At 42.8% G+C, this 474,376-nt stretch overlaps 2 protein-coding genes and 4 long non-coding RNA genes across 13 annotated transcripts; 4 read left to right on the plus strand and 2 right to left on the minus strand.

Annotated features, from left to right (window-relative positions):
- Positions 1-78,081: 78,081 nt before the first annotated feature.
- On the plus strand, positions 78,082-326,903 carry LOC138067117 (uncharacterized). Its single transcript, XR_011140783.1, has 4 exons — positions 78,082-78,228; positions 150,832-150,953; positions 257,289-257,431; positions 319,442-326,903. It is a non-coding gene; the product is annotated as an uncharacterized lncRNA (long non-coding RNA).
- ANTXR2 (ANTXR cell adhesion molecule 2) lies at positions 311,431-434,536 on the minus strand. Of its 2 annotated transcripts, none has more exons than XM_068941322.1 (17): positions 434,350-434,536; positions 433,110-433,181; positions 430,591-430,662; positions 424,105-424,186; positions 422,922-423,029; positions 422,758-422,826; positions 421,800-421,880; positions 402,878-402,938; positions 401,302-401,397; positions 396,716-396,785; positions 378,340-378,418; positions 374,541-374,636; positions 368,169-368,210; positions 367,005-367,100; positions 362,759-362,926; positions 361,376-361,456; positions 311,431-313,314 (listed from the first exon to the last, which is right to left on the minus strand). In XM_068941322.1, exons 1-17 carry the CDS (start codon positions 434,508-434,510, stop codon positions 313,276-313,278), a joined length of 1,473 nt encoding a protein of 490 aa, XP_068797423.1. In that variant the 5' UTR covers positions 434,511-434,536; the 3' UTR covers positions 311,431-313,275. The 2 variants fall into 2 exon arrangements, with proteins under 2 accessions (XP_068797423.1, XP_068797424.1); XM_068941323.1 differs by lacking the exon at positions 434,350-434,536 and adding an exon at positions 433,913-434,219.
- A 10-nt stretch (positions 434,537-434,546) lies between these two features.
- On the plus strand, positions 434,547-442,803 carry LOC138067116 (uncharacterized). Its single transcript, XR_011140779.1, has 4 exons — positions 434,547-434,804; positions 434,898-434,947; positions 436,917-437,010; positions 439,589-442,803. It is a non-coding gene; the product is annotated as an uncharacterized lncRNA (long non-coding RNA).
- A 13,916-nt stretch (positions 442,804-456,719) lies between these two features.
- LOC104139581 (uncharacterized) lies at positions 456,720-461,318 on the minus strand. 3 transcript variants are annotated; one of them, XR_011140780.1, is made up of 3 exons: positions 460,754-461,310; positions 460,289-460,384; positions 456,720-459,595 (listed from the first exon to the last, which is right to left on the minus strand). It is a non-coding gene; the product is annotated as an uncharacterized lncRNA (long non-coding RNA). The 3 variants fall into 3 exon arrangements; XR_011140782.1 differs by lacking the exon at positions 460,289-460,384 and having other exon boundaries at positions 460,754-461,318; XR_011140781.1 differs by lacking the exon at positions 460,289-460,384 and having other exon boundaries at positions 456,720-460,252; positions 460,754-461,318.
- Positions 460,307-463,212, plus strand: LOC138067118 (uncharacterized). Its single transcript, XR_011140784.1, has 3 exons — positions 460,307-460,405; positions 462,197-462,349; positions 463,097-463,212. It is a non-coding gene; the product is annotated as an uncharacterized lncRNA (long non-coding RNA).
- A 4,027-nt stretch (positions 463,213-467,239) lies between these two features.
- PRDM8 (PR/SET domain 8) lies at positions 467,240-473,094 on the plus strand. Of its 5 annotated transcripts, none has more exons than XM_068941327.1 (6): positions 467,240-467,485; positions 467,819-468,051; positions 469,253-469,400; positions 469,824-470,044; positions 470,427-470,658; positions 470,921-473,094. In XM_068941327.1, the coding sequence occupies exons 4-6, from the start codon at positions 469,826-469,828 to the stop codon at positions 472,387-472,389; spliced, it is 1,920 nt and encodes a 639-aa protein (XP_068797428.1). In that variant the 5' UTR covers positions 467,240-467,485; positions 467,819-468,051; positions 469,253-469,400; positions 469,824-469,825; the 3' UTR covers positions 472,390-473,094. The 5 variants fall into 5 exon arrangements, with proteins under 5 accessions (XP_068797428.1, XP_068797426.1, XP_068797429.1 ...); XM_068941329.1 differs by lacking the exon at positions 467,240-467,485 and adding an exon at positions 467,500-467,691; XM_068941325.1 differs by lacking the exon at positions 469,253-469,400.
- The last annotated feature ends 1,282 nt before the right edge of the window (positions 473,095-474,376 follow it).

The following is a 474,376-nucleotide window of genomic DNA, read 5'->3' on the forward strand; positions in this document are numbered from 1 at the left end:
CTAGCCAGGGGAGAGGGGAAAAAAAAAAAATCTAACAAGTATATCTTAAGTGCAGAAGGGAAAAGGGGTGGGGAAAGATAATGTTTTTACATCCTTCTCATTTTTCAAGTTCTCTGCACTCTTTCTGTGTTATGGTGAAGCTTTCCCCCCCCCCCCCCAAAGTGACTGGGTTTTGGGACCTTTTACATTTTTGCAGCCATGACTGTCTGTTCTGTTCTGCAAATAAACTGCTCAGGCTGGATTGTTTCTAAAATGGATTGGATTAGGGCGCATATGATGACAGAGTTGCATTCTCCTCAAGGAAAACAAGACTCTGTTTAGTATCCTAGGAGGGGATGAGCTGTATAGTGTCTTAGTACAGTTTTTTTCAGAACCTCTGTACTGAAGGCCTTGGACAAAACATACATCATATATCAGAAGCATCCTTACGGCTTTACTTAGGCTTATAATGACTTCCTAGCAATAAATGCCTCACCTGAGGAATTTAAATAATCTTCCCCAAATTCACTGTACTTCCCAGTGCTTTGCACACTTGGGAAGCTTGACCCAGTAACCCACATGACAGTCGTAATTTAACTAGCATAAATTGTGTCTACCCAGCTCCTGTTTTATATCTGGATAAACTAGAGCACAACAATTCTGGTGCTTTATTCGGTCATCCCTCCAGGGTAAGAGAATGACTTCAGAAATCCCTATTTTCAGTTCTGGAATCTAACCAGAATAGCATTTGCATTATGGCACAGTTAAGGTTTGGTCTTTTTTTTTTTTTTTTTTTTTTTGGACTTACTGGTCTAATGAACAAGAGAGACTTGACAAATTAGGGGTCAAAGCTCTCATAAGATCTTTGTTGAGTCAATAGTTATTTCAGCGTTACATGGCAGTATGCAGTGCTGAGGTCAGCTGTTCTGAAGGAAAAAACCTTCCCGAGGCGGCCGAGAATGCCCAAGAATTGAGGGCCTCATGTAGTAAAGCAGAGCTCCAGGGTTTTAGATGTAGCGAGGACCCAAATGATCTCCTGGATAAATCTGGCCCTTCCTTCTCTTGAGAGCTGTTGTTTACAAAGTTATTTTCAAAAAAATCAGTTCAGTTTTCCTTTTTTAGTAGAGTTCCCTGTCCACCAGAAAACTCTGAATTCTTGGGTTTTATTTTTTCTCCTTCTATTTCCTAAGCGTTTTCTTATTCTCCTAAAATCTGGAAGCATTCTCTTCCATCTAGCAGAGACCTGAGTTTATACTGAGGCTATATATTGATTTTAGTTGTTTCTTCCTAGATGCATATACCTGTGTGACTCTGACTGGCATGGCTCTACAGCTCTTGACCAGGAGATTTCATGGGAAAGGCAAGAGGAAACTGGAGTGACCCTTTTACTATAGAAAGCATACATGTCTTGTTTTCAGGCTGCCCTTCATACTAGTTTCCTGATGGTGTTGGGGGAAAGGGGAAAGAGAAGCGAGAGAAGGAAGAGGAGGACGAAAGGAAGCATATTGCTACCTGTTTTGTACCTTTGGAGTGAATTACAGATCCAATTCAACGATAATGAAATCAGCCCACTGACTTCACATACTTCAGACTGCACTCTCCAAAGTTTTAGAAAACAGCTCAAGATATCACATCAGCTCTGACAGGAATGCATAACAGCACAGCAATGATATTTTACATGCAAAACAAATGATTTATTTTCTAAGTCTTAGTTTTGAATACATCTATTTCTCTTTCACCTGTGATTACAAGCGAACAAAAGGAAGAAATTTTGTGGTTTTTCACTGCACTGCTAAAGGGCAAAAACATGGAAGGAAGACCTTTGTGAAAAAAGTCACTCCACCGGGTCCGTGGAGATACAAATTCAGTTTCTCCCCTTTCCCAATAGGGTGATACGTCCCTTGGAATAAGAGGCTGATTTTTTTGTTGTTGTTGTTTTTAAGTCGTATGTTTCTCTGATCCTTTTAAAGATGTTCCTTTTTCTCCCTTCTGTTTTGCCTATCAGTTTTTCAGGGCTGGCATGATTTCTTATTATGTGGCTTGTACGGAGGGGCTTTCTTCCAGCAAGAGGCCGTTCTGCAGTACAGAATAATAATAGTGAATATCTGTTAATGCCTACAACCAGAATTCTTCTATCGTTCTGCTCCCATAACCAGTATTGCAGTCTGCTGGCTGCCTGTGATGTTAAGAGGCTGGCAGCATTTTCCTAAGACAAGCTCGGTCTCCTCATCAAGCTTCTGTCTCAGAGATTCATGTGAAACATTTCAGTTTACTCAACCTTTAATCAGATGCCTGACCTATTCTGAACACTGTTCAGCTTATGACCTCTTCCCAATAAACAAGTTTTAAACAAGCTGCCACATCAGATTTTTTTGCAGAAAACAAATGCGAGACAGCAAGGAAAGCTAATCACTCCAAATATCGCTCTTTTCGCCAGGCCAGTATCTCTTCTTCCCTGCAAGAATTAATTTACATTTTTTGGAAAAACATGACTATCTCACTGAAAGGAAATAATATAGTTTTCTCAAGCCTGGAGAGATCTGCTGTTCTGTGTGGATCCTGATAGGTGTATTCAAACAGGCAAAAAGTTTTTAGGGAGTCGTCCCGAGGTAAATACTGTCTAAAACACTTTCTTCTGCTAGAGTTACAAGTGATTCACAAGGTAAATGAAGATGAAAAGATCTTTGTACGTTTCTTTGTACATTTCTTTAAATTGTTTTGATGCTTTGACAACTCTCTCCAAAGATTTTGTGTGCTGACTTTGCTACACTTCCTTTATTGGACTTGGGCTAGCAGTGTGCCACGTCAGGTTTTGATTATAATTATACAACAGCTACAACTCTGTCATATAGTGCCTGGGAAGGATGCAGCCCTGCTTGGACAGGCAGGGAGAGGTGTATGTGGTAGCCTCATGACACAGTGGAAGAACTCCTTCCCGTCTCGCAATGACAGGGCATCTGAATTGAGCTGTTGATGATGACAGCGCTGGGAAGCTAGATATTGGCTCGGAGGTATGAGTACAGGACACGCAGTCTGGGAGAGGGTTGTCAGTTTTGCCTTGGAAACATGACGGAAAATAAGAAGAAACGTCAAAACCCTCCAGTTGTTTCTGTTCTCCTATTCAGGTTCTGCCCTCTGAACTGATCGTCCCCTATGTGAACAATCTTGGTAAAGAAGACAGATATTGAACGAATTTTAGGTGTTTGGCTTCTCTTCTCCCCAAGGCTGAAGAACAGTAATGTGCTGATTACAGGTGAGCTATCAGATCTGATGAAAAGAGAGCCTCAGGTTGTTGCTCCACAAAGTAGTAAATTTGGCTTTTGAGTGGCGAATGTCAGGTAAAACGTGCTGAAATGGCTACTCAAAGAATTGATTGAGCAAAATAATAACTAATACCTAATAACCTCCTGGCCCTTTCACTACCCTGGTCTGGACCCCTGGCCCTTTACGCTTCTCTTCAGTCACTGCAAGAGACGAGGAGGGTGTTTAGTGAACACGGTAATATGAATCAGGCTGTAAGTACTGAATCTCAAAAGTATATACTGTGTACACATGTTGGGGATCTTGGATGGCGGTCTTGATGGTGATAGGATTTTTTGGGGTTGTTTTTCTTTTTCTCTTTTTTTTCCTCCAATCTTAGTAAGTGGTGGAACTAGAAAATGAAATTGAAGAAAATGATGGCTCTTTAGTGACTGCTGTGATTTGACCAAAACTACTGTTATCTTTAGAACATTTACTGGAAGCTTCAAAAGCAAATGCCAAAGGTCTAATGGAGAAGTGACTGGATTCCCATCGTTATGAAGATGATTGCTGCAATAGCAGGTAGGACAGTCAGGATGCCGTGCCTAACCCCTCCCTTTTCAAGCTACAGTCTCCACTACAGCCCAACCACTCCTTTTACTGCTACTGTATTCATCTTGCCTCACTTCCCCTGTCAAACAAGGCGAAAAGCATGTCTAGGCCTTACAGTGCCATTCTTTGAGCAGTGATATGCCAAAATAGTGTACCTGGCTCTCAGCCTGAGGCAAAGTGTTGTAAATATTGGCACTTAGGATGTCAGTTCCCTGGTCCGTCAGCATAGGCACTAGCCTGGAATAGTCTCTACTCCATAAATTGGCCATCTACTTACTATCTGCATCTCCTTGGCCTGGCAGCTGCAGAAACCCTGGAAATGAACAGAGGTCAACAGTGTGTCGCAGCCTGTTGTAGCCAGTTGTTGGCATCAGTCCGCAGCTGACCACTGCAGTTACTGCAGGGGAAACGCAAAAATATTGGAAAGACTTTGTACTAAACAGTGTAAGCTCCAAGCCTGCATTGTTTGCTGATAACGTTGATTTTTGATTCATCATTTCTTATGACTCTGTTCCCTACTGTTTCTGTGAGAGGTGTTTAAATTAGGTTGGATCGGAGGTGCCCTTACAAACATTGTCAAACAAGTAACGTCGTTTCTCCGGGACAGCCGTGGTCTTGATGAAACATGGACCTTGTCCATTGGTGGGGCTTACTACGAATAAACATGACTGGCAATAATAATGCCCATTTGCTTTCCTTTCCAGTCCCTTTGGATTGTAAAATGTTCCAAGATGATTTGGTGACAGCTGAACTCAGGCCTTTCCTCTGGCTCGTCCTGTGATGTCAAAGAAGTCACGCCAGTGGAAAGCTGATTTTCAGCTAGAGCATCTTGCTTTGTAACATTAGGAGGGAGTTACTGAGACTGGGGTACGTCCCCTGACTTTTGGTCATTCGGTTGTAGAGCAGGCTCCAAGCATGGGGAAGGAAAATAGGAGTTGTCTGTTTTCCCCTTGGAGAAGGAAATTTGTTGGGGGCAGAAAATATGGCCTTGGGCAAATTACCCTCACTCCGTCTTTACTTGTCCTTTGCAATTTGATAGTAATTTTCTATGAAGGAAAGAATCTGGAATGTTCCTGTGTGCCCAGCACGCATCAGCCTCTCCAGACCCAGCCTCTCCTGGGTCACAATAAAATTCTGAATACAATTTAGAGTAAAGTTAAGTTTTTTTTATTTTATTGTGATTATTGTGTAGTGTCTGCAGCATCCTAAGCGCCATAGACTGTCTTTGGATGTTGGTCAGATTAGAGGAGAATAAGACAATTATTTTAGGCTAAGTGGATTTTGTATTATTTTATCTGTTGTTTCACTTAACTGGACTTTAGAGTTTAAAAGGGGAAAAAAAATGCCAAAAAAATGGCTCAAAGTGTATAGTAGTTTTCCCTCTTTCCCACTAGATGGCCAATTGTGTCATGTCCAAGAAGCAATTTCTGTCCTGACATCTGGGAGGCCCTTAGTAGAAGCATGCGTCTCAGTCTGCCAAAGTCCAGATGCGAAAGCTAGACAAAAAACTCCTAATCGGCAGGAAACTTTCAGGTAATACTCTGCTGAGTCATAAATAATTTTTTCCATCACTTGAATTTCCTCAGCCTTCATTCCCAATAGAAATAATATTCAACAGTAAAAGCAAGGGGGTCGGGAATTGCAATGAGTGACATCCTTTGGAACCAAGTTTGAGGTAGGAGGGCAATATATAGCACTGTTTTCTTGTTTGCTCAGTTTCCATAAGGTTTTTTTCCTAAAATGTTTTGGCACTGGTTTATATTTCACATGAAATATTTATTACTGTCTTATTTACCTGGGTTTTGAATGCTCGATCAGAAATCTGATCTCTCGTTTATATGCTCACTTCCCAATAAGCCAATTAAAACCCAGCTGCTATGCAGGAGAGAGCGAGTCAGCTCCTCTTTCCAAGGATTGTTATTTTATAGATTGCTCTGGTGTCCTATTTGCCTGGCAAGAATTTAATTACACTGAAGAAAAAGACAAACATCTAGTATTTCACTTGAGGATGGAAAAATCTAAGAATTTTTAAAACTGTTCTGGGAAATGTTTTTAGGGAAAGCAATAGCTACGTTTGCTATCCACCTATTATTCTTAGCATGTGTAGGACCAGACACTTGGTCATCTTATAATATGTCAGTCATCATGCATTATATTATTTGAACCCTCTCAGGGATTTCTCTTCAGGTGCTGTTTAAAAAGCGCAGCTAAGAATCCTCTCAGTCAGGACAGATCCAAGGAGTGTCATGCCAGTGCAACTACTTTTTGTGTATGCCTAGGACCAAACACTGGTCTCGGCAAAGACAACAGCAGTTTCACTGCTTAATTCAGTGGGACTCTAGGCTTTACCCGCTCCGCTCCCGCTTACTTCAATAAAATCTTAGTAAGGCTTATTAGCTGCGCTGTTAATTAGCACATAGAGAGTGAACTGAGTTGTCTCCTCCATGTCTTTTAATATTAATATAACTGTACATCTTGTAAGTGGCTATTTAAACATAGCCTGGTATTGCAGTAGGGCAGAGTCAAAAGCTCCTTAGATAGTGGTTTTCAACCCAGGATCTGCAGGCCACTGAGTTATCCGTAGATGTAAACCTTTGGGATCCGTCAAAGATATTTTTTGTATTCTTTTTTAAAGGCTGCCCATGTAAAACTTTCAGGGGTCTGCAAAAAGGCAGAGACTTTTTAGAGTAAATCTCACCGATTTTCACAGGGGTTATATTTCTAAATCCTGTGGCTGCTTTTGAAATCTCTCCTGGAAAGACTCATTCGTTTAATTACATACAACAAGCGCCTGGCTTTACAAACAGCTACTCCTATGAGCAGTCTTGACATGATTCAGTTTAAGTCAAGAGAATCACAAGACTTAAAGGTTTTAATGAATTCTGAAAAACTACTTTGAGCATCTGTTTAATAGTAATGTTCCGGAACAAAATTTTTCTTCAAATTAAATATTGCCCCGTTTAAAATTGACATCTTGATTATTATTTTTCTCTCATATTTGGAAAGGATCAGACTGTGGGCATTTGAGTGTCTTTACTGCACAGATGAAATCACTGCATATTGTCTTAGTGCTCAAGTCATAATCCTACTGATTTTAATAGAGACAATTCATGATCCTGCTTGTTTTTTTTTATTATAGAAAAATCCTGGGTAATTTTAAAGGGGGAAAAAACACCCAACAATAGCCTACTGAAGTTTATCTTCTCCCAAAATTTCTCGCTTTAGAAAATAACATAAAAGCAGCATACAGAAAATTTGTTAAAACCTACAAGGTAGTAGTTTAACTTTTTTTTTTTTTTCAGTTTTTGAATTATGGTGTTAAATACTTCAAATGAGATTCCCTGTGATCTGTTAAAGTTTGAGCAATATTTCCGTAAGCTGTTTTTTTGCCTAAGTTTTTACCATATCCCTGACTGAGCCTGAGTATCTAATTTAGATACAAATAGTATGTTCCCATACCCACTATGCCAGTGGGTTTGCAGCAATGTTAGGTTGTGACAGTGTTGAGCACTCATGTGCTAGTGAAGGAGGTAAAAACAAGGGAAAGGCTCACAAGCAGGAGAAAAAAACCCACATATTAGAACATTAGACCCGATGAAAACTTTATCTGCCTTTTCTGTAATAAGGGTATGATGCAAGCTACTGCATTTCAAACTGTTTCTTGTCAACCTGCAACAAATTTCCAAAGCTAAGGAAAACTTTTTTTGGCTGTTCCTTTTAGCATGCTTTCATAGTGTACAGAAAACTTTGTCATTTCAGAGGAAGGAGGAAATTCTTTTCTGGTACTTTTTGTACTTTTAATCAGAAAAGGCTGCTTTAATTAAGGTCTTCCTTAATCCTAGACATCCTAGATAGAAATAGCATATCCTCCTTCAGCAGATTTTGGAAAAATTCTTAATCAGTCCTTTCGCAGGTGTTCTGGGAGCCAGCTTATTAGCCCCCGAGTTGGGTCCACTCTTAATGTGCTGCTGTTTCCCACTGGGCAGTCCATGTTCAGTCAGCTGGCCTTTTCCGGAGAAAAAGCAGTTGATGGTGGGAGATAAGCACCAAAAAGCAGAGATGATCTGACAGAAACAGAGAATGCAAAGGGCTGTATTTTAAACCCTGCTATGCCTGCAGGGAATTGGCCCTAGATTAGAAAGCTTAAAAAAACAGAACTGCACATCCCCCGTGTCCATTTCAGAATTGGGTGTCAGGACCCAATCACTAAAGAGTTTGATGACATTCCCCCAAAATTCTGCTGTGAAGCATCCAGTGTTTCCTTATCCCCTTCCTACACACACACACACACACACACACACACGCTTCTGTCTCTGTATTTTCCATCAAACCTGGAAATGCCTGCTGCCTGCCAGAAAGACAAGATGGCTCAGTAGCCCTGCAGTCAATCAGACAGCTTGGCTTGCATGGGAGAGCCTGGCCAGCCGAGTCACATTTTGACCTCCTTCATCTGCTCATCTGAAAAGTTTTGGATCCACACAAACTCCTAATAGCATTCTGCTCCAGCGCACCAGAGCCCCCAAACAGCTCCAGGAACTCTGAGCTGGGGAGACTGTGCTGCAGTAACATTTTAACCCCGTGCCACCCGATAAGGCTCCAAAAAAGGCCCTCCCACCTGCAAGTCCCCCTTTGCACTTTTGAAAATATGTCTTTATTTGCTGAAACCCTGCACGCTGCTGTCAGACTGATTATCCTTGCAAGCCTTTTTGAAGTGACCTTTGTTTTGGAAGCGGGTACTGCATTTTCCTCACGCTAAACCCTTTATCCTCCTGCCTTGCCTGAATCGTTTCTGGCTCGTGATTCCCCGTTAAGACCAGACCTAAAACGAGCACATCCATAGACTCCGTCAGTGGGTATAGCCAGATGCGAAATGTGAATGCCTTCTAAAATTGGAGCAGGAGTGCAGTCTTCAACAGCATTATTTCTTAACGTGTAGGAAAACACGTTGCGCATGCATTGTTTCAGTTTTCTTACAGAAAGAAATCTTTGCTGGCTGCCAAGATTTTTATGCCCGTGGATGTTGTGACGTGGAGCGCACAGAAAACGTGTGCGAGCGGCTGTGTGCACGTATAGCTCAGTATTGCAGGCATCTGATACAGGCATAGCGCGCGTAGCACGGCACAGGTCTGTCCTTTCTTCCTTTGCCCAGCCCTCGCGCGCAGGTGCTTGTGTTACTACCGCTGGTTTGCAGACCAACTACTGCCCTGACATTATAAATGGCGATTTTAATTGCTGCTTCAAAGACCATTTGCTCTGTCAGTAGCGTTTAAAAATGCTGTTTATAGGAGGAGCAAACCCACTCTTGTGGGTAGCGACAGCCGAGAGTTCACCCCCTTACTCCTCCTGTCCTTTCCTCACCTGCCCTCTTCTGGACGTTGCCAGCGATAAACACAGCTCATAAATCTGTCCTTGAAGCCGCTCACTGAAACGGCCGCGGCGATGGGGGGCGCTGACCGGGGCCAGAAGGCTGTCAGGGCTTTTGGGCGCGCGGGCGGCGGGCGGCGCGCGGCTCCTTTAAAGCAGGACGGCCGTTGGCGGTTGGCCGTTAGCCGTTGGGGCGACAGGTGCGCCGCGCGCAGCGCTAAGTGCCCTCAGGTGAGGCGGCTCGCGCCGGTGCCTGAGGCGCCTCAGTCGCGGGCGGCGCTCGGCCGGGCGGGCAGCGGCGGAAGAAAAGTAAACGAAGAGGAGGAGGAGAAGGAGGAGGAAGAAGAAGAAGAAGAAGAGGTGTGGGTGCTGTGCCCGGCTCCGCGTTGCGGGTATTACCTGCCCTCAGTAGGCAGGGTCCCCATGGAGCCCACGGGGCTCCTGTGGTGCGTCTCGGGGCGCCGAGGCCGCCAAGGCCGGTCGCGGCGCCTGGCTGCTCGCTGCTCCCTCCGACGGGGGAGGTCGGCCTCGCTGCGAGGAGAGGGTGGGGGCCGCGCCCTCGTCGCGGGGCCGGGCCCGGAGCGCTGTTTGGGGCGGGTGTGTGGGGGCTGTGGTGGCGGGAGCCCCCGGGCAGCGCCGGGGCTCCTGGCCGGCGGCGCTGCGGAACGTTCTGGAAGCGGCCTGAGGAAAGCGGCCCTGCGGCGTCGTGCCGGGCGGCGGGGGAGGGCAGCTGCCTGAGGAGTCCGGTTGCGCTCGCTCGGTAAGGGAGCCGCTGATGCTGGGGCTGTGAGCGCCCCTCAGCGGGCAGCGTGGCAGGGTGCGGCGTCCTGCTGCACCCGGTGCTTGTTGGCAGCCTGGTGGACTCGGGCCTGCTCTGAACCTCAGTTCCCGAATAAATCCAATGGTCCGGTATCCTTTCTGTCACCTGTGGGAGTATGGGTTTAAGTGTATCGGCACCCCCTGGGCAGGTGTGGAAACAAAAGCAGTTACAGTGGGAGTGGTCTGTATTCCCTTATAAGAGATCAGAAACTTTTGTATGCCTATTAAGGTAAGGATGTGTTGCGTATTTGGTGTCTAATGCCTAAAGGGCAGGCCAGCTCTGCCCGGTATTGTGCAGTTGCTTTGCCTATGCTAAAAGGCCTTAGATCTCTTACCTTTACCCTGTGGTAGCTTTTTTTTTTTTTTTTTTGCTTCATACCTACTGTGCTGTGGGGTAAGTAAGGAAGACTTGAGCTAAGGAACTTTACTCTCCAAACTTGCTCTTCACGTATTTCATTTTCATAAGTAGAATTTTCTTTCATTGTTATTTTCCAGTTTGTAAGTCATATGTGTGTAGGGGCCCTAGGGAAAGGTTTCCAGCACTGTCCTGTATGCTGTTCCAATGTCAGTTTTGTGTTATGACTCCAATGTGGCATATAATAATTCATAAAATCCTAAATTAACTCTACCAGGTTTATAAATCTCTGTGTAAAAAGCTGCATGTGCAATGGAGACTACAGCAGTTCCTTAAAGTGAGAGATTGGGGCTTGTTTATGGTTCTTTATGTTGGTGGATATAAAAGCTGTTGAGACTGTACTTATTTTTCTACTGTAACTGAACCCCTTCATTCTGGTTACTCAGTTGAGAGCTTAATTTCACCATTAGGTAGACAGAGGTCAGATAGTAGTATGTGCGCATGGAATGTGTTGTTGTAGCTACCTTTCAAAGGGGTATTTTGCTTTAAACATGTTATCCATTTTTGTTCCATGTTAAGAGATCTTGGTCACAGTGTTTGAGATGGCCTCGGCTTTGCTTCGGTAAGTAAGGAGAGCTCGTCTGTGTAAACGATATCAATTAATAGCTAATCACATGAAGTGATGTTTTTGTGAGAGCAAGCTATCCCAATTCGTATGTTACTGCCCATATTGTGTAGTTTGGTGTCTTCTACTACAAGTGCAAGAGTTACAACAAGCTGTGAACTGAAGAGTAAGTATGTCGCACCTATGCCATGACTTTGTGTGAAAGATGATGAGAAACATTTGGTGTGAGCAGAGTAGCGTGACTATAGCACATTTGTTTTGTCCTGGATGCCCCTTTCCTAAAGGGAATATGGTTTGCCTACCTTAATGTTGAAAAATACTGGCTCTGGACTAATGCTTAAAGGAGGAAATAATCTTTTGTTATTGTTTTTGTCCTTTGTTTACGTGGTGTAGTGCAACAGGAAAAAAGAAACAAAAGCACCGGGTATCTCTGAGATAGGCAGGAGATCACCCAAGGTTCTAAATGAAGCAGAACAGGTGCACGTTTTGAGGGATATGATAAGAGCTTTTAAGCTGAAGAATGCAAAACAGTTGCACGTACTCATCAAAGAGCAGGCCCCCAGCACTGTTTCTTGTATTTTATGTCTTGGTATCTCCACATGAGAAACATTTCAGTGTGAAATGAGGTTCAGGTTTTGCGAAGGGACTGACAGAGAAACCAAGTCATGGGGAAAGCGAAGACAGCAGCACATTTTGTGCTGAGGTTTGAGGATAGAAATAATTATGACTCTATCAGTTAGATGTCAGTCATCCTGTCTCTCTCTGTTTTGACACATTAAATTCTAGTGACTAGTGATAAAGGAGACAAGAGTGTTAGGGAGGTTTGAAGTAAAAATTTTAATGGGTGGAAACAAGGAGGGGGGAAAACCTGTCGAAGACTATTCCTGGCAGACAGTCTAGTTCCTGGTGCAGACAGATTGGCTGATGTTGATTGTTGACAGCTTCTGCAGCAAGCTAATTACAACTGTAAAAATTTCAGGTGAATGACAGTAACTTGAAATGTTAATTTTGCTTTTTTTATTTTGCAGCTGCAATTGTTGGTTGGCTATCGCTGTAATTGATGGACGCTGCCAGTTGCTTAGGCAGATGGAAATTAATACTTGTGTTACTATTAGAACTCGCTATCACAGTCACGTTTTTATTAGTCTCTGGCACTGAATAAATATGCATATGCGACTGCGTGTAGAAAGAGCAAACACAACTTCTACCTGCGGACTAGGCTGGCAGCGCTGGGCTCGCGGCTCATCTGTGCAGCGTTATGCATCTGTACACCGTCACGTGAGATGGTGAGACTGAGTCAAGACAGAGTCCCTAGTTCGCATTCCTGTGGACAGAGGTCTGAGCCACCCAGGAGCTGTGCAGGCAGCTTTTAAGGGTTGTCCTTGATTCCAGTTCTTAGGCTGCCTTAGAAAGGGTGGCTGTGAACGTGGGGAGAGGATAACTCTACTGAATGGCCCACTGCGTGAGTGGGTTCAGTGTGGAACCGCTTTCCTTTCCTAGTAGTTTTGTTTTTAATCTGATGGATCCATGAAGTTTTAAAGTATGTAGCAAATAGCATGGTTTTTCCTACTGAAGCCTAAACTTCACTCAGCCTTGCATGAATAGGGAAAGACTATGGAACAAGACAGGGTTGTCATGCCTGTCTGCATTGAAGGCACGTGTACAGGAAAGCAAACAAATGCTTCCTGACACCGCAATTGACAGAATACAGCCCTATATTTCTTGGAGCTGGGAGGTATGAACTCTGAATGAGGAAACTTACCCTGCAAGGGCAGCATTTGAGGCAGGCTTTTGTGTATAATGCTAGACAAGGTGTTTCTGTACAGTGTTCTTCAGGAAGGGAAAACAGGTTCTCTGTATTTGACCTGGCTTTCTCTTTCCACAAAATGTTAAGAAATGTAGTATTTTTTTAGCATCTTTGTGGACTTGTTAGGCCTAGTGGAAATTGGATACTGTATTCAAAAGTTAGCTGAGGTGCTGGTGTGGGAGGTTTACAAGCAGACGCGTGGATGGTTTGAATGAGCAGGTCATCTGTCTTTGGAAAGCCAGGCTAAAAACGGTGATAGCAACCCTATCCGTTTCTCTTCAGATTGCTGTGTGTTTAACTGTGGCCTGAACACAGTTAAAAACATTAAAATATATATATTTTTTTACACCCTATGTTCTGTTACAGTAATAGTAGCAAGACAAACTGCTCTTGGTTTTTGCACAACTGTTTTAGATTATCGGGAGACTAAATGGCAGAAATGGAAAGTGTTGTGGTTTTTTTTTTTTTAATGGATGATTGCTCGTTTCAATAGAGCTAGAGGAATTTTAGTAATTCAGTATTTCATTTCAAATCTTGCCTGCTCTGATGTGAAGTTAAATATTGGGTTTCCTTTTCAAAATTCCTTTAGTAACTTTCTTGTGAAAAGTAAACAGCTGACAACTCCTGAGAAAGAATATATCTGTAAAGTACAAATGTAGAGACTGTGTTTATCCACATTTTCTCTATTGCAGTATTGCTGGCGATAGCAGTTGGAGCCTAAGTGTCTTCCTTGTGGCCTGTTTTAAATTAGCATTTTAAGTTAAGTTATGTGTATATTAATTATTTCTTTAGCTTATTAAAAATAAAATTGGCTTATTTTTTCTAGAGTTTCTCTGCTACTGTAGGCTGGGAAAGTTTTTTTATTTTTTAAATACACACGTATGTGCTTATATATTTATCAGTGTATGTATTATAAGCGTTTACTTTTTATTTATACACACACACTTTTATTTTATTGATATATGTATATGTGTATGTCTGTATGTGCGTAAAAACCAAACCAAAACAACAGAGACTTAATTTGAGTCCCAAAGCCTGTGTCGGGAAGCAACAGCAGAGTGTATGGCTTTGTTAATTTTTTTTTTTTGTCTTAGCTGAGAAATATTTGAGAGGGTTTATAAGTGAAAAACATTTCTCCTTTTCTGCTCACAAGAAGTGCTCAGGTTGTATGACAAATAACGTAGTTCTTCAGCCTCAGAATTGTTTTAATGGTGGTGCATAGTGGGTAGACAGCTGAAAATATGCCAAGTCTTTGACCTGGGATTGTGATCTTAGTACTTCATTTTTTGAAGTTATTTTTTGATTCTGAGGGCAATTTTTGTTGCCGTAGAGTTGCAGTTCTGTTAGGCCTGTGCCTCCTTCAGTTCCATGGCAATTTGTTTGAGAGACCATCTGATTTTACTTTCTGCCCTAAAAAAATTTTCAGGTTGGTGGGGGAGAGCTAAATATAATAGTGTCTGCATTAATTGCCTGGTACTGTGGGATTTGTGTGTGTGTGTGTATGGTGTCTTTTGGGGGTTTTTGTTTTCTGTTTTAGAGGTGTTTAGCTCTCATGTCCCTACTTGGCCATTTCTCTGAGTTACTTGAAGATGCAAGTTATTTAATTTTTTTTTTTTTAATCCTCAGGACTTAAGTATTTTCAAATAGTCTGTTTTTCATATTTCACCTAAGACAGCTTACTGATTGTAAGATGGATGTGAGTGTGCAGCTGCAGATGCTATCTGAGCTTAGAGAGCAATTCCTGCATTCAAAGATCTTGGAGCCATCCATCCAACATAACGCTCATGCCCTGCTTGCTTGAACAGCTTATACAAGCACAGGCCCTGCGCTCTTCCTGAATTTCTGTGGAAGGCTGGATATTTCTAAAAGCGTCATGATACTGTAGGAGTCTTATCTGAGATTTATGTAAGATCTGATGTTAATTTTTGGCTGAACTGCTTCATTGTCAGTTATGTAACTGTTAACTTTATTCTTAACTTTCAGTTTTGGTTACCTGCATATCATTTGAATGGAGAACTGTGATGCTGGTTGAAATGAGAAAAGCCTAGATGTAGGGTAAAAAGTAATTGATGATATAAAGTAATGCATCCACCTTGACAGGTGGAAGACAAACAGATGAAGAGAAATCTTGTGTGACTTGGAAGTGGGCTTGTAGGAAAAGGGCAAATGTCTGCTTGGGGTGAGGGTGGTGGGGGGAGGAGAAGCTGATTCAGGTGAAACTCTGATCTCACTCAGTATGGACTAGATTCAGCCTTCCTAGACTTTATCACTGAGGAAGGAAGCAGTGGCTCTGTTCCTCTGAGGACTCCCTCCTATCTGAGAGGTCAAGTCCTGTGAGGCTGGAGCAAGTCATCTTAAGTAAAGAGTTTCCCGCATGCAGTAAAGGAGCACCACGGAAGAGTTAGTCTCAGAAGCTGCTAAAGTGTTGGTTGCTTTTTGATGGGGAAAGGCAGTTCTTAAATTCTGAGCCCTCTAAAACGTTTTTGATGCAATTTTCGGAACGTGTTGTTTGAAGATAAGGAAATTTCTTCTGTCCTTGGTGTTGACAGATTTCCGCAGAGCGGGACTCTGTCTTATCTGGAGATGTTGATGAGCTGTTTTTAGAGGTAGGCTGACAGAACCAATAGCAGCTCGGCTCTAGGTGCAAACGCATCTACTTGCTGTTTTGTTACTTTGGGGAGGTCGCACGTGGTCAGTCCTCTTTCCCCTCCTCTCTTGCTCCCAAGTCTCCTTTGACCAAACTGGTGAAGCTTCTTAAGCTTCACTGGGGCTCACTTCTGATTCTGAAAATGGAGCTGAAGTGTAAGCAACTGCTCAGGATCTTTTCACTGACTGGTTTAGCAAAGCTTTGATGTAAACGTAGTTCTGCACTTGCCCGCGATGCGGGGGATGTTCATGTGCTAAAGGTGTGATTGTTTTGCCCACTGCTATGCCAATTACTGGATATTAATGGCAGGATGGCATGCATATGCCTAAACTGGGAAGCAGAAGGTTAATAGACGAACAGCACCAGAAGATCCCATTTATCAGTTTCTATTTATCTCTCCTTGGGAGGTGGCAGGTTTACAGTAAATACCTTCTGTCCTCCTAATTTCCTAATGATGGGGATAATGATGGAGAATGGTGAAGTCATTAACTGGGACAGCCTCTGTGCATCACTCTGTCAACCACATCTCTCCAAGACCTGCAATGAAAAGTGATGGGCCCCAGCTGTTCACCAGATTCTCTTCCCCTCCCCCCTCTCCCCATTCTCAACCCCAATTGCAGGCTTAACAATTAAAAAGAGAAGAAGAGAGGGAGGGGGAAAAAACAAAACAACCCCCAAATCCCACCACTACACCCAACAACCCTCAAACCAAAAGACAAAGAGCATCTTGTCCTGGAGCGATAGCCTTCTCTGCCCTGTGCTTTGTGTGTGGAGGGAAGGAGGGAGGAAGTACCAATCTGATGTTGTTAACAGTTCTCTCACTTAGTGAAGCTTTATCCTTGGGCCCAGCAGTGTCATTGAAGTAAGATATGCGGTACTGGAGGGAGGGAGAGTTAATTGAAATGAGCAGTATATAGAAGTGAGTTGCACTGTTCAAGACAGCAGTATTGGATTTGCATTTTGTTGCTGCCGCTCTCACCTTCTCCTGAAAAACCTATTTAACAATGTCTATAAAAATGTCTAGCAGTTCTCCATTTCTGAGTCCTTTTGAAGTATTAATGTGTTTCAGTGTTTACAAAGTAGACATGGAAACCAAGTTACTGAAAGTGTATCGAGTTGCTCTGGGTATCGAAGTTGCATAGTACATTTGTGGTAGAAGGGCAGAGAATGCTCTAGGCTGGCTCTATTTCTAGGTTCCCATACTTGAAGACTCAAAGTTCCTTAGTGGAGAAAGATGCCTCTGAAACATAAGTTTTTCTTTCTAAATTTAGATTTTGAGAAGCTACTTTTTTTCGCCCTGTTGTTCCTTAGTGGCCGACTCCCGAGTACCTCATTGCGTTTGTTTTGTGTTTGGACAGTGGTTGTGTCTTCAATTATTTTCAGAAAGCAAGGAGTGGTTTAGCATTTGTGACGCAAATTTATTCAGCCAGGGAGTTCTTGTCAGTAATTTATTGCCAGCTCTATTTGAAATATTTCATTCCTCTCGGTGAGGAGTGCAGGAACACAAAACTAGAGGGGCAGTTCATGGTTTTCAGTTCCATGTCGGAGAAGGAGCTTAAATGCACTCTCCCCTTCACACTGTTGTTTTGTGGTAAATATGAGCCTATGTACAAGTGCTTGTAAAGCTGCTTAGCTTAACCTATTTTCTAAAAAAAAAAAAAGAATACTTTTTCTGAAAGGAGTCTGTCTTCCAAGTTATTTTGTTTAATGTACTCATAAGTTAATGCAGTATCTTTGTAGTGTATCAAAGCTGCAATCACTTATTGTGGCCTTGAGTATAATGTATGATGTAATATGATGGAGCTGGCCAGGCCTTTGGCGGGTAACACCTGTTGCTGATGACTTGAAGACTTCTGCCCCTATCCTAGAGACAAGTGCTTTAAATACACCTGTGCCTTCTTGCTGTAGAGAGCTGTTGTATGTGGCTGGGGATACTTCTTAATGAATTGGTTTTGTTTACTATATAAGATACTGTACTGTTTACTGTGTAAGATGACCACGTCCTCCAGGTTGCCAGAGGATGCTTTAGATGATTGGCGTCTAAAAGGTTGGCAACTATTTAAAAAAAAAAAAAAAAGTCTTAGATCGTGGTGCAGAAATGAAGATTGTTGCAGGAGAATCGGAGTTTGAGTGCTGTGTACCCCCCTGCCCCCCAATTTGTCTGTTCTATGAAATAAATACATATACTTTATAAAGATTTAGCCTTTAAGGCAACAGTGATCCCATATCTAGCTTACTGGCTGTTTTTTGTTGTTGTTCTTAAGTATATGCCAGGCTATTGGGAGAGTCCTGCTTTATTCTTTTATCGCACAAAATCTAAACTGAAGCACCTTTGTCTGTTTCCTCCAGTTCTTTCCCCTTATGTTTTTCATGTTCTGGCATTGCTACTAACCTGATCCTGTATATCACTCGTTAATTCAGCCATATATTTGCCTTTCTGACACATTATAACTCACCCAGGCATTCATTCTCTGTTGAAGTAATTTATTAATCCCAGCACACACATCTGCTATTTATTTAGGTTATATTTCTACTGATGGCTGTATAAATTCTTATTCAGGTGAGCAAATGAGAAGATCAATAGTTAAGGACAGCTCTTTTCTCCACCTACTTGCAAACTTGAAATGACTTCTAAAATATATTACAATAGCAGCTTCCACCTTAGAACTGTGGGCTTTTTCCCCACAGCCAGTGGGGAAAAGGACTCAAAGCAACTCAGAGTCTGAGGTTGGCAGGGACCTCTGGAGATCATCTAGTCCAAGCCCCCTGCTCAGGCACAGTCATCTAGAGCACAGTGCTCAGGCTTGCGTCCGCACAGCTTTTGAATATCTCCAGGGCAGGAGACTCCACAACCTCTGTGGGCAACCTGTTCCAGCGCTCTGTCACCCTCCCAGGAAAGCAGCTTTTCCTCACATTCGGATGGAACTTCCTGCATTTCAGTATTTCAGTTGGTGCCCACTGCCTCTTGCCCTGTCGCTGGGCACCACGGAGAAGAGACTGGCCCCATCCTCTTGACACCCTCCCTTCAGATACTTGTACACACTGATCAGATCCCCCCTCAGTCTTCCCCTCTGCAGGCTCAACAGGCCCAGCTCTCTCAGCCTTTCCTCATAGGAGAGGTGCTGCAGTCCCCTCATCGTCTTTGTAGCCCTCCGCTGGACTCTCTCCAGTAGCGCCATGTCTCTCTAGTCCTGGGGAGCCCAGAACTGGACCCAGCACTCCAGGTGAGGCCTCACCAGGGCTGAGGAGAGGGGCAGGATCCCCTCCCTCGGCCTGCTGGCAACACTCTGCCTAACGCAGCCCAGGAGACCCTTGGCCTTCTTGGCCCACCACAGCACTGCTGCCTCATGCTTAACTTGTTGTCCACCAGGACCCCCAGGTCCTTCTCCACAGAGCTGCTCTCCAGCAGGCCAGCCCCCAGCTTGTCCTGGGGCCTGGGGTTACTCCTTCCCAGGTGCAGGACCCTGCACTTGCCTCTGTTGACCTTCAGGAGGTTCCTCTCTGCCCACCTCTCCAGCCTCCCTCAGCCTCCCTCTGAAGGGCAGCATAGCCCCCTGGTGTGTTAGCCACGCCTCCCAGTTTGGTATCATCGACAAACTTGCTGAGGGCCCACTCTGTCCCTTCACCCAGATCACTGATGACTAAGTTGAAGACCGAACCCAGGACTGAACCCTGGGGGACACCACTAGCTACAGGCCTCCAGCTAGACTCTGCCACTGACCCCAACCCTCTGAGCTCTGCCATCCAGCCAGTTCTCAATCCCCCTCCCTGTCCACTCATCTAGCCCACGCTTCCTGAGTTTCCCTAGCAGGATGTGATGGGAGACAGTGTCAAAAGCCTTGCGGAAGTCCAGAAAGACAACATCCACTGCTCTCCCCTCCTCTACCCAGCCAGTCGTTCCATCCTAGAAGGCTATCAGACTGGTCAAGCATGATTTCCCCTTGGTGAATCCATGCTGACTACTCCTGATCACCTTCTTGTCCTTGTGGAGGGGAGGCTGACAGGCCTGGAGTTTCCTGGCTCCTCCTTCTGGCCCTTGTGGAAGGCTGGAGTGACACTGGCTTTCTTCCAGTCCTCAGGCACCTCTCCTGTTCTCCAGGACCTTTCCAAGGTGATGGAGAGTGGCCTAGCGATAACATCCGCCAGCTCCCTCAGTACTCGTGGATGCATCCCGTCAGGGCCCATGGATTTATGGAGGTCAAGCTTGGACAAAAGATCTCTAACCTGATCCTCCTCAACCAAGGGAGAGTCTTCCTTTCTTCAGACTTTCTCTCTTGTCCCCAGGGTCTGGAATTCCTGAGGGCTGGCCTTAGCAGTGGAGACTGAAGCAAAGAAGGCATTCAGCAACTCTGCCTTTTCCGTATCCTTCATTACTTCAACTGCTAGTTGTCTTCAACTGCTAGTGACTGCAGCATTACCAGGGCTACTCTGCCTGTTTGTGGACTGGTCTCAGTTGGGGAGTGTAGGAAAAGACTATAAAGCCACTTGACTGCCTCTGTTTAGAAGACTGAAAAACAGAGAGCAGTAGTCATTGATAAACAGTGACAGTTTTTTTTTTTTTGCTGCTCTGGAATATTTCTTGGGCTAGATAGATTACCTCATCTGCAATCATCTTCTGACACCACAATTGAGGAGGAAGTCAACATACATTTGTACAGCCTGCACAAGTTCTGGGGTGGGAGGGGAAGACGTGACTTGTGACCTAAATTCAAATTGTCCCTAAAAGTTCATTAATTTACAGGGCTCTTAAGTGATCTGTTGATGAGATTTTCTGCAGTCTGTAGCAAATCCTGTGTTTCGTATTCACTTTCCCACTTTACACCTGGAGTAAGAGGCTAGAGTGGGAATCACAGCTGGATGTCTGTTCTGGTTTAGGAGTTCAGCTCATCTTTGGGTTTCTATCAAGCTGTTTAGAAAAGTGGTGTCATGAGGTGCATCCTCTTGTTGGAGCCTTGCACAGGTGTTCTTTTTTCCTGCTAATTGTTTTGCTTGGTATGGTCCATGGAATATCTGTCCTCATTTTGTTTTCCTGCTTGAAAATGCAATTTGTCCATAGGTATGAAGTGCTGAATGTAACAAAGTCTAGCTGTATTAATGTTTCCGTTCTTCAAATGTTAATTACAGTTTCTGTTCTTGAGCTTATTATTTTTGACTTGGATCTTGGACAGTGAGATAAGGAGCTTTCTGCCTCCAGGTCAGTTAGCTGACATATATATACGGCAACTGAAAGGAAGTCCTATTTTACAGTAAAATAGTGGATAGAAAGAAGATGGTGACGGATGTATGTTATGTTGCATGCTGAACCTGGTATTGTAAATACCAGCCAGCTGAGAGCTGCTTATGTGGTCAGGAGTAGGTGATATATACTCATTGTGTTAGGCACAGGGTTGGAAGGAAGTTGTTTTGCTGCTATCTTTGCTTCTGTTGTACGTTTCCGTGGTTTGTTCAAGACCTTTATCTCTAGCACTCTTGGCCAAATTCCATGAGTTTCACATCCTCAATGGAGAGTCACGACTTGCAGGTGATGAATGCTTTGAAAAGGTTACTTTTAGTATATTTGAATACTTAATATTGTCAAGCCCTCAGCTTGGTGGATCTGCAGGTGTTAGAGGTGCAGCGTCAAATATACCAGTGCTTTGTTCTCTCTGTTGGATTTATAGCTGATCAATAACCATTCAGTATCAATTTTCTGTGTCCCAAAATTTCAAGTTCCTATTTCGTCTGTGTAAGAGAGTAGTCAAAAATCAGATGAAGGAATTCAAATGGCCAAGCTAGCTTCTCTCTCAAACAGCAGTAATGGCCACAGCTGATCAAATGTTTTAACTGAGATCATTCTGTGCAGATTCATAGGAGCCTCTTACTTCCTGAGGGAAGCATACAGAAGGCTCAAACTTCAGCCCCTGATGTCAGTGTGGATTTACAGCCACTGAGAATCCAACCTGCTGCCTTGAAATGTTTTGAAAAGACGAGCCTGTCTGAACTGAGGTTTTCCTATCACATCTACCATTTGTCAGGCTCATAAAAGAACTCCTGAGCGTTGGGAGCTTTGTATTAGAAGGTTCATTAACTTTCAAATGTTTCAATTGAGAAATTTCAGAGCTCTCAGCAATAGACCAAGGTGGCCAGCTCAGCCAAGAGAGTCCCCTGACAGTCAGGTACAGATGTGATGGCTAGTCAGAGTGCTGTAAGAAACCTAATACTGTCCCAGAAAGTGTCATACTTGAGTTGGAGGGGCTTAAACCAAATAGCCTGGAGAGAATGTAAATAATTTTTATTAGACTTTAAGAGCTAGAAAGACCGTGGAGCTCTTAGATTACACTGGAGAAGCTCGGTGTATGCCAAGAATTCAGACTGCAAGGCTGTAGTGCATATGGGTCCTGTTCTCACATGTGACTCATAACATTCAGTAGCTGTCCTGGAAGAGCTGGTAGGACGCATGAAAACAAAGTCAGAGAGAGAAAGGCTTTTGGTACTGACCTAATTATTTTTTGAGAAGGCGATTAACTGCGTCAAGTCTCCTCCTTATTGGAGGTCAAGATAATACAAATGGACTTTTTTCCCAACTCATGTCTCTGTTCAGATACTGCAGTTGCAGAGTGATAGATGGGGGGGGGGGGAAGGTGTGAGGGGGCAACGAAAACTGATATCTTCTATTTGGAAGATGGGTGTTATCCAGTCACTGCGGTAGAAAATACTATATGAGTAAACATCCACAAAGCATTTGCTTCTCCCTTTCCTTCACATCCTAGATGGCTGCTCTTGGCCAGACTGACCCGCACATTTTGGCATTTTTCTGGTCTGGCCTGCTAGCTATAGGTGAGGGAACCTTCTCCCAAGTGCTTTGATTTGAATTAACCAGCTTTGGTATCTTTCAGATACCCTATGGGAGTAGTTCTCTGATGGGAGAACTAGCAGCCGGAGCTGTCGCATCCCTTCACTTGGCTCAGTATAAGCTCCTAGCTGTCAACACTTCTCAGGCTATGGTATATAACTTAGGCCTGCTGCTTGCAGGCAGTTTGTGCCAGTCCGACCACTGGGGCTGAAAGTCTGTGTCACCTGGAAGCTGTGTGTGTTCAACTGTGGCCCAAGGAGCTCTGCTGAGAAAGGCAGAGGGAGTAATTAGATCAGAGAGCAATCTGAAAACGTAGGCCATCTCTGCTGACATCTGTGGCTTGTCTGTGTTCTTGTTCAGAATGCAAGCACAGCAGGTAGGCAGTCCTCTTTAGGATGTTGTCTCATCTCATAGTAACAATTAACTATGTTTAAAAACTTACGTTGCTCTTTCTGTATTGAGTATGCATTCATCCAAAGCATCATTCACACTTCATTGCAAACTAGGGTTAGCGCTGATCAAAAGGTGTTTGCGCAGAATTTGTGGATAGGAGAATTTTACTGTATGAACATAGAGTAGAGTTGCAGAGGAGATTGAAGGGGAATCTCTTTACTGTATGCTCTGTACAGGTCTTCAGAAGCTTAAAACGAACTCAGCCCCAGCTGCTCCGTTTTGTCAGGTACTGATTTTCTGCTGTGCAAGGTGCGTGTTGCGTATCCCTTGAGATGTGATGAAGGCCATTTTACTACTGCTGATGAATAGCAACTCCTTTGTTGTGTTTGAAGGGGTCTCTCTGGTTCAGAACTGAAGAATGCTTTTGCTTCTCAATCCACCAGCAGAGCTTAGCAAATAATTATTTACATCATAACTTCAGGGAGTCATAACGTTTTAGGCCAGGAAAATGAAGTTTGACTTCATGTGCAGTAATACAGGTCACTGGATTTAGCTGTTTAGCCTTGCATTGAGACTAAATGCTTGCCTCTTATCCAGCCTTGGTTTAGAAATGTGGGAAGTGTGCAAGCTGACTTTGCCAACTACCTGTTGGAACAAATTACAGTGGTTTCTTGTTTATTTTTAGATGTGCTTTCTCCCTCGTTTAGTTGCTTTTCACTTTCTTGACCTTCCCTGGGTTCTCCCAAAACCAAGCTACTCAGCGCTTTTTAGGAGTGAATTGCGAGGTTTCAACCCTGCTCTGTTACCTTGGTTGGCACAAGAGTTCCTAGAGTTTTTGAGCTGGAACTTAGAAACAGGGCCTGGTTTTCAATCTTGTAACTTTCTCTTGTCTGACTGCTTAGTGTTCTGCAATGTAAATACAGCAGGCCTGGGTTAGGCTCAACAGCATCAGCTGTTTCTGTGGCTACCTTCTCAGCTTTGACACCTCAAGCATGACACAAATCAGGCTAAACCGAACATACAGTATTAAACATCTGTTGACTTCTAAATAAGAAAAATCATATTAGTCACTCTGTAAGCGTTCTGTATGGTAATTTCATGAAAACATGAGGTGGCTGTTCTCCCACAAGAAGGAATGGCTGATATCTTTTATGTGTATGTGCCAGTTGTAGGGAAGACTTAGGAGCCTAGCATGGACAGAAATTTTACTTCCCTGAGGTAAGCTTGATGAAGAAAATAAATGAAAGTCAAATTGTCTGCTGCTGTGGGAATTTGATTGGGTGGTGAGAGAAAGGGAAAATCTACAGTGTCGAATCTTCAGGAAGATGGATGCAGTTACAGATATTGCTGGTCAAGTGAAAGAAATGTCACTGGAGCATTGTAATATCTATCCAAAATCATTTTTTCAATTATATGTAGCATACAGCAATGGGTGACTCAAAAATTTATCCTGGCTGACAGCACAAAGGCAGCAAATTGTTATTTAAGTCTGTTTTTTTTTAAAGCTGAAGAATATGTATAAACCCTGTGACTGTTGATGGCTTAAAGAAAAGGGGAGTGCAGGAGGGGCTTTTTGGTTTTCTTTTAACCTGTATAACTGCTTTTATTCTAGGGCTGGCTTCCGCATGCAGTCACTGCTTCCAAAGTCAAGGGTAGTGATGTATATTCACAGAGAATTATGGATGAGTGCATTGCTATTCCAGTGCTTTACGTTAATTTCAGTGGACTCTGACTTCCAGGGGCTTTATTTAAAAGGAAGCTATTAAATGTGTTTTCCTTGAATAAGCAAACTCCTGCTGTCTTTCCTGGATGAGGTATTCAAGTTTTGGTTCTGTAGGATGTACATCCTCAAAGCGGTAATTCTTACCAGAGCTGCTGTACTCAGGAATGGGATAATATGTGGATATTGTGAGAGAAACGGGATTTAAATTTAGGGATTTTTTTTTTTAATTTGCTTGCTTCTTGCTCCAAAATACCAGACAACCGTACCTTTTAGAGATATCCCAGTCCTACCAATTTCAGGAATGGCTGAAGGGTACAGACAGAGAAGCATGTCATGTGAGGATGTAAAAGTGCAGGGGTAGATCAAGTTTACACATAAAGATGATGCTTCCATATCTTAGTCAAGTGTCTTCTCTGTGTGTGTGGTGTGTGTGTTTGTTTTTTTTTTTTTTAAAAAGAATGTTTTTCCCCTTCCAGAACAGACTAAGTTTTGATCCTGTTTTAGTACTCCCTTGGCTATTTAAGTAGTCTCTTCAGAATCCACTTTCAGCAATTGACAAGTGTTTCATGGAATAAAATGTCCACAACTGCTTTACTTTGATTTAAGTGGTTGTCAAGTCAGCCTCGGTGAGTGTCAGCCCAGATATAGACCAGAGAAAAACTTCCCTTGTTGTTCATATCCTTATGTTGTCATTAACCTCTCCTAATCGTTCTTTGTATTTCAGATATACTAGCATGCCAAGAGCATGACTGAGTTCATAAGCCCATAGGGTTACCTGCTTCACGAATGTTGGACTTGTGGCCCAAAGCTCATAGCAATAGGGAGCTTGCAACCGTTCTTTCTTTGTAAAGAGGGGAAACAGTTGCCCTGAGGTGTCTTTCCTGCAGACAAATAGGGGATACAGCTGGGGAATAAGAAGCTCTGTCAGTAGCAGTTAACAATGGAAGGAACTGAAGAGCTAAAACTCTTTTGAAGCTTTCCTGTTCCCTCAGTGGATTGTGGTGCTCTGTGTGGATGCATGCCTCCCCTTTCCCTCATCCCCCAAAATCACAGACCCTGAAATCCTGTTAAGGGATTACAGGCCTATGTGAAGAAGGGCACCTCGCGTTGCATCTTTCAACGTGGCAGTTGACCTGTTGTGGTGCGCAGCGTTTCCTAGTGCGGTCTGGAAGAACAACCATTTCCCCCAGAGCATGGAAGCAGACTGAACCCTGTGTTGTACTAAATGCAGGTAACTGAACATGACTGGGCTCTGTTTTAGCAGGTATGTGAAGCTTGTACTATAACAGAGAGCAGAGCCCTTCTGTGTCCTAAGATACCATTTTGTCTGACGAAAGATGTTGCTGTTACTTGGCCAAGTTGTTACTGAATTAGTCTGTGTAATACCCCTCAAAATTCTGTAAAGGGTTTAACCAATGTGCTGCTACAAAACGTTCAGTTCCATGAGAGGAAGTTAACACTACTTGAAAGCTAATGCCTCTTATGCTTCAAGCCTAGTAAAGGAAATATGGAAAACACATGGTTTGTTTTCTAGTGATTTTGTGAGAATGTATGTATTGATTTGGGGGAGAGAGGCAGAGTGAGAGGAGTGTCCGTGGTGCCTTAATTTCCAGGTACGCTAGTGGATGGATTCTTCCTCTTGCATGCCTGAGATGCTGCTACTACTACAAATATAAAGTGTAAGATCATGGCTGTTTTGGAAAGAAACAGCTAGGTATCTGGCCTATGCTACTTGAGTGTCTGCTTCACAGGTGTGTAAGATGCTGCATCTGCCATGATGCTAGGATATACAAAGGGAATTTTAGAAGCCTAAGAATGCCAGACACCTGCAACTTGACTTTCCCAGAAGAGCACTGCTGTGATCTTTTTTCGTATAAAGGAACCTGCAGTCTTTGGATTGCAGAAACCTCATAATGGCTCCTTCTCCCCCTCCCACCTCTGCAAAGGTTTTTATGTTAGGTCCTGAAAATCCTTAAACTTCATTGTATGGTAAGGATCTCAGCATTCAGTAAGCCTTTTATTTGGGATTCTCACTATAGCAGAGACAATGATGTTTTTATTGCTCTCAGTATGTTCTTTCCCTTACTTTCTTGCTCCCGTTAATAGTGGAAACCTGTGCTATTTTCTGCTATTATCGTTTTTCTTCAGAGAAACCATCTGTGACATAGAGACCTTGAAGCTGGGAGTTCTGGCCACAATGCTCAGTAGACTGTGCATACAGCTTTTCCAGAGGTAACTGCTGTAAAAAAAAAAAAAAAAAAAAAAAAAAATCAGCAGCACTGTGGCAGTGTTATGCCTGCCTCCGGATTTTTCTCTCATTCACATAATGTAATGCATGTTCACATATTTGATCAGCCACAGTTGTTTTGCCTGACTACACAGGCTACATTTAAGACCCATGGTGAACGTTTCTGTCACTTTTGCTGTTCTGGCCACTGTGCTTAATCAAAGAGCTGGAAGGAAAGTTCTCATTAGAGAAGCTTTCTTTTTGTCTTACAGAAGCCTGCACTTGGCTAATAGAGGCTTTGGGGAGCTTTTGCTTCTGGTTAGGGTTGGTCTACTTGACCTGATATAGGCCTGAGGCAGAAGGAAGAGGAAGTCTTATAATAAATGATGTCTCAGTAAACGTGATGGCTAGGACTCTTCCGTAAGGCTGCTGCTCTGAGATTAAACAGTTTCTCTGCTATAGCAGCAAACTACTGGTATGTACTGTGACTGACAAGAGTATTGAAGACTTCCGGGTAAAAATGGGAGTCTTTTAAAAAAAAAAAAAAAAAATCCTTCTCTTTCTCCGTGGTGTAGTACTATTACTATTGCTTGTGAGTGTAGCAGTCAGAGTTCTGGCCCCGTGGTGTGAGGTGTTGAAATGTGATGCAAGGCAAGCTGGGGCAGAGGGGGTGCAGTCTGAATGGAGGAAGCAGGTAAAGGCTGGGGAAAAGGATGTAAGGGGAAGCAGAGGGACATCTCCAGGGCCTATCCAGCAGAGGCAGAGCCGAGAACAGCCATCTCCTTCACCTTTTGCATTGCCCACAGTTTAAAATTACTGGTGTAAAAACTTTGCTTTTCCCTGCCAAGGGAGCATTGGAGCAGTCTCCTTCTTTTGGAGATAGCTGCTTGATCTGTAGTATTTGAGACTTCCTCACCTGTGGAGCAATGAAAGGTGGTCTGTTTTGTTATGCTTTTTAATTGCTTTATTTTTAATAGCCCTTTTGGTGTGGTATACAGCCCACGTGGCTAGAAGTTGCTTTTTGGGAATGTGGGAGCAACTGGTTGTATTCCAAGTGCTATGTTTTGAGTAACACCACTACAGCCACTGGCATTAATTGCTGTTGCCTTGAAAAGGAAGTAGGCTACTGGAGGAGATAAAACCAGGCATTTGTTCCTTCAACATGCAGGAGCGGCTTCTTTTGGTAATCAGCTACTTGGCAAATGATTCCCCAGCTGGTTTATTTCTGCAGTTTATACTCTCTTACTGGTGAGAAATGAACCTGAATTGCAATCTGCATGAAAGGTTTTTACCGTTTTTGGAGCTGGGGGGGGGTGGGGCAGTACTGTTTCATTTAATTCACTTTTAATTAAGGATGAAACTGGGGATTGTGCCTTTTTGCTGAAGACGCATGCAGTAAGCCGGAGAGATGGATTTTTGGTGGAATGCGTTAACTCTGATACTGTGTTTTGCTTCCTTACATGCCAGGCCACTTGCTGTGGCAGTCCCTTCATGTTTACGTGTACCTCTTCCACGTGCCAAGAGATCTGAAATCAGTAACTGGATGAATGGCTGTTTGCAGAGGCTTAAGAGCTGTTTAAAGGCTCTGCTTAATCGGTTTTATTTGGAGCCTAATACTCTCACAGGGATGGCAGCGAGTTTGCGTGGGTCCGTTGTGTTGACTAACTTACGTTTTGGGTTAGAGGCAATATTCTTTATGACAGATCAAAGGCTGGAAATTCAATGTTTCACTCTTAAAGCTTCTTCTTGGGCTGCTCCCCATGTAAGATGTTTGGCTATGTGTAAGGCAGGTCCTTATTCTCACTGAGTTCTTTGAAACGTTGCTTATGTGGTCATGTTAAGTTGTCAGTATTGTAGGAAACAATACTGACAGTGGCTCAGGCAGAACAGTTGTGCTGTTCAGGACGCAGATGGTGTCATGTTGTATTACATAGTCTAGAAAAAAGCAATGCAAAATTTGATGTTGAAAAGCTTAGTCTGGGGACAGTTGCTTGTCGGTGGGGGTGAGTTGCATGCTCTCTTAGGGGTGAAAGTGCAGAGGAGGAAGAGCTCGAGGTAATAAGAGGTTTTAGGTAATGTATTCACCTCAAGCTACTGAGAAGCAAACCACTACCCCGTCAAGTGATGCTGAGAGCAGAAGTTTCTAACGATGTAGCTGATGTAGTGCAGCAGCCCTTCAAAAATTCCACAGGAGGCTGGGCTGAGAGAGAATGGGACTTAACAGCTATTGATATTGAAATGAACTACTTGTAGTGCTGAGATACCAGAGCTTGCTGCAAACCAAGCAGCCTCTAGAGTTGGAAGCGGTGTCACTGTGGTAAGGTGGTAGGGTTCTCAGGGTTCCCACAGAGGAAAGATGCTGGGAATGAAATGCCTAGAGCTAATGAAGAAACTGCCGGGAGAAAGAGATGAGCAATGTAGGTTCCCTACTGAGTAGGGTGGAGGTGGAATTCAAATCCAAACGGAGATGGAGTGAAGGAAAAAGGGGAAAATCAATGGGGTGTACTTGAGATGCTTGCCAAATCGCCCTATAACATGCCTAGCAGCTCTTGCTTGATGTTTAGCATGGGATGCAGCATAAGCAGCAACTGCCTGGGAGCCGAGTGTCCCCTTGCTCTGGGGTCCAGCTGTAGCTCAAGCTGCTTCAGATCTGCCTCAGTTGGTCCTTTCAGGAGTCAGTGCAGATATGAGAGGGGACAGATGAGGAAAGAAGACAGAGCTTGTACATGATCTCACCCAAGGGACGTGTTAAATTTAAGTTTCTTTGTTAACCGTTTCATAGTGTATTAGTCTCTGACTTGGCAGCGAGGATTTGTTAAGTATCTTCCCTCTCTCCTTTTTCTTTGCTTTTGGCTTTTTATCTTCTTGCAGAGCTATAAAGATGCTCAACTTCAGAGAGCTCCTGTAGGAATTGAGTTCTTAAGACACAGCATTATTCTATGAAGAGAGATGGAGGAAGGTATGCATGTAGGAAAGGGAAGGAGAGCTGTCAGGAGTAGTTCCAGGACTCATCAAAGCAGGATAGGAGAAGGGGATGTTCTCCTTCTGAATATGGCAGCCTCGCCGTTTCAGTAAACCCCATACTGCATCAGAGCAACTTGAAGCAGCTCCAGTGCTTGGAAGTCATAGTGCTGGGAGCTGTAGGTGTTAATAATTAGTCTCTGCTCAGAGGTGCTAGTATCAGACAGAAAAGTGAAGAACTAATCATTATTCCTGCTGTACAGTCAAGGAGGGTTACATGTGCAGAAAAGATGGAGACTTTCCCCTGCTTACAGCAGAAGGCTGGTCGCAGGAATGGAACTGGAACTCAGATCACTTTATGCTCTGTCTAGAGCCCTGACTATGGCAATAAAAGTAATACCTCTCAGGTTTCTTGTGATCCTGCTGCGCGTACTTTGGCTTGGACTCATGTCTATACCAGCGGTTCCTTGTGAGATGCTCTGAATTCTGGGAGCATGGGCTCTGCAGAAGAGGTTAACGGAAGGGTCGTACCAAACCAATCAAGTAATCCACCAGCTGTAAGCAACCAGCAGAGCTATTAAATAGGGAAAAGTGTTTCCAGATCTTCTAAGGTACAAGCTTAGATCCTCATCTGATTAAATGCACCTCCATTCCTTTTGTGAGCACAGAACTGGAGACCTTGTCAGAAAGAATCCTAGTGATGCCTTTAATCAGAATCTATACTTGAAACATTGTGAGGATAGCAGAAGCACATAGAAGGAGCTCAGAAGTACTGTGAGAAGCTGCAGCTTGGAACAACATGGAGTAGTTGCCTTACTAGTATTTTATCAGCCTTCCCATGCTGTGTAGGGTCCCAAATGCATGACAGGACTGTGTCAAAGAACATAAGGGTTTATCTTCTCATAAATCTGCTTTCTTTTTTTTTTTAAGTATCAGGGGGACAAAGGCGTTTGTTTTGATGGCAGAGGATCCTCAGACAAGCTGTCTGGATTGGTCTGACTTTCTGTGCTAGAGATAGAGGATGTGGCTGAACAATGAGAGGCAGCCTTTGAGTACTCCCGGGAGCAAAGCATAGGTGTGCGGATAGGTATGACTTGAGTGAGTGATGGCTCATCAGGCACAAGGGGAGCCTGGACAGGTTCCTGGAATATAAATCCCTTGGGCTGGTTAAATACAAAAGTGCCATTTTGAGCTCAGAATTCCTGCAGCTACAAGCTGTTAGGGGCCAGGAGAGTGTGGTGTCATTGCATGCCTGCTTTAATCTTGTACCGTTTCCTAGAAACTTATTTTGGGCCTCTGTCACGGGATGCTGGGCTAAATGGTTCTTTGGTCTGAGTCACACCAGATGTGCGGGTTCAGGAAAACAAGTACTGCAGAAACGACATGCATCAAAGATAACTTGGAATGCTTAGCTCATGATAGATGTATGGCTTCTCGCTGATTTATCTAAAGGTTGTTGAAACAAAACGCAGAAGAAAAAAGCTATGCTCTGAGGGCACAGAGAGAGAGAGCAGCGGTGAGGAGGTGATGAGTTTGTTCCCCTGATGTCCTTGCACGCACAGTTAAGCTCCCTGAGCTTGATTTACCACTGGCAATGATAAATCTAAATAACCAGTGCAAGACTGAGGTAGGGTACTTGAGGTAAAGGATGACTCCTTGGGTATGTGAAAGTGCATAAAGCCACTATAGCTTACTGATGACTGAAATGTGTCGTGTTCTGGTGACCTAAATGCTTCTTGCAGCTTGATTGAGGACTTGTTTGTTCTGCTTATAACTTTGTCCCACCTTTGCTGCAGTCTCAGGTTGCTCACCAAAAACAGCTGCGTCTTCTTGGAGGAGCTCTACCTAAATGGTCATGTGGCTTGTTCCCTGAGATTCTGTTACTTGCTGTTTTTTCATGTGTATGGTGTCTCTGATGTGCTAGCCTAGGCAAAAACAAGCCTGTCTGGTACATTGTCTTTAGCCGTACTAAAGAGCAGATCCTACTACATTTTACTCAACAGTGAAATCCCTTTACCTCCTTTGCAAAGGTGCTTGTGAACTTTAGAAACTTGAGTATTCAGTACAGCACTGCTTTTGCTTGAGGATTTGGTACTCATTGAAACAACAGTTGTGGTGTATGTAAACAATCAAAATTCATTCTATACAGTACACTATAGTGCAAGGTTATATCCGTGGCCAGATGCTGTTTGTTCCTAGAGTAGAAGGGAGAAGGGCAGCAGAGAGGTTAGTGACCATATATAGGGGAGGGAAAAAAGGAAGAGGATTTTCCTTGTATTATGTTTTGTAAGGCTTCCTCCGAAGTGGTGAAGCTCTGTAATGCGTTCTTAATGACAGCTTAGGGCTTCAGGGCACTAACTGTGGTAAACTAAGATTGGGAATATAGGCAGCAAAAGGAGCTCTCATTAAAGAAAGAGATTTGGGTCGCCTTTAAGACATGGGTGTTGCTGGGTTTTAGTCAAAAATCTATATTTTTATCATGGAAATGTCAAAGCAAAATTAGAAACTCGTACTCACTTTCTCTGATGAGCTTTTTCCTATAATGGGTTGTCTGTGGTCCAGTAGATTACAGATGGGTAGGTATGCCTGCAAAGTGCAACATGGTATTATACATGCTATACGTAATACATGTATTGAGTATCATCACTGGCTTTGCACTTCCCTGTTTGACTGAATCCTTATTCTGTCAGGTCTGATAGACCCTGAGACCTGAGGAAAAGATTGTGTTAATCACTGGGTGGGAGGAATTTAAGGGCAACAGGTGGTCCTAGGCTGATCCAGACACTTCTGCCGTGGTTAGTTTTCATCCTTTTTTCAAATGTCTATGTGAGACTGTTTCCTACCTGTGTTTGGATTTAATTTATCCTCTGCCTGTGAAACACTGTGTGCGCTTCCCTTCCCCTCCCTGTCCCCCCTCAGTGCTGTCAAAACAGTACGTGATGGTTTTGTATCATGCAGCCAACAGAAAAGTGAAATAGTATCTTAAGTGACAGGCGTTAAATCCAATAAAAAGGAGACATTCATCATATATGTGCAGTCATACTTTCTGTCATCTCCTGAAACTGCAAAAAGGTGGCCATGGTAAAGCTCGCTTAAAATGTGTTTAGTTTTTTACTATCAACATTTTTCTTGTGACGTTCTTCAGCTGAAGATCTGTAATAGTACGAATGTGCACCAGGCTTCAAGACGGTGTTAAAAGCAACCAGATGATGTCAACTTATTTCTTAGCTTGTGAGGTTGTTTATATGCTTAGACGTGTAATAATTTGCCTTATTGTATATAAATAGCTACACTGAGAGTGAGGGCCTATTAAATTATGGAAAGCTTAAGGGAGAAAGTGAACAAGATTATGTGGAAATACTGACACTTGAAGTGTGGAAAATAACTAATAGAGTGAGAGATGGTTGCCTAAATATCATCTACTACGTTGAGCTTTATTTCCCTTTACAGACAGAAGGAAGAATTATTAGAATAGGAGCTTTTTAATATGGGAAAATATTTCTGAGGTTTTAGTACTTGCTAGAGGCCCAAAATCTGAGACACAAAGCAGAAATTAAGATCTTCACGTGAAGTGGGATCTTAAGTTATTTCTCTGCAGGAGGAGATTCAGCTCTACCTGTATCTGAGAGTGAGTTAGGTAGGTTGGAAAGGAAGGGATAGGTCCGGAACTGTGGACTATATCTGAGTGTTGCCAAGCTGGAGTACTCGGAGCCAGCCGGAGCTGAACTTCTGCATATCTTGGGGAGATGGAACTGCACGTTGGCCTGAGGGTTTTGACCTGATCCATCCTTAGATTTTTACCTGAGCTCATTGGTGAGTTACAGCAACCAGGCTGGTGCTGAGTCTGCTGTTAGTCTCAAGTTTCAGCTCGCTGCATTTGGGCTTTACATAGCTAATTTCTCAACCGTCCCATTATGCCTTATCATTAATAAAACTACCACTGAAATCGGAGGGTAAGAGCTCATGTGTAAATAGATGTTCCTCAAATTCCTGTTACCTATTGAACTTTGGAGATCAGCTCTAATAGCATAGTGCAAACAGTGTGGTTTTGTGTGTGTGTGGTTTGTTTTTTGGCATACCATTGGGAAATTAAATGACTGCTGAGTTAATGTCACTTACAATTTGCAGTGACGTTTACTGTAGACACAGTTCTGCATTTGACAAAATGTTTTTAAAAAAAAAAAAAAGAGAGAGCTTCCAATTAACCAGAACTTCAAACAATGCAGCTTAGGCAGTTTATTTTGGAGGCATGATATTCAGAAAGGTCAGTCTTTCAGTGAAATAACTTCCACCATTTATAGTGTTCAGTGTGGCTAATGAGCACTTTGCTCAGTATCATCATAGGTGTTTCATGGAAAGAAAATCCTGGAATGATTGTATGGTTAATAGATGTACATAGTTAAGTTTTGCCCTGCAGATTTACACTAAGAAAGTATTCTACAGAAACACTTACATAACATAACAGGGCAACGCTTATTCTGCCCCAGGAACTGAACGTTCAGAAGCTTTGGTGGTTCTAGCAGGAAAACAAGGAGGAGAGAGAAAAGATGATCAGCTGAGCCCTTTGATGGAGGGAAAGGGTGCTCTTGACTTTGAAGTAGTGATCTGAGTCTGGAGAGATGAAGGCATGGGTCTTCCTGGGTCTCACAGGGAGCAGTAGTGAAATTGCTTCACAGTTCAACTTCCTGTCAGCAAAATGGGTGTATTGGGGCTTCTTCTGCCTTTTGTGTGCTTCAGTTTTAATTTTGCGAGGATTGCTCATACTTGCTTTTTTTTGTTTGTTTGTTTTTTGATGCAGTTTTTAATAGAGTTGGCAGAACAGAGAGATCAGTTTGCCAAGATAGAAACTGGTATGTGCTAAACTGGGAATAGTACTTTTAAAAGGTATCAAGTATGAAAAAGTTGTATGGGCTCTAACGCTCTTTTGAACACGAGAGCATATTCTGCACTATGTAAGAATGTAAGGAGGAGCAACGTGAAACACGCCTTACTTCATCACATGAGGAATATCTTAACCAATGTGTGATGCTTCAGGGAGCTTGCCACTTTTCATGTACATCACGGAATATTCAAGCCTTTATTGCACTAGTTTCATATTATGTAAGGCTCCATTAGCAGCCTTATGCGGGAAAGATGTGTGATGAAAGGATTTGTTGCACTGAGTTTTGGATATGCCGATTTAAATTGGACTTCTAGAAGTACCATCAACCGAAAAGGTGGGGGAGAATCTGGTGTTAACAGCAGGGCACAACACAGTAAAGAAGGCTATTCCTTTTTTCCACTGGAAATGGCTGCTGTCAAAGGTCAAAATTCTGAGTGTTAATGTTTCTACCTAGACTTGATATACACCCCCTAGAGAGTTAGGTAACAGGGTTGCTGTTTTGAGTTGTAGCACAGCAATAGTGACTTTAAAAGCCAAGGAGAAATCTGTTCTTGCATCCCATGCCCTGTACTGAATGTTGTCAGAAGTTTGGAGGGAAAGTGTTAAAGTCTTCTGATAGACTTATTCTTCAGTTGCTATTAGTATGCTTCAGTTGCTCCAAATAACTGGTACTTCTACTTTTATCAAAAATAATGACTGCTGCTGGTCCTATAAGTGACTTTATTCAGCATTGGTACTGGACTGTAACATTATTATACTGCATGAAAATAGACATTTGGGCAGAGCTGCTGTAAACAGTGGTGATTTTATACTAAATGTGCCCTTCAGGAAAAGGTGACAGTATTGAATGAGCCAATGAAATGCTGTTTTTGGTCCAAGCGCTTGTGTGTGTTTGGTTCTTTGTTTTGTTTTTAATGCTCTCTTAAATATGACCTTTTAAAAAGATTTTTCTTCCATTTTCTACCTCCCTGCAAATGAAACCATATCTTTTGTTCTACAACAGTGTTTGTGAGGTGTGTGTGGTGGTGGTGTTTTTCTTACAATGTCATCTTCTCTTTGGCTGATTCTATTTTCTTTTTAACCAAGACCCTGCAGTGTGGTGATGGTGGCAAACAGTTGCCCTTCGAGATGTTAACGTCTCAATCTTGTGTGCCTATCTGGATGCCTCTGTTTTTGGCTGAGTGCTCAGACATTCATCTGATGACGTTGAAAAATAATATGATATGCTGCTTGGATGTTACTGATCTTTACATTTTTAATATTTTTAAAAAAGGAGACTTAATTTTCTAGCTACTGTTGCTTCTTAATACAGTATTTGCTTTCCTCCTCTGAACCTCTGGTAGTTAAAACAAAACCCGACTGTATCTACGGTTTCAGAGGGATATCCAGCCACTTGTAAGTCAAGGACTTAAGCTGTGATTTGCTCTGTTGCAAGTTGGACATCTTTCTGATCAACAAAATGTTACCTCACCTGCTTTGCGTCGGGTCCTGCTCATGAGTCAGGAGGAAGAAGGGAACGGAGGGGAAAGGAAGGAATAGAGGGATTAAGAGCCCTGGGAGAAAGCATGGACTCGCTGATGTCAGTGGGAGTTGTCAGAGGCCAAAGGAAGAATCAAATTGTTGACTTCAGTCTATGGGAGGAAATGTACAGTAAGAATGATCTGGAATGCCTGAGCTGAGTTTTGTCACGCTTCTGGCTAAAACATGTTTCCTAGGTCACGCTGCAATAGAAATACTTTCTCAAATTAAATACAGCTTCCTCAGTACTGAAGTCATAGTAACAAAATGACCTTGCTCTCCAGTTTTACTCCCCAGCCCCCCTGTTGTCGTCTTGTCTTTAATTTCCTACAATATGTTATTCTTCTTGTTTGGAGTTGTGGGGAGGAGGGAGAGAAGGGAAACCAACCTGTGTAAAAATTAGCTTTGAGTTATTCCATCTGTGGACTTCTTAATTTTGTCAAGAAAACAGAGAAGCCTGGCAGAAAGCTAGCTTTTGACTGGCTTCATGTATCCTCTTGTCTGGAACTGGTTAAGGAAGTGTGGCATTTAGAATGAAAGCACAAGCTTCGTTTCTGGAATTCTGAGTGTTTGCCCAATTCTTTGACCATCTGTTTTTGTTGACAACCACCTCTTTGTGTTGTGCCAAAGTTATTTTGGCTTTTATAATCTGTATATGTGTGTGTATATGTGTGTACAAGGTGGTGTGGTTGTGTGTGTCTGCATGTAATATCATTAGGGCTTTACTTACTGGGTAAGACTACAGGAAGTTGAATACTTAAAAGCTGTAATCTTTAAAGGGATTGAATTGCAAGTAGGAATACAATGAGTAAAACAGGCTTCTATTTCTAAGATGCACTCATTCAAGTCTTACCCATTTTACTCTTCTGCCTGAAAAATGTTGACTTTGGTAGTATTTCTGAAGTGACTTTGGTTGTGTTGCAGTTGTCATTAGTATGCAAGTACCTGTCTTGGAAAAAAAAAAAAAAATTACTGTCATGATTAGTGGTACTGATGGAGAGCCCAGCCATTAACTGACTGCGGTGAGCGGATATTCTCTGTATTCCTTGGAGCTAGAGCTCCAAGGTATCGTGCAGGTGCTAGGTCATGTTAGCCTCTCCTGGCTTCACTCATCCTTGTGTTTTTTTTTTTTTTTTTTTTGTGTCAATTAGAGAGTTATTGTTCATCCCCTTAATCCTTCATATATTGATTTTTACCCACTATCAGTATAACAGATTCACTGGAGCAGATCATGATCAGAACCCTATCGTGGAATTGCAAAAGCTTTACAAAATTCAGCCTCAAAATCGAGCGTGATGATCTCGTGCTTCATGAACTGCTTCCAAACCTGCATTTACTCTACGTTTTGTTAAGCAAGAACTTCTGATTCTATTATTGCTCTGAAAGTCGTATTGAGAAATAATGCGTTTTCTATGCCGCTTTCCCCACTTGTTCTACCACTGATTTCAGAACTCGTTTAGTGTGAGACTAGGCCAGAATAACAGATATAGCCCGTGACAGCAGCAAAATGAGGCTAACAAATACCCTACTGAGGATGCGGTATGACAGCTTCATCCATCCAGCTGAATTTGCATTGTGAGTATGAAATAGCTGCGTGTCATGGGCCACTGCCATTGCACACAGTCATTTATTTAATAACTCAGTCTGCAGACATTAAAGGAGAACCATGCAACGCTTCATTCTATTGAAGACAAATAAGAAATCAAGAGATGCCAGCGTTGAGAAAAGTGTGTGTTGCCCTATTTCATCACCATATCGTCTTAATGTTCAGCCAGCCGATTCCTCAAGTGTAAAATGAATGAATTTTTTACTAACAGTGGCAAAGGCGTGGAGCATGGTGTGTCACAGGCTGTTTCTTCCCTCCCCCCCCCCCCTTCCCTGTGCTGAGTATTAGGGTGGTGGCCTTTGAAAAAGATCAGCCTATTCCCTTGCAATATGAAGGACTTAAGTTATTGAACTTGCACTAGATATCTTCTTACCTGTGAACCAAGTATAGGTTAAAACTGCTCAGAATTGCTAACGTGTAGTTTCCTCTAGAACATCATTAGTTCACCGAGAATGAAGAATGTTTTGGTATTGGATAGTCAATATTTTCAGAAGGACCAAGTGTTATAATCCCATCATTAGGGGTACTAACTTTACATGATGTGGAGTGTCTTGAAAGGAAGCCTCTTAGTTTCTCTGTGTTCCTCTTGGGATACTTAAGCACTTGAAATTGCTAGCTGCTTCTTAAAATCTGTTCATGAGAATGTAAGGAAACACCTGTCACTTTTGAATTATTTTCATGAATTGTCTTCAACTAAGACGATAGCGGATGAAAATTAGATATATGGCAAAGGATTGTACAATTTGTACAGACCCTTCTAGTGGATGCTAGTGCAGTTGAGAATGGGCAGTTCTATTTCAAAAACAAAACTGGAGTCATCTATTATAAGTCCAGCCCTGGATTTAGGGGGCAGTATGTCACGCTAAGAAAAGCAAACAGTGGAAGTTGTGTCACTTGAGATATAAAAAACCTTTTTCCACGGTGGAAAAATACATGACGGGTTTTCAAATAATGGAATCCAGATCAAGAGTTTGGGTGTTTTGGTTTTCAGGTTTTGTTTGTTCCCCCCCCCGCATCACCTGAATCACGTTATGGTATCTGAAATCAAAACTACCCAGACTGCTTAAAAATATTTTAGCAAAAAAATGCACAAACACTTTTCACTGTTTAAAGGTTTAGATGTGCCTGATTTATACCTGAAGAACTTAAAATAGGGCATGAGGAAAAAGGTTCTGCAGCTTCTGAAGCCTCTAATAAATAATTACACAAATTATCTGTCGATACAAGTGCATGCCACCTCATTGATTTCAGTGGCATGTCATCCGTTAAAAACAAGCGGAGCAGGTATCTTGGAAGGCTTGTAATAAAAACAAAATGCTTATCTTTGGTAGTTTTGTGTCACTGTTATCTAGTGCCTTTGCCATTTAAGGGAAACTTCAGGTAGATGTGCATTAGGTCAGCCAGATGGCTAAGTAGCTCAAAAAAAAAAAACACCCCACCCCTAAAAGCATGAGAATGACACAAGGCGCACTCAACTAGCAAGAAACAGCAGTCTGTAATTTATCTTAAAAACAAATTGGAATCAAAACCCTGGTATGAGTTCTTCTCATTACAGTAACAATTTATTTATTCTGCACGACTTGTTTATGATGACAGAATCTCTTTCAGAGCTGATTGCTAGAGCAAAGAGCTGTGCAGAGGAAAAGTTGAGGGCTCTGTCTGTCATCATTAGCTTGAGTTTCTCCTCCTGTAGGACCAGGTGGTCATACCTGTACTCTCACCACATGGGTATGTCACAGTGGCCTGTGCTGTGCTATATGAGCATTTCTGCCTTGGCCTGTTCCTAGGAGCTGTGCTATTGTACTGCAGTTCTTTTTCATTCAGTGCCTTAGGAATGTGAATGTTTGTAGCTTATTCTGCATAAATAAAGAGTTGGGAGGGGGGAGACATACCCTGTAGCAGACAACAGGCCCCATTGGTGATTATTTTGGGATCAGATTCATGATTACCCAGTGCAAATAAAATTATATTTTGCCTCTAAAACTCAGGATATGCAGTTTCAAAATGGAGGTTTAGCAGGCACAACTTTGGAGAATACTGGGAAAAAACTGTGTGGGTATGTTTGTTGTATGTTCATCTATTCTTTTGTGTTGCTCACTGAATGATTGTGTTTCACACCTGTTTCCAGGAATGCAATGGAACTTCAGTTCCTTTCACTGTATAAGAGTTTGCTATGTTACCTGCCAGGGATGTCCTGTCTTTGGCGATGTACTATAACAAAACAAAAAAACGCTCTTGAATGCCTCTGAAAGGATTTTCCCTTATTGTTTTGGATGTGGCATGTAAGTTTATCTGCAGAGTATGTTATTCAGTATTGTACTTTTGAGAGCAGAGTCTCATCTTGTTAGATCAAATTCTGCCGTATCATAGTGACGAAATTAGATATAGTGATTTCAGCTTAATTTTAGCAGTCGTTATTATCATTTTTCCTGAGTATAAAACTGACTCACAGTTCAGCGCTGACAGCCCCAACCTAGAAGGATGGGGGGGTATTTTGGTCAAGGTTATTCTGAGCAGGCAGAGCTGATCCAGCATTACAGTGTCTGTTTCAGCATCGAAGTGTCACTTCTGGGAATTCTCAAACATGAGGCAATTGGGCTGCCATGGAGCTTTTTACCACTGTTTTAAATACAGACTTTTAACCTCTGCTTGAGTGATAGGAATCTACTTTGTGGTGTGCCCCATTTAAAGCCCTTGGAAATGTGTAGGGGTGTGTGTGTGTGTGTGTGTGTTTTTTTTTTTTAGCTTTTGTAATAGTTCAATCAGTGTCTTAGATACAGAACCCAGTATTCTCTGCTCTGTTTGGGGTATATTACTTAGACACGCAACTCGGAAATGCCAATCAGAGTAAACTAAGAGTATACTCCTTTGCTTTTCTCTACAGCGTCTGTTCTAAGGATTCTTTCCTACTGGAGTGAAAGACGAAGTAGAAATATATGGATGCAATTCTAGACCAATGGTTTGCTTAAACAGTTCTTTTTCTCTGTGGGTGTTCTAAGAATTCTAGGTAGGTTTGCATTTCATATTTCTGACTTCTCCCCTGCCCCTTCCTTTCCTGGACGTGTTCACGTTGCTACACAGGATCTTCTGACCGCAAGAACATGCATCCTTCTCCTCATAGATTGTCTTACAGATACAGCACAATGTGAATGGCTGATGTTGACCCTTCTCTGGGTTTTTAATGGTTTGTTGTTCTGTCCTACAGAAGTCTTTTTTCATGTGCACATAAAATGTGACTCCTTTTTAAAGGCTGTTTTATTTTCTGTTGCTTCAGGAATGTCAAGGAGCAAAGATAACTTTACATCAAGGATTGAAACAGTAATTACACAATAGTACTTAGTAGCTCTGGTATTTTTCTAGTTATGACATGGGCAGCAAGTAGGCAGCTTTCTTAAAGTTCATTCGAAATATTGGTTGAAATGGATAGGTGGGGTGTGTGTGTTTATAATTGCTTTGAATAGTCTGAGCTATGGAAGTAACCTTTTACAATGCCTGTCATTTACTGTCTTGAAAGGGTACAAAGGACCTGCAAGCCTGGGTGACCTGGGTAGTGTTCACTTTTGGGTACTGCAGCTCTTAAATTGGTCAAGTAAGAGATGCTGACAGGTGGAAATGGAATGAAGAGGGACAGTGTTTAGATTTTCTAATTTGGAAGAATGTGGACTACAAAGAGGATTTTAGTTCAAAATGTGCAAAGGTAGGATTGTTCTCCAAGTATTGCCTACAAATGCAACGGCAAATACGATGAAAAAATGATTACATTGTTGGTTCCTCATTACTCTTGAGAGATCTGGAACTCCTCACTGATGTAGCCAAATGGGAACAGTGAGCATGCTTATTTATTTAGGAGCCTCTGTTTTCACTTGCCTGCAAAACAGGGGTTCATCCAATGAAAAATGGAATCCCAGACTGGTTCCGAGCACTGAGTTGCATGAGGTTTATTCCTGATGATTTCAACTTCTTTGGTGGTTTTTTTGTTTTTATCTTCTTCCTCATCCTAGAAAGGCGTGTTGGAATTTGGAACTGTTTAATTTTATGTGTATTTGATAGGACTATGGGATGGCTTCATCTGTGGATGGTTAGACTAGATTTAGGAGAATGTGTTATGGAAAAAGTCTAACTACACCTCAGTCCTGGAACTTGTGGAGCACTTAGCTAAATCGGTTGCCTGCACTTAGATGTGCAAATAGCCCATTAATTTGCATGGGACCGTTGGCAGCCTTTAGAATACTTGCGTCCCGCCCAAGAGAACACATAGTGAAATCAGCAGGTTCGATTGAATGGGATAAGTCATTTTGTGCTACCCAAGGAGAAGGTAGGCAGAAAGGCTTGTGTGAGGATTAGCAGCATCGAAAGACAAAAGGCTAATGGAGAGTTGTCCGCTTACTGCATCGGAGAGTAGCGCACTCATTCACAACTGACAAGAGAAAGCAGATGAGCAAACAAAGTTAAGTTAGGGGAAGCCCCAAAATCATGTGTCTAAACTTGGAATTTGTGCATGTGGCATCCCAGGTTTCTGTGCTGGCAAATAGCCCAGTCTTTAACATATACTGCTTTGTTGTTCTACTTTTGCTAAACTGAAAAGCATGCCCTTTTATACCAGTATGGTGCTGTTAGTACAAATTGAATTTCTTCATAGTTCCTAAGGGGTTAAAAATAGTTTGAGAAGAAATGCTAGGGTTTGGCCCGGTTTCGTTAGAAAAGCCAAACCTGCTGCTCTGAAACAGAGAAGGAGTATTTGGGAAGGCGGATAAATAAAAATGCCCTTTTAGTTGTTCTTTAATTAGTCCTTGCTCTCTTTTATGCTTTTCTATAGGGTAGAAAAACATAGGGAACGTTATTCACTTACATAGCACGCTCATGCTCATGCGCCCTTGAATCCATCTGTAAATGTAGAGCTGTTGCCACACATCCGTTCCATAGGCTGTGTATTTTGCAAACAGCTACACCTACACACAGACAGTATGAGGCATTAGGGCTTTGATTTCCAGGATGCTGTATGTGCTCGGAGCCTGCAAGCCGGGAAGCTGCAGTCATTGCAAACCTGACTCAACGGTTTTGGCTGAGTGTTTGCATTAGAAAATACTGTCAAGACGGATGGGGGAGGTGGAGGGAGCTGCTCTGTATTTCTGAATGGAGTGCTTAATGGTGAAGATTTTATTAAGGTGTAAGGCAAGCTGGAGTAGAAACGGCAGTACAGAATTCTTGCCATGCCTGTGTGGGTGTGTGCATGTGAATGAAGGCAGGTGTAAAGTGTATGCAGGGAACAAACGTAGGTCTCTATCTTATGCTGTGTTCTATTAGTATATTTATCTAGGCTCTTTCTGTTTTTTCACCATGTGATGTGTTGTAAGAATAAGTGTATGTTCCCCATCCTCCCTCCCTCCCTCTCTCTCTCTCTTCCTCTTCCCTCCCCCCCCCCCCCCCCCCCCAAGCTGGAGGGCCAGAAGGTGGGGTGGTACCTCAGGATAATGGTAGCAGAAGGCGAAGGAGGCAGACAGCTGGCAAGTTCTGCCCCAATATGCTTCTCTGAAAGAGGCAAGGAAAATGTAGAAGATGTGATGCCTGAATGGCTCACTTTGCAGCAAAAGGGAAGATTAAAAGTAAAATTAGTTAACATCTTGCTCATTTCAAACCACCACACGCCAGCTTTCTGCTCTCCCCCCCTCCCCTTGCCTTTTCTCTGTGGCTTCATTTTGAAAGAGGAAAGAGGCAGGGAATCCTGGGAGCTTGGTGAAATCCACCTAGTAAGCAACACTATTATTTTTAAAAGACTAAGCTCTCCAGGTAGTCTTCCTGCTAGATTACCTGTCTGCTGTAGTTGCCTAGTCTCATAAAGATGACATATAGTCAGCTGCATTCCTCTTGCAGAAGCCTTTATTTGTTTTACTAATAGAATGTTGCAGGACTGATAACATGGGTCCCAGAGCATGTGGGGTGGGAGGGGAGGCTGAGACAACTGGCATTGTTCAGCCTGCAGAGAGGAAGGCTTAGGGAAGATCTTGCTGCTGTCTACAGCTCCCTAATGGGAGAGAAGGCAGAGCAAGGCCTGCTTTGGTAGTGCATGGTGACAGGATGAGAGGCAGTGGGGACAAGCTGGAGCATGGGAAATTCTAGATACAAGGGAAAAACTCCTTCCCCAGGAGGAAGGATGGTCAAGCCCTGGAATTAGGGGCTAAAAGACCTGCTGGGATTTCCGTTCCTGGAGAGGGTCAAAACTTGACTAGTTAGTACCCTGTGCGGCCTGCTGCAACGGGCCCTGCGTAGCAGGGATTTGGATTAGAGGCCTCCAGAGGTCCCTTCATGCTTAATAGATTCAGTGAACTCCAGTTAAGTTGCCTTACTGACTGTCAAACACAAGGCCCCTCACCTGCCTAAATAGTCTGGGTTAGGGATCCTCTTTCATCTCAGTGTGTGGTAAAAGTGTATGCTTCAGGGGAAGAGGTGCAGTTGAACTTGATGGAGAACTGTTTTTGTTGTCTGCTTTCAGTGTACAGCAAGCAGCTTTTAATATGCACAAAAATGGACGTGTATTTGTCCTTTATGGGCAAGAGTTTGCTGGTGCTTCTCATGACAGCCTGACCAGCTCTTCCCTCATTTACAGGAAGCTCTGTGGACGTGGTGAGCTGGTTATGCCATTGTTGGTGGGAATAAGACTGATTCAGTACAGGACATTATAAGGCCAGTAGTCTAGAAAATCAGGCTGCAGTCATTCCAGGGTTTGGTTTGTATGAACTGTTTTCTGAGAACTGTTGCCTGAAGAGGCGTTGATTCCATCCAAGTGAAACTCATTAATATGTTGCCTGGTGGTTCATTTTTCCGTGATACTGCTCAAGCAGAACTTTGGTCCTCAGTAGAACAAATGCCTTCTAGACCCATTGCATCCGATTATTGCATTTGGTAGTACAGGCCACGTGTTTAATAAACCCTTTTAGCAGCAGCAGTAAGTGTTTTCTTCTAATACTTGGCTTTCACAAATGGAAACATGAAACTTTTTGCACCTATGAGTGAGGACTAGAGCTTTGGGTTAATCTGGCTTGGAGTGATTGCTGAATGTTTACCAAGCCTGAAAGCGTTGCCTATTGTGGCAAAGCAATGGAAAGGAGTAGGGGAAATGTTAATCCTTGCACTCTCTATTGGAAATGATAACTAGCGAGCCAGTTAATGTACGAAATACTTTGTACTGATTTAAGTAATAGGATAGCTAAGTGATCGTACAGTTCTTGTAAAAAAAAAAAAAAAAAAAAAAAAAAAAAGTCAGTGTTTTTCTCACACCTGGTGTAGCTGAAGATATTGCTGTTGGGTAACTGTTGTTATTATGTTACTCAGACAGAAACAGGCATATGTCAGTGTGGAGTGTCTTTGTGAATTATCCGCTTAAAGAGCAGAACCCCAAACCCTACATCTCATTGCTTTCAATACAAACTCTCCGATGGTAGCATGGAGTTGGGAAAAATCCTCTGTGACAAGCTATTTAGCCTGCAACTATTTCATTATGGGATTTCTCACGTTGACCTCTGTACTATTTGGTATGGACCACTGTGACAGATAGAATTGTGCTCCAGCTAGAGTGTAGCTCTGATCTTGCGGACCCTTAAATATGGAAAAGATGACTTTGGAGTGCCCAGTCATTCAGCAATGCATCAAAACTTGTTTTATCTTTTTGTTTTTTCTCCCCTTCCCCTGACCTGATACCTCCACCTGACCTGAGCATATGAATACATGAAACTGAGACGGAGTGTGCCTTTCTTCATATACTTGTCCGCATACCTCTAATGGGGTGGGAAAAAAGTACGTTAATGATGGAAAGTTATTTAGTGCTGCGCGGAGTTAATTGCTTCTAATCACTGCTTACATCCATCTGGTTTTATGGTAGACAACAAACCTCTTCATTGGATTTGCTCATTAGACATACTGTAAATCAGAGATACGCTGGCATCTTGCATATTGTGCTCCCATTAGCTAGGCTGCATTTTCATATAGCCGTGAACAAAGAACAGTCGTCATTGGGCCGTAGATCAATTGGAGTCTCTGCTTGGGGATGAACCAGGGAATGACCCCTTTAAGTTCCCTTGTAACATTTTGCAAACTGACTGTCCATTGCATTCAGGCTGAAAAGCATGCAGGAGAGCTGCCAAACGGTTACTGCATCAGCATGGTAATTCTGCATAGCCACAGTTAAGAATTCAGATGGCCATTTGACTAGGAATCTCTGCTTTTCAAAAAAGTAGGGATAACATGTCCTTTCCAGCCTGAAACTAGACGTCTTTCATCTCAGACTGGGAAAATAGTGTAATTAAAAGGCATGAGTTGGTAATTGTTATGAAGGAAGAGGAGGCTCCAACTCCATTCAGAACTTGAAATGGACCTAATGCTGTCTCTTTTAAATTGAACTCCATTTTATTTTTTTAAGCATCTTGCAGCCCTGTCTTTTTCCTCTGGCAAGGGCCAGCACCAGATAATTCACGGGGAGGTGGTGGTGGTGGTGGGGGGGGGGCCCTGTGAGGAGGGATGTGTGAGATCAGTCAGTTCTGACAAATAGCCTGCTCAAGGGGACGTTGTTTCTAATGGTCGGCTTCTGGTCCATAACCTCTGTAGTGTACATAGTGGGGTTCTGGATGAAGAGCTACAAGTTGAGTTGACCTATAACTTAAAAGAAAAATAGTTTTTTAGCTTGGTGCTGATCCTTTGACGTTCAAGTGGGGAGCATCCCTTCTGAAAAGGCCCATGGGAGCCTTGGTAAGACAGCCAACTGAACTTGAGCCAGCTGTGTGCTCTGGAAGGAATGAAGGTCACCAGCCTACTGGGCTGTATTAACAGGAGCACAGCCATCATATTGGGGGAATGGTTTATCCCGCTCTGCTCAGTGTTCCTTAGACCACATGTAGAACAGGGTTTTCAGCCCTGCTGTACTAGAAAGACAAAAATGAACTAGAGTAAGGTCAGCCGAGAGTCAGCAAGAGGATAAGGAAGCTGGAGCACTTGCTTGTGAGCAGATGCCGAGGGTGATCAGCTTCAGCCTTGAAAAGAAGATGCCTTTCAGGTGGGGGTAACATAAGGACAGCCTTCCAGGATCTACAAGGAGGTCATCAAGAAGATAAAGCTGGGTTTTGCACACTGATACATGGCAGGAGGATGAGAAGCAGCAGACAGGCTGAAACAGAAGAGCTTCAGATGGGATATAAGGAGAAACTTGCTCATAATCAGGACAGTCAGTGGAACCAGTTGTTCAGAGAGGCTGTGCAGTCTCCATCTTTGGCGATTTTCAGGACTGGCAGGGTACAGTGCTGACAAGTCTTGTCTGACCTTATGGCTGGCTCTGCTTTGAGCAGGAGGTTGGGTTAGAGGGTGTTACTTCCATCCTGAATTACTGTGTGATCCTATGCATGTTGCTGGAAGGAAGACTTTCACTGAGGTTTTTCTATGCATCATGCATGTTCTTGTGTAAATTTTAAGACATGTCAATCTGACTTTTGAACACTTCTGACTTTGGGTCAACCTGTGGAAGTAAACACGTGGCTCAGTGCCCTGTTTACAGCAAGAATTTTGGAAAAATGTCAAGAAGACAAAGCTGCATAAGTTCAAAAAGGAAGAAATCGTGATACACTGTAGAGGGCCACATAACCAGGAAGAACATGAAATATAACTCAGTTCACTGTAGTTAATGCAGTTCTTGGGATTATCTGCTTGATACAGTATAATTCACTGTTAGTAACATCATGTTCTCATTTGAGATTGTAACGCTGCCCCTGCTGCACAGTCAAGATGGTAGAAGGTGTCTTGTTTTGAAAGAATGCCTGACCCGCTCCTTGTAATGAGGCAAGAGTTGAAAGGGTTATGATGAATGCCACGATAAAGGTTTTCGTGCTTATCTCCGTGCATAGAGCTCCCACCGATACGATTGGCATTTCATGCCTGCTATGCCCAAGCAGGGTCCCGTTAGAATGTACGGCATTACATGCACTTACCATGAGCTACATTATTCTCTTGGATGTGTGATGTCTTCTCTGCTGAGACGATCTTACCTGGAGGCCAGCTTTCCACCTTTCTTGCACAGAACTGTTTTGATAAGCGTAAGCATTATCTTGGCTTTTTCCCCTCTTTCCTCTCCTTCATGTCTACCAGTGTATGTATTTCTTGTTAGGATCTCTTTGATTCTGCTTGCTGTGGTACGCATAGAATGACAGCATATAACAAGAAAATTAAGTTGAAAATTAAGTTGACTTCTTTGCCATCAGATGCAGAAACGGTGATCTGGGTGGCATGATGACTGCAATCTATTTACAGTTTGAAAGCACAGACGTTTATCCTGGTGGCATCTCCTTGGGGGCACCTCATCTTCAGAACCAAAAAACAAACAAACAAAAAAACTGAGTATATAACTCCCTGCAACTGAGTTTCTCCCTTTAGTCAAAAGGGGCACTTTTTTGTCCAAGAAGAATGCTTTTCTTTTGAGGACTTTATAAGAAATCAATAGTAACTGTGAGAGGTTTCAGCTCCTCTCTTTCAGGGCAAATGTAAATAATTGCCTAGAGAAGCTACTTTACGCAGTTTGAGGCACATTGTCATCCAGCAGTCGTGGCAGCCCTGCCAAACTCTGGCGCAGTGTGATGGATGGATGTCATTTGATGAATGGCGTATGCCTGGGCACCCTGTTAGAGCGCATTCACTTCATGAAGATTTATTGTTTCAGATTGTGCCAGCATCTTCCAGGACTCAATGTTATAGGTTTATGTATCCATCTTCCACACATCAACAATAGCATTGTATGCTCCAGTCAAAAAAACATAAGGGTAAATTAAACACTTCCTTACAGATCAATGGAGGCTTTGACTGACTTCTGTGACCCCCGTTACCAGTCGGTACGTTCTGGGTTTCCCCACGGGAGGCAGAGATGCCCTCAGGAGCGTTGGTCTCGGGCAGAAACTCCTCTGCTAGGCTCCTAGTTATTTTATTTTTTCTTACGTCTCCATGCTTCCAGTTTTCTGCTTTTCCAACATGCACAGCGCCAAACATTCAAAACTTGGAGCCCAGCACTATAGAAATCTGGAGACTGCCTTTCAAATCCTGGTGTTAAGGAAAAAAGAAATATAAAACTTGCTGTTTGCTTTTTGAGTGGTTAATCTTCAGATTTTTTTGAAGCTTTTAAAAACCTCTAATCAGGAGAATGAGAAAGTTAATTCCCACCCTCGTTTAAAAATGATTGTTTTAAAATTGCATGACTCCAGGAGCTGCCCTGTAGATACGGTGGAGACGGTTGAGAGGTGGAGACAGGAAGGGGCAAGAGGATGATAGTATATTTTATAAGGAAATAAATGCCAAGGGGGAGAGAGAAGGCTCAAGAGAAGGAGCACTGAAAGCATTGTGTAGATAAGAGTAAGGAAAAAGTTATCTGGTCACTAACTAGTGGCAAATCATAGGAGGTGAAAAGAGATTAGACTATGACAATCCAATGTGTTCCATAAGCCCTTCTGGTCCTAGGTATATTTGCAATAATGGGTGGTTCTTGGGAGGGGGTGGATATCATGTCTTTCAAAACTACTATTAATTTCTTATAGAGGTTTCAGCTCCTCTCTTTCAGGGCAAGTAATGGAAATGGATAGTCAGTTGCTTACTAGCTGTGTTTATTCCCACATACACTTTCCAGTTCTGGGGGACCTGAATCTCTAGAATGAGGGGAAGCTGGCTGGGAACTCTCCAAGTCACCTGTAGCTTTTCTGTGACATGAACATTTAGAAATGCAGCTGGGCAGCGTGTTGAGTGCTCAGCAATGGAGCAGAGGAGAAGCCTTCCTGCAATAAGTGTATCTGGGGACAGTCAGTGCCTGGACACACTTGGGGAAAATAAGAGGGAGTTGAAATGGAAAATGCACCATCAGATGACTCGGGCTTGGACCACTAAGCTGTGGATGGGACCTTGTCCACTCTAAATAGGTGGTGGATTTGGGATGCTTAGTGACACAATAATAGTTACGATGTAAGAAGCTGGGAATCCTAGTCCCAGAACTTCTCTCCTTCTTTATAAAATGCAGGAGAAGCTAAAAGGCCTGAAAAGTTGGAGGAAACTAAACATTGAGGCCAGAAAGGTATTAGTGGAGGCTGAAACTGGTTTTAGTGGGACCTGTCATTCTTGATTAAATACTTGGGAATCCACGCTCTTTCAGAGGGGCTGAAAAACAGCTGTGGGAGAACCTATAGACCTTTTGGGTGGAGGAGTAGAAATGCATGCTGTGGGTGTGTTGATCTTTACACGCATGTTGCTCTTACAGCTCTAGGACTCTTGCACGGCTTCTCAGTAGATGGAGAGTCAGTTCTTAAAGACACACTGAAATTCTACGTAGATCTAAAGAAAACACAAAGAGCTAGCCTGGACATGAGACAGCCTGAGGGGGACATGCTTCAGAGAGAGGTAGGTGCGATAATACTAACAAGTGGTGGTAGCAATTACCAGAGAAGAATTAGGCCCTCCAGCCAGAGTGAAACATCAAAGGCTAACAAATAATGCTGGCTGTGATTTTCTTTAAATTTGTGTGTGTGTGTGTGGTTTTTTTCCTTTATTTTTTTCATTCCTGTCCTAGCTGAGCTCATCCTCCTAGCCACAATTACTCACTAGTAACATCCTTCCTGTGCCGCTGGATTTTAGCGGAGTGTGTTGTTGTGGGTTTTCTTTTTGTTTTTTTGCTTTTCACTCTTCCTCTCCTTTCTCCTCTTTGCCTGTCCTGCAGTCTGGACTTTTGGAGTGAATTCCTCTGCTTTTGCATGCAGAGCTTTTGAGAGATTGTTGCCCTCGCTGATGTGAGGTCCCTGTACCCTGCTCCTATTACACGGGTATTCAGTTTAATAACTGCATGCGGATGTCAGACTTGCTGCCAAAGCCCTGCTCATCCAAAGTCATTTGGTGAAGGAGTCCGTTATGATCATGGCTTGCAGTGATAAATTCCCTGTGATGGCAGCAGCGCACAGCAGCCTCCTCTCGTAATGGCATTCTGCTCTTGTTGGCAGGGATCCCTGGGCAGGAGGCAGTGCCCCAAAATAGCAGAAATGAGGAGGAGGAGAACAACAATAGCTAGACAAATCTGGGAGAGGAAAGAAAAGGATAGAAGGCATTTGAGTGATTTCTTACTTGGGATTGCTGAATTTCAAGGAATTTGTAAAGCAGATTGAGACGGCTGCATCCTCATGTCTTCACAGCTAGAAGCAGAGCTAGAGAAGCACCTAAGCACTGTAGTTCATTTGTAGTGTGGTTCGTTTTAATGCAACCCTTGCTTAGCAGGGCAGAGGGAACCTTTCTGTTGAACAGACTGGGGGGGAATAGCCCAATCGTTGCTCTTGTATTGACTGGTGGCTTTACTCAGCCAGGCTTGCTCATCTGTCCATTACTCCCATGCAGATTCAAAGTATGAGTGCACAAAAAAGATTTTTTCAGATTAATTTTCAGGCTAGTCCTTGCTAAATCTTTGTAGTCTAGGTTTCTTGTTGGTGTGGAAGTTGGCAGAAGGTGAGGCTGGGTGGCTGGGTCAGAGGAGTTGTCACCTTCTTTGAGAGGAGCTATTCAGAACTTATCTAGCCAACTTACAGATGCTTAGAGGAATGCTCGGTCAAATATCTTCTGACAGGGAAAAAGCTGCTTAGGTCTGAAATGTCCTTGAGGTCCTGGCTATCTCCTGTTTCTCCAGAGAGAGGTAGATGTGATCAGTTCCTGTAACAATTTCTTATATAGGTTGTTGCTGGGGTAGGAAATCCAGGACTAGCTCTCTGACTTTTCGTGAAGTTATTTCCTCCATCCCTGTTCTCCCATATGAGGTGAAAAATGGATCCTCTGATAGTCTGGCTTATCTAACTATAAATTAAATGTAGTATTACCAGGCTGACTTTTAGGCTCTCCGGTGGCATGTGGCTGCTTTAGATTAGAACATTTCCTACAGCTAGCGCTACTGAGAAATATTCCTTGTTTTCTTTTACATCTACTTTCTTTTCCCCTATATCTCATGTAGCTTTAATTTATCATAGTTACAGGAGCCATGGACACATGCGTTATTTGGAAACTGGGATTTTTCAGGCGAACATTCAGGAAGTTTGTAGGCTCTGCTGCATGAAATCCTGTTTTGGGCAGCTGCAAGGTTCAAATGGAGAAAGTTTAGGTAGTCAAGATTTAGTCCTCTAACTTTATCCGTATAAATATGTGCACACTAAAGATGCACGTAAATGCACTTTACTGTGAAGAGCAGCCTGGTAAATAACGTTGTGCCCTGTACTATACTGAATCCTTGTCCTCTGTCGGAGACCTTACTGGCATAGAGAGGCCCGTTCTGCAGGCATCAGGTTTCACAGACAGATGCTTCAACCGACTTCTGTATCTTAGAGAACTGCTGAGGCTGCTGTGCTTATAATGGATGGTTGGGATGGGTTGGATGCATGACTGCAGTTGTGGTGCACTGAGCTGATGGGAGATCAGCTGCGGAGCACTCAGACCTATCGGTCTGAATTAATTTGTATCAGCGTCTTTTCATATATGGCCACATCAGTAATAGAAACATGTCTGTAGCAGCCTATTGGTTCCTATTTTGTCCGTCCTGATGGACCAAGCTTTGTTGTGGAATGTGTGTTGCCACAGGTGTTCTGGATTCCCCTTTTCTGTTGTACAGCCTGTGCCTTTTGATTTCAACTGAGCCTCAGAAGCGACCTGCAGGGTGTGAGGTATGGTGACCTTGGCTGTGGGTTTAGGTTGATCAGAGTCTTGTGGAGTCAGGGTGAGGAGCAGGGTGGAGGTAATCCTGCCAGGGGAAATGAGGCCTTTTCTGCTTCTTGGAAGGAAATAGCACCTCTGCTTAGCATATGCCTGACTGGTGAACAGTGCCAGGCTGGGTCACAGAACAACAGGCGGAGAATGTATGTTCAGCAGCAGGATTGCTGAAATATGGCATAACAAGTTAGTCTCTTAAAACTGTGGCCATGCAAGGGGCGTTTAGCTAAAAATGAAAGATGAGCATTTGGATACCGCGGTACAGAGTCAAAGTTGAGCAGCTAGTGAGCCAATTGTGGACTTAAAGACAATAGAAGGCAGTCCAAACGACTCATTAGTCTCTGTGAAAAGCAGTCATGCATAGGCTTATTGAGTTGCTAGTAAGACGGTGTCTTTGCTGCAGAAACTAACACTCCACATGCTAAATTGGCATCTTGACTGCTCCCGTGGCAGAAAGGCAAAGGACGAAGCAAAGAAGGAGAGCTAACTCCTTTCTGGTGACAGGTATGTTGTCCCCGTGTGAACTCTGTTCTGCCTTTCTCTCTTCTTCTCTGTGTTATGTTTCCCTAATACATTTGTTCTCTCAGCTGTTCCTTTAGCTCCTCAGGGCAACTCTCTGTATTTGTCTCTGGGGGAACCTCAGGCCAGTCCTTTACCGCAAAAGAGCGGAACTTGAGGGGAAGACAGGAAAGTTGAGATTGTCTGTTTTGATGAGATGTTTCATGCAATTGGCTTAGGGAGGGAAGAGATGTATTCCTATGTCAGAGGGGTTAATAAAACTTCTTGAAATGTGGGTTACAGGGAGGTACCTGTACTACCCCCATAATTTCAGGAAAGATCTTTTGAATTTAATTTAAAGAAAGGCTGGGGGCATAGATCACACAAATAAGAAATAAGACCATCTTGAAAATGGCATACTTTATTTAGGTTGTTTGGAATTTTTCTTTCTAGTTGAACACACAGGACCTCCAAGCTAAGACTTTGCAAATGCTTGTCCCACTTTTATGCCAAGTTAATTAAAGCAGTACAAGCTGCTTGATGTGAACTAGACGTAGGTGGGGCTAAGTCTTATTTGGGAGTGTTTTATTGGTGTAGTTATTTGGGTATAAAACAATAATGAAGAAATTTCTTTAGTGGAAATAGCTTAGAACAACATGTAAAATACTGTGAAGAGCAGATCCTGGCATACTGTAATAACTAGCAGAGTGCCCTCTGCAAGGGTTTATGAACCAGAAGGCTTTTCCCAGCGTTTGGCTGGCAAACATTTCCCATTCCCAGAGAATGGGAACCGAGATGGTTGAAAGGCCAGAGGAAGAGTTTGCATGTGGACCATAACAATTTCTGGAGTCCTTACTTTTCTTTTTCTCTCATCATTATAATTCTCTGTAAGTCAGTCAGAACTGGCTCAGAGTCTGCGGTCGTCCTCTGTTTCGATTTTTGCAGTCAGGTCATTTTGGACAGATGTATGTTTTTGGTTATTTTGAATGGGTGCATGAACATAGAGCTCTATGAGGCAAGTATAAATGCAGCCTTACTTACCAGGAAATGGTTAATTCCAATGAATTGGTTAGATATGTCAGTCATAGGGTGTTCTGTTGCCTTTTTCCGAATTAGTAAGCTTATCTCTTTCTGTATTGTACTGTTGAAGTGGGGAGGAGCCCTTTGTCCTGGACTCAGACCTCAGACTGAAGCGCTATAAAAAAGGACGGTCCTGCTTACTGCAGAGCTAATGATTTGGACTGGCTGAGATGAGGAAAACAAGAGTCAGTGGACTGTTTGCACCAACGCTGGCCTGCACCAGCTTTAGCAAAGCTTACTTGATTCAGTTACATGACGGACTGAGTTCCCTTGCTGACCGTTTTCTTCAGGCTTGTTGCCTGACCCCACTGCAATGCACAAAAGAGCTGAAGAATTTATCATTTCATCAACTATTTTGGGTACCTTTAAAGGCTGTTTCGTGCACAGCTGCAGAGCAAAGCAGGCACATTTCCTTTGCTAATTTATTAAAAGTGTAGAATTTTTTTTCATTGGGTTATTTGCAAGTCCCTTGCTCTTCTGTCATTTGCCCTTGACTGCAGTATAACCATAAAACATTTACTGCGAAGCCATGAAGAATCCATATGTCCATTTGATCTGTCAGGCCACCAAGAAGCCAGAGCTTGTGGGGTAGCATAAGGATATCTGAAGGTGACACATGCTGTCATTTGATGAACAGAGATGCAGAAGGGGATTCTGGCAGCCACTACCTTGGCCTTGACAACTTGTGATGGTGACCAGGTGGGGTGTGTTATCTTAATAGTCTGGAGCTCTTGTGAATTATTTGCTGATAGATGTAAACAGCTGTTATTCTTGGTAATGGAAAGCAATTAGAAACATCTGTACTCTTGGCGATGAGTAATGCCTCCCATCTTCACTGCTCCCAAGTGCCAATTGGAAATAACTACATCATCAGGATGGGGCTGGCAATTCTACACCGCATTATGGACTGATGATTAGTACTGAGCTGTGAAGAACAAGAGGTGAAGTGCAATAGAATGAGGCTGTACCTGTGCGTGCTTGCTTGCTTTTTGCTTCCCTTTGGGGAAAAGGGAGAGGGAAGTTGCTGTTTTGGCGCTGCAGGGAGAGGCCGAGAGCAAGGTTCTTGGTACTTTCTTGTCAGTTCTCGGGTAACTCAATATTCAGGAGCACTGAACTGTTGACGCTTCTGTAGCTGTAATTCATGATAAAGTCATGATGAAATGTTGTAGTGCGGTACAATTCCCATCAAGCTCACTTTTGTGAAACTCTTATCAGGGATTCCTCAGCAAAGTGAACGTGCTGTGCCTAGGTTCCCATAGACTTGCCTGTTGCTGAGGTGAGAAGGCTGATTTGGAGGCACTTGAATACAGGAAAGACCAAGAGAAGCAAAAGAACAGAGCAGAAGAAGGATCCAGCAGTTTCTAGTAAGGCTTCTTGGAGAAATGCTTGCTTCTGAAAAGACCCTAGCTATCAGCAGTACTCACTTGGCTTGGGATTTGGTGCTGGGGTCTGAGCTATGTTAAGAATTTGGCATGTCAGCTGGATGTCGGATACTTCATCAGTTTGGCCTTCTGTTCTGGATTCTATCGGACAGACATCAGGATAGCTGGCTGGATCCTTGGCTGGCTATGCTGGGACCTTGTCTTTAAAACACGGATAGTTCGCTGGAAGGCAGATGTTCGATAATGCAAAAACTTTTTACTGAAAAGATGTGAAGCTTCGTTCCTGGAAAGAAAATCTTGCAAGATGCAACTGACATTAAGATGAGCGTGACAGCAACTGCAGGGAATGGGGACCCAAACCTCATCCTTCTGCCTCACGTAAGCCAGGAGGGAATGCTTAGAAAAAGTGAGAAACGTGGCAAATGTTAAGTCACCTGTTCCAATTCTGGCCAGTCCAAAGGTGAGAAACTGCCTCAGGTAGCAGTTTCATATAAACCGTTGTGGCTAATAATCCTTTACCCCTGCGTTCTCGATCAGTTTGTCTAATGCCTCTTTTGAAGCCTACTTCTAGGACATACTGTGGCAGTGAGTGCCTGCAATGGAGTTGTGCTGCATGAAAATACCTTCTTTTGGTTTTAAACCTGCTGCCTTGAAAAGGGTTAGCTGGCATGAAAAGGATTAGTTGACGTTGTGTCACCAAGGTGGTGCTTTTGCAAAGTTGTTTTGCATATGTTAGCTTTGATGTTGTTTTTAATTTCTGTGTTTGCTGGAGATGACATTGACTACTTGGCAGGTCTTTAGCAAGGAAAGAGAGGAAGTCTCTTCAGGTGTTTTGCAAGGTGTTTGGTTTATGTTGGTAGGTTATACAATTTTTTTCTCCTAGTTCCTGAGTATAGGCATAGCACAAAACACTTTGAAACTGATGGATGCTTACACTGGCTTTAAATTCCTCACCCCCCCCACCCCCCTTTGAGTGCTGTTCAAATTCAACAAGCACTATTGAAGCTTCAGGTCATATGTTGGTAGCTTCATCTGCTGTTCAAAGAGAAAGCAGGGCTGATACCTTTAAGAATTGATGTCTAATAACATTGTTAATAGGGTGGATACCGTAAAAGTGGAACATATTGGGGGGGGGGGGAAGCCTCTTCAAGTTAAGCAGAAAGAAAACTCAATTTGTAACTCTTCAGTTTGCCTTTTGTTTAAATCAAGATTTAAATAAGCACTTACATAAGTGTAGATTGAATAGACATGTAATTTAATTGTTGCCTTGTGCTCCTTCTCCTCTGTGTATAGCTAGCTAACAGTTACCCTGTGCGTGCTATTCTTGCTGGTAAAACATTGCTTGTAACATGAAATGATTTTTGTTTTGGGACCACTAGCAAGTACCCGTTTGCCATTTAGGACTGCAGATGCTGAGTAGTGTGCTGTGACCACTCTGGCAAGTGAGATTTGCTGTTGAAGGCTGAGTTTTCTGTGGCACTCTTGCCCCACCATGACAGGGTGGCAGAAGTTTCTGTGGTGGGTGGACAGACCTCCACCAGCTTTGGCTACAATGGTTCTCTCTCAGCTCTGACAGTGGTTGTTTCTTGCTTTGTTCATGGACTGCAGAAGAAGCATCGGTTACAGCTGGAACCGGTGGTTTGTTGTCAGGCAGCTGCTGGTAAGTTAAATGGGGAACATGGAATGAATTTAACAAAAAATCATCTGCTGTGGTTTCTAAAGGATGCTGCTTGTGTAGGAAAAAATGAGATTAGAGAGCAGGGAAGCCATTTTATGGTCAGCTTGTTCTGAGCTGTTTCTTGGAAGACTTATGCTGTGCTACGCTTCCTTGAAGTTAATCCAGGCGGATGAGAATGTGCCTAACCTTCTCTGCAATGTACTCTGCTAGGCCCTTCCAGGGTGGGGGGGTGGAGGTACAACATCTAGGCAGGTTGGTGAGGGAATTGCAAGAACATAGACTGATCAGATGGTTATCTGATGCCTTTGTTGCATATGAATGTTACTGGAATGGTACAAGCCCATAGCTCTATCTAATATTTGAGAGTGTGACGTACAGCAGGTGATGGTGTCGTTCCCCATGTGTACCTATATTGCAGTCAGCAGTGGTAGTTTAGTTTGGGACCTTCTGTGTGGAAAATGCAGACTTTGACAGCTTGGGCTAACAGATTAAGAGCAAGTACAGTTCATATGGGTTGTCATTTTGGCTACGGCTGTTAGAAGACTGATAAACGAGCAAGCAACCCACGCTGCAAATTACCCCAAGTGGGGTATCAGAGGGGTTGGCAGTAGGGATTGGTGTTTGTTTTGAGCTGATTTGTGCTCGTCTAGGTTTATCCTGGAGCTTGTAATGAGGACTGGGTACTCAAAGCTAGTTTAGAAGAACTATTGCTACAACCCTCACTCGTTCAGTGGCAGTGAACAGTGCCTTGGGTGAGCATATGGCTTGGTAGGATCTTCCCCTGAGGAAATAGAAAGGTTGTTAATTTAAGTCAGGACCGCCCTGTTCAAAAGAGTTCTGTTTTGAACACCCTCTCTCTTCAGTCTCTACAGGAGCCTTAGAAGGCATGTGCAGTGAGAGGATGTGATGGTCTTCAACTGTCATATGCAGTGGCTGCGTCACCTGTCAACTCATAAGAAAAATGTTTATTGAGGCACTGGATTAACTTTTTTACAGTCAGCCAGTGCTTGGAAACGCTTGTGTGCGCAAGGGGGAAGTGAGTACGGATTTGTTATTTTTTTTCCATAATGATATCTAGCTCTGCATTTGTTGTTATCTGGTCTGATACATTTGGAGAAGGAGGGGGCTTGATTTTTCCCTGTGATCTTAGGGTTTAACTGTTTTGTTCTTTCAGGATTAGGGACTGAGGAGTTTCAGGCGTGAGAATGCACGAGCACTTGTAACTTGCGGTCTTTGTGCTGAGTTGCATTACCTTTAGTAATCCCCATTTCCAAGGGAACTGTAGAGATGCTTGCTATAGGTGCTACAGCACCTTGTAATAGTTTGACTGCAATTGAAGACTTAAAGATTATTCTGAATTGGAATATTCAAAAGAAAAACAGAATGTTTTAGCATAATGACCAAGCTTTAAATCAACTAAAAACAGTATTAATAATAATCATGTTAACTCTTTTCATTAAGGTAAGAGCTCTAGCACTACATTAAGTGATCAAATTTAAGACTTGAGTTGAAGACTTGCACCAGTTGAAATCATATGATGTGATTACTGTCCAGCAACTACTGCAAATAAGTAACTGAAGTGAATTCCAGAGGACGTGAAAAACAAACATTTTGTCATCTTAACCATTGACAGCGTATTGCTGTTTGCGCGTAAATAGGAGATGCCTTTTAAGTAGCTCTTTTTGGTTTTTTGATCACCTTGTTTTCTATAAAGCTTACATCAGAAATGAGATGTTACCCAAAGTTAGACAGTGCATATAATTTAGCAGTGTGTGTGTGTGTGTATGCATGTAGAATAATAATTTGATTGGAGGAGATTTCTCAGAGCATACCAGGCAATATTAAGTTGAAGTTTTGGCTTACTTGCCTCTAATGCAGTTTGAAAATCATGCTTTTTATATTTCTTCATGGTGGTAAATGCACAATCTCCTTTGCCCTTAGATGTATCCCAAGTATATCTTCCTCAAAATCTGTTTGTGTTTCCTGATGGCTTGTTATTCCAGACAGAGTGACAGCCTTGTTATTTAAATGAAGGCTTGTTTGTGGGTTCAACTAAGATGAATTTGCTTTGCTGACCCTGCCTGTAGATACATTTGCTGTAGCAATTTGTTGTATTTACTCTGGGTAGTGCTACTAGAACTGTATACCTATCACTTGGATGTTATGGTATATAAATGTTCACTGACAGATACAGCGCAGTGTAAGAACAGTGATTATTTCATCCATTTATGTCTATGCTAATGTCCACACCCTCAAGTCCTTTTTAAGAACTCTCATGCATTTTGGTTGAAATGCTTGAGCAGTAACTGATTACATCTTTCCCAGAACCTCTGAAGTACCTGTGATTTCTTTATAATAGCAGTTGCTTTAGTAGTATGAAATATTTTGTATTTTGAGGTTTCTTGTTTAGCTGTCCAAAACTGAAATCTGCTAGGCCAAATTTTGTCATCAACTCGAACCTCTGTATTTGAGCATACAGTGAAAACAGGAATCTAAGCACAAGCTTTGGGTCTCAGAATGTGTACTTAGATAACAGGAACTTTAGGGGTTTTGTAGACAGCTTTGGGATGAAGATGTGAGCTTTGTGATGAGGACATGGTGAAAGGGTTCACCTGGCTGCTCCCAAATTTGCTGCTCAGATGTATTTGAAACATGGATTTACAGGCGTTTTTGTTTCCATTGAAGTTCTGAATTCCACGAATGTGGACCTGATGGTGTGCGTAGATGGTGACAGTCTAGGTTGGATTTACTTGAAGGAGGGGAAAAAAAAGAAGTGTGTGTTGGGGGAAGGCTTTTCAAAGCTACCCAAAGGGTTTGGATGGCCGATTGTGAATGAAATTAGTGGGAATCAAGGTTCTCAATCCTTCCGAGATTCCTAGCTTTAGTGTTTGATATTATGAGAGAAGTGGGGTGTGTGTATGTCTGTAGCTGTCTGGATTTTTTTGTTTGTTTTTTCTTTAGTTTTTGTTTTGAATCTAATGTGCCTCTTGTATAATGCAGAAAATAGGCAATTGTAGCATTGCAAATAGTAGCATGTTGAGCCTATTGATGTAGTAATGAGAACCAATTTTAAACTAATAATTTTGTATTAAGTTAATGCTAGTAAAGTTTCTTATACAGGGAAGCTTTTTTAGCTACTCAGTGACCAATGAGGTTTGTTGTTTTGGCAAAATGGGACTGAAGTCTTCTAGGCTGGCTCTATTCTTTGCTGTAAAATACAGCAGATTCGTAACTGCTTAATGCAACTCGTGAATCACAAAATATCACACTTGATTTTTCTCAGCTCGGGCTGAAAGAGTGATGTTAAACAAACAAAAAAAAAAAGCGAGAGGGAGTAACTTAGTGTAAAATCCATAGCTTTGATTTTTATATCCAGTTGGTTTTTTTGCAGTTTTTCAGCTACTAAGGGCGGGTTGGCAGGCCCCAACGTCTGTGTTGGCAGAAGGCTGTAGCCCTTGCATGCAGTAACGTTTCCTTTAACAGGAAGTATCACTAGCAAGACTCTGAGATTTGAGATGAGATTAAAAAAAAAAGGGATGTGAGAGATGGAATGAGAAAAGGTGGCAGACTTCAGTTTGAGGGAGTGGTTTTTCCTTTACTTAGATCTTCACCATTAATAGTGTCTCTGTTATTTTAAAAAATAGTAGATAAGACAGCATTTGATTTAATCACTCACTCCCAAATGCATCTTTTAATTCATAACAGTGCCTCTCGTCTGCTCTTAGCAATATGTACTTAGCATGATGCATCTCTCTGCCTCTCAGGGCTTGTTTGGTCCAAGACCAGCTATTATTCCCATAATGTGTGCAAAGGAATCGCATAGTATTATATCTTTAAGCTTTAAGTGTAGCTGTAAATCATTCCTCAAATCTCATTAGGCTTTAAAAACTTAATAGTTTTGGGGGGATCTGGATTAGAGTAACTTAGAAACTCCTGTTTTTGACCTTTTAGCCAAGCCCTGGAAAGCAAGCAATATTCAATGGTCAAAATAAAATGCAAGTGTGGAGTTTGCTTACAGGTATGTGACTGCAGGAAGTGGGGCTCTAGGGAGAGAGGGAGGAACCAGGCCAAACATGAGACTCTTGATGAGGTCAGCCCCAAAACGTGCATAGCTGTGCTGCAGTCAGTGGATGTACCCGCCTCAGCTAATGGTGCGACACTGATTTGCTGCCGCATTGACTGTTGCAGTTAATGGTTTTACATCCCTGGAAGACTAGGGAAACTCTGTCGTGATTTGAGCTTGTGTCTCACATTTTATTTTCTTTGATTGTTTCACTTTCAGCATGACAGGTATGCTGCACTATGATCAAGTTTCCCACACAATTAAAAAAAACTGTGGTAAATTTCCTAGCTTTAACGTCTCTGATGAATAAATAATAGACTTATTGGAGCAAGATGAATCTGTTTACTGTTCTTAAACTATAGTTTAGAACTTCAGAAGAAGTCTTAGCATGCATGGAAGTCTTGCAGACGGGCAGCGGAGGAATACAGTAGGCTGTGTGGGTTAACTTAAGTTATTTCTTCCCACCGACATTAGGGAAAACCAAAATTAATTAATACAAAAGGCAGAGAAATATTAAATACTACTCTGTGCAGAGGCGTTTCATGCTTAGCTAGTTTCCTGAGGAGACCAGGGTGCCAGAATAATAACTAATATGTTGTAAGAAGGTAAAATAAAAATCTTAGACAAGGTCAGCTGCATTTCCAGGCCTTATGAGAGATAGCAATGGCACTCAAATGCATGATTTGGTAAAAATGCAGAGGCGGTGACCGGGTTCTTATACCTGCTTTGTATGTTGAGGAGCGGGAGTGATGGAAGGAACACGTGTATGGAGGGTATTGGAGCTTGTGTCAATTAGGACATGCAACTCTACTGGCACTACCAGCTACGGCCTTGATGGGTATGACAATTCCTTTCCTATACGTGCTTCTCCTTCTCAAGTTGTTGGTGAGGTTATTTCCGAAGTGCTACTAATCCTTCAAAAGGCCACGCTCAGGAACGATTATAAAAGGGGTAAAGAGGCAGACAATCTAAAGCTTAGAGCCAGAGTGGTTGTTGCCCACCTTCCAAGTGCAGATGGGGATAGAAGCTTGGTGCGGCAAAGCTGCAAGGATATCCCTAAGTCCCAAATGGGAAGATGGACAAGGATAGTTCCCCTTCAGTACATCGTTGCAGGGAAGGAGGGAGTGAGGAAGAGGTTGAGCTGCTTTTTTTAAGAGTTGAAAAACAAGGTTCTGTTGAGCCTAGTTAGCACCTATGAGGCCACGTTAAGGGCAATTGCAGGGTTGAAGTGCATTGCTGCATATGATTTTATTCAGGTTTCCACAGAGGGGAAGCTCTGATCTGGACAACTCATTTGGCACTTGAGCTTTTTAGGGTCGAGGAGGGAAAGTGATTTCTGCCTTCTGCATGTTCTTTGCACGTACTGGGGTAGAATTCCCTTGGCTGCTGTGTGATGTGAGCTGACCCTATGGGAAGACTCTGGACCCTTTTGAAATGTGTAAAAGGTGTTTGCTTGGCTTTGGGGAGTGTTAGGTCACTTGTAAAGAACAGATGCATCTTTTGATTTTGCTGTCCTTTGATGCCTCAGAGCTAGGAGGGTGTTTACTACGCGCTGCGTTCCCAAGTATTCTATTGGTTCCAGTGGGATCTAGCACAACTAGATGATTTGCAACTTTTCCTTTTTAAAAAAAAAAAAAAAAAAAAAAGCCCTTGTCCTATAAGGGAGGAGGAGGGAGTGGAACTGAGTCATCTTATAAGTATCTCAGAGCAGCAACTTATTCTTTCATTTGTCTGTTAAGTGCCACAGGCAATAATGTCAGTGTGTAATGATGTGCATTAATAATAGATAAAGCTGGTGGGTGGCCAGATACAGCAAAGCATTTACGCAGAAAAGGAAGAAGTCCCCTTCTTCTGTCTACTTACCCTGTCTGTAAGCTGGGTTAAAGAGAAACTGGAATGTGACAAGGAATGCTGGGAAAAGAGAAAAATTTTATCACATCAGTTTGCCTATCTGAAATACCTGGCTTTGATCAGCACCGCTGTGATGGTATGCCAAGCACCTGCTGCTGGGTAGGGGGTTACGATGGTCTGCAATTGTTGTTTTTGACTTTACAGATGTCATAAAAGGCTTTTGTTCAAACGTATTCATTCCTCCAACACTGCTTTTCCAGATGGGAATTACAGAGCAAGATTCAGTGAAATCTGCTTCCCTGTTACTTAACAGGAAAGAATATTACAGTAACCTTTCTTTTCTAATCCTTTCATTTCAGGTTTGATTTACCTGCTATACTTTGATCAGAAATCTCTGTAGCTTTACAGGATTATATATTTTCATGTCCAGTTCCTGAATGACTTTAGTATATAAAATGTTCTATGATGATTATATTTCGAAAGCTAGGATTATCCTGTGATTCTTGATTAAAAAGATACCGTACGGAGATTGGACGGGTGTTTATATTCTTTTCTAGCTGTCCCTCTCCTTGCTTGGAAGGAAGCAAATATGAAGCAATTTCTTAGGCAGTATATTAACAGAGCAGGAAAGTGGGTAATACAGTGGATAGAAAAAAATTTTTTTAGTGCTGATTCACAGTGCATGGCTTAGTCTCAGTAAGACAGCCGAGATACTCGAACACTTCTGAATTTCCTTTTGGACTAGCCAAATGGTTGACAGCAACCAGCAATTTGTTTCCTGTGTCCGTGAATATCGGAAGGTAACAATGCTGTATCTGTGTCTGTGACTTGACGTATATCGCTCTGTTTAGGATGGGATCGGCCTCCTCTTGACTTAGTGACTCTCTTGTCTAATTGAAAGCCCCCGATCAAGGCCTGAGCTGAAGCTGGGCTCAGCCAGTAATACTAAGAGGCTGTTTTTTTGCAAGCCATTTCATGTTTTTTTTCCACTTTGATGCCACGTTGCAAGAAATACAACTCCCTAAACCACGTGTGAAGACAAGTTGTCTTGTGGCGGGGGGGAGGGGCGGTGTTACATACTACTACTACTACTGAAAGTTTCTCTGGGTGTAGAGATACAGCGATGCCTGTCTTCCATGGCAGGGTGATTCAGGCCGTGATTTTGAGTACATCTGGGTAGGAGTAGCTCTTCCAGAAGACCATGTTAACCACAATACAATTTTATATGTGTGTTATTTAAAATACGTAAGTACATGCGTGTGTGTATGTATATGTTTAACTTAGATTTAAATCTATCTGTATAAAAGCCATGGTAAATTTTTTTTTCCTGCTTCTCACCCCTATCTCTGAGTAGGGAGAGAAGAAATAGTGTAGAGGTATTTATTTTAATTTTAAGGCTAATGAAACCATTTTGGAGAAATGGTAGAGTCTAGAGAACATGGGATATGGGATGGCTGGGTCTTGTTCCTGCTTGCTTACCCTTTTAGACCATGGGAAAACTATCATTATTCAGGGAGGACTTTGTTCTGTTAACACATACAAAGAAAACGAAGTGCGGTCCTACCTTCAAGATCAAGATGCTCTGCTTTGCACAGCAGTAAGAAAAGTTGCTGTACCTGGTGATCAGCCTGTTGAGAAAAGGGGTGTTTCCTGGGTATAGTATTTTTCATCTCAAAACTGTCATCAGGATAGCATTGCCAACCATAGGTAAAGCCTAAAGCCATTTTTGTAGCCTGAAGTCTAGGAGAAGAGAAAGGAGCTACACTTCTCCATGCTGGGGAAAAAAATGACTCCATTAAATATTTGAGGAGAGAATGAAAGTAAGTGCCTGTTGCGGCAATATGTTGTGATACTTGATACAACCTTGACTGAGTGGGAGCATAATGTGTAAAGACAGACCAGAAATTCCAAATGGCAATGGTCTAGTAGTTCAACTCTCTCTTGCTTTGCTCTCAGGAAAGATAAGTAAAGCTGAGGAATCTCCAGGTTGGTAAATAGGAAGATTAGGCAGGAACAGTGGGAAGGCTACTTAGTACTTAAGTCTTTGCCCTGAGAGGCAATAGAAAAGCTTTTAACTAAGTGCATTTGGGATGAACAAGCCTGAAAAAAGAAAAGAAAAAAAAAAATTGCAAGAAAAAATGGCGTAAGGAGGGAAGGTGACAGCTGGAAGCCAAAGGAGCTTTTAGTCACTTCTCCTTGCAATTGATAGGAACTTAACAGGAAGTTAAAAGCAAGAGGAGACAGCTAGCAGTGCACTGTAATTCTGACTGCTTCTGTAATTGAGACTGTGGCATAGTAAGACTTCATGACAGAAGTCTGACAGAAGACTCTAGTGGTTAGGAGAAAAGGTACAGGGGAAACCTATGAGGTAACCAAACTTGTGATAATATTCATGTAACCATGGTTAGCAAATCATACAACCTGCATCATAAGATCTGGCATGAGAAATACTAATTTATATTGACTTCTTTGCTCTTTATTTCATGGAAACGCTGCCCAAAGCTAACAAAGGCAAAAAGGGAAAGCACTGTAGAGTGAGCCAGATTCTGTGCAAAGCACTGTGAGCCTAAGACATAGGTTGAGCTGAGAGAAAGGCATAAGAAGGATGTATTGTATTGTGTAGTATTGCACAAGAAGTCTTAAAGAAACAGAATAAAGCTTGTATCCGTGTTTTTGTGTTGGAAATTGTATCAGGAAAACCCTGTCCTCCCTTTACTTTAAGGGTAAAGGATGGATGGGCATAAATATTGACAAGCTGCTCTGTGACGCTCATTAAGGTACCTGGTTACTTACCACAGAATCTTTGTTCAGCGACATTCATACTCCAATTTCTTTGCCATTGACACTGATGGTGGGTTTCTGTTTACAAGGATGTTTGGGGAATAGCTGTTCTTTGTGCCTAAGAACAATGGTATTTCTCTTCAAGTGAGAGCTGGTTATTTGCAGATTTTTTTTTTGTGTGTGTGAATATATGACAAAGAACTGTTGGAGGTGTGGTGGTTCCTCCCTTCTTCTCCCTGCGCTCCCTTATTTATTTAGGAGATGTTAAAGTACTGGGTAAAGATTTCCAGGTTGGTTGTGACTTGCTTTCTCCATTACTCAGAGTAAAACTGAAAGCAGAGGTGCTAAAACACAGGGGTTCTCTTCAGTAAGGCTGAGAAATTCTGCATAATATTAAATCCTTAAGGACCAGTACACTTTCTTTGTGCACGCAGTTGTGGAGGGGCTTCAGCATGTGAATTGTTTAAAACTTCAGTGAGCACCACCGAGTTGGACGACATATGCTATTTTTACTAGTGTTTGAGGTGCAGTTGTGGCTCCTCCGCTTGCATTTGACCACCATTGCTGCCCGGGTGGCTTATTCTTATGGCCTTTATCTCTCTTTCTGATGACTGTGGCATTCTCCGATTTGTGACAATCCCTGGAAGACTCGGTCACGGAAAGGACTCTCTTTGGCATGGTATGGTGTACATGTGCTGGAAAAGCTCTTAGCTGAGTAAGAAATCATGCATTTCTCAGTAGCTGCATAGGGGTTAGATTGCTCTGTCCTATGCCATAGAAAAGATGTATCCAGGCATCTGACTCTTGTGTTTCTTGCAATCTGTTTCCAGAAGTATATGAATGGAAGGTCTGCTTTTTTTCTCCCTGAACTTGCTTTCTGAAGAGTTCGAATATATTAAGGAAAACTTCCCAGCTTGGTTGCAAGGAGAAGAGTTCACGTGACCCAGAAAAGCCTGTATTCTGCTCCACCAGGTAGTGTACCATCTGTCCCCAGGGCATGGTCCGGGGCTTCATGCCAGTACTTGATTTGCTTTCTTGCTGAAAGATGTGCTGGGTCCCTTTGGCTCTTGGCTGTCACCAAGGATGTATTTCAGGTCCTGGTCACAGCTTGTAAACAATGTGATGGGCCAGTGAGAAGAGGTGCAAGCAGAGAGAAGCCAGGAGAAATTTCTACTGGATATTTCCTGAATTTAGTAATTTTTTTTTTTTTAGCAAGTTGTTAAAAGCAACAGGAACACAGAGAGGTTCTCATAGTGCATAAAGCTGATAGAAAAATCCATCGTTTCCCACCATTGTTCAGCTTTTACTTGTAGACTCCAGATGACAGGGACCAGTAATCATATTGGAAGGAATCCTTTTTCTCCTCTTGCATTTCACTGCTTGCTTTTTTAGTTGAAGATGTATTTTTTTTCCAACTTGTTAAGTTAAAATCACCAGTGATCCTTGCGCCTGTGGTGATAGCAGGGCTGTAAAATCCATGTCTTGAAAGTGTCATGCGTTCTTTACACTCTCGTAGCCATGAAGGTAGTACCTAAGAATGTTACATTGAATGATATGGTAATCCTGTATGTTCTTGATGCCACATACCAGTGGCAAACCAGATACTGTAAGATATAAGTGAAAAGGGGGGGGGGGGGGGGAATTCCTGACTAGACAACTGCAAAATGACAGAAAGCGAAGGATATGAGCCATAGAAGCCAGCGTGAATTTTCTAGACTCATGATGGTATAGACGCATTTTTAAATGTCAAAATTTAAAAATAGTTAATGGTAACTGTCATAGACTGATAATGCATTACTGTCATGCTTCTTCATAAATACCAGTGTAGGCTGCAATGAATTTTAAGGATAAATAGAAAATAATATGAAAAAGGATTTTGTTTTACACATATAACCTGGTTGCCTTTCAGTGTTATTGGGCATAACCCTCTCTTCATGGAAAGTGGTCCCATTTATTTGGCTAGATTTCCCTGTTATGTGTTTGTATATCACTTAAATGATGATCTGTAATCATAGGAAAAAAACAAACCCAAGCCCTTAACAGCGAACCTGTGATTATTTGCAGTGTTTGTATCTGGAAAGAATTTTCTGTAACTTTTTAAGGACAGGATGAGTCTGAGTAGCTCAAGTCCATATGAGAATCCCTTTATTATTTTGGTCTCCCATGTATTTTATATATGTAAATTGGTCGTGATGTGTTTATCCTTTTATGCCTTCCATATTTTAACACTTCCTGTTCTCCTTTATTTGTACTGATATGATTGCTGTGGCACACAAGACAAGTGTTATCCAGTTGTTCAAAATAACATCCTGGCTTTTCAGATTTGCGATGTTCTCTGCATAGAACTTGGCACAGGAGTTTTTCCATTATTTCTTCCAGTGCTTCCTACCTTTCTCTCTCTCACTGCTGAAGTTCTTCTCTCCCTTAGGCATCTTTCTTATGTTCCTTACGCTCTTCTCTAGATTTGACTAATGCAGATGATTTGGTATATCTGCAGAGGATCTCCCCTCTTTTTTTTTTTTTTTTCCCCAAACCCCTTTCCTAAATTGTCACTAATGATTGCAAATAACTCTGGTCTTAGTGTCTTGGGGCACCTTCTTGTTAATCTTCTGGCATTATATTAATTGACCATTTGATCCTAATCTCACACTGCCCCCTCCCTCTGTCTAACCCACAGCCAAAAGGTCTGTCTTGTGTTCACAACTGCAGAATTTTCCTGGAAGGTTTTATGGGGAAGTTGGAGGCTTTTTGGAAGACCAAAAGAACGTGTCATCTCTCACCTCTTTTTCTTCTGTTTTGAGGAAGTGCTATGGTCTGGCATGATTCACCACACCCTCCCCAGGCTTAACTGATGGTTCATTGCAAAGCAGTGACTGGTACTGATGCTCATACTAATTCCTTTTAGTGACTTGCTGCTCCTCCCGGAGTGGAGGATTCCCCTGAGAAGGGGGAAGCACTTGAGGGGAGAGGTATATGCTTGGGGTAGAGGAAGCGGTGCAACAAGGAAAGGGACGTTAGCCCTTTCTTTAGCTTGTATGCGCAGTATTTCTGTCAGCATGTTGCAATGTTATCTCAGAAACAAAAGCAGGAGCTGGAACTGGTTTAAGACATTCCTGACACTAATAAAATAAATAAATCTGCACTAAAAGATTATGTCTGAGTGGATCAGACTTTTTCTTGTCATTCTCTCTCTCCACTTGGGTGTCAGGCAGATCTTTAAAAATAGCTCTGCCCATTCTCTCCATTTTATAGTAGCTATATATTTTTGAAAGGATGATAAGTTGGGGTCTTTTTCTTCTCTCCCTTAGTGCGAATATAGTTTATTTTAGAGGCTGGGATTGCAGGACATCTGCATAGGTAAATATAAATCTTTTTGACACTTCCATTTTCCCTCTGGAAATCTTGTTTTGATGCTCAAGTGCCAAGGAATTCTGAGAGCTTCTTTCGTTGTTGTTGCCCTTATGAAAGCAGCTGTTCTATCAAGTTGTGTGTTTTGTGACTTAAGAGATAGAGGGATGTTATGGGAGGCTGGGGGACAGCGTGGATATTGCAATCCGTTTCTTACTTGGAGGACTGATTTAATGTATTAGTTCCCCAGCAGTTATTCATTCCTGATGGTTATCCAACTCGGGACGCTTATTTATGTAAACAATGCTTTGCTCTTTGGAACAGATAATCCCTGTGTGACAGAAGTGTTTAGAAGACCGGTGTGCTTTTCTTCTGTGATTGTGGGGCCACCACTGCTCTGTTTTGATTCCCATCTCAAGTTTGTGTTGTATTCTAAGTTTCCTCTCCTACTCCCGAAGTAGGAGGTGGTAGAGATAGACGGAAGAACTGGAAAAAATGCAGGAAGAAACAGCTTTGACAAATTATTTCTAATGAATTAAGGCAGAGACAAAATGCTACATGTGGGGGACAGACTTTCAGTTTCTGTGCGTTGCTGTTATGGTTGCATTACATTGAGGAGTACTTGTTAAACTTGTGGATGCAGACAGTATGACTGAGAGAACAGGGATTTGACTTGGGAGTTCGTAGAGCAGCCCATGGACTCTTAAGTGGCAAGCACCTGGTTGCATGACCTCAGACAAGACTCATTGCCTTTTGGTGCCTCTCCTGTTATCTTCTATGTGTTGTTTATTAAGGCCATCAGCTGTTGAGGCAGGGATTGCCTCTGTACAATATGTGATATTGCAATTTGGGCACAGAAGTTCAAGCTGAACCTGTCATTTTCGGTTGCTGTGTGCAGAGGGGCTTTGAAGCGCTGGAATGCTGCAGAGCTGAAATTTCTGGGACTGAAGAGAAAGTTGCCGCAGGTTTACGGAAATATGTGTAACATCTTGCCCGAGGTTTAAGATTCTTGCATATCTTCCCTCATCCCTCCCCAACAGGCTAGTAACAGGAGTTGTGGATACTCGCATTTCTGACACTCAGGGCCGTACTGCCCAGGTGCCAAAGTAGGGCTTGGGACTTTTGTTTAGGTGACCCCATATTCACAGCTGCAAACAGAATATTAGCCGTCATTGAACCATGACAGTTTATTGCAGACCAGAGGGACAGGATGGAGTTAATCCCAAAGCATGAGGCTTGTCTGGATCATGTTTCTTCACACCACTGCCTCCTGGTGAGCAACCTGCCATTTGAAGATTTATCGTAGGTAGTTCTTGGGCAAGGCAGATGTAACATTACATTAATGCTGTCTTGGGTGGTTGCTGAGTGTGTGGTGGTGGTGGTGTATTTTTTTTTTTTCTTTAATGATAGATGCAAAGATGGGAGACAGATGGATAGACAAAAAGACAGGATCAGATACTAGATGAGTTACAGTTGTAGCCTTAATGCATGTGCTGTCTTAATGCTGCAATATTAGCACAGCATCAGAGTCCCTCTGCGTCTGCCCCCCTTTCTCCAACTGTACCGATTTATATGAAAATTAAGATTACAAATTAAAACCAGGCTATCCTGGAGTTTTCCAGTTCATCAGCCATCCAATAAAAATGATGTCGAGCCTCTATGCATAATTCCCAGAAGATTACTTTGTCCTTACAGCTAAGCTCTGTCCCTGATATAAAAGATCTCTATCCAGTTTTATTGAAATAAAGAACTAACATCATAATCCCAATATTGAGGTATAATCTTCATTATCTCCTGACCCTCTTGAGATTTTTTTTACCACCCCCATTCTATTCTGCTTCAGATTTATTTCATTTATAATCCCTATGTGTTTACCTTTATTCAGATAGGATTATAAACCAAATAAATAAAAAGGCTCCCTGCCCCCAACCCAAAGAGCAAACCCTAACGTACAACAAATACCTTTGGTTCAGTAATAACTCTCTGTGTTAGGCTGAGTATTCTTTATGCCCGACTCAGTTCTTCCTTACTTGACGACTCCTGTTATACCGTGTTAGCGCTGTCGAAGAGTCCTTGAGCAAAGCAGTGGATTCCCTGAATGGTTTTAGGGCTGCTTTCCTGTTTGCGTTTGTGCCTGCTTTGATCCCCTTTTGCTTGCAGCCCTAGCGTAAAGAAGCCATGGCATTGACGTGAGTGGAGGCTGCTTTAGGGAGGCTAACCTGCAGTGGTGGGCTACATGTGCTGCTCAGTGTAACTGCTCTGTTCCACTTTACAGTATTTGTATTTTATTTCTGTGAATGTTATATGAAGGCAAGGAATTGGAATCAGCTGATGCGTTTTTGGTGACTTGGCCCAAACACACTATTCAGCTGAATAGAATTAATAGCTCTTTTCCCTCTCCCAAGCCTTAATGGCAGTAGGCTTTGCTTGAGGCTGTTAACTACCACACTAGTCAATAAATAAGGGTCAAAATGATTTCTCGGAGGTTATTGCTCGCTTTCTTACCCGGTAGGCAGAGCAGTACTTCTGTGCTGTAGGAAAGAGGGATAAGTCTCCTTTCTTTACCACTTCCCGCCTTTTATTTGTCAAATACGGTAGCGATCTAGTTGTGTAATGCCACGGTCAAGTATTTCCAGTTACCCTGGAGGACTGACACAAAATGTGGCTGTACCAAAATAGGAGGAGGACTTCTGGGAGTTGAACACATGAATGCTGAGAAAGTCTTAAGGAAACTGCTTTGCTTTTTATAAACATTGGGAGGTTTATTTTAAATGGGAAGGAAAAATCTCCAAAATATGACATGAGTGTGGGAAAAGGGCTATTAGTGTGTGAGGGGGAGGGGGATATTAACCCTTTGATTTCTGACAAAATGGTGGGTCATTTTGTGTAGCTGGAGCTGATCTGCCTCTGAGTTTTGGAAGTCACCTTGTAGAAGGAGCTGGAGAATTCTTAATGGGGTTTAGAGTGAGCTCTCTGGATGTCAGCTGAAATTTTCAAAAGTGTGCAAGGGGATGCCTCAGGACTTGCACCAACAGGCAAGTCTATTTAAATAACTGTGTACTGTATAGGTGTCATTGACAAGGCTTAGGAGGAATTTCCTGTAGTTTCTTTTGAATCTCAGGCAGGTCGTATGAAGAGTTCCAAGCAATCAAGGACCCTGTCCTGAGCTCACTGATTGTTTTTTTGCACATTTAGCACACGAGGCAGGAAGTCCTGGTTTGATGCAAGTCAGTAACAAAGCACCAACTGATTTCACTAGTGCTTAGGATTGTTCCAGTGTGCCCTGAACATGGGGAAGTGTACTTCCTACAACTTACTGGCACGCTGGAATTTGCAGAGGCGTTTCTGTGGCATTTTCCTCAGTGCACAAAGCTTGAATAACTAATACACCACTGATGCCCTTAAAGAACAACAGAAAGAAGCAGGCCAAGCGTATTGTATACTCCTTGAGCAAGCAGCCTGAAGGTAGGAGAACAGTAGGACAAAGCAAGCTGGTACTGGCGGCTGTTAGCCGAGGAATGTGGCCACTGAAGAAGATGCATGTGCTGTGACTTGAGCAATGTGTAATTACCTGAGAGCAAGCTAAACCTAAGTTGGGTTTGGAAATAGATTTAGATTGAGGTATCTTTGCTTCTTGAGAATCCTGAGGTGGGAGTTAACTTAAAAATGTGAAGAAATCTGAGCTTTTTATCAGGTAGCAGAGAACAAATGCAAAGGAGACTACAGAGCATGAAAACGGTCTAGAGACAGATTACTGTTGATGGGCTTTTCTTTTTTTTCCTGAAGCTTAAAAAGAAACTTTGTATCTGTGACTGCTGCATCAGTTAGCACCTGGTGGGGAGGAAGGGGAGAGGGATTCTAATTGTTGTGTTACAGAATCACAGAATCGTTTAGGTTGGATGGGACCTCTGGAGATCATCTAGTCCAACCTCCCTGTTCAAGCAGGGTCACCTAGAGCATATTGCCCAGGATCACATCCAGATGGGTTTTGAATATCTCCAGGGAAGGAGACTCCACCACCTCTCTGGGCAACCTGCTGCAGTACTCTGTCACCCTCACAGTGAAGAAGTTTTTTCTCAGGTTCAGATGGAACTTCCTGTGGTTCAGTTTGTGCCCATTGCCTCTTGTCCTGTCGCTGGGCACCATGGAGAAGAGACTGGCCTCATCCTCTTGACACCCTCCCTTCAGATACTTGTACACGTTGATGAGATCGCCTCTCAGTCTTCTCTTCTCCAGGCTGAACAGGCCCAGCTCTTGCAGTCTTAGGCCCAGCTCTTGCAGTCTTGGTTAATGGTATGAAGATCCTTCTAATCTCTTGGTTAATGTCCTGCTCTTGCCTTGGCCGTTACCTTTAGCTCTCCTTACTTAAGACTGAATACTTGAGGTGGCATACACGAGCTTTCCGAGAACTTAAAACCGCTGGAGGGTAGAGTGTCTTGCAACACTCAGTGTTAAAAGTGTCCTCAGTGCCAGGACAGGATCTGTTTGCAGGGCTGTGCCGCTTGAAGGATAGACCAGAACAGTAGGTTATGGAACCTGTATTTGAGGGGTCTGGGGAAGCCCACTGACCAGGGCTGTGAAGGACTCTCCCAGAAGAATGCTTTGCATCTGCAGGTATGGGAAAGGTATTTGAAGTCATGGAGAAGGACATGAAGGCGTTTTCAGCCTTCTTTTCCTTTGAGCTTGTGAAACTTCCTGCTATCTGTGGTGCTGAGCCTTGGAAGCCTGACTGTCTTGCTGGATTCTGGTAAATGCTGCCTCCTTTCCTTCTGGACTGATGTGCTCAAGGCCCTGAACTCTGCTTGGTCCTGTTTAAACTTTGAGCCTTGTATGTTGTCGCTAGACAGGAAAACACTTTGACTGCAAAAAAGCAGTAGAGGATATCTTGTCTGAAGTTTCTGGCAGGATAAATCACTTCTTTGCTGTTGATTCCTACATTTTTGAGGAGGAGGTGAGCAGATCTAAGCATGCTGTACCGTTTGACATTTTAAAAACGCATCTGCTTTTTTTAAAGGGTGTTTTTTTTTTTGCTTTCTCCCTTCTCCTACCTAGATAACCATATTCCTCTCCCCTTTCTCTACCCCCATAAAGGCATTTTCTGGAAGGCTCTGGATTTCTAGGAGAAGTTTTTTGTGATCGAAATGCAGAGCCACCCCTCGTTTTGTTTAAGAACCGTTCCTAAGTCCACTTCTGCTCCAGAAAACTATTCTGCGCTTTTTATGGACTCTCATGTAGGCTTTTGATTCTTTGTTGGGATACACCCGCTTGGTAAGGTTATAAAAGGGCCATGGATTTTAATCCAAGGCAGTGGTGGTTCATACAGTACAGGGATGTAATTATAGGACTATTACTATTCCAAACAGTGACATTAATTCACTAGGTGATCTTAACTAAGCAGCAAAAGCATGCCACTCAGTCTCTGTAGTGAAAATGGGCATTACAGTAATCATCTGGCTGAGGACTATGTTGACAGACATTCAACTGTGGTTTAGTATAGGGGAACAGGTTTATCATGGGAGAATGGGTTTCAGTTTCTGGCTATGCCACTGGCTTTCCAGATGGCTTTAATGTCTTTGTGAATTGTTTCTTCCCCCATATATAAAATGGGATTGGGAATACTGCTGTCCAGTGTGAAGAGCTTGGAGATGGAGATTTGAAGGGGAAAACTGTGGAGAAGCAGGCATTATTGTTGTCATAACAGAGGGGGGAAAAAATGGCTTGTTACAGAGAGAAATTGTGTTACATTGCTAAAATTACTATGATTCTTGTCTTGGAGTGCAGTAAGTATGTACTTAAAAAGAAATCACCCAGGTAAGCTGAGGTTATTCCTTCTGCGTGTCCATCTGCTAAGCTGATAACGTGGAGACATATTGACGAGGGCTCAAGGAAAACATGAAATATTTCATCAGTAAGATTATACCACACAGAGACAGATGTTGGGCAACCATAACATTTAAAAATAAAGGGATAAACACAAACACATGCTTGCAGGAAGGATGGAAAGATAAATAATCTTTTGCTGCATGGGCTGGGTGGGAGGAGGGGGCAGGAAAAACAAGGAGATGGGAGAAGAGGTTTTAGAAGACCAAAAATGGAGAGCTTTTATTACCAAAAGCTGTGGCGGGGGGATGTGTGTGTGTGCTAATCCTGCCATTGGATATGCAGCTTCATGGGAGCAATGGAGCACACTGAGCGTAGCTGGCTTTTTTGCCTGTGTCTATTCATGAATATGTTGGCTGTGCTGTTTGTGGCTGGCAGTATTTTATTGTGTAGTTGTAAGGCTCTAGCTTTGACCTAGTCAGAAATAAGACATAGGTGAGCAGGAACAGATATCGCTTGACTTGAGTAGTTAACAGGAAGCAGTATCTGTCACATGGAAGACTTAATTTTTCCATGCCACAGCTAGTTTTTGGGCCTGGTCATGCTGCATTTGCATGTAGTGATCTCCTAGGTGGTGTTTTCGCTTGCTTGTCTTCAAACTTCCTTGATACTGCTATTGTGTGTGTCAAATGCGCTGCCAACTTTCTCCTACGGAATGGTTTTACTCGATAGCAAAAAATGTGTGTGTGGGGGGGGGAAACTTGCCATATAAGTATCCATTTCTGTAATGCTAAACATGCATTTCTATCTTACGCGTATGGGAAATGGTTTGGTTTGCAGCGAGGGGCTCTCTGGTATATAAGTGGATTCTGTGGATGCAGATGTGACCGTGATCTTCCGCTGTTGTAAACTGTTGCATCTCTGACCTTTAGGGGTGCAAGGGGAGACCCTCTGACACAGCCATAGCATGATGCAGCTGTTAAATTTAACATGGCATAATACTGCTATTCAGTAGCTTTCCTTGACCCTTACTGCGTCAGTACCGCTTTAAGGTACTGACCTTAAGTGATAATAAGAGTAAGCCTTCAAGCAAGCTGTGTTTTATTCGTGCAAGCTATTTAACCGTAGGTGCAATAATTAAATATGGTTGCCTGGGCCTCAGGCAACTTGTAGAGATGTTGTGGATTCCATAGCAGGTTGCAGTGAGATAATCAGTTTGAAGTTTGAACCAGAAACATTACCAGAGAATTGGATGTGAATGAACGTGGGTGCTCAGGGACTAGGGAGGAAGACAAGTTGCCACTCCTTCCTCTAAGGACATGACAGCCTGTTGCCTGGGCCTGCGGAAAGAAGGAGGAAGAGAGACTCTTAACAGAACTTCTGCTACCTTGCAGGTTTGGTATTGCAGGAAGAAGCTGCTAGTGAAGCTCTGCAGTTCTGCGGATCACGGTCAGTGCAGGTACCTGCGTTCATCTCAAGTTCCCCCGTTGTTGCTCGGCTAGATTAGGGTCATCGTTAGGCAATCCAATTTGAAAGGGGATCTCTGATAATGCAAGTGAGCAGGACAGAAGCTATCTGCCTACACTGTGTGGGATGGTCAGAGAAAGCGTGTTAGCCATGGATGCAGGGATAGAGGGCATGGGATATGCAGTCAGACCCCTGGTCAGTGCTACTGGAAACTAAAACGTGCTGGGGCTGGGTGCAAAAACAGCTTGTTGGAACGTTTGTAGCGATACCCATGACTCTCGGCACTGGGTCCACCAGCCGCTCCGGTGGCCTCAGCATATGTAATCATTGGGAGGTAGGCGTGGACTTCTATGCATGAAATGTAGAGGAGGGGAACGCGATTTTCCATTAATGGATAAATCAGTAAATGACTCTCTGTCTAAAGTTCAGCTTTTGGAATCGATCTCTGCTTGTTGCTGTTCTGCTGGATCTTGTCTTTGGCACTTGTAATGCCAAGTTCCCTTCTCCTTGCTGTTTGCGTTTGTAGCCTCTTCCTCTTTCTCCCAATCCCATGTTGATGCTTCTTCACTTGATTTAATTACCTTTTTTTGAGAAGAGTGTGTCTTTTTTTTTTCCCCCCTACCTCTACCTTTTTCTTCAATCTAATCCTTCTTTTGACTTCTCCTGTTTCTAAGGCTGCATAGTAGTGTTTAGCCTTACTAAGAAGTTCACTATTACCTGCTCAGTGCTACAGCATTTGACAAAGCTTGTTACGGCACCAACCCCATGAAGGAATTTTCTATTCTTCTGTTTGTGTTTTTTGTTTCCCTTACCTTGCGATTGAGCTGTAACGAGCTCCGCTACTGTCCTGTATTTGGAAACTGCAGCTTATTCTTTCACTCAAAGGTCCTGTGCTGAAGAGCAGTTGACCACAAACCCCCAGCTGCTTCAGGATCTCCTATGCATGTCTAAGGTGTACACTGTTCCTGGAGACAGCACAATTACACTTGATCAACTTCTCAGGTTATTTTCATGGAAGAATAACAATAAGGGTTATTGAATAAGGGATGTGCTTTCCTCCTCTAAGGATGAGGTCTTTGGGGAGGTAGATGAGATAAAGGTCGTCTGGACTTAGCACTCCAGCAAGGCAGTGGGGAAGTTGCTCTGTTTGAGATAGGGAAGACGCTGCTTTTGCTGTAAGTTGTCACCGTGGTTTCTTGGTTGACTGAGTGGAGCATGAGATAATTCTTCCTACCTCTTGGCTAAGTACAGAGCTTGACTGAAGCAGCACCAGGTAGGGATACTTTTGAACTTTATTGCTTGGCTGATAACATGATGGATGATGGTGCCAGGTGCATCCTGAATGCTCTCTAACCTCTCAGGTTCCCTAAAGGCGATATACATAATGTGTAAATGTTGCCATCTGCAGAAGGTTCCTTTGTTAAGGATTTCCAACCTGGCCTTAAGTGGAAATCTGGTGTGACAAAATGATGGTGCCACTTTGCAACTGGCCCTTGAAAGATGGTCCCTTCACTCGAGTAACATCTGTCTACTCCTCTGTGGCTGATGAAATATTTCTTGTGTTAGGCTGTAATAGAGGAAGAAGATATGTATGCGTTGGTGTTTCTTCTGCTATCATTTGCAGTGCGTTGAAGAGCTTTGTACGTATTTGTTTGTTCTTGGCCAGAGAGAAGATAAGCTAGGCTTCAGCTCAAAAGTCACTAATTTAACATTTGTGGAAGTCTTAAGAAATTCTCATGTTACAAGAACTACCTGATACGGGTTTCCTTCTTCCTCAGCAGGAAAATAGGCCAAATGTTTGCCTGTGACTGCCCAATTGATGGAGCAAGCAGAACTTGGTCACTAGCAGCAGTGGCTTAAAGGGATTGGAAACATGAGAATTAGATTTTGGAAGGGAAAAAACCCCAAAACTCTGAAGGCGTGTCAAGGTCAGTGGTCAGACATAATATGAAAGCTGTATGAATGTGGACTGCATGATGTGGACAGGATGTGACTGCAGATTCTGATCGTAATTATGCTTGTACGATTTTAGAGTAACTCCTCTTCCCTAGAGAGTTTGTCAAACACACAGACGGATTTGCATCAACCTTCCTACCTCAGGCTCCTTGAGAGGAGGGAGTGCAGAGGTGGTTTGATATAAGGGCTCTGACTTGGACTAAGCTTCCAAACGAGCCCCCTTGAGTTTATGGGGTTTACACTAAAATGGACCGCATATATTTGAGAGGCGATAAAAGGCAAAGGATACTGTAAGCATAGTAAGAAGAAGCAGAGGTGGCTAATCCAGAAGGAAAGATAAAAGGCTTTGAACTGGGAACCTTTGGGTACTCCTCTGAGTTTTCTTACGCACTTGCAGTGTCACTCAGAGAAGTGATCTTCCTGTGCCTCTGCAGTGCCTGAACCACTTAAATGCTTGTGAATGTTCTGTCCATACCATGACATTAAAAATATATACATATACTTGTTTACTTTCCAGTTCAAACAGAGCTAATAGCATCAGAGTGAATGGCACATGTAGCTCTTATTGAAGTGCAAGGGAATCAGGTATGTAACTTGCTTTAGGCGATTCTCGAAAATCTTACAATGTTCACTTGTATGTCCTAAGGTGCCCAAGAATTAATTGGGCTTCTGATATCTACTGTAATTGGCTTAAATTGGCTCTGATAATCAAAAAAACATTGGGAGGGAGGGGAAAAAAAGGAAGGGAAAAGTTGGTAAAAATTGCAAGTAGTGTTCTTGCTTGTGTGTGTCCAGTCCATGGAAAACTCATTTTCTCTTTATGTGGTCCTCTTGCACTGAGCAGCTCCAGAGCCAAGGCCTATTGCAGTGTGAAAACCATTGAAAAGGTTCAGGAAAGGGCTAAAATCGAGCTGTACCATTTCTTACTGTGTTCCCTTACCTTTTTTTTTTTCTTTTTCATAAAGGTGAGGAAACATTGTTTTCATCGGTCCTGCTGAGCTTTCTTCAGGAAGAGTGCATATTGGGTCAGATGAAGAAAAGGGGCATAAGCAAAATGAGGGGATGGAATTGCCTATCTGTTGAAACCAGGCTGGAAAGACTAGCTTGGTTAGACTCTTGTGATGGCAGCTGTTAATCGATATGTCGAAAAGGGAGACAAGCTGTTTAAGGTAGAAGGTGGAACGGGCACAAGAAACATGTATAAAATGGCCAGGAATAAAGTCATTGTAAGCTGGAAGACTGTAGGATGAAAGGATGAAAAACATAACTCCTGTAAAATTAGACTTGAGTAAATTTAAGAGATGACATGGTGGGATAGCAAGGATCAGCCAGGTCTTTGACAGCCTTGGTCGTATGGAAGGTTGCTTTATGCCCCATTTTCAGTGTAATAAATTGCCTAGTGAGTTTGCTCTTTTGGGATCAGTTTGGACAGGATGGTAAGTAATAGTGTGCTTAGTACTGCATCTTAAGGACAAATAAGGGGAAAAAATGGACAGTTGGTGGTGGTTCTATAAATACAGCCTCACTAGTGAATATTTAAAAAATATACGCCCCCTCCCCCTCATCATTGTTAAAATTACTGCAGTTGTATTTGAGTTCTATAATTTCTGGCGTGTCTAGGGTAAGGTTATAGTTGGAGCTTCCTCAAGTTGTCAGTTTATAACTTAGTTGTGTATTTCATTATATCATTCCTCTTACAGTTAGTTATCTAGTAAAATTAAGAGCTCTCTATTTCATTGAGTGGTTGTGTGAACATTTAGCAACTTGTTGTTCAAATGACAAGTCCAGGAGAAGTGTGAGATAGCTTCTGCAGTGCACTTGGCTAAACAAGCCAGCTGTAAGTGGTTTGCGCTAGTTTGCAGCGGTTGCATTGCGGTTAGCTTTACTGGCTGTGTGTTTTCAGTCTCGGGCATGCTAGTGGTTGGGTGCGGTGTCCTTAAACTGACCCCGCTGCACTGTTGAGGGGATCTGGTTCAGCTGAATATTTTTACACCTCTCCAAGAAAGCTATTTTAATAATTAAAATCAGTTTCTCAACTGAGAAGAGTAAATTGCTCAATCTGCCCATAGCACTATAAAATGTGCTTGTGTGCCCTTTGTCTGCTAAACCCACCTTCATCTTGCTGCCTCTTTTTTTATGTTTCTCCAAGCTAATCTGGATTATTGCCTTCAAACAGAAGAACTATGGGCTGAAAGGAATATCTGTGCCCTGGTGAAGTCTGTTTGCACTTAAGTGCTTCGAATAGCTATTCAAATAGTGGTGAGGAGTCTGCTTTGTTAACGGAGTCTCAGTTCTCCCAGTGGTTTTATGGGCTAGTTCATATAGGTGTTCTTACGATCTGAAGGGGAAGCAAAATAGCTATGCCATGCCGTATCAACAGTAATTGATGTCGTGGTCTGTATGTGTCTGTAAATCACTTGCTCCTCTGCTAAAATATCTTCAGACAATTTAAAAAAGGAAAAAAAAGAACGCTTTTCACTATAATATCATTAGGGAAAAGAAAATGCAGGATTTCAGTGTTTGTTAAATCTTTTGAAACACAAAAACTGATTGCTATTTTTTACTCTTAATTTTTTCATTAAATACCATTAGCTGTGGCTTGAGCTCTTATAGTGGAGGTCATGAAGAAGGTATGCCTTTTAGCCTTTCTGTTTTTTCCAGCAGACTCTGAGGCTGTTCAGCATCAACGCATGAACTTTGGTGGGTTACTCCAAAAGTTAGCAAGTGCTAGGTAAAGAATGTCCCTGCATGGAAAAAAGTGAAGAGTTTGAGAGTCAGTGCATCACATGGATTTTAAAAACAAGGGCAAGATAGTCTGCAGGCCAATAATAACAAAGACAACAGAACCCAAATCCGAAAGCCTCAGAAAACATGAACGATTCTGTCCTGTCCTGCATCCTCGCAGAGTATTGGTGTTCTCTTTAGGAGTGACACATGTATCTTAGGGCAGCCAAAGGTTTGGAGAAAGCTTTCTGAAATGAATGGATGGTGTTGTATGAAGACAAAGAGGAGCAACTTAGTTGTGTGTGCTGTGATACTTGTGTTCTGCGAGAAGCAGCAGGAAGGCACTAGCTGTTCAGGGAGCCTCTTTTGAAGTGGCCGCCTGCAGCTGTGAGCATGGAAGAACAGAGTTCTCTAGCAGCAAACTTGGAGAAGGGTTGACCCCAATAAAAAGAAATGAATAAAGGGGGATGGCAGAGCAAAATGTACGTTTGCCATAGTCATTAGGCATCTTAGTTTCTGAGCCAAGTAACTCATTGCTGTTAAATTCCCCCTGTGGCAAGCCATCATCCGGTGTGGTGCCGACCTCGAGAGGAACGAATTGTATACATCCAGAACACTTCTCGCCTCTCTTCTTGACAATATTGATTTGAATTAAAGAGTGATCAGGTCTCAGCTGGAATGGGCTATGCAGTTCTGGCCATTTCAGGAAAGGATAGAAAACAGAAGAGAAAACTCGATGGAGTTCGTCTTTCTTAAAAGTTCACTTCCTTTGCCTACTCTAAAGGAGAAGCAAGTGTCACTGAGGCAAGCAATGTAGATGAAAAGGTTTGAAAAGGAACAGCCTTGTCTATGTGCCTTGAATTGTTTGCCCTTTGTCCTCAGTTGTGTTTTGTCATCCAGCTGTTGCTTTTACAGACTGGAGGGTGCTGTTCTCGATTTGCAGAGCACAGCCACTCGGTCCTCTAATTCAGTCCCTTTAGAGGCACATCTCCTGTGTGACCTGGCAGACCTTAAAGCTGATGGCTTGAAGCCCTGAGCCCTAACAAAGGGGTTATGGCTTGCTGCGAAATGTGACTGGTTTTCCTTTTCAGAGGGATGTGTCCAGAGACTGAAACGTTCTGGCATTCTGGCTCCCTCAAGCCAAAGAACGGACATTTGTTGAATTTGAGGAATTAGGCAATAAATGTGAAGTGTTAAAACTGTAAGGTGCTGGCTTCACCTAAATGCAGGAAAAACCGAGGTCCAGCATTTAAATGGGAGTGTTCAGGGAGCGGGGAATAAGCAGTGCTGAGTAGGTCTGCGTAATCTACTACTGCAGCTGATGTGTTACTGTTGGCTTCAAAGGAAGACAGGAAGTGAGAGGCATGGGTGAATCTGCTTCCCTGTTTTGTGCTGGTGCTTTTTATATCAAGGTATGACAAAACGGAACCTAACATGAAAGAGTTATGAAAGAGTTCTTGCAGGAAAAAGAGCATTAGCTTCAGAGTCAGGCATTTAAATGAGCTACTCAAGTGAAACACTGTCCTTTCCGGGCTCTGCATATGTACTTGTAGAACCCCAAGGGCTGTTTGTGTGAGTTGCACTGCACCTTATTAAATAAATAGCTGTCGATGCCAGTTAAGTATGTGCTTGTGTTTTGTCCTATGGGTACCTCTGATTTCCTTTGTAGTGTAACTGCCTGTAATAGAGATTACTGCCTTGACCACCTTCTGTTTTGGCCAAAGGATTGTGCTGGAATGTTGAAGTTAATGTCCAGTCAAAATCAAAGGCTCGTAAGCAGTAAGGGCTTTTCTTCTTTTCCGAGTTATTTTTTTGGGAGGGGGGGAGTGAGGGGGGGAGGATTAACCGTAACTCTAGGGGAAGGCTTCACTAGTTCAATTCTGTTGCAGTTTGCCAAAGCACTTAGTGAGGCTACTTTCCCTGTTCATGCTGCAGGAACTCTTATGCTCTTATGCTAAGCAGTTGAGCATGATGAACGTAGGCAGGATGTCTCATTTGAGAAAGCAGTTCCCAAATAACACTTTAGCTCTTGCGAACTAGTTTTTGGCTCTCTTTATTCAAGCCAGAAAAGCGATGCTTATTTTGAATATTGGCCTTCCTCTGATTTTTTGGCAGGTTATGTCTCTCTCAGCCTCTTATGCTGTCTCTCAGCTTCACCCTCAGCAACGCAGCACAAATAGGAAGTGTAAAGCATCTAGCAGTGAGAAGAAAGATGACATGTTGGTCACTAGTCTCCTGCTTTACTTGGCTAATCTAATGGAACTGCCACACCTAATTAGGGTGAGGAGAAGGGAGCCGCTGTGGTTTGTCTGGAGGCTTTTATTAGAGTTGTTTACTATAATCAGGCGTGAGGATATGTTTAAGGAAATTGGAGAAAGGAAAGGCCTTTTACAGTTGTGACTGGCCCAGCCCAATAAAGAAAGACTTCAGAAACTTTCCTTCTCTAACACTCGGCTTGGTGGAAGGTAGTGGGCCGGGGGAGGGAAGGGAAGAAGAAGAAATGTGACATACTAACAGTTTGTCACTTTTCTGCTGGTCTCATGCCTTAAACTAAAGCAAAGGCCTAGAATGTCTCAAGAAGATGAGCAAAAGAGATGAGAGAAAAATAGGTGAGGGGATAGTAGTCAGTACTGTGTCTACGGCTCTGGATTGCCTCTTCTGTTTCTCTGGTTTCCCTTGCTTTGGGTTTTTCCTCTGGAGTTTGTTTCAGTGACTGGATGTATGCAGACAGAGGGGTATCGTAGGTATGAGGAGGCAAAGTGTCCTTGCAGTTGTCTTAGGCAGTTGTTGTATCAGTGCTAGGTTCCTGTATCTGTGCTGCACTACAGTGATAACCTCACACTCCACTCCGTGGTTTTCCCCATAGTGGCTTGACTAATAGTATGTTACCTGTTTCTCATAATCTTCTCGTCAGATCAATCTGAGAGCTATAGCACCCTTCTTTAAGATACCTTTAAGAAAGCTATTTGCTGCCTTTAAGATACATGCTCTTGCCATGGGCACTTTTAAGCAGCAGCAGCAACTTGGGCAAGGTTTAAATGAGTCACTTCTCCTCAAAACTTGATTTGTCAGTCTCCCTAGCTTTCGAAGCTTTGTACCAACAGCAAATATTACCTCTAAAGGTTATAGTAGCTGCTTTGTAAGCTTTCTGTCTTCCTCCTAACTTAATCAACAGTTCTCATTTTGTTACTAAACGCTATCAATATAATGTATGTGCATACTACTAGAAATAAGATGAACCAATTGCATATGTGACTTCTGGCTCACTGCTTCAGCCTGCAAAATATGGCTGAGGTCTTAATGTCAAGGCCGAAGCAAGCCTAAATAAGCCACAAGGAAAAAGAGAAGGATGTTGATAACATCAGAATGAGACACATGAGCAGCCTTGTTTTTTAGTTAGAATCTGAAATCTTTCTCTGTCCGCATGTGCAGAATTACTCCTAAGCATGTGTCTTTGCTTGGCAAGTAGCGAGGGCAAATGTGAAGTGGCTGCAAGAAGTATGCCGTTTGTTTATACGTATGCTGTGTTCTTTCAGAGCACCAGTATAGGACACAGTTAACCTCGCTCTTAACAATTCACGCAAAATCCATGTACGGAATACATGGGGCCAGGATGTCAGCTGTTGTAAAGTGACAGCATGCTCCTGACCTGATTGTATTTAACCCATGAATGCATTACTTAACAAGGGCTGGGTTGCGGGCTTTTGTGGCTATGGAATGTGACAGTTGTTCCCACCTTTTTCTGACTGCTTGTCTTTATTTTAAAAATACAAAAAAAAAAAAAAGTAAAACTAACTCTTGGCGTTTGTGATTTCACATTTGGTAACGAGTCATTGGCAAAAATGCCTCTGGTGATGGCCAAGTTAGAATTAGGAGAAACACAAGGCTGTGTACTCTGCTGAGGCTATTACAGCTCTGCTGTTCAGCTGTTCAACTCCAGTGATGGCTGTGCAGTGATGCTATTTCAGGCTTGCTTATAATGTGATGCAATGGAAGAAAAAAATTTTGTCAGTTCATTTCCTGCTGTTCTGTAGCTATTTCCTGAAAGTGAATTTATTTGAGTATTTGTAGCTTTCTCTCCTAACCTGCAATTTGGGGAATGTTCCAGATGGAGCAAGATTAAGGTTTTAGTTTCTCCTAGGTGTAAACTATACAGAGCACCAAAACCAGAAGCGTTCAGCCGATGTGGTGCTAATGTTTTTGCAGTATTGTAATAGCTTCTTAAGAACTCTAGCTGGTAAGCAGTTGATGTCTGAGTTCTGTTTATACTAGTCTTGTATTAAAAAGCAGGTGCATCACAAAGTATCACAGGTGAGTTCACAAAGCAACTTTTTATGGCCTTTGCCCGTCTAGTGTAACAGTATCTAAGGGCTCTGTTCTATGGACTCTTCCTCTGGAAATAGACATCATACTGCGAAAGTGGGCTGAGTACGTGAAAAGGATTTACCGCAATCTGATGAGGACTAAATTTGTGCCGCAGTGATAAGACTTGACGCTTAGCATGTAATACTACCCTCGCGCTGCCCTCTTGCCACCTGGTAGCGCAGGGTTACGAACTGCTTCAGCAAGCAGCGTCGGAGGGCACTGATCAACGCTTCCAGCCGTTCACTTTTGTATGAAAAATGTCATGGGGCAATGTGGTGGGGATTCTCTTGTTTTTTGAAAATCACATCTGACTCCACCTTTTTTCTACAGAATTTATCCTCCTCCTTCCTGAACTTAATAGCTTATAGTCAAGCATACTGTAATTTAAAAAAAAAAAAAAAAAAAAAAACCACCCTTGTCAAACTGGCTGCTGCTTTTGTGTGAATGTTTTCAAAGCTAATTGAGAAAAACTTTTTTGTTGTGCAATAACCATGTTCCAGAACCCCTTTTTCCTTTGAAATATACAAAATCCTAGGAGTTTTGCATGTTTGCTTTCATCAGAAGCCTGGAAAACACCTGTAAAGATGGGCTTAAAACAAAAAAGGGCAAACTCTGGAGAACTTGATCTGACGCAAGTAGTTCATCTCTGCTGTCTTTGTTGCAGTATGTGGGAATGCACAATGTATTGATTTCACCCCCTATACAGATTTTCTGATATTCACTGCTTTGATACAGCTGTCACGGAGCAGGAAGCTAGGGTTGAGAACCCAACAGATCATTTCTGTGTTGAAAGTGTATGTGTTTGAGATGCTTGTGGAAACACTGGAAACCTTAGAGGAATACTGTCTAGACTTCTGATTGAGACTCCCTTCAGGAAATAAATCGAGTGTCTTGTTTCTCAACAAAAATGCAACTTTAGGTTTGCTTTGACAATAAACTATACAAAGTGTGGCCCGCTTCAAGAGCCAAGGATATTGGCAAAGCTGCAGCACCTGAGAAGACTGGAATGACCCCATGCTTTGGATCTGACTTAGAAAGCAAGAGATGTGGAGGCGATGGACTCGATCTAGAGCCAAGTTCTTTGAAGGTCTGCAAATGGAAATGTTCTGGAAGAGGGCTGGCTTGGAGCACTTCGTTATTGTGAATGCCTGGATAATGTTAATGCTTTGTCATTGCTCACTTTTATGGGGGCTTGGCTTGGAATGCAGTATATTAGGCAGTGGTTTTGTCATGTATCAGTGATGATATTAACAGTCTAATGCTAAACAGGTTCTGAGGAAATGAGGAGGAAAAAAAAATGACTTACTATATTTACCCTGAAACAAGATTCAATCTGCCACTGTATTTAATGCTATATTTTTCATTATCTCACAAGCATATGTTGGAACCGCTACAGATGATGAAGTTAGCTGCTGGGGAGAGCTATCATCAATGCTTTCCATCTTTATTTTAATAAGAGGAACGAGCAAATTGTTTGTGACCTTTGTCAAGGGCTTCCTGGAAGACAAGAAACCTAGCTGCAACAGAATCACTAGCCTGGAGCCCTGCTGAATATTCAAAGCTTTTCCCCGAATAAAATGTGCTGTAACAAAGCCATTGTGTCTGATGGAGCCATGTCTGCTACAAAAGAATCGGGATCTAACAGCAAAAATTAAACCTTTTCTTTATTCTTCCTTGTATATCTGGAACGATATTAGCAATATGCTGTTTTGTTAAACCACTCTGAAAATGCAATTTTTAGGCTTCCTGCCTTGAACATACATCTCCTTGACAGCTGGCTCATCATGCATGCTGCCATGGAAAAAGTGGGGTTTTGGCTTTTTCTGGGGAAGAATAAGCTGACATATGTGCTCTTGGTATGTGTCACATAAGGGGCATGTCCCCTATGGCTGGCAGTATTCAGGACCAGGGAGGTGCCATTCTTAGATATATCTGACAAAGAAAGCCTTCTGTGAAACTAAGCACATCATATGGTATTAACTAAGTAAGAATGCGGAGGCATGAATAAGAAATTGGACTGTCTGTGTTGAAGGACAGGAATGGCTGAGAGATCCCTTTTGGGGACAGGAGGAGTTCCTGAAGTGTGTGTGTGTAGTTGATGGGGGGTGGGGGAGGAGTTGGTGGTTTAGGGGTGGATGTGGGTGTGGTGTGGGTGGTTGTGGGGTGTGTGTGTTTGTGGTGGTTTTTTTTTTTTTTTTTTAAATACCTTGAGTATCAGGTGAAAGCATATGGGGAAACTCGATTCTGGTGCTTGTATCTAAGCCTTGATTTGCCTCAGCAGTTTTGTGGGGTCTTCTGTTAATTTCTAAGACACTACCCAATACAGTCCCCTGGGTAGTCATGATGTTTTGGGTTGGATTTATTGGAAGTTCTGACTAATAGCTTGGGAGATCCGTGAAGAGTCCAGACAACCAGACTCTTTCTCTAAGTGATCTAGCAGATGTCAGACTGGAGCTAAGTCGCAATCGTTTGTTTTGCGAGTCTGTTTCGGGAGATGTGGCATGTGCCACAGTGGTTAGATTTTCATGAGCCAAGCAGTAGTGTAAAAACCTTCAGATGCTCTTACTGGCCTGAAATATGTAGTGGTGTTGTATTCAGTGTGTAGCCTACAGCAGCCACTCCAGGGACTTGAATCAATCCCAGTTACAGTTCCTTGGAAGTTTTTATTTCTGTAGTTTTAGCAGGAGGACGCACCAAACTCCATATTATGAACTGGGTAGGCTTTCCAGGTGACCTAAGACAACTCACTTCGTTGCAGATCTTTCTTTAGGCCAAACTCCTGCTGAAATCAGAGCTTCCACAGGCCATATTGTATGCAGAAGAAATAAAATATGCAGCAGAACTGATAATACTTGAAACAGGCAAGCAAAGCTGAGAAATACTGGCTGGGTTTCTAACAGCAGGTAAAACTTCTTCAAAGTATCATGAAGGTGCGTGCAGACATTGTGACTGCTTTTTTGCATGATAAGCAGGATAGAGCTGAGGGCAGGCAGTGACTTGTGACGGTCCAGAGTTGACAAGTACATGCGCAGCACAACTCACAGTTAGTGGTAGTGGGTCTTGAGATGAGAGATGCAATCACTGTGGTAGCTAAGGGTATAACATAGCACATAACACGGACCGGTTGGCGAGCTTTATAAGGTCTTTGTAATGTCCTGAACCTCTTGTTTGGAATTGATGTAGAGAGGGGTGTTTTGTGCCTTTTTTTCCCCTCTCCCCTTTACATGAAGTACGTGCCCACTTGAGGGTTGAGGCTCTGTACATGTTTTTTCAATGCGGGTTCTTTCACCTCCTTCAGCTTCCCCCTTCCCTTCCCCCCCCCCTTTTTTTTTTTTTTTTTTTTTTTTTTTTAGAGTTGGTAGCTGCTACATCATGCTGTTTGTAGCTTTTCGGAGAGTGGTTTTCCACAAGATTTGAAAAAGGAACGTTTATTCCTGGCCTTTTTTTAGACATGTCTCCCCTATGTAAGTCTTCTCCCTGCCCCCATCCACTGCTGAAGTAAGCCATGAAGTAGAAGCTAGCCGTACCTCTTGGAATAGATGTGTTTAGCAGTAACCCTTCCAACAAAAGGTGACTGAAGGTGAAGAAGGGCCCAAATACTGATGGAGCAATAAGCTTAGATTAGCGTTCCCATCAAGACATGCAGAAAAAGCCAAGAATACAGCAGTACTGTTTCAGTGTCTGAACTGTTGTAAGATGATAGAAAAAAGTCTTTTGGGCACTATTTCCATGGTTAGATGATAACTTTATTTTGGCACCAGTTCTCTATTAGCTTCTCAAATCTTAAGTTATTTTCTTCTTTTGAGCATGCTATTGTGATGCCCTGATACTAGCATTTCCCTCAGTGGTTTATCATCAGTGCTTTCAAGTGAATTTCCTTACTGGCATCTGAAGAAGCGACTGCGTTCCATGCCGATTTGGGCAGCTTCGTGTGGAGCCCAGGACACTCGAGTAGAAAAATATGGTTCCAGATCTGATACTCAATTTATCCTCCTAACAACCAACCAGTGCACTGTGTCTTGGCACGTGTGGTCGCAAGCTCCCATGCACAGCAGAAGCTTTGTCTGCTGCCACTCAGTGAGGTGGAGATGCAAAATGACCATCTAATGGAAAGTTACATGGCAGCAGCTAAGTATGTGACATGCGAAGTGGTTCTGCATTTTATTAGTTCCCTGGCAAAGAAGTTCCGTGAAGGAGATGAAGCTGCTCTGAATTCCCCTTGAGGGGGAGGGTACCCCGAGGTTTGACTCAAAACAGTGAAGCTCCTAAGTCACCTTCTGGTGGTTTTTTCTGTAGCCTTAAAACCATTCCCCGCACCTGTGACTTACAGATGCCATTCACTAGGATTATTTTGATGTTTAAGGTTTCAGAAGTAGTCTGTCTGAAAACTGGGAGAGTCTACACAAATATTTCTTGCGTTTGCTAGCGTTAATGCTTCTGTGCAAAACCATCTGGTGGAAAGCTTGGAGTGCTGAATGGAAGGTGTAAACCTGGATTAGCATCGATACGGTTTTCTATTGCGTTTGGCTCATTCACATCTCACTGGATGTTATCCAGGTTCCCTTAGAAGAGCCAAGATTGCCATCATACAGTGTAGTGCCATATGTTAAGATTCATATGACATGTTACCTAAAAGTCATAAATTATTATACTGTGTCTCTTTACAGGGCTGTGATTAGAAATGTTTATGTAAATGCACCTTCCAAAGAGAAATGGCACATGATGTTAAACAACAGTATGCGTGGCAGCTCTAATGAGATGCTTTGACTCAGTCGGGATGCTGCCCTGAAAGCGGTCTGATCCCAGTATAATGGGAAAATAATGTCCTTTTTTAAAGGCACTGATCTTAGATGAGGTTTCTGCTGGGGCTGGGATCGCTAGTGAAAATTCTGTGCTTCTGATACTGTAATAACAAGAGGAAGAAAGTGAATCAGAAACAAAACTAGAGATTATGGTTTTCTGAATTAGAAATACCTGCTCTTGAAGTTGTGATGTCATTCACTAAATCTCATTGCAGTGCAGTATCATAAGTGAATGTGGACTGGACTTCGAAGAGCAGGTGTTTTACCCATGCATAGCGATGTTTTTATTTGCTAGGTTTCAAAAAGACTGCTTTATGAGACAATTCAAAGAGATGATGAGTTATTACTTAAGTCATTCAGAGGAGAAACCACGCATGCTTAAAGCGAGCTTTTTATCAGCGCTTCTCAACGATTGTGTTACCGTCATGGCCTGCTCTAGAAAGGGGAGTCTCTTTCCTTACCTCTGGGATTCCCCAAGGCTTGTAAGTTTTCGTTCCTGGTGTTCAGTGTTTGTCATTTTTCAGAAATCCCAGATGGACTCACATGTATGTATATACACATGTATCACATCCTCTGACATATTCCTGTCAGACAAAGGGTTTTCACATATTTTGACTTCTAAAATGCTTCTCTAAAAGATGAAAATGTGAACCCTTCACATAACCTGTATTTTGTTTTTCTAACACTTCAGGCACCTCTGAATTCTGTAAGTGGTAGCAGGGTGTAGAATGCGTGATAGAAGGAGCAGTAGACTTTCTCATTTTTTCTCTTACAAAGGCAGAGACAGGAATCAGGTGAACAAAGATAAATATACTTAGTTGGAAACCGAACTGTACTGAGGTAAGTATTTGTACATTAAAAAATCTAATTTTTTTAAAACATCCAAATAACTCACACCAGATATTGGGCTTTAAGAAAAGGAACCCATCTTAACATTGAGAACAATGTATTTCTTTTATCCAAGAATAATAGATTTTTTTTCAAATCGGATGAAAGGATCCAGTCATCCTCATTATCGCTGGGTCACTTTGTGCTGCTGAGAGATTATATTGGGGTTTTGTAGTGAGTATAACTATTTTTTATCTAACCTGCTGTGCTGTCTGAGGCTACTAATAAAATAGGAGAAGTTAAAGATAGAAAAGGTGATCATTTCTGAATCAAAACATTAAAATAACTAAATTTGTTGGACCCGTGTTAAAGGCATATTATTCTACAGTAACATAGTGACTGCGCTTGTCTTGAAGCTTTAATCAAAGAGAGGAAAACCTTTGGTTGTTCATTTTCATTTTGAAGCGAGTATGAACTCGCACAGTGCTCACAAGCTATTACACTGTGATTTCTGTACATCATTCTCATTTGCTTTGGTGTCCCAAATGGGCCAGGGCCAACTCTCTTCCATCTGCAAACTGCAATAGCTGCTTTGACTTCACCCAGGTTGTATACCCTGACGCTAACTGAAGATCTGATACGTGTGTGAACGTACAGTGCTTGCTGCATGTGCACCGGTATATTTTTACGCCTGTCCTTGAATATATCTATCTGTGTAAATATATTTTCTCGTCAGTCTCGCATCAGTATTGATGGGCGTGTTCCCAAGGCTCAGTGTCGCCACATGATCAGCTCACACATGATTATGTGAGGGATCAGCATGATCGGCTGTCACTGATTTCACTGACATCTGTCCCCACAGTGAGACAAGCTGCAACATGAATTATTGAAGACATAGACATGCAGATCTGTGTCATGATTACGCCAAACAATACACTTTGCCACACTCCAGAGAGCTGAGGAGAGCCATGTGGACAGCTGCTTTAACCCTTTTTGTCAATCTGTTACCATCTTTCAAGCACAGGAACTTTCTGGGGGTTCATAAGGCTTAGGTAGCAGAGACATTGCTCCCTAGTCTCACTCAGTTGCTATTGCATATTGCCTGTCTGAAGAGGCTTCTCTCTGTGCAAGCCTTTCTAAAACAAATTGATTTATGAATATTGATAGGAGGACTTCATCTTGCAACAGACTTAAGATACTGGACCTGATCTAGCTCAGAGATTAAGGCAGTGATTAAGTTTAACTGTAAGTGAAGAATTACTTACATGTTTGACATTAAGTATGCATTCAATACTTTTTTGCAGCTTTGGGGCTGTGAGCGCTTGGCTCAATGCACAATTGAGTCCTAACCCACGTAGTCAGACAGTCTTTTTAAAGAAAACAAACAAACAAAAAAAACCCCACCCAATAAATCATTTGATGAATTTAAAATGCGTGCCCTAATACCTCAATGTTGCAGTTGTGTGTATTTAGTTGCATGTCTTAGCTTTGGATAGGCTTCTTCACCACTCGCAAAGAGGGATTCTGTCTACATGTGTACACATGCCAGTAGTAAGTGGCTTTGGAGACACTGCAGCAGAAATAAGCCTTTGCGAGAGGTTTGAAGGAAGAGCAATTTATTAAGACAATTTATTAGGGCTATTCTGTGGTTTGAGCCTCAGACAGAAGAAAACACAAAGGCGATAATAACCAGAGGAAATAAATACTTAATAAAAATCAAACAGTAACTGAAGTTAGCCTTTGGAAGGCTAGAGGGCTAGCACAGTAAGGCACAAAGCTGACCAGGCAGAGAGGCTGTGTAAGACTTGTACTCTGTATTGGTAAAGGTGCAGAAAGATCTAGGAATAGTTGAGTAGGTTTTTAATTTGTTCAGAAGGGTGATTTGGGCAGACTGTTTTAGCAGCTGCGGTTTATAGGCAAAGGGGAGAAGGGGCTTGTTTATTGACACATCAGATGAAAAAGATGCGATGTGGACAAAACAAAGTTGCACACTAGCCATCACTGCAGAAGCAGCTAGACTACGATTGGACTGGATGTGTGAGACAAGGAGAACCGATGATCATCTGCAGATGAGCAGGGTGGCTTCCTCAGTAGCTAGGAAGGGCTGAGCGGGGATACTGCTATGAGAGTCTCTCCCGACCATTTGAGTTTGTGGTATCTTTCTCTATTGATTGTCACTCTGGCGTTTGCACACAAAGTTGCCATACGGTGGGCATAGGGCTATTTTTATCTTTGCAGAAAGTCTAATTTCTAATTCCTGCACTGTTTTTAATAACTTCTTAACCTTTTTTGGTGACTCGAGTATTCTGTCTTTGCCTTCTTGAGAGTTATGCTCTGTTCTCAGTGCTTGTTGGCAAGAGGATGCGTTTTAGGAACATGTAGTTTTGCATAAAGTACCTTTCACAGTCTGGTTACGCTTTTAGTTGAGACGGTGAAAGCACAGTAAGATGCTTATACTCCCCCCTTCTCTCCCTGTTCTCACACCTCCCCTGTAATTTCACTGGTTGTAATGCCATGATGAAGAACAGCTTGCTATAATGGCAGAGGTTAAAAATGACTTTCCCTAACGGAGGAGGGAATAATTTCACCTAGGTCATTTTGCTGGTTTGGATGACAGGATGGTTTGCAAACTGTATGTCAGTGCAATTCAGGGGTGGGGGGGAGGGGGGTTGGAGAAGAGGGATGGGGAAAATGGTCAGGAAGTTCCTGAGCTGATATCAGTAGCAGCTTAGTAATGATGTCACTAGCACTCTATCAAGAGGTTATTTTGAAGTCAAGCAAGGTGGAAATTTCTTCATCTATATACAGATGTGCCTAATTTCAGAAGGCTGTTGTAAGAAATGTCTGTCCTTTTAGATGCTTCAAGTCCTTTTGCTAAGGACAAGCTGATAAAGACATTTGAGTAACAACCTACCTACCCGGTGGAAGATGCTTCATTAAGCAATACTGAGCTTTCTTTCAACCCCATATTGAAGTAAGAAGAAGGAGGACATGCTTAACTTTGAAGCGTGCAATTAAGACTTTTCTAATATCAGTGAAACTTTAGTATACACTTGATTGCACAGATGGATATGGACCCACTCTCATAACTGTGGAAGTCAGTGGGAGGCTTTAGGTGAATTTGAAAGAAGGCCCTTGGTGCTTTGCTGAATGCCTCTGTACCGCTAAACCTCTATGCCAGCTTCGTAATTAAAGAGTTACTCAGAGCTCTGTGTGTGGCTCTGCAAGAATTTCAATCCACAGAACCAGGAACGAGCTTCTAGTTTAGTTTGCAGCCATCAGATAGACATTTCTGGGCTTTACTCCCTAAACTCTAGGTTTTTTCTTTTTCTTTTTTTTTTTTTTTTAAGCTCATAATGGGAGGACCGCTTTAGATGAATTCTTTTTCTGTCTCAGTTTTTTTTTTTTTTTTCTTTCCACACGATAGATGCTCAATCAACTGAGGACTTATCATGTCTCAAACCCTGTCAAAGGGAGAGGATGAGCTCTCTTAAAGGGCTTAGGGGAAGTCTGCCACCTTGTTGCAGAAGTAATTATAATCTGGACCTTTGGACACAGTGTCCTGCATCAGAAGCTATGAATGTTTGGAGCTTTATGGGAATGGATTATTTGCTCTAAATATACTCAGAGTAATTGTATAGCTCATATCCAGCAGGTCAGGATTACAGATTTCATTACAGTTCTCAGAGACTGGAAGCCTTGATACAATTACTGTAAGTCCAGCTAAGAGGTGAAATCATTTCCTCAATATGGAATAGGAGAGGAAACTCATCTGACATTACTTTCCCTGGGCTTCAATTTCATTAGAGGAATAAGAATCCTTCTTCGTTTTCATCTGGTTTTGATATATCCTCAGGCATATGGCATATCAGGTGTGATATGTAGTTGGATCCTCCCCCCCTACATTTCTTAAAGATACACAGATCCTTGTTCTTTGGGCTAATTTCTGCTCTGCTTTGCTTGCTTGCTTGCTTCAGTATTCTGTTAACTGTGTTCATATGGAGTGGCAGCTAACTGCACAGATCAGATGGATTCTACAAGCAAACCCTGACATCTTGGATTCAGCTTAGTTATAATGCAGAATGGAAAAAAAAGAAAAAATTACTCATGATGAAATCCTATGGAGAAAAGATTCAGGCTCATGCATGCTTTTTGTTTGAAATTTCACCTAATATTTTAGTAGCTTTTTTTTTAACGCATAGTACAACAGAATAACAAAATTGCTTCCAGAACCTAAATTATTTGCACAACATTCCATTTAATTCTTAATTGGGCAAAAAGTCAGCCAGATCGAAGTGCTTTTTGCCTTGTTCTCTTTTCAAAATGAACTTTTGTTGAAGCATCTGTGATCCTAGTGAAGGTTTCATGTTAACAGAATGACTTTTCTGAAGAGGGCATGAAATGTTCCTCGGAAAGCTTTTGCCTAATTCTAACTGGTTTCACAGAGAGCAGAGGGACTCATGATTTAGTAAGGTGCTGATAAGTATAAATTAGGGCATAAGGCTCACTAAGACCTTAATGAAGGTATTATCTTCCTTGAGGAAAACACCAGGGTGGTTGTGCAAGTTGGGTGGGCTCTTGGTAAATGAAAGAGATCTTCGGCCTCGGATGATCAAGGACCCAGCGCTACAGTGAGCATCGTGGAGCACAACCCGTGAGACTAAAAGAGGTTTTCTTGAGCAACCTAGCAAATTCTGGAGAAGAGGATTGCTTGCTAAATGCCCTGTGGGGCAGGAAAAAAGTTGCAGAGAATTTAAAGGATGCCTGCATATTGAAATATGGGAGAACAAATTGTCTCTGAAACTTCTAGTCTGAGTCAGAGAGCTTCCATAGCAGAGCGATTGGTTTTGGAACCGCTCTGGCAGCAGCACTGGGGGTGAGAACTCCAGTTAAAAATGGGGAATGAGAAATCCATAGTAGAATTCTGTGATATGGCCCTTTGCAAAAGGGGAAGACTGAATCTAAGGGTGTTTCTCCCTGTCCCAATTTACAATACTACTGCATCCTAAAAACATTCCAGTGTTTCTTTTATAAAGTAACTTAAGGGAAAGGGGGGAGTTTTTTTCTGTAGCTAAGTGACAAACGTTCTTTGTGCTATCTAGCAAATGAGGTTTAAGCCAAACAGTCAAGTCCTTCAGAAGGCATTAGGTGCCCAAAAAGCGAAGGTGTACTAAGGGTCACATGGAAAAAGGAGAAAAAGCCCATGTGCTGATGACATTGGGTTGATACAGCACAGGTGTACAAGTGTTGAACAAACTTCTTCTAACGGCTCTGCACAGACACTGCTTCCATGCAAAACAATATTTAAAAATATTTCAAAGGGCGTTGACTTACACACCCGCTCAGTGGTTTTGGTGCCTGAACATCGGTAAGTATGACAGCGATGCGCACAGGGGCATCCCACGTGCAGCGTGAACAATGTTTGCTGGTGACAGTTAATTTTGGGAAATGTTAACTGAGAACGCACAGAGAATGCTGTTTACCCAGCCTCCAGGCCTGTCCTTGCCCTCTTCTAAAATAACAGTATGGGAGTTCTGTATAGCAGTGAACAATATGAATGGGGTTTCACCTCTAAATGGGTGTTCTTTCAAAGATCTTTCTGTTGGACAGGTCAGAAATGTTTTCTGGGAAGATGGCTCTGTTTCTAGGAGAACATACTGAAAAATTGGAAGGTAATATTTTTGAGAAAGAAAATCTGAATCCTTATGGATTTGAAGTTTTGTTTTTTTCCTCTTAGGATATACATTTCTCCTGATATACTTATATATTTAGGATATACTGATATTCTAACAGTATCCTTTGCGCATTGCATGAGCCAGGCCTGCGCTTAGATTTTTCAGCGTGCTGTTACCAGTATTGTTGGCTTATTTTCAGTGGGTTGTGTGTTCCTTGAAAGAACCAAATTAACGCTTGAGAGGACCCATTCCCCTGCGTTGACCGTTGTCAAGCTCTAGGAGAAAGGCCTTAATATTTCACCTATTTTATTCAGGAGGTTAGTCAAGCTGAATCTCTAGCATCTCTGCCTTTTGATGCTTGTGTCATCAGTATCTCCTGATATACAGCTCTAGTTTTGTTTGGTTTTTGAACCTGAGGCCTAATAAGCCTATCTTTAATGGTGGGGACTGTTTCTTCGTGTCCTCAGTGAAATACTGCAGACCGGGCTGATGTACTCTGGCCTTCCTAGTCCTTTGGTAAGTGTTACCTGGCCTTTGAAGATGACCTTCGTTATAATTCACAAGAAGTGATTTTGGCTTCCGGAAGAGATTAGGTTACAGGGACTTTGTCACAGTTTACTCAGTGCTACTGTTGCATTTCTAGCCAAGAGCCTTTTCTTGAGTGGAACTCGGGAGACTAGTTGGAGAGTGTCGTCTTTGCACCAGAGGATACTCAAGCATGGTATGCTCCCCAATATAGCTCATTACGTTTCACAGCATGATGTACTAACTATCCGTACGGAATTCTTGAGCGCAGCCCTTTCTTCTGCAGCTACTTTCTCTTGAATGCTGCCCCCGCTTGCCCCTCCTGAGATGTACCCCTTTATTTTGGCTCTTTTAAGTTCTGTCACGTAGGTCAGGAATAACTGTTAGTACCTCCCAAGATCCTTCCACTGGAGGAGTTCTGGGTGCCAAGCATGTGAAGCGTTTTTTGGAGTTGTACTGGAGGCAAATCTTTGCTTTCTTCCTGTACCTCAGGCATTATAGTAAAGCATTAATTCTAATTAAGTTGTGTCACTGCGGGGCCCCCTTCTACAGAGCTGAGAGCAGGAAGCCCTTTTAGGGTCTGGAGCATCAGTAAGTAGGTTCGTTTTCTATTTCCCACCAATCAATTACGGTCCATATTTTACAGCTAAGCAGGCAAGTTATGTTTTGGTCTGATTTTGAGGTATGAGAGAGCAATGAGTGAGTGTTGAGACATGGGCCATAGAAAAATGGGATTATTTTAATTTTATTTTTTGGGAAAACTGACTGTGTAGGACCTTCTGATTGGGTTCTGAAATTCTGGCTGATGACTGGTGCCGCATATATGCTGAGAAGATATTCCAGGATGTAGGAGTTAACAAATTTTCTTTTGGACTTTCAAGACTGCAATGTTCCACAGCAGAGAAGTTAGGAAACTATATGGCTTGTGTCCAGATGCTAGATAAGCTCTGGCAGGCACGAAGGAACAACCTGTACTTGTAGTCCTTCAGTAAATTCTGTGGGTAGTGACTGCTGCAACACTTTCTGCTGTAGTAGCTGCTCAGATCTGTGGGGGCTCCTGCAGAGTTTTAGGCATTCCTGTCCGAGGTAAAAGATCTGCCAGTGTCCAAGTACAGTCTGCTAAGATGAGACTTTGATACAAGAAGATATTAAGTACTGATGCCGCACTTGAAGAAAAATCTGGTTTTATCTACGCATAGGTGAATTACTGTGTGTATCTGTGTAGCAGGATAGCTATTTTCTGGTTGTCAGGGAGGAAATCCCCTCTTGTAAAATGTTATTAGACTTGCTATTAAGGCTAAACATACAGAAAGATAGCAGAGAGATCAGTTATGGACTCCCTTACTGTGTGTTAGCTGCAGGCTGTAAAGGTACAAGGAGAAGGTAACGCATGCTTCTCTTTAAGCATATGACTTCAACAGGACAACTCGGATGCTTAAAGATTAGCATATGCCAGAGTGCTTTGTAGAATCAGGTCTTACATAGGTGTGAATCCCAGACGATGGAGTGTTCTGAGCCATTTCTCTGTAGCCAGGGGCACAAGCGGGCTGACACACAGGGTTCGGAATACTGGAAAGACCTTGCTGCGGCGTGTCGTCGTCTTAACCACATCTGTGCCATTGATCTTCCCTTCCGCATGCAGAATAACAGTGGATGGTGACAATTAATTCCATAAGGTGAATGAACAGGATTGTATGTTTCCCATCAAAAGAGCAGCATCTGTTGTTTTTAGCACTTCCCCGAATCACGGGTGTCTAAAATGAAACTAACAGTACATTAAGGTTGTTTGAGGTATTAATACTCCATATTTCCTTTTTTTTTTTTTCTCTTTTATAGTAGGACCTTATTTTCTTTAGTTTTTCAGGCTTCCCTATATCTGGTGTTCTTTGTTTCACAGTGTGGGTTTTTTTTTTTTTTTAAGAGTTTTTGGTTTTGTTTTTTTCCCTCTTGCTTGAGAAAAATGGATGTTTCTTTAAAAGCAGAACTCCAGTGTAACGGACGTTTTTTTGCCTGTGTCTGAACCTACATGTACAATACCTGCAGGTCAAATTCAGTGTTTCTGGCTGCTGTAGTAATTTCAACCTTAAACACGTTATTAGCCTTTGGCTTTGGAAAGCCATATGGCCAGCAAATCTGGCCAGAAACAGGCTGAATTCAATTCACAGAAAGCTGGTAAACCTGGGTTTGTTGCTGAGAGTGTCCAAATGTTGTCTTTAGTCAGCCAAGAAAATACTAGCAGGCAAACTATTATGATAAAATAGGAGTGATTGCTGTATTTTCACCTGACAAACACAGGTGATTGATGTAAGGAGTGACAGAAAACCACCGCTGTCGTCTTAAAGTTGCGTAGATTTCTAGCTGCAAAGACTGGGTCTAATTCTAATACTCTGTTATGTCAACAGAGTCTCTTATGCCAACGAGACTCTTTAAGTTCAGTGCAGTTTCTTCTAGCGTATTCCGATATGGAGGGAGAGTCAGCTCAAACTTGTTTCTGTGCTTAGCGCTCTGCGTGAGTAAATAAAGACAGCACTCCATCACTGCTGAACCGAGAGGGACTTTTGCATCTAGACTGTTAGTATTTATGGCAGTACTGACCAGTGGGGATTGAACTCATGAAGTCAGCTGGAATCAGAGTGCTTTTGTTTTTCCATTTTCTTAATGAAAGAGATGGAGCTTTAATTGTAGTTATGTATAAATCCGTTTTGTGTAGCTTCATTTGAGAGGGGGTTATTTTTGTTGTTATCTTTCACTTGTAAGAGTTACTTGCTTAAGAAGCTTTCAAAATATTAACCAGTCGCTGAAGGTTCTTTGAAGAAAAATATGACTGCTCGTGTAAACAATTAATGGTTGTTAAGCATGGCAGTGTATATTATGACAAACAACACATGCTACATTATGCCAGCTGGTGTAATGATGTGATAATGTCTGACTCATTAACTCTGGCACACAGTTTACGATGCCCTTCTATGACAGGATTAATTGATTCACACATACATTAAAACAAAAATAACTAAACTGAAATTCAGCTGGAAGCCTGGCTTCTCATTTGTCATCAACCCTGTTGGTGGTTAAAGCTGATACAGGCCCAGTGCAGAATGAGTTGAGGTTTATCCACTGACCTTTGTTTTGGCTAACTAGATCAGTATCTTAGGAAGAGGAAAGAAGTTGTGTTGGCAGTGATTTGACTGGAGGGGCCTTACAATGACTTTTAGTGCTACTCTAATTACTTGGGTCAAATATGGAATTTTGGAGGTGAAAATCCGAAAGAATTTCTGAGTAATTTTGCCTGAGTGAGGGCTTCATGGCACAGCCGATTGTTTATTGTCTTGATAAAGCAGGAGCTAATTACATATATATACTTAAATGAGAAAGGATTGATTAGTTATAGCATTGTTTATGTGGAATCATTGCTCAAGAAAAGAATTGGAGCTTAAAACACATACCAAAAAGAATTACTGCAGGCTGTTCCAAAGCTGTCAGGCCCTGGAAAAAATGGCTTTGGAAACTATTTGACACAGATAAAACGGAAAGGATGATTTGAAAATGCAAATGAAGAATCTGACTCTGTGACTAGCTGAACTACGGCTTACTGAACTTGATGTTCTCGGACAGGGAGCAACCCTGATTGTTTCAAGGGGATGCATAAACTTTACAGGATACGCTCAGTGTCTCTGCTTTCACTAGATACCTGTGATTAACCTGTACCTGCAGTCATGAAAATGACTTACATTTTCACGAAGGGGATCTACAGCTTTTGAAACTGCCCTACTCGCAGTATGCGGTTGGTGGGAGTCCAGAGCAGAGGCAAAGGTGCTGGGAGTGAAGGGCAGCACCGTACTCTGGCTTTGGCTTGCAGTATGCCATGGGATTGTTTAATCTCTGCGGGGGTTGATTTGTGTGGTAGTCCAACAAATATAATAAGTTACAGGGGTTTTGTACTTGGTGTATGGTCCTAGGATACCATACCTATGAGCCTTATGCCAATACTGTACAAATATGGCAAGCTAACAGAGGAGAGCGTGTAGTTTTTTTCAAAGCAGCATTTTCAAAGAGGAAACCTGTTTGAACCTAGGGAAGGTAAGAGGGACAAACATGAAAAACATCAAGATGATGTAGGAAAACGTATTGCTTTTATCACATCGTAGACTCAACTTTTTATTTTGTACACTGCCCAAGAAGATGCGTGTAGTGATGCTTGGGGTGGGGGAAGGTATTCTATATGATTCCATTTGTCAGCTCCCTTAATGGCAGAAAGGAAAGAACAAGATACTTCTGCCTACTAAGTGATAATTGCATTTGTCCTGCTGAGCAATAGTTTGCAGCAGGAGGAAAAGTTGTGGAGTCTACCTGTGTGCTAGGAATCGTTGGCAAACAGAGACAGAAACCAGAGAAGACAGAGGGAACATCTACCACCTCTCTGAATGCAAAAGTTTGGTCCGACGGCCCACCCGAATGAAGCTGCGGGTTAAGTGGAGGTTTAGCATTGCCTCTGGTTTCTATTTGGCTTTCCAAGAAGTGTAATGCCCTATTGAAATAAAGAAAGAAACATGACCAAAGAAAAGACATAAATTGAATTTCGGGGAATAAAATCAGGTGAGCTCTGCCCTGTGCAAGAAATATAGGGAGGCAGATCTTAGTGTTCTGCTTGTTCGTTGTTTCCCCTTTTCAAGAGGTGCCCTTTCTGTTTGGTTTGATTCTTTTAGGTGATTTTTTTTTTTTTTTTAATGTAACACCAAGTAATCTCTCTGGGTATGTTCTATTTCTGCTGAGTGATGTGGTAAAGCGGGGGCATCCCTGTGCAGTAATGCTGATGGCAGAATAGACTCTTAAGCTTTGCTACCAGAAGCTGGGATGTGGGTGAAACCTGGTTGCCTCGGTTGCTGTATTTCACTCTTGAAAAACATGTGCAACTGTAATGGAGATGATTTGAAAGCTCACAACAAGTTCCCTAACTCAAAAATAGCTCCCTGCCTGATGTACCCAATGGATAATGAGCTGTACTGTGGCAAAGCGTAAGCTAAAAACTAAGTCTAATGAAAATCCTCTATCAAAAGTATTTTTGATGGAAGAGAATGTTCCTTGGCTATACAAAAGAGTTTCATAAAAAGGCTTGCCTCCCCCCAGAAAGCTTACGGGTTTTGCCCGATCTCTGAAAAACAGTAATGCTTTGTACTTCAGCCAAGGCGCTGTCCCCCAATTTCCTCTGAAAATACGATTTTTGGATTGGCAAAGGTTACCACTCTCTCTTAGAGTTACGGTTCATATACCTGTGGTTTTCATCAGTTGGGATGCTAGCAAAGACCATGTTTCCCTGCAATGCATTACACGACTCTGTGTAAGAGAGCGGGTGTTACTAAGGGCAAACGTTGTTCAGCCAGGTTTCTGACCCTATGGAGGTGACTGGGAGCACAGAGCAGTCAAACCGCAACTTTGCGTGAAGCATCACTGTGATATTTCTGAATAGAGGTTTTGGCCAAAATATTTTCAGTTATGCTTTGTGCGTTTTAAAAAAAAATCTACAGAACGTCATCTGAGCTCTTACCAGCTTTAGCCATAAGGTTATACGTGTCCCATCTTTCTGATAATCTTTCATCTTTCCTGACATTAGTGGAAAATGGTTTGCTAGTGTTGGCTTCAGCATTCTTGAACGTGAAGAATGAAAAAAATCCTGAAGTTGCTGCCTGCAGTGAATTCTTTAAGCTCTAACAGAGTGTTAGCCTGATAAATATATTCTGACTGAACATCTGCTTATGTTAGGTTACTGAAGAAACCAACATCTTTACTATCCTGTTAATTGTTTTCATCTTTTGGCTCTTCTCATATAGTCAGATTGTAAATTCTGAGGCAGGCACCGTCCTTTTGTTTTGCATTTGCTTTGTGCCTACAATAATGGAGTCTTGCCCACAACTGGGCAGTACAGCAATATAAATTATAAGCTTTTGTTGTTTGTGCTTATGAAGATAAATGCCATTGAAAACAACACTGCGGCTAGGTGAACCATGGTGGGTACTAAATGCTTCTCGGTTGTAGCAGCATAGCTGCACATGCACTAACTTTCCCTGCTGATGGCTTCTGATACCTGGGGTAGTGCAGGCATTGCTGCTATACGCTGTAGCCTGAACTGTGGAGAAATTCGTAGGAAGGTAGGGTCCCTTGTTAAATTGATAATCCTCTCCTATGTTTGTAAGTTTGGCCAAACTGTGCGTCTGTGCAGTCGGTCTTTCTCTAAAAGGCTCTCATGTGGAAGTGTGCCTCAGGTTTAGATGTAACATCTAAATACAGCAAGAACCCTGGATACCCCCAGGGTGGGCTCATGTTAATTATACTGGAATTCCTCCAGGCAACTGGAGCACGGAGCTACTGTTGTGTTATCTGCTTATACCTATTCATCTGAGCTGAAAGCTGAGGCTGTGCACTATCCCAGCATCCTGATGGCTTGTCACAGTTATCCGATGTGACATGGTTGGCCTCTGCAAGTGTATTTTTTTTCTTTTACACAACACACTCTTTTGGAGACTTCACACTTCTTGTATTGAACTGACAGGTTAGCTGGTAAGAAACAAATTGCAGCACAGCGTGGACCCACAAACTTCAGCCGCTGTGCAGAGAAGTGGCTGCTCTTCTCTTAGAAGTTAAGTACCCCCCATAAAGATGTCGCTGCCTTGCCCGTTTCCCTTCCTTTGAGGCTACTACCCTATTAAAAAGCATGGTTTATTTTATTTTTTCTTTTAAGCAGATGATGATGATGATGATCAGTGAGTCTGATCTAAAAACCCAACTGAGATTGAGGCCTCAGGTTTTTTTTGCTTGAGCATATGATAAAAATGATCTCTGCCTAGGGTAAGAAGGAAAAGGAGAAGAGGAAATTTTATCCCTAGAAAATTCCTAGGAGCCTGCGGCAGAGACAGATTTCCAGGATCTTCTCTGTAACTGATGTATGTTGAATTAGTATTCAAAACAACTTTAAAAAGCTGGGCAGGAAAGTGTTGGGTTTAGTTTGTGGGTGAGCCTTCATTTTAGATAGCTGCAGTTTGTTTGAAAATGCGATGCATCGATTTTTCTGGGCGCGTGAATCCAGTGGCATGTTTCTATTCACTGTTAGGATGACTATAACTGAATTGGGTTTTCAGAGCAATGAGATGCTATGATTACAAGTTCAAAAAACTTTCTACAAATATTGTGCAGCACTCACTTAAGGTGGATTGTTTCCTTGAGAATCTTTGTCATGTGCAGCAACCACTAGAATATGGGCAGACTGCTATCACAAGACAGGAAGACAGCAGAAGTCCTTTCAGAAATAGTTAACTATTTACTAAATAACTTTTTTCTTAATTCAGTGTCTCACTAATTCTAATACTGACACTAACAAACTGGGGGACAACGTTGTTGTTAGATATGCCAAAGCACTTTCAGAAAATTGGTCCTGTCCTTAAGTCTCTCCTCTGTGTTTTCATACTTTTTCTGTTACAGGGCCAGATACTGGATTCATTCAAAACGGTTGCACTGACTGCTTTGGAGCTCTGCTAATTTGCGGCATTTGAGGATGTAGTTTTTACCGTTTATCTGAGGAGTTATGAGGTGCCCAGCTTTTTCTGTGGTGAGGCGTAACTAAACATAGAACATGTTCCCTTTCTACATCATGTGGCTATATTGAGGGTGTCTGCTTCAAGGCATACTTGCTAGTGTGCATGGAGAGAGAGTCATCTTGACACACCAAAGTCATTAGATGCCTTTCCTCCTGAAGGCAGGTGTTTCCGGTTCATTGAGAGCCCTCCAGTTTTTCTCTTACTGAATTATATTCAGGTCACTCATTGCAAACTTATGGGTGCCAAATGTTACTGTCTGTGAAGCTGGTGGTACAGGAGCAGGTTATACCCCACAGTGGGTCCAGCGGAGGTCTGGACAGCTTTGCGCTGTCAGAGCATGCAGTGGGGATCAATGAAACACAGGTCAATGCTTCAACAGTTTAGAAGCTGATCTTAATCAGCACTCCTTTTTATGTATGTGTTTACAGGAGAGAACAAGTACTGTGTTTTCACGGCGGAGAATCGTTGCTCTACTCCCTGTGTGACTGTCCCTTAGTCTAATCTGGAGTGTGTGCATATATGTGTATGCATACATACGTATATGTATGTTCTCATCCACATATGTACCATATGAGCAGTATTAGAAGTAATAATAGAACTGTATTCTGCATCATATTATATGCACATGGCTAAGAATTTTCTTATGGAAGCCTTAAACATGTTCTCCTCTCCTTCCCTCCCTTTCCCCCCCCCCACCCCCCCCCAGGACCTGTATGTGTTTCAGAGCCTGCAGTGTACATGTGAGCGTTTAAGAATGTACTTGTTAGCAAGTAGTACCAATGGAAAAGTCTTTCCAGGGTTTGAAGTAATGATTAAGAATAAGACTGATTTCAGCTAAAAGAATTCGATGATGATGATGATAGAAAGAAGATCACCTGTAGAGTAAGAATGGATCACAAGTGCAGTGCTCCATTTCGTATGGCGTACCTCTAGTAGGTAGGTCAGAGTTGGTTTTGTATTTACACCGTATGTGTGGATATATCTCTGTATTACTTTGAATTGAAATTTGGATGTTTTAGTTGAAGAATTTTGAAAGGGGAATCTGATGTAAAACATACCACATACATACACATCTTTTGTATGTATTAATTACATAATAATCTTCAAAAAGTGACTCTAACTTTTAGGGAAGGATTTCTTTTTCTGTAAGACTGGATTTTTTAAAAGGACTAAGCATGGTGTAACTCTTTGTGCAGCGATGTAGAGTACAAAACCCCAGTAGGAGTACCTCTGACTGTGGACAACTTGTTCTGCCATTCATCGCAGTAGCATCAATGCACATGACATTACAATTCTGCTCCCCAGTAAATCAGATAACTCTTGTTTTGAATTTTAGGCAGTCCTTTCGCTTTTATTGTCTCTAGCAGGCAAAAATATCGTATAGACCCGTAGAGGAGCAAATATTGGACCAGAAAGAAATGCTTTGTTCACCAAGAAGATCAGAACAGTTCAAGCTTTGGTATAAAGCCAGGCAGAGGTTAACACTGAGAACCCAGGCCAAAGTTAATGGGCGCATAGCTTTATTTTCTTTCTCTGCTCTACCCACTTTCAGATGTTTTCAGATTAGCGGCCTCACTGGAGAATATATCCCTGCTACATCTTGACAGGTTGGAGAATGTTTCCATAAGTAAAGACCTCAAACAGAATCAGTACAGGAATGTGGCTTTTGAACTTCGCTACACAATTACTCACTTGAGAACGGAAAAACGCCCTGAGACGTTCTTGAGACGTTCCTTCAGCGTAGGCTCTCCTTTGCTCACCGAGCCTACATCAGAATGCCTTTTCTTACTAGGTTTATGTTTTCAGTAGAAATTTCCCTCCTCATCCCTGATTGCAGTAGTGTCAGTGTTGCAGATAAGCTTCTCCTGGGCGCGGAGGATCGTGAATGCAAATGTCCGTGAATTCTTTCCCAGGCAGAATAGAGCACATTGAGGGGTACCAGTTCCTTAGCCCTTTTCTTTCTTAGTCACTGTGTTGAAGCTAGTGATGTGGACCATGGTTAGCGTACCCAAGAACGATGGCTAAAAATTGCTAGGAACGTAAGGGTTGTCTGAATGCGGGCCGTTGATCAACGTTGCTGCAGATGACAACCGCTTTTAGGAATTACTGACTGCTGAGCTCACTTCGTTCACTCTAGATCCCTGCTTTTTATTAAGTCTTTATTATATTCCTTTATTATGTTCCTTTTTCTTGAGGAGAGGTTGGAGCTCAGGGTGACTCAGGAGAATTGACAGGCAAGGTGACTATGTTGTGATGCTGCTGGCTGTCTCTGGTTCTTCTGGCAAAGACCAATATTTCAGTCACTCGGCACTTAAAATTAAATTGACACCTGAAAGGATATTTGGTCTGGTTCATTTATTTTGTGTTATAATCGAGGAGTCCTCTGTCAGGTCCGCCTTTGTGAGCTTTCTACTCATGTCGAGAACTTTGGCAGGATACGTGTTTACTCCTGTTATCTGACAACGACAATCATCAATGTCTTGCAAAGTGATTAATCTGTGGGCCCTCGCATCAGGTGGCCAATTCTGTTCCGAAGGAAAGGCTTTGAGGATTGTTGCATTCCTTGTAGAAGAGACTTTTTTTTTTTTTAATAGCCCACTACACACTGCAGTAATGAGATTATGTTAGACTATAGTTAAATTGTCAGTATCTTCAGCTAAGAGTCTTTAGCTCTTCGTTTGTTTAGTAAAGCACATTCCACTTTACACTCTGGTGCATAACTGTAATTTCTGGTGTTGCTGTCATAAGTGTGTATTGCACATTCTTACATATTCAAGAACCTAGAAATATTTTTGCATCAGTTCCACATGGGTTGCAGTGAGTATAATTTTGTACGTGTGTGTGTACACGCACATATAGTGTGTGTATGAGAAAGGATATCAACTCTGTGAAGTATATGGAAGTGTTTATTGCAGCAAACATTTGCTGTGCTACTTGTTGGAGCTTTTATAGAAACAAACGTTGCTCTCTGCTATTGGGGATGTGTCTCAGATGCTTCGTGAAATGCTACTGGATACCAGGTAGTGGGCAGGCATTGCTACTTCCCCTTGCACGTCATCTGTGCAATATTCAACAGACCACTATCTCTTTTATGCTTGTGAACAGGAGTACTAGCCAGTGGATCGATCTCCCTCCACAGAATCAGGCAGCTGGGGAGAAGAGTAGTGACCTTTGGCTGGAGAAGGAATTTGTCTCCTACTGGCTTGGTTTCTTTAGGGTGTTTATAGCATGCGGGAAAGCTGAATTGTACACAAAAGGGCAAAGCATCTTTGTGCAGCCTTGGAAAGCTGCTCACAATTCCTGGAGTCTTTTTAGAATCGGACTATCCTGTAACAGTAGGAACCAATCTGAGTCCTTGCAGGAGCTGCCTGCCCCTCTGTCGATTCCCTGAAACCATTCTTCTGGACCTTTGAGCAAAGCAATAGGTTTTTCAGGCTTGGCTGTCACTCCAGAGTGTGTTAGCCTCTTTCTGAGCGGTGGTGGGTAGCCAGGACTATCTTTCTCAGTAGCTGAGCTTGCCTACTGCCACTGTTGAAGCATTTCCTAGTTGGCTGTGTTTGCAGTCAGCTCTCCAGCTCGTCAGGACTGTGGCAGGTCACTGAAAATAGGCGATGAATAAGAGCAGTCCCTCTGTCGGGTCTTTGCAGTGTGGAGCTCCATGTACTGGACCGAGGAGTGAATCGATGGCATGGAAGAATGCCACAGCCACTGCTAAGGAGGATGTCTTTTTTGCCTGGGAGTGAGGGACTGTCTTGGCATCAAGATAGAAGTGTTGAGGCCTTAGGGAAGCTGGGGGCAAGACTTAAGGAGATCATACTAGACATCATTTCCTGAAAGATGTCCCGCAACACGATACAGCTAGGAAGGCGAAACTCTGTTATAGGCGTACGCTCTGTTATGGGAGAAGACACCAGATGATGCTGTGACGCATAATGCTGCTAGTTCTTCTTTCAAAGCACATGAACTAGTTCTTCATCTTTGGATGCTATTAGTATTAGTTTAATTGTGCAATAGATCTTTGAGAAGTGGACGTGTTTGATCTTTACTTCATCTTGATGTGAAGTTAATAGTTGAGTTAGAGTGGATTTCAGAATAACAGGTGGCTCTAGTGGTTTGATATTTGTGAAAGAAGGAATTTTTTTGGTCTGTATTGTTTGTGTCCTGATTGAAGTGTGTACATCAATAGCAAGTTACACAAGAAATGACTTCATACCCTGATTTTGATGTGGTTTGGAAGGCAGAGTCAAACGCTTGGAGCCCTGTTTTCTTACTGCTGCGCAAAGGTCTAGTACTGTTAAAAGGAGTTAACAATGTTGAGTGTGAGAAGGAGGGACAGCTGTCTTCATATCACTGCACAGACCAAGAGAGAAGAGGTGCAGGCATGGAAAACACCAGAATCTTTTCCCTATGGAGTAAAGTAGAAGCCAAGGCTGGTGATAAGTGACACGTTGAGCTGGTTTGGTTAAGGCCCGTATTTCACTCCAGGGAGGCTCTGTGAGTTTTCACATATGTTTGCCTCTAACACCTTAGAAGATTTTCCGATATCTGGACTTGTGTCCTGATCAGTCTTAGTCCTCGCTAATTCAGTAGCAAGATATGCGTTCATGCCAACCTGCTAGAATCCAACACTGTGTTTTAGAGATAAAATATATATATGTAAAAAGTTTGGGGGGGGGGGGGGGGAAAGCATCTGGTACAGCTAGAATAGTGATGAACTATACTGTATGCTAAGCACAGAGGCCGGGCACTGCAAGCAATTTCTCCAGTGCTCATATAAATCACATGGTAAAGGTTTTACAGGAAACTCAAGTGGATATTTAAACATTCCCTGGCTAAGTTTATTCATTTTGTTTTGACTGAAACAATCAAAGATCGTGAGGCTGTAATTTCAACAGGAGGTTAAAGTAGGTGACTGACCGTGTTGTGATCGTATTTATGTTAGAGCTCAGGGGAGAGATTACTCATAAGGATCTTATTAGGCTGCATGATTTAAAAAAAAAAAAAAAAAAAAAAAGGCGGCAAAGCAGCAACAAATTTTCAATATCTAACACATACAGTGGCTGCATAATGTTCTACCTAGATAGATGATAGTTTAATATTTAGTCTTATACGTGGGCTTACGCTGAGACACACGATTGTTTACTCCTAGGGGATTATGGGCATTAATTTAAAAATGGTAATACAAGTGTCGGAACTGTGCTCAGAGCTGGAGGATTCAGAGGAGCCTAGTCCTCACAGAAACTGATTTGTTTGGTTGCTCTCACTGTAACTCTGAATTCCTGAAAGAAGAGAGAGGATAGAACGGCTTTATTCCCTCTGCCTGTAGGTGAAACCAAAGACTCCGGTTAGCCTCCTGCAGAAATCCCTAATGAGATTTGCATACTATACCTTGTCTTTCAGTTAAACTAACAAGCTGTGGTTTCTGACTGTGTTCAAATACCTGTATTTTAATTAGTCCTCATCTTCTTTCCACCCCACCCCCTCATGACCCTTCTCTCTTCATCCACAAAGTTTGACTTGTTATAATTTGAAAGTGCAGCCCTGGAAAGCACTGCAAAAAAGAGCATGGTCCTGCCTAGCGATCAGTGCTCATGCATGCAACACACACTGACATTAAATGATGACTTGGTGCCTCAGAATGTGCATGTAATGAGGCTCCATCATCATAATTTAACCATGTAGTTCTGCTTAGTGGCAATATAGAGAAATTATTAATTAACCGATTTTATAATAGAATATACAGAGGTGATCCAGTTGCCTAAAGGGGGGAGAGAGTGCTGTCATTTGCCGTTATCAGATGAATTATATTATGAAAATGAGCTTCCAGAAATCAAGGAATGGAGAGGAAAAAATATGACTGCAATGGCTTTGGGTTGTTTTTTAGTTGCTGGTTTTCCTGATTTGCTAATGATTATTGTGTGTCCATCCTTAAGGTCATTTGTGATGCGTCCCATGCTGAGAATTATGACTAGCAGCAAGAAATGAGAAATTAATTTGTTTTAAATGATACTGCACATTATCAGGAGAGAGACTGCATTTTCGGCTACCAAAATGATTCCTAATGACAAGCTTAATGCCTCTATCAGGCACAGGCGCGCAGAGCGCCATGCAGTTTTGAGAATCAACTACTATGTATGTGTGAGGGTAAGAAACAGTTTGGGAGGAAAAAAAAATCCTGCACCTCCGCCCCTGATTCCAAACAGTATTAAGCCCCTTGTAACTAATCCCAGACAGTGGCAGGATGCAAGTTCAGCCATGTATGAAGTTGGTGCAGTTTTAATTTACTTCCAAGGAATTGCCTGTATTTATATTGATATGCCATTTGCTTGCTAGCTGGAGCTGGTTTAAGAGTCTGATTCAATTTCTGTAAAAGGCAGAGGAAGGATTCTTGCGTGGGAGATGTTAGCAAGACCAGGTGAAGCCCTGATTTTAATCCTGAGGAAACAGTCTCATACTTCGAGTTAAGCATGTGTTTGGTTTCGTTGCTGAATTGGTGCCATGAACGAAACAAAAGGGAATGCTTTTGTTTTTATGAATTGGCCACATGAGGCCACACTGATTCAGTGCTGCATTAGGTTAGTTAAAATTGCTGTGAGGCATTTGGTAACTAAAATGTTATAATTTAAGAAGTTGCGATTAACCTACCCTTGAAAGGGCAGCACATAAGTAGTGTTATCACTGGAAAGCAAATACTAAAGTGCTGTCTTCTGTCATAGTTTCATTTTGGATATACTGTTTGAGACTTCCTATGAAAAAGAGGCCAAGTAATGAAAGAAAAAAGTAAAACCTGATGGCTCTGCTCATTCATGTGATGAAACGGGGAAGGGCTGTGGGTTCAGAGCCTCTGGTTTTGCTTGGCTTATGTGACCGACTATGTGTGTCCTTCAAGTAATGAAGGCCAGAGCTTGCCTTTCATCACCTGAACACTTCCAAATGCCTTCTGGATCTCACTCTCCGACCCTTGCTACACTCCTACTACAAATTCTTGCACTGCTTTCAAGACTCGTTGGGTGTAATCCTGTTGTCTGTGCTACTTGTTTGAAGTAAATGTTGTGTTCTAGCCTGTCTTTAAAAGTCTATTCTTCTTGGAAAGCAAGTAGAAAAGCTGCAGACAGAGAAAATGCAAATTAATATTTTTGAAACTTTTTGAAAATTTCTGGTCTTTTTCATTGGATTTCCTACAGTATGCGCTGAAAACTGTTGTGACTCGGAGGATCAAAGTTCCCTGAACCAAGTTCCCGGTTTAGTTCCCTTGATTATTGGTGGCGAGAGAGGAGTGTACAAGCAATGAGTGGAAACACCTAAGTTATATATTTTAAGTAGGTGATATGAGTATCCCCCACGGAATATAGCAGGTGCAAAAGGCTCCAGTCGCTGTGTTCAGATACGCATTAGATGGACCCGGAGGGCTTATGAAGGGGGGAGAGCAAGATGATTTCTAAGGTGCTACCATGATCCTTACCTGGTAAAGTAACTTAACTACAAGAAATTCTGATTGTGATAGCTTTACCCCTGTGCTTGTATTTCAGGAGATTAATTGACACAGTGCCTTGGAGAGAAGCGCTATGCTGGAATGAAACCAAACCCGATTTATTTGTTCAGTGTTCTCATAGAATCACAGGAGACGTTTGGCACAGGAGGAGGACGCAGTATTGAAAGCTATTTAGAGATACGGATGAAAGGATGTAGTTTTCAGACTTCTTTTAAAAGGGAGGTGGGATGTCTTGCTACTTCTTTATCAAATACCTTAAGTGAAAATTCTCTCCTCTTGACTTTTCCTTTCTGGACACTTCTGAATATGAAACTGTAGAATCTTAGTATTCCCTTGCTGCTTATGATGTAGCAGCATTCACACAATGATGCAGTCTTAAATACTTGTGGGAGGGGAGTAAGGTTCAAGGGGATTTCACAAAGGATTTTTCTTTTGTCCTGAATGAAACATTCATTCATTTTGCATGAAAGCTTTTTTCAAGCTGGGTAACGAGTTAGTACACCAGAAAGAAGATCAAAAGTAACGCGAGCCAAAATGACGATGATTTTTAAAAATGAAGATCAACACGTTATCGAATAATTTTTCCCCCTTCTTCCTTCTCACCCCCCCCCTTAGCAAAAATGAGTGCTAAGAACACAAGGTGGCTTAATGATACTCAGTTGTTTGAACCAATAAGCAGACATCGTACTGCAGCCTGAACACACTGTAAGCAGCAGAGAACTCCTGCTGTGAACCCAACTAAGGAGGAAATATGGAGATCAAGCTTTGTGATTATAAAAGGTTCGTTTCCTTGATGTGAGTTTATTAGGGGTTTAAAAAAAAAAAAAAGACTGTAGCTTATATAGATCATCTCTTTCAAGGAATGAAAGCCCCAACAGCGACCGTTTGCAGGGCCCCTCCACTGTACCTTTTGACAGGCGATGAGGCAATGTAGTCCAGGTAGCTGGTGCCAGTTGATCCATATCAAGTGAGAGGGGTGCCCAGCCATGTAGTTGTGACCACTTTACATGATGCAATAACATATATTGCACCGCACCATGCTAATACAGAGCCTAAAATCCCCCTTACTCCTTCCAAAATCTGTACACATCAATGAGGGACAAGATAAGGTTCATTAAGAGTGCTCCCCTTCACAGCTTGTCGTAGGTAAGAGATAGCTTCCTACAAAAATCTCATCAGTTCTCTTAATGTGCTGGATTTCAAGGGAGGGAGCTTGTCTGTACTGATGGTTGTAGACGTGGACTGGTTTGAGGATAAAACTTTCAGTTTTGCCTAAGGATTTTTTGAAGCCTGAAATTTAGCTTTGTGAAAGGGGACCAAGTGGAATGAGACAGGAGGACTGCTCAAACAACAAGAGATTTCTATTTAAAAGGTTTGTTTTCTTGGAAGCTGTTCATGATGTTTTTGAGTTTTTCAACAAATGGGCAAAGTGGCAACGCTTTTTTCACGCGGTAAATGTCATCACCAACCAAGTAACTAATGTTGCAGATGTTTGTTTCCTGTCGTATCCCCTTCCTATTCATGGTAGCGCCTTCCCAATTTCAAAGGAGATTAATATTTTTTATGGAAAAATAATTTCTTTGCAAGTCAGTAGTTGGATGAATGAAGGTATTTTCCATACTGATCTGCAAGACATTTATAATAAAAATACTTGCATTACACTTTCCAACAACAGAGGCGGAGCTTACCGCGAGTTTCATGACTTCATTTGAACGAAAGAACCTTACACCTTAGTCCCTGGAACACTTTTTTTTTTTTTTTTTTTTTTTTTTTGCCCCAGTTTTCCTTTAGCTTTGGCATTGAGCAATATAGGGGATAAGCTGACTCTTACTAGTTGGTCTGTTTCAAATCTTTAGTGTTGACTGCATGAGAGTTGCACACAGATGAGTGCATAATAGTAATAATTATTCATGAATAATTATTTAGAAGTTGATGGACAATATGGTGAATAAATTGCCAAATATAGTTTGCCTGTTCTCAGAGTTGAACAGGTAAGAGGAAAATGTATTTGAGTTGTTTTCCAGTTGAAAGTACTGAATAAACCACGCCTGGCTAATGTTAGACCAGATTTTGTTTCCATCTGCAGTTATAAGTATGCAGTTGTTAAACAGAATAGTCAGTTGTTTGCAAGCTTTAGTGAACTTCACAATGACTGTTTTTTTAATGTAGTTTTTTATTAAGATACTGAAGTGTTTCATCATTACACCCTGTCTGAAATGCTCTGAAATTGTAAGGGCTTTCAGGTGTGGCTCCAAAGTTTTTTTTGTTTTTCATGAAAGTTGGAAATGATGATGTACTCTGGCGATTTTGTCGTTATAACTTTTGTTCCTGTACAACACAGGAGTGCATGAATATTGAGGAAAATATACTAGTAGTGTCCCTGAGCCAGGCCATTCCCACGGTTCTCTAACAAGGTTCCCTGAAGTTAGCTTTGCATGGCCCTGCCTTCTCGTCGTATGAGTGACTTAAGAGCGATACTTTCAAAAACACTTGCCCTATCTGAAAGCGTAAGTACCTTTGACTTTCAGGGAGACTTAGTTTCTCAGATGTTGATATTACCATTCCAGACTGCACTGTTCAGTACTTTGCTCTTCCTAGAGAAGTCGAGGAGAGATGCTTTTTGGAAAACTAGGCTATTTACGCAAGTGTCCTAACGTGAGCTTACTAAATTTTATGCTTTCACTTCAGAATGTCTTCATCTGAATCACATCCTCCTTTGTTTCCAGCAGCGTGAAGAGAAATTGAGATGGGCTGCAATAGCTTATCAGACTCGTATTGTTTATTTATTGTAAACCACAGCTGTCTGTTGAGTGCCAGCTCGTGACTGACAAACAAATGAGTTTACCCTTCATCTATTTCAAAGTGATACTGAAAATCTCCACATCCTGTATTTTAATTTTTGTGTCCTTCTTTGTCATTTTCCCAATGAAAATTACCCCAGCACTGATCTCAATGTTAATGTATTCCTGCTTACATTTGACTTCTGAATATGTTATGGCTAATTATCATTACACAGGACGAGAGATCACAGTCCTGACTGAGGTGCTTGGTTCGGGAACAAAAGGAGGCCAACTCTGCATCTTGGCATGAGGCCCAAAAAATGTGACTGAGCATCTTGAAACTGGTGGAGTCTGGGGAGGGGAAGGGAGCTTGTTGGCTCTTTTTTTTTTTTTTTAGTGTCATTTTATTATTTTTTTGTAAACTGGGGGAGGGGCCAGGACTGGGCTAAAATTTCCCCTTGAACATGATGTCAATATGTTGGCGTGTCTCCTTTTATTAAGATGCCATCCAACTGATAACAAGTCCTGCTGTGTTTTACCAACATAAAAAATTAGACTGGAGACCGGGGAGCGGCAGGTGGCTTTTGGCACCAAGAAATAATCACACTTGATGTGGAAAGTAAAGTAAAAGGAGCCATCTGTTCACTGCAGGAGGACGTGAAAAATCACATTAACATATTGTCACTAACATCATGAAATACAGAGTTAATAATAAATTTAGTTATCATGGCAAGCTGCAGTGGATGCTTCCTTAGAATAAGTTTTGCGTGGAAGGTGTGCTTGCTCACGTCCTCTTATTGAGATATGTACTTTTTTTCTTTGAAAGCCTGAACCCCACCATTTGTCACTGCCTGTGTGAGCAGATATGCGTCTCCTCCACTGGGAGCTTGAATGGCTTATCAGACTCCCTCACCTGCCCTTGCCCTTCAATCTACAACACTTCTTCTCCATCTTTCTTTCCTGACTGCCAGAGAAGCGCAGTAAAGGGTTGAAAAGGGAAGGAATTGGAAATCTAGTGGAAGCAAGGGAAGGAAAAGCTTAGAAAAAGAGAGAAGTCTTGGAGTAAGTATTTGCAACATGTACTGAAGGTCTGCTCTAATGCCTGCTGAACTTCTTGGGCAACTTGTCTTTTACTTTAGTTGACACTGGATTAGAATCATGGTATCTAAGTCCTTTCTGGTATCAACTCATTCCTCCTTTCAATCTCAGCTGGATTTATTAACTGTTTCATTCGGGATGCATGTGGCCTGCAGCATTGACCCATGAGGTCAGGAAATTATCTTGACTATTTTTTCCTCCTTCTCTGTGCTACAGTCTCCGCAAATTTCATGCGGCTATCGTGTCTGTGGAGGGCTGTGTGCTAACACAGTAAAGAGTTAGCCCGTTGACTGTTTTCAGAGAAAATGACTTCAGTAAGGCAGCGCTGATTTGAATCAAGGCAGCTGAAAATTTAAAACAAGACATGACCAGGATCTTCTCTTCTTGTTCTTCAGAAAGAGTCTTTGTAAAAACTTTAATGTCATTGTTCTACTACATGTGTACAATGTTTCTCAAACTTATGCCCGGAATGTGTTCAGGTTGCAAATGGACCATGTAGAAAGATCTTTAGCTATCATCTCTGCGAAAATCTCTGAGGATCAGGCAGGTTGAGATACTATGTGATGAGTAAAAGAGCAAACAACAATGGCCTAGCAATGTAGACATGAAGAAAGGAGACCAATTAAAGTGCATTTGGTCATATATTGTGGGTATCTGATAAGTATTGTTTAACTACCTACTGAGATTTGTACCAAAAGAAATTATAACAGAAGCTAGGTGAGTATTTTCTCATCTTGGAGAAGTCCTCTTAGCCCATTGGAAGCATCTGCTAGAGGAGACAGAGTTTAATTTCAGATGTGTTGGTTTGTCGGTTTGTGGTTTTTTTTTTTCTTTCCCCATCACGATGTTAGTCCTCTTCGCTTAGCTTTATTATCACTAGCAAGAAAAACGAGCAAGAACACAGCACACGCTGGAGATCAGTTTTCGCTCGCTTTTCACCCACCCCATTCATTAATTCTGCACATGTTTCAACACAGGACCCCTTTTAGCCAGGTCTCTTAGTCAAAACTAGCCTTTCATGCAAAAAGAAAGTAGTAGTCAAAGATTTTTAAACGATACGAATGGATTTTTAAACGATACGAATGTGTAACGTACCTGAGGCAGACTCGGGGCAATGAATTATTTGCACCTTCATGGTGTGTCTGATTCTTGCTCGCTGTGTTCGGCCAGACTTTTTGCAACTTAAAAACTGACTTTTCCAAAACATGAGAGAAAGTTGGTGCCGTTATTTCCTATGCATCTCATCAAGACTTCACCAAACCGTATATTCAGCAATTCATGCATCAGCATTTCGATGGTGCTGTGTCATCTCCTCGCTTGGAAAACGTGCTATGTATGGTGTAGTGGAGATCCTCAGCAGCACTTGAAAAAACATTTGTGAGGTCTTCAGTAGATGGTATATATGCACGTGCGATCCAAAGTGCTCTTACTTAAAGAAGGTAAGAAGTACTTCATAGGAATATCTAGAGCTGTTAGATATAATGGGAACTTATATTTTGGAAAGACTTCAAACTTGCACGGATCAAGGTCCTAATAGTTAGGAATCAACGTAACATCCTCTTAGCTGCCTAACAGGAAGATTCTTCCAGCTTCTTTTGAATAATCTGACTCATCCACCATTTTAAGATGGTGCGTTAGGTTAGCTGGATACGGTTTGATGCAGCCTATCTTTTTGCCTCGATGCGCTTCCTGCTAATGTTGTCAGAAGGGTTTGGTGCTTTGCTTCCTACAAGGCTCGTTGTAGCATTTGAGCGTTTCATAAGCACTGATAGATGCATCCTCACAACCTCCCATGAAGTAGGACATGGTGATATGCTCATTTAAAAAGATGAAGATTGAAGCCTGGAAAGAGCAAGCAACACCCACACACAAGCAGTCTGGGGCAGAAACAAGTATTGAATATAATTAATGTCAATCAACCTGGCGTTATGGAAAATAGATCTTGTCAAATGAACTTGATATCTTCTCTGATGAGACTATGAGTCTGGCTGATAGACTTCTCTTGGTACCGAATGATATTTTGTTTAAGAAACTGAAATGATGCAAAATCATCATAGAACATGTTATTAAATGCTAACTGGGAAATTTTAAAATGCAACTGTAACCGGGGTATCGCTGTTGAACAGGTGTGGTTCTAAGGAAATCCTGCAGGATTTCCTTTTTTGTCCTATGCTGTTATACCTCTTTATTTTATTTTGTTACTGACATAGATGAAAAGATACTGCAACTCTTAGTGATGACGCTAAGATTCCTGGAATGTTTAGTAGCAAAAAGGGCCACTTGCTGATACGGAGCCCCGAAGATTCGATAAGGGGAGGAAACAATTTCCTCCTTAATATGGCCAAACGCAAAGACACGTATCTGAGAGCGAGGAATGCAAGCCCCCCGTGTAGTACGGGAGAGGCTGTCTGGAAAGCAGGGCCTTGAGAAGGGAATTGGGCGGCAGGGTGACTAAACAGCTAGACGTGAGCAATGCAATAGCTAAAAGAGCTGCTACTGTTCTTGAAAAAGGTACTAAGGAGTAGTCAGCCAGGAGATGAAATCGTCTCTGTGGTAAGATGGTAAGATAAGGTGACTGTATAGTAGGAGGCCATGTCTGGAAGCTGAAGTTAAAACAATTTTACACTTGAAATAAGGTACAAATTTTCCCAGGAAAAAGGAAGGTTCAGTTCTTCATTGCTGGAGGCCATCTTAGAAACAGCAACCAAGGGATTTTTTTTTTTTTTTTTTTACTGAGGAAAGTAATGCCTAGAAACAAGACTTTTATTGTCCTTGTTTTAATCTGTAATCTATGCTGAGGCTGTACTTGTAAGACGACTCCTCCTCTCAGAAGCCCTGTAGCAGAAAACCTTTGTTTGTTCAGAAGGTGAATTGCTTGAAGTGAAATAGAAGTAATGAAGTTGCAGAATATTTGGCCGCTGACAATTCATTTTGCAAGCAAAATGTTACTTGTGGGGAAAAAGCTGTATATATTGACAGCCTTTTTGTGTTCTGACAGCACTTTCTAGTTTATTAGCTGTTTCATTTTGTACATGATGGACCTCTATGTGACTGTGGAAATAGGAGGCAGATGGGCTCTACAGTCAGCCTGAGGGGACAGGAGGAATGAAACTTCAGAACTCTCAAGTACCCTGAATTTTCTGCCTTTCATCACAGTGGTTAATGGACCCGCAGAGACTGAGAATACTCCACGAGCTCCAGGAGGATCTTAACGGGTGGCCAGGACTGAAGTGAATGGGTTATGCCCAGTTTCACAGGGAGAGAGGGGAGAGTGTCTGTGCAATGTGGTACTGGCATTTTGACAAGTGCAAAGGGAACGTTTCAAGGTTGGCTGTATGACCATGAGGTAATGTGCTACATGATAAATTCCAGCCTTCTCTTCCCTTGAATGCTTGTTGTCTTTTCCTCCTCTTTTTCTTTTTCTCATTTTTAAACTTACAGGCATCCTTCTGCCTGCAAGGGGGTGTAAAGGTCCCATCTGTTTTCCAGCAGGCAGGGAGTTAGCTCCTTCCAGCTGATTGAATCTTACAAAAAAGTGACTTGTGACTCTCTTAATGAATATAAGCTGCAAGTTCCATTAGCGGTTGTATGCAGGCTCATGTTATTCGTTGCTTGGAAGTGCTTAAAGAAATCTTTGTCTTTGCAAACAAGGTATGCAGACGTTGGAGGCTTTGCAAGTTTTTGTGCAAATAACGGCAATTTGCTGTTTGCATTGTGCCATTGCTGCAGATTTCCAGCCACCCCTCTGGGGCTGCACGCCTTTGTGCAAGGTGCTCCACCAACACAGAACATAGATTCCCTCCCTACGGCTTAGTCAGACCACAGAGGAGGGAGCGATCCTGAGGAAACAGTGCAGTAGTAGTGTACGTGGTAGCGGTGGTGATGACGAGGGTGATATTTATTTGTTTGAAAAGTATTAGTGTGTTATATGCTGTTTTCTATCAATCACTTGTTCAGTTGCTTTGATGAGGACTTGCACACATATGCAAGACTGCATAAACAGAAATAGGCAGGAAAAGGTTTGCATTTCACCTGCTAGTGCTTACTTGCAGCTATTGTAGGTAACTTCACTGCAGGTTTTTTTAGGAAAATAGAGACCTGACTGCCTGACACCAGATTATGAAGAGCTTCAAGATGAAAGGTTTCAAGTCAGACAGATTCTCATGTCTTTCCTTAAATAGGAACTGTGCAAAATGGGCACTATTCCAAATGAGCCAAGGTATGGAAATGTACCTTTACTCATAATTACGGTAGCTCGGTGCCTTTAAAAGAAGGAAATACTTCTCTTTCCTTTCAAAATACTGCCAGAGCAGAAATACAGCACTTGGAAGACATGTCCTCCTCTTGGAAGGAAATGTAGTTACAGGGCAGCGTTACCATACACGTTCCAGCATGTTTATGCACATTTGGGTCCTTGGAATAATAAAAGGAGTGTGCTATTATGTGCTCTCATTTACATAACTAATTGGAGCATGGTCCCTAACATTTTGGTGGCGAGTCAGCACAAAAGAATATCTCCTTATTAGCCCAGCAGGAGATTGGCGAGACAAATACTTTACAGTCCAGTCTTCCACTTCCTTCAGTACCATAGCATTCACGAAGTGGTGCTAAAGATTTGCAGAACATCTGGCAGGAGCAGGTGGCAGCTTACCTTTCAATATGTTATTTAAATGGCAGTTTAGTTAAGCCTAGAAATAATAATAATAAAAACATTTTCACTTACATTCATGTTTTAACAGTAAAGCAGCTTTTTGAGTTCAGTCATTCTGCCCTTCTTTCTGAGGCTCAACCTGTGCTTGCTCTTTCCTGATCTACCTGCTGTTTCAGTACTGAAAGCAGGTGCACATACCCTGGCTCAAAGAGGGGGAAGGTGTCTGGTTTTTACTATCCAATGCACAGCTGTTGTCTGCCAAGGAAGCTTCTGTGCTGAGAGTTTGTGTTCTTGTGTCTATAATGAAAGATCATGTTGCATTGTTCATATGATCTGTTGAAGTGAGAGATCAAAAACAACTGGAGCTGTCCAGCAAGGAGTTTCCCACACAAGCTTGAATATTTTGTGTGTTGTGTGTGTATGTCTGTCTGTCTCTTGTGTCCAGCCCTCAGATGGAGGGACTTTGAGCTTGTCCACAACAATGTCTGAGGTGCAAGTCAATAGCCTGTATGACCTTTTGGGACTGGTGCCCTTTATAATTTGCTTCTGCTAAATGTTTTTACGTCAGTAACAGGAATAGCACCTTTCTCCATTTCTGTGCTGCATGTGTTGTGCCCCACCTGTTTTACAGACAATCATTAATTTCATTGCTATAAACAATGCGACTGCTTGGTGTGGACAGCATTAAGTGGTAATGAGAAGCTGATTAGCACAAAAGAGGCTATGCTTTCTTACATTATTTAATTGATTAATGAAATTAGAGGCCTTATTTATAGCTGGAAAACTGGCTGTAGTTGTAAACATGCTGATAGGCCATTTAGGCCACAGAACACGCAAGATACCAGACACAGAACATGATCAATAAGGTGCATTTTCTATTTGAAAACATGGAAAGATATATATGAATATTTCGGGGGTGATGGCTGCATTGTCATTGTTCGGGAAATGATCTTTACTCTGTATCACTGCGTGGATATCATTTGATGGATTATTATTGGAGATTGTGTTCTTTCTTGGTTCATGTTAATGACTTTAGTACAGGATTGTTGATGAGAAGGCGCTTTGGAAAACTGGAACACAAGTCACTCTTGGCTACTCAAAATGATTTTCATGAGTTGGTTTTAAGTTGGTTCAGTTTGGGAGTTTGAGCGTTTTCCATGTGACTGGAGTTTTGTTCTGTAGCTTTGCGTTAGGCAAGGGAGGGAGTAGAAGAGGGAGGATGAAAGGCATTGAAAGACGTGGATGGATTTATCCTAGAAACTGTGCTACCTCCAGAGACGGATTTTTTTCCAGAAGTGCTAAAGGGACATTATGATTCCTCATTTGTGCTGTCTGGTGCAATTCTTGATGGTGCTTGGGTCCCTATGACAGTTCAGTAGTGGTTTTGGAATCTCTGTGTGGTTTCCAGCTATTTCGCTGCTTGCTATTTCACGCAGCATAGTGCAAGTTAGGTAGAGAAGCGTGGTAATGCCCCCCCCCCGTTTCTGGGACTTCCTTGGCATCTGCTATGCATCATTGGTCCACTGGCAGCAAGATCACAGTGAAATCATGCTACAGAGAGCAAAGAGTGAGAGGGAGAGAGATCATGGGCAGAGCTACATTGGTCTGAGGAGGCTTGGCCGAGTGGGGCGGCTTTCTCACAGGTTGAAAGTTGGTTATTATCCTGCAGGATGGTAAATCCTTGCAAAGATGTCTCTAGAAAAAAACAGAAAACCCACCCTCTGTATTTCTGCAAAGGGTGGGCGGCAGTCTGCATCATTTGTCTTTCTACAGTACTTGCGTGGTTATCATAGTGAAAATGAACTCTCTCCATAGAGAGATCTAAGGAAACTGGTATTGTGAAGTATTTACTTTTTGGCACTGCTTCATTACCTGCTCTTTATAATTTATGGTGCCATATGGAACAAGGTCGATAACTACCCGTCTTTATGAACACACTGGTTTCATTTACCTGAAGCAGGCTTTTCAGTTTTGAATGGAATCAGAGCTACATTGTTGCCTCATTACGGTCCAATTAAAACGCGGTTTTAACCGAACGCTAGGTTGATTATTAATTGTCTGGAAGGCCTTTTTCCTTCTGTGCCTTTAATTAGGATTTCCCATTACAGCCTCATCCAGAAACAGAGCGCTGAAAACTCTGAACAATGTTACGGTGCTGTACAGTTGGTAGATGCTTGCAGAGCTGCGCGCGTGAAGCTAGTATACTGCAGATGCTCTCTAGTAGATCTTGCCCGAGTGACAGGAGAATTGTGCATATTACTGATGTAGTTTCACATATTGTACCTTCAGCTAAATGTCTTTGAGGGTTGGGTTTATCTTGTGGCGGGGCCTTGCTTTGCCGTGAAGTGGGTCCAGATTTTAGGAGCACCACAGTAGAGAAGGGGGGAGGGGGGGGAAAGATGTTTCTGTTGGGGAATAGCGTGGTTGCAAGAATATGGCCGTGAATTCAGGTTTATTAGTAAGCGTATTTGTGGAGGAACTAGAGGTGAAAGCAGGCTAATGCTTTTTTGCTGATTTTGCTTTTATCCTCTCTTGAATGAAGCGGATGAAACTGCAAGGATTCTGGGCCAGTTCCCAGCAGGTGTTAGCCGAGCTGTTGCTAAGTTGTGGAGTGGTGCTGGTTTATTTTAGTGGAATTGATTCCTTAGGATTAATATCACTTAGAGATCGGCAGCTGTCCTATTCCTCCCCCCATACATGACAACTGACTTTGGAATTGCTCTAAAAATGATCAATGTTATGGATTTTTCTATTGGTAATGAAAACTTTTTTTTTTTTGGAATTAGTGACAGGAAGCATGGAGAAGTGCCGCCTCTTAGAGAGACCTTCTAAGAACATCATTACTGTGTGTTAAGGTGTGCATTGGGTAACAGGACTGGAAATTGCTTGGGGATTATTATTTACTTATGGGTTTTTTTTTTTTTTTTCTTTTCCTCCCTGCCTTTTCACTTGTGTTAAAAGAAGCCCTTTAATCACTATGAAGAAAACCTGTCAAAAAGGGCTTCAGTGGAAAATGTTATTATGTGGCATTATATATGGTAAGGCATTTTCTTTCAGTTGGCTAGAATGGTACTATACAGAATATGTTTTAAAGGTATTGCTTAGTGCCAAAGGTTTCCCAGCTGGGCTTTGTTTTGAGGGGGGAAACGGCTTATTCTTCCGTACCGCACAGTAGGAAATCTTCTGCCTTGCAGCTCTCCAGTGATTTATTTTAGATGTTTAGCCAAGGACTTAAATGGGTTGGTAGAGTAGCACCTTCAGAGAAGTTGCTCTTTATAATTTAACTTTCAGAGAGCAGGTTATAGTGCTCTCAAACAGTTGTGTCAAAGACCCAGCAAAAATTAATGGTTCAGAACTAATGGCAAGCTTTCCAGGATGTTGCTCTGATTTATTGAGTGGTGCTAAGCTCCAGCATCCTTGTGTGGAGAGCCCTTGTCTTTGTATAAGGGCGCTAATATTACCTCAAGCTGTTTGTGAGTTGACTTGGTGAAATTGCTTAGATGCTAATCTCAGTGTAGTTAGCTGGTGATGATTACCCTTAAGTATTCAAAGAGCAGAAACCCTGGGGAAAGGCTGATTAGCTGCCCAGGAGGATGATGTTCCAGCCATGTAAACAAACTCCTGAAGTCTCCTGGTTATAATGAAGACCAGGCCCCAGTGACAAAGCCCACTCTGCTCTGTGCTGCTGCATAGAAGTTGAGCAATTTGCAAGGGGAAAGTGATTGGAGTCAGTCCCTGTGATGCACGTAATCCACTAATCACCACTCAGAGACTTCTGGTGCTCAGAAACAGCAGGAGGGAATTGGCTTTTATGAGCTGAAGGAGACGCTGGCATATGTTGTTGAGGAGAGGGGGAGGAGGGACTACTTAAATATTTATAGATTAAGGGTACAGTGGGATCCCTTCTGTCTTTTGTATGCCTGGTTCCCTGACTTCCTCTTGGGGATAGCAAAGCATACAGACTCTTTAGCCTACCTGTGTAGTAACTCAGAAGCATCTAGTCTAAACCTCCTCCCACCTTCTAGCCTTCCGGCTTGCACTGATGGACTGGGTGGATATGAGATAAGCCACTAGGCCGTTGCAAAATGTGTTTTGTCACCTCCCGTTAGAGTGGGCTGTCTCTGTCTTCTCTGAATATATGGCAACTAAAAAGCTAAGGGCATCACAGCCTGGAAACCTGTGAGAAGTAAGTTTAAAGTGAAATGAACTCAAAAGCATGTTGCTGACAGGCAGGCAGATACCAGCTTCCAACAGAAGGCTGTATGCAACACTGTCCTGAATCTCTGTCACAGTCAGTACTCGGTACTAGGGCCAAACAGGTAGAGTTGCTGAGAGGCGGGGGATATCTTCGCTTCCCATCTATAACTTCCTAAGGAATCGGCTTTCCTGCATGCAGGCTGCAAGATGACCTTTTCGTTGGACTGCTCCTCCTTCAGTGATTGCATTTCATGTGTAAATACATCCTCCTTTGCATAAGGAGGGCGTATTTCATTTTGTCCCCTGTCACACACAAGCACTTTCCTCTCCTGGACAGAATAACGTTTCATATACGAAGTACTCCACTGGGAGTCTTACGTACAGAATATCTGAAGAAGATAGAAAAGGCTGGGAAAAAAAGTAGAGCACGTTCTGCATCGTTCTGTTAAGTCAGAGCAGCCTAGGAATGTGGTGATAGAGTAACAGTGCCCCACTTAGGAGCAGGAGGCTGGAGGAGATCTCGGTATCGCCAAGTGTGCTCTGCTGTCGCAGACAGGTGCGTTGGTAACAGGGGTGTAGCAATGGGAGTGATCTCTGCGAGAGAGACGACTTTGGGAGCTCCTGCCCTCAAGTCCCACGGAAAATGATTGTGGTGCTGAAACTGAAAAATGGTTTGTGTTCCCTTATTTAAGCTGGGTAAAAACTGTAGAAAAATTCTATGCTTTTTTTTTTTTAATCTTTCTGTTTTTGGTAAGCTGTAGTAAATGAGCTTCTCCAGAAGACCCATATTTTTTCAAAAGTGCTGCTTACTCTCTAGCAGTAGTATTAATAATAGTAAGAACTATTACTGTTCCTTGCTCTTGATCAATACTCCTGAAGTGTGTTACAAAGAACAGAGGTATCATTGTCCATTTCACCCAGTGGAGGAAACTGAGGCGTAGGGTGAGAAGAGACTCGATCAGAGCTACCTAACCTGTACATTGTGCAGCCGAGAACTGAACCCAAGTGTTCAGAGCCCGAATCCAGGGTCTTTTCCTGTTGCCCACCTTCTCTGCTAATTGTAAAACAGTGAGAGAACGGTGATGTGAAATCTGCCAGTTTATTTCATTGAAACGGCAATTTCCATGAAACTTTTGATAAGCTTTAGTTGCAACTTGTGTTGCAAAGTAGTTAACGTAGCCTTTGTGTTCACAGGCACCCGCGCGTATCTTTACTTTTGTGAGCCATCTACTTTCTTGCCCTTACTATTCAAAAGTTTTAGTGTGGCATGAACAAATCACACCAAAGGTGCCTCTTTGGAAAGGATGCATAACTATCTTCTGTCCCATTCGGGTTAACGGCTCTTTTAAGACCTATTAAAACCTGCAGCTATATAAATCACTTATTAAATGGTTTAATATTGGATATTAAAATTGCACAAATCAGTTCTAATCGTTTAAACTTGTTGTAATGAAGGTCAGCCCCTCAAATCCAGTACAGCGCAACAGTCCTTGAAAGTCATTGTGGAGTCTGCCTGAATGCTTTCAGCAGCTCACTTGGTGCGCTGATGGGTCTTCTGGAAAAAGTCAAACCAACTTGGCACGGAACGTGCTCTGAAAAGGTCCCGACACCTTGGGCACGTGACAATTTCTCAACCTTTGTCAATCTGTGTGACGGAATGGACTTCTGACAATTTTAAACAATGCAAATAATGCAAATTCCATTTATTCTTCTGGTTGTCACACCTTTATTTTCCCAGATCCAGAGAGCATTTTGCCCTTTGTGATGGTATGGAATTAACATGTGCATATGTGCCTCTAGTTGCTGTTATCGTAGAGGATCATATTTTCCTCTGTTGAGAGGAATTTATTCCTCTCAATATATTCCTTGACCTAAATGCATAGGTCAAGGAGTCTTTGTCCAACTACAGGGGGAGCAGCTGTCTCATGAAAACAATATCAAAGCATCAATTGGCTTAAAACTGTAGTTTAAGAGCTTTTTTTTTTTCTTTTCTTTTCTTTTTACAGTCCAGACTCTGGTTAAACTTAATGGTATAATTGTGTGACATAGATTCTGGCAAGTAGTGGCATAAGTTCTTTCACTGACTTCAGGTATTTGGGATTGTGTTACCTGGGGTCTGAAAATAGTTGCACCATTCAGTGCTCAAACTACAGAGAGCTTCACTGCTAATTTTATTGAATTCACAGTCCTTTCACTGAAACTGTCCTACTTTGTTTCTCAGGGGACAAATATCATAATCTCTCTGAAACGAGTTGCCACTGCACTTCTTTTATTTTGCCAATGGTGTCACTGCTGCACCACAAGATTTGTGTTTTCCCATAGACCTGGAGAAATAGCAGTAGGAATGCTTTTTAGTGTTTAAAGGGATGGATGAAGCAATTGATAAATTGCACATTGCTGCTGCTGTCCCTGAGAACTGAGTTCAAGCAGGTGAATGTAATACAGGCTTCCGTTTTGTCCACCAGGCCCTTTTTATTTCTCACCTGTCTCCATGGTTTCACTTAAACAACAGAGTGACTTCCTGGTGCTGAAAGCCACGCTTCCGCATAGCTGAGGGTATGTTTAGAGCTGTGCAGCTGGACCTGTGTTGTGGTTGCAAGATTTGCAGTCAGCAATGTGTAGGAGCTGAGAAAGACCTGCGTGCTCACAGGCTCTCTGCTTCTGCTACTTTCCCAGATGATGATTCATGGCAATTCCATTGTGGCTTTAAGGTGTGCTCAGTGGTAGGTAGCCTAAAGAGGCTGTTCTTGAGCTCTAGCCATGTGTCCTGCCAGGTCCGCAGCCTGAGGGACTGCAAGAATGGATGTTTTGTCATCCCTGTGCTGCTCGCACAGGGATTGCCTTTGGGCTGCAGAGATGGTTATGAGATTGAATGTGTGTGTGTGTGTTTTTGGTTTTTTGTTTTTTTTTACAGCCGTAAAAATGATTTTCTTAGTCATATTGGAACTTGCAATCACCACCGTAATGTAAATAGAAATGAAATCAAGGGAGCCCTCAGACTTTGTTAATGAATTTGTTACTTTCAAAGCCTCGACAATTGAGTCAAAGGAATACTCAGTTCCCCTGTCTCAGATTGCTAGTATTAGTTTCCCACCTAGGTGGAAGCTGCTTGTCTTTTTTCTTTTTCTTTTTCTTTATCTTCTTTTTTTTTTTTTTTTTTAAGTCAGTGTTACTGTATTTCTCCTGACAAAGAACTGACAGAGTGCTTATCAGCAGCAGATGTGTGCCTGCTTTGGCTGAATTGCCAACACATGCATTTTATCTTTTTTGTAAGCGTCAGGCTATAGTTTCAGCAATAGGATGGCACCCTATAGTGACACCTGAAGCTGAGGGGAAAACACGCATGGGCTTTGGTTGTTGAGTAGGGGAAAGGGGAAATCCTGTCAACTAATTAGCTTGTTTGGCTCAGATGTCGTTTTGATAAAACTACTTATTGCTGCCTTAAGTAGCAGATGAGATGCCTTTTGTGTTAAATACCATTTAGCAAGACCAAAAAGTGTCTAGGGCACCTCTCATCTACTCTGTGGGGATGCTGAGTATACAGTAAATGACTGCATATAAAAACTTCTCCAGATCCATTTCAGATATTACAGCTTGTTTTTTTTGTTTTGTTTTGTTTTGTGTTGTTCTGTCAAAGGGCATTTCTAGGGAGTCAACAGATGTCAGTGAGCTTCAGGTTATTGTCTTCTGCTTGGTTAGCAGGAGTTCCCAGGATGCGTTTTTTGTGCCAAGACTTTCCTAAGAGCCTCAGTTAATGGGAGTCTGCTGATGGGAGTCTGCCACATTTGGACATCTCCTGAGGCCAAGAAGGGGCCACCTCAGTGAGGCAAGGAGATTGCACAATTCATAGCTCAGGATGAGCTATGACTGGACCAACGTCTCCAGAATTTTAGTTCCTGCCTTGTAGCAAGTGTTAAAGGACCAGATCAACAAGGAGGGTTAGTATTTATCCATTGATAAATAACTTTATCAGTAATGACTTAAGGAAAAAGGAGTTTTATGCGTTAATGAGTATTGGAATTAGACTTGTATTGAGATGACAGGAAAGGATGTGGTCCAATCTTTGGGGGGTGTGGTTTTTTGATTGTTTTTTTTAAACTTGTCTGTATGGTACTCAGTAACCATTTCTCCCACCAGTATTGATTGTTACTGAATGTCAGGAAAAAGAAGGTTAACAGAATAGGAAAAAATAAACACAGCAAGCAAGAAACGTGTTTCCTAGCTCCTTTTTTAGATGACGTCATTTAGGTAATTTTTAGGGATTGCAATGACGTTGGCAGAGACGCACGTAAAGGGTCATTTAAGACATGGGTATCTGCCTGTAGGTCTGTAAAGAATCAGCTAGATGTCTTCTTCTGACACAGGAACAAATTGTAAGGAATCACACACTAATTATTTTATCAGAAGGCTGATGAAGAGAAAAGCCACAGAGAGATTTAGTGCTTGACCTGGAGGCAGTATTCCTATGCTTCTAGAAGGGCTTTTGAGGTCACTGCAGACTCGAGGTAAATACAGCCACAATCCGCAGAATGCAGAAGGCTTGCAACAATGGCAATGCTAAGGGCAACATAGTGGGTTCAGAATTTGGTCCGAACTTGGGCAGCTACATTGTCTTTGCGTTTGAGACTACCCTGAAGATTTCCCAAGGTTTTCCCTGAAAACCTGAGGAAAAGCAAAATCAAATTTTTCGTTCTGGAGGGAAAGACTTCTGTAAACTAGCCTCATTCTCATTGTCTTGCACGTTCAATCAGTGCTAAGATAAGAGAGCAAACAAGCAGGAGCATAGAAAGCAGAGGACCAAGTCCTTACCTGGTGTACATTTGGCATCTTTCCATTGATGTCAGCAGTTTTATGCTAGTTTACACCAGCTGAAAATATGGTCCAGATGGCCTTGATGAGAGAGAAATATCATGAGCCTGGTGTTCTATTGCATTGCACTTTATGTAATGATTTCACACCTGTGAAAATTGGTACAAGATCAAAATGAGGATTCATACAGATGTAGATATGTTTAAAAAAAAAAAAAAGAAGTGCAAGGCACTCGAGAGCAAAGCCCATCTATTTTTCCCAGAGATGGCTAAACAGTGGACAAAATATATTCCTGGAATGTCTGTTAAGTTGAAGCTAGAATTCATTTTCTGGGTGTTCTTTATCTACCTCTCTGTGTGGATGATTCCAGTGAAAGCACCTTGCATACAGAAGGGGAAAAATCATTTATAATGGAGATATCATTAGCAAGAGCACACAGGTAGCAGCACGAAGAGAAGGGAGTTGCTTGACTGACAAAGTAGCTGAGCTTTGATGCTCTGCCACGTCAAATCCCCCACTGGGGTGAAATGTATGCAGCTCCTGCCATCATAAACGTATGATAGGTGTAGCCTTGATAGGTCTACCTGTGTTTCAATAGCGCATTATTGCATGTCTGTGAAAATTATTCTTTCTGACTCTCTTCAGAATTCAGTAAAAGACAGATACCACTCCTCTAATCCTTGTTTTATTCAGATAGTGGAACTAGAGGAATGAGATCTGGTCAGTAGTAAGTGCCTCTGTTGTAAGTGTTTGGCCTGACCCCCAGGTGAAGTTACTCTCAGTTGTTTTGTTGAGGTTTTCAGAATTAAGTTAATTTAGATGAGCTGAAGATATAATTCATTATAATAGATAAAAGCACTTTTAACTTGATTATTAAAAACTTCAGTGCTTGGGGCTTGAAAACTGGAAGAAATCACTTTACAATAAGGGCCAGATCAGATGATGCCAGCTTAGCTCATGTGGCACTATACTGGTGTACACTAGCCAGAGAGCTGACTTGGGAATTATCAGTAGCAGGCATCACCTCTTTAACTCGTCAGAGATAACTGTCTGTTGTCAAGACACCTGAGAAGCACTTTTTAGAACGGGTTGCTATCAGCAACCCTTGATGGTATCTGTAGAACTATAGGAGCAGAGGACCTGCTATCAACCAACAAGATCTAACCTCTGGCAATTACTGGACAGTGTTTTGCCTTAAAAAAATATATATACATGTATATAGGAGGTTTACATCTCAAAATTTTAGCAGCTAAGCATAATAGAGTAAGAAAGGTGTCAGGAGGCATTTTATCTAATACAAAAGGATGCTGTAGGCAACACTGTTTGAAATTTGTTGAAAAGCAGGTGACAGCCACCCATGTAAAAAGTCTCACTTCCTTGAAGTCTGTTAGGGTGTGCTGTTGCTATTAATTTCACAAGCTCTGCTTGTGAGTGGGGACGTGATGAATGAATGATGCGGTACTGTTATACAAAGCCGCCTTGGCCTAAGAAGTTCCTAGGCTATTTAAACATGTTCTACGTAATCCACTTAATTGCATGTGTAAGCTTGTCAGGAGAACTTCCAGCAGCAGCAAACCCGTAACGCGCTCAGAGAAGTGGTGGAGGGAGAACAGAGTAACATACCATAGTAATTGAGCGTTCAGTCTTTCTGAGATCAGAGGCAGATTTGATTCCAGGACAATAATTAGAGCTACTGGATTTTAATATAGAACGAGCCAGGTGTGGCTACTGTATAAGGCTGACAGCAGATGCGGCAGACGGTGTTCGGTTGGAACGATAAGCTGTAGGGTAGAGTAATGCCCTAAATAACATAGGGTAGACAGCTGGCCTCGCCATGAGATCTGATAGGTTTTCAGTTCAGGGGAGTCGCATTGTAACGGTCCCTACTTGGGACCGTTCCTACGTGGATGGAGCTATTTGAATTTGGAGTCCTCTGGGTTTCTAGTGGGTGAGGAAAACATTTGGACAGTAATTGCACTTTTCTTAAGCGCTTCATTGTACAAGTTGGGGATGCGTTATAGAAACTGAAAGATTACTTTGTCAGTGCTGTGAATTTTACTGTAAGGTGCTTGGATAATTTCTGGTTAAAGAAACAAGTGTATGAATTGGAGATCGTTGGGCAGGAAACGGTCATTTCTTCGGTGTTTGTTTTTTCCGATGGACTCTGGAAGGGGATGTAAAGTACAGGCAGATTTATTCATATTCCTTAGGTCACGATCCTGCTAACAGCTGTGCATCAAGTAAATCATGTGAATACACCTTGCCCCGTTGTTGTTGGTATCTTAACAGGATATTACAAAGATGTGTTCCCGAAAAATGGATGGAATGGGGAAGATGCTTTATATCAGTCATTCTTATGGGCTGAGTGTGGTAGATGTTACTGAACAGACTTCAGAAATGACTGTAATGAGAGTTCTTAGAGGGGCCTAATGAAGATACCCTCTGAATTTGCCTTGATTTTTTCGCCAGGCTTTTAGAAGCCATTTCTCAAAATTCTGTGGAGGCCTTCTACAAATTCAGCAGGGCATTTGACCAGTTCTGTGCCTAAGGTGCTTCTGCAGATTGGCTGCCAAGATCAGCTTTTGCAAAGTTGTTTTTTTTGGTTACTGTTGGTGAGTTTTTCTTCAGATGCATGACAAGCTAATATTTCATTGCACAGATTAGGTAAATTGATGGAGGAGAGGTCATATCGTGTAAATAATAATGTCTTGCTTTCCTGTACCTTATTCAGTTTGTTGGACCTCTATGTAATTGAGGTCACGATCCCGTAGCAGTAGGAAATACTAACATAGCATAACATACAAATCTAAGTGCTGCTCACTCTCATTTATAGTGCAGACCCTCTAAGGGTCCAAATCTCTTAATTCTGAAGAGTATCACCAGTTTGTAAGTGCTGAAGATTTCACTGCAAATAGATATCTGGCATGCAGGGAGTGCCTTGTGTTCTGTTTAAACGTCTTGGAGATGTGGACTGCAAGGGCTAACACATTCCAACAGATGACTTGCTGCTATTAATCAATGCCATATAAATGAATATTGGGAATGGGAGGATATGCATTATCTGCACATTACTCCTTTTTGTTGGCAGACAGGACAGAAAATAGAGTTGTTCAAAGAACAGCATTTTTAAGATGTAAAATTCTCCCTTTGAAAGTTGTTGTTGAGCCCAAATTCTGCGTTTCCTTCTTCAAACTCCAGAAGAAGCAAGGATAAGAACGTGAAGAACCTGGCTAACAAGGAATTTGTGGGGTTTCACGTGCACCAGCTTTTTGTCTGGTCATGGGCATACCCCTTTTGCTTTGTTTTGTCCTTAGTAATGAGAGTAGGAGCTTTGTCTTCACTGTATTCACAAAGAATCCTCATGCAGATTAGGACATTTCAATTTATAGTGGCTCTTCTAATTCATATAAACCACAATAGGATGATGATTATCCCTGTGGAAAGGGAAACAGGTTTGTAGTCTGTACTGGGCTTTGAAAGCCACTCTTTAAGCTATTCAGGTACTGAAAATTAGCTACTGGGTAAAATCTTCAGGGGTGCTTATCTGCATTGTCAACTGTCTCAATATCATAAATATCATAGCAAATGCAATGTCTAGAATTTCTGAAAAATGTTATTTCATAGCTTGACAGTTTGTCCACACAAACTGGAAAATAGATCCCTACACTGGTGGGTTTTGTGAAGTGGACATGCAACATGCTTACCTCCAGAAGCTTTCCTCCCTCCCTCCCTCCCTCCCTCCCTACCTCCCTCTGCCACTTTTCTGTTGACTGCATACAGCCTTAGCTCCTTCTCAGTCAACTTCTTGTACACTGAAGGACTTGATGTTAAAACAGTTGGTGGTACCTGACAGTTAAATTCATATTAACAAATTCTGGTTGTTTATTGGCAGTGGTACGGGCACAGAGTGCCTCAGAGACACACCCTCAGTCTTTTCCATTAAGTCCTCCTACAGCACCAGCAGTCAAGGTTTGGGTAAGAAGGACTATATTCACCTTGTCTCAGTGTTTTTTTTTTTTTTTTTTTTTCTCTTTGCTGTATGTGGATGAAGCTGGTCAGGGATTTATTTACTTAGTGGAAAGGGAGTTCTGTTCTTGCTGGAGCGGGCAATAAGAAAGTGTTACTTAATCACTTAATTAAAATGGAAACTCTGTAGAGTGAACATGCTTATTTTTGGCGTAGACCTTTCCAGGACCGATATGTTGAGTCCCAAACAAATTCTTCTGGATTGAGTTCCAAGAGAAGGGGCAGGATAATGAAAAGCCCCGTAGAAATTGAGAGGAGGAACTTAAAAACCTGCTTCTCTCCTATTCCAAAGGGGTGTGCGGACCACTGGGCTACGGGATATGCCATGGCAACTTCCCCTCCCTCTATGATCTCTCTTGTATTTTGTGTGTGAGTGAAAAACATAAAAACAGCTGAGACTTCATCCAAGCACATGTTGAAACCTGGAACAGTCTGTGGGTTGGGAAACGTTTCTCGCTTAGACCTGTTTGTGAGAGGTAATGAAATGAACCCCATATATGGTATATGAAATCATGCTAGGAAGTGCCCATCACGCGTAGCCCTTTCTCTAGCCTGCCCATCCCCAGCGCTAGGAGCAAACTCTTCATTTTCTGCAATACAAGGTGGTGGTTTTCCCCTGTGAATGGATCATGTGTCATCTTTCTTATTTCTCTCTCCTCGCCTCTGAATGAGGGACCAGGCCAGGACCCAAGCTGATGTGCGTGCAGAATGCTGTTCTTCAAGTGCTGTAGGACTGAAATGCAGCTGTCACTCGCCAGTGTGAATAACAGGAAATTTAATTTGTTGGGTGGAAAGAGTTAAATGAACTTTAACTGAAAAGCTCTATCTCTCCCTCTCAGGGTAGAAAATAGCCAAGGGCAACAGCGGATGACTAATGTGTAGAATATTGCAATTAGTATAGCAAGGTACTTACAGGGATCAAATTAAAAAATTCATTAACGTACGCACTTAATTAAGAAACACTTTTCGGTTTACATGATAAATTATGACACCTATTAAATCTTCTAGTACAAGCTGTAATGGCTTCTTTGCTCCTGGGCAGAGAACTATTGCCTTTGAGGTCCTTTGAACCTCCCCAAGGACCAGCAGCATTAGATACAAGTGTGTTAAAAACAATGCTTTTTTTTTTTTTTTTTTTCCCTGTGAGGTACAAGCACTGCTTTAAAGTAATTTAAAGTTAAGAAACCAGCCTGGGGATTAGGAGACCATCAGACTGCAGGCACAATGGATGATTAAATAAACAAGAAATGACCTTGAGAATAAATAAAGAAAAAAGCAAAATGCCAAGTGAGGCAGCAAGGTACTTGTAACCATATTGCATCTGGACATATCCCTGTTTGATATTGGTCAGACTCCACCCAACCAGTCTGGTATGTTTGCCGTTTCAGAGCCTTAGAAAAGGGGTTTCTCAAGGCAGGGCTGTCAGCTGCAGCTTTTTCTTATTGTTTTAGGTTTTCTTTATTTCTTTTGAGATGAAGTCTAAGCAACAACTAGTTAAAGCTGAAGAACATAGAAGTGAAAGACTTTAGAGAGAGGTTCAGAGTAGACTGTATACCATAATATGGTATTCCATATGATATAATACGGTTATAATATGCTGGTGTGGATGGGCAGATTTCTTTTTTTCTTTTGTGCAAGCCCGTTGTGAACTTGGAACATGAAAAGATCTTGAGCCTTACCACAGCTGGCACTGTTATTCACTCTGTGCACTGAGAAGCAGGCTCTGCAGGCCATGCTTTTGGATCTGAAGAGGCAGAGTTTAGGGGAATGGAAATACCCTTAGGCACAGCTTAAATAAGATCCTGGTTTCAGAAGGTAGGTGAGCACCGGCATTCTTCTAAAAACAAACCAACCCCCTGCGTCCGTAAATGCTTTTTAAAATTTGATCTTGGTCTTCCTGGTAAGCTTTGCAATTTACTTGAAAGATACTGCAGCAGAGTTAGAAAATAGATTCAGATCTCCTAAATCCATTTTCAGTGCTTTGTGGTGTTCATACTCTCCTCCTCTGTATGTTTTCCAGGCTTTCCTCTCCGTGTCTGTTCTTTGTTGCAGCAGATAACAGTATGCGTTGTGCCAATGCAAAAATCTCAGGCTGAGTGAAGCAAGTTTTCCTGTGGCCAGGAACCACAGCGAGCTCCCCTGCAAGGAGAGGGAGCAGCTTTGACTGTTGGGCCCGACTAATCAAGGGGTGCGTAGCCACTGTGCTCAGTGACAGTGTGGGGTGGGAACCAGGCTGTTTGTTCTTGTGCGCCAGGAATGCGGTGGATCATCAGGGGGAGTTCAGTGATTGTGAAGCTGCTTCTATTCTAAAATGGACCAAAAGTAGAGTCTCTGGGTTTTCTGCAACTGCAGTTTTGGAAAAAAATAACGTTGTGGTTCCAACTGATGAAGACCTTTTGCCCTGATTTTGTCTTTTTTTCTTGGAAAAGAAATTGTAAAAAAAAAAAAAAAAATAGTTCTGAACTGCAAAATGCAGATCTGCCATTCCAAAACGATCGCTACAGAGCGCTGTGACCTCGAGGAAGATTCTGTTTCTACTTCATTTTCTTACAAAACTAAACTCATCAGTGGCTGCATGTTTCTGCTGAACTTTTCAATTTGGATTAGCTCGTAATATTCTCACGGAAAAAAATCATTCTCTGTATCACTTGCAAGACGCAAATATCGAGTTAGCAACACGGGCTAACCTCAGGGCTGATAGATGGTACCCAGAGGTCTGAACGTGAACGTTTCAGAGGTGTCCAGTTGATGGTTCCGATGTTTTTCATGCCCTCATTCAGTGAATTATTCTAGAATCTGAAAGATACAGGTAATTACTCTCTGATTTCCTTTTCACACTTCATCTGCCCTGTTGCAATCTACTCTCTTGTCTTTAAAGAGTATCTGTTCTGTCTCAATGCTGTGCCTAGTCAGGAACACCTCTACCATCAAGTGAGTGTGAAACATGGCGCAGATGTGAAATTCCACAAAGCCTTACACAAGCAGAAGTGACAGCAAGAAAGTGCAAGCAGAGGAGAATTAAGTCTTTAAGTAGCAAAGAGGGACTTGAGGCATATGCTTGCTGTAATCCTCTGGAAAATCATTTTGTCTCTGGGTTCCTCCCCAGGCAAAATTCCTGAGAACTAAAGCTGCTTTCCGGCTTCCCTGCTCCATACCACCTCAGAACTACTCATGTCACTTCCCTGTACCTCAAAAGTGTTTGGTATCCAGCATCCACGTGCTTAGTTAGGCACTTCAGGTGCCTTACTAAAGAGCTCACATTTCAATTACAGTCTGGAGTGCTTTAAGAAATCTGGGCACTTCATTTCAGACTCTAAAATGAAGCTGTTTTTAAAATCTGGCTTTGCTTATAGTCCTAAACATTTCAGACAGTCTGAACCTGTGTTGTATTGCCAAAACCTTTGCAGAAGTTGAATGCGTTTTTCTCTCAGACTAATGTGTTTTTTCATAAATGAGTTTGAGTTTTGAATAATGTTGATAAACGCACACAGTTTATTAAACAGAGCAATTCTGAGTAGTCTAAAGATTTACTGTTCATTAACAAATATTTGAATGAACTTGTGATGAGAATAATCCTAGGAGAAGCAGGAATGATGTCGTATTTGTCAGAGGTACATAAATACTGTTCAAAATTTAGCAGAGTTTTTCCAGATATCAGTGCTGTTTACTTTGATGTAGAGCCTCTACTTTGATGTAGAGCTATGCACTGTATACAACTAGTTAGGCATTGTTTTAGAAAGGCATCTGGCTCTTTGAGGCCTGATTAACGTGTCAGTGAGTTCAGTGGAAAGATGCAATGTTCTATTTCATGTCCTTTGTGTTGGCTTTTTGACCTTGGCAAGTGGTTGGTTGGTGATAGGGTTTTTTTTTTTTTCCCCCTCCGTGCAGCTTCAGGGATGCTGAGTTAGGTTAGCGCAATCTTTTTTCAAAGCCCGTACAGTTGGGTCGGCACTCCCCAGGTGCGTTCTTTTGTCTGGCTCGCTCTGAGACTGACCCGGAATATCATGAAGCTCTGGGAACATGTGGGGCCGTTCCCAGTTGCTAGCCCTGAGACAGGGATCTGCTGCCCTTTGGGAGCACCTCAGCATTCATCCCCTTCTCCTCAGTCAGGATCAGAATTCTGTTCAGTACTTCGACAAAGGTCTAGCCTTGCACTTAATTATATGGAACGCAAGTAATATCTAGCATCTACGGTATTTTATCGACAGTGACAGGCCTGCATAAATAAATAAAAATCTTACTTTATGCAGTGAAATATCTTGTTGCTTTTTAATAAATCCATAACTGGAGGTGACACTAGAAAAGTATCTTTAAAACGATTTTTGAGGTGAAGTGGAAGGCACTAGATTATCCTTATTAGTGATTTTCTCTGCAGATTGTTTGGTTTGAAATAAGTTTCCCCGACGAGTTCTCTGGAACAGTCTATAATGACTGCTAATCACTGTTTTTGTCAACACGTACAGCTTTATATCTTTCCTATAGTGCATGAGGTGCCTCGCCTATTTCATGAACTAGTACTAAAAATCACTACCAGATAAATATTTCGATCCCATTTCAACTAAGTGCACATTTCTATTTATGACAGAGGGGGATAGGTGTCCTGAGTTGAGAATAAATATCTCACAGAAATCCGACTTAAATTCTGTGTCCTTAAAGGATTCTTTCTGCCAGAAAGCACGGCTGGACTGCCTGCACTCCAGTGCTGTGTTAGCTTGGTTTTTTTTTCTTCATTTTATTTCCTTTTTCTGCTCCTTTTTCCCTCTCCAACACAAAAAATCCCAGTCACAAGCTACCAACATTCAGAAAACACTGGGGTTTCTCTCTGAAGGAGAGAGTCCTCTCTGAATATGTACCTCTGCTCTGGAGCATACAGCCTTTGACAGTGTTTGTTCAGAGGTCCTAGCACAAAGTATATACGTTAGAATCCAATGGTAGTTGATGGTCTTCACAGAAAATCCAGGCTTGCTCAAAATTTCCTGTAGCTTTAAAGGCAGGAATGTCAGACGCCTAATTTTAAAATGAAGAAATGACAGCGCAGGAGTTTATAAGCTCTCTGTATAGCCAGTTCTTTCTTCTGTAACTGGATGTCTTCCATCTGTGCCTTGTACATGCTTTGTTCTAAGTGGCCAGCACTTAATCACATGAACTGTCACAGAACTGCAGAATAGCTGCAGTTGGAAGGGACCTCTGGAGATTGTCTAGTCCAAACCCCCTGCTCAGGCCCTGTCAGCTAGAGCATGTTGCCCAGGACTGTGTTGAGTTGGGGTTTTGAATATCTCCAAGGATGGAGACTTTACAACCTCTCTGGGCAACCTGTTGTAGGGATCAACCGACCTCACAGTAAATAAGTGCTTTCTTATGTTCAGATGGGATTTCCCATGTTTAAATTTGTGCCTGTTATCTCTCATCCTGTCACTGGGCACCACTGAGAAGAGTCTGACTCAGTCGTCTTTACACCTTCCCATCAACACTGATAAGATCCTCCCCTCCCTAAGCCTTCTCTTCTCCAGGCTAAGCAGTTCCTGCTTTCTCAGCCTCCCTTCTCCCCCCCCCCCCCCCATATGAGGGAGGCTCCAGTCAGTCCCTTTAATCATCTTTGTGGCCCTTCATTGGACTTGCCCCAGTGGCTTCACATCTCCCTTCTATTGGGGAGCCCAAAACTGGACCCAGCACTCCAGATGCGGCCTCACCAGGGCTGAGTAGAGGGGGAGGATCCCCTCCCTCAACCTCCTGGCAGTTCTCTTCCTAATACAGCTAAGGATACTGTCTCCTGCCCCCTTTGCTTGATTTCCTTTCTTGAGCGTGGGAGAGGTGTTCCTTGTACATGAACCAACTCTCTTGGAACCCTTCTTCTACCCACGGCTGTAGCTCATTTCTCCAAGCAGATGCCTGAACACGCTAAAGTCTGCTTTCCTGAAGTCCAGGGTTGTGATCCTGCTTTTTGCCCTGCTCCCTTCTTGCATGCTCCTGAACTTCTCCATCTCATGTTCGCAATAGCCGTGGCTGCCCCCGAACCTTCAAATCCCCAACCAGTCCTTCCTTGCTCGTAATTATGAGGTCCAGCAGAGTGCCTCTATTCGTCAGCATTTCTATCACCTACGTCAGGAAATTGTCATTGGCTTCTTGATTATCTCATTGGCTCCTGTAGGAAAGGGACTAATCGTTCACTAACGGACACAAAGTATGTCCAGCTACTACCGTCATAGTTATTGTTTTGCTTTCAATTTTATATCAAGAGTGGTATCACAGAAAAAATGCTGAGTAAATAACTGGTTGCATAGAGACATATTTGATCTAGTTTAGAGTGGTTTAAACTTAAAAGATGTTTCTTAAACTTGTATTCACACTAGGGTGTACAATACTCTTAGTGTCTGTTGTGTATTTACAGAGCCAGATGTACATCAGATTGCATTTAATGAGTCCTGATACGAAACTCATTGTATTCATAGGGAATCTTTACATTAATTACCATGTGCTTTGATTCATGGTTCCTCTGCCTGTGTGTGTTTCTCTGTCTAATGTATTTGTTAGATATCCATGTGGCGCCAAGCCAAAAGTGGTGCCTGTTAAAGAGTTAATTTTGCTACTCTTAATGGCAATTTTGCCATTACAAATGTTTGTAGAACACGCTAGCGTCTGAAAAGTCTCTGCATGTAGCAGGATGTAGTGAGTGCTCAACTGGGAATGTCAGGGGTTTGTTTAATATTCGGTGCATACAGCCATAAAAACTGAGCGCATGTTTTTAAAATTGTCATTCTACAGATGTGCAACGCTGAGCATTTAAAGCCTCGTTTTCAGGGGTGAGAAATTTTTCCATCACCTCGACTGTTGAAAATGAAAGGCTTCCTCAGCATCTCAGACTAGCTCCTCAAAATGGAGGAGCTGAGAAATCAGGAGTTGCCTTTTTTGCTGTTATAATACAAGTGTGACTACCTCCCTTGCTCGCTGTAATGGCCCTTGGAAATCTGCCTCGTGCTCCGATATGGAGAAAAATGCAAGAACTCTTTAAGTTTTCGCAGAGACTCCATTCCTTGATGGAAATGGCTTTGTCTGCACTGTTGGTGATGATCTATCCACAGACCATGCAGAGCCATACTCTTATGTCACATCATATGCAAAAAAAGAAAAGCAAGCACTCACCATGTGTACTTAGAAACAATTTGTCTTTGTCTCTCTCTTCCCTTAATCTTTTTCTAACCTTTCTTGGAGTTCTCCCCCCCACACACACTTTTTTTTTTTTTTTTTTTAATTCTTCAGCCTGTAGGCACTGGCATCGAATACTGATGAGGAAATATTTGGTCTAATGCCAGCTAGTCCATTTTGGTTAATTAATTGGAATGGTGATTGGCAAAAACCCAGCCCAAATTTTTGTAGGTAATTTATAGCATAGGTAATCGTTTACTTGTGGATAATTATCTCTACCTGTAGGTAGCAGAAGGTAATGGTTATTGAGATCCAGATGCGTCACTAACAAACGCCATTTTAGGAAACTGCAAATACCTAGACTGAGTTATCTGTTTAATTATTGAGATTGTAACTTGAACGGCATGGTAAACCAACATTTTTTTTTTTCTTCTTATGCAATTCCTTGCACCTTAGGCCAGAGTAAACAGAAATAAGTGAGAAATCATTGATTCTTACTCAGGAAGGAGGTATTCTTATCTCTGTTTATGTGTTAGCCAGCACAGATGAGCTAGACTTCTGGGATGTCATAATTTGCTTAGTATAGGCTAGCAGTAAATTGCCACTGCTTTGAAACAAGCAGGAAGCAAGTGGGTAGAACTGTGATTCAGAAGAGTGCTTTTGGATGGTAACCCATCCTGCGGTACATCTCTGTACTTACCCTGCGTTAATTTAATGTGATTTAACAGCCTTTGGGGAGATGATCCGACTCCTCTGAAAGTGATGAACTCGTCAGGCAGAGAGGCTAATGGGGCACCTTTTTGAAAATCAGGTTGCTTCTGCCCAAATGTCAGTCTTGACAAATGTTCCCACAGTGCTTGTGACCTGCCTAAGTAACACCATCCCTTGATCTAATGTCATGATTTTTGCCTCTGTCTTGAACTGTCTGTTTCTTATCCCTCGAATGGAAAGCAAGAGCTGCAGCAGGTAGTCCCAAGGAGTAACTTAGCTGCCCATTCAAAAATGTTGCTTTTTCCGAAAGGAGATGGAGGAGAAGGACACGGGCCTGCAGGCATTTTGTGGCAAGGGAAAGAGGATATGTTGAATGGAATCATTCTGCTATTCCACATCCATTCCCACAACAAATACATGTTTCACGTTTTTGTTTTCTGAGCGAGCAACTCCTATGTGGAAAAAAGGCCTGCGTAGATGGTGTGAAGGTGCACTCCTGGTATTTGCAGTTGGGAAAAGGAGCTTTTTCAGAATCAAGGCTTTATAAGGATGAGTGGAGACAAATCCTAAGCCTGCCCCTGTGGTATTCTCCTGTAAGCAAGCAAACAAGACATCTGTGAAACCAACCTCTCGTGACACGCACATCGCTCGCTTGTATCTAGAGCTTGAAGATCGATGAATCCCTGTTGTCCTTTATAACTTAAGCAGCCCTGTTTAAAGTATGTTGCCAGGAGTAGGAACAAAGCAAATGATTTATTTCTACTGCAGATGTAGATGATCTACTTTGGAGGGTGGTGTCAACTTGAAATTCTTCACAGGATATTTTATATCTTCTGGAGTGAATGGCAGTGCTGTGCCCTTTTTTACCTAGTAGGGAGAGATGCATATTTTCTCAGGCTTTGGCATTATTGGAAAATTCCTGTTGATCTATTCAAGCATTTGAACTCCGTCTTGATGCAATACAATACATCTCTCAAAACAAGAGCTTTGAAAAAGAGAGCCACATATCCCAGTGTATGTTCAACACTCTTAAGAGTGACAGATATATGAGTGGAAGACCAGCAAATTGATGGGCTTCTAGACAGCTGTTTCCTTCCCCTCTGAATGGGCTGGACCCATTTTTTTGTTCACTTAAAGCTGTTTGGTTTGCACATGGAAATCTGCTGAAGTTTCCCTCTTTTTGTTCCTTGCTCCAGTGCAACTGTAAAAACAAAAGCAACTCCCCCCAAAGTAATCCTACTGCAGTAGTGGGGTGACTTCCCCCCCCCCCCTTTGTGAAGTACTTTGTGTAAGTACATGGTGTTATTTCCAAAAGGGAACAGGCTGGAGACAAGCCTTGGAATAAGAAGCAGGTCTGTATGCTGTCACTCTAATTTTGCACGAGTGACAATATGGAATTTAGCTCTGCCCCTCAAAAAGAGCAGAGGCTTCTCCAAAAAGATGAGGAAAAAAGCCTTACATTTTGCCTAGCAACAGAGCCTTATCTCATTCCTGAACACCACAGTCTTAAAGTTGTCTTGGCTTTTGGACATGCTGGCTTTTCAGTTTGACGTTTTTATGGAATGAGGTCAGGGGACACAGGACAGCCCAGCAAGCTGAGTGCGCAGCTGTGAAGTGACTGCTTGTGCTGCCTTGCTGAGATGCTTTACCTGTAAAGGTTGCCTTACTGCTTCAGGGAAGACCATCCCTGATAGGATTTATATGTTAAGGAAATGATTTATATATTAAAAAAGCCCACCAACCAGCAAGTTATATATGTAAGAAAGCTGATGGTTTGAGTGGATTGCATATGGCCCAGGAGAGGCAAGTAGAATAGGAAACATATGTTTGGCACCCACAGGTACTGCAGAATCAAGTGAGTGTGAATTGCTAAAACGTAGTTTACATAATATGGTCAGTAATATGCAGCAGATGGAGTCTGAATGTATCGCTTAAATCATGAAATCTCTAAACACTGTAAGGGATTGCACAATGGTCAACTTAACCTTTGAAGGTAAATTGATAAATGATTTTCTATTTAGGTTTTATTCCCACCTGCTATAATAATTAGATGAGGGGTGTGTGTGTGTGTGTGTGGTTTTTTTTTATTAAACTCTGGACAGTAGTGGTGGCTGGCAACTTTGCATGAAATCATTCGTGCTGATTTGAAAAAATTGTATTGTTGGGTGGTGTCCGTGACCTGCTCTGCAGAATCCCCTTACGTTGCCCCTAGATTTATTTTAGTCATTCTATTTTTATATTGACAATAATTGTGTTTATAGTTTTTTGTTTTTTGTTTTTTTTTTTAATGAAAGGGAATTCTTCTCTCCCTTTTCCTCCCGGGCAATCTTTGTGAATTTCAGTTAGAATTCAAAGCCCTATATCTCCTTAGGAGACATCACTGTGAATTAAGATTGGAGAGACCAGCTATAATCTGCATGCATGCATACTGCATACATGCAAAGGACTGTCAGTGCTTACATTGCTCCCATCACCATCATGTTTACTGTGCAAGTATTTTTGGACCTTTTGTATCTTGGAGTAGGGCTGAGCACTTTGAAAGAGACAGACTTCAGGCTTATTTTGAAGAATGCTTAACAAAGGCCATGTTGGAAAAGTATCTTCAGGACGCTTGCAGGCCACCTAACCAGTCTGTAATGCTGTCTAATTGAGGGCTTTACTGTTGATTATGTGTAAGCCTTGACTACTGATTTTTCTAATGCGCAGAGAGTTCAGAAACCTATCCACAATGTAAAAGGAACAATTTTCTGAATCAGCAACTTATACCTTAACTCTCTGCTGATATTATCCATCTTTGTTCAGCCAGTGAGTTAGTTCCTAAAATCTTTGCTGAATGGTGCCTTAGTAACTATTCCAGGACCTGCTTGCAAGTGGATCATTAATGTGGAATAGCTAGGTAGGCCGTGTACAGTCTTGCTAGCAACGCAGGGAGGGCAGAGCTTTCCTTACCAGAGGAAATGGCCCCCAGCAGGTTGTTGCTGAGCTTGTACAATGATGTCGTCTCATGTCAGTGTGCAGTGCATGGCTGAGTCAATAAAAGGCACTGGGATGTGCCTGCTCCTTCTGAGCATAGTTGTTCTGCTTTTCAGAGACCACGTGGCCGTTGTGACAAGGTATATGCTCGAGTGAGTAGCTGTGAAGTAACCCAAATGGTTTAGGAGTGTGTGTAGCCCACAGCTTCACGTACGCTTTCGACAATGTAAAATGATAAAAGTGCACTGGAAAAAAGGAATGCTTTTGAGGCACAATGTTTTCTCACTAGAAGCGTTTTCTTGCCTGTTCTTTTACACTGATCCGCAGGAAATCACATTGATGTGAAGTAACACCGAGTAACTCCAGTGTGGCTGTTGGAGGGGACAACCAGGCCACAGTCTAGCTATCACTGGTGTATTCCTAGTGCCTGGGCGGCCAGGAGTCCATAGGAAATGCAACTAGGAGACTTTGTGTGTGTAACTCATTACTAATGTCTTAGCAGAGATGAAAGTTGGCACATATATAGTCTTTGCTTGGATCTTTTGTTGTTATATACTTTGCCAAAATTCAGTTTGGCTATTTTCATTTTATGCAAGTGTGAAAAATGTTATCTGTTTAAGTTGCTTCTTTGCACTTCTATGAATAAAAAATGGCTTTAATTAAATTAAGAAAGAGCTTTGACAAGTGATTTGTCTATAATACGTACTTATGGTTTGTGGCATTTCAAAGAATAAATAACCAAGATGTTGAGGCTTAAACATTGGCTGCTGCACATGTTCTGTCAATTCCTCCGTTGAGAGAGACATGTTTCTTTGCATGTAGATTTAGGTCTAGATCCTGCAGTGCCTGCATGTTCAGATCTCACACCCCCTTCAGAGGTAGGGGGAAGATGTACGAGGAGAGAATTCCAGTCTCATTGACATGGTCAATGACCTGAGCTAGAAGCAGCCCAGAATGTCTGGAGAAGTCAATGGTATCTTTTGAAGACAAGGAAAGGCAAGGTTTTGATTTCAGCTCTACAGATGCACAGGAGAATCAGAGCCAGCAGGAATCTTCTTAAATCCACGTGCAAAATCGAATAAGCTGGAGCCGATGGGCAGGGAGCAGAAGCAGAAAGGGCTGGGACTTGGGAAAGACGTCGCTCCGGTCCCAACAACACGCCAGCTGCAGTGAGAAGGAGAAGGGGAAGTAGTTTGCAGTGGGTATGAACCCAGAACAAGAGGTGGTCAGGAAAGAAGTTACCAACTCTGGAAAGAGGAAGTTTTGAAGCAGAATGCTTCCCAGGATTATTCATGGTGATGTGATTTTGGCATTGCCTTGTTTAGTGTTGGAGATGACTCAAAAATAGAAGTAAGCTTGGAGAAAATCCTCAGAAGGGTGCAGCTTTTGTTCTGAAGTGCTCGGAACATATCTTAATTTAATTTTGAAAATTGTCATAAATGATTTACTCCTGTGACCTGCCAAATTTTATGGGCAGGACATTACTGACATAGAACACAGGTTTACTGAAAATATGTCACAGCCCCGTTCTGCTCTTCTCCTCGGAGAAAGCAACAACAAAATCCTTGGGTTAAAAAACATCCCGTTAAATCAGTGGGCCTTATTCAACCTTAGTTTAACTCATGAGCAGACCTACTGACATGAATTGCAAGCAACTACTGATTTCTTTTGAAGCTGGCATTGGTAGTTACTGAGCTGGAATGTAAATGTTGACTAAGAGGAATACAGTGAACGCTTTCTTCATGGGACAGTAAATACTCATTTGAATCCTGAAATTAACATAAGCTCAATTGTGTGTTTCTTCCTCATCAATAGGATTTGCCTGAGCAAATCCTCCTCCACCAATATAACCATGGATTGCACAGTGTAGTTTTGCCTGATGGTGTATGAGCTGGCATTGGTGAAAATCTGAAAGTTTGGACATGTGCTGTCAAAATAAGCAGTTAAATGGAAGTGCTTCATTTTCTCCTTGTATTGCACAGCAGGTTTGAGGAGTAGATCAAAGGTTTTGCCTTGAATTAGGAGAACAGTTGGATTTATAGCCTATATGGTAAGTCCATAAAACTATACTGGTAAGGCTAAACCAGGTAAAGGGAACGCATCCTGTACCTCAGAACAAAAGTGCTTTTGGCAGTAACACTAATGGTTCCCCAAAGGACATGAATTGTACCAAGAAAAACTGAGGTATAACCATATCTGCACCAGGAGGAGTTCTGCTGGTTTAGAAAATCCGAACAAGCGTAGGTATTCTGGAGAAAGGTTTTAGTACTGTCCTGCCCCAGGGCAGGTACAACACCTTCAAGTTCACGTCACCAGTTTCATTGTCCAGGGGAGGTGAAAGCAGCCCCCTTGTCTAGCAGAAGTTGGGGGGGGGGGGGACTTTCATACTCCTAGTTCTTACCAGCAAAGCTAATGCATGATAACTAATTGCTGTTTAAAATCTTGTTAGCACCTTCTGGCGATGAGCCTCAACACCACTAAAATTAGACAAGTTGTTTGTGTTGAATACTGAGGGCTGCGTACATGGGATGAAGAGCAACAGCGATCAGCTTTCTCCTGCGTGACCGTGAGATACAGGAAATTGTTTCCCTTTGCTGAGTAGAGGAGGACATGGGGCCTTCATGGGGTTGCAATAGGAAGGACCTCCGTACTGATAGCGGTAATATTGAACATAAGGATTCAGTCACCCTGTGTAGGACAGAGGAGCAGCAACCAGCCTACTTGGAAGGTGATTCTAGGGGGAAAAGTGATTACAGTGTTTACAACCTTAATAATACAGTCGGAACGCTGCCCTTAGCGCCGGAACTCGTCTGTCCTAAAATGACTGATGAAGGGAGCTAAGTTCCCAAGTGATATTTAACTGCTAGAGTAAGCTCATGTTGTTCACTGTATTTTTTCTGTTCTCTCCTATGTGTTTGTAAACGGGTAAAATAATGTGAATCAGGTGATTTAGCGCTGATATGATAAACACTAGATATGTAAGACAAGCATTCTCTGTCTTACAAAGATTTACTAATGTAAAACTGTTACATGAAGAAGCTCAAGTCTTAGGGACTCTCTTGCACGTTACCTTGAAACTTTCAAGCAGTGAGACATAATTTTCACAGTGCATATGAAATGACAGTGAAGGGTAGTGGATTCTTAAAAGATCTTTGTTGCTTGTGGTTGCACCCAGGCTGGTGGGCTTTGCGAGGGTGGAGCTACTGATAGGAGAGTTGTAGCAAGCTGCTTGGTAACTAATCAAGCAACTGAAACCTGTCCAGGCAGATTGGTTGCTTGAGCAATTGAAGAGAAGGAACAAACAGCAAAAAATGGCAGTCTGTTCAGCCTCCGCAGATAGAAAAAACTGATTTCAGTTGTTCACATAGCTCTTTGTTGCAGATGAGACGGGTTTGATTTTTTCGTTTTTCTTTTTTTTTTTTAAACAAGGTCCTTTTTAAGCATAACAGAAATGACCATAATGTAAACAGGTTGTAATTAAGCAAGGCATTGTTTAATTCAATTCTACCTCCATAGTAGTTTAGTACAGTGGGGACAGATCAGTAGAGGAGAGCAGTTGGTGCACGGGCTCCTGCCTTGACACTGCAGTCAGAGATTCGGTCCTGCTTAGGACTTCACTTAGTCCAGGCTCTTGGACTGAGCATTACCACTTCATATATTTAAATGTGCCTGAAGAACTAGTCGCTAGTCAAACCTTTATGTTTTCAGTAAGAGCTGGACTGCCTATGGGGGAGTCCTAAAGCGGAGCTTTTGGGTTTGTTGCCTCCAAAAGGTGCTAGCTAATCCGGGTAATTTACTTTCAGACTTTGTTGTTACTGTTTTGAAAACAAACTCAAATGGAGATGCAGCTTTTTTTCCTCTCTCTCTCTCTCTCTCTCTCTCTCTTTTTTTTTTTTTTTTTTTTAACCTCTCAATTGAGAACACTTGCAGCCCTCTGAAGTTTGAGGGTCACAGAAAGCTATGCCACTGTAGGGACCTAATCCAATTATCTAAGGCCTTGCAAGGCCTTAAGACGTGAAAATAAGCTGCCAGAGAGGAGGCATATGTTCAGGGGCTTCACAGTACTACTCTGGACAACATCAGTGTATGGTCTTAAAGCATACACCAGTCCCTGAAGGAGGTGATCGACGCTTTGGAAAGCTGCCTTGCCTGTAAGTAGCAGGGCACAGAATAAGAGCAGCCTGTAAGTAGCAGGGCACAGAATAAGAGCAGGTGGCTACTAGAGCTAAGCTGAATCCCGGGTTAGAGACTGAGGCCGCTTGGTCTCATCAAGCGCATGGGGTGAGAGGAGCGTATCCTCCCTCCTCTGCTGTTCGTGTTGAAGAGTGCTGTGCAGCAAACTGCCATAACAGAGACTGATTGGACTAGAGCTTGGATCGTGTCTAGGAAATGGTCTGTAGCTGTCATGAAGCATGATGGCTGTTCCAGGGAAGCTAGAAGCTTTGCTGAACATTGGGTCTCTGGTTTTACTTTGTGTTAAAAATCTAACACAGAGTAGCTGCTAGGAAGTAACCAAGAAGGAATGTATCAGCTCACCACAGCCTGTCCTTTTCAGTGACTGGGTTGAAGTCATAGGCATTGGCTCTCCTGCTGTTTAATATGTCTAGCCGTCATTGTAAATGCCCTCTGAAAGTACAGCTCTGGGTGGAGAGGCAGGTGACACTGCTGTTAGTGTGTAAAATCTTGCTCCACAAGAGCAGAGGCAGTGTCACGTTAAGCAGAGTGGGTTCAGGGTTGGCTCGTTGCCTCTGCTCTTTGACAGGGGGTGAGCTTTCCGCAGAGCTTGCTCTGAGAGCTACGGTGCTTTGTTCTGTAAGTGAGCTGCTGTCTGTCTTGTGCGGTGCAGCCTACCTTTTTATTTATTTTTATTTTTTTCCCACTGACTCTTTGACACCCACCACTTCCCTGCCAGCCTGGTGTGGCTGATCAAGCTGTTCAAACAACTGGAAGACATCAGAAGTTAAACACTCATTATTTTAATTTGATGCTAATCATGTGTTAATGAGACTAATCCTTGCAATGATTCAGGTAATTTGCTTAATGGCTGCCCAGAGTACAGATTACAGCAATCAGTCACGTCTGATAAGATGTCTGTTGTGGAGGAGGTTGTCAGGTGAATGAGGTGGGAAAAGACTAAGGGGTAAGGTCTGATCTCATGTAAGTCAGGAGTCTTTGACTATTTAGAAGGGGGGAGGGAAAGAAGTCCTGCTTCACAACCTTGCTCTTTCCAAAGAGATTTGTTTCTTTTGGTAGCCAGGGAAAAGCAGTTCAAAAGATGGTGCGTAAGGGCTGTTCCATCAGTTAGGGAGATCTGATCCCTTGCGCCTTGAGAAGGGAATAATCTGTGAGGGGCTCACTGGCATCAGAGTGCAGTATGTTTTTTCTTGAGGTCATCGGGGTCATGACAAAATCTTCAGGTACTAAAGAAATCTGGATCTGATACTACATGGTAGATACTGCTTCTGATCCTCGGCTAGTATAAAACAGCATGCTGCAATACTTTATGCAAGGGAGCCCATTGTGGAACAGTCAGAGTTCCTCTCCGCTTCCAGTTGTGCTCACTTCCTTGCTTTGCCTTCCCAGAGCTGTTCAAGAATTGTTTGTATAAGCAATGGAACCACAACAGCACAAGTAGCATTGATATTGGGGGGGGGGGGGTCATTACGGTTGTATTCAGCACTGGAGAGATTGTTCATATAAGTGGCCTGTGTTTGTCCCAGTATGTGAACGACATGGCTACGTTCTCCAACTGGACCTGGCTATACACGGTTGAAATAATACGCAAAGTAAAGCGACATCATTTCTAGCAGAAAATTTATCTGGGTATATCGTAATGTCTGGATTGCTTGACGGTGTTTCTCCCTCAGCCATCTCTGTCTTTTGGTGGTAAAACCTTCAGAGTGAAGACACTCGTTTTTAAGTGTTTAGTATCTAATATATACTGCACTGACTCCTTCCCAGATGATAATAAAATGGGTATGAGTAGCTAATTGCTAAGAAAGCCAGAGGAAAATCCAGTGATGCTGGCCAAAAGGAAGAACAGTAGCTATGTTTGTAGAGGTCAGTCTCCCCAGCTGACATGTTATCTTAATGTAGGTTTTTCTTACAAGTGCCTCCCGATAAGAAATCCTAGGAGAAACTTTTTGAAATTTGAAAATGTCTTAATTTTGTTGTTGTTATTTTGTTTTAGAAAAGCACCAAGAATCCTAAAAGAAGCTCCTTAAAAAGGCAGTTGTGGAGTGTTAGACAGTGCTTGACCTAACACCTGGGGATCTACACTGTGTTCTTAGCTGGCCTGCTGTCAGCACTCAGGTGAGTCACTTCACTCTTATACACTCGGATTCCTCTCCAGCTCCTCATACATCCTGCTTCCATAGACTGGGAACTTCAGTACAGGTACCTGTGCGTTTACGCACTTCCTTGCCTGTGAGGGCAAAACCTCAATAAGGGTTTCTCTCTGCTAAAACCCTTAATGTTTAAAAAAAAAAAAGGCGGGGGGGAGGTGGGAAATGAGACATAAAAGATTTACAAAGGGCACAAAGTCACAAGGGGCAGTCTGGGAATCAAACCTGAGTCATATACCTTAATTGCAAGGCTGTGTGTTTTGATTATTGTCTTCATGAGGTATCATATAAACTGGAAATCTAGGTTGTTTCTGTAGCCATGTAACTTTTGAGGTCTCTTTGAAGCTGCTCGTACCCACACTGTATTTCAGCAGATCTTTGCTAGACAAAATGTAATTTCTCTTTCAAGTTCAACATAAGTACTAAACCAGGACTAAAAAAATACTTCTCCTTTAGAATGCACAAAGGCTACATTCAAGTGAGAGGGAGGGTGCAGGTACCTCAGGTGTTTCCTCAGGTAGAACGGTAATGTTTGGGTGCCTTTCAACACCCCCCCTGCACCTGCCACTGTAGGCACATAAACCCTCTGGATACTAAGCTTCAGCAGCCGTGTGTTTCCGGAGCTGAATTGGATATCTGTGCATTGACTATCACTATACCCACACAAAATGCAGCAGGTGGTGGGTTTTTTTTTTTGTTTTTTTAACAAGGAGATCAGCTGTCCAACAACTACCTGTGAAATAGAGGTTATGTTTTTGTCTACCACCTGCAGGAGCAGGGCGTTGATAATGAGTCCTCCTCTTTTGGTGAGTGTTGTAGCCGCTGAGGTACTGAATATATGCATGTCTGGAGAAGGTGGGCAGCATCTTCTTTTCTTCAAGCTATATTTAAACAAAACAACTTCTCTTATAAATTTGAAAAAATGGACTTCATCTACCTAAGAGGATTCCAAGGTTGGGCTGCCTAGAGCCAGGCAGAGCTAAATCCTTGAGAGAAGCAAATCATAGCCAGCGCTGTTCTCACTGCTTTTTGTAAGCTAGTCTAGGGAGATTCTGTTGTGTGACTTGGGAGTAAAGCATCCTGGTGGATCCAGGCTTTAAGCCTATAGTGTTGGGGAAAGCACTGCAAGGGAGGAAGAAGAGGCAAGACAGCTCAGCTCAGCTGTAGTGATGCCAAGCAGCTAAAACACTCTCCTGAAGATAAATGGAAAGCATTGCTTTAATAGCACCTGACACATTGTCAGTCCCCAAGAAATTGCTAAGAATTGTTAAAATTGTGGTGAACTGACCTGTAAGATACTGGCATCTCATTAGATTGTAGCCTTTCTGGGGCAGAGCGTATCTTTTGGTTTTTGTCTCACTTGGGTCCTAGCACAGAGGGCTGGACTTCCTGGGTGCTCTAGGAATGCAGACGAAGGATTTTACCGAGCCTTAGTTTCCCCCACTGCGATGTAAGTACATTACCAAGGGTTCCGAATTCCTAAATTAAGGAATACAGAGTGGTTTTCTTAATCCTGCAGTAGAAGGGCACTAATCACATTCCTATCGTCTAATTCAGGAACTGGAAAAGATCTTCTTGTTTCCATTATGATGTGTGGCAGCAGAAATTGTTTTCAGTTACTGTCTGTTTAATGATAATTTGATTCAGGGATTTGTCTGCAACAAAATATGCTTGCGTTTAATCAATTTCCATCTCAGTTTAAAGCTCAAAATTGTTATAGGCTTTAAGAGGCTGACATTGTCCTAAAGCTCTCCTCTAATGATTTAGAGTAAACAGATGGTTTTATTTTTCCCCGTTTAGAACCTTTCAGCTTTTCTGGTTGTGTGCAGATAAAAATTATATCTCTCACTTTGATTAAAATGCATTGTATTAATGTCTTGTTCTGTCTGGTTTCAATTTTGTTATTTCTCTGTGGCTTTTATTAAGTACTGTGGTGTTAGACATCATATGCAGTAAGTGGTACTAACCAAGTCTCTCAGCATCAACAAATGCAGGACACGTGGCAGTTTTTGTCTTCGTAGGGGTGTGTTTTTGGTGCTATTAAGTAAGACTGCAATGTTGTGCTTGCTTGAAAAAATGAGCATTTTTCTTGTGTAGTGTCTGTTAGATGATACCTGGGAAAATATTAGACAGTATGCAACAGTAGCTATTAGGGATTGCGGTGTGTTCTTCACTAACTGACTTTGAAACTTGCGTTCAGCCTAAGGAGAATCACCACGGCTCCTGGAGAGTGGGGGGAATGATACTGATCGGCGTTAGCTGAACATTCAGTCCTCTTAGTGTACGTGGTAATTTGCTTTTCTCAGAAAGGAAGCATACAAGTCAAGGTTTTCCAGTGCAGTTCTCTCATCATCTTGACCTGTTGGCCTAGTCGTAGCCCTGTGTACATCTAACAGGTATGGGAACTAGTAGAGGGTCTCTTTTGCTGCGTGATTTCTTAGCTGGGTAGACAGACGAGTCTGGCATGCAGGCTCTTTTTACAGTTAGAGGAAAATGGGAAGTGCAGTGGGATCAGCCCTACACATTGTTGACTGTACAGCTTTGAGTAGTAACCAAAGCAGAATATAGAATTTACAGGCACATGCGCACTGGTTCCTAGATAATTTTTTGGGTCATGTTTGGCATTTGAATTATTTCATCAGAAGACACGTGGCGTTCTTGAAGCAGAGGGGTTTCTCTGAGATCTACAGAAGTGACCTTTGCGTCTGTTCAGTAAGAGAGCATGACCGGAGACCCTGAACAGCTTTGTGAAATGCTTCTGAACCACACTGAAATGAACAAATATGTAATTTCTGTCTAGTGGAACTCATCACTCTGGGAGAAAAGTTAACACCTCAGACTGTCTATAGAGAAAAAACAAAGCAGAGGCCATTAGCGACATGCCTGCTACGACAGACAAAGAGAAGTTACAAAGGCCCTTGGGCTCGATGGATCCCTGGAGCAACATAGCTACCTGACTTCGTACCCAAGTGCAGTGTACGGAGGACGCAAATTCTTATAAGGGGTTGAGAATGTGGCTGTGATGGCTGAAGGTATGTCTGTTCCCAGCTGCTTTTTGTTGATGGTCAGCTGAAGGATGTACCAGCATCATTGCATTAATTGTTAACATAGGCCAAAATGGATGAACACTTGCTCTTACTGACCCTGTCTACCATCAGAGCCATGGGAGATAATGTTTCTAGAAGACAGGCAGTAACAAACAGCAGGGAAGCACTGATGTTCTCAGCCAGGGAGCCGATTGCTAAGCTGGCAGTCAAGTGTCAAGGGATTTTTCAAGTAGGATGGTGGCACAACAAGGTGTCACCTGAAATGACTGTGATTGATATCACAGAGATCTTTTGAAGCTCTTACAGTAATCAGTTTTAAGTAGCTGTTGTGTTGTACAGAGGCTCATGTTGCAAAATGCTGAGCATATAGAAGTTAGGACTGGAAAGAAGCAGGACCTTGTTGCAGCCTTGATTTTGAGTGATTACTGAACGCAAGTGGTATCCCTATTTTGAAGTCTGTGGACAGAGCTGAGAGTTGACACTGCTCTGTAAATGTTTTTTGTCTTGTTTATTGAACTTAAAAAGCATAGCCCAAATTTTATAATTGGCTTTAAAAAAAGGGGGGGGGGTTGTATTTTAGACATGTGATCCAGGAACAGCAGTATTGAAACCTGAAAACCCATATGGTTTATTTATGGTTTGTGATGAAGTGAGTGGTGGTCCCAGGTTACCTGTTTTATCTCCCTGTCCAGGTTAGTCTGATAGGTGGGTCACTAGGTGATCACTTTACTCATCATTTTTACAATTATTTGTGAGCGCTTTAGGTTTATCAATTGCTTTTCCAGGCTGTAAGTTACCTATTTTGAGAGCATAATTTGTTTGCAATATATGTTTTAACAGCATGATTTGTTTCCTGTTTGTAATTAATTTTGAGCTTTGAGTCTAAAATTGCATGACAAATCATTATGGGGAGAGCTATTACCTTGAACGTTGCTGCTAAAGATTTGTAATATACTGTAACTTTGTGTCTTTTATTACTAAGTTCATTTTAGTGGTCTTAGAGCTGGGAGTTAGGGACTGCATTGATAGAAGGGAAACTTAAGGTACTATAACAGTGCGACTCTTGCACCGGGGAAGGTTGCATTTGCATCCCTCTAAATGCTTTGCACTGGTGCAAAGTGGACCTGAAACAAGGCAATACGTGTGAGGGGGGGCTTTATCTCAAATTGCAGAAAATACAGAGAAGAGTCAGAGGAATGGGTGTAAAAGCTGGAGAGGGAGATACTAAGAGAAGTGAAACCTGTTTATTTTATCTGTAGGAAAAAAGGTGCGAGGGAAGTGACGTGATTTTCGTTTAAGAATATCTTTGCACTAAGGAAATATGGAGTACAAAGGGCCTTTTTTACGCAACAGAGGAGTTAGTACAACACGAGGCAAAAGATGAAAATCAGGGTGCTCTTAGTGAAAAGATGAGGCAGCAGGCGTGAATCCATGAGAAGGAGGTACTTTTATCGCAGAAGGTATTACTCGGCTGAACTCCTTGCCACAGGGTACTGTGAAGGACAACGTGTCTGTGGGTTTACAGAGGAAAAGGACCAATTCATCCACAGCTAGCCGTTAGACGTGTAGTCCGAGTGAAGCCTGTGCTTCAAGCCGTCCCTTCATGTGGAAAAGATGAGTGTTCTTGCTCACTGGGAGACAACACAGTGGGCCGGGTGAATCATGGTTCAACTCAATGCTGTTGTTCTTATATTCTTAAATTAATCTCGGTTTAATCTACTAGAATAGCTACAAAAGTTCAGGCAGTGAAAAAAAATGATTCACAAAAACCCCTGGTATGTTGCTGGTTCTTGCTGTCAGCGTAGCTTGTGTTTGCTCTAAGAGCACTCTCCTGGGTTAGGATCTCTCCGTACACTGCACAGATGAAGGCCACCATTGACTTGATCTTTTCAGGCAGACTAATTCAAATCACTAGGCAAAACTACTGAAAGCGCTGTTGCACAAATTCTGTTCAGGCCTAACTGTTTTGTATTTCTGAAGAAGTCAGAGTAGATGACCTCAAGCTCCCTTCCAGTGCTAAAATCTCTGGGCCTGCCAGTCTAGTATCTAAGAGTGCTGTTAATTCAGTTGCCAATTGCAGAGCCAGCTATCTAGCAGTTATGGCTTGGTTGCAAACTGAGTTGTTGTGGACGGGCCGGACCCTCTGCTAGCTCATGATCACTCAGCAGAAGTTTGAGGGACAAAATGTGTTGCCCTCAGAAACTTAATTGAAGGATGTTGTTACGCTGCCAGCAGTTTCTCTCCTGAGAAATATTTGAAGGCTTTAGGATTTTTTTTTTAGCTATTGATTACCCTTCTATAAGATCCCACAAAATCTGCATGTTACTCTTGCATTCATCTGGTAACTGTAGGACTCTTCTACTGTTCTGAAAATGGTTTATTATTTTGCAAAATAAAATCACTTCAAGCAGAGATGGAAATTTCACCGAGTTTCTCTGACCAGATAGTATACTTTCAGGTAAGCAACTCTGCGTGGACAGGGGTTCTGTAGACTTACTTAATGGAAAAGTTACTGTATGGCTCTCATTTCCCATTGAGACTGTGCCTTCTAAATCAAAGTTCTGACAGTCTTGGATTACCAAGCGTAAAATGATAAGTTTTAAGTATTTGGCCGCGACAAGCGTATACAATCAAGATTATGTGCAAGTAAGGCAAACGGTGAATGTGACCAGACCCATAAATGAAGGAGTACAAACAAAGGAGGACTTACTAAATTATGCTTAGTAATTTCTAGGCCCAATAAATGGCATCAGTTTCAGAACTGGAAATGAGTTGCTCTTTATAACAGACACTATTTCTATGCTTTGTTCCTAGACAATATAGCAAAGTACCTCAAAACAATGCAGACAATCTGGGAAAAGGAAATAGACGTTTCTTCCATTAAAGGGAATGCAAATTTTTCTCTCTGAGCTTTTTTCTTTCTTCAGAGAGCTATGTTTGGACAAAATAATTTTCTCTGAAATGACGGCAGGTTTCTTCTTCTTGAAAAGAGGTTTTTTCTTTGTGAAAACAAAGTATGTATGCAGTAGTATTTGTGATTCTGGCAGTAGCTTGAAACGGTATGCAGGTTAGTCTTGGTTGTTGCGTATGCTTTCTTAAGAAACTTATGCTGCGCAGTCAATGCTACCTCTCTCTCCTCTTTGTCCATCTAACAAAGAAACAAAAAAGTGAGAGTTGATGGGGAAATACTATTTGCAAGTAGATGCTTTTTATCCTCTCATTATGTTAAACGTTGGTAACATTGATTTTCTTTAGAAATGCTTTAATTTGCTGGGATCGTTTCTCAAAGCTGAAGGGCGCGCATAAAAATAGAAAACACAGAAATGTTGTCATTTGCCTCTACTTCTAATCAGTTTTCCACAAAGTTGTCTCTGAAAAAAAACCACATTTGGATCATTTGTGCAATGTAGACCATTATCCCTCTAATTCCCTGTCCATCTGTAGGATAAATGTTTAGACTGTGTAAACTATACGAAGTCTATATCATACATAATGTATGACTGTATATGATAATGTGCCATGAATGTCAAATTTTATTTTATTAAATATAAGCTGCTCTTCCATCTGCGCATTGGAGACCCCATATATTGTATGCCAATTTCCAAGTATGATATAATTTCACATGGAACGATGTGGAATACCTCAGCTTCTTCTCTCCCTTACGTTCTTACCGTTCCAGTAATTTTAATTCCTGATTCATCATTTCTTCAGGCAAGGCGAGAGCGGAGTCAGACCCTGTCAATTTAGCAGCAATGCAAACTCAGCTGAGTTAGAGTCTACTAAAGATATTGGTGGCCAGATCCTTGACTCCTGTAACTCCACTGGCTTCAGAGGTGTAGCACCAATTTACAGCAGTCGAGCTCTGTGCTCCCTGCCAGCCTTTCCCTATAGCAATCCCACACTCCAGCAATGATGAGGCCTTCAAATGAGCAAGGAGACAAATGTTTGTCGTAGCTTTTTAAGCTTTGGCAGACAAGCTGCTAGGACCTTTAGTTGGCACCTATGTCTGGTTCCAAAAAAGCCAACCTTGTCACGGCTGCCTTTTTTTGCAGAGATTTCGCATTGTATGTGTGTGTGTGAGTCTGTATGTCTGTGTGTCTCGTGATACTCTGCAACAGAGATTGACAGGAACCAGAAGCCAGGTTCATCAAAGCCACAGATTTCTGATCCAGAATTACAGTGACTGATTTGTGCCAACACAGACCTAGACTGTCCAGATAGACTGAACAGGAGGAAAATGTAATGCCAAAAAGAAAGAAGCTGAAATCTAATTAATCAGAAACAAATAAGTCATCTTAATGGCAGCACAGAAGTAGTACCAATTTAATTTGAGAGTACCCTATGTTCCATAAGGATGACATTGTGCAGTAATTCTGTTGCCAGTTACTGCCATCAGAATTGCTGAATCGTGAGAAACAAATGAGTTACTGCTTCAAATGGTCTGTATTTTGCACATTTAAAATTCCATGGTATTTTAAGCTCCAATTCTGCGTAGAAGTTTTGTCTTTTTTTCTCCCCTGATGTATGTTTGCACCCGTACTTCTGGGTTCTTTTTCCATGCAGTGGAGTAATTGAGCCTAGCAAGTAGCGCATCCACTGTGTAAGCTGGTCATTGGACCAGCTGTGTAAGCTGGTCAGAAGTCATTGGAACAGGGAATGGCTGTTAGAGTTGCATTGCATTTGATCTGATCAGACTTACAGGGTAAAGACTTTCTGTTCCATCACTGGAGCTGACTCGATCTGGTTCTGTCTTACGATGTCAGAGGCAGCAGTAGAGAAGCATGAGGAATAGCCAGAGCTATCGTTATTCCCTCTTCTGTTGGTGTTTGGCCATGGAGATATGGGTATTTTGTATTTTCAAGCCATCGGAGAAGGAGATCTTGTTGATAAGCACAGCCTCTCTCAGGCTTTTATGCAGGCAGCCCACTTTCCTTCAGATCGTGGTAAAGTGGCGCTGCTTAGCGTTTAGGAGAACGCAAAGCAGACGTACCTCACTCTGTGCCAAAGGGAAGCTGGGAGCGGGTTCTCTCACTGTGTGTTCCTGGCTGCCCTGTGAGTTATAGAAGCAGGTGGCTCTTACCTGCCAAGGAAAAGACTCCCTCTGTTGAATTAGATTTAACTGAAAACCCCATTCTGTCTGCTTTGCAAATGAGAGAATAAGTGGATAGCATGTCCTTTTTTTGGGAAGGTGTCTTCTGCTCCGAGGCGTGCTCCATGTGGCATAGTAGGAAAGGCACTAAGTTTTCTCTGGTCACTTTTTTTCCCCTTCTGTTACAGGACACTCCCTCCCCTTCATCACTTCTGTCTTGACTCTTTGGGGCCAGGAAGTCATTCCTGTATGTGCACGTACAGCACCCTGCCCACTAGGTCTCCTGAGCCCATCTCTGAATACCATAACAACAGTAACATTAAATGTTAGACTTCCGAATGCTTAGTGTCTGTAATAAAAGGAGAGAGAGATAAGAAAATGACACAAAAGTGGTGGTGGTGTCCTGTGTTCTTAAAGAAGGTACCATGCTGTTTGAGGCAGACCTAGGGCTTTTGGTCACAGAGGCAGGAAATGCAAACAGTTGTGTTTTTCACACCCCAAGTGGTGTAGTGTCTGGAGAGCACAGGCAAGTTACCAAAGAGCACAGAGAACGGTGAGGGGAGGGAAAAAGGGAAAGTTATTGTCCATGGAGCTGTCTGCAAGGTAAAGGGCAACACAAGCCATTTTGCGAAGTGATTGCGCAGCGCTCTATTGAAATCAGTAGGGACCTGTGCTATCATACCACTTTACCTCTAGGGACTTGGCCTACATACACTTTCCTTATGAAGTGTAATACACTTAAAAGGAAAACAGAAGCAAAACAAGGTCACCAGAACTGAGCAGAACAAAAACTGGTGTACCAAGCTCAAGCAAAAGACTGGTTTCAAGGTCTAGCATGCTTAACCCCAGGCTGAAATCTCAGGCCTTCTCAAAGCTTCTGAGAGTTTTGTCGGTGATGCCACAGTTCCATCCTTAGGGACAGAAGAGAAACAAGGGGTGGGGGGGCACAGCTGTATTTTAAGTCAATAGGTCAGTGAAATTACATTGCTTGGCATCAGATGAAGAGCCAGGCTAAGACCATGTAGCAGGTACTCATTTGCTCTTCTGTCTGGATTTGCTGTAAGCCCTTCGCTATTGTCATGTAGAAACTGTGTTTAAAGGGAGAGAGTCCCTCTGGAAGACTCGGTACAGTCGTCATTGCTAGGAAGGCAGTAACCTAGTCTGTGATTACTAGATATTCGGCTAACGGGAATGCACAAGTACTTGCATCCTCTCATCGCTCTCTTCGTCAGGTTATCCTGAGTGACTCTGACAGCGTGTCTTATTATTTAAGGCAGATGCTCTATTACGCTTGGAACCAACGCGTAATGAGAGCCAGTACTTGCTGGAAGAGCTTATACTTTAGACACTGGAGATAGACAAGATACGAGAGAAAAGTCACAGGTGGCAGGCGCCCTAGGGATAGAGGTAATGAAAGAAATCAGAGTATGTATGTCCTGATTCAGTGTCTGAAATGCTGAGCTGCTTTGGACGCAATTTGGTGTTCAGTTTTCAAAAAGTATTAGACTTTATGGATTAAAAACCTCAAGAGCAAACGTTACATATGAGGAAAAAATCACTTGTTTCCTTGGTTACAGAAGTGCATGAATAAATTATATGAAAAAAGTCCTCAGTATATTCTGAGTGGTCATTTGTGACAACTCCTTTAAGTGTTTACAGTGGGAGGAATGAGCAAGAGCTAATCTTGTCTGAATCAACTGTTTAAGAGGCATGAAAACGCACTGTAATGAATGGTCAGGCTCTTGGTAATTTTAGTACTTGAAATGAGGCTCTGATCGAGCTTTGTGGTGACTGAAAAACAAGCACCTGCTGCTGGCTTAGGGTTCAGTGAAGGGAAGAGCAGCTTCAGGCTCCCGTGTCACGCCACAGCTATACGTTAAGCTAACCCTCTGTTTACGACAGTCTTGAATTCTAAATGATTTTAGGTCTGAAGCCTAACTTAGATCTCTGTGGGCCCTAATTGTCTACTAACTGCAAAGCCTAAGTTAAGCACGACTGAATATTTCCGTGTGGAGATGCTCTACCAGTATAAAGTGTGAATTTGAAGTTTCTCCTCTCTAGGAACGTCGTTATGTGGACTTTTGTTTTCACTTAAGAAAATTTTCTTTCTAGTCTAGCTGATGTGTCTTTTTGGAAATTCTGAACTAAACAAGCAAGCTATTCTTAGTGTAGAATAAGTACATCCTTCTGGGTAGCTATACAGTTTTAATTATGTTTATTATACTTATGTAAATGTACCAGTGAAGCTCATTCAAGACGCTGGCTGCTGCCTAGGTACCAAATTTGCTTTTGAAATGGGGCTTGGAATATGTAGCCCTTGGCTTCTCCAGCCTCGCGTTCACTCTAATGCTCTGGCACCATACTTGTTATGCCCAGTCCCGTTTCCATTTGAAAGGCTACCACAGTTATTCCTCAACACATCCATATTTGGCATCTAGCCAGACTGCCTTCTCATTCTTATGGGGAGATGTCTTTGATAAGATTACTTACTTTTACAAAAGGCCTATTATCTAAAGTAGAAAGAAAGTAACAGGTTGGCCTGAGATTTTTCAGGGGGTCTGTGGAAAAGTCAGTAACGGACTAAGGGTCTTCAGAGTACCAGTCGTCTTCCCTGAGTACAGAAGAACTCCTCAGAGGAGCTTCTTAGAGCTCTACATAAGCCACGCAGATGAAGTCCCAGCAGGTTAGTTTGTACAGGGAAGGCAGCAATAGAAGAAAAATGGTCTGGTCAGTACTAACAGGCAGGAAAAAAGGGAGTAGTGATTGTATCTTCGCTACTTGCTGAAGAAGCTGAAATGCGCATTTTTAAGCTTCATTATTTCAGAGGTGCCGTGTGTACACAATCGAGCATTAAGATTACTTATTACTATATCCCAGTAACAGTTTTGGGGGTGGGAGGGGGGTTGTTACATGCTGACAAATGGTCACACACAAAGAAAAACAGAAAAAACAAGATTTTTTTGATGTGACACCACAGTACAGTGAAGTATGTTGTCCTATAGCAATTGTCTTGCATTTTTAATTCTCAAGAAACAAACTGGTGGGGATAAGTAGGATGTGCTTAAATGGTGAAGGACTATCCCCTCCAGAGTCACTGCTGGGGAGCTGGTTGTTGTGAAGGATAGCATTTTGGAGATCTGTGTACGTGTAGGCATGTGCACATGTAGGCACAACATAGTAGATTACAGCATGCGTGTGCAATTGTAAATCAAGATTTCCTGTTGTGTGCAAGTTTAACAACATTCCTTAATCACACATGGGTATTTTTAAGACAAGCTATTTTATGTGGGGCTGCAGCCTGCAATTAATTATTACTATTATGATTGTTCCTTAAAACAAGGGGTTTGGGAGATCATTTTGTTATTTTTTGCCATTTCCAATTCTCAGACATGAAAAGTTAACATGGTTTGGAAGACTTTTTTTTTTTTTTTTTTTTTTCTTCTGGCATTTACAAGTTCAGAATGCTTTTGTGCATTCCAAGCAGTCCTGCCCAGATCTGCCACCTGTTCCATAATTCTGGGTATAGTCAGGGTATAGTTCTTTTCCATATGGGCAGCGTAATTCCATTAAGTAGCAATCCAGCACTATTTTTTTTTTTTTTAACATTAAACCTCGAGAGTTAATCATCCATCTGTGTGTAATCATTGATTCCATTAAGCCTTATGGCCTTGTCAGATTATCAAACATTTTAAACAGCACTTTTTTTCTTTCCTTTTTTTTTTTTTCTTTTTACTCAACAGTAAAAGCATTTGTTAGGGCCATGATTAGATCGAAGTTTTCAAGGCTGACTTCAATCTCATATAGATATTTATGTTAATTTCCAATCAGATCTTCTCCCTGTTCAGAACAGCAAAGCGTGCCCTTAGACTGTACGGCACAAATAATATCTGAAATAGGTTAGTCAGGTATTTCTTGGTGGACAGAGGTAAGACATTCGTTTGATGTAAAATAAATAAATAAATAAACCTTTTTCTGATGATTCAACCATCATACGCTTACTCACATTTTCTGTCAGGTTTGGGAGAATTACGGTAGTTTGAGATAAGAACAAACTCAAGCCTTCAGAATGATTGATGAAACCAACCCTTTATTCTTGTACAAGTAGGGAAAACCTGGTTGAGATGGATGCGGGCAATTTTTCATAGGAAACCAGAACCAAGAAAGCTGTTTTGTCCCTCACAGGATTTTCAATGATAACTTTAACCCTAATGGAGTGGCTCATAAGCCAGTTCAGTCATGTTTCCAGTAGCACATGTCAGTGTTGACCCAATAAGCTGCATGTCATAAATTCACCTTTACCTTTGCGTACAGGATTTCTAAGGAAAACGATGGAATGATTTACCTGATATTTTCGATTGATTTCCTAAATGTGGTGATAAAACTTTACATAAACATATAATTATCACCTTACTCTTTTACAGGAATCCCTAAAATCAGAATTCAGTCATGGTATCTGTTGATGAAGGGGAAGGAAAGCTATTCAGAACTGCTTAGCAAATCCATAGTGGCCCCAGAGGGAGGGATCATTCTGTTACTCTTACAGGTAACAGGGGTTTGTTGTTAATGGCAGGATTTACCCCTTTTTTTCCTCCTTGCTTTTTCTCCCCCTGTCCCATGTTTTTGTTTTGTTGGTGGCGTTTGTGGTGGTGTTTCGAACTCCTGGGACTAATGGCTTGAGAATGAGGCTGCAGTGCCTGTTGTGCTCACCCAGATGACAGGATTTCATTTTGTGAGCTGCTCAATGAGAACTTGAGCCAATGCTATTATTTGGAAGGAATCTCTAGCATGCATACCTGAGCATTTTGACCTTCAGCAGCACCAAGCAGAAAGTTTACACACTAGTAATACTGACTATTTTAAGATGGTGGGCAAATGCCACAGTTTTCTTGTATGCAGGGCTGCAAAAACGTTACTTAGCTAGAACATAGAAATAGCGATTTCCTTGACAATGTCTGAACCTGCTATGCGGTAAGATAAACCTGCATCGCTGAAGGTTGGAGTATAAGGGGCTGATGTAAAAAAGATGGTCATCTGGTGAAATGCTAGAAGTATGGCATTTCAGAGGTTAGCTGGACCAGCAAGTAGATGAGTTGGAACACCTTAGTTCTTTTCTTGCTTCTGTCACTGAACAGGAGGAGTAACCTCACCTACTCTTTTCCCTTCTACTCTATTGTACATCATGTCTAAATGATCATTTAGTCAAACACAAGAATAGGCTGGCACGTCCAAGCGCTAAGACGAGGAAAACAGTGAATGGTATATGAGGAAGAAACACTGATACTGTAGACGAGCAAGGCAGCCTTTCGCCGTTTCAGAAACCAAAAACCTCTTCTGTCAGAAGAGGTCGACGTACCGCCGTTCTCTTTAGTGGGGAAGGCTCACAACACAGCTGATGGAATGTAATTGAAGTACGTTGCTTAACGGAGGCCAGATGAGAAGTACTAGACCCTCTCACTGATATTTTTGTGCTGTTTTTTCATATGGGAGGGAGGAAACAGTACAGAACTGAACTGTGTCTAGAAAATGAGCTGCGAAAGCCTGACTTAGGCTTTGCAGGGGATGCACTAGATATGGGTTCAGGATTCAGTTAGGCTCAGGATCCACCTCTGAGACGGGAATCTAGGCATACGAGCTCAAGCGCCAGGTGTCTTAAGCTTTGTCTAGAAGAAATGCTGAGGGTTTCTATATTGCTGAAAATAATTTTTTCTTGACAGCAATGCATCTTTTTAAATCTTTGAGTTTGATGAAGGCGCTATCAGAAGAGAGTAAAGGCTAGTAGTATTAGGAACCAGTGATTTTAACTTCTTGTTTTGAAACTATGTAGTACTATACATATAAAGACGACATCTTTCTTCTCTGTACGTGTGCTGTTTGTGTGCAACAGCGTATGATACACCCATTTGAAGTCTTGAGTAGGCATAGGTTTGTGAAACCGTGAAAACTGATTGCAATGTAATCTGAATCCATGCCAGTTTCCAGGTTTTGGCATGAACTTCAAACTCGGACAAAGGTGGACTAAAAGACAGCGAACAAGCCTGGGAACAGCTTCGAGCAGAGGTTGACCCAGTCTGAAGTGTCAGCCACTTAGTCCAGTTGCTTTGTATTTTCTTGGGAAAATCTATTTTTTTCTGCTCTGTTTGCCCTTCAACTTTGAATTCGTTTAACCTGAAATTCAAAATGAAACCATAGGCTGCGAATCATATGAAGGAGAACAAATTTTCTTTGCTGATTTTGGCAAATAAACCCTAGGAATTTGCATAGCCTCAGGCCTTTATACTGTGTACATGTGCAATTGTAATATATGCTCTTGGATTGATTCTAAACCTAGCGAGGCTAGCGAAAGTCTCTTCATTGGCTTAAGCTGGCTGTACGTCTAGTTCTGTATACCTCAATGTCTGCTTCATCTTCGGTGCCCATCAAAAATATTTTAATCCCTATTGGCCTACCTTACATTTGCCGTGTGCTCATTTCAGATGATTTATCATAGGAAAAGTATGCATTTTAGCTTAATTTTTGATTATGTTTTCCTTGATTTTGGTTTGTTGATGTAGAGCCTGAAAAGATGATAAGGCTTCTTATTGGGGGGTGGAGGGAGAGGAGAAAAAGTGAAGTGACTAGAAAATTGGTAAGGTTTTTATTTTCAAAGATTTCACTAACTTCAAAATCTATTAAAATTAAGAGCTGGCAAAAAATCAAAATATCACTTGTTTTTTCAACCACTGTGATTACTACTGAACCTGAGAAGAAAGCAGGGCAGGGGGGCTTGTTTTTTATTTCCTTGTTAATTGCACTAATTTTTTTCCTGAAAAGTATTAGAGTGATAATTAGGCCACACATCATGTGTGGTTGGATAAATACTATTTACATGTTGAGAAAGGGGGCAGAAGAATTATATCTAATGAAAGGAACTGTTGCCAAATAGTAGAAAGATTTATGTTTGTCTTACTGAAATCAAATTCATTCACCTCAACCCAACCATGTTATCTTAAAATACACTCCTAGTAGCGTGGTTGAATTCTGCATCCAGTGCATCTGAAGAAAGAACAATGTGATTCTTTCATTTGCAAATGTATCGTTAAATCTACTCTGATGCACAAAAGCTGTATTTTCCGAATAATATTCCTATTAAACTTTAAATAATGCATTAAAAATCTCCATATTTTGTACAGAGATGAGGTATGCCATTTTTAACTGTGTATGCAGTTCAGCTAAGTTTTGGCAGACTGACGCTATGGTGGATGAAGATTTTGGTAACAGCATAAGAAAGGAAGGGTTTGTACATAATCTGGTAGACTAGGACTCAGGAGTTCTGGCACGGTCCAGCTTTCCAGTATTTGTTCCTTTTCGAGCCCTAGAATTTTGCCTAGAATTTCCTGCGGATGCCTTCAGACAGGCTGCGCTTTTTTTAGCAAGGTAGAATGTACTTAAATGGTTGTAGATAGTACTTTCGAGTCCTATGGGGCGCTGGAAGATGAAAGGGGCAAATCAGCTATACGTTTCCATTCTTGGGAAATTTTTAGTAGCATCAAATAGGGGGGAAAAAAGGCATCCCCTGCGTTAGCTGATTTTTTTTTTTTTTTTTTTTTCCTCTGAGTACTCAGAAATGTATGTCCGACCCTGTTCCTAGTGACACTGATGGCAAAATTCCAGTTAGGGTTAGTGAAATTAAACTGATGCCATGTCTGTATAGCTGTCTAGAAATTCAGTGTATTCTCTATGTTTGTCAATTCTGTAAATAATTTATCCTGCTTATATCTTACCAATATATAACAATACAAAGGTAATCATAGTAGATACTGAAATTCCATGTGCTTCTTGAGCCAAGCAGTCCCACCGAGTTTCACATGCTAGCATAACGAGAAGTGTGTCTTAGGCTCTTTGGTTTTATGGATAAGTTAAATAGCACGTTGATATCTGGTGCAAAAGGAATCTAGCCAGTGTGCACGTGTGTGAAATAATACTGTGCACTTGGTAGACTGGCTTCCAAACAAACAAGAACACAAAATGTGAGCTTACCACCAACCCTTATGCCTACTAATGCCAGAAAGCATAGGAAGATTGCTTTTCCTCTTACTGACGAAGAGATGATAAATGTCGTTCCAGTGATTAGTTTTAAGTAAGAAGGCAGGAGACAAATAGATGCAGAAACAATAGCTACCCTGCAATTGCTAACCCTTTTGACAAGAAGAAAGACAGAAGAGATGGAGGTGGACCCTGCATGGATGGCCATCTGTGCAACCCTGCTTGCAAACGTATATGCAAGACTAGAATACGCTAACAACAGTGGGTGATGAGAGGTGCTGTTATGAGGGGGAAAGAAAAAGTGTACATTGTGAACGTACAGTTTGGAGAGCTGCTTTCCAGCTCAAATGTAAGAGGAAGTCTAAACATGAGGAAAGTATTATTTGTAAGATCCTGTATCCAAGACCCTCGAGACTGAGCTCACTTCTATATTCCATACCACGTTTTTCTATTCAGTGTTGGAAACAGTAAAACTTCATTTTCTTTTGTCTGTTCTGGACAAGAATTCTATTATATATTTTATTAATATTTTTCTGAAGCTTATGACAGTGGGCCTTTCCTTTGTGCTTTGAATAGCTACCACTCCCAGCATGACAATTCTTGTGAGATTTTTTTTTTTTTTTAATGTGTCACTGAAAATTTCACCTTTTCCCTCCTATGCTTCTGCTCATGTAGTCGTAGGAAAGGACCTGAAAAAATGGGGCACCAGAGCGGCAAATAATGGCTTGCTTTTATTTTATTTTTTTATTTTTTTTAAGTTTCACAGCTCCCATTTATGGGTTTCTATGACTTTCAGCTCTGTGGCTGAGGCAATGCTGACCCTTTTTTGAGACCTGCCAGTGTCATTGTATTCTGTGACAGTGTAAGGAGCATTCTTAGTTGGAGTGACAGCAGTCACTGAAAATGTGAATTAGGATGGCTAAGACAAGCTGAGAGGAATGGCTGAAGAAGCCACGTTTTCACTGCTTGCAGCCTACTTGTCTGGGAGTAATGAGCCCTTGATGAAGGATGGGAATATTTATACCACCTGGACAGTCTGTGGTGTGCTAATGTCATTTGGCAATGGCTACCACGTTAAGAAGATCTAGAGTGCATCCTTTTCCTACCTGCGTCTGTCATAGCTGTCACTCTGGCAGTGGACTTGCGGCCTACGTCTTCGTACGTCTCCTCTGTTAGTTTTTTTTACATTCAGACACCAAGTGATCTTGATGACACAGAGGTGCGTCAGTGCAGAGACTGGGTTGGATCCCTCTCAGATTTGGCCAAAAACGTGGGGGGAAAAAATCACGTCAATTTTTGAAATTTACTTCTCCTGGGAATTTCTAATTCTGAAATTTGGAAAATTCAAAAGTGGTAAAATTTGCAATTATGAAAATTCAGAAGTGAAGCCATGACCTTCGTGGCTGATTGAAAAAGAGGTTGAAAAACCGTTAACTTTCTCCATGTACTGAGCCTTCAAAATTTCAAAATTCCAATTTTTTTCAAAAATCTAAAAGTAAAAAAGAATGAGGCAGATTTAATTGCCATTCCTCTCCCAGTGGAGAAGTGTCTATTGGTCAGGACTGAGGTACGTGGAAAGGATTCATAGGTGAACTTGCTCTAAATAATGCTATAGACGTTACAGATCTTAACGGAGGTAAAGAAAATAATTCTGCCTATCTGATGGACTGTCAGTTTGCACCACGCATAACAACTAGAAAGTCTAATAGTTAAACATTGTCCAGCATTTCTAGCACCCCAAAAGTTGCCCCAGTCTCTTACTCAAGTCATAGAGCTATTGTTTTCTCTTGTCAGCTTGTACTAGAAAAGACCCACTGAGTCCTGTTTTAAGCAATTAGAAAAGTTGCCTTTCTCCAATCAAAGAGAAGTATTAGTGAAATGAATGGGAGTAATTAGATCTAATTTAGTCATGTAAATGAGTTTAATTAAGAGAAATCTACCCTTTAATAACTTCGGGGGAAATGCTGTTCCTTACGGAGTTTGAAATTTAGTTAAGCTAACAAGACACAATAGCTGAACTGATGAGACCATGATGTTGTAATCTGCTTATGTAAATAATGACCTATCGAGCATTTAGGCAGCTTTTTATGGTTGCAACACAATGGGATTTTCCACTGCGGAGAGGTCGTGCACCCCACGTGCAATTGCTGTAGAACTTGAGTTAGTATCTTCATTTGCTTTGAAGTCCCGCCTACTTACACTAGATCAGCTGTAGGAAATTGGAAAGGACAAGTAATCATCTTGGGTTAGAAAACCCTTAGTTACCCAGTTACCTTTAATAATAAGAACCATAGATTTGATAAATTAGTAAAACATGGATAGATAAATTAGCAGTTGGCTAGATGAATGATAGAGAAGTGAATAGAAGGAAAGGAAAGTTGAGTGGGCATAGTTTTTTCTACCATTACCTTACTTTTAATCTACAGACATACAAAACTTACTTTTGTCCTTGTATTCCTTTCCCCAATGGTTCTGTTTAATTTTTGGAACTCTCCCTCTTTGTCAGGTCTTAATCTAGGCATGATGTGATCTAGAACATGGTCCATGGTTTTCATATGTTTACTGAAATGTTGCCTATATTTTAGCTTTAAATAAGTAAGGCTTGTGCTTGGGCGGTTTGTCGTTTTTCACTCCCTCTGGCCATCTGATACATTATTAAGCTGGCCTATAAGACAGAATTGTAATGTTTGTTATAGAGGCCTTTTTGATGAAATGAATAAGAATTACGTTGTAAATCTCTACTGCTTTTCAGTGGCAGGCAAACACCTAGCCCTCCTCTTAAACTTGAATCCTATTTTTTCTTATCAAGAAAAAACATGAAAAAGTACAACTTAAAAATACAATTTTCTCTGCTTAGGATTTTGCATGTTTTCTTTTACTCTGTCCTTCTACTGAGTAAGCTTTCAACAGCTATATAAGTTGAAGTAATTTCCTTCACTTCTGGTTGACTACTTTGGTTTCTCTTGTGTTTGGTAGTCTGCTAGGTAATAGATTATCATATACTTAGAAACGTTTGTTTGGTGACATTAACCTCATTTCAGGACATCATGTGAGTCCACACAAAAGTTCTAAGTTTTCTGACGATTAGTTTCTCTTCAGCACAGGCTGTTTGGTGTCTCAGCTTCTCTCAAACTCAGATTAGGGGAACCAAAGGCCTTTCTTCTTTGCTTATAAAAATAATTTCACAAATTTTAATAAAAGTACCATGAGAGTATGATGGAAAATTTGAAACTCGTGGGACAACAAAGTGGAAAGAAGGATCAGACGCATTGCTTTTGATAACGGGCCTCTATTGACAAGTTAATTGTCTTGCAAACATGACATCCTCACACTTCCAACTTAATGAAGGTCTTAGGGAATTGCGTGTTTGGCTCTTGGTGCACGCGGTGCGTTTTCAGTAGGATTTCGAAAGCAGCTTGAAGGTCTAATAGCTGTTTACCTTCGTCACTGTGTTGAGTCCTACAAGAGAATATATGAAGCTATATTAATTCTCTGAATGTTTACTCATTGGCAATGAGCTTTTATTGCATATTGATGAATCTATCATAAACCCACTAGGGAACCAGTGGGAGGAAGGACAACAGAAGAGCTTTCTTTGTCTGCAGGTAGGTATCTCCAAGCCATGTGATTCGTCCTGGCCTCTTAACCTCATCTGCCCCTCACTTTGAGGGAGCTGGTGTCATTTGCAGTTCTTGCTATCAGGTGAGTAGGATGTGCCCCTCAGTGTTTTTTTAGGGCAGAACAGATGGCACTGAGAACGAACGGTGGTTCTGGGGAAAGCACTCTTGCTTCCAGCAAGCTTTCTTTTTCCTTCTTTTAGAGTAGTGGTCCGTTTTCTAAAAGTGGTTATTTCCGGCTGGATCAATTAAGTAAAGTCTTAACCTTTACTGCATGTGGCAATTGGTGAATTATAGATAGTTTCATGTGCTGTATCATCTGTAAGGTATAGTACAGGAGTCAGCCAAGTATTGTGATGGAATTTTTAATAGCTTTCCTGCTTCTCTGAATATAACAGGGTGAGCTGGCGAAGAGAACTGAGAGGCGTGTACTTTCCACGTAGAAAACTGCACAGCTGCATTAGAGCACTGAGAGAGGGCTGGGGCTAATAAGCGCAGGACACTAAATGCCTTTAAGATCTGTTTAAAACTTGCTCAAAGAGCTGGTTGCTCTCTTTTCCCATGTGGGATTCTTAAAGTATTATAAAAGTGCACTTAAGGCATGGCAAAGAAAGCTCACACACCAGCATTTCGCAGAGAAGAGCGTGAGGAGACATTGCTGAAGAGCAGCTTTCTGAGCAGCTGAGTCGTCCAAGAGAGGACGGCTAAAGGGATAATTTGCCTAGGCTGAAAGAATCCTGCGTCTCCTCAGAGTACACAGCTAAGGCAACCATTGGTCGCCAAGAGGTTCATTTGCGGCTGGTCATAGCTGAATTAAAACCAGAGTTTCTGCAGGTGCTGGCAAAATCCGTGTGTGTCAGGAAGAGAAAGGACACTGAGGTAGCAGGATATAGCTCTGCTGGATGAATACCCTGATAATTCATCTTCACATGGGGTGTGTACATTGACTGCCTTCAGAGAAGACTCAAACCTTGAGGTCTGTTCCTGGCCCAGCTGGCAGTGTGGCAAGTGGAAAGGAGCACCCATGCTAGATTTTGGTGAAACTATTGCCTAATGTTTTTACGAGTCTTAGGTAGCTGTAAAGCAACTGTGGATTTTTTCTAGTTAATATCTCAGCTGTGGGCAGAGAAGCTCATCTTTGTGACTTCTGTCTCTGATGCTGCAACTCACACTTCAGAAAGGGCACCGTTCTGTGGCTGGCAGTCCAGTGGCACAACTTTCTGGAGCTGTGCCTCTTTCTTGGCTGACTGTGAGAAAGCAGCATGCATTACACCTACACTGTAAACAAATAATTCTCGGTGAATCATTACTTCAGACCCATAAACATCGTCTGTGTTGTGTTTGCAGTAATTGTAATTAAAAGCCCAGAGGCAAGTTAGAAAACAAATGAATTTAAACAACAGCTAAATTGAGCTAAGCAGGGGAGGGAGGAACACTGATTCCGAGGAGCTCCCTGCTTACCGTTTCTCGGCAGGCTCTGAAGTGATGACATGGGGATGTCTACGCTGTGCTGATGGCATCTCTTGTAGACCTACCTGAGAGAGCGCTTTGAATTAACTAGTCAAAGAGTGCTGGCAGTTGCGTGACAGCTGTCAGCGTGAGTTGCAAAACCCTCCCAAGAAGCTAAGTAAATACTCAGGCTCATTCCATGTTCCTCTTTTAGCAGGACTCTAGTTTACCTGTTTTAAAACCAGCTCATCCCTGCTCTATGCAAGCTGCAGCCCAGTGTATTTGCTCTCATCCTGTGAGTCAGTGCTTGTAATTACTGTACCACAAAGGCCAGTTCTTGGAGGTTGATCTTTCTTAAGGTTTGATGCCTAGGTGATTGCTCGAAAAACAAGGAAACTAATCCTTTTGTGCAACTTGCCTTAATTTAGTATTCTTATTTTTCTCTTAGTATCTTTTCATCTGAACAGTGACTCAAAAGAAGTGCTCGTGTATGTTTAGTTTTATCAATTCGGTAGCAAATGCTATATGGTTATTCCTAAGCCTAGTGATTTTTCCTGGATTGGGGGCAGCATGTAACTTCTTGGTGAACAGGAAGAAATGTGCAAAATTGTCATTTCAAGACTGTTTACACCTTCCCTTTGACAACATTTACCATAGCCAGAGGTCTAGCCTTTGGAAAGATTTCAGATAGCAGGAATATGATTGCTAAGCTAAGATTGTTGAAATATCTGCTCTTATTCCTATAACATCAGAAGCACCATCTGCAATGAACAGAACTCTGTCTTTGCCAGCGAATTCCACTGGTCAGGTTCTGTGTCCTTTGAAGAAGTTGGCAGGTGTTCTGTAATATCTTCAACTAACGTGCTTACCAGTTCAGTAAGATCAACGGGAAAATCGTGCGCAGCCCTTTCTGATTTGCACGTGTGGAAACTTCTCAGCCTCTAGCGAGTTTTATATTTGTACATTTTTCTAACGTAATTTAAACCCATCAGGACATAATTTGGCCATTAGTTTCAGTTACTATTTGTCTATACAGAAACCCAGGCTAAATGATTTTCTTGTTACTTCATCCAAAAGAATGCTCATCTTCTCGTTAATGCTGGCAATTTAGATTGATGCTGTGCAGTGTGTGGAAGGATTTTATATGTAGATCAGTTTGCGTAGCTGAAAAGAGTTGATTTCAGTAAGCGCAAATGTACGGATCAGACACGAGCTATACCTGTTGAGTGCCTTTTTTCTTTTTGAATGCTGCTCTTTGGCAACAGTTGCTAACTGCAAGGGTCTATCATATGTTTTCTTTTTTGTGGCCTTTTGGTTTTTTAAAATAAACTCATAAATCACTTTGTTTTCTTGAATAATGCTCAGTAATTTGCATCTTGAGTTTCAAGTGATATTTTCAGATTTGATAAGCACATGTATTTTTTAAGGGATGGAGCAGGCTTCTGAAGAGTTTGAATATTTGATTATAATGCTAGTTTTTATGTTCAGAAGCACTCCCACCAAGCCTGGCTGCTGAATTTCCTTTCCTTTCCCTTCCCAGCAAACCCTTTTTTAGGTGGATGCTTACCCCTCCTTCCCGTGCCCTTTACTGCCAGCCACAGAGCCTTTACTGAAAGGAAAGAAACTAGCTACCTCTTTGTGCATTCTCATACCCACTGAGCTGCTGGTTTTCCTGCTCCCAGACATATTCCTGTAGCACTTTAGTTGCATCATGATGGGTTCACTAGACTATCTCTGGGTAGGCTGGCCTGTTAAACAGGATCTTTGATTTATATGTTATGCATGAATGCTTAAATTAAGGCGTCCCGTGGCAGCTAATAGTCAAACTCCTAGTGATAGTTGACTCCCAGTGTCAAGCGTGACTGAAAACAGAGCTCTGCGCTATGCAGAAATTACCTGGAGAAGCCAGCCAGGCCCAGTCCCCAGCAAAGACAGAGTGGTCTTGTTCTGGGATAAGTGAAGGATCCTTTTCAGCCAAGGGAACTCTGAAATGGAGTCACAGAGGAAACTGAAGATGCTTGGCAACAAGTCTGCAATCTCAAATGTGTTTACGGTTGAGTTGTTGCATTTTCAGCTCCCTTGCAGAGAAAAGTAGGCTGTCTTGGGGACAGACAGGCCTAGTAGAAGTAACTTGAGGCAACTCTGAAGGAGCAGATGGCTTAAACAATCCTGAAGAGAGTAGGAAGTGGTGGGTCTTTTGTGGCTGAAGGAGACACGTAGAAAGGAGTTAAAATGGCGGAAGGGTTTTGTTGTATTGTAAATGAATGTTTTCTTTTAAGTATCTTCCCTGTTTCTAATTTAAATTTTAGAAAGTAAAATCTAAACACACTAATGGTGCAGGTACATGTTTTGGATTGAGCAGAAGGGGCAGCAGTTAATGGAGGTGCTCACAAAAAAAATGGTGACCTATTTTGTGTTCATAACTCCCCCCACGTCCCCCCCACCCCTTGGTACAACATACTTTTTAAAGAACTGGTATTTCTGAAAGAAAAGTGTATTCGGTTCAGACAGTTTTGATAATGATGTCCTGCATTGGTTATTGGCTTTGCGCCAGCTTTCCTGAAATTAAAACAATATATTTTCTTTACAAATTTTTTGCTGCTTTAGGTTTTCTGTCAGGATGGTTCATCACCACAGTACAAGCAATTAAAGCTGTCACTGCTGCGTTTGAGTATGCTCAGTTTTACCTACCTTAAAGAAAAATGCAGCCAGGACATAAAGTTTTTTGTTAATTGTCTCTATTGGCAGAAAGTCAAATTAAAAAGAAAAACTTACAGGAAGCTATTTGAATTGTTTAATTGCTAGAAACTTTGAAACAAGCTGTGTTATAGATGAGGACTTAAGGAAAAGACTGCCTGAGCTCCATGTCTTAAAAGGTATCTCAGCTCCAAACTGCTGCTGAGAAATGCATGCTGTTTCCTGCAGCAGGAGCTGGGCACCTTAATATTTACAGGGAACTGGGCCTAAATGATTGTCTAGGGTCATACATAAGTCTCTGCTGGAACATGGATTTGAACATAAGTTTCCTGAATGCTATGCTGCTATGTTTCTCCTCTAGGGTGTAGGTACCTAAAGCAAAGAGAGCGTATTTGTGTTTGTGGCCACAAAACTGCGTTATTTGGAGGGTCCTGGACTGCTGCAAGGCTGCTGTAGGAAGGTCACCTAGTACTTTTACTCAGACAGCTGGCTTAATGGAGAAGGTGGAGAAAGCAGTTAATACCTCTAGTGAGGAAAGCAAAGCCATGTGGTGTCTGGAGTGGGGAGGTTTCCATGGCAGTGAGTTTTCAGTAGTGCCAAATTGCACAGTGTGGAAGCTGTGAGTCTGTATCAAACGTAACACTAAAGACTGTCCTGGCTTACAGGAGGTTTATCTGACAGATTCTAGGCTGTTCATGGGCATAGCTCATCCTAGAGCAGGGAAAGGAAAGAGAAAGGGGGGGGGGGTGGGAAAAAAGAAACAATATAGCCAAATGAGGATGTACTCTTCCCAGTTTCCTTATACAAAGTACAAAGGGTAATTAAAAAAACAGCCCTTTTTACCTAGCATTGTTAAAGGCAGAAAGTCTTCTGCATGTAATTCCTTGCTGAACACAAGTATTCTCTGCAGTGTCAGTGAGAACTGATGTCAGTGTGGAGCTACACTCCTTAGTGAGGGGGGCAGGAGTGCAAATCTCAGATTCCAGCCTGCCCCTTATACTTCAGAGCAGGCCTTTATCTCCTTTTAGACGCTGGTCCGTTTTTCCTTCCCGCTAGGTTGGAAGCTCTGCAATTTCAAAGCAACTCTAGGAGTGCACACGCACATTCCCCAAAGAGGAGAGCATTTTAGGTTGCTATTATTTCAGGTGATGGTTTAATTAGAAGGTGCTGAGGAGACCCTAGCCCAGCTGCAAAGACTCTGCAGTTATCTCCTGTGTTTTTCTTCTTCCCTGGGGCTCCATCAAGAATTTTATTACAACTACACTCATCTACTTGACCCTGATATAAACTGTCCTCTTGGGCCTCAACTGTCTTTGGGATAAGCCATGTGACATAGTGAATCATGTGGCAGCAGTATTTTGCAGGCATGTTGCTGCATACTGACTGAGTGTATTTTTAAACTCAGTGTACCCCTTGGGGCTTGGATTTACCCTAAAAGAAATGGAGAGCCCATGCTTTGTAGCATCTGATGGAAATCAGAGAAACTCGCACAAACTGTGTTAAATCAGGGCTTTTCCAAAAGTCTGTTGAAATTGCATTGAAATGTGTCTTCTGTTGTCATGACTTTTTTTCTTTTGCCACAAATATTCATGTGAACTTGTACAAACACCACAAGGGGAGTGGGAGAGCAACAAAAGCACAGAAATTTCTCATGCCTCTGCACATCTTCAGCCTTCAAGTTCTTTCGCAGCAAGCTAAATCTTGAGAGGTGCTGCCCAAAGAGCATGGCACACGTGAAATCCTCGACAGGATTTTCTGCGACAGAGCTGGCAGAGCTGTTGAACCATTACCATTACTATGCTTCTCACTCAAATGCTGGTGCAACACAGGCAACAGAGCTTGCTGCAGAGGCATTGCCATCTGCTCTGGCCTTCACGGACTGAGGTCCTGTGTTGTAGTACAGGACGCCCGTGAGAACAGCCACTACTGCAAATCCAAAAACTAGGTAGGCACCAGTCTCCTCCTGAGGTGGACGTAGCTTTGTTGGTTTTGAGAGAGACTTTCTTGGTCCTGACTGGCAAGTTCCTGTCTTGTCTGGATGTGAACTTGAAGCTGATGTTTACGTCTGAGGCACAGCTGTGCAGGGTGCAGGTCCAGAGAGGTGCAGCCAGCATGTCAGTTCTTCCTGTAAGCTATACTTTGAATCTCAGTTTCGCTCCGAGCATGAATTATGTAACAGTGATTGCAAGAGCCACAGTAGAGTCTGTTTAAAAAGTTTACTCCAGAAAAATATTATTTCTGTAGTTACTGAAAAGAACACGTCAAATTCCGCTGCTATGTATGTCTGGTGTAAATCTGGAGTAAATCCCCCATTTTCAACTGGACTGTTCTGGACTGACAGCAGAGAGCAAGATTTACCCTAATACTATGGCACCTCAAGTTCCCCTAAAGTTCCCCCAGACTGCGTAAATTATGTAAGGCACTGATCTTTTCAGTTGCTATTCCGACTGTTTGTTGTTTGCACAACATACTGAAACTCCTGTAGATCTGATGTGCAGTTCTGCTCTTGGGCTCGAAGGAAGGTAGAAAGGCACACTGGTTTATGGATAAGTATACAGATGTGACAGCTGTCAGAGACTAAAGCTAGAGGATGCTTTCCTGGATGCTTTCAGGACAGAAGGGCAAATGAGTATCTATAGGGACACTGAGGTTTTTAAGTCAATCTCACTCCTCTCCCCCCGCTAGGCATTTGGCACAGTTGTGTACTAACATGGGTGATGCATAATTGAGCATTGCTCTATTTAAGTCCATTTGGAGTACAAAATATTCATCGGTATGAAGAGAGTGTTTGTGTATTAATGTGTATTGCTTTCATGCATTCCTGATTCCATTAGTAATGGAGGCATTGTGTAATATAATAGAAATGATTAACTTTAATTGCACTTCTTTGTTGGGGAAATAGACATATAATTAAAAATCTGACATGTGTTGTACTTTTTTCTTCAACAATTTACTTGTTGGCATCTCTTCAAGAAGATATTCCACAAGGCCATTACCCCTTCCTCCTTCAAATATCTCACCAAGTCCAACTTCTGTAACGGTATCTTTCAGAAATTAACTGATTTTGTATGCCCGACTGAAGTGGCCGGCTAGCAAGTCATGTGAATTGGCCACTTCATTTCCTGGAAGAATAATAGCCACAGTTTTTAAAATATTGCTTATGATTTGGGATATCCTGAATATTGACTTTCTGAAAAATCAGATGCTTTTAAAAGGTTCCTAGAAAGACAGCACACTAAAAATAGTAACACTCAAAATTGCTAGTGACTTCTGAGGATCTTGAGTGGATATTTTGTAGTTGCTATGTCAAGCAGGCTTTGACAGCAGCTCCTTGTCCCTTCTGGGTTTGTACTGTATCTGTCATTATGGTCCCCTAGTCATTGATTGATTCCCAGGGTATTATGATAGGGAATAACAAAGAATACCTTAAGAAAGGTAGCAAGGCAATTTAAAATGTCAGATAAGATTATCTTCTTAGAAATACATGAAGAATGGTGAAAAAGCTAGTCGTCAAATGTTTGACTCATCCCAAAACTTTTGAGAACAGAAATCCAATATTTGAATAGTGGATATTGGACGATCTGAATCTGAGCTGGGCGTTGCCAGAATTAATGATTGCTTTTTGGGAACAGTTTTGTTGTAGTAGAATATATTTGCATCCGAGTCATCTGAGTTCAGAATGTTTTTGAAAACTGTTCTGGGAAAAGTAAGATTTTTCTAGCATCCCTAATCATGCTAACATGAATATCTTGGTTCTCTTATTTTTTGTGCTGGATTTGGGGGAATAACAACAGTGCAAGACCAGGACTTTGGTGTCCAGAATGTTAGTTGGCTGAAAGGTAGTCTTGGTGCTCTGCTGGGAACGGCAAGAACAGCCTTCACAGAGGAGGGTAGTACTCGAGCGGTCTGATCTGATCTTCAGGAAGAATAAGGGACACGATGTCACAAGTGTTTTCCTTTACCAAAACTGGATTCAGCTACCTTCGCTACATAATTCTGTCAAGGGCTACAAGACTTGGATTATAAATGGTCCTGTGATAAAGTGCACATACTTCTCTCACCTCGAACTACTTAGCTGTCTATTTTATTCGATTATCTCATGATACCGTTTTTTCCAGTGAGCCCTGGTGGTTTGCACTTGAGTTGTGGTGACTCACTCTGCGCAGGGGCTACTTGTGACGAGAGGAAAAGTGAACATCTCAAAAAATAATTAAACCTAAGGGGATGATACAGTTTTTTTTGTTTCTATAATTACTGCAGAAATCAGATTACCATAAAACACCTAAGGTATGTTCCTGCAGGTGGTTTGAGGCTGTCTTTATTACCCACTGAAGAGGCAGGGCAGCAGTGAAACTGATGCTATGTTGTGTTGGGACAGTCACTGTGTTCCCAGTCTGCCATCTGGGGAGAGTTAATAGCAATAAATTCATGGTTGCAGAACAGCCTCGAGGCAGCCAGAAAGGGCTGCTTCCTTTCGAAGAACCTTTGCCCTCAAAACCTAATGTCAAATCTGGTGGGGGTTGCACCAGTCACTGCTGTAGGCCAAACAGAGCAGCTACAGTGTGCCCTGGAGTCAGCTTTTTTCTCTACCTGGGCTACTTTTTTTCATGACAAAACCAACGATCTTAAGAGTGCTGGTTTATACTATGTTAAATTTAGCTCCTGGTTGCCAAGGCCTATTGTTGTTCTAGGGCAGGGAAATCCACAGGCAGCCTGGAGAGGTGTAAAGTGAAAGTCCCGGTCTTTCTCTGAATTAAGTCTTAATCTAGTCTACCACATTCTATTAGTGACTGTTTCCACCCAGTTGTAGAAAACAGATTTGAATACAAGGCCCTATCAGCTCCATTGTACGATATTCTTTAAAAAACAAACAAACAAAAAACAGAAAAAAACCTGCTAGAAAATTAGGTGACTATTTCAAGCTGATTGGCGAGTTTCCGCCTCAGAAACCTGATCCATATTCCTTGTGTGAAAGTTGGAAAGCTCCAAGCCCTTTCAGAATGAAATAGAGCCCAGAAGTCTTTTTGGTGACTTCCGTGGCTTTGGCTCACATCCACGCAGCACCTCCATGAGAGCAGCTGTAGCAGTGGACTGCCACTCAAGAACCTTTTGAGGCGTGGCTGGCTGAGATTTAGTCCACACACTTGTACTGTGGCCATCACAGTTGTCTTGCTCAGAGGGCAGTGTGACTAAATGGAAATGGGAAGGTAGATGAGGAAGGACCACCATGTTACAAACTCGTACCTTCCACAGAGTGACAAAGAAGACAGTAACAGCTGCAGAAAGGTATATCAAACTAGTCTACTAAAGCTGGTAGTGAACACTTAAGTGAAAATTCTGGGACGTAGCGTTGGAAAACGCAGCAGTACTAGACTGTGATACCTGTGAAATTAATGTAAGTGAGTGACAAGGTGCCTTTCTACTGAAAGACTTCATGGAGTAGGGGGAACTGTTTCTGATGTATTCCAATAAGCTCCTGAAGCATGAAGAGAAAGCTCCAAGTCAGTGTTGTCACATGTCTAGAAATATGTACTCCCACTAGGCGCTCACCACTCTTGGTCAGCCATTTAAACAAGGGAAAGAAGTGGTATAAAATCAGTGGTATCAGCTGAAACAGTCAAGTTTGATAGAATAGATATAGGCAGGTCCTGCAATGGGAAGGAGTGAAAACAGGCCCTTACGTTTCTACTTCATGGCCATGAAGGGATTTGTAATGAAGATCTGATCTCAAAGCAGAACCTAGAGTACTGACTTGTCTCTTGCACCTTTTCCATCGAGTAAGCGTGTGGCTGTGCATAAATGCTGTTTTCACTGCCTTGCTGTAAGTGTTGTGATTAAGGGCAGGCAGTGTGACTGCGGTCACAGGTGTAGAGGGTCCCCCAGTGTACGTTAATTTTTTTAAATGTTAGTTACATATTTTCTAACTAACTACATGTTAGTTACAATGTGTTTTAGAATGTGTGCCTGTTGCTATTCAGGGTCTGTTGAGTTCAGTACACAGTAGGGTCGTTTCTGGAGCACATTGTTAATCTGCATTGTGAGGCAGGAGGGCTACCTTGCCCTCTGTGAAACACAGTCAAGGAGCAGGTACAAGTTCCTTTTCCTCTTTCTCTGTTTCTGTAGCAGCTTCTGCATAGCTGCACGTCAGATAAGGAGAGAAAGCTCAAGTACAGTCATACTAGGAATAAAATAGTCATCCCCATAAGCAACCAGAAGAACCTACCAGTGAGAGTAGGTTCCTTTACAAGGAAGATTGCTGTCCTGACGGTTTGTTTCCTCCTTTGCACGTCTGATGGATGGTGGAGACGTGGGGGAGTCAGATGGAAGTCATGCATGGATTTCCTAGACTTGTGCCTGGATCAGAGACCAGCTCTTGACATACAGAGGGATCTGTGCTTAGGAGGCTTGTGCTTGGCAGCATGTGGCTGGTCACTTTTTTTTACCTCCTTAAACATTAAGGAGCATAGGGTATACTCAGTATCTCCTGTCTGCAGAGGGAAGGGCATTTCTTAGGCCGGCCCTCAGGCGTACAAGTTTCATCAACAATATTTATATTTTGGTGGTGTCCAAAAATCCCTACTCAAGAGACACGTCTTTATGTGCTGAGAGAATCCTTCAGGATTTCAGTAATGAAATGATTTCTGAGTACTTTCTCCAAGGAAAAATGTGAATTTTAGATCTCTCTGGTGCTGGTCCATAAGTAGGCTACCAACCAACCAGTGTTACCCGTCACCAGTGGTGTTGCTGTGGCGGAGCCTTTTACTGTGGATTTCAAGGGCCTAATCCCATGAGGGAACTGCTTTGGATGTCATTGTGATTCTAGATGTTTGGAATTTCACCTGGCTAATTTAATGCCTAGAAACTGTATATAAGAAGTCTGTTAGCTTTGCAAGATCACGCATTCAGGACTTGAGAAGGAGCCAAAAATAAGGTTGCCTGTGTAAATGGAAGTTGTTTTGCTCTAGGAGGATGCACTATGATTCTGTCTTCAACTGCATAGTCACTAATAAGCTTTTCCTTCAAGAACTTACCTGGGTCTTACTCAGTTCTGATATGCTACCATGGTTTTGATGTTAATGGCTTACTGGACCGTATGAATAGTCTAAAGACAATTCCTGAGTCATACATGGTGATTTGGAGAAATGTTTGGGGCAAAGAATCCTCAGCTGCCACCTTTCCCTTGGTTTTCTGCCGCCTCTTCCTTTTTGGCTTTGCACCTGTGTTTCTGTGCATCTTCTTTCTCCTTTGTCATGCATTTTGACTTATTCTTTCTTGCTGGTTTCCTGTTTAGTCTCGGTCTCTGGAAATTCCTGTCCCTTTTTCCTTCTTTCAGGTCCATAGGATAGTGTGAGGATCCAGCATGGAAATGTTTCCCCTAGACTTCCTGCTGTGAGTGAAATTGAGTAAGAAAGATTGTGTGATCTGGGTCAATTTCCTTCACAGCAGGCACTACAGGTACAACGTTTCTGTGCAGGATCAGGGCATTGCTCTGCCTTTCTGACTGCCAGGGCCAGGCCATCCAGTACAGGAGACGAGGGAGCGTGTGGGCTGTGGGCTGTCAAGGTGCATCCTGCCTGGATGAGTAAATTTTTAGCGTCTTCCAGTGAAAGCTTATAGCATTCAGTGACCCACTTACACCAGCTGGGTCACAGTCTCCAGTCTGAAAAAAGCAGGACACTGCACTAAGTAGCAGTGCCACCTGCCCTTCAGATTATATAGACGTCAAAGGTAGAAGCAGGCAGTAGCTGAGAACGTACCAGGACTTAGAGCTGTTTTTTGCATTGCTTAACCAGTGGGTGTAACTTCAGAGTGCAGGTTTAAAGCAGGTTATAGAGCTGTGTGCCTGCTTGACTCTGCCTGTTCTGACTCCGAAGAGGGCTTTCGGATTTCACTTGGTGTAACTGGGTTCCTTTTAGCCTGTGCAACGTAAAGTCAGCTTGAGATCAGGCTGCGCCTTGACTGGAGATGAGAACAACTGTGAGAGGGCAGTGTGATATCTTCTCTCACGTCCTTTGACTTCCCTGAGATCCAGGACGTGATCTCAAAACAAATATCCCTGAACAGATTAGCGCAGATAATTGTTGGTATCTGCACTGAGGGTCAACCTTTCAGCCCTACTGGGGGAAAACAGTGCCTGAGCTGCCAGCAGGGAAATGTGTTAAGTCGTACCAGTTCCTGATGTGTACTTAAATCTCTGTCGTCCTAGTGGACACCAGGCCATAGGTATTAGGTGCAATGAAAGACCCAAATCAGAAAGAGTCTCAGCAAGCAAGAAGGAATGTCAAGTGACATGTGATCTCATCTGTTACTGTTAGTCATCATATCTGTAGCCTTCGTGCAAGTTCTTTGTTCCTGGTAAATGTCTGTGAAAATCCATTGCTTGCATTGGCATCAAACTTCTGTGGGACGTGACCACTTTTGAGACTGAGAAACGTGTCTGCTTTGTTATCAGGATGTTAAAAAAATAAGTTGAAACCTAGTGACCTCACTGAAAATTTGACTTTTAATCCGAATAGGGAAAATACTGTCTCTGTAAAACATAACCTCTTCAGAGGTTCCTTAGTATCATGCATCTTTCCTTAAGCTGAAAGAACACATAATTTAGGGATCAACATATCAAACTTTAAGCAAAACACCACAGGAGCAAAAGGACATACCTGCAAAACTTAAGGCAGGTTTCACCTACCCAGCAATCTTTCGAGGAAGTAAGTAACAATTCATTCAACATGGGACAAAAGCTTTGCCCAGTTCAGTTCCATCTAAAGTCACTTGCTAAAGAAGACAAGATGTTGTTACCCAGAAACTACCGGAAGATGCTTCACCCGGTTGAGGGACCACATTACCACTGTTCATAGAAAACGTAGGTCCTATTTGGATCAGATATTCCTTGTTCAAAATAAATAGGTTTCTTACAATGCTTGTGGTGTCAGATTATTCCCTCCTGTTCAACACGTCCATGTGACAATCACTGTAGTAACATTTCGTAAATTTTTGTTAGGGAATGAAAGTGTCATTCAACTAAAAAAAACAGGTATCAAAAGACAGACTGAGATGGTTTCTTTTTAGTTATTTTTAATCACTTTTCAGGGGACAGAATTTTCACATTCAAAATAATATTTTATTTGAACCATTATCTCTATTAAATAATCAGGAAGAAAAACTTATTTGTGTTTTGGATAACATGCGAGAAGTAAGGAAGAAACAAAGGAACATACAGATCTATTTTTAGGGGCAGGGGGAGAAGAAATTGTGAGCAAGCACTCTCTTTAATTGTTATTGAGAAGGGAGTAATTGCACATGCCAGAACAGAGGAAAAGTAAGTTCTGGGTTTTGTATATACAGTAGGTGTATTCAGGTCCACAGAACATGATGAAATTCACCCAAACACTCAGCTGAATTAGTCTGTGAAAGATAGAATGTAATCTTAGAAAATTCAAGAAGGAGAGAGAGGGACAAAAATACTTAAAGAGCGGGCATAGTACCTACCCGTGAAAGGAGTGAAATCTGATGCTGATACTTGGAAAGACCCAAGAAAAAAGTCATACCTTCTCTCTTTTTCCTTTTGGGCCTGCTGAGTGCTCTAATAATGAAGAGAAAGGGTTATGATGTGCCGTGCCTTGTTTTTAGTGAGGTTCTGTTCCACGTCTCATAAGAAGCCTAGGAAGCATGTTCTCAATGACCAATTCTTGTAACCTTACAGTCCGCTAGCAGTCAGTGCTACTTAGTAGGAGTCTTAAGACAGATCGAAAAGGGGTCTCTAAAAGGCCCAGGTCCGCTCGATATTTTTCGTTTTCATGTTATAGCATGTACCTCATAAAAGAAAAATGAATCATCTTATAAAATTTGTGGACTCCTTAAAAAAAAGGCAGATGAGGGGGCAAGAGCAATGCTCAAAATACCTTTGCCAGAATGGCCTGAAGTCAGTAAAGAGGGAACTCCAAGGAGATGAAGGCAAAGTTTTTAATAAATCAAATACAAAGTTGAGACTAAATGTCTTAGCAGTAGAATTGCAGAAAAAGATGCAGTGGTGGATCGGAAACTGGAAACGAGTCAACAAAGACTTGTACAACACAACAGCGATTCCTGTAAAGCAAGGTAAATCTCTCACTGGAATGTCTTAATAGGAGTATTTAGAGATTACAGGCTTGCATATTGCTTTCAGCTTTGGCTACCAAAGATTAGGCAAAACAGAGCTGTGTTGGAAGGAGTCTGGCATAGGACAAGAATAGAATGGTTAAACGGGTGGCAAAGTTTCAGGTGAAAAATTAGAAAATACTTTGAAACCCTAAAGATGGTTGAAAGCTACGTAGAGTGATATTTTTTTTTAATTGGCCATTACTGGATTCTTTAAAAAAAAGGGAAAGTCCAGTCTCTAGGAGATGGCTTGCATGATCCTAAGGTTCCTTTGAGTGTGTATGTGTGCACATGCACTGCACTCTCTTTCTCCGTCTCTCTCTCCCTTTTCACTAAAAAGGGTAAATTGTGCTTAATCCATATGATAAGGTTGTCAGTTTATTCAATTCTGTTTTTCTTCCTCTTGATAGTATTCCTATACTTTATTTCAATTCATTGCTTGCCTTGCAGATATTGGTACTCTTAGGAAATGAGCTATCAACATCTCTCCAGTAATAGAACCCACAAGTAGGTGGTCTTACAGATTACCACAGTCAAAGCGACTGAATTTCCATGAGAAAGTTTGGAATGAGCAGCCACCCTGATGGCACAGGTGCTGATCTCGCAGGAATCCCTGCCGAGTTCAGTGGATACAGCAGGCTCTTCAGCATTACAAGCTTACCGGACAGACAGCTAGAAACCTAACTTCCAACGCCTGCTTGGCAAATTTTGGCTATGGTCCACAATAGAAATATCTGCAGTGAACACCATTTAAAAACGAACAAACAGGCCAAAAAAAACCCCTGCAGGCCAATAGTTACACAGCTGGGAAAACGTGGTGCCTTGTGTTCCTCTTTTACTGTGCTGCAGCGGGGCGCTCTCCAGAAGTTAACCCTGTAAGAGCAATCACTGCTGACAGTTTGTTCTCAGCTGTTTTCCAGTCTCTGTGCAGGGGGGGCTTTATGGACCCCTCATTTTGTCCGTGCTGCTCCTGTTTATCTCTGACATACTGTATTTTGTCCATCCTCACAGAGGCTGTGTTGTTTTCTGGTACTTTTATTGTCATTATTCAAAACATGAATAGAAGTGAATATCTTCTAAGTTATGAATGTAATCAATTTTGAGTCTTTAATTGTAATTTTTTTTCCATAAAATTCTTTTAATTTAGTCTAATATAATGGCACATCAAGCAGTAATGGGTACATTAAATTGAATCATGATGTTCATATACACATTTTATGACACAATCAAATATCCCAATGCATTAATTCATGTCAATCAGTTAATAAAATCAAATAGGAAACACTTCTCTAGTGCTGTTAACTGCACTTCCCCCATTTAGTGGCTGGCAAGATGGTGAGGGCCTTTACATCTTGCTTAACGCATGCTTTCTTATCCATGTTGGTGTCAATATTTTTGTGTGTTTGATTAGGGCAAAACACTTTGGTTCTCAGTGGCCCTTAACCAAAATACTTTTAACTGGGAGCAGAAAGTCACACCTTTACTTCATCCAGCTTTGGTTCAGTTCCGTCCCTAGAGACTTCCACAGTAAGAAAGAAATATTAACTGTGAACTCAGGGAGTAACTTCTCTTTCAAGATTTCTTCACTTCTGATGTTCCCCTTCAAGGACAAAAGGCTGTAGTGAATTTACTGTCACTCTTTTGTTAGGGGTGAGAAAATTAAATTCAAAACAGGTGTCAAGTGGTTATATTTTGAGCAGGTTCTTCATGCTTTTCATCTGCTCTACATTATAGTTTATGGTGTTTTCACCTCCTCCTTTAAAGTGCCAGAATTTTGGCCCTTTTTTTACTTTAGTGTGCAAGTGTTCTGCCCCCAATCTTGCAGCCCTGAGAAGTCTGACTGGAGATTTTGGGGAGAAGTAATGGGATTTGAGGAAGTCTAATGGAAGAAACCAGGGAGAGTCCTACCTCTGTGAGAACACTGTTGAGTCCTCCCCAGTGAAAAGGCATGAGTCACCAAGAAAGGCAAATGAAAAGCAGAACAAAGAAAAGGCAACGGAGCCAGAATCTCAGCTGATATAACCTAGTTTACTACATCTGGGATCAGAAGAGCTGACGCCAGCTGACAGCAGTTGGGAATCTGGCCCAAAACATTCACAGTGGTGAGAAATGCTGAATGAGGTCTTGGCCTTTATTTCAGTTTTTACATGGGGAATTTGGATCCTGATCCCTGCATAGGCTCCCACGGTGGCATATGCATGCCCAAAGGACAACATGTTACACACATCTGCAGTATCTTTGCCTTGGTGAGATGAAAGCTTTATTAACTTACCTGGTTTTAGACTGCAGCAGTTGAATGTAGGTACTAGCTCTGACTGTAATCTGAAAATATTCAGTTTTGATAAGCAGCTAAGTATCTAAATGTATTGTATCCAGATACTTGGAAGTCCTAAGCTGAGCTGACCTGGAGCCGACATTCTCAGCCTACACAGACAAAGCATTTGCTATCAGGTTGTCACATCCTTTTACAGCAGAATAAAGAGTGGCTTTACAAGACTGAATTATGTTGCCTATCCTACTTTACAGCCATGGGCAAGTAAAGGAAACTCTACTGTTCTGAGGGAGGTTTAGTATGTAAGGCATCACCGATTGAAGAAGTATAAGAAAGCCATAGGGTCTTCAGCAGCAGGAAAGAAAATGACTACCTAGTGCCTGACCTCAGGGAAATGGAGGGTTGCTGCCCGGCTAAGTGAAGTTAAAGTAAGTCCAGACTGAAATGCCTGAGGTGAGAGTGGTTTCCCATACGCTGTTTGGAGAAGTTATTTTTATTTTCCTCCTCCCCCCCCCCCCAACACTGCTTTAAATGTTCAGAAATGTCAGGTCTGACCTCAGTAAAAGTGAAATAAAGATATCGCAACAGAAAGTATAGGCATAGCAAAGTCCTCCTCATTTCTAGGGAGCTAAGGCTCCTCGTTTTAGGATCTAATTGAATTCTTACTTGCAAACATTAGTAAAGTAACCGTTTTATTTTAGCATTCAGATACCTAAATACTGGTATGTGTAGGAGATGATCAGCAGTCCACTGAAGTCATTGTGAATCTGTTTGCCAACTGCGGTATTCTCTAAGCATCAGCAGCAAATGCAATATTCATCATACCTTGGATTGTGCTGAGCTCCCATATCATATGTACACATCTGCCAGGGGACACGCAGTCCCTTTTTAGGTTCAGGATCCTAGGAGAAGCAGCTGCTAGGGCTGACTTCTCTTGTTTGCGTGCAGCTTCCCATTCCTGTTGTCACTTGCACGTTAGGAAAGCTTCTTTGATGCTCCTTCTTGCAAGCTTACTTTTCAGCGTCTTTGTCACTCACTCTGAGAACCTTAAGAGAGTGGAGAAAAAGGAGAAAAAAAAAAAAGGTTTTAGACTGTTACTTGTGTTCCTTGTGTTAGGTTCTCCCTTGTGTCTGTTGTCTTGTGAATTGCAACTTTGTACCTGGTCACCATAAAGCACTGAAGAACAGTGCAATTTTCAAAAGCCATAATTGATAAATTACTAATAGGTTTTTGAGCAGCTCCCTTTTCATATTTCAGTGAGACTATAAATCAGTTTTCTTCAGCATTCTCAAGCACTTGATTACATTCTGAAGTTCTGTATGACTTTGGGCTTTGTGATGAGTAGATTTTCTGCCTTCATCTTATGTGAAAATGCTGCCATCTTTAGTCACTTTTCTTTGTCATTGTTTTAAAAGAAATGAATGGATTTCTGGCTGATGGAAAAGAACCTGTTATCTGTGGTTTTATCATAAACTTATCAAAAATTCAGGCTCTCTTAGAGAGCTGCCTGCAGGCAAAGGCCTGAGATGTGCAGGAACAACTAACCTGAACCCTCACAGCCAAATGAAGGTCGATAGGGTTTAGTTTCCAAAGTTAGTCATGAGCTTTTAAGAGATATTTAACTTTATGCAAAAGTTTGAGTAATCTTCTTCGTCGATTGTTCTTCTCCTGCTCTAACTTGTTGAATTCCCTCCTATAATCCTAATAAGTTACAGACGTCGTTGGCTTTGAAGAGAGATGAGAGAAAGAGGACAACGGTGTCTCTGCAAAGTCTCTGACTTGTGATTGTCGAAGTGTTCAATGAACTTATTTTAGTAATTGCTTCTGATTACCCGTGACCAAGGTAAGGTTTGTTGGCCTTCATTATTCAGGCTCACCCCTACGAGTGTTAAAATATTAGGTACGGTATTGGTTATCCCGTAGTTCTCTTGCATAGTAGACAATTTTAATGATAGACTACATCATCTTTGTCCACAACTCAGCCACTTCATCCTCAGATTCCTTCTGAATTGACGATTGCTTACCATCCAGCCTTCATAATGCACTGCTACTGAAATTATTAGCTTGCCCTAAAGTCTTTTTTTCTGCCGCAATTGGGCAGTGTCTCGTTTTTAGTACCTGTACATGCTGCTCTTGGAATAACTTCTCAGAAGGCTTAAGGAACCAATCTTGCAAAGACGGGATCATATGTTTGGAGAAGCAGTGAAGGGGCGTAGTTTGTTCAGCACACGTGGGGTCTATTCTGAGTTTTCACTTGAAAGTTTCAAGTTGGTGTCGCTGAAGAGCGGCATACTATCAGCGTTCTGGCCTATACCTTGAAATATTGCATATTTTCAGTGCAAAACTTCAAATTTTGCCCATGCCATACTCTACTCGCTCCCAACTTCTTTTTTGATCTGTGTGAAACTCTACAGGATCAGTGGCAAGTTTTACTGCTATTTCTTTTAAAAGAGTAGAGCACGTGTTTTCTTAGCAGCAACCCTGTGTGAGCTGACAAGGTCAGATAATATCAAGAGCTGAAAGGTATATGCTGCATCTAAGAGCTGATCAGTTCTGATGTTTGCTAGCATCAAATTGGATTGGAAAGGTTAACAAAGTAGAGGTTGGCTAAAGAAACCGTTGTGTAAAGCCAGGAAGTTGCTAGTGAAAGTATGTTTTAATTGATTTGGAAAGTAAAGGTCTTTGTTTTCGTGATAGAAGTGGTTAGTTCTTCCTTTTTTTGTATTTTTTGTTATTTCTGAGTCCTTCTCCATGGTAATGCAGACAGAAGACTTATATGCAGGTGAAAACACCTTCAGAGACCTGTCTTCAGGCAGCACAGGGATTCTCTACTATTGCTAGAGCAGCGTTAAGTTAGAAACAGGGATGCTGAGTGAGTCAGTTACGCAAGCTCTATCTGCTCAACCTTCATCTGGCACAGGTGAAAAATTTTGATCATCATCCGTGCAATATCAGCAAATTTGTAAAGTTTCATTTTATTCAAAATCTGAATTATTTTATCAGGAGAATACTTAAGAGTATTCATAAAAATGTAGTTCTCCTGTTTTTTTTTTTTTTCCTATGCACTTTATGGGGAGGAAGCAGGAGGAGAAGAAAGAGAAGAAGAAAGTGAGAATGGAAAAAATGCAGATGTGTAGTCACACTTGGATTTCTAAAGCTAAGGGATAGATATTTCTGCAAAGAAGGTGCCTTTAAAAAGGTGTTACGATGAAGCGAGGGTAGTTGTGTTAGCTGAGATTCAGTGAAAACTTTCAGAAAACACACATGAAGAAGCTGATATACTTTGCTGCTTTAAATGGTCCTAGGGGGACGCTGGACAGGCATTTGGAAGAGAAACATCAGTAAACGGACAAACCACATCACACGTGGGAAATCCCCTATGCTAACAGCAGGTAGAGGAAATTGTGACATATGCTTAGCCTTGGCTTACTCTTCCTAGGCATTTGCTATAGCTGTGGTTGGAGGGCAGGATATTAGGGGAGATGAACCTTTGTACTGAAGCAGTGTGTTGTTCTTATGTCGTGTTCTACTGTCCCCTCTTCTGTTCCTTCACCCAGTTAATTCTTTCTGGGATTATGTAAGGAGTGTTGCTGCCCACAGCCATGCTTTTGGGTCTATGCGGAGAGACTCTAGCTGTAAGTTGCCTCACCTGATCCAAAGACAGCCTCAAATGCGAATCACATACCAAAATTAAAGCTATATCGTTACACAGGTGTAGGACCTTCCTGTTAGAGGAAGATCTATCCATCTCACTTGGACACCCTGTTTCTGAATTAGTACTTTTGAAGTATACCTGAGAGATGCCAAACCACAATAAAGCGACATTGGGTTTGAAGTAATGGTTGGCCTATGTAGTGAGTTCGAATGCGTAATTCAGAGTTTGGAGGACAGGTAGGTATCTAGTCCAGTATAAACTTAGTAAACTATATTAAATTGCACAATTTGAAAACTGCGACTATTGGCATTAGCAATAAACTTCTTTATTCTGGTCTTTCATAAGCAGCGAAGGACATGGACAAAAATTGTCTGGATAAAGAAGAAATTCAAGCCGACTGTGAACATTGTGCCTGTTTAAAAGCTTCCTTCCTCATGCTAGTTTGATCAGTACTACACCAGCTCACTGAGGACTGATTATTCATATGTGGTCAGAAGTATGCAACTTTGATCTGAACTGATAAAACTTGCACGTGATTGCACTGCTGTCGCTCAAAGGAAACTGCTGTCTTCTCTGTTAAGAATCAAATGCATCCAATATGAATCCTATAGCATGCTGGCCAAGAAGATAGAAATAATGTTCTATGGCAAGTTCCAAATTGGCTCCTATGTCTCATTTGTTCATAGGTGGGATAACGGATGGTTATCTAGGATAGAAAGATAGGTATGTAGGATAGGAAGGACAGCATTCTGTTTTTTATTTTGCCCTTTTTTAGTTTGAATTCTATGGGCTTCCTTATACCATCTGCTCCCATCTTATTATAGGCTGTAGGTGTCCTGATTTGAGATGTCTAAATTCTGTCTTTGAAATTAGGTTTGCTTTCTCTTCTGGCTTTCTCTTCAATTTCCCTTGCAGCAATTGACGGTCTACCAAAGAGATAATGCTGTGGCTGATCAGAAACTGAGGGTGTGGAAGCCAATAGGGAAAGGAAGGCAAACCAGTAGAATACCTTTGGGTTGAAGGCGGAAGAGCCACAGAAGCAATGGAGAGAAAAAAATGTCTGATTTTTTTCAGTATTTGAAAAGGAAATAATGATCTTGCCTTTTATCTTGGAGTTAGCATAGGTATTTGCTGAAACTGGTCACCTGTCCAAAAGGAGGAGTAACTGCGAAACTTCAGTTGCTTTCTTAGTAGTTGCAAGTGCTGCTTTCCAGTGAGGGCACTTTTTCCTTTTTTTTTTTTTTTTTTTTTTTTTTAAAGAGCAAGAGCCAAGGAACTCAATGGATTTTGGTTCAGCAATAAAAGTAAGTGGGCTATTATTCTGTTGATCTGGGTGGACTTTGCAGCAGACTGATATAGGTAAGACTCAAATGCATGTTCTTAGATTCCTACCCTACTGTGTTAGCTCTCTAAGCTTACTTAATGCAACTGAGAAAGAGCTAATGAGACCCTCATTCAAGTTATGGAATGGATTCATCAAGACAGGAACTCATGTATGTTGCCACCAAGTAAGCGTAGAAATAATTTTCACCCTTCAACAAGCAGAGTGGAAGGGAACTCATGCAACAGAGATGTTTGGAATGAGCGTCAAAGACAGGAGTAATATTCCTAAGTGAAAGATCTGTACTTGCCATGCTCATCACCTGGCATAAATGCAAGCGTTCTATCTATTAACTGCTATGAAAAAGATGGTGGCCTCTCTTGGAAGTGCTTCTACTAACCCAACTTGTGTGCTTCATCAGTACAACTGGAATGAGTCCTGATCCTCACCATGATCTGTACTTTTCAGATTTTTAGTTGCAGTCTCCTTAAGTGAGCTGGTTAAGAGCTGTGCTAAGGATAACACCACCCTGTTATCTATGCCAGAATGATGGAACGGGTACCTTGAGGAGCATTAATTACACTGAAGTGTCCTGCCATATTCACTTACCCTCTTCAATTAGAAGCTGACCAGACTCGCTGACAATGATTTGTAGGGAAGAAATTTATTGTTTACTACCTATTTTTGTCAGGATCTTCGCTATTCCTAGAGCCTTGTTCAAGGATGTGCTGAACTTTGGAATCTGGTTTTCATTAAATCCGTTGTTATTGATGGATTTATGTTATTTATGTTTAGAAGTAGTCACGCTGCAACTGTGAATGAAGGCTGGAGTTGAATTAAGATTAAACAAAGATCCAAAATTTGCTGAATTGTTGTTCAAGGAGGAGAGAACTTGAAGGCAATGGTAATTTTCCTAGGTGTGAAATATTCCTAAATATTCTGTATTTGGACACCAGTGTTTCTCTTGAGTGAACTTAAATTCTCCGAGCCCTTGTGTTTTTGTATTATCTACTATTAGGGTTGATTTGAGAACAATGAGAAATGACAGCTTCGCGCATCTGGATCTTCTGTGAATGCAAGTGAGTGTGTGAGAAGGGAAAATATACGGAACAATGTATATGACTGGCATAGACGAGGGAGCCCTCTGCTGATTAGATAATGCAGTATATCCAGGTTTTTGGCAAATACCATATGAATGTGTTCCAGGTCTCAGCACCTCCAGAGCAGTATACAGGCAGTATTTTCTTTTTCTTCCCTCCCCTCCCAAAAAATCAGTCCATGATAGTTTAAGGGATGCTAATCTACAGCATACACAGATGCACGCTGTCATTTGAACTCAAGCTAAAATACCTGTAAGAGGATAAAAGTCAACCCAGCCTTGTGCTCTGTCCCTTTCACACAAAGGTGCTTTCTGAGCAGAATGAATCGAATATTCGTTCATGCGATGAGAATATTGAGGGCAAGGATGGGGTGACAGTGTCACAGTGATGTCTTCACCAAGGGAAAGAGTGGATCTAGCTGTTTTGTAGAAGGGCTCTTCTTGAGGAAAATGGAAATTTTAACTAATCTGTTTCCGAGAGATGGTAAGAAGAGCTCTATAGGCCAGTTTCATGATTGTATAGTGTCTCTGAAGTTCAGTGTGGTTACTGTGGGAAGAGATCTGCACCTCTGTGTTTGTCGTCTCAAAACTATACGTAGGCTGATGTCACAACACGTTCTCCATGTTTGCTCTAGCTAATTTGGGAGAAGATTTGCAGACAGTAGAAACAGAGCACGCGGCTTTTTTCCATGGACCACAACATTTATTTGCTATACCCTCACAAAACCAACATTTGCTAGCTAATCTGTCTAGGAAGTGGTCACTGTTGCAGAATATCTCAAAACACTCTTTATTCCTGGTATAGCTAGAACTGTGCTTGATGCTTTATACTGGTTTTGACAGGACTGTCTTGGTATGGGTGTATGTCAGGAGAAACCTTTGGTAAAACGGTAAAAGAAAAGATCCCAAATATCCTTTTACCCAGTGTGCAAGGTCAAGTTACAGGTGGTGAAAGCCAATGAAGGAGGACTTGGATATATTGCTCGTTGACTGTACTGTTTGATTTTGGCTGGTTTCCTCTATAGAAACAGGTTTCCTATCCCAATTTAGAACTTCTGTGGCTTTCCAGAACTACCTCTTCCGGCTTCATGTTGTAGTCAGGAAGCAATGTATTCTCCTTATAAATACTGTTCCTGCTGCACCTTTCTCTTCACACGGTGGTTGATGTAATTTTACATGCATTATGGGTAGTCACTGCATATCTTTCACAGTGGAACAGGTATAAAAAGAGGAACTCTCACCTGGCCTATACTTTGGCTTCATCATGGAAAGGGAATTATGCAAGTTCAGCTGAATACTTTCTGTGGTGCTCACGTGCAGTGACGTTGCCCAGAAATTGATTTATTTTATAGCAGAAGGCATTTGACTTGCTGCACTGTTACCAACTCACACCAGTGCTCCTCGTGAAGCAACATCTGATGCCTTTAAAACCTACAGCTTCTTGCTGCTCACGCGTTGGGCATCGGAACAGAGGACACTATCACTGCTCCTCATCAGCTAAAACAAGGACAAATCTGTTTTGGTGCTCAACAGATGGAACTGTTGGTGCAGAAGGTCACTAAACACTAGTAGTTACTTTATGGGATGGGAGAGTTCCTGGAGAGTCAGACAGAGGGGGAAAATGCTAACAGATGTAGGTTTGGAACAGAGCTCTGGGCTACATTTGGAGCTGGCTTCATTTTCCAGGTAGGAATAAGTGTATTTATGCCTAATAAGTACAGGAAAGTTTTCAGAAATATCACAGCCTGCACTTACAAAGTTTCTGCCCTATAATATTACCAAGGTCACTATAAGGTTTAAGTTCTTGATCTCCAAAGAGCAACACAGAGCGGTTAAAGATGCCCCAGAGAGATCATTGATGAGTAAGAACATCCTTTGCCAAGAACGCTTTTTCCAGAAAATCCCAGTCTCTGATCTTGACTGGTCTACTTCAGGGATTTCAGCCTTAGAGAGCCAGCTAAGAGGAGAAACTTAGGAAATGAAGGTGAAAACTGGAAGCTTTGAGCTTCACCAGCACCATGCTGATCTTCTGCTGTAAGTCACTGCAGCTTTAACTGCCAATAGTATTACTTGGCACTTGAACATCCTGCTGCTAGCTGTATGAGTGCCTAGCGTTTAAAGACGTGAGCGCACAGAAGCTAGTCTGCAGATGGACATAGTATTATCATCTCCGGCTGGGTGTTCTCTAACAACAACTTGAAAAATAGTGGCCACAAGGAAAGAATAGTCACTTCTACGTACCACTGTCCCACAGTACAAATATAGAGATTTTTAAATAACGGCAGGAATCACAACCCAGAAACGTAATCATTTTTCTGGGTAGCACAGAGATAGAATCAGGAGTTAATTACAATAGTCAAGATAGGAATCAGAAGAAACAAGCTAAAGTAGGGAAGAAGCAAGGTCACACATCAAGGAGCTGGAGAGGCCAGTTGCGCCGAAATGAAGGACAAAGCAAGGGTGTCGTCAGAAGGAAGACCGAAGGGCAGGTTGTCCATGCTACAAAGTAGGTTTTAGGAGCAAGGAATGGGAAAGCTGTTCAGAAACTGCGATCAAGACTGTGAAGATGCAAGGAGAAGAGGAAAACAACACTCGGTCCCAGTAGGTGATGGCATAGGAATATATTCAGCATACTATATGGGTAGGAATGATATACCAGTTGGGCTCTCAGTCTCTCGGAGACTGCTTTGATGAGAATCAGATGAGGAATGCAGCTTCCTGGGGTCAGAGTTAAGGTGACGTGATAAACATTTTTTAAGATTTGAGACTTTGCTATATACCTGTTTCTTTGGCTGTAAGTTCTAGGATTCTGTACATGGCAGATTATAATTTCAGGGGAAAAGGGTTTTGTTCGTATGCTTTTTACTTTTTCTCTCACTGCAGGGGAGCTGTAGGCTTGCCATAACTCTTAAATGGTTCACAGAAGATGGATGTGATGTTCACAGTCTCTGTGGAGCTGTGAGGAAGCCAGAGGGAGTGCTCACAGAACCGATCCTCTTGGACGTTTCATTTAAGATGTAGAGGACAAAATGAAAGGCAGACTTGCAGCTGTAGCATAAGTCCCAGAGATGAGGAAATGGAATGATGCTTGGCATTGCTTCTGCCATGGGTCTATTGGTTTGGAAAACTGATGGAGAAAAAAGCAAGGGGAAACACAACATGCTCCAGCATGGATTAACACAGAGCCACGAACAGTGGCGGCATGTCTTGAACTTGTCTGCAAGGTGAAAATTGCGTGCTTCGGTAGGTGCTTCATGCGTTGTTGCAAGGGAAGTGAAACAAAAAAAGAACAAAACAAGCAATCCACTGTGGCATACTTCTTGTGCTGCATTGTTACTTTGGAGAACAACATGCAGCCAATTCCCAAAGCGTTCAGATAGCTTTTATCTCACCTTTGAGACGGCTGACGCTTCTCTTGATAAAGAGCAGCCCTTGGTGTAGTCATTCTTCCCCCAAAATGCAGGTGTCTTCAAAAGCACAGCTTCCTCCCGTGCTTGATGGCACATGAAGGGGGGATAAAAATTAGACTGGAACTTCAGCTCAGCCACAGAGTCTGTGCGGCTAGAAAATGCATCTTCCAAAGAAAATTCTGCCTTTTTCAGTGCAGCCAAGGTAACAATATCGATGGTAACCTTTCTGCTTTAGGAAATGAGGCCTCTTCAGTTTTTCATGGGAACTCTTGCCGTTCCTTTTCAGCAAGCTGCCAGTTTAGTCTCAGTGTTGTCTGCTGTGAAACACTCCACTCGACTGCAGGAAAGTAGATGAAACTACTGATGTGCCAAATAACCGGCAGTTCAAGTGAAATCCTCAGTCTTCATTCATTCCCATCCCTCCCCTCCTACCCCCCAAATCCCACATCCCATCTCCTGACAAACAGCACATTCTTCATCAATAATGCATCAGGTCACAGTAAGGTCACTAGTATGCACAAGAAAAGTAGCTTTTATTTTAGCTAGTGAGTCAGACTAGTGGTATTTGTCCCCATTTTATTTTTTCTGTGCTTTGAAGGATGAATATTTTTGTCAAGTGGGGATTTGCCAGCTGTTTCCGAGCACAAACAGGCCGTCGATCTCTGCACAGAATTCACCCAGCTATGCAGGATGAGATATGTGTTTGCCTCTCAGTGCTCTTGCTCTGTGATACTCTAGCTACAAAGTCTTGCTTCAGAAACAGTTACCTAGCAAGGGCAAATACTTAAATACTTCTGAATGCACTGCATTTTCCCAAGATAGTCAGCAAGATCTGGTAGAACGGGAACTAAATTTGAACATCTGGCAACTCCAACCTCAGTGGCAGCTCCTGTGTCAGGCCTGTTGATTTTATAGCGCAGTTGATTGGAATCTCTCGTCCTGAGGTACGAGACAGGCACGCATGGATGGTGTGCTGAAGAGGGGTGGTGACATTAGATCTTAAGGTATTGAGGTGCTAGTCTCAAGAAACCTGATTCTGTGACTGGCCCTGGATACGAGTCAGTCCCTGAATCTGCTGCTACTTTTGCCTTTCTCTCTGAGCCCATGACCGCTCTGTGGGCCTGGGCTGTTTCCTGATCTATGTTTGGGACTCCCATAACAGGATTCATTTGTACTTGGGCCTTAGGGAGGGAGGTATCTGTGATACAAACAGTGCATACTATATACTCGCATATCTGTTGCAGTAATCTAGTTGTCTGTCCGTGCGCACAGATGGTGTCAGTGAGATGGCATTCTGAGGCAATTCAATACCTCAGCATTAGCCTCCAAGGTTTAGAAATCTCTCCATCCCTTCCACTCTGATATTCTTCCAGAGGGATCTTCTGTACTCACCTTAATGCATGGCAATTCATCAGAAGGTTGCATTCAGCATAACTTTTGCACTGCAAGATTCAGAGCTCCCAAATGTAAATGCAGGGAAGTGTTGTTTGTCTGAGGCTCTGAAAGAATCAGAAGTGGAGAAGAATGTTGGTGGCTGTGTTTTGTGTTTAGTAAGTCTTAGGGGTCTACTAAGAGAGCGCTGACCTGTAGAGGAGCGTTAATTCCTGTGGAAAACCCCCAGAGACAAGAAAATACAAGTCTGTGTTCTTATGTTGGTTTTATGAACAGGTGAGGGCCTTTTCAGAACTGAATCCTGAAAGGTAACCTAGTAGGTGAAAGTGGCTAAGGGCTGACTGAGTATTAGTAATACAGCCTACATATTGCCAGGGGAGATTTGAGGTGAAAAGAGCGGTGAATGACAAGCAGTCCCAGGAAAAGTCTAGAAGAAGGCTCCTCAGGCCTAGCCTTAGTTTTACGTGTCTGAGCAGCTGACGTTCATGAACCTCTTCACAAGGTTACCTTGTGTTGTCCGATTAACTAGCCTTGCTCGGTGGGGTTCTAACAAAGGTTTTTCTTAGCTCATCTCTTGTTCCGATGCTCTGGGATACTGTTTGTAATACGCGCGTCCCACCTGAAGTCTGAAATTCACCAGATTTGGCTTCTCTTTTACCCTGCTTTACAAATGAATCTGAAGTGCAAGGAAAAACTTGGCCGGGAGCAAGAGAGCAATTCCTCTTTGTCCATGTATTGTTCTGTGTGTAGGAAGGGATACAGAAGAAGTGGTCAAAGGAGCTTGGTAGTTCTTTGAAAGTCTAAAAATAACTGGAAAGAAAACCCTATACTTGGAGCAAAGGCTGTCTATTTTTAAATCAGATACTTCCTCTGCCTCACTTGAAAAATCCTGTAGAGAGGCCGGGGAAAAAGCAAGCAGAAATGGTTTCAATAAATCGTCTTTGTTCTTTCATCCCCTTGTTGCAACGTCTCTGCCTGCACACTGTGGAGACACGGTGGAATCTCAGGGGTGCCTCCTGAGGAAGGAGAGGAAGCAGAAAGGAGACATAATGTCTGAATTTGACAGGAGGGATGGGAGGTCCCTGCTCTCTTAAATCTCTCTTTCTCCAGAGCAGAAACAGATGCCATTGGGTTTCTGGTGCGTGTATTTTTGAGTGCATTTCCCAGTAAAGGCTCCTTTTGGCGATAGAGCGGAGGTTTCTGTAGGAAGGAATCGAAATCCTCCAACATCTATGGAGCAGATAAACAGCTGCCATGGGGGCTGGGCATAGATTTTGCCTCAGGCTTGGACCCGTCACACGTTTTGTGGGAGAGTGCACCAGTATCCATGCTTGACAGCACTGCAGGTCCTTCCCTTCTTTGCTGTACTTCTGCACTGCTCCCTAGCCTTAGAAGATTTAAAGACCATCCTTGTGAGCACAATGAAAAGGAAATAACTGGCTTGTAGAGCAGTGGCAGTGCCAGGAATAAAAGGTGGCTCTCCCGACTCATGGTCTCCTGTGCTGATTGCTTAGTTATGGTCCTCTGGATCTAACTGCTGTCGCACTTAGCAGCTTCTGTGGCCAAGACCAGAACACGAGTCTCTAGCTTTGACATGCCCATCGCTGATTTTCCTGGTGTGAGAGAGAAGTGTCACCGAGTCAGAGGCCTGCAACAGCCTTTCAAAAAGAACTTGCATTTCTGCCTCTCACTTGAGCTCTCCAGCCCATGAGTGGCTTCAGAAGGGGGAATGAGCCATTTTCTTTCCCCTTCTGGTGTCTTCCAAGGGAAGCATTTCCTTCCTACCAACAGCAGGTCCTGCCTGAAGGACTTGGTAGTCCCAAGTGAGGACTTGTGGACTGTGCAGTACACCTGATGTGCAGGTTAACAGCTGGTCGAAGCCGCCTTTGAGAAGAGGATCCCAAGCATAGTCATGGGCTCGTAGAGTGACAAGAGACGCTCACCTCTCTGGCAATAGACGTGGTGTGAGCAGGCAGCACACTGTGCTCTAATTGCTCCAGAAAGCAGTGTGATTTATGGAGCAAAGGACTGGGGATAGGGAGCTGCCTTGTAGAATTAATTATAAGCTGAAGACTGCAGGAGTGGGAGTAGAGCTTGCATTACTGTATTTTGTCCCACTTTTGCAAGCTCTCCACGTGAAGCTCCTTCCTCTTATGCCTTCACCCTCGCATCACCTTTGCTAATATTTCATGTGAACGTAGCACAAGAGGGAAAAATCAATTATGAGAGGATCTATATTCCTCACACCTGCCAGATACATTAGCACCTCTCCCTTTATACACTGCTATATAAATCAGTCACGTCTGTCTGCTTCTATATCATATCAATGTGATTTGACTCAAAAAAGCATTTCCCAACAGAGTAGATGTGGCCTCACCTGAAGAGGCACTTAGATGCCGTGCAAACACAGAAGCTGCTTTGCCTTTTGAGATCCCCTAAAGCTCTCTTGGGTCTTAGGTTAGGCAATACTAGAAAATATTACTCAGTAACACTTTCCATTCAGGAGTAGTTTGGGAATCCCATTTATGGAGTTATTGGTTAGTTATGTCCTGTGTTCACAGTGTTGTTCCGTTCCCTTTACAGAGGTCCTGTACTAGGGACTCCAAAGATACCAGTGTGGCAAGACTGGAGAGGGTGCAGCATGGTCCTTTTATAGGTCTGTGAAAGTAGAGGAACTTTTCCACTTGAGACTGCCACGCGTCAGTGGTCCTTGTGCACTTTCTTTGCTTCCTGTCCACTCTCACACACTAGCTGACCGTGGCTGGACACCCGGAGGGAAGGCCTGTCTCACCCTTCTTAAGGCTTGGGGAGAATCGCTTGTGCTACTGCGATGATGCTATTTGCAGTCAGTGTATCAAGTACTTAGGAACCCTGCCATCTGGAAACCTCCCTCCGGATTTCAGTGGGATTTCATATTACTTGCATGGTAAAACAGGAAATATTTTGACACATAAAATCTCTCCTTTTCTCACCTTTCTCCGTTTCCCACCCAGAATCTTTTTCCAGGACCATACAATCTTTTACAGCAAGATTCTAACCACCAAAACAGCACTGGGAGGAGGTGAGGAAAGTGTGTGGTGCTTTGCAGGGTGCAGATGCAGTAATCTAAGTTCTGCAGTATTTTCAATAAGCTCTTGTGCTCTGCTTCCAGTGAAGATATGGTCTTAAGTATGAACTTCATTGAGTAGCCCAGGTAAGGGAGAGTAGGTGCCTACAACTTGCGTGCTGCAAAGTTTAGGTTTTTTACAAACCTGAGCAGAATCCTGAAAAGGAGGTCTTGGCTGTGTCTGCATTGTGTGTGTATTTCATTGACGTTTCAGCCTCAGTTGGGTTAAATAGAGCCTTTTACCTACTGTGTGCAGAGGGCTCCAGAGACATCAGGCAGGTAGTATGTGGTGTTATAATTACAGATGATGGGTATATTATCTGTGATTACATATGGAAGTGTAATAAAACTAGGGATGCCTTTGGTGTCCTTTTATTCTCATGCTGTCGACCATGACGTTATATTTCTTGATCTAGTTGGAAAAACACTGACAAATATTTTGGTGTATGTGCACCTTTGCACACAGTAGCTGTGATGCAAGGCATAGCACCTTCCAACATCGTTGCACCAGCGACCGTCTCAGCAAAGGCTTGTCTTGAGCATTCATGTTATTTCTTATCTGTTGTAATAGTCCAGGACATTAAAATGTCGTAGATGCTAAAGGATGCAACAGGGGTGGCTTTCAGAATGACACAATTGGGTGGTGGTCAGTTTACTGTTCAGAGGGAAGCTATCCTTAGGACTATGGGCCTAATGCGAGGAGTAAAAGTTTGCCAATTGCATGGGAGCTTTCACATGTTTATCATTGAGCTTGGTAATTTGCATTTTATCGGCTTTACTGGGAAAAAATCTCCCTTTCCTGGTCTCTGCCCTTTACATTTCCCAGATCTGTAGCCATAACTGATCAGCCACAATGATAAAAACGTATCATGCATTCTTGTATGAATATTGGGGAATTACATAGGCTTTGAATGGACAGAGAAAGGATATCGTGAATGTTGCATACTGTGTGCAAAGCTTTGTACCTTCCAGCTCTTCTTGAGATCCAGTGACAAGACTAGACTCACCTGAAAAATCTAATGCAGAACTCCCCTTGGCTACAGACGGATCAGCAGTCAGCCACTTTGTGAAAAGGGTCTAGCAATGCAGTAGGTTTCTAGCACGATCCCACTTTTTCTTGGCCTGATTGAGTGCCTGTGGTTCGTGCAGTGGTAGATATGCTTGTCCATCAGACGTTGACAGTGACAGAGACAGCCTATGCGTCTTCAAAACTTAGGCCTGCTGGCATGATACCCTAGCATAGAAAATTTGTTAAAACTTAAGGCAAGGAATGTTAGGGTGGCTGTAGGACCAAGGAAGCAGAAGCTACGTTCCTATGTAGACTGAGATTAAGATTCCTTCTGCTCTCTCAAATCCAATCTAAACTGCTCAAAATAGTCAGTGTATGTTCTTGTATAGTCTTTGGAAGAGTTGTTATAACAATCTCTGGGTTACCTGGAGAGAAGCAAAGAAAAATCACAGTGAAAGAACCCAGGACTCACATTGCCTGTTTTCATTGAAGTGGCTTCACTGGGAAAGCACTTCTTCTAAAAAGCATCACTAAAACAGTAAAAGAAAATTCAGATGACCTGCATATAAAATCAGGGGATGATGTGAAAAATTCCACTCTGGCTGCGCTGTCATCTGTAGGGTCTCATTTAGTTAGTAGATAGCTTTCCGTGAGAACAGAATACTTTGAAACCAAAGTTACAGTGCGTTTTCTTTATAAAATCTAGCAATCATCCTACGTGTGTGGAGCGATGGAGGAAGGAGGGGCATCTCTGAAGAATTCACTAATGAAAATGTTCGTTTTAAGTGAGAGAACGCTCTAATCAGTATGCCTCATTTTTGCTTATTAATGTAATTGAAAACACAATCCACCTAAATCATGCAAATTATATGCAGAGTGAGGGATTTTTTTCTGCTATCATAATCTAAATAAAATGTGGATTGTAAGTGAGGTTCTGAAAGGCTGGATCTGAGAGTAATTTGAAATGTGAAAAAATAAAATAAAGTAAAAAAACACCTGTAAGGTAAAGTTGCAAGTCTGCTTTGATGACGTTTGAAACCCCGATTTATGATTGTTACAAAGTTTTTCATTGTACTGAAAATGAAATGAGGTTAAACTTCTTCCTATTAGCATTAGAGTTAAAATCACAGCACATTACAATAGACTAATAAACGTTACTTTTTGAGTAATGAAATTGCCATCGAGGCACTGTTAATCGGGATGAGATTATAATTGGAGTTGTGCTGTGCAGGAAATGGTTCGGTGCTGCAGAGGTTGACAGAGTCCTGATTGCATCCTGGGGACAATCGTCAGTCTCAGTGGTACACTTTACTCTCTACCTGAACAGTGTTTTAATATGTGAGAAAATGTAGATCTCCCGCCTAGTCATGTGGAGTCAAAGAATGGTGCTTCTGTGGCCCTGTCAGTAGATGAGGAGGAGGATTCGGTGACCTGAACCTTGCTATACAAACTGTGTACTTGATTTGAAGTATGCGTGTGGACGCATTGACTCAACGGAATTTATAGTCATGTGCTATCCAGGCAGAATATTGGGCCCAGAAAGGTAGGATCTGTTCTAAGTCCTGTTTAAAGACCTTTCCTCTAGATAAAAGGAAATACTATTGGAAATAGGAAAGAAACCAGAGTATTCTAAGCTATCAGTCAGTATTTCAAATAAGGTATGAGTCCTAAATCTGGGGGGCTAATTACAGATACTCACAATAGAATTTTATGACAGGGAGAAGTTCTGATTTGTCAGCCTGTTTGGTTGGATTTCAGAATTTCCCTCTTTAACTGTAGGAAAAGATGTTGGACTGATAGAGCTAGAGTGGGCATCAGGTGTCTTTGTGACTGGAAGTCCCATAAAATAGGTACGGCTTAACTGAAAATAATGCCTCTACAAGCGACTGAGCAGCTACGTCACAGGCAGCATCACTGTGAGCTTTCTCGCATTCCCCCACCTCTGTCCTTTGACTGGAGCTGGGTAAATGAGGCAGAAAGTATCCATAATCCCTGGAGAGGGAGTATTCAAGTATTCACAGCACTTTTTAATTAAATCAGGCCCTTCTGAAGAGAAAGAGCAGATCTGTTTTGTGGCTATTCAGAGGCATGGGCATTTATTCCCAGGAATGTCGGTGCGAGAAAGTGATCTTAAGTGCCAGAAAGTTCAAGTAGTGCCCATGATTTCTGTGATCTTACTCATACCAATAGAAGATATCTCCTCTGCTGCATCATGTTCTTAGAGTAGAGCCAAGGAATAATCAGATTATGGAATACAATGGAAAGCTGCAAGCGTTCTTGTAATGAGCTGGATCTAGATTTTTTCCTGATTTTCTATGGCTGGATATTACGGAATAAGACCATCAGGTGGTTATGCGTGTTGTGTTTGGCTAGCAGCTAACCCATTAAAAAAATACATTTAAATGTTCATCATTGGTTTCAGAGGTAATTAAACAAATTGTGTTCCAGACTTCCCAGTTTTTGTTTCAGAACGTCCGTGGACTCAGTACATAGCGTTGCCTTGGGAGGGACAACTTATACTTGGAGGAGTTCCACAGAAGAGCTTTGTGGCTTAGCAAGGCCCCTGGCCATTATATAAGGCTGTAGTGAGCCTGATTTACCATGGGGCACAAACACAGACAGCAGAGGCCTTTGGATACTTGAGAGGTAGAGGGTTAAATATTGTGATCGTAAAGCATACAGTAATTGCTCTCAGACCTATTAGCAGGATGTCTTGCATAGACTGTCATCCTGCCCTTTCCCATGGGCCCTGTTCACTAACCCTTTGCATTTTGACAGTAATTACCATCCAAGCAAGCACAAACCATCACTAGCTACAACACAAACCTACTGTCATGGTAACGTAGCAACCTCCAGTTCATCTTAAAGATGTTTAGTTTTATCTCGTATGCTTAAAATTGGACTCAACTTAAAGCTGTAAGGAAAAGAGCCCCAACAAACTTAATGAAAAAAAATTCATATCAATAAGTTGATATTCCAGCATGGAGAATAGATACTAAATGAGAAAGCAGATTTAGTTGGAGGAATAGGCAAGCTTTCAGGCAAACAAGAAGGACATACGTGTCTGAAAACTTGTCTACTTTTTTCCAGCCACTACACCGGTCCAGTGAAAAATAGTACCTTTCCTCACAAGATTTGCCTCACGTATGGTCTAGAAATGGGTTTAGGAAATAACTGAGACTATTTCAGTTTTTTTTGTTAGGAAAGAATGCAACATGGATGGTGATTGTTTTCCATATTTGTTCTTTCCTTATAAAAAAAAATTTAACTAGAAGTTGTCTAAGACTGCGTGGGAAACGTGGCCCAAACGATCTTTTCATGTAAATCAGCCTAGCTCTGTTGTTCTCAGCGCTAGTCTTGGATGCGTTCCTCATAAGGACCTAGCTTGCTGCATGTTATGTTCTCACAGGGGATTCGCAGGTTAATTCCCAGCACAGCCTAGTTCTCCAGGACTTTGTTGCAGATGCCTAAACCTCTTGCCCCCAGGAGATCTGTGGCAGTCCCTGCACAGCAGAGCAAATGGTAGGAGTTCCTGCTACACTTGATCATTAGCCAGGCAGTTTTATGCCTCTTAGGCAGAGATTGCACATCACTTGCCCTTGGAAGGTGACTGCACCTAAAGCCTGGTTCCGCCACGTTGCCAGTCTGCAGGCTGCGAAAGGCAGCAAGGTGGGGAGGGTGGCATGTGTGGCCCTTTTACCTGCCGCAGTTCCCAGCACGCTCTGGCAGGCCCATCCATGGAGGGACTGGCAGCCTTCTGTGAGGTCTTCCCAGGAAAAGCTGGGTTTGGAGGGAAGTGTCTAACACAGACTTAAACATGGGAGTAGGGATATCTTCCCTTTAACATGTTCCATTGGTTTCCCTCCTTCACATGTGAAAATGATGGGCTCTAAGTTTAGTTGAAAGTTGTTTACCTTTTGGTTCCAAACGCTGGATCTCATTATGGCTCGGAGTAGATTAAAGACTGAAGAGCCATCTATTCCAAGAAATTGCTTCCTGGCATAGAGACACTATTTACTCATGAAGTTACCTCTTAATGCTTGGTCTCCTGTCCTTTTTTCATCTTACTATGTAATGTGCAGCTGGGATTTATGGATGCACATGAACACAAGGAATGCGTTCCTGAGAGTAGCAAGGCTGGGAACGTAAACATAGGAGGTGAGACCTGGACCTCATCAAAATCAGTGAGAGTTGTGCCTTTGTCTCTTGGAATTTTATCCAGATGTTTGAGGACCTGAGGGTTATGTTATTCTGATCAGGGCTTAACTCCTAACTTGTTAAAATAAAAGGAATTAGTTTAATCCACTGCTGTCATTTGATGCTCTTCTCCAATTTCCCTCTGCTTTTTGAATACATGTTGTTTAACACTGTGTCAGAAATGAGTGTTTTCTGGTGATCGAGAGCTAAAAGGAGGCTCTAAAGCTTCCTTTTGGTTTGAGCCAGGCCATGCTGTGGCTGCAGTTGCTTTGTCCTGAACTTAGCTGCTGCTGGGTGCAGCCCCTGGTTCTGGCAGAAATCCCATCGCTGGTTTTGACTCTGTTGAATCTGGTGGGGAGCCCTGCTGAGCTCCTGGGCAGGTGAGGGGGCAGCGGCTGGGCAATGGCCAGCGTACGGCTGTACCTGGCAATGAGTAGAGTCAGGCGCCTGCTGTGGTGAACTACCCCTGCGAGTCCCAATTCTCAGGCGAAGTGAGCAGACAGTAGTCCGTCTGGCCTGCACAGGCTGTAAGGGCTTTTGGAAGAAGGACTGTCTCTTGCGACACGTGATACTGTGGGCCTGATCTTAGCTGGGGTTTCCATATGCTTCTGGTATCATAGCTAAAAAATATTTTCACTCTGCTGTTTTATTTTTCCCCCCGTGTTATTAATCATTTCGACAGTTACGTCAGAGTGTTGGGACCCAGTTCTCGTTCTTGCGGACAATTCCCAAATTGGGATTTTTTTTTTCCTTTACAAATACTATTAACTTGCTTTTCAGTTTCCCTTCTAGATCAGCAGTCAGGATGCTCAATTAGATCTGACCATACAGAGATCTTCTTTGTTAAGCCTTTTGCTATCTTCTCTCTCTACAAATATAAAACCTTGCTGTTTCTGACCCTGTGTTTACTTGGGTTTTGGCTAATTTGCAAGATGTGACAGCAAACTGTCTAAGCCAATTTAAAAAAAAAAACACCTAGGAGACACAAACACGCACCAATACAATACTTTGTAGAAAACGGAGGAGATGCCACTCTTGCAGCACCTCTTTTTTGCTGCTTTTGTAGTTGTGTTAAAGGAAGAATAATCCATATGCTTGACAACATTTATTGTGCTCATGTTTAGTTCCAAATAACAGTCGATCTGAATCCAGAAGGTAATTTTATTTTAAGACGAAGGGAATGTTTACCTATCCCTTCCTTTCCATTTTTTTCTAAGCAGATTTGAACATGAATCTCTTAAAATCTGAGGGTGTTTTCGGCTCCCTCTTGCCTGCTTAACCCAAGGTCTGTCACTGCAATCTGAAGTAGCTAAAACGGCATTGGATTTGCTGCAGAACAAACAGGAGGAGCGTTCTTTTTGTTCCTGCTGTACGAAGCCCGGAAGAGCACTTCATTTTTTCTTGAGAAGAAGGACTCTTTGCCTGGCTTGGTTTGCAGCGGCAGCCCCAAGAGCTTTGCTGGTGGTGCGCTGGGCTGCACCTCAGGTGGGCTGCGAGGCGGCTCTTTCTGCCTTGCCTGGCTCTGCCTGCCACGGCTGCCTGCCACGGCTGCTTACCCCGTGCAAGGGGCTTGCCATCTTTGCTAGAAGTAATTGATGGCCAACAGAGACTGGCTCTGTGTCAGCTCCGGTCTCTCAGATAAAGCCTGATGTGCCGCTCAGAAAGAAGCAACCTCTCCTGACAGCAAAGCTCAGTGCGCTGCTCCCTCTGGACAAGTGATTGATTCCTCCGTAATATTCTTAAATGGGAGCTGTATTGGAATCCAGTGTAATCTGAGGATCAGAGAGACAAGGTCTTTAGCGTTAATTGGGCCACCCTGTGTCAGGTGAACTCCTCTGCTTATGGGCCAAATGCAAATGTCACTTGAAGTGATTGTTGCAGGGAATTAAACATGGCTTTGAGTGCATTACTTGTGTATAGTGCAGGTTTTAGCCACGTGCCTTTGAAAGCGTATACCGTTGATAGGGGCTGAAATCATTGCTTTTGACAGAAACGGTCATGGATCAGCAAGACTCAGATAAGAAACATGGGTGTTTTTTGTTGTTGTTGTATGTAAAAGCCAGCTGTGCTCTTGAAGGTTAAAGGATTTGCAGCGCTGGTGGCTCTCTGCTTATCTGCAACGGAGACCAGTGTTCATAAGAGCATTGCAAGCTTCTTGTCAGCCGTGCACTGGTGGAGGCAGCCCCCGCCTGGCTCTTGCAGCACCACTTTGGAATAACTAAGGCTGTTTTGCTCAATTCAAGCAGCTCTTTAATTGCATTTCTTTTTTAATAAATATTCCACTAAACTAGGAATGAGAGCAAGAGGAAGCTGACTGTAGCTGCTTCTCCCTATAAGTACTTCATTCCCCCTTCTGCCTGTTAGGATTTTCCCTTTGCTTGAAACAAAGCCTTGCAACAGAGCAATTTTGGGTAGGGTGAGTGGCCTAATCCACCAGTTGCTCTAATCCACCTGTGCATAAGGAAATCCGCTTCATGGAGGAAAGGCTGACACAGGCACAGGGAGCTGCCTGACCAAGCACCACATAAACTTTAGCATGAGCTCACTATTTGAGACGGTTGTGCAGTCTGCAGCGTGGCAGGCTTTGGAAAGGCCGCACCAGGAAGTGCCTGAAATCAGGCACATGAAAAAATGATGTTCATGAACAGTCCTGAGCACTTTCCCACAGCCCAGAGCACAGCCAGCGATGTAAATGCAAAACAACCTGTGCAAAATATCTTTGAAGGGTGACGTTCCTGAAGATCCCTCTGCGAGCCAGTATCAATCCCAGTGATGTGTGAGGAGGAGTCCACCTTTGTCACTGATGCCTTTTTGGGAAGGTACCTCATGGTCTGTGTGCAATTCATGCCAGCTTATTCCTACATGCGAGACAAATGAGACATCAACTTGCAAACTTCTCTTCCTTCTCATATAGCTAGTAGGGGTTTGATACACAACTTAAAAACTGATGAAGCTAGCTGTGCATGTGGATACAACATAGAATAAGTTAAAGTCTATTCTACAACTGGCTCTTTTCTGTTGCAGTAGATGGCTTTCCAGAGCAGCAGATACACAAGTAACTGTTCTTATCTGTTCCGCAGAACGAACAGGAGGTGTCGAAGCCCTGTAGCATATGACACCTCATTTTGGTCTCTTAAAATCAATTGGTTATTATGTGGATTTATTCTTTTGAAGGCTTTGAATGAGCCACCCAGGGTGCACTATCTCAACAGTGTTTACCTGTATGTGAGGGAGAGGATGAAGTTCAGGTGACGCAAACAGGAAAGCACCGGTGAAGGCAATGGAATTGCTTTTTCTTAGCTGGCAATGAAATATAATTCTCCGTTGGTAAAACAGTGAACACTTGCAGAGTTCAGTAGTTGTGCTCATCTCCATGTTTTGTCATCGTGCCTCACCTTGAGCACGTCAACAGATAGGTGATCCTGCTGTGAGTGCCTTCCAGGACAGAGAGCCCAAGTCTCTGAACAGAACTGGGTTCACATTTATGGTTGAGAGCCTTACTCTGCTTCACAGACATCAAGTTTTTGGTGTTCAAGAAAAGCAGCAATATCAGTTATGAGCAGTTTGTGTCTGTGTGCCTTTGGATTAGTGGTATGGAGATTGTTTGGTCTTTTTTATTCTTCGATTTGTTGCTCAGACCAAAAGGAAAAACCTTAATAACAAACAGCTCTTCTCCTTCCAACAACGTAGTTAGGTTGACTTGAAATGAAGTTTTGGGTTTTCTTCTCAAACAGAAAAACAATAGACTCAAGCACACAAACAATTGCAGCAGTAGCGTTCCAAGCTTTGTAGCACGGGAGTGACAGAAAACAGCGAAGACAGGCATGAAGGGGGGTGAGTAGGAAAAACAGATTTCCTGAATGTGGCTCTGTGGAGTTTTGACTGGCCGAGGGCTCTCTAGCTGAGACTGCCAGATATGTCTGCTGCCTATAAATCCGACACAGAGGCAAACGCTAGAGAAAAGGAGGGACCAGTATCACCATAAGAACAAAAATGTATTGGGTTGGGATGGTCCTAGATGCTTTAAAACAAAAATAAACTTAGGCTGGAAATTAAAGGAAGATTGCTAGCAAGCAGTGAGGTTCAGGCTTTTAGGGTAAGAGGTGGAAGGAAGAAAAAAAAAAAAAAGAAGTGATCTGTGCTTTGAAAAGATTCTGTGTTTTTGGTGTCTGGAATAGTATGGTGCTGGGCTCAGGGAAGGGGATGGAGGGCCTTCCGACACTTGTATAAAAATAAAGGAGGCAAGCTCAGAGTGAGAGTAAAGAGAAACATGCAAAGGCTTGTCAAGACATGTGATGAGAATTTCTCTGTGCAGGGTAGCTATACTCGACGGCAAAAGGCCAAGCACAGAAAATGTGGCAGGATTAGAGCAAAATAGACCCATGATTTTATTTTAGGTGTGATTTATGTTTGTTAAGGTTAGCCTAAATGGAAACTTAAAAAGAGGAAAATGGCCGTTTAAATACCTCTCCCTATATCCTCTTTAATATTCTTAATCCTACAGAGGTAAGTGTTCTTCCCTTTCTGGTCACTTTTTCAGCATTTCCTGTAGGAGGTCCTGCTAAAAGACCTTCTCCGGCAGCAGCTTCCTTTCAGAGTCAGGCTGCCCTATGGACTTGAACGGAGCCGCTAACCTTGTCTTTGTTTCAGCTCGGGTTATCTGACATTTAGCTGAGTCAGGTTAGGCAAGCCTGGCTGAGGACTCACGTGCCTTCCAGTAAAAGAAGACTTGATGCTTTTAAGGTGTAAATCCACACATGTCTACTGCAGGCAGTGGATTCATGCCAGCTTCAGCTTACTCATCACTGAGTATTATTTGTAGAGGACAAAAAAACTACAGCAGCAATTGCTTCGTGGTGCATTGCCTTGCTACTGCTGCAACTCTGAGGTTGGGAGAAAGGGGCAATGCTGTCACTGAGAGAGATGATGTTTTTCAGGAGCAATAGCTTTGCAGAGGTGTAGCACTTGTAAACGCGGAGCGGGTTTGCACAACACGCTGTTGCTGCAGTATTGTACTGTAGCACCAGTGGATATGCTTTTGTGGAAGCCTCTCCAGATATTGTCTGGATCCAAAACACCTGAGCTTGCTACAGCCCCTGTTTTGTTGGGTTTTGTGTATATCTGTGGATATGTAAGTATAGCTCTCTCTGCGCATTGGTATATGAATATATATTATGAGTGATATATGTGTATAATAATATCTTCCGCCTATTTAAGTCTGGAAGGATATCCTTTTCTAGCTTCATTCGTAGATGCTGCTGGTCAGTTGTAAAATCTTAACACAAACTTTAAAGGCTCCTAGGTTGAGATCTTAGTACTGTCAGATTCCGTTCCTCATGCAGCCCCAAGATATTGTCTAAGAACCCTGGTTTGTCTTAATCTGGGTCACTGCAAAACCTTGAGTTGGAGGAGTAAAATCAGTATCTGACTCTCAGAAATAGAGAGCTAGATCTGCTGAGAGCTGACCCATCTTGAGCAGGGGAGTTGGACTAGACAGTCTCCAGAGGTCCCTTCCAACCTCAGCTATTCTGAGATTCTGTGGCTATATGCTCCAAACCTTTGCATTTGCTTCACTTTGGTGGCATAATAGAAGTAGACATATGCCAGGTTAATGATGTGTTAGGTTTTAAAGATAATTTCAGAGATCTTTTTAGAACAGTTTGTAGATTGTTCGCGGGACTTGTCCTCATCTGGTTCACCTAGTCATAAGAATAAATTCTGGTCTTGGTTTCAGCTTAAGAAGAGAGAGCAAATGTGGCTATTCTCTTTATCTTAAGGATTCAGGCTCATGATGGAGTTTGTTGCAGCTTCATGAGGATGCTTTTTACTGAGCTTCATGTATCATCTGGGCCATGATAACCAAAGCCTAAATACAGCCCTCTTACTGCAAGCCTCTGTCACCAAGCTCAGCAGACATGTTGTAACACAGCTGCCTGAGTGAACGTGAGGGGCTTTCCATTTTCTCTTCTGACTCAAAGAATGGTGCCTGCAATTCAGATTATTTGTTTACTTGTTTCGGAGATGCTATTGGTTTAGTGCTCACCATAATGGTACTAGGGACTTGAATATAAAAGGAAAAAAATGGCTGCTTATTTCCCTTAAGAAAATAGAGTTGGGAGTAAACAGAAACATTTTTGGAGGGGATGAGAGGAGGAGGGCCTGTGTCAGTAATTAGCCCTTGGACAACAATTTTCTTGAAATGATAGATATTGCTTAGAACGATACACTCAGGGGAATTTACCCGCTCTGTAAATTATGCCACTGGACAGGTTGAGAGTAATGGAGTGAAAGGATTAGACACCACTGGGCTGCCTGCGCTTGTGCAGAGGTACCCAGGCTGATCTGGGTGCACGTGGCACCAAGGGTATTAGCTAGTACAACCACTGATTGCAACTCATTCTTTTCTCATAAAATAACGAGTGTAATGGCTGTTTTTCTGTATTAAGTTCATTTATTCTAGGCTCCAAAATTGCTTTCGTTTTTTTTCTTTTTTTTAAGCGCTAGAATTACATATACCTTGTGTCATGCCTTCCAGAGTTCCTGTGTTAGGTACTAAACCTTTGGAAATATTTAACTTGCGAGTGCATTAGGGTTATTTTGCTTGATAGGTGTCTCTTTTTTACCAAAGGATGCAATCACTTGAGGAGGCAGCATGTGCGATAGATGAAAAATTGTTCTTTGCTTCTTAGCTGGTTACGCTTTGGACCCAGCACTGTGGGTTCCTCAGAGCGGCAGAGCACAGAGATGTGGGCAAAGGCTCACAGTCAGCCCTTGCCTCCTGTTGTGTTGCATCTTTCTCATAGCTGCAAAAGGGCTGTTTTATCCCGTCTCCCTGCCGTACTTCCTCAGGTCATTTACCTGCTGTGACATCCCCTCGTCCTTTGTCTCCACTCTGTCTTCTCCTTTCTGATTCCCCTTTCAGTGCTGTCCTTGCTTGTTCCACTCCCCTATGACTGTAAATGTTATCCCTGCTCTCTTACATGCATGGTTTCTCACAGCGCATGTACTCACTTCTCCAAAGACAACCAACAAGAAGAGCAAGCAACTCACTCGATCTTTGGCTTTGCCTGGCACACCATTTTGTCTTGTGTCCAAAGGGCACAGCACAGCAATGCCAAAGGATGTGAATTTAAGAATTTTGGCCCTGGGATGTGTATCTTGAATATTGCTAGGAAAGAAGATCTGATTCTTTCATTGCCTCAGCAGCAACGTGATCAGACGCTGCTAGTCAGGATAGAAGACTGAAGCCTTCCTTAAGAGACCTCAGGAAGAACGGCTGCATTTTGCATCGTTTTCAGTAGCGCTCAGAGCAGACTCTTTAGGATGCAGTCCCTCACTCTCTGTATTTATAGCTGAAATTTCACCAGGGTCGCTTGCATTATATTGCACGTACATTTAGGTGAATGTTTTAGCTGTTATTACTGTTGTTTATCTATATCGTTTGTGATATAGAATGGATGGAAGTGATATCTCTGTCACTGTGAGCTTTTATGTATATAATTATACAGCAGTCATTTGAGATCAAAGGTAATAGACAAGGGTGAATAATATTTGCCAGCTATTTTCAGCTGTTGGAAAATAATCCTGGTGAATTCTTTGCCTGGCATGGTTAGCAGGGAAAACGACTCACGACTCTTATGGAGTGTATTCAGTGAAATTCCTGTCACTCTTCAATACTAAAATGCTAATTTTTGTCCTTTATACGTTTAGCTCCTCTAATGGCTAAGGTTCCTAGTCTCAACCTGTTCATGAATGGGACAGACATAACAAACATCACTAGTGAGGGAAAACTCTTGACAGTTGGAGTTTTAAGTTGCAGTCGTTGGTCATTTTTATTTGAATAAATGGCTGAGCCCTATGAAAAAAATCACACCTCTAAGCTCATTTGCTTGAGCACAGAGACAGCTTCTGGTCTTCACATTGCTGTAGTTCAAAGACAGTCTGCTGGTGAGGCCAGTGAACATTCTTCATATTTACACTGGGAGAACAGGAAACGAAATCTGAGCAAATACGGGTGATTCTCTTACCAGTTTTGCCTCTCGACCCTGGGATATCCTCCTCCTTCTCAACTGCAATCACACACACCTCTTAAACCAGTGCAAGAGGACACATGCTTCCAAAGCAGATGGTACCCTCGGCCTGAAAAGCCCAGACAATGAGCTCTTACCTATAGTCCTCCCGTTGGACCTGTTTTTCACAGGTCGAGCATGTCACCTGGCCTCCCTGGCACTGCTGCTGTAGCAACTTTGGCACCTCTCTTGAGACTGTTTAACTGCCGCTTCCCTGGCTGCTGGCAATCTCTGAGAGTGCTCGAGTAATCCACTTGAACTAATGGATACCTGATAAGTGATTCTCCTTTTTTTTTTTTTTTGCAGGCTTATATCCGATGAAATCTCCCAGTTTTACTTTAATTGCTGTTGGCAACATGTGGTCTCTGATAAAAAACATATTTTCTGTCGAGATTGCATTCATCAGTTGGGCTAATTTTTCCTGGCCCTCCACCCATCAGAGCTTCTTTGGAAAGGGAAACAGCAGCTTGTGGGTTAGCAAATGCCAGGCAACTGAACAAAACGAGAGGGAGAGAGAGAGAGAGAGGGGGAGAGAGAGGAAAAAACAAGTCGCAAGTCTGTTGCAAAGCATTTGTACAAAAAGTCTTGGAAGGATTTCTTTTTAGCCCGTAGCCCTGTCTATCTGGTGAATGCTTAGGTGGCCGTATATAGACTGTGTTGCCCTTGGGGCCTTACGGCCTTTGCAGGATTCGTGCTCGTATCTTGTAATGGATCATTTGCAAAATCATTGCAAAGACAGCTTGCTTATACTGTCACTGTGCCAGCACCAGAAGCTCATTGGGTATTTTTGTCTTGGCAGATGCACATTCTGTTGTAAAGGTCTGTTCATCTTGTGCCTTCCTCGTTCGCAGGTAATGCTCAGCACTGATGCAGAAAGGGATTTTTGATAGCTTGTATTATGATTCTTTTCTTGACACTGACACAGAAGGGGAAAAAAAAGGGAAGTAAAGGCTGATGCAACTACCACTGAATCGTTGTCAGTCCGTGGTTTCCCAGATGTGCTGATCTGAGCTTTCCAAGCCAGCAGCTCAAAGACTTTCATCGGTGTACAGCATGTGACCCTGCGTGTGCATGCGACACAACAAAAGGAAGATGAGCGGAAGAGGATTCGGTGGGAGACACTCCCTGTCATTTATTGAGGATTGTCATACTGACTGTCTTTAAAAGCTACCTTGGGTTCCTGAGAATTTGCTCTTGAGTTAACAGAAGGGGGAGAAAAAAAAAAAGTAGTTTCAAAAAATTGATTAGCATTAGTTTTGAAGCTATGCTGAAATGTTTGCAGGGTTTGCATGCTGGTCTCCATATGTCTCTTTTCAATTACATGTGCTGGGAGAAAAAAATGGCAACGTGTAAAATGATTTGTTAGAACTGAAAAATGAAATTGTTGTGTACTCTTAGGCTGGGATAGAGAGCAGTGACCTTTCAGCCCTCCCCTCAGAAGAAATACTGAAATGTTTTAAAGGCCTATGTCATTCAAAAATCGTTAACATTAAAATAATTTATAGAGGTTTGATGTGAAACCAAGGTCCCTTGTTCTCTCCTGGACTGAGGAATAAAAGAAACCAAGTACTGCAATTGTCTACTTCACAGCCACTCACATTACTAAGACCGTTTCAAGGAGAAGGAGGTACTAGATAGCATGCTCCCTTCAGAGAAAAATTTCCCAACAATGCACCCATTTTTCTTTTTCCTGTACAAGTGTTTTTCATTTCTAAACCCAGATAGAATAAGCGTGGTGCTAATAAGAGTCCCTTTCTGCCCAGTTCCAAGCTTCCGTCTTCTGAAGTTAATGGCAAGACTCCCATTGACTTCAGTGAGGGCAGGACTGGGCCATCTGTCTCTGCTTCTCTCTCTTACGGATGCACACACAGTTACACACACGCACATACATGCATGTTCACCCGTACACATGGGTTTTCATAAACCAGAGGCACTCGGTACAATATTGCTTGTGTTTCCTGAATGGATTTATAATCCATCCAATACGGTACATTTTGAATGTGTTACAAAAAGGACAGATTTACAGGAGACAATCTGCCTTCATGATGATTGCATATTGTGGCATTTCTAGTCCATATGGATCAGTAAGACTTGGATAGCAGGCATTTGACCTTCAAAATCATGCAAATGTGAAACCAGACTTCCATTTTTTACAGCTGGGAAAGTCACAGTGTGACTTCTTCATCTTATTTGGGAGGCATTGATTAAAATACAGTTTGACTGTAGAAATTATTGAGATTTTCCTATTGCCTTTTTGCAAAGCAGTGGCTTGAGATCTTTCCCCCATCTTCCTCATCCCTTCTGGCTAAACTTCACTCATTAACACCTATGACTCAATTGATCATTTAAGGGATAAGTTGCTAATTCAGAGCCATGGGCTAACTATAAACAAGACTTTAAACCTTTTTGCTCATGCCATAGTTAATCTGTGGCAATAACTCCTGGAAGCCTTTGAAAAGGTCTGAGTGTGGCTTTCTGTCAGCCGCATTAGGAAACTGTACATTTTCTCACTAAGAAACCTTGATTGTGCCAGATCCCATCAGACTGTTGGTATGGCAGCATTAATCTTCTTGGTTTACAGCATAATAACTCACCAAAATTATAGGGATAGCATTATTGAAAGGCAGGCTGAGAGTTGGGCAGTTTTTCTTTGATAAATGTGCATCAGTGCAAAATTGCTGTTTTGTTTTTGCTTGCAGCAAACGTGTTACCTTCATTGTTTCCTAAAGTGAGATGGGAAGGAAGGTGTGTCCTGCTTTGTGATTTCTTGCTTTAAGGACCTCCAGATTATGTTTTGTCCTCTGAGATCCCTGCAGGGGGAGGCAGACGGGAGCAGCTGCAGGCATCCCCATGACCACTGCCTGCCAAGATGTAGCACTGCAGACATGCAAAACACAAATACGCTAAGCGCTCGATGCACAGCTCCAGCCACACAAAAGAAAGCTGAGGTTTGCACTGTCCAGCCTACCACGTTGCTCGAAAAGCTAAATCAGACTAGTCACGCGGGCCCTTAGGGGAACACAGCGCAAGCCGCAGGCCTGCAGGACTTTGATGCCTTGCGCAGCAGCAGCAGCAGCAGCAGTCCCGTATGTGGTTAATTCCCACTTTTCCACAGGCTCCTTATGGCCAGTGTAGCTGTTCAAATTACATGGTTAGCAGTGGGGGGATGCCTTCTTCTGGGACTATCCTATGGGTCATAGCACTGCACATTCCCTCAAATGATTGTCCTGCCGCTGCCTTTGGTGGCCACCGCTTGCTTTCGTGCATGTGGTGTGGGAAAGAGACTGGGAATACTGTCTTCCCTCCCAACTTCAAAATCCAGACAATAACTTTACCTCCACATGTATTTTTTTCAAAGCTGTGGGTGTATTTTTCACTTGGCTGTATGCCTTGCATCCACTGGGTGTTATTTCTTTCTCTGCTCACAACTGCAATGGTTATAAGGTATGCGCTCTAGTCCGTTTCTACTGCTCCGTTTTCCCAACATTGGCGCTGCTACTTATGCGTTGGTCAGTGTGGATTTGAGTGTTGACAAAGACTCCTTTCTGCTTTCACCGATAGGCTGCGTGGTGGATGCTTTGCATCCATAACTATGCGTTCTCATGGGGAGTCATGCATAAAGTCCTTCATTTTTACTTATTAGGAATGGCTAATTCCTGACTCCTGAAGTTAAGAGCTAATCTTTCCATAATGCTTTGACTGGAGCCATAAGACACAGTTTACTTGTACCACATGCTTACACAGTTATTTCATCTACTCCAGAAGGAACAAGTTTGGTCTTAGATGCTGAGAGAATGTATCCAGGGATAGTGCAAAGGAAGTACTGAAGATGTGCAAAATGTAGTCATTTCACTTTGTCTGGTTTCCCACGTGATTCTTTCTTGGTTCTTGCTGATTTTGGATAGTAAATTCTTTGAGTTGGCTTCTCTGAAGGTTTTTGGTTGGTTAGTTTTTAGTTTCTTTCTAAGTCTCGATGAGTCTACAGAATTTTACACCATCTATAAGCGCTTCATCACTCCTCTTTTCCAGATTATTTTGTCAGCTGCTGCAGGGCAACCTACTGCAAAACTTTGAAGGCATTCCACCTTTTGTCTATCAAAAATTGACCACTGGTTTTTGTACGTTGTCCTTTTAGCCAGTTCTGCCTTTGTGACAATGTTTTATTTTTTACCTTATGACTCTTTAGAGCCAAGTCAAGGCCAGGCTTTCTCCACGTATGCTCTGGAAACAACTGTTGAATGGAGCAGTCATTGAGGATATTAAAAAATAGTTTGGGTACACCTTATTCTGTTGCAATACCTTACCTATCTGTTCATGGATGATGTCATGCGTTATTGCTGGTAGATGCTTTTGGATCCCTCATCTAAAGTTGTAACTATCCTTCTGATCTGAAAAACAGCGGTCAAACAGCTATGGTGGAGTTGTGTTTCTGCATACCAGGATGGAGAAAGCATGTTTAAGGCTAGATAAAGAGGGAAAGGATTCTGTGCTCTCTAGTTTTTTCTTTTTTTTTTTTAAACAATTTTCTGTTTCTTTAGTTACAAAATTAACTCATGGACAGAAGTTTCTGAAGTTTTTGTAATTTAGTGGCCATATGCCACAGAACTGTTTCCTGCTGTGAAATCTGTCATGGACAAAGAATTAAAAACAGAAGGAAAACCTACACTAATATCACCAGCTCCCTTTGAAAAGAAAGAAGGAATCTTAGACTCTGGACACTGGCAGTCAGGAGCAGTAATTAAGACCAATGTCTGACATTATCACTAGAGAGGGCACTTAAAAGAAATGTCCTTTCACAACGCAAAGGAGTGGGTCCAAATAATGCTGACAGCTAGTTTGTTTTCAATAAACAGAACAGCCACAGTTCAGATTGCACTCTGTAGCTAAGCAGCAAATATCCAAAGCCACTGTCCTGTCACTGACTTCACGAATTTTTGGGTCTTCTTCACTCTCTGAGATCCCACGACACAATCTTGGCAAATAAAAAGAAGAGATTTGCACCCGCAAATATATGCAGACTTTTCGCCACCAGTAACTTCAGGATGATGCCATTGCTTGCTTCCCTCCATGCCCTGGCTGTGTATGTCATGTTTTGTTGGAGTATATGAGCTAAATGAAAATATGTATTAAGCATTATACATAGTGCAAATTAGTCTAGATCATTAGAAGCAGCAGCAACAATATGTAATAATAAAGCATTTTGTACCCCAGCTCTGAAACAGCCAGTGTCTACTAAAGGCTGAGAAGTCTGGAAATCCTGGACTTGCTTTGTTGCCTTCAAGATGTCCTTGCCTTTCTTTCAGTTCAAAGTAATTTCGACCAAAGTAGCTGGAGAAGATTGGGGTTTTGGGGGGTTTCTTTTTGTAAAGTCCCTTTTTTGAAAAGAAGCTGCAGCTGTACAACTGGACAATAAACAGGAAACAAATTCCAGGAGGTTTGTTTTTTTTTTTCGCTCTGTCATATTTTAAATTGCACAATCCTTCTTCGTCATGGATGGAAGTCAATTTGTTTTTCTTAGCTCTGCTCATGAACTAAGAGTGCCAGAGCACCCTCCTTGCTCGCTGCTCTACTCCTGGCCTTTGTCAGCCACGGATGATGGCTCTGTGGCCCTGGGCTGGCTCTGCTCTGACGGACCAGTCTGAGTGGGCCTCAAGCCCAGGAATCAATTTCTCAGCTCATCAGCATCAGCACTGAGGAGAATAGCAAGCTGGCAGCCATGGATCTTCTGCACTCAATTGCAAACAGTGGCGTGAAGATACGTAGTGGGAAATCAGTCTTCTGCCCCCTTCCTACATGGGGATACATATGACAAAGGACAAAGCCACTGGTAGACTGTAAGGAACTGTCCATCCTCCGATTCATGCAACACTAGACACATGGCAGCAGTTGACAAATTATGCATTAAACTGGTAATTAGAGAGAGTAAGTAAATAAGAGTTTTTACTGTGAATATTCAATCTTCAGACACCAGTATCACATGTAGGGCGGTCTGTTATTATTAGTTACTACTGTTAAAGCAGCAGACCTTAAAGATAATCGTATTTGCTGGAACGTGTTTGTCAGGAAGCCAGCTTTTCTTTTAGAATGGCTTTTATTCTCCCTAAAACACTTCAAGTGCAGCAGCTACTCCTGTTTAACTTATGCTGTTCCTGCCTCTCCTGTAATTCTGACTATACCCCAGTCTTGTGAAGCAAGCCTCCCGCGTTAGACCAGCACAAGGCTCAAGCGCCAAATGTCACTAAACGCTGACTGTCAGGCCCTTTGAGTCCTCCTGTGAACGCCCGGCTGAGCTCAGGATGTGATAGGAGAGGCACTTTTCTCCCAGCTTGCTTCATGTGTTGGGTGCTGTTTGGGCCTGACGCCTTTTGTATATTACATAGCAAGTCTGTTAAGGAGCTGACGTGTGTAGGGCATCGGGCCGTGTGTTGTGGGTTCCAGACAGACAGCAGCCACAAAGGAGAGACCCCTGAAGTGGCCAGTTTTGCCCCCAAGAAGGCAGTTGTGTGAAACAAAAGCAGTGCAAATTCAAATGAATGAGCCAACGTTTCCTCGTGTTTGGGTTCCGGATCTGGTTTTCTGTGTACAAACAGTGATACCTGCACTAGAAGTACAGATAGGTAAGGCAGGATTAGGTAGGTTGAAGAGGGAGGTTTTGGCATCAGTTAAAGTTGTGAGGAGAAAAAGAAAGATAATCTGAAAAAGGCACCTGCCCTGATTTTTAAAAATGTTATTACCCACAGTATGGGGGCTTCCGGAGTCATTCGTCTTGCAATTAATACTTGGAGTCAGAGAGAAGTTGGAATTCTAAATCCCATAGACGAAATGGGGACCTTTCAAGTCTGAAATGAAGCCTAGCAAAACAGTAACTACAGCCTCTATTGTTGTCTTTCCTGGAAAAACAAAAACAAAAAAACAAAACCCCAAGCCAATCGAAATACTTTGTTCTCCTGGACAGTTTTAATATGTAAATATAAAATGTCGAAATGAAAAACTCATTTCAACACGCAGGATCAAAATGAAAGTTGCAATGAAGTGAATTCACTTTATCAGAAATTCCTTTGTCATTTTGGAAAGTGATATATTGTCAAAACGTGCTAAACGTTTTGATTTTGACAAGTTGTCGCTTTGTGACAGAAAACTATTCTGTCAGAATATTTCTGACCAACTATTCTATGATTCTGTATGCTAATATCATCTGAAATAGCAATGGGCAGATCTGAGAAGATTTGAATAATTTCCACAGACCGCGTTTTCTAAAGAACTGAGGTCAAATTTTCAAGTCGTCAAACCCAAGTACCCTGTCTCGTTGTCGTAAGAGCAGCTCATTCCCATGTTCATTCGCTGTATGAAATTATCAACTTGTTGGGGAAAAATGTTTAGCTACCGGTTGAAATTTATCTGAACCTTCCAACTATCATCTTAACCACCCCCCCAACTTTTTTTCTTTTTAAACTCTCTGCATCTCTCTCCTTCTATTCCCAACTTCTTTTCAAGAGCAGAATTATACTCTTGGAATTCCTGGTGTTTCCCTCCAAACAACCTTTCTTATCCCTAAAAGGCTTTTATGAAAGATAGTGGGCTCCACCACGTATGGATTAAGGACCCTAGATCCGAGGCTGCAAGAGGTCTTCTGCTTCACTTGCCACCCACAGCAGGACCAGTTATAGTTGTGTCATCTGTGACGTATGTTTTATCTTCCCCAACTTTCAAGATCTTTTGTTTAGCCTAATTTGGCATGGATTCAGGCTGGCCCCCAGTATGGCTGCTTCCTTCCAGGGTTCTCTGTGGTATCTCCTGGCAGAGAGAGGTTGACAATGAACTCCGTATCAGATGACGCTGATCAAAGGGACAGCATGGCCCTGACTTCACGGGTCTGTAAATCAAGTTCTGATATGAGTAGGGATATCCGAGGGTGTTTCTGAATTTCACACTGTGACATTATGTTTGGAACAGGTGCTACAACAGAGAATGTAAAGCAAACTATGAAACGTGCAGTGTATTGTGGTGCAGGAACTTGTTTGCAGAGGTAATTTAAACAACCCAAATGGCAGGTGACTCTGATAGTTGTGTCTCATGGTGTCCAATTAGCTTAGTGAAGAACTGATTTAAACTGTATCTGCCTCACTGTAAAACGCACTGAAATATCTCATAAAATTTGGAACTTTCTAGAGAGGCTTCCCCTGCTTTATTTAGCAGAGGAACACGAAGAAGCTGTATTTTTCCTTCCAAAGTCATCTAAAAGATTATTTAAAAGAATAAGAAGAAGCTAATACGATCCTCTTAGCTCTTCAGATTTGAAACCTGGTGATGCTATCGGTAAATAGCATGGCTGAGACAAGATCTCTGAATTCCTAGTGAGCTATGTGATGTTGTATGTGTAAATATAATATTGTATGGGTACTGCTGACTTAATTACACTCAGTGTTGTCAGTTCCTTGTAGTCTGTAAGATCAGATAATTTCTTGGGAATAGAAGAAAGATAAGAGAGATCTGAAGTGGGTGTGAATATGAAAGCCTCCTGAAAAGTCTGTGTTATCATTCGATTAATGAGATGACGTTGGTCTCAAACTATAAACACTGAAATACCTTGCAAGTGAAGCACCTTGAAATTTTGAGCAGAAACAAGCAGATTTCCTGTTTCCTACCATTTTAGCCCAGATGCCTGTCCCCTTTCCCATAGCATATTTCATCATACTTCTTAAGCAGTCCTACCTATTTGATGTCAGAAGAGCTGTACAGCTCCCGGTACGAGACAGACATGGAGCTACTGGACCAAGTCCAGTGAAGGGCCACAAAGATGATTAAGGACTGGAGCATCTCTCATACGAGGAGAGGCTGAGAGAGCTGGGACTGTTTGGTGCAGGGGGATCTTACCTGTGCATATAAATATCCAGTTTGAGGGTATTAAACAAGATGGGCCCAGACTCTTGTCAGTAGTGCCATGCTGGAACGAGAGGGAACAGGCCCAAACTGAAGCACAGAAAAATCTATTTGAACATAAGATGCTTCACTGTAAAGGTGACAGAGCGCTGGGACAGATTGCCTAGAGGATTTGGAGTGTCTGTCTTTGGGGATATTCAAAACCCAGGTGGTCACAGTCTCGGGCAACCTGCTGTACCTGACCCTCCTTGAGCAAGGAGCTTGCACCTGGTTGGAGGATCTCCAGAAGGTCCCTTCCAACCTCAACTATTCTGTGAACTATTCAATTTTAGAGCAGCAGGGAAAATCTCATCGAGTATATCTCTCTTCACGTAACATTTTGGCTTTTGTGGTCTTAAAAAATCAGTTGTTTTTGTCATCCCTCAGCTCTCGTTAGATACCTAAATATTCTCTTGAAACTCGTTTAAAGAGTGATTATTTAAAAAAAAAAATCACTCATTGGGTGTTTAGGTTTCTGAAAGAATGTTGTTAACACTTTCTTTCTTTGACATTGATACCAGTTTAAATCCAGTTGGTACTGTTCTTATTCATATTATTGGTGAACATTTACTGAAATGAATAATCTCCATGAGATAAATTGGGCTGCTTCTGTGTATAAGGATTAACCAACAATATGATTTAATACATGGTCTGGTCTATAAAGAAAAGTGAAAAAACAAGTCCATTTTTTCAATGTTTAAATCTCCCTTGTGGTGAGGAAAATCTACCTTGGCAGATTCTAAGTTCTTCTGGTTTAACAAGTGTGTATTGCATTTTGAGAGGTTCAGTTAAGTTTCCATGGAAATTCCGTGTCTCTATCAGGTTCTGAAGCGGCTCCATATAGAGTCTCGATTTTAGAATGATTTGCTAGCTTGTGATTTTTTTTTTTAATGCTTCCTTTTGAAAGAATTAGCTTTTTCCCTTTAAAAGACACAGAAGAGTAATTTCTTCAGTGAGTGGATGCCTTGGTACGAGTTATCTAATCCATCTGGAATATCAGAAAATGCATTTCTAAGAATCCAGTGATGTATTCAATAAGCCAAAACCTCCGTTGGTATAAGACGATGCATTTCTATTACTTTGATAGGCCTGTGTTCTTCACCAGAGGGGGAAAAAAAACGCAGACTCTTCCCAGTGTCTTCTTGTTTTGTACTTCCACCCTGTAATTTAGCATATTCTTCCCAACTCATTGGTTGTGAACAAATGTCGAGTCTCAGGGAGAATAATGTCTTGTTACGTTTGTTTGCCATTTAAATTTTCTTGTTGGATGAAGTTGAGAGTTGGAGGCTGTTTTGTTTTGGTTACTATTCTTTGTTTTATTTTATTTCATATTTTCTGTGTTAGCATCATATGACATATCTGCTGACTGCCTTTTAAAGCACAAAATGCTCATCTTAGACCACAGTGCTGCTGCCTTTAGCTAGACTTGGGAAAAAGAGTGTGTGCGTGCGTGCGTGCGTGTGCGCAAATCCAGAGTTCTTTGATTTGAAGAGCATCTGCTGCATGGGGCGCTGAGCGATTGTTTTGTGATTTTAAAAAAAGGCTTTCTCTGCTGAGGAGTCTTTCCTTTAGGTAAACAGCAATTATCCAGAAAACATTAAAGAAGTATCTCATCCCCACATAGATAACTTCATAGGCAGTTTTAAAAGTCACCGGTGGAGGATCTACAAGTCTTTTGGGTTGATAAGCCACCCTTCGAAATGTAAATATGTATTTTTGAGCTGCTCCAGAGGAGACATTCAGTTCCAGTGGGTCAATAGTCTGCATTTTAAGAAGATTCTTAATATATATTTACATAATCTGCATTTTAAGAAGTCCTTAATTATCTATTTACATGGCAGATCATAACAGCTCCAAAGGAGCCATTATTGTCTGCTGTGTCACTCCTAATACACTTCCATGAGGGATATTTTCTTTGTTCAAGTTGGTATTCATGCATCTGAAAGGAAAGAAACTAGTAGTGGCAAAGTGGAGCTCTTATTAAAAAGATTAGGAATACTGCAATACAGCAGAGGAAATAAGGAGCTCAGCCTCCTGCCTTTATTTGGATGAAACGTCTCTTGTATTTTTCAGAGGAAGTTTTCCATAAACAGATCCTGCAATTTAAGACCAAATGTAGTGTGAGATTGTGTGGTTTGTGGTAGTACAATATAAATTCTAAAGTGGTCTCCACCAGCGCCTACTGAAAGACTTAGATTGGGATCAGGTGAAAACTGGCTGATACTTCTTTTCTCTGTCTGGGTCAGAGCTTTACTGAAAGCGCAGCTCCCTTCTGTGAGAAGATGAAACAAAATGATGTCAGCTCGTTCATGGAATACGAGTAGGTGCAGCTGCTTGTGGGACCAAGAACAGCCCCCTGCGTTTTAAACCCAACTATTCTACTCCAACCAAGTGTAATTAAGCACAGCCTGCAATTTGGCATTCAGTAAGTTTGTAAAATGCTCCCACTAAGTGTTTGGGGTATTGTGACTGGGGCAGAAAAGGCCACATCCGATGGCAGGCAACACTGTGATGATTTAAAAAGCAAAAATGCTGGGAAGCATACTGTGGCGTTTCTGCCGTTTGCCAGGGTATGCAAGCAAGCTCTGAAGCCTGCCTGTTTGTTTAGACCAGCGCTCAAGGGCTGATGCAGAGAACACTATTACCTCCCAGCCTGACTTCGCTCACAACTACTTCTAGCAACCTGGCTGCTGAGCAGATTTTGAGAGACCTTCAGAAGAGGCCTGCAAGTGGTGGTGGTGGTGGTGAGGGGGGTTATTTTTCAGGGTTTTCCTTTTTGTGTAGGAGCCTGGAACAGTCTAGCCTAGAGAATATGCAGATACTTGACAAACTCCAGAGTAGATCTTTATTAATGTTCTTCATTCCTCACTGAATGTTTCATGCAGTTCTGCTAGCAACATCTGCAGAAACGTAGGAGGCACATTTTTGATTTACATTGACACAGAGCTTTTGCCTTGTAAGTAGTAGTGCGTGTGCTTTAAATAAAGGGTGGGGATGAGATCTAAGTAACAAATTACTGCTTTGTGCTATCTGCAGGATGCTTTCCCCAACAAAACTTAAACCTGAAGAAAAACACTAGGGAGTAGTTGTCTGCAAGTCTCTCAGGATCTTGATGTAGTTGTTGTTTATTCCTAAGTGCTTAAAAGGAATTCCTTTTCTGTGGTAGCTTTGGTAGGGGAAAATATAATCAAGGGCAAGGTGTATCGTTGTGGGTTACAAGACAAGTTCTGCAAGGGGTCCCCTTTCACAGGCCACGTTCCCTGTTCTCCTGGCTATTACTTCCTAAGTATTTTAATAACTCGAGTAAACTGCCGGGACAAACAACGCAGCTACAAATGTGTCTGGAGATTCTGCATCTGCCTTCCTTAATCAACTTCCTTCCCAGAATATGAATTGAAATAATGAGTCAATTAACGTTCTCAAATGCCAATGAGATGCAAAAGAGATTGGTGGAGGTGGTAGCAATGCGATTCGGGAGCTGTTCCAACGCCTGGATTTTAACAAGAATCACACACTGAGCGCACAACTGATTATTTATCGCATAAAAACGTGCCTGCCTGGCACTTCTCCATGCTCACCCCGCCCCAGGTCACCAAGGGAAAAGATCTCCTTTTTAAGTCAGAGTATAAAACCTTAATTGTACAGGTCAGCATAATAATAGGGCCTAACTCCTCACAGTCCTACAGGCAGCCAGGTAGGGTATGATGAAAAGAAAGCAAGTTTAATGCCATGCAAACTGCCATGTTTTGTAGCCACTCCTGGTTTAGGGTGTTTTAAGTTTTGTTTTAAGTTGGATTCGCGGGGGCCCCAATTTCTATGAATTAGAGCATTAGAGCATTTTGGCGGGTCATGGGGGGCGTATTCATGAGAGGATATTGCTCCGTATTCATGCTGTTCACGTACTCTTCTCTGGGTGTCTGCTGTTGACCATCATCAGATACGCAGTACCAGACTGGGGCCTGGAAGAGCCCTTCTTATATATGCACGTTCACAACTCCTGCTCCATGCAGGTTTCTCAGACCCTGGGTTACCTCAAAGAGTGAGGAGTCAAATCTAAGGTCAGGCTTGTTCTTCTCTCTCCAGCATAGCTTACTGGTAGCTGCTATGAGGACCTCCTGACCCTGTGGAAGGGTACCCAGCTCATAGAAGGCTACTTCCCAGGTAGCATTTTTTTCTTTGCTCTCTCCCCCAAAACAGATGCCGTTTTGGAGGAGATGAGGTAGGCTGGGCATGTCAGGAGAGGAAGGAAATGGCAAGGCCAGTGGAGTAGCCCCAAAGGATTGTTGTCTGTGTGTGGAGGCAGTCCTGAGGGGGCTCTGAATTGTGTCATCAGTCATTAAGTGAATCTCTGGCACATCTGGCTTTTTTGTATCTGAATTTCAAATTTCATACATTTTCGCCACAGTGTGTGTTTAAGTGCAAAAAGGCACTTAAACAGTTATCCTCTGTCTGGCAATTAATCTTTCTTTTTCTCTGCTTGCCTTGTCCAGGCACCACATATGTGTCCTAGTTATCAGCAGGAGTTTTTGCCCTGACACTCGTACATTGACTTCTATAAACTGTGGAATAGGCCAGAGAAGGGAATATCACAGCGCTCTGTGGGGAGTAGGGACCTGATTGTGCTGGAGTCCTGGTCAGTTGTGCTTGTGTGAAAGAACAAGCGCCACTCTACAAAGCCAGTGGAGCGCCTTCTGCTTCAGTCACTGCGTCAGGAGTACCGGTCATTTCTACTGACTTCGGCATACTCAGGTCTCTTCGTTGCCCGAGGCTGTAAAGACATTCACGACATTCTGGTAAAGCCAGGGAAGGCAGGAGGTGTCTCTGCGATACATGGAAAACCTTACTTGAGGGAAAATATATGAGCCTGGACACAGATGTGACATGGGAGTATTGGCTTTTTTGCGCTGTCCATCTACAGCGGCTGATACGTTCCACTTAGATGAGGAGAGATCCCATGTTGAAGTGGCATGGTATGAAGTCAGCAATTGCACTGTGTTAGTTAAACCACAGAGAAACCTGGCTAAATGAACGGTTTCTGCATGGCCTGCCACAGCTTTTTGCATGCACGGCTTTCTCTTCCTCTTGTGCTTACTGTTATAGTAGGGCTTTTCCCATTGCCTGTCCCGGCAGAACTCTCACTTTCCCCTGAAAATATCTGAAGGTTACAGTGGTGTTCAGCATTTGTCTTAAATCTGTTTCTGTTGAAGTTGGAGGCGGTCTTTACGTTTGCCTTAATGAGGGCAGAGATAGGCTTAACAGTCTTACTTTTGCTTTTGGCGGGAGGGAAGGGAATTGTCCTTAAAAAACAAAATGAAACGAAAAAACACACTCAGTTCTGCTTATGCCCTTGCAAAGGAACATTGAATTCATTTCCGAAAGCTGCACAAATTATTTTGGCAAGAGCTTTGTCCTTTTCTGTCTTTCTTTGACTTCACCTTTGTTCAGGTAACACTTGAGCACTTCTTATCACACTTTACTCAGTCCCTTTCTTGAAGTATAAAAACTCTGAAAAAGAAAAAAAAAGGGAAAAGAAAAAGAAATAACCCTGAAGAGAGAACCGTTTCCTTAAAAATGGGCTAGCAGAAGCAGACAGAAATGATGTTTAGCCTGATTAGAATGTGGTGCAGAGAGAAAATAGGAATCAATCCTTTATGTGCGACCAAATTATGTGTCTCCATCATTATTTTCCCTGCCTTTGCACGTGTCTGATTATGATGGCATACTAGAGTGACTTGACCTTTTGTTCATTAAATTTCCTCTGAATCAAGCGCTGACAAACATTTCTGCAAACTGCATCCCTGCTACCCATCGCACCAGGCAGAATGAGACGTGTTTGCAGGAGTCTTCTGCGCCTTCTCCCACTCATATCATTACTGCCTGAATGCCAGTCCCCAGCCCGCCCAAGCAAGGTCAGCCCTGGTTACTTCAAGAAAGTTTGATCCGTGGGCGCCAGCTGAGGACTTTACCTTGGTAATACAAGGTCTGAGCTGGTGGTAAAGCTAAGCTTTTTCCCTGCGGTTGGTTTAGATTTCACAGAGATGCTCAGAGCGGCAGGGAAAACCTACAGGGGATCTGTTTCCCAGTTTCATGTGGTTTTGAAAATGCAAAAGATAGCAGCAGTTCCGAGGAATTTCTAGCCGGGGCTTTCTAGCTCAGCATGTATTTACATGGTTTACTGTATCAACAGGGAGATTCGGGCAGCGTAAGGGAAAAATATATTGATGCTAGCACAGACCGGAGCAGTCTGGGTGTTTGGCTGCCATCATTCGTTTACATAAATGAGACTGGAGAGCTTCCACTGACGTTCTTCAAGAGAAATTTCTTTGCTGGGGTCTGGGTGCAGTACATAAAACTACAACAAGAGGATTTCTGTCCTTCAAGGGAACCATTTGCAACCTCCCTCAAAGCGGTTCACGTTTTGCATTCTGACTTTTTATGTTGATGAATACTTCACCCAATTGCCAGCTCTTTGTCCTGGGAGGGGTGGGGGGGAGGCTAAAGAAGGTCCTTTTGAGCGTTACTGAATCATCTATATGCGCCAATAATTAAAACCAGCAGCCTCAGTTTACTAATAAAATGCTCTTCCATTGCCCGCTTTGAGCAGTTACAGGTATTCCTGCATCTTGGCTCTAAACGAACTCCAATGAAATGTCTTTCGTTACACCAAATAGGGCATTTAGGGATGTAAACTTCTTGGACTCCGCTGGTTTGTGTTAGCTATTGCTGGTTTTTAATTGAAGATTCCTGTTTCTTTTCCTAGTCAAAAGGAGCCCAGTGTCTCTGTCAGCATAAAGTAGAACAACGAATTTAAATGCTAGAAGTGGTGCCACGGAGCCCTCTCGTGAGCTGCCCCGCTGGCCCCAGTGGGAACAGTTCTGGAGGGAGACGATGGGCCGTGGGGCTGGGGGCCTGGGAGAGGCTCTAAGATACAGCTCAGAGCTCACTTTGGATGCAGCCCTGCCCCAGAACAGACCCAGCTGGGGCAGTCTGCCTTGCCCTTGAGCACACAAAGTGGGGCAGTCGCACAGCTCCTACTCCAACGCAGGGTGCTGAGAGGGATCTCTTCCACATCAAAACTGAAGGGGAGCAAAGGTGTTTGTCAGGCACTTTGATTAAGCCCGCGTGCAGCATACATTGTTGCTTTTAAGCCCCCTGACTTTGATGAACGAATACCGTCTCCCAAGAAGTTACACCTTGCTCTGAGTGCATCTTTACCAGACTCATCACAGCTTTTCCTGCCATGGGCATTGAGCAAGGTGTTCATTTGCCCCTGGAGAGGCAGATGACTTTGTGCAGCCCTGAGCCAAACGGTCTGTGGCACTGTGCCAGGCCTAGGCCAACTCTCCTTTTGCCACATACGGATTTGGGTTGGCAAGGCTGGAATAGTAGGTCAGCGAATGAAAACAATGCTGCTATCCACAAAAGCTTAACGCTGCTCAAAGCTGTTTTCTCAGGTGTCCCCCAGCAGCTGTCTCAGTTGTGTACTGCCTGGGCTGTGAGAGGGGGTTAGAGAGGTTCTGCAGGCTGAGCTGAAAGTCCCCATACAGTCACGGAGACAAGCCTGGTGGTGTAGTGAGGTGTCGTTAGCACCTCTGCCTTCATCCAGTCAGTGACACCCAGTGTGCCCAGGCCTCTGATTGTGGCTAGGAGGAGCTGGCTTTGCCTGGTTTAGAAAAAGCAAGGTAATTTACCATTGTTATCTTCCTCTGTACACTCTAATAGGAACCTTCAGCTAGTACAGTCATTAATCCCATGTGCCACCAACTCCTGCACGCTGGCATTTGCCCGAGCTTCACCATCTGATATGGTTTCTGCTCTTGGCCTTTTGTCTCCTTCTGGGTGCCTGGTGGATAAAACTACTGAGCTGTTGGTCAGAGGGATTTGACTAGCAGTGGGTGCTGGGGCAGACGTACAGCTGCTTTCACAAAAGACATCTGCTCCTGCTGTAGCTGGACAGGTAGCAAGCAATTCAGCTGGGAGCTACTTGCTGAAGTTCTCTGTCACAGACTCTTCCCCCCCCCCCCCAACACACACACCTTTTATTAGCCATAAGGGAGCCTCAAAAGATTCAGGGTTTCATTTCAGTTTTGGTAAGGATAGGAGAGGCGGTGTTTGGATCCATTGGGGTGCACCAGTTGTTTTCCATCGTCCTGGTGGTCCCAAGCGTCGGCATGGGTTACCACCTAAGCCAACGCTGTTGGAGGACTTGGCTCTTTCCAGGCAGTGGAAGTGAAGGGGAAGGCTCCTACTCTTTTATATAATGAGCAGAATATTTTTTTTTTTACTAGCTGAGCCACCAAGATAGGGAGACTGTGGCTTGTTTCTTGATCAGGCCTGAACCCCCTTTACATCATTTAATGTCTTTCATTTTAAGTAGTTGGAAAAACAAATTGTGTTTTGGTTACTTCTATTTCATGAACTAAATGCAAATTTATATCACTGGGAAATAATTTGATATATAAAAATGGTGAGAAGGAAACAAATGGTCCCTAAATTGTCAGATTTTAATAGTCTCACATTCCAGTTCCTCCTCTCCTATCCTATCTCTCTTCCCCTGCAAAATAAATGATTCATTTTAATACGCCAAGAAGGTTTACATTTTTTGTAATATTATCTCAAGCAGAACTGGACAGATAGTTTAGAAAAACAACTTTCTTTGGTTCCTCTGACTTACCATCCTGTGCTCTTTATTTTTGTAGCAGTGCTTGATATTCTGAGTAACCTCTTGAATGCCAGAGTTCCAACATCTGTCAGTACTGGTCAAACGTATTCCTTGGTTGAGGGGATTCGCTATCCCCAAAAAACGTGTGGGGAGAAAGAAAAACTTGTTATTTCCATTTTCCAGGTGGGACACTGACGTGTCGGCTATGTGATTGGCTTTGTGCCTGTGATTCCATTTTGGACAGGCGCAGGAGCTGTGTAGCGTGCCTCATTCCCAGGACGAATCCACGCGGTGGTCAGTTATTCTGGCCTACCCCCAAAAAGAGTTGGCTGGTAGGAGTATGGGTCAAATCTGAAGAAACTTCACCCCTAAGCAATCTGAGTAGAGAGACTGCAAGTAAATGCAGTTCAAGGATGCTTGGTTGTGAAATCCCCATGATCAGTGCAAGAGCAGTTGGTGGAGCTCCTCATTGCTATCATTCATCTCACCAAGAGCTCCCTTTACAGTTACTCCTCCAGCAGATGACTTAGAAAAGCCCAGTGCAGACGTACTGCAACCCACACTAGTGGTACAGTATCCAGGTAAATAAAGATCACTGTCTAGTTGAGAAATTAAGTTGGATCTCAGTCAGCTCTAATCAGGGTTACCTCACTAAAAAGCTTTCATGTCAGCCTGTACAAGGCTTAGATACCATCCCTTTTCATGGTGAATAATAAACGAGGGTATGATCCTACATCATGGGAGGGAGTCAGCAGGATATTTGCTACTGACCTCAGCTGGTATAGCTTCAGTCCCTTAAGTCTTCAAGTCACTGCCCAAAAATTGGTCTTGAAACTCTTTAGTAGATAATTCCTGTTAATGGTTGAAATGGCAAAATCAGAAGTGATTACCTTTTCAGAACAAAAATCTGGGTAGGTTAGAAGTCCAAGTCCCCTTGGGAATCAGTTAGGCTGAGATTTTTTGAGTCATTTCATATCTTTTGGAAATGCTACCTTAAGGTAGCATTTGTGGGGGGGATGCAGGGACCATTTGTGAATGAGGACAGGCAGAAGAGCTGAAGTCAGTCCACTTCTTTTTTTGTTGTGTATCATTTATCCTACTACTTCAGCTGTTTCTGGGTTGCTTAGTTTTCTATCCAAACACAAAACAGCAGCTGGAATAAAACGTACATGTTGTAAGAAAAATTGCTAAGAGGGCCAGACCCCATGGTGTACTGGTGTTTAAGACCAGCATGGTCAGATCTCTTCAGGTGTCTGGAGTGACACAGTCCTGCTGTCAGTGGAGTTTGTCTAACCTTGCAGGTACCTCTGACACTACCTGCTATTTTTTAAGCCAAACAAGCAGGGCATAAAAGCCTTTGCAGTGAGCCAGCTAAGCAAACCTGTGACCAAATCCCATCCTAGTGGTTGTCTGAGAGACAGAGAAAGCACACTTCAGTGCAGATAGAAGTCTTCTCTAATGGGAAAACTGTACGTGGGTATGTCTTCTGTAACCCTTGTAATAACATGCTTAAAAGCCCGCCCAGACTCACGAAGCCGGGTGTGTGACCTCAATGCGCACCGCTTGTGCTGTGCAGGCGGATCACCTGAGCCACAGGCGCGGCCCTGCTGGGTCAGTAGAGGCTTTTCTTGTTCTCTCTGCCATCTGTTACTTCTCAGTCCTTGCAATTAAAAGGAGGGCCGGTACTGAAGGCTTATTTTCACCGCAGTGAGTTGTTTTAGGGAACATTTTTTTTGTGGAGACAGGGATAGTTTAGGCAGGCAGTCCTGAAACTTTGAACCTGTTCTGTTGAAAACGTTCTGGAGTAAAATGTTTTGGTACATTGTCAGGACAACAGAGCAGGGAATTTATGAAAGTTCAGAGGCATGTTATGTTTAAAAGAAAGACTAAGTAATGTAAACTGGGGAGGAAATCTTTCCAATGTAAATCATTCTTCTGTCTTCTTCCCCAGCCCTGTGAAAGAAGAAACATAGCTTCTAATGTGGATCAGGAACTTACCTGTTACTACCTAGATTTTCCTTGAAATAATCTTCAGTTATATGCTAGTATAACGGTATAATGAATCCCTCCCCATCTTTCTGTTCACAAATGGCCCTCACCTGTTATCATCTCCTCTTTCAGCGCTCTTGTCTCTGACGTGAACTTCACAGAATCACAGAATCACAGAATCGTTTAGGTTGGATGGGACCTCTGGAGATCCTCTAGGCCAACCTCCCTGTTCAAGCAGGGTCACCTAGAGCATATTGCCCAGGATCACATCCAGACAGGTTTTGAATATCTCCAGGGAAGGAGACTCCACCACCTCTCTGGGCAACCTGCTGCAGTACTCTGTCACCCTCACAGTGAAGAAGTTTTTTCTCAGGTTCAGATGGAACTGCCTGTGGTTCAGTTTGTGCCCGTTGCCTCTTGTCCTGTCGCTGGGCACCACGGAGAAGAGGCTGGCCTCATCCTCTTCCTGCCACTCCCTCTCATCCATCTCTGAGCTCGTCTCTGAAAGCCCACCAGGTCGGCAGTATTTGGTGCTGCTTTGTGGGGTGCCCACAGCTGTCAGCGTGCAGCTCAGAAATACCTTCCTGTGCGTACGCAAGTAGGAGGGGGAATATGTAACGCATTTTCAGCTCTTTTCAGTCTCTCCGTAGGACTTAAATTTTTTTTTAGTCTTCCAGTTAGTGTCTTTCAGTGAGTGGATGAAACTGGCATGATTTCTTGTTTCATTGACCCTGCACCCCCAAATTAGCTGAATTTCAAACATGCATCACAGCCGGTGGACTGTGGAATTGAAAGTGCCAGCCTGCTTGCTCTTTCCCTCGTATCTTTTTGACTAGTTGAGTGTGTTCTAGCTATTTAATTTTTTCCAAGTTAGAAGGATGATGTTTTACCCTGTCATTACTGTGTTACCTTCAACCTTAGGTACCACAGTATGGCCTGTTTACTAAATGAAGGCCTGGTAAAATTTTCCAGCATGGCTTTCTACTTTCATATTATTTCATAAAGAAATGACTTCTGGTAAACCTCTTGTTATAAGGAAGCAAACTTCCAGGCTGCTTAGATTCCAGCTTTGTCTTGCTTATTAACCCGCAGTCGTTATCTGCTAGAGAATCATGCAGCACAAAGCCATCTGAATGATAAATCACAGGTAAACCTTGCACCTGACCCTCACTCCCATCACATCCCAGCACTTCAAAGGTGACCCCATCACGTGACACGTTAGTGGCTCCCATTACAAATTTATTTACTACTTGTCATTCTGCTTTTTCTTTTTATCTGAGAAAACACACTACATATCTGTACTCACCAGATTAATTAAAATATAGTTATACTCTTACTTGTTCTGTTTTCATTCAGAAGCATGATGGTATAGGTGAAGGGCTTTCTTTGGAACAGAACGAGTAAAAGCATTCTGAAGTTGGTCCCTGGATTTTCTTTTTGACCAATCGCTTATGAAAACATGAGTCTTTCCATCTTCCTCCCCAGTAAATAATGAACCATATGCGGAACACATTATTTCTGTCTATCAGGAGGTGCTGCCTAATTGCAATGGGACATATAACGTTATCCTTTAACTTAACATTTATGAGGCAATTTGCTATAGAAATAGTGGTTATGTGATGGCTTTTCAGACAGTAAGCTGCACTGCTTGAAAACGCACACAGTTTAAGAACTGACAAATCCAATTCTGAGGCAGAGGAGGAGGGCTGTGATATTTTGGCACTGTTTAAATATTCACTCATTTGCTTGCCCTGTCTGTGGGAAATATACTAATGGTTATTGCTGTAGCCTTTGAACTCAGAGGGCAGGTGAAGCCCAGAATGCCCCAGCAGCGTTGCCAGTGATCTTGATTGCAGTTGATAGATGCAAATTGCTTTGGCTTTGATATTTTTGTTTGATCTGAAATGTGTTCAGTGTGTGCAGGTTTTTTTTTTCCTAAGGATACAATAGAATAAAGTTTTGACAAAGGCAGAACGAGCAAAGTGGGGCCACGAGTTCGTCAGCATCAAGCTACAGAGGTGAGCATAGACTGTATGCTCTGTAATACAAATATGAAATCAAAAGACAGCAAGGTCTCATAAGTTTTACAGTGCAATTTCTTGAGCATGGTATTTCAGGTGAACTTCAGCTGACTAGGCTAACTGGGCTGCTTATTCAAATCTGCTTAGAGTGGACAGAGAAACAGGAGGCAGTCAACCTGTAATTCCTAAGAGACCCTCTCATAACATTTTCAAATGAAAACATTTCCTCTTTTGGCCAGAATTGTTTTAATCTGGGCCAGCGTTTTGGGTTTTGGACAATGGGTTTTGCAGTGTTTAGATTCTCCATGGCTATTTGAAGTTTTTTGAATCACCGTCATTATCATCCAAAAGCTGAAGTCTGATGTAGAAATCATTGGGTAGTTTGTTCCAAAGACTTGGGACTCTTGTGAAGAACATGTTTACATGCCACCTCTTCTTGCTTGCTTTCTTGCATCAGCTCATTGAATGCAGGTGGGACAGTACATTGGAGGGGCGAGGTGGTCACTCAGATGCATACCTTAGGAATAAGGACTTCCTTCAGACTGAGATATATGATGTTTGAACTGACGCCAAGGGATCCCTGTGAACCAAGTTGTCGTTTAACTGGCAAAGCTGGATGTTGTGCTGAATGTCATGTAATTAACTAGGAAAACTAGCGGCTAATCGTCTCACCTTTTCACTTTTGTCTACATCCAGTTTCCATCCTGTAACTGTGTTCAAAGTCAGATGGGCTCTGGATAAAACCGGAGGCAAGGAGGGAAGAAGCAGGGGGACACCCTGGGAAGCAGCTAGGTTTGCTGCAGGTGAGAGAGATGCATCCAGCAGTTCCTCTGCCACAGTAGAGCTTTGCAATGGATGAAGTCTGATCCAGAGTCTCTCCAAAGGGAGTTTGATGTAAAACGGGGAGTGCCTTGTAAATCTGGAAGTGGCAGAACATAGAAACATGATCGTTTTCTCCCTCTCCTATCTGCTTCGCCTTGTATTTTTTACCCTTAAGACAGTTCAGCTCTTCAGTGCCTGCCTTAGTTCATCGCAGTCCTTGAAAGAGCTTTTAGAAATGCACTTTTCATACCCAGTAGCAAGAGGTGTTATTTCTGCTAGGATAGATTTTCTGTCTTTTTTTCCCCTGTGCTTCCATGTGTGATTACAAGGTGGAGTAAGTGATATACTGTTGTACAGCTCGGAGGGTTAGTCGTTGACCTTTTGCTTGGGGAGTTCTCTTTGATTTAGCCTTTGCACCAGTGGAAGTACAGAAACAACTTCTGGGCCCCTGCAGTCAATACAGTAACTGGTAAATTTTTGCAGAACTTCCATATACCCTTTTTGGATCAGTGCCCTTTCTTCTGGCCTTTGTTTTTGTCTGCTAAGTCTTTTCATAAGTGTTGAGATGGCTCAGACAGAGCAAGACGAGGAAATTGCCTTCATGGGATCCTAGACAGCAGTCTGCACAGGCTGCACCTACTTGGTGAGAGAAGAACGTGGGAGCCAGTTTGCGTTCTTCTTATTAATTATTTAGCCCTGCTGGTCTGTGCATCAGTTACTGACACTTTGCACTGTCAATACCAGCCTGTAACACTGTGTTGCAGATGACAAGGTAATTTTCTGCAGCTACGAGTCCTGTTAGCGAGAGGATCAAAGTCTCTTGAGGAGAACGGGGTGCACTTTAAAGCTGTCAGATGCAATCAGAATAACCTTGCTTATCATACAGATTTTTTCCCCTTTATTCAAAGGATAAAGACAAACTTCTTGAAAGAAATGAATATGAAAGCCATGCTCTTTTCTGCAGGCTTTGGTGGTGTTTTTGTTGTTTTGTTTTTCTTAATTCTATTGTGTAATAAAGCACTGAAAAGAAGCATGTGTAAGAATTGGCCTATTTAACCTGAAGCCGACTGCAAAAAAGTTTGCACAGGTTCCCTGAGGGATTGGAAAGGAAGGAAGGAGGACGCTAGTTTAGAACTTGATGCCAAGATACAGATAGCTGTCACTAAAATAGTTTGCATTGCTCCAGAGTCTCTCTCTGGTGAGTACACAGTTCTGAAGTCCTTCCCGGTCTTCGTCCTTATAGTCTTACTGACTCTTGTTGCATTTTGCATCACTAGATCTCAAAGCACTTCCATGTTTTTGCTAGCTGAAAAAACAGAGGTACAAAACGAGTGCCTGAGGACTCTCCAAGTAGAGGCCAGCCGTCTCGTGCTGTTATCTAGGCCTGTCTCTTGGAAGCCCTCCTGGGAAGACCCTGGCTCTTGCAGGACTAGTGGGCTCTGCCGGGTGCTTGGAGCAGCCTTCCCTGCTGGCTGTCTGCATGCCCGCTCTGCTGCCGCCGCACCGCAGTGCGGTTCACCTGCAAGCTGCTGCCGGGAGAATCTTTGCCCAAGGTGGAGGACTCGAGATCAGTGTCTGGCTCTGTATTGCCTACATGGATGGACGGACAAACAGCTGAATATGTTATTTCAGGAGAAAGACAAAACGGGGAGAGGAAAGAGAGGAAGTGCTATGTTCCCCTGTGTTACCTGTCAATTTAAGCCCTGACCCAGGATCTTGCGATTCAACAGGGCCTGGCAACTTAACAATGTGTGTGTTAAATTTAGTATCTCACGCTGTAACAGAATTCACTTAGGGACAATTAGAAAAAGAGCAGTATCAGGTGCAGATCTTGGCACAGCAGCTGGTTTGGGCTGCCGACTTTGTCATAGTGTCCATATGGGTCCTTGAAACGAGAAACAAATGCAGGAACCTCTGCCGACGTCGCATCCATTTCCTATGGAAATGTGGCATAGACTAGATACCAGTTTCCTGGCCTCTTCCTCCGGGTGCTCTGTGAATCATAGATGTAGAGTGCATACGTATATTTTTCTGTCTGTGCAATATATTTTCAAATTAGCCCTATATATAGTGACATTTGCAAAAGCTCCTTGCGAATTAAAAATACAAGTCTCATTGACTTGCTAAGTCACTTAGGCATTTTGCACATACCTCCCGAGATATTTTCAGAGCATCTCTTCAAAGGAATATAGGCTAATGTGCATCCTGGGAATCAGTTGTGGCTTATTCATGTTATGTGCCTGACATTTAATTCCAAATTAATCTTGGGTTATGTGCTGCCATGTGATTCAGCAGTATCTCTTAGAGATACTTTTTTTGTGGTATGTTAGAGGGGGTTCAGGTGATACTATACACTGTGAGGACACAGAAGAGATACCTTGAAAAACTTTTTGGCGCCTTCCTTGCCCAGTTGTTATTAACCAGCTTGGAATATGAAAGTATTAAGAAACACATAGCGGACAGGGAGAGTACAGCTTTCCAAATTATGCTAATTGATTCAAAGGCAGTAGAAAGGACAAGAATCGCCACTAATGTGAATTTTGGAACCTTTGGGGAGTTGCTGATGCTGACTCTTTTCCCCATTCTGCTAGGGAGATAACAAATGTATATCAGTTTCTGATTTACCAGGCAGAAAGATGACAGATGCAGGAAGAAGCAAGTAAAGTATATGATTTTGCTCATTTGGAAGAGGAACTGCTGACAGTTTGATTTATAAGGCTGTGCTACTCGAGGCCTCGGGATTAGGAACACGCTTGAAAGGTGGAAGGAGGTGAACAGAGGGCAGACCTGACCGTCAGGTAAATTGATGGAGGACAGTCCGTAATGTCATTAATGATGGTAATGACACTTCATTATGCTGCTGTTGTATCCTGTCGCTGATGCTGAGGGAGTGAAGAGTTGCTGTTTTATTGCGTCAGTGCAACCTGCTGAGCCAAGGTGTTGTTTTTCCTTCTGTGATGTTTCGTTTCTTTAAGCGATAGAAGCCTTTTCCCTGTACTGTTGATCCTTTTCTTCGTTGTTGTTTTGTTACCAGTCTGGCTTTTGCAAATGAAGGCATGGGAAGGTAACAAAAATAACAAGAGAGTTCTGGCACGACTCACGGTATCCTCAGTGAACTCAGATGACTGAGAGGAAAATGGGAGACCCTGTCAGTTGGCAAATACCACAGACTGCAAAGCCAAACAGAATTTATTGCACCTAAGGGAGAATTTGCATTGCATTGCAACGCGTTATGTCAGAAATCTCCCCTCCTTTGTCACGTGTCCTCCTTTGCAACTTGTAGTCACACAAGTCACACTGGCTGCTTTTGCTTTGGAAAACCGGAATAGCAAATGCTTGATTCTGGATGTGGAAATACAGCATCTGAGTTACTTGCAAAATAATAATGATAACAAATGTGTCTCAGTTAAACTGCTAGAAATCTACAGATACTGGAGATGCCCTTCCCACTTGTATTGAAAGCCAATCCCACTGTACAGTAAAGGCAGAGATATTGTCTGAGTGGTGACTATGAGAAAGGTGGAAGATACAGGAACAAAGAGGTGACAGTGATTAGTATTTGGCTATGAGCATCATTTTGTTTTCTGCCCTCTTGATACCATATTCTACTTGAAATACTACTTAAATTACAGGATTACCCGCACCTCTGGCTCTTTTTAATCTTTTTACTTTTCCCCCTACTCAGGAGTTAGTTCTTTAAAAAAAAATTAGATTTTTCTTTCCCTTCTTCAAACAGGGCCCTGGTTAATGGTGTTTTATGGTAATTAATGGTAAGTTAGTGGCATTTACCTCATCAGGCCCAGCTTCTTTTTATTACCTGAAATTGTTTTTGCTAGGAGCAATAACTCCCCGCCATAGTTCAACTGAAGTCTGCTCAGTCAGTGACTCCAGTCACTGATGTGGTCTTCAGCTAAGCTTTGCAGTATCTTGTGCTCCCATCGCTCCAGCATTTCTTTTTAAGAGGTGGCGCATTGGGTGGGTACTTAAACAGTTGTAAATTTGATGCATCAAAAGTATTTAAGAGCAAAAAACCCGGGGCAACTCGGACCGGCTGTGTCATTGCCATGGCACTTAGGAAACAGCTCTTGGAGTCCCCTTGGTTGGCAGCTAACGCTGCGATGTGTAATGCTTGTAGAGGCCCATGTGTCTGCCTGTGTTGGCCGCTGGATGTGCGTGCGCCTCCCAGAGACCCCAGCTGTGCCCAGGCACTTGGGGATGCAACAAGCTCCGCGTCTCCTGGCCTGCAGCTGAGTGGTGGTTGTGCAGCAGGGAGCCACGGGGCTGCCACGTGGTGAGCCGGGGGGGAGGGAACGGCAGCCAGCGGCCAGAAAGGCTGCCATTGCCAGCAGACTCCTCTCCTCCTTTTATTATTATGCCCAAAGGAGAGCCACTGGTTTATTTTGTAGCAAAAGGCCCACTTAAAGCTCCCATTAGTCTGATTAGTTATAGGGTGAGTTTTCCAGAATAACCGGACCTTCTAATTGAGAGCGGTGCTGTGGCAGTTTTCCTTTGAAACCAGCCATGCTGATTCTTTGGTCTAGCTGAGCCATCTTAAACGCTGCAAAATGGACCCTGTGGTCCTACGTTACCTTCGCAAGCCTTGTACTTTGGCCTCGCGTAAATGACCTTGTCCCCAGGGCATGCAGCATCCCTTCCCCTTGGCGGTAAGATTCTTTCACCTTCCGTGCCCAGCCATTGGCTTTGGTAGCTTGGCAGCACACAGCACGGCATCTTAGCACGGGAGAGGTGAAAACTGCAGTCCCGAGGAGCTCCAGTGCCACGAGGAATGCTGTAGAAAACGTGCTCTAACCTATTCCCAGCTGCTTGGGAGTTGGAGGGCAAATATAATTCTGTTCTGCCTGAGAACCAGCTACTGCGTGTCGCCGCAACCCTGAGGGAGGTAGGAAAGGGCTCTGTTAAAAAGAGCTCGAGTGGCTGTTGAAAGTCATTTGTAAAAAGGTTCATTTCTGTACTAGTGGAGTTGAGAATTCAGTGTGTTGTTGTCATGCAAAGTTCACTTTGTGTGTGTGTGCGCACGCACGCGCGCACATTTAACCAAGTGGTATCTTGCTTGCTTGCCCAGGGACTTTGAAACGCTCATTTCACTGGTTGTCTGGGACTTTTTTCTCTCAAGGAAATGAATTGTTACGGAACGTTTCTTTCTCACAGCTTGCAAATATACTCTTATGCACACACGTTGTAGGTTTCAAAGAATATGCATTGACTGAGAGCTCCACGAATGGTCTACTTCTGCTTGCAATCCAGAGATGTCCTCGCCGTCTCTCTGTGTGAATTTTTAGCATTTAGCTAAAATCTAAGTTTAAAATAAGAGAGTGCACCGTCTTACTTATGCCTTGCTTGCTGCATGTTTCTTCTCTCACCAGGTACTTGTGCAGGCAGGTTTTCCTGTTGCTAGTCTTCTCCTCTGCACACGAGAGCTGAAGATTTCAGTTCTCAGTCACACCTTTTAAAATCTGAAATAAGTCCATGTGGGTCAACAGATTTATTCCAGATTTACACACAAGATCTCCAAAAGCTGAGCTGGGGGTTCTGAATCTTTACTGTCCCATTTTGCTGTCTGTCTCCAGTGGTGATATGTGGGGGATCACATAAAGACTCAAGATTAAAAAAAAAAAAAAAAGTTACCATTCCTCTGTATGAATAAATCTGGAGCAAGATGATGTTGCTATGTAAAATGAGCGGCTAGAGCGGTTGCAGCGCGGAAGTGGCCGGGTGGGCGTTGAGCATTCGGAGTGGTGCGGGCTGGCGTGCTGCAAAGCAGCACTGTCTCTCCACAGTGCCGCACTTGACCCATCTGCTGAAGAGCAGAGGGGAATAAAGGCTGCCCTCCCGGCCTCGGGAACGCAGTGCATTAATAGAACATAAGTGCTCATGCAATGGCACTGGATCTGTGGCAGCTGTTTGTTCAATGTTTCATGCTTTTAGCCACATCTGCTCCAAATGAGTGTTAATATTGCAGTGGCATCCACTAAGGATGGGCTCTGTCAGCTCTGCTAAGCATCAGGCTGACCCCAGTGACAACGAAAGAGCAGTTCATCCCACAGTACTATCTCTTTTTCTTTTTTTTCCCCGTTATCTGTCTCGCCTGGCTCCACTCCCTCAGAACCCCCTCCTCAGTGCTCCCTCCCCACCAAAGGGGAAGAAAAGAAAAAGAAATACTAAGACAGTGATTCTCAAGGAGAAAAATTGCATTTATTTCTAGCACCCTGTCCAGCAATGTCAGATAACAGTTTATTCATCCCCTGGCCCCTGTATGACATTGAAGCATATCAACAGTGACAAAAGTATATTGAATAATTATCTTGAAATTAATACATTATCCCAAACTTAAATAAATGTCATCTGATCAATATATCTTGGAATGGAAAGGGAAGAGAATGTGAAGGGCATCGCTTCATTATTCATTAATTTTAGAGTAATGTAGGCAGATGAAATGGTTATTTCAGAGCACTGCTATTATACTCACTGGCATTTTAAATAACTCCCAAGATTTAACAGTATATATTCCCTTGTCGAAGCAGCTTATACATGTTAACACTGTGGGTTCCAGATTTCTGTGCTTCACAATGCTGCGAGAGACCAGAAATATTATTCTGATCCCATTTATTCCCTTTTGCCTTTTTGTTTCTTCCTTAGCTGAAAAGATCCAGTACCACCCTTGCTGGTACATCATGCGCTGGTATCAGTCCAGCTAAAACAGCTGTGCATGAATGTTGAATTCCTGAGAATGGGAGGTGACCCCATTTTATCCATATGTATGGTTCTGGCTGAAAACCAAGCCGTTGGCTGCCGTTTTCTCTGCTAGGAGAAAATGGAAGCTGTCTTCTGCCTCCTGAAATCAGTAACAGTTGCTTGGATTTTGTGGCCAGCTTTTCCAAGAAACAGTGCAAAGGCAAGGTGAGGGCCTCCCACTTTCCCTCACCTTGTACCATGGATGAGTTGTTAGTATACAAACACTGTCAGAAAATGTAAAGTGGCTCTTCCATTTTCTCCTTTCCTTGGTCATTTCAAAGCTAAAGGGGTTCGCAGAAGCAAGTCCAAAGTACACATCTGTAGGATTATGTTTAGCTGGCAATTAAAAACAAAGACCAAGAAGCCACCTTATTAGCTGGTGTAAAACAGCTCTGCAGAGCCCAGTTTGTTAACTGAGGAACACCCTAGCTGAGAATCTGGCCAGGTGAGCCTGACTGACTGGGCAAGCGAGTGCCCAGCATGGCCAATACATGCTTTCAGTGCAGGATTTCCGTTGCACAGCCTTACTTAGGTCAGAGGAGAGGATGTGGCAGCTGCCCACGTGTGTGCCTCAGTCACAGGACTGCATGTCAGCGTTACAAGTCCCTGCAGCCTTGAATGGTGAGCTGGCCCTAACCCCCCCCCTCCCCCCGACCTCGAGAGCTTGGCTTAAAAGAGTCACATGACCCAAGCAGGAAGAGTATTTACTTCTCCTGGGTTTTCCAGCTGTTCTCTGTTAACCGTGAAAGCTAGTAACATCTTTGAAAAGCCTACCCAAACTGATTGAATTTGGTCCTCTTGTACATCATGCCTACAAAATATTTTTCTATAGGTCCCTTCACCTGCGGCACAGGATGAGCCCTTGCCAGGGATCACTCAGGGCAGCAGTATTAAGGAATCTTTTAGGAGGACCCATGGTTGCAGAAGGTGGATGGTACCCAGTGTCAGGGGGCTGTTGCGAGGAAAAGAAAGTGTCTTGAAGGACTAGTTTCAGTTCCTGCTTGTGGCATGGGGTCCTAGGAGAGGCTGTCTGACCACCTCTCGTCAGGCAGTTGTCAGCACATCCTGGGTTGTTGCCTGGACGTGCTCTGCAGGAATGCTGATTATCTGCATTCAAGCAGAGTTGTGCTTCAAATCTAGGATGTGCTTTAAAAAAATTCAGAACTTTTGGCATCCAGAATTGGTTTCTTAAAACTAATGGACCTTTACACTATAATTTCTGTTAGCCTCAAATCCCCCTCTCTAGAGAAACAGGTCTAATGTTACCCCATACCATTGCAGTGGGGTAAATAGGTAACAAGTGCATTTTTGTTTGGGAAGCATGACAGTAAAGAGCATCTTGGAAAGCTCAAAGTCCCAAATCCTGAGAGGCATTTACATACGGGTTCAGTAAATAAAGGAAGAACGAAGTCAGCGAACACAAACGCTGAAACAGCATATTGAACAGTAGCGAGCAGTTCAGTCCTGCAGTCTTGAGTGAGGCAGCAATGTATAGGAAAAAATAAGGATGGGATTATGCAAATATGTTTGCAGAAAACAGATAAATCAAGGTGTTTAACATTTTTTATATTGTTTATTTCCAAAACAGCATCAGTGTGAGGAGCAATCACAAAATATGTTTGTGCACCACACTAGTGGTGTCTAACATTAGAACAAAAGTTCTTCATGGCAAGAGCCATCTTTTTTGTAAATAAATGTTTACTGCATGTAGCAGAGCCTTGACTGAACCCTACATGTTTAAGGAGTAATCACCACCACCAACAGCACAAATACGATACAGCCCAATCAACCAGAAGGTTGACAGGAATTCATGCCTTTTGATCACAAATGTAATCTGCAGCCGCTCTTCGCGCTTTTCCTATATTAATATTACCATAATTTGGCCCAGTTTTGGTTCATGAAAAAATTTTAGGTTGTGAGGAAGCGTCACAGACCAGTAGAAGTGCATCTGCCTTTCCTAATGAGGCTTGCTATAAAATACTCCATACAGTCCTGTCTGACAAGAGAGAGATAGGAAGGGATATAGCTTTATATAGCTCAGTAAAGAGGTAAATTAAAAAGAGGGAAGGTTTCAGAAAGAAGGTTGACATTGACTGCGTTGTATGCGCACAAACCGAATTCCTTCCCTCCTCTTTCCACCCCCTCAAATTTTGCCCTGCCTTATATATGAAGGGCTGCTTGCTATTATTTTTATCAAGGTCATGTTTGAAATAGTGCCTTGGTGAAAAAATAAACGGAAACACAAGCCCATTTTTTAAAGAAAGTGTATGAATTTTTTTTTCTTTATTGCTGAATGAAAATATACCCAAGTGTGGAGATCATTATTTACTTGGTAGGGATCTCACAAAAGACTGTCCTCACTTGGTTGAATGGGAGCTTCATGGACTTAGTGGGACTCCTGATTTGGTGGTAGCACCTTGCTCGCTATGTAACGGCCTCCCCTCCTGAATTCTTTTGCATCCAAGATTAACCTTTCCTTGACTTCTGCAGTGTCCCTGGGCTGGCAATCATATCCTTGTCTGTTTAAGCAGTATACGTTACTTCTCAGGATGTGCCAACTTGCATTTCAGATCTCTTTACCTTTTGGCCTCCACAACTTCCTGTGTAAAGGTTGTCTTTCTGGATGTTTTGAGCCTTCTGTCCAATTGTTCCAGTTAATACTGCTGAGTTCCTTTAGTTGGAGAAATAGCAAGTAATCATCCCTTATGCTCCTCCCCCAAGTCCTCAGTGGCTTTGTTCATCTCTGTCACATTCTCCCACACTCTTATTTCAGGAGTAAGCTTGCGGGTGGTCCCAAGTAAAATCCTCTTTGCCTGAAGTAGGTTATTAAAAGCATCCCCGTAGGAGGCAAGTACATAGGCCTTATCCAGTGTCAGTGGGCTGTTGGTACCGAACACCTTTAAGTTCTTTTGGAGTCCTAGCCAGAAGCACCTTTCAAGCTCATGGGACATGGGTGAAGAGGTGGGGATTTCCAGATTTTGCCATTTTGTGAGCTCCCTGGGTTCACTGCAAAGAGTTTGTGGTGGGTTAGGTTCCTCTTCATGTCCATTACCTGGCTGAATTTCCTTGCTTAGATGATGAGGCCAGCCAAATTCTTGATCAGTATGATTTCGCATAGCTCCTGCTCTTGCCCGATGAGTGCAACTCTGATCTTTTAAACAGAGAGGGAAATGTTAAGGGGACCTAAATTTTGTCAATTTTAGTGGATTGGCAGCAGGGTCCAGCATGTTAATACACAGTGCATCGGGGCTGGCTTCTACAAATGCATTACCATGCAAGGCTGAGGTTCTTCTCTAGGTTTGGGATTTACAAATTCTGGGGTAAGGTAGATAAAACTGCAGATTTTTGAACCTATATCTGCCTTGAGTTTGGCAGACTGTGGCTGCCTTCTAAACTAGACATGCTGTCATCACAAACCTGTTTTTGAAAGAAGCAAACTTCAAAGCCAACCTCAGAAAACGATTTACTGTTGTTATTGACATCTATAATGTCGTTTCAGCAAGCATAATTTGGTCCCATCGGTTATATGTGGTTACAAGAAGTCTCTTTCCTAACAACTGTTTTCTGAAGTATATCCCATAGGGGTGTTGCACAATTTTCCGTATTTCGGCACTAATGATTCGAGGTCATTCTTCCAGAATATTTTGTGCAACTGACCGTGTTCAGTATGGAACACATAAGGGGAACATGGCTGTGGAGTAGTGGTAGGTGCTACTTCGTGGACTGTTTCGCTGTAGTTGCTATTGCGCTGGGCTGGCTGTTCGTATGCTGGAGAAGTCTGGAAGCTGCTATGTTAATGGAATAAGAGTGTGGGTATAATCTGTAATTTCCTGTGTGGGCACTTAAACTCTGCCACAGAAAAGGAAGTTCTCCTAAAATACATCCGGTTAGGTTCAGTATGATCACTAAATATATGCATGGGTATGATATGACAGTTCACTTTGCTGTGACTGTGCAAACTTTATATATCTATGCTTCTAGCGATTTGTCTACGCATCTCTCACGCCACATTCCTTCCCCCAGGTTCAAGGCTGACTCTGCCTGATACATATCCTTATACTATATCTCAAACATTTACCTCACGCCATAGGAAAAGAAATGCCAGCTTGAGACAACAGTATCAGTTATTCTGGTGCGTTGTTAAGCTTAAGGTACAAAGAAAACCAAATAGGGCAGGTTTAGAATATTTCTCTACAGGCTTTTTAGGCTACATTCCCAAACGGCACACAGGCCTTGTCCACAGGGCTGGATCGAGCAGAACTGGCATATTGGGGCAGCTTCCAAACGCTGTGTTGTGTCGCATCTAGGGCTGTAGTCCAAATGTTTAGTAAAACAGGCGTTGTGAGCGTCTCACTTATCTTGATCTTGCAGCAGAGTTTTAATTAATCACAGAGGCAGTGGGGAGCTACAGCCAGGGCCCACTGAAACCACTCTGGGAGCAATTCCGATGCCCAGACAGAGGTGTTTAGCATCTAGTTCTGTTTGGATGCCTGAGGTACTCTCGGCTATCTGGAAAGCTGCTGAACACCTCTGTTTAAGTACTTGAATGACTCTCTAGGAACTGTTACCTTGACCTCAATGGGCTCTGGCTTATGCTCTTTCCTTGTAATGAGAAGCAGTGCATAAAACACAGGAAGGTGTGAAATATGTCATTAAGGAGGGTTGTTTTTCCAGATGTTGGGATTTTATGCTTCCTTCCCTCCAGATTTCAGCTGCTTCTGTATGTTTTGTGCAGGGCCTAGTGCTTTCAATAGCAAACCGAATATCGGCAGCTGTACACGCTTGCACACTTGGCACTCACCTTGGGAGGTGGGCAAAGCCTGCCCCATGTTGTCTGTGCACCTGCACCCCCACTTGCTCCCGCTCCCGGTTTGCAACCCCAGTTGCATTTACGTTGCACAAAAAGATTTGAAAGCTTCCTCCACCTCTGCAACTGCTTCGCACAAACAAATTGCCTTTTCAGTTGTGCAGCAGGAAAATGAGCATCAGTCCGTTTAATGACACCTAATTAGGCCTACAGACACCAAATGACTTCTGTTGCCCTGTTCAGACAGAGATGCGTGGGTAATGAATTATCCATTGTCTCCAACTCACTCCTGCTAACTAGAGCTGGGAGAAGAACGTACTGTGAGTAATTTACTTGACAAATTTAACCTCTTTTTCTGTGCATAGCCAATATTCCAGGTTTTCTGCACTATTTGTGTTTTTGAAATTACTTGATGAACTTTGTTTGTTCTTCCGCCCTCTGTCTATGGCTGATTTTACACAGTTTTCTAGGCAAATGCGACACTTGATATTGGAAATTCAAGCTCTGTTGCTTAGCTCTGACTTGTTAGGTAAAATCACAGTAACTGGTTTGTTTCCCTCTTGCAGGTCTGTCAGTCCTTGTCTAGGTTGAATCTGTGGCATAATTACAAGAGGAAGAAAAATCTCCACCGTGCAGACAGTTTTACCAACATAACCTTGAATATGCCAAAAAAGCTTTTCCAGGGCAAGGAACTGAATTAAATTACATTGATATAAAATGCCTGAGACCAACACAGCAGCCCTGTGAGGGCTTTCGCAGGCCTTAGCGCGCTACTGAAAATAACGCTGCTCACAGCTGTAGTTACGCCAGTGGGCTTTTCAGAATTAGGATGTTTATGAAGGTACTGAGCTTAGCATGTGCGCGAGCTCGTTGTGTGCCTAACGTGTTACTGGTTTGGGAGCCCGGTCAGGACTAAAAGCTAGAATTCAGCCAGAGACTGGACAGTTGTTTAAGCGTTCTTTGGAGTTCGGTAGGATTGTGCGAATTTTGGGCATTGGTTTTTTAAATTAACGTGTAGATCCTAATCCCTGAAAAACATTTTCAGTGTAAGATTGTCTTATAACTTGATTTGGAAAGAGCTTCATGGATTATTGCATCTATATATGTCCTTATATAGTTAATTCTGATGAACTAGTACCTACCGTCAGATCAGACACCGTTTCTCCCGTTGGGACGCTAACATCCCAGTTTCCCTGCAGCTATCCGCATGTGCCTCTCGGTGACTGAAAAGAGCGCAGTAGCTTCCTTATCAGTTTGGACTGTGCAGTCTAGACCTGTGAGGAGAGCCCGCACTTACACAAACAATTTGACTTCCTTCAAACGCCAAGTGTTCCCACCCGTTTTCTGCCAAGTTAGGATAGGGCAAATGAAGACGTTACATCCCATCCTGTGTACATTTGGCTGAAAGCAGGGTCAAAAGATGCAAACACGTGCCACTTTGTGGCTAGTCCGGTTCCCAGCACTCTGTATAAACTGAAATCAAGGGGCTGAAATGGTCAGAAGAGCATTAAGATGAGTTGAGGATGTTTAGGGTGAATAAACTCAGAGACTTCTGGAGATGCTATTCCAAGTTAAAGCAATAATATAGTCATGAATGTCATTACTAATTCTTGGGCAGGGGAGGAGGGGGTGATGTTAACCATAGCACATCCTGAATGTTGTTTTCAGTATTACAAGTACTGATAAAGAAAAGAGTATGCGATCTTCTTTGCAGAACGTTTCCCATTTTTGAAGCAACTCTAGTTTATTAGTTTGCTCTTATGCAAGGCAAAGGTACCAGAGTGCCTTTCACACATTGTTAAGTGCTGTAGTGCCTGCCCATGGTAATGGGTTGGTACAATTTGATGTTACTTGGGAAATGGAGGAAGCTAAGGAGGGATCAGAACAGCCACAGGCAAAGCCCTAAAGGCACGCAGGACCTTTCGAAAGGGGCCAGCAGTGGGGTGGGCTTTCCCTTTTTTCCCTGACGTGTTCTTTGCTTTGCAAAAGCCAGAGACCGGTGCACTTTGAAGCACGCTGCAAAGCTTACCGTTGGGAATTGCTGCAGTGGGCAGCGGTTGGAGTTTCACCTCTCAGCAACTATATTTTGTCTACTTCTGTTTTATGCAAAGTGTGTAGTGACCTTTTAAACAGGTACCGAGATGCACTTGCCAGCAACTGACTACCACACTCCTCCTTGTCATAGGATTGCTCTGAGCAGGGTTGTAAACAGTAAGGCAAAGTATTATGGAGGAGTATCATCTCCCATCCTTCAACAGAACGAACCCCTTGTCCTTGGACTGGACTCGGTGTGCATTGAATTTTGGAGCAAAAAAGCCTACCCTCTCAGCTCAGAGAGGTGAAATGACCTGCAGGAGGGACTCCTGCATGTACTTTCAACTTCTGGTGCATCAGCCCCCCTGGAATGCAGAGCGACTTTATGTGTTTGGGAATAATTTAAATATGCCTGTGAACTTCAGCAATAATAGTTTACATGATAACTGCAGCCAAATTACGCTTCAGCTTTTCTCCTATTAGTATGTATAGAGTCATTCGTTACCTGGAAGAGGCGGCTGCCCTCTAATACAGAGTACAGTGTAACAGTTTAGTACTGTGTTTGAACAGGTACAGAGATGCCAGTGTTACATGTTTGAACACATACAATCCATATTCTCAGGGAAAAGGCCTAAAGTCATGCTGTGAAGTCAAAAATCTGACTAGTTTACTGGGTTATTTAGCTGAAAAACTTGTTTTTGTGGGATTACGGGGAACTGATCAGAAGAATCCTTCAGTGCAGGAAGGTCGTTCTAATACGGTCCTCGCTAACCGGCTGTCCAAAAGCCCCCCCTTTTCCCATGGGCTTGTTTTCATAGTGCCCTAGAGAAATCACTCCCATTCTGCAGAACTAAGGCAGAGAATAAAGCAGCCCATCGCAGTCCCACACTAGCTTGTGGCCAAGAAGGGAAACTCTGCTTGGAGTTTTTTTATAGCCAGACCATCTCTTTCTTCCTTAAAGCTAAAGAATTTAATGTTCAGAGACCAAGTCAGGCAGCCCATTTTATTGCTTGCTACAAGTACAGAGGCTTATGTATTACCAAAAGAAGAAAATTTATGGCAGAATCTAACTTTTTTTTTTCTCCTGGCTAAGATAAATATTAGATCTACCTGGAAACACTGGCTATGCCTTTATCTAGAAAGAGATTAAAGCTGGGGTGAAAGTTGAGAGAAAACCATGGAGTGTTGTACATGGGTGGTGCGTGCATATTTAGGTCCACATGCGTTAGTACAGGCGTATACGTGTACCTAAGCCAAGGGAATTGCTTGCAATAGAAAAACTGAAAGATGTTCCTGTGTGTAGCACAATAGAAAAATGATTCATTTCTCAGGAGAGCTGAATGAGAGAAAAGAGGAAAACAATTACAATAAAAAAGCAAAGCAAGGCCTGAGGTGCTAATAAACTGTAGCCTTTCTAAAACATGAAGCAGATTTAGCAAGCAACATGGAAAAGAGTGTCTGTGTCACTAAAGCATGCCAGGCACATCAGGATGGGGAGCCATTTGAATACGTTTCAAGACAGGGTATTGAGGAAAAATACAATGAACAGCAAACCAAATTAAAAACAACAACAGGATATGCCCTTTAAATGACTCATCCTGCCTCAGCTGATGCTGAAGTACAGTGTGTGCAGAGACGGTAGACTTTTACTGAGAGGCATATTTTCCTAAAGCACTTTCTGGTCCTAGCCATTGCCTGAAAGCTACAGTCAGTGCTTGGAACATCTGTGTTTATTTTGCATGACAAACTTGTTCGTCGGCTTTGACAAAATGCGTGCTGATTTGGGACTTAGGGTTTGCAGTTCTGCCATAGGGTTGTGCTGAAGCACATGCGGCTGGCCATCGCATTGGTACATAATACATATTACATGATTTCATTCATATTTAATGGCAAGTGTGCTATATTTTTAATCTTTATAGCTTTAATGTGTGTGAGTGGTTTTAATAATTGGTGCTGTAGGATGGTTACTTCCCAGAATTACCCTGCAAAATTGCTATGTTTTCAGCTTTCAGTTGTGCAGGTTGTAAATTATAAAACTTGGGTAGTAATAAACTTGGCACCCTCTCCTTGCTCTTTGGAGATGCCAACCTGTGACAATAATAGAAAGATACACGCTGGCAAAAAATTCCTCCCTGAGGCTTTCATCATCTTGTCTGCACACCCCGTGTGAGAAAATGAGAGACCAGAAGAGTCCAAGAGTCAGACCTGGCGGAGGCTGGCTGCAGTCGCTAGCCGTGCTGTAGAGGCCTTCCAAGAATTCCTGCGCAACGCTAACAATTTGTCTACGATGGCTGTGCATGAAGTAATCGCTGCCACACAGTTCGGCCCCCTTAGCCCTATTACACAGCCCCAGCCTGCGCCTCTTGTGTGTGGTTACAAGGAGTAAAAATCCCTCTGAAATGAGACAGGGACAGTGGTAAGCAGCAGAGGAGTTGGGGGGGGGGGCCCTGAACATCCTCGTTCCACTGCGTTTCCTTCCCTCTCGGGGCACGGACGCTTCTGCTGGACTAGAGGGAAACGAGGCTGATTCATCCAAACGCTTCTGCTGGTGTCCTGAGACCGTGTGTCTCTGTTTTGGTCTTCTGAAACTGCTGTGGAAATGGCCAGCGTGGTTAGCTGGTGCTGAGTTTGTGAACTCAGCAGTTCGTTTTGGGATTTATGTTCTGCAGAGGTAGATCTGAAAACGTGCATGTCTCCTCTCAGCCTGCTGGCTGGCTTCTCTGAGGTCTGGGCTCGGGATGTTGCACAGCACATGACAAATATTTTAAGCAAGCCTGGATCAAAAGGCAAGCTTTTTCTTTTTTTAAAAAAGAAGTAACTTGACAGTGGGTGAAGGCATTCTGCAGGCTTTGTCTTGGTTGTTGTTTGGTTTCTTTGGCAGTTCCAGTTTCTCTCTTTTCTGGGCACCTCCCCAGTAGGGTAATGCCATTCGCTTTGCCTCATCTGCCCCCACTCATGATCAGTGGGAGAAACGGGTCTTCCTTCCCTCCCCCCACTGCTGTCGCTGCCCGATTTCCACTGCCGATTGCAGTGAGCCAGTGCTGTGGGTCAGCTGCTTCCCAAGGCAGCTCTGCCAGCTGATGCCTCGTGCATCACTTGTGAGGTTCTCTGGGATAAAGTGGGAGTGTGACTTTAAGTCATTATCCTGATTATTTTGGATGTTTTTAAGTGACAACACTAATCAGAGGTGACCTAACAAAAAAAAAAAAAAAAGCAAGCCTGTAAAAGAATTGACTCTTCTTGGACTGTGCTTTATATGCCACAGAGTAGATCTGCTTTTAGCTCTCTGTCATCACGCAATGAATTCAAAGGCATGAATTAAAAAAAAAAAAAAAAAGTGACAGCTACTCAGTTTAATGAGGAAAACCTAAAGGTTAACTAAAACACCCCTTTTGCTAGCTGAACGATGCAGTCCCCATGATGCATCTGCAACAAAAGCAAAATCATTTTTCTCCCATTAAGAAAGTGCATGCAGGTTTGGCGTTTGCGGGGACACAATGGAAAATGCTTTTGTTGGGTTTCACGTACAGCTAAATTATGCAGGCTGCTGACTGCCTTAGCAGTCAGGCTTTATTAAAACGTGTAGTAAACTGAGAAAATAGACCGTTGATATTAAGCTTTGCCTGCCAGTGTTAAGATTTGCCCTTCTAAGTCTCCATAGCTTCCTCTGCTGTGCAGTGCAGTAGTTCACAGAAACAGGGAGTACCAAGCCACTGCTTCAAAAGTATATGGCCCTATGTAATCAAAATCAAAAGATTGGGTTAGTCCACCTAGTAAGCCTTTTGGCCTATTAGAAATGGAGTAATTCTGTATTTCGTCACTAGAAAGCCTCAGGGTGTCCACATCAGGAGTCATGTATTAGCACGTGGGGTTGTGTTTTCAGGTGCACAGAAGTAAGTCCCATGAGCACAGCGTGTCTGTCCTTAGAAAGCCCTGATCACCACTGGAGCCCAACAGGAGTATTCCCAGCCAACAGGCCAGGACACGTGAGAGCCAGCACCCACAGTGCCTCTCCCTCTCCTTCCTCTCAACAAACTGCCTTTCTCTCTTATTTTGAGCCGTAGGACTGCAACCTTTCCACTATCCACGGCAGAGGAAAGCGGTGCAAAGGTAGCAGTGCTGCTATATGGTGCTGTTTCCGATTACCAATTTGATCAAGACCCTAAATGCAAGCCCTGCATACTCCGCTGCGTCCTTTCATGTTTGCTGGCGCGTGTCAGATCATGTGGCTCGATCTCTAATAAATGACTGCAGATTCACTGTACGGTTGGTCTGTGCGGATTCAAGTTTTAGTGGCAAATCTCAGGGTAGCAACTCAAGCTCGTCGCTGCGCCATCTGTAAAGGCTTCCATGTTTAAAAGTTTCTGTGCAGATGGGTGTTGTTTATGTACAAAGACCTTGCGCGAAGAAAGTCTTCAGCATCCAGGGAAACACTTTAAGGACGGTAAACAAACACTGAGTGTCCCTGGAGAGGGCAGCAGTAAAATCGCCTTAGGTAACAATAGCTCCTTTGATTGTGCATATTGCCTTCAGCCTCCCGCTTCTGGCAATATTCCACTGTCTCTGAAACTCTTTTTACCCTTGGGCAATATTTAGCTGCTACGGTCCTTTGAGCCCAGTCAATATATGTAAAATATGCTGTTAAGGGTATCTACAAGAGTTTACAGGAATAGCCTTCAGTCAAGTTTTGAGTCTTTGTCTTAGGGAGGTAGGAGACAAGGGCAAGGGAGCGTTTCCACCAGTCATGCATGTTTGCAGGCTGTAATACTTAAAGAGAAGTCCTCAGACATGGGGCAAGCTGATACTCCTTCTCCTGCCACAGAAGTGTGCTTGGCAAAATGCCACAGCTCAAGGTCGCAGTTTCCAGCCCCAGAGACCACAGCCCACCTTCTCGTGCCTCACCATCCATTAAGGCTTCAGCAGTGGGGCTGCCCCGCTTAACGTTGCGCCCAGGCAGAAGGCCTCTAAGATAAGGTGTCGTGACTCGTTCCACTGCCTCATTGCTTCTGCAGAGAGAAGAGACGGGAGCTGAGGGGGACAGCAAATGGAGCTGTGAGGCTTTTTTTGCTGTATTCTTTGAATAGTTTGAATCCATTGGGAGGAGAGCCCTCATGCTTTCTGTCGCCTTCTGCGATTTGATCTGGTTTTGTTGTGGAAAGAAAATGATAGCGCTCATTTTGTGCGGCTAAGCGACACTTTAGTTCTTCCTTTCTTTTGAAACGAGTGTTTTCAGATCCGAAGGCTCAGGTTTTCAGTTCAGCACTCTCCATCCCTACCTTTTCCACATTGCTGCCCCTACTTAGAGGTGCTCAGGAAATAGTGAGCTGCAAATGCAGCTCCAGTTTTGACAAACACTTGTTTGTCAAAAAGGTCCCCACAACATGTCGTTAAAACTGGATTTCATTTGATCAAAGTTACACCAGTTCTTGTTTTAAAAAAAAAAAAGAAAGAAAGAAAAGGACTCTAAGGAACCTTGAATTACTAGGATTGAGTTTCTTTTTAATCTTTCTTTTGCCTGGGTTGAAACTTGACATCATTGCCGGTTGTCCCTGGCATATTTTTAAGCCTTTGGTTCAAACAATTAGGAGTTTTTACCTGTACGAAGACCTGAACAGACAATTCATAACAAATAAATTACGTGATGATTTTAACATGTTTTCCTTCAGCTAGGAAGGCTGAAAACAGATAAGGTTTTTAACAAAAATATACTATCTCTAATTCCTCAGGTAATACTTCATGTGAATAATTTTAAGCCAGATTAATTCTCATGAGCTTTTAGATGCCAGCATTTGCTTTTCATCATCTGCTATGTGTGTGGTGATTGTCAACCTAAATTCCCAAATTCCCATGCTACTACTGCCGTTTCCTGACTGGATCAACATAAGATTTAGAAACAAGAGGAATGTCTTGTTTGAAGTAATTCCTGACATCTCAAGGAGAGGAAATAAATTGCTTTAAGAAGAAAGCCATAATAGGCCTTTATAGCCTCTTGCTTTTCCTGGGCAAAAGTATTCTAACTAGATATGGGCAGCCTAGCTTTAATACCTGGGTTCCTCCTGAGGGAAAGAGGAAAAAATGATAACAAATTTGCTATGAGAAGTTCTCTTGTCCTAATTTTGAATTGCTGTGAAGTAACTGAGTTTCCAAGTAGCTGCGCAGTACTATTTGAAGGATACCTGTCCATTCTCTTTCTCTGTTAAGCCGCCTAAGGATGCAACTAAAACTAATCTTTCAGGGAATCTTTGTTATTAGATAAGGCATTTTAGCAAATGTTTAATTTAGATATCTGTGGGGCGTGGGCATATATTGAAGTGTTTTGTAGAATATAGACCTTAATTAATAGCCTGAATGCCAGGTACCAGATGTAGTATTTCCTGTTATTTATTGGTTGTATTACCGTAGTGCCTGGAGGCCTGCTAAGAATAGGTACTCTGCAAAAACACAGCAATAGATCGGCTCGGTTTTCTAGGGCTTACATTTTGAGAAGACAAGGCATAAAGGATGGAGAGGTGGTGGCGGGAAAAGAAGGAATATTACTGAAAGCATGAAAGGAATTTTAGTTTTCATGCCACCCTCAAGGGCTCAAAATGTATTTTTGTCTCACATCAAGATAAAAAGTTAAAATACAGATACATCTCTCACACGGTGGAAAATTCTTGATCAGGAAATGTTAGAACATTTTAGGTTCAACCTTTCACACTTATTTTGCAGGGATACTACAGTGCCTTGTGTACCGGCTGTCTGCTCTGCAATGGATACTGCAGTCCAGCTGTATCAGCAGTGATGTAGCATGGCCCTTAACCTGCCAGCCAGAGGTGCAGTCGAGGTGCAAAGTAGGAGAGGCAGGCTGCGAGGTAAGAAATACTCACATCTTACTTATCAAGGAACGTTGTGTCAGGTGAAAGGATAATTATTAAAAATGAAGTCAAACCAGAATAAATTGTCTCCAGTAGATGTAAACATTTTGTTTCCCAATGGAATTCTGTGATCTCCACCTTTTCCCATGGCTGGAACACAGGATTTCGTTTTAAGCAGGGTTTGCTTAAGAGGAAATGAAGAGAAGGGAGAGGGGAGCAAAAAAAGAGAGCTGCTTTGTGCTCCACCTCATTATGTGTTCTTGATGTTATATTTGAATTCTAAGACTTTCATTTTACCTTGTTGCTATGACCAGTTACTCAGGGGAGTAATTCATTGTGAATATTTGTCTTAAAATGTGTATTTTTGAAAGAATGTCTCCAATTTATTTTCTGTTAACGTATCTGTGGGCAAAAGGTTTCACTGAGGTGCATGGTCGAGACCGCATAACCTCATAAGGACCTGAACACTGCTTAATAAGCAGGCTTTATTGGGAATATATTCACATGGTGCTCAGATTGGTAGCGTGTATCTGTGCTAATGCAGTGCACGCTGCCCCGCTGTGCCATATATTGTGCAGAGACTTGAGAGAACTGCTTACACTGAATGCTTTGAAGGAGATTTCCTCTCTAATTAATCATCCTATTTGCAATAAACAAGATTAGCATCCTTTTTATTGAAATTTCAAATCCTATCATTGTTCTGTTTGAGGAAAGAAAGTGGTTCACTCGTCCTAGTTTCCGGTGTTCAAGTGTTTGCTTTACAAACAATCTGTTCCGTGTTTGCAAAATAAGTGTATTAACCCTCCCGCTGTGATTTACCTCTGCCGCTGTGATTTACCTCCCTCCCCTGAGATGCGTCACAGTGCTCATTTTATCTGGTACAAAGTGCTTCTGGAAGTGTTTGCTCTTGTGTTGCTGTCGCTCCTGAACTTTGGGGGGTAGTTGGCTCTGGTGCAGGTGCAGGTGTGTGCAGGCACAGGGGAGGAGAGGAAGGGAGGAGAAGCGCAGGAAAACATGTGGCATGAATCAAGAGAAGCACAGAGCCCAGCAACTTTTCAGAGGGAGCAGGGGGACACGGGAAAGGTCCCGTGCTCAGAAACCACCATGTTCGGAGTTTAGAGCAGCCTTTAAGGACAAAGAGCCTGAACGTACGACGCCACTTTGTACGGAGAACAAAAGTCATTTACCGCGGTCCGCGCTCCTGCTGTAGGATGCCCCGCAAGGCATGCATGTATCCAGGTCCTCCAGCAACAAAGCGATTGGTGCCATAATAGCAGGTGAGGAAGAAATCATCTGGTGGTTCTCCTTCTTGCTCTTTGCTTTTGTAAACTCATTTTCTGCTTTTTCCCATGCTTGGGGCTACAAAATGGAACTTAAGTATCAACTGTTGTGTTGAGAAGAAAATCCTGAGCTGACAACAGGAGGAACCCTCAGTAGGCTCTGCTCTTTTTTTTTTTTTTGGGGGGGGGGGTGGAGGGGAGAGTACAGTAGTTTAAAACAGAACTGCTAGGGAGGTATATAGAGAAACATGTGTATACCCATTGAGGCAGATCACTAAAGTTATGCGGTAAGATGCTCACAAAAGCGTAAGGATAAAGGTGCTTTGTCTTTACATTTTAGTGTATTATTTTGGGGTTTTGGTTCTTGTTCTTTCTCCTCATCCGCTTCTGTAGGCTGGACTCCTTACTGACTTTTTCTTACTGTTCGCCATGTTTAATGTGTTCCCTCTCGAAGGTGGAGTAGAGCAATACTGCAGTTTAATATGCCTGTATGAGGATTAGATATCCGTTACTGCCCAGCCTATGTTTGCTCCAAGACAAGCTGCCATTATATAGATTGTACTATAAACCCAGTCAATACTGTGGTGATGCTTTAACCAGGCCTCACATATGTTGCTGTCTGACACCTGCCTTTTAGCAGAGGTTTGCCTCCCTTAGCATACATGGTTTGACAGTGTGCTGTTGTTTATGTTAACTACAGAGCTAAAACCCCACTCCTTCTCTCTTCCTCTTCCTATTTGCTTGCCTTTGAACAGTTTTACAGCGCTTAGAAACTTTTACAGATACAGTAGAAAACAATTATGCATGTGAAAAACAATACTGCATGTGAAAAGCTGTATTTCTGTCAGGAGAGACTGTTCTGTCACGGTACATAGCTTTCAACTGTTACCGTTACTAGTGGTAGGACTTCTTGTTGGTTTTGTAGTGCGTGAATTGTCTAGTAGCAGAAAGCGGAGATTCCAACATCTGCCACACTTTTCTCCGAGTGCTCCGCGTTTGTGGGCAGACAGGTGGATGGAGTTTTTGAAAGGCTTACAAAATGGTCTAACACAGCTCCACTGACTTCAAGTTAGTCGCTGCTGTTTTGCAGCCTCTCGAGCATCCCTGCAGGGAGCTGAGCCACTCTGGGATTTGCCTGCCGTACCTTTTGGGAGATACGTTTCATCTGAATGTTGATGGGCAGGGAGGGAAGCTCTCTGTTTCCAGCTGAATACGGACTGGGAGCACTTAGACATCTGAGAGGAGGCACGTGAAAAAGCAAAGGAAGCCTTATGAGAAACACCACTCCCAAATTGCTGCAATCTTCTGTACCAAGTATGGTTACCAGAGGAATTGCTCAGGAGGAGGCTAGGAGCAGTACTTAGTGCAAAGCCAGGGGCCCATAGCATCTGCTAGGGAGCCCTGGCAGGTCCCCAGAAAAAGGCAGAGGGCATGTTTAGAAGCTAGGTCCTTTGGCACTGGGATGATACCATAAACTTAACACTAGGCAAAGTGCAGACGTACAGCCTGATCACAGGCCATTAAAAAGCATCGGTAGGAAACCAGGGCTGCGCACACCCAAGCAACAGCAGCACTTGTCACTGAGGTTTCAGAGCTGTGACGTGGAGAGCCCAGGAAAGGCACTGCGGTTGGCAGGGCATGCCTGCCAGCCATGGAGGCAGCCACGCAGGGCGGGAGATGCAGCACGTCAACACGCCACTGCCTCTTTGCTTTCCAAAGTGGTGCCCTGCACAATGGGAAAAGCAGGACGGGTGCTATGGGCAGAGTAGACACCACAGCAGGCCGGTTCCCAGACTCAGTTGCCGCAGAAGCTCACCTTCTGCCCATCTGATGGCAAGAACCATTGCACCTCGAGGAACTGGGATTTTCTCTAACGGAGAAGCTTCCCGGCAGCTTCCGAGCCAAGAGGTGCACGCTTCACATGGTACACAGAAGCGCTGCCTCTCTCAGGGAGCCTGGCAGCGTGTCGACTCACCAGATCTGGATGTTTTACTGAGAAAGCTCCCAGAGCAGTGTAGGGTCTCAGCGCTTGGTTGCTACAGGGTGCCTGTACCTTTCTGCTGCCCTTGCTGAGAGAGAGGTGGGTGACAGGAAACACTTGACCAAGAGCTGGCAAGAGACAAGCATACAGCATCTTTGCGATAGCGTAGCTTAGGGCACTCTGTTCCTAGCCAGCAAGCCCTGTTTCAAACAGTCCGGTGTGAAATTGGGAATCAGGCAGTAAAGCGGATTTCTCCGGCCATGCCCAAGGTAACACGCGGTCCGGGTTGGAAGGAGGCTCCAGAGAGCGGTCTGTGTGCGTGTGGCTAGGGCAGCGGCGGCATTTAGGGCATTTTGGTAATCCGGTCTCTTACTAAAGAATCCTAGCAACTACAAAGGTACAGTCTTCCCATGTTTTTAGCCTGACACATACTACGTAAAACACAGGTATCGTTTCTTACTTATTCGTTCCGAGAGCATAAGCATAATTATAGAGGTATATTTATATGGGCTCCCAGTCCCTCATGGGGGTTCCTGGAGGCACTAACTCACGACAGAAACGAGATAGGTAGAGTGAATGTCACATCAAAGAGAGGAGGAGACCACAAGGAGTTATTAGAAGGAGCATTTCTCCCCCGAAACAATCCGAATTAGTTAATATTTAGAGTGGTTTCCAGTGAACAAAAATTCATTAAAACATTATTTTAGCAGAAAGGATCCCACTGGTGATGCAACCACAATTTTGACAGCTCTTTTTCTAATCGCCATTGCTTTATCAAGAAATGTAAAGTTGTATTTTTTTATTGATATTTAAGAATAAATTCTTACAACATCATATCTATAAAAGGTTCATCACAGACCAAATACCACTCTAACCTTTTAAGCTTCTACAGTAAAAACTGTCTTCTTTATTTATATAAGTTTGGGAAAGATACAAATGTAATCATAACCCCCAAGGCAAAATTTTATGGCAGTTTTCAGAACTCCTCTCTATAAAAACTACTCAAACCTACAAACATAAAAGTTTCCAATAAAATTTGTTTTAGATCCTGGTCATAAAACATGAATGTCTTTTCCCTCGCCCTGGTTGTGGCGCTACAGGTGTCCGACCGTTAGAGACGCTTGCTGCAAGCCTGGGCGGCCTCGCCTGCGCCCGCTGCGCGGGCTTCCTCCGGCAGCCAGATGTTGTCTCAGGCTGCGTCGGGCCGCCACAGGTTCGCTTGCTCCTCCTCGGCAAATCGTGCTCGTACCGGCACCGACAGGCCCGCGGCGGGGCTCCCGTGAACAAGTTAGTTGGGCGCGCACGAGAGCAGGCGGGAGAAGGAAAACCGTAGTGCGGTCAACTGGGGGGCCAAGTCAACTTGGCCTTTTAAAGGCACAAATAGGGCATTGCTCGTTATTCTTCTCTTGCTTCAAGTCTTTTCCTTAGCAAGGGGGAGAGACGCCTCTCAGGAGAGATGTGTTCTCTCTTTTCTTTATGTGAAACTAGAAGTATCAGGACGCTGCTTTCTCCCTCTGCTTCACTTAGCTTGTGCTTTAAACCAAACGTCCTGGGCTGCGTTTCTTTGCCAACAGCACTGGCTCTGAGAACGGATGGAAGCTGCCTCCCAGAACTGTAGCGTAGCCTCTCGGAGCGCACGTCCGGCAACTCTTCGGTGACACAGTAACACAGCAACGCCTCGCTGTGGGCAGCTCCTCGTCCGTACCCGGGGGTATAAAATGGACTCAGCTAAACCACCGTGGTGGCAATCGTCTGACTTTCCCCTAAGCCTTTGTCTGAGCTTGCTGGCTGACCCCACATTGTTAATCTCATAATGGTGGGGGGGGGGGGGGGGGGGGACACCTTTATTTATGTAAAGAATCACACTATAAAAGTTGAAGTGAAATGGCTTTTTTTTCCTCGCTGAAGTGTAATATTCTAGACATGACAATCATCTAGAACTCGTGGTTCCTCTTTCTGTTGGATTTATTTCACTATTTAAAACGTTCATGCTTTGCCCTCCCTTGAAAGACTCTTGGTACTTTTGGTTTCACATTGGTCAAATACATACGTGTACAAGTATCTGAAGGGGGAGTGTCAAGAGGATGAGGCCAGCCTCTTCTCCGTGGTGCCCAGCAACAGGACAAGAGGCAATGGGCAGAAACTGAACCACAGGAAGTTCCATCTGAACCTGAGAAAAAACTTCTTCACTGTGAGGGTGACAGAGCATTGGAACAGGTTGCCCAGAGGGGTGGTGGAGTCTCCTTTGCTGGAGATATTCAAAACCCGTCTGGATGTGATCCTGGGCAATATGCTCTAGGTGACCCTGCTTGAGCAGGGAGGTTGGACAAGATGATCTCCAGAGGTCCCTTCCAACCTAAACGATTCTGTGATTCTGTGATTCTGTGATATGCAGATATTAGATGTCTTAAAGAATTCCTGCTGTGTAAGCTTCTTAGTTGCATGCTATCTACAAAATGTTAGCAGCAGGTAGAAATTTCTTTGTTTACATTGTAGTTGAGAAAATCAATATGTGCACGTATGAAGTGAAGTTGCACTGGGCTGGAGGGAGTTCTGCGTTCTTGGAATGAAGTGCAGGAGTAAATCTCTGCAGATAGGGGCTTTAGCAGATTCCTGGCACCTAAAGGCTCATGCCTTATCAGCCTAGATTAATTTGCTTTTACCATTCAGGGTGGATTTAACCTGGCTAACTCACTCCGGATGGTATCTGATGAAAGACCTGCGCTTTTTCTTTCTGATGGCAATTAGAAGAGAAGTGCACGTAGGAACAAAGCTGGCTGCTCACAAAAATGAAAGCAGATGTAATTCATAGATTGTATGTTTTTGCTGAAAAAAAAAGAAAATTATAACCATTTTCCCTAGAGGTGCATGCCTCAAAGCTTTCCTAAAAGTACCTTAAAAGTAGGAACAACTTCGTTTAAAGCTATGCTGATATGAAAGTATCTTTTCTAATCTGATAAACAGAATTAGCATATTTTTTTCGGAAACACTGTTCCCCCCCATGACTCCCAGAGGCTGGAACTCACCCAGGATGCCTCTGGCTTGGTGACTTAAGTCTTGCTTTTATAGGACTTCAGCTTTTAAAAGCCTGCTGCTTCACATTCCCAAGAGCCCACAGCCACTGCTGCAGCTGCTCTGTAGCTGTGAAAAATCAAGCAGCTTATCTTCGTTTAGTTAATGGCCTTTGAAAAAATGGCCGAGGAGTGCTAGTATTTTCCTATCTGCTTAGTAGGGCCGGTCCACAGCCTGCATCTGCTGAAAAGCTTCCCTGTGTCTACGTCTTTTCTGAGAGCGGTTTTCCTCTTATTTTAACAAGCTCCCTGTGCTGAAAGCTCCTTGTAGTACCTGAGAAGCAGGCCAGGACATTTTCTTTCTCGGTGTGCTGTCAGACCTACCCTGGGCAAGGGCAGGAGGCAACCGGGGACATTTGGTAGACCAATAGTTACAAAATACCCATATAATAACCGATGCGATTCATGAGGTATTTTTCTCCCATTTACCTTAAAATAGACTTTAATTACATTTCTGCCTTCCCATTTGTGTCTTATGTAAGAAATTGGCTCTCAGAGTATTAACAAGCCAGCTGTTAGCACTTCTTTAATATTTCCCTGTCTTCTGCTCCATTAGAGAGGGCTGCTGCATACTTAGTATCTGCTAAGTTTGTTAATTATTAGTTAACTCTGCTTTATGGGTATTGTCTAACAAGGGAACTTCTCCCAAGTGCTCATTGTTATTTATTGTTTGTAGGGCTGCTTTTTTTTTTTTTTTTAATCAAAAAGATTCAATGAAGCAGGTTTCTACAAAAAAGCTTAAAGGAATCAGGTGCCCAAGTGCCATGCAGAGATGGTCACCTTGTTTCCTTAGACTTGTTCACATGAGGTCGAGTTCCTTATGGTTGGTGAAACAAAGACTGGCATAGTGCAAACATTTTCTGAGTTTCTGGAGTTTTAATGTGAAACCCAAATGCAAGCAGTAGATGAAATAAGCAGGAGGAAGGAACTATAAAAAGAACTGAAAGGATAAACTAAAGGAATCGAGCCATTTGCTTCTTTCTTCAAGTTTGAGGACAGGATACGCTCTTAGGCATTATAGCAATTTCACTGGGTTATACCTGCTCACTTCGGACTCCAAAATTGCCAGCCCAGCAACCATCACCAAGTTCATCATCAACTCTTAAAGCTTGGGTTAGACCTTCAGGAGTTCTCATCAGTGCTCCCAAGGAAGGAGAAGCAGTTTTTTCTAGCAAGCACCTTTGTGATGCCTTTTATGAGTCCTACTGTAAACAGTGCAAGTTCTCCATTTGGGCTGAGCCTAAGAGATCTGATTAGATCTCTCTAAATTACTCTGTTAAACTCTACTGCTGAATTCAGCTTGGCACAGAATTTACAGTATTCTAAACAAAATTATCCCCCAATGGTTTATCCATTAGAGGGGGGCAGCTGCAACACCACCCTGTATGTTTTCCACTGGCAGAAATGCTAAGGCAGCCTCCTGCAGGATGGGGAAGAAGAAATCATCAGACAAGGAATGACGGAGCATTTGGACAGCGGCACTGCAATAACCTAATCTGTGTGCGGTGCAGGCTGGTATGTTTGTGAGAGTGGGAACGTCAGAAGGACCGCTTGTGCTATGGAGCGACTCTTCCGAAAATCGTGTGTGCAGAGCAGAAAGATGAGTATAGAAGAATTTGAGAAAGCCAATGAAAGAATGGCTTCCTCCAGGTGACACACAATTGGGGTACAAAGAAAGCAGGCTAATGGCAAACATGCCATGACAGCATGTACAGCACCTCGCTGAGAAATCTTCCCACTCCAGATTCTCGAGAACTTTCTGTGGTCATTCACAGGTTGGCAGGATTACAGAGGGAAGAAAAGATAGTTTAAAATTCTGTCATACTAGAGAGACCAGTGTTTGATGCTCACGTTTAAATGGCTACCCAGTCAATCGCATCCTTGATTTCAAGAGGCCGCTTTTTCTTGGCTAGAAGACTGACAAAATGATAAATTCCCTGGCTACACATGCAAAACTGTACACTAGCCAACAAATCTTTCTTGCCTTCCTTCTTCCCGACAACATGGAGGGGATCTAAAGTACAGGAATATCCCCAGAGTCCTAAATGGCCTTCAACAGACATGTCCTAATGAAGCCAAGTTAAAAATCTGTAATAAATTAATGAGAATGTTCCTTTTAGTGGCAATCATCCATACGCTCCCTCTTATGGCACCTTTTAATTATTGTTACTAATGATAGAGTTTTTGGGTCACTGCTTTTGGAAAGAAGCAAACCAAAAAAACTTGTTTCTGCTTGAAGCAAGCACTCTTCAGCTTCTGCAGTACACATGCTCCAAAGGTGAAATGAAAGAAAAACCCGGCATATTTGGTAGATGTAGTTTGGGGGGAAGCGGTGCTGCTGTTGACTTTCTGTATTCTGTTGATAAACGGAGCAGGTCATTCTCTGTGCCTTTGTATCCATTACCTTTCACCAGCTTGAAATGCACTTCATTTTCATTCAGTTTTGGCACAGGATCAGAGGGTGGCTCTCAGCTTCTGATCTAAATAAAATAATCATGATTTTAGGCGGTACTGTTTGTATTATTCATTGCTCTTGGCAAAACAAATGTTGATCTTATAACACCGCTATTAATATTTTGATAGGGTAATGAAGCCACCTGCATTTAGAGCAGAGACAGGCTTCTTGCTAAGGTGAGCTGTTAGTTCACAGACTCATATGAGGAAAACCCGCAAATCGCAAGCAAATTTGACAGTGTTCCCAGGCCTTTAAGTTGGAAACGTAGTATGATTGTTATTGTCCTTTTCTTTACGTTCAGCTGCTTTTCGCAGCAGAGCGCTGCTAATTCTCAATTCCCCGTGCTCGTTGGTAGGAACAGGGCTATGCTGCTTTGGTCTGCTCTCATTAAAATAAGCCTATTTCTAGCAGTTTTGAGGTGGTTAACTCCCTCAAGCATGAATCCTTGCAAGGATTAGAAAGAAGAACGAAAACACTTTACACCCCATCTTCTATACTTGGACTGTGTGGCTGTTTCCATATGAGACTTTTCAAGCTATTGATTGCCTGGACTATCTGTATCACGGGCTAACATGGTGCTGTCACACGCCTATTGTAAAGGCTTGACAGCATCATCAATATTAGTATTAGCGCTGCTTTTCTAGCTTATGAGGGCAGGACATGTATGATTGATACAGAGGCACGTGAAAAATTGTTGCAAGGTCATTGCCTTTTTTTTTTTCTTCTGGGCTTTCACAAAAGCCTTGTTTGCTTCCCTGACTCCTCAACACAGAGAAATGAATACATCAGCACTGCTGCTAAGTCAGTTGGGGAGATGAGTAATGGACACAAAATGCTGGCTGTGCCTGCCCAGCAGCTTAAGGCACTGTCCAAGCAGCGCATTCGGACGGGTTGCTTCCAGGGACTGAGGGCTCTGAGGCTAGAAGCAGTTGCTTGAGCTTTAGCCCTCTGGAGTCAGCCGGTGGGCAAAATGTCATTTCCCTGGATCCACGCGTCACAGACTTGTCAGCCCCGCAGAGAGAAAGGAAGGAAGACGCATATTCGTAAGCAGCTTGTATGTGTGACTGAGCTGATTGCATGGGTTAATAATGTACCTATAGATGCAAGACCCTGAATGCAGCTTTGCAGTGGTTGACCCCATATCAAGGCAGAGGTGTGCAGGTCCCCTGTTCAAAAGCACGTCTGTGTAGATACACACACAGTGTCCACGTGTTACTCTGGAGGGGAATAATATGACAAAATGTAGGACACGCACGCATAGGGCAGTGCAGAAAATCAAACGGTGTCTTGGCTGCACTCTCAGATTTCCACTCCATTCTCCTTCGCTATTTCTTCTTCCAGCTGTGCTACAGAAAATGGTCCTTCCCATCTGGAGAGGACCCAAACCTCTCCAGATTGATACCTGGGATGCACTTGATGAGCCCTAGGTGAAGGGCGAGCAAACGCCATCCAAGTCTTATGCTATCTCTGTCACTGTGCCAAGAGGAAAATTTATTCTTTCATCCTATATAAAGCCTGGGGTTTTTTTTTTAATTTTTTTTTCTCTTTCTCTCTGCCATAGAGTCTCCCCATCTGTCGCTCTGGTGTTGGGGCAGAAGTTAGAGGGTGCTAGGACAGTGTCTGACTCTAATGTGCCCTGGATGTAGCATTCAGCCCTTAGTGCTTCCTTAGAGCCGTAGGAAACGAGCCGCCACCGAAGCGCAGCACCGATGCTGCTCTCGCCGTTGCCAGCCCCGGGGCCGGACGCTGCCCTTACAGTCCAGCCCGCTAAGAAGCCGTGCCTGACCGCCTTGCAGCAGGAGCAGGGTTAGGAACCATATTGCGACTCCCAAAGTCTCCATGGCTTCCTCGTTGCTCCAGCAGGGAAATAATCTGCACCAGACTTGTTTTCTGGCACAGACTGCTTTCCCTCTGTGCCAGCTCCAATGTGTAGGCTGGCACATTGCAGAAATGAGGGGGAGGGGGGGAGGAATGGAAACGGAGGCCTGGCTCTGTCAGCTCCCCAGCCTGGCCTGCCCATCCCTGGCTGCCCATGGCTTCATGGCAACCTCTGTTTTTGGGGAGGCAAATCTTCTGTTAACGTCACTGGGCAGAACAAGCCTTTAGGAAGGAATGGGAGCTGGAGCCCAGGGGTAAGGCTCTCCCTCTTCCTCGTCCTCCGGAGAAACGCTGGAACCTCTGACCTACGGGGCTTTTTGGACAGGAGTACAACAGAGTAAGGACTGAGGGAGCCTTCACGTGTCTCAAACCCGTCCCCCCGCTCTGCCACACAAGGTACTGCACACGTTGGGGATGACGGGGTAGACCCCCAGGCTGTGCCACGCACTGACCTCCTAAACTACAGCTTCTAACATTTAAAAAAGAAATGTACAGCTCCCCTTCCAAATCAGGAGAAATGCTACGGGCCTGGAACTGAAGGCAGAGCCTTCCATGTCTGCCTGCGTATAGCCTCTCTCTCTACCGGGCTGTTATGCCTGATGTAAACGGTCCTTCCAATTCGCAAACGTCTCAGTTATTACCCCATAAATAGTGCATGGAATAAATAAGCGACAACTGATCTTGAGAAAATAACCTCAAAAAGCACTTTGTTTTCTGCCTCTGCTTCTTTCCGCTTCCCCTTTATGTTATTTTTACCTTGTCGTAGCACCGTGATATCCTGATCTCAACAAACATCAAGCGAAAGACATCCCCTTTTCTCCTCCTTTGCAGTTGCTCCTTTTCCTCCACTTCTTCTCTCCTGTTGCTTATTGATACAGTATTCAGCCACCTGCAGGTTTAAAGGCAAGATTTTCCGTTCTGCTTAAGACAGTTCGGATTAGATGCAGGGAGCCACTTCCACTGAACTGTTCTGAAATTTCCACCCCACAGGCAGCTGCACTGGGGAAGAGCCCGTTTATATGTAGGTTAGTTTTAAGCTGCCTTCTTCAGAAGCCTGGGCATCCCGATAGCGAACAGAGACGTAACAGAAATATATGCAAATTCCAGAGCGATCACTGCAAAGTTAAGCCTTGGAACTTGACATGTAAGTTAATTTCCGCGTTCATTTTGCTTTAAAATAAAGGTTGGCTTCCTGCTGTTCCATATGTGAAACAAGAATTTGCCTTGAGCTACTTTTTAGTAGCTCTTTAAAATGAAAATTCTTGCAGAGGCAAAGCTGGAAGGGAAGATATGCACGTAGTAATGAGACTGGTATACACGTCCTGTAGCAGGACACTGAACTTGTTGAAAATGACCTTTTGGAAAATATTTTCATCTTTTTTTTTTTTTTCTCCTGCTCTCATTCTTTCCAAATATGCTCCAATTCACACATGGCACACAGTATTCAATAGCTGACAGGACAGCGTTAGCACATGAAGTCTCCAGTGGGGTTAATGTCGCACTGCCACCACCAGAACTAAGCTATCTACCCACAAGGGAGACTGTAGGGTTATGCGTTATCTTTCATATTAACGGTGGGACCTTCTACCTGGAGATTAAAGAACAAAAGCCTGGGAAGACAGTTAATTATAGCTTAAGCTTCACACGCACAGTTAATGAATTTTAACGTGCCTCAATTAATAACTAATTGAGTTTTGCACCTCAGCTGAGAATGAAAGTATAGGGGTGTCCAGGAAAAAAAATGGGCCTGAAAATGAGCTGTTTTAATTGAAATACTGTAGGAACAGTCCACAGTGGAAATGGAAACCTAGCGTTATTTTATTTTTTAATGAAGAAGGAGAATCAAATGGGAAGTTGTTTCCAACGTGAAACAAGTGGCAGAGTTACAATACTAACAGTGTGCAGTATTATTTTCTCATCATTAGTAGGTAGGTCGGAAAGTTCCTGATTCAGACAGCTGAGGAAGACTGTGGCTTACTTCTGGCCTGCAGGCAGCCACATTGCAGTCAGCTAGTCCCATGTTTAGCATCTTCCACACCCATCAGCGGTAAACTCAGTGCGAGGGCGAGACCTGGAGCATTTTGTGAGCACCTTGCGATACTCGGTGGGAAAGTCCTGGCTGGATGCAAGGGGTGCGCTCCTTCGTGGCCGACCTCCAGGCTCCAGGCGGTCAGTCTGAAAGCGACAGCTGCATTCGCGCACATCTGGCTGAATCCCAGGGCGAGGGCAGTGACAGTGACCGATTTTGAGCTTCCTTGAGCCGAATCTTCACTGAGGTCCCGAGAGTTTAAGCAGGTGCCGGGAAACCTTCTGATGAATCTGGCCCAATGGGAGTGTTACTTAAAAACTAATGGGAGGTGATGGCCCAGCAGTATGCTAGCGAATGTGTTAAAGCTTTAACTTTTCATTTAGGGTTTTTGACAAGACACTGCAGATTATAAATAATGGATGAATTCCCAAAGTATGTCTGCACTTCCTGGCTAACTTCCCACATGGGTGAACTGTGAGTTTTCTCCTTAATTATCTGTAGGAGAACCTTTGCATATTGCTCTTTAAGCATATAATTATCCTTGATCATTTGGGATGAATTATATGTCCTTAGTACTGTATGGACTTGGTCCTGATGTAGGGCATACAGTCAAGCAGATAAAAAAGATGTGAAGGGCATATAATTGTCTGAAGCGCGAGGCAGAGCCTCAGCTGCTTTCTTTTGAACACGGGAGTTTGTTTTGAAGGATTTAAAAGTCACTGTGGACCAGAGCCTGCTGGCACTTGTTCACTGGAGCTGCTCCTAAGAAGCAGGCTATTCTTGCGACTTTTTTTTTCCCTACTTGGTTGGGCCCCCAGATATTTCATAGTTGCTCTTTTAAATCAAGTACAAGTGGGGCTAATAAACAAGAGCCTCTGTCTTCCCTAGTGCTGAGCGATTTGAAGTAAGCGGCATCTGTGGGGCTGGGCTTGTCTGCAGTCTCCCATGGTCTCTAAACACTTACCCTCTGAATGATCACGTGGTTCCTATGGCCTCCTTTCCTTAGGTTCTCTTTGCAGAGAGCTGACGCTCTGCTCCCACTTTCTTTCCTTACCAGCATTTCTCATCCTGCAGTTGAAAACGAACAGTGATGACTGACTAACAAATCACGGTAGCGTTAGAAAGCGGACTGCGGTCAAAGGATGATGCCTGGCAACATCCTGGGATATGGAGTGCTGTCCCCAGTGCCCAGTCCTAGGGCTCTGCGCTCACCCAAGTCAATTCTGCTCTCCAGCTATCTAGACAGACGCAGATTATGCACCTGAGTAAAGGCCTGCGGAAGCTGTGCTGAAATTCATCCAGGACACGTACCTTATTGGTTTTATGTATTTCGTATGAAATATTAGACAAGCAGTATGTAAAGAATGAAAACATGATACACAGAGACGCAGGGCCTGATTTCGACAACTTCTACTCATGCCCTTAATGCAACAGTCAGTCAAGTGCTTCGGTAGCTTAGGGGAAAACCTCTGTATGCAGCTTTGACCTTACTGCTATTCAAGTCTTGTCGTTCAGTTGAGCAGGATGAAGCCCCATAAGCATGCGGCTGGAGCTGTTTTACTTTCAATTCAGCAATGGACTCGCACCAAATATTCGGTCTCTGAGTTCCAGGTGTCGTAGAATTTAGGTAGAAAGAAATGACATGTAGCATAAATTTTTTTATACTCTAGGATGGATTGTGCCTGGTAGTGCTATTGGCCTAATGAGATATTTTATGTCTTTTTCTGTTGAAAGAGGGTTATTTTTAAGCCCACAGTTAAGAGAATGTCCAGTATTTTGCTGTGATTAGCACGTAATTCAGGCTCTGGTGGGATTAAAAAAAATTACTGGAGGTAAAGATGGCAAAGGTTAAATTCTGTGTATAGTAGTTAAAGGGAGTGGTTCATCATAGTATAAAAATAGAGGAACTGTCTGTGCCTCAGTCATATAAAACAGTAGAAAAATGTGTTCTTTTGAATTTGATTCTCTAAGTGTGAAGGAAGAAAAGAAAATGTATATGCCACTCTCTCTCTTCAGTACAATTTCTAGAGAATATTTATCAACAACTTTAGCCGGGAGGTAGGAAAATGCGCATAAGCCAAAGTGCAGCTTTAGTTTGTTTTGTTTTATTCTTATTGTGTTTTGTTCAGTCTGAACACCCTCAGAAAGAACATTGAGGTGACACGAGAAAGAAAAGAAATCATTAATTCCTTGAATGCAGCATTGTCGCGCGCTGATCCTCCAACGACAACTATTTACGCAGGGCTTCTCATCATGCCCTTCACAACTGCCGTACAATAAATAATAAAAGATTAAAACCTTAAACCTGGAAAACTTAGGAAAAAAATATTAGAAAATTTTATTTCAGATTATAAAAATCCTTGAATGATTTACTTTAAGGGACAATTTCATTGCTGCCATGTGCAAGAACTAATGATCACACAGGGCTTGTGATTGGTGCGAATGTTGCTTGGGAAACACAGTCATAGGTAGGTGATAAAGTAATCCTTTCTCCATGACTGCCTCACTGTCACCAGGATATCTTTTACCGTTTGTTACAAGAAAATGATAGTCCATGTACATATTTATATCTGGATGGCAATAACATTGGTAATAGCATTCGCTGAGTGATCCATGTTGTTTTAAGGAGCCCAGCTTGCTTCCCTGTGCCAACGACCCTCATCCTGCACTTGGTCAGGTTTAAAACAGAGTTTCTAGTGATGGAGCCAGCTTCCCTGCTCGTGGCATTTGCAATGAAAAATATTCTTTTTCATGAAGTGCCTTGCTTAAACGGGAAACAAATGTTCTCTGTCTCCTCTCTGGCATTATCCTGGCAATCCACTTAATTAGGATATAGGATCTTTAAGAGCTTTACATTCTCCTCCAGAGAACAATGTGTCTTCTGCAGTTTCTTAGAGGAATATTGCTGAAATACATACATAGACAGTTACTGCCATAACATAAAAGTATTTCTGTGATGGTCTTGGGGAAAAGGATGCTAGATTCAGATCACTTTCAGCAAAGAAGCATGTTACAGTAAATGCGGATTTGTTTTTTTTAAACCCTTTGAAATTAGCACATTTGCATACAGCCTATTGTGCAGCAAAGCTGGCAAACAGATCAGCAGTTGGTGAAGCAAAAGGCAAGAAAAATAGAATTAAAGTGAAAGACGCTGTACGGTACAGAAAGTAAATGCATGTGCTTTTAGATGAGAAGGAAGACAGTGTGCGTATTTCTTTATTTGATAAGGTTTTCATATTGTTTTAATAAATCATGCTTGTAGAATTTCCGTTGCCCTCCTGTTTTGAGCTGTCTTTTAGCCAGCGCCTTAAAGTAGGGTTCATATGGCCAAAGAGCTCTAAGACAGAGCCATGCTGTACAAAGCGGTAGTACATTTGTCTTTTGATTTAGCCTAGCAGCTCAAAACAGCACTTTGTTTGTTTGTTTGCGTCACTGCAGAGATGCTCTTTGTGTCGGTAGCTGGTGGATATTTTCGCCGTGCCACACTAATCTCTTCGTTGCTGATATCTCACTGCACTTACTTACCTAAGCAGATGTGGGTTCTTTCTGTTCTTTGCTCAATATTCAGTAGTCTCCACTTACCTGCATTGATTTCTGGTATTTGTTATATTTTAGCTGAGGCGCTTAAATGACCTAAGCCTTTCCATGTCTGAATGCAGAGTTCATTAGTTATTCTTCTGCCTTTATTATAGTCTGTGATTTTGGGCATCTCTTTTCTTGCCCTTTCCTCCAGGTCTCTTTTGGCAGTCGAGAGACTAGTGAACCTTTCTGGTACTTCACTAGGAACTTCTTTCCAGCATAGGCCAATTTTATATAAAGTTTCAGTTGCTTCTCTTTTAAAACTTAAATTAATTTAAAGCTTATTATCTAGTAACTGAAATCTGCATGACTTCGGTACCAAAACCAAAGGAATTCTCTAGCAGCAAACAGAGGTTTCCCTTTCGTGGAGAACCTTGTCTTTCATTCTCTGTTGAAATAATTGCACGTATTCAAAACTGAAGCCATGCAGTCTTGTGAGCACAAGAACCGGCCCGATACCAGCCATCTCTCGGACTGCCCTCCCCAGAGCTGGCACATCCTCGCACACGGGGGCTCCAGCCTGCAGGTTGGTTACGCGCCCCTGGGCCCTTTTACCCAGGTCAGAGCGTGCAAAGGGGAGATGAAACGCAACCAGGTACTTCTTAGATAGCATGATTACATTTTAGATTGATTCACTGAGGAATCTTAGGTTCTTCCTGAGGCTGTCTTTTGTAAGAGGCAGCTAAAGGATTTGCCACCTTTGGAAAATGCAGAGAGAGTTGTTTGAGAAGAATGTCAAAAATGTAAAAATACATCTTACTGTGCAGCCAGTTGCAATCTATGTGTAGCTGGCTGTACAAATAGATAAAATCTTTTATTAGACCAAATGAGACGACTGAAAAAATGCCGTAAACATAAACTTTGAGCCTATAAAGCCCCAACGCTTATGTGATTGCATCAACTAGATCAGTTCTTCTAATTGTGAATGTATACGCCCCACCAGCAAGCCATGCCTCACCCGTATCCTTAGTACAAAATGATGCGGCTCATCCTCAAAACACCCTCTTGCAGGACGCGGTCTTTGAAGAAGTCTCAAGAAAAAGCTCTCTGCACTTTTCTTAGCAATCTAAGCAGCTAGAGCTATGCAGGTTTTCAATAAGGAAGAAAAATGCTCTGCTTCTGTTCCACAGCCAGTTAAAAACTTTCTAGATTTTCAATCACAGTAAATAAATCATCTCCTGTATGTTTAATTAATACAGAGCTAATATTTAGCTATTGATTTCCACATTAAGCAGTGGAGTTACCTATAAAATTTATTGTAGTTCTCTTTATTATGTTAGATTTAGGAATTATAGATGTGTAGTGATGCCCTTCAAATGACTTCGCAGACTACCATAGTGCAAGTGTCTTTGAATAATTTTTATAAAAGGAAAGCATAGATTGGTGACCATTTTTATTTATATTCAGAGTTGGTCTGATAAGGAAAGCCATTAAAACACCGTTAAAATCATCACCTTTTTATTGTAAATTGAAATCTCGTGGGGGAGAAAAGTTCAGCTGACTCTCCTGTCACTTGAACCGTGAGATGAAGGCGAATATGGTTTTCGATTAAGGTTCTGGAGGATTTTTTTTTCTTTGTGCAATCCAAATTTGAGAAGTTTAAATGAACAGCTCCCACCCCCTTAACTGTGACTAAAAAATGTGCTGCTCTGCAGTATCCATGTGTACCTTACCATATTCCCCTCCATGCAGCGCACAGCAGAAGCAAAAAGCAGACGTTGCAGAAGCCCAGAACTGCTGGGAAAATGAAGGTAAATGTATGAGTTGGGTGAGTGAGAAGGAAGGCACTTTGGAAACCCTTTGTTTTATGCTATTACCCACTCCTGGTTGAAAACACGCAGTATCAAATGGCTTAAAAGGGATTCTGAACTTGCTCTTACTTTAATAAGCAAGTTCCTTCACATTTGGCGAATTGATATTGCATTTAAAATTTAGATGAAAGCCATGGTGGCTCACTCGCTGTGGCGCAGTCCAGCTCCGTACCTTCCCCTCGCCATCTGAAATGCATCTGAGCTGGGGAGCGGTGTTGGCGCCTACCTTTCCGCCAGCACAGAAGGGGCAGGGCGCGCCGCCTGCCAAGCCCGTGGACCGGCAGGAGCCGACAGCCTGAACCCCACAGATCACCGCTCATGCGTGCGCAGCGCCGGGGCCTGCGGCTGCCCTCCTTCCAACTGCGTCTCCCTCAGCCCGGGCGTCTTGGCTGGCTCAGACGTCACGCTGGCAGCATCTCCCCGGTTTCGCACGGCTTCCTCCTCCAAGGTGTCTTGCAGCCGAAGGAGAACAGTCAATGTTACGGGGCTGATATATTTATCGTTCAAGGGTGGTAACAGGACCGTTGGTGATAAAACGGGACCCGTCTGCTTCTGCGTGCTCCCTAGAAGACATGAGGAGCTAGTATGAATGTAGTCGTCGTGGCGTCCTTGCTCTGTCTCCGATGTGCACACGTCCCGAGCCCCAGCGCTGCAAGCTTAATGCCCCTCTCCACGTTTGTTGCTCTGGTCCAGAGGGAGGAGCGTGAAGTACTGTTTGAAAAATCTGTGCTTCTCTGCAGGCCTCTCGCCCCTGCTTGTCGCACCTCAGCCACGACCGGCGGCTCTGTGCGCAGCGCTTGTGCTTCTGCAGATCCATTAGTGATGTGCACGGGCCAGCAGAGCTCAGCTGTTGTGCAGAGGGAGCCAGATCAGTGCAGCGTAGCTTAAATAGCCTCATTGCACAGAGTGCTCTGGCCCCAGTTGTTCACCTCTAGCCTGATACTGCAGTCCTGATGCGGCTAATTCCCCCTGCTTTACTGACAAGTTCAGCAAAGGCAGGTACCTACTTTTAAGCACGCACTGATTTTGTGGAAAGGCACAAGGCTGGAGACCTTTCAGAAGAGCGGTCGTCCAACCTGGCTACCTTAGAAAATGCCTCTTCTTGTCTTGAAAGAGTAAAGCTTAACCGTGACATTGTTGCCTGAGCAGCAACCCAAAAGGGGCAGGACTGCTCGGCAAGAGGGCCCTTAGCTGCTAGATTTTCTGCCGTGGGGATCAGTTTAAACTTGAGGCTTACTAGCTTCAAAGCGCAAGGCACAATTTTGATTGTACAGCCCCTCCCGCCTTCTCTTCCTCCTTCATCCCCATGTTAACAGTGACTGCAAGCAAAGGAGCGTCATCCCGCATGGGCACAGAGCTGGCTTTTACGGGCTGTGTAAGCACTGCGGTCTGGGATTAGGTTACTGAAGAGGTTAGTGTACACAAGAAAGATTTTAGGAACGAATTTTCTGGCTGGGGGTTATGCTTTTTTATCTGGGTATGTGTATGAGACCACTCTTTAAAGAAAATAGAGAATATCCACATATTTAGGTAACTCTGTCATGATCTTCTTCCTGCACCTTTAATCAGTCAAATCAATCAGTGGTATTTTTCATTTTCTGCCTTCTGGCTCAGGGGGTTTCTGCTAGTTGCCTACTACATTCTGATTCCTTCTTTGACACTTACCGCTTTGGACTCTACATTTGCAAGTAAAAGGCGTAGTTTGATGAAGAGACTCCGTAAACATATTTTTAAAGTCATCTGGAAACCAGTTTGGGTACGTAAAAGGAATTTTGGCGGGGCTTTGGTCCTTCTCTTGAGGGTATGCCTGCTTATATCATCAAATAGCCTGGTGGAGCTATGTTCTCTAGGCACTGATCTGTGCTGTGCTGACATGGCCTTTGATTGCACCATCTATAGGTGACCATGTTCCCCAGACTTTTCCCTTTCGTTATGTTCGTGTTGCTGTGCTCTTCCTTTTTCTCACTCGTTCAAAGCCTCCAGCTACTTCCTAGAGCACAGAACTTCATCTGCAAGAAGGCCGCGTGCAAACCCTGGTGACTCCTTGCTTTCCTCAGTGCGCTTTGGCTCGGCTTCTAGCCGCACTGAGGCAAGATACAGTTTCCCTGTTCACCCACAGTCAGTCGCGCAGTCCCGGCTTGTGTCAGGTTATTTGCTGAACCTGAGTTGTGAAGACGCACCGTTCGCGTCTGCACCGGACCACAAGAGGAAAGCAGTGGCGTGGAGTGTGGTGTGAAAACACTGAGCTCGCTGGGATCAGCTTGTCTCCGTGGGTGTTTTCTTAGTGCGCTCATCTGTGTTATTTACACTTTGCAAGCCCTTCTTGGATCAGAGGTGTTCACAGCTGGTGCTCAGCTACTGCTCAGACATCGAGGCCTGCTCCTCAGTTAGCGGCTGAGTTTCAAAATTGACTCAGGGTAGAACGGTTAAGCAGCAATCAGACTTCCTGCTGCTGCCGCAGCTCCCCCCAAAAGAGCGTGTTCGAAAACACAGAGTCAAAGCTCATCTTACAACAACAAAAGCTTGGCCACGAGCTAAGAAAAAATGTATTTTTAGCATTAGGATAATGCCATCCCCTGGTGATCTCTGCGATAACAGTATTTTAAAAATATATTGTCTTGATAACATACACAGGAAGAAAAATGAGACTGGCAACAGAGATGAGCTTTTCCTTGGAATAAAAAGATTTCAGTTACACTGTTCAAAACAGCTTCTTGTGACCTGAAAGAAAAGGAAACCCAACTTAATAAAAAGCATTGATAGCCAGGAATGCATGGCCCAAACAGAACCTTTCCACTACCGTATTACCCTCACCAGCGTTGTACCTCACTGTTCTCCATATCATTAGAGAACACAGTGTGCAGCAGTGTTACGAAATTCACTCAAAGTGAGTATTTTAAGATAGCAAAATGTACAAGGCAGACATCAAGGGAAAATATGGTGTATGGATAAGAAGAGGGGGAAAAAAGGGGGGGGGAGGGGGCCTCTTCTCACTGAAGACCAATTCCAGCACAGCAGTTAATCGCAGTGCAACAAATCTTACAAAGAAGTTTCTAATAGTTATGTTTAGATTGTTAATTGTTGGAGTTGAGGTTTGGGTTTCTGTTGCTCTTTGTGAATCCCTCAATTCCAGTGGTGATTTATGAGTTTTCTATGTTGATTTACAGTTTGGGAGTTTGGTTTTGGTGAATAATTAAGGCTAGCATTTTGTATTTTCTCTAATAAAGTCTTTGCTGTATGTTTTCTCAACCAACAAACATGCGAGATCTTTTAATACGGGCAAAGGGTAATTTACCTAGAGATTCAAGCCAATATGCAGTATACTTTTGCCCACATGTTCATTCCGCTTCACTTAACACCTCCTAAGCATTTCAGGAGAGGACCACTGTCAAATCAAACAATATCTCGTGGGCCACCAGGCATCCTTATCTGACAGCTTCTGTTTGAAACCACCATCAAAGGGCTGCAGTCCCCAGAGCAGCTCCAAACCACTTTCCTTTTCCTTACCAGCAAAACTGTGAGATTAATGCCTTATACTCCTCTAGGCACAGGAAGATTTTCTACTTCAGTCATTTTCTTTAAGTCCTTTTGTTCTCTTTCGCTTCTGTTGGTGAGTTTGCATAGCAGTTTCTAGCTGAAACAAGCTACTGCACATAGTGCCTTTTTGTACAGCGTCAGCCCGTATAATCACTAGTTGGCATTTACACTTGTAGAGCATTTTCAGAGCCAGTAAACCTCTGTGCGTGACCACAGCGTTAGGCTGAGCTTAAGGAGTAATTGCTGTATTCTTTAGTCAGTGCAAAATAATGCTATATATAGTTTGGCGTTGTACCTGTCACTAGATGATCATAATTCATTTTGAAAAGAAGTGGGAGAAAGGTATTTCACTAACTCACCACCTACAGCACTTGGCTTCTTTGTCTGAGAGCTGAGCACATGGTGCCCAAATGTTGTCTTTGGCGTGCTCTAAGCCTCCAGCCCTTCACCTAAGCGTCCCTTGTATCTGCTTAGCCGTTTCCTAATGTGAATATATTCTGAGCTTCCCAGCCACAGAGAGGGAAGTTATGCATCCTTGGGTAACCCGGAGTAGTCAGAGACCCCCCGCCCCGTTGGGAGACTGGCGTAAAGACCAAGAGGTCAAAATCTCAGTTCAGGCATGACTTATGTTCTTGGCTTGGGCCACCTTTCCAAGCTGTCGTCTGTACGGACCTAGAAGCACAGGATATGGAGTGGCAAGAGAAGAGTAGTGGCTAAAGCGGGAATCATGCCATAAACTTGTGTCTGAGATATAAGCCCTTAGGAAATAGAGTTGTACGATGGAGATCTATGGTAAAACGCAGTGCTCGTGGTACAGTTATCTCTGTTTAGGAGATGGAGCAAGATCCTGAGTGTCCCCCCCCCACCTGCTCTTGCTTTCCATAATAAGCTTGCAGAAGGAGGGGAAGAAGCAGTGCCTAAAACCTGTGATTCAGGCAAAGCAGTGCTAGTGTAAACTGCTTTTAATCTGTTTCACTGCACTGGTAACTGATAACTCTTGTAGACACTTATTTTAAGCCTGTCTTGTACTGATTTAACTTAATCTGATACCTTGGTGTTTTAAGCAATATTTGACGTAAACTGGAATGGAATTGGTTTCCATTCACCCACACAGAAGTTTCCAGCAATTTAGCCAACTCGATCAATTTAGCTAACTCAGTTCTGAAAGTAATTGTAGGGCACAGGATCATGAACAAAACTGGGGGAGATGGGGAACAGGAGAGACATGTGGCACAAGAGAAGTCCTGAGGTAACAGCTTGTGAAGGGGGATATTTGGACATGGGCACCCACTCCAAAGTAGCTGCCTGGCAGAAGATCACAGCCCAGCTTTCTCGAGAGTAACTTATTGCTATGTCTGCACCCTCAGATAAAGCAACGCACTCGCTGTGTGAGGACAAACCCTTTCTCAAAGCACAGCAAATTAGGAGTATTCTGCCCTAAGCGTTTTAGGTCCTTTCTGTTGTTATTATTCTAATACTGAGCAGAGATTTATGATGGGCTCCTCCGAGATGGTGATTGAATGCGTCTATGCTTAAAGGCCCAAGCATATAAGCAGAAATTAAAAATGGTGTATTTTTAAGAGGAATGTAACTCTGCATTCCTCTTAAAACTGTGGCAGCAGTTTCCACAGTTATCAGGGAATCTTTCTAAGCCTATAGCAGGGCTGCATTTATTTGATTTATTTTAATATCCAAATCTACTTACAGAAAGAAATTGGTTAGAGAAAATCTTTATAAAATGGAAGCCAGGTAAAAGACTTGCAAGTTCCTCACTTGAAAAATATCTCACTGGCTGTAAAGCTCTTATGGTACTGAATATTTTAATCCCCTCCCTCTCCTGCTGTATGCCCCAAATTTTTCTTCTTTGTGTATGCCAGCAAGGTAGCAAAACAGGAATGCCTCCAGTCACTTTTGAGAAATAGTAAGGAGAGCAGATCTCTGCATGGTACTTCACAACCCAGGCAATCCCAGGAAAAACCAGTGAGGTTGTCTAGCATAAACATCAGCTAACATGAAATATGTGTACCAGAATCTAGCGTTAATATTAAGTCATCTGTCTGTCCTATCTAGCTGTCGTATCTGTTACTGGTAGAGCTGGAGCACACCGCAGTGGTGTCCTTCCTGACATCGTAGAAGTATCCCCAGCACTGAGGTTGTGCTCTGCCTGGGCGGCAGGTGCCTCGCCATGCGACGGCCCTGGCTTCGAGGGCCAGAGGGGCAGTTTCCTGCCCCAGCCCTTGGCAGCCGCAGGGCAGCTATGAGCGTGGCCGCAGGCTCGGCACAGGCTGCTGGTGGCTGGATCCAGGCAAGCGAGAATTGCGGCCTCATGGTTTTGTAGAGTGCAGCTGAGGAGGGGGAGCAGAGCCTGCAACGACTAGGATGTGGGACTTCCCGGTGAGCACCCTCCGTGCCAGCTTACTGCATACCTCTTACAGGGAAGGCGTGTGGGTAGCACAAGATCCCAGCCAGGTGCCTCGTAGCAAGTGTTATTTTGGTTGTGGCTTGGCTCTGATTGCATCTCAAATTCTTTTCTGAATAAGGGTCGAGCTTTATTACAAGATGGTGAGTGCCACAGACAAGAACAGCTTCTTACTTTGTGAGCGGGGAACTGGCATGACTCCCCTTATTTCACAGGTGGGAACAGAGTGCCTAACTGACTTGGCCAAGCCCGGGCAGGAAGCTTTTGGCACAGCTGGTTTGCCCAAGATGTACTTAAACGCAACCTCCTGTCTTGGACTTTTTTTCTTGCTGAGCTAGAGCTCAGGAATGAGTTCAGTGCTCTCCTTTCATTTGTAATCATGCTGTCAAAGGGCAGCTCTTGTTACACAAACTCTTGGAAATGAGATAGCCTGAACATCAGTGTGTTGTCATGGCCAAAGAAAAAATACAGAGCCAGCTGCCAAAGTTGGACATGTGTAATGGCCTCCTATCCCAGCACGTGTCACAGCCATCCCACTTCCACAGCTGAGGGAGCAGAGGAGAGAGCTCTCAGTAACAGAGCAGGATGGTATTTTGGAGCAATATGGCATGAACCCCCTCTCCAGGAGTCCTGCCCATGCAGTTGAGACAGGATCTCTGTAGACGTGGCCATTTATGTTACACCACCTCCATATTGGCACTCAGCACCCAAGGGCAGATGCAACAAGAAGTTTTTGTTCCCCCTTTTCCACTACCACTTTTTCCTCGCAGAGAGGCGTTGCTTTGTTTGTATTTTTGCAAGCTGGGAATAGAGAAACCTCTCCACTGCTCAGCCTTCTGGCTCGCGTGAGCTCAGGCCTGCGAGGCATGCAGAACAAGCCTCAGCTGTTACACAAAACGCCCCTGCTCTGTAGGTGATGCGAACAGCAAAATATTGCCCTCCCCCGGAATTGCTGCAGGGAAGCTGAGCAGCGGAGAAGGGAAGACCATGCTTGCATCGAGTCTGAGCTGAGTCAGCACAAAATGGCTTGGGATCGAATGAAAGATGGGCTGTGATTCAAAGGAACAGCACATACTGGCTTCCCGGAAGCTGTAGGGCAGCCCTGATCAGGTAGACGGTTTAGGGAGAAGGCATTTTGTGCCATGCAAAACAAAAAAATGTTTTGTTCTCCTGATGATCTAAGAGGCTTAGGAAAGATAAGGGGCAAACTGGAGCCCAAGCCCGAGGTCTAGCTTTGGGTCAGAGCAACTGTCTTCGTGGCTGCCACACAGTCTTGCTGCGGTCCCCTAGTGCTGGGCTCTCTTTTTCAAGGACCACAAAGTTCCTGGAGCTGAAGCTTCTTCTGTCCTCCAGAATCTCCCTGCAGAGGTGAGCTTTCAGCTCACTTTGAATACAGCCAGGAGGACGCCAGTGGGATGGCCTGTTATTCCACAATGATTACTACAGGAATGGACAGGTATTCGAGGAGGCAACCTTCTATTTTATTGACAGAGTTCCCTTTCTAAAAATGCTGTTTGCTTCCAGTTCAAAAAATCTTTGCGGCAGTGCTCAGAATGTATCTCCCAGCACCGTTTCTCAGCAGCTTGGCAACAACTTCATTGTAAGAGCAGTGAGTTTCATATGGTGTGAGTTAGATTTGTTTTTCACTAAAGGCCTTTGGGAGAAATTCCATTCCCTCCCATCTATACTTGCACACTTTTAAACGCTGTGCTAGCCATTGCCTTTGAAGAGTCAAAAATCTGAACTTTTGAACCACCGGATTTCTGCTGCCCTGCCAGAAGCATATATTGCCAGATCTGTGTCTCTGGAGTTTTTCTGACCACAGATCCCAAAAGCAGGTGTTTCTATCCAATGTCAAGCTTTTTGTATGCTACCAGCTGTAAAATGTGGGTCTGAAGGCAAGTTTCTGAGTATAAATTACAGCTGACCTTAGATGAAGTAACTGCTGTGTAAAATCATGCACAGAGTGTATACAAAGGGAGTTATCTGGCTTTCTGGTAGATCAAAGATCTAAATGGCACGCCTGGCCTCAAACTCATGTGTTTATAGCCACAGGTCAATACAAACCTGGACCCAAACACATATGGTAAATAGAATTGGAGAAACTTCAGAAAAGTTCCCTTGTTGGCCTGGACGAGCATAAAAACAAGTTATTTGGACTTGCTAACCAGCCAAGACTCGACTGGGAGCACTGGAAAGATAAAATCACATAAACTACAGTGCATTAGGTTCTGCCAGGACCAAGCTCTGGTAGTCTGGACCTTATACTTGAGGAAGTGCAGTACTTGCAGGACATGCATTTTTTACTTACCTGTTTAAACGCCAGAAAGCCATGAGGGATCAGGTACCATCTCTACTGAAAGTTTAGTTTGTTGAAGTTGGTTGCGTTTCCCCCCGATAATACGGTCCTTTCAGACAATCTGACTTGGACGATCACTAGGATTGCCCTAGGTCACCCTGTTCTCCGAATAAGGAGGGCCTCTACCAGGTGCTTGGTACCCCGCAACAGCACAGGGAGAGTTCAGGGGCAGGTGAAGGATGATGGCTAGTTCTTACAGCTCAGAGTCACAGAGTTAGAGCCCACCCTAGGGAAACGGAAGCAGTAAAGTGTATTTTAGCCTTACTGTCTCGCCACCACACTTTTTATTGTAGCCTGAGACTAGGCTCAAAGCCATAAAGGAGCAAGTAGATTAGAAAGCACTAAGAAACACCTCTAATGAAAAGAGCTGGAAGCGAGGAAAGAAGGAAGAAGTCAGCAAGAGCTGAATGGCAGCTCAGACCTTGCTCAGCTTTTTGGGAGACCTATTAAAGGAGCGGAGAAAACGAAATTTGAATAGCGACACAACTGAGTCACAAGCCACAGCACAGTAAAGGACAAGATAGTAAGAAAAAGGCTTGCAGCTTTGATTAAAAGCAAGGAAGTACGTTCTTGAAGTGTGTTCTTGTGTGCTCTTGCTGTGCCAGAGCTGAGTTTTATCAAGGCTCCCATCCCAGCACGCTTGGCAAACACCTTCCATCCCTCCTCCCTCTGGCTCCAGTGTGCAGCCCTAGGTCCACCCTGTTGCTGTGAAACATTAACAGAGCAGGCCCCGCGCGTTAGAGAAGAATCTCAGCTCTTGCACTTGGCAAGGAGGAGAATAAACAAAACACCCGCACACATGGGGAGACTCCTCCTTGCCAGCATGACCTAAATTCACACAGGAAGGTTCCCCTTCTGACAGAGAGGCTAATGCCCCAAACACCTAACTCACAAACTGCATGACAGTCCTTCCTTGCCCACAGCGGAGCACCCACTCCTGTTCATCACTGCTGTGTGGTGAACCAGACCCTGCAAGTCGTCCCAGTCAGGCCTGGCTGTTGATACATCTTTAGGGAGGGAGGAAAGAAGGATTTCTAACTCTTTCCTTATCCTGCTGACAGGGTGCTCACTCCATTACCACCAAGCTATCAGGCCCTCCAGATTATTTTAGGGGTTTTTTTTGACTGCCTAAGCACCTGACCTTCAGTTTCAGCTGCAGATCTTTACTGCCATATGCAGTGGTAGCAATTGTATCAAAATCATTATGCAGCAGATCGAGTCTCTGTTGTCTGCAGCGTCGAAGCCCTGGAAATCCGTGGCACACAAAGAACGGGCTGACAAAGACCTCACCAGTGGACACAGGGAAAGGTTCCGCACTGACCACATTTAACCAGCTGGACAGTGCAAAGCACCATTCTCACCACTTGCACACAACCCTCTGCAGAAGTCAGGAGGTAGCTGAGGGAATGCTTACAGGTCTTTGGACGCAGTCTTGGGTAAAAACTTCCCCTGACTCACTGTTGGCTTCTGGTGAAAGAAGAAAGTAGCGCAACATTTGCTTTACCTGACCAATTACGTAGCAGTTGTATTTCTACAGCTAGTGTTAATAGACTCACTAGCCTGAAGGCAGTGCCCAAGGTGGAGCTGCCTGATTTACTGCGTTTGGAGATTTTTCTTTCCTCCGTTGGACCCTGAAACTGAAAGCAAAAGTCAGCGGAAAAGGAAGTAGGAAGCCTGAGACCAAGCTAACGTTTGCATGAACATTTTGGAAGTAAAGTGAACGAATTTTATATACCTGGAAAGACAGGAAACTTTCTGATGATTGACGAGAGCATAGAACAAGCCACTCCTCATCTCTTTCTCTTCTGGGCAAAAATTTGGACAACGATTAGCTTTTTGGGCCAAAAGTTGACGCTGCCAGCAGCAACTTGCATTGCACTTGCTTGCAACAAGATCTGAGTTCAGTTCTGATGCTAGTAAGGAGCCCCTATAAAAGAACAGTTTACATGTTTTTTTCCTTCTGTGATTGCAGCTGCTTGCTCAATTCTGCAGAAGGTTCTCAAAAGGTCACTTTATGTAGCAGAGTGACTCACCACAGCCTCAGCCCTTGGGACACTAAGAGTTTGAGCAATTATTCAGTGTGTAGTTTTCCAAAATACTAATGTTCATGAAAGGAAAAAAAACACACTGAATGTTTTTAAGGCTACAGTTCTGTAAAAGACATCTGGGTTGAAGGATTATGTTACCTAATAAGCAGCAAGGTCTTTCATACGGTGGTATTCCACTACATACGCTGGCTAAGCGGTGGCTCTGCCTTTTTCTGCATTTGGATTTCCTTCCCGTGTGCCTTCCCTGTGGTTCCCCTTTTTAGTAAGCCCCCAGTTCTTCAGAAGTTCAAAACTAGTTTTTTTATAACTGGACTCTCTACCCCTTGCGAGGACTCCTTAAAAGTCCTCCACCTCCACCCAGCTGTTCCCTTCTCTTTTGGCTATGCTCAGAGGATGTTATGGAAGAGCTGGGAAATAATGACCGTATTGGAGCTACGAGCAGATAAGCTGTGTTCAAAGGAATCCTTTTGCACAATGGTAGAAAAGAGCTGGTTTATTTGCGTAGAGATGACCTTGAAACAAAATCCTAGCTTTCAGCAGGATGCTGTTCTTCCTCATTTCCTAAGAAGACCCCCTACCCAAAACACCTGAGAGATTATCATCAAGTCAGTAACACTTGATTTTACTGAAACCTCCAGTTATGCCTATTCCTCAAGATGGTGAAACATCAGAAGTAACCACTTCTTTCAAGGCCAGGAGATGATAATTTCCTGAGATTTTTTGCTGCTGTCCGTATTTTAGGGCTGACATCAGCTTTGTGGTCTCGCCACTCCTGACTTTGACCTATGAAACTGTGGCAGCCTTTCTTTCTTCTTTTTTTTCTTGATACACAGGATGTTCAGCAGGCCAGGATGTCCTAAAATAGATCTGATTCCGCTTGCTCACTTTCTGGTGCCCTTGTTTGCTTAGTTTCTGAGCTACTAGTCTCATCGTCCTTCTTTTTGCTCCCAAAGGCCATACCCTCATCAGGTGGTGCCATATATACATGTCCAAGCATGTTGTGAGCTGTGGGAGGATGGAAAGCTCCTGCCCAAGCCAAGCGGGGCAGCAGTCTATTCTTTCCTCAAACAAACAGACTGTAATAAATAAGTTTCCTGTAGTGAAAGAAGAGAGAGTGACAAGATGCGAGGGTAACTGAGCCAGCATGGTATCCTTGCCACCAGCCCCGTCCCAGCAGCAGCTCTTCATGAAATGATGGGCCTTCACTGTTGTATGTGGCAGGAGTGCTGGCTGTGACCCACGTGATGGGACCAGAAGGGGAAAGAAGGGAGAAGAGCAATAGCTACCCTCAGTTTGTTAGAGGTTTAGCGTGCGGCTCTTCCACCTGCGGTGAGAGGCACCTCGGGAGGTCTGGGGGTGGAGCAGCCAGAGCTCCAGGGAGGCGCTTTGCACTTGGCATGGATGTGGTTGCATGCCAAGGGGGGAGTAACTTCCTTGCCATTTTTTCTGTGCTCTGCATCTAGTCCCTATTAACTGCTGCCATAATTTAATAAAGCATGCTGGCTTAAATACCGGCCCATGTACAGGCCCCCTTGGTTTTAATTATGCCCATATAAGAGGAAGGAAGGAAGGAAGGAAGGAAGGAAAGCTTGCTACATTTTTGCTACGTTGTTGATAATTAACATACCACAATGCTGTTGCAGGTCCCAATAAAAATAAAGAGTCTTTGCAGTTATAATGAGATATTCATGCATGGCAGCACCAGAATATAAACTAAACTTTTATTGTATGTGTTAGCCATGGTAAATGAAGCAGAACAGGGCTAAATTCATTACATACCATCTCAGCTGCATCTCACAAATAACAGACCTTAAACATTTTCATCAGAAAGTCCATTTCCTCTTGTTGCCAACAGCAGTTAACCGGTACTGAATATTCTGTCTGGAGAGATGGTTGACCTAAGGGTGATATAGGACAGTGGCAAACATTTGTTAAGTAATTAATATGACCTGTTTACAAGGAGGAACCAATAGCCACAACGTAATATATACTATCTTGCGCCTACTGCCCATAACAGGAACGGCGAATTCTGCGGTGGATGTGTCTTGTCCTGCTACAGCATCTAAAGTGGAGGCAATGATGGATTATACACGGGGAAACTGAGGCACACAGAGGTAAAGGCAAGAGCCACAAAAGCATTTAGGCACCTACGTCTTCCTGATTTCAACAGCAATCAGATGCCTTGATGTGTTTGGGAAAAAAGAAAGCTGTGACCAAAGCTATAGTGTCACCTGCAGCAGAACTCGGAGCTGAAGGAAACTACAGAGGATCGAAAGGATGGATCCCTCTTCCTTGGTTATTTTACTGCTTTGAGTTCCTGAGATCGTTAGTAGAAAGCTTGAGGCTGAAGGACAGTTGTTTAGTTTAGAAGGAGTAGGAAGGAAAGAGTGACAGTGTTCTGCTTGCATTTCAGAGGTTTGCCTTGTGAGATCCCTCAAGCCTCCATTTCTTAGAGACTTTTAGCTCCTGGTGTTGTCCATCTGGTTTGGAGGGTTGTTTTGTTTTTTTTTTTTTTTAAAGCTAACTTTCCAGCTGACTTTCTTTCTTTTCCACCTGGCCTCTTCTGCATTTTTTCCTGCTGAAGTATCTTGTAAATTGAAGAGCACTAACTACAAAACTGTCTAGCCTGGCACTGGTTTCATTAGGTAAAGCTAGACATGTTCTGCTGATAGTGCTTTCACAACTTCAAAATTAATCATAGCGTAATAGAATCTGGTAGCTTTGGTTGTTAATTTTCTATTGAGTCTGCATCCCCATGTTTATTCTCATTTGTTCTGATAAGGTCCATTGTCTCTAATATTGCTTCGTAAAGGGTAAGAAATAAATCAATGGTATTTAGCATTTCTAACCATCTGGTCTGGCTTACGTCCCAAAATCAATTTTTAAGTTGGGCACAGTTCTCGTGTTTTTGCTTTGTAACAGAGAATGACTCTGGGGAGAGAAAGGAAAAAAAAAAGGTTCCTACTAATCTTACCCTAGGGATTAATCACTGTATGGATATTGCACTCTGAACTCCACAGGTTTTTGTTACTGTCATAGCTGCAGTTGTTGAGCTGAGTTTTTGCAAAGTGCCAAAAGGAACTTCTTTCTCTTTATATTAATGAGATTAATACTTTGAACACCAGTGCATTAATTTGAACGTTCACCCTGCAGTAGAAGAGCACTTGCTTTTGGATGGGGAGTTTATTTGCTTTGGTATCACTCAGATGCCTTTAATCTTCAGCATGTGTATGCGTTATAACAAGCTTCTCAGGTCATTATAAAACCATCCTGTGGAGTTAAGCCAATTGTTCTTAAGAGGTGATGTTAAAATAATGAAATTTAATGCAATTGGGAGCCACTGTATTGCCACAGATGGGAAATACATCTTACACACTATAAATTTTTAAAAATTATTTAGTATCTTCATTGCTATGTGGGGCCATGTGGCACTGAGCACAGGGTAATTCCAGTTTTCATTAAAACACACAATAATGAAACACTTAAAAGTCCATGGACGATGTTTTCGGGAACTATTATAATAATTAGAAAAGGAAAATGGGTTTAATAAAAGTTGTAAACAATCATCATCAGCCAAACCTTGTCCCTTTCTGTAAACCCCATCTGCATTGCACATCTGGGCATGAGAAGCAGGGAGTGACAGTACTCAATCTTGGCTACCCTGGACCAAAAGAGAAGGCATGTGTGTTTCAGGGTCACTTTGGGACACAGTGCAGACAAAGAAACTTAAAAAGGACAAATCTGTAAGAGCAAACAAATCATTAATAAATACCCTTCTAATCATATGTTACTGTCCTCAGCTCCTGGCAATCTATAGCCTGGATGCAAGGGGCTCATTTGCACAAAACCTTGTAGACGCTTTACTTTGCCAGAGTGATGCAAAGGGATTTTCGCGTAAGTGAGATTTAGGGCCAATATTTATTACAGCAGATGGGACACAATATAAAGTGGTCCTGAGTGCTCTGACGAGAATAAGAGTAATATGCCTGAAATTAATGAAGTTTCACTGGTGTAAGCAAGAGGAGAATAAAGATTGTCATGTCTGAGCAGCGGTCAGGATGGGTCAGCATACCAGTTCCTCCCTCCGCGTCAGGGTCCGAGGGCGAAGGCATTGAGACCTCAGACATCAGTTTGGCCTGGGGGAGGAGAGGGAGCAACCAAGTGATCCAGCCGCAAGCCTGCAAATTGCCTCCCCCTTCACAAGTACACGGATCTGGGGTTTCTTGGACAAAGCTTTTGCTGGCAGACCCTGCCACACCTTCCTCTAAAGCCTGGCAGATACAATTCTGTATCTTTGCGTTTGACCCATCAGGATGAGAAGCACCAGGTAAAAATTGTGATCTCTTAGTTAAAAATAATAATAGCCAGACTCTGATCTACTTACTTGTGCCAAGTAGTGTTTTAGCTGTACAGACAGCTCCAGTGAAATCTTTGGATGTGACTCATCATGAGCGAGGGTACAAAGCCACTGTGTTTAGTAAAGCAGTCTGCTAGCTCTAACAGCTGGAAAATTCAATCAATATCTGGTGATCATGAGGAGCTTTTAAGTGATAAGAAGTTACAGTCACAAATGACATCAGATGGGTGAATATTCTGAAAAGATGATTCAGGTTATGTCAGTTTGACATCTAAAGCGCAGTAAGCATGCAACAGAGTGCTGCTCTCCTTTACGGGGAAACGTGGGATGTTCACACTCAGCCTCTTTTAGCCCAGTGTCCTGTCACACTGCCTGCAGTATTCTGTAATTCCCTGCTGGCATGCAGCATCTTTCATCATAGTGATGGGGCAGCCATAAGCAAAAAGTAGCTTGTTTTGTCACTTAGAGGAGAAGAAATTTAAGAAAATGGAGGAGAGGGAGAAATTCCAATGAAGAAATGATTTAATGGATAGCTGCTTGGTCAAATGTAATAATGTGCTAGGTATTACACAGGCTTTTCTTGAATCAGCGGATTGTTTATGTCATTTGACCTTTAATGTGAGCATCAGCCTCTTGAAGAAGAACCCAAGGCACCAAATTGAGAGCGAAAGTGTGGCCAACTGTGAGCACCTCTGTTTTGGGTAACCTTGGAGAGGCCCCCGTGTCAGGCAGTACTATTAGGTAAACTGTTCCTTTCTTTTCTTAAAAAGCAGACCTCGTTCTAGAGCTATGGTAACCTGCCGGTCCCGGGCAAAATTCTAGCTGAGCAGTGAGCAAGGTTTACACGAGAGAGCTTTGCTAGGAGCTATTGCTGGGAAGTGACTGCTCTCTTCCCTCCCACGCTTGTGCTCCAGCCACAAAGCCTCCCGCCGTGTATGTAGACACCAGGTGTAACCATGCAACAGCAGTTTGTGTATTCAAACCGGGAGGAAAGCAGGATGGGGAAGGGGAAGCAACCCCTTTTTTGCTTTGAATTGAGGGCTCTGCCTCAGCCAGATTTGGCAGCCTACCTCTAGGTGTTAAATAGAATAAGGTACATAAGGTAACAGGACCGTTTCATCTGCCCATGCCTGATCTTCTCTTTGCCCAGTCTGAGCTGGGTGCGGAGCCCCAGAGAAGGGCGAGCGCCCCGAGGGGAGCAGCCGCTGCGGCTGGGGTCAGCCTCTGTGTGTGCCCAGCACAGCCCAGCCCAGCATCACGCCTGGGCCTTTTGCTGGCTACTGACCTAAATTGGGAGTGAGCAAAGAGAGCAAGCAGCTGCCCCACCACTGTTGCTCTGTTTTCAGCGTGGATCGAGCCTCCCTAATCCCTTCGGATTTTATATCTACCAAAACAGCTTGGGCCCATCAGTAAATTGCGGTGGCATATGGTCCAGGTTTATGAGTAATCTGGCACACGCTTAAGGCAAGGAGGACGTCATCTTTCAGCAAATACAGAAAATATTGTGGGGCTTTTTCTTTATGGCTGTATTTAATATATTTGATGAGAAAGCTGTGAGAAATGTTTACCTTTTAAGCCAGTCCTCTTTAAACTTCAGCTGCTGGTTGAAGCAGCTACGTCACGAGAAACAAAACATAAATAAAAGGGGCATTTGGGTCTTGAGGAGGGTGCTGTCAGCTGGTGCTACCAGTCACCCCATCAAGAGCATCTGACGGGGCCAGCTGGGTGAGGGAGGTACCCAGCGTCATGTCAGCCCCTTTCAGAACTCTCTGTCCTCTTCTTACAGATGAAGAGGTTCTGAAAATCCAGAATTATTCTGCTAGACAGGGCACGTGCCAGAGGGCGCAGCCTCATCCTTAGAAGATAGAGATGTGAGATCCAGCTTGGGCTGGTTTGAGAGCCAAGGGCCTGGTCTTGGGCACGTTGGTGAGCCAGAGACACCCTTGCTGGGTTATGCCAGCAGGTGTCCCAGCAGAGTTTTTGGCTGATCTGCGAGACAGTGCGAATCCAGTGTGAATTCTCACAGCGTTGGGTTTGTCTAGGCAACTCTTTTAAAGATTTCCAGGTCCCAGTAAAGGAAACCTCTTTCCTACAGTCCTGTGTGTTTGCAGGAAGATGAACGCTACAGGTGCTTTCAGCTGCCATTAGACAGCCTGATGGCAGTCCTGGAAGGGATCTTCCTCCCCTGGCATTGACGGTGGGCGCAGGAGATAGCTGGTCCCGCTCCTGGCCCTCCTTCAAAGCCGGGGCATCTCTGGAGGCATGGTGGAGGAGGACAGGAGGGATTCAAGTAGCTGAGTTAGGTGAAAGGCTGAAACGACGTGGCAAGGCCTTTTACTTTGCAGTTAATTCATCTCTCTGGGTCTTACAGTGGCAGTGCCTTTCCCTTCAGCTCTGATGCAGAGCTAATAGCTTTTCTTCCCTCTTCCCCTTTAAACTGCGCTGGGCCCAGGATCCCAGTGCTGCAGAGGGCTTGAACTTCCTTTCACTCTTCCAAAGGATTCAGCTTTCCTCATGATGCTGGAGAGCCCAGCTACAGGAAACCTCACACTAGCCAGCTCTTTCCTAATTCTGCATTACTGGCCTCCTTGCACTATGTAATGCTTTGGCAACGTGAAATGTTTTCTTTGGTTGCACAGACATAGCCTGTAGCTGTAACACTAAAGGAATAAATCAGCCAGAAGATGAGTGTTCGTGCTTCCTTTCCGGAGCCCTGGTCAGCGGAGTGGGGGGTGGAGGAGAGAAGTGTTGCTGGCCCTGATCTGCCGCTGCGCTTTCTGTATTTCGGGCCTTACAGCACAGCTCAGCAGGCCCCACCTTCGCAGAGCGGCCAGGGTGCAAAGCACTTGTAGGGCCGTGGATTTCCTAAGTGCTAGGCCGGGATCCCGGCTGGCCCAGGAGCAGAATCTCCTCTCACAGGGTCAGAATCACCCGCTGCTGGCTGGTCTCTCTTAAAGTATTTGTGGCTTATTTTCATCTCGCAGGGTGGCTCAGCAGATTGTCAGTGGAAAGTGTTTCATTGTGAAGGCAGGTGACCGTGCAGGCGGTGATCACGGAGAGCAGCTCCGAGCTTTGGCTTGGATGTTGAGGCCTCTCGTGTTCTCCTGTTGCTGATCCCCACTTGGAAGGACCTGGCAACCCTAAGGAAACTTTCAGTTCTCAAATCCAATAAAACAAAGGGGTTCAGACTTTTCGCAGGGATACCAACTGAGTTTGCAGCAAAGACTTTACAATTCATGTAAGCCAAAGAAATGAGATACCAAAGGCCAAAATCACTGTTAAGTGGTCAGGCTGAAGTATGTTTACTTTCTCAGGTGCTTGGTTTTACTCTCCTGTTAACGTATAGTAGGGCAACTTCACCTACTTCTGCAGCTGCTCTTCAGGAGAAGGAACTTCTCATGTAAAGAAAAGAGAATGACTTGAAAAAATGGTCTTTATGCCATTTTTATGCATCAGAAAAAGCAGAGACGGCATGTGTTCCTCTCTGAAAACTTCAGCATGTTTAAAAGCCAAGTCCAGGAACCAAAGAAGTCAGTAGAAATCTTTTAGTAGAAGTCTTTCAGCTGAGTTACGCAGGCTAGATTGGACGCACACGTTCTGTGTCAAATAATACCAAAACCCGTAAAGTCAAAAAGATGGAACTTTCAGTGGTTACCAGATGGCCTGTTCAGAGGAAATTATTTGAAGTAGCAGAGGCACTCCATCAGCTGGTTTGATTCAGTTACAGATACAGAAATTTCAGTGGCTAGTTTCGGAGAAGTCCTGCAGTCCATACGTTTGTAGCTTTAGAGAGAATTACCATAAAGCTTGGTTTAGAGGAACCTAGGAAGCGTCGAGCGATCTTTTCATACAGGGAACGCAGAATGTACTGTCACATTCAGCAGTGCACCTGAGAGGGCCTTGGCCCTGTACATCTTTCTCCTCTGGTTTTCCTAGAGAAAACAAAGGGACTTGAACGGTGCGTTTGGGCAGAGCGGGACAGGGGAAGAGTGAGGACTAAGAGCTTGTGAATTTGAGGTTCCTCTGGTCATTCTGGTGGGATTTCTTGTAGTGTTCAGCACTGGCCTAGTGTTGAAGTAAACGTGGTAAGCAGTGGACAGGGCAGCTTTTTGGGCCTGCTCCCGATGAGTTCTGATATTTGCAAAAGGTGCTGTGCTGCTCCCCTGTGTGACTGTCCTTTTTCAAAGGCAAACAGTGGTGAGTGATGCCCCTGAGACGGCTAATGAAGCTATTAAGAGTGGTATCCAGCAAGGGTGCCCTTCCTTCTGCCCCTTCCCGGCACACACACACACCCTCAGACACCCTTAGTGCAGGCAGGACTTACGTTATATGTTGAAGGCTTGCAGAAAGGAGGCAGGAGAATACGTAATTGTACTTCACTGTGAGACCCCCTCACTAAAACACAGGAATTCTCTTTCTGCGGCTTTTGATGGTTTAATACCAAGAAAAGGGCGGTGCAAGGAAATTAGCAGCAGTTGTAGTAAACTGGACAGCTGGACAAATTCAACTCCTCTGCACGGTGGCTAGTCAGCTGGCAGTCACAAGGATAAAAACTCAGCAAGCAGCGTTTTAGTGCCTGGGTTATTCTGTGAGCAGTAGTATTTTACATGCTAACATGCAGATTTAAGATGTTGCATGTCAGGGAAGAAACCAAGCTTTGCACGGATGAGGAAGCATTTTGAAGCTTGCTCTTGTGCTTGGTGCCCTGCTTGCTGGTGCTTCCTGTCTGCGATTGCGGGTGCCGCTGAGGGAAGTGCCAGGGAGGAGCTGAAGCAAAGCTTTGGCTTTTCTGACCTACTTTTTACAGGGAGGAAAAATAAATAGTTACAGAGCTTGGTTAGGATTTAAAGAGTGCTGTGACCACCACGTCTTCCTTAAAAACTGGTTACTGCAATCCACAGTACTTCCCGGTGAGGGAGATGACAGCCAGCTGCCCTCAGTTTCCACAGTAACTTTCCTGTGCACTACCAGAAGCGTCTAGGTGCGTTTAGGGGGTGTGGAGAGTAGCTTACGGAAATCCTCAGGCATCTATTCTGCAGACTTTCTTACAGACTGTCAGGAAGCTACTGTTTATTGCCATTAAAATAGCTGAACTGATCTGGAAGAGTTTGAAACGAGTGCAGAACAGGAACATAATACAGCTTTGTTTGTAAAACTACCTTCTGCAGAATATATTTGCCATTTTTATTCTGTTTTGAAAACAAGACCTACAAGTTGATCAGTCTCTGAAAGCCATTTCTTTTATCAGAAACTTGTTACTTCTACACCGTATAGCTTATTCTCTTTGAAATAGGGCTTCAAAGCTTACTTAAACAGTAACAATCTCTCCATTTTTTGACAGCTTGAGATTTCTTGTGAAGTAGCTTATGCCAAGGAATTCAGGGTCGGTCCGTCCATCTCCCTGCCCCAGCCAAGGGAGCTCTAGTGAGTCAGCTCTAGTCAGCTCTAGTCAGCTCGAGTGAGAAGCAGATTGTTAACTGAAGTGGGTACCTAAGTTTCCAGTTTTGGACCCAGAGACTAGAGAGACAAATTGGATGACATGGCAGGAGCATGGCGGGAGGCTTGCCTCTCAGCCCTTACCCAGCTTTGCAAAGCTTTGACTGATTAATGCACTTACGTGTGGGTGTGTACTTTCAAAGTGAGGCCCTAAGTAAATGGCTTTGTATGCAGAGCTGTTGAGGATCGCTGACAGGATATGGAGGAACTCACAGCTGCTAAAGAGGAAGGAGAATTTGAGTGTCAGCTGATGGACTTGGGTGCTAAACACTGATCCTGAGCAACGTCTGCCCCTGCTTGCTTACATCCTCTAGCAAATGTGCATCAAGAATGAATTGGTGTAAGAAAATGTAGTGTCACCAGTTGAAACATTATCTTTCCTCCCACTGCTTTCCGTTGCAGAGTTTTCTTGAGCACCAGCTAAGATCTGACCAGACTATGCAGGCAGATCCCAGAGATGTAAGCCCTGTTCCTGAGCTCGTCTGCTAACTGTACTTCTCCATGGTGAGGTAGAGAGGATACTTGCAATAGATGCAGGGTTTATGAAGTAATTTCAAATTAGGAAAGCCTCCACATTGTCAGCCCCCATTTCCAAACCCTCAGAGATGGACCTCAAAAAGCCCTATAATAATTAAATATTTGATTTTTTAAATTGTGAAAAGTACCTTTGGGGTTCTATTTATTCAAATCTTATGGACCTTGGCGGCTCAGATTTGCAGCTTTTTCTGTGTGGTCCAATTCTGTACACTGGAAAGTTAGGAAAAACTAAAATCTGTTGTGAAAGAGTAGGATTGATCCCATGTGGTCTTAGAAGCTATTATATAAAAATCCCTCTCTTGGATCCAGGCTGCAAATTGTTGTGGCCTGGGAGAATAGGCAGGGATCATATCACTTACACTTGCACCTTTCTTAGAATCTTATATTCTTATACTCTTTCCGGGCTGTCTGCCATGCGTCACTCTTAGCGACAGGAAACTGGACTAGATGGCTGTTTGGTCTGAACCATTAGGGCTGTTGTGGTGTTCTTGGGTCTTGGTAGCAACCAGTCTGTATCACTCGGAAGATCAGAGATGATGAACCGGTCCCTGAACTCCCTCTCCTCCATTTAGATCACTTGTAGGCTTTTCTCAGATTCTTTGACTGAGTAGACCGCAATATACCTCGCTACAAAGCTTTTGGAGGAAACAGGTTAACCAAATCTTGCTATGGTAGGCTTTCTGGTTAAAATATAGCAGAGGTCTCTGTATCAAGTGTAGGTACTGATCAGCAATATATATCTGCCACTCACACCTTCTTTAAAGAAGGGTGGGATAGCGTGGGGAAGATGCTTGCAATCTTCCTAGCTGTGGTTTGGTTTATAAAGAGAAGGAACTAGCTCACTAGGTTTATTAGCTGTGCTGGCAAAAGGGAACAGAGGAGGGTTTGCCTTTTCATGCTGTACTACTAGTTCGTTAGTGGCAGTTTCCTGGTGAACAAGAGACTGTTCTTGTTCAGCTGGTTCTTGGTGAGCGGGCTGAAGAGCATCTCCTTTTCCCGAACTTAGACAAGGGGATGCAGCGCTCCAGTAAATGTGCTCTAGGCTGATAGACCTGGCAGGCCCTTCTGATTCTTTTCCTAAAGCAAATTGCGGGAGCTCCAAGAAAGGGGCCTGAGATATCTCCAGTTCCTAGAGAGCCAAGGGCATATGCTCAGAGTTCTTATTTTAAGTGAGTGATGACAGGCTCTTCACATCTTCAGTTCCTGTGCTGCTGATGTCTTGTGTGCCTGCTTGGATCAGGGACACAACCTCACGTAGCCCTGCCTCTAGCTCTTGTCTCTGAAGCTGGGCAGAGGCATCTTGTCTCTGTGCAGGCCTACCACTTCGGTTTGCACATGTTAGAGCCCCTCTTGCCCAACACCTGCTCGCTAACAAGGGCACGGAAATCTGGCCAGGGTACTGAACTGCCGCTGACTTCTCGTTCTGCCAGGGAGTCACTGCCGCACGGCTCCGCTGTGTGCACAGGTGGCCAAACCTGCCGCGCAGCAAGCAGTGGGCGCTGACATGAGTGTTGGGCCTTGGGCGCTGAGAGAAGGGGCTTTTCTCCTAAACAGCAGCAGTCGACAACTTCTTTCCCCTCTTCCTGTGTTTGTGTGAGGAAGGAAACAGCATCACCCAGACGGCTGAGTCAGTCTCTATAGCAAACTGCCTCTGAATACTTGGAAGGCCCGAGGCAGCAGGTGTACAGCAAAGCTGTGTTTTGTAGCCATTCATCCAACTCTCCTTTATTTATGTTGGTGGAATTGCACTGGGATGATCTTCTTTTGCTGTGATAACGAGACTGTATTTCTTCCCTGAGACATGTCTGTGGCAGGGTGAAGCAGCAAGTGCCTGGTGTGGTGAAGCAGCACAGTCCAGAGAAGAGTGAACAAAAGGTGGCAGCTCTCTGCGCGTAAGCGCTAGGCAGGAGCTCCGCCTACCGCTTTGAGGAGTACGCCACCATCGCTGATACGCCTCCTTCCCTGCCTTCTGGATCGCCACAAGAAACCTCTCTTGACATCTAACCTGCATTTTCCAGGTCTTTAAATTCATCCAGTTGCCTATGCGTTTACTTTTCACTACCCTTAAGTTTCATACACCACCAATCTTCACATCTTGCAGTAATTTTTAGCAGTTAACACTCAAGACTTGCTATCACTGATAACAAAATCACCAAGACAGTTTTTAACCAGGTAAAACTCTAAATATGACAAAATCTTTCTTGCATATTCACCTGCTGTCCGTCTTTAGCTGAGGAAAGCAGTAATCGTGAAAGGTCAGCATTTACCGCTAGTTGCCGCATCGTGGTGCCTAAGATACTGTGGTTATCCCTTCCTGTTTATTACTGGGGAAAGTGTGATAGCTTAGGCATTCCCTTAGGGCTTTTGTTGAAGAGACTGACTTTAAAAAAGCCCGGAGATGTGGCGATACCACACACAGTTTTAAAAAAAAATTATTCCATGCTCTAGGAAAGGTTTTCATTAGTGAATCCAACTGATGATAAGGAGAAATTAGAAGACTGAGAATGAAAATGAATACGGAGAAGAAAGAATAAAAAGGAAAAATATTATTTACTGTTGGTTCTGTTGTGCACATAAACAGAGCTAGTGAGATAGTCACACGTGGTTTAATTCCTGGTGCTTTCAGTATTCTTGCGCAGCACCCGTTTTGCAGACTCTCAGATAAGCCTTATATATAAACTGCCCTTCCCATTCTCTACTGGGGGGACCACAGCTCCCCTTTGATGGGAAATGGCATAGTCAGCATGCCTTGATCCAGTACGCAAGGCTTTAAGTTAATGCCAGAAATGGAGAAATGCTGAAGTTGCAGGGTTAGTGCATTTGGAAATTTTAGTACAAGGAAGGGCAGCAGCTTGAGTTCAGAGTCATAGTGCTTCACTTGCAGACAGCCTCCTCCTTAGGGTGACAAGTCCTCCCTCCCACTCAAAGTCCTGAGAGGGGCAGCTAAAAAGGGTTCTCTCTCCTCGTACCTGAAACCTGGGCATCCGCCTAGCCCAGGCTGCTGGGTCTTACCTTCACTGTTAACCAGAGTCCCGGGTGCAAGCTACCTGCTCCTGCATCTAGAGATGAGAGCCGCTTTCTTGGGTATTTGGGTTAACATATGGCAGCTCACACCCCGCAGAAGAAATTACGCTCCCCTGCTCCTGCTGTAAGATGATTATGGATGTAGGAGGATTATAATGACTTGCTTGGCAGAACAGGAAGTAAATGGGAAGCCTGTAACTTGAGGTACGTCTCTGCTGTGTTAATGAGCAGCTGGCAGTGTTGGGATGGAAGGCGCTCTAACAGGTACAGGAAAAATAGGTAGCTGAGCACAGTGACAAAGTGCCTCTCTCCTCAGCTTCGTAAGAGAAGAGCTGGAGGCAGAGACATTCGGGAATGCAGCCCTGATCAAAACAGAAGGAAAGAAAAGTTCAACAGGAAAGGAATTGAACATGGGCAATCATCATTCAAAGTATATCAGCACATGCCCTTGAGACTCCAGAACATAGGAACCCTTAAGCCCTAGATGGAAACTCCAGCGAGATGATTTGGAAAATTAAAAATCAGGAGGCCTGTTTGGCAGGGAAGCTGTAGACATACGAAGCTTATTTGACCAAAAATGTGTCTCTAGGGCTATTTTAGGAACCTGTGTTTGGTAGCAATCCATCTCTGCTGCCCCCTGGAACTTGCTGTTTGAGACATCCAAACATACAGAGGCATCTGAAGTGTCTCCCCCCTACATATACTCTCCCTCCCATTCCGAACAACAGAGGCATCTTAACCTGGCCAAAATCTGTCATGATTCATCTCCCATTTCTAGGTTCCTAACTTCTGCCTTCTACAGTTTTAAGTTGTGCCAGGATCTCTGAAATGAGGTCCTAGAGGATAACTAGGAGACACTGGAATGGAATGTTTCATCCTTCAGTATACCTGTCATTTTCCTTATAAGTCCCTTTTCTTATTCTCCAGAGAATGTAAAAGGGAAAAGTCAATATCTAGTGATATTAGATACCAAGATACTAGATTTAGCCACAACTAGTCTCAGCTATGTAAGCCATAATCATGACATCCCACAGCTAAGCCTTGTCTCGGTTTCTTTTGCTCCAGGCTGCTTTTTGCTGCATTTTGTCAGATGACCATGAGTTGTGCCAACACTCAGAATATGTCTGAGTGGCAGGAAAGCATGATATTCCTCACCAGCTATTGCTTCTAATGTAGTGCAGGTGATGGTCGATGCCAACATTTTTTTCTCCTTGGCAGGATCAGCCCTAAGACAGAGGAGATTTGTTAGGCACTTAGGAAACCCCTCCCAGCCTGCTGGCCTTCAAGGCTGCATCAGTTTTAGGTGAACATCAGATTGTTCCCATTATGCTCCTTTGGGCTGTGCCCCCATCCATCTCTCACAGCCAGCCGCTCTGTTGGCAAGCCCATCGGCCAGGGCCCGCAGTAAGGATGCTAAGAAACCAGTGCCCTGCATCAAATTGCGGCTGGTCTCTGTGGGACAGAACCGTTTCCACTACTGAAAAGTGTCGAGCTCATAGGGAGTGATTTTCAAGAGCTCTTAGCACCCGCTCAGCTGTGGGCTAATGTCAGTGGTAAAGTCCCGTTTATTTCCAAGTTGCAACACTAAGCTTTGGTTAAAAGCTTTTGAAAATCCTGTCTGAATTATTTTTTTTCGTAAACACCAACTAACACACTGTTAGGGGTGAGGGAAAGGAAGGGGAAATCTCTGCAGCATGTAATTCCCAGGACTTGCCTTCTTTCAGACCAGTTCTTATACTTACTTTGGGGATAACAGGTAAACCATAACAGAGGGTCGTGTGCGTGTAACCAGCTGGACTGAACTCTGCAGTCTGTTCAGCTCTTCCTTTGGGTTTGCTTGGAAAGTCCAATAAGGGGTGGGTATCATCTAGATTGCAAAAAGATCTCTCTATGTCTCTAGTGCTAATTCAGGAGCAGACTGGGCATGAGGTAGCAGTTCTTGGCCTTTGCTTTCCTCTTACTGTCCTTCCAGCTTAGGAGCTGTGGGAGCCACAGAGACTTTGTGTTTTGTCTCCTTGTAAGGCAAAATTCAGGGGTCAGAGTGGGTCGGAGCATTATCTCCCAGCAACAGATACTGGTACCTGCCGGACCGCTGCGTGTGTCTGAACCTCATACAGGGCCACTGGAAAACGCTGGCACAAAGCAAAAGTCAAAAAGTTTTCCATGACAGGAGACAGAATAATACGTACAGGGAGAGAGGCAGGTTTTCAAACCTGCAGTCAAATCCAAAATCCACGTTCACTCCTTGTCCGTAGACGTTGCTTTGAATTGAGACCGTCCACTATACTCTGCATTTAGAACAGGGTGAATTGTATGTTTTTTCCCTCCCCTTGGAAAAGCATGCAAAATGAGAAGGTAAAATAGGGATTACGCATGCCCCTCCTGAACTCAGCAAGTGATTTACCTTGTGTAGTAGTCTTCAAGCTGCAAGCTCCCATGTCAGCCTGTCATGCATAGACTTCTGAAGGCTATACCGCTGTAGGAGCGGGCAGCCTTGTAATTCCGCTGGTACCGTGATGGGGGAGGCAGAAGCATGGCCTTTAGGTTCTTCCCTTCCCTCGGTAGCTGTAACTAAAGCGCAAATCTAACGGAGAGTTGTGAACAGCTGCAGTTTTTAAAAAATGACCCTTCCTGAAAGGCGGGTGTGGTGGCTTCATATGTGAAAGCTGCCTTGTTCTTTTGCTGTGCCTGGAGTTAACAGGAAGGAGAACAAGAGGCATTTCTGAAAGTGTGGAAGCTTTTGAATAGTTCTAGCCTTAAAGATATCTTTTATGGGCGTAACTGCATGAAAAATGTTCTCCTTTGTCAAACTGGTATGTCTCAGCCTATTTATGTTGCCCTTGATGTTCTGTTTTTATCTCACAACTTGATGACTCAGAATTTGTCGATGTATTTGTAGCTACGCACAAGCTCAAAGTATTCTGCTGCTGCAGGACGCACGCTGCATATCCCTGAAAGCCGAAGGAGTTAAACTGCTTTCAAATTGGCCTATTCATGCTAATAAAGTACCTTGGAATTGGTCCAGCAAGCAGACACCTGGGTATTACTCTAGCATCTGACACCCCTGGAGAGCCAGAGTCTTGATGAGCTTTATAGACTAACAGAAATCTTGGAAGAGAAAGGAGGCTTTCCATAGAAAATGGATTTTCAGGGCCAGCTGAAGGACATGATGTTCAAGATCATTGCTTTAAAATAATTTCAGCTGCAGTTAATGTGAAGCAAAGAAGAAAAGAAAACCCAAGACAGTGAAAGGATAATTAATTCTGAGTTTGAACTGCAATTTGAAAGGGCTATATTGTGAAGTGACCCTTTACCAACTTATATCTGAACTGGCTCTTCTCGTAAAACCCTCTTACAGATGAAGTGTAGTGTTGTTTTACTTTTATACCATATGTTTGTTCTGCCCCAGCATTACGGAGTGACCTTGAATTCAAACCTTCCCTGGAAGAGACACATGTCACAAGGGGGTACTACGACAGGCCCTTAGCAAAGAGAGACAGTCCTCGCTGCAGCAAAGCTCCCTCCTTAGGCAAAACCAACTTTTGCTTGGTCTTGCAGCGTGGCAGCTCGTCTTAGATGGTTCCTTTGACCTCACTTCTTTCTTCCTTCTCCCAGAATAACTGTAAAATACGCCTTCTCCAAGGCGAGTTTTACTGAGTGTTAGGAAACAGTTTTTGGCCATAGAGCCGTCCCTCGTGGGAGCTACAGTGTTGCCGCTACCCCAGGTGCTGAGGACCCTGGTTCCCACGCGCTCAGGTCATGCTGGCAGTTGCTCCATGGCCTCCTGTTGCTGGGGAGGAGCTAGTCCGTGCACTCCCTTCCCAGCGTGACCTCTCCAGGAAAGGAGTTGGGCTGCTGTCATCTACAGGGCAGTGCAGATGTCTCACTCCGTAAAGCTTCCTTTCTCTGAGGCAGCTTTTCCCTCGAAGTGAGCTTATATCAACAGATAATGCTCTCTGGCTCCATCCCCATCTGCCTCATGTATCTCCTCCCATTTCCAGTTCATCTTATCTTAAATTTCTCCAGAAGCTTGAAGATAGATACTTTTTATAAGGAGAGGTTCCAGTGACTAAAACCAGTTCTGAATATGGTGTTTATTACTGGATAATTCTACTGTAATTTAAAAAATACCTATTTCTGGCCTACTCGTTCTTCCTCAGCTTAAATGGAATCAAAATAAAAAGCATCAAGGCCAGAGCTCTAATGAAATTCACATTTTGGACGTCGCATTAGTACAATAATGCATTTCACACTGTTGTTTCCCAATTTGCCTAATCAAATAAAAGGAGATCAAGCATTACATAGGCCAGCCTCCCCATTCCAACAAGGTAACACTGAAACCATCAGTTTTGTAGTTCAATTAATTTTCCCTTCACAGGTTGGCTAAGCCACATAATTTAATCAGCATTTTACAGTTCAGTCAATAGATACAATATAAGGGGTGTTGACAATACCCTGTGCAGCTGTCCCAAGTACCAAGGAGTTATGGAGTATATGGATAACATGGAGAGGTTTTGGGCAGGAGTAAAGGCCACTTGCAATGGTGCGTTAAATGCTCACTGTGGAATCAGGATGTCTTAGTCGTACACGTGCTTTGCTTTCGCATGTGGCTGCCTTGTAGATAAAATACAGTGGTGTTGTGGCATTGTAATCAGACCAGACGCGGGAGGTTGCCCTGTGCTGTCAGAACCTTGTCTAGAGGAAGAAGGTACCTCACTCTGCTGCTGAGTCAGGTGGCCAGGGCCGGGTCGGTACCTGGTTTCTGTAGTCTCAAGTAAATTATGTGCAAGTCATTTGGTCAAGGGAAAAAAATCTCTGCAGTTGATCCCAGTTTTCTAAGTAAAATCAAGAAGTAGACAAGAAGCATATTTAAAGTAGATGTATTTCTCTGCCGATGTCTTAGAAAGAGCATGACATTATGAAAAAGATGTTTCTTCTTTCCTTCCTGCTATTATGGAAGGCTCTATTCTCAGAGTGCCTAGAAGCTGTCAGAATTGGTGCCGTCAGTAGGTGGTCACCAGGACATTCTCAACCAGCAGTCTGTTGGGAATGAAAACACATTTTTCACATGTCATCAAAGATAGCTCAGATCCTACAGTGCATCTGAAGAGTTTGTGATGAGCCAGTTCTCCTTCTGATCTGTGGTTATCACTAAGAGGGCTCTCCTGCTGAACTTCCGAGAGAGCGCTTGAGGTAGTCGAGAACTTTGCACAGTTTGATTCACTATAGAAAAAAAAAAGCAGTTCTACTTATATATGAAAAAGTTGGCATCCCTCTCTTGCTCTAGAACAAAACTGAGTACTTCAAAAGACACTGCTGTTGACTAATGTCAACATTAAAAATTCTGTTACCCTAAAAATGGAATGAAGAATTTTGCACAATTTGGAACTAAGTTTTTTAAAGGAAAACTAACTAATGGGCTGGGTTTGGGGCTTTGCTGTAACTTGTTGTGATTTGGGGGTGGCATTTCAGTGTTTGTGGCATAATACCTAGAGCTAATAATTAAAAAAAGCAAAGGATAAAAAATGTTCTCGTTCTGTTTCCCAGGAGATTTATCCCCAGGTTTCACTCTGCTGTAGAGCGCGTCACAAAATTATGTGCAGGTGGGATTTCTTCCTCGAAAAGGTGCATTTTTTCCCAATCGCATTCATGAGACGTTTGTGCATTTTGTTTCAACTGGCTTCAGCAACAGCAGTGGTTGCAGCGAGTGCCAGCTCCGAAAGGGTTTGCGGCCGAGTCGTGTATGTGTGCTTGAGCTCGTACAGCTACCGGCACAGTGAGACATTCGTCCTGTGCGGAGTGAGACGTTGTCGCTCAGCGCCTGAGCAGGTCTGCTGAGGCCCTCGGGCTGTCCTTGCCTTGCTTGGCGTTCTGCTTGGAGAGGTCCAGCCTCTGCTCCCCGGGACGCTCCGGGGCTGATCTTGGGCTCAGGGAGCTGCACTGCTTTGCTGTGTGAGCGGCTTTCTCTGTGCCTTGATGCTTTAATAGTGCTCTTGGAAGAGCTGTGGCGGTAGCTAAGGCTGTAGGCAAGACAGGAGCGTCTAATCCCTACTCTGCAAACTTGATCTCGTATCTGTGCTCTTTTTATATATTGATGTCACCCATCCCCAGGATACCTGAGGCTGATTTCTCAAAAGCATTTGGGTAACAAAGAGGTCCCTGGCCTGGCTGCTTTTGCTACTGTATCTTGCCTGCTGGCAGGTTAGCATCAAAAGCCCAAAGTGCCAACGTGAAGGAGTGCTGTTTTGTCAGCCAGTCTGACTTTGAGGGAGAATGTTTGTTTTTCTTCTGTAGCTTCGCTCTGAGTCAGCAAAGGGGATAAGCCAGTTTGTCGGTATGAAAAGTCTCTTGTTGGGTCCCAGGCCCCAGAAACAGCACCCCATCTGGTGAGTTCCTCTGGAAATATTTGTAAGGTAAGGAACTACATACCGTTTATGGCTCTTTGTTGCCAGATATGTTTTGTTTCTCCATTACACAGGGTTTTAATAGCAAGTGTTTTTTTTTTCTGAAACAAGCATCAGAGACCTGATCCATGAGACAGTTAGACCCAGTCCTACAAGCACGTGGCACTTCACTGCTTATCAGATAAATACTTGACTTTAGCATATAGTCTAAGTAACTCAATGGAAGGCAGCAGCTACAGACATATGAAACCAGTTGAGAGCAAGCCTATGGATTCCAGTTTGGGAAAATAAGCTTATTTACAAAATGAGGCAGAACAAGCAAATGAAAAAATAAGTGTGAATTAAATAATATGGCTTTAGTGCAAACATGTAGATCAACTGTTTGCTTTTCCATAGGATACAGAGCCATCCCTGTAACATGGTAAGAATCGTTGCAAGTGTACTGCCAAAAAAAAAAAAAATCACTGAATATAGGCAAATTTTTTTATCCAAAGTCCCTCATTATATTAAGAAAATTATTGCAGCAGAAAATTTGCAAGTGCATCACAGGACCCACTTGTACTGTTAAACAGATGGCACCTACACAAGACCCAAAAATATATAACAATTTTAATTGAGCCAATGCAAAACAGATTTTTGAAATAAAATAGTACATGCCAGGTCTAATAAGGCTCTTACTAGGAAGTTTGACATAAAATAATTTTATAACAGCACAAGAGGTATTTAGGAGAGGCTCATTAGTAAATATAACATTTACTTCACTTGCCTACTGCAGTCTCTTAAGTTCTTGGTAAGTACATTTCTACCTGCTTTCATTTTTCTTCTCCAGATATAATTTTTCTACCTCACTTTGAGGTATAGACCCTTGTCATTTTAATGGTGTCATTTTCAAAGCCAGCTTCTTGGTTTGGATCCCTTCCTTATTCCTGAAGACGATGACAAAACTTCCCCACCTATTTTGGCAGGAACATGTGAGACCACTCTGGGTGGTCTCCTTTCATGAAAGGAAGTATTTGTACCTTTTAACACTTAAGTGTAGCTTCTACAGCAAATTACCCCATGATTTATTCCCATTTGGCTGATAGCATGGAATAGGTTGCAGTTTTTGACAGAAGGGGAACATTTAACCTTTCTGTGGCAACCACCTCCAAGCGAACCCGCTCTTCCAAAGGGAAACCTCTTAGTCAGCTGCACGCCGCTGCCGTCGACCGTGATGTCCTTAGAGCCTGTTGCTGGCTGTCCTCATTCTTGCAAGGTTTCAGTCAGATCAAGCAGAACTTTGCTTACAGGAAAAATGCAAAACTGAGCTCCAGGAAAGTCTTCAGAACTGCCATAAATACGTACATGTAAATAATGCGCTTCTAGTGAGATGCACCATTGGCTTTTGCACACACATGTGAATCAGGTTAGTGTAAATCTAAACCAAGTTACTGTTATGTTGCATCCCTTCTCCCAACATTTTGTGTTTTCTCTTGGGAGATCCTCTGGGCCTTGGCATGCTTTCCAAGCCACAGCGTCCACAGGTTGGAGAAGAGAGTCAGCAGTGCTTTTTCAGGATTAGTTCATCTGAATTAGCTCCCAAAATACAGGCATGTGCTTACCATTATTCAGAGAGGAAAATAAATGAACTCTTAACTTCATACACATGCTTAAATCTCTTTGAGGTGAATGGGCCTTTGGCCTCTAGTTCACATCTGAATAGTCCCCTGGATCAGGATATCTTTATGAGCTTAGCCCACAGGACCAACATAGTCTTACCTACGGATTCTCACCCCAGCTTAGACTATATATGTAAAATGAATGCTCTGTGCTATGTCTAAATGTGAAATCATGTTCTGAGCATCTCTTTGCCAGTTAACTCCCCTAAACTACAGACATTGTCCACATCTCGGGGTCACAGCCTCTGTGCCAATCTTTCCTCCATAGCAAAACATCCCAGGACATCCTTAAAACTTCTTAGGAAATGGGAAACATCCAGCAGCATGTGAGAGGCCCAAGCAGGAGCTGTCAGAATCAGCCCTTAGCTCCCTATGCTGCAACCTTCAGCCTCCAAAATTCTTTTCAGAGGCTCCTCTCACGAGTGAGAAGTTTGAGTTAAAATCTAAAGACAGATGGTGATGGCACTTTCGCTGCTTCCCAGTGAGCTAGAAAAAAGAAAGCTGTTCTACAGAAGACCAATGTTATTTTAGTCATGAGGTAGCAGTCAATAATCACAGGATAAAATGTAGATTTTGCCCACCTGGAAAAATCCAGTCGATAGCACTCTGTTTCTTTATCCTTCCCTGCAGTCTAAGTTGTCTTGAAATATAGGCCACAATAAGAGAAATAATTCTCCCATAGCTGGAAAATACGTTTTGGCTAAAATGACAGCACACAAACTCCTTTAGTCCCTTTCTGCATTGAACGGAGGAAGTGCAAAAGGTAAAAACTACCGTACTTGTGGCTTTCACCTTTTTTTTTTAATATGTCAACATGATTTGAATTGTAAGGACATGCTCAGAAGTGAAAACAATGAACAGTACAGTCTGATGTCACCACTAATTCTGAAGAGGCTGGATAACTGTGTATTTGTAGTCTATCAAAATTACGGGTAAGGGATGTATATATGACTTGCATGAGGTACCATTTACTGAGACCGTTAAAAATAGTGTTATCTTTTGCTTTAAAAAAAAAACCAACAACAGTTAGATTTGCATCCGCAATGCATGCACATTAGAACATTTTAACAGGATGACGTTAAGTAAACCAACATCTCTGTGTAAAATACAGAATTGTGGTGTCACATTAAGGACGATTAGAAGAGGAGAAATGTGGCACAGTAATTTCCTGGAGGAAAAAAACAGCATGAATTTGTAACAGTTGGGCTTGGTTTTCATGCAGTATTTGTGCCTCGGAATGAGCCTGCATTGTGGCGCTCGAGAAAATTCCCTTACCTTTCACCTTAAAGATCAGCCTGACCTGTCTCGTTCTATTTAAGCCCAAAGGATTAACGTTTGATGAAAGCTGTAGTTCTTGTTAAATTAAAAGCCAACTGAAGAGGAATGCTTTAAAAATTCATTTTCATTTTGTTTCATATTATCTCCAGCTAATTAAATCCTCATATTATCAAAATGTATAAAATACAAACAGCCTTGTCCTATTTGGGATATTCTGTTGTTCACAATGACATTTCCCATTGATAAAAATCCTGCTTCCTCTCAGTCATAACTGAAGCTCCTCAAGGACTGGCTGACGGTGTTTCTACATCTTTTGCACATTGCTCTTTAGAAAAAAAAATATTTCACCAATGTACTTTTCCTCTTGGCAATATTCTCATATGCGATGAGGTAAATTTTCTCTCTCTTATCATGACCAAGTAAAAGGAGCATCGATAAATCCTTCTAAAATTATTATGGAATGCTGTTTGTTTGTCATCCAGACGCAGTGTTGTTCAAACAGCTTGCCAATGAGTAGCATTCGCAGACATCCAGGATCATTAGGGAATCGAGCGTAAAGACAGTGAAACCAACTTCTCATTTTCCTAACACTTGGGGTTTTCTCTGCTCGGTTATGCTGTGTCTGAAACAGGTTTCAGTGTAGCTGGTAGCATCTGTGTAAGAATCTGTTTAGATTTTATTTCTTGTCCCCTGGAATTGGTACTTCCTACTGCATAATTACTTTGCCTCATGTTGCGCAACCACAGTATGTTGTAAGCACACTGTCTTTGTGACCAAAGCGTGTACCATTTACAAAGCTGGTATTGAGGCAGAGCTTGTAATTCAGCAGTAATGAAAGCAAATGAACGCTCAGTGTCTGTGCGATATGAGGCATTTACAGGTTAGTGAAATAACGTACAACTCAGTAGAAATTATTCTTAGTGTTAGCTCACTAGCCACTTTTAAATTGCCATGCAGCACGATTTTTAGGTTTGTTCTTTTCTTTGGTCTGTGCTAATCTTCGTGTTTACAACATAAAATAACCAAGCTTGTTCTGCTTTTGGAGAAGAAGTATGTGTTTTATATACCCTGTTCTCTTTAGAGACCCAAACGTCCCAAGTACTGATTGAAGCGTCCAAACCATAATGCAACAAATGCAGAAACTTGGATATATTTTTGGTGCTTGCCTTAGAACGACAGCCTTGTGCTCTGTTTACTGGGGCCCGCACAGCTAAGTGCTCGTTTTACACAGCATGGAAACCCAGACAGAGCATGTGTCCCTGGAAAACTAGGTTTCTTCTTCAGAAGGGAAGCTCTGAATTTACACTCTTTCTCCCATAATTTGTTGAGAGTTCTCATCTGATCAGGTGACCTGAAGCAGTTTAACATGTAAAGGATCACACCACCTAATGCTTGTAGATGTGCTGTCACCTGTATTTGGATTTTTTTAGACGCAGAAATAAGATATTGAAATAACAGCAGGCATCTTCTTAAAGAATTGTTTCAAATTGTGGGTTTCTTTACCTACTTCTAAGTAGGACATTTTCTAGATGACTCTTTTCGCTCATTTATTTTTTTCAAGACACGATTGCTTTTGTTATCCAGGTAAAATAGATAGAAAAACTTTTATCAGATACGGTCTTTTCAGAAGGAGATACATAAGGTTTTAAATTGTGCAAGAGACATACTATATGAAACCTACTGAGTATATTTTTCTCAAATATTTTAAGCTGTCATGCCAAATAATTCTTGCTTTGTGTCATTTTGAATCAGTGAATTTTAAACCATTATTACCCTGTGCCTCTTGCCCCCCAAATTATTTGTGACAGATATTCCACATTGTATGATAATGAAACTCTTAGGGTGTTATCTTCGACTAAATGAAAAGTGTAACATACTGTAATATCATGCCAATTAGAAGGGAAAATCAATGTCGATACCTGAAATACGTTTTTGCTTGGTTATCAGCCACTCCATGAAAAATTGCACGTTCCACAGTGTTTTTAATGAATATGGATAGACAGCTATAGAGAACAAATTATTAGGGAATTTATATTTCTGTGGCCGTATTTGTTACAAATATTCTTTGAGAGACGGCAGATATATGTGAGGAACAAAATCTCTTCAGCTGCGTGTTTTGTCTGTTATGCAACGCTGCTTGAAATACAAGCTGACAATTTCACAGATATCTCAAAGGAAGTGCGGCTTTACATGAAAAATGGAGGAAAAATAAGTCAAATGGAACAGAGTTTATTTTAACTTGCTGTCTGATTAGTGCGGTATTTCTGCCTATGCTGCTTCAATATCTTGATGACCGGTACAGAACAGCACCTGGGTCTTGTGTAAACCTCCTTAGTGTTTGGTTTCTCTGTCTTGAGTTAAGCTGGAAAACGCCCAGAGGTTTGATCAATGGCTTGAAATAAGCCAAAGATGTGTGGTTGGTCTGCATGAGTAAAATCAGCCTTTTGTACAGACATGCATGAAACCACTGCAAACCAAAGGCCAATGGCATCAAAGCTGGAATTACGCTAGATGTAGTAGCGATTTCTTTGGGCACTTTATTGTTCTATTTACATTGCTAATGCTACATATTGTACGTACCGGCGTGTCTGATGCATTTTAAATAATTGTGGAACAGTCAGAAGCCCCTGAGTTAGGCAGTGACACGCTTTCTTGGTATATACCATGTGATGCCACAAGAAGGTGGTCTGTCGTTTGAAGCTGGTAGCGAAGGAGACTGTAGCTGGCAAAATTAAGGCTTAACTTGTGAAGAAGATGCAGGGAGGGGAAACAAGAAGAAGAAATGATCACAGAAACTTAGGTAATTATTTTATTTATAGTCTAATGTGCACACATGGCTGTTGATGATGAGGCTACCAGTGACATAAATAAACTCAAGCAAAAGATGTAAGCAAGTGGATACATGTAAAGGCTTCTTTGGGCAGTGCCACGAATTTGGACATCAACCAAAAGAATTATTTATGTCCCTTGCAATTTCAACGAAGAGCACAAAGGAGATAATTAGACCAGGACGCTTTGCATTGCTCTTTCCATCTTGCGCACATTCATGCCCACCAAATGTGAAATGTTCGCCTTTTCCCCTCAAATGTGATGGTTGTTGAACTTATTTTTAGTGTCATTTGATAAGCCTCCCTGCTCGCAGAGAGACATCCCACTGACCCAGCCACTGGTCATTGTCTATACCAGTTCCCATCAAAGCAGGCGCGCTTTGTCAGGTTTCGACTCGAATATCCATTTTGCATCTGAAGTACAGTATCGAAAGTGACTGGATCATTTGAGCCTTTTTCTTCAGCTGCTCCCTCCTTCCTCCCCCACAGTGTTTCCGCTCACGCTAACATAATTTGGCATCGTCGACGTGACACGACACTGGTTTTTCTAAAAAATTATAATACATACATTGTCAATGTTTTGTGATGGCCGGCGCTCCTGTAAATTTAATTTCTAAATTGATGGAAGGAGGTCTTTTTCCGCTGCTGAATCTCAACCAATGCTCAGTGCCCCCTCGAAAACCGAGTAATGCACATACAGTAATAGGTCATTCAATGTCAAAAGGCATAAAAAAGATGAGCAAAATCTTCACAGGCTGCTGCTTGCTGTTGCCTTTAATTATATTAATTAAACTTTGAAATTCTCATGCAAAGAGAGTTGCTGGCTTGTGACGCTGAAGAGCCCTTGGAGATTTAGGGGGGAAAAAAAACCCTGAGATACCAGCTTAGTGGCTACTGCTTTTTTTAATCTAAAAAAAAAATACATAAGCCTACTACTGCTAGGTATGTTTATAGATGATGATGTTTTATGCGCTACTGAACTTTGAATGCAGGAAAGGGGAAAAAAACCACCAGCCACAGTGTCAAGGTCTTGAAGCATCAGTCCCTCAAACTCCGCTCAAGATCTCTGGTTACAGGCTGTCTTCCTGTGGAATAACGCTCTATTAATTTTCTTCCTGTCCCGGGTGCATAATGAAAGAAAGGTGTCTTCAAAAACTAAAGGGCAAAGTCTTGCTTGCTACCAATACCTTGAGGCACCCTGTCTACATTTTGTCATGCGTGTGCACTTTTCAGTGTTAGAATGACAAGATTTCCAGTCAGAAGGTTCCCGTAAGGCACGATGCGATGGGAGACTCAGAAGGATTTTGTGATCTGACATCGCTGTAAGGCAGTGAACTCTTGCATTTGCTTAGCCTGGTGGGAATTTTTATCCTTCGCCTATGGCTAATAGTCCTTATTTAAATAACATGTGCCGTCTTTGCATCTGAGAAACTTTGCATCTCCGCTAAAAGCACATTGCGTCCTGAGACTCTGTAGTCCTTAAAAAAATTTAAAAAATATATAAAAAATTAGCATCTTTGGGTGTCTTTATTCTCCCTCATGCATGCGTACTGTGTATTCTATAAAAGCGTAGGCATGCAAGTCAACGCTTCTCTTCTTGTCACTGTTGCAAATCACAGGGTATTACCGTAACGTAGTAAAACACAAGGGCTTGGTACAGCACTGCTGGCTCCTGGAAGTGGGGAATGGAGAAACCTTCCAAATTCAGGCTTGAAGATGATCCAAGAAATTCGAGGAAGTGCTCAGTTGTCTTTGGCTGGTTGAGAAGTGGCAATGTGGCTGTATTTCCTCCTTGTATCCTCTTCTCCTCCTTTACTGAGACTGAACTCTGGTGAAGTTAATACATCGGCCCTGAGGGGGGAAGAAAGAGAGAAGCTCTTATTGGTGGGTGAAGTAATAAATACCGAACAATATTTTCAAATGCTGAACTTTACATGCTAAATAAAGACTGTGATTGATATTCAGATGTTTGTGAAAATAACATATTCATGAAGAACATTTTAAGAGTTAATGGAAATTACCCAGAGCAAGGCACTACATTTGATTTACAAATTTATGATACTATTGAAAGCAGTGATGACACAGAAGACACATTTGACCACTCTCAGCTCTTTTGTGAGGATAATTTGCACGTTTGAAGCTCTCAGTAACTGTTGGGCGCCAGTTCAAACCTAAGCATTTGTTCCTGTTCTAAACATAGCAAAGGAAGATCGAGGCAAAGACTGTGACCTCCCCAAGGATCTCCCCCAAGCAGAATCCTCATGCAGTACAGCGCAGAGAAATGTGATTGCTAGTTCAGCAGAGCTGCTGCTGGTTTGAAATTGTATTTTATTAGCAATAACCAGGGCTCTGCATCTATAAACTGTATTTCTTAGGTTCTTAAAATCTCTGTGCACCAAAGGGAACAGTAGTTTCTCATGGTGTTGTATCTGAGAATACCGTTCTTCCAAAAATGGGTTCAGATGAGTTTTGACAGTTTTTAGTGTAGCTGAATGTGAAACAAATCCAGTAGTGAAAATGATTACCCCTTTTATTAATTTGGGATAATCACTGAAAATATAGCAGTTCTTTTTGGAGCTTATTTAAATGTCCAAACTCCAAGTTGATAATCAGTTTTTGAAGTGCGCTGCGGTCTCAACAGAGTAGCTCCTCTCTTTAAACAGCTCTCCTGGGCAAAGCAGCAGTACCTTTTCTTTCTGCAATGGAAAAAACAGCTCATATTGAGCCTTTGTTCAGGACTTTTCTGCATGGTGAAAGTACTTCTCCAGAGTCTTTCTCTGAAGTATTAAGGACTCTCTGAAAGTGCTTCTGTTAGATTAGCATATGCTAACCTTTGTTAAATAGTTTGTCTTGAGGTGCTTTCTTAATCACAAAGTTTTTCCATTTGAGTGGGCTATGTAATGCAAAATGACGGTCTGGACAGGCAGTAAGGAGCCCACAAGGTGGACCTGCGCCTGCCTGGGTGGTACGGCTCGTTGCGTGAACTGCATACCCACGTTTACTTAGGGCAGCTGAGCCAGAACTCCCCTCCTCCTGAGCACATTAACCACAAGTACTTTTATAGTAGCTGGTTATATATATGGATATGTATGTACCTGGGGACAAAGGGAGGGATTTTCAAAGGTAGGTAGGTGTATAGGTTTCACAGCGTTTAGAGGGATTTTACTTGAAAGAAAGTCTTCTCAGTTAATTGATGGTTTTAAGTCTTTTCCGGGGGTAAGTAGGAGGAAAGGAAAGAAGTAGGGTATATTTTCTTTTCTCTGTTCCTTTCACTTCCCACCTAAGTACTTCTAATAAATTCTGGCACCTATGAAGCAACTTAAAAAGAGAACCTTAAAAGATGATCCCAAGCAAACTGTGCTAGTTTTGGAGTAGACAGAGGTGCTTATGCATTGAGTCCTTTTTTCTTTCTAAAGATGTATGTTTGGGGGACAATTACTGCTTTCTTATTCAGTGTAAGAGATTATAGCATTATCAGAAGAAATTAAGCCTGAATTCCATATTACCTTCATTAATTTATTTTGATCCAAATGTTTTAACAGTATCAGTGGAGGGAGATTACATACAGTGTTATTTGGCATTACCTCGAGCAAGTCTCAATAGATGTCTGCCCTTGCCTGGCATGGAAGGAGCAGTGTTCGCTAGATCAACTGCAGGAATAAGTACACAATGCAGGGCAGGTCAAGGATTTTTTTTTTTCATAATTCTTTTCTAATGATCCTACCTCCTATCAGCTACATAATAAATATAAACGGTGGTGAATACATGGATGGAGTAATTGTAGTAACTTCTAAGTGCTACCAGCTGCCTTATAAATGCAGAAGAGATGCAGACAGATAAACCAGGAGTGCTAAGAGATTCCATTAAAGACAAAGCATAAAGGCACAGCATGTCTTTACATGCCTTTACGTTTGCTTTTCTGAAATGAATGTCTCAAAGTGAACTGTGTGGTAGAAGCAAAGTATTTCTAGAGCCTAAAACCCCAAAACTATGCAACTCAAGCACTTCTGACAACAAAGCTAACATTAAACAACAACAGCAAGGATGTTTACATCCAAGTGTGATACCACACGTGCAAAACCAAGACATCACAAAATGTTTGCAGAAAACAGCTAACAGGAGAGTCCCAGTGTGTCTCAGATGATGCAATTAATATTGCAATTTACTCTTCATTACAAAAGCTCTGATTTTGTTTGTAGCTTTCTCACAGTTCTTTAAACATAGTTACTAGTGCATGAATTTATATGAATTTTGGACAAATGATGTGAGTATTAATCATTTTGGTATCTGCATCCAGTTTTCATTTAGGAAGGCATTTTTGTGTGGCCCAGCACTTTACCTGAGGTCTAAAATGATGACTCAAAGTAAAATATGCTCTTCTAGACCTGACTGCAGCAAGTCAGTAGGTGCAATATGTTAAGGTGGGATGGTTTTTTAGCTCTTAAAAAAAAATGGTATTAATTAACTATATGACAAATACAAACTAGCTCTGTAATTCTAGGGAAAACAGTATCCTGTAGACACAAGAAGGACTTCTAATTGAAGAGCCAGGTAGAGAAAATTAGGCAAAATTTCCGCCTTGAAATCTTGTTCCTGGAGGCAGCTTAGGTTTTTGCCTCTGCCCTTACTGGAATCCTACCAAGCAGCACAACTGTAGATGTTCCTACGAATCCATTAGCTCTGCCAGCAGTAAACTCTGCACAGAGCCACGGTCTGTGGTCGGGGCTGCTCCCTTTGCTCTGCCCTGTCCCCCCCCAGGGCAAGTGGGCATGTGGCAGGTCTGCAGCGCTGTGCCCTGCTCTCCTGTTCAGGCCTTCTTAGATGTGCCCTGAACGTTTGGAGTGACCGTTGCCTTCTAAAGGCTGACAGTGAGTTTGCTGATGATTTTTCAACAGTAACGGGGGGAACTCAAGAGGAAAGGGAACAAAAACCTGTTTCAAAATAAATCTGAAAATTGTGAAACTTAGAAATAAAATTTAAAAGTGCTTTCTTATCAAGTTATAGATTTTCCTGGAATTAAGAAAAATATACTCTTGTTTTGTTCTAAACACATGTTCTCTGCCAGCTTCTAGAAATAGTTAAAAGGTTGCTGGAAGAACATGTTGTGATTTTTCTTCTACCTTAAGGCTTCATAACATTTTCTCTTTTGGAAGTTTAGATCCGTTTCAACTAGGAACATTTCCTCAAATTGCTTTTGAGTAGCGAAATATAATGAGACAAATGAAATATCATTATGTATACTGCATACATACTTATATATGTACACATCCATATATACATATATGTTCTAAATGTATGTGATCTAGCATAAATGTAGCATTCATTTTTGCATTTCCTAGACGTGCCTGGAAAGAAAGGCTGTCAAGCGAAGCAACCGTACAGACGCACTAGGCCACTCCCCCTCCTTCGCCATATTGTGCAGAAGGAAGTTGTTGGTACTAACTACAGAGGAGTTTTAGTCAGTCGTTCTGCTCGAGTGACAAGAGCCTAGCCTGAGCAGAACGCTTCCTGGAGGCCGAGCTGAGTTGAATCCATAAGTATCAAGTTAGCAAGCATACCTGATATACTTGATATTCAGACAGTTCTACCTTTTCTTAATTTCTGTACTGGCAACTTTACTTTGACTAGCTTTTCTTATTTAAAAGGACTGGATGATAAGATTTCAAATGAAAACAAAGCCTGCCACGTAATAAGCCGTCTTTTGTGAACAATATGATATTCACCGAAGACAGAGCTGAAATCAGGATGTAGGAAAACACACTGAAAGTGCTAATTAGTCAGAAGGTCAGGAACGCTGTACTGTCATTTACATAACAGCAAATACTGCATGCCAGCGTAGTAGAGAACAGCTTTTGCGTTTCGGTAATGGAATGTGACAAGGTGTGTGGTCTCACAATACCTACACATGAAATGCATTAACAGGAAGCATGAAAGCCAATGTAAAGGGCTTCGAACTCGTCACTCTCTTGCAATTAAACAGTCTAACTTGCACGGTTACTATATGTACTTTTAATACTATTATTTGTTAGTAAAAATAGGATACATATATTTACCAGCAAGCCTTTCTCTTCCTCTTAATTTGCCCCAGTTTGATTCAGGTCTATAATTCTTTCCTTAAATGCTGGCTTAGAGAGTTTTTCCCTCCAGAAAGAGTGGTTCCAGAGGAACAGTGCCAGTAGGGATGTCGGGGATGGAAGAGACTCTTACATGTAAAATGAGTAATTACCATTATGGTTCCCTACTCATCTCCCATGCTCTCCACCCCCTGTCTCCTCATTCAAGGAGTCATGGGGGGAGGAATGAGAAAAAGAAGCAAATGTTTGCTCAGTCAGACCAGACCCCCCCTGCTCATTTAACCAATCCGACAGGCAGATTTACAAGCCTGGTGCATATAGTACAAATCCTGCCTACGGCTGGCCGGGAGAATCCCTGTAAGTGAAGCCACTGGTGCCATTTTACTCTACAAGACATGGTAGGACATGGCAAGCAAAGGAAGGAGTTTAGTTCTGTGATGACATTAAGCTGAGAGAAGAAAGGGCTTAGGGTAAGTGAAGGCTTCTAAGTAATTACTTTCTTACAACGCAGTCTGCTCCAGTTTCACTTCTCTTTCAGCCTCTTGGTATTCCAGGGCCAAGCAGATTACAGTAGCTTCCACGAAGCAGCACTGTGATTCTGGAGGGAATATTTCTCCCATTCTTGCTAGAGGTCAGCTAAATAGTCTAATGGTGCCCAAAAATTGATTTAGTATCTACCAAATACCATTAACTGGTGGATCTCTAAGCACCTAAGAAATACCAACTACCAAAATTCCCTGTGCTGACAATATCGGGTAAAAATAGATCATGACATATATACAAAAGAAGTAGTGTAAGTGAGAAGATGTTAAACCATCCATGTTATACGTGGGCAAACTGAAGTAGACAGAAGATAAAAAACTAATTTTCAATTTCTGTTAAACATTAATTGCTCTGTATCAAGCCAATATGGATTGCAAGTACACACCAACTGAAAATCAGATTGTATGTGTTGTAACCAGCATCACTGCCTTAGAGCAAGCTGGTTTGGGGCAAATCACTCACAAGTGTGTAAGCTGCTTCCCTTAACTAACTCAAAACTTCCTATGTAGGGATATTTATTTCATCATTAAGATCAGCTCTCAGAAACAGAATATTACGTTTCTATTCTGATTAATCGGAACTTTACTAAAAGCATAATTTACTTTACTAGAAGCACTGTTTACTAAAAAATACACTCATCAGTCTGTTTTTGGCCTGCAGAATTAAAAGATGCTTGTGCTATGAAACTAATACAACTGATGAATTACCATCCTAGCAACATTACCATGATCAGCCAGTTTGGGGACTTAATGTTACACTCATGTCCTCATACTCAATTAAACAATCAATACAACCAATTTGAATTCAGATGTATCATGCCTTGTAAATCACTGGATCATAAACCTTAACACTGCCAACATGTAGTCAGTATAAAATTGAACTAAATATGTGTTTTAGGGCTAGAGTAATTAAAACATGAGTTATGCAAGCATTCCGTGATCCTGTGGGATATGGGAGTTGTCTCAATGCACCAGATTCAGGAGGAAAAAAAAGGCCTTAATTTTGAACTGCTAAAAGATGTACTGCAGGTACTGCAGGAGAAGAATATGACAATCATTTAAAAAAAGATGAAAGGAGAGACAGAGAGAGAAAAAGAGAGAGAGAGAGATCGATCTACGGCTAGGGTTTTTACCCAAGAAGGAATATTTTTTTGTTACACTAAAGCCATTTGTTACATTGTTGAATATCTTACTGAAGTTCTTTTTAACTTACTGGGCAATCAAAATAAACTTGCTTGCTTGCAGGACACACAATTCCAGAGGAAGTGGGCACTCATATTAGACTGCAGAACAGGGCCTCACATGGCAATACAAAAAAAGCCAGAGAGATGCCTACTGAAACTGTCATGTTTCCTTTTCCAGTGTGACCTTCTGTGAAAACAGCTCTGCTAGAACAATACACTCGGCGTTTTGGAGGTGGAAAACCTTTTGGACTGCACTGTGCTGTAAGCTTGGAACTCATCTGTTGATGTTGGCTAGATAGGTATGAAAAGTACTTTAATTTGTACGTGTGCCTGTGTGAACAAACACGCACTGCTTTCCAAAGATCCGTAACGTAACACTGGGCACTTCAGAGGCAACAGTCATCGGTGGAGGAAACTTCATTGACTTCTCTGGAGTCTTGCCCGCTCCTCACACTGCCAAAGCTGGCTGTCTATGTTAAAAGCGTGGTACAAATACTAACGGTGTAGTTCCTGTGTGATCTGGAAAGTAAAATAGTTTTTGCTTCTCTCCATTTTCAAAAATGAACTAGAGACATTCTCACTTTTGGTTTCAGGCTGCAAAGATGTACAGCCATAAAACTTTATGCTCTGGTCAACCATTTGAAACAATCTATTGGGATTTTTTTCTGCCTGGAGTACCACAGGCAGAAGGCACACTGCTCAACAAAAAGAATGTTTCAAAATGTACAGGGGTGAGAATAAAAGGCAACATTTTTCTGGAGGAGGCTAATAAATCTTGCTGAATGTTTCCAAACTGAAATAGATGAATGCCAACAAAGGTCTGTAACAGATTCAAAATTCACAACTGGTCATCAAAGAAATTGTGTTATGTTTGTTTAGGCTGACATGACCTTAGCAGTCTCTAAGTGAGGTCGCAGGCTGGCAAAGCTCATTGCCCCGCATCACCCCCACCAAGCTGTTCATAGTGTTAGGCGGGAAGATGCTGCAAGGGTAGGGATGGGCTGCAGGGGAACTGGATGGAAACTCTGTAGCTGCCTGACTGGCTGGGGAGAGTTTTATCGCCCTGAGTCATGTCGTAGAATGTTTTTTTCCTATTATTAAGTAGCATCAGGAGTGCTTTGTGAGAAGCATCTTTTTTCGGATGGCACATATATGCAAAGGATAAACAGATACACAGGTATGGATGTCTGGACTGGCAGATTAAAGAATCGAGAAGAAATGCCTTCAGTTGAAGCATCTGAAAATGTTTTAAATTACTCAGCTGCTAGGCTGGTTAGAGCAGATGAAGCCCCTTCCTAGATAAAGAAGGTGCATGATTGTGCTGTGCAGCCACATGACAGCAACCATACCATTTCAGACCAGGCCGGCTTGCTTTCTGTTTCAAGTGAAGCATCTTAACCCTTGGATCATGGAAAAAATGGTGGAAATCAGCCCATCAAATGGACCCAATCCCAGATAATTTCTGAAATAAGAGATTTCACTGGTCCCATAGCTCGCTTCTGCATCCTGAGTCCCTCTGTTTCCTTCCCTTTCCTTGGATTTAATCCCTTCCGCTCCTTGCTCTCTTCAGCTGTGGTTAATAAACTTCCACAGGGAAAGCACCGCCCATCAGCAGCCAGGCTGGACAAGGGCTGAGGATTCAGCAAGAGCAGCAGTTGGAGATCTCAGAGGGTCAATCAGGTCTCATGCCCAAGCAGGAAATAAGTTGGTCTAAATGTTAATTCACATCTGGATTCACATTAATTCACATAGGCAGTCTAGGCCATATGTCCTGCCTCTGTACGTGATTAAACAAAGCATCAGAGAGACAGAAGTACTCTTTCTTAAAAAAAAAAAAAAAGGGGGGGGGAAGGAAAAGAAACCTCTTTTGTTTGTGTATCAAACGTCTATTGCATTTGCCAAAGCATCCACAGCAGTCCTCACAGTACTAACTGCAGAGATGAAATTCGGCAGTAGAATTGCTCCTCTTTTTTCCTGCATGAAAGGCTTTTTGCACCCACATGAGACATACTAATCTCTGCCTTCCTCACTGAAGGCTTCACTGCATGGAAATGACAGACAAGCTTTTCCAAAATTGAGTAACTATTTAACTGGCAGATAACAAATGTTTTAAGTTTTCTGGATTGCTCTCCCTTCTTGTACTATGTAATTGCTTAAAAGGATGCACGGACTAGGACTGCAGCAATTAAAGAAAGTCAGGATCTCTATATAAGACCTTGAACCCAGCATCAACTTTTGAATGTTATAACAAAGGTTCCAGTGAGACCTTGCATCCTTTGAGGCTGTGGATCCTTCATCACAACCATCCTCCAAATGTCATTGAGCTGACAAGCTTATACTACATAAGAACTGTAAGCCGTTTAACACAGATAGTTGAAGGGAGAGAATATCCTCTACTCAAAAAAGGGACTTTAAATCATTCTCTTGCCATTTAAATAGCTGGCTGCTACTGGGTAGTCATAGATGTCTTAAGATGTAGTTGTAGTTCTTTACACACCACCCTCAACCCACTATCTCTGGCTTCTGTTTTCTTTGGTATGTTTGGCTTCATTTGCAGAATTCCTCAGTAATTCAGAAAGGGCAGATGAAGCTGTCTGTAAAATCAAGGAAGCTGGAGATGGAATGGTTATGACATCCATCCACCCAGCCTGTATCTGTTCTCAAGTACTTCATCACACAAGCAGGCGTTGTCCCTGCATGCGGCTTGTTTCTTTAACATGCTGAGTAACTGTATAGGAGAACATTCCCTGCTCAATTGTTCAGCATCCAGCTTATGGTATGCACCCAAATGCATTTTCCAGAGTTGCATTTACAGCTGTGGTTTGTCCAAAACAGTTGTTTCATTACTGTTACCTCCTGTAATATATAATTTCATAGAAGATTGGCTCATTTGGGTCTTGGAGGATCAAGATCCTCCACTGTTTGTCACTCACTTATCAGCAGAAGCTGAGAATCGTGTGCTTCTCCCTGCAGCTGCAGAATCCCCCTAAAGGGAGCGTGCCCTGTTGGGATTTGTGCATGAATACGGCACACATGAGCTCTGTGCCCTCCAGCCCAATTGACAAGTGCCCACGTAGCCATGAGGAAAGAGAAGATTTTGGAATGTCACTCCTAAGCCAAGTATTTAGCAGTGTCATCTAGGTTGGCCCTGTCTTCACAGCACTACCAGAGCATCTTTCATTTCTGTGATGGGTGCATCCCTCTTAGCCCAGAATTGTCATCCCCTAGAAAGCTGTCTTCTTGCTACAGCTCCCCCCTACAGTCTGCTGAGACGCTGATGCAGTTCTGATGATCAGATGAGAATCTGGTTCAGCTGACTGTATTTCTTGTTACACTGTCTTTCCCTGTGGCCCACCCAGCAGTTTGCCTCTCTGTAAGAGGTCAAAATTGAGACTGTCAGGTACTTCCCAGCAGCCTTTCCAATAAAGGACTGGATTGTGTAAACCTTCTCATCTTTGCTGTAATACAACGGAACAGGCAATTTCCTGCTTTCCAAACCTCTTTAGAATCATTAACTCCCCATGCAGAGCTTACCAGGTATAATAAACTCCTACATGGGCTCATGACCTGCAGACTAATATGCAATGATGACAACAAAAGGACCTTTTAAAGGAGCAAAAATGGCAGGGATTCAAATTAAGTGCTGAGATGACAGCACTCGCAACACCTTCCTCAAAATCTTCTCGCAAGAGCTAAGTGGCAGTAGGTATTTCCTTACTGGGAAAAAACCCTCTGCTTCCTCACAACAGAGCATACAGGCATCACAGAGAGATAACAAGACAACAGTATGCACTGACATACCTGTGTCAGTTAAAGGAGCCAAACCTCGCTGTGTTACAGCACTTAGGAACTGACATCACTGATCTTCTCTGACTGTAGCCAGCACAGGCAACATTAAGTACAGCTGGTGTCACCTTGCCCCCATCTCCTGGGCATTAAAATTCTACTGGCATTAACATTCCCGTGCTTCTTTACTAGCTCCCCTGCTCAGGATGTATTTCATTGCTATAACCATTATAATATTACGCTCACCTCATAAATATCCATTGACAAGCTGGAACATACAACTGAAGTTAAGTTTATATATATGCATCTTTTTTTAAATAAAGATAGCTGATTTACGTGTTTACTTTGGAGAGGGGTTGCTAACCACCCATGTCCTGTGCAGCGCTAAGCAGCATTCGGAGGTTTACACTGACACCTCTCCCTCTCCCTTTCTCTTTCCCTCTCGCTCTGTGTCCCTGACCAACAGGTAATCCCTTGCCCCAGAGATCGGGGAAACTCAAAACGCTGTAGGAATTTGCTTTACGCTTTTGTTAACAGAAACCTATATGCTCTGTTGCCAAGCTCCTAGTGCTAAAACCTCGTCCTTGCAGATGTGTGTTGCTACAAACATGTTTGTTTTATATAAAGCAAAACCATTTAAAGTTGTTAAAGAGTTTCCTCCTCTTGCACATGTTGCATTATTACCCACAGAAGACAACCCACAACCTGTTTCAGTGGCTGCATACTCGCTAACTGCCATCATAATGCACTGCCATAAGGCAGTCCTGCAAGTTGCAAGTCCCACTCAGTCGTCCATGAACCATGCCATGGTGGTAGATATTTAGTACCCGGGAAAAAATGACTTGCAGTGCAGTACAACTGGAAACATCATTTTTTATGGAATAAATCAGCAGTGAATCTCTTCTAGAAATGATGGTGAACTGGCATTATTACTACAGAACACATTATTACTGATGCAGACATCAGGATCATATTTAGGGCTGCCTATGAACCAAGGAGGTTTTCTCCCCAAAATTATTTTAATTGTTGGCTTAAAGGTCTGATCAAGATGAGGTAAGCTCTAATCCCTAACAGCAACACTGGGAGAACTCAAAATCCATCCAAAAGAACAGCCATATAACAAAAAAAAAAAAAAACAAAATACAGATGAACAGTGCTATATATTTTCCCGTTAAAAGGATTTTTTTTTTTTTCACTCCAGCAATTTTTTCCAGTTACTTGAGATAACTGGAAGGGCATATAACTTGTTTATTATCCTCATATTTATGTAACCTAGCCTCCTTAGCATGTGTGTGTGAATCTCATGATCTCTCCAAGCAATCTGGCAGTCCTGTAGGTCAACTTTCAAAAGTCACGTATCTGAATCTAAAGAAACGTAGTTTCAGGATGAAAACTGGTAGCACATCTGACTGCTATGATGAGAATGTGCCAACGCAATTACAGCTACCTCAGTAGGCTGAGTCTGACTTCATACCCACTTTTCATCCCATGGTCCTGCTTCAGGTGAGGGGGAGCAAGGGGAAGGAGGAGTAAAGTGCAGAAAAGAAGTACAGGACCAATTTCTTTTAAAAGATAGTTCCCATCTTTCTGCACCAAGAGTACAGACCAACATATAAAAATTGCCAATAACAGGTTCAAAGTAGGAATTCTAAAGATGCTGCCTAAATATCTTAAATGCGTAATGGATGGCCAAGAGTCTGTAGCTGCTGTGTCAGAAAAATATTTCTTGCAGGAACTATGCAGCTCAGTTGTAGCCATCTACCTCAAGCTGTTACCTTAATATAAATGTTATGTAGTAAACATTAATTTGGGGAGAGAAGCCCTATAGGTAGCTTAAAACCATTTTCATCTTATATCTGACATGGTCCTGATTCAGCAGTCCACTACTATTCAGCACAGTTGCCAAGTTGTTTTTTGGGGGCATTTTTGTTAAGTACATGTGACATAGGCATGTGTTTTAGTAAATCTCGTGTTGACATGCGTTGCTAAACTAGAGCAAACATTCACTGACACAAAGCAATTGCGTGCACTATAAAATGCTGCTGTTCTAATCTGGCAGGGCCTGGTATCCACTCTGTACACACTTTACTCAGATGTAAATGAAAATACTTGGAATCAGGGGTATTATCTGTAGTACTTTTAGTACGCTGGCGGCTTTGGGAAAATGCTATTATGAACAGCTTTTCACCCCACTAATAACGCTTATTTTGTAACTGGACATATGGACCTTTCGGCACAGTTGCTACAGCGAATAAATTCTTCAAAGTACATGTTTGCCAGTGGTGTAACCTTGTGAGAACCAGGCCTGAAAAGATTTTGTAGCTCAATATGCTGTGTGGCACTGAAAGGAGTGCTTCTGCCAAGACTCCCGGTCTTGAGACTAACGATCCAGGAGTAGACTTTCAAAACTATTTTTCCACCCTTGAAATTCCAATGAAAGCTTCCACAGAAGAATCTGAAAATCTCAGTCCACAGTAACAGTGAGTGAGTGAAAGAGCTAGGGTTATTCTTATGATCTGTACTGCGCTTGTGTCTCTGAATGCTAATAGCTCTGTGATTTTTAATGGGGAAACAGTTCCTGCCCTGGCCACTTTTTAGTGAAGGACGAGGAGAGCGGATTGTAGAGGTACGCAGGCAGCCAGGGGAAGAAAGGAAAGAAAGAGATGCTCACTACAGTGTCAGCATTTGCCTTCCTGCCTCGACAGGTTCTGGCAATGAAGAAGGGAGGGATTTATCTTCTTTCACCAAGTTCTCTGCGACTGCTTTATTCAGCAGTTCTCCAAATAATCTACTGCCTTGAAAAAGAGTGGTTGTGACAAGCTGCTTCTCCTGCGAGTTGGCCTTCCAGGTCTGGGAGAAGAGAGGACGATGAGCTGCCGAGCTGGTTGTGTGGGCCTTAGGGGAGAATAAAACTGTATGCATTTGTAGCATCTGCTTCAAAAGGAGGTTGTGGCAAATATTTTATTCAGCAGAGCTGGAGGTCTCCTGTCTCTAGAGGGCAGGAGTTTGTTGTTTTCCTCAAACAAGGCAAGCATTGCTGATGCAAAAGGAAAGGATGCGGAAATGGCCTGGAGAGTCCCTGTTTCTCTATCACAGATTCTTTGGAGCGAGGGTCCCATCTCTCTCTCCATTTGCCCTTCAGCAGTAAGCTTCTGTCTCTTGGAACACTGTTGCCTCCATGAAAATACACCAAGGCCTGGGAAGGTTTGACCCTTTTTTCTGAAGGACACATTATTGCATTCCCATTGCAAGTGCCTGCCAATGGAGGGCTCTCCTTCGGATTTAACTACGCTTTGGAAAGCAGACCAAGTTTATTCTCACTGCCAGAGGGAAAGTGATCTCTATCCTGGCGGCCATCCGAACACACCTAACACAGTGCTGACGCTCATCCAGAGGGGCACGATGAGCAGGATATTTCCTCTCCTGTGATTCCTGGACTGATAGGCTGAGTTGCCGGGGGAAAGCTTCCCCTCCTTGAGAGAAAAAGCTGAGGGAAGGCTTCTAGGATTCATTTCTAGGTGGAACTTCCAGGGTTCTTGTATTTATGTGGTACGCTCACATCACTCTGGGGGCCTGCTGAAGGTTTTCTCTGAGTGGTGTCTTTTCTCTTTGAATTCCTCTGAAATTTTCTGAGATGAATCTCTGTCATGAGTATTACTGGGGACTCCACTTATATTCTGGGAGGACCCTGGGCTATAGATGACCCTGCTTGAGCAGGGGGTTGGACTAGATGGATCTCCAGAGGTCCCTTCCAACCTCAACCATTCTGTGATTCTGTGACTCAAGCCAAACTGACAGCAGGCCTGATCTTTAGTGCCAAATGGTTTCCTCATGTTAGCATCCTAAATGATTCCTCAAATCCTCTGCATCTTCTTCCTTGGGGGGGGGGGGGGGAGGGGGAGGAGCACGGAGAGGGCGAGATTGCTACTCTATGCAGAAAATTCCAAGCCCTGTAAAATCAGAAAATGAACCCAATTTGAAGTCCCTTGAAACCAACAGGCATCAAAACCTCAAGTGTGGGTTGTTTTTTTTTTCTTTCAAATCTAAGCTAAAAAGTCAAAGAAATATCAGAAATTTAAAGTTCCTAGGGATGGCATCTCTAAAGCAGAAGTCAACAATCTCCATTATTCTTCCTTCTTCCCCTGAGTGCAACTACTCAATCTGGAAAGAATGCAGTTTATCTTTCTCTGAAATCTCGAGATCATAGCGGATATACTGTTACAACTGTCACAAGAACCGTTCTCTTTAAATTCCTTTCCTCCAGTACCATGACTTCCACGCAGGAAAACTTCCTTCAAGCCTCTCCTAAAGTCTCCTTTCTCTAGGAATACTTCCCACAATCTCCTCTTCCTGATTTACTTCTCTACCCCATCTCTTCTGAGGAGACCCCTTCATCTTCAAATGTCTCATACATAAGAACCAGATGCTCTAAAATCATAACGTATGTAAGTCATCCAAGGGTCATGTTCTCAGCTCGTAGCACAGCAATAACATGGAATTCATCCACCAGCTAAAAGTCTAGCCCATTTGATTTTACAGCCTCTGACTGACACATGCTAATTATTTGTAAAGAGAGAAAGCACCCTAGTTATACAGCAGGATGAAAGTTTAGGGTGCTATGTAAATTTTTTTTTTTTTAATATTATGCAATTATTTTGGAAAAAAAAAAAAAAGAAATTCCGTAGAAAGATGGAATCTATACGAATATGTACACAGGGTTTAAATGAATTCTCTTTGGAGGAAAGCTAGAAATCCCCCAGCAGGGCAGTCGGTGTGGCTCTACCAGTTCTGACGGCATAGATTGAGAGGGCTCTGTAGATGGGAAGACAGGGCCTCAGCAGGAATCTCGCTCTGCCACACACATGCCTGCACTGATACTGTGTGAAACAGCCCTCTAGATGCCACTGTGATCCAGCTGTCACTTCACGAACCAAAGCCTTTACAGTCTGATAGCTGGATCCTTTGCAGTGATAATGAATGCAGCATTAATAACATTAACAACTGGGCCCAGTAAAGAATCTGAATGCCAAACTATTTCCCCACCCCTCAACCCATGTCAGCTTCCCTGGTACAATGAACATGTCAATGAGTCAACCCTCCTTCCTGCAGACAAAGCCCCACAGCACATCATTAGGCTTTTGTTTTAGTTCAAATGAATTAGTAATCATAAACTTCACAGATATTTGGACATCTCTCCCCCTCCCTCCATCTTCTGTGTTCAGAACAATGTTGGAAGTGGCAGCTCTAGAATTCTCTGCCTTGGACCAAAGCCTAAATTCTTCCTGAAAAGCAAAATCTCATAGAAAGCCATAATTAAAATGACCATAGAATGTATTTTCTCCACATCTGATTTAGACCTGAATTATGAGAGAAGAGTCTACAAAGCTGTCTGATTTATGTTCATACACATCTCTGTTAGTCTGCCTTGTTCTTGATTTAGAAATTTAATTGTATTTCAGGCGTATTTAACTATGCTTAATATCGTGCTATTGTTGTTAGTTTTTGACCATGGTTTCTTTCAGGAAGAGCTGCATAACTCTCCTTTTCTTGCTCTTAAAAAACCCGCATGAAGAGCTAGGACAGGACGTGGTCTGTTAGATGCTCTTTGCCAAATATATGGCTTTGTTTTGGCTTTTTTGATTTTCCTTTGAAGCCACTGAAGGATTAATACGGAATTTATGCTGTTGGGTTGGGCCTTCTGCACAGATAGACAGCTAGGAAGAAGAGGATTCTTCTTTCATGGCCAATAAAATCAATAGGGCATGCCAAGCAGAGCAGCATTTGTGAATCCAGAGTACTGCCCCATCAAACTGAGCTCTTCGTCCTCTCTGTAGGCTATAAAACCCAATATGTGGCAAAAGGCAGCAGAGAATGGATTTGTCACTTGACAGCTAAGATTCCTTTTTGGAAAGGTTACAGAGAAGGGTTACAGCGCTTAAGTAGCTGTTACTGAATTAATCTTAGATGAAAGTGAACAACCTGAGTTCATGCAGAAAGTTATTCAGGCAGAGAAGACAGGTTGGGCTGTACATATACAGTGGGTTTGTGCAGTACTCCTTGCCCAAGAGGTCAGTAATTTAAGAAGACTTTTGTTCTGGGTACTCCGTTATTTCCATCCGGCAAGGTGTTTGCTACCAATTCACTTAGATGTAGTAGTGTCGTGGTTTATCAGCTCTTGTTTATTTTTAGGCGCTGCTTTTGGTCTCATGTTTCTTACCGAAAATCAGGAATAGCTCCTTTAAAGTCAGTAGCGTAAAACTCATGGAAATGAGATCAGAAGCTGGTCCTCAGACTGTATTATGACAGTGTAGTGTCTGTCACGGTCTCCCTTTCAGGACTGCTGAGCAGTTGGCCCATCACAAGTTGTGCTGGCAGCCTCTAGGATTCGTGCACTGCAAAGAGATATTGCTCAAGTTCTTCAGCAGTTGCACTCTTTTCCTTCCTTCTTGTGGACTGGGGTACATGAGGGTAAGGTCCTTATTCTTCCTCCTTGGAAATGACTGCAATGGATCTGGTTAGTGGCGATGCTAACATTCTCCAAAAGCTAGGAAAAGCATCCCGTGGAGATATTGAGACTGTGTTTATCCTCTTCCCTGTGCATTCTTCCTAACAGTTGCTACTGCAAAGAGGATTTGGTATGGGTCTTTTTATGCTCTGAATCCTGAGAAATGATAGAGTTTATTTGGTCGACAGAGCAATCCACGTGGGATTTGCTTCTGTCAGTTCTTTGTCACTGTCTAGACCTCGTGACTTTTAAGTACCTCTGTGCTGCCCATCTTTCCTCTTAGGAGCCTTCTGGAGAAGCGCTGGGGAATGGGTATCTGGTGCCGTATTTTGCATCGTTTTTTAATATCCACCTTTCCCTTTTCCCTTCTTTTACTTTGATCAGTATAATTTGTATAATGAGTTGGGGTTTTTGGTGAGTTTTATTATACATATGCCCAGAGAACTTGGTATTAAGTGCATTTTATAAATTAATAAATAAATATGCTCATTTGTCATAGAATTTCTATTGTTGATTTGGGAACAGTAAGCTCTTGCAAATCTCAGCTTTCACCTTGCCAATCACTGTATTCCTGTAAGTGCACTGCAGTTATTTGGAACCTTTTCTGGGTTGGTGTTGGCATCCTTTTGCTAGATTACATTTATGCATTAGTACCATCTGTGCCTGCTGTACCTTCTGTGAGTTAGCCCTGGCCAAATGACTGGCATTTATCTGGAAGTGCACTCAAAAAAAGGGTGGGGGGGGGGGGGAGGAGAGAGAAAAAAAAAAAAGAACGGGGAAAGAAGAGAGACAGTGAGGATGGTACCTAGAGCTTTATGCTTGCTGCTGGCACTAACGGGACTCAGGGAAGAAGACATACTGGTGAGCACGAACACTTGCACTGACGTCCCTCACTTCAACTGCTGATGAAATCTGTTGCGTCCTCTCTGAGTCTTTCTAAATAGGAACTATTTCATTTTATCATGGTATTCAAACAAACTCTTCCCTACCCTCATCTTCTAAGGGAAAGATACACTGGCAAGCCTTTAAAGAAAGAAAGTACTGCAATTTGAGTGATTGTTCTGGACTGGAGATACTCTTTGCATTGCGTCTTGTTTCAGTTCGGTTGGAGAGAGTGTGGACTTGGTGATGCCTTTAACTGATCAGCTAGTATTGAAGGATATTTACAATGCTGACTGTATATAGGAATGCATATGTCACCATGCTGGATTTATCATTTTGTTTTCCACTCTGAATTATCTGCTGGTCAAAAAATAAAGTTGGTCACAGCCTGTTACTATTTCATTCCTATAAATAAGGTGAAAAGCAAGCACTTTCTTCTGTTGGGAGTTTTTAAATGGTTCTCTTCTACAATGTCATTATAAACAAAAATTGTTCCCTCTTCAAAGTCAAAGAGTGATGATAAACAGCAGCATGCTAATCTTCCTCCAGGATTCCTGAGAAACTGGAGCATTTTATGCAATCCAAAGCTTTATTATTGCCCATCTTACAGCAGCATGTAGTATGTGACTGCCGTGTCGTAGCAGCCAGGCAAGTAATAGAGCCATCCTCTGCCTTCAGCCTCATCCTGCCCTGACTTCCTCCTCCCCCGGCTCTGTCTGAACTGAGGCAGTTTCAGGTGAAGAGCTGAAGGGGAACTCTCTCTGCACCAGCTCCACCAAGACAAACCATTCAGTTTCAGTAGTGAAGATGGCAGATTTTGTGGGCAGCAGCACATGGGGGGGGGGGGGGGGGGGCACGTGGCTGGCCTCACGTCTCTCACCCCCTCATGGCTAGGTGCCCTTCCCACCTGGGCCAGGTGAGGCCAGCCTGAAACAGAGGAGAGTAAAGCTCCACCTTGTGCTTTTGGATCCCTCCCCGGAGCCTGAATGACTTGGGGGAGCCCAGTAAGCTGGTAACGTGGTAGGTCTTTTTGATCTGTTACACAAAGATCAGCTCTTAAGACAGGCTGTTACAGACATATTGAACTGATCTTTCACCAGAAATACTTGTTCGCATTCTTTACGCTTTGCGCTGTCGTCAGCACTCTTACTTCAGATTTACCAAAGGAAAAGTAAAATAAGAACTAGAGCTGGTTCTATAAATATTTATATATAATAAATATATTTTTTCTTTTTGTTCTGGGTGACCACTTTCACACTGTGGTATCTTTTCTACTAAGAATACTATGTTTGGAATTCAAGATTTGCTTTTTCTTTCTTTCCATATGTTCAGTGTTAAACATATGCTATACTTTATATTTAAAAACTAGCAGCAGACTGAAAAAAATAGCCCACACCACAAAAATATGTTTGCCTCATTATCAAAAGCTTCTGGGTTTTTTTTGTTTTAACGCATCGAGGGGAGAAAAAAGGAAAAAAAGCACTCCTGAGGACAATTTCAGAATGTGGAACTTAACTTTTAAGAGCTGTGGAGACAGTGAACATCTGGTTCTTGATTTGCAGCATATATAAGGCTTGCCAGAGCTCAGAGCTAGGTATCGCCACAGAGCTGGTGATGCAGTTGTCAGCTCTGAAATGAAGGAAGGAACCCTGTCCATTTATTTTAGGAATCCAAGCCGTTTAACATCTGGATAATGTTTGACCTGGTCTCTACTGAACATTGCAGTTATATGAGTTTAAAATGGCGAGGCTCTGACATGCATGTAGATTCTTAGCCTCTGACCTGAATGCCCTTCTCGTTTCCATCTCTGTGATTACCCCAGTGTTGATCTTCTGCTTCTGTACATGGAAGTACCTATTCTTTACCCATTCCAGCCAGTGAACTAAATTCAGAGCAGAACTGGGCACAGCTGTATGCTAGGTCTGATTCTGGCACAGCCACTTCGGGGTGATCCACCTTGCAGTACTGAAATGTGAGAAAAATCCTACCAAACAGCAGTATTGTACCTAAATGCAGTCCAGTGTTCTTGGTTTGTTGAGGGGGGGCGGGGAGGACAGCAGTAGCAGCCAGATGCTGCATCTGGGCCCAGCCATGCCCATGCTCTGAGCAAGCTACCTCTAGACCTGGAGTTGTGCAGCTTCATTAGCGTGGCAGAGGAACAGGTTCACCTCGGGGCTGGCTTCTGCTAGCTGGGAGACAGCTACGCTCCAGTGCATTTATACAGCACTGGGACTAGAGCCAGAAAGCTTCTGAGCCACTGTGACTACATCAGACCATGAAGAAGTGCTCCTCCAATGTACGCAGCCTTTCCGCACCGCCACTTTCCCTCCTTTCCACAAATGACCTTTGTATCTTTGACCTCTGCAGAGTTTAGCTGCCACAGCTCCAAGGTCAGCCCTTTCAGACGCTTCATGGGCACGTTTGTTGTGTGCAGATGCAGGTGCGCTACGAGAACAGCAGGTTTGTGCGCTGCTGCAGGTGTGCAGATTAACAGGTCTCAGGGCAGCTTTGTGCTCTGAGCTAACTCGTTTCTCCCGGCAGGAAAAGACACTTAGAAGTGTCAACAAGAGAAGGAGAAAAAAGTTTTAAGGAATTTCAAAGAAATGATTGTCGTCCTGGTATTCTATTTCAAGATAGCTGGCTAAGGAATTGAAAATTTTTAATTAGTAAAAAGAAAATTAAAAGTCACTATAAAAATTCCTTTTTAGGGGTAGGAAGGTGGTACAGTACCTTAAATTTGAGGTAAAATTTAAAAATCCTATGATAAATTTAACTGGAGAATTTAGGAAGGAAATGTGGTCTGTAGTTTGTTACATAAAAAAGCAAGTTATGTGGCTGTTACTATGGTGACAACTTGTTTATTGTACAGCAGAGTAAACTGAAAATGTGCTGCCTGAGAGGGCTTCAAAGTACATACTTTTCCCCCCCATTGTTTTAGGTATTTTTCATGAATATTTAATTTGCTCCTGTTTGGGAGGGCAGGAGGAAATGCCCATTCATCCACTAGCTAGGTACGAATATTTTAAACTTTATGATATCACTGGCAATTTAGAACTTGTCTTCTGAAATTACCTGGTAAATGACCACAGCAACATTTAGAAGTAAAAAGCAATGAGGTGTGCACAATTATCTTCTAAACCTGGAGACACACACATACTTAAGCATGAATTTAATTATAATACGGCTAGATTGGTGCCTTTTTTAAATCCTATCACTGCTGGGGATGAAAGCCATTTCTAGTTGAAGCCACAGTAAGACAAAAGCTCATCATGTTAAATTATGAACTTATAAATAAAAATATTCTTAGAAAAATAAAATATAGGTTTAATTATCGTAATTACTAGCATAATTCAGATTACATTTTCAAACAAATTCACTTAAATGAGTAAAGACTGCTGTGTGAAAAGTCTTAAACATGGCTTATATTTATTTAATTGCAGCTAAATAATAATAATAAAGGAGTGATTTAAGCTAAATGTTTTTTAAACATTTAAAATGATGTAGGCATGTCCATATAGGGTCTTGCACCAGTTTAATAGATTTAACCAAGACAGTCAATCATTTGTGTAGGTAAGACCTTACTGAAATAAATACTCCTATTAAGCCCCACTTTGCTTTTCTAAAAAAATCTTGCTTCCAATTCTGCATTTGCAAACCATTTGCGGTTTCAGAGTTTGAGAATTACATACAGAATGTAAGTTAAAAAATCAAGCCCAGTCTCAATATACTATTACTCCTTAAGCCCAGATTAAGAAAACACACTATAGAAAACACTTGAACAATAGTCTTCACTGGATGAGAACTATTATACAGCCTCCTCTATGGCTGAATACTAACAAATAAGCAAAGGTCAAGGCTCTGTTGTAACAGACAAATTAATAACCCAAGTGTTTTGCTCCCACAGTCTGTAAAGATGTAAACTCTGAGAATGATATGAACAAAATACTTCAGCTAAACAGAATGAAGGGTCAGTGAGGTATTTTTTTCTTGACTAATCCTATTAAAAAAACAACAGGGCTACATTAAGGCACCATTTAGTGTAGGAAGATTAGGTTTCCCATGCCCAAAATATTGTCACTGCCATATAATGCTTCATTAAAACATGTAAAATATAAAGACTTGGGTGAAAATCTGCTAGGAAATATACTACATCTATAAAATCTATCAAAACAATTTTAAAAAAAACAAGCAAGAACTGATATGAGAAGTTGGTATGTAGTCAATCTCTGTATTGGACCAAATTTGATTTCAAAGCAAAGTCTTTTTAAAATAAACAGTCTTCCTGCAGCGCTTGCAACCCAACTATTATAGCATTATAAATTAATGCAAAAGATGCCAAAAGGCCCCTTAAGTAGAAAATGTCAACACGCAAATGTTAAGCAGGAGACTTACAGAAGAACTGTAAGTCTCCAAGTCCCACTGGAATGCTTCACATCCCATAAGCTCCTTCGAATATCTCAGTCCTGTCATATTGCACTAAAATAATCAGATTTGCTAGTAGGAAGTACATTCTCCTTCCGACTAGGGTAAATTTATGGGGATGGACGCTTCTCTTTCACACACACCTGCGTGACAGACCATCTCCACAAAGCTTGGTGCATGTTCTCTGATCTAAAATCGAGTTAGAATCGGGCCAGAATCATTCCCACCCCTCTTACTTCAGTTCTCCTTCATGCGAAGGTACAGCAGAGGTCTCGGATCAGCACATAATGTTACGTACCATATGTGCTGCAATACCTATGCACAAGAGGATGAGTTAAGGACAGAGCGTCAGCCTTAATTGGAGTAAGCTGTCAGACCAGAGATGGGCTCACATGTTTGAAAGTCTGCCACTTGGACATTAAAGCAATCACGTGCCAGAACTCCTGCTCTCCCAAAGGATAGTACAGATTAAACTCAAATGATGAGGTTAATATGGGAAGAAGTGGTTTTAGTTGTGACTACAAGAGGCAGGCTTTTTAAAGACAGCTTCTCAATAAACAGCTGATTTAAGCAAAAGCCGTAACTCAGCTTTCTATACGGAAAGCCACGGAACAAGCACGTACAAGTGTTTAAGAGTTTCTTCCTGAGATTCATTAATAAAGGCTTCATTAAGAACATATTATATAAACATTAATGAACCTTTAGAAGCTGACTTTTGTGAGAAATAGGAATTACGAAGTTGCATGTCAGGGGAAACTTTGGAATTTAACTTTCACTGAAATCCTACTCCCAACACCACATATACCTGATGAAAAGCTATAGCTAAATTCAGAAAAGGCTGAAAGGAAGTTTTGCCCTTTGGATGAGTACATTAACTTTGCTATCATCTCCCAGAAGAGAGACAGCTTACGTTTTTTCTACACAACTGCAACCTTTGAAGGCCAAGGATGAATACAGGCAAGAGTGCAAGGAATGGGTAACACTGACAGAAGACCAGACAAAACTAACTCATTGTCAAAAGACGTGGATTCACTCACTTCACTGATGGCAGCATTTGGTATTTTAGGAGAGCTTAGTACAAACTTCTAATTTGCTTGGAGAAAACTTTGTAATGTGTTTAACATTTGGTGTGGGTGAAACATGAGCAGGAAGGAGAAGTGATACGCTTGGAGGAAGTACAGGGTGAGGTCCTGCTGAGCTCACCCTTTCAACCTAATCTGTGCAGATTTCAATTGCTTCTGCAAAACCAGGGCAGACATCCGTAGAGTACCGCAGATCAAAACAGCTTCCCACAGGCATTCTATACTAGCTCTCCATTGTTTTACTGTGATTTACTGCTCTAAATGGAAGCAGTATTTCTTTTAGGCCTCAAAAACTCATTGCTGCAGTGTGTCATCTGCAGGTGTCTTAAAGTAAGAACGATAAAAGCTGGCTGTGGAGTTAACACCAGGAAGCACTCAATAAAAACACTTCTGTGAAGTATTGAGGTTTCCTGTATAACAGCACTCTCTTTAATGCGTTATCTGTACTACAGTAAGAGCCCAGAAGAAGAAGCTGACAAGAAAGTTGGTGATGTTGGTGTTGGTGAACGAGTCTCAGCATACAGCTAAGCGCTGACAACACGTTCGTAGGAAGCAGGCTGTTGTTGGCTTTTCAGCTGGCTACTCAGCCCTCTCCCCAAGTTCCATACCCAAGCAGATGCAAGCATTTAAAATAAGAAGAACAACGGATGTTATTTTAGTCAGTGGTTTCCCATTCTTTTCAGGACCTAAATGCAAAAACCAGTTGCAGCTGTGCTCATCTGTTCTCCCTTACTTTCACTTCTTGTAAACGGAAGCGTGCCAAGAAGTTTTCTTAATCTGTGTAAAAAAGGGAGAAGAACTGAAGTAGCAGCACATAGTGTTAAGGAGCTTGTACAGGCTGTGGTTTTCTCCTCTTGACAAATGTGTCATGGAGTCTCAGCAGTTTCTGAGGGCAAGTGAGGAAAGAGGTGTGTATCTACACATGACGAATGGACACTGCGTTATTCCTCTGGCCTAATATAGCCGCTCCTCACCTGCATGGGACTTCTTGATCAATCATTTCAAATGCAGGCTATGTTCAGATAGATCGCAGCCTTCCTAAATGGTGCTCTGCCTCCTTACAGATGCTCTCTTTGTTAAAAGAAAGGCCTTTCTCTTGATGTTTCTGTTTGCATTTGTCCTCCACAGGGTACAGGTCACCAACTGGCACCATCAGGCTCAGTGGAGCAAGACTGTACCTTTATTGAGAATCCCCTGGATAGAAAATACAGGCTATAACTGGATAGCAGGCCTAAGGTTTTCAGGGAGAATAAATTCTTAACATTAGTAAATTAAAAAACGCTTTGATATCTCTGAAAGGATATTCTCATTAAGGCTTCACTAGTACAAATACGGACAAGGGAAAAAGTTTTCTGCTCTTTATCTTTTTCTTACTTCCTCCCACAGACAACTGATTTGGCTATATCTAATTAAAAAGAAGAAAAAAGTGGCATAAGCTTAATTAAGATTTTAATTCAGTTACACAGCATGAAAATAAATCACTGCAGATTTGACAGTGACAATAAGAAAATACAATACCTATTCCTCCTCCACAATAGATATAATAACAAATGATGAGGAAACCTCAAGAGGAGAAATGGGCGAAAAAGATTTTATCCAATTTTGAGCCCACTCAGAAATGATGCGTTCAAGAGTGGGCTGACACCACCTGAGGTAACCATGCCTCGAGTCTCAGGTGGGATTCTGCGTCCCCTCCCTGGGTCACACAAAGGTGGGAACTTCAAAAGGCACCTCCTATTTTCTCGTGCATTTCTGTCTACTGTGAACTGGCTGCTATGAGGCTGGCAATTTGCAAAAGGACAGGAGAAGGCAGGAGAAATAATGGACAGAAGGAGCACATGGAGACACAGCAGAAGAAAAAAATCCTATCACAAATACGTCTGTTTGGTAAAGCTCACCAGGCCTATACCAACATAGCTTCATAAGCCAAGCCAAACTGTACCAAGAGGGCAGCTCTTGTTTAAGAGATAAATAAGAGCAGGTAATCAGTACTGTACTATGTGCATGACTTCTACACAAGAAAATTTTTTTCAAAGCCAGTTACATTAGCACATTATCTTAAAAGGGACGTTAGCCTGTCCTGGTTTAATACAGTGCCCTAAACACAGCAGGAACTCACACAAAACAGTGGCATGTGGGACTGTCAACGAGCACCTAACCAAAATAGCCTTTGAAAGGCTTTAAGAGATTCAGTGTGTTAGCAGCTGCATGCAAGCAGCGCTTCGAAGCTGCTACTAAGAAATTACGTGTTTGTTAGCTCAGACACTCAAGTGGGATGTTTTTAATCACCTTCTGTTACTCTAAATCACTCAACCCCACCACTAAGAAAGAACAGTCTCATCCCACTTTAGCCAAGGAGTTACATCCCATTTGCACCTCAATTGGCAACACACTGAAGTCAAGCTACAGCCACATTCGTAAGGATTCATAAGGATTTTTGGACCGATAAGGCTGCTGTCCTCCCTCAAGTTTTCTGAGGGATCACCATGCAACAGTGCCGTCAGACCTTTAGTATAACTAATTACATCTCCACCAGGCATCAGCAAGTCTCCCGGATGACTAGTGCCCTACAGCCTGCAACCACCGAGCTGGGGTGTATGGCACTGTGGCACATCACGCCTAATAGCAATACTTAGCTAATTCTGGCACTAGAAGCAGGACTACTACAAAAGTTCTTCACAGTTCCCTGCTTCTGAGGACATACCCTTGCTAGCAAGGTTCTCTTGCACCTGGTATTAGAGTGGGATGTTTTGCAATGAATTTGGGTATTTCCCCAGGGCACTGCATTCAGCCGAGCTGACTTACCCGTAGTCTTAAGTAGCTGAACTTCCAGGGAACCCAGGGCTTCCCATCGCAAAACCAAAGCATGGCTGTTGTTACAAGGCCTCCAGGACATCCTCCTCTTTCTGTACCTGAGCAATGTGTGTATGTGCTGTCACAGATAGTTCACACAGTAAATTTCGTTCCCTGTCGCTGTGCAGAATGAGTTGGTCTCCCTACGTACTCTTTATAACTGCAGATCTGTGGGGCACCAGGGAACAAACTGGCCTCTAATAAGTTTATTCACAGGGGTCAAAACCGCTTCTGGGGTTGTGCAGTTGTGTGCTTCAGTTTCTCACACAGATAAAGAACAAAGGTACTAGGACACCTGCTAAATTTTCCTGCCAGTCATTATTTACAAATGCAATAGCTCCAGGATAACTTAAATTCATTTCACAAAAAGCCAGTGCTGTCCTGAAACTTGAACCTGGAACTCTGCCCGCTCCCTCCCTCTCTCAGATCTCTCTCTCAAACCGAGAGTTTAAGTATTTATTTCTAACAAGCACTTAGAGGTCCAGATGCTTCTCTGATTCATCTAAGCCTCTTGTTTTGGCCTACAAAGTCTGTATCAAAGTGCAGAAAAACTAGCTTTCTCAAATATTATTATTGTTTCTATTTCTAGTGCTAGTCAGAACCCAGAAGAATTGTTAGAATTTTTGGTGGGCTTTTGGAACATGGACACATCATTTTGAAAAGGAGGAGAGAAACAGTGGAAATGTGAAACCTTGGATTTTTTCCCAAGCAAAATAATGGCTTTCTTTAGCAGTTAGTAATGGTTACACTGCAACAATGAAATGCAAACTCTTCTCACCTGAATAGCCTAGTAGTTGGAAGTGGAGCGGAAATGAATGAAAATGAGGCAAAGGCAACCTCTCTTCCAGCATCTATGCAGAAATCCTTTTTTTTTCATGTTCCAACCAAGATATTTAAGATCCTCAGAAGTGGACTGAGTTTCTCCAAGAAGCATCTCAGCTTGTACAAATCTCATAAATTTTTAAACCAAAAAATCCTCCAGGTTTACAAAGTAGTTATGCAATTTTATAGCGTAAGAAACTTCACTCCTTGGCTTATTTGGGGTTTTGGAAACAATTCTCATTCTCAGACTTTCCATATTAAGTTTTCAGTCTCAGATCCCATCCTTTCAGAGGAACTAACACAGGGTTAAAAAGAAGAGGAAGTGTCTGCTTTATTTTAAGGGCTACCTCTTTGTTATTCAGGATGCTTAATATATTGAGCACTATGCAAGAATAATTACTCCTATTACAATCATTAAAAAATTATTATATCACCTGAACATTAAAAAAATGCTGCAGTAGGAGAAAAAAAGTTCTGAATTTTACAATATTGCATTTCAAGGATTAGAAAGAGGAAAAAAAGAAATATATATAACTAAATACAGAAAAAAAACCCCATCCTCACACTCATCCATCTTCCTCAACCTTTTGTCCCTAGTAAATGGCAAGTTTAAAATATTTTCATCAGGGAAATAAAGGACAAGTTTGCATTTTTGTGAGTGCAGGAAAGGCAAGACAAGTGGTAGCTCGAAAAGGCAGTTCACATGACCGTGGGCAGGCATAAGACTTTGGCGCAATATGGGATACATTTGCAGTTTAATTTCAATAGGCTGTTAAGTTCTTAAACACATTAAGCATATCCACCACTGCTGGCAAAATCTTTCATGTCTTCGATTCCGCCACTTTACTGTTTCCTGCTTCTGCCCAGGCTTTGGGGCCCCACTCAGGAGTTTGACCTCCAAGGACACTAAGCATAGTCACTCTTTTCCTTTCGTTAAAGGCAAGAATGTCTGTGTGTTTATAGGTACAAATATATACATATATATTTACTGTTATAAATATATAGCTATTTTTTTTCCTTCTACACGTCTAAAGATCATTCAGTAAATGCGTTACTTGGCAATGTTGGTCTTCTTGCTATCGTTTCACTAAGCTTTTCAAAGGCAACATTAAATGCTGTCACTTATCTAAGACACTGTATTATTGGCTCAAATGCTGCTTAAAGCTCCTTCTCTTCCTTAAGTGATCCCTGTCTTCAGCAGGGCTATAAACTAGTGCTTGGCTGATTATCAGTCTCAGCTGCCAGGTAGACTTGCAGCACTATGTTTTCAGCCTTCATATTTTTTCAAACTGTCTCAGGCTTCCCCTTTGTATCAATAGAGCTCGGTCTCTTACAGTTCTGCACACACCTCTTCAGATCATGGGATTAACATGCTGTTGTAATTCTGTACTCATTATGGACTTCTGAAGCAGTACAGTGAAGCCATAATCTTTCTGTTAAGTCATAAGAATCAAGAGAATGGGACGTATCATGTTGGAGTTCACCAGGCACAAGAAAAATGCAATTGAATCATGATGTTTTAACTAAAAAAGTTCTTGTTGTAAGCACATTGTGCTACATTCAAATAAGTAATTATTAACCAGCATCAATTGTTAATTTGGAGAGCTATCCCCTCTTGCTGGAGGAAGCAACAGAATCAACCGGATGGCCTCAGAGGAAGTGTGGCCATTTTAGCTAAGTGTGCAATTGCATTTTCAACATAATTAGGTGCCTAATTGCGTGCCTAGGCCTAGCTGATGTATTTGCACGTGTATCTAATCATGATTTATCTCAAAGCTCTCTGACCATAATGCCTTGCTCTCCAATCCAACACAGGCAATCGTAAAAGTGAAGGATGAATTTGAGTCATTGTGATCTTCTTTTTCCTAGCTTCAATTTTAAATTGATTTTTTTTCTTGAAACAGTTAAAGCTGACTGTGCAACAGGAAAAGTGCAAACAGCAGTATTATTTAAAGACCAACAAAGCACACCTCTGAAAATAAGTCAAATTCCAGGAGAAAGGCCAGGAGGCAGGTTAATATATTACATTTCTACGTAAGGCCTTCAAACAGTGCAAAGTGAATATCACACAGTAAGAACCTCTTCCAGCAATCAGTAAGGTCAAAAGGGATCTTCTTTCAATGAGTGTTAAACTGGAGCTGCAAAAGTAACAGGTCTCGCTTTGCAGTGAAGTAGAAGTTTGTCACTTCACTGATGAAAGCAAAAATAGCCTTATTCTTTAAGAAAGCCCTAGCTGCAAATCAGACCATGTAGTCCCCCAAAAATGTAGGAAAGATTTTTTTTTTCCCGCTGGTTTCTGCCTTTTTTTTTTTTTATGTCAGTTGACATTCTGGTCCCAAAAAACAAAATGTTAATTTGCATAATTTCTCCTTGCTCTTTTTGCTCAGTTGCATGTGAAACTGAGGAAGTTGGAGAGTTTCTGGAAGACAGCTGAGGTAAAAACATGAACCTCACTCTTCCATTGTTCCACTGATGAACAAATTAGTTGACCTCTTCATCGAACGGAAGGTATAAGCGTGAAATTGTCGGTGTTCAACAGCAGAGTCCCAGTGTGGGGCAGGTTCTGCATCAGGGAAGTCAGGAGAGATCCACCAATGACTTGTGGGTTGCAAAATCCACATCACAGACCCGTAACAGCTGGAGCATAAACTGTGTGAAAAATCTTTTGCAGCTCCGTGAGGAAGTGGGGCCATTGAACTGGCAATACTCTTCACCCAAGGCAGCCCTCGGAGCTATGAGAGCCAGTACTCTTTTCGGGACCCTTGCCAAAGAGCACAGAATGGTTCAGTGCCTCACTATGCTTTCCTCACTCAGCAGAATCAACCTCCAACTTCTTTATCAGCTGCCGGAGTTTAGGGGAATCTTGCCAATGTAATAAATAAGAGCATCGTTATACACTTCGTACTATCTACATGAGCAATGTAATGCCTTCTCATATTACCCAGTGTTTTTTCTAACAGCAGCTGTGAAAGGCTACAGCAGTATGGTTTTTGTTTGCTAACTACAAGCCTCATAAAAAAGCACATATTCTGCACTTAAATTTCTTTTTACCTACAGTTGATATAGTCTCAATATCCTTTCTTATGATTATTCCTCTACCTTTTAACATGAACCTGCTTTAATACAGGGACCATCAAATTCTCAGGACCAATAAGACTAAATAGCTAAGCAATCAACAGTCTTGATAACAAATAGCAATGTGAAAACATCTATTATTTTCCTTCAGTGGAACACTTACAACCTATGGTATCCAATCATTCTTTACGGTGTATAATGTCAAAAACACTTACTGCACAAGCAGAGAGCTGTGTTTCTTTTGCCACAGACAATAAATCTTTAGTGTCTTCTCTTGATACGCATCACTCCACTTGATCTCAGGAGGCACTATATGTCTCTTTCCCTCTCCCTCTTCTAACAAGGTCACTTGCCAGTGATGATACAACTTTTCCAGAAGGTATAGGAATGCTCAATAATTAATATCGACTGATAAGTGCTTCCCAAAGCAGTGCTTTAAAACTCTAATGCAGGCTCTTCACAAACTTACAGCTTGAAGAACCCTTAAATTACATTTGAGTAGCACTGCTAGAAAAAAAAAAAAAACAGCCTCAAAACCTTATAATGCATAGAACTAAACTCACCACTGATAAAACAGAACTGAACCCACTTAGGCCAAAAGGAGATTCAGCACCTCCCCTGCTACCAATCATCATGATTTCACTAGTTGCCTGAGAACATAAGTTATCCAAATACAAATTATGTAATCAGCTATGGCTGTGAACAGGAAGACAGGAATATCCTCTGTTGCTTTCACTACTGCATGTACAGGTACTCTAGTAATAGCATCACAGAAGCATTACTGTTATTCAGTAAAATATCTCTTGCTGCCAGCTCTACAAGATAGACAGTGAACCACAATGGGAGAGACATACTCTAAACCAGAAGTTTTAGAGTGAATACAGAACATGATTTGCTGTCACTATTACTGTGCTTTCTTCTACTGGTAATTTCATACTGCCAAACTCGCTTCTTTTTGAGATGATCTCCAGTGAAAGTGATGTTTGACAGCAACACAAAAAAACTGTATCCAAGCATGTACCGAAAAAAACAATTATCAGAAGTTCCTCACAGCACCAATTCCCCAATGTCATTTCCTCACAGACTTTACAGTCGTTTAACTGAGTCTGCATTTGATGCAGTAGTGGGAGACTGATGTTCATTCATCAGAAGAGGGTTCAAACCGCCAAAGACTTGATAGTTTTGGTCTCCTTGTCCCTTTCCTAGGTTGCCATTCTGGGAAGGTGGAAGACAGAGACTCTCTCTTTAAGGATTCATCAATAAGGATTAGGCTACTGTTGACCCTCTGCAAGGGCTAGCCATGATAGTACTTTTTAATGAACTTTTCCTATCTGTGAACATTCCTCTCTTTGATTTAGCAGCCGGTCCAACAACCAAAGGAAAAACCTTATTCGTAGCTGTCAGGTTGATTCACCCAGTGTTGCAAAGGTGCAGCAAGAACACTGGCCATACCTGTCTGACCTCAGGTTTCTTTCTCCCCACAGGGATGACCTGCCAGTACCACAGGGTCCGCTCCACACAAAGATGTGCATGGTCCAAGAGTGTTAGCACCAGAGGAATAAAAGGAGGGATGGAAGAACTCAGCTGGGGAGATCTGTGCCTTCTCTTCCCAATTACAGAACCGTCCTCCACTAAAATGACATTGAGAGTTGCTTATTTTGCTCTTCAGTGAAGAGCGTGCGCATGCTCAGGACATCCACTGCTTATGAAAAGAGCTATGGAAAGCACAAACTGATATATCCTGTAACATCTGCATACATTTCAGAGAATCAAGACATGCTGGCCATAGGACTCCCAAATCCGAAGAGGCAGAGGGAAATGGATAAGGCTGTATTAAGGGGTTCCTTCGTGCTCTTCTGACCCACAGCCAGGAGTGTTACAGCTGGGTAAGAGCACCATGCGCTGCCACATGGACTCCAGCAGGAGGTTGGGATCATTACATGTTCAGGATGCTTTACATCTGACAGGGCACAGGAAGGACAGTGGGGCAGTCCCATTCTCCCTGATTCAAGTTACCTGTTGATATTGCTTGAGCACTGAATGTTTTTGCTATCCGGTGCATGTACAGATGGAATATGTGTGTGAGTGTGTATGTATACACACATACATACGCACGCACTTACATGTACAGAAGCCCCGACACAGAGAGAGATCATCAACATTAGTTTAGTATCCAGTCTCATGCCACTTGTACGTCTGGGCTGACTAAGAGGAGAATTTCTGTGAAATAGGGGATGACAGACAGTAATTATTTCAAGGCAATACTTGTACACTGAACAAGGGCGGCTGGGATGAGGTGTCAACTGCAGGTCATTAATGCTGACACGGGCTGCAGTCAGCTCTAACAGCTGTCCCTCTCCCAGGTGGGCTGTCCACTGTTGCCATGATCTTATCTCCAAGGAGGATTGAAGGGGCACAGCATAGGCCTAATACAATAGGTAAAGCACATATGAATAATATTAATCATTATTTAGCACAACCTAAGCATAAAGCCTTCCATGCCATGATGATACTCTGCCACTAAGTAGTATACTTCTTTCATAAAGACATGTGACTTTTTATAGGACTTCATTTGATTTTTGTGCTGTATACAAGGTAAAATCTCTGTGCCTTTAGCTCCATGGCAAATATGAATGTATTTATTAATTAGGCATCTTCATAAGGCTTATCACCATAATACTGCTCCCGTGTGTTGTATCACAGAGAAGAAACCTCAGAACTTATAAATGCTACTATCCGTTTGTCTTTTTTGGTGACTAGTTGATTCTGGTAAAGCAGTAAGATCCCAGGGAGCGGTAATACCAGGGGGGTATTAGACCACTGGTGTTACATGGCGTGACACTGAGCTGCACTCAACAGAGCTGTGGGAGAAACCTATTTACGCTGCACCTCTTTTTCACCAAATGTCCTTGTCTTTGCTTTAGAGTTTAACTCTCCTGTTTTCACCCACTGTGCAAGCTGTTCCTAGCTCTTGTTCACAGAGCTCACTAAAGGCATCCCTTCATCGCCGACCCTAGGAACAGTTTTGCCATCATTAGTTGGTGTTCACATCATCTCTACAGAAATGTCAGGTACTATGACTGGCTTCATTCTTTACTGCATCCTCCTCCTCAGATGCTGCAGCCCTTAGAAACCTGCTGCCCCCATCTCTTGTGTCTTAATTACCACCACTGTCACTCTGGGGAAGCCCTGCTTCTTTGCTCAGGGCAGACATGCTGCATTTAGTGGCCCAGCTGCTGGGATGTGCTGAATGGAAATCAAAAAATAGCCAGTTCAAAGACACGTTTTCCATTTCTCTTAGATACTGCTCATGCTTTTTGTGGAGTGTATTTCATATCCCAACCCCAATCAGCAGTATCTGTATCTGCGCTGTGATCTTGGTGGAGACAACAGACTGGGATGCAGACTAAAAGAGGTGTCAGATGGCAAACTTTTGAGTGTAGATCTATGCACTTCCCAGCCATCCTGAGTAGGAAAGGGAAGGAGAAGGGGCAGACCCTCCACTGCTGTGAGTTGTCCTTGTGCTCTTGGTAACAATGACGATACAGTGCAGCTGGGACAGTCTCTCCAGAGAGAATAACAGCAGTCTTTTCCAGAGACGCATCACGGCCCATAGATGCTGGGCTCTGTCGACAACAGCAGAGGTGCAGTAAGAGAAGACTGCAGCATAAAGTAACGGCAGGTTCAATAAACCGAACAGGTCTTTCTTGCTTAGAGATTGATCAGTACTGCTGTCATACACTTTATGATACGTGCTAAGACAGCTCACATCCTCATGTTTCTATTTCCTGATAACCTTCCTATTACCATTTCTTCTTTCAAATTCAGGAATGATGTTCTATATGAATAGCCTAATATTTTTAAAAATCCAAATCACTGTATTACTCTGCAGAAAAGAGCTCACAAACATTCCACTCATCATGACCATCTCCGTCGTACTACCAATTACAGCAGTGCGGTTTATGAAGACCATTAAGAGGACCAGTCCTGCAGTCCATACTCAAGGAGGCAATACTCATCCATCCAAACCGTTCTGAAAATTCCAGTAAGAACCACCTGACTGGGGTAGAGATACGGATTTGGGGCAAATTTCTGTACTTTGCCTTCATGAAAACATGTGACAGTAAAGCATATTCTCTTCAAACAGAATTTCCCCACTGTAGTGATTTAGTATACTGGTTTTCTCTTGACTTCTTCTAAGCCAAATCCTATTTTTTTTCCCTAGGCAAAGCATTTATAGTTTTATAAATCAGGAAAGACTGACATAAAACATGCACTAAACATGCCTATTCACAGAGCACTAACTGAGCATGTGGCTGACTCTTTTAAGAAAAGGGCTTTCAATATAATCAACGTAGGAAATAGAAATTAAAAAAAAAAAAAGAGATTTTTTTTCAGGCTATCTTCCTTTGGACTATTAAAATATATTCAAACCAAATTTCTGGCAGGGCTAAATCAACGGTATTCTTCAGTGCTACATTCACAAATTGTTTCCAAATCATAATCACAGTTGAGTGTAAGCACAGCGTAGGCGACTACAGACCCAAGCCCATAGTAGGCACAATTAGCCAGAAACTTCAGTTTTAACAAGAGACCTCCTTATAAATCAGATACTGTTGTGTACAGTATAACCAATTCAGCTGAAGACCAGTTACCTTTACTGCTCCTCAGATAAGCCTTGGAGGAAAACTGGCTTTTGCAGTCCATACTGAAAATCATCAGGTCTATATTCTAGGAATCCAATGTGGGAAGCACGTGCCATAGCTAGGGAGCCATCATCCAGGCTGAGCTTCAGCTAGCCTCGCTCGGCATAGGCTGAGTCTGAACAGGTTGGACGAGCTGAACTAGAGGAAAAAATGCACCAGGAAACAAAGGGATTTTTCAAATACTTGTGACCCAGACCTCTCAAGCCTGTATAAGCCCAAATGTAAATTTGAGCTACAGCTGGAATATTTATCTAGCAAAGAGAAACTGGCTTTTATTCAGTAAAAATATGCTATACTTGGTACAAACTTAAAAGATAAAATGGCAAAAAGTGCTATTCCAAGCTTGATGGCTTTGTCCTCTTGGTTGATTTGGCCCTGACTAGGAGATGTGCTAAGCAGATGCAACTGGTCTTGATACTCCCAGGGTCAGGTCCGCAGAGACTGGCCCAAGACTTTATGGGGAGAGTTGAATGTGAAGGCATACAATTGATTTGGAGGGGAGAAAAAGGAGGATAAACTGGATTTCACTTTGGTAGGTCTGAATGCTTTTAAATGCCTATAAACAAAAGCAAGTGCTAGGAGTGGGAAGGACTTTCAAGGAAAAAAGTATGACTCTGCTACACCCTTCTTTCTTGCCAACATTAAAGGGATGCAAATCTGTAACAGACAGGTAGCTGTCAACAGCCAGCTGCGTATGCAAATCATTGATATGCATTTGCAAGGCCAAACTTATTGAAATTTGTTCTTTCCTTCACACACACGCCCCCTTTCTTCCTCTCGCTTCATCGGAGCGAGGAGGGTGCTAACTAGCTTTGAAATATGGCTTCTCCATTCAAAGGAGTAGAATCAAGAGCAAAAAATATGATGGAGCCAACATCATTTCACATTCTGTCTGAGTAGCACTTACATCCATTAGCAGCTTCTTTGATTCCACCAACCAGAAGTCAGTTTATACCACTGCATTTCTAAAGCAATGGAATTAAAAACATTAGATCCAGAATTCAGAGAATTCTAAGTCCCACAGAATCATAATCCGCTCTGTCTTCCTGTTCCTTTACAAGTCTTTCATTAAAATTTTTTTGTTAGAAATGTTAGTAGAGGGGAAAAACATATTTAGTTGCCAGCACAATCTTAATAAAATGTCCCACTGAGTTCATTAGCCACTTACGATCTCTGTCCATCTGCTTGGGGTACATCCATGTCATATTTCCAAAGGGAACTGATGTCTACTAATGCATGGCAGTTTGGTTGTTAGGCCTGACTGAATATCACTGTGAAAATGACTCCACAAATAAAAGGTCATTCCCATCAACTGAGACTCAGAGTGACTATTAGCAGGCAGAAGCCTTGGTCTGTGGAGATTATTATTTTATTAATGAAATTAAATAAATGACCCGCAACTAGTTGTGGTTCAACTAAGACAGATACTTTAGATTCAAGCTAGTCAACAAAAACTCTACAATATGAAGGCAAAAGGTAGTCTACACTAGAAGCTGAGAAAGAAGCTGAGAGCGGGGCGAAAAGGCAGCACTGTAACAAAGAAGGAAGTAGCACTCGAGTAAGGATGTGCCCTATAATGCAAAATCTCTTTCCTGGAGCAAGCAGTAGTTTTCTAGTGGCAATACACAGAGTTCATTTAATTTAGAGACCTGTTAGAGTTTCTTATGCTGGGATGTGTTTGGGTCTGCGAAGAAAGTCCTTCCACAGAACGGAATAACATCGTAAGACCCAAGCTATGCTTTGGCTAGTTGGCTACAAGCAATCCTTCAGTAATGCTGAAGATATGTGAGCTCAGGAAAAAAGGTGGTGAGGAATAATGTGGTAACATGAAGATTCATTGGCAGCATATACAAACATGCCTTGCTGTCTTCAGGACTCCTTCTGGGAAATTATCTATGCAGAGCTTCTCTCTGCTTCCCCAGGACTGAGACTGGGGAGTCATGGGATAAGATCTCTCTTGAGGGTTTTCTCTCCTCCAGTACTCAATGGCTTGAACAGATAAGGAGGAATGTCTGGTACTTAGCTCTGCATCTAAGGTAGGTGGCCAGTGCTATTTAAAAGCTGTCACTTTTTAAGTGCAAAAGTCCTCTCTGGAGGACTTGAATCACAGCAGCTTGTGACTGCACAGCACATGAGCTCCACTGTCATCACTAAGGTCGCTATGAAGAGGGTCAGCATCTTTGGAAGAAAGGACCGAGTGTTGTGCAACTAACGCCAAGAAGGCGGCAGGTGGCCATGATACACATATCACCCTCCCACCCTGGCCAATCAGTTCTAACCAGAGCCACTTCTCAAGTGTGCTACAGCCATCGTTTGGTCTTTTCAGGCATCAGATGCAACAAGAGAGGATTTGGGCTCGGTCTAGCGAAATCCCTATTCACTTCATTTTAGTAGAGTAGGGATACAGGCTCTGAATCAGAAGTGGGACAATCACTTAAAACACTATCCAACTCTAATCACCAGTGCAGTCTCTTTGAGGAGCAACAGAGATGGAGTCAGGAAGCTTTAAATGTTTATTGCACCAGGCACTGAACAAGAATTGCAAGCCTTGGCCTTACAGTAGTATGGCATGACAGTACCCCAAAGCTGTTTTGGTATGCATACCTACCTGAGCTCACCTGTGTTTCGGTTTTATGTAGATGACAATTTAACTGTCCTTTAGTTCAACTTCACAAAGAAGATGCAGTAAGGATTAGTGTCAGGCATTTAGACTTCATACTTTAAGTGACACACTGAAGACACATATCAAATTCCCCCTGAATTTCAGTGGGTACCAGACTCCCTTAGGCTCTTATGAAAATTTTCAGCCGTAAGTCATCAACTGACTTTCTTCTGGGATCACTTTCTACAGGTCCCTAGAGATACCTGTCCATCATTTTACAACCATTCCAACTTTTAGCAGGTTTTATGTTGTACTATAATGCACCATAAAATATCCTCCATCTACTTTGGCACAGAATGATATAAAATGTTCTGCTGCTGCCATGCACTTTCCACCTGCATTTACCCTCTTCGATCAGACAGTAACATTTTGCATCCAGCAAAGAAATTTATATTTCAAACCATTAAAGGAGTTCTGATGTTTCCATTGGAAAAAAATGTGATAACAAATTCTGAGAAAATCTAATGCTCTTTAATTTGATCAAACTGATATAAACTGCAGGGTATGGATTCCTAGAGTAAGTAATAAAAATAAGCCAACATTGTGAGAGAAAACTGCAGATAGAAACGTGTATCAAAAATAAAGGAATCCTTATATGTGAATGAGAAATCCTGAGCCCTAGAGTACAAGCAATGCAATGGTAATTGAAGTACTGTCCTTAGAGGGTTATGTTAAACATTCAAAGGCTACAGGTCAGTGAAACTGTTACTTATCATCTGGTTAGCTGTCCGACAGAGGCTGTTTAAGAAAGGTGGTTAGCTAAGTCAATTTAAATTGAAGTGATTGATTTTCATTTAGCATTTGTCCGCCAGAGTTACCAGAAGTTGCAAAATTCATTTCAGAGTGACTTGAAAGGAACAGAATCGTATGTATCCATATATACTTAGTGGCATGAAGCAGCGTTAATAACTCCATTACTCGTAATTGAATTAATTTTTTAAAGACTGTGTTTAAATTACATGAAGGCTGTGACACAAGTCGTCAAAAAGCAGCACATTCAATATTAAAATTAAATGTTAAGGCTGAGGGCATGCCATTATGTCACACTGTTGGGGCACAAAACTCCAGTGTGTCGAGACATTCTAATTTATGGAGGGATGTCAGCCTGAACTTAAAAATATACCGGGCTCTGGCAACATACAGCACAATCACTTCTTTTGCTAGGTAGAATTTTGCCGTTTATACAAAATATACAAACAGCTGAAGATCGGAGGCGTATGTTACTTGAAGGCACCCCATAAAGACATTAAAGCCGAGTTGTTCAGGAAATATTACTGCGTATGAAAATTCAGTTATTTTAAAATGCTAATAACTCAGGCGTTTCATTTTTTGTTAATTCTTAATGGATCTGTAGTTCCTTATGGACTACAGACATGCAAGAGTTAATTCTAAAAATAATTAGAATCATTTTGAATTATGAAAGTACAATAAAAAGATTAGTAGCAATAAATTTAATTTTTCAATCATTTTTCTTTTTTCCTCCCCACTATCCACCCCTAACAGCTAATTGTCATTTTCAGTAGCATGTGTGCTGTGGTCCTCCCCCAACTTTTTAATCTTCTTGTTTGTTCCTTGATTCTGCAAGAACTACGTAACGAATGTCAAGATAGTAGAACAGCTCCCTCACCCCGCTTTCTTTTTGATAATATTGTATTAAAGCTAATGAGAGGCTCTGCATGCATAAAATTATTGACACGTGCAACTGCTTTCAGGCTCTAGAAACTCTTTTGTATTGGTGCAATGACAGTATCTGGGTAGGGGTACTTAAGCATGCTCTGAGCTCAATCAGCTACAGTAAAGCAAAAGCTCATAATGCATCCATCTTACATGATTAACCCATCTTGAGCTCTGGGCTGTCACAGCTATCTGCAGGCAACGCTAATACCTTGAAAGCGGTACATAACCTCTCACTTTCTAAAAATAGTCTTTTCAAAATAAGTTTTCATAAATCTTTCCTGCTTAGAGGATTAGAGTGAAGGAATAAAGAAGTAAAGAAAAACTAGCCTACTTCCTTTTTCAGTAAGCGTTTTGAACCTGTCCTCTCGTACTGTCATCAAGTTACCTATCCTAGGTCCTCTTGAGTTCCTGGTCAGTTGGTTTCCATCATCAGCTGTCTTTGTTGACATAAATTATTTGTACAGATCTCCTCCAAATGGCAATCAAATCATGGTGTGAATCTGTGTAAACATGCCAGATCTCTGCTGAAGAACTTTAGGATCTTTTATTTCTATAGCAATGGAGAATCCTATCTCAAATAAGCTATATCATTCCCAATAAACTTTCTGAGCGTGGGAGCTGAAGTGACTAATTTCTGCTCCATGTAAAGTCTTAGCGTTTAAACATTGTCCAAAAGCAAACTCAAAAGGGCTAAGGAGACAAAGCCAAACAAAATTCTTTGCTGATTCTGAGTGAGGAACTACCGGGCTTTTCATCCACTCTTACTGCATGTGTTACTTACAATGTGGTTTCAAATGGTTTTAGTTCCTCTTTCTTATCTGTGACTCATAGGAAAAGGCAGACACAGAGCTATGCCAGTGAAGCATGGTCATTAAAGCCATTTCATCCTTGGATTTCAAATTTGTGGTGAGTTGAAAGAAATGTTGCCATTGTCTGAAATCAAGCTGTGACCTCTTCCTGCATCTGCCAACAAGGAGGCATTCCTGACTGGGCGACAAAACTCCCAAAACAGTACAACAAGGGATTACCTGCCAAATCAGTAAGATACCTTCTTGGGACCTCTTTTGTTACTACCCTGTTGCTTCTCAGCAGAAGCATCTCAGATGTCAAGTGAAAAATTACAGATGGATTCAAATAGCAGTTTAATGATGGATATAAAGCAATGACTTTTTTTCTTTAACTAATACCTACTTATGCCAGTAGTCCAAACGAAGCTATAAGGGTTGCTCAAAAGGAAGAACGTCTTGCAAGAGTAAGACGATGGAGGATAACACCCACAGCACAACTTTTCCACAAATGGGTCTTTGTTAGAGAAATATTAGTCAATATCAATTCCTTCTCAACAGCCAGAATACTCCAGTAGCCAGCAACTAATTCCTGTGAAATACAAGCTCAAGTAGAAAACCACAGCAAGTCTGTCTTTGGCAGGTACGTGTTTTTATGGGATGCCTCTGTGTGGAAGTCCAGTAGTTAACACATCTCTATTTACGGAAGAGAGAATGCAATTTCTTGCAGAAACTGAGCAAAAGTTATGGATAACACAAGTTTAAAGAGGCAACGCAATACCCAAGAAAGAAATTATGAGAGATGTTTCAGATTGCTTGGAGCACTTCTCCACTGATAGAGGCCCCTACAGCACAACAGCTGCTTTGTACGGTCTAGTTTTAGGTGAGCCAAGCAATGGATTTCCTTCTTTCCCAGGAAAAACTGTTTTGTTCCTTGTGGTAGTCACTTGTCAGTGAGTCCTCCCTGATACTAAACCCAATTTCTCCCCTTCCTAAACCCAGCATCTGTACCCTTCTCTCTAGACCAGAACATCTCAAACCATTCTTGTGTGTTGTGAACACTTTTAAGAGCAGACTTTTCTAATACCTGATATCTTATAGTATTTGCATCCTACTTTGTAAGGCTGGACGCTGCATGGCCTGGCATGCTCAGCAAGAAACAGGCTTGCCACAGTCACTCAGAGACCTTCAAACAAGAGGTCTCCTCAGCTCTTGGCTCCATTTCTATAAATCTGATTAATCTTGTAAATAATCACCTGTAAGTAAATGAAAGACTGTAGACATTTATAGTGCAGCCTGAATCTACACAAAATTCAAATGCCAGGACTCTGTCACAGCACTTTCTCTTCTTGCCTAGTTTATATGCTCAATCCATAATTTAATATTTCCTCCTGCATACAGTTCTTTGGTAAACATCAAAGCAGAGTTACGGGGATTTATTACATAGTTACCTAGTTGTAACTGTGGATAGTTATACGTCTATCCATTCTGGCTGTCCTACAGTCATTTGTTTAAAAATAAAAAGGAAAAAGTGGAAGTGAAGTGGAAGTGGAAGTGAAGCCTGAACATTTACTCAAAGAAACTGTGAAACATAAAAATGAAAATGTTTCTTCTTGAGATTTGTATGTGTCTGCACATAGCAACATGTGCTGCTCTTTTGTTAAACATGAATGTAATATGAATCTGCAAAACAAAGATTTCCATTTAAAAGATAATCTAGATAAACAGCGTATTTAATAAAAACATACACATACATATCAACATATATGGAGATAGATTTGTTTATTATGTAGAAGAGTAGCCTATGTGCACTGTGGTTTTTTTTTTTTTCATCAAATATTGTCAAGGAACTGTGATGCCTCCGTGCATACAAATGCATCTACAGCAACTGGCATGCACACACACGATATATATGTGTATATATGTGTGCACTTCATACAGAAATATATATGTGTGTGTAAATTGTGTGAATGTAAATATAAGATAGGCCATATGTCCCAAAAGTCCCAAAAGAGCATCTGATGTTGATGTGTAGACAGTGTGTTAAGGACCTTCCTAATTAATAACCCAGATTAAAACCTCTTGGCAATCAATTAAGATTAATGACAGAAGTCATTCTCTATCCCCCTACACCCGCATTTCAGGCTGTGAAAACCCTGGGTCGTGAAACTTTAATCCTGTTATCTGCTGCCTTCTCTATCTGAAAAGCCTACAGACTAACACAGCAGACATTATCGAATTTACAACCAGCCGCTCGGACAGCTGCCCTACTTTCAGCAGTTAATGGAAAAGGAACTAATCTGGTTAAGAGCATAGGACTAGTTCACAAATCTGGACACACAGGACAGTCAAAGCTGTCACATCTCTTCTTGAGAGCAGCAACTGAATTAACCTGTCAGCTTTCTTGCTTTTCCTTGAAGGTAGTCAGTCTTTCTGTAAACTGGACTAATGAGATTATTCAACATAAACATAAACTACACCAGACTCCACTGTATATATAAGGACTGTGCCCAAGTTGGGGGTTGCATTTTACAGCTGAGCTTGGTTAGATATATACTGCCCTCTCTTCAAAACTTGGAAGCCAGGTAGTGATTACATGTAACTGCTTTTGCTGCAACCCACTCCATAAAAAGATGCTTTGAAAAATTAAGAAAACAAATGTGTTTTTTCTCTTTTGAATCATGCTCAATGAAATGAACAGTTATTGACAAAAACTGAACTGCCAAATGAAATGTTTGCTGCTTCTTATAGCATGGGTGAAGAAAAAAAGAAATGTAATGCTCTTCAGGGTAGCAGAGACCGTATTTGACAGCTGTAACAAATTCACACTCCACCCAGAAAAGACTGACTTTTTCTTTCTTAATAGGCATTATCCCCATGCAGCCAGCACAGCTCGAATAACTGTGATGCCCAGTATGGTATAGTTGGTGCATTTTATGGAGTCTAAAACACTCAGCTTACAGATAGTTGTTTGTAAACTATTACAGACAGCAAGAATTCCTCTGGCTGCACACCCTGGTGGCAACTCAGGTTTTTAAAACGCTCTTTTAAAACATGTCCTAGAAACACAAAGGTACATCCCAGGCTCTAGGATGATGGCACTTCCATCGGGACCTTTTACCCAACCACGTAACGTACTGTTGTCTAACAGAAGCAGCAACAACTTATGTGAAGCGGCATACTCTCCAGCATGAGACTGGCTCCAAAGACCTGTGCAAGGTCCGTTAGAGCTGCTTTGTCCATTTTACCCTGTTGGACTACCAGTCAAACTGGTAAAAATGTCATGACCTCAAGACTGACAAGTAGATTTTCTTTAATACTGTTTCATTCATACAAGCGTACATATTCTTGCTTGTGACTTCCGAAGGCTCATTTTAAGCACAGCAACAGTGTTCATCTGCACAAAGGCAGGGAGTGACAAAAGCGACTGCCTACGTATATTGAAAAAGTCCTCGTTTCCCACGCCATCAGAACTTGTATCTGTCCACACGTTGCCTTTCAGTAAAGGTGCCTCCTGCAACTGTCATTGACTGAGAGGTAGGAAATCCAAGGACTAACATATTACCTAACTTAAACCACTCTGGCTAGGATGGAGCACCTGAGAGGTTAACTCACTGGACCCTGCTGGATGGGAGCCTACAATCCAATTTAACAAAGTGAAGCTGTGATACCTGTTTATGTCAAGCATCCTTTTGGAGGAATTTCTACTATCTGGATGTATTAATTGCATAATATTCTTCTGGGTCTTCAGCAGAAGGAAATGCTAATGAATAGTAATTCCCAGTCATGCTTAGCTCTTAGCTGTTAGTTGCCATTGGAACAAAAGAGGCAGGTATCCTCCCCAAAAGCACACAGGGTTAGGAACTGAGGTACAGAACACTTATGACTCTTCCTTGTGTGCAGGCCAAGAGATTTCTTTTTCTGACATCTAGTTCAGTGCTCACCAGGATGCATTCTTTTGTGTTGGAGACCAGCCTCTGAATTCAGTCTCAATTCAGTCCGAATACAGCCGTTTGAATTGGATACTCTTAAAAATGTTTTCTTCCACTTTCTGAAGCATTTTTTACAGTAATCTGTGTCTATTTTGGAAGTTTAAAAAAAAAATTAGGCTCAAGTTTTGCTTACAGGTCTGTACAGAGAAATTCCCACTTAAAGTTAGGGCAGAATGGAATATTTTGGCAGAAATCATTTAAGAAAAAGAGATGCTCTTTAGCTGCCTTTTAATCTCTTGTACTTCCTAACTAGTTTTGCATCATCTTAACATTGCAGCGATTCAGAAGATTTGAGCTAAATATAAACTTTGCTACATAAATAAAATAGTACTTAAATTCCCTTTTAAAATTCTCAGTCAATATTTTCTTCAACATAGTCATTTTCCATGTGCCACTCAATTATGCTATACCATGTTGTCATTGAACAAGGAGCAACTCTCCAGTGAACTGAGTCTTATGTTGTAATACAAATTACTGCTGAGTGCAGTTTGATTTAAAAATACAATTTAAACCAAAAATCGTCCGAATTGGAAGTAACTGCAGCAATCTTTCTCTAACTGTGACTTTTTTATTTTCGTACATCATTTCAGTTTGCAGCTGCTTCAATGATTAAAAAAGAAACCAGATCACCTTTTCTTGACCTCCTTGAGGAGGAGGTCCTCCTTGGAAAATGGCCAAACTGTTTATAGTTTTTAGAGCTTACTGACAAATCCTGCTATCACCAGTCTCATTCCTGTTATCCAATACTCTATAGCAAGCAAACATTCATGACGGAGTTATAAAAAACTAGGCTAGTAATAGGAGTGCTGACAGACTGGCAGCTCCAGTGCAGTGTAAGATGATGAACTGTCTATAGAACCCTGTTAAAGCCTTTTGTGGAAATGAAAGTTACAGTACTCCTAGGTACTGCAATTAGTCTTTTTTTCCAAAAACTGAGTTTTCTCTCAGACAGCGTAAGGTTGGGCGCACTTACAGCCACAGACTTCTAACATTTATTATTCCACTCTACAGTTGACAGTCCTAGCTAATGATTTAGTAGTTTCTGCCTGTAACTAATGTAGGAATTATTGAACAGACACAAAGGGAACAATAACATGTGCCTCATCGAAGAGAAGAAAATATTCTGACGGTGTTTTGCACTATAAATTGTGTAATGCTAACAGAGTTGCAAGACAGAATACAATTCCTCTGTATAATATGGAGAAGCTCACAAAGGGACATTACATAAAAAGACATTCCTGTGTTAAGTCTGCAGACATCATTACAAATTCTTTTTTAAAGGGTGTAAATGCTAGCAGGTTTAAAATTTAAAAAGGCAAAAATATCTTAATTTTAGGCAGTATTGTAACGTTAAAAAAAAGCTGAAGGTATTCTCTAGTTCTACTATGGAAATTCTTCTAGAATTACCTGTAGATTTCTTCCTTTTATTGACCATATATATTTGCATCCTGACCGTGCAGAACCTTAAACTGAGTGCCATAGGCTTGTGGATTTAAAAGATATATGTATGCATAAACGTACACAGAATAAGAATCTCAGCCAGTATCAAGCTGTGCAAAGCAACAAGGTCATAGAAAGAACTTGAAAAACTGTAAAGATTAACTTCAGGTGCTAATCCATGAGTCAAAAAAAAAACAAAGGAAGAATTTAGATACAAGAACAGGACCCAAACACTCACATTGCAAACCTGTGCCAAGTTTCTTTCTCGTGCAGTAACAAACTCCATGGAAGAGGAGTTTCAGTACAGAAACAATGGCAGACACTCCTCTGCAGTGCCACAGTAACAGCACGCACGTTCAGCTCAGCTTCCTAGCTGATCCATAGCACTGTGGTCTGAAGGTTTCCATAACCTCAGGTAAAACCAAGACACCCTTGGACAGTTAAGCGGTTTAGCAAACAACCTGAAAAGCACTGTGCTTTGTTCTTTTTTATGCCTTTAATAAAAAAGGGAAGAAACTGTAAACTGGAGTATGAATGCACGGTTATGCATCATTTATAAATTATCTTGCTAGTGCAGAAAACAAAACACTGCTTTGAAAACAAAACAATCTCCTGATGCGGACTCCACTACGTTTTGATGGGAGCCCTTCAAAAGAGTTCATGGCTTAATGGGGCTGTTTATGTGGGGACTTCGATCTGTACCTGCTGTCCCCTGTCACTCCCTGGAAACTTGGTGGCAGATGTTGCAGCGTTAAGTTGTCTCTGAAGTGGCTCTCTGTCCCCATCTCCCCACTACAACAGAGTCAAACTATATTAGATCTCTTTATTTGTGCCTGAGGCATGTTTGGGAGCGCAGCTGTGTCCACCCCCCACTCTACCTTTAGTGTTTCAGCCCCCAGGCGGCAAATGTGAGACCAAAACTGTTCTGCCACTCTTAACTACATCTGCTGACAATCCAGCAGCCTCGCTGCAGGCTGCTGAGGACCTGTGCCTTCGCTCTGAACAGATGTCGGCGACAACCTGCTAGCTCACACCTGTACAAGCTTCCCTAACCTCACGGATTGCTAGCTGAAAAATTTATGACTCGGAGGAGTTCCATCCGCAGTCAAAGCTTCTTGACTCAACTGCGTGCAGCCCTCAAACTGGGCCACCCTCAGCATTATCTGGCAACATAGAAAAGGTGGGAGAGAGGGGAGAGAGAAGGAAGAAAAAGCTCTCTCTGCTTTGATACTTCAGGCCTACATTTCAATTACTTGATCAAGGACTTGAATTCAGTGATGAATTCTTCTACAAATGGGAACTACCAAGTTCCTAGGCAATTTAAAAAAAAAAAAAAAACTACATGACTGCTGTTTACCATGACAATGCGTCCAGTGTAAGTGCATGCGTGCGTGGCCTTACCATGCACACAAGTGATTGCTCATCTGTTTACTAACTTAAAACCACAAGGGGAACAGTAAGGGATCTGTACCTAGCAAGTTATGAGTAAGTAAGAAGATTTTTTTCCAAGATATAAAATACTCTCAACCAAACAGAAATTGCATTCTTATAGTGCTATAGGTCACACATTTATTCATCAGTACAAATTCTACTCCTCTTTTCAATGGGGAATACTGAGATACTTCTGTCCTCTGTTTTTCATAAACCAAGATGTTGGTCAATGTTTTCCTGTGAAGTCCAGACGGAACAGATGTCTGACTTCTCAGTGGTTCAAAAAAGCCTTCCATAGCCAGCAATTTTTACAGAAACTACCTGGCTTAATGGTCACACACCCTCAAAACAGAGCTTGACTAACAATTTTTAGCCCCTTCGCTTACCATTTCCTCTGTGTTACTGTATACACTCGATTTACTTGTTAAACTGTGACGTACTGCCTATTTTGCATGTAGAAGTACTATTACTAATTCTGCTATGTGTAACATGTTTCATCCATGGAAGCAGTAAGTAACTTGCAAGCACAACAACTAGAATGTTAGTATTTCACAACCATACACAGAGCATGCTCCCTATTTCTAGCACTGCACTTTGTCATTCTGTTCCTTCCAACACTTGCTCTATCTTGTCCTAAATAAATCTCACCCTTTCTGCCTTTAGAACAGTACTAAACTTCATCCTACTCATCAGGAAAATAATCTAAAAACTAGTTACCTCTCATTCTCTCAAAGGTAACTCCCTCCCTTTAGCTGCTCTAATTCTCATACATCATCTTTAAGGTGCACGTTGCAAAAACAGTATTCTCGCATACTGCTTCAATAGCGTTATTTCAATTTCTTTGACCTCTTCTCCTGCCTTTCTGTTTTCTTTGCTATCACATTCCTCACTTTCATTGCTCTGCAGTCCAGAGCAGATGCTGAGCGGGTAGAGAATTCACAGTGCAGTGTCAAGCTTCTGTATATTATGCAGGGAGGGAAGAGGAGGAGAGAAAAGGGACACTTCTTTGAGTTGGGTACCAAAGGGGGACAAAGACAAACATCATGAACAATACGAACTGCATCTTACGGATGCCGTGCAGAGAAGTAGGCTGCAGGGCCCCAGTGGCAAGAGGGAAGGGGAGGAGACCATCCCCGTTAAATCTACAACTGGGAAGAACAATTCTGATACCTCATATAAGCATCACACATCTCCTAGAAAGAGCTGATGCTCAGCTCCTGGGCCAGCTCATCAATGAATCTAAGCTGGCATAGCCTGACTCTGAGAACCTGATCTGTCATGCCCATCGGGGGCCAGTTTCCTGAGAAAAAGTTGATGTCTCACTTAGAGGAAACAGTCTGCTCCTAAGTCTCTTCAACGTGTCATAAACAGGAAGCTGAATGGTTCTAATAGATTTGAAATACATTAATGATCAATCAGTTTCCAAAGTAAATACTACTATTTAAAGTAATGCTTTCGTAACCTGCAATAACCAGAAATAAATGATCTAGCATTACTGTTAAAGGGCCAAATAATAACTACCCCTGCTACTTCCCAACCATAGCAGTCTTTGTACCTATAGAAGAAAGGACTGTCTGGAAAACAAGTTCTCTTACTTTTTCCTGTGAATGCCGCATTTGGCATGCTTTTTTTTTCGCCTTTTCTTTGCTTTTTTACTGTTTTCTTTTTCAAAGGCTCTGTGAATATCAAGCAACATGAAGTAACGTGCATGGAAGTTATCAACGGTCACTTAAATTGGAGGTATTTTTAGCGTTCTGATTGCCAAACTCTTATAAACAGCTGGATTTAAGAACGATTAGCAAACTTGTTACAGAGAGGTTAGACAGCACGAAATCTGCACCACGGTTTTGTCTTCCAACTGCAAACGCACAGAATACTTACAGAATTCTTCATTATACTTTCAGGAATTAACGGTGCTCAGCTGCTGCTAAAGCCTTGTTGTAACGCGCCCCTTTTTGCCCACCCTAGCTGGTACACTCACAACACACAAACCTCATCTCCTTGCTGTGGTCGCATCAAAGAGACTCTGTCATACTGTCGTCGTAACAGTGCCCACAGTGCATCAAGTCGACCCTGTGGCAAAAGAGCAACCGGACTTTCAGTATTATAAAATCAGTCGAAAGCCCACCACATACTAACTTACTGTTCAAGGAGATCCATGGAGAAATTTACTGGTATAACTGAACGCCAGTTCCTTAGAGCCAGGTAAGCAAAGTATAAACTTAGGCTGTATCACCTTACCACAGAGCAGGCTTATGCAGTCTTTTCCATCAGCGAACACAAGGTACTTTCCTCTAGCTCCACTGAGCGCTGAGTGGCTGTGACCTGCCCCATGTTTATTTCTGAGTGATCTTAAGATAACATGTTTATTTGCCAATACTTTGGGATGAATTGCCACATGTCCAGCTAGGATTTCTCCCATAGAAATTTAAGTATTTTCACAGCCTGTATACAGCAAATTCATCATTCTCAGCAAGCCCTGGACCTGCTAGGCACATGGCATATAGCTGATATGTGCTGTGCAGTAAGTCCAACCTGTACTAAATGCATCAGATTTACTGTGAGTGCTCAGACAGCCTGTGCAGAACAAGCACAACAGCTCCGATGCTTGTCAGAAGCATCCCACTCGGCACGGATGGGTGATTCAGGACACTTTGGTGTTAAGAAAGGACATACAGGGATTTGTGAAGACAGAATGGCCTTATCCATGCTCTCAGCTAAACCTGTCTGTTCTCTGCCTATATACATTTAAAGAAAGGTGTTTATGGCCCCATCTTCAGTTTTTGAGACAAGCTTGTTATATTATGCTCGTGAAGGGTTATGCTTGTGATGGGTTTGCAAGTGTCTCATAGCATCTTCAGAGGAAAATGTCTGTAGTTTACACCATTTGTTATGTTTCACTGATTTCAGTCAGAATTTTGCATTTTGTTGCTTTACATTATTTTTTTCCTTTCTTGATCAGTAATGTGGACATAGGTTGAAAACTTAGTAAATTACTACACGCTCTGTACAGAGAGCTTTACGCTTAATTAGATATATACTGAGATAGGCCAAATGCCTATAAATCTAAAATAAAATATAAATTAAATGTAAATGTAAATGTAAATGTAAATATAAATATATTTTAATTCTGTTGCTGTAAGACATGTCCCTTTCTGTGGAAGGATAACAGAATGTGGTACGTAATGCTGAAGTACAGCCTTTAGGGCCAAAAACAGCTCTAGCTGTTTGTCCTGAGTTGGAGCTCACTTTGAGAACTACCTGAATGGGAATACTTGAGAAATAAGGTACAGTTCATCACACATAAGCCTGGTAAGGTCGACAAAATCCTGCCTTTCATACCAAATTATATTGTACCGAAGACTAGAAGATTACCTTAATTGGTGTGTACCACTTCTCCTGAATGACTGGTGAGGTAGGCTTTGGTTTAGGTGGTTTAGGATGAAAAGGTTCTTCTGTTTCTTCTGGGAGCTTCACCACAGCATTTTTTGCTTTTTCTAATCTAGCCCCTTCTTCAGTAGATCCCTTATCACCCCAGCGAACCTAAGAAAAGCCAGACATAAATACATTGTATGCAAAGGACAAGGAAATTATGGTAAATAACAGAAGTAGCTGAAAAAGTTTTAAATTTGGAAGAAATTTTGAACAATCAGGAGGGAAACATTGAGGAAAATATTCACTATTCCTCTTTTACTATGAGCATTCTGAGACACATTTGTAAATATGAGGGGCTGTCTCTCAGCAGCAAAAAGTAAAGAGAAATACTGAAAAATTCTAACACGCATCACATGGGATGTATAAGAGACAGGAAGTCTAAGAAATCTTCCGTTATTAGTGATGAAAATATATCACTTCTAGTTCTGCTTTATCCTAAAATACCAGACCTTAATCTAGCACTAATGAAAACGTAGGCTTTAGCCAACCTAGATTTCCGAACACTGCATGTTTGTTGAGACTCCCAAATTAGATAGCAATACTTCAGCAAGGTTTAACAGAAATTCCTTGAAGCTGTTCAGAGGTTTTGAGGTAGTTCTGCAAGAAGACACGTACTGGAGAGAAGGCAGATGAAGTGGTCTAAGCTGCGTAATAAATAAAAGTCTAACATGTAACAATGTGTATTTTATCACTGCCACAAAGGATATAAAATACATACAAATAGTTCAAAGGGAAAGGAAACCTGGATTATTGCTGTTGGTGAGACAAGCACATATTTCCAGTTCCATAAAAAGTTGTACTGACTATGTTATAAGGAGAAAGTACAGAAGAAAAAGCTTCCATCCAAGATAGATAGATTGTCTTGCTACAGTAATCTTATTTCTTCTTGGAACTTGAAACATTGTACAGCAATTTGAACAAGTATGTTTGCTGTTCTACAAGCAAATGAACCCGGACAAGACTGTTATTTACTCATCCAGAAAGAACATCTAAAAGCTACGGCTGGAGTTTAAAAGTTCTTAGTGAAATCAACCTGGACTATTTTCAGTGCAAGACTGTCTAAATCATGCCATCTGCTAAAATCTAGCCTGTAAGGACGACCTCATACACCTAAAGCCAGGAAATCAAATTCTGACATTACATCTTGGGTAAATGTGTCAGGCTGATGAGTCATGAAACTGTTACTAGAAGATTATTCAGTGTTCTCATGGTGCCAGCCAACCATTACTGCAGGATGCCACCAACATACTAGTGTTTTTCAGGGACCTCCAGACTAAACATTCCAGGCATAAAAAGAGAAGAATCAAAGTTGGAAAAATCAGAGAAGGTTGATTGATCTTCCACCTTGGGGAACGACTTAAGAGCGCCATTGCACACTGCTCAATTACAAAGTGGTAGCTATATGCCAGTTCTGTCTTGCTACCTGCCAGTTCAAGCACCAGAAAAGTAGGCAGAAATACAGTGGGATGCAACGATTCTCCCTCTGCACAGGAGCACAAAGTCATTTTGCTGCCCAGGAAAAAGACACGCTCCTGGTCTTTCCTCTGCTGCCTGGAGGGAGAAGACTGCTCTAGGTCCTGCTGGAAATAATTCATAATGTGCTGGGATAACTATGCCATGGGATGGCAGAAGGAAGCAGCTTGCTTTCTTCGTCCTCATCAGCTTCACACATAGAATGTGCTGGTATGGCAGGTGAGGAAAATATACAGGCAAGTCACTGTCTGGCCCCCTTCAGACAAATACAATGCCTTGGAGGACAATCGTGCCGTTTCATCGCCGTCGCTGATTGTCATTTACCACTGTAACCGCAGTGTGGAGAATGAGAATGCCAAAGTACAACAGAGCTTAATTTGGTCTGCAGTACTGTATCTCACCTTGGTAAAACACACACCATCCTGTTTTAGTAGGGGGATTGTTTTGAACCTTTCTGTTACTTTGAACCATGCTATTCGGCTTGCTTAGTGATTTCTTTTTCTCTCTGGGGAATCCTCTTTCTGCAATATTAGAATGGGCTTTCATATCCAAGTAGACCCTGCTGAGTCATTAAAATGCATCTGTATCTTTCACTGTGATCAGTGGTACTTTTACAGTGTTTTTTATGAGGTCGTTAAAATGTATTTTAAACACTGTTAAAATCATTTAGAGATAGATGGTGGCTTCCTGACTGAAAAAATGACCTTCTCTTTCAGATTAAAATGGCTTCACCCAGAAGAAACTGGAATTTGTGGAGACTGACAGTACAACTTTGATATTAAAACCTACAGTGCTTAATGGGTGGGGGTCTAGTAATGGCATCATAAACCTTTAAAGCAATGCCAAAGACAGATCTAGGAAGACTGAGCAACACTGGCTAAATTATTCTGGACTGTCATGGGGGTGAGGGGTGGGAAGCAGGGGTGAAACTAGCGGGGAAGGCAGGAGTGAATACAGTTGCCCCAAAAGAGAACATATAGCATGCAAACAGAAGTAGCACAGGAATGATAAGAATAAGTTTACTGGCTCGTTCTCTCCTTTTCTCTATCTAAGGAAACTGCCAGAAGAATCAAGCTGCCAGAGGAATGACAGAGCACAGAGCTGCAATAAAAAGTAGCCAACTGAGTGAATGACCACATGAATTGAAAACAGCAAAGAAACATAAAGGACCAGACCAGTGAGTTGTTCTTTGGCCACAGCGCAGAAACGGCTACGTATTTATCATCAAGTAAGGAATAACCTCTCTTTGACTGGCTAACCTTCATCATCATGTAAGAAAGTTCTTGTTTTCTCTGTCATTTCCACACTTTGTCTGCCCTGATTCACCGTCAGAGAAAAGCTATAAGGTCTGATATTGCTTTATCCAGAAGAGCTGGAAATGGGCAATTAGGCCAGCAGTTTGCTCAGCCACACTGTTACAAATTCTACCAAACAGAGGTGAAACTTTACATTCAAATGCTGAGGGATTTAGGATGAGGAGCCCAACTCTGAAAATTGCTGCATACTCTCAAGCTCCCAGAGAAGGACAGAGAGCCAGCTCCAGAGAATTAGGTGCCTTTCAAGAGTCCAGCTCTAACAGCACCATGTTTGTGTTGTCAGCAATTTCAAACGGTTTACATCTGTAGCCTGTCCAAATTCCAACTATAGATCAAAATGTTTTCTAACCGAAATATTTCCTCGCTTCTTTGAAGAGGAAATACTGTGTTTTCAACATGTGATAAACATGCATTTTTTTCATGGTACTGATAATATTTGTGTTCACTGGGTATCTATCAGTTTTCTGTTTCACTGGGCAGGATCTCATTTCCAAACTGTGATTATTTAAACCCTGGAATCCCTTCTGGAGGGGATGATGGCTCCTGTTAAGAATCCAGGCTTATAATTCTTTATGTTGTAAAGCATTTTCTAGTTTGCATCTGAAAAGCACTGCACAAAATGGTTTCTTTCTTTAAAAGCTGAGGATCTTCTAAATCAGCAATTCCGAACTGCTGAAGGAAACACATATAAACACGACAGCCTCAAACTTGCACACACATTCTTCTCCTACATTTGAAAAGAACTCAGGCAAAGCTGGTTCTTAGGCTCATATATTTACTTAAAGTTTGATCAAGATATGTCAATAAGGCTCAGGTGGGTATTTCAGAGACAGTTTCCCAGATTAAAGTTAAAACACGCAAAAAACTGCTTTGCAAATTCCATAAAGGCTGACTTGACTATAAAATCTGACATAAGGACATGCCCATAAGGATGCACATTTTTCATTCTGTTTTAATTAACATGATGCTATCATGTCTCTTCAAAGACAGGCACTGTTGTCGCTGTGAGTTCCTTTGGGATCAAGCCTCTCCTTAGCGTCACCATTGTCAGCGCATTTGGCTGGCCCACAGTTGGAGGACTTATGTTTCACTGTAATTTCTTCCAAAACATTCAGAAAAGGCTCTCACTCTCTCTTTCTCATTAGCTTGATGGAAAGAGCATGCCTTCATGCATCTATTTAAAGTTCCAGTCAAATGGAACTACTGAAAGCTGTTCTTTCATAACCAAGGTCAGAATTATTCGATATGGTAAAAATTTTACAAGGCTTATGTCACTGGGAAAGAAGCAAACATTATACCATTGTATTTCCAGTACACTTTAAAAGTCTTTGTTTCCACCATCTGCAGCCTCAGAAATCTTGTGCTTTAGTGAATTGGCTTGTCCACAGAGTACAAACCTCCATTCTTTTGATTCCTCCAACTCCTCGTCCACCATAGTAGGAAGCATCCACTGTGGGCCATTTCTTGGTAGGCAACGGATCTTCTTCTTCTTCCTGTCCATAAGTTCAAATACGTTTATTTTAAAAAGACATACTTTTTTTCTTTTTTTTCCACTAAGTGACTATATAATACATGCTTTCATTAGAGTTCAGAGAGGAAAAGTTTTCCCATCTTAGGTGCAAAGGACCAGATTTGAGGTTCCCCAAGTGTTTACCAGTTTCCAAACAAAATCTGGTCATGTTTGAAAATCCTTCTACATTTTTGGACAAGGGAAAATGTGGGTAGTAACCAATGTCAAAGTCCAAACGGGGACTCCAACTATGTGTTCCACTGATCCTAATTCATTTGTCTTGTCCTTTTCCTTTTAACTAATAAAAACAAGCAAAACACGCAGAAGGAAAAGGATTTGCAGAAACTTTCTCCACAGAAAATATATTGCCTTCTAAGAGCCAGATTATCAGCCCTAGACATTTGGATTCAGCAGACAGCGCTCAGCAGATTGGCAGATAAAGGTTACACAGCCAATCACTGTTTCCTAAGCCAACCTTTGTCAAACTTGCTCTTGGCTGCCTCTGCTCAGTAAAGTACCTTATCATGGACTTAACTTTCAGAATAAGCTTGAATGCATTCAAGCGGTTGGCTAAATCAAGACCAAGAGGAAAAAATACTGAAGACACCAGAACATCCTCTTGTACATTACTGCCCATAAAAGGTAGAGAAATTCCCCTGTAAAGGTTCTTCAGTGTTTGGAATATCAAAGCTGTGGGAAAATGCTGTATGAAGTCATTTGATGTATCTTTAGACTATCATACAAGAAGCACCCCGTCTCTCTGCTTTCACTGCAGATGGGGAAACTTAATGTTAAACTGTTTTCGGATAAAGCCCCTAAATATTTCTCTGGATATGGGTTCAAGTTACTTGACTCATGCTGCACTGAGATGACAGGGACAGGACAGAGATTTGGACTTTGACCATCCAAGTCTCAGCTTAAGGCTTCCCACTGGTTTGTTCTTCCTTCTTTTAGCAGCTAGGACAAAAAGCCGGGTTTGCAGAACACAGGAAAGCACAGGGGAATGGTACCGTGTAACCAGGGTGGTCCGTGGAACACCATCATACTGTACCTCTTTTGGAGCTGGTGGAGGTGGAGGAGGGTCTTTGATGACCTAAAAAGCCAAACATAAAAAAGCATAAATAACTGCACTGACAGCATCAAAAAACCGACAGATAATTTTAAGTGAACTGTTTCTGTCTGAGACTTCCACATCTGTTTGCGAACAGGCAGCCACTGCTGCCACATCCCTTGGGTATTGATTCTCAAGGCCTTCTGGAAATTAACACCACCCTTCTGATAGAAAATAAAATCAATTGACTGACAGACACTCTCTGGGCAGACGTGTCTGCCCCTTTGCTTCCTGACCGGATAAGATTCAGTCGTTCTAAGTAATAGCCAGTGATGAAATCCTGTGGAGTTAATTAGCAAGCCTGAGAGGAAAAGTAACCCAAGGTCTATGTGAGGTCTTGTGTAATCTTGGGCCAAGATGCCTGCTTCCTTGTGCCATGCTGCTGGAGAATTTCTGGCCCAGTGACAAGTGTGAAATGCCTACTGGTAGCTCAGGCTTCAGCTCTAGATGTCCAGATCATTTCCGTAGATATCACATTTCAGATAATAATTTAAATATGTAGCTTCTTGACTGTTCAGCGTGGAGTGCCTGCAACAACGAGTTACATTCACAAGGCTTCTTAAACTGTTACTGGAGAAGGACAGCTTTTGTTACGGTAATTCACTTAAACCTTATTCCCAGCCATAAGACTCCTTGGCTACCAACTGAAACTATATGTGATTAAAGAAAGACAGAAGTAAGTTCTCTGTTGGATAACTGAGGCCTGCATTTGTGCTGCTTGAAGTGCTTGTAACTTTGCTTTAGGTTAGCTTAACTTTTAACAAACTACAGAATATATAAAGCACATTTAGGTCATTCAAACTTCCCCCTCCAATTTCTTCCTGCTCTCTTCCTCGCATACATATTGTGACGCCTAGGGAGTTCACTAGGATACTGGCAAGAAACCTCTGAACGGTAAAGGGAGAGGAGAAGGAAGGCAATGTCCCTCTAAAAGGATGATGATAAAAAGTGAAAGCACAGGCATTGTTCCACAAGACAAACAGGTCAGTAAAGCTAAAAAACAAACACTTCAGTTTTATTAAGAGTCATTTTTTGTGCGTATTATGTAGATATGACTGAAAAAAATACCTCATGAACATAAAGCAGTCTAGCTCTGCTATGCCTACAAACCCAACTAAAATTGTCCCCAATGACAATTGTCCCCTAAATTTCCTACTGAAAGAGTGAAACCTTAATTGAAATATATTTTCTTCACTCTCTGCTATTAATTACAGTACTTTCATTTACTTACCACTGCCTGTAAATAATGGGACATTGCACAGATGCATACCATCATCCATAAAAGAAACGTCTTTTTCTTGACCAATATTCAGGAGTTTTCCTTCTTGACTAACATTTCACATCACAGTGCCACCAAAAATAGTTACTGCTAACATAAGCTATGTACTTTTAGCACTGGATACAGGAATTATATCAAGCAAGAAAAATAAGTTATGGCACCTTTAGAAATATGTTTCCATAGTAATACAAGTTTTAAGATATTAAATTGTTTATCAAGCTTGGAGTACTTTCAGGGGAGGGGAAAATTAATTATGGATTTTAACTAGACACCTATTTTGTGCCAAGACCTTGCAAAAACATGTTAAAATTATTTTTCTCTAAATATTTCTGAGTATTTTTTCTTGTTACCCATCAAGAATTTTCAGAATACTTAATAGAAATCAACTACTTAATTAGTCAAACATTCCTGAAAGCCAGACTGGAATTCCTGCCCTAACTTTACAGAATCAAAAACATGGAGAGACCATGGTGCAGATTCTGAGAGATATTTGGGTGCTGAGCAAGATTTTCAAGAGCATGAAGATCTTTAATTCTCACTGAAAACAATTAAAAGACTGGAAGCAGTAAAAGCTACTTTTAGTGTAAGGTTCACATTATCTTATGTATTTGATTCTCATCCGTCTTTCCCCTCTGCTTCTCTCTAACCATTATCTCAAAACACATAGTTTGTTGTCAAGGCTGTAAGTTGTATGAGGAGAAGAAGCTAAGCTCGGTTGCAGACTAGTACAAATACATATTTAACAATGTTATCACTCCACTTTCTATAGCTCTGTGATTCTTATATCCTGGAATCTCTCCTGAGCAAAGTCAGCTTTGGATAATAAACTTCATGATGCTTGCTAAAGCTTGCTTGGGCCTAATGCCTATCCATTTTAAGAGAATCAACGTTTCTACCCCAATGAATCAAGAAAAACACCACTTGTTGACCTTTCTGGGCTTCATAAGTGGAAGTTTTTGTTTTACTGCCTTAGCAAAGGATCCAGTCCCATGCCAGCTGCTCAACTCCCTGAAGTTATAGGGTAAACTCGATTTGAGGCTAACCGATACATTAATTAGCTGCTATTTCTAATAGCTTCAGAAAATGAAACTTGTTTTAAATGTGACAGTGGTGTGAGAAAATAATCTGCTTTGAGTAGCAGATATTCACCCCTGCTGACAGAAGTGGAATGTAAATGCCTGCATCCTTATGTTTCCACAGGCTCCTCAAACACTCACTCGCTCTCTCACTCTCTCGCTCTCTCTCTCCCTCACACACACAAAGAGTATTCTCAGTCTTGTCTGATATTTCAAGTAAAATTAGCAGAAAGCCATTTCTGAAAAAAAACCAAATCATGGAACCCATGCAATTTTGGCAGAAAATAATGCAAATGTAGCATAAAAGTGCAGATACTGAAGATCATAAGATTGCAAAATTAACTTTTCCTGAACTGTATTCAGATCCTTTAAATACTGAAGAGACTGAATAGCGCTGCTGTCTTATTAACCACATGTAGAGATGGATTCCTCCCTAATTTTGCTTTGTTTTATTATCATCATCTCCAGGCAAGGCTGCATCTCATTTATTTAGTTGCAAAGAATGAAGACTTGAGTTTGGAGGAGAGCCGATTTCTTAAAAAAAGAAAAAAAAGTTAGTTGCTTCAGGCAACAGTCCCTTTGATCTGCTCATTAACACTTCTCAAATGTTCGAGTGATGTGGGCATTAGGAAATGTCAGCACCAGAGCCTGAAGCCAGCTTGATGCGATCATATGTTCTGATATTGAGGGAAGAGTGAAAGAACTGTCAACAGTGAACTGCTTTTTTTTAAAAAAAAAAGGAAGAAAAGGAAGAAACAGGAGTCCCCCCACCCCAACCTGTAACTGTACATGGACTTTGTATCAAGGAACACTGTCAAGACTGATTCCCAGCAAGGATGAAGTAAGTGCCCAAAACACCCAAAGCACGCACGGCCTGCAGACAATAGGAAATACATGCTTGTGGCCCCAGACACCCATTCCGTTTTGCCTGTAACACCTTTCTCTCTCGTTTCTTTTTCATTCTAATCCATGTGACATTTTTTAGCCTTGAGGGCTCTTGCTTTCCTCCTCGCTCCTGTTATTTGTCCCATGAAACTGAACGCTCCCCTCTGCCAGGCAAGCAGGCTCAGTGGAAGGGAAGAGGAGGTCCTGCCTAGCCCTAATATGCTGCCCGTCTTGTCAAGGACGCCAGCCCTAAAGCCCAAAGTTCTTAGCCAGAAGTCGTGATGACACGTAATGTGAGCACGTCGGATGCAGAAGAGAAGGAAAAAGAATGGAAGCACAGCATAGGAAACAAACATCAAAACAAAAAGAAAGGAAGAGTCAATATTTGGTAGCAGGTTCAATGCAAAAGTATATGTTTTTGGAACTCAATATTATTGTAGCAATGAGCCCTAAAATGATCGTTTATTTTAATGGAAACAAATAATATCCACGAGAGGTGGGAGGAAACAATAGGGCACTAACATTCAAGGTGCTTTGGTTTTATTGCTCCTAAAGAAGAAGTCAGACTACTTTTAAGAACAGCTCACTGATATACAGCTCAAGACTTCCCCAAAAATAGACATTTATTGATATTACCAAATACCATACCCAGAAAAGATGGTCAGGAGAAATTACCATGCCTTAAAGTAACCATCAGGGAGGAAGAGACCCAAGTACAAGGTGAATCAGATTCCCAGGGCATTTTTGCACCACTGAGTGCAGCTCTTTGTGGAGATACACAGGTCAGCTCCACACAAGAGAAGCCAGGCTAATTAGCCCAGACAGAGTCCTGCACTGGTGTCACTATGCGTCTTCAGGCACCCAAGGCAGTATCATTCCTCTGCACTTTTATTACACAGTGGAGCTATTTTAGTTAATGGGGAGTCAGCTTAGGTATCCCTCTACAGCTCTGCATGATTCATTTATATACACCTGTAATGTAAGCTGAGCTCCATTCTCTTCCAGCAAGCATAGGCTGCTGCAGCTAATATTTTAATGTATCATACTGGCATAGCTACTGTAAGGGCTGGAAATTAGCACTGCAGAACTCTACGGTTGACTTTTCTCTTGTATGACTCTGACATAAAAATACAGAAAGTGTCTTACTGATTGTCATTACAAAGTCATCACTGCAAACAGAATTTCTGCTCTCAAAGAGACTGACATACTGCATTCGCTTTTTACTGTAATGAAAGGAAAATGCACAGTATATCAAGATTTTCTACACCATGGGAACTGACCAGCAAGGACTTCTGAACACTGGCCGATGTGACGAATATTTTGATTTTTCACTAGGCTGTGCGTGTGTAAATCTGACTCTGGAAAAAACACCCATTTGGCCAATGATTAAAACTGTATGTACAACGGAATATGATGTAATCTATAGCACTTCCAATTGTAAAAGACTGATTCTGGACTTAAACATAAATTAGAGATGCATGGATTATGTTCTGACTGATAGTGATACTCAGCTAGTGACAAAAAAAACACGAGTTTTAGTGAGAGCATTTAAGAACTAAAAGAACATTAAGTTTCCTGATATCAGTCAACTCAAAGGTAGGCATGTTTGTCTTGAAAATAAAAAAGAAAAGCTTAAAAAGTCAGTAAGAGGCCAAAAGTCAGAATGGTCTGTTTCAGAAAAGCAGCTCTTGAGAGAGGATACGATGATCACTCTCAACAGACTGTGAACAAATAATAAAACACAACTCAAAGTCATGGATTTTTTTAAGAATCCCGTGGGTGTCTGCAAACAGCTCAAAGGAGACACTGAAAGAAAAGTTACCTGGCTTCACTTAAAATTTAGATTATACTTCACCTGCATATTTTTAAAATAACCTGTCTTTGAAACACAAAACATTTTCTTTTCTGCCAAAAACAGTCTGCTGGAATATTACTTCCTTCATGTCCTCCATCGCCCTTTCACTCTGCCTCAGATGACAGAGGTGTGGAAAGTGTCTAGCTATGGACATTTTCTGTCTGTAGCAGATGTAGAAACGAAGCAGCACGAAGCCTGCCTATGCATCAGAGTGAGCCAATTATTTTAAAATAAGAACATGAGCAGCTTTCTTCTGATTGATTTGGAATTTTCCTCTTCCATGGCAAGGTTCATGAAATAAACTATTGCTGAAGGAAAACAACTAACGGACAACCTTCCTAGATTTCTGATGGGACTGTACTGTGGAGAGCGAGCCAGAAGAGAGACTCTATTAATAGAGAAGAGCTAGCAGTTCTCCTTATGCGGGGTTCACTGTGGTGAACAGAGAAGGCCGATTCCTCTGCTGCCCTGTTTTCCACGAGCCTGAGACAAGAGTACAAGGAATACAGTGATAGCCTGGAAGCAATCTCCACTTCTGAAGTCCTCGGCATGTCATTGAATTGAATGGGTAATAAACGTCACCAGTTTAAAACCTCCAACGTGCAAGGAGATGGAGGGAGACTAGCGAAGCAGCATTGTTGACTGTTGCTAGAAGGATAAAGAGCGTTCATTATTCAGATGAAATGAGATGTAATGTGTGCAAGATGAAAATTTAATTTTTTGCAAGGGATTAGTAAGAGAATAAGGGATTTCCAACTTGAGAGCCCATAATGGACTACAAAAAACAATTTTAGTGATAGTACTTTTAAAATGGTCCTTGATTTCAGGATAACATCTGTGTACCATTATGGCCAGCAACTTTCAAATAACAGAGAAAAGGCTTTTATCAACGATTTCGCAGGAAGAGAACACATCTGCTCACTCAGAAAGCAGAAATGAGCAGCACATCAGCCTGCTGATGCTGGTTCACGTGTGTGCAGGTCTCTCTGAAATCGAAAAGTACTGCTAAGAGCACAGTCCACAGTGTGTAAACTGGTCTCTTCTTCCGTTTGCAGCATATCACTAATGAAAGAAAACTGCCTCAACAGATGGCTCTTGTCACATATAACTCTCAGAGTAACCTATTTCCCATTGTATCTGTATTTCCCAACACGGTATGAATTACGATCATGAGTCACATGCAGAGACTTTTTTCTTTTTTAATATTCTTTACTCACCACTTTGCAACAGAGGGGCCAGAACCACCAGAGAAGGCCGAGCGCTACCAAAAGTAACAGCACAAGGACAGCAATAAGTGCTGCTACTCCACTCGACTGTGAAGAAAGCAGAACGACAATGTCATTGAACATTGCAAACAATTTGTGTGGTTTTACCACTCACCCCAAAACAGCTCCCTGCTGAGCAACACAACCAAACAAATGGTTCCCACTCATTGGCTCCATGTCTTGGCAATGTTCCTCAGAAAAAAGCACCTTACAAAGGATCAGGAAGAGGTCTCAGCCAAATTCATATATGGTGCAGATTCAGTGACAGCAGCTAGTGTAAGTGTCTTCAGTTCCACCAGTTATGCAGCAGGAAGACTTCAACAGGCATTAAAACTGTTAAATGAGCCATTGGTTAGGGATTACAGGATAAAACTAAAAGCTGCCTCTGGAGAGACTATTGTCCATTCAAAGTTAGTGGCCGTTGGGAGCAAAGAGGTAGAAAGAGAATCTGATCAGGGCCGCAGAAGACTCTCTGTTAATGAAAAAGCACTCTAAATACAGTCCTGGAGCCTTCAAAGGCAGCCTGTTCTGCAGGGACAAAAAACACCCAGGATATGTCCACCCAGGTATCAACCAGCTGCCTCCTTGGGTCCAGCATCTTGGTCTGTTTACACCCTCTCCAGCAGTAACAACTCTTGATTTTTTTTAGGCAGAAAATGCCAAGAAAGCAACTGTTAAGACACAAGCAGAGTCTCCTTTTACATCTGTGGATCAGAAGTGCCCTTCTCCTCTCACAAGGACTCTGGTCTGTAAGGACAGGTGGACAGGTGGAATCTTTGCTAACAATACAGATATTCTAGCCAGGCTTTTATTCTTATGGCCCACACATGTGGGCAAGTAATAGGCCAGACTACTAATTCACAGTGCACAGACTACACCACAGTAACTCCCTTTAGAGTAGTGGCATTTGAACCTGAAGCCACTATCCTAAGAAATTCTTGGTGACTTCCGTTGCTTCCGGCACATACCACTTTTAACGATTAGGTGACTAGACCATCTCCACCATCTCAAACCCACATCCTGTAGGTACTTTGCTTCTTAACCCTTATAGACTGTGCTGCTGCTCTTGTTTAGAACAACACTGAGAGAAAAATGTAAAAACGGCCTTTTGAAGATAGAACTTACTCAAAATTCAGCTGGGGAAAAAGAAAAAGATGAAGAGGAAGGGGGGGCATCTGAGGAACTGCCGATGCTAGATTACAGCACGAATAATTCTATCTAAGTGAGCTAAGTTGTATTGGAGAGGAACTGTTGCAAATGAAAGGAGAAGCAGAGCTTTATTCAAACTGTGTGTAGGTGACCATACATACACCAGGCGGTGAAGCACACACACTTAAAAGAAAAAGACAAGGTGCAAGCCTCAGTGCTTTTTGTTTGTTTTCTCTGCAGCACTGTGTGTTTGCTGGGGGAGACTGGAACTTGTAACTCTCATATACCAACTAGCCATCAGCTGCTTAGCCATTAGTATTAGTGGAACAATTCTAGCAGTGACCCATTTCTTGCAGTTGCCCATCTGCTACTATGGAAACCACAGTTCTCCTTGTATTGAGCTCTCTTTGCTGCAACATGTACAAAAGACAAAAAAAAAAAGGATGAGCATAAGAACTCTACTGTTTTTCCTGTCAATGCACATCTGTAGTCATTCTGTTTCTTGTTGGTTAAAACTTTCAACCACAGAGAAGCAATGGAAGAGTTGAACAGAGGGAGGAGGGGAGTATATTACCTTACCCAGCAATTTAGTATCATCTGCTTTGCATCAGTGCTTTATTTTCACCTATGTCTACACTCTTGGCCATTTTTTAGGGGGCATGGGGATACACTTGACGGATACTGGTTTCTCTGAAAGGACTAAGATAAAGAGAAAAGCAGTAGTATACTGCTTGTCTCCAGCATCCTCCTGTGACTATACTGTCCTGATGTTTTCACACTGAGAGGCTGCCTCATCATGCTTTGGTGTAAGATCAGAATGCTTACAAGTCATAAAGAGGCCTTGTGCACAGAGACATGATTTAGGTAGTGTGTGCTTCAGCTCTAAATTCATTTATGCTTTCTTCCTTAAACTTCAGAGCTGAGCTGAGATACATTTGACTTCTGCAGTCACCCTTTTGAAAGGAACGGGAGAAAAAATGCCAATTTTTCTCTTTCAGGTTAATTACCTCTGAATGATGAAAATGCTGTTGGAAAAATATATGCTAATAAGCAGAAGGCACCGTTCCGTATGTGTCTTTGCCTGACAGGAAAGCTGCTCTAAAGTCACACTTTTAAATGAGACAAATTTAAAGAAAAGCTGCATGCATTTGCAGCGTATTTTCAAAACCTCTATTCCTGCATAGTGTTCTCATATCTAACTGCAAGCATGTCAAGTATCATGACTATGTGACACAGAAGGCAGAAGAAATAAATGGGCAGCAGAAACATGGGATCAGAAATTCTGTATATTAAGTAAGTTTCCAAAATCACTAACTGCATAAGTATGAGGTTTATCGTATCGAGCTGTTTCTAACTTGTTTTTTTTTTCTAAGCCTATGATAAAAACATAGGAGGATGTTCACACTACCTAACGCTAGGCCTAACTTGAATACTCCAGCTTTTGCTTTAACAGAGACCATTTCCTCAGTAACAGAGCTGAGAGCCTAGGCTCCATATTTAGGCACCTAAATTAGGTATCTAAAGTTACACAGAGTTAATATCCTTGTGCAGGGTTATAATTATTTTCCATACTCAGGCTGAAGACCTGAGGTTCCACCTACTCAGCTTCAGCCTGCTCCCACCAGTCCTATGAAGTGGAGTTGTGCTGGGATGGGGCCCCCAAATGACTGTCACACCTGGCTCTTCTGATATAATTCTATTTATAGTGAGCAAGTCTCTGATGGCATGGAAGCTTCCCAATATTTTCAAAGCCACAGCTGCACAGTGTGGTGAAGTAATCTGTTGTAACACATTTTAGCGAAACATAATTCAAAAGCTATAGCAAAACATAAGACCAGCACATATAAGGAACACACAGCCATTGCTTGGATCACAGGACAGAGCCAGCTGAGGTAGCCTGGGGGAGGAGAAGAATACCAGGGCCTTTCCTCTACATACAGTTCTGCATATGGTCTAAATCAGCAGCTCCTGAAGCAGCTAGCAAAACAGATGCAGCAGCAATGAAAGAAAAAAAAAAAACCCTTATTACAGAGCCTCTATCAGAAAGCAAAGATAAATCTCCAAGCCTGCCACATAAGGGGTGACTTTCACATATTAACTGGACGTCCGGGATGGTACACACAGTAATACTTAACTTACGTAGAATCCTACAAAAAAGGCATTTCTTAAACAAAGCCATCTGACACTTTAGTGAGAAGAATTAAGGGAACTCTTACATGCAGCTGCAGAAAAAAATCTTGTCTATAATGATTCACTTCATCAAGGACTTCAAAACAGCTGAAACTTCCTTGTGAGTGTACTGGTTTTATAAAATGAAGAGTCTAAACATCTTTTAAAATCCTGAGGAAATGATTTAGGACATGTATTATATATATGTGTGCATTTATATATTAAAAAAACCATGTGTCATTATATGTGTATATTCTGTATGCATGTGCCCACAGGTGTAGTTTTCAGGTTAGGTCATTTTGTATATTCTAAAGAGCTAATGGGGCTTGTTGTACATTGAAGTTCTCTTCACTGTGAGGTCATGCAAGGATAAAACCGTAAGAAAAAGCGAATTCCAGTATTTTACATTGAATGATGTTAGCCATTTACTTACACACTCTGAAGCAGTAATTGTTAATGAGCTGGACATGAAAGACTGCCCTTCGTTCAAACTCACCAGAACTTCTAGGGTTCTGAAAAGACAGGAAAAAAAAAATCAGCAACCGTACAACAGTAAGTAAGAGCACATATACGCTGCGGAGGCACGTGTATTCCATTCAACAAAGGAAACGTTCTGAAGGAGGAAAGGGGGAGCCAGGCCCCTGAGCTGCGCTAGACGTGAGAAGTGACTTCACAGAAATCATAAGGCTAACATGGTTACTTTGTATCAGCATTTCTAGAAAACTCTGATGACTTAAAACTGACTAAGACATTTAGCTATTGTGGGGTTGTACTTTGTGGCTTTCCGAAACCAGTTTTTGGTCATTTCAGACCAAACTTGCTTTGCCTCGACTTATCCTGCTTCAAATGAGCTATATTAATAATTTGCAGTCTCCTGCAGGTATTGTGTTGATTACTATTTGGAAATCATTTTAGTCCACAAAGAGAGCTGAGTAGAAAATAGCCTTTCTCTATTCCATGCAACATAAAATATTCCGAAAAGTTTTACATAAAATAAATGGAAGATCAATTGTAAAAACAGCATTGTTATGTCTGTTACATAAACATCTCTTTAGTCATATGCAGACGTTATGGATAAAAATGTCGGATAATTATAAATGGTCAAGACTTTCTATAAATAGTACGTAAACACTGCATACAAATAGAATGTGGTTTACATTTTACAAATTAACCCTAGAAGAAAACAACACATGGCAAATGTTAAACAGAAGAAGACTCTTCAGCTTCTCTGGCTTGGATTCCCAAGAATCAGACAGTTTATCTTATGCATAGATGTAATTAAATAAAAATATAGATATCCATGAACTCAAATGATTAATCATTTATACTGTTCTTCTTCTATGTCATGAATTTTTATTCTGGCACAAATGCTTTAGTCAATATGGAGTTCAAAGCTATTTTAACTAATTTGGCTAATTTCTTTTTCAGTTTTAGTAAAAATGTAAGTTGCTTCCACTAAACTCATTTTTAAATGGTCTGTGTTATGAATAATTGATCTAAGGGAAAGAATAACTCTAATTTACTTCTAATTATCAATGGAGTAAGTGAAGCTGAACAGATAAAATAAAAAATTAATTAAATTTCCTCCCGACTAGCTAAAAAAACAAACTGTAACAAAACTTTTTAATGATGAGTTTTTGAAATGCGCCATTTCTTATTATTTTTTTACTTTCAGTTTCTCACATTGCCAATTTAATGAGAAATCCTGCCGGATTTTTCAGCAAGACAATCCTGCTTGAGTTTGGCTGGCAAAACAATCCTATTGACTTCAGTGGGAGAGGATATCATTCAATGCCCTTTGTTGAACAGAGACGGACTTTAGTACAAGCTGTGCTGCTGAAACACGGCCTAAATCCTGACAGATGTCCTAAAAGAAATTTGGATGTTTAGACTGTTGAATCTTTTGGAGATTTGCACATCATAAAAATAATACAAAAATCATTTTTCTGGCCGAGTCACTGACCTAAAGTCCAGTCAAGTTAATGTGACTCCAGTGTCCTGGGGTCACATCTTCTTGCACCCTGGTCATACTGCTGCATTAACTATGAGTGTACAGGTTAAATGAAACCTGAATTCAGCCCATAAATACAAATGAATTCATAGCGCACACAAGTATTTTTGGGTGGCAACGTCTTTGTTAAGTACAAATTCAAAGAGGAAAGACTAATCTCTGCAGTGTTTCATTTCCCTCCATTAGCCCTGCCTTTTTAAAGAATAACTCAGAGTTATATGCCACAGGCTACATACACATCAAATGTTGAAGTTGGTTACACCCAAGAAAGGGCATCCATTGTGGTTTTGTTTGCTGAACATAAAAGCTATTTAGCCCTTCTACTTCTGCAGAACTTCCCTGAGTAACAGAGGGTGTGTTCCCACTGAATGGTGCCATAATTGGGATTATATTGTTTGGTCCAAAGCCCGGTGGCACAGTAAGAACCCTTTCTAAGTATACTAGCTTGGAAATGTAGTACACAAAGTAATTTGGATTTTTAAATTAATGTACCACGGTCTGACAGTCTAAGGATCTACATACACCTTTACATATCTTGTGCATTGACTTTATTTCCCATAATATTTTAGCTGTGTCTAAATACATTTTAGTTTTTCCCCAGCTCTTCTTTTATCTTCATTGGAAACCATTTCTGCAGTCTCTTGTTGGGCAAGACTCCCACTGAGATCAAAAATAACTTTGCTAATGCACCAGTGAAGATCTCCTGGATTTGGCCAGTAGCATCTGACTAAAGCAGCGTCTGCCAGCTACTGGGGTCAGATTTCCAAACTGCTTTCAGATGCTCAATTTCCTCATTGCCCTCATTTTAAAAAATGTGAATGTGAATCCTACTTTTCTTATGGATTTTCTTCTCCTATCCAACCAGTTCCCTTTGCTGCTTGGCAATATCTTCTTTTCTCCTGACTAATGTGTGTTCTCGTTAATCAAGAATACTATCTAATATCATTTCACCATGTTTTGTTAATCTCTGGCAGTTTGCTCATTTGCTCAACGTGCTACAACCAGTCCCAAACATACGTGTTTGAAAAGGAGGATGCCGCAGAGCTGTGTTCTAGTTCCATTCACTTATTTAAATGTTTTACTGGGGATTTAGGAGAAAAACTATGAGTAGGGATGTCTGTACTCTGTTCTCTCAAGCAGCCTTCCCAAGGCCCAGAAGGGTGGTGTGCTGCTGAAAGGGGAGGGTCACAGGGACACAACTCTGGAATTTAAGCTTTTTTTCTTAGCCTCAGAACACAGACACACTCAGGCACCAGTTCAACTAGAAATAAACGATACCTGCTAGCGCGTGTGTGTTGGAAGCAGATTCTCAAAAGTGGCACAGAAATCTCAGTCCAGCAGACGTGCCCATGAAAAATCTTTCCTTTAACTGAATAGGAGCAGACTGCAAAGACCAAGAAGGCTGGTTACTGAAACGGGGACTTTCCCTCTTTTTAGGAGGTGCCACTGAACAAGCTGCTACTGCCTTCTCTGGGACTGAACTCTGCTGCCAGTGAGAGCTCAAGATCTGATTCTCAATCACAGTAATGGCTCTTTACACCATTCTAGCCACACAGTATGGCCCAGAAAATATACCGATAACATGTGTAATCTAAATGAGAATTGGGCCCAAAGCTGTAACTCCCACAGACTGCAGTAAGAGCAGGACTTAAGTCCCTGGTGCCACGTGCCACGTCGCTACTGTCAAGCTTTGCATCCTGCCAACCTTTAGCTGTCAGATGCTCTGACAAATATCCCAAGCAACAGGCTCAGTGAACACATCAGCCATCAACTCAGATACAATGCAGTAGGAACAACCAGTGTCTGTATCAACTTCCATTTTGATACAGAGCTGCAGGGCTGAGCCATTTGAGATTTTTCATAGAGTTGATCATACTCATTCAGTTCTAGAAGCTACAGAGTGAACTCATACAGATAATTATCTCATCTTCAAAAGGATGGACCTGTCAACATGCAAAAGCACTTCCTTCCTGAAATTGTCATGTCTGCAGGGTAGGAGAAATACACTTTTTTCATCTTCTTATAATCCACCTGTTTGGTGGGCTCTGTGTACTTCACATTCATATAAACAATCCCCCTTCAATCCAGAGTTCAAAAAATACTACTGCCACATCTGTACATACCAAAACTCTGCAGATTCCTACTATATTGCAGTCTAGTTCTTTTATTTGTATAAGCAAATAAGACATATACATAAATACATCCATTATTTACTAGTAAGAGTTCACCTGTGCAAGGCTTTTAGCTCAACATTCTGCATAACCTATACCATATTTTGCAAATAAAATGACATTCAGAAGTGAATTCAGTTTTGGGCACCTTCACTTGCAACTGCTGATTTTCAGTGTTCATGTTCTGTATTTTGTGAGCATCCTAGTTCTTAACAATAAGGTCTCTGAGAAGCTCAAGTAAGCCAAGAGCTGAACCAGCCTGTGTCAGCGGTTAACATAACAAGTGTTAAATCTTTGGACCTTTACTGAGATTTCTTTCTGTAAACTGGAGGAATACAGTTTAAAGGGACATGAGACTGAAGTGATTTTTCATGACTGGCTTGGAACACAGGGAAGGAGCAGCACAAATTTTGGTCAGAGTTATAAGACCGTACTTTTCAGTCTCGCTGGTGGAAGCAATTAGAAATGCTTCAAAAATGCCTCCACAGACACTAAATGCTTGGTTGTCACTACCAAGCATTCTAAGGTATTCTAAGGTAAGGCGTTCAAGGTATTCTAAGTTTGTACGGACCGATCTTCCAACAATTATTATTTCTGTGATTTACATGATTATATCCATAATATCTTAATTGCTTGCCAAACACTCGAGGAAGACTCTCTCTCCTTCTGCTGAAATAAGTATGGAGAGTGAGGCAAGAGGTGAGAGGGTCCCAGTGTCCCATCCCAGTGCTGTTAAAACTACTGCACTGGCTTGTATGCGGCCCATGTTTGAATCATCACTGTGCTCGATTCAGTGTGACTCTGACCCTTTCCTGCAAAAGGAACTATCTTCTCAGGTCAGCCCCGATTAAAACCCACAAAGAATCAGGAAGTGCAAATGTTGATGTTGCTGTAGCAACCCAAGAAGACATTCCCGGTCTGCACTAAAAGCTCATCTCTGCTGCATGACACATTCTGTTTGGTTTATGGTACGGATTTTATGATTGTGCACATGGAGAAGAAAAGCAGACCCTGAGGCTAATAATCAGAGGTTCTAATAATTGAGGCACACTCACTCTGAGCACAAATATCAAAGCCTTCTTGCAGTTATATCCAGACCACAAGGAATCAACCAGCTTCTCCATATCTAGCCTGAAAAGCATGGCTGCAGGAATGAGCCGCCAGGGAAGAGCAAGTGCAGCCCTTCACACTGTTCCTCCAAAACCCAGCAGTGCCCAACAGCCTCCTTCCACCACTTCTATCCAGGATTCGCTTTCACGTCTTGGGATCACTTCTGACACAGCGCTTAAGTGGACTCAAGGAGATGGCAAGCTTGAACTAATAAGCATGTGTAATTAACAACTTATGAAGACATTCACAAACTCAATTGCTTTTTGATGTAACACAGGTCTAATATGCAATTTTTCCAGTGGTCTGTACTTTCAAATATGTTTTCATAATAGGAAAAACTGTTTTGTGGGGTTTGGGTTTTTTTTTTTTTTTTAACAGCTCACAGTCCCTGCTCAAAGTGGAAGGGATTTTCCTATATGTTGTCTGTAAAGTATCATTTTTCAGGTAGCAATCAATCCTGGAAAACTTGAGTCTAAAAGGGCTTTTTAACAAATGTTCATATTTATGATTAAAGGAAAAGACAAGACTCTTGCAACTTTCAGCTGCATCAGTCAGGGACCACTGGCCAGTCTAATCAATAATTTACAAAAAACCACAACTTGAAAAGGCCCAACAATAACAATCCTTTCTTTCCTTTATGTCCAGTGCCATTTTATTATTACAGAAGAGGAACATGGCCCATTGCCATATGTCACTACAGCTCTGGTCTAAGGAATTTCATACCCTGTGAAATACAGCTGACATTTCAATCCACAGTAACCTATTTGCAAAGTATTCATTTGCTCCTTACTTTATGGGTATCCAATAAAAGACTGCCATTTTATGATCCATTAAAAAAGATGAAAAAATTAAATAAAATTGTGAAAGACATTTGCTGGAAGTAATAAATAATTTACCTCCAATTTTCACACACTGAAAATTAAACTGGCAACTGCTCAAAAAGTTATTAAAATTATGGTGACTAAAGGTATTTTAGAATCAAGTGCCAGCATTAAACTGTTGTACACAGTAGGAAGAAAAAAAAATAAATGTATGTATTTAAAAGCGTGCCTTCTCTTAAAACAACTGCCTCCATAAATTACATGTAGCTTTATTACACAGTTGATGTTGGTAGGCCAGTAATAAGTATGTGTGTACAAATACACATAAAATACACATATATGTGTGCATATATGGGTGTGTCTATATATCTGTATATACCTATAAATACATGTGTGTGTGAGCACACATATATGCATGTATATGCATGTATATGTACACATCTCTTTTATGTAGATTGCCATACAAAAAAATCACATGCTGAAAAATCAGTTGCAGTGGTGGAAGAAGGGTTTTGTGGCATTACTGATTTAAGTATCATTTTTGCATGCCTGTCACTTTATTCCCATGTAATTTATCATCTCCTACCCAATATTCTGACAGCACAAAGGAGTACTTTCTTACGATGGTCACCTGAAAGATGGGGCAACTGGAACATACTGTGGCTGACAGTAGCACTCCCAGCTTTTTACCCAGCAATAATTACAGCATTTCGAAGCTGGAACAAATGTATGTTCTTATTCAGTGCAAATATTTCATATTTTAAAGTTTGAAAGAAAGGCTCCATTGCCAAACAATACTGACTTCACCTCAGTATGTGGACTGAAATTTTTAGTGCACGGCAAAGTGGCCTCTGTCATGCCATCCCTCATTTTTTGCCTGAAGGTTGAAAAGTAGGTGCAGTCGCATAAACAGGGAGACTAATTCTCAGCTATAGGATAGGGGAGACAGCCTTAGGACTCTGAGAGATACAGGATAGTGACTCTGTGAGGTCTGTTCCTGGAGCATCAATTACCAACAAAGCTACTATCTCACTGTAGGGACACAGGGGTCTCATTTGACAAACCTGAGTTTGAAAACGTTGGCCATATTTGCTGGGGAATCCAACTGCTAGTTACACAGGCATTTTCACCGACCAAAGTGCAGAACATGCTTTCCTCTATTATTGGTTAGCAAACACTCCAGGGCTACAAATCTGACTGACCCTAGGGCCACATCCCGGCAGTAGGACGCAGCACAAAGCCAGAGGGGAAGAATTTCCAGCCCATGCTTCTGTTCTGCCATGTTTTGTTGCTGTTCCTTCATCCAAACTCCCCTGCTGCACAAGAACACAGCAAGTTCCCTTGGAGCTGGGTTACAAATACCTTGATTGCCAAATGTTTAGCGCATCTCCACTGTGCCAAGGGTCAGCTATGCCTGGGAAGCCTAGGAAACAGTTTACTCCCTAGTGAATTAGAGTTTTACTGGGGACAGTTAATAATCTGCAATTATGATACATGGTCGGAGCTGTTTCCCTCCCACCAACCACAGAGGCATAAAAATGAATATTTCATTTTTCCTGAGAATAGCAAGACCTGCACTGTATGCAAATCATTATGTGTGAGGGTTTTTTGTAAGAATTAGTACAAACTTTTTGTTTTCCTACTTCCTTGGTTTAGCTTAGCACTGAAATAAATTCACAGTATAGTTGCCTTAGGATCTCTGATCGTTACGCCCAGCACTATGTAGCTTTCTCAGTAGATGGCTCGATATACTGTGTATTTGGGTTTGGCGTTCCACGTGAAGCGATGGAAGGGCAGAGATCCTTAAACACTTCACTGCCTGGAAACACTTGCCAACTTGATAGAATTGGAAGCCAGCATTGCATTAGCTCTGATCTCACAGAATCATGGGAAGCTGCAGTAACATGGTATGAAATGTCATTATTATGTTAAATTAGTCTATTAATTCAGCTCAGGATTCTATGTCCACTGCATAATATTAAGCACTTAGTTCTGCTCACGCACTCTTTCCTAATGCTCTGGGAACACGGTGTGCCCTACTGAGGAACGTGAAGGACTGCATTAGAAATTACTACTGATCTTAACATCAGATCCATATGTCTTAGGAGCCAGTTAGCCTATACAACTCATTGAGGATGTTTCCATCTGTGAATAGTTCCCATTATAATCCAATTGTGTCAAACTAAATGTGCTCCTAAAATATTTTCAGAGGGTAATATTTATAACAGACATTAGGCCTAATCCGGCAACATTTCTAGTTCCCTCCTACCCAATTCATTTCTCTAGCTGTTTTTTTGGGGGGGAGGGGATTTACCATGTGAGTAACCAGCAATTATTAAGCATTCTCTTTTTGATTTTTGTTCTCCATGGAACAGGATTCCTGCACAGAAAAAGGCAGCTGAAGTGCTGGTGCTCAAAACAAATGCCAGGTCTCTGTGCCTTTGCAAAAAAAAAAAAAAAAAAATCAGTCCAGATGGCAGAAGATCTGATTCATCTCAAACCTCTCTACTCAGTGACACTGGGGAAAAGGTGCTATTTACATGGAAGGATAACATTTATAGCACATAAGTGGTCATCATTAGCCATAAATACATCTATACTGGAGAAGTATGCCAGTCACCTGAGCACAAAGGCTCTGGAATTAGAGCAACAGATGAAAACAACTTAAGTAATTTGGTGATGGCATCCGATCAATTTGTGAGCACACTGAAATCACATGGCTGACCAAGGCAGCAGGAAAGTCAAAAGAAGGCAAGCATACTTCCTCTCCATCTTCTTTTTTGATGTTGGTTGTTATTACTCTTCCAGTGCTAGGAGGCTGCTTAGCTATTGTGCACAAGAAAAGGAAAGGATTTACAAAATGCTGATGTGGGAAATGAGTCCCAGTGTTTATCCTGACAGTTAGTACCGCATTTTGGAGGAGATGACTACCTCTTTTTCTTCATCAAGTACTTATTAAGGTACAGTTATACTACCAGTTTCTGGCAGGTAACTGCTCTTGCTGGTTTATTGTGCATTTGTACTGTTTCTCATAGTAATGAACAGTACGGTCTTAAATGTGAAGTAAGTTAACCAACTTTAACTGGGAATTCCTATTTAATCCTAATTGCTACCCTTTCCTCTAGGGTAAGTGTTGTTCAAGCAGTATATAGCTGCTACCCAGTTTAGAGAGTGGTACCAAGATTTTCAAAAATGGGTCCTTAAATCCATTACTTGAGTACTCAAGTAAGCTGCCTGACTTTCAAATGGCTAAGTGGAATCAACTTCCACTTAAATAATCAATGAGTAATTCTGTTTTGTGGCCAAATTGCCTCCTTATTTTAATTGTTACAAAGGTTATGTTAAAGCTGCTTAGCTTGCAATACCACGCAAAGAAGGTGATCATATAGTTTGTTAGGTTGAAAAAGAAGATTCTTGACACACCCCACGAAATATTCATCATCTCTTCGGTAACTAGGGAAGGTACCTAGGTCAATTTGCAGATTGCATTTTCTTTGAGGGTTTTTTTTCTTTGGGAGTTGTTTCCTTCACTTGCAACATGCACTTCAGAATTTCACTTTTTTCAGCAAAGGAGGAAGTGACAAATGTCATTTATTACTGAAATTCCAGCTGTAGCTATATGAAAGTAGGACAGTTATTTCCTTCACCTGGTTCTCAGCTACTCAGTTCAATGTGACCAAAAAAAAAAAAAAAAGCCTCGCTAAGTTAAACACAACTTTTCTATGTACTCCTTACTTGGACAACTTTTTGACTCATGTTAATGTACTTAAGTAAATTATGGACTAGGCTGAATAAATAGGTAATCTCATGTTTGTCTATACATTGTGTGAATCACTGATAGGTGTATTTGAGCGTTTGCACCCAGCTTATGTGGGCGGTATACCTGGTTTGACTTGTTATGAGCATCGTTTAAATACATGTTAGGCTTCTCTTGCAATAGGCAAAGAAATTCTTAATGTGTTATTTATTTCACATTCTCTTTCCATCTGGTGTAAGGAATGCTGAAAGACAAAGGCTATTTTTAACTTAGAATTGTTATTAACTTTCTAAATAATGTAGAACTGAAAGGCTGCAATGTAGGAAGAACACAGCAGTGATACTCACTTTTGGAATATGTGCCTTGTAGGCAGTATGGTTGGAAGGAAACTGTGTGCGAGAGAGGTATTACAGTGGGTGTGGTGGTCTGTTATGCCAACAGTAGACTAATAAGGCTTGAAAAATTGGTGGTGGGTTAGGTGTAAATGTTAACTTATTGCTCCCTTTTTTTTAATGCTCGTAGTGTTAGAAAGAAGCACAAGTGTGTAATCTTAACAATAAGTTAATGACATTTTTTGTGTGGGAATCTAAATCTGCTTATCCTTCACGCCCAGCCCCCACTTGCACACATTTCCAAAGGCATTCATATGCCTCCTCTGAGAGAACTAATGATACTGTATCAGCTCTCTTTCTATTTAGATATTTATTTCATATTTGCTTGAAGAATCAGGCCAATGTTTTTGAAAGCACATTTAACTATACCATATGCCTACTTAAATCATCCCTATCAAACAAGTTGTAGGATGATGCTCTGGTTCATTCTGTTCTGTTTTCCCTTCCTTCACAATGTGTTTATGTATATTTATCCAATTTGTTCTGTTCTCCTTGCCAAATTGCAGGTTTGAGATCTCAACTATGCAGGGGCAGCTGTGCTATTGTTGATGCCTTACAAAACAAAGGTCACAGACTGAGCCCATATCACTAGAACTAATGACAGCTGCATGTTAACCATTATGGTATAGCCATAGAATGATCAGGGTTCATGGACTCTCAAAAGTAAGAATAAATCTTACTTTGCCCTTTGGTTAGCATGGATTCAAGTCTCGCTTTTAAGAAGTAATTTTTGTGCAAATTAGCTTCTTGCAAAATATCTTGCTGTTTAACTTATTCATATAATTCTCCCCTCCCTTAGTTCAAAAAAAAAACCCAACCACAAGAACTAACATTTGAAAACATTATGGCAGCTGAGTTGAGAGGAATGATCCCTTCTACATACAACTAATATTAGCTTTTCTAACTTCTGAGACTGATAAGATTTACCAGCTGTTCCCAGCTAGGAAGCTATTGATCATTTTAAGAAATAAGCTACCAAAGATGCCAGCTCCTTCAAAAGAAGGTTGTTTCCAAACCTAGCCCAGTAACTTGAAGTAATGAAACATCAGGGTGGGACTGTTTCAAATGCCCTTTGTTTGGTAAGAGAGATCAATCTGCAAGGCTTGTGAATTCAAAACTATTTGCCCCTTGGGTGGCCTGACATATTATTCCTTCATCTCCTGCTGCCTTTCGGAGCAGAAGCCAAGAGTCCAAAGTTATTTAAAAGGATGTTTCTTAGAGCTACGCATAGCTTTTGAAATACCAAAGAAGTGGGAATGTAATAGATGGAGCAGACTAATGAGATGAGGCACATGTCCATAGATACAGCTCTGAGACTATACAGCTGGCTTTGAGGCTGTCTGTCTAAGGCTACTTCACCAGTGTGCTGTTAATTATTTAAAAGAGAGCACTGGGGAAACTACCATCACATCTGTCACCCACACACAGGCAGAACCTTCACTCATTGCAGGACCAGATGTGTTTATTCGAAACATATACTAACTAGCTACTTAATGGGTTAGAATTATTAGCCAGAAGTTAATTAGGCAAACATATTACACATCAGTCACCTTACATAGCATCCCTTTTTTTTTTAAACTCTAATCATATTTGTTTAGAGGCATTATCATCCAAAAGGGAAAAAAAAAAAGTAAAAGCTCTGTAAAGGGGCTGCAGTACAAGATAATAAATTTATGAAATCTGATCATTATGTACTAATGTCACATGAAAACAGCAGTGCTCTAGGAAATTGCTTTAACCATGTGCAAAACACTCTCTCTTAATACTGCAAGTGTACTAACACATGGGAAGGAAGCAGGGAGGTTTGTTTTAGCACCTACAAGTGTTAGAGAAGAAACTAACTTAAGAGTGGACAAAGTTTTTCATAGTACAGTTAAGCCAAACCTCCAAAAGGATGGCTTCAGTGCTTCTGCATATATGACGCATATTCCAGAAGTAAGCTCTTCCATGGCATCCTGCCTGCATAATAAACTTAGAAATGTTGCTGGCCAATGTAACATGCTGTTGTTCCCCAAGAGGTTCAATTCGGAAGCGATGTAAAAAATTTTGGCTCCCAAGCTCATGTCACATGAAGATGATGATGGAGTAAAGGCATAACATGCTCTATCTTTGGGCTAGTCGGAGGGGAGAAAAAACAGTCAGGATCCTTTGTTAGCAACCAGCCCTGACAGCCATTTCATGAAACACCTTTCAGCTGCTCTTGAGTAAGAACAGCTGTCTATAAACCAAATGAGATAATTTACAGGCTGGAGCTCCACAATCCATTCACTTCCACTGTGCCTGTGTTGGTTTTCGTGTTTCCTTACTCTTCCTTTTAAATCTGGTGCTTGCATTAATTAAAATGGCACTTCCAAACTGGAAAGCAAAGCCCAAAGTACTAATGCTTTGCCTTCGTGGAAACATCTTTCACTCAAAGCACCTTTTAAACAGAGGTAAACATGAAGCAGTAGTGTGCTGAGTTTCCTGCTTGAGTTTGTTTTGAGAGATTGTTTACTGAGGAGGCAGAAGCTGAGAGCAAGAGCACCAGTGACAGCTTGGGCATTGACTCCTGGGCTTTCAGACAGTTTTAGGAGGTTTTTTGTGTATAGCTGCTGTAAATCTTGAAGATGCCTCAAGTAGCAAGCAGGAACTTCTTTGTGCCTTCTGTAAACTGTAATTAATACATTTTTAAATGGACTCGCACAAGATTTGTGCTTTATTTTGAACTAATTTTTACATGAATTAGCCAGAACTTCATAAGGAGAAATGCGCTGGATCCAAAAGTCTTTTTCTTCAATCACATGGAGCTAAAGCTTTTCCAGAAGACAGAACTCTGGCTTCCCTTAAGCTGCTGCTGAGAGAAGCTCTCAAAGATGTGCTTAACATTAAGTATATGGTTAATTCCCACTGTCCTCCACCCTCAGTCCTGCGTGTGATCCTCGGCAAAAAGCCAGCAAAGTCACAGCAGTTAATTGTGTCCTAAATCTGTACCTCAGTGATGGAGCCTACTGCCAAAACTTGGGCCAGTAAGAGAAAACTCTTGCCTGCATTCAGGCTATCATAGACTACCAAAAAAAGTATGTGTGTAAAAAAAAAAATAAAATAAAATAAATAATAAATATATATATATAAAAAAATAAATGGACTCTGTGTGGGTGCTGGTCAGAAAAAAATAGACTGAAGGCAGTTCATGTGGCCTGTCAAAAATGAAGACCCAGAGAGGCATTTCTATAGACTTTTTATAGGACTGACTTGCTGCAATGGGACAAAAGGATTTATTTCCTCAAAAAAAGTAAGTAAAACAGATTTCTTTCCATCTGTACAGAAGTTCAGAAATGTCTAAAGAGGAAGAGGTGGATGCGATAGCTGAAATTGGTTATTTAAAGGGTGAAAGTGCTACATGAAAATAAGATTATGTCACTTCCTTCTTCTCAGATTTTTTTTTTTAATTTTAATCCCAAAGGGCTGAGGGATAACACTTGAATTCTGAAGACAACTTCAAAAAGAAAGAAGTGATTAAACCAAAACTAAAAAATATTCAAATCCAAAGACATGAGAAGTGACAGTGCAGAAAGCATACAATGCTATTCATGTGTCTGAATTCCCTGAGCTGCCATCCCATTCACAAATGAGTGCAAAACAAGCAAAGCAGCTGTTGTCAACAGGAAGAACAAAGACCTGAGTGACAGAGGCTCCTCCTGTGAGAAGTCTGGTTAGTAAAGAACTAAAAGAATGTTTCAAGGTGGCATTTGCAGTTCAGAAACATTAAGCTATGATTTTTTCCACTACACGTTCTTTCTAGGAGAAAAGTTTTTACACTTTGTTACAGGAGTTTTTAAGAGTCTGAGCTATTTATTTTTCAATTATGTTCCCTGTCTTATATGATGTGCTCAGTAACATTATCGTTTTCCTTAGCAATTCCTTATTGGAGAGTCTGGATGGGAAATACCTCTTAAGTTACCACAAAAATCATCTTGTGCTTCTTTGTCAGCTGTTCCTACTGGCAATGTATTAAAAATGAACTCATGAACTGTTAACAGATTCTCTCTCATGCACTTGTGTGTGCTTAATTTCAAGTAAACTGGAGACTAAATTTAAGGTCAGATACTTGAAAACTGGAGGCAACTAGGAATTTGGGAGACAGTAGTAGTTTTCCTACTCATAGCTTGAAAAAGTAACTCTCATTTAGCTTTCATTCTTTAAGTGTCATCAGCTGTTCACTTTGGACAGGATGTAGGAAGGGATATATGTAAACTGAAGCCAACATGCCTTGAATAGAGGGCAAGTTAGGTCATTAAAGGACAGTAGCACAGACAGTATCTCTGCATGTGACAATCATAAACTCAGGGGAGCTGTGAGCAAGGCTTCGCTCGCACTCAGACTTGTTTATCTGGGATTTGTCTTTTTTGGTTTGTTACTTGTTAAGCTTATACACCAAAGGAGAAAGATACTGCCCGCTTCTACCCTAGGGCTTAGATCAGACATGTAGGATGAAGTCCCATTCACTGGAAGAGCGTCAAAACTTCACTCAACTAAGTGAGAGGCAAAAGCCATAAAATACATCAATGAAAGTAATGATCCCAGTTCACTATGTGTTTGCCCTTTTGTTGGTGTTTTTAAGCACACCTCCAACTGATTGTTTTCCAAGTTGTGAGAAACTCGTATATCTTGCCAGACTGAGGAGTAAGTGCTCACTTCATCTTAGGAGTTAATCTTAGAACAGGCACTCCCCATGAACTCAAGCACAGGATATATAAAGGTGAAGCTGGCAGGCAACACTGCTGCTGCACTGGAAGTTCTGTACCTCTCTGAATTATTTTAAGTACAATGATCATTACTCAGCTTTGTTTCATTTTGAATAATTTACCTTCTAGCCTAGACCAAACCTGTCTCGCATTGCTTACATGAGTATCTGCACAAGAATATCAAACTGGGTTTTTAGCGTTAGGAGCCAGTAAATCCCAAATCTCCTACTGCAATACCGTAGTGAGAAACTAGAGTTCAAACAACAAATTGGGAGAGTTAACTAGTAGACAGGCAAATATTTAGCCACAAGTGTTTCAGTAAAATATTGTTTTGTTATGCTAGTTTCAAGTATTTTATTGTTGTCTTCATCATACCAAATAACAGGATTTGTAAATGCTTAGGAAATAGGAATATTGTCCTGATTCTCTTTCCACTGAAGCCAGAGGTGATTTTACCACTGGCTTAGAAGAACAGAAGCCCTCTGTTTGTGAGGCCAAGCCTAGCAATACACTTTCATGATGCATCCTGAAAAGACTTGGAGCAAAAAGACTAGAATAGAATCTACAGTAGTGTGAAAAAAACTTTTTTTGCACAATATACCCCAGTTCTTTTTCTTTGCTGGTCCTCAGAAGTAGAGGCTAGGGCTTTGGTGTCTTTCCTAAAGTACTCAAGTGATAAAGAGGAAATCTCTTATTTAGTTTGTTTGATTGCCTTGAGCTGTGGCAGGACAGCAAACTCAACTCAATTCTGAGCTGTAAGGATGAACGGATTTCCCCAGATATTCTGGAAGAGCCTCAAAATACAACTCTGACATTGTCTATGCATTAGGATTTGCATCCTCTCTGCAAATCAGTCTGCTTGGTTCTAATATTATGCTGGCCCTCACAGTATGCGAGTCATTTGTCAAAATATATGAAGCAAAGCAAATAAACTTTCTTGGGTTTATCTCCATCATCTTCCCACAGATTGTGATGGGACTTTTCTGTATTGCTGTAGAGTCAAGTTTCTATAATAGAACTATAGTAGAATATAGTAGAAATTCCAAGTAATTCTCATCTTTTAGCAAACCAGGGTTCTTTTACAGGAGCAAATCTGGTAAACCAAGAATGTGATTTTTGCATCCTGGAAAAGCCATGACGAGAAGGTATTTTAAATGGCGCAAGTAGCGTGGCCATGTTGTCACATTACCTAAGGGTTCCATGTCAGTCTGCTACATGGTACTGTGAGAGGCAGACTCTGAAGAGAAGGCTTAGTTAAAAATCTACAGATGGTATTATGGAGGCTGCTAAGCAAGTGCAGCCAGAAGCTGCAAAGAAAGTAGAAGCACGCTGTGGCATCAGTCCAGGAGACCAGGGGTGTATCAAGCAAATATCTTGGCTACTTTGGCATCTTGCCTATTCCACATAGGTTTTTATTGTTCTGAGTTTGGAAACTGCAAATTTATCAGTCTGAAAGTGTGTCATACTACAGAAATAGAATTAAACCTGTTACATGAGTCTTTCCCATTCACCCAGAAATTAAGCTGTATGTTTAAGAGCCAGAAAGCTAACTTTGTCTGCTTTTCTGTTGTACTTAATTCCACTAAAAAGAGCACTAGAAAAAGAGCAGATCGGGTGTTGCTACATTAGCATCTAATATTAGCCCCACTACATGAGGAATTACTGGGAGGTATCCAGCAATAGTCTGAGTTGTGCCAATGGAAAGTCAAGAGTTGAAGTATGTACGTATCTTTCATAGCTGTCAGTCTTCTGCATAGCAAACTGTTTATCTCTGGGCCAAAGCTGTAACCGCTTCAAAATAGCGTTATGGAACTATGTTTTACGTAATGATAACTTTTGGAAAATGTTTTTCTGTAAACCTGTACAACTTAACTAGCATACATTGTTCATGCATTCTTTCCTACAAACACTGCTGAGAAGAAATGTGCCATAATTAAGTACTTGATCTGGACTGCAATTACAATATGGTGTGTTGTTTATTTCAATAACACTTCAAAGGCCAAACAAGCACCTCACAGAACAAGACAAATACAGCATGTTCAAATAATTTTCACTATGCTTTAATCCGTATCAATAAATATTCCTGTATTCTGTCTTCATTTGGCAGGATATGCCATCTACATATTCTCAGACTAACAGTGTGTGAAAAGCATTTACAGGTTCAGGTGTTGGGGTGTTTAATACTGTGGGCCTAATTTGCTGCTGTGCTTTTTATGTTTTAAGGTCATGTAACTCCACTGAAATATTTGGCATGGAGAGGAAGGTTCTTAACCTCACTGATTTACATCTTCCTGATGATAAAATTAGTTCTCTTACAGCTGCACATGCTGCTGATTTGCTTTAGCTAAGACAGCAGTTTGTTACAGCTGTTTTGTTGTACAATTGGCACACAACCACATGCAGCCTAGCTCAGCTGAAATTAGTAAAACTGTCTTGTGTAATATAACAGCAAAATAGCGCTAACAAACTGCTATTGCACGTAGGACAAGATCAACGTTTTGCCTAGCTGTTTGAAAGGCAACTTTATTATCAGGAAAACATAACAGAATTAAACTCATCCCCTCCCTCTACTCTCCAGCATAACTCTCCTCTAGGCTTGTTTTTTCGGCACTGCCATGAAACAATGCTTACTCCCCAGGGATGAGCTTTGGCTGGTGCAGAGAGGCTGTGATGTCAGGCATTAACTGCAGCTCATCTGCAGTGATTCAGTCCACTCTCTTCCGCTGGGGTTAATCACTTAAAAGTGTGGGTTTTTTGTTTTGTTTTTTCTTTTTCTTCTTCCACTGCTCTCCAGTTTTTATCCTCCCAGTTGCCATTTAATGTACAAAACAGATGTGCATTCGGGGTTTTGCTATCAGTCTTCTAGCAACTGAGGTTGTTGATTCTTACTTAGGAAAGTAATTCTACCCAAAAAATTGTCTAGGCAATGTGCTTAGTTCTTAAACAGTTAAGAACGGTCACAGTAAAATGACAGTGCAAATCTACAGCAAACTGCTGTGCTTCCTAATGCCTTAGTATTAAAATCTCATCCCAAATTACTTTTTCCCTGTTTTACAAGTAGCTCTTAAAGAATAAACAGTCTCAAAGCCGCCTCTCTCCTACAGGGCTGAGCGCTGACATGCAGTTTTCTGATTTCTGATTAGCTTAGAATTTGTATTTCATGCTACTATCTCATAAATTTTAAAAATTAAGTTTAAGTTGAAGTGATCCTAAAAGCCTAGGGCATGTCTGAATTTGAGAACAGGAAGGAAGAATTAGTTCTCAAAAGGCCAGAAGTAATCTGCAGCCATGGCTGGTGACACTTAGAATAAGGCTAGAACTGCAGTTTAGCCACAATGTTGTTAGGAGATTGCTGCAGTTGTTAAATTAGTGCCTCGTTTTATCATTACATGTTGAGCGGTGGTACACATTTTGACACATAATTTTAATAATAGCTTGTAAGTGTCAGTGATAATGTAATGTCTTTAACAATGAGCCTAAAGATTATCCAGAAGAGAGCATGTTATGCCCTGTTAAAACACAGCTAATCTGCATAAAACTTATGACAAGCCAGACCTTTTCAGTGTTTAACTGAAACTGGCTGAATATTCATTTTTAAGGCACTGTCCAAGTTGGTTTGGTCACAGATGACTATTTAAAGCTCATTCCAAAACTGGCAAATACACCATGGAAATAACACAAGAATGAGAAGAAAACAACAACAAACCACCCTCCATAAAAACAACAAAAAATTGCCTCTAGCCAAATCCCTCCATGACTAGTGTCGGCAATAATGGGTCCGATTCTATCAAAATACAGGATGACATTTATTTCAAGTACTTACTGGCCACTTTTATATAGGATTGGTGCAGGGCAGAGCAAAAACTTTGGTTCCACCTTTTTTGGTTTTTCATCTGAAAAACAAATCACACGAGCTTAATAAATTGTGCTTCTTAGATGAGAAGATGTGTGAACAAGCTATAATGTCCCTTCCCTTTTCACAGCATGCTGGTTATTAGTTTGACAATGTCCTGCACTTGCAAACAAGAAAAGCCTCTTGTCAGGAAAAAAAGTTGTTTTCATTTTTGTTTGTTAAAGCCATATCTTGTCAAGGGAACGTAAAAGCCCACAGTTATGTAATACGAGCTCACATTACATTGATTACTTAAATTTATGCATTTCAGCTCATGCTCTCTGAGAGCGATGTTTTCCTAGAATCAAGGTCTTTCTAAGAAGACTGAGAACATTATTAGAGAATTCCTGATATTTGCAAGATGGAGGTTTGTTTCTAATTAAGTGCATTTCCATGCATTGCATTCAGTGGCCATTATATCAGTTGTGATTGTGGGGTTTATTGCTCCAGTGTCTGTCACACTTTAGGGTCTCTAAATACTTCTAAATCTCAGCTGCTTGTAAAGCAACTATTTGTAAATCAATGTGTCCAGCAGAGTGCTCCTTTTCTGCAACTGTGAAAAGGAGAGAAGGCCAAAGAAGCCTCTCCTCCTCCTCATTTGGTGACAGAATATAGCAGTAGCCTTTCCTGTAACTTACATATGAATACTCCTCCAGAAGGAGACGAAGAGAGTCAAACAGGAATACCACTGTCTGCACTCAGTATTTGTTGAAGGGAGCTGTTTTACCTTGTGTGTATGGCAAGCTGGGAAGGATTCTGCTCCTATGGGCAGAATCATCTTCTGAACTTCCCCAGGATAGTACTGTTAATTCCTGTACTGGAGCTGCCCTTGCAAGCATAGACTATTTCCTGACTGGGGGGGTGGATAAATGGTCTGCAAGATAAACTTGGAGATGACTCCACTCTGCATTTAGGGGGAAAAGCAGATATTCAAATAGTTCAGGAGCAGCTGAGGGAGGAGCTGTAAGCATAAATGAACTTTTCCTTTCTTATGTGCTATAATCTGCACCAACTGCTTGGCCTAGATTTGGGGCTAGTTGTGAGGTGGGGAAGAGGGATTAGCACATTGCCATATGTTTTTGTCTTAATGGTATGTTTCATAGATTATTTTCTATCCCACAGCTACATTTGGCAGGTTTCCTTTCTAGCATTTGGTAATGGTTCTTTATAAATGCAGAAAGAGAAACATGCCAAATCTATTTTTTTAAAACAAGAAGAACCAACAAAATGACTGTTTGCTCTGAGGCTGATCTTAAAAGTGGAGCCCAGGTTATTTGCAAGGGGAACTATAATATGTACATCTTCATGCCTGTGTCCTCCTCGTTCATGCTCCAAAATGGTGAGGATCCACTGATAGCAGGTTGGTTTTTCACACAAAAGAATGCAACCACATGAGGAAGATGTTCCTCTTCTTAGGGCTATTTCCTTCTCCCTCCTGCTGGGAGAGCCCTTCCTACCTTTTTGTCCATCCTAGATCTACTTTTCTCCTCTAGGTCTCCTCTGAAACAAAACTGCTTGGCATAGAGCACAGAGCTGTAGAAAATGAGCTAGCACATCAGGGAAGGGTCACATAAAATTTCCCTGCTTACTCCCTAAACATGTGATGTAGGCCGTTGCTGGAGACAAGAACCTGGGTGGGTTGGGAAAGGCCTTTGGCAAGACCTCATAAAGCAGACTGTGTCGTTATGCTGCAACATATAATAAATACATCAATATGCTATTCCCCTCCCTTCTTGTGCTTTAGAACACCCTTTCCTGAAGCCAAGAAAAGAAAAAGCAGCTCAGAGATGTAGATGGAAATTATCACACCAGATGCTTGCAAGAATTTGGGGGCTTTGCCTTGTCCAGGCATAGTTATTTCTAAAAAGGCAAAGCAGATGTAAAAAATTCTTCATACATACTCTGTACTGGTATAAACGGCCATGGAATCAAGGAATAGTAAAAAAACAGAAGACACTTTAGAAGGTCATTTAAAGAGGGAAACACACTTGAGATGTTCTTCAGCGACGTTCACCTAAGCTGCTGTTAAAAGGCTTTCTAGGTAACCTATTCCAGGCCTTACGTATTTTTATAGTGAGAATCGTTCTCCTAATATCTAATATGGATCTCTTGCAGAATTTTAAGCCTATTACCTCTTGTTCTCTTCCCAATGGGTCTGGAGAGCCTAGTGCCTTATCTTAATCCCGAAAGCAGACCATATTAACATTGTTAACATTCACCACCTTTTTCTGTAAATGTGATGAACCTAATCTTTTAGTCTTTCCTCTTAGTTTGTGCGCTCTGGACCTCTGCCCACCCTTGCCAGCTTCCTCTGGACTCTGCATGGTGAGTTCATCCTCCCACCTGCAACATGCAGCAGCACATCAGAATCCAAGTACCTAGGGACTACTGTTGGCAGCACAGCCAGCCCCTAATTTTAGCAGCACCGCAATCTACCAGTCATCAAGTACTGTAAACGGATTTGGTGTATAAAGGTAGCATTGCTGCTAAGTATGCCAAAACTGTTAGTACGGTAACAACTGTCACCAGGACAGAGGAGGTTTAAATTTATGAGGTTTATGGAAAATGGCTGAGCCTTCCCTTAATTCTCATATTCCGTAGGTCCTTATCTCCACAGTACCTTACTGTCCTCCATCAGAAGATTTTTGAACGCTACAAACATAACCGTATTGATGCAAGCCTCAAAACACTCCTGTGAAGAAGGTAAGGGCTATTATGTTCATTTTACAGGTGGACAAACTGGAGTTTAGAGACGTGGACTGCTCATGGTAAGCAGCAAGTTGGGAACAAGGCAGGACTAGAATTGAAAAATTCAGATGACTTAAAAACCAGCCCCCTAAATTCAAATTTAAATTCTGATTATCCTGAAGTCATGTTTCTGAGGTTACAACTACTTCTCCAAGTAAGGAAGGTACACCAGGATAATAAATATACAACGGTAATAATTACTTCGCCAGACTGCAAATTCTAGCTCTATAAAGCTAATTTATGCAAAAAGTGCAAACAAGCATGCTAGTTTAATATAGGAAACAAAGATGGACACTTTTAATTGAAACTGAAAGGAAATTTATACAAGTAGCACTTATTTACACAAGTTGCCTTTGTCCACAGCAACTGTGCTACTTTGTTGTTCTTTCAAGCCCTTGTAGGAGATCCTTAACCGGCAGGAGAGATTGGCAACACATTCAAAATATGTATTATAGCCAGAATAAGGAATAAAAAGTACTGGAAACATATTCAATAGGGTAGGAATTTAAGACAAGCTAATACAAAAATCAGACATTAGACAGGAAAAAAAAAACCAGTTTTTTCTATATGTCCACTTTTGGTCATTTTCCAGTATGGCTTGCTTGTAAGGGATAGTGCTTAAAGCAAAAAGTTGGATGTAAATCCACTAGCTGTCCACTTGGGCTTCTGAATATCAAAAAAAGGTGGAGGTTCCCACTAATGGCAATTTCTCCACTGTCCTCACCCTTGTGTCAACTCAGGGAACATGAAAATGAAATTCTCTGTCAGGAAACTCATTTAATCAGGTATCTGACTTTGAAGAAAAAAAAAAGTTTGCATTCTCTCTCTACCAGTGTTACACTTTTCCACTCTAGCTTCTGCAGTCTTCCACTAGGACAAACTTCCCAACAACATGGATGCTATTTTAAGGATTGTAATATGCGGCTAAGAGTGAGCACTAATAAAAAAAAAAAAACACTGGACAGTAGAATTTTTTTTCTCTAGGAGACAGATAAAACTACAAGGAAAGTTTCATTTTGTCTGAAACTAAATTCTTCTCTATGGGTGAAAACTCAGGGAACTGGAGTCCAGCTAGGGATCTGGACACAGTGAGACCTCCTCCTGGAGAGGGATGCTGTTTGAGACATGGGGCTGATGAACAAGCTCAACATGCAAAGACAAAATAGTACCAATTGCTCTGACTTGGCCTTTTTCTGTCCATACTACAGTAGAAGCCCCAAGAAGTGGACTCCATGTTGGGGGTGGGGGGGCATCCACAGTTCGCAAAGTCCCTGAAATCAACAGCCCAAAGGCTACGCATCTGCTATACTGCACAGGATGGGCAGAGATGCTCCAAGATACCAAGGTAAGTGCATGTTGGAAAGACTGCCTTTGGGAATGAAGATGAGGGCCCCTGCCTTTGCCCATGTCTTCTTACAGTAAGGGGACGCTTGGTTAGTGCACTCTGTGGTTATGCTTTTTCATAGGCAAACATCTGCTCATTTTAAGGTAAACAAGTAGACTGTTATCACCAGCTTATTTCACACAGCCAGCTGGGCAGCCAAACGCCAGTCACAGTTTACAGCTAATGGGCACCAGCAGCAAATTCAAACCACTGTGCAAGATGCAAAAGCGTTCACATCGCATTACTAATCCTCAGAGCTTTTGTATTTCTCTTTTTCTTCCATGCTTTTCTCTTTAGATTTTAATTAAATGAGGCAACAAGAAGCAGGGGGGGAAGCACTTATTAGGAAATGTAAAGGCAGATTGTCTCAAATTTCAATACTTACGAATGGTAGTTCCATTCACTTGATAGGTACAAGTAATACCATCGAGTCTCCTGGCAAGGGTTAAGCCACTTCCTCTGAGAACAACTTGGAACTCCTCTGGAGAGAAAAACAAACAACCCCCCACCAAATTACCAGTCTTTAGTACTTTGTACTAAGGACTAAATTCAGACAAGGAGAATTTCAATGTAGCCATCAGCAGCTCAAACACAACAAAGTTATGCTTCAAACATTGTGAAGATGCCTTTCTAATGTGCCTCTTGGTACCTCCCTCTTCAGTTCGATCACCAAAGGAAAAATAAAGAATCGTTCCCCAATCTTTATCATTCAGGGTAGCCCTATTAGAAGGGAGTTTATTCTGACCAGCAAAAGGAGCTGAGCAAGTGAAGTCCTTGGGTCTCAGCTGAACAAGTAGGAAACAGTTTCTCAGTGAACACTCTCATAAATAAGGACTCTGGGTCTCATATAAGAAGACTCTCCAGACTTGTATCAAGTTCGCTTAAAACTCCAGATACAAAGTCTTTCTGCTCAGTATTGTTTCTCCGGAAGCTGCGTAAGGGCCACACTATTATTTGTGAGTGAAAAGAGTTTGTTTATAAAGCCACTAGCTTCATTGAAACGATCCATGTCTTTACAGAAACATCAAAATAAGTGGATTTTGCAGCTACCTTATTTTGATTGGTTTCAAAGTATGTATGGATTGTGAAATTCTAGAGAGAAGACAAGCACTTGTACTTCTGTGCAGTTCTGCTTAAGAAATATAGTAACGCAGCACAAAAATGCAGATCTCTGCTTTCAGGATCATGCTAAAACAAGTCAAAAGCTTTACTTCTGACACTACACAGATTCAGGACACTACAAAAACTATTATGAATTTATATGTATGTACGTTATCAGGATTCCCAAAACTCAGCTCAATGGCATTATATAAAATTGTATGCGAGTATCACAGAGTACGTATCATAGCTTTGAAAGCAAGGACAGCAACTTTTTTTAGTCTTTCCAATCTCTTTGTGAAGGAAAATAGCATGTTACAACTTCAGTTTGCTTTGATCGTTTCCTAACCTCTCATCAGTTGGGAGTCCACTGTTAGAGGGAATTAGACTTTGTAGCCTCATTCACAAAACACAACAAATACCGGATAAGCAAGCAGTCTCGGAACAAGCTTTAACCTTTGAAAAAAGTATGCATGCCAGTGAGAAGCTAGAAAGTTTACCTTCTAGGAGGGAGGGAATTGTTCTAAAAAGGTTTCTGTAAGTTTGAATGCACATTTCTCTCTTAGGCAAAAGAACACAAGGCAAAAAACAGGTAGTGCAACTAATGCGACTGTGGTAGGCAAGCATGTCTCTCAAACTTTTATACGTACTAGCAACTATAAAAGGAGGCACAGGAAGAAGGCTTCTCCAAGGAACAAGATGAGTAAACGGAGAAGGATCTGATCTTTCTTAAAAATTCCCTCAGGATTTTTAAAGACTTTTTTTTCTTTCTAGATGACCGGTAGAGTGTTCTTGTTTGAGTAGAATGTGGAAATCAAACTGTCCAATAATTAAGTATTATTTTTCCAATTCTAAAAGCTTACCTCCCACACAGACACTGGATGGTTCCAAATATAAAATCTCAGTGCATGATTGCTTCAAAACCTATTACAAAGAAGGAAACAAATAAATAGGTTTCAGAATGCTGTTTCAGTGGGGAATGTTATTTTAAAACAAATGCTCCTACCCAGAGGATGCACATGCGCATCTACTGATTTCATGTGCATGTGGGCGACTTCGTAGGACACTGTCTTGATCGTGTAAAACTTCTGCACACCTGCATGATCAAATTTTCTACGGGTTCATAAGACTTGAACTAGTTTATTAAACCTGGGCCACTCTTCAAAACAATACTCATGTCTGGTTTTGGCCTTGGAATTTCTGTCTAGTTCCCTAACCTAATTTTCCATGGAACTCAATCTTAATGTTTCAGCCAAAAGTTAGTCACAAGGAGCCGGATCCAAAATCCAATCAAGCTAAAGGGAGTCTTCCAACAGCCTCTGGGTCAGGCCAAGTGCAGGTTATTCCAAGTGCTGGCATTCTGCCCTATGTAAAGAAGAGCAGGAATGCATTGCGCTCTTGAGCGTACGGAAACTGTGCTGTGCGGGTTTTTTTTTTTTTTTTCCTTCTGCTATACCAGTCTGCCTGCTTTGCTACTCTAACCAGTCAGACAATGTTCTTCCCAAAGGCAGGAACAAAATGATATTCCTACAAATTACTTGGAAATACAGGGAATGGAACATGAGGGAAAGGAAAAACTAGGCACCTTAGAATGATTTGTACATGTACAAAAGGCCGCAGACCCTAGCCCTGATTTCAGCCAAGTCAAATTTTCCCATTTGCAAATACATTATGCGATCAGGTTATCCTGATCACTTAGGCAGAGCCATAAGTAGCACCAAGGTCTTGACTGCTGAGGACCACTTCACCATTTTCTATGGTGCTTTGCAGAAGGAATGAATAAACTATGTCTGGCCACCTTCATTGCAACTGTTGCTGCAATCATGAGCCCACACTCTCCTCCCACTGGTAGGATTCCCCACCCTATACTAGGGCCCCATCTCCTGCTTGCTATTGCTGTCCAGGAAGGAGCTGTTATCATCATGTTAATCCCCTTCTGTACAAGCAGGTAACAGGACTTCTGCTAACTGAGGGCAGAAGAAGTCACCTGAAACTTGTACAATCAAACTCACATAAACCATCCGCAGCTACGCTTCCTTCTACTCTCAAATGATAATGTGTGATTTTTTTCAATGGTTTTTAATGACCTCTTTCACTCAGAAAACTTTCATATTGTAGATGCATAGCTTTGCCCCTACTGAGTGGTATATTCTTTAGCAGGCATTCACATATAACGCCCCGTAAAATCATTCAAGGTCCATGTAATCATGTGCATAGTAGAATGCCCTGTTGCTGTTGCCCCTCTACGGCCATTTGTTAACTGTGCCTGTTCCTGAGATGGCCTAGGTATGAGTAAATGTAAATCCTTCTTACTCTTATCTCCTTTTTCCTTCCTGTGGAGGCTGTTTTTATTACTCTATCCTGTTTGCTGGTTCTTTTGCTATATATCCACACCAGTGCAAACAATACCATATCTGTCACTGCACATATTCAAAAAACTTGCCAGACACTGAGAAAGTAATGACTGCCTGTCTCATTTTAATGCTTTCCATATCACCTGCCTCTCCACAAAGTTTTGGGCACAGATTCTCTGTAGTGCTTTCAATACCGATTTATAAGCATTAAGTTGTATCTAAAAATCTAAGAGGTTTCTTGGGCACATATATTTTGGATGCCATGCAGCAGTGGAGATCTTTGGAAAGAATGTAGTTTGCTGAAGTTCAGTGGAACTCAACCAGTTTATATTAGCTGAAGAGTTCATCTCCTGTTTCCAAAAAAGGACTTGGCTTTTGATTCCTATTTCAGTGTAAGGAGAACTGTAACTTAGTTTATTTTAGAAATGAAATAATAAAATAATAGGTAAACTAAAGACAGAATAAAGCAGATGATTCTTACTTTACTGTAAAAACACTGTTCTGTTTTTCTCTGAAGACACTGAGTATCATGAACAGTCAAATTTAAGTCAATGAGACTGCAGCCTTGCTTTAAAATGAAGTATAGGTCTCACAGTTGGCAGGATCAAGGCCGACTGGAATTCATTCATTTTTTACATCAGAGTAGCACTAGACTCACCGGAAGCAGTTTTCCAAAACCTCTCCTATCCCCATTTGTCCACTGTCTGCTAAATTAGGGCCATATTATGAGTTTGTGGGAAGAAAAAAAAAGCAGACATATTTAACTTCTCTTCTTTGAAAGCAGTATTTTTCTTACTCAGCCATATTTGATAGTACTTTTCTGCCATTATGCTTCCAGATCCAATACAAAACAGGAACTTAGCCTATTTGGACATGCTTAATTCCCTTTGTATTTAAGAATGAACTGCAAAAACAGCACAACTCCAAATGAAATAAAATATGGTTTAGAATAAGCGGTCAAAATTCATGAATAAAAGTGAATTTTAATACAGAGTTCAGGAAACACTGATTTCCCCCATAGCACCATAGATTTTACATGGCTACACGAAGATGTGCTGCTTGGGTATGATGACAGAAAGCAGGAAAATATTGTATTTTAATATTGTCCTTAGAAATAATCAACTGCTTTGACAATCATTTTCCATCGTTCCAACTATTGCCATTCTCTGCTTGGCTTGAGAACGCCCTACTCTTCAAAGATCTTAAATCTCTTGGCAAGGGTGAGGGTCTCAGATTGTATCATTTTCAGCAAAACAAAGCTTAAATTGTTTTTAAAATGTATAAGGACACTGAATTTTTTTTTTTTCTAAGACATTCTATCTCTTTTCGCTCTTCAAAACAGTCAGTTGCTGATAGTCTCTACTTTACGGAAAGGATACCGCTATAGAAATCTGCCTTGTCTCTGAAAATCCTTCCCTGCAGCAACAGTCATCAAGTAACCCTAAGAAACAGATATAACAGAAAAACAGAAACACATTATAAAGACTCAAACTGAATCATGCAGAACCAGCCTAAAAGCTGGGCCCTCCTCTTCTCAACACTCCCTCAAAGCAACATTTAAACAATATTCACAACCAAATTTTCCATCACAGAAAACAGGAAAATCAGGAACAGCATTCATGGAAAAAGGCAAGTCTTATTAATCGTACCAGGCCCTACCAGTTTTGTATGGTTTGGCTTACAAGGATAAGGTAACTAGCATTCAGTTGTCACACTGGAAAACTTGAAAATATTCTCAAAGACAGCAATCAGCACTTGTTCTTTCACATGTGGGAGAGGAGAACATATTTTCACATCTTAAAAGGATGTACAGAAACTTGTAGCCTTTCTTTACTCTCTTCTTTCTCTGGCTCACGCTCTTTTCTATCTGTTTTAATCTTCTTTTCTCACTCTTTCCATGCAAGCTGCTCCTTATAAGCTAGCACAGCGCACTCCAATAAAAAGCTCATTTCTCTTCTTCAGGAAGAAGGATATGAAGGCAACTTGGCCATTTTGTATCAAGATCTATGTTGTATTATTAAATAGGCTTTCAAATCTCTAGACAAGGGGCCGTTCCTGTACCAGCCTTTTTTGTAGCCTTCCGGAATGCTCTTTCAACAACAGCTGATTAGGGATTTTGAAAAGCATGTAGTAATTGTCTAACTTTTCTCCTTTTCAAGACAATTGATGTCTTAGCAGAGAGATCAAAGGGAGAAGCACTGGGCTTACATACAGTGTGTGGGAGTTCTCACCTACAGCTGAAACCTAGTACTCTTGCCACCTCTTCTGCTGCCAAAGAGGAGGAATAGGATCAGTCTCAACAACAAACAGCTTTCAACGGTGCTCTCTCATTTTTGCATATTATGGAAGCACATTTGAACCATGAAAACATACAAACCAAAGCACGCGTATGATTTAATCCCCCGCCCCCAGCTTTTCTTTTTAATTTTAAAACTTTGAACCATCTTGCTATGGAAAGCTGGGCTGTAATGTCAGCAATAGTTAAATGAAACTCATAAGATCTGTGACTAAATTCCCTCTTTCCTAGCTCACAACAAGCAAAGAGAAAGCTTTGGCATTGCAAGTTCATTATTTACAAACCTACTGCCCACAAGTAGAGTTCAAATAATTACTATATAAGGCCATCCTTGAATAAGATAGTTAAATACTCTGCTGACATACAATAAATTCAAATAGGACTATAAACTTCCCTAGTATAACAGCATGCAGGGGAGAGATTCAAAGAGCTGATGTCATCTATTTCATTTCCAGAATTCCATGCCAAATATAGGACTCCGTTCTCCCAGGCTTGGAAAGGCTCTCCTTCCAGGCGCTTCCCTTCCAGTGCTAACTCCCCTAGAAACAAACATTTCCCCATAAGCCAGTGTAGAACAGAACTGCAACCTGTTAGCCCGTGTCCTGCCTTCCTCCAGCCTTGGAAATGGAGAACTGTGAAAGACCCACAGAGCCGTTCCTCCAGGTCTGCGAAAGAACCATGCTATGCAGAACTGGTTACCCCAGCTGGAAACACACACTGGCTTATCTATCTCCACAGAGTGGAGAACCTCATGGACATCATCAAAATCACAGGTAGGGGCTTGTCATTTTAACTCTAGTTTGGAAGCATGTGTAGCTGCTGAAAAAAACAGAGAGCAATACTTCTGCTCTTTAGGATGATCAATCTCTTGTCATACTTAAAGAAAATGGGATATTAAGTTCAGGCCTCAAATGTCCTCTTGCTCATCAGCAGCAACAGCAACAAAAACAGCAGATTACTGAGAAACATTCATTCTGTAGTTCCTCATATACAGAGTTTGTGTTACATCACTGCCATATTGCAGCAGCAGACAAACATCTTGGTAAGATCCAAAAAAAAAAAAAAAGACCGTGTTATGCTGTATTTTCTATAAACACTCATTACCAAAGCCACCTCAACAACAAGCAGCATAAACATATCTTACGCTCCGTGCTGCAGACAGCACAGCAAAGCTTTTGAGGGACAGTTAAACACAAAAGAGCCTTTGACGATTTTAGTGAAATCACATCTTACGGCCATTAAGTAAACAGATACTGTGCAGAGAATTTCCATAGCACTTATCAGTAATGCAAGTTAATAATTTCAGAATACTTCAGACAGCAGAGGTTATCAGAATAAAGGCATCTGAGATATCCCATGGGCACTCAAAAGCAAATTCATCCTTGATGTAAACTCACTAATGAACACTGGGACTGAATTTGGCTAAACACGTTCTCCTTTTCTGAAAGGGTCACTTATAAATCAGCTGCTAGGCTGCCCAATTCTGTCTGTCAGCCAGCTATCACATTCCCTAGCTGCACATGGAATTTTAAGCATATGAATGTTTTGTTGAATACAGTGGGATGAGATCTTGGCTTAAAGGCACATGCCTTGCTGGATCAAGGCTTTGATGTCCCACACAGAAAGTCAGATTCAGCTTCCATCCACAATAACCTTGTCGCATCTGGTGTACACATGGCTTTCAGAGGCTTTGTCCTTTCAAGGAGCCTCTGCGTACTCTGCCGTCACTACCAAACCCTGTTTGCTGGTTCATTAATGACACTTTAACGCACAGCAATCAGAACTGGAATGGTTTAGCTTCTCAACCAGCAAACTGGCATTCAGGTTTTCACTTCAAGTTCCATATTTTGTGATTGTCGCTTATCTTCATCTGTTAAGCTATTTCAGAGGCTTACAGGCCACAGACTGTTTTGTGTTCAAGAGCAGTTTAAGCTTCTTCAGGCAAAAACAAGTACACAAGTAAATTTTTACTTAAAATATTTGTAGAAAGTCCAGCCACTATGTAAACCATTCAGTTTGGGACCACTTTTCATCCAATGAATTTCTTTCTGAGCGACCTGGCTGTTGATCAGTGCTTACAATCTGTGGCATGGATTTCTATGTGGTTCCTGCAGGCTCACATAAACTTCAAAACTCACTTCATAAATAAGCGAAGTAGTTCAGAATTTACGTTGTTAATTAAATATTTAATTAAATTAGAGGTGTTTTACTGAAATGTTGTCAGTTTCTGACCTGTAGGTGTCTGAATTGAAAAACAGAATCATGTTTTGTTAAAATTATTTAAGCTGCAAAAACAATACACCTACACAAATAATTACATTAGCATAGAAAAAGCAGATGTCCTTGCAATAAATTACAAAAAAAGGCAGCCAAACAACAAGATGAAATAAGGCTCGTCAGTGCTTATAGGCTTTGCAAACTCCACCTCTTTTATTAATATAGCCTTGTTACAGATCTTGCCCCTGCTTTATGCAAACACGTCTTCATTTAACAAGTTGCCCTCTGCATTTTCCAATATCTCTTTAACTTGCCACAGCTGGAGCCCGGTTCTGCTTTGACTTGCTTTTCACTCTTGCTATTGCCTCTTAAAAGTTCTCAGAATTTAAACAGTAAAATGGTACAGCTTTGTACGTATTTTGACTACCGTATTCCCAGAACATACTGTGGAACAGAGCTGCACCATGCGGTACAGTGTTACACGCAGGCTAAAACAAGAATTTCCCCTTCCAGCACTTCAATGAATTTCATGTTCCAAGAAATTGTGAGAACAATGCACTAGTAAGAAGCCATGAGCAACCTAACTGTACACTGACAATTAACAAAATATGTTAAGGGTCAATGCATTTCACAGCATCATTTGATTTTGCTTAGCCCCAGTATGCAGTACAAAAGGTTTTGGCAGCAATCAGCATCATAAATCATAACTCTCATGGCATCTGTTCCTCCCAGAACTGTATCTGAGTTCAGGATTTGGGCAGGTCATCAGCACAGCTGGATTCTTTATTGAATCACTATATCAATTTTCAAGTCTAGCTACTGTTCTGAAACCATAAAATGATATGGACGTGTGAAGTATTCGCTTCCTGATTAAGAGATAGGTCTAACTGTGAATGACTGGACAAAGAGAGCTTGGACACAGTTTGGTCACATGTGGCACACTGATAATTTTGAACAACAAGGATTTCCAGAATCACTAGTGGCCTTTACTCCCCAGAGTTCTAATTCAAATGTGCCCCTTTGTTTTCGCCGTTGCTCATTGGAAGCCGTTCCCAGATCAGGCTGGCTTGACTCTTTACAGAGGAAGGTAGTGCAGTTCTGTTAGCAAAACTGTATTTACTAAAAAATAACAAATGCATCTAATTTGTTATTTCCAGAACCAATTTTTAAAGATGAAAAAATGTTTAACTGCTAAAAATAACTTTGTTTGCTATACTCATGCATGGTAAGCTATGTGAAAGATACGCTGACAGTGCAATATAATCACCTTCATAGTCCCTGCGCAAAAATATATTTACAACAGGATTAACTCCTGTTCATTGCACTCTGAGCTTGTGAGCCTCGAGCATTGCCTGTTCATACACTGCCCAGCCGGTCACGTGTACACTCACTGCAAAATGTATCCTGCATGGTTCAGAAACATGGCAAAACAGCACAAAAATGCTAATTTACCTGCGAACTAAAACTAGTGTATTTTCTAAGATCTTAACCCCCCCCCCCTTTCTTTCTTCTCTCCCCTCCCAATGTGGAGTCCATCATTTTCTCTAGGGAAGCTATAAACACAACACCTAGTGAGCAAACTACAACTAACTATGAGGAAAGATGATCTGGGAACCATGGCAAACCGCAAACAAAATCAAAACTGGAGAAGCCCTGTTCATAGTTTGACAGGCAGAGAAGATGTGCTTTTCGTAACATGCCACACCAAGCACATCTGTCAGTTAACCGTGACACATCTACATCAGGAAGAGTTGCATTTCCCTCAGTTCCCCCCTCAATCAAGATACAGCAGTAGATAGATGCAAGTCAGCCCACCTACAACCCTTGCAATTGTTACTGCACAACATGGATATTTAGATAAAATGTACAGAAAGGAGGGGGACAGGAGAAGAAAGGAAGATGGCACACACTACAGCTAACTTGCAAACAGCATCTGGAAAGGACCACGATGGTAACAGAGCACTGAAAGCCAGCCTGAGCATTACTAGCTTCAGCTGGAGCAGTGCATGGGGATGAAGCCTCCTTTGCTTGTCAGCTCTAATAGGCAGGTTCTGTTGGTTGTTCCCTGATTAGGGATTGCCTACACCTTTTGTCTCCCACTGAGTGCTCATCAGGGAATGCCACACACCTATGCAACTGGTGCTTGGGCAGCAGCTATGTAAGTGGTAGGCAGGAGAAGAGTCCCCCTGAGTGCAAAGGCAGTAAACAGAGAAGCACCAGTTGTAGCAGCAAGTATAAAAGGTGTGCAGAAATACTGCTCAGGGCAGCATACAATGGCCTAGAGTTATGGAACAACGCTCCTGAGCTAGTTCTTTTTGCTGGTAAGTTAATAGTTTCTTGAGCTTCATCCCAGCTTGGAGCTGTAAAAATCCTCACAAGAGTTCCTAATGAAAACAGTGTTGTACTAGTGTTTGGTTTAGTCATTTCCAGCTAGGTTGGGCTAATGGCCTGTCTGGTTAGAGTGAGTCAAGCCAAACCAATTAAAACTGAGTTCATATGGATACTTACTTCAGTTCCTAAAATGACTTTTGCTTCACTTGTTCTGATTGGCTGAATAAGGGCTGGGCTTACCCCATGTTTCCATGTGTTTGGTGTATTTTGTGGGATTCTTTTTTCCTTTTCTGTGAGTCACTGAAAGTCCCATTGGCAAGCTGGATTTTTCTTTTTTTTTTTTTTTTTTTCTCCCTTTGCTGAACTTAAATTTTCTTTCCACTACTCCTGAGGCAGTAAAAACAAAATGAAACTTAAGCAGGAGGTACTGAAGTGGAGCAATGGTTTCATTTGCTACCTCTTCTTCTGGAGGCTGAAATACTGACTGAACTTAGATCAGTGTTTTTTATATTCAGTTGAGTGAATCCTACAGTATGCAAAATGAGCATAAGTGAAGGCAGGATGGCAGTGAAAAATTCAGGTTTCACTGTACGCAGGTTTCACTACAGATTTCTCTTTTACAGGTTTCTGCTTTCTTAAGCTGAATGGGAGTTGTGCATTCTTACACCATGGTAAAGTTAGGCTTCAAAGATAAAGATCTGGAGTAGGTCACAAGAGTAAATGAATATAAATGGACCCTTTGACCTAACTGATTATATTCCAATAACCTTAATTATGCTCGAAATCTTTAAGTCAGAGGCACTTGCTTCAAGTTTCATAGTGGATCTCGGTCTCTAGACAGGCTAGCTTCTCCTTAAAACAACTAACAGTTAAATCCCTAAACTCAGTTGCTTGCTCCCAAAGTAGAATCTTGCATTCTCTCAGAGAGTGTTTTACAAGGCCTACATTTTCACAGTCTGAATCAAAGACGATAAATAATTAGGATCAATAAGAAATAACTAGATGCATGATGAAATTCTGTCCCATGTCCATGGGACAGCCCTGCATCAGGTGTCTTTACTGTATTAAAGCAAGTCCTAGCATCCCCCACTTTATTTTTCCAGTGCAAATCTGTGAGGAAAGCAATGAGGCAACAGGACCACCTCACACTAGAAGGAAGACTTTAAATCTGAGAACTTGGAATTAAGCAAATGCTTTCATAGGAAAGACAACTTGGATGATGATCTCCAACAAGGCTGTGTCAAAGCAACTGCAGCAGTTATGTACGTAATGGGATCTACTTTTATCGGCTGCCAAACATCTGTACTCTCAACTACCACTTGCTGTCAATTTCAGCCTACTTCCTGACACTGCTTGGTGTTGCCTTACACTAAGAGCAACAGGAAGAAGGGGGGTGGGGGAGGTTGCTATCCTATCCCCTCTCTAAATGAAAAAAATCCATGAGACATATGGTCTTGCATAAAATAACTATCGGAGAGAAGCCTGGTGCAGTGTCAGGTTAGTGAGAATATTCTAATTATACAATGTCTAAGCAGTGCCTCACTTGCAGGCACTGAGTAAACGAAATGTAGATGACAAAACTGTGGGTCCTAAGAGATGTGTACTTTAACAGCATCACAACCTTTACCCCTAAATTACTAAAAACAACCCTAAAGCCATTACTTATCAAGTAATGTAAATAAGGATCAAGATGAACTGTTACTTTCCATAACAAGAAAGAAGTTTTTTGGGCTATTTTTTTTTAATTAGTAAGGAAAATCTGGCTTGGAAAAACTTATCACTAAGGAAACACTGAATAGATTTCAGTTCACAGAATCACAGAATGGTTGAGGTTGGAAGGGACCTCTGGAGATCTAGTCCAACCTCCCTGCTCAAGCAGAGTCCTCTAGAGCATATTGCCCAGGATCGCATCCAGACGGGTTTTGAATATCTCCAGCAAAGGAGACTCCACAACCTCTCTGGGCAACCTGCTGCAGTACTCTGTCACCCTCCCAGGAAAGAAGGTTTTTCCTCAGGTTCAGATGGAACTTCCTGTGGTTCAGTTTCTGCCCATTGCCTCTTGTCCTGTGGCTGGGCACCACGGAGAAGAGGCTGGCCTCATCCTCTTGACACCCTCCCTTCAGACACTTGTACACGTTGATCAGATCACCTCTCAGTCTGCTCTTCTCCAGGCTGAACAGGCCCAGCTCTCGCAGCCTTTCTTCACAGGAGAGATGCTCCAGTTCCCTCATCCTCTTTGTAGCCCTCTGCTGGACTCTCTTCAGTAGCGCCATGTCTCTCTTCTCCTGGGGAGTCCAGAATTGGACACAGTACTCCAGGTGAGGCCTCCCCAGGGCTGAGGAGAGGGGCAGGATCACCTCCCTCCACCTGCTGGCAACACTCTGCCTAATGCACCCTAGGATCCCATTGGCCTTCTTGGCCACAAGGGCACACTGCTGGCTCATGTTTAACTTGTTGTCCACCAGCACTCCCAGGTCCTTCTCTGCAGAGCTACTTTCCAGCAAGTCAACCTCCAGCCTGTCCTGGTGCATGGGGTTCTTCCTCCCTAGGTGCAGGACCTTGCACTTGCCTTTGAATTTCAGGAGGTTCCTCTCTGCCCAGCTCTCCAGCCTGTCCAGCTCCCTCTGAATGGCAGCACAGTCTTCTGGTGCGTTAGCCTCTCCCCCCAGTTTAGTATCATCAGCAAACTTGCTGAGGGTGCACTCTGTCCCTTCCTCCAGGTCATTGATGAATATATTGAACAAGCCTGGACCCAGCACTGACCCCTGGGGGACACCGCTAGCCACAGGCCTCCAACTTGACTCTGCGCCATTCAGCACAACCCTCTGAGCTCGGCCATCCAGCCAGTTCTCAAGCCACCTCACTGTCCACTCATCTAGCCCATGTTTCCTGAGTTTACCTAGGAGGATGTGATGGGAGACAGTGTCAAAAGCCTTGCTGAAGTCCAGGGAGACGACATCCACTGCTCTGCCCTCAGTTGGACTTGTGAATGCTTCATTTTAAGGGTGTTTACAGTATCACTTATGTAACGGAACTGATAGCCATGCAGGGATAGCTGACAAGTCAAATTCAAATCATAAGGCACATGCATGCACAGAAAAATGGAAACCATGTCAGTTATGCTGCTGGCTTATCAAGCTCTTGGTTCTCCAGGAGAACATTATATGGTTTGTAATATGTCAGAGAATGTCAAATTAAGGGCTGTATAACAGTGAAGGGTAGAGCAGAAAGCGTTCTATTCCAGGCCATTGAGTCTCTTTAACAACTACACGCAGTAATTCCCAAAACTATCTACTCAGTCTCAGTCACATGGAAAACATAGCACAACGTTAGTTCTGAACCTTGCACCAAGTGCAGCTTGAACGTTAGACCATCCAAGTGGATTAAAGAAGATGACTGATTTAATCAGAATAATTCTTTTAATGATAACTTGTTGCATTTCTTCTCCTTCCCCCACTGCCTTAAATGTTTAATAGTTTGCTTCCTGGGTTCCCAGTGCACAAACTGAGCATATTTTCTTCCTACAGGAAATGAGCTAATTAAGTTGATGTGTAATTGATAATCAACTGCTTAAGCTAATTTTGCTCTTGAAAAATCTTAATAGCATGCAATCAGTTTACTGACCCTTCTCCCCTCATCCCCAGCTGAGGGATATCATTTAGGGGAGGGGAAAAAAAGGGGAGTAGTCTCAGAGTGCTCTAAGCAAGGTGGACCAGGGAGGAATTTCACCTCTAGTGAGCTGAGTTGGCTGAGGGCAGAAGTACCAGCTACTTCAAAATAATCTAGTCCCTGCTTACTACTGGATAAACAAATTGCTTACAACTTGACCAGTGAGACATGTGGTTTAGACACAAGGGGGTCAGAACACGTTAACAGTATTAACTCAGTTGAAGAGCTATTGTAGGTTTACCACTATGTCTGTCACTGGCACATTAAACCACTGCAGTTGTAAGCTTTCCATGCCTGATATGAAGCCCACTGACCCAGCATGTTGCCTTACAGCAGGTGACAATGGGAGATGTGGATTGACTCTTAGAGCTTAGCAACTCGCCATCGCCCCAACCTAAAAGCCAGCTCGGATCAAGGAAATCCTGTTGACAGCATATCTAGTCCAGATTCACAGATTTATGAAGAAAGGCTGGAGCACGTTTTTGTAAGTGAATGCGATGGATTTTACAAGGCAAAGGGATGAAATTTTTTGTAACCTGAAATAAGTCTTGCCCGCATTCAGCATAACTGTATACCGCTCACTAGACTTGAGTTGTTTTTCCCCCTCTGCCAGAAAACTCACTGCACATGAGACACGTATCTCTCTGTGCCTCTGTATCCCTGCCCATCTTCTGTTGGCCTTGACGTATTAGACTATAAGGCATTCGGGAACAGGCTTGCTCCTTGCTGACAGTGACTAGGCAGGCATTCCAAGCTGTTGTGTGTGCCAGTGCCGCATACATTTTATATAATTGTTCACTTTGGGCCCTACAGATTGGCTTTCATCAATCTGTTTAACTTAATGGCAGGAGTATATTGTTACATGCACAGTAATTGATACGGAAACCATGTAACGGAAGAAAAAATAAAAAACCTCTAGATAGTCAATAGAAACTCTGTTATTCAAGTGACTTTGAATTCTAGAGAGATTTTACTGACTGTTTTTTACAATTAGAGCAGACTTTCCCCCAGTTACCAACAAGTTTTACTGGAAAGAATTTTTACAATTAGGCATTAAGATTTTTATAGCAGTACCTGCTTATGCTACTTTAGCAAAAGAGTCTGTCACTGTGTCTGTTAGGAACCCAGCTTTTAAAGGGCCATGGGTGCATTATGACTTTACTCAATTTTACTGTTCATAGGTAGGCCCATTTTATGGTCTGAAGTAATGCCCCTTCAGCCTCAGAGTTGATGCCCTACAAACAGGAAGGCATCCTCTCCCTCAGGTTGCCCTGTAAATGAGAGGTGGATGTACAAGTAGATACTGAGGAATTTATTCATGTGAAGCAAGGTAACATGCAGCAAGTGGGGCTACTAATTTCAGTGCAGGCCCTACCACAGAAAGTGCTTACTGTGACAAAAGAATTACCAATATTTGTGTTGTTCCATCCTTCCAACAGTCATTCCCTCCAGTTGTCCTGCTCTCTTCTCCATCATAGTTAAACTGTTTGCCAGCATCCTCCCAATTTTTGTTAATACCATTTCAGTTATGAGATCTGCAGAGCTGAACGTAGTAGTCAAGGTACAGGTGCAGGGGGGCTGTCTACAGACAATTACTAACTCGTTCTACTGTTTCTATGTCTCCACACAACCACTGAACTCCAAGATCTGTGTTTGTTATTTTAGTGTCTATCTTAACTACGAATTTGCAATTTTTTTTAACCAAGTTACATATTTATGCTAAGGATTGCTTTTTTTCCTAGATGGACTTGGCTGGCTTGGAGACAATGTGGCTTCAGAAGAAAAATTGTTCTAGGTGATGCAACTGCTGAGTTTATATGGCAGGATTTTTTTTTTTTTCCATTTTTAAGGGTAGTTTTTCCTCATAAAATGCCCTGTTCTAAACAGAGTCCACACAAAATGAACATGCAAAACCAAAGATAAACATATATATTTCTAATCCCTCTCAGGTATGATTCATAGAAATTTTTAAATAACATAAGGTAAAACAGTTCCAGATAAAAATTTTTTTGAACTAACTACTTCCTTTTAAGTTGTGCAAGTATCATGTTCCTGTAGTCTTATCTAGCAAGTTTTTTGGGGTTTTGTAAGTACAAAATGTATTTTAACTTCCTGTATTATGCGCTGTCAACTCACTTTAGTATAAAAATGGGTTTAAGTCTACTTACGGCTGTCACATACTCTAATAATACTACTGAAGGGAGCTCCATTAATGTAACTTTTAAAGGCACAAGCCTTGTCCAATTCTGCCCGCAGAGACAACGAAGCAACTTTCACTCACAGATCAGTAGGATTTGTGTTTGCTTAAGTGAAAAGGGAAGCAGGGATCTCTTACTGTTTTTGCTTGTATGTGCCACATTCTGAAGAGCAATTTAGACTTGCTGATCTGTGCAAAATACATGCACAGAAATATGCCACACAAGTAGGCAAAACATGAAAAAACTGCAGGAAAAATTGGAAATGTTATACTGATTTACAGTTTGGAGTGTTATGGGAACATTAGTGAAACTTCAGCCTTATGAAAGAAATGGTCCCAGGCAAATCAAACTGACCTCAAATACTGCTGGTTGCTTTTTTTTCCTGCTGCTGTTCAAACAGGATAACAATCTTCTAAAGAGAGAGAGTGACAGCAGGGATAACATGCACAACAGAAGCAGGGAAGGGTGATCCTACAAAGTACTATCCCTGCGCTCCAAGAGACATTCATATGTAATCAATCAGTTAGGAGTAACAGTGTTCAAAACTGCAACATTTCCTACTTTTGTGAATACAAACACCCCCTGCTTTCCTCATTGCGAGCGAGTCCAATGCTGCTTTTGCATTACAGAAAAGACTTCACCTGATGCCTGAGATATTTACAAACTTTCTCCAGGTTCATTCCCACAGTCTGTAGCTGTCTTGTGGAAACTGATCCTTTAGCTCAAACTGAGACTTTTAACGTTTCCCCATTTACTAAGTACAAAGTCTCCATAGTGCTTGTCCTGATGAATGTGCTGGTTCAGGACCATATGTAGCTAAATGCAAGTGAAGCACGCATGTTAGCTAGCCTTCTTGAAACGGTGTGGGTCCTGATCCTGCTAATGCTCTCTGAAAGATCCTTGCCACCCTTGCATCTGAATGTAGACAAGTGCAGCCTCACCAGCACTCCTCCAAAGCCACTTAGGAAAGTGCTATTTTGGTTATGAGACACACTCAGTTCTAACAATGTAAACAATAAATTCCCAAATGGTCCTTTATCAAATCAAGATATTTTCATTTAACATAAGCCATATATAGGAGAGGAAGGGGAAGAAGAATAGATTTCATTTTCTTATACAGTACTAAACTGTCACATGGTGATATAAATTGTGCACTCCCAAACCCTATCAGCTCACACTGCCATGGCTTGCTCGTGAGGCCGTATTCCCTGTAATTATCAGCCAAACTACATCAGTAAACTGTTCCCGATAGCATAATATCTTGCCTTCAGCATTTTTCTTGTAAGCTCTAGACTTTCTGCTTAGATTTATTTACTCTGACAGTTCTGTTCAGTCACTACTTAGTGCAGTTAGATATTAGCAATGCCAGAGGAGCTGAAAACTTAGCAAAACAGTTCCCTCTTCACAGAAGTCTGCGCTCAGTTTTTTTAAACATTAGTTAATATTATTTAAAAGAAACACAGTTCATCATGGATGTCATCAGGTCCTTACTAACTTCAGTAGGATTTTTATCCGAAGTAAGCAGGTCAAGACATACGAGCTCTCAAGATCTCAGCTAGGTTTTCTCTAAATGCTCATCTCCAATTCTCTTGAACGTTAATCCATGGCCATCACTAAACATGTTTTGTGTATGTGGCCAAAGAATTCTAATAACTCTTCATACCTCGAAAAACTGCAGAAGCAGGTAATAACAGATTCTCTCTGATAAAGCTTGTCACTTCATTCTGTCCACAAAAGAAGCTTAACTGCTCAATGCTCTTGAAATTCACTACAAGGATAACAATGTAGCAGTCAAAAAATTTCACAGCTAAGAGTCCCACAGAGACAAATATAGTAGAGGCTACAAGCAGCTCTCTTATCATTACTATTCACGAGCTTTTTGTTGTAGTTTTGCTTGAGTTTTAATTGCTGGGTCATTGCAGGCAAATGGTGTATTTTTAAGAAAAAAATGCTTAACAATGTCAATGGAATGTTTCACAACTGCACCTTTGCCACCACGCTTGGAGCAATACTTCTACATATTTGTGACATGGGTATTTCATTTTCATCTATTTTGAAATTCCCTTTTGTGACACAGTGTCTCTTTAGGCCTGTCTTCTCTAGCTAACTTGCAAACCAAATAGGATTTATAATTGCAGATAAAAAGGAAAACTGCGACTATTTCACGTTCGATTAGATCTTGCTTATCCACTTTATAATGCAATGAGAATGAATTGTCACAATTAGTCAGAAATCCTTCAGTGAAAACTGAGTTATAATTACAGTGTACCAACCAACCACATAAATACGGCCACCCCATGTGCATTTAAAAAAAAAAAGAAATCTATCTACAGATACCTCAATCTATGCTCAGTGGTAAAACAAGGATTCTGGCAGTGTATCATTCCCCCACAGCTTCCAACAGATACAGTTAACATGTCTTCTGTAGAAGAGAAAAGGAGGATTTCAAATGCCTTGACAGCTAAATGAAATTCCAGTTAGAGTCAATGCTTTGCAGGAAGCTGGAAATAACATTCAAATCTCTAAAAGCTCCCAGGATGATTTCAAATCACTAGCTCTACTTGTTTTCGCTTGAGCACTTATCCCAGCAAAAGAAACTGTTGCAGGTAAGACTGAGTTGCCTATCAGAAAGGCTTTCTCATGCTCTTTTATTTACCACTGAAAACATCTTCTGCAGGCCTGAATAGTCTTAACATATAACCTTTTTACGGACAGAAACATACAATAAGCTGAGTGTTGAAATACCTGCTAAAACTGCAGTCTGCTAAATAAAAGCTTAAATAATTCAGGATTTCAGTCACAGTTTAAAGGAGCGGTCAACGTGTTAAACTCTAGAACAGTCCCCTTGAAGTTTGCTTTTTCTATACAGTCTCTGTCAGCAAAGTAGTCATGTTTCTCCTTGCCAGAGGTAAACTTTTCTTTTAAAAACAAAGCTGTTGCCATTATGTGTGTTTCCTCTTGCTCTACAGCCATAATAGGCACAAATCTGGGATTTTAGATGGATGGGGTTTTCACAAGCACCAAAAGAACCTGGTCTGAGGCTCATGCAAACCCCATCTGCCAAATCTTATCAGACAAGTTTCCCCTACCCTGTCCACAAGAAAGAGTAAAGGCACTTGAAAGCCTTTGGGGTGTATAAAGTAGGCAGACAGGAACTTCTTGTGGCCAGAGTTCACCCAAAAATAACCTAGCCAGGAATGGGGGGAAATGGGACGACTGATAGGATATTCTGCTTATCTTCTGCATATTTTTTATCACAGAATCCTTAAGCTGAGCTCTTGGAGAACCTCAGAACATTCTACACCTGCTGCTTCCTCAAGGAGCAAGACGAGTGGAGAAATCTGATTGCTGGAAAGGGTCTAATCTGCAGGTCAGTGGCCCTTTTTGGAGGGGACACTCCAAACGCAATTGCTTCCTTCATTTATCAAGTATTATCTTGACGTACAAGTTTTAAAATGCAGTAACCCTGCAAACTTAATGATCTCATCAATTGGGACCAAACATTCAGCTGGTATAAATAAGACTGTCTCTAATGGCTTCAATGTTGCATCACTTAGCACTACCAGAAAAACTGATTAAGTCTCGAAAATGGCACAGAATGAGATTAAAAAAGGAGTACCATATGGGGTGTACTATCTTTTCAGGAAAATAAATGTCAGTGCATGAAAAGGTTGGCTATAACTCTTTAGATTGTGCAAGGAAGCTTCTGAAATTGTGTTTCAGCGAAGAGAAGGACAAAAAGTTGTTTCATTATGCCATTAACTTCCACCAAAAAACACGTTGTTCAAGACAAGTGATAAATTCATGGCTGCATAATATCCTGTATGTGAGCAGCATCCTTTATTTAAAAAAAAAAAAAAAAAAAAAAGGAGGGGCAGTGAATGAGAAAAGAGAAGTGAATTATACTGAGATCTCTCAGAAAGAGGATTTCCTTTTTGGTTTGGACTTCAACCTTGACAGTAAGTTTGAAAGATTTTTTTCCCGTGCGCTGTTTAAAGCATCTTTTAAACATGAGAGTTGATAGGATGAACTATACACAGCAGCAGTACTCATACCCTTTCGTAAAGCACGCAGCCTTTAGTTGGAGATGAGGCAAATAAATTAGGACCTCACAGAAGTAGTGTCTTGACTCACAGCTAAAATACTGCCCAGCCATTGACCACAACCAAAAGTTCCTCCTGCTTTGATCCTTTTGAGCAAATCACAGTAATCAGTTAAACCACCCCATCTCACTAATGTGACTTTTTCCATGAAATGTTCAAAAAAGGAACTGAAAGTCTGACTGCTTCCTAGGAAAAACAAGTGGTTAAAGCCAAGGCTAAAATCTGCATTTAGAATACTTCCCTGTATACAAAGATTTGTGAAATGTATACACTGCACATAGTCCCAATGCTTTTAACTAGTTGTTCTCAACTCTTCTGGAGTAACAGTCTCATTTTCTTCAGACTAAGCCTGTAGCAGCCATTCCTCAGCGCACCCCCTCAAACTCAGTGCACTTAATCGAGCTTGGACTTAGCAAACTTCATACACAGTCTGAGCGTGAGTAATTGCAAGAGTGGCAAGCAACGTTAACTTATGGAATGGCATCTCTAAGATAAGGAGAAGAACATGATGTATTGGAATCATTAATTTAGGAACCATTTCTGCCTGGAAAAGGAAGTGGGAGTGGAGGGTATGCCACAATCTTGAGTAAGTGTTCAGCTTATTGCCTAATACTCACAGAATTAATTATTCCTTTAAGTGCTTGGAATCCTCCAGTGACAGGAAAGACTTGTTCTTTTGTATCAGCAATTTTTTCAAGCTTTGGAGAGAAAACACATGCACGCATATGAAACATTTGGCAAATTCAACTTGGTACAGTTTTTCAGCCTTAAAATGTAAAAGGAGGCCTAAAAATAACTTCCATCAAGCTTGCAAGAGAAGGAAAATTTTGACTCCCCCAACTCACAGCTGAAGAGGCTGATTATGATTTTTCTAAATTTTTTTTCTGAAGTAGACTTACTACAGTCTACTGCAGCTAACAAAATGTTTCAGGGGCTATCCACTATGCCAAACAACCACACTAAGGAAACCTTTTAAGGTCTGTATCTCAGCAGGAATTTCACATCTCTCTGACATTACCTTCCCTGTTTGCTCTGCTTTCAGTTAAAAGGCCCTTTTGTGTGTTTTTTTTTATAGCAATGCATCTTTTCTTTCTTCTCCATTTAAGGCACGTTCATGGTACAAGAGTAACTGCACTGGTGATGAGAACACAGCTTTGCCAGAGCACAGCAACTCTGGAAGAGCTTTCAGTTGATTAATGGCATTGATCCTTCTTTTTTTTTTTTCCCATCCCAAGTCTGTTATCTGCTCTGCTTGAAGCTTGTCCATAGCTACTCTGTTAATGCAACCTGCAGTCTAATCTGGTCACCATCTTAATAGAAAGATTTTTCCTACACCTTTTTCTGCAGGCAGCTACAAGTTAGCAAGGCTATTTCCGACAGGTCTTTCCTGCAATAAAAGTGACACCCACGCATTCTACTTATGTCTATGTACACATCTGAGTTTCTGCTTCCTGAGCCAGAGAAGGCATTATACTCCCTAAGGTAACCAAAATTAATTCCTCTATACTTAATAAAACCCTGATAAAACCCCGAAACAAGTTATTGACAAGTAACTTAAAATAGTAACATTCTTACCTGTTCTTGTACAAAATCAAGGACGCCAACACAGTAAACTCGAGCCCCCAGCTCTCTGGATTTCTTTGCCTGTCCCAGAAGAGACAAGAGAAATAAATATTTTTTTGCTCAAGAGGCAACACACATTCTTCAGAATATAACGTGCATTTTCAGCTAGCACTCACCTCCTTCTCTGCATACAAGGGGATCTGACCATCGAGCTTGCCATCTGTCAACGCAATGATGATACTAGAAAACCTTGAGGCTCCTTGCTTTGCAATTTGCTCATTAGCCTTAAAATGAAAAATATTTATCCAGCTTAAAATTATATCTGAACTTGTAACCAAGACACATCTTCTAAATTAATGCAGTGTTTGAAACAACACGCTACCTCATGTTGAAACCCATCTCTTCAGATAATCCTCTGTTTCCTCTTTACTAATTACTAAGAAGGAAGCCATTCATCAACAGTAGCAAGAGTTCAGGTAAGGCTGTAGGCAGTAATCTGGATTGGACAAGGATTGTGACTAATATTTTGAAGTCAGCTGTGAGCCCGTCTCCAAAGTGCTAGCATCACTAACTGAGGAACCTTTGGAAAAGCTTCAATCTTTTGGGATGGATAGTCTGTGGGTTTTGAAGCTCACATTTCTCTAAATGCACCATAACTTTGCTAACCCCAGATTTTCCACGTTAGTCAAATGGTTCCAAAGTGTAAGAAGAATGGCTTACAAATACCATTTTCTAAAGGGTAACAAAATTCTGTTTGCCTTTTCAGTGCACAGATAGCAATTTCAAAGTTGCCTCTACAGCCCTAAAGGAAGGGAATCACTTTCTATCCATAAAAGTGAAAGCTTAGATGCTCATCTCATCCCTCACCTTCAGGGCCTGAAGCTTTTAGAAAAATGACAAAGTATAATCTTACCGTGCACCTCAGGAAAATAGAAGCAGTTTAGAAGTCTATAATTAAAGACATCCCAAAGTTAAGGCCAGTTGTTCTGAAAATGCTGGTCTGTGCAGTTAAATGTCTACAAGCACATTCTGTAGAAGGCACAGTTATATTCATAGCCCTACAAAGCTGTGTGTGACTATTTACCATGTAAGTGGTATGCTGTATTAGCTGTTTAATCTATGATAAAGAACCACTCTCCACTGCAAAGGATCAAACCAAAGAAGTTTCATATGTTAAATTTTGATGATGGCTAATATCCTGCACGGGATTTACTGAATAGCTAGACAGCCTTGGGGCCACATAAAAAAAGATTCGAGCGTAGCAGCCTGAAACATGCAATCCATTTACGTTACAGGTTGTTGTTATCTAAAGGGTCAGAACAACAGATATTTTGACTGTGAAGAGATGGGTAAACCTACCTGTTTTAACCCTTCATGTATGTATGTGTCACCTGCTGGTTTTACCCCCTCTAAATCCTTAAGACCCTTCTTGATTTTCTCTCTGAAAGTAATAAGATAAAAGACTTAGAATAATTGGGAGGGAAGTGGCTAGTTTACTGATGGATAAACTTGTATTTGTCATAAATGAGGCCTGAAATTAGAACCTATAAAATAAAGCATTTAGCTGATATACCACGTGGAAACAGATTTTACATTAACAACAGAAGCGCCACTGCGGGTAACAGATATTCTAGACTTAACTAACACAATATGCCTAAGTGAGTCAAAGAGTTAGAGTCAAGTAAAATCTTTCAGATGGAGCGTATATTTCAAAGATATGGCCAACCCCCAGAATTAAAACAGCCCAATGGAAATTCTGTTGGGTTGCTTTAAATTTACTCTACTCGCTTAAGCTGACTTCACTTCCAATCAAACTATAATTAAAAAAAGAAATCCCCTAAAATGGCAGTTTTACAATCTATATCAACATATATAATACATACAAATATATATATTTGTGTGTGTGTGTGTATATATATATAAAATTATCATCCATGTCAACATGCAGGTATATGAAGGGAGAGTAGGACAGATGCAGTAAGTGATATCTTCTCTCTTAAAAAGTATCATTAGGCAAATGCAGCATTTGCAAGTCCTCTTATACCTGAGGCAATGGACTAAGAATCAGGCTAGGGTTTAAAGTTGTGGGCTCTGCTGCTGTTTTTCCATGTGACCTCTGACAAGATATTAGATTTATATAGGATGCAGTTCACTTATTTTAACAGGACAATAAAGTTGTGCTGTTGTTTCTCATGGGCCTTAAAATAAATCCAACGCTGACTGTGAGATGCTTAGTTAACTATGGTGGTAAGACCGGAGAAGCTGGTAGGTATTACAAAGGGATGTACTTCCAGCACAGTCAGTACCAGAAAAAAAAAAAAAAAAAGGAGAAAAGGAGAGAGATTATATTCAAAGCACCAAATCTAGAAGCTTCTACTTTTTATGCAAGCAAACTTCCAATGAAGCCCATGGAAAGTTGCTCTAGGAAAGGACAAGTGAAATTTAAGTTGAGACACAAAATTTGGGACAGAATACATACAGCACTATAACAAATATAGGTGACACTGAGGAAACAAGCAGGGGTGAGGAGAGGGATGGAAAATACATTCCAGGATGCGTGAAAGCTTTCCTTAGGGCAAACAAAATGAGAAGGAACGCATATGCCACTCTGCCTGAATGCCACCCACAAGTCATTTCTTCCACTGATGGGGTTCCTCTGTTTAGAAGCTCTGTTCCAAAAGTACAAACCATAGCCGTAATGTTCAATTTGTAATAATCTCCCAAAAGGAAGATAATCAATATAGTTGCAAAAAAAGAAATGCTGCGTTAAATAGATGGAAGAGAACAAGTTATGTAAGATAATGCAATCTGTTTGATCCAAATATTTTACATTCAGCATCTATAGAAACAACTTGAAAGTGATTATGTATGAACGCAGATTATAAACCACATACTTAGTGCTTGCCAGGAATGAGTGGCAGCACATCACAGGCGTTAGTGTTCTGCTGCCAAGAAACAAACAGCAACTGAAGTCCCAGTTTTCTGAAACAGATTTCATTTTGCAAAAATAGCTTTTGTACAATCAGTTCAGTTTTATTTAATCGAGAATGTCTTGTGACCCGGCCACATAGAAATCTCTGGTGTTGCCAGGCCTTTGCCTACAAGGGGTTCCAGGAAAATCTTTGGCAGCAAGAGCTTCTTTAGCTGCATTTAATCGGTCACCATCTCTCTCTCTCAGGGCATATCTGTACCAGATAGGTCCAGACAGATGTGAGCAAGCTCTACCTATGCTCTGAGTTAGCTGGACAGAAGTCAATTCTGGCTCAGAAGTCACAAAGCCACGTTAGCGGAGGACGAGGGCCCAAGCAAACGAACCCCAGCAGACAGCAAGAGAGGTTAGCTCAGCCACGCTAACAAGGGCATACAGCCACCGGCTCACACCAGCATGTCTGGAGGGTGGCACAGAAGCACATGTCTGAGTCCTTTTGATAACGGGACGCTCTTTAGTCAACCAGCTGTTGCAGCTTGCTTTCTGGTAGCACGCTGAAGCCTTCTTTCCTACTCTCCAGTCCTCTCTCCTCTCTAGTTCTGTACTAATTCTTTGTAGCCACAAATTCTATGGGGAAGGTCTGGTTTTATGTAAAATTCATCTGTACTGAAATAATAGAACCATGACCTCAGTCTGGGTGCCTGGACAATACTGCAGTACAATTCAATAACAGTAATAAAGGCTAGAGTGCCACTGGCTTGATCGCTTAAGTCAGACAAGGGAGGGAGGAAGAAAAAAAGAAAATAAAAAATCAGCAACTTGCAGCCTGTCTGTGTTTGGGTTGAATGATTACAAATATAATATCTCTTCCCAGTTCAGCATATGTGCTGCATCACACCTCTGTCTTTTAGAAAAGGCATATTTAATTTGTAATAGCTACCCTGTCTGTTTTCTCTGTTAAGATTTGCAGCTAGTTCAGGTAATTCTTCCAACAGCAGCCAGGCAAACACAACCATGGCTACAAGTTCTGCGTCAGGTTGTTCTGGGGGTGTCTTTTTAGCTAGTTCACGAACTCCTGCAAACAGGGGCTGCGGGTGAAATAATAGCCAGGCTGAAGTCAGGAGGGGTTCTGATGGTAGCTTCAGCAGTGCCCAAGGCTTTGTTCTCTTTGGGCATACTCTGCTGTGCTCCATCTCGGAGAGCAGGACCTTGTGCCAGCTTTATATGCTTAAGTTGGAGAGGGCATGTTTGCTGTGGAGAGGGCTGAGCCCAATCTTTGCGGCATATGGAACTATCTACAAACACTGCTCTTTGTACAGGCTAAAGTCTACAAAGATTTTACCTTGTGCCTTCAGTGCCTCCCCAAGGCAGGGCACTGCAGAACTAAATTCAGGCTTTAGAACAAACCATTTAATGAAGAGAGATTACAAAGCAGCTCAACTTTACAAACAGCTAATGAAATCCATTCCAAATAAACTACAATGTAGGAACACCTCTCCTTAACTGAGCATGCTCCAGCATTCAGATTTTACTTACTGCTGTAAATACAGCTATTGGCCTTCCCAAACTCGATTTATGACAAAGCAGTTAGCACCAGACATTCACTGGAGAGGTCTCTGCACAAGCTCTGTTACACCAAGCTGGAAGATTCTACTGAGGCAACTCAACAGGTACAAAAACTGTTTTCAGCACTGTTTCATACTGTCTTGCTTTAAGAAAATTTAATTAACGCAATGCTAAAAACAGTGTTGTCAGCAGCCAGGTGGTCTGACTACTAATGTTGTTAAGTGCTGCATTTTTTCCTGGTATAGACAGGGCTGCAGTCAGCAATCACTAACAGTGGAAGACAGAGGTAAGATTTCCTTAAATTGCCAAGGAGGCAGATCACACCCCTGTTTTAGAGGAGCAAGCTGACACACTACTGAAAGTGAAGCCTACGCATCGGCTTCCTCAGATGTGTAATCTGGAGGAGGTTCTGCCTTTCTACTCCTCTGAAATACTACAGAGGGTGAGTGCCATAATAACAGTAATTATTCTGCTTTAAACTTTAGGCCTCCTGTATGAGCGCAGTCTGGAAAACAAGTGGCTGATTTTCCTGTACTTTATACGCACAGCAGATTACACTCTCTGCAGATGGCTCTATTTTGGCAAGGTTCCGGCATCAAAGTGCAGGGTTTGCTCACATGACTAAGGCTGAACATGCATAAATGCCCTGCTAGATTACAGGATGTGTATACTTCATCGTGTCTCTGTGTAATAAAGGAATAGCCAGTGAAGTCCCCCAGACTCTGGACAACCACAGCAAGGTTCAGCTGGTAATGCAGTTGATATACAAAGGTCTCTGATCTTGTCACCTTCATTAATATAATCTTTCATGAGCTCCAACAGGAGCTTCCCCTGAGCAGAATCAGCAGATTTAGTCCTGGTCATGGATGTGGGTCAAGTGCTGTAGAATCAAGTTTACGAAATCTGCGATTCTGCCAGCCAGCATATAGCTTGCAAAAAGAACACTGAGAAGACGCTCTACCATCTAGATGACATTCATAAATGCACTTGCTTTTCCAAGCAACTCACTTTTTAAAACTAGTAGCATAACTGAGCCCCAGACATGAATGCAGAAATCTTTGTTTACTGCTTGGCATACAATTTCCAGTTAAATTCCACAAGGAAAACGTCTATCTCTAAAATGGGATATAACCCATGGTGTGGGTTTCTTTATGTCTGCAGCTTTAATATGCAGCAAAAAAGAGCAAGAACTTTGAGCAAATAGTTAGAATTCTAAGCCTTTGACAAATTACAAAACCTCACCACTTTAAGCTAACTTCTGGAAATGAATTGTGATTTCCTGACATTTGTAAAATAGCAAATAAATGGGTGAGGGGTAGGCGGAAGAGGAAATCCCTGAAAGTCCAAAATGCACATAATCAAATCAAGGCCATAGCATCTCAAAACTGCCCTCCCTTCCCCCCCCACCCCCCCACTACTGCAGTGTACTTAGCATCGTCATCTTCTGTTTGGAACCATGGGAGTTGCAAATACTAAATCACTTTCCACTGTTGACTCCTTTAATATTTAAAAGGACAGTAGTTCCAGGTGGATCTAGGCATTCTTACTCATTTACATAAAGTCATAGTTACTGCTGTCCCCTTCCTCATTTTCCATGTAATTCCTCCTAAATAACAAGGGTAATTTCCTCTCCACTACCACATTCACAAAAGCATCAGTAAACTTTGGATTAAAGACAGACCTGCTGAGGAACTTGCTAGAACTAAAATAGGCTCTTCCTATTCTTACGCTAGATTTCCCAGAAAAAAACATGGTTCTTTCCATGACTTAAAGCGCGCCACAGACATGCAATGAAAAAGGCGCTTGTGTTTCCATGGCTGGATTCCAGAGTTCTGCCCAAATATCTGAAGTGGTCTGAATGCTATCTGTGCTGACTCTCAGTGTTTGATAAGGAATAGGCCACTGACAGGGATTAAGGGCCTATTGAAATAAAAATTAAAAAAAAAAAAAAACAACTCATTGACTTTAGCAGTCCTTGGAACAAGCTTAAGTGTCCTCTCCTGACCTCCCTCAAGCCATCTGGAAAAACGCCTTATAACCTTGTCTCTCTCTCTCTCTCTCTCTCTCTCTCTCTCTCTCTGCGACTCCGCAGACAACAGATCTGATATCCAAGTCAGGGTTGGGGGGAGGTGAAAAGTTAGCAGTTCTAAAGTCAGACCACTTTTTTAAATGCTAAAATAGGAGGGGCTTAGAATTATGACTTTAGATGTTCTATTCCTAGAGAGTTAGCAAACATTTCTATAGCGCAATACACTTGTCTGTTCCTAATGACGGTTCTCTTCAGCAAGTTCTTGTACTTGCTGTTATGTATTATTAAAAAAAACAGTAAACTAACAGAATATGACAGACCGTGCTTTGTATTAACTCTATTAAAGGAAGCAGAAAGGAAAGACTACCTCACTTCTACCCTGCCACAGCTCATTAGTAAGATTCCTAAATGGTTTATCTAAACATTCAAAACTCAAGAAGTAGTTCGATCCAGTCAGTTTCCAGACAAAAGGGAGACAGAGAGGAGGTCATGTTTTGACAGGGCTGAGAGGGTATTTTATTTGAGGAAAAAATGGATGGGAAACATCTTGGTCTTAGAGCATGGGAACAAACAGCGCTCAGGCCACCAAGGATAGTGCAATTATCCTCTGCCGACAGCAGTGATTCTACAATATGGATTTTGAGTTCCTGTGATTTTTGTAGTGATTTTTCAACAACAACTTTTCTACCCAATTTTCTCCTTCTGTTTTCCCCACCTATCCCTGACCTATCCAAGCTGCTGATTATTATTTCGTTTAGGAATCAAAACAAGCAGCCTTGAACCTATCAACTGAAAGGCAGACGTCAGGCACATCAAACACACCCGTTGTACCAGAAAGATCTCACACCTTTCAAGCAATATGAACTCCACTCTCTAAAACCTGTTTTAAAGTCATAATTTGAAAACATAAACTGAAATACCTACCTTATATGACATTATGGGAAATGTTAATTCACCATTGTAGGCTTTGCCTACATATTAACAAATTCAGAGGACTTATCTACAGGCCTTGCTTTATAAAAGTAAGAGCAAGAATAATTTCTCCTATTATGCCAAGGAAGATGCAGAGTTAGGCATAGATGAAAAAATTACCTTTAGCTGTTCTGCAAAGTAGTGACAGAGTTCAATCTCATTGTTTTTCTTCTCCTTCCTTTTTACTAGGCTATCCACTGAGATGTTCACAAAACTAAATCCAGCTCTACACAGAGGCCACCACTTAAAGGTATCAGTTATTGTTCACCGTCTGTTACTGTTCCTCTGATTTAATAAGAGACCTTTAATGGGGGGGGAGAGAGGAAAAATAAAAAAGCTGTACACTAACCTGTCTCCGGTTAATGGCATAATGATGTGTGCCTGGGTGGAAAACACAATGAACGATAATCTCATCTTGGGGCTTTTTAAAAAGGGAAAGAGGAAAAAAAAAACATATATTTTAGACAAATGAAATGTATAGATGCTTACTATTCCATTCACCTCCTCATGCTTTACGAGTATTTTCTTCATCCTCTAAATTCCAAACAACATGCTTTTGAACTACAAATCAAGACTGACAAAGGAATTAAAGGGTTTCTGCCCATCTACTCCTTGCCCAGATACTCTGTGTGAAGTAGCAGAATTATTATTCTTTCTTACCTGACTAGAAGCCAAAATAACACACATTAAACTTAGAGTTAAGAACTCCAGCAATCCAACTGAAAGTGAACTTTGTAGTTCATGATATATTAAAGTACAGAACGTGACACATCCTTTTATACTTTCAGTCACTCATGTAACAACAGTCCAGGGACATACACTCAGGGTACACTCATGATCTGGGGCATGAAACATGAACACATTCAAAAGTGAGTTTCCCCCTTTAAAGTTTGATCTTGACACAACGAAAATTTTGAACTGCTTCTTTTGGCCATAAAATCATCAAAATGAAAGAAATAGTACCCTTTGACCGATTTTCTTTTAAGATAAAAGTAGCATAAAAAATACTTTCAGATTAAGTGTGTTTCCATCTCAGTAACATACAATCGTGACAGCTAAAAATCAACTTCCTTAAAAATAACTGAAGAGACGAGCATCATAAGAAGCGGTACTGCATGAAATGAATTTATTAAGAAATTAGTCTTTTTTTTTTTTGTAGAAGCCCATCTGTCTCTTCCAACAATATTACATCGAACCACCAGTGGAAAAATGTGTCTCCTAAGAACTGATGCTCTGGAAGCCCAAGTCAGTTACCTTCCTAAGGTAAATTGTAACAACAGCTCTCCTATCGTCCCTTAATTTATAATCACGACAATTCCAATATATTTGCTAATTTTATAATTCACACTATTTGTGTATCAACATTAAGTTACTGGATCAATGTTACTTCAGACATAACGCTTGTTAAGATGAATGACCATAATTTTTCAGTTCATTTGCATTAATGATACTACTTCAAAATTAGGCATCATGGAAATAGAAGTACTGGGCAAATATTGGGCTGCACAGAACTTGGATTTAAGATCCAGCCTTGCAGTTTCTCCATAAAGGTTCTGACCACAAAAAAAAAAAAAAAAAAAAAACAAGAATTAGTCCCTTAGGACCTTGTTCCAACTACCTAAATCCCATCTAAGTTCTTGCTCATAATATTTTTTGCTTGCCAGCTCCATATCTTCTGAGATGCTCCAAATGAAATTGAGCACTGTCAATATAATCTAGGTCATGGGCTTATTAGTCGTCTTAGTTGCTGCAGACAGTTGCCAAAAAACAAGCAAGTACCTGTGATCCTAATCCCTGTGGATTATGTCACTAACTAGCCCAAGTAACTTTAGACTTCCCTGTTTGAGATGCAACTCTCCTGTACACAGTAACCTCAAAGCTATGCACTCAAAGCTATGTATAAATACAACTAAATAGCTTTATTTCAAGTAATACGGCCAGACCACTCCACAACCCAACTGTTGCAAAAGGGCGTGTCATTTGGCTGCAAAAGATGATGACCTGAAGAATTTACGCTGGACGAGCATCATCATTTCAGTGGGGACAAAGATATTTCTCACTACTCGCTAAAAAGAGGAAGCACTTTGCTCTCAGGCTCTTTTTTTTTCTTCTAAAGCTTACAAGAGAACTTTCAAAAGCTTTTGTCACTCAGTTGTTTTACTCAAGATCTGTTTTTTTTTCTTTTTTACAAGATGAATGTAAGCAGTATTTAATTATACAAGACTTATAATTGCTCATTGCATTTCAATTTCTTTAGAAAAAAATGGCAACATCCATGTCTGTGTGTCTGGGGGCTCTGTTTTATGCTCTATGTAGAGAGGACAGCTAGCCAGTATTTACTGCAGCCATATCTGCAACAGCAATACTTGCCAGACAATGGTACTGATCAGGTTCACATCAAGTTGATCACATACACGTGATCATATATTATACATATATTATCATATAACATATATTGCTAACATGGCACAAACTTTATGCACGCCTGTTTGCACTTGAAAGATCTTCCCTTGCTTTTGACCTGCATCATCTATTCACATATCTATATATGTATTCATATTGTCTTCTTATCCAGACCTCTAAAAGTAATGCATAGGGAATACTGTATCAGAAATAAGCCACGTGGCTTATGGAAAAACAATGCTTAAAAAAATCAAGTCAAATCTGAGAGCAATATTTAAAGATGCATGTTATCACCTTTTTACTCAGTTCCAAAAATGAGGATAAAGTGTCCAGTATTTTCTAACTATTTGGGCACGAGGAGCCAAAACTTAACATGCTTGTGAAACGTGGACATCTAATAACCTTACAGAAGGGTAGCTTTTGTCAACATATCCCGTTATAGAAGTTACAATGAGCAAAACACACCTCACAAATCTTTCTGTCAGTTGATTTACAAAATCATATATCTCATGCCAGTTCTGTGCTACACTCCCAGATCTGAAAAGAAAACAAAACCATGTTAGTAGGCCTTATTTAAGGAAAGCAGGCAAGGAAGATGACAACTTCAGTGAGAAATTAGACAACACAGGACTATTGGTTTTTCTAATTATTTCCAGTTACCACCAACCCAGGCTCACGGTGGTACTGGCACATGATTTTTTTGTCACGATTTGTGAAGCCAAGACATAGCAAAATGCATACAGTAAATAGCACCCTACAGTGAAAGGGAGCAGAACAATCTTGCTGTCAGGCCCAGCAGCATCAATTCAAACAGTCACCCTATCAGACCGAAGCTTTTTCTCTTCTCTGTCTGCCTGCAAACGCCAGTGTGCTGATGGTGACCTGTTAAGTACAAACCTTACTATTAAAAACATGATAACCAACAGCTGTGGCGGGGGAGGGGTGGCAGATGCCGCCGGCTGCTCAGGCTGACCGAAAAATGTCCACAGATACACTTTTGGTCAGAAAACGCAGCTTCACTAAAATCAAGTTTCTTTTTTTTTTTTTCTGACTTCCCACCCAAGGAACTGCACAGTTTCAGTGCCCGGGGTGAGGGGGCGCGGCTGGTTAAAAAAAAAAAAAAACAAAACCAGCCCGATCCTCAGCATTACTTTGAATGACAGGGCAAAAACAAACGGTTTGCGAGGGCTAAAAACTTTCCGCGCCTCCTCGCTCCGATGCTTTCAGCTGCAAACACAGACGTCAGGCGAAGCCACCAACTGCCGTACCGTACGCGCGTAACTTGCTCCCGCAGCGGCGGCGACGACGCTCAGGCTCCGCGCTCGGACGCTCGCCAGGCGAAACTTTTCTTTTTCTTTTTTTTTTTTTCCTTCTTTCTTTTCTTTTTTTTCCGCCCCGCACGGCGGCTCCTCCCGCCGCGCTCTCCCTTCAGCGCGGAGCAGCGCCGCGCCGCGCCGGCCGTTGGTCCGTAACGGTCGGCGCCGCGGCGGCCGTTGGTCCGTAACGGTCGGCGCCGCGCGCGCCGCACCGCGCCGCGCCGCACCGCACCGCACCGCACCACACGGCCCGGCCGGCACCCCTCAGCGCGCGTGCGCCCCCTCCCCCCACTCCGCCCGCCAACGGCTCCCCGCAACGGCTCTAACGGCCGCGCGCCCGCACCTCCCTCCGGGAACAAAAGCAGCGGCCGCCGCCGCGCCGCCCTTACTTGTCCAGCACGAAGTACATGTCGAAGGCGCCGTGGCACGACGGTCCCTCCGGGGCCGGCAGGGCGGCGGGCGGCAGCAGCAGCAGCGGCGACAGCAGCAGCAGCAGGGCCGGGCCGGGGGGGGCGAGGCGCCCCCGGCGCCGGGGCGCTGGCCCGGCCATGGGGCCTCGCGAGGAGCGGCGGCGGCCGGGCGGGGGACGCGGCTCCGCGCACGGCGGCGGCGGCAGGAGGAGGAGGAGCAGGAGGAGCGGGCCCGGCGCTGCCGTCCTGAAGTAGCCGCCCCTCGCCCGCCGCCGCCGCTGCTCGCCCGGCCCGGCCCGGCCCGGCCCGGCCCGGCCCTCCCCGCCCGTAAGCGGCGGCTGGGGCAGGGCAGGGCAAAGCTCGGCGCGCCCCTCTGTGGCGCGTCCCGCCTCCCTGGCTCAGCCGCCCGCCGCCGGCGCCTACCCGCAATTTGGGTAATGGCGACCCCGCGCCGGCCCGGCCCCCCCCCCCCCCCAACAGGCGCCTCCCCGGTAGGCAGCGTTGCCTGACTCGTGTCTTTTTGGCAGGGTGAGCCCCGCTTCTGAGGACCCCGCTTAGACACTGAGAGGTGTGCGAGGTGAGTTTTGGTGTGTTGTGGGTGGGTTTTTTTTTTTTTTTTTTTTGGAGAAGTCGAGGCTCGTCAAGGCAGAGCTTTGTGAAACCCACCCGATGTCATGGTTCCCCAGGGGAGCAGCAACAGCCCCTGCCCCGTCCGGATTCAGCTTGGCTTGCGCAAAGTTTTAAAAACCCACGAGAGCTGGCCAAACTGATTACAACATACTAGAAATATATTTTTGTTGTTGTTGTTGTTCTTCCATACTGACGCTGAAAACTCCTAATTACAACAAAACCGTGGCTCTCTTCTCTGTGACATTAATCTAAACAACTTCCTCACTCAGATTTGAGACTCAACCTGCCTATTAAGTGAGTTAGTCAGCTGCTCATTGAGCAGATTTATCCAGGAAGCTACTGTATTCCAGTGTTGTGTTTTTTTTTTTTTTAATTACTACTGCAGACTTTGCGTATTCATCCTAGGGCTCTTTTCCAGAGGTGCTAAACATTTTCCTTTTTTTTCTTTTTTGTGCTAAATCAGCAGTCAGCTAGAAGCTGAGCAGTAAATTCTGTATTATTTTTGAAAATGTAGGAATTGCACATGTGTTCACATTCAATATATAGGTACGGCTACCACAATTCTTTTTCATGTACATGCAATTTGCTTTTCAACTGTACAAGTAAGTCATTTTCTCTATTTTAGAAACTGGCTACAATAGATCCAAACTGTTGCTTTGGGACTGCGCACGTGGTAACCACCAAAATATAGTGATTTACCATGGACTTTGCAAAGCTAAATATAGAGCAAACATTTGGTTTGAAGCATAAGCTGGATCCTTCACAGTGAACATGAGGCACTGTATAAAGCGTCACTTTATGCTACAAGAATGTTATCTTTCAGATTTTTCCATCTGTGGTTTCAGATTTTAACAGGAAGTTCAAACATACTTAATAATCTTAAAATATTATCTGCAGGCTAAAAAGATGTGTGAATTTTATTTGATGAAAAATTATGCTCATATGACAAGCTACATAAACCAAAATTATCCCTGAAGTTAAAAATAAATGTCTAGCCTTTATTTCTTTATTTTGTTTCCGGACTTTATGCCACAAGCACTATGTGACAAGTGATTAACAGGATTTGACATAAAATTAGTATTCATTCTTTCACCACTTAATATGCACCCAACTTTGTTTAAATAGCACCTCCTTTGAGCAGTTTTAATTTACCGTAGACCACATTGACAGTGATAGTGCAGGGAAACTAAAGACACAGGGCTCTCGAGCACCAAAGATCTCGAGAGACTTCAGAGGAAGGCTGAACTGAGCATTCTGTCTTCAATGTGTTAAGTTAGATCTTGCTAGCAAAGTAATAAAAGGGACTATCGCATTGGCTAGAGCTCTCAAACTTAGCGAAAACCTGTCTCCCATCATAATATCAACCACAGGAGCATTGAGTCAATAAGGCTGTCCAACTGTGGAAAGATAACACACAGTTCAAAGGTGCCACATGCCTTAGGAGGAGAAAAGCCATGTCTCCCTCATTAGCTGACAGTTCTTCTGAAATGAATGGTTTGCAGTGGAACTGGTCAGAGGGTGAGCAATTTACCAAGACAAAAACTCCCCAGAAATTACTGTTGTTCCCCATCAACTGCCAAATAAAGTATTCAGGAATCAATGTGAGTTTGTGACTGGCTATAGGCTGTCATGGCCTTATGGCTTTTATTAAATAAATGCTTGATGGAATATCTGGGCTGTGTAGAGGATATTACCTGGAATTCTACCATTTGTTCCCAAGGTTCTCATTTTGTTTTCTCCTTAGAAAATATCTGATTTTGTAGGTGGACCGTCTTATATGCGTTTCTCTTTCAACAGTCACTGTTCCATTGTCTATTTTTAATTTGATTTGTTCACAGAGTTACCCTGGCCTCTTGGCTGCGCTCGCTGATGAAGGTAATTTTCCCTTTTGTGTTTAATCTTTTCTATTCTTTAAGCTAGGGAAGATTCTTCCCGATCAGATACCATGGGGTCATCATCAGCTCCTGCATCATTTCTGTTGCTGGCTGTACTTCTCAGGGATGCACGGTGGTAAGTTTGAACCCCTCTAGTTGCAATCTGTTACTGCTTGGTTCCTGCGTAGCATTTTGCGTAGGCACACCTCAGATTTTCTTCACGAAGACAGACAGACAAACTAGGAAAATGAAGCAGGGAGCAGGTAGTTGATCTTCGATGATACAGCTTAGATGATACAGCTTAGATGATACATACAGGATGCTGGGCATCCTGCTAGGATCTTCACATATAGATGCAGGAGCTTTACAAATCTCTCAGGAAGAATCACCTTTGGTGTAGACATTGCAGGGCCCCCTCGTGAGGCCTGATAGGCGTGGAATATGGGTGAGACTAGCAGGGGGCTATCCTCTTAAGAAGCATAAGGGAGGAGGTGGTGCACGTGAATACAGCTTTTCTGGGTTTCAGGGCTGCCAGGAGACCGCTCCAAGCTGCTCTAACCTCAAACTGTTTCCCAGGCATCCCAGGGCAGGCCCTGCCGCTCTTGGTGCGTGCTGTACTTGTAACAGGCACTTGCAAGTAGAAAATTAAGTTTCCTAGCGGTGAGGCTGGTGCTCCAGCCACTAAACCTCAACACCATATCTTAAAGTTGCCAGTCACTTATACCAGGAGGCAAAACAAAGTGCATCTTTGATTCAAGAGCAATGGTTACTGAAAAAAGAATCGTAAGAGAAGCATATCTGTTTTACTTCTGTCTCACAAGAACTGAAGTGATGTGGCTATTACAAAGACAGGGCTTACTGCAAGCTTTCATAATGGGATCTCTGTTTTCCTGCAGATATAGAGGCTGGCATACAACTCAGGAGAATCCAGATAGCATGAGCATTTAGACAAAATGTCATTGATAGCTGAGAAAAATATATACGGTATGATGGATTGATATTTGTTATCCTCATTGAGTCTTTGCCTTTGAGTCAACATCTTTCTTGTTCACGCATGATGAAATACAAGAAGAATCCCGTGTCAGTCACGCCAATGATAAGCTGGCAAAGTTGATATCTTTAACATCCATCTTCTCCTTGTCACTTCTAACAAAAAGGTTTCCCATGTTGAATTGTTGTTGGAATGACAGTACTTCACACAGAATTTTGAAGTATTTTCTTGTTAGATAGAATCACAACGCAGTTCCGCTATTGTGAGACCAAACAAATAATTTCTGTTTTCCCTGATGCCGACTTATGAACAACCTTAGTCATTTAAACAAATGTTCTTTCTTACAGAAAGAAGGACTTGAGGATTGCAGATTGTTGTCAGCATTCCCCATGTGTACATACGTATCATATATTAAACCCCAGACAAATTTATTGTCAAACCCACACTGATGTTATAATATATATATCTTTCCTTTCTAAATCATTTAATTTTGCTTTCAGCACAAATAAAACAGTCAGATGAAGTGGCTCTGTCAGGCAGTTAGAACAGGACGATTAAAAAGAGCTTTCCAGAAATGAAGCACATGAAATACAAAAATAAAACTCACTTAGAATTCAGTGCTGCCATATCAGTAAATCTTACTCTACCAGTGACTGAAACTTTATCTGCACAAACACTATGGAAATTTTTTTTTTAATCGTGACAATGACCTGACAAGGCTCATGTGGCTTTCACAGGCCTTGTAGGTGAATCAGACCTGTGGCCTGTTCCAGAAAGGATCTTAGGTGTCTTCCTAAGAGTAGGGAAAGCTGTAGTCAAAGGCACCTGCTGGAGATATTCTCTTCTTTCATTTCATCGCATTTCCTGCTGTCTTGGGATGGTTTCCTGTGTGCAAAGTGCTACGACCTGACATAGCCATGTCAAAATACGTTCTCCAATGCCATTCAGAATGCAAATCCAAGTCTCAGTATGATGTAATTTGGAAATATTGCAAAAGTCCATGGACCAACAATGATTTATATGAGCTGAAGGTCTGGCTCGTGACATTCTTAGCGCTTTTGAGCTAGCAAGGCCAAGGGGTAAGCAAGCTGTATTTAGCAATCCCTTTGGATGCACAAAACGTAGAAGATTAAGGACTGGGCAGCCTGTGCTTTGTCAAAGACCCAAAGAAAGGAAAAGCTCATAATCCGTTACATTTAAGAAATGCTGAGCAGTGCCAGCCTCTCTCTCTGCAGATGCATCTGATGTAGCAGAGCAAGCATCCTAAGAGTTATCAAAACAACCCTGCACATTGGCCTTCGGAGCTACACAAGTCAGCCCAGAGCCCTGGGAGTGTTTGTCTTGCCTGAGAATACATGTCATATTATCCAGCTGTTAGAAATTTTACTTCCAATGCATGTGACCAACTGTTTTGGGATTGACTTTCCCTGCCAAGTGGAGACTTGTGGTAGCCATAGTTTGTTCCCTTTTGTGTGTGTGTGTGTGTGTGTGAGAAATCCTCTTCTGTTCTGTGGTTTATGCTGAAGTAGCAGATAAATCACGCCTGTTTTGCTGAAATGGTTAGATGAGACAGAGATAGACACCAAGGTACAGAGGAATAGCTTGTGGCTATTTACATTTGTTTGGCTTCATTTGCACAACGGCCTGGAGGCCTACTTTCCTAATTCTCATAACTCATTAGTCAATTATGTCTCTCTCACCTCTTTCTCTTCTTCATTCACAGGAGCCCTCAAGTGCTAAGTAAAACTTAAGCTAAGCTTAACCCCATAAAGGTAGGCATTTTTCACTACGGGATTACCCTAGGAGGAAGTGCAAATCAAAGAAACGTGACTTCCCTCCCAACAGCTTATATACAAAGCCACGAGAAAGACAGACTCTTGGAGCTAAATTCGGAAATGCTGCAAGACATTAGTTAAACTGGACCCATTTGCTGCTGCCTTCAGTGCCCGTAGAGATGCTTGTATCCACGGAGCTGAATTAGGAGGCCAATATGAGAGGAAGTCACGTTGCAGTGAGGGGAGGGGAGCGCTAAGGTTCTTGCCTGTGCCAGAGGACCTGGATTTGCTGCCCACCTCCACCTTCTCACTGGGTGAGTCACTTACTCTCTCTGTTTGATTCCACATCCGGAGTAAGAAAAAGTCCCTTTCACTCACTTTCCCATCGATCTTGAGTGGAGCTCACCAGCGCAAGAACATCTTTTACAGTTGACTCCTGTGATACAATATTCACCAGCAGTGACTGGGACAAGAAGAAAAACAAAGGAACCAAGGAGAAACTACCAAACTGCCAGTCTCGGGTGCATTTTGGTATGTATGAGGCTGATGGCATTTGGAGAGACCATGTAGAGCAAGCATCTCCCAAAACGCGTTCTTATCTAAAGTTTCTTCAAGCGTCTTAAGCCAACTAGTCCTCTCCCGGCTTTTTCTACATCCCCAAAATTACAGGGTTGTGTTTCATTTCTGCCTATTTTTAGTCTGGTGAAGAAAGGCTGGGTCTGCTATTATTTTATCCTGTTGACACGTTTCCCAGGCAGACAGACCACTGCATGGTAGCAGACGCAGTGACGAGCCCATGTGCTCATGCCTTTGGAGGAAGCTCAGGTCACTCACATTGTGACTTTGGATGGCCAACCCACTCAAGCAAGCCAGTTTGTTCTTTTCAGCCCCACTAGTCTTAGGGCAGCACAGCATTTACCGGCTGAGGGACATGGTCAGCTTGAACCTTGCAGATTACAATATCCATCATAAACTGGGAAACTTTCCAGCAGATGGCTCTAATGTAAGAAAAGTACTTAAAAACTTGTTAATTTTTAAGCATTTTCTTTGTTCTATGGAAGGCAATATTTACAAGCAGGCCTCTCTTTGTATCCTTTAATAAATGAACACTTAGGAAAAGAAAAACTCATGGATTTTTTTTTTCCTGTGGTAGATTGACAGGGCAGAAAAAAAGTATTGGTACTTCTTTAAAGGATCTTTTATTCCTCTATGCAACAAATACAGGTAATGAAAAGACGGTGTTAGTTGATTCTACAGGAGAGAAATCAGTGGTCATTTAAAACACAACTTTTACATATAGCTTAAAAATAACCCAGCAATAGAAGCAAAAAATGTTCACATGGAAGGTTGATGCGTAGATGAACATAAATTTATTGCCAAGTTTTACTACGGAGAAAGTAGTAAACAGTACAGTTTAAAACATGTCTGGGATTATGCAACTCCTTTCTTTTTCTTCAGTACTTAGAGCTAATTTCCCCAAATGTTCTCCCTTAAGTTCCACCCACCCACACCTTCTTTTTGGCCCAGAGTGTTTGGGAAGGCCTTAGACAAACTGTATTTGTGCCAAATGGAACTCAGCATATTTTAGTTGGAGCGAAAAATCCACCTGCAACTTTAATGCAACCCAACTGAAAGCCTGGCTCTGCCATTGGATGAGGAAGTCGTCTGGCTTAACCGAAATCAACAGTGGGCCAGTAAATGCATGAGCTGGTTTTTTCTATCGACTGCAAAGGGTTAGGAGGTCTTTGTTGCTCCTTAAAGTCAAGTCTTGTCCAGGATACCTCTGAACAACAACTGTGAGACACGCTGCTTTCTAGAGGATGCTCAAATATTGCCAAGATTTTGTCTAGGAGAAATTCCACTGTATGTGTGGCTGCAGTTCTGATGAGTTAAATATGCAGTCTGATTAAGGTTCAGATTTGTCATTCTGCCACAGGCTACAGGAGCAAAATGGCACAGGAGAGTTTAAGGCACGCTGGCCCTTTTCTCAATTTCAGAGAGGCCTGCTCAGCCTGTCTGCTACTGCACCTTTTATGGCTGCAGTGATACTTAAGAGGCTATTTTGAGAATGTAACATGCCACCTTCTTGCTCTGACATAATGGCTGCAGGTAACGTGGCTGCGGGCACCGGACAGCTCTTTGAGAGACTGCAACATGGAGCTGTACAAACTGAAGGGCAAGAGGACATTAATGCGATCCCTTGAGCTATTCCAGTTCAAAACAGCACTTGACTCAAGGCACCTCATATGAAATATTTCTCTTGTCCCATCACAGGGTATAAACAGTGCATGCGAATCTCATTCCTTGCAAAAGGAAGGAGAAAACGATGGGATTCCAAAAGTTATACAATACGTAGGGGTCATACGAGAGTTGCTTGTTGGAGGATTAGCAATGCAAATCCTTTTTTTCCCTTTACGGATGTCACCCCGGAGTCTATGCTCATTCGATAAATCAGTGTATAAATGAATAAACAAAAAGGATAGCATTAAGTAACACAGGAACTTTTATGTTGGTATGTGTTGTTGCACGTATCATCCAGATGGAAAATATCTGTCTAGACAAATCTGGGAATTATGCAAGTTCAGAATTCCTGAATAATCATTCCTTTCCGAGACAATGCAATAGTTTGTGGTACCCATTTTTTGGTTTTTTTGTGTTTGTTTTGTTTTGTTTGTGTTTGTGATAGACACGAAAGCACATTCAAAACTCTCTCAACTCCAAAAACCAGAAAAACTAGACACTGGCAGTATGTTGGGTGGGAGAAGCTACAGATGTGAGAATATGGAGTTCTTTCACTAATATGTGGGATAATAATTGTTATTCATCCTGGTTGCAGCATAGGTGGAAAAGGCTCCCTTATTTTCCAGCATAATTATCTGCTGCCTGGTTCACTGCACAGGAGCGCCAAGGCACCTTTTGCAGAACCGTTAGTTTCCACTCTGCTAGTGACCAGAGGGAATGAAAACAAAGCAGAAAGGGTGCTTTCCTGGTGCAAATCAGCACAGAACAAAAATAAATTTATCCAGGCCTGGAAGAATAACAAGACTGTAATAGAAAACATCAAGCTCCCACTCTGTCCTGAAAGCCGCTGCTGGCTCAGAGCAGCACTGAGGGATAACTTAGGATGGGATTTTAGCACAACTCTAGAGTTGTAGTGACCCTTTTTGGTCTTCTCAGGAAACAGCTACACAACCAGAGGAGAAGGAGGAATGAAAGAGGCAGTAAACTCTCCACAAAGAGCAATGCATTCCATGAAAAGGGCAGTGGATTTCTGAGTAGGTATGTAAAGAAAAAAATAAAAAAATGCACAAGCAGATACAAAGCAGCTCTTGATCCTGCAGCTATTGAATTTGCTACAGTTTTACCATTGACTCTATGAGGAGAAGGGTCAAATCCCTCTTAGGGTACTTCGAAACAGAAATGTCACTTTTGTTCTACTTTGGGCTACACTGGTTAAAAAGTTACTAGTGTTTATTTAGCCTGAGCTCTGGGTGAAGGAAAGGAGAAAGACAGCATTGCAATGTAAAATCAATGCTTCCTTCATAGGCCTAGGGACAGAAAGGGGAAATAATAATTGGGAGGATAGATGATAAAACAACTGCTTCTACTACTATTTGGGGGAAATTATGTAAATATTTATGCAAAGACAGCTTTGCAGAGCTAGCAAGCTGCAGCAGAACTCCCCTCGACAGTGTGCACAATCCGCTGTTGGATCAACAGTCTGAAAAAGCAGATGTGCCAATTTCCTGTGTTTGATGATGATGGCTCCTAATTACGCCAGAGCTGTGGCAATGTCCTCTCTGATGTATGACTCTTAATTTTGTTTCATGAAGTCATCTGTGCAACGTTCTTCCGGCGTGCAATCGTTGTCGAGTTACAGTCACGAAGAGCTTCATGCTTAGCAACTACACTAGGCAATGCCTGAAACTTGTGAGCATTGTTTTCATTGGCAGTTTTGGGCACCACCGAACAATGCACAGACCACACACAGACACCGTTTGCCGTTGGGATTATAGTCACGTTGGGGGTATGAAATTCATTCCCATACAAGCCATGTATACAACTGACGTCCCAAGTAACTCCTTAAAAATACAGCTCCCTGGAACGTAACCGTTTGTCAGTCCTATAGCTGGGGATCCGTTCCCCTGGCAATTAAGTTACCTGCAGTTCAGTGCTGTAGTACAGTGTGATAAAATTCATTGCCCACGTTTGACCAAACATAACCCATTTTAGGATTTGACCAAACATCCACTGGGATTTGGATCTATTTCTTAGCGGTATGTACCTTTTGTAGGCTGTATGGCCTGCTGACAAAGGAGTGATCTGCTGGGCATCTGCTGGGGGGCAGCTATTTGGCAGGTAAGCGGGAGCTCAGCAGAGACTTGCGCTTAGTGAGGCTACTGTTAGTTTTCAGGGGAGGGTTATTCCACTAGTGTTTTTTTGCTGGGGGAGATTTTGTTGGTGGCATTGCTGCTGGTGCATTTTTAAGCAACTTTTTGTGCTTCCCCTGCCTTTTTTGGAGAGCTGTCTCTTTCCATTTTTAGCAGGTTGTTTGGATTTTTTTTCCTGTCTTCTTTTTTTCTATCAGTCTTTGGCCATTCTTCCAGGGGTCCCCAATTTTGGAGTTTCTTCATGGCATTTTTGTTTATTTTGTTTGCTTAGGTGCAGAAGCTTTGATGGGTTTGGGAGAGGCTTTTTCTTTTTTTAGCAGCTGTTTCCTTATATGAAGCTTTGAGTGGGTGGGGGGGAGGTCTTGGCTTTTGGGCAGCATTTTGTTATTATTCCTCCCTTCCCACCCTTGGCAGCTCTTTGTAGGATATGCTCATTTACTTTTTCCTTTGAGTTCTGCTTTCCTTAAGTCAGGATTGCTGCTTGTGTGCTTCTGGGGGTGCCTGCAGCTGACAGCAGCTGTTAGGTGTTCCCTGATTGTGGATTTGTGGTTATAAAGGCCTGCACCTGGGTCCCATATCCTCCTGCTGGGTATGGCTATGAGCATGGGGGTGTGCTGTGGCTGTGCTCCCAGGGCTCAGCAAATGGCAGCTTCAGCAGTTTGCAGAGTAGGGGCGTGAGGGGAGGCAGAAATTCTGCTTCAAGTGGTGTTGGGCTCTGCAGCAGCCTTGGTGGGGCTCTTGTGGGGGGGCTTGGTGCCCAGCTGGGGCCTGGCTGTCCCTTTGCTCTGGGCAGAGGGTGCTGCTGAGGGGCTGGGCTGCAGGAAGGCCTGGTGTCTGTTATAGGGAGTGGCTGCCCCTGGCCCATGGGAGTCCTGCTCTGCCTGAGGCAACAGGTTGCCTGGGGAGGAGGTGATGGGGCTGTGTAGCACCAGGGAGGGTGAACTGGAGATGCTGTACCTTTTGCAGAGACCTCCTGGAGGTAAGTGCCTGAGCCCTGGGTGCAAGGCAGGAGGGACAGCTGCAGACAGTGTGGGCCAAGAGGCAGACTGAGATGCCCAAGCCAGGGAGGCTGGGAGCTTGTGACCTCTGTTATCTGCAGAGGGGTTCCTTGTGCTTGCTGACCCCAGTGTCCAGGCAGGGCACCATATCCAGTAGCTGAATGAGAGAAACAGGAGGTGTTAAGTGAGGCTTTGGAGCCAGTTAGGTGGTGGATACCCAGAGCAGGATGATGACTACAGTGGACCCTTGAGAAGAATAACATGGCTGAAAGGGGGACCTACCTGAAAGCCTGTGTGAAGATCTACACAGTGTGGTAAACATGGGAGGAGCTGGACTTCTGCATGACCATGTGGGTTTATGATGCTCTGTGAGTGCCAGAGACAGGTAGAGAGTGTTAGTACAGCTGGAGTGCTGTGGTGGATGGATATGGGCTCTTCAGGAGAGAGAGAAAGACAGGGACAAGAGGGCAGGGGGTTGCCCTTCACGTGAAGGAGCCGTTGCAGTCTATGGAGATGTTCTCTGAAGTAGGTGACAGGCCATTGAGTGCTTGTGGGCAGGATGAGAGGACCTGCCAATGAGGGCAGCATTTCCCTTGCAGGTTATAAAGGGATATAGGGGAAAAGTTTCACTGTGAGGCCACTGAGCACTCCCACAAGGGCCTAGAGAAGTCATGCTTGGAGATACTTGAGACCAGACTAGTCAAAGCCCTAAGCTTTGGTCAGAATTTGATGTTTGCTGTGCTTTGAGCAGGAGGTTGAACTAGACACCTCCTGAAGTCCGTTCCAACTTGAGTAATTTCAGACATCTTAAAATCCTATATCCAAAGCTCAGGAGCTTGAACTTGGTGGTGATGATGCCTTCTGTGCCCTGATTAATTTTAGGTTATTGTATTTTTCAACAAAACCCAGAAGTCTCTTAAACTGCTGTTGCAAACTCCAATCAAACCTCCCAGTGTATGTATTTGCTGAAAACCTAAATTTACAAAGTAGACTGGGATTTCTACCACAGGTCACTTTTCCTTTTTGTCTGTTGTCAAAAGACTGCTCAGAAGGAAGCGTGCTTATAGGCATGTTTATCAGCTGAGTCACCAACATGCTCGGTCATTTACCAGCTGAGTAGTTCTGGTAACTCAGACGTATGTTACAGTCTTGATTGCACTATTTGTGTGAGCAGTTCCACTGTCTGATAAACAATTTCATGCATTGGTGTGACTATACTGGCTCTCAGACAGCAGTGAGACAGTTATGATGTATCTTAACTGACTGATACTTAAATTTTCATGACTCTGGACCAGCCCTTCCTCAACTTCTCAATGCTTTAAAAGAAGTTTACTTGTACTCTACAGCAAGCAGCACTAATAGGTCTTATTATCTGTAATTGATGAGATTTTCTTTTTTTCTTTTTTCCTCTTCCCATGATTGAATAGTTATGATATGTAGGAGTGGAGTAGTACTGTCTGGGATTCCAAATTTCATTTTAAGCAGTGATGTTGGCAGATCAGTAAATACAATTATATACCACAGACAGGAAGGGTAGCATCTCTTCACCCACAGATAAAGCTGCTTTATCTGTGTTTCATTGGTGCCATGGGAATGAGAAGCGAGTTCACCAAGGCTAGCTTTGAAAGAACCTCCATGGATCAGCTTCTCCAGGATGTGAAAGGTTCGGCAACAGTTTTAGGCGACGCTTGCAGTTTGCTGTACAGTAACAGTCACAGAAAAAGACCTAGTGTTAAACTGCTATTGTGATACGGCAGTATTTTAGTATGGATTTTGAATTCCTGCAGTCTCCTGGCTTCTGTTTCCCTACAAAGAAGCAGAGCAACTAATAAAAGCTTTGTTTTACCAAGCTAAGCAAGAAGCAAAATAGCACGTGGTGGCAAGATTGACCTTCCCAGTGTGCCTCTTCAGGCTCTTTGGAAAAAATGAGGCTGGCTTTGTGGTGAAGGCTTACAAGCTGGATGTGCAAAAAGACTTTATCATTTGAATTCCACTGCTATTTTCTGCATGATACCTAGGAATTTGTCTAGTCATGTGATCTTCCACTTTACATCTTGGTGACACAAACTCTCTCTTCTTCCCACCCCACCCTCTCTTTGTGGGGATGTTTAAATGACAGTGCCCAGGTGAGGCTGGATCTCTCTGGGGTCTTTCACAGTGCCAGTAGCGATAGTCCCCTCCCTTGTGGGGGACTGATAGCCTACTGTGCTTGTTTTGTGCCTGTCCTTCCTGGGTGATGTCTTGCAAACAATTCCTGTACGGATTTGTCATGCGCTAACTCCTGTTGTGTTTGCCCTGCAGGGTCCTGACACAATCATCCCTTCTGATACAGGCCCCAGTGGATGCCTGTCTGGTTCCCTCTCTAATAACAGAGAAAGCAGGCTTGTATGCCGTCAGCCACAAATGGACACCTGTTTGTGTCTAGCCACATTTACCCTGGCTAGTTTGAAAACTGTTGATCAATTTCTGCATGGAAGAGACCTTTTTTTTTTTTTGGTCATAAGACCATCATAGCAAAAGAGATTTGTCATGAACCGTATTTAAAATGGGGATGCTTCAATTCCTGCTAAAGCTGTGCAAATAAAAAGACAGTTTAAGTCACTGGCTAACTCATTTCCTGAGTCAAGAGGATGAGTCATTATGTATTCACCTGGGCAGCTCAGATAGCTCACCTCTATAAGCAAAAAAAAAAAAAAAGTAAGCAAAGCTGCCTTACGGCACACTTGCAGCCAAGTGAAGACAAGCTGTGGTGCCTATGCCCCAGATCTGTTCCCTGCCAGCACTACAATACCCTCTCCCTCTGCTATCTGGAGCGTTTTCTTGTTTTTGTTTGCTCATTTAGTCTTTCCTGCTCCAAACCTTCCAAGAATGGTTGGAACCAGCTGCACCTCGGGAAGGAAGTCTGAGTCATGTTGGACTTAGAAAGGTACTTAGTGCTCACATTTAAATATATATATACACACACACATGCGTGCATGCACATCTGTGTAGTCCTCTTAGTAAGCGGCCATGAGAACTGTATTTCCTAACTACTGCATTGATTTCAGCCGTTTCTCCCTCCTGGGGGTGCATTGGAGTATTTGCAAATAAATTTTCGGCACCTTCTGTGTTATCTTCCTAGTACTTAGCACTTGCCAAGGCTAAACCAACGTTAAGACACTTACTTCTTAGAGTTTGGCAAGGAGAGGTGAATCATTAGCGTCCTCATGTATGCAGGAGGGGGGGCTGAAGTACAGAATATGGCATCATCTTGCCTAACTTTGTGTCCTATATGGTAAACGTATACAGTGATCTAATCTTTCTGGGAGACGGAAAAGACAAAGATAAAGTTTACCTGACTGAACATAGATAGCTAGTTCTGGATGAGCTGAATTGTTTCTGTGGGCACCAGAGGCTAGCATATAAAGCTTGTGTCCAGACATCAGCAAAGCAGATGTCTGGTTAACTGGATGATTGGCACCCAGAAAAATTACACAGCTTGCCAGTGGTCCTGAGAGCCACAAATTCAGACGTCGTGTCCTGCTCTAGTGTTCTTAACTGTAAAGCCACTTTCTCATAAAGTCTAGGATCCCAGCCGTACTGTGAGTGGCACAGTAATGGCAATTATTCTCCTGTTTACAGTGCGTAGCATGTTTGGTCCTGACTGATTATAAGTCACTTCACAGACGTGAAGTGAAAGGCAGGCCATATACAAGAATTACAAGGGAAACACTGCTATTTGGGGCTTGAAAGGTGGCAACTGTTCAACAGCACACATGAGCTCTGCACATCCTTAACCAGAAGAATACTCCCAGAAAATCAAGTCCTATAAATCAAACCCTACTGATACTCTGCTCTCATGAGCCATGTCACGGGAGCCTGGCTGAGCAGAAGTGAAAGACAAAGCTGAGTCATCAGCTAGGAGTCATCACCTTGTTGCCGAGCTCATGAAAAATTATTTGTGCGCCCTGTCAAGAAAAATGACTGCTCTTCCGTCTTTGTTTGTCTGAGACAGGACTGACTGAACACACAGTACCCCCAGTTCAGTCCATCTGGACAGAGAAAGTGACAGGAGTGCATGGCGTGACTCTGGATGTGCGTTGTGAGCGAGTTTTCGTGAGGATCTAGTCTTTGGAGAAAGACAGGGTGGGGGGGATGGACTGAGGTGTAACTGTGAAAACAGGCTGCTACCCCAAATCCTTGCTGCTCAGTCAGTCACCTGCCTGTGGGGCTGCTTTAATTCACTTAGCTGCTAGGGGACAATAGCTCCTAACCAGAAGCTGACTAGAGATGCTGCTGTGCTACAAGCTATCCCAGCTGCCTGATGAATTAATAGAAAAATTGATTGGATAGGCCTCGATAATCTAGAGGTTGCCAACTGGGGTAGGTATGCATTTGCAGAGCTATTTGATCACAACTGTTAAGTTAGTACATAGTAGTAAAGGGAGCAAACCTTGCTTGTTGCTATTAACTTGGCTACTCACTAATATCCAAGTAGTCCAGTGTAGTCATTAGGAAAAGAAATGTGTGTGTGTGCACATGTATGTAGGTGTGGAACACAGTGCTGTTCTATGTTGTAGCCTGGCAATATGAGGGGACTGAGCCACTACCTGATTGTACGTATTCTTCCGATAAATGACCCAATTTCTACGCTATGTCCTTCCTTTTTAACTTAAAAAACAACAGAAATACAGTCTTAAGCATCTCTGATATTTCTCTGAGGCCTTTACCTTCTGGTACTTTTTCCCACCTGCTCTTCAACTCTGGAAAAATGCACACTGTATCTTTGTTGCTGTGTTTAAAAAGAAAAACAAAAAAACCCCACCCATCTTTGTATAAAGATTTTCAGTGTGTAAAAAAGGCAGGCTGAAATCCCGCTCTGTCTCTGAGTATCTCTTTTTAAAGTTTCCAGATTTACTTGAATAAGCAGTGTTAAAAACTGAGTTTCTTGCCTTTTATTTTATGGGAACTGAGAGCATTCAGCACCTTGTAGGAAGTATTTCACCTCTCACAGGACGAGATACTTAGTCACCGAGTGTATCTCATCAATACAGAATGGCATGATATAATTTAGAAGCTCATTAGAGATCATAGTCATAGTGGCAGATGTTGGTGCGAAGTAAGAACGAAATAAAAATAGGGAGCTATTTGCTACAAGGATGTTAGAAAAAAGTCTTAGGATAAAATTTGTTGAAATATCTGAGGAGTTTAAATATGATTTGGAAGTTCTTTAGCTTTTGAAGTGGAAATATCACTTGGAATATCACTTGGAAAATAGGACTAAGGGTCTCAAACCTTAAGCCCTCTTTAAGAAGTTACTCTTGCTTATAACTGGGGCATAATTTAGATGAATGTCTAACAAAACGATCGTTAAACTTAGACACGCTGTTCCCTTATACAAATTTTTCCTAACGTAGTAACTTTGTGGGTTTAACGCAGTGAGGCCTGGGTCATTACTGTGAAGCGTGAGAGCTGTTTCTTTGTAATGGGGAAGTTTGAGCAACTTATTGCGCATTTAGCTTCAGCATAGGTCTGTGACACGCACTTTTAATAGAGGAACTATTAATAACACCAAAAAGATGTTATTTTAGCAGTTACCAGAGTAAGGATGAAATCATTAAAAGCCAGATTTGGAGATATACACTCTTCCTATGTATTAGCCACTTCCTTCAGGTTGCGTCATCGAGATTATGAGACATTTTACAGTAACGAATCTTTATCTGTTCAGGATTTGGCTCTTGGTCAGTTGCTACACCTTCCCTTTAAGCTGCAGATGATGATTGTATTTTGGGAGGAATAGCTTTAAGGAGGCTAATTCGTGCATGTTTTGAGAGAGAAGGGGAAAGAGCAATAATACAGAGTGAACAGCTTTATAAACATGCATCTTGAAACCAGTGTAAAGCCATTAGTCTCATAAAAGCATGCACAATGCTTGTTGTAACTGAGCAATTTAAATGAAAGCATCGGCATTTCATCAAGAATCCAATTGTCCCCTTAACTGACCTGTGCCAGTTTCTTAGAAACAGGCTCTAAAATTACTTGGTTTTGCTCAGGCTATTTCAGCAGCTTCCGAAGGTTGGTTCCCTCACTTTCTTGCACACCAGGATGTACAGTGTCCTTCTTCCTAAGTGGTTTTCAGCCAGACATCTCAGCCTACTGCTGCTCGGGCTGTGGGTGGCAGAATCTGGCCTCCTAGGGTAATTCAGCTGATCCGTCTCGTGAAAAGAGTGACTCAGATTTGAAAGTGAAGATGAGATGCTTGAGTATTAGAGGCTGCTCAGGGGCAGAACGGTTTTCTGTGGAGAAGGTTTCTGCATGACTGAGAGGGACGTGCTTTGGCCGTCACTGACAATAAAAGCCCTGATCTTCACCGCTCTCGGATGCTCTCTGCTCTACTCAAGTTTAGAGCACAGAGGTGTTTTAAAAATGACCTAGGGCTGTTGGTTATTCTCAAAAGTAAAGCTTCAGGATTTCTGCAATGGAAGTCAGTTAACAAAACCTTCCTTAGGCTGTTCTAGTAACTGGGATTACCGGGATGTAAAGTCACCTGATGAAAACATTATCCAGTAAAAAAAAATTTCCTAGCAGAAAATGAGTTTTCTGTTCCTGCCCTGCTGTTCTTCTGAAGTTTTCCATCTGCTTTACAAACAATATCTGACTGAGCCTAGCAACGCTTTTCTGAGGAACAGCATCTCTCGTGACAGTTTCCAGCTGTCTAGACAGACTGGATCACCCAGGTGCCGTGGTAAACCAAGGAGTGAATAATCCCCATTGTCACTGTACAGAGGGGAGGCACGCTGTTGTAAGACCAAAGGTGCCTGTGCAGTTTGGTGTCTTTGCATCTGAACACCCCTAGTTAGGCACTAAAAACATGAAGCATCCAGAGAGGGTCAGATAAGGAAATTTAAGAGACTATCTTCAAATAGTTCAAATAACTTCACTTCTGGAAATGTGGGCTCAGCAGCTTTGTCCTCCTGCTCCTCGTTATGTTGAAGCCTCTCTGCTTCAGAATTAGGCAAAAAACTTAGCGCAGACTAGCAAAGACGATTCTCATCTGAGACTGGGCTCAGGTCTGGACATGACCATTGCAGCTGGGTAATGTAGGGTTAGCTGCCCCATCTCTATGTGGCCCAATCTTGACCTTATCTCCTGGGAGGACAGGAATGATTGTAATGCACTGCGGGGCACTGAACGCAGTCAGAGCTTTGAGCTGATATCGTGGCACAGATGATCCCCATAAACTGTGATGACATTAATCTAATGTATGCGTTCTCCTACAAATGTGAATACCAACAAATACAAATTCTATGCAAATAAGGCACTTGCACAGTATGTGCAAATGGTTGAACATCTGAGGACTCAAATATTATATCAGAAGTTTTTCACATATATGCTTGTTCCAAAATTTGCTGTTGTAGAGCCCTTATGTGTTCCCATAGGAACTTGCAGGTAAGGGAAAGGCATGTATTAGCTATTGGCCTTTGGTAAAAAGGAGCACCTGAAAAACAGGACTGAGCTCCTTCTGCTGGATTCTTCTGATTTCCCCAGTCCCATAGCTCAGCACATGCCTGGCTGCTCAAAAATACTTCCACCAGGCTCTGTGGCACCCCTTGGTGAGAAGAAAGGTGAATGTTAAGCATTCCTCAGCAAAGGAAGCGGTACCCTCTGCCAACTGGCAAAGAGCAAGTGCTGGCACTAGATGCAGAACAGAATTTATTCATTCATTCTGCAGGAACACATATCGGGAATCCCGCTCCAAGACCTTATATGGCTCTCCAGCCATGCTCGCTACAGCCCAGACAGCCAAAGGGATTTTGGTGTCCAGGTGTCCCATACACACTGGGAAGCTTATTCCGATAGCAGCTCTGTGAGGTGAGAAAGCTATGTCTCTCTTTTACAGAAGAGAAAAGGAGACACAGCACAGTTAGGCGATTTCTTTCAGGCTGCAAGGAGCTTGCAGGAAGCAAAGGGAAGGAGGAGATGAATTTAGATCCCTGTGCTCATGTCCAGCAATTGGGAGAATTTGGCTTACAACAGAAAAAAGGTAGAAGCGTGAAGCGTGATTAAAACCTTAGGTGTAAAAACAGGATGCAGACTCAGGGGTATTTTTAGCAGACTGTCAGATCTCAGGGGACTAAGGGAGTTTCAAAACTGAGCTGGGTCTTATAAAACAAGAGTATACTGCTTAGGGCAGAGATAGTAGGGATCTGCAGGGAATGACAGAAAAAGCAACCCAGTGGTTCCTGTACAGGCAGGTAGAGGCCATGTTTCAGATGGAGAGACCAGAAGTGCTGAGATAAGATGAGGACCTCAATGTAAAGCTGTTCATAGAAAACATGCAAATTCTGTATTTCCATAGGTACAGAACAGTTCAGATGATTCCTCTGATTTTAAGCCAAACTCCCTGTGAAATTAAGGATGGTGATTTATGAGAAGCAGCAAGTCTGTTTAGAGGGTTTATATTGTGGATGAGAACTTCTCCCCTAAAAATAGGCCAGTCTTGGAGATGAGAGCTCTAAATCGCCCTCTAGAGGAGTCTGTCTGTCTCTCTCTTTCGACTGTGGGACGCACACCTGGCTTGCTCTGCTAAGGAAACAGATGCCTGCAGTGAAGCGGTGTCAGTACTCGCCCTCGTCATTATTACTGGTGTTTGGGGTTTTCTCCGCTGCTTTTGTGCTCTCAGCTGTAATTATGCCAAAAAGCACAGATGTGTCAGCAACTGTATCATACCTCTTCCAGCTTTCCCACACCCTTTCCTCCAGGCCTTTGACCATTCGGGACAAAGTATGGAAGATACTTTCCAAACTTGCTGTATTGATTACTTGGAGGAAGAGGGTGGGAAGCTGTTTGCAAATACTCGGCATTAAACTCTGTGGGACAAGGTCACACTTGCATTATAGGCAAGCAGCTATTTCATGTATCGTCCTCTTGGTAAAAAACAAACCCTTTGCCAATGGTTAGAGTTAGAGCCAGCAACCCATGGTGTATTGATATAACTCCATTTTTAGCCCATTAAATCACCAGCTTGCTCATTCGAGAGGGATTCACAAGAAGTAATACAAGGGTTAACCTTTGATCTGCCATAAATGCTGATGTGCATGACACTATTCCATCAACATGCTTTTTTGGCTCTCTTCCCTTTGCGTAGCATGTCTTATCAGTGGCTGCATGATTTGTACAACGTCTTATCAGGCAACGGCACAGTGCCAGCCCTTTTTGCTTTTCTTTTTCTTTTGTTTTAGGTTGCAGCTTGGCATACCCCTGTTTTGGAACGCAGCATATTTTGCTTATTCAGCAGTTTTTCTCACTGTTGTCCATAGCTTCGGCTGTTGGACCGTGTGTTGGACTGTTTTGCTTTTTTTTTTCTCTCTCTCTCCCCTCTCCTAATAGGTTTCTTATCACCTTTCAAAATGTTCTGTGATTGTACATGATTGGTTTTAGTGCACTGAGGGAAAACTGTGGCTTTTTTCATGGCCAGATTGTGTGTTTGTTTATTCTTCTTTTATTTTTGGCTTCTTAAGAGTTTTTTTGCCACTTCACACTCAATTTTTCCCTTTTTCTGATCCAGACATTGCTTAAGCTCAAAGCCAAAATTTCTTATGGCAGCTTCTTATCACCTGCTGGCTAGAACGGAATAGAAAAAAAAACAGGTCTCCAGCAAGCTACATTCTGGCTTGGTGAATCATGAAACTGGGAAAACAAAAAAGCTAATTTTGAGGGTGGCTTTTATGATAGACAGAATGGAAGAAGTGTGGGCCTTTATAGGCGAGAGGCCTAGTTCTGTGCAGAAGAGGATCAGGTTTACATGTCTCTTCAGTTTTACCACAGACTACTTCTGTGAACTTCCCAGGAGGAAAGCAGAATCCCGGTCAGCACTGGGGGCTGGGGAGGGAAAAAGGCAGTATGACCCATTTGTGCCTCCAGACCGTTAAGTTTCAGGGTAATGAAGTGGGGACTAGTCCAAAGAGTTTAGTTATAAGCATGTCTGTCATTATAGGTGTAGGAAGAAAGTTAAACAGAGACCGCAGTGGGCGTAAGAGCGCTTTGAGTGAGGTTGTACCTGCTGAAAAGGGATGTGATAGTTCAAGACTGGTGAAGAAACAAAACAGTAGGTCTTGCTCTCCTGGGAGAAAGGCATGTGTGACCCATGTAATGTCATCATGTTTGGAGATGGCTGAAATTTTTCAAGAACTTTCAGGAGGACAACTTTTTTGTGTAAGGTTGTGCAAGCAAATGATTATTTTGCTTTTTTTTAACATTTTAAATATCAAAAATGATGACTGACAGGACAAGTGTTTAACAGAAGCATTGCAAATGTTTTCTCATCCTGTTCCCCAGCCAGCTCTAGGTTTGCCTTGTTCACTGGTGTTTCAAAGAGACACAGCAGAACTAAACACTGGCTCTGGCAGTGATTTACAATAGTCTTCTTTTCAGACTAGGCAAAAGTAGAACAACTTGCTAACATACCTGATCACACCCATAACTTCAGTCCCCATGTACACTGATGATCCAAAAACAGGCGATCATGACAACAAAATTTTTAAATCATTTGTTGTGAATAGTAAAGTTGAACGTTAAATAGCAACATTATGAAACACTTCTTCATAGCAAAATCTCAAGCAAAAATGACAGGCTCTCTGCAGACATGAGTAGTGCCGTTAAGTCTCACTGTCAAAGGTCATTAATGAGGTTTGTCTATTTCCTTCTGTTTATCTACCAGCACTGGCTCTTGAAGGAATGCTGCTGCGTTCACTGATGTGGTCTGAAGAGCCTGTACTGATACACAAACGCTGTATGTGTGTCCTAGGACTGATCTCCACAAGTTATTCTCCCCCAAGCAGGGAAGGCACTGCGTAGCTCTGTGTGCTGCCCTAATGTCAGTGTTCTGATTTTTTTTTTTTTTAGGTTGCTGCACAAAAGATGCCAGCACAGATGCTGATGGCCCTTCTGGGGAGAAACCTGCGGCCATGGAACGTGTCTCCTTTGTTTCTCTGCTAGTGACCAAACGCCAGCTTGCCAGGACGACTCCCAACCCAGGTCAGATTTTTGCAGCTCCGGTCTACCTTTGAACACGTCTGAAATCATCTGTTTCCCTACAACAATTGTTTCCTAGAATATATTCCCAAAGGTTTTGTCAGCCTACTAGCTTTACATTAGCCGGTGAGTGGGGCCAACCAACCACTTTTCCCTGGGAGACTATTCCTGGTTTAACAGACTTCATTCGGTAGAAACTGATCATCTTCATAAATGCAGGTTCCTTTTCTTGCTTTCATCCCACGAGTTAAAATGGGCATTCTCGAACTGAAATAATGTGTTTCTTTGTTCCACTATCAGATTCTTATGTAGATCTACGATCCCATAAAATTGGATCCTTTTAAAATAAGTAAAATTCCTTTCTTTTTTTAATTCCAATTTAAACTGATTTTGATGGAAAGGATGGGGGAATCATACGTAGAAAAATCTTTAAAAATGAGAACCGAAGTAAATATAGTTTAGTAGTATACTAGTTACAGAATGAACAGCATATTGTATGTGCTGTGTTAGAGGTATGTTATGAATAACAAAAGCACTGGAGCATTTACATATTTGTTTTCAGAAATCCTGGCAGTTGGATTTCACCATTCTGTGCCTCTTTGCCAGAATCACTAAACAGTGGTACATATGGCTTCTGAAGTACCATATGCCGTAGAAAACGTTAGCTGATGCCTATACTGATGCGACACACTATAGTCTTTATTTAGATTTTTTTGCAGTTTTGAACAAAGAATATTAGATCATGCAAAACATTGTGCAAGCAGTATGTAGTAGTACATACAGTAAAACATAGTACATTGCACCCAAAGAAAAGCAAACTAAAAAAGGAAAGAAATGATATTATTGTGAATTAGAATGTGTATGTGCCAAGAAATGTATCAAACAGCATGACACTGTTTTATACTGCTGAAGCAGGAGATTTTCTAGTGCTTAGAGCGAGGAGTTAAGAGACGGAGCTCCTTAGATGTACAGCTTCTGAATCAAGCCCTGATTCTATGAGACATCCTTGTTCCAAAAAGTACTTATACTTAAGTTTAAGTACGTGCCTAAATCCTTCGCAAGTGAAGGAAGCAAGTGCATAAGTGCTTTTCTGCCCAGAGTTCTCATTGTAGAAACAGTGATAACTGTTCTCTCCCACATAGTTGTCTGAAAATAGTGACAATGAGTACAATTTTAGTGAGTAGTCAGAAAAACACCTTGAAAATAAAATGACATATAATTTGAGACAAAATGAATCACTGAGTTCAACCTGGAATTTAAAAAAAAAAAAAAATCAGGCTTTTGTTTTGGCAACAATTTTGAAATATTTTTTTCGTCTTGACAGCCCTAATTATTACTGCATTTACATAGCTAATGTCAATGAAAACACCAAACACAGAGGGAGAGCCTGATGCCAGTGCTGTACAGTACCGTGAGCAGCTGAAAAGAGAACATTGCCCTGGGGGGAAGGAGAGCAAGGCATTGTTTCCTACCGCCAGAACTCCCCTTTTAAGCAGTGTCACACTCCTTTTCTTTCCCTTCTCTTCTGACTCCTCTGCATGTAGACCACTGCCGTGCAAACACTTAATAAGCTTAACTGTAAGCACCAGAGTAGATCAAATGGGATTGCTCACATATTTAAACAAAGGAGTAACGTTAGGAGATTGGGCTGGAAGTATTACATCTCTACGTGTTCGTTTATTTCCTGCTCTTAAAATGTGTCTCGTTCTATTGCCTGTGGATTCTATTTTGCAGGTGTCGCACAGCCTGTGACAGAAGCATGTTGGTGTGGTACAGTAGGTGTCAAACTATGAAAAGGAAAAAAAGTGGTGCAAATATAATTCGCGGAACGAGAACACCAGAACAAAAGCGAACTCAGAAACAAAGCAGAAGGTGAATAGCACGCAACCCAAAATACAGGCTGATCATCAAAACTTCCCAGGGAGGTCAGAGCAGAAGGCTAAAAGGACAAGGGCTTACAACTAGCCTGCACTACAGATGGCTGGGCAGGGGAAATCGGGGGAACCACAACCAGAGGGTATGGGAAGAGTCCTCTCATAAGCCTGGGGCAGAGCACACATGGCATTAGAGACAGTCACCACCACCGTGAAAGACCCTAGCGTGGTGAAGGAAGCATGGATGTTGGTGCTGTTAAGGGTCCACAGGAAAAATGAATGTGGAGATTTAAAAGCACAGATAATTGCAGAGAGGCCAAGACTGGGGAAAAAAGCTCATCTTTTTCTGGCTGGCCGAAAGAAGTTTTGTTTTATTTTTATTTATTTTTTTTTAAAGGGTACTGGAGGCTGCCCATGGTCTTTCATAGTTTTAACAAAAAAAGGAGTTGAAGTATTAAGATCCCGAGGCTGTCACTGAAATTAATCTTTGAGGCAAGGACTGTATGTTCTCGTGTGTAGGTAGCGTTTTGCACGTTTTTGAACCACTACTTCAAGGAATGGATGTAAATAGAAGTAGAAGCTGAAGAATTAAAGGCAGAGAAATTAGGTAAGTTTTCAGCTATTTGAAGTTACTTCCTCGGTTCACTGAAAATGAAATGTTGGATCAAATTCAAGTCCCACTAAGTGATTGTAACGTTATGAAAGCAAAAAGAGGGTAGCATTAGCAAATTGATCCCTCACTATCGCCACTTCAGACGATCCCGTCACCACAAATGAATGGTTGTAACTTACAAGTAACTTCTATGGGTAGAGGACCTCCTGCACTCTACCTAGGCTGCAACCCTTCGCACCAGGTCCTGTTACACCCAGCGCAGTGGCTGGCTACAGTTGCGAGGCAGCCATGAGGTCAGGCGGCTTCCAGCACCTTCTTTACATCCAGACTGTCACAAGGTATTTTAATCACTTGATGGGAGCAAGAAACTTTACAAGGGCTATGAGCAGAGAGAAACTGAGCCTCTCCTCATGGAAAGATGGTAGTAGCAGTGCAGAGCAGGTGCTTCTTCCCTCCATCTCTTGCCTTCAGATCACTCAAATGAGAGCGTGTTATGTGCGGTGAGCATCTGGCCTGCTCTAGCATCTGGCCTGCCTGAAAAGAACATGTGTATAAACCAAGATGTCAAAAACAGCTCCAAACCTCCTAAGTCAAGAGCACAGAGGATGTCCAGATTGCACTGGGTGGACTCCCAGAGAGGAACACCACCTTGAGTCAGATTAACGAGCGGTTATGTGCAGCTTGTTCCCGTGAGAAGGCAGCGGGCGATGTCTGAAGTCCCTGTGTGGGAAAGCAGTTCCGGGCGTGTTGCGTCCAGGCAGTGGCGAGGCAAGCTTTGCAGAGTTGTCCTGCCATCAATTTTGGGTGGTTTTGAAGAGCTCCTCCACAGAAGATCTGCTTCCAAGTTGCTTGGGTTTATTTCCAAAAAACCTAAAAGCAAGGAAGAAACCTCTCTGCACAGCACACTTAAAATGGCATCTCTAAGTCCTCACTGATTGCTTCGCTGTTGAATCTCAGACTCACGTGCATGGATCCCAAGATGTGAGACTGACACATTCACAGGCCTAAAGTTGTTTTCCAGGCTGCCTTGATGTGTAGCGGCCCCATGCTGAAGACGTCACGTGTCCTTTATGGGCACAAACACGATTTACTGGATTAGTCTCATTACCTGTGCTGTCAAAAAGCAGCCACTACTGTCCACCCCGTATCTGGGAAAGACGTTAACGCTTTCCCTTCCTAATCCTCGACTTGCTGCTCCATCTCCTGTGTGCTGCAATTATTAAATGACACTTCACAACTTCATCTCCTCTTCTGCTACATCTGCTTGGTGCTCCCATATGCAACCTCACTCACATCCCAAACATCTAAATGCATTGTTTCCTCTGTTTCTTGTGCCAGCATGGAAGAAAGCCATCCTTGAAGCAGGATTGCCTTTGAGCTGGCAGCAGCCGAGTGATTGGCATTGGACATTACTGCTGAGACTCTGGCAGGCCGTTTAGCAGAGAACCTTGGCTAATGAATGTCATCCACACCTAGCAGATGTGCCACTGGCTGCCATGCCAGATTTTTGACATAATACAGTGCTACTGGACACAGTGCTGCTTGGGAAAAGCGACGGCATAACTTCTGCTTTCAATGCAGAATTCAATCTCACTCACGGTTCTGCAAGGGAAACGAAACTCTACGAGGGAGAGTAATAAATCGGTATCTCCTGCTCCTCGCCCACATTTTAAATCAGTGCATAAATCATATTTGTGTCGGTTTCCCTCACATGCCAGCAGACCTTTTTAAAAAAAAAAAAAAAAAACACACACAAAACCTTTTTTGCTGTACTTTCAGTGTCGGCTTCAGCTGGTGCTTGCAGGCAACCCCCTGGCTCTGCGCGTCTCCTTCATCTGCGCCGACATGTCCCAGGCTGGACCGCGCACCGACAGGCGTGAGTGAGCACGGCCGTGGGAGGGGAAGGGGGTGCTGAGCACAGCAGGTACAAAATCCACCCCCCCCCCCCAGCCTGAGTCTATTTAAAAAAAAAAAAAAGTGCACGGGACATAAATCATGTCACCGGCAACATCTTCGGTTTCGTCTTTCCTCTCCTGCCCTCCATCGGAAGGAAGGGAGCATTTACCCTTCAGAGGGATGCTGGGGCTGAGGGGAGCAGGGGGGCCGGGGCAGCGGGGCTCCAGGCACTGCAGGGCACGGGGGAAACTCCCCCAAACTCTGCTGTGCTCTTTCCCTCCCCCTCCCCAAAGCCTCTCTGCGTTTTGGCTCCCCGCAGGCTCCCCACCTTCAGCAGCGCCTCGCAGCCGGGCAGCCTCCGAGGGCTCCCGCGGCCACTGGCCCTTGCCACGGCTGCTCCGCGCTGTCCCAGGCGCGTCGCTCCGGTCCTGCTCGGCCGGCAGCTCGTCCTCCCAGTGCCAGCGGGCAGCGGCGGGGGCCTTCCTCAGAGGGGTGGGCGGGCGGTGCTCCGGGGCCCCGGTAGCTCGTGAGGGAGCGGTAATCAAAATGGACAGTGACTGTGGACTATGCCCCCGTGGCGTATCTGCCTCCTAATCCCGGGAGTGATTCCAAAAAGCGGCATTATACAGGGCGGCCGCTAATCCTGAGCACCAGCAAATGCCCGTCCCCGACCTGCTGCCGTATGATGTGTGTGTGTGTGTGTGTGTCGGTGCGGTGCCTCTTCAGTCTGGTTTTAGCCTCGTTAGGGAGACGTCCATGTGGAAAGCGGGGGGAGAGGCGCGGTACGAGGCCGTTAGCATAATACGAGAGGTATTTTCGGCCAAACGGTTTTCTCTTATGGCATCAAATAACTCTGTTGTTAACCCTGTAATTACCTGGCGGTGTTGGGAGCGGAAGAGGTGCACGCAGCGGGGTGCGGAGGGTCCGCGCGCTGCCGGCCTGCGGCCCCAAGCCCCAGCCAGCGCAGCCCGCTCCGTCGCCTGTGCGTGGGGCTGCTCCCCCAGCCGGGGCTCGCTCATCACACCCGCAATAGCAACACCACATCTTTAAATTCATCTGTTTCCCACTCCCTGGTCTTCCACCCTCCTCTTACTTGTAATGTGCACCATTACTTTTTATTTTATTAATTAGAGGACCAGCGTAGATAATGGAGAGTTGAAGCGGTAAATTCCTTGCTCGCCCCGGTTCTTGCCTGGTCCCGCAGAGCCTGCCCGGCGGGGAAACATCCTCAGAATAACCTCTCTGGGAGTCAGCTATTGCCTCCTCCGCCTTTGCTAGGCACCGGCCGCCAGCCGGACTCCGTGTCCCCGTAGATGCTGCATGCACTGAGCGACTTTCACGTTTTCTTGTTCAGATATGTTTAGCTACGACTAGTGCGGGGAAGGAGGAGGAGGACTGTTCCCTCCAAGCCAGCTGAAAGTCAAGTTCAAAGCAGCGTTTCTGCGTTGGGATGTTTTGGATGCTTTGGAGGAGGGAGGGTTGGAGGGGGGAGCTCGACACGAGGGAAATCATGTAAAAATGGTTTGATTGCATGAAGTCTATCGCATATGCGGAAGAGTAATGCAGATCATTTTGCCACTCTTCCCAGTTTTTCCTTAACCTCTTTATCTTTCAATTGAAAACCAATTAAAGGTTTCTATAAATCTGTTAGCATCCCTTTTACGTGGGGCCCTCTGATGCCTGCTGTATTGCCCTTTAGATGCCTCTTCCTTTTTTTGTTTTACAATTGTTGTATCAATATAATGCTTCCTTTCTTCCTCTGTCTCTATAGATACAGATATACAAGGCAAACTAAAGGTTTCGAATGCTATTCAGTGCCTCCTCATTTGTCCCGGAGCCTTAACAGTGGTGCCCTTTCTCTTCTGGCTGCTTTTCCCTGCTTCTGGAGCAGCAGTTATGGGAGAAGCAGATGGCTACTGATTGGGTGAGCTTTGTGGCTTTAATACTGAATACTTTATGGAAAAGGACTTTATCATGCTTGGTTGGTCAGAGGAACAACGGGATGAGATTTATGACTAGAGAAAATAAATCTTTTTAAGTTTCAGGCTCCTTCACACACCCCATGTCAAGTCGCTGTAGCAGAGCCAGAGCTGAAATCCTCTGCATCTTTCTTTTTTTTCCTCCCTCCCCCCTGCTTTCTTTCCTTTCACTGCTCTCCCCACCCCCTCTCTGTCAGTGTTTAGCAAACCTCTGCAAACTTTAGGGACTGTCACTCACTGGAGCACTGGAAGCCTTCACAGCCCCTCAGGCTATGAGGAGAAGGAAAAGACCATCCCTAGCCGTGGATGGTCTGCCTCATGGAAGTATGTTAGGGACGCAGCTCCTGTGAAGGCTTGTGCATGTGTAACCCTGAAAGCTGCAAATATTATTCCCTGTGGGGAGTTTTGAGTGACATCCTAATAAACCGCACAAAACGGAGGCCGTGTGGCCCCTGGAGAGAGATGCCTAGGTTGGGCTGCCAGCGGTTCACGTCAGAGCCCAGATCTCCCAAAGCAGAGGCAGCCCAGGGCTGGCCTGACTTTGATGCCCCCTGCACGGGGCACCCCCAAGGTGGGGGGTCCCTTTCCGCCCAGAGCGGCTCTCTGCACCAGCCTCCTCTCACCCCTGCTGAGGCACAGCTCTTGCTGCTTCCCGGAGCGTGTCTGTGATCACGTCTCTCCCTTTCTGTAAGGTCTCGCACCTCAGCTGGAGGACTCGAGCTGTCTCCGTGAGCAGAGCCTGAGATAAGCGAGGGCCATGCAGTGGGTGACTCCTGCCTCAGCGCGAGCTGCCGGCGGTGGCTCACAGGGACTGTGGCACACAGGTACCCAAAGGCCCAGGGGCATACCGCAGTGAGAAATAGATTTTAGTCCTAGCGGGGCTTCCTCCTTTCGTTTTCCCTCATTCCCTGTCCCGTAGAGCCCACAACACCCCCCATCAGCCTGTTTAATGTTATTCAGAAGCTAAAGCCTGGCAAAAGCTTCATACATCTTAAACAATCCTTGGCGGTACTCTCAGCTAAAGTAAGCAGGAAAAACATGAAACCACGGTTTAAAAAAATAATTTTGAGATACAAAGTAAAAAGCGATTCGAGGTTGTAAATTAGCCAGTGTTCTTGTTTGATTAGCCAGCGTTCATGACATTCAGCGCTTGTCCTTTTGGTCATTTAAAAGCAAATTTTCTGTAACACTTTGGTGAATATATGCATCGATCCCTAGATAATTTCCATGTTTAAAGTGCTCCGAAAGAAGTTCAGAGGAAGTTCAAGCACGCTCGGGGCTGAAGAAATAGCAGAGGTGCTTGTGGCTTCTCTGAGCTGTGAGTAAAAATGTGGAGGGGAAGGGGCTCTGGATCCTGCTGTGACTGCCTGTGGCTTCTGGCTGGAGCGGGAGTGTTTTCTCCTTTTTGGGGTGAGTTACAGCAAAAGCTGGAGCCTGACGAAAGGGGCTTTGCGAATGCGTGGCGTGGCAGCGATTTTAACATGAAGGTCCCAGGTGCCGTTGCAAATATCAGTGAGATGAGACTGAACGGTCAGAGGAAATGCGAAGGGACAAGGACCGTGGGCTTGTTTCATTGCTGAGCTGGAAACAAGGTAGGACGCGTCTTGCTGGTGTGCCTCAGCCCTGGTGAGGGCCTGCATGGTAAGAGAACGTCGTGGCCGGCTGTGGGATTGATGCATCCCAAAATGGTCTCTGTGCCTCAGTTTTAATGTGTTTGCTGGTGGAAGAAGTACTGCTTCTCTGCCTCTGTTCATCTGCAGTGTGGGAATAATGCCGCTGACATCCCTGGTACAGGATTTCCTGAGGAAAAGCATCATCTGCAAGCCTAGTAATAGTTAAATGTGGAAAGAATAATTTGTAATTCAGCTGAGGCCCCTATTTATTTCCACTACAGAGGCCTAGCCGTGGTGCTTGTCTCAGGGGAAGGGTACAATTCTGTATGCGTTTCTGTAGGCACCAGGAAAGCTTGTGGCATGCTCCGCGTGCATTTAGAGTCACTTTTCCTTTCCGTCTTGTGCTCTTCCCCCCTTCCCTCCCCGAGGACCGCAGGCTGGCCGTGCCTCTGAACAGCAGCAGGCAGAGATGGAGGCAAGGCAGCTTTGGGAATCCCTCCTTCCCGCGATCCCACAGCACCGCCTAAATGATCACAGCTGGGTGTATGTGCTTCTGGGAACTTAAGTGTTTTCTCGGGTTCCTCAGCCTTTTTATTTCATAGGTGACTTAATAATAAAGTCACCTGTGACCCATCCTTGGCCATATATCTGTCTCCTCACGGGAATAACCGTGCATCTGTAGGCCTTGTGTGCGCTCCTGAGCGTGTCACAACTTTAAGGCGGCATCTCTCAAGGGATGCAGGAGTGTCTCTGACCACAGATTGCACAGCCTCATCTGGCCTCTTCTCCCCCGCCCCCCCACCTTTTCTTGGTGAAATCCAGGGAGAAAAAGGAAGGCTTCTCCAGTACAAGTCTGCAGGGTGTCTTGACATCCTTAGGGAAACAGATCCTCGGTGCTTTGCAGCCATCCCCATGGTAACTCACCATGGGAGAAAACCATTTCTGAGAGGTTAAGTGAATTTTGCGGCCGAGCGCGGTGGGCAAGCTCGCTGCTGGGTCGTCCCCTCGTCCCCTCTGCCCCGCCACCTGCAGCTGCTCTCTCCCCCCACCGCTGGGGCCTGACCGAGGGGTGCTAGAGGGTTGCTGCACCACTGCCCCCCGCACCCAGCCTGCTGTGTCCGTGGGGCTGTTGCCGCCTCCACAGCCTCCTCTGGCTCCCAGCCCCCCGGGCAGCGGTGTGGGGCTGGCTGTGCCCCCAGCAGCACCAGGCTGGGCTGTTAGAGGGCGGACGGGGCGGACCAGCCGTGCCGTCCAGGCCCAGACGGGGCTTCGGCACAGCGGGCTGGTGCCGCTGTGCTCAGGAGCAGCCCTGACAGCCGCTGCCTGTCGCAGGCTCGACCCCTGTGGGCTAAATGCCCGTGCGAGGGGCTGCTCCCCCGCCCCACCGGCCCCCCGGGGTGGGCACGGTGCCTGACTGCTCCCCGGCTCGCCAGCCCCAACCCATCCGCCCCGCAACCGGCGTTTCCTTCACGGGAGAAGGGGGTGCCGGAGCCCTCGTGCCCCGGGGGAAGGAGGAGGCTCTCGATGTAACTTTTTGCCGAGAGCTGCTTTTTGGCGTGCGCCTCCCTCTCCGCCGGCCGGGCGAGAACGGGGCCCCTCGCTGCCACCCGCAGCGGTGCGGTGCGGTGCGGTGCGGTGCCGTCGGGGGCCGGCCCGGAGCGCGCAGCCCTCCGCCGCCCTGGGGGCGGGGGCTGCGCCTGTGGGGCTCGGAGCACCGGCCGCCGCGGGGAGGGGGGCGGCTCTCGGCGGCTCCTTGCTGCTGTGAAGCTCCTTTTGGGAGGCGGCGGCTGGAGCTTCTCTGCCCGGCTCCCGCTTACGTCTCTCCGCGGGAGATTTCCTCTAACAATACAATAATTGTATAGTAATTATATATGAGATATTATCGTCCGTTGTACATATATAAAATAACCTATTTTAAATACGTTATCTGCGAGGTGGCTCTCGGCGTTTGCGGGGCAGCGCAGGGCTGGCGGTGCACCTGCGGCGTGCCCGGGGCGCCGGGCCGGGCGGGCGGCAGAGGGCTGCAGCCGGATCGGGCCCCAGCGCACCTTTCCCCCGCGGATCCCCGTCCGCCTCCTCGCGGAGCCCGGGCAACCGGCTGCCTCCTAAAATCCGGAGATTTTGTGTCTCGCCTGTTTTGCACCACGCGTTTTTGCGGCGCTACAGACAATGGCGTTTGGCTCTTCCAGGGAGCAGGAGTCGATTTTGGTTTGCTATTGTCATTCCCCGAATGCAGCACTTGGAAACATAAACTTAAAAGAAACAGTCCAGGTATATAAAACTGTTGTTCTGTGAGGCTGAGACGACACTGTTGACTGGGATTCACTTTTATGGTAGCATCCGAGGCCGAATAAACGCTCATAAATGCCTCAACGGTCCTTTTTAGTAGCAGGGAATTTCGGTATCTGATATAATGTCGAAGCAATTTCAAGATAGTTTATGTACCGTGATGTCCCTTAAAATTCGTGCGAATAAAAATAATGTGTAGATTTTCTTTCCCCCCGCTAATGACAGTCATTTGGACAATTTATTTCACAAAGGAAGAGCTGCAGCATTGGGGGGTGGGGGGAGAGAAACAGGAAAAAAGGGGAAAACCCCCGTGAAGCAGGAATTAAGATCCAAATTGTTGCAGACTCCTATATTTTTAATGTTATGTCAATCTCCGTTTTCGGAGACGATGGGTTTTGTTGAATTAATAAGATAAATGTTGAAAGCATATTATATGCAGCCTTTAATCCTAATGCAAGAGAAAATCGTAATTATGTAGAGGATAAGTGAATTTGAAAGCCAAACATCAGCCCGCTCCCTGATTGCAAATAACGCTCCGTTCGCCCCTGTAAAATGCTTTGTGCCTTCTTTTGTTTAGTTTAGGTTTTCAATTTTTATTATTATTATTTTATTTAGTAATCTGTTTTGCGTCTGAAATGACGGCGATAAGGGAGGAGGAACCGGTAAAACACTTTCCGCGCGGTAAAAAAAAAAAAAAAAAAACCCAAAACCCTCACGTCGGCACGAAGCGGCTGCGGTCGCTTTGACTTACCAAACGCGAGCGCGCCGCTGGACGAAGCGCAGGCGGGCGCGGGCGCGGGCGCGGCGGTGCTGCGCGCATCTCCATCTCCGGGGGGAACCGGCAACACGAAACTTGTGCGGCGGGGGCGGCGGGGGCGGCGGGGGCGGCCGGGCGCCGTCGCGGGCCGGGGCCGGGGCCGGGCCGTGGGCAGCGCGGCGCTGTCCGATCAGGACCACGGGGCGGCCCCGGCCCTGGGGCGGCGGCACGTCGGGTCGCCGCTCAGCTCCTTCTCGGCCTCGGCAGCCCGCAGCCCCGGCGGGGACCGGGAGCCGGATTTGCTGAGTAAGGCAGGCGTTTAAATCCCCCTCCCCGCTGTATCCGAGCAAGGAGCCGGGAGGGATTTCGTTGTTGTCGTCGTGGTGGTGGTGGTGGTTGGAAGGCTCCCGTCGGTCTGGCAGGTGAGAGGGCGGCCTCGGCGGGGAGAGCGGGAACGCGGCCGCAGCCGTCGGGCCTTTCCTGCTCTCCGCCGCCAGCCCGGACCCCCCGTCATGCAGGGCCGCAGCGGCGGCCCCGAGAGCCGCAGGTCGTCGAGGGAGCGGGCTTGGGGGGGCGGCCCGTCCTGCCCCGGCCTCCCCGCCGGGAGATGCTCCGGCGGCGGGGCCAGGTGAGGGCCGGGCGGGCAGGCAGCGAGCGGGCAGCCCCCGAAGGGGTTAAAGGGAGGGGACGTGGGCTGTCACGCGTCATTGGGCAGATTATGTGCAGCAAACAAAAAGTGTGTGTCTGTGTGCCAGTCACTCACTGCATCGGGTCCATCTGCACAACTCGCGCTCCTGCTCGCCTCGCCGGCCTCCTCCCCGGCTCGCCCGCCGCCGCCGCCGCCCGCGCCCCGAGCACCCCGGACAGCAGCCCGGCGCTGCCCCGGCCATGGAGCGGCACTGATGCAATAGGCACCGGGGCGAGCGGAGGCAGCAGCCCATCTTTGTGCCACTCGTCGGGGCGAGGATTGATATTCCCACTCTCCCTGGTGAGTACACCCGGCGGGGCGCCGGGCCGAGCCGCGGCCCCTCGGTCCCCCGTCGCCCGCCGTCGCCGGGCCCAACGCCCGCCCGACCGGCCGGGAGCCGCGCCGAGCCGAGCCGAGCCGGCGGGTTAGCCCCGGAGGAGGAGGAGGAGGAGGGAACAATGCCGGGAGATGGCCGTGCTGCCGGCCGGGGCGAGGCGGCCCTGCCCGGGTGGCGGCGGCGGCCGGTGCCCGCCGGCCCCGGGAGCGGCCGCGGCGCCGCCCGGCCCGGACAAAGGGCAGCGGGGAGGGAGGCGGCGGCGGCGGCGGGGGGCGGCGGCGGCCCCAGGGTGCGGGGCCGTGCGGGGCCCGCAAGGGGAGAGAGGAAAGTTTCGCGGGGGCCGCTTGGGGCCGTTTGTTTCGTTTCTGGAAATCATGCTTTCGGGGAAGGGGCGCGCTGGGCAGCACCGTAACGGCGGGAGCAGCGAGGAGGCCGGGAAAGCGCCCCCCCCCCCCGGCCCCCGTTCCCGGGCTGGGGGGGCACCGGGAGCCGCGGCCGGCTCCGGGGGAGGGGAGAGAAGTTCCCGGGGATCCCGGCGACACGTTTGTCTCCCGAAGCGGGGGGTAACGCCGCTGCGCGGGGCCGGGCCCGGTGCGTGCGGCTTCGGCTGCGCCTATGCCGACGCGGGCAAATACAGATTTAATCTGAGCGAACGCAAAATAAATGAATTCGATGGCAGATGGGGTCGGGGTGGGGAAGCCGGTTGGCATTAAACTAATCGGGTCGGAAACGGGAAGGGCACCCTCAGCCCGGCGCGCAGCTGCCTTGCCGCGGCTGGGGCTGCGCGGAGCGCGGCGGGAGGCGCGGGGCAGCCCGGCGGCGGGGCCCGGGCGGGCCCAGGGGTGGCGGGCAACGGCGCTGGCCCGCCCGCAGCTGCGGCACTGCCGGCACCCTCGCCGCCTCGCCTCCGCCTCGCCTCAGCCTCTCTCCCCTTGCACAACACGGTAGCTGGGACTCACCCTCATCCATAAATAAGCGTGTCGAGGTAAAAATAATTACCTCTGCTTGCTGCTTTTAATTAAAGTCTCGGAGGGAAAGTGCTGGATTATGGTAATGAGCAGACATACGTTCCCTCTTGTAGACCAGAGCGAGAGGTGAGCTGACATGCAATCACTGACAATGACGAGCCACTTGAAACCCATTCGCTCTGCTCTTCTGTCACAGCCCGGAGACCTGCCGGGGCTCCTCTCTAGGAGGGGGCCCGGAGCTCACGGCACGCCGGGGACCAGCCCCAGGACCCCCGCACCTCGGCTCGGATGGAGGCCCGCGGACGGCTGCCCTTTTTGTCCAGCTCCTGCCCGTGACCGGATCCGTACGCTGGGTTTTTCTCCCCCCTCCGCCGCCGTGGTTCCTACCCGGAGCCTCGGCTCCCGGAGCGCTCGCAGCCGGGCTCCCTAATACATAAATCATCGCGACAGCTTCCCCGCACCTCGCCTCTCGCTCACGGAGCTCCTCGCCTTCTTTATTTTTCTCAAACCGGGGAAAGTGCTCGCCCGCCTCCGATTTTTCTTCTTCTTCTTCTTCTTTTTTAAATAGCAACTATATATATATATATATATATATATATATATATATATAATTTTTTTTTTTTACATATTTTGGCTTGTTTTCGCCGGCGGTTGCGGCCGGCCCGGCGCCTCGGCGGGGTCGGGGCCGCCTGTGGGCGCAGCGCTGCCCGCGGCCGCCCCGCCGTTATGTAACGTGTGCGCGCTTTGCCTCCTCTCTCCGCCCGCAGGGATGGAGGACGCCGGCGTCCAGCGGGGGATATGGGATGGAGACGCCAAGACCGTCCAGCAGTGCTTGACTGACATTTTCACCAGCGTTTACACCACCTGCGACATTCCGGAAAATGCCATTTTCGGCCCCTGCGTCCTGAGCCACACGTCTTTGTACGACAGCATAGCCTTCATCGCCCTCAAGTCCACCGACAAGCGCACCGTCCCCTACATCTTCCGCGTAAGGCAGCAGGCGCCGCCGTGCAGCGCGGGGGCCGCGCCGTCGGGGGGGGGGGGCGCCAGCCCCGCCAGCCCCGCCGCTTCCCCGACGGGGAGCCCCTTCCCTGCGGCCGCCGGCGGAGCGCACCGAGGCGGCTGCAGCCCCCCCCCCCACGGGGGGAATAAACCCCGCGAGGGCACGGGCCCTTGGGGCCGCTCCCACGCTCCGGGGCGCCGGCGGGGAAGAGCCGCTGCCCCGTCGGTTCGGGCACCTCGGTCTCCTCCAGCACCACCCCCAGCACCTCCCGCCGCCCGGGGGGGGGTTATATTTATTTGTGTGTGTGCGCGTTTGTTTTGGGGAGGGTTCTTTCATTATTGATTCCCGTTTTGTGTTTGTTTTGCAGGTGGACACGTCGGCGGCGAACGGCTCGTCGGAGGGGCTGATGTGGCTGCGGCTGGTGCAGTCGGCGCGGGAGCGGCAGGAGCAGAACCTGGAGGCCTACATCAAGAGCGGGCAGCTCTTCTACCGCTCCCTGCGCCGCATCGCCAAGGACGAGGAGCTGCTCGTCTGGTACGGCAAGGAGCTGACCGACCTGCTGCTGCTCAGCCCCGCCCGGGCCCCCGCCCGCAGCAACGGTGGGTGCCCCCCGCCGGCCGGCCGCCTGGCCGCCTTCCCCCCACCCCCCCAAAAAACCCCTCCTCTCCTCACCTTCCCCCTTGCGCCCTCCCCGCCGCTCCCGGGCAGGCGCCGCGGGGGCCGGGGAGCGCCTTTTCCTCGAGCCTCTCGGGGTGCCGCGGAGCCGCCTGACGGTGCCCCTGTGTGTGTGTGTGTGTCGTGTCGTGTCGTGTCGTGTCGTGTCGTGGTGTGTGTTGTGTGCGTGCGTTGTGCCCGGCGCAGGCTCGCCGCCCTACGCCTGCCCCGAGTGCAGCCAGCGCTTCCAGTTCGAGCTGCCCTTCGCCGCCCACCTGCGCTTCCGCTGCCCCAAGCGGCTCCACGGCCCCGACACCGGCCCCGCCGCCGAGGCCCCCGGCGGCAAGGACGGCGCCGCCAAGGAGCAGGAGGCCGGCAAGTACTGCAAGCCCAGCAGCGGGCCGCTCCACCACCACTTCCCCGCCGACGGCAGCGCCGCCGCCACCACCAAACCCTCCACGGACTTCCACAACCTGGCGCGGGAGCTGGAAAACTCCCGCGGCTCCGGCTCGGGCTGCGGCTCGGGCTGCGGCTCGCCGGGCCGGCCGGCGCCCCCCGACGGCGGCGGCGAGGCGGCGGCGGCGGGCAAGGCCAAGCGGCGGTACGCCGAGGAGGAGGAGGAGCGGGCAGCCGGCGGGGCGGCGCGGGGCCGCTTGGCGGCCGAGCGGCCGGGGCTGCCCTCGGCGCCCAAGGAGGAGCTGGTGTGCACGCCGCAGCAGCAGTACCGGGCGGCCGGCTCCTACTGCGGCCTGGAGGAAGGCGGCCGCCTCTTCGCGCCGCCCAGCCCGGAGACGGGCGAAGCCAAACGCAGCGCTTTCGTGGAGGTGAAGAAAGCCTCCCGCGGGCCCGAGCCCGCCGACGGCGCCGCCGAGGACAGCAAGGAGCGCGCTTCGCCCGCCGCGGCCGCGGCCCCGGCGGCGGGCAGCGGCGGGGGCGGCGGCGAGCCGGGGCTGTGCCCCCGCGGCGGCCCCGGCGGCGGGGGTCCGCTGGCCGCCCGCCTGGAGGGGGGCAGCCCGGCTCGGGGCAGCGCCTTCAGCACGGTGCCGCAGCTGAGCGGCGGCGGCGGCGGCGGCGGGGCGGAGGAGCGCAAGAGCGCTTTCTCGCAGCCCGCCCGCTCCTTCCCGCACGTCCCGCCGCTGGTGCTGGGCCAGAAACTGGGCGGCCTGGGCGAGCCCTGCCCCGACGGCGCCGCCGCCGCCCCCGGCCGCCTCTACGCCGCCGAGGCGCTGGCCGTGAAGCTGCCGGGCGGCGGCGAGGCTGCGGGCGGCGGCGGAGGAGGTGCGGGAGGCGGCGGCGGCGGCGGCGGCGGCGGGGGGCTGCCCAAGCAGAGCCCCTTCCTCTACGCCACCGCCTTCTGGCCCAAGAGCTCGGCGGCGGCGGCGGTGGCGGCGGCGGCGGCGGGGCCGCTGCAGCTGCAGCTGCCGTCGGCGCTGACGCTGCTGCCGCCGTCGTTCACGTCGCTGTGCCTGCCGGCGCAGAACTGGTGCGCCAAGTGCAACGCCTCCTTCCGCATGACCTCGGACCTCGTCTACCACATGCGCTCCCACCACAAGAAGGAGTACGCCATGGAGCCGCTGGTCAAGCGCCGCCGCGAGGAGAAGCTCAAGTGCCCCATCTGCAACGAGTCCTTCCGCGAGCGCCACCACCTCTCCCGCCACATGACCTCGCACAACTAGGGACGCCCCCGGGGCCGCCCCGCCGGTCCTCCTGCCGATGCACGCGTTTTCACTTTCCGGGGGCCGGGGCGGGGGGGGGGGGGGGAGGAAAGGGGGAAAAGGAAAACACACACCCACACACACCCACACAAAATCAACCACCGGAAAAAAGGAGAGAGAGGGGGGAAAAAAAAAAGAAAGGAAATGACTTAACAAAAGCAAATACATTTTTTTAAATGTCATATATTGCAACATATTGATGCATTTGTCATACGTTTCTACTTAAATTATTAAGCACTTATGGTTTAGATGTAATAATAACTCTATGTAAGGGTAAATTTTTATTTTAGATATAAAGCTAAAAGCACGGCGGGTGCGCTGCGGGCTGCGCTGGCCGGCGGCGCCTTGGCCCAGCGTGGGAAAGCGAGAGCGGCCGCCGCCGAGGGGGCCGGCCGCCGCCCGGGGACGTGCATGCACCGCGGGCAGGCCGCGCTGCGCGGCAGCGGGCCACCGAGCCTGTGAATACCCGTTTCCTTTTCATACAAAGTGTAATTTCGTGCCCGTGAAATGAAGTCTGAATAGTTACGTGTTCCTTTTTTTTTCTTTCTTTCTTTTTGTTTTGTTTTTTTTTTCCTTCCCCCCCCCAAAAAAAAAGATTTATTAAACTTTATAGTTTATCTGGGTATGTTGGATGCTTTGACAATAAATGACTTTATTTTCTTCAAAGCACCTGGACGTTAATCACTACTTTTTGGTGAGGGTAGCGGGGGGACGGGAGGGATGGAGACCGGCTGTGGCCCCGGCTGCGCTCGGCTGGCTGGGCACCCCGTGGGGCAGAGATGCCTCCTTCTCCTCTCTCTCTCTCTTCTTCCCCCTTTTTTATCTTCTTCTTTCCTCTCGTCCCTTCTCGTTTTCGTCCTTCCTTCCAGCGGACTGTCCGCCCATCCTCTCGTCATGCGTCATCCTTACTTTCGCCGTTTCTCTTCCTTGTAGCCTTTCTCCCTTGTCCTTCCTTCCTTTCTTCTTCTCTTTTCTCTTCTTCTCTTCTTCTCTTTTTCACTCTTTCTCTTTTTCTCTCTTTCTCCTCTCTTTCTCCTTCCTTCCTCCCTGTCTCATTTTCTTTTTTCCCTTCTTGCCTTGCCTTGCCTTCCCTTCCCTTCCTCCTTTCATCCCTCTCTCCCTCTTCCTTTCCTTCCCCTCCATCCCCTTCCCCTCCCTCCCGCCCCCCAGCCACCCTCAGCGCCCCCCCCGCCGTGCAGCCCCAGCGCTGCCCACCCTGTCGCTGCCTTTCCCGTGCCCCCTCCCAGCCCATGCTGGGGCTCTGCGCCCCGGCTCGCAGGGTGGCCGGACCCCACAGCGTTTTGCCCGGCGCCGGTGCCCTGGGCGGGACTGTGGCGCTTGCGGCGGGGGGCCGGACATGCTGCCCCTTGCCCAGCGCGGGGCGCAGGCGGGAGGGACTGGGTTTTGGGGTGTCTGCGTGACGACACGCACCATGAGATGCGCGGCCCCAAGCAGTAGCTCAGTGGCGTGCTTAAAACCCGGCCCCGCACGCACGCGGGCGCCTGCTGCCGCCAGCTTTACACCGCGCGCTGCCGCCGGGCCTCCGCGTCGCTTCGGGACACCAGCTTAGCCTGAGCATCGGCGCCGACGCACGGTCCCTTGACAGCTGCCATCCCGCCCGCCGCAGCCCCGCGGGCACGAACCCCCTGCCGCGGAGGTAGGCGACAAAATCACAGACCTCACCGCTGCCCAGGGCCCTTTCCCTCCAGCGCGGCGGCGGCGGCGGCGGGCGCTCGAGCCCCGCTGCCGGGCGATGCTGCCGGAGGCAGGCCAGGCGCGGCCGGGGTGGCGTGCCGGGCTCTCGCTCGGAGGAGCGAAGGTGCGCATGGGAGACCCGCGGGCAGGGGGTGAGGGCCTGCCCAAAAGGGGATTTGCCCGGCGGCGGCGGCCGAGGCCGGCGGGCGCCTGGCAAGGCAAACCACGCACTGCCATCTAGTGGGACGCGGCC

Source organism: Struthio camelus, chromosome 4, assembly GCF_040807025.1.
Source record: "Struthio camelus isolate bStrCam1 chromosome 4, bStrCam1.hap1, whole genome shotgun sequence".
Taxonomy (NCBI): domain Eukaryota; kingdom Metazoa; phylum Chordata; class Aves; order Struthioniformes; family Struthionidae; genus Struthio; species Struthio camelus.

What these genes read in the sequence shown, in the direction of transcription:
- PRDM8 (XM_068941327.1), top strand. Translation starts at nt 469,826, where the DNA reads ATGGAGGACGCCGGCGTCCAGCGGGGGATATGGGATGGAGACGCCAAG. An exon ending in CCGTCCCCTACATCTTCCGC is followed by an intron (nt 470,045 to 470,426) that starts GTAAGGCAGCAG and finishes TTTGTTTTGCAG; the next exon opens with GTGGACACGTCGGCGGCGAA. An exon ending in GGCCCCCGCCCGCAGCAACG is followed by an intron (nt 470,659 to 470,920) that starts GTGGGTGCCCCC and finishes TGCCCGGCGCAG; the next exon opens with GCTCGCCGCCCTACGCCTGC.
- ANTXR2 (XM_068941322.1), bottom strand. Translation starts at nt 434,510, where the DNA reads ATGGCCGGGCCAGCGCCCCGGCGCCGGGGGCGCCTCGCCCCCCCCGGC. An exon ending in ATGTACTTCGTGCTGGACAA is followed by an intron (nt 433,182 to 434,349) that starts GTAAGGGCGGCG and finishes TTTTCTTTTCAG; the next exon opens with ATCTGGGAGTGTAGCACAGA. An exon ending in ATCCAGTGTCTGTGTGGGAG is followed by an intron (nt 401,398 to 402,877) that starts GTAAGCTTTTAG and finishes TTTTCTCTCCAG; the next exon opens with AGGAGTTCCAAGTTGTTCTC.